Source organism: Pipistrellus hanaki, assembly GCF_964339955.1.
Source record: "Pipistrellus hanaki genome assembly, chromosome: 4".
Taxonomy (NCBI): domain Eukaryota; kingdom Metazoa; phylum Chordata; class Mammalia; order Chiroptera; family Vespertilionidae; genus Pipistrellus; species Pipistrellus hanaki.
The window spans coordinates 59534564-60111279 of record NC_140506.1 but is presented as its reverse complement, the minus strand read 5'-3'; the positions used below and the strand labels follow the sequence as shown (position 1 = coordinate 60111279).

The 576716-nt window shown below is 38.6% G+C and overlaps 1 protein-coding gene across 8 annotated transcripts; it reads right to left on the bottom strand.

The window, feature by feature from the left end:
- Positions 1–210361: 210361 nt before the first annotated feature.
- Positions 210362–538469, bottom strand: KCNN2 (potassium calcium-activated channel subfamily N member 2). 8 transcript variants are annotated; one of them, XM_084882819.1, is made up of 13 exons: positions 538434–538469; positions 537697–537836; positions 451199–451284; positions 352153–352364; positions 350090–351381; positions 349298–349393; positions 306706–307124; positions 280713–280853; positions 240221–240362; positions 227755–227865; positions 220247–220374; positions 214052–214121; positions 210362–210974 (listed from the first exon to the last, which is right to left on the bottom strand). In XM_084882819.1, the coding sequence occupies exons 4-13, from the start codon at positions 352172–352174 to the stop codon at positions 210687–210689; spliced, it is 2709 nt and encodes a 902-aa protein (XP_084738945.1). In that variant the 5' UTR covers positions 352175–352364; positions 451199–451284; positions 537697–537836; positions 538434–538469; the 3' UTR covers positions 210362–210686. The 8 variants fall into 8 exon arrangements, with proteins under 8 accessions (XP_084738945.1, XP_084738948.1, XP_084738949.1 ...); XM_084882822.1 differs by lacking the exon at positions 538434–538469 and having other exon boundaries at positions 350090–351591; positions 352142–352364; positions 537697–538405; XM_084882823.1 differs by lacking the exon at positions 538434–538469 and having other exon boundaries at positions 352142–352364; positions 537697–538405.
- Positions 538470–576716: the final 38247 nt, after the last annotated feature.

Sequence of the window (576716 nt, the reverse complement as noted above, 5' to 3'; positions counted from 1 at the left end):
TTACTCTGCATTTTATTTTTGAAAATTAAGGTTTGGAAATAATGGCTCCCTTGTCATTATTTCCAGTCTTCTCTGTGAGAGAGAAATGTAGCAGAGATAGATATTTGAAGTGGCAAAGATTCATTGTGCATTTAAATAACCATTTTAACAATCTGCTTGGAATTCTTTATTCTCCCACTATAAGCATTTCCAAGTCTCTCAAATTGGTGCTTTCAGCATGCACGTACACACAACTATATAACTTGGGCTTCCTAGGAGCCACTTGAGAATTAGCACAGATTTCTTCCACAAAGGACTTTGTCTAGCAGTTGTTCTCTTTTTATTCCTCCATTCAGGAAAAATTTGCAAGGCATTAATAAGGTTTGAGGCACTGCACTGATATTGAATATAGATTGATGTACAAAACAGAATATCCTTTGCCTTTAGGGAATGAGCTCCTGACAACCACATCTTGGACATAATTCATCAGTAGACAGTGACACATTATGACAAATACCAAGAAAGGAAACTTAGATGTTATTACATAATGGAAGAAGGACCACCTTAAAGAAATTTATTAGTGTAATCACTACATTAAAGAATTTATGAATATCAATTATCACATTTACCATATCAATAAACGTAGAAAAGCATTTGGTAAGAATAACCACCCATTTAAAGGAAAAAACCCCTAAGAAACTAGGGATAAATAAAACTTCCTTAAGTTGATGTAGGTATAAGTATCAAGCATCATTCATAGGGGTGGGCGGTTACAGCCACTGCTAACATCTGTATCTCCATATCCTTTAAAATACAATATAGAACATCAAAAACACATCATATCATGCTTACAGCATATGTAAAGAAAATCAAATTTCCTCTTAATGAAAAACAATAAAGCACTAATCCCAGTGAGTGAGTGCTCATGCTTCTGTGGCAAGCATTTGTGGCAGGTCAGGGCAGCTCGGAGAAAAACGGTGAGGAAGAGAGAACTAGAGAGGTGGGGAGGGGGTGGGGCCTTGAAATTTTTCTAAAGTAGTCACCAGAAAGAATATGTTTATGTGAAACATTAGAAGAACATTGAATAACTATATTGCTTATCTGACATTAATATAATGTTGCATGTCAACTACAATTAAAAAAAGAATAAAGAAGTGTTCTGTTGATTGAGCACTGACTACAGGCATGGTATTAAAATATGCATAATATGAGGTGGCAGTCTTTAGAAAGTATAGCTTTTGGGTAAAGAAGGCAAGAAGAGTGGTAAAGGGGAAGATAGGGGGATATTTAGAGTTTTTCAAGACCAAAAAGAAGGATTAAAACACACACACACACACACACACACACACACACACACACAACAAAGGACCACAATTCCTCCTCCAGAAAAACAAAGCATGCCCACTCCAAATCAAACATAGTTCTAAGAAGTAAGAAATTTCTCAAAAAGTAGAAGGATGGAGGCATGTCAAAAGGACATAGGAGCCAACTTGAATGAATTACTAATGGTCAAAAGTGAAATATTTTTAGCAACAAAATACAAATCTTTGAATATAAGACAAAGAATAAATAAATATAGGAAGGTTCATACTAATAGAAATAAACGATAAAATAAACATATAGATGGGGGAGAAGAGACTACTTTCTCTACAGAAGAATTCTATATACAATAGTTGTCGATACTCCTCTCTTTAGGAGTTGGAGCTTACACTTTCCCTTTTGACTGTGGGCTAGACTCTATGACTTGCTTTCAAAGAGTATGGAAAAGTAAAAATTGTAACTTTCCCAGGGAGAAAACTGGCAAACATTAACCTTAACCAAGTTTACTATCACTAATAATATCATGAAAATATCCTATACCGTGTGATGTGATGTGATAAGGGTCCCTTCACTTCTGTAGCATTCTTTTCCAATCTTGTCTTGTTTTTTTCCAGACCTAAACTTAGTCTAATCTGAGAAAAACATCAGGTAAAACTAAATTGAGGGACAGTCGGCAAATACTGTGACCAGTATTTCTAAAAACTGCCAAAGTCATGAAAACATGGTAAAGATTGAGAGGGTGTCATTGGGCAGAGGAAAGCTAGATGCCATGTGGTAACCTAGGTTGAATCTTGAAACAGAAAAACACATTAATGGAAAAACTGGTGAAAATCCAACTAAAGTTCAGAGTTCAGTTCATAGTAATACACGAGTGTTGTTTTCTTGGTTTTTACAATTAACACTGAAATTGGCCGAGGGGTACACAGGAGCTTTCTGTATACTTGCAACTTTTCTATAAACCTAAAATTATTCCAAAATAAAAAGAATATATAAACAAGCTAAAACACCAAAACCCATTAACTGAAGAAAGTGGACTTTGCTTATTGATAGGAGATGGTGCCTTTGAATGTGGAATCTAGAAAAGCACTTCACATGCATAAAATGAACAGGAAAAAACCTGAATAGATTGGGATACAATTAAAATTACTATATCAGAAAATGAGAATCAGTTTATTTCAGCTAATGAAAATTCCCCACAATACACAAAGGAAGCAAGAAACATTAGAAAATTGTAAGTCAACATTCTGAACTGATGAAATATGCTCAAATAAGCACTTGGGGATGTGATAACTTATTTTAAATAAGAAATGCAAAAATAGAACACAGAAATAGACAAAACACCAGAAAGAAATGAAAAGAGAATTGATTAAAACTCATGAGAGAAATAGAAGAAATAAGACCAAATCATCTCACAAATAAAGACAAAATTACAAATTGCTCAAAGGAGAATAGACTCAAAGGAAATTTAATGAGGAGCATTCAAGAAGGACAAAAATAACCAAGATAATAAAAATGAGATAAAGATAGAATAAATGGGTTGGAGAGGAAGTGGCTGAAATGGAAGAAAAAGAAGAAATAGTGATATTGATTATATAAAAGCCCTTGAAGAAGAAGTAACAAACAACAAAACTAACATTTAAATCCATATTCCAAGAAAACTTTTCAGAAATAAAAAATCTAGATCTACATATTAAAGGAGCCCATTAGGTACATGTGAAATTAACCCAGAAAAAGTAACTTTAAGACATTGCTGAGAAAAACAATTAGACTGAAGAGATACAAAAAATCCTCCAGGCCTCCACATACAGATTAAAAAATAGTGAAGGAGTCAGATTGGCATCAGATTTCTCAAAAACACCATAAAAGCAAGGCAACAATAGAGCAGCATTTTCAATAAATAAAAGAATGTGTAAACTAAAAATTTATATCTAGCCAAGCTACCCTTTACATACAAAAGCTATCAGTAAACAACTTTAGACAGAGTAACTTAGAGCAATGCTCATTATCTCTACTGCTACTCACATTATACTAGTACTATATAGGAGGTGTTGTCCAATGCATTAAACAAGCAGAATCGGCTGGGGAATAAGAATTGGCAAAGAAGAAGTGAAACTATTTTAGTTTGTAGATGATGTGATAGCATCCCTAGAGAACCAATGATAAAATTTCTAACTCAATCAATAAAAAAGTAGAAAATTACCAGGTCATAAAATTAACATACAGAAATTAATAGCCTTCATAACACACACACACACACACACACACACACACACACACGCACACACGCACACACACGAGATAGAGGTTATAAATGGAGAAAACTCAATGTACAACAGGAAAAAAGAATATGAAATACCTAGAAATAAACTTGATAAGAAATGTGCAAACCTTATTTGAGGGAACTTTAACATACACTTGGAAGACTCAAAACTATGTACTTGAGCATATGGAAAGACATGCCCTATTCTTGGATAGGATGATTCCTTGAATTCATGCCTGACTTTAACTAAATCCCTACAAAAACACCAATAACATTTTTCCTGCACCTACACAGGATACTTTTTAAATATGGGGAAAACGGACAAACGAATGTCCAAGAAGACAGAATAAAGTAATCATGAGGAGACTGATCTTACCAGACATTACCACATGATATAAAGCCTTTATAATTGAGGCAGTGTGATATTGGTACATAAGTAAACAAACAGACTAGTGAAATAACATGAAAAGTTCAGAAAAAGACTCAAAAACTCAAGAAAATTAAGCACATGATAAAGGTTACATCTCAAATTACCAAGTCAAAGATGTACTTTTTAATGAAGAGTGTTGAAATAACTGCTACTTTGGAAAAGATGAAATTAAGTCATTTCCCCACACCACACAAAACAATAAACTATATTCTGGGAGGTTTTAAATATAAATAATTAAGCCAACCAAGTAGCACAACAAAATTGAATGAAACCCTCTATAATCTAGATATAAGGAAAGATTTTATAATTGTAATTCAAGATCCAGAGGCTATTAAAGAAAAAAGTGATAAATTTCACCATATAAAAATAAGAATTTGTATGTCAAAGAGCATCATAAACAAAGACAAATGATAAACTGACATAAAATATTTAACCATATGTTGTAGATCAAGGGCATTATCTCAATTAAATATAGAACTCTTAAAAATAAAAGAATAAAATTCAAAAAGGTGATTGGAGAGCAAGCTAATGATATGAACTTTAATTCATTATATTAATGAAAACCTCTTTGTAATTATGAAAATGCACATGAAAAACTACACTGTGATACTATTTCTCACCTATCCTATTGGTGAAAATTAAAAACAGTATGACTGCCTAGCTGGTTTGGCTAAGTGGATAGAGCATCAGCCTGTGGACTGAAAGGTGCCAGGTTTGATTCCAGCCAAGAACACAAGCCCACTTTGCTGGCTTGATCCCCAGTAGGGGGCGAGCAGTGGGCAGTCAATCAACGAATCTCGCTCATCATTGATGTTTCTATCTCTCTCCTCTCCCTTCCTCTCTGAAATCAATCCTATATAATAAAAAGCTAATATGCAAATTGTCCCTTCTGGAGTTGGACTGACCAGGAGTTTAACTGCTCATGATGATGCGCACTGACTACCTGGGTCAGTGTGGAATGAAGGAAGGCCCTGGCTGGCAGCCAGCAACCAAGGGAAGGAAGGTTTCAATCAGCCTAGATCTCCAGCCAGACCTAGGGACCCTAGTAAATATATATAAAAACAAAACAAAACAGTATGACTAGAGGTGCTGTTAGTGAGGCTGTGCAAAAGAGCAACTTTAATACATTATTGGTGAAAATGCAAATAGGTACATCCAGTTGCAAAAATATAACAAAATAATATATGCACTTAATCTTTGAGCAATCCCATTTCTAGAATTTACCCTGAAGATATACCTCCAAAAATCTCAAAATACATATGCACATAGTTATTCATGGCAGCACTTTAAAAATGGCAAAGTACTGGAAACAACTTAAATACCCTTCTGTAGGAAAGTGATTCAATAAGCTATGGTATAACCATATAATGGAGGGTTACAAAAGTATGGAATTATTTCTAGAGGCATATTTTAAGTGAAAAAATATAAAATGCAGAAGAATATGTATCTATATCTATATCTATATCTATATCTATATCTATATCTATGCTGCTATCTTTTATGTAAGAAAGAAGAGGGAACAAAATATATATGTATCTGCTTATTTGTACAAAAAAAACAACAACCACAGGATGGGTGAGTGGAAGAGAATGGAATGAGTGAGGGATGGGAATCGGGCAGAGGGGAGAGAGACAATGCCATTCCTCTGAGTATCTCTTTGTATATTTCTGACTTTTAGAATTATGTTAATATTTCCTGCTATGTGTGTCTATATATGTTTATAATGTATGGATATATATAAATTCTTTACTATTTTTGCAACATTTTAAAGTCTGAAATAATTTCAAAATAACACTTAAAAACACACAAAATTTTCTCTTTAAATTTAGCAACAAGTCAATGGTACCTGCTCTATTTGCTTTCATTGCTGCCAATTCTACTTTATAGTAGAAATCTTAAAGTAGGCTATAGGAACAAAATAAATACCATGCATTATGTTACAAAGAAGAAAAATCATATGTGTTTGTCTACTTGAAAATTAAAACACAATCTGAGTACATCTAAGAGAGCAATTCAGAATGACTGTATTGGAATCCAGAGCTGTGCTATGCACAATCCACAATGACATGTGAGGGAGATGGATTAAGATGTCTGGTTGAAGAGGATTAACAAGGAATGGGAAGCAGGTCATAGGACAGTGATGGTAATCAAAGTCCATGAACTGAGATAAACTTAGAAAAGAACAGCTCACTTCCTTAACTGTAACGGAGGAGATTGTGGAAGATGTGTGCAGATGGACAACAACCTGTAGATCTGGTGTAAGGATGAGAACCTCTTGTGAAGTATGAGGCAAGATCAGCAGCTGAGGCTGAGTCTAGAGGGAAATTTGAGGAAACAGGTGAACACGTGAGAGAGTAATCTTAGAGAATCAGAAATCAAGTTCACTGTGGAAAGGAATAGAATTGCTGGGCTGTTGAGATTCTATTTCTGATGTGAGAATATGAATTAAAAGAGAAACCCTTCTTCTGGTCATTTATTTAAATTTCTCTGGCGATATTAAGCTGTTTTGGGTGCAGGCTATAAGGCTTCCCACTTTCCCCCCCACCTTCCCTTGTGGGTGTATGGTAGATGGAGAGAAGAGACAAAGGAATTATGGTTTTGCCAACACCAATTATGTGTAATTATAATGGTGGAGCATGTCATTTGAGCTGAACAAGGAGGGAAATGAATGGAAGTTGAGGCTCTGATAGAAGAAAAAAATTATAGGACCAATGGATTAGATGTCCTGATAGGGTTGAAACATTTTAAAACGTTGGTTCTGAAGTAAGTGTAATAGCAGGAGAGGAGACTCTCTAGAGAGTAAAATGTTTGGATTTAAGATGCCAAAGTTGTACATTTTTGTGTGATGACAAGGTCCAACCATGGTGTGACCATGAGAATAGGGGTCTGCAGTAAAATGAAGTCACAAAATAAGGTGGCACACGAGTTTTGGTGACAGTAACCAGGGAGGCTTGTACTGGGATTTGAGTGATAAGATTCACCCTTATCGTTTTCTAAGGGGCATAAATTGTTCCACCATATTTGGATGTAAGAAATATAATGTTTCCTTTACTTTTTATCTATTAACCTATAGGCCCGGTGCATGAAATTTGTGCAAGAGTAGGCCTTCCTTCCCCTGGCTGCTGGTACTGGTTTCCCTCTGGCACTTGGCACCGGCTTCCCTCTGACACCAGGGAACAAGCTTCCCTCACAGCCCTGGCTTCTTCCGGAAGGATGTCTGATCTAATTAGCATATTACACTTTTATTATTATTATAGATTATACTTGGCTCTAAGTTTTGGCTGCCTGTCTGATCAGAAAAGAAATTTTAGACATATTTGGTGGTCCCTTTCTACTCTCTGGAGTTATATAAGAGTGGGAGGGTCTAACACTCTTCAGGAGGGCCTGATGAAGAGTTGCTTATTATCCAAATGATGTTTCATGGGAAGTCAGGCACTTAATCCTTTTAAAAGTCTATTTGTTTCAGCCCCAGTTCTGCCTTAGGGAATCTGACAATGAATCCCTAGGCATGTGTCTTCAGTCCCTGGAATCTTCCTTCCTTATTATCGTATAATAAAAATAATAAAAGTGTGATATGCTAATTAGATCAGACATCCTTCTAGACAAAGCCAGGGCTGTGAGGGCTGCTTGGGTCCCTCGTGCCAGAGGGAAACCAGTGCCAGCATCCAGGGGAAGGAAGGCCTACGCTTGTACAAATTTCATGCACCAGGCCTATAGTTTAATAGATAAAAAATAAAATAAACATTATAGCTTTATAAGAAGGTCCTAGGATCTCCTGGAGCATTAGGTGGGGCTGAGGCACTGATCTCTGCCACAGGCAGAACCCACTTACCTTCCCATCCTCCATGTCTTCAAAAAACGCTTCTTACACTGAAGTTGGGCAAAACTCCATCTCAACTTTTTTTTTCCCCCTATGAGCATAAGCTTTTGAAACAAATAGCTCCATTCTCTACAAGGGTTAGGTCTGGAAGATTTAAAAAAACACTGCTCACCTACTGGGTAGAAGAAGGGAAAAGATTTTGCATTCTTTCATGATGAAGCTAGAGGGATATTTTTCAACCAGATTATTCTCATCTGCCTCTTAGAGTTGAATGGTCACTCGGATCTTGTCCTGGAGTCTGCATGAAATACATTATCCATGGCATGGAAACTTCCAGGGCAGCTGCTGCCTCTGCTTTTGAGGGTTCATGTGACTAGACTTTGGTGTACAGGATGGGGTGGGTGGGGGAGGGGTGATATGGTTTTAATATATGGCTCCCCATCCCTTAGGAACTAACAAGGCCTGTAGAGCTTCAGAAATAGGAAGGCTGTTCCCAAAATAGAACTCTGGGTGTTCTCCACCATTATGCAAATCAGTTAACACTAAACAGTTGTTTTGATAGTCACACAGACATGGTACCCAGAGTAATCATTTCCTTTCCCACCATCGGGTAGGTGTGTGAACTGGGCTCATTTAAAAACATATGACTAATGAGCGTGTATCTGGGTGGGCCATCTGGTATTGATGGGGATGATCTGAAATGATGGCAGTGCAGCTGAGATCTGGGAACACAGTTCATTGAACTGTGTGCTCATTGCTTTCTGCTCATGGGGGCTGGTGGTGGGAAGGGAAGGGCTTCAGTGTCTTCTGTTTTATTCAGATTTTTTCCCATTGAGAGCATTTAGTGAAAAGATTTCTAGGCCAAGCAGTTACTGGATTGATTCATCACCTTCTGTTCTCCGGAAAATACAAGTAAGATAGCACTCAAATGGTTTTGTGTAGGATCAGTCTATTGTCAATCCTGTTAACACCACTTGTCCTCTGTCACTTTAGAAATGGCATATGAGTGTGAAGAACATCAAGTCCCAGAAGAAAATCAATTGAGAGCTATACTCCTGGAAAGAAGTGAAAGTTTAGTTGTTCACATTAATAATTCAGAATAAAAAACATAGCATTCTATCTGATAAATACAACATATAACAAAAATGTACTTCAATTTGCTATTGCACATTAGTTAAATAACGGAATATAGAGAATTTTATCTAATAAAGAGGGAATATACTAATTGATCCTCACACCATCACAAAGATGGTGGTGCCCACAGCCAATAAGGAGGGAATATGCTAATTTACTGCCACACCCTCAAAGATGGTGATGCCCACAGCCACAAGATGATCTCCGTGCCTGCCTCCAGAGTCCCCCAGTCCCCTCAACCCCTCAGCCACCCAGGGATGGCCTGAGTCTCAGGCAATCCTTGATGTGGCTACTTAGGTGCCCAGCCACCCAGGGCCACCCAAAGCTCAGGTTATCAGGGCCGGCCGAGGCTTGTGCTGCGGGCAGTGGCAGCAGCAGAGGTGTGATGGGGCATCACCTTCCCCTGATCACTGGGTTGCTTCCTACCCCTGCAGGCTCCCAGACTGTGATAGGGGGCAGGCCGGGCTGAGGGACCCCCTCTCCAGTGCATGAATTTTCATGCACTGGGCCTCTAGTGTAATATAAATAGAAGAGAGAACCAGAGCTAGAGAATGGAAGAAGAAAATTAAAAGAAAAAAATCAAAAAAATTACACTTACTACCAAATACTTATTACCTATCATGGAGTTTTATTTTATTTATATTTTCTTCTTTTGAGTTTTCACCTCCTTTTTGACTGATGTCCTTTTTTTCCTGATTAGTTTAGAGACCTGAATTTGAACAAAGCCAACTTCATGTAATATCAATTACCTTCCCTCTCTCCCATATTATTTGTTTGATTTGGATTTATGTTAATTTTAGTCCATAATGTGATGGACTGAAGATCAGAAGGAGGCTGATTACCCGGAGGCTTTCTTGAAACAGGCCATAACCTAAATCATGTATCTTTATTTCCTATTGCTACCATAACAACTGACCACAAGCTGATCAGAAGTCTGACACAGGTCTCAAGCTAAAATCCTGGTGCCTGGGCTACAATCAAGCCTTTAGCAGGGTTGCATTTCTTTCTGGAGGTTGAAGGGAAAAATCTGTTTCCATGCCTGCTCCAGCTTCTAGAAGTCATCCATGTCCCTTGCCTTGTGGCCCCTCCTTCCATCTGCAAGGGCAGCATCATCACATCTTTCTGGCCTTCCCCCCCCCCCCCTCCCATCATTACATCTTACTTTACTACAGCCAGGGATTGTCCTTCACTTTTATTATATTTTATTTTTTTGTTTAATAATGTGTTTTTATTTCTCAATTAGAGTTGAGGTACAGTATATGGTCCTTCACTTTTAAGATCTCCTGCGATTAGATTGTGCCCAGTTGGGTAATCCAGGAAAGTCTCTTCATCTCACAGCCATCTGGTTAGCAGTCTTAATTGCTTCTGCAACTTTAACTTCCCTACCATGCAACATAACGTTTTTCAGAAGTTCCAGGAACTGGAATGTGAACATTTTTGAGAGTTATTACTATGGACGAGCCATTATTATGCCTACCACAGCTTCTCTTGTTTTACTATTAATTTTCCCTTTTGATCTCCAGAACCTCTCCTTGTTACCTACAAAGATTTGTCTGTGAGGAATGGCAAACAGAGACATTGCAGCCCTAGAAGTGATTCACTTTTATTTTATAGAGAACTCACTTTTTCCAACCAAATTTCATGCATATTGTTAAAGATTGGTCTAGAAGTTTTGGTCTACTTGAGTCATAGTAAATAGGACATATTTTATGAAGTGTTCCTTAGTGTTTATCATGTAATGTTTTCTGGTAGGAAAAAGACCCATTAGGAGGAAGTAGATTTAATCTAAGTTCCTGGGGTCCTGATTGTAGTGTCATACTCCTGTTAAGAGGAAAAAATGTCTTCAGAGTTTACTGTCATCATTTGAATATAAATTAATCTCTTAAAATAAGTTAATATTAGTGATTTTGTTGACATTGTCTCAGGTTAAGAATTTACTTGGAATTTTAATTCTTTTGAGCCTGGTCATGACCAACATAAGAAGGGAAATGGAAATTAGCTAGTCATTTTTTTCCTTTCCTATTTTCTTTTTCCTACATCACTTCCATTCCTACTACCCTCAGAGAATTGGAGATGGCTGCTGCAGGGAAGCCAATTATTTTTATTAAAACTCTGAGATGCTGTTTAGTTTTGCCCTCCCTCCCTCCCTCATCTCCTCGCCCACCAAGAGTATTTTTCCTCTCACAGTGGAAATGAGATATCAGAGAGGGTAATTAATTGTGTCCGAGGACTGATGTCAATATTCATCTCTAGCTCAGCCACCGTAAAGAGCGTAATTATTTCCCCACTTCATGCATCTTATAATCGGGTCTCCCTGGCATGGGGAAATAACTCCTCTCGTATGTTCTGCACTAAATGGCCCATGTCTGACATACACTCTCAGAAGTGCTGTTTGGCTGAAGAATTAACAAAGAGGTGAAAAATGGGTGATTTTTTTTTTTAAATGCCAGAATTCTTACATGACAGCTTCTGAAAGTCATAATGCTTTGTAATCAGTATTTTGAAAAGGTTGTGCACAGAAGAGTGGCTTAGGAAATAATTTTTCTCTTGATTCCTATATTTAAGTCAGTCTCTCTTTTCTGTTCTTAGATTATATATTGGGTGGCTTCGGTAGTTTTTCAATCACTTTTGAACTGTCTCATGAAATGAGCATCAGGACTTCACCTCATGTAATCAATAGCTCTTGCCTTTCTTTGGCTCAGGCCCTTGTCCAGGGTTTTCCCCGCCAGTGTAAGGGAAAGAGCACACGTGGTCTGTTCATTTCCTCTCCTGACTCCACTTTTCTCCTTCTGGTGGTTGGCAGGTGCAGAGGGAGAGAAGATTAGGGGGAAACAGAAAGTCTTCATTGTATTGCCCCAATCCTGACTCTCTTACTTTGGTTGACTGTTTTGACATCTTCCCACTGTGGACTTCCACACTGGGCATTTCCCTAGTAGTTGACCTCTTACATCCCAGCTCCATCCACCCAGCGTTTGCTCAGAAGTTTGGTCAGAAGTGGGAAACACTTCTGACCAGACTGATATTCGAATAGCCAATATGGATCTGTACCGGATATTTCACTGTTGGCTGGATTCCATCCCCATGGTTTGGTGCTGCTGGCTTACTGTAGTAAGCATTTTAAATATCATCCCTATTTCCAGCCTTCCTTATTCTGGGGACTGTACTCCCAGCATATGGTCCTCCTGTGTGATCTTCTCTCAAGATGACTCAAGCCCAGTTACCTTCTATGGGATCACTTAGTCCAGTGATCGGCAAACCGCTGCTCATGAGCCACATGTGGCTCTTTGGCCCCTTGAGTGTGGCTCTTCCACAGAATACCACGTGCGGGCGTGCACGGACCATGTGATTGAAACTTTGTGGCCTATGTGCTGAAGTCGGTTTTTGACCTGGGCAAGTCAATTTTGAAGAAGTGGTGTTAGAACACTCAAGGGGCCAAAGAGCTGCATGTGGCTCGCGAGCCACAGTTTGCCGACCATTGACTTAGTCTATGGGAACTACACTGGCATCCTCAAAGTGCAGCACAGCCAGACTTCCTAGTAACTTGCTCATGAGAATAGCCAGGCACCATTATCCATTGTGGCCCCTCCCTGAAACCAGGGAACAGGTGCCAAGTTTCCCCAAAAACTCTTTAACCTCACCGTTCTCTAGCTGCATGGCAATATCAAAGCCAGCAAAGCTCCTCATTTGGGAGGGTTAGTGAACTGAGGAGAAAATATATAGCACCTTCTCTTCTTTGGAATTTCTGTGAAAACAATCTTCCCGTTTCAAAGCATCGCTCACCTTCTCCTGCAAGAGGAAGGGCAGCCAGCTGCTGAGCCTGTTTGGCTATATCTTGGCGATTCTATACCAGTGGTTCTCAACCTTCCTAATGTCGCCACCCTTTAATACAGTTCCTCATGTTGTGGTGACCCCCAACCATAAAATTATTTTCATTGCTACTTCATAACTGTAATTTTGCTACTGTTATGAATCATAATGTAAATATCTATGTTTTCCGATGGTGTTATGCGACCCCTGTGAAAGGGTCATTCAACCCCCAAAGGAGTCATGACCCACAGGTTGAGAACTGCCATTCTGTAAGGACATGTGTGATATCTTTATTTAGGAATGGTGGGCAAGCATCAGCCATTGTTCTCTGCTTTGGGGCCTCAGCCCAAACTCTGAGGAGACAACAGGAAAAGTCCCAATAAACATTGTAATAATCAAAGCAACCTCAATAGTCAGACCAGGCCATGCAGACAGGTATGTGCTTTAAAGCAGGGAACCCCCCCCCCCATTTTCTGTCTCAACAATATTCACTGTTGAATTCAGTTCTCAAAGTTTATTAGGCCTCACGAGTGTGCGCTATGAATGGGAAGGTGCTGTGCTAAGTGCTGCTGGAAGCTCAAAGGGGATTTTGTCCTTTAAGCATGCAATCAGCAAGATTATAGGCTAGAAGGTGTCAAAGGTAAAACCTTGATGAATCTGATCACCATAATAGCCATGAAAATTCACAAGAGAGAAGTTATTTTCAACTCAGAGGACCAGTGGAGGCGTTATAGTCTTCTATAGTAGTGTTTTTCATTCAATAAGGAATAAGATAGGTTGAGCTAAAGCAGGAGTTTTTAACTTGAAAATCAGTAAGAAGCACTAGAAAAAGTTAATTCATTAATAAAATAACATTTTTTGTGTTTACTGAGTGACAGGCTATGTATTATTTGTAGACATGCCAGTTAATTTTCAAAATAACCTTGTGAAAAACGTGACATGACCATCTCCATTTAACTGTTAAGAAAACTGAGATGTTGAGTAGATCAACATGACCAAGGTCACACAGCTAGTAATGACAGAGGTGGGATCTGAGCCCCGGGTTCCCCCCACTGTAAAGCCCATATGTTGCAATCTCCCTACAAAGCAAAAACCCACAAAAACACGAGTTCTTAAATGAAGGAAAATGCCAGCTAATAACCACCATATGGATGTGAACAAATGTTACAGAGTTCAGTTCAGATTATCCCTCCTCCTCCCTGGATAATGCTCACCTATGTTTCTGAGCCTCTGTTCTCATACTCTCAGATAGTCTCCCCTTTCTTTTATGCTCAATTTAATTCCCTATATTTTCAAACCCTAATATAACACTTGCCACCCCAAAGACAGCACCACCTCCAACATCCCCACGGGTCCAGGACCCTTCAATTTCTTATCACTTATTATAATTCCTGTTCAGATCCCTGAGTAATGAATGGCATACACTTTCTATTATTTCTTATTTACTTCCTCAGAGAAACTGTAAGTTCTTAGAAGATGGGACTATGGTTTAAGTCCCCCTTGTGTTCCTTGCAGTGCCTGCACATCTGCTGATTGGTTACAGGGTGAGGGCTATTTTTATAGTGGCATTAATCGCTGGTACATAAGGTTCTGCAAGAAAGATTTGACCTTCCGTTTTGCAAAACTCGTGGCAGGATAAAACTGCAGGGCTGAGAGAATTCTTATGAGTTTCAAAGGCACCACGATATAAGGCAATGGAAAGGATGCGTGTAGTGCCGGAGTCATTACATAGGCCTCCACCAGGGAGAACGTGGGGCTTGACGAGAGCCAAAGCGACAGCAGGGAGAATCCAAAGATTCGTAAGATTAGACTGCACAGAGGAGTGTGAGGAATGCGAAGGACCGTTGTTTTTGTCTCAAGTGTTTCCCTTCTCAGCAAAGGAGCCAAGAGAATATGCGAGTTCAGAGCTTCCCTTCTGTTCTCCAGCTTTTGTGACACCCCAGCAAACGCAAAGCATTGCACGCGCATGCATTCCTCAGCTGAACAGGAAGAACTTGGGAGGCGATGACAAATGCTGCACAGAGCCTCCCTGGCATCTGAGATGGTTTTCCGAGAGAACACGAGCTGCTATTTAGTGGATTCTCAGAGGACATCTGTAGGAGGAGCTCTCCATAGCAAATATGTACACTCTCACCGTCCCCACAGTGCAGATGCCGAGACTGTGTGCAATCTGGTGCAAACCAAGGACGATTAAGGGAGGGTTCAGGAAGTCTTAATGAAAACTCAAGATCATATGCCTCGTCCAGAACACTGAGTGCTAATTATATAAATCATATGTGTTATTTTCAAGATATCATAGAGAATGAACTGCAGCAGAAGGGAACTCAGGAAGGCAGCAGGTTGGGGTAAAACAAAGGCATTATTTCTTTTGTGAGGAAGTAAGAAGCTTATGGGAATTGCTCATCTTGAAAACTATGACGACATCAGTCTTAAAAATGTCACAATCCAAAATACATCAATATTCAAACAGCAGTAGAAACCCAGATATGGCTTTATTGAGAGTCTCCCCCACCCCCACCCCCATCCCCAAATAAAATCTTAGTCACATGTCTTTACAGCTAAGGAGCCATGGTTGCTTATCTTCTTGGTTGAGATATTTATTTATTTATTATTTTACTTTATTTTCTTGGTTGAGATATTTAGATTTTGCTCAGCACATGGTTGGCAAAGTAATACTTGCCAAATTAATTCAAATCGGCTTGAATAGGAGCTTACTCATGTGGATCTCAAACTGGATGAAACCAATTAATAATACATGTCAGAATTTTAAAATAATAAACAAAACACAAGAAATGTGTAAGAAAAGTCAGCCTTTTGACACAATCTCCTTTCTCAAGCATGGAGCAGTGTCCGTTTGCTCCGCCCTTGCCAAGGAGGTGGGAAGGCTGCCAGGTGGGAAGTGGCTGGAGAATGACAATTCTTTTGTGAGCTCATCTTTCGTGTGTGTGTGTGTGTGTGTGTGTGTGTGTGTGTGTGTAGAAATCATCCAGTTTTGAAAGGCACTTCACTTTCCTGGGTTCTGGGACTACCTTTGTTTGGTCCTTTTTCTATACTTTCTAGTATAATGTGTGTATTGACAGTCAGATCCTGCCAAGCTCCCCTTGCTCCAGAGCTTGCTTAAGGCCTTTAGGATGCTCTGAAGATGGTCCCTCCCCAGTCTAAGATGAGGCTATTGGTCAGCCTGAATAGCCCCAGCTTCAATCATGGCCACTGCTCTTCCTTCTCCCCTTATTTTGGCCATGCTTGTTCATCTCTTAAGCCTTTGCTTCAACACATAATTCACAATTTAATGAATTAATTCAACAAGATAATGCTTTTATGACATCCAGGGGAGACAAAGACAAATGCGCTAAGAGTTTCACAGACTAGAGGCAAGAGCACAAGTACTGGACAGGGAGACACAAATAATGCTAAGGGTGTGCACAGGATGGCAGGATATGCAGATGAGGGGGATTAGCCAGGAGAGCAGATAAAAGCATCAGAATGTTTTTCCACAGAGAATGATGTGTGAAGTGAGTTCTGATAAATGAGAAAAGGGCATTCCATTCATTCATTTATTCATTCATTCATTCATCGATCAAATATTTCCTTAGCACCAACTAAACATTGGCATTTGACTGGTTGCTGGGAAATATCAGAAAGCAAGAACAGATGTAGAAGCGCCAATCCAGACAAACAATTTTCCCAACAAAAGGAAAGTTCTTTAAATTCTAAAATGAGTCTAATTTCCAACAACTTTTTCTCTACCAGCAGGAGTAGAAGATGGGAATTAAGTTTGCCATTTAAAGGTTGCTATTTTTTTTTTTTCCAGCTCAAATTGTCTCTTGTAGATAAACTTAATCTCTTTTAAGTACCTACCTAGTCAGCCTTTCTGAGTTTTTCTTCTTCCCCTTCTCTTTTCTTTCTTGCCATGAAGCGTCAGGGCACAGGGGGGATTTATTTAACCCACTGAGTGTGGTTCAGGGAAGTTAGTCTGGCCTAAGCAGTGTCCTTTGTTGGGTCCTGCTCAGCTTGTCTCACCTGGTTTCTGGGAATTGCTTTCTGTCATCGTTTCATCTACTGTTGATCAGTGTGTAGTATTTGGTCTTGACTTAGAATGTGTAATGTCCACATTGACCTCCTCTAGAAACTCTCCTTATGCCCCCCACCCCACGCCTTCACTACCGTATGGTCTGTGTCCATGGGTTATGTATATGAGTTCTGTGGTTGATCTCTTCTCATTCTTCATCCACCCCTGCCTCCCTTCAGATTCGACAGTCTGGTCCATGCGTCATGCTTCTGGATCTATTTTGTTCATCAGTTTATTTTGTTAATTAGATTCCATATGTGCGTGAGATCATGTGATAGTTGTCTTTCTCTTACTGGCTTGTTTTACTTAGCATAGTACTCTGCAGGTTCCTCCACGCTGTCTTTTTTTTTTTTTTTTTTTTTTTTTTTTTTTTTTTTTAACTGTTGCATAGTATTCCATGGAGTAAATGTACCACAGCTTCTTCATCTATTCATCTATTGATGGGCACTGGTCTGTGTCCAGATCTTAGTTATTATAAATTGCACTGCTATGAACATAAGGGTACATGCATTCTTTCTGATATATTCCTAGAAGTGGGATCCCTGGGTCAAGTGGAAGTTCCACATTTAATTTTTTGAGGAAACGCCATACTGTTTTTCATAATAGCTACTCCAGTCTGCATTCTCACCAGCAGGGTACTAGGCTCCCTTTTCTCCACATTTTTGCCAGCACTTGTTATTGTTGATTTGTTTATGGTAACCATTTTGGCAGGTGTGATGTGATACCTCATTATTGTTTTAATTTGCATCTCTCTGATGAAATTGTTATCAGGGTTATCTCTAGTTAGTCTTCAGTTGATAATAATTCTGGATGGTTTTTTGTATTTTAGTTGTAATTCCAGTTTGGTCCTGGGAGAGTATTAGTGTAACTTCCACTTACTCCATTGCCATTTTGGAATTGACCTTCTTACTTTAAAAAATGGGTTTTAAATGGACTCACAGAATTCTACTTAACAGTCTAACATCATTTGTTGTGACATTAAATTAAGCATATAGTTATTAAAATAAAATTTGTCCATGCCCTAAAATGACCTGTGTGCCTCCTTAAGGATGCATATCACACCTCTCCTCTCTGTCTGCTCACTAGCATCTCCTTTTTTGCTGCAAAGGCACTTCAAACGCATTCAGAACTCAGGCTGCACCGACCCCAGTCATCTTTACCAGACTCTCCCTTGGTTCCAGGCCACTGCAGTTGCCTCCTGATCAGGGTTCTGTGATGTTTTAGGCACTGAACATGTCAACTGGAGTGCTGTGACAACAGAAAGAATCCTTAACAAGACCATCCTGCACCCCAGCTTCTTTTAATACAATACTCTTCCCCCTTTATACCTACTGGCCTCTCTCAACCCCTTTTGTGCCTCACAGTCCATCTGATCATAGGATATTTTCACATGCCAATTCCTCTCCTTTCAAATTGCTTCTCTCTTTTATGCACTCTTTAGCTCAGGTACTTGCTACTCCTTCCTACTCCAGGTCTCAGCTCAATTACAGCCTCCTCAGGGAAACTTTTTTTATTTCAATAACTAGGTCGAATTCATTTATTTTCAGTTTTCTTACCACCTCAACTTTGTTTCATCCCACTTACAACTTTAAATGTATTTGTGAGATTACTTGGTTCATGCTCAACTCCTTCACTAGACTGTAGGGCAGGATCTATGTCAATTTTGCTTTCTCTCGTAAAATCAGCGCCTATCACACAGGACAGGCTCAATAAATATTTTCTCAAAAATAAGTGAATTCATTCGTGAGGTTGGAGCATGAGAAAGAGACTTAGGGTGCAGAATTTGCCAAGGAAAGAGATTCAATGAGAACCAAAATTTAAAATTTCCCAAGAACAGGTTAGAAAAGCAAGGAATTGGCTAGGAAGCTCCTCTCAGCAACTCTTTAAAGATTGATTGATTAAAAACAGAATCAAACATTGACTTTGACACATGCTTCAAAGAAAAGAGGAGGGAAGGTAGAAGTAAAGAGACAGATATTGATCAACAAGAGCAACCGTTGAGAAATTGAAGGAAGCCTGGAAGGAGAGTTGAAAAATAGGTTAGAGGTAGTGTCAGGGAGTAAGAGCTGACTTGCTGGGTTCATTTAATCTGAAGAATCAATGACTGAGGTGTCATTTAGCAAATGCCATTAATATCCCACTGTGCAGACCAGAACAAGAGAAAATGGAATGAAATTGCACCTAGACAGTTCTGTTTGATAAAGAAAGGTCTTCTTGTCTTTATGGATGATTAAACCATGGAATGGACTAATAGGGAGGGCTGTGATGAATCTTACTTGGAGGTTCTTTAGGGATGGAAGAGACAACCATTTGCCTGGAGGTGATAAGCAGCTAACTGTTAACTCCTTTGAGGTTTTGGAATTGGCGATTTTCTTGCTAAGGATTTTTTTCTCCACCCTTTCTGCTCAAATCTATTCAGAGAGGCAAAAATATTATCTAATAATACATTGTAGTAATGGACATGCTCAACTATTTCCATCTAAAAATGCATATAAAAGTCTTCCAATGGCAAGGCCCCCTTTTGTTGCCACCCTGCCTCTCTTATCCTCTTTCTAGGCAAAGCTCTTTAAAGATTTGTCTGTTTGCTGACCTCACATCTCTCTTTGTTCTTCTACCCACTGCAAACTGACTCCTTCCTTCTTCTCTGAAGTGTGTATCAATACTAATGATGTCCTCATTAATATATTCAAATGTGTACTTTTTTCTTTTTCTTTTTAAAAAATATTTTTATTGACTTTAGAGAGAGGAAGGGAGAAGGGGAAAGAGAGAGAGATAGAAACATCAATGATGAAAGAGAATTATCAATAGGCTGCCTCCCGCACACCCCACACTGGGGATTGAGCCTGCAACCTGGGCATGTGCCCTGACTGGGAATTGAACCATGACCTCCTGGTTCATGGGTCAACACTCAACCACTGAGCCATGCTGGCCTGGCTGTACTTTTTCTTTTTAGAACTTTTAAGAATAAACAGCACTTGAACACACCCTCCTTCCTGAAATACTCTTTTCCTCAATTTTGTTGTTGTTGTTCTTCTATTGTAGCAAAATATATATAGTAAATAATTTGTCATTTTAACCATTTAATTTTTTTTTTTCTTATTGGTTTCAGAGAGGAAGAAAGAGGGAGAGAGAATCATTGATTGGCTGCCTCTAAAGCTTTGTTATTTTAATTTTTTCATTCTCCTTGCCACATCCTGTTTGCCTCATGATTAGTGAGTAGCTAAACAAATTCAAATTATTTACCTTTACTACAAAACTGTAAGTAAGATCCTTGAAGCCTGGGAAGCACACCTTGTTCAGAGTATTATCCCAATACCTGGCACCCCCTCTACGAGGCCCATTGAAACCATTTTATGCCTGTGGGAGAAGGCAAGGGAAGCAAGAAGGAATTTTCCTTCACGTGTGGAGCAGGAATTTTAATTCAGGTGATCTGATTCCAAACTTTATGGTTTAACTTCACCAACTATCAGTAATTATTATATGTATTTACAAGTATTTTAAATATATGACATTTACAAATAAACCTTAGTTTTCTTGAAGGGCTTTACATAGCGGCTTATGATTGGTGAGCAATTTACCTATCGATGTAATGTGATAGCTTGTGTGTCTTTCCAGTGGAACTGTAAACACTGGGGCCAGGAGAGTATTTTGTTTAAAACCCCCTCTTCTCCCAGGATATAATTCTATTGGGATATAATTGACAAAGCTTTATGTTATTTTTTCCCCCCTCAAGTTGGCAGTTGTATTTTCCTGAACTAGATTTTATTTCTCCCTTTGCTCACTTAGCTTCTTCCTATTCTTTCTTTTTAAGTATATTTTATTGATTTTTTTACAGAGAGAAAAGGAGAGGGATAGAGTTAGAAACATCAATGAGAGAAATATCGATTAGTTGCCTCCTGCACACCCCCTCCTGGGGATGTACCCACAACCAAGGTACATGCCCTTGACCAGATTCAAACCTGGGACCCTTCAGGCTGACACTCTATCCACTGAGCCAAAGCAGTTAGAGCCACTTGTTCCTATTCTTAAGATCTCAATTTGGAGGTCACTTCTTCCGGAAGTTGGTTAGATTTTCCTGACATCTCTTACTCTGATGTCATTGTCTCCCTCAGTGGTCCCTAAATTTCATGATTGGTAGAGATAAGAACTACCATGTTTATTATATATTTCCAGCCCCAGCATGTAGTAGGCAATTGTCAGCTATTTGAACAGCAATGACTGTTATTGAGTGAAGCTATAAAGAAGTATAAAAGACATCTAAGTATCTTTATGCTGACAGTGGATACTAGAGGTTGGAGATAATTGACTGTCTGGCCCTCGCTTTTGTGTGTGTGGTGTCGAAACACTATATTTTATTGAGAAATAGTAAAAAGTAATGACAAGGGTTTTATGGACAATTAACTAGATTTTTTTCAAAACCCTATTTGAGACAGCTAGAGGGGTACATCAGCTTAATTGATATTTATCCATTCAAGATAAAGTCCTATCAAGGATTGTTTAAGTGAAACCCAGGCTTTCTTTTTTAATTAAAAAAATAAGGGAAGAAAGAGTTCTCATGAAACAAACAGAGTTGCTTCTCTCTGTTATTTATAGAGCGTGTAAATTTCTTTGCTCTTGCTCTTGAAACTATCAGAGGGAGGCTGTAATGGCCTGCCCTGGTGCTGTCTGTGTTCCAGGCATCTTGGATGTATGTACTTACTTTGAAATAGACAGCCTTGCTGCATTTCACAGGGCGAGCAGTCTTGTTGATGACCCAGCTGTACTGAGCAGGGTAGGAAAGGACAGTGTGTGATGTTATACATTTTTACAACATGCCATTCTTGTGAAATACTCCCAAGCCCTTGTTTATAAAAAGGACTTAGAAGTGTTTTCTAATAAAAACCCCATTAAAAATATTTATCCTATATGATAAAAGCCGAATATGCTAAGTGTCAGGTCATCCAGTCATTTGTTCAACTAATTAAAGCGTAATCTGCTAATAATATGCTAAGGTCTGCTCAACCACTCTCTATGATGTGCACTGACCACCAGGGGGTAGGTGCTCCTACTGGTAGGTTAGTTTGATGCTGGGGTCCAGCTGATTGGGACTGAGCAAGATGGACCAAACATGCCCCAAGTCCTCTCTTGGTCCCTCCCCGGCTGGCCAACCTCCCGTGTCCCTTCCCTCCCTGATTGTGCACTGGTGGGGTCTCTTGGCCTGGCCTGTGCTCTCTTGCAATCTGGACCCCTCAGGGAATGTCAGAGAGCCAGTTTCCCACCTGATCTTGCAGGCTAGATCAGGAGACCCTACTGGTGCATGAATTTGTGCACTGGGTTTCTCTCTCTCTCTCTCTCTCTCTCTCTCTCTCTCTCTCTCTCTCACACACACACACACACACACACACACCCTATCTAATAAGAGACTAATATTCAAATTGACCGTACTTCTGCTACACCCATAAGCCATACCCACCAGCCAATCAGGAGCAGGTATGCAAATTAACCCAACCAAGATGGCTGTGGCCATGGAGTGAGCAGGAGGCTTGGGTTTCCCCACCAATGGAGGAAGCCAAGCTTCCCGCACATCCTGGTCAGCTGTGGACTCCACTCAAGGCTACAAAGTTTCAATTATAGAAGATAAATAAATCCCAGATACTGGGGCCTCTGCTTGGTTTGCTGGTGGGCATGGCCAGCTTGCAAACCATGACAGGCCCCTCGCCTAGGCCACCCCACGCTTCAAGGGAACCCCCACCATGATCCAGGACACCCTTCAGGGCAAACCAGCTGGCCCCTGCCTGTGCACCAGGACTCTATCCTATATAATAAAAGAGTAATATGCAAATTGATTATCACTCCAACACACAGGATGGCTGCCCCCATATGGTCAAACATCCTGCCCCCATGTGGACACAAGATGGCTGCCACAAGATGGCCAGCAGGGGAGGGACCAGGCCTGCAGGGGAGGGAAGTTAGGGGTGGCCAGGCATGCATGGGAAGGCAGTTAGGGGCAATCAGATTGGCTGGGGAGCAGTTAGGCATCAATCAGGCTGTCAGGGGAGTGGTTAGGGGGTGATCAGGCTGGCAGGCAGAAGCGGTTAGGGGCAATCAGGAAGGCAGGCAGGCGAGCAGATGGGAGCCAGCAGTCCTGGATTGTGAGAGGGATGTCCGACTACCCGTTTAGGCCTGATCATACTGGGATAAGGCCTAAATGGGCAGTTGGACATCCCTTGAGGGGTCCCAGATTGGAGAGGGTCCAGGCTGGGCTGAGGGACACACCCTTCCCTCCTCCCCCGTGTACAAATTCGTGCACCTGGCCTCTAGTGTGAGTGTGTGTGTGTGTGTGTGTGTGTGTGTGTGTGTATACATATACATATACATATACATATATATATATATATATATATATATATATGCAAAAGTAGGTTTACAGTTGTTCATATGGACATTAATAAATGATAATACAAAAATGAACTCTGTGTTTTGTGTACTCAGAACAATAAGCCTACTTTTATATCTGTATATATGTATATACAGATTTTATTTTTCAGATTTTATTTTGTAGTATAAGATCTTAGTCTTCAGTTTCTTCATTCTTAAAATGACCTTAAGATCTTGATGTTTGGAGATAATACTTCAAATAGGTTTTATGTCTAAGAAATATATTGTTTGAATTATTTTTTATGAGACTGTACTTTAACAATAATTTTAAAAAATCTTAAGAGCCAGATATTAAGCTTACAAAAATACCTTCAAATCAGTTTTAAAAAAAGAGAAATGGGGAAAATGGATGAAGAAAGTAATTTTCAAAAAAATACAACCAATGGTTAATAATGTGAAAAAATTAAAGTACACTTGCAAAGCAAGTGCAAATTAAGACAATAAAATTGAGTAGAAAAAGAGCAAAGATGTAAAGATAAAACTTTTTTACTCCCCAATATTGGCAATAACAATGGTTAATAGTTATTGAGTTCTTACTATATGCTAGATACATAGTTCTTTACCTTCACCAGTTATCATGAAAAACATTTGTGGTAAATATTGTTAACTCAAAGTTTATAGATGCATTGAAACAATGGACAGTGGTATATGCTAGAATGATGGGATTCAAAGAATGTATTACTTGGAAAAGCATATGATATACCTTGAATGGAAAAGGACTGCAGGGAATGACTCATAATTTGAGGTGTATTTCATCTAAAGAGCAGCCTGTGCACAGAGGAGCAAAAAAAGTTGAAGAATGCTGCTCTTTTTAAAAATTTAATATGTTTATTGATTTTTTATGGAGAGGAAGGGAAAGGGATAGAGAGTTAGAAACATTGATGAGAGAGAAATATCGATCAGCTGCCTCCTGTACACCCCCTTCTGGGGATGTGCCCCCAACCAAGGTACATGCCTATGACCGAAATCAAACCTGGGACCCTTCAGTCTGCAGGCAGATGCTCTATCCACTGAGCCAAACCAGTTAGGGTGAAGAATACTGCTGTTGATGGTGAAGAAGCTATGGCAGAATGAGGATGAAGAATTGTTCAAGGATATACAGCTAGCAAGAGACAAGCCAGAGAGTTTGATACAATAACCATTATCACTAAACTAATGTGTGAACTATTAGGTGCACAGATGCTGGCACAAATAGCTATGTGGCTTGATTGCTGGTTATAAATATTCTGGAAATCAATATTGGTCTCATTTTTTGGGTTACAGAACATAGCTGTGTGACAGATGATCATCTTTGCTTCTTTGACTTAGGAAACTTCTTTGTATCTTTCTCCTGTATCCTTTATTGTTATTTCAAAAATTCCTGACCCAAGGACATGTTTCTTTTGATTTGAGAGAGAGTGAGAGTGAGAGAGACCCATGTGAGAAAGAGAGAGAAAGAGAGCTATGTGAGAAAGAAACATTGATAGGTTGCCCCCAGGACACACCCACACCAGGGATATTATCCACAATCTAGGTATGTGCCCTGATCTGGAATTGAACTTGCAACCTTTTGGTGCACAGGATGATGCTCCAATCAACTGAGTCACCCGGCCAGGGTTCCTTTATCTTTTTTTGTATTACTAAGTAGTATCACTATAACTGCATCTTATGATTTTATATCCCATCTCAATATATATCATCCCAAGAATTCACTTACCTAGGTACTCCTCTTTGTTAAGTATCCTATTTAAAATCACTTTAATCTTAGAATATCACTCTATCTTCAGCTTAATTACGCATAGAATACATAGGTTTAAACAAAATTATTACTGGGCAGATACATAGAGATCATCAGTCATTTAAATTTACTGTGAATTACTTATCATCTCATGAGTCACCCAGGAAGAAGAGTCATTGGGAAGGGGGAGCTTCACAGTGATGGAGGAGATTGATGCAATGTGTGTGGTGCTGTCTTGGAAGACAGCATGCTTCTGGGATGTGATGAAGAGTATGGGCATTAAGGGTGCAACAGAGGAGCAGTGGGCCTCCAGAAATTAGAGCAGGAAGAGAAAAGACTCCCAGTGGGCTGAAATGACCCCCCATTAGAAGACATTGGATTGTACAAAAGCCATACTTTACAATTGTGCCCAGAGGCAGTTCTCGCCTAGATGATCCCAAGGTGCTGACTCCTCACTTGGGGATGGCATCTTTCCAGTGCCTTCTTATTAAACATATCGATGAGGCAATCTAAACCATCAAGAGCAGAGTTCCTGTACTTTTTTGCTCCTCTTTAGATGAAATACACCTCAAACTATGAGTCATTCCTTAAAGTTCTGCCCCCATCTTTTCTACTCAAGGTGTATCGTATGCTTTTTCAAGCTACACATTTTCTACATCTCATCATTCTAGCATACACCACCATCCTTAGGAGTATCCCTCCTACGTGCACCAAGAGAATTTCTGCTCTAGATAAAGAGAAAGAACTTGAGAAAAATATGACAAATCAGAAACTTCTGAAACTCAAAACCAAACAAAACAGCGGCGTAAGTCCTGAAAGACAGATGCATTCTGATCTGCTCTCCTTCCCTCCAGCCTCCCACTCAGCGTCTGGCACTCCTATTCCTTTGAGTGTAATTCCTTTGCATTAATGAAAATGTAACCCCTGCTACTTTATTTCTAGATCTATAAACAGTACCCAAGAATATTGTCATGGGCTATGCTTATTTGAATATGGATATGCTCTTATTTATAACTAGTGGCCTGGTGGAAGGATTCATGCACATTGAAAGGAAATTAATTAGAAATATTTTAATATTGCTATTTGTCTTCATAAAAGTGTCAACCAAATTCACTATCGACAATGACAGATTAAAACACATGTGTATGATTGGCACCAGTGAGAGCTTTATATGTATCACACATGCATGAGTCAACTTAGTATTTTATATATATATATAAAATAAACTTTCTTAATTAGACCTGCTTTCTGATTTAGCTAAACTTTTCCCAGCCCAGTGAAACACCCCAACTTCTCTTTCAGGTAATTGTCAGCAACACAGCATTAAATATCAACACAAAGAAGATTATTATTGTAGATCATGTAGGGAGAACAAAGGGTAAAATATTTAACTGCAGCAGTGTTTGACTATATTCTGTGCAGTGAGGAAACCTGAAGTCATTTTCAAGGTCCACCATTTCTTACTTCTTTTCAGTCAGGTCAAGTTTCTAAGCTTTCTAAATCTGTTTTCTGCCTAATGAAAAGAAAATAGGATTCCACTGAATCCCCTCTCTACCTACTCCAGGACTTCTGTGAGGATCAAATGAGATGAGGCATGGGAAAACGCTTCACAGACATGTACAATGTTTGTACCTGGCTATAAAGCAAGTCATGTTCCTGGGCTGAAGAAGCTGTAAGGAGGCTATTCACTAGGGAGAGGAAGCTGGGTGTTGCTATGTGACATCATTACTCAGTGCCCACAGTGACCGTTTTTAGGCTGGGCTGGGCTGGGCTGTGGGTTGCATTTTGCACCATGGGGTCTTGGCAGTGTCAGCTATGATTTGGTGGAGTGTCACTCTGGGGTGGTGGCAGGGCCTATGTCCCACTTGAAGGAAGCCAAGTGTTGCTTTGTAGGCTCCAGGTCCATGGTGCCATTTCTCTGTAAATGGCCACTGTGTGTCATGGCAGTTCCTGCATTGAGCATCTGCTCCCTGGTGGTCAGTGAGCATCATAGCAACTGGTCAGATGGTCTAACATTTAGCATATTAGCCTTTTATATATACATATACATATACATATACACATACACATACATATATATGTGTGTGTATGTATATATATATATGGTTATGTTAAATGATTTAACTTTATAATGGGGGTAATTCAAAATAAAAGTTTCTTTTTAAAAAATTCTTTTATTATATAAGTTTCAGATATACATTTTAATTTGACATCTGTATACACTTCAAAGTGATCACTGCTATAAGTCTAGTTACCATTCATCATTACACAGTTGACTCACTTCATCCATCCTTTAACCCCACCCCTCTATCAACCACTAATCTGTTTTCTGTACCTACATGATTGGAATTTTTCAGCTCCATTATAACCTTAGGGGACTGCAATTGTACTAGTATATGCAATCTGTCATTGACTAAAATGTTGTTATGTGGGATCTGGCTGCATAGACTTTTTAAAAACATATGAGATACCCAGCTGGTGTGGTTCAGTGGTTGAATATTGATTTATGAAATAGGTGGTCATGGTTTGATTGCTGATCAGGGTGAATGCCTAAGTTGTAGGCTGATCCCCAATAGAGAGTGTGCAGGAGGCAGCCAAACAATGATTCTCTCTTATTATTGATGTTTCTATCTCTCCCTCTGCCTTCCTCTCTGAAATCAATAAAAATATATTTAAAAAACTAAAATAATAAAAACAAGTGAGATTACATTGTATATATTAATATTTTGGATTTTTAAAATTTAAGAACATACCATGAACATCTTTCATGTCAGAATATACAAAAATAATTGATTCTATTTAATGACAATATAGTATTTCTAGTTTGAACATTTCATGATTTGATCATTCTTAAATTGATGGACATTCAGGTTGATCAGATTTTTGCCTTTAACTAAAAATATTGCCATGATCATCACATCCACTTACTTTGATATTCTTGTACAAGAATTTCTTTAGGATGTTTTCCTAGAAGTAGAATTTCTGGGTCAAAGATCGAGCATATTTAAAATTTTGCTAGATACTATGCTTAGAATGTTAGAAATATGGAAATGTTTCTTTGTCTCTTCTCCCTATCCCACCATGTCTTCTTAACAGATTGCCAGAGCCATGTTCTAAGCTAGGGTGTCTGAGGATGAACTGTTGTACGTATAAAGAAGAGTAAGCCAGCAATTTCTCTTGCATGGTACAAGAATGAGAATTTACAACTAGAGAGGGGAATATCGAATTTGTTATTGCTCAAGCTGTTGAAAAATTACTCTGCAAACATTAAAAAGTAATTTGATTTGTTTTCCTAGCCCAATTTCAAATGGTGTAGTTCTTACATACCTTGAGAAGATTGTCTCTCAGTCTCATAACTCACCTGCCTATTGTTCAGCTCTGGCTCTCTTTTTCTTTATTGAATCATTTTTCTCTTGTTGATTTTCTTATTTCATAATAAATAAAGGCACTGCTGACTCACTGCTGGGGTTTCTAGGCTGACTATTAATGGTTCTACTCCTATAAATTTTAATGAATTCTTAGAAATACCCTGGAGGTAAATATACAGGACCTTTTAAGAAAAAATATGTTCCCTTTTATTTGTGTCTGTCTTGAGTGTTTTTATCTACAACAACCCAAGTGACATTGGCAATTCTTTCCTGATTTTAATAAGTCTGGTATTTTTGTTAAAACCAGATTATTGTTTCTGCTTATATGTATGAAGCTCAAACTCATAAACTGACTTTTAGTTATTGTGTGAATTTCAAGTTAATATCTACAATTTTTCCCTCACTGATGTTTAACTCTCTGTGAACATTACTAATTCCTTAGTTTTTGTCTTATACTGGTTATGTTTTTGCTGTGTATACTCCCTAAATTACATAATTTTCCTTAGTTTGTTTTAATATAAAAGTAATACGTACTTACTAGAAGCAATTTAGAAAGTAAATAAAATGTTTAAAAAGTAAACATAACTCTACTCAAAAAATTCTGTTAATATTTTGTGCATTTATCTTAAGATTTTAATTTTTTAATTCTACACATTAAGTTATCTGTGTATAAAATTTCTATCTTTATACATTTACTTCACATATTTTAATATTTTTTACTGTGGTGAAACAGTAATATAAAACTTACCATTTAATAATTTTTAAATGTATTCTTGTGTGGCATATATACATTCATATTGTGGCTGCGATTACCATATTCATTCACAGAACTTTTTCAGAATTTAAACTGTATTATCTACACTAATAAAAGAGAAACATTCAAATTGACTGTACCTATACTTTACCCACAAGCCACGCCTACCAGCCAATCAGGAGTGAGTATGCAAATTATCCCAACCAAGATGGCTATGGCCACGGAGCGAGTAGTAGGCTTGGGTTTCCCCAGCAATGAAGGAAGCCAAACCTCCATCTGCTCTGGCCCTGGCCTTCGCTCAAAGTTTCAATTATAGAAGATAAATAAATCCCAAGAAAAAATGGCTGCTGACATGGAGCTGGAGAGAGCAGGAGGCTTGGGTTGCCCCCAGCAATGGAGGAAGCCAAGCTTCCTGGCCAGCCCTAGCCTCTGTTCAAGGATACAAAGTTTTAATTATAAAACATAAATAAATCCAGATACCAGGGCCTCTGCTTGGGTCGCCGGGAGGAGTGGCTGGCCTGCAAACTATCACAGACCCCAGGCTACCCCAGACCCCAAGGAAACCCCCATCCTGATTCAGGACAACTTTCAGGGCAAACCAGCCAGGCCCACCCATGCACTAGGTCTCTATCCTATCTAATAAAAGAGTAATATGCAAATTGACTGTCACTCCAACACACAAGATGGCTGCCCCCATGTGGACACAAGATGGCTGCCACAAGATGGCCAGCAGGGGAGGACAGTTGGGAGGAACCATGCATGGGAAGGCAGTTAGGGGCAATCAGATTGGCTGGGGAGCAGTTAGGCATCAATCAGGCTGGCAGGGGAATGGTTAGGGGGTGATCAGGCTGGCAGGCAGAGGGTTTAGGGGCAATCAGGAAGGCAGGCAGGCGAGCAGATGGGAGCCAGCAGTCCTGGATTGTGAGAGGGATGTCTGACTGCCCATTTAGGCCTGATCTTACTGGGATTGGGCCTAAACGGGCAGTTGGAAATCTCTCATGGGGTCCCAGACTGGAGAGGGTGCAGTGTGGGCAGAGGGACACTCCCTCCCCTCATGCATAAATTTCGTGCACTGGGCCTTTAGTCTCTATATATAAAAGCCTAATATGCAAAGTGTCCCCTCGGGAGTTTGGACTGGGAATTTGATTGCTTGCTATGATGTGCGCTGACCACCAGAGGCTGGCATGGAAAGAAGGAAGGCCTTGGCTGGCGGCCTGTGGCTGGCAGCCAGCAACCACTGGGGCCCCTACCTATGCACGAATTTCATGGGTTGGGCCTCTAGTTAAACAATAACTCCCCACTCTTCTCTCTCTCCAGCCCAAGGCAACCACCATTCTAACTACTGTCTCGTGAGTTTGACTATTCTAAGTACCCCATGTAAGTGGGCACAAAGTATTTTTCATTTTGTGTCTGTCTCATTTCATGTAGTATGTCTTCAAGTTTCATCCATGTTGTAGCATGTATCAGAATCCCTTCCCCCTCTTTTAAGGCTGAATGATATTCCATTATATGTACATACCACATTTTCTTACCTATATATCTCTTGATGGACACTTGGGCTGCTTCCGCTATTTGGCAACTATGAATATGGGTGTTCAAACATGACTTCTAATCCCTGATATCAGTTCTTTTGGGAATAAAAACAAATGTGGAATTGCAGAACCATTTAGAAATTTTATATATATATATTTTTAAAATATATTTTATTGATTTTCTTACAGAGAGGGAGAGAGAGAGATAGAGAGCTAGAAACATCGATGAGAGAGAAACATCGACCAGCTGCCTCTTGCACACCCCCTACCGGGGATGTGCCCGCAACCAATTGACATGCCCTTGACCGGAATCGAACCTGGGACCTTTCAGTCTGCAGACCAACGCTCTACCGCTGAGCCAAACCGGTTTTGGCAGAAATTTTATATTTTGAGGAAGTGCCATAGTATTTTCCATAAGGATTGCACCATTTTCTATTCCCAAAAATAGTGCATAAGAGTTGCAGTTTTTTCACATTCTCACCAACACATGTGATTTTTTGTTTTGTTTTGTTTTTAATAGTAGCCATTATAATGGGTATGAGCTGATATTTCATTATAATTTTGATTTGCATTTACCAGTTATTAGTGAGGTTAAGCTTCTTTTCTTATGCCTATTGGCCATTTGTATATTTTCTTTGGAGGAATGTAGTCCTTTGTTTACTAAAAATATTTTTTGAGTTGCATGAGCTCTTATATATCTGGATGTTAACCTCTTGTCTTGATCAATTTGGTCTGCTGTAACAATATCTTTGTTGGTCATAAAATAATCTTATTTCTCATTAACTTTTGGATGATAATTTCTCTGGATACAGAAGTCTAAGTTGTTTTATTTCCTCTCTCAGCACCTTACATATTTCATTCACTTCTTGCTTGCAGAGACACTAAAGAGAATTTGGATGTGATTATTATCTTTGCTCCTCTATACGTAGGGTGTTTCTATCTTCTAGCTTCTTTCAAGATTAAAAAAATCTTTAATTTTTAAAGATTTATTTTCAGAGAGTAAATGATAAGATAGTATTCTGAAAAGACTTGAAAAACAGGGATTATGTTATTGAATTCTTTTAGGTTTGTCATGGCAATTTGTTATTTGAATAATTTATAGAAATTTGCCATTAATGTATGGTAGTTATAAGAAATACAGGTAGGTTGATTTCTAATATTTCTGCTGCATTAAAAGAAATGTGCTGGTAAGATAGCATAGTTTCTGGACTGGTCAGTGTTTCTGTATTATTTTGGCCTTTCATAATGCATGCAGCATTCATTCATTCATTAACTCATTCAATTATCATGAACACATTTATTGAGGCCTCTACATGGCAGATTACATTAAAATTACAAAGAAGAATAAGAATTAGCTCTGTCCTTAGAGCTCGGAGTTTGGTGAGAGATAGATTTAAGAAACCTCTTTATTGTGGTATCCAATTTGAGAACCATAAAATAATGCTAATCAGGCTTCCCCGAAGAGATAAAATCTGAACAAGCTCTGAAGGGAGACGTGAAGTTGTGGAGAGTGAGTGGTGTGAGCCAGGGCAGGAGGATATAGAGATGTTGGGAGAACTGAGAATTGTTTAATGTGATCGGAGTCTCTGTAAATTGTGTGCATGGAGAAAGGGAATGGCAAAATAAAGGGAGAAAGTTGGGTGGGATCAGATGGTGAATGAAGCCCTTGAATGCCAGGCTACTGTTTGAATTTTCTCTCGGACTTGATGGACAGTGACAGTGGGAATGACCTCATTCAATCAGTGTTTAGAATAATTCTGGAATCAGTGAGGAGGATAGCCTGCATCAGTTGATACTACACTGACTGAATTAATTACCTTGCTTACTTTCCCAGGTGGTGAATGTATAAAATTGTGTTTGTTTGTTTTTTACCACTTAAAAAATAATATAGCCCCCTCTTATTATGAAGAAAAAAGCTAACCAACAATAAAACAAAGCAAAAAATAATGAGGATTAACCAATCTCTGAAAACAAAACAAAACATGTGAACTGAAATGATTTATCTCTATCAAATTATTATTTTTTATATCATTGAGGTTTTTATTCCCATGTAAGCATTCCACCATATTTTTAAAGACCTATGCCTTATAATAATGCGTGATTATATGCTCATCACATAGATTTTAAACTTGCCAAGATTCAGGACTGGTTTTTGGCAGAGCTAGCACTTAGGAGTTTACAACATAACGTGTCTGTCAAGAATAAAAGAGCTGAAGCAGACAAGCTTCTGCAAAGGCCTTTTACGCCACGAAACTCACTCTTCGTATTTTTCGTTCAGAACATTTATGAACAAACTTGGGAGATTTATAGTCATCCCCTAAAAGTGTGTACATTTATGGGTCTAGATGAAAGTAAAACTAATTTATAAGTGAAAATTGCCCTTCCACAGCGCTGAGAGTTGTACAGCTGTTTTGTCAGGGGCATTTTATTGCTTTTCTGTATCTTTGGATCTAAGTAGAAGCAAGGGGAAACAAATTATTTTGGTGCTTGGAAGGAATGCCAATCATTTTGAGAGAATGGGAAACATCAGGATTGGTTTTGTGTTTTATAAAAGGTCCCCCTCATCAAATGATTTAGACTCTATTTTGAAGAAACATGTTATTTCTGTGAAAGAGGATTTCCAACGGAGTGGTTGGAGAATAATCTATGTCCTCCTCACAGCCACACACAAAGAAATCAAAGAGAAATGTCTGCTTCCTTTCTCAATTCTTTAGAATCCTATTGACTAGGAGAAATGCTAATCCAATTCTTGAAAGAACTCATACTGATGTCTGTATATAATCATACGTTTTTTGTTTCTTTTTTTGATTTTTATTTATCTGTCCAATAAGTATTATGTGTGTGTGTGTGTGTGTTTGTGTGTGTGTGTGTGTGTGTGTGTGTTTTGGATTCTATGATCCAGCCCACAACTTGGACAACCAATGAGGTAAATCACCGGATGCTAGGCCACAAAAGAGAGCTTTTATTAGGGCTGGCAGCTGAGCTGCCCTGACTCCACTTGCAAAAGTCGCAGAGCCCAGGCTTTTTCTTAATCTACTCGACCAGTGTCTAAGCTCTCTCCAGGAAGAGTAACTTGTCAAGGCAGCTGCAAACATTGGGGTAGGGAAGTCCCCTTCTGCCACCAGAATATGAGACTCTGAGTTCCTCATGGCTCTCTTAGGGGTGGGCAGAGTTGCTATATTCAGGGATAAGTCAAAGAGAAATGATAGTCTCTCCGGGAGGATTATTTTATAATCTGAGTTCAATAGATATTTGAAGTAAATCATGGTCAAAATCCTCAGGGTTATTTGCTGTTGAATTTCTTCTATGACATTCTAATCGGTTCCCACTTGAATTCTTCCTCTAGGAAGGAGCCTCCTGGTTCCCCGGGCTGTCTGTGATTGCGCTTGGTTAGACACTTAGACCTTTCCCCCTGCTTTTGTCTGGAATCTGTTCTTTCAACTTTCAACCTGTTTGTCCTAGTCAGAATACCGAGAAGAAGGCAGGGATGTTCAGGACATTAGGAAATTCAAAAAAGAAATTATTGTTATTATTGTTGTTCTATGAAAATACTCAGAAATTTAACTTCATCTACTTGATATGCATATTCATAACAAGCCATTACTTGGAAGGGAACTTCTCAGGCAATAACAAATGGTCCTCTTTGTCCTCGATAGTGATTTTGAATTTAAAGCAGAATGACAAAAAGCATTTGGCTATCTCTTCTAACAACAGTAGGAAACAGACATAACAGGCATTTGGATTTTCCCTCTAATTTACTTTGAATTATTGTTATGTGTCCCTGAGATTTAGGGTCAGGCTACTTCTATCTAGCAGAGTGGGAGGGATAAACTGATACTTTTGTAAAAAAGTAAAAATGTAAATTAGCCTTGGCGGGGTGGCTAAATTGGTTGGAGTATCATCCTGTATACCAAAAGGTTGTGGGTTTGATTCCTGGGTAAGGCATGTACGGAGGCAACCAATCGAAGTTTCTCTCTCACACATCTCTCTCTCCTTCCCCATCTCTCTCTAAAATCAATAAACATCTTTGGGTAAGGATAAAAAATTGTAAATTAAACCTATCACTCACTTGCTTAAAATCCCTTCAATAGCTTCTCATTAGATTTAAAATAAAATGTGAGTGCTTTGTTATGACCCTCTGTGGTCTCACCCCTGTTTATCTCTCAGTCCTCACCTCTTGCTCCAGTCACATTGATGTTTTCTTTTTTAAATATATTTTATTGATTTTTTACAGAGAGGAAGGGAGAGAGATAGAGAGCCAGAAACGTCGATGAGAGAGAAACATAGACCAGCCGCCTCCTGCACACCCCCCACCGGGGATGTGCCCGCAACCAACGTACATGCCCTTGACCGGAATCGAACCCTGGACCCCTAAGTCCGCAGACCGACGCTCTACCACTGAGCCAAACCGGTTTCGGCCACATTGATGTTTTCTATTGCAATGCACCAAGCTTTGTTCCTGCCTCGGGGCCTCTGCATTGCTACCTCCTCTGCCTGTAATGCTTTGCACACCTCACTCTCTCCTTCTTGTCATTCAGATCACAGCTCCAAGTATTTCCCTTCAGAGGTCTTTCCTGACTGCCCTGTTTACAGTAGTTCTTCATCTCTATCCTTAGCCCTTGCTTATTCCTTTACTCTTCATCACTACCTGAGATGATCTAATTTAAATAAATAGATAAATTAATAAAGTATCCATTCAGTAGGTTTTCTTTCACTAAAATCCATTAGGTCTGGCCTGTGCTGGCTTCCTTCACTACTGTATCTATTTTTAGTTACTAGGCTCCCAGAGTAGATATTCATTAATAATGTGTTTTTATTCATTTCATGATGTTTATTGAGCTCCTCCTATGTGGTAGATGAGTAGGGAACATAATAGACTAAGTCCCTGCCCTCATGGAGCTTCAATTCTATGGGGCCAGTTTGGGGGAGAAGTCAGACTGTCTAAATAAATGAGCAAGGGATTGCCAAAACCGATTTGGCTCAGTGGATAGAGTGTCGGTCTGCGGAATGAAAGGTCCCGGGTTTGATTCCAGTCAAGGGCATGTACATTGGTTGTGGGCACATCCCCGGTGGGGGGGTGTGCAGGAGGCAGCTGGTCAATGATTCTCTCTCATTGACGTTTCTGCCTCTCTATCCCTCTCCCTTCTTCTCTGTAAAAATTCAATAAAATGTATTTTTTAAAAAAAATAAATGAGCAAGGGATAGAGTGAGATAGGACAGAGTGAAGAGGTTTGGAGGGTCAAAAGTGGGATGGGGGCCAGGGGAAGTCTTACTCACATTTGATGAGAGACTTGAAGAGAGTGAGGACACAAACCTTGAAGGTGATGGTGGTGGTAAAAGAATGTCCTGGGCAAAGGCTTTGAGGTGGCTGCACACCTGGTGTGTTGGAGAAATAGCATAGAGACTGGTGCCACTGCAGCAGAGAGAACAGGGGAAGTAGCAAATGCCAGAGAGATGGGGGATCAAGTCAGAGCTAGTAGGAGGAAACCTTCAGAGGCATTGAACCAGAAGTGACATATGATTTGCCTTACTTTCTAAAAGAGATACTCTGGTCATTGTTTAGAGAATAGATTTGTTGGGGGGGGGGGTATATTTTAAGGTTATATATGAGAATAGGGGGATACATAAAAGACTAGGAGAGGGGCTTTCTGAGTGGAGGTATATTTTAAGGTGAGGGAAACAGGACTTGTTGGTAGGTGGGATGTAGGGTGGGAGAGAAGAAAGTCAAAGTTGATTTCCAGGTTTTGGTATGAGTAATTAGAAAAATAGAGTTGCTATTTACTGAGATGGAGGAAGTCTGTTGGAAGAGCAGGCTTGGAGATAATCATTTTGTGAAAAAGAATTACATCATCTTGAGGTGTTGTTCTCAGTAAGATAATTGATTCTAGACCCTTGAGAGTTACCCTAGTTTCTCAACTGAACAACCTCTGCCTTCATTTAAAAATTATTCTTAATTTTTAAATTTCTAAAAAATATACTTGTGATATCTTCAACAATAAAGTAAAAATACCTGTGTGTGTGTGTGTGTGTGTGTGTGTGTGTGTGTGTGTGTGTGTGGTATAGGGTGCATATGAATGGCTGGAAGGCATGAATAAGTCTGGCCAATATTAGATATGAGAGCATGTTGGTGGTTGGCCCTCCCTATCCCTTATTCCATTTTGGATGGCAGAAAAACCAAAGCCCAGAGAGGTGAGGTGGTTGGTTTGAGGCCAAACAGCTAGTGAGTAGTGTAACCAGCCCTGGCACCAAATTCTCCACGCGTTCTGGCCTCTGCCCCTTCCGCAGCATCACTAATTCTCCACTGTTACATCTCAGTACAGCAACTGGCATCTCTTGGGCAGCAAGATTAGAAATAGGTTGAGTAAAATATACATGCTGTTAAAGATCCATGTGGCCTCAGAAAAACCCTAAATCTCCCAAAAGCTTGAGAACGGGGTGAGAAGGGGAGAGAAGACAGCATGAATGCTTACAGTTGCAAGAGGAAACGTACTAAGCATTTGCCTATAACTTACCCAAAACTTGAGTATTTATTTCCTCTTCTTTGTGCTTGTAAAGCAGCCGGAAGAGACAAGCTGTTCCATTCAGAAACCACAGATAAATGCTTCCCTGATCTGAGGCTGCCTGTAGCATATGGGATAAATTCTTTGCATTTAAGATGCAAACATTCTATAGATATCTTCTTTCTTAGTCTCCACTTTTAACAGTGGGCCTTGCTGAAGGACTGGCTGACTGCAGTTGACTTGGGTGGGTGTGCTGAATCTGTACTCCTTAACCCTCAACACTACTCCCCCCCTCCCCCCCCCGCAGCCCCCCAACCCCTAGGGAATTTTGCTTTGCAAAGCTGTGAAAGGTCAATAGAAAAATTGGCATGCTTGGCGCTCTCTGTGGACATTTCCTAAGGCTGGAAAGTGAATGATATAAATGTCTAATTAGAGAATAAAGACACTTACACATTTAATCTTGATGGGAGCTGGGGATCACACTCAGTCTCATTATCACTTCTGCTACCTACAGTCTTCCCTGACACATCTCCCATTACTTTCCACCAGCCACGCCAGGCCCAGCACTTGAGCAGCTGAGCTGCGGGTTGCCACGGCTGTCATTAATAGAGAGGTGACATGAGGACCAGAGCCCTGGTTCCAGTTTCTTTTGTGCTCTGTGGGAAGAAGCCACCAATTCAAATCCAGTCAAGGAGGAGGATGAGACTTTTGGTGCTATTGGATTCCTCTGTGGGGAATTCCCTCCCCAAAAGGTGACTGAAGTATTCATGCAGGTTTCTATAGATGCAAGCCTGTCTTCTCTGGGGAGGCAGAACATATATAATAAATTTTTATTTATTTATTTTTTATTTATTTATTTATTTATTTATTTATTTTACAGAGAGGAAGAGAGAGGGATAGAGAGTTAGAAACATCAATGAGAGAGAAACATCAATCAGCTGCCTCTCGCACACCCCCTACTGGGGACGTGTCCGCAACCAAGGTACATGCCCTTGACCGAAATCGAACCTGGGACCTTTTCAGTCTGCAGGCCAATGCTCTATTCCCTGAGCCAAACTGATTTTGGCAGGGAGGCAGAACTTTTAAAGCAAAGTATTTAGATTATTTTCAGCTTCTGAGCTTTTCCTATAGTGTGTGGGAACTTGAGAGAGCACTATTCTTGAGGTTTATTATATTAAAGAAGTTACTATATGAATACTCTACAACTGTTTATGATTCCCAGTCTTGTAGGGGGTAAACATTGGGGAAGAGAATATTAAAAAATAAAACTCGAACAGATCTAGTGCAAAAGTGTTAGGGCATTCTTTTATAGGGGGACAGGTCCATGATCTTGGCCAATTACCAACTATCCCATTTGTTTAAGAGAAAAAAAATAATCTCTCTTTCTTTCTTGAAAGGTGTCAGGGAACACATGGCAGAGCAGGAAAATGTACAATTCACAGTTGTGGACAAAAGGGGCCATAAGAGTTTGACTTTTGGCTAAAGGCTTTGAAGCCCAAAGAGCAGAAATTATCTTTTGTATTCCCGAAAACTTCCCTGTAACTCAAAGGGAAGAGGATAACATCAGGCTTGGCTGAAGAAACCAGGCTGTAGCAAGGTGGCTAACTTCAGGTGAGGATAGTGCATTTTCAAGTTGGACCTCAGAAAATGTGTTCCTGTTGGGATAGCTCCCACTGCTGTGGGTGGGAGGCCTCAACACCCCCAGCTTAGATTTTCTCTCCCCTCCTGGCAACACAACATTAAAAACAAAACCTGAAAACCAGTTTTAAGGATGGCACACATCATGCCAGCAAGGGAAATCCCGGTGGCTGACAGGCTGTCCAAGGACAAGTGCCCATGGGCCCAGCCTGGGCTCCGGCTGGAGGTGCACACAGACCCGAGCCCAAGCCCCGGCCTGTGAGGCCAGCTGGGCGCGCTCTGCTCACACATAGCAGGCACCCTCGCCTGCCACCTTCCCAGAGCGGGGACAGCTGGCTTCCTGCCCAGCCTGGAGAGGACAGACTGTGCAGGGAATAAGAGAAGGCAGATGGCGGCTGGCTCTGTCACGCCAAGGGCTGAGCTCTCCTTATGAGCCAAGTGTCTCCTTCGTGACGGAGGTGGTTGTGCTCCCAGGGAGTTGTGAGAATTGTTCTCAGGGCATCCTGGTTTCAGAGAAGTTTGAAAGCAGAGGATGAGTCACAGGTGTCTGCTGAGAGGTCTCCCACAGGGATCAGCTCAGGAAAGCATTCTCTCTCCCACACCATCCTGGTTTGGTCTTTCACGGAGATTCTACTGTATCTTGATTTAAAAATCATTGATAAGTGGCAAATGCTATCAGAACTATAGAGTGCCAAGAGGGAACAGTGTATTAAGGAAGGGATAATATTGGAGTACAGATAATAATCAAGGCAAGTAGACAGAAATGGAGGATGGGTGGTCCAGAGTGTACTGGTTATATGTCAGGCCACTCGTAGGTGGAGGTTTTTTGTTTTTTTAATTAAAAAAATATATTATTGATTTTTTACAGAGAGGAAGAGAGAGGGATCGAGAGTTAGAAACATCTATGATAGAGAAACATCGATCAGCTGCCTCTTGCACACCCCCTGGAGATGTGCCCGCAACCAAGGTACATGCCCTTGACCAGAATCGAACCTGGGACCTTTCAGTCCGCAGGCTGTTGCTCTACCCACTGAGCCAAACCGGTTTCAGCATTAGATGGAGGTTTTGACCTTGGTGATATCCCTGGAATGAAGTCCAACATACAAGAAATATTTTTTCTTGGGCCCCTCAGGACACATGCTGTCCATTCAGAGATTTCCACGAGTATATTCTATCCAAGCTTCTTGAAATCTCTTTCTGTAATTCTAGGCTCCTTTTACCGGGTGGCAAGGATCTTAGGAACTCTGAGTAAACCAGGAAGAAGTGGTTTCTTTTCTGAAGCTCCAAATGCTGCCCCAGAGCCATTGAACGATTATCCTGCTAATTGGGAGGCTTTAGATTTTGTTAATTGGGCTTGGGTAATTCTCCATGCCCTTCCCAATTAACCCAGTTTCATTTTGAGACAGGGAAATTCCCCAGTGTAACCCCTTTTAGTGCAGCTTCCCATGCTGGGGAGACTTTTCCTCCCTATCTTTCTAACAGAACAGAACAAAACAACGCAAGCAAACCTTGGGATTGGCCCTCAGAAATGAAGCCCATGAAAAGCAAGGGGGGGGGGGGGGGAGAGGAGTGAGGTTCTCCGTTTGCTGCAGGGGCCAGTGGCCAAGCAAAAAGGACACCCATTCTTCTAGAGTTGAATTCCCAGTGACCCTGAGAAGCAAGCAGGATAAAGAGGGAAGAAAAATAGGAGAAAGAGCAGGCAAATGAAACCAAACCCAGCTGCAGGCTCAGATGATACAAGGACAGAGTAATTGAGTGTTCTTAATTTAATTGAGTGCTATTAAAAAGTCCTGAGATGGTTCATAGAGAACTATGTTCCTTTTTTTCCCCTAACTATTTCTTTGTACAATTTTCATTTTTTTTCTTTGCTTCACCTCACATTTATTTAAAAAAAAAATTTTTTTTTCCCTGGTTTGGTTTTCATTTTTCATATTTGGTTCATGTCCTCTGTCTGACTGGCGCTGTCTCTATGTCCTTTTCCATTTACTGTAGTTGACTTTCACTTTGTAGTCTTTTTCTCTCCTCCCACTTTCTCTGACCTCCCCCTTGAATATATGCAGGATATAGGAAAATGATTTCCTGAACCACAGGCTGTCCAACAACTGAAAAATCTGTGCTTTCGTGTCCATTCCTTTTGGTCTTTTATCTTAGAAGCAAAGTTCACACAGCAGCTACTAGGTTCAAAACGTGGGGAACACACAGATGGATAAGATAATAGAAGCACTGAACGTGTACTGAGCACGTACTTGTATTCTACTCCAGGCACAATGCTTAACAGTTCCTTCCTTCCTTCCTTCCTTCCTTCCTTCCTTCCTTCCTTCCTTCCTTCCTTCCTTCCTTCCTTCCTTCCTTCCTTCCTTCCTTTCTTTTTTTTCTCTCTGCTAATCCACACAGCCAGCTCTATGCAGAAAGTTCGGACCACTGCCTCTGAGTGCTTGGCTGGGGCCACAGTATGAGCCCAGCAGTTGCAGATCACCTGCCGTTAACACTCGACTCCCTTCCTTAGTCACTGCCCCAGAGGAGCCTGAAGCTGAGTGGAAGCCACTGACATGTAGAATGAGGACGGATGCAATAGAATGTGTGGGGTGCTGGGCTGGGCCACTAGATATAGCTGGGCAGGTTGCAACTCCAGGAAGTGTCCCTTAGAAATGTGCAGTGCTCTATCAGGAGACAAAAAACCACACATGTACTTTCAGTGGAGAAAATTTAATAAGCAGAACTTTTAGTTAGTAATGGGGATTAACTACTGAAGGGAGATAAAGAGAATTTGAAAGAATACAGGAATGATGGGTATAGGATTCTGATTACTTTCTGAAATCAGAAAGGGCTTACAGCATACTATTTTTTTTAAAGCCATTACAAAGAATATTTTTTATTAATATCTCAAATACAGGTTAAGACTGTAACATCACACAAACTAAGAAGTAAAAAGACAAAAGTGTGTCTGAAAGATTTTATACGCCACAAGTAAACTAGCTTCAGTGTGCCCATGTATGCTAGATCTCCATACTGATCCCCTCTGGTCACAGTCAATACCCAAACGCCCAGGGTGGGTGAAAGAACACAGAGACCTATCACACTTAAAATGAGTCTTATGCTGCTGTCAAGAGTTGTCAGATAGCTTGCTTTGCAATTAGCATTTGCCCTTCACGTTATATGGAACCAGGTGGCTCATTTAAGAACCAGTGAACTCAATTTGTGGTTATATTCTATTTAATCTTCTTTTATTTTTTTCTCTGGTAATTCAACAAGATATCCTGTTACAGCCATCATTGGAGGCTTTCTGCATCTCATAGGAAATAGGGTTAACACTACTAAGGATCCATTACCTTGACTGGTTAATTACTTTGCTTAGGGTGGGAAAGTACAAAAAGGTATTCAGATAGGGCATGGGAGGCAGGTCCTCCCCATTCCTTTTCCCTTCTGCTCTTGGTCCCAGTGTCAAACAAAAAGTCATGGATTGCAGAAGGCTGGAGATTTGTTTTTATCCAAAGGCAAAGCAGTGTACTTTGTATTTGTGATATAAGAAATTAAAGCTCAAATTATTAAGAGTTGAAGATCAAGAGTATATGTCCATGCCTTTGCATACTGTATTTTTCTAGGTCTGCAATACATTATGTTCTTTTTGTAATATAGTGAAGATGATATATTATCTAGAAATTTTGAGAATAGTTTTATGTGTTTGTTTTACTTAAGGGTGAAAGGTTTATTTGACCTGAAGAGAAACCCAAGTATACCAGTCAAGTCTTGTTTTTTTAGTTTGGTGATGAAATACCAATTCTTATAACCTCGAGGGGACTATACAAAGCTGACAGAATAAAGCCTAATGAAGCCACAAGAGGTGAAAGCTCCCTCGGCAAGTTGCATGTGTAGAAGGGTTTTCTCTTGGGCCAACCCTCCCAAGAAGGAATAGGAGAGTCATTAGTGTGGGGCTCAAACTGGAAGAAAGGTTACTTACTGAATAGTTCTCTGCACCCAGGAAAGGGTTTGTAGAATGTTCTGCTAGCCTCCAACACTTGTCCATTTGCCACCTTCAGACTTGGATGCTTCTGACTGATTTTCCTCCTTTAAGTAGGGCTTCTTCTTCTTTTTTTTTTTAAACAGCTTTTTTGAGGTATAATTAACATATATTTAAACTACTACATAATCTTATATGTTTTCACATATGTATATAGCATCACCCCAATCAAGAAGTTAAATGTTTAGGTGACTGGAATAAAGGTGTGCATCAGGGAAGCTGTGAAGACCAGCTAACTCCCGATGAAAGCAGAGTGGGGTTTTACAGGGTGTGGAAGAGTATGCATGTCCTTGTGCGGTGGCTGGGATAGAAGTTTTAGTCTTAACTGCTGTGACTCTCACAGCTAGAATTATTCCAGATTGGTCCCCTTTTTCTTGTGCTTTTTGCTTGGGACAGTTACTGCAATCCCATCTAGATAATTGTCAGAACAATTCTCCGGAAAGCTATTTTTCTAATCGTTATGGTTTGTTGGTTAGTCAATGTTCTCAGGAAGGGAGGAATAGTAAACAAAAGAGAGAAGGATAAAAGAAAAGGAGGTGAAGGAATCTGGAGTTTTGCTGTCATGGTGTTTTCAATCCTTTTACAAGATAATATCCATCACCCCGAAAGTTTTCTCACGCCCCATTGTGGTTCTTCCCTTCACCCTCTCACCCCACAAGGCCCTCACTGATTTGCTTTGTCACTATAGATTTGTTTGCATCTTCTCAATGTTTTTTAAAAATATATTTTATTGATTTTTTACAGAGATGAAGAGAGAGGGATAGAGAGTTAGAAACATCGATGAGAGAGAATCATCGACCAGCTGTCTCTTGCACACCTTCTACTGGGGATGTGCCCACAATCAAGGTACATGCCCTTGACCGAAATCGAACCTGGGACCTTTCAGTTCGCAGGCCGATGCTCTATCCACTGAGCCAAACCGATCTCAGCTTCTCAATGTTTTTTGTCTGTCGTCTTTCATCAGCATAATTATTTTGAGAATCATTCATGTTGCCTGTATCAGTAATGGCTTATTCTTTTTAGAGCTGATGGGCATTTCCTTGTATGGTTATACTCCAGGTTGTTTGTTCAGTCACCTATTGATGGACTTTTGGGTTGTTTCCAGGTTTTGGCTGTTGTTTATATTAAGTTTTGAAGCAATATGGTGAAAGTCATTCATTTTTGTTTTTTCTTGAGGCTGTTGCCTGTTGTAGGCCATTTGTGTTTCAATGTGAATTTTAGAATCACCTTGCCATTGTCAACAAAACACCTACTGGTGTTCTGATTGGGACTGTGTTGAATCTGTAAATTAATTTGGGGAAAATTGATGACATCTTAATATTAGGGAGTCTCTTGATTCATGAACATATTATATTTCTCTATTTATTTAGGTCTTCTTTAAATTCCCTTAGCAATGTTTTATAGTTTTCAATGTATAGGTCTTATACAGACTTCGTCAGGTTACTTCCTAAAAAAATTAAGTATTCTGATGCAAATTTAAATGGTAATTCAAAAAATTTTAATTTCTAATTATTCATTGCTAATATATTAAAATACAATTGATTTTTAAAAGTATTACACATGTATCTTTCCGCCATGCAGAACTCATTTGCTAGTTCTACTAGATTACCTTATGGATTTTGTTGGATTTAATGCATAGACAATCATGTTGTCTGTGAATAGAAACAATTGTACTTTTTCCTTTCCTGTGTGCATGTTGTTGAGTTCTGTATGTTTTTATATCCCTATAAATATCCTGGAGCTTTGTTTTAGAACACAGTTTAGTTCTTTGGAAATAGTTTGATCTTTTAAGATCAGGTCTAGTCTTCATAGACGCCTCACTCCACAGCACTGACAGAGCATCGCCTTCTGGTTTGCTGCTGACACTAACAAGGAAAGCAGCTGTGACATGTACCTCCATTTCCCTTCAACCATCATGCCTTTAAATGTTCTATTTACCACTTCTGGAGTAAACCAATGTAACAGCAACCTTGAAACAAAACTGAATAATCAGTCTTATCCATCTGTAGTGTTATCTAGTTTGACTCTGAGTCTCTCTCTCTTTTTAAAAAATATATTTTATTGATTTTTTACAGAGAAGAAGAGAGAGGGAGAATTAGGAACATCGATGAGAGAGAATCATCGATCAGCTGCCTCCTGCACACCCCCCACTGGGGATGTGCCCACAACGAAGGTGCATGCCCCTGACCGGAATCGAATCTGGGACCTTTCAGTCTGCAGGCCAATGCTCTATCCACTGAGCCAAACCAGTTTCAGTAACTCTGAGTCTCTTAACCTCTCTCATATTTTCTCTTTGTCTCTCATTATAGATAATGTCTTCAGGTGTAACTTTTAGTTTAGTAATTCTCGTTTTAGCCAGGTCTAGCTTGTAAATGACTTACCCACAGAACTGCCTTTTAAATTTTTAAAAGTTTTTTTTTAGTACAAAATTTTGATAGTTACCTTTCCTTGTTAATATTTTGATTTCATTTAAATTTAGTAAGCCATTGAACTGTATTTATTTTGTACTAAAACTTTACAATTCCCAGGGCTCTAATTCTGCTGATTCTCACTCATGACAGCTTGAGTAATGATGTCCTTTTGAATTTTGAATTCTTGTTTTGTGGTGCTATATCTTCGGGAATCTTTCGAGCTTGGGTTGATAACTTTTCTCTGTGTTAACTTAGGTTGGCTTCCAGCTGGCACCCTGGGTAGCTACAAGTCTTACAGTATTTTAAGTAATGCCTGTTTCCGCCCCCCTAAACCACATTGGGGGTACAAGTTCAAATTCTAAACCCATGTGAGGGCAGTCATAAGGTTATAAGTGCTTAGGGGGATTTCTTTCCTTTCCTGAACCCAGATGAAGACAAACTTTCTTATCTCCATTTGCCAGCAAGCCAATTTGATTATTATTTTTCTCTTCCATTCTTCCCCCAGGTGTAACCTGGGCTTTAATAGGGGTCTCGGTTCCAATTTCCACCTTGTCTTCCTGGCTTCTGTGTGGCTGTCAGAAGGCAAGGCTCTTGGTCACCAAGATTGGCAAAGAAGCACAGGTCAGCTGTAGCTGCCACTTAGCAGCTATCTCCAGCATCTCCTTTCCTTTTGCTCCTGAACTCTTAATTTTCTTCCAAGCTCAGCTCAACAGGTGACAGTATGTGTTATCCATCATTTCTGTACTTTAAATTAAGTTTTATATTGCGAGAGATTTTCCTTTTTATGTTATCTAGCATACCTGTAATTTTAAACAAACTAGAAACATATCATTTTATGTTTAGTTTCCAGATTGACATTGGGATGCTCACCAGTCCCTCTGTCAAATGGCAGATAATCCTGAGGTATTGCAAGATGAGTGGGAGCTCCACTGCATGGCGGCAGTGGTGGTTGATAATGGTGTTATCACTTATTTGCTGCTTTCAGGGGTTATAGAGATGTATGGCTTATATTATGTAGTTCAAATTAACCCCCACAGAATGGACATTGGCTTTAAAAGATTCCTGCAAAGAAACCATGGGTGGAGACAACATTATCAGTGTAAGCTAGTGGAAACAGCAAGAGAAAGGCAGGGCTGGTGCACCTGTTCCCAGGATGAGGTCTTCGTCAGCCTCATTTGTAATCACTTTCAGAAGTTATGGTCTCTTCTTACCTTTTCTCTTTTATTTTCAGTTAAGTATGGTCTAGAATAATTGCCAGGTCTCTGGAATTCGTTTCCATGTAGTTTTCCCATATACTATCATCAGCTTTGGTGCACTGGAGTGAACTTAGAAGGTGAACAAATATGTGTAGATGCTTAAAACAATTCCTGGTGCGTAGTGGTAGGCCTAAAAGGAGTGCGCTCCTCCTCCTCTGTCTTCCTATCAAGAGGAGTTATGAAGTGAAGATGAAAAATTGTATGTATAGTTGAATTATAAAGGGAGAAGCAATATAACATAACAAAGAGTTATGAGGGTAATTCTCTAAATTAGTGCCTTTCTATAGAGAATATCAGAGTGAAAGAAGGGAGAGGAACTTGGTTAGCAGAAAAATGTTTATGAAGGTCCTGGTCCAGCAGAACTAAGTGAAAAATAGAAATTGTGTTATCCCATAATGATATACTCAGTAGTGCTACCATTCAGGGTATTAAACTAATATTTCATTTGGTCAGAAGCTTGAAGGGACTAGTTTCTAGAAGAAAGTCTACACTTTTAAAACCCAGTTGAATACCTAAACCTTTTTTCTTTCCCTGATAGAAACACAAATTTAAATGTAATTCCTGACATTCATCTAGAATACTTCCTTTTTTTTTTTTTCTATCAGCCAACTTTTAAAAAAATTTAAATTGTGGTAAAATATACATAACATAAACTTTATATATCTTAACCATTATTAAGAGCACAATTTAGTACTGCTAAGAATATTCATATGGTTCTGCAACAAATCTCTACAACTTTTTATCTTGGAAACTGAAACTCTATACCCATTAAATAATAACTCCCCTCCAAATATTTATCGAAGTAAAAAAAGACCCCCATTAGCTGCAGCAATATTGAGAAATAAGAACAATGTTGGAGGGATCACAACACCAGATATCAAGCTATATTACAAAGCCACTCTTCTCAGAACTGCCTGGTACTGGCATAAGAACAGACATATAGACCAATGGAACAGATCAGAGAACCCAGAGATCAACCCAAGCCATTATGCTCAATTCATATTTACAAAGGAGGCAAGAGCATACACTGGAATTAAGATAATCTCTTCAATAAATGTTGTTGGGAGAATTGGACAAATTAATCTAGAACACCAACTTACACCATACACAAAAATAAATTCAAAATGGAAAATCATAACAATCTTAGAAGACTCCATAGGCAGCAAAACATCAGACATATGTTGTAACAATATCTTTACTGATACAGCCCCTAGGCCCTAGGGCCTAGGGCAATGGAAACTAAGCTTTCTTTGGTAAAGGCATGAAAGGTTCTGGTTATGGCAGCACAATGACTGAATACAAGCTGTTGATCCTTGAAGACAAGGACTTCTGACCTAAAAGTTGAAAGGGTTAGTGATGATAAATCTAGACACAATCATTGAGTCCTAAGGACTTTTCAATGTCTCATTTAAGCATGTCGAGTAGGCACTATGATTAACTCCACAATGTAGATGAGGAAATTGAGGGTTATACATGCTACACTTGCCAAGAGTCACATAAGAAGTCACAAGGAAGCCAGGATTAGACCTTGGACCCTGGGACCCTGGGCCTACCTGGCTCTTGAACTGCTGACCAGCCACACAAAGGAACACTCTCCTAAGGGGATGGGACAGAAGCCGGAGTGTGTGAGTGAGAGAGTTGAGGGCTAATCCTGAAGGTTTTATTTTTTACAGTTTGATATATTCCCTGGGACTGTATGTTTTATTTTTCTGTTTTTTTTTTAATCACAAGATTGATGTTTGAAAGGACAATCATGGGGGACAATAAGCTAGTATGAGCTTCAGTTAACCATATTGATGCAAAAAAAACCACACACAAAACTGCTTGAATAAGTGGTTCCCAAACTTGGAAGTTCAAAAAAAAAAATTACCTGGGAAATATAAAAAATGCAGATTTTCATCAGAGATAGGTGGCCTGGGAATCTGCATTCTTAAGGATCCGCCAGATCATTCTAGTGCCCGTGGACCATACTTTATGAAGTTCTATCTTACTGGCAATGTCATTTCATTGCAGGCCAAGAAGAAGTTGCCAGGAGAAATTAAATGGCTTTCTGAGGGCTGGGCCAGCCATCCTGACCTCCAAAGGGGTAATCATGTCTCACCAGCACACTATTACGTTGTTGTGTATGTGATGTGCGTGATGTCAGTGTGTCTCTTCTAATCTCTCCTAAAGGGATTCTCTGAGCATTTGGCAGAATGATTTAGGTTTATTAATTTCTTGCTTAGGTTAAAAAAAGTGAAGTGCTCAAAGATAACTAGATTTCCCTTTGCCTCTCAGACAAAACTACAGATAAAAATCGAAGTCCTTCTAAATATCTAGAGACTGCTTTGCTTAGTGTAATGAGAACCAGGATGTACGCAAGGTTCTGTCTCCAACTGTATAAGGTTTGAATTGATTAAGGAGGTTTTCAGTGTTCTGGAAAGTGTCATTACTCTCAAAATGAGAGAACACCCGAAAGGCAGTATAACATTATATAGTCTACAGGCCCAGATGGCTTTAAAAAATTTTTATTTTTGAAGTCGTTGCTATAATAAAAGCCTTCCTACCAACTAGAATGAATATGCTAGCTGCCAGTTGACTGACCTGACCATGTACTTATCTTTAGTGTCTGAAGGAAAAGTGTCACTGGCTTAGCAAAGCCCTCCCTTGGCGGAGCTGATCAGGGCCCAAGGGAACACTTGTCAGTCGTGCATTGTATTTAAAGATCACCCATCACTCAGCAAAGTGCTTGGTCTTATAAAGCATACAGTTGGGGGCGGAGCCACTCACAGGGCCTCACAACAGTCAAAGCTTTCAGTCCTATTGTGTTATAAGGATATAAGAAAAGGCTTCTAGCATTTGAAAGTAGGATGCAGTATAATTACATGCAATTAACTGAAGACTCCGTGGGCAGCTGCCCAACTTGAGACTAGATTTGACAGAGCTGCAGAGCAAGAGGGGGAAGGAGAGACCTTATTTTAGCCAGGTTAGGGGGGGAAAAAAGTCAAAGGTTGAGGCTGAAGGAAAATGAGAAATGAAGAGCATCCACTTTTGTCTTTTGAACTGTTTGAAGCAATCCTTTCCCCACTATTTTGCACAATGCTATCGGTCACAGGGTGTTTCCCCCCTTCTCTGTGTCCTCTTAGAGAGCAGCAGTCAATGTTAAAGGAAAGGTACAGTAGAAACTCAGTTGAGGCAAGCTTCCACCACACTACTTAGCACTTTCAAGGTAGGAATACACTCTTTCTGTAGAACAAAATGAAACAAACAATGAAATTTTTATTTTCTCTGCTTGTTCAGGGTGAACATTAACTTTATAATGAAACAAACACATATTCGTTACATATGCTGATTCCAGATAAAACTCAAGAGTTTACTTGAAAATCTAGGATTTGTTTCTTATATATTTGCCTTAGCTTGGTTAAACTGCTTTGCACGACATTGGAAATATGCCAATAGACTAGGGAAAAACATTTCTTGAGAAGACAATATTGATTTTCCTATAACTTTGAAGATTTACATGTCTGGGTACAGAATGGCTTCTAACTATGGTGGAATATTTCAGAAAATATTTCAAGGTAACAATGAGGACAGAATTACGAGTTAAGAATGATATAGAAATGAGGAAAAAATATGTAGGCTCCTGGGATCTTAGGATACCAGTTTTGTGCCAAGATCTATGACTGCTCGATGAATATACTTTACAGTAGCAGCACTAAGGGAAGCAGAACTATGAGAAGCCCTGGGAGAAGCATAAGACACAAGCAATAAAAATTCAAGGTAAAAATAACATTGCTGCACTACATAGGTTTTAGCTATTGTTCACCGGCATTTTATATTTAACCCGTATATGCCATATCCACCCATTATTTGGCTACTGGAAAATTGTCTTTGTGGCAAACTAACCTCAGGGACAAAGTTCCATCTCTCCTATCTCATTTTACCTTAACTGACAGTGTTTACTCTTTGCTTAATGGATCTTCAGACTAGTCTTGTCTGTTTCTCCACCTGTCCCCCATGCTTTGAGCAGAAGTGAGGATCTTTACTTCCTAGAGCAGCCATCATCTGTATTCTGTAAGTATGTATCAAGGTCATGCAGGGCTTGCCCTCTGACATATTCTCCATTGCTGAAAAGATGTTGGATGAAATGATTTAGGTATTAAGGCTTCCGTCTCCCTTTCTGCCTTTCCTTCTGTCCCTTCTTCCCTCTCTTCCCTCCCTCCCTCTTTTTCTTCCTTCCTTCCTTTCCCACTTCCCCCACCCCAATCTTGTCATTTTCCCCAAGCATCCATCTTATCTGTATTTTGATTCTTTATTTCTTAGGGCCCATTATTTTACAGTAGGGAGTTGGGGGATCAGAAGGGCAAGTAATTTTACTAAGTTTGCACAGTTAGTGGCTTAGTAAGACCCTGAATGCATCTTTAGTATTGGGTCTCCCTTTCTACTATATTATGTGTTCATAATTTCTCTCGTGCTGTGCTTTGTCCTGGTGATTCTTCTTACAGATAACATGAAAGCATCCAAAACAAAAGAGTACAGACAATCAGACTTTACTTTTAAAGTCTGATTCCAGAACACAGGAAGGGGAAAGAGAGGGATGGGCAGTGGGGATCATGCAGTGACTCTCTACTCTGAGAGATGGGGAAGAACTAGGGTTGGACCTAAGAGAAAACTGGAGACTTTTGCTCCTATTGGACACAGCAATGTAAGTGAGGTGTTTAATAGCTAAAATTTAATTAGTGAAGGCACTGGGAAACTCCCCATTCCCCACCCACTCAAACCCACATTCTAGTCTCTGTTCCAAACACTATCTCATGACATTGGCTTCATCAACTTCTTAGGGCCTTAGTTGCTCATAATATAACGATATGTTACATTTCAGTATCAGTAATATAATAATAATATAGAATATGCCTCAAGGCATAACGACTGGATCTTTGGAGCCCCATGGGCTTTATGTTCTAAGATTTGATTTTATAACTGAAAAGTAACCTTGGAAAGACATTGTCAAACCTGAAAAAGCCTGAGGCACCGAGTAACCCAAGATTAACAAAACAACTGACTGGAACCAGGTTTTCATCATTCTGAGCTAAAAAATAATCTATGTTGGTACTGAAAAGATAATTTCCTCATCTCCCCTTGCTCTGTATTATCATTGTATGAAATTTATAATTACAAGCGAATTAAAATACTTAAGAAAAATAAATCATTTTCCCGGTTCTTGCTTACACCTAGTGCCAAGGCTCAATGACAGAATGTGAGAGTTCCAGTGGCCTGCAGGGTGTCCCCCGCCAGTTGTTTGTGGCAGTCCTGGTTCACCCCCCTTCTCCTGCTCCATCTCCCTGCAGCTGGGCACTGCCACCTTCACTGGGCAGGCATTGTCTACCAGGCACCACTTCTTCTTTGCTGTATTGTGCAGGGGGTTCAGCCCCTGGTCTGTGCTTTCTGACGAAGTGGGATAGATCTCTTTATGGTGTGGCACACCCAGAGGGCTCTCCTAAATGGTGCTGCTGGTGTCTGGACAGTTAGTCAATGTGCTTACTTTTTCCTTATTATTTTTGGCTCCCAAATCGGATTATGTCTGTGTGTTGGGAAAGGAGTGAGGAGCCTTCTGCATGCCTTCTACTGAAGATTGAGCCTGCGACCCGGGCATATGCCCTTGACCTGAATTGAACCTGGAACCCTTCAGTCTGCAGGCCAATGCTCTACCCACTGGACCAAATCGGCTAGGGCTGGGTTTCGTCATTTTTGCATATCCAAAGAGCATCACTGTACTTGGCACACCAGCCCAAAGAGTCAGCCCTCCTCACCTGGTACATCCATCAGAAGCCAGGACAGAGTCTTATGAACTCAGCAACCTCAGCAAACATTTATTAATCACTCTCAGGACCCTTCACAGAAAGTGGCCTCCTTAGGACAAACCCGAACCAGCTTCTTTCCAACAGAGCAGAAAGCTCCTTCACTATGTCTGTTCCCTTTCCTAGAAAGTGCCTTCCATCCCCTAAAAGGGATTTTCTCTTTATGCATCGTTATGTGGAAACGTAACAATATTATTTTAAGTAATACCCCCTAGAAATTGGAACCAACCTGGCAGTTTGCAGAAATCAATCAGTTTCTCAGTTTTATTTTATCTTTTTAAAACTGTGTGAAGGTAATTTAGTCTGCTGCTAATTGCAATCTATTTAATGACAATGTGTGCAGATGTAAAAGCAAGAAGAGCACAGGTTGCAATTAAATATCATGTCAAAAGACTGTTGAGGTGTCTGTGATGGTGGAATTAGAGGAGGCAGGGAGCCTCAGAAGTCATTGAGCTCATTTGCTATTGTGGGGACTTCATGCCACATTTACAGTATATAACATTTATGTACAACTTCTGTGATTATTACACCACACACCGTAGAAAGGATCAACCCTAATCTTTATTCTTTAGCCACTAGAAGGAACCAAGCCTGATCTGGGAAGACGACAGAGATGATTTCACTGAATCTGCCCAGCAGCCCTCCCAGGGAGGCACTTTACCCCTATCTGTGGATGAGTTCATGATAGAGAAACAAATCGATTTTTCCAAGTTGTCACAGCTCACAAGTTGTGTGTGGGCTGAACCTAGCTCTGCCTGGCATGGGTACCCACACTCTTGCCAACCGAGAAGGTCAGCTGCTCTCCTCTCATGGGGTAAGAATCTGAAACTCACAAGCGACCTGGCCAAGGCTCAAGGTGTGATCTGCAAAAGTCATTGGACGTTGTGAAAGCTAAATGTGTTCATTTTATGAGTGAAGAAATTGAGGTTCTGAGAAGCTGGGCTGAGCTTGAGGCCTGCTGGCCAGGGCTGGGAACCAGTACAGCACCCCCGAACCCCCAATCCCAGCCTTGGCTCTAGTGCAGAAGCTCAAAAAACTTCACCTGCTCTCTCCTGGGCAGCTGGCCCTTCAGAACCCACTTTGAGTTACAAAATGTGCTGGCAGGCTGGTGCCGGGAGCTTCTGTTTCCTCTCAGGAAGTAGGGGAGTAAGTGATGGAGAGTTGGGTCTCTCTGTTAGAACTCTTCTACTGCCTGGCGCTTAGGAATTTGCCTCCAACATGTAGGCAAACTGTTTGTGTTCCCCAGTCACCGTGCAGAGCTGGGATGACCTTGGAAGCTGTGGAAGCATACACTCTGAGGGGGAACCTCAGGCTGCATTAGAGAGTTTTGAGATATTTTGCAAAATTGAGTGTAATTCCAATTTTTAAGAGTGGAATTGTGAATAATGCTTTGTACACTGGTGCTCCTCAAACTTTAGCTCACATAAGAACTGAAGCACATGTTACTATTCATATTCCTGGGCCCTAGCCCCAGAGATTCTGATTCAGGAGCATTCCCATTTCCTATTAGCACCTGGGTGATGCCGCGGCAACAAGGCTGACTGCCAACCACAACCCGGGATCTCTGCTTTCATGCACTTACCCAAAGCCATCCGAGGATCCCCATGACAGCTGGTCCAGGACCCAGCAACATGAATATGTGACCATGGCCGAGCTGCTGCTGCTGCTGCTTCTTCTTCTTCTTCTTCTTCTTCTTCTTTAATTAATATATTTTTTGATTTTTTAGAGAGGAAGAGAGAGGGACAGAGAGTTAGAAACATCAATGAGAGAGAATCATTGATCAGCCACCTCCTGCACTCCCCCCCCCCCCCCCCCCCGGCGATGTGCCCGAAACCAAGGTACATGCCCTTAACCGGAATCGAACCCGGGACCCTTCAGTCCGTAGGCTGACGCTCTCTCCACTGAGCCAAACCGGTTTCAGCATGGCCGAGCTTCTTTAAGGCTTTTGGTTTTCAGCAAAACATAACTTATGAAGAAAGAACTAAGGATTTCTACCAGTTAATCCGTCTGTTGCTAATTTATTTCTCCATTGTAAACAAATGTAGGTTCTACAACAACATGTTGTTATTATGCGTGAATTTGGTTACTTGATGGGTGAACTCCAGTCTTTTACGATATGACAACTGCACAAAAGAGTAATACTTAACAACAGCACTGCTATTCTACAGAGTGGATGCTGCTGTTCTTTTTTATGGCAAATGAGTGTCTATAGTATCGGCATTGTTTTGTGTGTCCTTCATTCCCGGTTCGTTTATAAACTTGACTGACTGATGGCTCCAGTTTCTCTGCTGACCTCCTGCTTCCTTAGTTCAAGGAAGGCCAAAAGTCACAGGCAGAATTATGTTTACATACACCCATTCCTCCTTCCAGTGGCTATTCACTGATTAGAAGGGTGTGATCCTGGCAGCATCCCTAAGACAAATCCGACTAAAGAACGAATAACTGATCTAAGGAACCGAAGGCTGTCGGGAGGAATCACCTTTAAAACGGCAGCCTCTCCTTGCGTTCACTCACAGGATCCCTGCCAAACATTTACGGCGGGGAAGGAAGCAGCATGCTGTTTTCCCTACATCTCCAGAGATAATGGTCCATGCTGACTTGTGATTTATTTCTACCACTGCAAATGTAGAGGGAAGGAATACATTCGGGGAAACAGAAAAAGGAGAATCCAAAACATGTATTTCTAATTACTGAAATTAAATGAAGCCTCGCAAAAAGGCCTCTTGACAGCTTTCGTGATTAAATTTTATAAACAATTTGGTAAATTTAAGGATATTTACTTGCAAAATGTATCCTAAAAGTGTTCATTTATCTGAGAACTAAAATGATCTGGTTTTCAAGAAGAAAGTCACATGGTGCTTTGAAGGGAAAAGGCAGTGGCGGAAAGTTGTGAGGCGGCTGCCTTCTTACCTTCCATGACACCATCCAGCCTCCTGTGCCCAGGTCCTCCCCTAACCCTTTCTCGGGTCCTCTTGTCTTTCCACCAGTTTCTCGTTGCCTTTTCTCACCCTAAAAGGGAACAAATGGGGAAATAAGTGCTTCCTCTGTTGTAGTTCACTCTTTTAGGAGATATCTGAGGCTGTCTCTGAAACTTATTTAAGTTGTTTTTTCATGCAAATATTTGTCCTCTACCTGATTTTGGCCACTTCTTTGCAACAATGCCCTTTCACAGAACAAAAACAAAAATAGTTGCTAGTGTCACTGGATGGAAATTTGCTTCTTAAACTGTCCTTAGTCCAATTGAACTATAGCTGCCAGGGCTGTTGAGAAAGAATATTTTCCCTGACTCTCGCAGATTCTTCCCTTAGTGCATTGATCCCACGCCCTCTAAGTATGGTCAAGTGTCCTGGCGTTACAGTGCTAGAGCCCAAATGGTCCTTAGCTAAATTTTCTTCTGGCAGTTCACTATTTTGGCTTCTTCTTTACTGACAATTCTTTAAAAATACTTTCAAATTTTTATTGGCTCTAACAGTCCATTGTACACTCCTTCTAACCATTCCTCAAAGCTGAGCATTTGATATTTTTGTCTTCCTGTATGTAATGTTTTTCTTATTTCCACTTTATTTAATCAGAAGACATTCCTAAGAGTATTAGGTCAAAGGGTATTAATATTGTTATAGCCCTTGAAACAACCTGTCAAACATATTCCAATCTATGTGTACAGTTTCATCATGATTCTGCCAGAATTTGGTATTCTCATTATTTAGCTTTGCCTCATAATCTGAATAGATATAAAGTGGTGCCTATAATTTAAAAATTTTCATTTCTTTTATAACCAGTAGGATAACACATTTCCTAATACACTTACTTGCCATTTATATCTATCATGAGTAAATATTAGTTTAGTAGATATGGAGTTCACTGAAAGCATTCTAGCCGTGGGCTGGATAGAAGGGAGGAGAGCGGAAGAGAGGAAGGGACCAGCAGAAGAAGGGAAAACTTGTGTTCTAACAATAGTCACTGGCAGTGCTTGACCTTGTTCAGTATGGACCTGTCTCACAAAACCTGTCCCAATTTAAAATTAGACTATTGGGGCCAGTGGAAATGTACAGGCGCTCGGAACCGAAGCCTTCTGTTTACCCATCCTTTGCTTCTTTGTTGTGAATGTGTTTAGTGTTACCATATGCTCTTCTCCCTTTGAGATGGGCATTTAGCCATGTGTATAACACTTTGAGACTATTAATTACTCTGTATAAAATAAGTTATTATTACTGTGTTCTCCTTTCTGATGATTCCAGTTCTCCGAGAGAAGCAGGTTTTCATTTTGTTAGTTGTTACATAGGCTGGTTTTTCTTTTGAGTCTTATAAGCTGTGATGAGCTTTCGTGATAACTCAGCTCTCTGGGATCTGTGTGAATTGGAGAAAGACATTTGTCACTGGTGACACTCCTAGAAGACTTGAACCTGCTACATGGCTTCTGCTCTGCTTGGGGACATTCAATATTTCTAATATCTTTTGTGGCTAATGCTAATGAGGCTTCATTGACTCATAAGAGATGAAAGTAGGGCAGCCAGCAGGTGGGCTTGTTCAATCATTTGTTCAATTATTAGTTCATTAGTTCATGCATGAATCCATCTCTTATTTATTGAAAAACTGCAGTGCCAGTCCCCCTGCTAGGAGCTCTGGGTTAGGATGGTTTAGAAAAGGAAATGTAGCCAGGCTTCCTTTGGTCATTTGCTGCTAATTCTCTGAGGTCTGTCAAGTAGTCATTGGGGAAGCAGAAAACTGTTTCTAGCAAACTAACTTTGGCTAATCTAGTACCCAACCACACCCCATTCACTAAGCAGACACCAAGTGATAAGTACATTGAACAAAGAAAGGAGTTAGAGAAAAATATGTGACCGGAAGATCTGAACAGGGAGAGAATGAAGGCCTCATTAGAAATGGGATCAGAACTAAGAGGATAAGAAGTAAATATTGATCAAATACTGGTTCCATGTGCTTCACATTGTTGTAGGAATTATGGAAGATGATAAACAAAAAGCATTTTCTGAGGGTTTATGGCTACTTTGTTCATTGAATTATAGGAGAACAAGAGAAGCCAGTTAGAGGCTGTTTGAATGTTCAGAGTGATGGTGGCAGCTTAGATCACACTGTGGAGATGGAGAGAGGTGGACGGAGCCCAGATATATCCTGGAGATGGAAATGACTATGGCTGCTGACTGACAGGATGTGAAAGACGAAGTAAAGGGAAGAACTGAGGCTTAATACTGAGTCCTAGATTAAGCAAATGGAGCTGTCATTTATTACACTAGGAATGGGGTGTGCTGGGTGGGGACAAATCTGAGTCTATGTATATGGGGAAAGGAGAATTCGGAGACCACTGTTTTGAGAAAATTTGTCTTTATATCATCTGAAAAGTAAGAGGAATTAAATTTGTTTACTTAAAAGTGCATCATCTTTACAAAACTACCCTGGTTGATTCTCAAAGTTTTTCATGTCATTTAAAAAATTATGTGATTTCATTCAAGCATTAGGAAAACCATGGCAAAGATTATATATAGTTTTCAAGTGCACAATTCTATGACACATCATCTGTGTATTGCTTTGTATGCCCACCACCCAAAGTCAAATCTCCTTCCATACCATATGTTTGACCCCCTTTACTCCTTATTACCCTACCCTAGTGGTCGTCAAACCGCAGCTTGTGAGTCACATGTGGCTCTTTGGCTCCTTGAATGTTCTAATGCCACTTCTTCAAAACAGACTCGCCCGGGCCGAAAACTGACTTCTGTGCATGGGCCACTAGGTTTCAATCACACTGTACATGCATACCCACACGTGGTATTTTGTGGAAGAGCCACACTCAAGGTACCAAAGAGCCGCAGTTTGCCAACCACTGCCCTACCCCATCCTCCTTCCATAATGTTGTCAGTGTCTATGAGGTTTTGTTTGTTTTTTTCTTGTTCATTTGTTGCTTTCAATTTTGTGAAATCATATGGTTTTTAACTTTTTCCCTTTGAGTTATTTTGCTTAGCATGATAATCTCAAGATCCATCCATGTTGTTGCAAATACCAGTATTCCATCTTTTCTTATGGCTGAGTAGAATTCCATTGGATATATGTACATCTTCTATATGCAGTCATCTGTTGGAGGACATCTTGGTTGTATCCATATTTTGGCCGCCATGAATAATGTTGCAGTGAACATAGTGCATGTATCTTTGTGAATAAGTGTTTTCACATTTTTTTGAGTAGATACCCAGAAGAGGGATTGTTAGGGTCATAGGGTAGCTCTATTCTTAAATTTTTTTCTTTCTTTTTTTAAAAATTTTTATTAAGTTATCACATATTTGTCCTCAACCCCTCATTCCAATCCCCCCCTTATGTCCCCACCCCCCTATTGTCCTTGACCACTGGTTAGGCTCATATATGTGCACATAAGTCCTTTGGTTGATCTCTCCCTTTTATCCCTACCCTCTCTTTGAAGTCCAACAGACTGACCCATGGCTCCTTATCTCTGGGTCTGTTCTTGTTCATCAGTCTATGTTGTTCACAATTTCCCCTAGATGAGTGAGATCATGTCCTCTTGGAAATATAAGAATCAAAAATGAGACAAGCAATAATCGTTATGCTGAAAGGTATATGAATCAGTCTGTAGTGAGTTTCTTTCTGGGCCACCAGTTCTTTTGAGACCCATATTCTTAATTTTTTGAGGAGCCTCCAAACTGTTTTTCATAGTGGCTGTACCAATTTACATTCCCACCAGCAGTGAATGAGGGTTCCTTTTTCTCCACAACCTCTCCAACACTTGTTATTACTTGTTTTGTTGATAATATCCATTTTAACATAATTTTTTATTCAGTTGTTGTCATGATAAAAGAACCACAGCGACCATTCACATAGCCCTCATATGCCAATCACTGTTCTAAGAACTTTGCACACATCTCCTCACTTATTCCTCACTGTAGGCTTTCTTATTCTTCCTATTTCACACAGGGAAACTTGAGATGTTAGGAAGCTACGTACTTGTCTAAAGTACTACTATAGAAAAGTTAAGATTTGAACCCTGAGTCTGGTTTCAGAATCAGTGCTTTCAATTGCTATATTATACACACGGAAGAAAATAGCATAAGAATTAAGACTGTTTTTTTTTCATGTTGAATGTTTAGATTTAATTAAAGCACACTGAATTTCTTGGCTTTTAAGCACAGGTTAATCTACTTCTCTAGGGTCTGATACTGACAAAGACTCTTGTGCATATTCCCCAGAGAGGAAGATATTAAACAAATGAGGATGGTATCCAATTTGTATGTTGTGTGTTTGTATGTGGGAAAGGTGAATGTGTATATGCATACACACAGACACACCACGATAGCTCACATAGGCATCTGGATCTTATAAGATCAAAGATCATCTTTTCATGGGAAACTGCTTCATAGTGTTAGGTGACTGCTTCAGATTGTTACTCTGTTTCCCCAAAAATAAGACAGTGTCTTATATTAATTTTTGCTCCCAAAGATGCGCTAGGTCTTATTTTCAGGGGATGTCTTATTTTTCCATAAAGAAGAATACGGTACACATTTATTGTTAAATGAAAATAAAGGAAATTTATTACCTGTATATGGTATGGTAGTAATGGTAGTTGTCAACACAAACCAGACAAACTGTGAATCCTACAGTATCAAGAATTTACTCATTTATTCAATGACAATTATGTCATCATCTTCTGGAACATCATCATAACAATCCAATTCCTGAATTTCCTGATGAATTTCTTGTGACTCCGTTTCTTTCAGAATCAGTGGACCAAATCTCTCATGTTTAGCTTGGGGGGAGGGAGGGCTTATTTTCGGGGGATGCCTTATATTTCACTCAAAAGGAAACCTGTAAGTAGGTCTTATTTTCGAAGGATGTCTTATTTTCGGGGAAACATGGTAGTAGCAGAGGTAGCCCTGGAACTGAGTTTCATAATTCCTAGGCCACTGTATTTTTTCTCTTTCTTTCTTGTATATGCTATGTCACCTCTAAAGGATGTTTGCTTTATGGTAATTCTAAGAAGTTTGCTTTATGATAATTCTGAGAGGTTTGGAGAAGAAGTAATTACTATTGACAGTCATTAATTTAAAAACAACCACAGATCTTCCAGAGTTAGCAATGGAGAGGGCAGAGGAACTTGGAGAAATCCTTAACACTCCTAAAGAGCTTCAGTTAATTATTTCTGCACTGTCTCTAGGTGGCACTGTTTCCCCGGTAACACTGCTCCCAGTAAGGATGCACAGTCCCTTTCTTGTAATACCTCAGTCCTGATGGAGGTAAAGCCCAAGCATGCCTCTTCGAAGGTAGAGGAATAACTAAAAATGTCTGCAACTCACAGACCCCTTCTACCTTTGTTCTGGTCCTGTTGAGGCAAATGAATAAAGGCCTCTTGAACTGGGGAGATGCTAAACTAGAAAAACAGATGAGGTAGAATATGTCCCTTAGGGAATGTAGGAAAGTAGGAAAGATATCCAGAAGGGATCCAGAAAAATCATGTCAGAGTGTAGGGTATGTAGAGTCTTAAAAGGCAATGCTACACTAGCCCCCCCTTGTTCTTGGTTTTACTTTTCCTAATTTTAGTTGCTATTAGTCAACCATAGTCTGAAATAGTAAATGGAAATTCCAGAAATAAAGACTGTATAGGTTTGAAATTGAATGTTGTTCTGAATAGTTGATGGAATCTCGTGCTGTCCTGCTCCTTCCATCTGGAACATAACTCATCCTTTTGTCCAGCTTCTCTACCCTGTATGTGCCACCACCCACTTGTTTAGTCACTTAATGGCTGTCCGAATTACTCATTGACTGTCCCAGTATCACAGTACTTATGTTTAAGTAACCCGCATTTTACTTAACAATGGCCCCAAAGTGTAAAAGCAGTGATACTGCCAATTTGGATATATTAAGAGAAACCATGATGAAGTGTTTCCTTTAAGTGAACCAAATATATATATTTGGTACCATCTGTGGATTCAGGCATTCACTAGGGTTCTAGGAATGTGTCCCCTGTGGGGAGGGGAAATATTGTACAGCAAATTCATTTCAAGCCCCAAAGCTCATAAAGTTAAAAAAGGGCAAGAAGAGGATAGGTGGCTAAGGGAAAGCTTCTTTCAAGACAAACAAGAAAAGGCTGGGGCCCAAAGGATGTGGCTGTAAAGATGTGGAAAATCTTGGGGATAGAGAAGATTTGGGACTTGGAGAGAATATGGCTACATAGAGTAAATGGGTATGAAGGACCAAGCGTGAGTTCTAGTTTTGTGTCTTTCTACACATAGAGAGGAGGAGATGGAAGATGGGTAGAGGTGAATGTCCCTTGGCAGTAAGAGAATTTTTTAGAAAAGAGCCCAAAAGGAAGAATTGCTAAAGGTAGGTCTTGGGAATCAGGAGAATGGAGGGGACCTGGTGCAGGAGAACATTCTAATGAGAAGGAGCAGAGGACCATGAACAAGGATGAACAGTACTTAGCTTTTATCTCTGCAAATTTAAAGGCTCGTCCTCCTCTCCAACACCACCTATAAAGTGGTGCACAGTCTTTGCCTCAAGCCCTTACACATGCTACAAAGATAATTCTGGTATGTATTCAGCTTCTTGTTCCTATTTTCAAGCAGGAAATGATCTTTTGGCCAAAAGGAACGTTGAGTACACATTCTTCCCTGAAGGATGCTTACCTATCTGTGCTCGCACAGAGGGCTCCGAAAGAGGCAGGGGCTGCAGCAACCTCTGGCACCGCCCGCGTCTTAGAGACAGTGTTGAGTAAACAAAGCCTCCAGCAGAAGTCAGTGACTCAATGACTGAATATTTAATAAAAAAACCAAGACTTAGTTACAAAGGCCTTAAAGCAATAAGAATTCCCCTGGAGAAATTGTGCTTCTCAGAAAAGATGCAGATAGATCAGCACAAGGACTGTGTCCCTAGGTCAAGGGCAGGTCTGACAGCAGTTCCTCAGGGAGATGGGCTTGAAACTGTAATTAGAATCACAACTATATTCTTTTTCACAAAGACATATTATGGAAAGTTTAAATCATCTATAAAAATAGATGCATATACATATTATTCAGCTTCAACAATTATCAGCTCATGGCAAGTTTTGTTTCATCTATATTCTCTTTGCCCCCATTACATTTCAGACATCAGATTATTTTGTTTGTAAATATATCAATATACATCTCTCAAATATCTAGCTATCATTCAAACTTCTAATTGTCTCACAAATGTTACAATTTTTCATTTTGTTGAAACCAAAATCTAAATAAAACCAATTGTGATTGGTTTGTGTCTTTTGATCTTTTAAAATCTACAGGTTCCCTTCACTATCTTGATTATTTATTCCTTTGCAATAAATTTGTAGAAGACAGCTATATTCTTTCTTTATTTAAAAAAAATATATTTTTATTGATTTCAGAGAGGAAGGGAGAGTGAGAGAGGGAGATAGGAACATCAATTATGAGAGAATCATTGATTGGTTGCCTCTTGCATGCCCCCTATTGGGGATGGAGCCTGCAACCCAGGCATATGCGCTTGACCGAAATCGAACCTGCGATCCGCAGGCCGATGCTCTATCCACTGAACCATGCCGGCCAGGGCAAGACAGCTATATTCTTAAAGTTTAAGCTGTATGGGTGTAAGCATCTTGTGGCAGAGACTGGCTAGACATTCACCAACTCTGCTTCCTTTTCCTTCTAAGCACACAACTAAATGCATTTCCATCCTTCTTTGCAGCTAGTGACTGAATGGTGGCCAATGGAATGTGGGTGGCAGGGATGAATGCACTCATGCCTGGCCCATAAGGACTCCCTGAGTATTCTCTCCAAGCTCTTTTCTCTTTCCTAGTGAATTGGAAGCCATGTATTGAAGACAGTGAAGCCACAAGATGCAGAGAGCCTGCATCCCTGAGTCCACACTTAGAGGCTAGCTCATGGCTGCCCAAGGAGCACCCTCCATTTTGTTACTGAAATTTTTTGGATTTGTTCGTACCATCAGCCAGCTTTTCCTTAACAAGCAACATTTTATGTGAATATCATTAGAGAGTAGTGGTTTGCAACCCTGGCTGCATGTTACAACATTATAAGAACTTTTTGAAAAGCAGATGCCTGGAACCTGCCCCAGGACAATTAAATCTGAATCTCTGGGAGGGGTTCAGGGCATTTCAACAAGGTATTTAAACAGAGCAATATATACAACTTTGATGTTTCTGGGATTGAGAACTGTCATCAATTGTGAGTTCTGATACTCTTAGGGACTCCTTTTTCATATTTCTAAAGTACTGAGCTGAAAAACCCTTCTAGATATTTTTCATTTGCTATATACAGATACTAAGTAGGATATCACTTAGTATTTATATGTTAGCCAAGATTTTGGTGGATAGCTTGGTAAAATCAGCTATACAGCCTCTTACCCCCACTTGCCTTTATTGAATACAAATTAAAAAAATGTTTTATTGATTTTTACAGAGAATAAGGGAGAGAGATAAAGAGTTAGAAACACCGATCAGCTGCCTCCTGCACACTCCCCACTGGGAATGTGCCCACAACCAAGGTACATGCCCCTGACTGGAATCGAACTTGGGATCCTTTACTTCACAGGCTGAGGCTCTTATCCACTGAGCCAAACAGGTTAGGGCTCTTGAATAACATTTTAACAGGACTTATTTCTTTCTGGGCCACACTCATTTTAAAAACCTCCATTGCTACCCTCTGTTTACATGTACATTCTGCCATGAGACAAAGAATCTTGCTGGGAAGAAGAGCTCGGTGGCCTATCATTGTGTCCCACTGTCCGGAGCCCTGGCAGCCACGGTAGTGCGCTTTCATGAAGTATAATTGATGAATGAATGAGTGAATGAATTTACCATAAGATGATTATGAAAGTGATGGTACAGATTAGTTCTTCCAGAGAGGAAAAGTAGGTGTGAAGATAAATGAGAAAAACAGTTGACTCAAAGCAAGTAAAGCAAGAGAACTTTTGGTAAATTAGGTTTGAAGATGAAGAATGTATAGAAGAGACGAGTGAGATCCACATCATTAGAATCATGAGTTGTATGTAGTACCAAATAGTAAGCAAATATGCACATGATAAAATGTTAGACTTATTGAAAAGCTTTAACATATTTCTGGGAATCCAGAAAACCAAACACATAAGCTATGTTATGTGCATATCCAGGGGAGACATGAGCGGGTCCTACTTCTCACCTCTGGCTGATCTTGACACTCTGCATAAGCTAGAAGTCAAGGCTAAGGAAGAGTTGTAAACTATCAGAGTGTTGAAGGCAGACCCTAATATCAGTTACTTTTTTCACAGCACACTACACTATTTTTACTTGGTCTACAGATAAAAGGAAATTTGTCAAAAATAAACAAAGGACTTGTATGCATGCATATAAGCCTAACCAATGGACACAGACACCAGGGTGGTGAAGGCATGAGTGTCCTTATCATTACATATGATAAGGACACATATGTAATACCATAATCAATAAAGAAAGAAAAGAAAACAAAGTACACATTAGACTTGGAAAGAAAGGAAAGCACTCTAGTCCAATGATTCTCAAAATGCGGTTCATGGACCAATGGAAGTCCCCAAGACCCTTCAAGGAGTCTTTGAGGTTAATACTATTTTCATTAGTAAAACTCCACCTGATTTATCTTTTTCATTTGCTCAAAAGTAATGGTGGGTAAAACTGGGTGCCTTACACTTTATCAAAACACTCACAGTAAAAATTAATTTAAAAAATGCCAGTTTTACTTAAGAATATTCTTCCTGAAGGAGTACAAATCATTATTTTTTAAAATCTTGACCCATGAGTACATGTTTTTTTCTATTCTGAATGGCATGCATAAAGCATTTCTGCTGCATACTGAAGTATGATGGTTGCCTTTAGGAATAACACTTGTGACATTGTCTGAGCTGCAAGCCAAATCAGTTACTTTTTTCACAGCACACTACACTATTTTCACTTGAAAGAATATCTGACAAACTATAGTTATGCAAACCTGGAAAGCTGGTAGAAAATAAAAGACATAAGCCTTCTATCTCAAGAGAAACACTTGAAATTGTTTGTTTGCAGTGATAAAATTTTAGCTTTCAAGCAAACACTAGAATTGTGGAAACCCTATAGCTCCCACCCTGCTTACTATCTTCCTAATACTTAAAGATTTTCTAATGGGATTGGTGGTAATATCAATTAATATGCTTTTTTTGATGCACAAAGTAATTTGTCAATATTTGGAAGATCTGAAATAAACTAGTGAACCAATATTTCCAAGTGAACAATGTATGCTTTGACAAGATCATATTGTCAATAAAAGATACATTCACATTACAGTGCAAGATAGGGCTCATGAGTTTTCATGCAACGGAATGCAAAATGTTTATTGATCTGGCTTCTGCATTGCAAATGATCTTTAAGAAACTACAACCTATGAAGTTTGGTGAAGTATTATGGATGACTATTGATCGTATCTGAAAAGGCTATTAAAACATCCCTCCCCTTTCCAACTACATACTTGTGTGAGGCTGGATCTTCTTTATAAGCTTCAACCTAAAACACCCATTACAACAGATTGACTACAGAAGCACTTGTGAGAATATAGTTTGTCTTCTCTCAGCCAGGTATTAAAGAGATTTGCAAAATTGTAAGACAGTTCTCTTCTCATTAACTTTTTGTTTTGGAAAATAGTTTTGTTTTTGTTTTTTCAAAAATGTTTTGTAGGTCAACAAGAAATGGGTTTACTATTGTTAATTTAAAAAACTTTCCCTATTACGTATATCAATTTCTAATATATTAAATATTGGTAAATGTAGTCTACCTAAACAAAATATTTTTGGGATCCTAAATATTTATTAAGAGTGTAAAGGGGTCCTGAGACCAAAACAGGGTAGACCACTGCCCTAACCCATCACTTCATTGTTCTGATGGGGAAACTGAGAAGAAAACTAGGTAAAGAGATGGGATATTAAACATCACTAGATTTTTTTAGGTTTTTAAAATCTAAGTGATGGTGCTTCTTTTGCAGAAGAGAGTGCTTTCAGACAGAAAACAAACAATTCCTTATCAGAAGTGTTTCTGTTTAGTGTTTTTATGACCAGTATATATAGTTCCTATCAGTAGGGATTCTAAGTTTGAATAATATATGGTATGGTGCAACTTAACAGAAAAAAATCATTTACTTTATTATTCTAAATTTAAAAAACTTCAGTATGGATCTCAACTTCTTATCTTATGGAAAATTATAAAAGAAAATAATAGCAACAATAAAGGAGTAATAGTCATAGAAAAAATAGGCACCTTGTGGTATTTAGAAGAGGTTGGTGGTTACCCTGGGGCCAAAATTCCAGGGCCATGCTTCTCAACCCATATGACTATGAGAAACAAGACAGAAATGAGATCTTCTGCAACAATGTTCTATTGAGAGAGATGAGATAAAGGAGCATGGGCTTCCCTAAAAAATGTGTTTCCTGCAGGTCATGTCACTATCAGAGATACAGGAAGGCTCAGCCAATTAAAACTTCTCAGGGACCAGTGATGTTAAACTTTAAGTCGTACAGAATTGTTTGGGACTCTGGGAAGAGAAGCAGAAGGTTTCTAGTTCTAGAGAAGAGGGTGATGTAGGTCTGGGGTAGACAATCTAGTCATATAGTATAGTCTTCACCCAGGATCACTGAGCATTTTAAGTGATAGAGATTGAGGTCTTAGCACATAGAGGTTGGCAAAAGGAACCCTGCATTTTAGAGGCCCCAAATCTAGCCTCCTTTACTCACGTACCTCCCCACAGGGTAAAGAACCTGTAGGGCCAAGGGACTCTCACTCAGTCAGCAAACACTGCTCACTGGTAGGTCATACTCTGGGTTCAAGCCTTACTTGTAGATCACACTCTGGGTTCTTGGAATTCTCCACATAAACAACTACTGTTTTCCTGAGGAGGGTTGGGGGTAGACACCGATGTGTGGTTCTAAGTCTGAGGGGTGACTGATGGGTGGCTATTTGAAGGGAGTTTGGGTGAAGGTTGGACATATGGTCTGTGGTGTCCATCAAGCACATGATGTCCCCTGTGGTACAGATGGAGGAATATTATTCCCGCATGGAAGTCTGAGGAGTCTAAGAACTCTTAAGTTTGAATTTGACCTTCTCTAGTCCATCGCCTTATTATTGTCAAGGTAGGAAGACAGAACATATGTGTTTTATATTTTTAACAGTGGGACTCCATTTTTACTCTTGTTGGGACTCTACTTATGTTAAGAGCAAGTCTGTCCAAAACTAGATTTGCAGACATGCTGGCTGACCTTTAGTACTACAATGTTCCTGTGAGCCATGCTTTCTGTCTCCAATCATACCTTATCCAGAAAGTCAAAACTGCACAGTATTGACCTTTTTTTCCACATTGTGAGTTCTTAGAAAAAGAAATATGTTTGCATCTAAACATTATATAAGAGAACTTTACAAGTCATTAAAGTTATCAAGGTGTTTATAACCTTTGATTCCAGAATCAACTAGCTCCGTGGACTATGTTCCAAGCTAGTGGGCACAGAGGTGACATCCTCTCAGGAGTATCCAGGATGCTTGCCTGTATTGTTGCAGGAATCTTCCCCCGTCATCAGCTCCAAGAGATGGCTACCTCAGAGCAGTCAGACTGATCTGCAGCTTGTGGCGAAGCAAAGCCTGCTAATTCAGAGACCATCAAACCCAGAGGAGTAGTGCACGGAACTAGAGCTCCTTAATCATGACGCTGTCTGGGCCTGTGCCATACATTGGAGAAATGCCTGTTGACTCACCATCCTAACAGCAGATGGCTCAATTAACAATCGGAACTGTGACTACTGTTGGGAATTAAAGATATGACATTCTAAGTCTTTGCAAGTCACTCATAAATATAGTTGCCATTGTGGAGTGCTTCCCATGTGCCGCTAAGCACTTCCTGGTTATTATTTACTCGTTTTAATTTAAATTAACATAACTATATTCTGAACCTGTACTGTTCTAAGCATTTAAGAATGTTAATGCAATTGTTATCATCTTCAGAACACCCTTATATGGTTAGCACAGTGTTTAATTCCATTTTACAATTGAGGAAACTGAGGCACAGAGTGGTTAAGTAGTGTGCCCAAAGTTGTAATCTAGGGGTGGTGGATTTGGCTTATGAACTGAGGCGGGTCCCTCCAGGGGTTAATATATTTAATTCTCCCAACAGCCCTTAAGGACATATACTATTATCATCACATTTCATAGAGAAGGATTATAAAGCTAAGCTGGTTTGCCAGCTTCCCTGATGAAGCAAGTTGACTAAGTTTGCAAATATGGTAAGAGATATTTGGGGCTCAAACCTACTAAACTGGCTGGTCTGTGGGGCTCTTCCTACTTCTCTTCTGAGAGTTCCAGATGAACAGGAGTTTGCTGCAAGCCTGACAGGTGTTGAGGTCAGGCCCATTGTGTCATTTGCATTCTCCATATTGGCTGATTTGGGATAAGGACCTACAGATGGAGCGGCAGAGGCCCAGTGATCACTTTTCAAGCCATGTGAGATCTTTGAGGAGGAAAGATGGATTGAAAGGTACTTAATCACCTTTGCTGCCCTAATGACTTTGGAGATTTGGTTACTGAGTGCTCCATTGACATAGGTCTTGATGATAACCAGGACATACGAAATGAAGTGCCTCATTGTACAGTAGAAAGAGCACAGGTTTGAGAGACTGGCAGTCCTGGGTTTGCGTCCTCCCTCCATTGTTTACTTGATGAACTAGAGTCTCTTTGGTTCCTCCCCTGTGACTTGGGGATGATAGCAACAACCATGCTGGGTTGAGATGAGGACAGGGCACAGAGCAGACACCCCAGAAAAAAAGCTGGTTTCTTTTCCTTCGTTCAAAGCCTCAGGTGAACTCTGAAAGGACTTGTAGAAAGCTCCCTCTACAGGGGAATTTGGCTAGTGTGGGGAATGTCATGCCAGCTTCTCTATCCCTTGGACTCCAGAAAGCGGAGACCTCCCTGGCCAGCAGTGCAGCCCGCTGAGTCCACTGATGCAATGGCTCGGGCAGAAGGCCCAGCTTTGCCTGGCCCTGTGCCGGGGCTTCTTGAGCCAAAATAGAGGAGCCAGGAGGCCTGGCTGGGGAGGTTCAGAGACCTGCGGCCATCCTTCCTCTTCAGTCCAGGGTCTGCCTCTCATGCTCAAGGGATGCTTAGGGCAGCTGCAGAAGCAAAAGGGGGAAATGGTGCCAAATTTCTCTTTCTCATTCTATCTTGCTGGTTTGTTTTGTGTTGTCTGATAAAGACAAATGGGCAGCAAAGCCATTCCTGAGAAGCAATCAAAATCAGAAGTTGACCTTGGACCAGGGCTGCAAAGGGCCAGGAAGCTGTAACTATAAGGTTCTCCCTCCTCCCAATTGGTGGGCGGAGTTATGACATTATTGGCATCTGTCACAGAGACATCTCCAAGACATTGAGCCACCAATCAGTGCATGCCAAAGTGTCCCGGAGCCCACCCCTTCCTGTTCTGCCCTGGGTCCAACTCTCTTCTGTTCTGCCCCTTAAAAAGATCCCAGACCAGCCACGTGTTGCTGATCCTCCACATCCATGCGGCAGCCTGGCTGGGTACATCTCCCCTCCCCAACTCCTTCAATTCTGATTTCTCTACCTCCGTAATGAGTCGTGTACATTACTGGGGAATAAACTTTACTTTAAAATATCTTGGTGGTCAGTTTCCTGCGCCTCAAACCTTACAGTAACTTCACATTTGTTGGAATTCTTTCCGGGGACAGTCAAGAGCCCAGGTCTAGAAATATTTCTAAAGCATTTCTGTTGCTCTCCCCCGCTCGGAGGGAAGAGAGGGAGCTGGAGCATATGTTCCATATTGATTTGCATTTGCACACTTTCCTGCATCCATTATCTCACCTCATTAGGGCTTGGAAGGGGAAGTGGAGCTGAGTGCGGCGGCAGCATGTGCTTTCCTGAGCCCCATGGAGAACCGTCCCAAATGGTAAATGAAACAGTTGCAGGGGCCGGCCAGGAGCCCGCAGGTGGCTGGGCATCTGCGGGCCCAGACCCAGGAGTGCCCGGCCAACTTCGAAGGGTCCAGCTGCTGCGCCCGGGTCACGTGGCCCAGCCAGGGCACATCCCAGGCCAGGCTGTTCTGTGATTGATGATCCTGCTGGAACCTTAAAAGTCTCCATAAGGCCCTGGGGATCCCCACAAGTCTGCTCCCCTGGTTTTGTGTTTCTTGAGCAAAAAAGCCAATAGGTAAAGTAAAGAAACTCTTTTCATCTTGTACTGACTGGAAAGACTGAATTGACCACCTTTTTTCAAAGTGGGGGTGGATGGAAAAACTATTGCTTAGTTCTTAATCAAAATGACATAAGGAAAATACCAAGGTCAGGGCCAACCAAGAAGTGTGAGGCATGGTGATGGGGGTAGGGGGTGGAATTTGCCTTTGTCCCTCTCATGTACACCCCAAGTTTATAACCAAATGAAGCTCTATGTTCAGCTGTATTTTGTATAAGTGTGCTAAAAATACACGTTTTGTATGCGTAAGTATATATTCAACCACATTATTAAAATATAGATATGGAAGTGGTCCAGGCTTCAGTAGAACTTCCAACAGCTCTGCCTTGGACTCTTCTCAAATGTCTATCCGACAGTCGATTTTGAGCCTTTAATGCTGGTCTTATAGTTTGCTTCTGAGACTTCTCTTTCTCTCCTTCTTATGGGGATATGGTTGCTAGGTCTGGCTTTGCCACTTATCAGGTATAGGAACACAAACAAGCCATTTGACTCCCCTGGGCCTCAATTTCCTCATCTGTTGAGTAGATGGCACCATATTGATTCACCTTGTTATGGTGTTGAGGTTTTATGAAGACAAAATGACCCAACTATACCTGCCAAAGTGTTTTTGTGGTAATAAAATGGTATGTAAAAGTGAAATGGTAGCATTTGGGAATGAGGAAAGCTATTTTTTCCCTTTTGCCTGTGGGGGGAAAAAAAAAAACAACCTTATTGATTATCTACTGAATTTTCCTCCTAAAGTAATTTGGACTAGCTCTGGGCATGCTATAAGCAAAGCATCCCAAGACCAAAACTGGTCTTTGGAAATAAAAAGAAACCTATATAGCCGAAACCGGTTTGGCTCAGCGGTAGAGCGTTGGTCTGCGGACTGAAAGGTCCCAGGTTTGATTCCGGTCAGGGGCATGTACATTGGTTGCAGGCACATCCCCAGTAGGGGGTGTGCAAGAGGCAGCTGGCCAATGTTTCTCTGTCATCGACGTTTCTAGCTCGCTCTCTCTTTTCCTCTCTGTAAAAAAAAAATCAATAAAATATATTTTTTAAAAAAAGAAAGAAACCTATATAAGCTCCCCTCAGGGGTAGGATTAAGCAAGTTCCAGGCTTACTGAAGGGATGTGAAACAGTGGGGTGACTGGTGATTGTTCCTATTTCAGGAGTGGGAAGTGAGTGATGGAACATTTGCTGACCTGCCTGGTGGGCTCGAGGAAAGTAGGGTCCGGCCTTGAGGATGTAAGGAAGATCCCCAAAATTCTGTGGCAAGAGCCATGGCATGCTCTAGGCTCAGGATAGGAGAACATTTCATAGACTGATTTCCAGGGAGGAGACAGAGCTGTCAGGATTGCTTTTCACCCTATTTCCTCTGAGAATGGTTTCTCCTGGGCACGTGCTTTATCAGAATTAAGTGGTTCACAGTGCCATTTGCTTTAAGGTAACTTGAAAAGAAATCATCAAGCCCTAGAGCACAACGTATAGGAAAGGAGGGTGGATTAGTAAGTTAAATCAGGCATCAGAGTGACAACAGTTTACCCTCACAGAAAGTAATATTCTGCCAACTGTTCCCAGATACTTTTCTTTTTAAACAACCCCTCATTACCATTTTAAAACATGTGCTTATTCAGCTGCTCTCCAATCCGCAGTCTGGCAAAGTAAAATTGGTAGTATTAGCCCTTATGGTGTAGCTTACGTGTGAGGCCTTCTGGGTCCTTGGCAATTCAGGACATTGGTGTAGAGGAAGAGGAGGAGAGGGAGGGTGGGCCCAGTTATAGAGTCTAAAAGCCATGATCCCAGGTACAAAATGGGTACTGGGCCTATCAGCGGGGGTGCTGGGATACAGGAATTGCAAACCAGAGCATCAGAGAAGCTGTGGTTGCAGTTCCCAGGCAGCAGGAGCATCCTGCCTTCAGGTTGGAAGGTGGCACTTCACTCTAGGAGAGGATTCTGGAATACAACATAGAAGAGAGTATCCAACCAAGCCAAATGAGTTGTGTCCAAGGTTGGACTTGGGCACTAGAAAGAGCAGCAGGCTGCACAACGGAGGCAATAGTGTCAGGATCTAGGGACTAAGCAGAGCTTAGCTCAAGGGTTAATTCAAAGCTTGCACTTGGTCCTACTGTGCCTTAGCTGGGGTTCCACTTGTCAGGCTGAACAGAAGGCCAGCTGTCTTGAAGGAGCTCCTCATAGTAGTTCAAACCTCCATTGGCTGGTCCCAGATATTTGGTGATTGGCTCAGCTATTGGGGCTGGCCTGCATCTGAAGGATGAAGACTTTAAGAAATGCCCCTATAGGAACTTAGAGAAGATAGAGGCTGAGCTTTGGGAATAATGAATCTCCCTTAAATATTATTTGCTGGTATTCAGGAACAAAATTAGCAGAGGAAATTTCTTCTTTGGAATGAGTGCCTTTTATACTTTAAACACTGACTTAGAGGAAGATGGGATACAGGTAGGCCTCGAGGTCATTTTCCCTTTTCTATCCACCTTACCCATAATCATTTCCATGAGTTTTGCTGGAGTTGAATGCAGTAAATTCACATGACATATAGTAAAATTAATGGGTTCAAATAGGGCTTTTGGCTTTGGCCTCATTAACTCCAGGCTTTAATTAGTTAAGCCAAACTCTGCACTTGTGGGGGAGACAGTTTTGACAATGCTGCTTTGCAGAGGCAGAAACAGTGTGCACAGAGGTTTTGTCCTAATTGGTGGAGGGAAGGGAGTTGGGTGGGGCATGGATGGGTTGAGTTCTTGATTAGCATGATATAAATATAGCAGGACTTGGAGATAACAGGGACTCTGAAGCCACAGGAACTTTACTCTTAAGTCTCTGAAGGGGAGAAATCAGTCTTGTTTGGAAAAGTTTCTGGGTTTGAGAAGCATCCTGTCTTGAGAATGATAAATGTACTGGCTCAACTGAATTCCAAGTGATATTTTCTTAAGTCCCATGATTCTTTGGCCAGTACTACCTGAATGAGGCCCACACAGGCACCAGAACAGTGTGTGTTCTGTGAAACCCCCCAAAAGTGCTCAACACCACTTATAACTAATAAATAACAGTGATTATGATGATTATAATAAGCACCGAGGTGCATTTCCTGGACATAAACTAGTATGGCATTATCCTGCTGAGGGAACAGCTTCCTGTTGGATTGCTAAGTTATTCCTTTTATTATATTTAAGGCACAATGTTTAGTGGTTTTCTCCTCTTTGTAATTAGGCTGGGTGATTAGAGAAATCTTTCAATAGCTCTATTCCCTATAATAACACCCTTACAGTCTGAAGACAGCACGCTGCACACTGAGCAGAGGAACATGTAGAGTTAGGTCAGAACATTTTTGCAAAGTGAAAGGAAATATAAATCTTCTCCAAGGATCACCATTAATAATATTTGTCTAAATGTGCAGCATAGTTTCAATGGCTGGACTACCTATGTACATTGAAAAACGTCTGGGAAAATAACAGCTCCTCAAAAAGCAACTACTAGAGAGTTAGGTCGGACAGCTCACATTTCTGAAACCTTGCTCTAATATAGGCTTCTAGAAGGCAAAGTTTGATGATCGAGTGTTACCATCCTGGACTCACCTAAGGAGACGTCATTTTCAGAAGGGATGGATATATTTGTCTCTACGGTATCGCTCATGCATAGCATGTCCTTCAGCGGTGGACCCACCCAGGGAGGCTGTGCTTGCCTGGAGAAAGGACATCCAAAATGCAGTGGCTTGCGAGGAGTCAAGCAGGTTGAAACTTTCAATAAGTTACCTATATTTGCTTCCTTTTTTCCACGTGCAATAAATCATGGAAGAGTCTCAACCTACAAGCATCTTGGTATATATTAGGTTTTTGGAAACCTGTTTTCTTAATAGTTATACTTAGCACCTTTGAGAATCAGGTGATTTTAGTCTTAAAGGTGCATTTTTGTATTATTTGGGTAATTTTTTCCTCGACTTAGAAAAGAGAGCACTTTATTGTGCATTGAGAGAAAGATGGGACTTATAGTATGGTGAACCAAAATGATGTGATAGTTCCCATGTTCATGTTCGCAGAGACAAAGCCTCAATAATTTTTCATTCATGCTATTCACAGCTCTTACTTTCCTGCAGTGGAACTCCAGCATTCTAGGAAAAGTCACTTATGTTAAAGGTGACATTGCCTTTTCTTTGCAACATGCACTTGGCAAAGAATTCATTAGCCAGGCAGGTGGTTATGTCACTGTCAAATTGCAATTGCTATTTTTCCTCTGCCTTTGGGGATAACACAAGCTATTAGATATTAATAAGCAGCAACTAACTTTCTATGGCCTTTTTCTGGGTTTAAGCATCTGAAAGAAATAGCAGTCATTATATAATTTCAAGGGTTGCTTACGATTATTGTTTTCACTCTAAAAAACGTAAAATGACATATGCCTGGAGGTAACCTGGGATGATATGCTTGGGGACCGCTTGAAAACCCTTCATCAAGAGCACTGGCAAGGTTTATGCACAAATTAAAGTGGCATGGATGCTAGAGGCTGACACAAAAGGATGTAGAGGAATAGATTTTAGTGCTATCATTCAGCAGAACTTAGCAAAAAACCCTAATGTCTTCTCCCAGGTTAAGCCATTAGGGAACAAACTTGAAATGCCAGCAATTAGGGGAACATAAGAAGAGGGATAGCGAAGGAACAAGCTGTTTCTAACTTTAAATGGTAGTGAAACATTGGAGTGGAAAACCTGGAAACTTAGAGCTGAAGGAAACTCAGAAGTCATTCAGGTTGCTCCTCCCAGAGACGAGGCTGGAGCACTGCAAAGGTCAGAGAATTGGCGAGTTAGGGACGGATACATTTGGGACTGCCTGCTGCCTATATTTTTTGGCTTGTATTTTGTACTAAGTTGCCTTGTCAAAGCCTCATGGTGGGGAGCTCAGGGGTCGGGGACCACAGGTTCTGGGGCAAATGTTGAGGGTGTTCCACATAGCTCTAACATACCTAAGACTTTTAAAGCGATCCTGTGGGAGGCCCCCCTGAGGCTGGCCAATATGTTCCAGTGTTAGATCAGAGATATCCGTTGCCTTGGTTACTCTGACTGGAGGGTTAGAAATTGGTAAAGTGACGTTAGGGACTCCCACTGATCCCTCCAGTGATACCATGGGAGACTCCAGGGCCTTAGTTAATTCTATGAGTTTGTCAGAAGCCAAGACCAGCTATTTTGGAAGCTTGATGGCTTCTCAGGAGTGTGTGGGAATGGTGACTGCAGTTAATAAGCGGTGACTCCAAGGGTTGACCTTAACTCTTCAGGGATTACATTGAGCAATCTGTGTCTACACTGAGTTGCAGCACATATCCTAGGGCCTCAAACAAAGCTTTCTGTGTGAGCTGTTGCTCAGGGAAACATCCAGCTGTGCTTGGCAGTTCTCAGCACACTTCTTTGGGCTGGGCCACCATGTTTCATCTGCTGGCCTCTTGACTATTTGGGGGCACCAGAGACTGGTTTATCAGTGTGTGGTCCAAATATATGTAGGAGGCTCAGGGCTGGTTTCGGGGACATGTCAATGAGATGATTCCAGTGGCAGCACACCTACTGGATAAAAGCATTCAGACTTGACTTTGACATCTTAGTTCTATGATCTTGGGAAAGTTGCTTAACTTCTCTGAACTTCAGTTTCTTCATCTATAAAATAAATATAATAAAAATACCGACATCATTGGGTTTTAAGGATATTTGAATGAGATAATGCAAATGGGGTGCTTAACATTAGCCTAGCCCATGGGAAGTATTCTTTACAATGCCAGGCATTGCTATCAGTGTTGTGACTTCCAGTGAGTGAGGGGTCTGAACTGTAGTTGGAAGAGTCCTTTGGAATTCTCAGCCCTGGAGTGCTGTGCAACAAGTGGTCGCTCAGAACGCAGCAGGAAAAACGGTCCCTGGGCCCAATGGAAATCCCCTGACTCAACTCTCCATGAATTCAGAAGGAAGGAAAAACATGGAAGAAGAACTCAGCAGCACTTCTCCTCACCCCCAGGAAAAGGGATCTGTGTTCCCTTTGTTCTTCCCAATGTTCTGAATTCTGGAATTAGCTGACTTCTGGCACTGAATTACCAAGACCTCAAGTATGGGTAATAATACCAGACCTCTAGTTCTGGGCGACAATAAGAACAAAAAGTATTTGCATGTTTAGGGGAAAGAGAGAGATTTAGAGAATAACCAGACTTCAGTGGCCCAGAGGCAGGAAGCAGAAACCACATGATAGTCTGGGCGGTGGGGGCAGTGGGCTTCAGAAATGGTGAGGACGAAGAGGCCTTCAGTTCTTGGGGGGACCTGGGGCCAGGCTCCTGACATCTTATGAGATCACTAAGAGTGAGAATTCCTGCTCCTCTGGGCAGTGGTCCCAGAGACCTGGACCACTAGGGCCTGGCTAACGGGGCAGGTGTGCAGCATAGCGAGGGCCTGCAGAAACTAGGGAATCCTGAACAAACAGAAATTCCTGTTGGCCATAGAGGTGTGAAGCATAACAACAGTGGCCCAATAATGGTCCCTTCTATTTGTCTGGCACTTCGCAATATACTTCCTATTAAGGAGTAAAAAATATGATCATTTTACTAAAGAACACTTGTTTCTTTTACAAAATACATTATGTATTAAATGCTTTCCTTAGAGTTTTGGGATAGAAGATGAGGCCAAATGGGCATAAGTTTTAAAGAGACAATAAAGAACTGAACTACTTTACATCTATGGACATACATTTTTGGATGACAGAGAGAGGAAAGATGAAATGGGATTTGGAAAAGAGGACAGACATAGGGATTAGAAAGATAGCATAGGAAACTAATGGCTGCCTTGACAGCTAGGGCCTAGGGACTCTGGCACCTGGGATGTGTCATATTGGAGCAATAGTTGCTTTTCTTGCTGTTGTTGTGATCCCTTCCTTTTACCTAAACTTCAGCCTTGTCTGCCCTGCGTCTGAAAGCCTTGGTGAGCTTGTACAAGTGTGTGCGCAAGTCCAGGGAGACGATGTGTTTTGCACGGCTGGGCTGCTGTGGAGAGAACACCTCCAGCTGAGAATCACTCTGTCAGCCAGTTCTGTGTACTGTGTGTGTGTGCGAATGAGGAGGAGAAAAAGCAGAGCTCACAATGACCCTCGTTTGTTAGATGTTTCCTTTGTTTACCAAGTGAATGTGGAGAAAGGGATTAAACACTGAGATAAAAATAATTTCTTTGACAGAATACGTTACCATTGCCAGTTTTCTCAGGTGCTTAATATTATTTCAAAAGATGGAAACCCAGTTAAGGGAGACAGTCAGAAAAACCCTGTCAATAGATGGGGCAGGGTGATGTATGGTGTCACTGCTGGTGAGAAGGGCCTGTTTCTGGTGATGTGTTCTGTGGTGAAGTGGCATGGCATGGATGGGGGGATCTCAGAGCTCCATTATCACTTTCTTCTCAGGGATCACAATTAGCCACATTCTATTATCATGCACTTAGTCTAGAAATAGATCATTTTACCTCTGGGATTTCTCAGGGACTGCTTTGCAAAGTGGTACCAGGACTAGTATAATGGTTCTGGATCTTCCCAGTTTATTTATTTTTTTGCAGGAGTCAAGGGAACTTGGCATCCCACATTAGTCATTTCTTTATATCTTCCAATACATACTGGCTTACCCCTCCCTGGTTTCAAGTGCCAGCCACTTCCAGATATTAGCCTTTCCACATCGTTATGTTTTTATTGTCTAAGTAGCCTCACCTTTGTAGTCCATTCATAATTTATCCCTGCTCTTCACTTAAAATTTGATCTCTAGTGATTGATAAGCATTGCAGTGATGAAAATTAGTGAGAACTTCCACATTAGCTCATATGTCCCTATAGATATTTTTCTAAGTAAAATAGCTCTCCATGCTAGCATACAAATTAAAATGCCTAAAGAATGTAAATTATAAATAGTTTTAATATAGAACTTCCTTTTTAGTCTTCTTTTAATTTCCAGGTATAACACATTTCTCCTTGATAGTCTATTTTCTTCACTATTTCTTAAACATCAAATGCCCCTACAAAGTTTAAAAAGCAATGTACCCACAAATTATTAACCTTTTCTTTTGACTCCATTTTTTATTTTCTTTCTATTTGACAATTATCATTGATTACAGAATGTTTGGCCTTTAATATGAATGATCTTTGAATGCAAGAGGCATTCAAAGTAATCCTCACTGATGAATTTGCTTCTTTAAAAATATTTTTAAGCCTGGCCACTAAGGCAAGGTGGGTAAGCATCAATGCATGAACCAGGAGATCATGGCTTGATTCCCAGTCAGGGCACATTCTTGGGTTGCAGGCTTGATCCCCAGTACGGTGTGTGCAGGAAGGAGCCAATCAAAGATTCTCTGTCATCATTGATGTTTCTAGTCTTCTCTCCTTTCCTCTCTCTGAAGTCAATAAAAATGTATTAAAAGAAAAAAGTCCTAGCAGATTTTATTCAGTGTTTAGCATAGGCTTGTGGACCAATGGGCCCTGGGTTTGATTCTAGTCAAGTGCACATATCCCGGTTGCAATCTCCATCCCTAGCCCTGGTTAGGGCACTGCGGGAGGCAACCTATCAATGTCTCTCTCTCTCTCTCTCTCTCTCTCTCTCTCTCTCTCTCTCTCTCTCTCTCTCTCTCTCTCTCTCTTACAGATGTTTCTTTCCCTCTGTCTTCCTTCTCCACTTTTCCGCTATCTCTAAAAATCAATGGGAAAAATATCCTTAGGTGAGGATCAATGTATAAATTTCTTTGTAAGTAATATGTTCACACCATTTTGAAAAAACATTAAATCTTATGATATACAATATTTATTAATTTTTCTAGGAATAGGCCTAATAACACGTGTTGATAAATAGAGTATGTGGGAGAAGAGCCATATAAAAGTCACTGTTGCTTCTGTTGTGTCCTCGGAGGACAAGATTGCTATTGAGACTGTTGAATTGAGGAGATCTGAGAAGGAGAATATAATGAAGAGTATCAGCTGTGTACCAATCATTTCATGCAGGAGTCTCCAGAGGTGGTGGGAAAAAAACACCCCAAAATGTTAGCGATATCAATGCCTAGTGCCTACGTAAGTATGCCAGAATTGAAAACCTCATAAGTCAAGGGATATTGGGTAAAGTACACAAAAGGGTCTTGCCTTGTAGAAAATAATTTGCTCTATAATATTTCCTCTCTGGTTCTGGATAATAAATCATAAAAGAAAATCCTGATAGAGTCAAACTATATCCATGAAGCCTAACTGCTTTCCAGAAAAAGATCAAGCACATTCATAAGAATACAAAAATATTCAGCACCTACCATAATAAAATTTACAATGGCTAGAATCCAATAAAAATTATGAGGCATACAAAACAGAAAAATATAGCCCATAATGAGATAAGCCAATTAATCAAAACTGATCCAAAACTGACATCAAATTTAGAACTAACAGAAAAGGAATTTAAAACAGTTATTGTTCAAAACATTAGGTAGAAACATGGAAGATATAAAAAGACCCAAGTTGAACTTCTAAAAGTGAAAACTATGGAGTAGGGATTAGTTGCAGATTAGACATTGCAGAAGAAAAGAGTACTTAACTTGGAAGATGCAGAAATAGAAACTATGCAAAATGGAGCACAGAAGGGAAAAGGATTAAAACAAAAATGAATACAACATTAGTGACTATGGGATGATGACAACTTCAAGCTGCTTAATATATGTACTTATTTGGAATTCTCGAAAAGGAGAGAAAAAAAGTGAGAATATAAAAAATATCTGAAGAAATAATGGCCAAAGTTTTTCCAAATTTGATGACTTGGATCCTCACAGATCCAAGAAGCTCAATGAAACTCAAGCACAATAAACATGAATAAAAATACACCAAGGCATAACATCTGTCTAAAATCAGTGATAAAGAGAAATCTTAATGATAGCCAGAAGAGAAAGACATTTTATATACAGAGGGACAATTGTAAAGTTATAGCAGTTTCTAAAGGAAGCAACACAAGCAGGATGACAATGGAGCAACTTTGTAAAGTGCTGGGGATAAAAAAAAGCAGTCAACCATGAATTCTATGTCCAGAGAAAATATCTTTCAAAAATGAAAAAAAAAAAAAATCGAGATTAAAAAAAAATCTGATAGAATTCATCCAGCAGACCTGTACTTTTAAAAAATATTAATACAATTTTTTCAAGTAAAAGGAAAACAATACCATTTGAAAATATGGATCTATATAAAAGAATAAAGGACACCCAAAATGGTACAGATTTGAAATTTTTTTTCTTATTACTCAAATCTTTTAAAATGGTAATTGATTGTACATAAGATTAATATTTCTTAATCTTTAAAAATGATAACTCACCCTTTAATCAACATAATTCCAATGTAGTATGGAATTGGTAACATGTAAAATAATGTATGCAACAAAAATAGCACAATTGTGAGGGGGAGACATAGAAGTATACTGTTATAAGATTCATAATGTGATGTAAAATCACTTTGCATTCTATAAATCCTAAAGCAACCATTAAAAAATTATCAAGAAAGGAGCTATTATAGAATCATAAAGTAATGTAAAAGAAGCATAAAAAGAGGAAGAAGCTGGAAAGCACAGGTGAGACAATTAAACAAATAGCAAGATGGCAGATTTAAACTTATTATACCAAGGATCACATTATGTGTAAATGGTTTAAATACCTAATGGAAAGGCAAATATTGCCATATTGTAAGAAAAGCAAGACCCAACCATGTCCTGCCTACAAGAAATACAAGTAGGTTAAAAGTAAAGGATGGAAAAAGGTATATGAGCTAACACTAACCAAAGGAACGCTGGAGTGGCTATCCTCATACTTAAAATGAGGGCACATTATCTCACATGACAAGGAATGCAGCGGTATCTAATTCCAAGGTTGGCTCAAAGACATCATCAAGGTCTCAGGTTATTTCCTTATTTCTGCTCTAATCAAACCAGATATGTCAACATGGTCCTCAGACTGGTCTCCCCCATGAATACAAGATGGCTGCCATTATTTTAGAGATCACATCCAATGAAGAAAATTAATCCCCCCCCTCCCAATTACTGCCAGCAGACTTCTCTTGAATGTCATTTATCAACCCTGGGGGTCACTTGTCCATCTGTAAACTAAATCAAACATTGGCAAGGGGCATGGTATTACTATGATTGGCTTAGACCAGCACTCAGCCAACTTTTTCTGGCAATAGGGTCAGATGGCAAATAACACAGTTTCCCAGGCCATATGGTTTCTGTCACAACTACTCAATTCTCTAATGTAGTATGACAGCTTTCACAGATGATGTGTAAATGAATGGTGTGATTGTACACATTCTTATTTTCAGAAACAGTCAATGGGTCGAATTTGGCCTGTGAGCAGTAGTTTACTGACTCCTGACATATACTAATCAGCTGGAGTGGAGACAGGGCTGCCTTCCTTGAGGGTTGACTACTGAAACAAAGTTAGTGTTCTTTAAGCAAGGACATCAAAAGGCATGGCTGTTGGTAAGCAATCAGCATTATTTGTCATGTACTGTATCCCCATGTCCGCCACAGTACCTAGCATTTATTAGCTGCTCAATAAATATAGGTGGAATGAATGGTGAAGGAACACTGCAGGCAAACCTAAGCTTTGATAGTTTGAGGCTCAGGGAATTGTTTTCATACCATCACCACTTTGCCCTAGGGCTTTGCAAACTCTTGAGATAAGATTCCTTTTCTGTTACAGTTCACGCAGGATACAACTTGGGTAAACTGGAAAGAAACCAAGTGAAGGAGAGGCATCTTGGTGCTGAAGCAACATGCTTGCTTCCCTTGAGTCCCTTATATAAAAGTATCCCCAAAGCAGTAGCACAAATAATATATCAAGGGAAAAGATCCAGCATGGCAGCACATGGCTGAAAGGCTGAATTATGATGTTATAAAGAAAGAGAAAGGACCCCCCCCCCCCAACCTAGAGCAGTGGTCTGTAAACTCATTAGTCAACAGAGCCAAATATCAACAATACAATGATTGAAATTTTTTTTGAGAACCAATTTTTTTAAACTTAAACTTCTTCTAATGCCACTTCTTCAAAATAGACTCGCCCAGGCTGTGGTATTTTGTGGAAGAGCCACACTCAAGGGGCCAAAGAGCCATGGTTTGTCGACCACTGACCTAGAGTTATATTTCTTGGCTTGTGGACACAGTTCAGTTATTTCTGCAATTGCATTCTTTTAGAACTAAATATATGTTCACTGTGAAAATATGTGGGTGCCTTCTAGGATGGTTCATTTCCCCTAAACATGCACAATTGGGGGATTCATGTTATCCCAATTAATTGTAGGTTTGGGGCACCCCTTCCTGTGGCTAGCCAGGAGTTATCATATTTATGACTTTCCCCAACTTTTTTTTTTTTTCCATCCAGCCAGGAGCCTGGAGAATTCTGAGCCAGGAAGGCATTTTTCTCAAGAAATGACAAACCAGTAATTGGATTTTAAATGGCTTTATTACTGGGATGAATTCTAGAAATGGAAACTCAGGGTAGATTATAAAAATAGTCTATTTTTACAAGTAAGAACTTTCAGGAGTGTTGCCTTTAACGGAACAGAAGCAGAAAAAAAATCCCAAACATGCTGAAGATCCTGACCCAGCTTCATGGTCCTGTGTGCTCAGTGCTAGGACATGTATAGTGAGGTGCAGTTAAAATGTGGGAACACAGTGGTCTCTGGGCTCAACCTTCTGGGTTCAAATCTCAGTTCTGTTCACTAGCTTTATGACTTGGGTCAAGCTGATCAAGATCCTCGAGCCTTTACAATGGCTATGATAATAGCACCTACTTCATAGAGGTAAGATTAAAATATTCCATCTACATGGAATACACAGGAAGGGAAAGTGACTGTAATGATAGAGACATAGGGACCATGCTGTTGCATAATAGCTTGGAGAGCCGGAAATGTTGCGCTGGTGGTTATACTTTCTTGTTCTTGTTCTGTTCCCATCTCTGCCTGATACTTCATAGCAGGCCTCTGAGAACATGGGGTTCTCTATACAGAGAACAAAGAGTATTTCCTGGGCATCCTGGCCCAGTAAGTAAACAAAAGTTTGAGCCCATTTATTTGACAAGGCCCATGGAACTGGAATTCCAGGGGGAGCAAACATATCCCATTTTTGACCATTTCAGATGAGACCTTCTGTGTTAGACTTGTAAAAAAAAATTTTTTCCCATTCTCTCTTCTCAGAGTTTAGAAAATACTTCTGACTCTGCATTTTAACCTAGTGTAAACACTTTTTCTGGGAGCTTTCTGGATTCCAGTTTGACTTAGAATATTTTCTAGGGGCTCGTTGGACATGATGTCTTCCCTGGGTCTGTTCTACAGAAATGGCCAGTCTGTGCATCAATGGGGATTTCCCATATCAGTGGTTTTGTCATTGATATGAGCCAATCTGGGGGAAGTCTGAATAGCTTAAGCATTATTGGGATATATGTTACAGAGTCTTACATTTTATGAATAGGCTAATAACAAATATTCATGTTCTACTTGAGCCTTTAAGTTTCAACTATCTAATTTACATAAATAAGTGTTTAGCTTCCTGATATTACATAAATAAGTGTTTAGCTTTCTTCAGACTAGAATGACTATTAGACAGATATATTTATCATAAACCATGCTTTCAGGATATCACATGTGGTTTTAGTTTTGCTTCAGGTCATAGTAGCCAATGGGAGTAGAATTCCTGTCTTCAAATTGTCCTTTCTGAAGAAAAAAAAAAAAAATTAACTAAGAATTTTTAGTTATGCCTGGTCCCAGCAGATGTTCCCTGTGTCATATTCTGTAAGTTACCTTAGGTTCCTTCCTTTCCTTCTTCGGTATTTACTGATTGAAGATTGATATACTTTTCATATATGAGTTTCTATCACTTTCAGCATGACTTATATAGAAGGGTCTGAGCTGCAGACACGTGATGGGGAGAGATGGAATCCCTAGGGTAGATTGCCTGAGTGCCAGGGCCACATTCTATCCATTGATGGCCTGATCTGGAGAATGCCACTTTGTATTTCTCACTTTTACCTGGAAAATGAGAATAACTTGAAAGCCCATATTGTGGATGAATTGAGAAAATCAAGTTAAAACCTTTATGTGAAACTGCTTGTTAGTATAATATAGCTTTGTCAGGTTCCGTTTCTTAGTAATAATCACTGGTGATCTGTCTTGTAACCCAATGCACGGCTATATGCTTAACCTAATGCTTTCTCATGTAGCAGTGAGAAAATTTCTTCCCAAAGGAGTTGGGTTTCCTGCCCCCCCAAAGCTGTGGCTTCTAATACCGCCATTTCTGCTCAGATAGTAATTTAAACTTTAAGAATTCTACTTAGATTTTTCCTATCTCACTTTTCTTTCCACTGGTTTTACAATTATGATTACCCTTTCTGCTTTCCCATAGCAGTTTCAGGATGGCTTTTACAATATCGTTAAGTATCAATATTAAAATAACAGTTCCCCCCCTTTTTTTGTGCGGAGTCTTTTCCTTGAGGCCAAGTCCAGAATAAGGCTTTATTTATTTATTTTTTTTAATCAATTTCCGTGGCTCACTTTGCTCCTGATGTAACAGTGACATCTTGTTCAATTTGCATAAGCGGCTTTGCAGAAGAGGAAATTGCAAAAGGAACAGGAATCACTATCCTGCCTCTCACTAATTTATGCGTGTGGGGTTCATTTCCTCCAGCGGAGCCCGGGATTAGAAGTGATGGATGCCTCCCAGGAGCTCAATCCATCATGAGGCGAACCTCTGCCACATTCACAAGGAATAGCCGAGTTCTTTGAGATGCTTCTTCCTCTGCCTATTTTCTTTCCTGTTTCTTGTTTGCACAGGTTATCTTTTTTTCCCCCCAACAACTCGGGCTTTACTATGACCCTGAATAAGAAAATCACCCATTCATGAATGCGTCTATCCATTTATTTACTCAATAAAAATGCACCGGGAGTCTGCTTTGTGCTAGAGCCTCAATTATGCCCACAAAGTAGAAATGGGAAGAAAAATCAGTTCTAATCCTCAGGATTTTAAGTCTGGGATAGGCAATGGCCAGATAAATCAGGTGGTGTTTACAATGGGCTGAATGCCAGAAGACTGCTCTAGAATATTGCTATGGGAGAGGAGTGGTCATTAATCTTTTAAAGTTTTTAACGCGTGCCAGGCACTGTTCTAACCTCTTATTATGTATTAACTCATTTAATCCACACAACAACCTTATGAGACAGATGCAATTTTCCTACCTTTAGAGCTGTAACAAAACCAGGTAGAGTATTTGCGCAATTTTCCCAGGGTCACAGAGATGATGTCATTTAAATTTTTTTTTTTTTTTTTTTTTTTTTAAGGAAAGGAAAGCTGAAGAAAATGAGTTGCTACTGGTGTTGGTGAGGACGTTACTAGTTAGTGATTAAATAGGTAACACTGTTGTGTTCTGGGCATAGGGTTGCCCTTAAAAGGCGTGGCTGTCTACCCTGGTGCTCATCTGGGGAGGAGTCAGGGCGCTGGAAGGAAGGTGGAACTTAGATCCAAAGCAGGTGTTGTTCATGCCTTTACATGGGCCTTCTTGCCCTTTGGGGCTTGGACTCACAGATGCCCTGACATAACTGCATGGTGCACTGCTGTGTGTCTTCCCACAGGGAAGCCTGGGATTCATTGGGAAGTTGGCTCTCTGAGGAGCCTGGGACTACAAGCCAGGGCCTGTGGATTCCCGGAAGAGCTGTTCTAATGAACAACAATAATAATGATCACCACAACCGGACCAATAATGAAGCTGATGATCATCATATATTAGCTCTAATCTACTAACCATGCAAGGAGATAGGTATTAGCTGCATTCAACAGATGAGAATACTGAATAGAAGAGAGGTTAAATCATTCGCTTAGGATCATACCAGTTAGTGAAGAAGTTGCCCCAAGGAATTAAGAAAAAGGCTTGTGGTCATGCTCAGGCCAGAAATATTACAGGGAGGACAGGAATTAATGCCATGCGGTACTGGCAGCAGTAGTCTAGGCCTGTGGGGGTGACTAGAAATTGTGTGAACATCAGCTCAAGAGGGGTCTTGAGGGTAAGAGCGTCGGGGCACAGCACTGGTTTGCCTGTGGTGATGAAAGAGCTGGAGCAGAGCAGGGGAGACAGGGCACCTGTGGCAAGGATTTACTCATGTCAGGCACCTGCTGGGATTGTCCGAGATAGAAGAAATTTCCGGTCCTAAAAGAATGCAGGAGGGTACTATCAGCTCACATGAGCTGCATACATATCAATGTTTTTTCCATTTCATCAAATATTTATTGAGCACCTATTATGTGTCTGGCATTGTTCAAGAAGCTGGGGGTTCAACAATGAGACAAGACACACAAAAGTTTGCACATCCACAGCGCTTATATTCAAATAGGAGAGAAATCCAATAAAGAAAATAAATAAGTACAATGCAATATATGGTGTGCTAAATAGTGATGTTGTACCACAGATAAAGATAGAACAGGAATAGGGGTCAAGGAGTGAGTGTGTGTGTGTGTGTGTGTGTGTGTGCGCGCACATGTGTGTGGGAGCTGCAATTTTAGATTAGGAATCAAGGGAAGACCTCATTGAAATATCTGACATTTGGCTCTGGCTGGTTTGGCTCAGTGGATTTGAGTGTCAGCCTGTGGCCTGAGGGGTTCTGGGTTCGATTCCTGTCGGGGGCACTTGCCTGGGTTGTGGGCTCAATCCCCAGTGGGGGGCGTGCAGGAGGCAGCAGATCAATGATGCTCATCATTGATGTTTCTATCTCTCTCTCCCTCTCCCTTCCTCTCTGAAATCAATAAAAACACATTTTAAAAGTAATAATGAAAAATGTGACATTTGCTAAAATTCTCAGGTGAAGGAGGTGAGAGTTAAAGCACACATCCGAGGGGAGAGAAGGATAGGTAGAGAAGATGGCAGGTGCAAAGCTCTGAGGCAGGCGAATTCCTAGCTCCATCTGGGAATGGCAAAGAGCCCACTGTAGTGGCTGAAGCAGAATGACCTAGGGGCAGGGAGGGAGGGATGAAGTTTGAGAATTAGGGGCAGGAGTCAGAAGGCAGATAAGACAGGCTTCTATAGATAACTGTAAGTACCGTATCTTGTTCTGAGTGATGTGGGAAGGTAATGAAAGGCCTAGGCCCTAGAGGGAACTTCATCTGATGTACACTGTGACAGGATCACTCTGGATGCTGCATTGAAAATAGGGGTTAATGGGAGATTCCTTAGCAGGTAGATTCCCGAGGTTGTACAGTGATCAGGTGAGAGAAGGTGGTGGTGTGGTGGTAGCAGTGGAGGTGGTGAGTAGTGGTCAGGGTCTGTGTATAATTGGAAAATAGAGACAAAAGTTTTGCTGCAGGATTCAATGTAGAGTCTAGGACAGGTGTCGGCAACCTACGGCTCCAGAGCCGCATGTGGCTCTTTTGAAGCTTTACTGCGGCTCCGACAACTTGCAAGCCTGTGTGAAAATGAAGGTAACGTCTTACAGCCCTGATGTGCTGACACTGTGCACTGAGGTTCAGGAGCAAAAATCCCATTAACCAGGTAAATTAAATATTTTAATTAGCTATTAATTTGCAAAAATATATTTTACATTGTTAAGTGAAAAAGTCCTTTTTTTCTTCAGATTGACAGCTAACTGCACGATCTGGTATATAGCATTAAGGTAAGAAACAATATATGCAGTGTTATATTTGTTTTAAATGTAGCAATGGTTTTGCGGCTCCCAGGTGTTTTTTTTCCTTCGGAAATGGGTCCAAGTGGCTCTTTATGTCTTAAAGGTTGCAGACCCCTGGTCTAGGATGTTGTTGGCCTGGGCATTTTTTTTTTAAAATTTCAGTAGGACTTTCAAAAAGTGTAAACAAACAAGGTCATCAACAAAGTGGAAATAGAAATGTGTCAGAAAAGCAGTCTTGAAGGGAAAAAAAAATCATCTTTTAAAAAGCCTTTTGTCATAAATTTCTCCTGAGCCAGAGTCTTATCTTTTTATGATCTCTTTAAAATTGAAAGCATTTGCCTCAAAATGCTGTGCTGTGCATTTTGTAACAATAATGCAGAGAAAGCCTGATTATCATCAGGAGGCTGGTGTGTCCATGATATGGAATATCATGCAGCTATTAAAAAAGTAAGTTACATCACATCTGCTTGTGGAAAGTCTATGACATACATTTTTGTAAAAAGCAAAAACAAACAAGGAAATCTATAATCACATACATACAATTGATTATATAAAATAATAAATACATGTCTGTAAGGACACAGGGAAATGTTTGTCACATACACATCAAACTGATGATCTGGCCTGAGAATTTTGCAGCATGGAACTGATGTTATAGGAGGCAGCTAATCAATGATTTTCATCATTGATGTTTCTATAGCTCTCTCCCTTTCCCTACGTCTCTGAAATCAATAAAAATATATATTTTAAAAAAAGGTGAACTGGATGATTGGGCCAAATATTTGGAGGACACTGACTCTAACAGTATTAGTGGTAAAGGGGTTAAGGATAGAACAAGGCAGAATTTGGGAAATGCCTTACCTAAAACAAGGACCATGCTTCTGCTTTGGATCAGATAAATTTAATGACACTTTGGAAACCCAGGAGAGTTCATGCACCTTCACTCAGAAGTTACTATGAACTCCAGAGCAGAGATGTATCAATTATGTGGATGATTGAGGCAGTTCAGCTTGATTTATTACTGATATTACTATAGATATAGGCAGAAGAAATTTCTGTCTATATGATTAAAAAGTTTTAAGATGTTTGTAAATCAAAATTTATCTCCTAGACCTGTTATGAGGCATGAAATTTTAACCATAAAAAGAGTTAAGGCATTATTTCTGCAAGGTCATTATATACCTCAGTGCACTCTTATTTTATTAGATTCACTCCTTGGGCAAGCTGTTTTATTAGATTACTTTATCTAGTGAGGTCCTAAATATTGCATCTGGAGTAGATAAGTTTTGAGAACAAGATATTGATGAGTGTTTTTAAATGATGAAGGTAGGTTATCATGTCTGAGCTATTGTGTCTCAGAGTGAGACCATGGACAGTAGGAAGTGACTGGGAACTTGGAGACCAACATTTACCGTAATAGGACTGGGGGTGACAGCAGAGGAGATGAATGTAGTGGAGGATGAGCTTCATTTGCTTAATAACTTTGCTTTAAACCAGCCTTCATCAAAACTCACGGCTCACTTGAGAGGGAAAACAAATTGTACCTGTCTAGTTCTCTTAGATCATGGCTCCCAGTGAAAACTAGTGAGTGGAGGAGGTTGGGGAATTCAGTTGAAAAGCATGATTCCTGGACTCTGCCTTGAATTGCCAAGGGCCACTGGACATCTAATGCTGTGCCAGCTGCCAAGGGCTGAGGAACATGCAGCCATCCACCTTGCACCCAGAGCTCCAGTTGTCCAACCTATTGGTAAAAGCTCACACAAGACACTTGTCACTATTGAGAGAGCAAAGAGAAATTTCCCGGATAGAAATGCCAGGGGAGTCATGTCTCTGTTTACATCCTCTCTGTTTCACGTTCCGTAGCTTGTGTATGCTCTTCACCAAGTTGCTAAAAGGAGCAAACCAGGTGAAAGGTAACACTGGAGGTCAGTCCTCAGAGCCTGAGCATTCCTGTGGTTTCTTAGGTCTCTGGCAGGTAGGAGGAACATAGAAGGTAAGTGTCCCAGGGCAGTCAGCTCCTGTGAGAGTCAGGGGGAGAATGAGGGCCTCCTTGGGCTGGAGTAGATGCCTACCAGGCAGGCAAGACCTCCCCTCGCTTTAGCTAACGCTTCTCACTGTGGAGAACAAAGCAGTCGAGGAGGCATATCCTTTGGTTTCAGACAAAATCTCCACGATCCCTGCCTGCGTAAGGAGAGAAGTAGAATCCCAGGTAAACAACATTTTCAGGTTACTAAGAGGACAGAACGTTCAATATTAATTTGCCTGGCAGGAATCTTCACCACAGAGATGTGGCAAACTCTTTGAGAATCTGAATCTGTCCTGCCCACTGTGGTAGCTGCTAGACTCGTTTCTATTTAAACCTGAATTAAATTTGTTAAGATAAAAAAACTCGAGTTCTCAGTCTCACTAGCCACATGTTATGTGACCAGTAGTCGCAGGAGGCTGATGGTGATTGTATTGAACAGCACAGGTTCGAACACTTCCATTCTCACAGGAAGTTCCATTGGTCAGAGCTGATCTGGATCATGAAATTGGCCACAGCTTTTCTGTTTCCACCAAGGACGGGGCAGGCACAGGTGGAAGTTATACACGTGGCTCTGACCGGGTACTTAAACACACTTCCCGGCTCTGGGGAGGTTGTTGGAACCTGGGCTGCCTACCGAGTAAGTACAGTTTTCTCCTCCTCGCTCTGTCTTCGAAAGTTTAAGGTAAGAGTAACCTCACATTTCTTTTGAGAGGTGGTTCTCGTGGGTTTGTAGAATTTTACATCAACCCTAGAATAGAGATTTTCAAACTGCGGGTCCTCACCTGTTAGGTGGTGAAATAAACTTAGTGGGTTTTTACTGGCATGAAAAACAGAAGAAATAGACCGAAAATGTTAGCATGCTTCATGTGTTGTGGCAGTCAATACTATTTTGTAAAATTTTGCTTCAAATGTGCATATATTTGTGTATACTGGTTCATTGTGTGAAAATAGGTATTTTACTCTGAAACTGTGTAAAATGTGTTTGGAAGCCAGCTTTGAAGTAGGAAAACTGTGGAATGAACTATTGTATGCCCTGAAGCAAAAGCAGCAAGCAAATGCTAAGAAACTTGGTTATTTATACTAAAGACCACGTGTTTGGTCCTACCTTAAAGCTTCTGTGGAAGCCAAAGGGAACAGGGCACTTTGCTCCTCTAAGAGGTGATCTTTAAGGCAATGCCGTGGTGATTTGGGGGGCAGGATAAGTGGGGTGAGATAAAAGCTGTTATCTAATGTCCTTTAATTCCTAATAGCAAATGCATTTGCGAAGAAGGCATCTTATAAATGCAAAGTAGGTACATGGTGTTCAGCTACATTTGAGTACTTTATTTCCAATTTGTTGGAAGTCATTTTAGTGCAAGCTTTATTTGTCTCATTCCCATTGATTCTGCCAAGTCAGGTGGTCTGCACACCAAGTTGGAATGTATAATTTTGTTTTATTGGTTCTCCTGGTGGATAATTAGGCCCGGTGTAAGAGTGGCAGTGAGGATTCAGTTTTCTGGTACAAATCGGCTTATTATTTTCTCCCCTAGTTCTAAAAAGTATAACTGCGTTTTCCAAAAATGTAAATGGGAGAAATATTCTGCCCTTTATTCTCTAACTGTTGGGTTTTCGGCCCAGAGTTGGTCTTTTTCGCCAAGTTCGAGAAGAGATTTGCTAAACAATATCGGGTAGTTGGATTGGTTTTGCTGGCTCCATCTGTATTCTGCCAGAAAAAAAGGACACACATGGAAAATGGGGACCAGCACTACATATCTGGAGATGCCAGTTCTCACCCTAGAGATTTTCTAAGAGGATTTAAGATTTAACAGTTATACTGCCGGAAAACCCTGCTCATTGGGTTACTTGCCTGTTGGCTGATTGTTTATGAGCCTGTAAGCTCTGGGCGAGCAGGAACCTTGCCTGGCTTGTTTATTATTGGGCCACGATAGACACTCAATATCAGCACTTAGTGCAGTGATTCTCAAAGTGTGGTCCTCAGATCAGGCAAATCGGCCTCATTGGGGATGCTAATGATGCAAATTCTAGGGCCCCAACAGGATTTACTGGATTGAAAATGCCTGAGACAGAGCCCAGCTATCTGTGTTTTAACAAACCCCCAGTTGATTCTGATGGACACTAAGTTTGAGAACCATGGGTTTCTTGAGTCCTTAAAATTAGGAGAGTTGAGGGGGTTGTGGAGAAGTTTTCTATGCTCTTACCAACTGAAGTTTTTTGTTTGTTTGTTTGTTTGTTTATTTACCTAAAGTCTTAGAGAATGGATTTAAAAAAGATGGGAATCAAATTTTAAAGAATAAGCCAGTGAGCTAGTCTCTCAAAACCTTCATCTGTCTGTTTTTGAAGATATAATTAAAATAAGTTGCTATCATGAGTGTGAAGAAAAAATACCAAAGTAAGAATATACTTGATGGTGCATAGTTAATATTAAGAAAATCATTGAAACCAACTTTATACTACCTATCCAATGGGAAATGAAAAAAAAATGTGAACTAGCAATTCTACTTATAAAAATCTATCCGAAGTGGTCAGAAATGGTGTAATTTTTTTTTTATAGCATTTGTCTTACATCTTTTGCTATCATAACCTCTAAATGTCCAACTATAATGAAATAAGTTAACAAAATTCTTTTATAAACTTTCTTTCAATTGTTATGTAGCCAATAAAATATTCTTAGAGAATTTTAAGGCCCTAGCTGGTTTTGGCTTAGTGGATGGAGCATCGACATGCAGACTGAAAGGTAGGTCCTGTGTTTGATTCTGGTCAAAGGCACATGCTCAGGTTGTGGGCTCAGTCCCCAGAATAATAGACTTTCTGGGATGGTATAATAGACTTGATTTCTTTAAGTGGTCTTTGAAATTTAAATTTTTTTTTTTACAATGAATATAATTGTAATTCAATATTTGTATTTATGTTACAAAATACAAAAAAAAATAAAAATAAAAGAAAGAAATGTAACCATTGCTTTACTGTGCTAGCATAACAATTATGCTCATATGTTTATATTTTCTTCTTGTTTTAGTCCTTTGAATGTACTTTTTTATGATTGTGTTTATAATCACATTTTAGCATTTTATGAAGAGCACGGAGACTTGAAACTTTGTGTCAATTTCTAATATTTTCTTTCTCAAACTCATATTTTAGGATTGAGAAATTTGGGCTGAAGTTAGAACAGTTTCAGAACATTTAGTGCCCTGAAATTTACTTGGGGGAAACAAAAGAACACACTTCCTTGAACACTGTCAGTTCAAGCGGTCCTTTTAGGGGTTGTTCCAAGAGTAGAACAGGGATCTGAATCAGAGAAGCCAACTTTTCCAAATAAAGCTAAGGAAGTGCACAGAGAGGGTGCGAGGGAGGAAGGATAGGCAAAGGTCTAGAGAGGCTCCTGAACCCTGAGATACTCTTCCCTGAGGGTGAGATTGGGGCCCAGTCCCACAAACCACGAACACTAGTTATGCTCCAAGAACCAAGAGAGTCACTGCTTCTGCTTTCAGGAAATTTAATCTATTGCTTATATTATTTTCTTCTTTTGAGTAAATTATAACTCAGAAAAAGGGAAAGAAGTGGTGTTCAAACCCATAGTTTTGAGTTAACCAGGAGATAGACCTAGGGTGGCAATCACAGGGAGATTTTTCTTTAGAGCAGTTCATGTCTGAGACCTTGCCCTCTACCTTGGAAAACATACACATTTCTGGCTACCACATAATGGCAGTGGGCCTAAGGTTCTGAAGTCTTTCTGCAGTTTTACTATAAGAATATAGATGAAAATCTTTGCTTTATTTGGAATTTTCACTAGTGTAAGAAATCAGATTTAACAAACTATATTTTCAGTTTCAGGTTGGTGGGTAGTTACCCTAATATCATTGATTAATTTGGAATGCCAAACTTATTATAATACAAAGTTCCTCATATAGTTAGGCCTATTTCTGAACTCTCTACTGTGCTTTATTGGTCTCTTTATGCAGGCACCAGTACCAACCATTCCATTTGTGATATGTTTGTTGGTAATGTTTTATTACCTGGTGCTGCCAGTTCCCTCTCAGGACTGTTTTTTGTTTGTTTGTTTTTTAATGGAGAATTTCGATTTGTATAGAGATCTTTAGAGCCAGCTTGTTCACCTTCAAAACTAGTGACAAAATTACTACATTTACATTTTTGAATCTCATCCAAGAATAAGGTGTATCTTTCTATTTATTCAACATCATGTATATTTTTCTTTGGTGTTTCAAAATTTTCTTTATAATGGGACATTTCTTGAACATTTCAGATCCACATATTTTATCCTTTTGTGTAATTGTAAATAAGCTTTCCTTCATATATTGTAATTGCTCATTGTTTTTATTAAGAAGTGATTGATATATTAATAAGATACATTTCATTGAATTTTCTTGGGATTTAGAGTGTGAAGTCAGATATTTTAAAATATTGAGTGTTTAACGTTATTTCAATTTTTAATGTCTTTTATTTCTCCTAGCTAATTTAATTGATGAGAACTTTCAAAAACAGTGATAAATGTTAATGATGATAAATATTTTACTTTTTTTTTTTTTACTACTGATACTATGAAAATGTTTCTAATAATGGCTATGTTGATTATAAATAATAGTGAACATGTATGTGATACAAATTGTGTTCTAAAAACTCTTCTAACTTTTAAACACATTAACTTATTCAAAATAGCCGGTATTTGCCCTGAGATATATGTGATATCATGCATTGGATTTTTCATATATTTATATTGTGTTAAAAGTTGAATCCTTCATTTTAGTTTTTAAAAATGAAATGCCACTCCAACATCTGTAAGCTGATAACACAGGGTGCTTTTCTCTTTTGACTTGTTAATAAAGTGAATTATATTAATATATGTCTTAATATTGAATTTTCCTTGCATGGTTACTCATACATCATTCTTGTGATTCTGGCTTCTATTTGCTTCTATCTTTATATAGGATTCTTTGCATTAAAATTCATGAATAAAATTAGACTATAATTTTTTTTTTTTGCTATGTTTACCAGATTTTTATATTACTATCATGAAGGCTTTTGAAAAAATTGGCAGTTTGTGTTCTTTGCATCTGTGTTGGAAATTTTTAAACAATTTGTTTCTTGAAGGTTTCATAGAATTCACCTGTGAGATTATCAGCACCTGTTTTTTGTGAGGAATTTTTTTTTAATATATTTTATTGATTTTTTTACAGAGAGGAAGGGAGAGAGATAGCTAGAAACGTCGATGAGAGAGAAACATCGACCAGCTGCCTCCTGCACACCCCCTACCGGGCATGTGCCCACAACCAACAAACATGGCCTTGACCGGAATCGAACCTGGGTCCTTTCAGTCTACAGACCGACGCTCTACCACTGAGCCAAACCGGTTTCGCCAGGAAGTTTTTTTTTTTTTTTTTTTTTTTTTTTATAATCTATTGTCCCCCACCCCTCTGCTTTTTCATTTCTAGTGTTAGTTTTGATAATGTATATCTTCTTTACCATTTCTTCTTGGTTTTAAATTTTCTTTGCATAGTCTTTGACAATGCATTCTCACAATTGAAAATTCTGTCTATTTCATATGTATATACACTTATTCTCATTCTCTGCTCTTCCCCTGCCCTCTCCCCTCGAGCTTCTAAATTGATTAGTTTAGTAATTTATTATATTTCCTCCCTCATTCCCAAATGAATTTTACTCTTAGATATGACCTTGAAGGTATACCTGATTGAGAAACATTACTCAACAGCTTTTCATTAGCACATTTTTTAAAAGGTCTTTGCAAAATATTGACTTTAGTTCTTGTCAAGGATTCAGGAAGGATCTTTAAAATAACTCTTGTTTTCCAGATGAAAAAATAAGAAAGTCAGGTAAGATCCTTAATCTCGCTGCTGCTGCAGTGGGCGGTTTGGAAGCAAGGAGAGCACTTAGCAGGGAAAACAGATTTGGCCTTAGAGATACCACTGTTCTTGGGGTTAGAGGCTTTGGACTTAATGGTGACTTGATCCCTCTCAGCCAGCCAGACTTCAGACATTAAAAGGACATATAGCACTCTTGATTTCATGTTGATCTGGAGCAGTTTTGATGTTTAATTTCCATTTTAATGGGGTTGCCCACCCCACCCCATTAAAATAAGTAGGATTTGATGACCAACTGGAGATGAGGGGCAGGGGGAGGAGGGTAGTGTTGGAATTCTCATTTGTTTCCTCTGGGAAAATGGATGGATGAAGAAGCCCTAGCAGGATGGGAAAACAATGAGGACTAGATTTGGTTGGGAAGGAAATGAATTTCATTCTGAATATGGAGAACTTACAAAGTTTTCAAGACATTGAAAGTGACATGTCCAGTCTGTATTTTTGATACCTGAAGACTTACTAAGTCTTAAATACTTTCCGACCTCTATAACTATCCAGATTTCTGCCTCATTTCCGAGTCTTGTAACCTGACACATATCTTAATTGCGGTAATAGCTCTGGTTTCCTTGCCAATATCCTTGATGAACATAGTACTTCCAGTACTATATTGAACAGGAGTGGTAAAAATGGGCATCCCTGTCTTGTTCCTGTTCTTAGGTGAAATGAGTTTAGTTTTTGCCCATTGAGTATGATGTTGACTATACATTTGTCATATAGGGCTTTTATTATGTTGAGATATGATCTCTCTTTTCCCACTTTGCTGAGAGTTTTTATTAAGAAAGGGTGTTGAATTTTGTCAAATGTTTTTTCTGCATAGATTTATATGATTATGTGATTTTTGTCTCTCGGTTTGTTTATGTGATGTATCACATTTATTGTTTTGCGGATATTGTACCATCCTTGCATCTCCAGAATAAATCCCTCTTGGTCATGATGTATGGTCTTTCTAATGTAATGCGGAATCCAATTTGCTAGAATTCTGTTGAGGATTTTGGCATCTATGTTCATCAAGAATATTGGCCTGTAGTTCTCTTTTTTTTTTGTGGTGTCTTTATCTGGTTTTAGAATTAGGGTAAAGTGTGCCTTCCTATTGAATTTTTTTGAATAGTCTGAGGAGGATATGTTTTAGTTCTTTGAATGCTTGGTAGAATTCCCCCGTAAACCTGTCCAGACCAACACTTTTGTTTGCTGGAATATTTTTGATCACTGCTTCAATTTCTTTGGTAGTTATTGGCCTATTCAGTTTTTTTTTTCTTTCTTTCTTTTTTTTTAATTCTTCCTGATTTTTAGGAGTTTGTATTTTTCTAAGAATATGTCCATTTCATCTAGGTTGTCAATTTTGTTGGAATCGAGTTGGTCATGGTATTTTTCAAAATCCTTTGTATTTCTGTGGCATCAGTTGTTACTTCACCTCTTTCATTTCTGATTTTGTTTATTTGAGTCCTCTCTTTGCTGGTTGGTGAGCCTGGCCAGAGGTTCATCAATTTTGTTTATCCTTTCAAAGAACCTGCTTTTGGTTTTTCTGATCCTCACAACTTTTTTTTTTTTTTTTTTTTTAATTCACTTGAGCTATTTTCAGACCTTACCTATTGTAAATTGGGTTGCTATGAACATAGGGGTGCATACATTCTTTCTGATTGGTTTCGGGTTTCTTAGGATATATTTCTAGAAGTGGGATCACTGGGTCAAATGGCAGTTCTGTATTTAATTTTTTGGAGGAAACTCCATACCATTTTCCATAGTGGCCGCACCAGTTTGCATTCCCACCAGTAATGTATGAGGATTCCCATTTCTCCACATCCTGGCCAGTACTTGCCATTTGTTGATTTGTTGATGTTAACCATTCTGACAGGTGTGAGATGATACCTCACTGTTTTAATTTGCATCTCTCTGATTGTCAGAGAGCATTTTTCATATATCTCTTGGCCATCTGTATGTTTACTTTGGAGAGGTGTCTATTTAGGTCCCTTGCCCATTTTTTTAATTAGACTGTCTTCCTTTATGTTGTATACAAGTTCCTTATGTATTTTAGATATTAACTCTTTATCAGATGTATCATTGCCAAATATGTTCTCCCATAGTGATGCCATCAGTAGGTCACAGAGCTCACCTTTCTCCTGTAAGAAGCCAGACTCTAGAATCTCTACTTTGGGTTATAGACACTTCAGCATGAATTCTGTTTGAGGACTGTCCATTGAGTTGCCCGGTCTGAGAGGGGAGGTGATCAGCAATAAGCTCTTTAGCTGGGTTTTGCTTAGAAAGAGAAACCTCCGTGACAAGAGATGTAATCCAAGCCTTGGGCTGTTTTGGAGAAGAGAGAAACCGATGGAGGCAGACAGGAGACCAGAATGGCTGTGTGCACCGCAGAACCAATCCTGGAGTGCTCAGCTCATCTGTGCCCTGTACCAAGGGCACAACAAGATGAACCAGGGGTCAAGGTTATAATGGGGGTGAGGAAGAATTAGGAAGTCCAGGGGAAACGTGGGGTGAGACAGTGGGAGAGTTGTAAAAGGATCAGTTGCTCAGCCAGTGGGTGCAGAGGTAAGAAAAGGCTGTGGCTTCTGGGAAACATTTAGACTGGACCCTAGGAGACAGAGAAAATTCCCTGCAGATAAGACTGGCAGGAGTCCCTGCGGTGACCTTCCAGCAGCAGGACTGGCTTGTCCTGGTAGATAAGAGGGAGCCACCGGGGAAGAACTTAGGAGAGATTTCTATCGACTTTATTGCGAAAGTTCTGTTTCCCTGGCTTCTAAAGTCGATCTTACAAAACATTGTGAAGTAGAATCATAATCCTGAACTTCTTTCTCTACCAGAACTTTTGAGTATTATTCACTGCAGGGGCTCTAATTTCCTCTGATGTCAAGAACCTGTGGTTTTACAACGAAAGATTGGCACTAGATACATGGGGACTTATCTAGGTCATGTTTCATGATTAATGTATTCTACCCTCAGGACATGAATAGTTTCTTTTCACTTATAATCAGATTTTTTTTTTTTTTTTTTTTGCTGTTAATGACCTTTTAACCTATTTTCATATAAAATAAGGCTTCTCCCCTGGGAATGGCAATTCCTTAATAGACATAGGCATTGAAGCTCTTTATAAAAATACTTTTTGTGGGGGGAGAAGGGGAGGGCATCTTATACTGTTTCCTCATATTTAGAAAAAAATGTATAGTCTGGCCCATTTTCAAGTAATGAGAAACTCTAAATAGAACTGTAATCTTAAAAAAAAAAAGACTTACTGACTTAAAAAAAATTAGAAAGTTTGCTCAGATTTAAAAAAAACCTGTAAATGGAAATAAAAATAGGGACATAAATGAGTTCCACATTTACAAAGAAGACAGCCCTCTTTAATGCCGCCACCCTGAGCAACCCTCTGCAAACTCTTTTCTGTTATATGTTTTTAATGGAAAGCAGCTGCCTTGGAAGGCATTGTTTACAATGGATCTCTGTCACAGCTCTGCATTGTGGCTATAAATAACGTCAGCATGTTCTCCTAGCCAGCAGCCTAGCTGCTGAGGCCACCCATCCATACCAGATGAGGTTATATTATTCTCCCCCAAACATATTCATTATCATCTCACGCTGTCCCCCTCTCCGAGGGTACCCACGACTCTTTGCCACCATTTAACACCATTCATCATTGTCTATGATTGTTTGCAGCTGAGGCTGTTGGCCTGTGGGTCCTCTCCCACCCAGTTTCTCTGTTGCCCAATGATATGATGTCTGCTCTGCCTTCTCTTGGATTTCTTTCTTGAAAACATGTTCTTTCTTTTCTTCCAGTATGGATCTGTGGCTGTAAAGCAAAGCAAATGCAAGATACACGTATGCTAGCATCTAACATAGTCATGCAGTGGTCTTGGCAATCTAACCAGGTAAGGGTTGACATGAAGGAGTCACTAATTGAAAGTCTAGAAAGGCTCTTGAAAGGTAATAGGTTAGCGTAAAACGGTGAGGTAGGAATTTTAAATGTTTTTTGAAAAAAAGCTGGAGTGAATAGAGGCCAGCCAGTGACATGATCCTCGGTCTGTTCTCCCCAGCAGGTTGATGAGAGTCGGGGGACCCTGAAACCTCAGTGCCTATGTGGTTTTCTGGGCAGAAGGTTACTTCAATTTGTTGGATTCTTGGGTTGTGAATCACATATTAAAAAGATAATGAATAAATACATAGCAACAATAAAACAGAGAGAGGAGCCATCACTGGAGCAGAATTTGAAGACCACTTGAAAGAAAAAGGCACATAGGATTTAATTGGTGGGGAGGTAAGCATAGGAGAAGATGGATGCTGCCTATGGAGACAGATTTGGAGATTCTCTAAAAGCAGTTTGGGGTATTGGGTCCAGAAAGGGTCCTAAGAGAATCATTAGGGAACTGGTTTTTGTATCAGCAGGTGAACTAGCCTCCACCTATCACTGTAGCCACTAGGAGTTGTGTGTGTGTGTGTGTGTGTGTGTTTGTGTGTGTGTGTGTGTGTCCTTTACCAAAATAATTAGCCACTTTTATACTATAATAACCTTCACCCCAATAACTGGAGAACGGCTGTGGTAAAAATAAAAAAAAATAAGATGAACAAACAGGCTAACAGTCAACCAGGCACAAAGATAAGCCAGCAATCCAGATCTTCAGATCTCTGTTTGAAGGACAGACACTACCAATTCAACAGAGGATGTTAATATTGGAGATTATAATGGAATTCAAAAGAAGTATATTTATTGTCTTCCATGAGGTGAGAGGGTATTATGTCTATAAAATAAGAACAAGAAAGTTAGATTATAGTAAAATCATTAGAAACTCTGGGAATCAGCCATAATATTGTCCAACTTAAAAACAAAAGCTCTGCTACCTTGAATAGAATATTGTACTCATTTAAATTGAATAGCAAAAGCAACAGAATTTATGCACCAAAATAATCACCAAAAATACCAGGCTAGAGAATTTCCCAAACCAGCACAAAAAGGGATAGAAAAAAAAAAAAGTATGGAAAAAACATGGAAAAAAAAAATAGACCCAGAAATTTCAATTGGAGCTTCTGAAGAAGAAAATGGAAGAGAGCATATACATAAATAAATCATAGAGGGTGATCCCCGACAACAAGAGATTGTAAATTTGAATGAGTACAATATGCTTGAACAAATGGAAAAAACAACAGATCTTTCAGCACACCAGCGAGAACTTTGGGAGCACCAACCACAGACAACCTTTAAAGAGAGAAACAAATAGAAAAAGGTACATGTATAGGAAAAAGGATTGGATTAACCTCATATTTCTCCATGGCAAGATTAGATATAGGAAGAATAAAAGATGTGAACCCTAATTTATATGTTCAGGCAAATTTTCATTAATCAGTGAGGGCAAAATTAACCTTTTTTTTCAGATATTAAAAAATAAATCCCACTCACTATAAAACACTATTGAGAGAATAACCAGCATGTAGCCAACAAATGAAAAATATATGTGGCGAAAAGCCATAAATTATAGAAAATCGGGCTCAGAAAGAATCAAAGATAACAGTATTGTGGTTGTGTCTAATTGCTCATTAATAGAAAATGCATTACTTTAATGTGGCATTAGGGAGAAAGTGGGAGACATATCTGTAATACTGTTAACAATAAAAATAATTAAAGGAAGTAGAGCTACCATACATTCCTTGTTCAGTGAGATACTGTGATATTAACTAACTCTGTGGTAGGAAAAGAAGTTTAAATATTTGTTTAATTTCTGGACAAATATGATTAGAGATACAAAAGAACCAAACATTTTCAAGAATTAAAGAGGTAGAATTACAACTTTTAGAAAATTTAAAAGAAAAAGTATAACTTTATTAATAAACTTCAGATTTTATAAGAAATAGATGGGTTTCTAAAAATTTTTAAAAAAATAATGTGAAGTTGACTCAAAGCAATTTATCTGAACAGAGCAGTAATCATGAGAGTAAAAATATAGTAAAAAATAAAACCCTCCAAAAATATTTGTGATGGATTAAAAAATAAGGGAAGATAATATTTATCAAGTAATTACCAGCATGAGTTTCATAAAAGCAGAAGTAAATAATGCCTTCTTTTTCTGTGGGTTTGCTAGAAATTCTTGAGGAAAAGGAGCAATTGTTTTTCAACCTTTTTCAGAAAACTTTTAGACTACTGACAAATTTTGATAATGAAATTTTCTACCTATCTACTCACTCCAAAACACTTATAATCCTAAGGAAGCAGCAGTCATCATAAAACAATAGGGAGGAATAATCCTAAGGAAGCAGCAGTCATCATAAAACAATAGGGAGGAAGCCTGTATTTCTTTCTCTTTCCTTCTTTCCTTCTTTCCTTCTTTCCTTCTTTCCTTCTTTCCTTCTTTCCTTCTTTCCTTCTTTCCTTCTTTCCTTCTTTCCTTCTTTCCTTCTTTCCTTCTTTCCTTCTTTCTTTCCTTCTTTCTTTCCTTCCTTCTTTCCTTCCTTCTTTCCTTCCTTCTTTCCTTCCTTCTTTCCTTCCTTCCTTCCTTCCTTCCTTCTTTCCTTCCTTCCTTCCTTCCTTCCTTCCTCCCTCCCTCCCTCCCTCCCTCCCTCCCTCCCTCTCTCTCTCTCTCTCTCTCTCTCTCTCTCTCTTTCTTTCTTTCTTTCTTTCTTTCTTTCTTCTTTCTTTCTTTCTTTCTTTCTAAAACTAGTATTTGACCCCTGAAGGGAAAAGGCAAAGATTAAATAAAGTATTGGTAACAATATGAGAAAGATACCTTTTCATTTTGATTCACACAGGAAAATGGAAATGAAGTGTTTCTAATTTACTTTTTAAAATATAGCACAGAATGGAGAACATATGATAAGATTTAATGAGTGAGTTAATTTTTTAGTGTTCAGTTGATGAAAACAATGCTGGAACACTAGGGAATGCTGGAATATAGGATGGTCCTCTAGCGTCAGCGATGAAGTGTCAGGTGGAAGTTACATTAAGTTGGGCACACATCATTAAACAGTGTCTGACACGAGCAGATGTTCAATTTTTCACATGGAGAAGGTGGTTCAGGAGATTCCATTGTATCATAATATGATGTCGTGGCATAATTTGCCATGAAAGTAAAATGAGCCATCCATCTTGAATGTGGCAGTTGGACTACTGACAGATTTTGATAATGAAATTGTTTTCTTCCTATCTACTCCAAAACACTTATAATCCTAAGGAATCCTATTTGTTTGTGAAGTGTGCTGATAATTTTAATGTTTCTGTCTAAAGATGATTCAGAAGATTGTTAATACCTCCTTGCTACATTTGTTATTACCCATATTGTGCTAGTATAGTATGATAGGTGGTGGGTACCTTTAAGTATCGGATAGTGATATACCTGGAATCCTTTAAGACTAATATTTCCTCAAACTTGCCATTTACTGCTCCCTCACTCTGCCCACTTCCTAAGTCCCGGAAGTCATGGAAGGCTACTAGAATTTGAGAGTGGTAAATTCCAAAGGAGCTCAGCTCCCTGAAAGATGTCTCAGTTATACTTCCTTTTCTATCCAAAGGCTGGGTCCTCTAGTCACCTCTTTTGGATGGTGGTGCCCGTCATCATATTGGTTCCTCATTTTTTGTCAGTATCTCAAGAAATTGAAAGAGAGCTGAGCCAAGGCTGGATATGTAAATCAGACTCTTCCAACTTCTCAAAAAAAAAAAAAAAAAAAAAAAAAAGATAAAGAACAACAAAACTGCACAAACTCCATTCCCTCACCATAACTAGAGGTCAGACTCTTCAAACCTGGAATTAACAGTAAGTGGCAAAATAAACACAATCCCAGCATGCTGTTTTCCCTTGCTCCCCCACAGCAAATTTTTGGAGACTGCATAGGCAGTTTGTCAAGAAACTACACACAAAAGGGAGTAAATGGAGGAGATAGCAGTTAAGGAAAATAAATCTAACAGAAACAAACCAACAAAGAAAAAAAATTGTAAGGAAATATAGAAAAAGTCTAGTGGTAGGCCACAGCACTGACTGCAGGGAAGGGACTTGAAAGCATGTGTGTGTGAAATATGAGTCAAGTCATTGAGAGTTAACACCCCAGGCAAAGAAGAGCATTAAAGCAATGGAAAGCCATCCTCAGAAAGTGCCTAGTGAAGGGAACAAGAAACAAGATGACGTTTGGACAGAAAAGAAACAAAAGGAACATGTATCTTTTCCCCATCCCCAAACAAGATAAAAAGGCAAAACAAAACAAGGATTCCTGGTAAAGAAGTTACTCCTTGCTACCATTTTTTTTTTTCTTTCAATTTATGAATTGGAATAACTTATTTTCCTACAACAGCAAAAGAGGCTATATATATTTATCATGAAGATGACTTATTCAATAGTAGTTAGAAGATCATATGGTTTTAAAGAGTAAGTGCTTGAATTCCAGTAACATTAGTAGAAAAAGACATATTTGAGGAACTAAAAACTGACATGAAACAAGAGAGGTAAACATTATATTAACAAATAGAATATGAGGCATGTAATATTGTGCAACACAGTTAAAAAAAATACCAGTAATTTCTAGGCTGACTCTTTATTATCTCTCTTTATAGCTTTTATTTTTCTCAATTATATTGCCATTTTGTCTGCATTTGAGAGATTTGCAGTTATATGAAAAACAAACTCATTGCATTTTTAGCAATGTAAGAGACACTTTTTATTGCTTTCCCTGTTGGTCTTAATTCTAATGTTTCCTTTCAATTTTATAGGAAAGTTAGCTTTTGTGTAATGTACCTTCTGCTGAAATTTGTTATTATCTTCCCTAGTGTGTATTTCAGAAGAATGCTTTTCTTCTCTTTATTAAGTGTTGTGTTCTCATTTTTATGTTGTGGATTCTCTACCCAATCCTATGTTTGTGTATGAAAAAGGGTAGCCTACGTATCTGAGGAAGAATTTGTAAACAGACTAAATGGCTAGTTTTACCTGATTCCTTCTGCCTTTCCACTGTGGATTAATGCAGTCCCCCTAGGATGTTAGCCCAAAGGACGGAGAGATGTGCTCATCTCCATGCCAAATTCCTGGCGATTTTCCTGGTGTGATTGTGCTAGACTCTGAAGGTCTTCTCTTCCTCCTGCTTCCTAATTGTCCATTGACATTAGACCATTGGTAAGAAAATAGGGTACGTCATTTTCTCCTTGTCTGTGTGAGCGCGCACACAGTAGCAGCTCCCCAGGAAGCAATGCTTCCACAGCTCTCTCCCTTCTGCCCTTCTGTAATCAAATTCTTTCTCAAGATGTGTTGTTACATCTGCTCATTTCCTTGACCTAACAAGGAGTCTCCTGCATCAGGTAGCTGCAATAAAGGAGATAGTGATGAGGATAGTAGGGATACAAAGTGCCTTTGACTCAACCTAGTTTTGAGTGGTAGTTAGGTAATCAATCACCTGTCTCTGCAATACGGGTCTGCAGTGCTGTTGGGTGGAAATTTCCCATGTTGTCTTTTCTGGCTCTTCTATTTCAGATACATTTCCTTCCTCCTCTCAGTCAAAATTCCTCCAGGTATATTACAAGCAGCTGTTTAATAATTACCGGTGCTGCTAGATTTTGCATCTCTCAGGCTTCTGTGACTATCATAATAAATGTATGAAGAAAGGAAAAACAGGTTCCTATCATTATCTTTTAAATCAAGAAGTCTCAAATTCCCTTCATTTTAACAGTCTTATGATGTGAGGAAGTCACTGGTTCACCAGGAACTGGGTTCCTCATTGACCCAGAACTCTGCAAAGCTCTCAGAAGACATATGAAGGCAGCAGACATCTTACTCAGGGCTTGGTCCCATGGCACACACTATTACACATGTCAAATTTGGTATAACACAAAAATCTATAACACTCTGCAACAGACAGTGGTTGAAAGTAATTAAGTTTGGATTGTTTATTTTGCAGAGAAATAGGGTCATGAAAGGGAAAATGTTGGTTCCTTGCTGAAAAGAATTATGGGTATGAAAGTTGTCTTTAGAGATCAGAAATGAATCTTAATAATATACAAAGTATGAAAATTTGGCATAAAACCTTGACTGGTGTGATTTGAAGAAATGAATGCTAATGTATATTGTTAATGCATATACGTGCAAACGAAAGTTCCACAGGACTCTTCGGAGGGATCAGAGAGTTTTATTCTAACATGATTTGTAAATCAGAATATAGCCTTTGGCATAAACTGAAGACAAGCTCTAGGGTGGGAAGACTAAGGCAAGGGTTGTCAAGGGGGGAGTTCTGATAAGTTGATGATCAAAAAGATGCGGTTGCTAGGGAAACAAGGCAACATTTCATCATTTGTTTTCTGATTGGTGGGGCAACTGAATTGTAAGGTGTCTGCTGTCTCAGTGGTCAGCAAGTGGGGTTGAGATATAATCAATAGGTAGTTTTGATTGACTCATGGTCAGCAGGTAGGGCATGGGATATGGCAAATAGATGGAGCCATAAGACATGGTCAGCAAAAGGGGCCAAAGTTTCAGTTTCTCTAGGGTTTTGCAAATTAAACAGGTAAAATAAATTATGTAATGAAATAAACAGTATACTAGTAAAGAATGCATTTCGACAGAGTCAAAGAGTTTTAACTATAAAAAGGTGCAGTCATTTGAGCATAGCCAGAGACAAAATTTTTCCATGACTGCACTTAGCACGACCAACACTTGCTGCAGCTTTCTAGAAAATAACAATGGCAGAAATGTGCTTCAGCAAACAGAACGTTGCTGTTGAAAAGGATCTGAGAGCTCATCTGGTTCTTGTACAGATGAGGAAATTCAAATTGAGGCAGGAAAAGTGACTTCTCCCTGATCAAATGTGAGTTTCAGAACATTCTGGGTCTAACCCAAGTGGATTGTATTCTATTTCCTTTTCACCACACTTTACTTCTGTCAGGAAATGTCCCATTAATAACAAAAAATTGTCTTGAATATTAAGAATGGCACATTGTTTGGAAAAGTAAATAAGCACAAAGTTAAGGAAAAGAAAATTTCTTATTTAGGTGTAGAAGCAGAATGGAGGAGGGCACATCATAGCGACCAGTCGTTCTGGTCATTCTGCTGTAATGATCGCTTAGGCTTTTATTATATAGATGAGTTGTGAAAACACTTTAAAAAAATAAAAAGACTTTGTAAGATATTGCTATTCATTAATCAGTCACTCTCATTGTCAAAGGGCGTTGACTTCTTTTTTATGGGAACCATACCTGATGGGTTTTCTTTTACCATCGCTTTTCTGCACCCTTCTTTTCTGGTCCTATTTTTGTTTGAGATGTGGATTTCACAGTGTGGCTAATTGGACATGACTAATAAAACTGAAAAGCAGATGTTCTGAGTTTGCCATCAAATAAATTCTCAGAATGCCCCAACATTTGGAGGGAAAGGAACATTGATGATTGTATTGTCATATTGATTAAGGAAAACTTGAATATTTCCCATCAGTTGTTGCCCCGAGTCAAATATACACAAATCCTTTGCTAATGAACACATGCTGGATTCCAGAGGTTTTTCCAGGAAGAATTCTCAGAAGTGTGCTCTACTTGCCTGACAGGTGTGAGAATGCTTTAATTAGCATTTTTGTAAGAGGTGTGATGGGAGGTGGGTTTGGGCAACTTTGATAAATGACGGTGAGCCCTTTTCTCAGGAGAAATGGAAGAGTGAAAAATTGAGAGCACAGGTAGGGAACACAAGGAGAGGGAGAATCTTGAATGCCCAGTGAGAGATTTACTGGACAGGGGTTGATAGTGGTTACCCAAGACAAGAATAAAAGAAGTGACTTATCTTTTTTTTTTTTTTTTAATAAGAAAACATTTATTTATGAAGTCACAGAGGGTAAAAGAAGTGAGCTGTAGAAACTGGGCCCAGGAAACAAGTTATAGAGGCAAAAAAAGGACCCTTGAAGCTTAGGAAAGGGAGAGAGACAGGAGCCTTTTGAGGTCGGAGAGGGAGGAAAGGCATGGTTGTCCTCCTGAAAAAGAAAGCTCCCCAAAAGTGATTGTTGGCTTTAATGTGTGGGGAAAGCTAGGAGGTAGCCTATCAAAGCTCTATCTTTCAGGACCCTTTCATTTTCAGTGGAGAACTTGACCCAAGAAAGCCAAATGATGTGATGTGAGGCCTCTAACCCTCTCAAAGGAAAATGCAGTGAGAAGAGGAGTTACATGTTTTATGCACCTGCAGCCTCCTCTCTGGCCCCTGGAAGAGCATTAGAACTATAAACAGCAGGTTCAGTGTCTTTGGAAAGGCTGATAGACACATAGGAAGTTAAAATTCAAGTTGGAGGCTCAGGTTATTTCGGTTTCGAGTTCTTAAATGTCTGGAGACACAAAGTTGAGGGGTAGAGGGAGGTGTGGTTTAGTTTGTGTTTTCAGTGATGACTATACCAGGTCAGATCTTGGGCTCTGGTGAGATAGCATTCTGGGAAAACTCAGCATGGAGGGAGCCACCTGTGAGTTTGATTACCTGAACAAGAACTAAATTGAAGGGAAGCCACTCTTCTTTCCAGGGAAGACAATACACTTAAATTAACTGGTGACCTCGCTCCCTTTCTATCAGCTGTCGAGGAGCAGCTTTACCTAGCTCAGCTCATTGCAGTAGTCTATAATCACCACTCTTCTTAGACTTTCAATCTAGGGAGGGTTTCCCATTATTCTTAAACAAGTATCTGTCAGCAGGATGTAAGATCTTCCCGCATAAGCACAGAGATTCAATTTGCCAGGTTTTGGTTTGCCAGCTTGTTAAGTGGCGAGTAGTTTTGCCTGCTCTTATCTGATCAGCAGTGTGAACTGCAGATTGCATATATATTTTGTGTGCAGGAAATCATTGTGTTGCATGGGACAGAATGCTGAACTAGCAGTCAGGGGCCTTAATTTTGTCCTCTGTTTCTCACATATGCATGTGAGTTAAGTAATGTCCTTGAGGTTTAATTTCTCATCTTTAAAATAGGAGTGATGATGATGATAATGATGGATGGTCTTTATACCTTATGTGTATTGATCTGCTTAATCCTCACTACTCTGATGTGGGTGCTGTTATTAACATCATCTCAATGTCACAGGTGAGGAAACTAAGTCTTTGTAATTTACCTCCATGGTGACTCAGTTAAAATGTGACTGAGCGAGGATCTGAATCCAGGCAGACTAACATTTAGCCAACCTGAAGGAAGTGTAGGGCTATTATGCATTACTTATGTACACTAAATTGCTTATATTTAAAGTAAGCAATTTGATAGATTTTGACATATGTATTACACCCATAAAACTCACTTTGGTCAAGATAATGAAAACGCCATATTCACACAGTTGCCACATACCCTTTCAATTCCAATACCTATCTTCATCACTAAGCAAACCTGATCAGCTTTTTGTCTCTTTAGATTAACTTGCATATTCTAGAATATTTTTGTAAATGGAATCATTCTGTAAGAATCACTTTTTTGGTTTCTTCTACCCATACCCAGAATGATTATTTTGAGTTTTATCTGTGTTGTTGTGTGTCACACTAGTTCTTTTCTATTGCTAGAAATTTTTCTGTTCTATGGATATATCACAATTTGCTTATCCATTCACTTTTGATGGACATTGGTATTGTTTAATGTTTAGTTTTTTGCTCTTACAAATAAAACCTAAGAATATTTATGAATAAGTTATGAGTTTCTTAAATGTTTTGGATATTAACCCTTTATCAGATATAGGGCTTGCAAATATTTTCTCCCATTCTGTAGGTTGCCTTTTCATTTTATTGAAAGTTTCCTTTGCTATGAAAAAACCTTTTAGTTTGATGTAGTTTTACTTGTTTATTTTTGCCTTTATTGCCTTTGCTTTTGGTGTCAATCCTCAAAAATCATTGCCATAACCAATGTTAAGGATCTTACCTGCTTTGCTTTCTTCTAGGAGTTTTGTTGTTTCTGGCCTTACTTTTTATTCTTCAAGCCATTTTGAATTGATTTTTGAGATAGGGGTCCAATTTTATTCTTTTGCACGTGTCTGCCCAGTATTCCCAGTAACATTTATTGAAGAGATTATTCTTTCCTCATTGTGTATTCTTGACACCTATGTCATAAGTTAATTGACCATATGTGTATGGGTTTATTTCTGGGCTTTCTCTTCTGTTTCATTTATTTGAGTGTCTGTTTATATGCCAACCCATATTGTATTGATTACTCTAGCTTTGTAATGTAGTTTAAAGTCAGAACATGTGATGCCTCCAGCTTTGTTCTTCTTGTTCAAGAATTCTCAAGCTATTTAGGGTCTTTGTGGTTTCATAAGAATCTGAGGATTAAATTTTTTTATATCTGTGAAAAATGCCATTGGAATTTTGATAGCATTGCATTGAATCTGTAGATCACTTTGGGTAGTGCATCTATTTTTACAGTATTAATTATCACAATCTATCTTTTCATTTTTTTTTGGTATTTTCTTCAGTTTCTTTTATCAATGACTCATTGCCTTCAGTGTGGAAAATCTTTCACCTCTTTGGTTAAATTTATTCCTAAGTTCTTTTTTCCCCCTCATTTTTTAAAATTAAGGTATTATATGTGTACATACCTTACCAATCCCCACCCAACCCCCACTCCCACACTAAGTTCTTTTTGATGGTTATTTTAAATGGTTTCCTTAATTTCTTTTTCAGATAGTTTTCTGTTAGTGTAGAGAAATGCAACTGATTCTTGTATGTTGCACTGAATTCATTGATCATTTCTGCTAGTTATATTTTTGGTGGAGAATTTAGGATAGTTATATTTTTGGTGGAGAATTCATGTCATCTGCAGAGACAATTTTACATCTTCCTTTTTAATTTGGTGGCTTACTTATTTTTTTGTGTCTAATTACTTGGGATAGAACTTTTAGTACTATGTTTAAATGAAGGGGGCACCTTGGTCTTTATCATGATCTTACAGAAAAAGCTTTCAGCTTTTCACAATTGAGTATGATGTCAGTTGTGGACTTGTCTGATATGGCTTTTATTATGTTGAGGCATGTTTTTTTTCTATATCCTATTTATTGGGAATTTTTTTTTTTATCATGAAATCATGTCAAATTTGTCAAATGCTTTCTTTGCATCTATTGAGATAATTATATAGTAGTTATTTTGTTAATGCGGTGTATCATAATTATTGACCTGTACGTGTTGAATCATCCTTGCATCCAAGAGATAAATCCCACATGATTATGGTGTATGATCCTTTTAATGTGCTGCTGAATTAGGGTTGCTAAGATTTTGTTGCGGATTTTTGTTTCTCTGTTCATCAGCGTTATTGGCTTAGAATCTTTTCTTGCAATATCTTTTTCCTGGCATTTGTATAAGGTTAATGTTGCCTCCTAAAATGAGTTTGTGAGTGTTCCCTGGTCTTCAATTTTTTGGAAGAGTTTGGGAATGATTTGCAATAATGTTTCTTTAAATGTTGAGTAGAATTCACATGTGAAACCATCTGGTCCTGAACTTTTCTTCCTGGGAGGTTTTAGATTACTAATTCAATCTCCTTACTCAGTGCTATTCTGTTCAGATTTCATATTTCATCATGATTCTTTCCTGGTAGGTTATATGTTTCTCGGAATTTATCCATTTTTTCCCTGGGTTTTTGAGTCTTTGAGCAAAGATAACTTATAGAAATAATTTTCCCAAACACAGGCTATTTTATTTTCTTCATTAGTTTGGGGGATTATAATAATTTGAGAGAAGTTTGTTTTTTGTCTCAACCCAAGAAGTTGTTGGTGCATGGTGACATCACTGATATTGTTTCCTCTAATCTATAGACTGTTAAGTGATCTCAATGGTCTAAAAATTGATTAAATGGTGAAAGAAACTCTAAAACTTCTTTAGTTCTTGCAGTTAAGGCAAAAAAAAAAAAAAAAAGATATGGTGACTGAACAGGAAGAAAGTAATTTTTCAGAAATCCTGATACTTTCTTCATGCCTTTCTCCTGAAAGGAATACATTGGTATTTAGAGGTAGAGCAGGAGCCAGATCAGGGGCCTGAGCAGGGGTGGCCAATGAGGAGAGGACAAGAGCCAGGAAAGTGTTGCCTTAGGGTCACCCAGAGAAGATGGTTCACTGAAAAAAAAAGGTGAAAAAGAAAAGACTTGAAAGTTGAGTGGATGAAAGACAGAAATGACCACTGGATTTGGGAACATAGAAGTGACTCCTGATCTTGTGAAGCCTCAGGGACATGGAAGAGGGTGAAAGCATGTTACGAAGAGATTGAGGAGAGGATGAGGGAGGAGAACACAAATACAGCCAGTTCTTTGAAGATGCTTTACTACAAATTAGAGCAGAGTAGCTACAGTAGTCGGAAGCAGTTGCCATGCCTCCTAATTACCATGTTCTGTATCTAGGGATCACATCAGATACAGTTTTAAAAAACTAGATAGCGTCCCTTTCTCCCATGGATGGAACAAATGAGAGGAGAGAAGGTTTGGAAGATTTTCCAATTCTACTCACTCCTGGAGAATGTAGGAAATATTAAAGCATGTGAATAAGCCCTGTCCCAAATGAAAGTGAATTTTTTGAACCCTTCTGTACATAGATAGATTCTAATAGTATAGTCACAGCAGATGGGGAAAAACATGACTGAGGTTCTTATTCTAGTGCTTTAGTAAATAATTTACAAAATATCTTAAAAGAAAAACAGACATTCTCCCTCCCCCCACTCCCTGAAAAGAAATGCGTCCACTGGAACAAACATTGTCACACTTTAGGCTTGTGGGATAATTTGTCATTTTCATTATGTCAAAGTTAAAATCCTCGTCTTATAAAAGCAGAATGTTTTAGGGCCAAATGGCAGAATCATTTATATTTACTTCAATGTCTACCTCAGTGTCATTTTCCCCTCTCGTTTTTCTAATAGTGGTAGAATTCTGGCTGAAATTATTTTTAGTTAGTTTTGGTATTATCTAATGAAATATTGTTTGAAATCTTTTGAGTACTTACTTCCCACCTCAAAGATGAGAGGATTTTTAAGAAGCCTTTGGTTTCTTGGAGAGCAGGACAATTGGGTAGGTGGTAGCAGAAGACTCAATGAAGTGGCTGTAAAAAGGCAGGAGCAGGGACACCTAGAGTGTTTCCAATCACCCTTTGACCTGTAAGCTTGTAGTCCTTAAGTCATGGTAGATAAAGTCATCCTTTTTTTTTTTTTTTTTTTTTTTTTTTTTAAGCTGTGTTATTTTTAAATTATAAATTTCAGTCCAAATTTTGTCCATATAACATTATGGACAAAAAAATTCTTCCTTTGGCTAAATCCATATCTTCTTATGACTTTCAGATTTTATTTCAAGGAAAAATAGTGGGCAGAATATGCCCCCTGGATTTGCTTTTTGTTACTACAACATTGTTGATACAGCATTTATCTTGAGTTCTGTCATATCCCCCCATCTTTTATTGCAAACCTGATTGTGGTTTCTGTCTTAATTAAATTGTACTACATTTGTCTCTACTGATAATCATTTTGTTGCTATCCATTACTGTTTTCAACAAAACCTAGGTATTTTCTATTTTGTTTTTAAGATTCTAAGTGGTAAATATTATTGTGAATTGAAAATTTATATTAAATCCAGTCTTTGAAACTCAATATCATTTGTACACAAATATCTAAGCTTGAATTGATCTAAAGAAATGGTGAATAAAATCATGCATAGAAATCCTATATAATAAAAGGCTAATACGCAAATTCTCCCCATTGGTGGGAGTTCGGCTGACCAGGAGTTAGACATGTGCTGACCAGCAGGGAGCGGTGTGGAACATGGTGGGCATTGGCGACACAGTGCTGGTAGCAGGCAGCAGTGGGGGCATTGCCGGTCACAATGAGCCCTGATGAGAGGGGAACCGCAGTGGAATGGTGGAGCAAATGAGCACGCAGCACCAGGCAAAGGCAGGTACAAATGGGACCCCTGATAGCTCCAGCAGTTGCCCCACAGATTGGCCCTGATTGCCAGCCAGGCCTAGGGACCTGACCTGTGCACAAATGTTGTGCGCCAGGCCTCTAGTAGATTAATAAAGTAAAATGTTTTCTTTTCATTAAAAAAAACATATTTTCTGAATTTCAAAAATTATTCAACTGTTCCAATTACTCTTAAAAATCATTTTTCTGTAACTAAAGAGTTTATTTTTCTTTGCTAAAATTTTGAAAACTACTATCATCCAACGTAGTATCTTGTAATGTTCTGCTATTAAACACATTTTGTTATTGAGATAGATATTTTTGAAAGCTGGCCTTTCTCTTGATTGACTTTCAAGATGCTTAATAGCAATATGTGTTTTGTCTCACAGTGATTGTTAACAGTATGCTCTTTAAAAAAGAGATACTTCTTTTTGCAAAGAACAAAACAAAAGTTATTTGGAAATTTTTAAATGGACATTAAATATAAAGAATAGGACAATGAATCTCCATTTGCCTATCACTCAGTTTTATCACTTATCAAGATTTTTGCCCAATTTTGCAATATTTACCCATCCTTTGTATTGCTTTGCAAACCTCACACATTGTTGTTTCACTCTTACATACCTCAGCATCCTTCTCTAAAAATATAGACCACAATATAACTACAATGTTGTTTCATACCTTTGATACTATAATTCTTTGGTATATATGGTATCTATTCCACAGATTTTTTCCAATTATCATTGACGGTCATTTTAACTGTTTGGTTGAATAGGACCCAAACAAGATCCACATTTTAATTTTTATTTATTTATTTATTTATTTATTTATTTATTTATTTATTTTTATCTCTTTGGGGTAGTAATCTTCTTCCCTTTTGCAAGTGACTTTTTGCAGACATTGAGCTCATTCTTTGGATTTGTCTTCTGCTTTTTTGGGTGATATTTAACTTGCTCTTCTAATCCTCCCTTTCCAATAGATGAGAGATGTCTACAGGATTGATTCAGTTCTGGTTTACCTATTTTGGCAGGAACACTTTGTAGTCAACAGTTATGTGCGTCATGTTGCATCCCATTGTGAGTCACAGTGTCTGGTTTTCTTAATTCTATAGACGCTGAGATTGCTCACTGGCTCGGGTGGTAACAGCTTGTCCCTCCATTGGAATGCTCCCATCCTCTTTTTATCAAATGCCTTTATCCATTGGCGACTGTTGCATGGGATTGCAAAATGGTAATGTTCTAGTTCCAATTTTGCTTTCACTTCAACTAACTTAAATTCTTCAGTGAAGAATAGCCATTCTCTTGTTAAATAGACTATATTGTTATCCAAATGCATGTTTCTACCAGGAACTATGGAATCAATGTTTAATTCTTTACTTTTAACTGCCAACGCTGGCACCTTCAGCTTGAAGGCCAGCTTACTTCTAACACTTTTCCTGCAGAGCCCACAGTTGTTGTCAGGCAGAGTAACTGGCCAATCTCCCTTTTTCGCCAGACCCAGCCAGTGAGCATGTGATTAAAACGCTGCATGGGTTTCCTGATTAAGACAAACCCTCTCTGAAAGGTTTCTGAAATTATACTCCAGCACAGGTTGAAAAACTTGAGTTCACAGATTGTTCAGCCACTGATTTAGGTTCGTTTTCACAGTTCCTGATGACCGTGCTATGTGAAGTGTTACGGTCTGTGCCATAGCCCTTCATACTACTTCCACAGTTTTAAATCACAGATTTACTTCTCATCTGATTGATGGTCTTTCCCCCATGGACTGTAATATCAGAAGATAGACTGGGTCGATTTGGCCTCCTAGTTTTAAGTAACCAGAACTTTTCTAATTTTAAGAGATAGGAAGTCAACTCAAACTATATGTAACTCAAAGAAAAATTGTTTGAAAGGCGAAAGTGGTAGATTGCAGGAATGAAATGTTACAGAACGTTCAGCTGCTACAGGGATTTAAAGGACTTCAGTTGGATTTTAATGTCATCAATACTGTCTCTTTTCTTACCTCTGGTTGATAGCTTTGTTCTCTCAACACTACCATAAATTCTGCCCTCTTTAACATTAAGACTCTGATTGATCCTTCTGAGACATGTGCTTATCCCTAGACCTCCTCAGAGCACCAACCATGTGCTTGGGTTGGCCTACTTTGGGTCAAGTGTCCATCTTTGTGTATATGAGATGGGAGAACAGTGATGGGTCCCACCACTCTAGAGGATTAGAATAAGAGTGAAGCAATTTCCCTTAGAAACAGGGAGTGCTGCTACCCAAAGAAGGGAAACTTTTTTCCTGCATGGGCAAAAATAGCTGTCTACTAAACTACAGTTGTATCTCCTGTGCCCAAGAAGTATTCATGTATAGCAAATGCTTAACACAATTTTGTAGAAGAATCAAGATATACTGATTGCTTTCATGTAATAAATTAGGTTCATGTAATACATTCGGTTTGTAATACATTAGGTTTTGAAGCAACATAATATACTATGAAGTCATGTTAACTTTTACTTGCTATATGGCTTCTCCAGTCCTCAAAACATTTTACTTATAATTGTTGTGTTTTTATTTTTATTTAAAAAAAACTCTCTGCTCCAGCCTTCAGAAACTCTGTAATCTTTTATAATAATATAAATAATTGTTCTAGTACTAAAACCAATGAGTTATCTCTGTGTGTTTAAAGAGTCAGTCCTTTGTTTGTTATATTACATGTCCACTTGTCTATATTTCAACATGAAGGACAATATAGTTTCTTTTCCATTTTGTTCATCAAGTGTTTAGTGTGTTTTTTAATTCCAACAAATAGAAAGTTATTTATTTTTCTCTAGGACAGTAAAAGATTACTGCACAAAGTTTTCATCATCATTGTTTTCTGACCTTGTATATAACTTAGTGTAATCTGATGGTGATAACTTCCTGCTACTCAATGCTAAAGATATTACTTAAGTTTTTCTAAATTTATTCTTCATGTGTGTACTCATTCAGATAACTAAAAGTTATGGGACTCTCTGGGAAGAAATAGTGCTTGTCCGCAATGGCAGAAATGTATAATGTTTTTCTTTCATTTCCTTCATGCAACTGAATGCAATTTTTTTTTTCTATTAGTAAATGTACCATAAAACATTTCAAATAACATTTGGTCTCTGCTTGCCTTGAATAATTTTTAGATTTTATTTGGATTCCTCACTATTACCATACAAATAAGAATTTAGAATTACCTTTAAAAGTTAAATATACAAATGTCTTTTATGTTTTATTTTCTGAATAATTTGATATGTGTTGTTAAAGGGAACTTCACATTTAAAAGGTAACAAAGTGTTGAATTTATTGTCCCTTCTCTCCCATCATGGGGAATGTTCATTAAGTTGATAATGAAATTTGTAGCAACATCACGTTGTTTTGATGGCCCGTAGATGCAGGAGAATTTGGAAGCCAATATGCAGTTCATTTAACTTGTGCCCAAGCCATCTGCTTATCGGCGTCACTCAGCCAGCCAGCCTGCTTCTTTCTCCTCTAGTCTACAGAGATAATAAACCTGGATGAAGATTTCCTGGCAGCCTCCGTTCACTTCCTGAATCTTCTACGCCATCCAGAATTCCCTGGTGGAGCCCGGCAGGATATTTGGAAAGGCAAAGAGGTTCTTTTGGCCTAGGAGAGAGCAGACATAAATGTCAGCTGTTGAACCATACTGGGAAGAATACTTCAGGGTTCAAGCCTTGTTAAAAATAAATTTCAAGACACCAGTAACTAAAATATAGAACCACCAACAAGAGGAATATTTTGGTCCCTACCAGCTCATTTCTTTATTCTGTAGCGACAGGAAGAGTGTAGTTTACATGCCAACAAATTGTTTGTTATCAAAGTCACTTGAAGGATAAGACAAGAGATATTTTTTTTCATCTTCCTTCCTAAATCACATCAGAGACCTGGCACCAGAAGTCTTGTTCCACTGGATGGTGAGGCTGTGCTCTTTAATGCGCCTTGGGACATCATTGTTTCCAGATCCATTATGTGGGGTCAGCCAGGGCAGCAGCGGTAATTTGGCCTGAGTAACATCCAATCTTCCCTTAGTGAACCACAGTGTCTGGCCTTCATTTGTACTAAGAATATGAGTCAGGGACCTGCCCTCCCATTGTCCTCCATGAATATGGCTCTAGTCATTGTGTCTGTTTGCCCTTTGGATTGTGTGACTGCCAGGAACTATCCAGTTGCCCAAGTCAGAAGCAAGGAGGAGTATGAAAACTGATTATAGAATGCAGGCCTGTAAATCAGAGAAGAAAGTCCCTCATTGCCAGCAGCCCTTAGGCAGCGGAACCTTGTCTTGCCTCGTTGTCACATTGGTGCTGAGCGTTCAACCACACTGCACACCATCCATCACGGGGACATCAATCAGAATAATTCATGGCACTCAGATGCTCCTTGTGTGCAGTCCAACAGCATTTTTACATTGGGCATCCCGGTGTCTTCTTTAATGACAGCTGTGGAGAAAGAAAACCATTTTTCTGATGAAAGTTTCCAATGTAAATAAGAAGCAAAGAAGAAAAGGGAAATAAAAATGGCAAGTCTAAGATTACTGAGTATCAAGACACGGACTGATTTTATGATAAAACTCAAACTCTGAATTGAGACGAAGGCATCCCATTGGACATGATTAGGACTACATTGTGTAAAGTTAATTAGCATTCATCCATATTACTGCCCTGATTTGACCCTCCTCAGAACTGTAAAGTCAGTCAGTCTGCTTGTTTTCAGTGCCTATCAACTTCCTTTTTATACCATTACATCTGTCTGTGATCCTCCTCTCAAGGGCACTCAGAGCCTTCCCCCAACCATGCAGCTCAGAATGCTGCTCACTGGGCAGCGGCTCTTATTGCAGCCCGAACCTCCCCAACTCCCTCTTCAATCCCATGCCTTGTTCTAAAGCACTACTGCACCTGTACCACTAACTACCTAATAAATGCTGAGGTGTTAGGAATAAAGGCATATTTATTTAGGTGCCTCTTTAGAGAACCCCAGGATGTCAAAGGTACTGACACTGAGAGGTAACATAAATGGTGAGATATTGCAATTTTCAACCCTCATCTATTAAAGACATTTAGCCCAAATTTTTATGCCAGTTGAAGCTAATTAACTGTACTCCTTTGCTCCTCAAAGCGTGGTTCGCTGACCAGTGGCAATGTTATCACCTGGGAGCTTATTAGAAATGGTGAATTTCAGGCTCTGCTCCAGACCTACTGCATCAGACTCTGCTTTTTTTTTCTTTTTTTCTTTTTTTAAAATATATTTTATTGATTTTTTACAGAGAGGAGGAGAGAGGGATAGAGAGCTAGAAACGTCGATGAGAGAGAAACATCGACCAGCTGCTTCCTGCACACCCCCTTCCGGGGATGTGCCCACAACCAATGTACATGCCCTTGACCGGAATCGAACCTGGGACCTTTCAGTCTGCAGACCGATGCTCTACCACTTAGCCAAACTGGTTTCGGCCAGACTCTGCTTTTTTAACAAGATCCCCAAATAGTTATTTACATGTGATCTATTCCATACCAAGTTTCAGTGAAAATAAATGCTTTATTGTGTCAGGCTTCAGATGAACACAAAAGAAGGCCCCAGACCTATGTAAGGATATGAAAAGCTTCATAGAGAGCAGTACCTCTCAAAATGTAGTAGAGTAAGAATCATCTGCAAGGCTTATTAAAACCTGTATTGCTGGGCCCCACCCTCAGAGATTGTAATTTAGTAGGCCTGGGGGAGAGGAGAGCAGCGGTGGGCGGTGGTGATGCTTGAAAATGTACATTTCTAACAGGTTGCCAGGTGATGCTGGTTCTGCTGGTCTGGGACCACTTTTCAAGAAATATACACATAGAAATATTTGTAATGAAAACAATCTATGTTGGTGGAGGTCTTTCTGTTAGGCCCTTGTACACACATCAAGAATACTCCACTTAGAAGCCTTAGATCACATGTGTCAAACACAAGGCCCGCGGGCCAAATCCAGCCCGCCAGGCCTTGCAATGTGGCCCGCACCGCGCTGTCATCACTGCACTCCGCTGTCAGTTTATGACATTGTCAGTTTATGACTGTTCAGTAAACCATTCGGCCCACGATTTAGGCTGGATTTTAGATTTTGGCCCCTTCTCTGATTGAGTTCGACACCCCTACCTTAGATGGAGGGTAGAAGGACAATCTTCTGCTTATCTGGGCGACCTTGCCCATGCCACACTGTCTCTGTGAATATCAGTGTCTGCACCTGATAATGTAAAGAACAGTCTAGATGCTCTCTATTATATTTGCTATTTCTAAAAATCTGTCATAATGTTATTTTCACAACTTAAGACCTAACTGAAATGCACAATTTAAACTGGAGGTTTCCAGACCTAGGATATGGGAGGAGTATGAACCCTGATGAGAATTAGTTAGGAATTAACTGAGGCAATCAAAGGGTTATTTGTTTCTCTCAAAGTTGGCCACCATTGTACCTGCAGGTGGAACCAGTCCTACCCTCTCTCCTAACAATTGATTATTCCTAAAATTCTTTGTTGGGGAATTATCTTAAAAAATATCTAAATTTTCCAGCACTATACAGCATCTTGGAACCAAAGGGTAGAGAGGTTCCAATGTGTTTGGAACCCAAACCCTATAGTTTCAATCTTTTGGATTTCTCCCAAATGGGAAAAATACATTTCTCAGAGCATACACGTCTAATTAACAAAGGACGACTGTGTTTTCCTAGATTAAGAGTTATAGTGTGGAGGAATAGGTTCGCTATGGAATTTTGTCTTTTTGTAGCTATGGTTGGCAGTGTTGAAAACTGAATCTGTGTTCTAATGAAATTTTACTTCTGTTGTGTGAGGAAATGGATCAGGTATCGGGCATGATGGTAGAATCTGTTTGTTTGGTGTCAAGACTCATACATGTTTAAGTACCTTCAGTAAGTGAACCTGAAGTTACCAGTTCTTTTGTTGAGGAGATACCCCTTCCAAGAAAGGAGTTCAAAAGGGTCAGGTTAAACCTTCCAGAGTCACAGTTGAAGATGGAGGTGGGCAGTGTAGGCTCAGAATATGCTGAGAGCTATGGGTTTGTCATGATGAACACTAAGAGTCCCTCAAGTACAAGGAACAACAATGAGAAACAAAGGAACAAAATACAGAGTTTGTGATTATTAACTAGTGTGTACATAATGTCACTTGGGTTTCTGTTAAGTGTCTCCCAGCATATGTTGAATTCCTCCTCCCCCCTTTTTCCCTCCCTCCCCACCCCATTCTCCCCTTCTTGTAGTGCAGTTTCATATATGGAAGGTTTTCTCTGGAGGAGGTTTTAAAGACATAAAAAAAATAATCAAACATGGGAAAATCCTTCACATTTCCTAAATTTATATTTTAAAACACCATGAGAAATGAGAGATGGCAGTTGCCACCTCTGAAGCCTATAGGAAAGTAGGAGCATGTATCCAATAGAATAAGTAACTGGGATGATCCCCTACAGCTTTGGGGAGTTAACACTTTGACCTTCTAGGCCCTCTCATCAAACCCTGCTGCTTTACTTCTCAACTAAAAACAGTCTTCTGCCCTACATTTTTGTAATTAATATTTCTTAATTTATAAGGACTTATCTCATTCCATGGCATCATTTAAAAGCTCTTGTTATCTTGGTTTTAGCTATTATACATTTGAATGAATTACAGTAAAAGCTGCCTGTCAAATACCTGGTAATTCTGTGGAAATCAACATTTTGAATTTTCATCTAAAATAATGCTTTGGTCTATTCACCCAAATTCTTTTGAAAGAAAGAATTTAGACTATGGTGTTGTGTAAAGTTTAGAGGAAGCAGGATGTTTTATTCTGTCACAAGACTTCTACAAGTCATTGGGATTTTAGTTGGTTTGTTTAATGCTTAGAAATAAAAGGTAACAGTCTGGAACAATATGAATGGACTTTTAGTTATCTTTTTACTAATTGGACAAGCATGTCAAATACATAAATATTTTATAAACATGTATTTATGAAAGCTTGAAACATGCAGCTGACATATAAATAACGAGGGGGAAGAGACAATTTTTAAAGGTAGAAAAAGAATTCAACATGACCCCACAATTTATAGGGTAATATTAATTTGTTCAATGTGAAGTATAAAAAATATATCACAAACTTTCATATCTCTCTTTTGGTATTTCTTCATGCATTTATTTAGTTATGTACTACAGTGAGGGTGTAATGATAGGGCATCAATACTTCCCCTGCTAATGTTAAGAATAATGAGATATGGCAAAGCTTTATTTATGGTCTATAAGGAGGGGGCAGGTTTTAAAGTAAAGGCCTATATGCTCTGCTCTAGAAACAAGCAAACTGACGATTCTCGAAAAAAAGGGGCGTGGGAGTGTCCTCATCCATAGGTGCAGTTTTTGTTCAGTCTCTTCCCGCACTGCCCCACTCCCTTTTCCCCTGAGAATCATCAGTCCACTCCCCTTCCATATCTCTGATTCTATTATATACACCAGTTAATATTGTTCATCAGATTTTTTTAAATTCCCTTGGTTTTTAGATTCACTTGTTGATAGTTACGTATTGTTGATCATATTTTTTATCTTTATCTTCTTCTTCCTAAAGAACCCCCTTCAGCAATTCATATAATTCTGGTTTGGCGGTGATGAACTCTTTTAGCTTTTTTTTTTTTATTTGTGAAGCTCTTTAACTAGCCTTCGATTCTGAGTGATAGCTTTTCTGGGTAGAGTAATTTTGGCTGTAGGTTCTTGTTATTCATCACCTTAAATATTTCTTGCCATTCCCATCTGGCCTGCATAATTTCTGTTGAGAAATTAGCTGACAATCATATGGGTGTCCTTTATAAGTAACTACCTGCTTTTCTCTTGCTGCTTTTAATATTCTCTCTTTGTCTTTTGCTCTTGGAATTTTAATTATGATGTATCTTAGTGTTGTCCTCTTTGGATTCCTTTTGTTTGGGGTTCTGTGCGCTTCCTGGACTTGTAAGTCTATTTCTTTCACCAGGTGGGGGAAGTTTTCTGTCACTGTTTTTTTCCAATATGTTTTTGGTGTCTTGCTCTCTCTCTTCTTCTGGGACCCCCATAATTCTGATGTTGGTTTGCTTGAAGTTGTCCCAGAGGTTTCTTACACTATCTTCAACTTTCTGGATTCTTTTGTCTTCTTGCTTCTGAGGAGTGTCTTCTAGCTCTTCATGTTCCGAATCTTTGACTTGATTCTTGTGATCTTCCATTCTGTTTTTAGGATTCTGTATAATTTTTTTTTTATTTAAGACAATGTATTCTTTATTTCTAGTTGATCCCTTTTCATATCCCCAAAGGTCTCATTTATTTTATTGGCCTTTTCTAGGAAATTGTTAAAACCCCTTATAACTGTGGTTTTGAACTCAATGTCCATTCTTTTACTTTCCTCCATTTCCTTCCCTTGTGTACTGCCTCTTCTTTGCATTTTAGCTGCTTCCCTGATTTGATGGAATAGTTTTGTGTGCTAGGTGTCCTGGCAGAGCCCAGTAGCACAGCCTTCCCAGTTACCTGAGGTCGACAGTCTTGGTGCAGCCTTTTGTGGGCTCGTGTGTGCAGTTTTGTTGTTAAGCCTTGTTGGTATCACTGGGGAGCGTTGATCTCCAAGCCGATTGGCTGTGAGGATCAGCAGTGTCTCAGCTAGGAGGGCTTCTGTGCTCAGCTTGGAATGGGGCGGAGTCTTGGGGTGCTGAATCCTTGGCAATGTTAACCTTGATAGTCCAGTCAAGGTGGGGTTTAGCAGGTCTCTACTGTGAAGTTACCTTTCCTCCCCATTTCCATTCTCTATTTATTAGTGGGAGGTCACTAAATCCAGCACACACTCAATGAGAAGTGGGGTAGAGAAGTTAGAAACTGGGAGGCCTTTCTCCTGCAGTGGGTTATTTGCATAAATTAATTGGAATTCTGTAAGGAAAAATTGTCTCTTCCCCCTCGTTATTTATATGTCAGTGGGGACTCAGGCATATTTATTTTGTACATTAGCTTTTAATCTATTTACTACATTATTAATTTTATTATGATAACATTTATATTAAAAATGTTCTAGGTTTGGCTATTGGGAGATCTTTTAGGTTGGCTCCTGTGTCCCTTTGAAGTTCCCTTTATCCTGTTGTTTTCACAGCATTTTCTTATTTTCTGTTCCACGATCAACTTGTATTTTCTCTGCCCAAGACCCAGAATCGACCATTTCTCAAAGCAGCCTTAGTTCTTTGGGTGGGAAAATTACATTTAGAAACCAAGCTTGGGGCAACAATTTTTTGATGGTTTTCAATATTATTTATAATATTGCTCTAAATATTCCTTGAGCTAACATGTTGCACATATCCATAATTATTCCTTATGATAAATGCCTAGAGATGAAATTGTTGAGTTAAAGGGAATTTTAAGACTTTCAATATATTGCCAAGTTGTCATCTAGAAAAATTATATCCATTTATATGATTACTAGACGCCCGATGCATGAAATTTGTGTGAGAGTAGGCCTTCATTCCCCGGCTGCCAGCACGGCTTCTCTCTGGCTGTCAGCAGGCACCTGGGATCTGGGTAGCTCCGGCTTTGTCTGGAAGTACCTCTTGTCTCACTTGCGTATTCTGCTTTTATTATTGTAGATGAATGGCATGGAAATTTGTAGTTTGGGGTTTTAAATAAGTAAATTAATTTTCCTACCAAATTATATCTTAACTCATTTACATTGTCAACAAACTAGCCTAAGCCACATTTGCCTCTTGCCTGGATTTCCTCCATAAAGTAGTCTCCTTTTTCACTACTCCACCATATCCATCCTTTAGAGAAAAATCTGAACGTTTTGAAAATAGAAATCGATGAGACCATGTTGTGCTCCTGTTTTAAAATCCTCCAGAGTGCTTTATACACAAAGAACTCTTACAAACCCAAAATGCCCTAGTTCCTTAAAACTTTCCAAGAGGGCTTGATGCACAGATAATAAACTATAAAATATTTAATATGAATATAAAGCCATGGTTTATCGGGGTGCTCTCTGGCTCTATGGGTTCCTTTTGCTTTGTCACTCCTCACTCAGAAAGCACATCAGGCAAACATTAGCCACCTATATGTTTGTCTAACATGCCTATTTGTTTCCTAGTTCATGGCCTTTTAATAAATTCTTCCCACTGCCTAGAATATCTTCTTACCCTGAAATAGTACATTTCTAGTAATGCTTAAAATTCTCAATTTAAATACAAATTTCTTTAAACCTAAATTCTACCTGAAAATCTTCTTATAGTTTACATTATTTTAAAAGCACTTCTCACAGGGCCTAATTATAATTATATCATTATTAAATATTCACCTCTCTAGTGTATCTAATGCCATGAGAACAGGGATGGTATCGAGTTTGATTGACACGTAGCAGAGCCCCTGGCACTTAATAGGAACTCAATACTTATTTATTGAATGAATGTATAAGAGTTCAATCAGTAAAACATATACCAGGATGAACATCTGCATTAAATGAAGTGCTGTGAAACTTCAGTTCTTTACCTGCTGAAGATTATAATTGATGTATAGCTAGAATACGATTAAGGAGGAAAACTTACTTTGCAAGAAAAGGTTAGAACATTTGTAAGACCCCTAATTTACAGGGGCAGGTTAACCCTAAGAACAATACTAGTTCATATATGGCATTCTAGGAGAGAGTGCATTTTCCTACTGTTTTCTGTGGCACATTGCATCCTCAAAATATGGCTGCAACAAAATCCTCCCTCTCACATGATCTTCAGGCAATATGACTCTGATACTCCTCCCACTGAGAGACGGGTCTGTTCCCTTCTCTGGAATCTGGGCAGGTTTTTTACTTCAGTGGGTTTGAAACTGTCACTTCCAAGGCTAGGTCTTAAAAGGTGATAGGCTTCCACCTGCTTGTGTGGGACCCTTGTCTTTGGAGGCCTTGGTCACCATGTAAGAAGAATGAGGCTGCTTTCATGTCTAGCCACATGGAGAGGACACAGGTAGGTGCTCTGGCCCACGGTCTGGATGAGTTCCTAGCTGACAGCCAGCATCAACTGTCAGCCATGTGAGAAAAGATCCCTCCAAGTGGCTCCTGCCTCCAGCTGTCTAGTCACCGGCAGCTTTTGAGTCTTCCTACGGTAGCTGAGACTGCAGATGGGGTAGAAACAAGCTGTACCATGGTTGCTTTTCTGAATTCCTGACCACCGAGTTTGTACACAGAATTAAATGGTTGTTTTAGTTGCCAAATTTTGGGAGAATTTGTTATGTAGCAATAGGAACAGGAGAATTTTCAACAGTATGATTTTTTATTTTTTACTTTTTTTTTTTTATTATCCTCAGGTTTTTATTCTCAGACTATCATTTAACTTTATAGTATTTTATTACTAGTAAGATTGAATGTGTCTTCTTCTGCATATTAACCAACTGTATCTCTTTTTTCCTTGTTAGTATTTCCTCCCATTCTTTTTAAAAAATATTTTTAATTGATTTCAGAGAGGGAGAGGGAGAGAGAGATGGAAACATTAATTTTGAGATAGAATGAATCATTGATTGGCTGCCTCCTGCACATCCTGCACTGGGGATCAAGCCCATAGCCCATGCATATGCCCTGACCAGGAATCAAACCATGACCTCCTGTATCATAGGTCAATATTCAGGCACTAAGCTACACTCACCAGGCTCCCCCATTCTTAAAATCAGTTCTTCTCCTTTTGGATTTGTAAGAATTCTGTGTATCAAGGATGTTAAGTTTTTTTTTGTTTTGTTACATGTTCCCTATATTATTTATGGAGTTATTTGCTTGTGTATATTCTTTAAAGTCAGACTTGAATGTTTTCTAGTTGTTTCTAGTGAGCTCATGACCTTGAGTTATTGTCTCTCTCACCCCAAGCCAATGGTGTTTTTTCTTTGCTCTTGTGTTGAAGTGTTCAGTGTTCCCCCAGCTACAAAAATTATCATCTATCACTATTAATTTTTTTTAGAACTTTATCATACTTGGGTTAAATGTATTTTAAAAGTTATATTTCAGTAAAGCTTATATTTGTTTATAATATTGAGTTTCTTAACAGAAAAGTGCTTTAGTATAATATAATCTTAAGAGTTCTAATATAGAGAAAAAAGATTCAGTTGTTTTGATGTAAGCTATAGACTAATAAGAGGGATGTAGGGATGAAGAATTATAGATCAAGGTAAAAAATACTGAAAACTTCAGAAACAAGCTATGAGGAAGTTATAGATGAGAAAACAATATTTATGAAGATATGCACTAGAAAAAAAGTAAGATGAGGTGTGGCTGTGTCTAAATGCGACTGATTGATTTCCAGTTATATAGGAAAGCAGGTATAATTGAGAAGAAACACAGCATAATCTCTGCCTTCAGATAATGTTCTAGGAAATGTACTAGTAGGTGGTTAGACCCTCTGATTATAATAGCTAAGGATCCATCCATTTACTTAATGTAAATTTATCCTAACTGCACACCAATTCTGGGAAGAACTAGCTATGTCAAATTCCCAGAGATAGCAAGTATCACACTTGGAGATAGCCAGTAGCAGCAGCAGCTGCTGCTCAAAGTCCATCCAGTGTCAAAGGAACATTGATTCGCATGTCAAATTTTACTTGCATGATTGGAAAGAAATGTGATTGACAGTGAGCATTTATGTAATATTAAGATCTCTTTACACATAATGCAACATTCATTGATGTTTTTGAAAACAGGCACACAGAATAATATATTTAAGGACTTGAAACAATTGGTTTTCTTAGGAACAATGGCCAGAAAATTCCCAGTGCTTCCATTTTAATAAAGGAGCTTCCTCTATCAGATGTGATTCCTTTTACTGTAAATCAAAATGTTTTCCAGACCATAATGCTGGCTCCTACCAGGTGGAGGTGGTGTCCTGTGTGTTGCCTGCATTTTGCCAATGATGTTGAGCATCTTTTCATTTGCTTATTGGGCATTTGTATATCTTCTTTGGAGAACTGTCTTTTCAGATCACAACTCTGTTTTAAAAATTTGAGTTTACTTGCCTTTCTATTAAGTTGTGAACATTCTTTACAAATCATAGATACAAGTCCCTCATCAGAAAGGCAATTTGCAAATATGTTATCTGTTTTGTGGGTTATCTTTTCTCTTTCTTGATGATATCCTCTGAAGCACAAAAGTTTGTTGATGAAGCACAATTTATTTTTTCTGATTGTTGTCTATTCTTTTGGTTTCATATCTAAGAAGGTTTTGACTAACCCAGGATCATTACAATTTAGTTTATATTTTCTTTTAATTGGGTAGCAAAGTTGTTGGGAACTAGCTAGCCCATTTTCACTTCAAACCTTTGGAGAACTACTTTTATCTGTCAGAAATAATCTAAAAGTTGTGCTTGATCAATTGCCATTACTTTTGGAACCCATTTCAGCCATAAAATGGAGGCTTAATGAATAGCTTAAATACAAACTTGAGATCAGAGGAAATCAGCAACACAGTTGTATAGGGAAATGAAAACTCGAAATGGCCAGCTCACTTAGGTTGTCATTAAGTTATTATGTAATACCCACAGTAATTACATGGACCGTATTGCCGTATTCCCTATACAAACTCCCATAGTTCTTTTCTGCATATCTTGGTGAATAAAAACTAAAAAGAAAAATGTCAATAGCAATCTAGGGCTTAACTTGAAAAGGTCCTAGGTTACCCAACCTTTTTTTTTAAAAATCAAAATAGCCATGGCTTCAACCAGTACAACAGGGGTTTTCACACGTGTCCATTCAGTTTAAAACTTTTCTGTTCCATGCGAGCTTAAGGGGTTTCTGAGGTGAAGTTACTCTCCTGCATAATTGATTAAAATCAATGCATTTCTCCAGTAACATTCTGATTTCCTTGATCTTAATCTTTGTCCAGTTGTCATGCCTGGTAGAGTTGTTAATGAATATTAACAATTACTAAATCTGTTTAGCCTGCTGAGCACCATCGAGTGAACAAGAAGAGAGCACACTATAACCTCAATGAGTACGAACTCTACAACAGTCTCTTCCCACAGCTTGCCCTAGCTGCTGTGTGTGGGGCACACTACAGGGGTTCCTACCAAGTTAGACTGAGGTCAAAGTCACCCACGTATTTGCTGTATTAGAGACTAGTTAGCTGGAACTTCCAAATCTACAGATGAGGAGATTAAGGATCAGGGGTTGGGGAAGGACAAAACAGGCACAGAACAATACATTCTACTTTTTAAAAGTCATGTTTTTATGATTCTCAAGCATTAGTTTGGCTAGAAGTATCCTAAGCAGGTAGATTGAATGGAGATAGGCCAACTGTCCTTATATGATTTAAAATGTAAAGAAAAGAGGAAGGTATACTGGAGGTTCCAACTAGGGCAATTAGTCAAGAAAATGATGCCACAATTTACATATTTTTATATTGTGTATTTGTTAAATTATTGCAGAGTTATTTTTAATACTCTGTCCTTTAACTTTTTTACTCAGTTTGATGTTTAACAGATGACCATAATAGAGTATTCTGAATTTGACCGTATACTTACCTTTACCAATATGTTTTATAATTTTTATATTTTATCTTGAGAAAACTCTTTATTTTAGCATTTTTGTAAGGTACGTATAATGGGGATGAGTTTCCTCAGCTTTTGATTATCTGGGAAAGTATATTTTTCCTCCATTTCTAAAAGACTTTACCTAGTAAGTAAAGTATTCTTACTTGGGTATTTTTTTCTTTCGTCATTTTTAATATATCATCATACTCTTTCCTGGCTTGTAAGTTTTTTGCCTTATGGGAAAAGTTTTATTTCTGTTGCTTCTTTTAAAATTATCCATTTTAATTTAAGGTAGTTTGATTATAACATACATACAAGAATATCTTTTTGTGTTGAAATTTTGGGGGATCTGATGTGTTTCATGAATGTGATGTTCACATAGCTCCTCGGGATGGGGAAGTTCTCAGCCCCTATTTTAAAAAATAACCTGCTGACCATTTTCTTCTGGCTTCTCCTCCTAGGACTCCAATAATGTAGAGTAGGGGTGTCGAACTCAATCAGAGAAGGGGCCAAAATCTAAAATCCAGCCTAAATCGCGGGCCGAATGGTTTACTGAACAGTCATAAACTGACAATGTCATAAACTGACAGCGGAGTGCAGTGATGACAGCGCGGTGCGGGCCACATTGCAAGGCCTGGCGGGCTGGATTTGGCCCGCGAGCCTTGTGTTTGACACATGTGATGTAGAGTATAGGTTGTTTCTCTTTATGGTATTCCATTGTTCATAGTCTTGATCCTTTTTCATTCTTTTTTTGTTTGTTATCCTCTGATTGATAATTTCAAATAATCTGTCTTCTGCTTCACTAATTCTTTATTCTGCTTGTCATTGATGATCTTTATTGCATTTTACATTTTATTTACTGTAGTCTTCATCTCCAGAATTTTTAAACAATTTTTATTTCTGTGTTAAACTTCTTTTTGTTTGGGTTTTTTTCTTCTGACTTTGTTGAATTATCTTTCAGTGATTACTTGTGTCTCACTGAATTTCCTTAAGACAATTATTTTTAATTCTTTCTCAGGCAAATCACAGATTTCCATTTCTTTGGGGCCAGTTATTGAAAGATTATGTTCCTTTACTTGTCTCATGTTTTCTTGTTTTTCCATGTTCCTTAAAGTCTTGCTTTATTATTTTTGCACTTGAAGAAGCAGTTATCTCCTCTAGTGTTTACAGACAGGATTTGAGAGAGAAATACCTTCTATCAGCACTTTTATGAATTCTGAGGCTTTCTCAGACTTTTTCTATAGATACTCCTGCTCCAAACTTCTTGTTCCCTTTAAGCAGAAAATATTAAGATTGTATGCCTTCTGTTGGTTTTTCAAAGCCAGTTGCTGAGAGTCACCTGTTTGCTTTTCCTAGGATGGTGCTGTATGCTCAAATTTTTTTTTTTTTTAATCAATCTTTATTGTTCATATTATTACAAAGGTTCCTCATTTCTTCCCCCCTCCACCAGGTTCCCACCCCACCCTCTGCCCCCTCCCCATCCCCCATTGTCCTCATCCATAGGTGCACAGTTTATGTTCAGTCTCTTCCTCCCTCCCTTTCCCCAATAGTAAATCCCTTTTCAGATAGCAAATCTGTTACTTAGCATTTTCTCATATCAATAATACCTCCACATGCCCAATGATACACTTCACACAAAAGACATTTTCAAATAGGTCAACCAGCCTCATCCAGGCCCCACCCAAGGCACTCACAGATCAACATCCCAGCGCTATACTAACTCAACACATCCAGATCTAAGCCTTCATCACTTGATTCAGCAGACCCTCAAGTTCCCGCAAAAGTTTCCAGCTATGTCTGAGAGGCAGCCGTGGGCAGGTACAGGCGAGGAGCGAGCTGTTTCGGGCCTGGCTGCTCCGGGCCTGGCCTCTGTTGCTCTGGTTCGTTCCACAACCAGCTGCTCCGGGTCTGGTCACTGCCGCTCCCGACCTAGTTGCTCTGGACTTGGCTGTTGCTGCTACAGGCCTGGCCGCACCCGACCCGGCTGCTCTGGGCCCGGTTGCTCCGGTCCCGGCCGCTCCGGGCCTGGCCGCTCCCAGCCTGTCAGCCGCTGCTCCGGGCCTGGCCGCACCAGACCCGGCTGCTCCGGGCCTGGCCGCTCCCAGCCTGGCAGCTGCTGCTCCGGGCCTGGCCGCTCCCAGCCTGGCAGCCGCTGCTCCGGGCCTGGCCGCACCCAACCCGGCTGCTCCGGGCCTGGCCGCACCCAACCCGGCTGCTCCGGGCCTGGCCGCTCCCAGCCTGGCAGCTGCTGCTCCGGGCCTGGCCGCTCCCAGCCTGGCAGCCGCTGCTCCGGGCCTGGCCGCACCAGACCCGGCTGCTCCGGGCCTGGCCGCTCCCAGCCTGGCAGCCGCTGCTCCGGGCCTGGCCGCTCCCAGCCTGTCAGCCACTGCTCCTGGCCTGGCCGCACCAGACCCGGCTGCTCCGGGCCTGGCCGCTCCCAGCCTGGCAGCTGCTGCTCCGGGCCTGGCCGCTCCCAGCCTGGCAGCCGCTGCTCCTGGCCTGGCCGCACCAGACCCGGCTGCTCCGGGCCTGGCCGCTCCCAGCCTGGCAGCCGCTGCTCCTGGCCTGGCCGCACCAGACCCGGCTGCTCCGGGCCTGGCCGCTCCCAGCCTGGCAGCCGCTGCTCCGGGCCTGTCCGCACCAGACCCGGCTGCTCCGGGCCTGGCCGCTCCCAGCCTGGCAGCCGCTGCTCCGGGCCTGGCCGCACCAGACCCGGCTGCTCCGGGCCTGGCCGCTCCCAGCCTGGCAGCCGCTTCTCCAGGCCTGGCCACTCCCAGCCTGGCAGCCGCTGCTCCTGGCCTGGCCGCACCAGACCCGGCTGCTCCGGGCCTGGCCGCTCCCAGCCTGGCAGCTGCTGCTCCGGGCCTGGCCGCTCCCAGCCTGGCAGCCGCTGCTCCAGGCCTGGCCACTCCAGACCCGGCTGCTTCGGGCCTGGCCACTCCCAGCCTGGCAGCTGCTGCTTCGGGCCTGGCCGCTCCCAGCCTGGCAGCCGCTGCTCCTGGCCTGGCCACACCAGACCCGGCTGCTCCGGGCCTGGCCGCTCCCAGCCTGGCAGCCGCTGCTCCTGGCCTGGCCGCACCAGACCCGGCTGCTCCGGGCCTGGCCGCTCCCAGCCTGGCAGCCGCTGCTCCGGGCCTGGCCGCACCAGACCCGGCTGCTCCGGGCCTGGCCGCTCCCAGCCTGGCAGCTGCTGCTCCGGGCCTGGCCGCTCCCAGCCTGGCAGCCACTGCTCCTGGCCTGGCCGCACCAGACCCGGCTGCTCCGGGCCTGGCCGCTCCCAGCCTGGCAGCTGCTGCTCCGGGCCTGGCCGCTCCCAGCCTGGCAGCCGCTGCTCCTGGCCTGGCCGCACCAGACCCGGCTGCTCCGGGCCTGGCCGCTCCCAGCCTGGCAGCCGCTGCTCCTGGCCTGGCCGCACCAGACCCGGCTGCTCCGGGCCTGGCCGCTCCCAGCCTGGCAGCCGCTGCTCCGGGCCTGTCCGCACCAGACCCGGCTGCTCCGGGCCTGGCCGCTCCCAGCCTGGCAGCCGCTGCTCCGGGCCTGGCCGCACCAGACCCGGCTGCTCCGGGCCTGGCCGCTCCCAGCCTGGCAGCCGCTTCTCCAGGCCTGGCCACTCCCAGCCTGGCAGCTGCTGCTTCAGGCCTGGCCGCTCCCAGCCTGGCAGCCGCTGCTCCTGGCCTGGCCGCACCAGACCCGGCTGCTCTGGGCCTGGCCGCTCCCAGCCTGGCAGCCGCTTCTCCAGGCCTGGCCACTCCCAGCCTGGCAGCTGCTGCTCCGGGCCTGGCCGCTCCCAGCCTGGCAGCCGCTGCTCCAGGCCTGGCCACTCCAGACCCGGCTGCTTCGGGCCTGGCCACTCCCAGCCTGGCAGCTGCTGCTTCGGGCCTGGCCGCTCCCAGCCTGGCAGCCGCTGCTCCTGGCCTGGCCGCACCAGACCCGGCTGCTCCGGGCCTGGCTGCTCCCAGCCTGGCAGCCGCTGCTCCTGGCCTGGCCGCACCAGACCCGGCTGCTCCGGGCCTGGCCGCTCCCAGCCTGGCAGCCGCTGCTCCTGGCCTGGCCGCACCAGACCCGGCTGCTCCGGGCCTGGCCGCTCCCAGCCTGGCAGCTGCTGCTCCGGGCCTGGCCGCTCCCAGCCTGGCAGCCACTGCTCCAGGCCTGGCCACACCAGACCCGGCTGCTCCGGGCCTGGCCGCTCCCAGCCTGGCAGCCGCTGCTCCGGGCCTGGCCGCACCTGACCCGGCTGCTCCGAGCCTGGCCGCTCCCAGCCTGGATGCTCCGTGCTTGGCTACTGCTGTTCTGGGCCTGGCTGCTCCCAACCCGGCTGCTCTGGGCCCGGCTTCTCCGGGCCCAGCCACTCCGTGTCTGGGTGTTCCTGGACTGGCCACCCTGGGCTTGGCCGCCTCTGCCTCAGGCCTGGCTGCCACTGCCCCAGGTCTGGCTGCTCCAGTGCTGGCCGTTGATGCTCTTGTTCTGGCTGCTGCTGCTCTGGGGCCTGGCCACTGCTGCTCCGGGCCCAGCTGCCACTGCCTTGTGCCTGGCCACTCTAGGCCTGGTCGCCGCTGTTCCAACATTCTGTCCCTTTTTTCTCTTTTTTTTTTTTCTTTTTAAAAAAAAACAAAAACGCATTTATGTTGCAATGTTGGCTGGTGCGTTGAGTTCTGACTTAGTCTTTGATTTTTCAAGATCTTCTTTGTATTCTTTCTTAAGTAATTTTACTATCATTTGCTCTCACTTGATTTCTTCACATTGAGAACTTCTTTGGTTTCTTCCTCCTTGTCCTGGGAGCTCAGCAGGTTGGCCTGTGGCACCCCTTTGTTCTCCGCGGGCTCCTGCGCTGCTCCAGCCTGTTGCCAGGGTCGGCGCCGCCCAGGAAGCAGCCCCCGTCCTTGGCTCCGTTGCCCACGCTCAGCAGTCAAAGGCTCAGGGGCACCCCCCCCCCCCCTGGGGGCCCCGTCGCCCGGCTCCTTGCTGGCGCCCGGCTGGCCGGTGTCCGGCAGGGGCTCCTGTTCCTCGTCGCGTTCCTCCAGTCTGGAGCTTTCTTTCTCCCTCCCACTAGGGGAGTCCAGGATCAGAGTCAACAGACTGTCCTCTGCGCACAGTGTGCGCGACTCCAGGGGCTCGGCCTTTCGCCGCGCTCCCAGTACTCCACCTCACAGTTCCGTCTCCCCCTGCCCGAGCCTGGGTCCCCAGGGACTGGCCCAGACCTGGAGTTCCGGGCGGTCTGGACTGAGGCTCAGCGCCACCGCCTGAGGCTTTGTTTCTTCCGGCTAGGGTAATCCAGCATCAGAGTCAACATTCAGTCCTCTGCGCGCCATGTGCGCGCGACTCCGGGGGCCCCGCCTTTCGCCGTCTCCCGGGATTGTCTCCCCCTGCCGGAGCCTGGGTCCCCAGGGTCTGGCCCATAACTTGGGGCTCAGTGCTGCCGGTTCGGGGGTTCAGCCCAGGCTGGGGGTTCTATTTCCTTCCTGCTAGGGAACGCCGGACCGCACCCAGCCCTCTCCTCCTCTCTGGCTGCGACCTCTCCGCGCGCGCGCGCGCGCCGCATGTCTCCGTACCTTAGGCTTTTTTTCAGCTCCTCTGATTTTCCTTCTGTTTTTCTCCCTCCTTCCTATTGTAGAGTTTTCAGTCAGTCGACTACCTGTAGCTCTGGGCAATGTCCACTCTACATTTTAGTTGTATTCCATTGAAATTGTTGTGAGCTGCTGCGGCTAGGTGTATACCCGAGCAGCCATCTTGGATCTGTCTGTATGCTCAAATTTGTGTGTTTTCTCCCTAAAACAGAGAAATGGTCCAGCTTTCTGCTTATGCTCACTAGCCATCTGTAAAGACTCACCCCCTTTGCCCTTGAAAAAATGTACAGGGTCACAGGGTCAGGGTGTGCATGTGTGGGTAAGTTGAGTGGAGTGTTGGGTGTGTCTGTGGGCCAGTTGGTGGGATCTGCACTTGAGGCATCCCCTGTGCTTTATGGATGGGCTTTCTAATGGAGTCGGAAATGTGATTAGTAGGGTCTGCATCCCTTTGATGTCCAAGAACTCAGGTTGCTGTTCTCCCAGCCATTTTCTCCACAATCACACAGCACACCTCAGTATTCTAGATGGGGTGAGAAAAAAAATGAGACTCTTTGGCAGCACCCTGCAGAGCTGGGAAGTTGGGTTTTTATTCACTTGCTCTCATCATCTTTATGGGACTAACCATGCCGAGAAGGTCACTTTTGGCATTGAACTGTGTCACTTGGGGGAGGAATGTCCCGAGTAAAGTGAAACCCTTCTTCTTACCCTCTTCAATGTATACAGCTTTATTTTGGTCCAGTGGTGTGCTGGAACTTCTCTGCTGGGCTCCCTAACTTCCATAGAGGCATCCATGGGACATTATCAAAATTAGTGTACTTTGGTGCCAGGGGTTGAGGGTGGGGAGGATGATATAAACCTCCTATCCTTACATTTTGATTATATCACTTCAAAAATCTTAATATCATTCTTTTCACCAATATAAATGCAACGTTGAAATTGCTTATGCTAATGAGAATAGCCTCTGGTGTTGACTGAGAGAGGTATGTAAAGCTACCTTTGGGATATGGCCTCGTAGATTAAATGTAGCTGTCCTCTGCTGGATGTGCATTTGTGATCATGGCAGCTGTGTCTCCTTGGAGTGTTGCTTTAACTCTCACACACCTTATATAACCCTACAGTAATTTAAAAATGATTTACAAATATCACTGGGTGAATTGGGGTTGCAAAGATTGAAAATGCTGTTCTTTTTCCAGCAGCTTATGGAACTGGGAGAAATGTATGAATTTAACATTTACCATATGCTTCCTATGGAAGAGGCCACATTAGATTGTGGATGTGGAGATGAATAAGATGCTAGCCCTGCTTTCAAGGACACCCTCTAGCAGAAGAGAAGGACATGCCTAGAAGAAAAGTGCACATAAGTAGTTAGCGAAGTCTACGTCACCAGAGAGGGGAGTTGGAGTAGGAAAGAGGAAATGAGACACTTGATTTCAGTTTTGGAGGCTGGGCAGGAGGAAAGGATAATCCAGGTTGAGTGTCAGCATAACGAATCACGGGATCACAAGACAGCATGGGTTGTTGGAGGGACTCATATTAGTGCCGTTTGCTGGGTCATGAAGCACCATAGCATTTGTGGCTGGAAGTTGGGTAGGAAGCGGGTATGTGGTATATGGCTTTAAGGCTTCACTAACGGACACGAGTAACTAAAAAAAAATATTGCTGTTATTTCACTTACCAGTAGATGCTGAGTATGTTGTTAGGTATAATTTCTTTTGAGTGGCAGAGTGTTTCCTTCTAGAAAGAAAACAAAAATGTTATTTTAAGTAAGTTAAAGATTCTAATTGGTACCATTCAACAGTAAAACTGAGAAGAAGCATGTGGCATTTGGCTCCAGGTAGTTTACCATCAGTATTTTTAGGACCCTATTCAGCTCCCCCAGACTCTGGGTGGGTACTTTTACTTAGCTCTCTTGACTATGAGAACTCAGGTTCTCATTCTCTTCAGCTCTTCTTTACTGACTTTGTCAACCAAGGTATCATTCATTATGAGTGGTTTGCTTTATCACATTAGCAACATATTGACCAGAACTCCAGCTGGAGAAAGCCCTGACTTTGTAAGAAATACTTGGATAACCTGATTACAAACAGGATATAACCAGAAGCTCATGCTCAAGCAACAGAGTACTCAGAAAGTAGCTATGACTAAGAGAAGAGGAGCCTTACTGGCTGGGAGGTTCAGTTGATTGGAGAGTAATCCTGTTCACCAAGAGGTGGTGGTGGGTTTGATTTCCAGTTAGATACATATCCAGGTTGCAGATTTGTTCCCAGGTCAGGTCATGTGTGATAGGCAACCAATCCATGTTTCTCTCTCATCTCTTATTTCCTCTGTCTAAAATCAATAAAGTGCAATTAAAACAAAAGAAAGGCAAGATGAGTTGTTTTGTTTCAGAGAAAGAGATGAGAGGGGTAGAGAGGTGAGAAAAGGGTATGTGTGTGTTATTGTGTGGGAAGACAATTGGAGGTGTGGGAAGGAAGAGTGGGGATGGAGAGATAGTGTTAGAAGACTAGTCTATGCTTGGTGATGTCACTGAGATATTCAAGTGAAAGTTGACTTAACTCCTAAAGTGTTTGATGAATGTACTGTGTATGGACCTGTTTGTAAATCATTGAGAAGGTTAAGAGTCACATGAAAACTGATGTTGGAAGGGGAGGGAAGGTTTATTTAGTGTCCCTGCAGCCGATAAGGCCGGAAGGATCCCAGATCTTTGAGTATTAGTAGAAATCTCTAGGAGAACATTAATTTTCTTCTGGCTGTGTTAAAGCCAGTCCCACTTGGATTTAAGGGGAGTCAGGATGGAGAGGTTTCTCACTTAACATCTGAATGGCAGTTGCATTTTTTCATCCTCACCTGAGAATTGATTTTAGAGAGAGATGAAGGGAGAAAAAGAGAAACATTAATCTAAGAGAGAAACATTGATTGGTTGCTTCCCCTATGCACCCTGACTGGGGATCAAACCCGCAACCTTTTTGGTGCATAGCATAATACTCCAACCAGCTGAGCCTCCTGCCCAGGGCTGCAGATGCAAATAAACATTGCTTCCTGGTAATAATATATCAAACAAAAGGATACCTATAAAGTTGAGAATTTCAGATTGTATCTAAGGAGATGTATTGGGAGTCAAGCCATCTTTTTAAAACTCCTGTCTTCAAACTTGGCTTAACAGAGCCTGTATTTCCCACTCATTACGGGTAACCTAAAGCAAAGTATGTGAATTGGATCCTCAGGTTAACTTTGCTTCTGGGGAATTTTTGTTACCTCTGTCTGTTACAAGAGACCTACTAAAAACAGCCCTCTCCTTTTCCTGTGTTGTTCAAATCCTGTGACCTTGAACCTCTGCCTTCCCAGGACAGACACTTCACAAGTCAGATGAAAACTACTTTATGGGGTATTCCCTTCCCTCCCCCCCCCACCTCCTTGCGGGAAAGTGATCAACCAGTTAGCCTTTGCAGAGCTTCTAGCAAGGACAGTTATTTCTTTAGGAATGAAGAAGTGTCACTTGATATTCACCCCCACATACACGCACACGCCCCCCCCCCCCCCGCCCCCCCAGACGCACAGAGAAAAAAGTAAGGAAACAATATACAATCCTTTTGGATTCTTTCTGTTATACCCACTGCTTTTAGATGATGACCTTTGAAACTAGAGAGTAAAAGAAGTAAGAGAACTGAGACTGTTAGGTCCTGAAAGATATAAAACTGGCACTTCTATTCTTGCCTTCTGGCTGGGGAATCCTGCTGGCTGACTTATGATTTGGACAAGAAGTTTTGTTTAGGCTTTTCTTATGAGGTTTCCCAGGTTTTCCTATACTTATACTAGTATATGGCACATTAACGTATATGGTGGCAAGTAGAAGGTTTTAAATTCAAATTCCTTGGGAATTTAAAAAGCACAGAATCACCTTATAAGGATAATAGTCATTACAAATATAATTTATGCAGTAGCTTGGTTTTGACCATGTTACTTTAATATTATAAGTATTAACTGAGCTTTGGCAAATTTGTCAAAAACATTCCTAACAAAATTGTATTTATCATCATGAGATTTAGCATATATAATAATGGTCAGAAATCAGGACAATAACTGAAGTGCATTAAGAATTTACCAAGTACTCCCTCTTATGCCAAGACATTTTTACTTAATAAAGAAGTGGGGAATATTGGATCCTATGTTCACAACATTTTAATTTTAGTTATGAAGAAGAATGTGAAATGTAAACCAAATGATATGGTGTCTTATCTGATCCCTTTTAGAAGATTCAGTAAAGGGTGAGATTATCAGGGAAAGAGGGGGTTTGAGCAGATCTGGACTTGCAAAAAGGATGTTTTAGATGGGGAAAAAAAACCCCGAATATGGAATGATGAAAATTATATTGGATATTTTTAGGACAGAGGTGGCCAGGCACCCTGGAATGGAAGGTATGTCTACAGGAGAAGAGGGTGGTGGGTCGATGGTAGGAGCATCAGGTTCAGACAGATTTTAAAAGGCAGATTTGACTGTTGCAGGATATTGGTGTCACTGAATGTTTTTGAGCAGAAAGTGGCTTAATCAGATTGATGGGGAAGTCCTGCTTTCCCTTCACACACTCAATGAACTCTAGTAATATTTAATAATTTGGGATAATAAGATTGGTCTCTGCTGTTACTAAAATATCAATATTTTCACATTGAAGAAGTCAGGACATTGGGGTTTATGTAATCCCTTACCAAAAACTCACTGTCTCTCTCTCACTTTCAATTTCCCTTACTATGGCAGGATATTTCTCCATGTCCAAGTGGAATTATCACATGACAAGAAGTAGGTTTCAGTTTGCTGAGGAAGGACCTGCCATAGAGTGGTTAACAGGCATTGTGTACATTTTATCTGGAGCTGGGAGTAGAAGATTTCCCCTCTTTTTAAATAAAATATTTAGAAGTAGATCAGAGCTCAGTTCTCAAACTAATAGCCCCATTAACCTAGTTGATGAATAGTCCAAAAAGAGAGAAGATTTTTCATGTCCCAAAGATGGTGTTTTTCCCTGATTCCAAATCAGGAACACAGAGTCATGTTCCTGAATGTCTGACTTCACACCTACCACCTCTGTGGTGTTAACTCCCCAAGAACTTAACTGAGGCTTCAAGAAGTGCACCCCACCCTGAGTCTTCTCAGTGGACATGCTCCTCCTCCAGTCTGCACCCCCTTCTCCATTCTCCACCTAAACTTAAACCAGAAACTGTGGGTTTGGGTTTACTAGCAGTTTAACAGGGTTGAAATTCATATAGGCTCAGAGAACAACTGTACTGTAAACCTCCCTTCCAAGTGCCTGCTGTGTTGAATGGAATCATGACAGGCAGCGAGGAGGCTGATGGTTCTCTTTCCAGGAGACTTCTCCATGTCATGAGGCAAAGAAACCCCTCCTTTTCTGCATAGGTTTGAGATTACAAACACTTTTCAGTCTTTAGTCAGGTTGCTGCTTTGTTCTAGGGAATGGATTGTTCAAAACTGGATGCAACCCCAGTTTTTATTGTTGAGAGAAAGGGAATCTGGATTTGCAAAAAGGATTTTAGATGGGAAAAAAAAGAATATGGAATGATGAAAATAATATTGGATATTTTTAGGAGAGAGAGTAACATTGACATGAGATACATTGATTGTTGCCTTCCAGACCCACCCTCTCCAGGGATCAAATCCTCAACCAAGATATGTGCCCTGAATGGGAATCAAACCTTTTTTTGTGAAGAGGATGATGCTCTAACCAACTGGACCACCTGGCCAGTGTTGGGTTTTAAAAAACCAATTAAAACAAAACAAAACACTTTATGTGGTTTTTCTTTTCCTGGTGTAGTAGTGGGTAACTATGCTATATCAGAAGTGAAGGAAACTTATAAAGAATGACCCATTCCTAGCTGGAGGCAATCTATATGGTTAGTCTTCAAGATGTATGGTAATCCGCTAAAAGTGTATGATGCTGTGCACGTGGATTGGAACATTCTCTTTCTGAGAGAAGATCTGTACTTGGCTTTGAATACAGCTCTGAGTTTTTGTCAAAGAGAAGATTCATACCGTTCATAACACCAGCTTACAGGAATTCATCTAGCCCTGGAGTCATTCAGGAGTAAATTACTCAATTAGTAACACTGGCAATTAATTGCATATGTGTTGTCTGGGAAAGAAACTTGAAACTCACTAGCAATTTGACTTCTTAGGATGACAAAAACATATATATTTAACTTTATTAGCTTTATTATTGCTGTGTTATGAAACTTATCACTACAAGTGGTTGAAGAGCCATATGGAATGATAAATAATAGCATCACATGTCATCCTTTGAAAATAAATATTATTATAAAAACACAGCTAATATAGCATTGAGATATAATAGGAAATGAACTGAAATCAAATGATTATCTCTATCTGGTGATTAGACTGCTCCTAAATAATTCTTATTAAATTTAATGAAATCAGTGGGCAGCCTTTAGACTATATCAGATAGTGCATTTTCTTTGAAAAGATTTCATTATCGAATATGAATACATATTAAATGTGATACAGTCTTACAAAATAAAAATCTCATCACAACTGACAAAATAATAAAGATTATATGGAAAATAAGAGAAGATTATACAGAAAATAATGTGATTATGAATAAATTCCTGGATTGTTTCAGCAGGTGTGATTACATGATGACCTCCTCTTTGCATGAGCCATTTTCCCTCTCTAAGTTCCATGTTGCTGCCAATAAAACTCAGTAAATCAGCTAACGGAATGAGGATGTGCAGTGGTGAAGAATGAAGGCATGGGCCCTGGTTCTTAAAGAGACAATATTGCTAGAGGGTGAAACGGATAAGTATGTGAACAAGGTGATTCTAGAAGGTAATGAGTGCTGTGAGATCATAAAAAGGGTAATATGTCAGATAATGACTAAAAGATACTTTTAAGATAGAATGATTAGAGAAGACTTCTGTGACACAATGACATTTGAACAGAGGCCCAAATGACAAAGCAGAGCTAAGCTATGAAAGGGCTGGGGAGAGGCATATGGACCAGCACACGAGAAGGCCCCATGGCCAGAATACACATGTTTTGTTCAGGAACAACAGGGAGTCAGTGAGCTCCGTGAGGGGCAAAAAAGGGGAGAGGGCACAGAGATCAGAGGGGGGCAGTGGTTCACTATGTAGGGCCTCAAAGGCCATGGTTGGGATTTTATCCTAAGTGTGTGAGAAGCCATTAAAAGATTTCAAACAGATGAATGTTAGTGGAGTATGTTTTTAAAGCAGTCCCTGCCTGCCCTATGGGAGTACGGATGGCAGAGGGGGCAAAAATGGAGGCAGAGGGACTGCTGGGAAGTGATGGGGTCAAAGTCCGATCAGCATGCCTTTATCTCTGAGGGTACAGATCTTCTCTCAGAAAGAATATTCCAATCCACGTGTATAGCATCATACACTTTTAGCGGATTACCATACATCTTGAAGATGAGCCATATAGATTGCCTCCAGCTAGGAATGGGTCATCCTTATAAGTTTCCTTCACTTCTGACACTGTCTTAAGGATTTTTCTAAAAAGAGGCTATTTAATTTTTTTTTTTTTGTATATCCAGATAACCATGAAAACTAAAGAAAAGTGAAACAAAGGAAATGGATTGCTTTAAAGTTATCTTTGCTCTGTTGCTTTATTCTTCTATTAATACACAGACCATTACTAATTTTTTTGCAATATCATTTTTTTAGGCTTAAAGAAAGCATTTTTAAACAATTTCTTTATTTCTGATAACCAAGCATTTTGCAATCTGTTTTGCTTACTGCCCATTTTAGAAGTAGTATATATAAAAAAGTCAGAAAGTCAGGTAAAGAAGACAGTTATTTATGAAGAAATAAAAGGATGTGCACTATATTTTTCCTTTTTAAACACACTACATAATTAAAAAATGACAAATAGGAAAGGTGAAAGAGTAGAGAGTTAAAATACAGAAACCCTAAACATATGGAATAAAAATGAATGGTCAGAGTGCAATGAGGACTAGGGAAAGACAATTAGAGCAATACCACATAGGTCCTATAAAACCAGGGGCCATGTGAGCAGCAAACTCTGAAGGGGGCTGAATTTAAGGCAATAGGGAATAAGGCGGAGGGGTGAGGAGGGAGAACTCTATGTCATGCCTCTCTAAAGAGGACAGCCAAAGCTCGAATCTAGCCACTTTTTGCCATGCAGAAAAAGCAGCATTGAGGATTGCCCTGTCATTTCATTTTTTTTTTTTTTGAGAAGATGGAAAGATGGATTTTTATATGAAATGTTCTTTTCGAAAACTGTGTGGGCCAAACAAAATTATCTGCCAGCTGGATTCCATCTGTGGGCTGCCAGTCTGTGATCCCCACTCAAAAAATAAGTGGCCTAATTCTCCAAGGCCCATCTAATGATTCTTTGATTAGATGGGAGAGCTCTGAGTAGAAGTGTCCCAGAGGTACCCAATTCCATGTTATCACAAGTTGGGAAGGCAGAGTTGCTAATGGCAAGGTTTCCAGGCAAGGGGAGTGCATTGGATGAGGAAGGCGAGAGGGAGCCATAGCACTGATAAAGTTTTTGGAACTTTCAGGGCCTCAATGCGAGCTTCCCTGACTCCCCAAAGTGTGAACACTGCGGGGAGGTGTGGCTCATGGCAGAAGACACATCCAATTTAGTTGAGTGTAACAAACCCAAATAAAAACTGGCACTGCTTGAGCTCCTTGGCCTCACCCCTCCCCTCCTGTTCTTTAGCGCTAGTTGGCTGGTCAGGGCTGCTGCAGACATGATTAATAACCAGAAGAAAGCAGCTCAGCATCTATGCATCCACACAGCGAATATAAGTAGTGAACTGGCACACGTTTATGCCTACCACAAATAGAAGCAAAGAGAGGGACAACATACCTTAGACTGGGAATCCTTCTAGATAATAAAGAGCTCAGAAATATGCTTTTCTCTGGTTTCAGATAAAGGACAACACATAATCTTCAAAACAAAGCTTGAAGAGGAACTATAAAATATCAAAGAAAAATAAAATAACACATGAAAAATCTGGGGCTATATATCTTCTTCAAAAATCACTAACCCAAGGATTCACTTCTCTGATTTTAATGATGTTCTAGCTATTTTGCTCACTATTTCCCACAGTGACTGATCTTTGGACTCACAAACTCCTCCATCCACCCATGTGTCTACTTTCTTCCCATTTATCTTCCCTTCTTTTCCCTCCTCTTCAGTCTCCTTAGATTTCACAGGCCATTGTTTCAGTAATACTCTTTTCTGGGATTAAGTTTACTTTACCAACCTCATTCATTTTCTCCGAAAATATAAACTATTTATATATTTTCTAGTTTCTGTATTCAACCTCTCCCTCTGAACAGGAATTGATCATCTTAAAAAAATTGCCCATAATGCAAGCCTCACTTTTTATGAGATTTAAGAGATATAAAATGACTGTCAGATTGCTCTAAAATCTTGTAAGTGCTTACCCTTAATTATTGCCTCATGCTGTCCCAGGAGTGGAATGGGTCTGAAGACTTTGGTTTGAATAGAACTCTTGTTCCCCTTTGCCTGGTATAGCCATCAGATTTCAACTCAGAAGTCTCTAACTTAGGAAAGCCTTCCCTGATCTCTGTAGGTCACTTGCACCTATTATTTATTCTTGAAGCCCACATGTCTCTCCCTGTAGCACTTTTAGTAATGTTTGCATTTGTAACCTTTGTATCCTCCTTGTAAGCCACATGATGATGGGAACTGGGTCTCTTCTTTTTCTACTCACTATTGTATTCTTGGCACATAGCGGACACTCAGAATTGCCTACTCATTGTATAAAGAGGACAGGCACACACAAAGTGTTAAGTGAATATCGAGGCAACAGATGATTCTGCCCAGAGATTTCAGGCAAACTGACCTTCGAATAAGGGTTCCAGGTGCAGATTGTGGGAAAGAGCACGTTAGGTGAAGGTTATTGGTGTATATAAAAGCACAGATGCACATAAGCACAGAGCTTGCCTAGAATATTCTGGCATGCTTAGAGCATGATGTGTGCCGAACGAGGAGAAGGCAGTGCTATTGGAGTGTGGGGATAAAGAAGAGAAGATAGACTGTGAGTTAAAAGTCCTCAGATGCCACACTAAGGAGTTTAGTTTTATCACTTCTAGATTGAAAGCCATTCATTCTATCTATTAATAGGAAGTCATTAAATCATTTATAGCAGTAGAATACATTATTAAATTTGATTTTGTCAAAGATAATTGATGATGATGTGGGGTTGAGATTGACAGGGTCAAGGTGGGAGGTTTTTGGAAAGGTTTGCTTCATGAGTACATGACTGGCCAGGGGGGTGGAAAGGAAGAGATGGATTGGAGAGGTATTTAGAACTTGGCAACTCCTGGATGTGGCTCCCAAAGTCTTGGAATGTGGGGATCTGAGGATGAGGAGAAGATGATATATATTCTGCTTTATTGTTTCAGTTCCCTAACCCTGGTACTCTTTGCCTTGTCAGAGTGTAGAAGTAAGTTCTTGGAATATACCTTTCTTAAGTCCTGCAGTTATAATACTAATGTAATCCACCAGCTGATTAGAAATAATGATAAAATAGTTATGCTTTATCCTTTGGACATGATGCACATCTTTGTCAAAGATCATTTCCTCTAAAGGATTAAAGGCAATGGTAAAAGTAGTCTCTTATGCCTGGATGATGATCAGATACTTTTACATCTATCTATGGCTCCACGGCCTCTAAAGTGTCAGCATCAGGGTTTCGATATTGCACCTCCCAGATTTTGGCAAAGTTGTCTCATGTCCCCCAGATCTCATCTTAGCTTGGTCAGTGATGCTTTGCTGCTCCAGGAGAACTGGTGGTGACTTTCACCAGCCATGGGTCCCCAGACCAGAGCTAGGATTCCACTTAGAAAAGCAGACTGGAGAAAGCCAGGGTGGAGAGGGCATCACTGTGTGCTGCATTCCTGAGCTCTTATATGTGATTGATAATGCCTGCCTCCAGCTCAAATTGCAAGATGCTATTACCATCTATTTCTGCTGCCTTACTATAGTGAAAGTTGCCTCATACTCTCTTCAGATGTTTGGGAGAGGGGTGTACTTTATACATAAATATCTTCACCATCTTAATCTTCATGGATATTGTGTGTAAATAACACTGCATCCTTTGACATGATTTGATGTACTGCCTTTTTTAAGGGAAGAACTGGTGTTATTCTAACTCCCACCTTTGATACCTTTCATAGAAGCTGGAAGAAATGGGCTGAAACTATACCAGAGACATTTTTAGGAAATTGTGGGAAAAATTGGTAGAAACTTATGAGCTGGTTCAGTGTGGTGCACAGGGAGATATTTACTGTGCCCTGCCTAAGTGATGCTCGCTGCTTCCTTATGCACTGCTGTGTTCTGGTGGAACCAGACCTGAGTTTGCCTCCCTAAACGGGAACTGCCAGGTAGTAAGATAATGAGGAGAAGGTGGGGGAAGCTAGGCAGAAAGCCGGGGGTACTGAAGGATAGGTAGGGTCTCCAACTCTTTCTTGTTTTCACTACGTGGATTTCTGTTGCCTAGGAGGAGCTTATATTCTGGGATTCTTCCTGCTAATGCCCCAATGGATCCTTTCGTTCTTTTTCAGATTCCCTAGCAGCTAAATGAGGCTTTTTCTTTGATGCCCTATTGCTTCCCAGATGGAGACCAACCCTGAAAAGTAAATCAAGCCGCTTCTCCATCCTTGGGAGGCAGCAGAGCTCTCCTAAGTTTGACATGAAGGAAGAGAGTCAGCAGGTTGTTTCCTGGTGACTGCTGTGGACTCTCACTCCTGTTTGGGAAAAGTTGGGGGTGAAGGTGCAGAAAGGCCCTTCCTTTCTTTGTAGTAGCAAGTTTCTGGGAATGAAGGCAGGCAGTGCTCACAAAGTATTGCAAAGAAGGTCATAGCTGCCTCCTGCATGCTGCGGAGAAGTATCCCAACTCCTCATTCAGCTGGCCTAAATGTTAAATCGTTCCACTAGTAAAGTAGCATTTCATAAACAAGTTTGGACAAGAATATGGAGAATCCAGACTCAATTTAAACATCTTATCTTTTGGCCTGTTTGGTGTGGCTCAGTGGTTGAGCACTGACCCATGAACCAAGAGGTCACTGGGTCAATTCCCAGGCAGGGCATATCCCTGGGTTTGGGCTCAATCCCCATTGGGGGTGTGTGCAGGAGGCAGTTGATGGATGAAGATTTTCTCTCATCAATGTTTCTATCTATCCCACCCCTTCCTGACTCTCTAAAAATCAATAAAAACATGTTTTAAGTCAGACCTTTTGGCAGGGGATAGTCTATCTAAAACAAACAACATTGAATGTATGTCTACCAGGAAAGGCTGAAACAAGTTCCCCATCTCGTTTGGAATCAGATGGTTATCTCAGAGCATCCTGCGGGAGTAAGCAGTCTCTTCCTCTGTGGTCCCATGATACTTGGCCACTGGGTTTGTGTGACACATCACATTGTCAGATCTCCTTCTTCAACCGGGGCCCCTTGAGCTGCTGCTTAGTCATCTTTGTGTACGCACAGGGGGCAAGGCCCAGAGTTGCATTCTATAAGCATTTGTGGAATTAGTTTAATGATACTGACTGTTCTTAAAAGCCCCAGGAGCGATCTCAAGACCACCTTTGTTGTTGATTGCGCTGTGGACTCTCTGTGGGAGAGGGTCATTAAGACTCTACCTGGAAGTAGGGTCACTCATCTCTGATGACACATTCTGAACAGAGTCATATTTAAGTGCTCTGTTCTGAAAAATATACAAGGTTCTCCTCTAACCACCTAGAGCCCACATTGTAATCCAAGCCAATGTGCATTTGCATGCCTTGGAAAAGATGGGGTTATCCAAGTTCTGTGGCTCAGGAATGGAACTCAGGAATTATATGACAAAGGTAATATTCGTCTGGTGCTCTTGTATCTAGAGATAATGCAACTAACAACCACATTGGTTCTCATTCATTAGCTTACTTGTGCAATTATTTTATTAATGTTAGCCTCCACAATAGCATGTATACTGAGAGTAAAAACCATGTCACTTATTGTTCACCCTTGTTTCCCAGTGTCTCACACAATCCTGACAAGATAGCAGTAATTCAGTAACTATTTTGGGAGAAAGGGGAGAGGGGAAGAAAAGCATATGATAGCCTACTTTGGCTCAGATCTTGGTTTTTATCCACTGCCTCTTTTCCAAATCCAACCACTTGATATCTTCCTAAGTCACAGAGTTCCACAGGTATTACTTGTGCTTAAAGAAGGATTTTCTCCTAGTATTCTCTATTCCCCAGGTATACATATCACTCAGGTAATTCCCTTGATCCCTTTGAATGGGACAGGGTAGAGTTGAATTGCAGACTTTCACTTAATTAAAAATGAGGAGATATGACTTTCCAATATGGTGACTCAATTTGTTCATCCAGAGAAGCAGACAGCTGTCTAATGTAGTATCATTCCATAAGGATGCTCTCAGTGCTATTTCAGTTAGGAAATTCTCCACCATGCAGCACCCTTCTATGGCTCATTGCAGAACATTTAGCAACACTGGCTAAGAGTCATTAATGCCAGCAGTACCTCTCAACCATTGTGAGCTCTCATGGAAGATCAGCATGTATTTCTAGTCGCTGCTTAGTGGGAGGAGCATAGTGCTGAGCTGGGTTGGAAACCACTATAGGGCAACTCTACAGGAGGTGAAGATGCTTTTGCTTCCTCTGAATGAATTGCAGAGGAATTGAGGAATTTAGTGTTAGCTCTTGGAAACTTCATTTCTCATTTCGAATGTATGATTTGCTTCAATTAACTCAAAGCCATATCGTAGGGCAGGAAGTTCTCTCACTGGATTTTAAATGCTGAATACTGCAGTTCCATCCCAATAAGCAAAGCTCCTAATCTTCAGACTTAGTGCTTTCAAGCATTAACAATTTACGAATAGAGATTGATGATGGTACATTTGTGATACTCCTGCCTTCTCTGGATAAAATCTAACTTTGATTTCTATTAAACTAAGTGGCTAGATCTAATGGTGGCAATCGATGGGAGTAATTTTACTTGAAGTTTTGAGATCTCTCACCTAAGCCAAATGACTCAATCTTTTTACCATTTGAGGAGAAGGTTGGTTGGTCAGGGGAAGAAAGGGAGAGGAGTAGTAGCGAACATGATAGATGAAGATTAAACCTCATCTCTGGCATTTATAGTTGGCCCAATACCTAACCAACAAGAAATAGAGAGGTCCATTTTCAGAACTGGGTTCTGCTGTGTGTATTACTCTTGCCCTTGTAACCTGACACCCAACCGGGTCAGACTGCTTTGGGGTGTCAAGTATGCCCAGGCATCAGGAGCTGGATTTTTGTGACACAACCTTCGGCTTAAGAAAATAAGGGAAGCCCCGGTTGGGTGGCTAAGTTGGTTGGAGCATCATCCTGTACACAAAAGGTCACTGGTTCGATTCCCTGTCATAGCACATACCTGGATTGTGGATTTGATTCTCACTCTGGTACAAGAGGCAACTGATTGATATTTCTCTCTCACATCAATGTCTATCTTTATATCTCTCTCCCCCTCTTCCTTCCTCTCTAAAATTAGTTTTAAAAATCCTCTGGTGAGGATTAAAAAAGAAAGAGAGAAAAGAAGGGAAGAAATGATGCTTCTCAGAGGTGGAGATTTGATTTAATTTTCTAGCAGTTTTTTCATTATTGACCATGAATTTTGGGTTACTTTAACTAAATATTAGAAAAGTAATTTCTAGAAAAATATTGTTATTTTTGAAGGAAACATTATTTTAATATTACTTTTTATTTTATAAATGTAAAACACACCAAATAAAATTTTAATAATACTAGTAGTAATTCAATAAGAAATAACTTAACACTAGATTCAAGTTTTTCTTTCTCAGGGGGAAGAACTGGAAACAGTTCCTTATCCCTTCAGCATGTTCTCTGCATATGTAGGCACTTGGATACATTATGGTCTCTATCAAGCACACAGAGTAGTGATAAAGGGAGTTTCTGAGTTCTAGCCGTCCAACTGCCTGGGTTCAAATTCTGGCTTTACTATTTACTATCTGTGACATCCTGAAAAGTCTGTTTGCTTTCCTGGCCTCAGTTTTCCCATCTCAAAAATGGGAATAGTAAGAGCACCTACATTACAGGATTTTTGCAATGACCAAATAAACTAATATGTGTAAAGTTTATAGACTATAATATGACTCATGGGATATATAATACCATATAAGTATTAGCTTTTTGGTTTACAATCTTTTTTGCACTTTTCCTGTGTGGGGGTAAAGCTTAAATCAAAAAGTTCCTCTTTTAATTCTCTTTGATATGCACATGGATTCCTTCAAGTTTTTGTCATGGTCTTAACAATAGTGATGGGAAAATATAAAATTATTGAAAAGGTAACTTTGGGAGAATGTGCTTGCAATGTATCCTTTCCATTTCCTTTCCCTTCCTTTCCTGTGCCTTCTCTTTCCCTCCCATAAGCAATCTTTAGAACATTTTGAAATTAAGACAGCATGCTCTGGTTCTTCATCCTGCTTTTACCCTTGGGGTGCCCCTGCCTCCAGGCACACATAGCTTGTCTGAGGAGACACACCAACCTTTCTGGCCCTCACAGACCCCCAACTCTTGGGTTTTCCTCACTGTTCAGAGATCCTGGTTTAGTCATTGATACCACGTTGGGAAGCTAATGCATGATAATGATGCCATGTGTTCCCATACCCTAAGGTCTTTGAATTCTGTCCTTGGATCCCTGGAGAGTCAGTACCATAATGTAATAAAATAAATCTCTGTGGAGGAATTTCAGGCATCATATCTTGACAGCTGTGAGGATTATTTTGGGGCAGGGCCCTTGCTTTGCATCTATCAAAATGAACTACACAGGCAGCTTCCCAATCTACTCAATCTTTTCCTTATGCTTCATATCATGAATGAGGCAAAAAGAAGAGCTGGTTCCTTTAAGGGAAGGTGATAATACTGTTAAATATTTAGCTTTCTCCCTTGGAGCTGTCTAAATCCAGCCTGAGAGGTCACTTGGACTCCATAGGAGGATACTTGTTTATTCCTTGGAAGGAGTGTAAGAGAGGCATGAAAACATGAAGCAAGTTAGAAGTTTAATTTATAATTTACTGAGTAGCCAGGAAATACAATTTGTCCAAAATGGAACTTACTGTTAATCTAGAATAAATGATTCTAGTCACCTCTTAAGAAATTAATTTCAGAAATTGAGAGAATAGAATGAATTCAGTGCTCCATTAGACACTACTGGAGGGGTCAGTCATGTTTCTTCTTTGTCTTTCTAAAGGATCATCTAGTTTGATTAAAAAAAAAAAAAAAAAAAAAAAAAAAAAGGGACCACATTTTGATTTTGCTTTAATAAGGCCCTCTTTGTTGGAATAATGTTGACTTTTTTTTTTTTTTTTCCCGTTTGCTATCACTGAAGCTGTGGAATGTAAAGTACTGGATGTTTTGATAGATGGTCTTCAAAAGTAACCATCCACAACCTTCCTATCCCTATGTGAGTGCTTCACCTCATATCAAGAGGTGAAGTCTGGACCCTTATATCTGGGCTGGCCTTGCAACGTGCCTTGGTCAATAGAATGTGTCACAAATGATGTTCTGCAATTTCTGAACTGAGGCCATAAGATAACTGGGAGCTCTTACCTTCTCTTAGAGCCCAGTTGCCCTGCTATACGGAAGTCCAGACTAGAGGAGCAATGGTGTGAGAGACCTGGAGGGTAAGGGGATACCTTAAATCAGGGGTCTTCAAACTACGGCCCGCGGGCCACATGCGGCCCGCAGAGGAGTCTGATCTGGCCCGCCAGGTTTTTTGGGCAGTGAGCGTAGCCGAGGTGTTACAGTAGGAATTAGTAGTTCATATAGTCTGGCCCTCCAGCTCTCTGAGGGACCGTGATCTGGCCCCCACTTTAAAAAGTTTGAGGACCCCTGCAAATCTTCCAGTTCAGGTGAATGTAGCCACATGAATGGCCTCAGTTATACAACTTGAAGCAAATGATTTGTACAGCTGAGACCAGCCAAGTCGCAAAACTGTGAGCAATAATAAATCATTACTTTACACCTTTAAGTGCTAGAGTGGTTTTTAATAAAGCAATAGCTAACTAAACAAGGCTTGATCTTCCCCAGTTCCGCACATTTCTCTTGCACTTCACCCAGGGACTTGCCTGAATTGAATCATAAATCTTTTAGGGTCCAGCTGAATGGTAACCCAAGAAGGTGGTGCTGGGCCAGTGATTCATCAGGAAGGGACTGCTACTCAGGTCAGTCAGAGCTGAGTTTTTCCAGTGGGCCTGAGGGATGTGAGAAAAGAGCTCTTGTTTTTTTTTTGCATGTCTGGGGATCAGCTATAAAATGTCCAGTTGTAAATCTGTGTAGTGTGCTTCAGCCTACTAATTTCTGCCATGTTTGGTTACTCAATCATAACTATAGTCATTCACACATAGTAGCAATAAATTGAATCTCTCAGGTGTGCCTCTAGGAAAAGTCCTCCATTCCCCTTTCCTCCCCTCCCCTCTCCTCCCCTCCCCTCTCCATCAGCATTTGGGACAAAAGATGAGAGTCAAGTCACCCACACATACTTCCAATCTCCTGATACCTATAAAGCTGCAGGACAGATGGCAGAGGGAGAGGGGAGGGGAGACTGGATGAAAGAAGGTGAAGAGATTAGCCAAAGAACATATATACATAACCCATGGCCACAGACAACAGAGTGGTGAAGGCCAGAGTGGGGGTCAGGGTCAGGATCAAGGTCAGGGTGGAGGTTGGAAAACTAGAGGAAAATGGGGGACATCTGTAATAGTGTCAACAATTAAAAAAAGCTACAGAATAGAGTTTTCCAATATATGCCCCTCTCAATGTGCTAATATCTGTTATATGGAAAAGAAAGACTGATGGGCACTCAGATGTTTTTGGGTTTTATTGCTATATTTTTAAAAGCCTTTGACATATTCACATGCCTTGTAAATTTCCAGGAGGGGTTTGTTATTTTTGCTTTTTCAAATTACATTTGACTATTGCAAGCTTTCTCTTCAACTCAAAAAAAAAAAAAAAAAAAAAAAAAAGGCATCTATAGGGACTAATATTTCACAGAAGATCCTTTGGGCCCTGCCCATTTGTAACAGGAGATGGAAACATACTTGTGGATCCATCTTTGATGTCCTCCACTGTAGTCCCTCCCCTCCCCCTTATAACGTATACCTGAGCCTAGAGTTAGGAGACAGGACAGGTCCACAGAGAGCTTCCTCACAGAGCCGTCTGTGTAGGCTGGAAGCCTAATCTTGGCTGGTTTGTATCTGCTGAAAGCTGTTGGTTCTGTCCTATACCATGGGAGTCCATCCCCACAGATGATATGGGGGAGGATAGAGGATTTCTAGTCTGTCTACCTCTCATATAAGAGAAAACTATTTCTTCAATGGAGGTGAGCAAAAGGCTAATGGAAGTGTAACGTCCCAGCATTCCTGGTAGCTTCTTATAAAACTAACCTTAAAAGGCAAAAGGGAGAGTGAAGATAAACTGTTCCAGCTTTGGGTCTGCAGTGGAGGGTCTGTCACACAGAAGGCCTCGCCAGTGCAAAGTTCATCGTATTTATTTTCTTTTTCTGTGATCTGGGATCAGTGAGAGGTGAACAGAACCACGTGTAATTTGTTTTTTAAAACGTATCAGATTTTGATGGAGACACAAAGGAGCAGGATATTCTTTTTGAAGCCTCGATTTTAAAACCTGTGATTTTAAAGAAAAGCTAAAACAAACTCTCCTCATTTTGCATGATTTTCTCCAACAAAATTGAAAGGCTTATTGCAGATATCATACTTTGCCTTGACCAGGGAGCAGAATGAGAAGTCTACTGGGGAGGAAGAGCTTTATAGCATTTTGTAAAAGGTGCTGGTAATTGTGTGGGTTAAACAGTCCTCCTGGTGAATCGGATCCCAATGCCAGATAACACAAGTGTTTTTAAAAGTACCAAATGTTTGAAAAAGAAAAGTACAGAGTAAAACAATGAACTGTTTCCTCACCATTGTCAGAGTCTACCATTTTCCATGTTTATTTTGGTATAATTTAAAACAAATGAAACATTACAGCCACAGGGAAGTCCACTGGTACCCCTCCCCCTGTACAGTCCCCACGCTCCTTTTCTTTAACATGCCAGGATCCAGAAGCGATAGTTCATTTCCCAGTGCTTGTTGGATTTTTTGGGGTAAACCTTTTTATTGAAACACAGAGAAGTGCATAAATTGTGACATATAGTGATATAAAACATATACCTCCTGGTCATACCCATCTCAATCAGTGTTTATTAAGTGAATATATGCATGGAACTTACTAAGATACAGAATTTTGCCAAGACTTCAGGAGCCTCCCTTGTGCACCCTCAAAATTAGTATCCCCTCCAAAACTAATCATTATTTTGACTAAAATTGATTAGCTTTGCCATTTTTAATCTGTGAATAGCATCATGAACTATTTTGTGACAGGCTTCTTATGTTTCACATTATGTTTGTAATGCATGCCATTGCACATTACTAGTCCATTCTTTTCACTGCTATGTAGTGAATTTTATAAACATTACACAGCTTATTTAGCTATTGGATGTTCTGGCTAGTATAATACTGCTGCCAGGACCAGAGCAGAGACTAGGAAGAGGCAAAAATGGTACCGGGGGTACAAAATTTAAAGAAGCACTCATTCCCTGGTCACACCTGATAGTGAGACTTCCTTAAATTTTGGGCATTACCCATTTCTCTTATTTATCATCCTCCTGTTCCTGGCCAGGAGCACCCTTCCCTGTGTCTTTATATACCTACATTGCTGTTAGTAAATAATGGAATGGAATTGATAGATCATTGGACCTGTGAATATTTAGCTTTTAAAGTGAGAGTTCCACAGCTCCACATCTTTGCAACACTTGATATTGTCAGGGATTTTGTTGCTGTTGATTTGGGTATTTTTTTTTTTTTGAGGTGTCTAAGTTCTAAGTCCCGCCCTCCCACCCCCCAATTACTGTCATTCATTTTTTTCTTACTCATTTGTAGGAATTATTTATATACCTCGGATACCTTGGACACTAGTCTTTTTTTTAATCTACTGTTCTATATATATTTTAATGTCTTCTTCCTCTCCTTGGCTTGGCTTTTCATTCATAAATGGCTCATTTTGATGAACAGAAATTATGTATTTTTAATAAATTCTAATTCTCAGTCTTTCATTCATGGTTAGAATCCCCCCCCCCCCCCGCACCCCCGTTTAGGAAATCTTTGCCTAACTCAAGGTATTGAGAATATTCTCTTATTTTAGCTTCTAAAACCTTTCTTCTTTAATATTAACACGTAGAATCCATGCGGAGTTAACTTTTGTGTATGATGTGAGGAAGGAATCAAAGCTACCTTTTCCATGTTAGCCAATTGATTTAGCATAATTTATTAAAGATATTAACCTGTAGTAACTTTGTTATAGATTAGGATCTTTCTAGACATTATATTTAGTCTAAATGGTCTATTTGTTTATATTTGCACCAATTAAAGAAAATTTGACACTTTTTCTGTCCAATTTTTCTGTCTTTTTATTTTTCCCCTCTTGTCTAATTGCAATGGCTACCCCTCCCTCCCCACTGCCTCTAATACAATGTTGGATAGAATTGGTAAGAATAGGCATCTGATCTTAGGGAAAAAAATGTTCAGTATTTCAGAATTAAGTATCTTAGTAGCTGTTTGTCTTCTTTAGATACTCTATTTTGTTGAGAAATTTGCTTCTAAATTTGTAAGTATTTTTTATCATGAATGGATGTGTCAAATACTTTTTCTATACCTATTTAAATAATAATATAATTGTTCTGTAATACATTACTCTGATGAATTATACTGTTTAAGTTTCATAAATTAAGTCAATCTTTATTCTTGAGATAAAACCCACTGTTCATTTTATACCTTTTATACATGTCTATAGTCTATTTGATAATATCATTAATCACTTTGAGTCTATGTTAATGAGGGATACTGGTCCCTATATGCTTTTCTAACTGTCCTTTGTGGCCTTGATATCAGCATTATGCAGGTAATAGTTACACAACTACCCCTCACTTGTGGAGCCAGTGACAGTGAAGCCATAGCTCTCAGGAGGGATTTTTCATGGCGGTAAAATTCTGTGAAAAGTTCCTTTGCCTTGCTAAAGATGAGGTATTCTTCCTTCATCCTTCTAAATGTACTGGCCTAAAGGATCCTTGAGTTTCTCCTTTAATGGCTTAAAATCAACGTAAATACCAAGTTTATATCCACTATTAACCTTTTCTTCGTATTTCTTTTCATGGTATTTTTCAGGGGCTGATCAATAAGATCCCTGACTAAGCCCCTTGAGTAATCCAAGAGTTGTTGCTAATTACATCAATTAATCTTCCAGCAGAAGAGAAATGCCACAGCTTTGACAGGGAATTATAGACTTCTTGGAATCACTCAGAAAAACTTGCTAGCCAACAAATACTCTTCTCAAGTTCATAGGCATCGTTGATTTGGGTAGGGGTGAGTTTTTGAGCAATGACAGCTAAAAATGAGAACTAAATTATTTACTATCATTAAGACTGTGTCTACTATGGCTAAAGGAGACTGACCATCAGGGAACTAACAAGTGCCTTGAAGGCCTAAATTTTTATGCAGTAAGAGATTGCTGACTTTTTGCCTAAGAAATACTCAGCAATAATCAATCTGGTCATATCAGTATTTTCTACAATGTGCTGGGCAATATGTCAAGTACTGGGAATAGAATGATGAACAAGACCATAATATTCATGAAGTTCATGAAGTTTACAGTATATAAGGGATAGAGACATTATACAAGTTATAATTTGTATATGGTTTTAAAAGAGCATAAGAAATTTTTCAAAGCATTAAACAGATTCCTCTGTCCAATTTGGGGAAAAAGATTACTCATTAGCTGAAGAATATTTCATGTTAGTCTGAGGAGAAGACAATAAGTGTTTTAGGTCAAAATAGCACAAGAGAAGGCCATAGAAGGGTAGAAATGGGCTTGGTACATTCAGGAAACTGAAAGGTAAGAGTCTTGGTATATGGTGTAGTAAAAGAAAGAAGGGGTACTATATGATTTGGGGAGAATGTTCAAGGTCCATTTATGTTTAAGCCATTTGGTACATCATTATTAATATTAATAGCCAATTGAGACTTTCTGGAGATGGCTGAATTGGAAGAAAGAGGTGTGTTTGATAGAGCCATGGGTACTCTAAGTTATATAAACTACTTGTGCTTTGTTTCATTAAATATTTTTAAAGTGTTATAATTAAGCTTATTAATCTAAGACATGTTTGTAAGTACGATTAACTTTAAGGTTATTTTATGCTAGGGTTGAGATGAGGGCTCTCTTGGTAAATGAACTAGGGGTTAATGCCTTTGGTTGGTAATGGTCTTTGCTTGCGATTAACTTTCAATGAGAAAGGGACCTGACACATTTCTAACATGCTTCTTGACACGATGAAGTAGTCACCTCAAGCACACAGAGTGGAAAAGTCTTTTTCAGAATGGGCTTCTGGGCACTTTTTTATTCTGAGACTCACACTTTACACCATTTTTAGTGGTTTTCATAGAGAAAAGTGTTTGTTTCAACCCAGTAGATTAAGCTCTGGTCGTCATTATAAAATGTTATCATTTTTAAAGACTATCATATAGATTAAAAGTTTCCACTGGGGAGGAGGCTCTGACCCCAGCTTCATCTGTTTGTTCAGGCCAACCTATTTTGTTAGAGGGCAAAGGGCCAACTGGAAAAGGCTTGAATGTTGGGCCCAGCAGTGTTATCAAATCCTGCTTGGATGCATTTCCCTTGAAGTATTCTAATTCTTTGTTTTCTAACTCTCAGTGCCTCTTAGGTTGCTAGAAAAAGATCTTAAACATGGAAAGGTAAGACCAATTTCCCAGGCTCTGCATAAGACAGCAGTATGCTGGGGATGCAGTCCTGTGACTTTAAGTCTCAGAGGAGACTCCTAGCTAGAAGTCACTATCATCTTAATGGCTTTTCTGTTTTTGCTGTTTTGTTTTGTCATTATAGTTTGTTTTTGCTTGGTTGTCTAAAATGTTACAGATGCCATACTGGTTATAGAAAAGTGCTTTCTAAAACTCCATCTGATTTCATATGTGTCAGGATAGCCATTTTAGTATGTGCTCCCAGTTATGAAGGGTGGGAGGGAGAAAGGCAGCTAATGACCTCTATTCAGGAAGAGGCAAGATGGGGTGAAGTATGGTATATGGATGGAAAGCTTTGCTTTGAGGAGGTTGGAGGAGATGGACATGAGCGTATTTGTGTAAAAAGCAAATAATTGGCAGACTGGCAGTGAGAAGGTGGAGCACAGAATCAATCATCTCCATTTTCTTCCTGCCAGGAGCCACAGTCAGTGTCCTGGGAGTGATTCCACGTCACCGTGCTCCCTAGACTTCCTGCTTCTCCTTGGTACTGTTTCCACTAACATGTCAGCTCTGATTCTTACACAAGTAAAATGACAGAAAAACAGAAAAATTATTGGGATTAATTCATCCTGATGGTGGCATCCTAAAAATAGTGCCCAATAGTTTCTTGTGGTTTCACAAAGCTGATCTGGTTCCCAGCCTTTCAGATTAAAATTAAAAATCTTAATCTTTTCTTTATTTCTGTGAACTATTCTGTAGCCTTCCAATAAACTCATTTTTTTTTAATCAAGTTGAATACTAAAGCTCAATAGCTTCTCTGACATATGTGATCCCTTTACTCCCAGAGGCTGGATTCTGTATCTTTCCATGACCCACTCTTCCCAACAATGGATTTCCTCATCTGGCTTATGTGTATGCTGCACGTGAGCCCACGTTTGTTTTCTTTCTAATTGGAAAGTGCTCCTCCTTCACCCTGCACCCCACATCATTTCCTGCATGAAGCAGAGCTGAACACATCTGTTGGATACTACACCTGGGAACACAGGTGTCCCACTGTACGTGGTCTCTGCATCTGAGATGGTAAATATAGCTCTCACTCTGTCTCTTGTCTATGAGCTCTTCTGCATTCCAGTATTGGCTCCTTTTTAGCTTTTATCTCATGTGAGAGAAAAAAAGAAAAAAGTGGAGTGTTTATCAATCTGATAGTAGGGTAAAATGAAGGGATGATAGAACTTGATAGCAGGGCAAATTATTTTGGTTGAGAGAATTATATGTAAATGAGAATTTCAGAAATAATTTGCTTTCCTGTATGCTGCCTTCTCAAGAAAACTTCAATAAAGAAGGACTTTTCAGGGTTTAGCAAGTGAGATTTATTTTTCTTGAGAAGTGTTTCCATTTTTCTGAAAGTGTTTCCATTCTGAGATGGACCTGAGGAGAGAGCATATAGGGCTAGTTTAATTGGGGATGCATTTCTTATGGTGCATTCTTCCCTCCACGACTGGAAGGTGGTAAGGATGAAGAATACCTGGCCAATGATGCAGTGGCAAGAATTCTGATATTTTATGCTATTATTCTGCTCAGGACATGGTATTATACTGAAAGTTATAAATGAACACCTACCTCCTTCCAAATTATATCCAACTAGAGGTCCAGTGCATGAAATTTGTGCAAGGAGGGGGCGGTCCCTCAGCCCAGCCTGTACCCTCTCCCATCTGGGACCCCTAGAGGGATGACCGACTGCCCATTTAGTCCCAATCCCAGTGGACTAGCTCCCAACTACCTTCTCCTGCAGGCCTGGGTCCCCCCCAACTGCCCTCCCCTGCTGGCCTGGTCACTTCTAACTACCCTCCCTGCTGGCCTGATTGCCCACAACTGCCCTCCCCTGCAGGCCTATATTTACCTATAGGTAAAAATAAAAAAAAAGAGCTATATTTACCATCTGCCCTCCTATGCAGGCCTGGGTCCCCCCCAATCTGTCCTCCACTGTAGGCCTGGTCCCCCCAACTGCCTTCCATTGAAGGCCTGGTTCCCCCCAACTGCTCTCCCCTGTATGCCTGCTCTCCCCAACTGCCCTCCCTTGCTTACCTGGTCTCTCCCAACTGCCCTCCCTCCTCTGCCAGCCAAGTAATCCCTAACTGCCTCCCTGCTTGCCTGATAGCCCACAACTGCCCTCCCGTGTAGGCCTGGTCCCCCTCAACTGACCTCCCTCCCTGTGGGCCTGGTCTCTTCCCCCAACCCCCACCCCTCAACTTTCCTCCCTTGCAGGCCTTGGTCCCCCTCAACTGCTCTCCTCTGCCAGCCTTGTCGTCTCCAACTGCCCTCCTCTTGCTGGCCTGGTCACCCCTAACTTCCTACAACTGCCCTTCCCTGCAGGCCATCTTGTGTCCACATGGGGGCAGCCATCTTGTGTCTTGGTGTGATGGTCAATTTGCATATTACTCTTTTATTACATAGTATCTGAGAAGTATTTTAGTTTTATTTATACACATATATGCAGGACCTGTGGTGAACATAGGCCCAGGCAGGGTGCCTCAGTGCTGTAGGAAGGAAGCCCATTTGGCTCCTGCCTCACTGTCCTCAGTGAATATACTAGAGAACTCTAAGGGTACAGCACTGCTGGGAGGTAGACATGGGCATTATGGTCACCTCTACCTTTCACAGTGAATTTATTTATTGGGCTGATGTTCTTCTTCACAGTTTTCTGAGATCCAGGCATCTTGGATTAGTGCTCAAAGAGAATAGAGATTTTTAGAATTTGGTGCATATGGAGGGTGGCTGCCAGAAGTCCCTGAGCATATGCTAATGTGGAGAGAGTGGTGTTAGGAAGGCCCAGAGGCTCTCCTGAGAGAACCAGTGCTGTGCAAGACCCTTCACTATCATTATCCCTGAATATCTGGGAGCCATGAAAGGTTTCCATAACCAGTGTTTTAGTGATGATTTTATAAATGCCCATCTTGTAATGATTAGGGCATGAAATGATTAGATTCATTCGTGTGGTGCTAAACTTAGAAATGGAAAATTAAAAATCTTAAAAAAAATTTTAAGGCTCAGAAAAGCTTCCTGAGAAGACAATTTTCCATTTTAGTGAGAGAAAAAGGTACAAAGAATGGCAGTTAAAAATTCATAAAGGCTGCATTATGCTCACACAAAAAAACATTTCTTTGAATAAGAGAAGAGGTTGGTACTTAGAGATACAGGCATGAACATTTTATAGAGCCCTTCCAAGAAACTAGATGAAGCCTTTCCCCAAATGGAAAGAGTTTTAAATAAAAAGGAAGTGATTGATTTTAAAATAAGTATACAAGAAAAGCAGGAGTTTTCTAATCAAAAGCAGGGACTTTTTTTTAAATAAAAGAATGTATTGTGTATTGCCATTCACTCTTAGAGATGGTTATTTGAGGACATTCTGCAGACATATGAACAATTCAATCCATGTGGCTGTAGTTCATCATGAACAGTCACAGAATTTCCTGGCCCCTGCTTCTCAACAGCTGTGCAAAAACACTGCAGGGAGTTGGAATGAATTTTAGTTCTACATATTGTTATATGAACAAATAGATACCCAGGTCACCACAACTTGTGTGCCATTGACTTAAGTTAAAACTGGGGTGTCAATGTTCAATATAACCAAGTAAAAACAAGGCAAGTAGGACTGAGTGATCCACTCTTCCTTGATTCCAAGTCTTTCATGGGGAAAAACACACAAGTGCTTCCTGGTAACGCTTTCTCACCCAAATTTCTTCCTATGTCAGTAGATGAGCCTTTCTCAGACAGTAACATAGCCCGGGGGCCTGTCTCACAGATTCTGCTTGAGTGCTTCGTTATTTTTACAGCATTGTCTCAGATGCTGGATGCAAGTAAGTCTCCTTTAAATCCAAGAGCTAAACATAATCCTAGGGATGATTTTTGATGTTGCCTTCTTAGTGAAGATGAGAGATCTGAGACCTGGGAATGGGAAAATGATTACTCTAGGGCTAGGCCATATGAGTAGAAAAATTGGTGACTTGGACTAGAACTTTAAAGATTGTTCTTGTTATTTTGTCCTACATGTTAAATCTTAAACTGGTCACTACCCATTTTGGGCTGTGATCGGAAACTGATTTAGCAGAAGAAAGCCCTTTGTTATTGATTTAAAGATTGATACAGGATTGGAGAGAGGCAAGGCTCCCCCAAAGCAGTATTTTGCAGATTGATTTTATTATTAATCTATCAAACAAGAAGAGCTATCTAATAGCTGGTGATTTTGTTTTGAAGAGCTTTATCCAGTGGAATATTACCAGCAATATGACAATTTTGTGTTTATATGTCCAGAAGCAGCACGTCCCTCTGCTTTTATGCAGTGTGCCTCATAAGGGGCATTTTTAGAAAGCAATTTTGGAGGGGCTCCCTTTTTACAGATAACATTTAAAACAAAAACAAAAACAAAAACAAGAAAAACACTATTTTCCTGTCCTTCTGTCCTAAATCAAATATAGTTACAGAGAAAGCAATTATATTCATCTTCAGAGAACATTAATATTTCTTTTAAGAACATAAGCTCTTGAAGATATTTGTTTCTTGTAAAAATTTAACAGTATTGAAATGTAGCTATAGTGTTAAGATCCTAACTACAAAGTAGAAATACATTTTCTTTTTGAGCTTTTTATTCTCTAGGATACAATCCCACCTAATCCTGACATAGCCTAAGGATCAGTGTGCTTTTTCATGAGCCACATTTCCTTTCTTAGGGTTTTGCCTGGAGATGTTTCTGTGGAGTTTTCAAAGTCCCAACGTCTGACTCCTCCCCTTGTCCACCTTTATTGATTCATTCATCAAACATTTATGGAGAGCCTAAGCTGCTTCTGTTGCTTCTCAAACATATCTGCCTCTCTTATGAGACCCTAAGAGAATGGGTTCTGTGCCAGGGGAGTGCAGTAGGGGTATAGTAGGGAGCAAAGACAAGTGAGATTCCTCCTGCCAGTGAGCTTACATTTTAATGAGATGAGACTCATTATACATAAGCAAACAAATAGATAAACAACACAATTTTGGATACTTATAAGCTGTAGAAGAAAATAAAAGAGTGGCCTGTGTGAGGAGATGACATTGACACTGAGACATGAATGCTAAGAAGGAGCTCATTAGAACAAATTTGGGGAGAGAGGATTTGGGTTAGAGGCGACAGCAAATACCGAGATCCCAGGGAGGAAAGTGCTTCCTAAGTTCTAGTTATTAACAGGATCCCTGAGCACAGGGGAGTGTAGTACCAGATGAGGTCAGAGAAGCGGGGGGCAGTCAGATCAGGCTGGCTTTGTAGGCCATGCTAAGGATTTTAAACTTCCTTCTAATCTAAGGCAGTGAGAAATCTGTCAGAAGGATTCTGGGAAATGGGCATGTGGGCATGCTAGGCATGCTGCTCAGGGACACCTGAGTGGTGACCCTGCTTTTCCCCTGGGGAATGAGTGAGTTTTACTTTGCTGACACCGTTTGATTCAAGAACTAGGCAGCTTGATGTCTGTTGAACTAGGAAGCCTGTAGTTGGGGCATTTAATCTATGGGTAAAAAAAATCACTCTTAGTGCTATTAGAGTGGATTATAAGGACAATACTTAAAAGGGACTTGCTAAAGATTAAATGGGAGTAGACAGGGATAGAGAAGAGTCAAATTTGGCTCTTAATTTTTTGGTATTACCATGGGCTAAGTTAGGGAAGAATTGGGGAAAAGCAAGTTTGGGGGCAGTTATCATGAGTTTGATTTGATGTAGTAAGATTAAGCTGCCTGTGAGAGATGCTGTTGTTCCTTTACTTTGAGACATGTTTGATTGGCTTGCTCTGAATTCCTGTAAAGCCTATTTACACAGTGCTGATTCTTGTTCCTTCCTGTCTCTATGTATCCAATCCCTTAGATTCTGAGGCTTAGAAGCACATTAGCAAGGTTATTGACAACATCTTAAAACCAGGATTTTGGTGATCGTGCCTCAAGTAGACACTGACTCTCTAGGTTTCGTTTCAGAAAATTAATTTTGTTCTAAATGCTTTCAAATATAATAAATGAACCCCTTGTGAGCATCAGTATGTAAAGAGGGAAATAACCTAACTTTCCAAGGATATTTTAAGATTTAGATTTTAATTATTTACCTAATTTAAATTGAGATGATCTGGAGTGTGAAGCTATGGTGTATGATAGGAATTTTAAAATTGTAGCAGGTGATGTAATGAATGAGATAAACTTCTGTGCTTTAATTAATGATTGTATGTATGCATGAGAGGAGCATAAGAGAGGAGGTTCTAAGTATTGTATAGAAAATATTTTACTGTTTAGTGTGAGTATTTACTAAAGATAATAGGGGCATATAATAAAAAGCTTTCATTGTACTTATCACTATGGATCTGAGCAAGCTGAGGTAAAATGTATGAAATCATATTTTAAAGGAGCAAGCACAGGCTACCAAACGTTTATGGAGAAATAGGGAAATAACAGGGTGGACAAGGAGTAAGACAAGACGAACCAAGAATACAGTTGCAGTTTGACCAATTGAAGACCAAACTGTTCCTAGTTGCCCACGAAATGGGACTCTCTTCTCATGACAATGACATAACAAGAAAAATCACAAGTAGTAAATTGTAATTAGAGGAAGAGGCTCCACTTTGGTGGAAATTCTAGGGAGGATATTGGGAAGACTAATCTAAGTAATCATTTTAGGTAATACTTTCTGTGTAGAATAATAGGCCTTTTGCTTCCCTTACAATTCAAAGTCTATGTAAATTATACATCGAGATGCATATCCACTTTGTCTCACCTTTTCTACTTCTCATCCTCATTGCCTGGTTGAATTATGGACTAGGGAATGTTGGGAGTTTACTCTACAGTCTTGGTGACTGTGCAGCCTGCTTCATTGATTTCTATTTTTGCCTCTTATTACCAGGAGAGAATTAGGGCAGGTCAGAGTGGGCAGTTAACATAGAACAATACAGGGAGTCAGAGTAATGATTATTACAATGTTATTGAAAGAAAATTAGCCACCCAGCTTCAGAGTTGTGATCTTTCCAAACCTGGATGCTTCTAGTGTCCTGTTTTTATGATTTTAGGAGGCTCAGGGAAAGACAGCTTTCATGGAGGACAGCATAGTAATGTGATTCAGAACTTGTAAAGTGTCTGGCTATTCTAGGCCTCCTGTAGCTCCATATGGTGTTCAATTGATAGCTTTGTGTTTCTTCCTGATTTTTTTTTTTCCTAAAGAAAAGATATAAACAGGGTGATCCCTGATTAATCTTGGTGCACATTTAGAGTTTTCTTGTTTTTTTCTTTGTGTTTTTTTTTTTAAAGCAGAAAAATTCAGTCTTCTCACACTCATTACAAATAAAATTAATAGAGATGTGGGTTGAACTGAAAATACCAGGTTCTTTGGATTTGCTGTAATAGTTGAAGGTACCATGGTTAAAATCATCACTATCTCAGTGCTTCTGGTCCTTTTAGGATCTTCATAGTGAGATTAGTAGGATGTTAGTCTATCTAAGACTAACCAATAGGAATAATATAAAGTTATAGTTAATTCCTAACCAAATAGTATTTATTTAAACATGTATTAGCTTTAAACAGGAAATACAAAGATTTAGAGCAGCTAAAATACCCAGGAAACATAATCTCACTATACAACCACTCACTATATATAGTGGTCAATAAATTGCAGCCCCTGGACCAAATCCAGCCCTCCACGGTTTATGTATGATACCCAAGCCAAGAGTGGTTTTTACATTTTACATTTTACATGATTGAAAACAAAATATAAGAATACTGTTTTGTGACATTAAAATTATACAATATTCACATTTCAGTGTCTATAAACAAGATTTATTAGAGTACAGCCATGTTCTTTCATTTATGTATTGTCTATATCTACTTTCACACTGCAGTGGTAGAACTATTCTGTATCATAGTTGTGATACAGATCGTTTGGTCCACAAAACAAAAAAATGCTTATTACTCAGCCCATGACTGAAAAATTGGTTTTCTGACCTCTGCTCAAAAAGCAGGACAATAAGTTGAAAAGCATGTTTAACCTAAAGTAGAAATATTGGAACAGAGCTTAAAATAACTATAGTGAGTAATATTTAAGAGATAAAAGAGGCTATAAACAATATGAAAAAACAATGAGTTATATTTTAAAAAGAACTGGAAATATTAGGTATGGAAAACATAATAGTTAATATAAAGATCTACTAGATGAGATAGCTACCAAGGTAGACAGTGCTGAAGAATGAGTCAGTAAGTGATGCTCACAACTATTGGTTAACCAAGATAAATGCTTGATTCTTTTATTTATCAATTTTGTAGGTGATTAATTGATTTGTTATGATCCTCTGAGTTAGTGAATTAGTATATTATCATTATGAGCTCATGTCTATACACATATTTGATGGGTGTTAATTTATCTCAATTATTATCCTTATTGAAACTCAAAATTTCCCATATATATAATTATATACATAGCCAGGAGAAGCCTCTTCAAGTTGGCTCTAAGTCTTTTGACGTGACTGGAATAGTCTTGAGGATTGCTTCCTCCCTATGTGCTATGACAATATTTTCAAGGGCCATCTTGTCCATTTTATGCCACCTCATGCGGAGAAGGTGGGTCGCGGCAGGGGAGGGCAGTTGGGGATGATCAGGCTGGAAGGGGGCAGTTAGGAGTCCATCAGGCTGGCAGGGGAGCAGTTAGGGGGCCATCAATTTGGCAGCAAGGCAAATGGTTAGGAGCCAGTGGTCCTATATAGTGAGAGGGATATCTGACTATCTGGGATCTGGCCTAACTGGCAGTCGAACCCCTGAGGGGTTTCAGGTTGGAGACTGAGGGGGTGCAGGCTGAGCTGAGGGAACCCGCCCCCACCCCATACCTGAATTCTGTGCACCAGGTCTCCAGTGTCTATATAATATACTTATGGAATACTCCATAAAATTGTTGCTAGAATGAAATTAGAAAGGGCACTTATAAAATACTAACAAAATGACTGGTACATAGAACTAATTTTAATGTTAAGTGCCGCTATATAGTAGAAATTTAAACCCACTGGTTTTTATTTTTATTACTGATGTTTGGAATAATTTCAACCTATTAGAGGTTTCTCTTCTAATAATTGAATAGACAACTCCTAAAGTAGCAATGAAGTGGCAGGTACAATCTTAGATATATGAAGCAAACATTCTATGTCCTTTAGATATTTGAGAGGTTCCCTGCTAATTTGATTCTTTTCTTTGAATACATGAAAGTCTTTATTTTGTCCTCACAACTAAATAATTTGTTATTTAGCATGAAATTCTAGGATCAAAACCAATTTTCCTTCAGAACTAGGCAAATTTTATTATAACTGATAGAAATTATGTTAATCTACTTCGAAGTTCTTTTAAAAAAGAGACTTTCCCACTATGCTAGAGATTTTTAGGGGACTTCTTTAACTCCTGGTAACCACAAGTCTGTCCTCCATTTCTGTTATTTTTGTTTTTGCAAGAGTGTTATATAAGTGAAATCATACAATATGTAAGTTTTTAAAATTGGCCTTTTTTCACCCACTCAGCATCTTTCCTTTGTGGTCTATCTGAGTTGTTGTGTATGAATCAATGGTTCATTTTCTTTTATTGAGTGGTATTCCATGGTTGGGATGTACCATCATTTGTTTAACCATTCTCCTGTTGAAGGACAGTTGAATTGTTCCCAGTTTGGGACTAATGGAGAAGGCTGTTGTGAGCATTTATATGGAAATGGAGGGCAGATCTATGGCAGTCATCTCCTTAGAATAATTCCGCTCAAAATTGAATGGTGTGTTCCAAGTTCTACTCTTGGTGATCAAATTGGTCTAGTTAAGGCATTTTCTTCATTGTTCACTTAGAGTGCAGTGTTTTTTGCTCTATCACACCGACTCACCCTCTGAAAACCCTGCACTGCTTTTTTTTTTTTTTTTTTTGGTCTTAGAATGTGAAACTTTTCCTCAGCTTCCTGATCCCAAACATTTTGTACCTCAGGATCAACCAGGGAGAATGCTAAGTCATGGGGTCTGGAGTAAGACTCAGGCATTTGTATTCTTAACATTCTCCCAGGTGACTCTTACTAATATTGAGAGATATTAGCTAATCAAGATGCAGGAGTGGTTGTCTGATCCCCTAAGAAAGAAATAAAACTATATATTGGGAAATAGGGCTCATTTCTCTCTTGATATAAATCCTTGCCAGAGCATTTTGGCTCTAGCGTGTTACCTTCTGTGTGCTCATTATCCTGTTTTCCTGTCAGACATCTAATCACAGTTCTTCTTAAGATTCTTTTAACTTACCTTGGGATCAAAAAGAGCCTCAGCTACTGAAAAGGATAAGCAGTTAACAGAGCATAAGCATCAGAAAGAGCAATAACATTAAATCATTTCAGAAAGAGTTTCTGAAATTAAAATTTCTGCTGAAAGGAGAGGAGGTCCACTGCATTGTTATGTTCTTTGTCTCCCCCGCCACCCACCCCCTCCCCGCTCCCCGCCTCAGCTCTCATTCTTTCTGCCAGGTCTAAGTTTTCTGTTATTCATACCTAATCTTCATCAGCATGACTAATCTTTTCCTGGGCAACCATGATTAGTGAACATATGAGATGGAAAGTTCTAAAATGCTGGGAGAGGCTCAGGAGAAATTACTGTGCCAGGCTGAGCTTGATAGTAAGATGGAATTAAACGTTTCACCTTTGAGCACTCCCCAACCCCTTGGGCCATATTGTCAAAGATCCAGGAAGTAGACCTCTTAGAAGCTGAAGAGTCATTGAGTGCTTTCACGTGAAAAGTGTGTGCTCACCTCCGCTCTTCTCTCCTCGAGTGTCAGCGAGTGGCATTACTTTGTAAGCACACTGCATTTCCAGGAGAAAGGCTATCAGGAGCCAAAAGAAAGTGTTTATGTGATTGAGATTAAGGTTATATGACAAACAACACTAGGAAGATAGCAATCTGGTTTCTTGCTTCTGATACTGACTAGCCCTGTTTCTTCTCTTGTATATTTCCACCATCTGTGAAAGTAGTAGGTAGACTAGAGGAAGGCGGAAACGGGTGGTCCACAGATATTTTTGTGTTTGTTTCACAATGTTTCTTTCTTTCCTTCCTTCCCCTGCCCCTGCCCTTTTAAGTTTATTTTTCCTCATTCTCCATCAAATTAGGACAACATCTAAATATTGGGATACATGTTGTTTAGGTTCTCTTAGGAAATGGGGAGGGATGGTGGCACCAGATCTGCTTTCTGTATGGCACCTGCCTCCCGTTTGAAGTGGCATAAACCAGTTCTGTGACCTCTCCATCACTCCCTACTGCCTCCCAACACCAACACCTAGTGTCAGCATCTACTCATCACTACATGGTTGTTTGTCCTGCATAGAGAAGTACTATTCTGTACCCATGTCCCTATATAAAGGGCGAAAATGAAAGATAGACCATACAGTCTGCATTAAAAAGAGTGGTAAGAGGGGGCATTCCATTTGTTCTCTTCTCTATTAACTTGATCACATCTATAATGTTTTCCTCAAAAGAACCAAATGTTGAGTATGTCAAATTTGCCATTTTAGTTTAGCACTTAATTTTAATGATTAAGATGAATTCTGTGACTTGGTATCTGTGAGAGCATTGGGTATGATCCCTACCCATGACCATGAAGCATGGTTCTGGTTCTTTCCTGTTGGCATGCTGTTCTGTCTTCTCTCAAGAGAACATTCTTGGCATCTTGTTCTGTTCCTGTGTTCTTTGCCTTTGCTTCTATTCTTTCACTGAGTAGGCAAAGACATGTGGGCTCAGGTATTTAATTTCTCATTAAAACAAACTGCAAACTAAACTGCAGATGCTACATTTTAAATCTCTCAACTTTTAATCTTGAATAAATTCAGTCACTCAATAAGAATTTAGGGTCTACCTACATTCCAGGATTTGTGCTCCCCTTGGTGCTAAAGAGAAAAATTGAGTCATAGGCTAGTGAGTGAGAGAGAGAGAGAGAGAGAGAGAGAGAGAGAGAGAAGAAAAATATTTCCAGTCATATGAAGACCCTGCCAAAGACCAGCAGGGAGGCCCATTGATCATGCAAAACTGTGTTTATTAGACTTGCTGAACCAGGAAGAGCATCACTCTGTCAGTCTCAACCATGTCTACAAAAAGCAAAGTTGGAGAAACATTCTCACAGAAATGGTGGTGGGGGGAGGGTTGGTGGACAAGGACTTGGCTTTGTCATGAGGTGGTTTTAGGGCAGAAATTGTAAGATCTGAATAAAGATTAGTCAAAATTTGCAAACTAGGTGAGTGCTGGGCCATTGAGTGGTCTTACTTTTTAGGATTCATGTTGTGCAGGTGATCAGCCAGCATCAGCTAGCTAGACTGATGGCTTCATGGCTAGCATGGTTGTGAAGCTTCTGATTTTCAAAGCTACCACAGAGCTGTGGAGAGCAGTAGGGAGCCATGAATTTTGCTGTTTCAACTGAGATTGAGCCAGTTTTCCTAAATACATGCTGCTTGGAGTTATTGCAGATCATTGGTTAATTTCTAGAGTTGCAAAGGAGTTGGCGTAGATCATTGCTTTTATATAGGAGTAGATTTTTAGAGTGGATTTCCATTTTGAAGTGTTTCTCTTGGACTTTTAAATCTGTTGGTCTGGGGTCTTCTCTCATAACATAACATGAATCTGAAAGAGCTGATGTTAAGACGTTTTCAGCTTAGTTGTTTTGACATTTTGTTTTGGTGCAGATCATCTGTTTTGTGAGTTAGTACATTTTGAAAGTTGTGGTCTATTTCTTTTCTCAGCAACCAGGTGCTATGATGGAAAGGTAATAAACTGAGCCTGGGTTTGGAGGGGAATAAACATGAAAAGGCCAGGCAATGCTTCCTGGAGAAAATGATGTTGAAGAAGAGGAGGAACAAGTTATGTGGAAGTGTTAGAGATGTTCTGGGGTGTTGCAGAATCATCCAGGCCATGATGATTGAGCAGCTGCTATGTGTCAGGCTCTGTCACAGGCCCGGAGGAGGATACAGCAGTGAACAAAAAAATCCCTACTTTTGTGGAATTGACATTCTAGTTCTGGGACTGGGTAGGGGACAGAAAGCAAACAAAAGAGACAGGTAGTAAAATGTGCTGTGTAGAAATTAATCTGGTGGTTGATGCATACTGAAGGGGATGCTATTCTCACAGAAAGATCAGGAAATTCCCCTCTGATAAGACATTCGAGCAGAGACCTGAAAGAAGTGGGCCCCATGATTTTCCAGGGCAGAGTTTCCTGAGCATAAACAATGGTGAGTGCAAAGGTCTGGGGTGGGAAATGAGGAGTGAATAATCCTGGCTTTAGAGAAGTGACAAATTGGGGGCTTGAGGATTTGGGGGAGAGGAGAAATCCTCCAGAAAAGAAGCTGAGGCTGTCAACTTGGGTGAGGAGAGACGAGGATGATCACAATTCAGGCGTACCTCAAAAGATAGTGCACTGTGATTCCAGAGCATCGCAACAAATTGAGTCACACAAATGTCTTGGTTTCTCAGTGCATAGAAAGGTTATGTTTACACCATACTGTAATCTAGTAAGTGAGCAATATTATGATACCTTCATTTAAAAATAACTTTATTGCTAAAATCTACTAACCATCATCTGAGCCTGCTGGAAAAATGGCGCTGACAGATGTGCAGGAGATAGCATTGCCACAAACATTCAATTTGTAAAAAAGAAAAAAGGCAGTATCTGTGGAGCATAATAAAGGAAAGTAATATGTGTAGTAGGAGCTAAACGTAAGGAGTGTAGATCCTCAGAAAGGCTCGTGTTGCTGCATTTAGGAGGGACCATTTAGGAGGGACCATTTAGAAGTGAGAGACAGTGGAAGCAGGTGCTACAAGGTTCCCTAAGGTTTCTTGATCTGAAGTTGTTAGTCACGTGGGTGATGGCCCTAGGAGGGGTTGGAGGCCTGACCACAGTGCTTAGTGGATGCCGTGTCTTTTGTAACCTGAAGACTACTCTGCCTTTCTGAAACAGAAAACTTCGCAGCATCAGGTTTACAGAAATTTCTCTTCTAGTCCTATTCTGATATCCTAATGTTAAAGTGGTTCCTCTGCTTGGTCTAAGAGGACCCAGAATTCCACTGACAACCCCCCCCCCCCCCCCAAAAAAAAAAAAAAAGAGAGAGACCATTAGTGCCTCAAGGGACAGGTATTCAAAACAGTCATAGGAATATACAGGGGTGGGCACAAGTAAGTTTACAGTTGGGGGTATGGAAGACATGGAGTTCTATTCTTGTATTATTTATTAAATCTTGTGTTATTTATTTGTATTACAACTATAACTTTTATTCTTGGGGCTTCTCCATTGAGACAATGTCTAAGCTTTCCAATTTTCCTAGCAAGATCTACAGTTTCTAGAACTGTAAGCAAGAGATATGTATCATTGATTTCTTACTAGAATTAGTTTGAGTAGCCATAATGTTTTACTAGAAAAATAGTGTCTACCTGTTTATTCCCTGCTATTGACCCAGTGTTGCAATAATAGGCCACTCAAACAATTTTTGTTAAATTAATGATATCTATTAGAAGTGACTTTAAAAAGTTTACTATATTATTAACTGTGATTATTATCTCCTCTCCTGTTGTTTTTGAACCCCTTTATCTCTAAATGCTCCATCTATGCAGCCTATACGGATGCTTGGGTCTGCCAGTCCTCTAAACCAAATATCCCCTCGTAACCCTTACTCCCTCTGGCTACTCTGATGTCTCTAGTTCTCACTCCCTAAACTCGTATCATTCTCTCCTGAAGCCACTGTTACCTTTCTTTCACATCTATAATGCCAGGTCCCATTAAATAGTCTATTTTTTAATGCTAACATGAATTGATCACTTTGGAACCTCATTTTATTTAGTATATACTACTCTCTTACTTTAAATATGTATTTCCTAAACCTTCATGACATATTTCTCTTTTGGTTCCAATATTTCTCTCTCTCTCTCTGAACAGTTTTCGTCCCCTGTTCATTTCCTTATGGTTGAGCTTTTTCCTTATTCTTTCCTTCTCTCTTTCGTTCTCCTCCTAGAGAAAGATGTTAAGTCTTGGGAAGCATCTGAGCTGAACGCCAAACACAGACTCAAACAGGAACTTCAAATGTAACTGTCCACAAGCTTGGATTTATAGTCTCTCATTTCTCCCCTGGAAATGTCCTTTTCTCCTTTACCATTTACATCCAGTCACTAGCAGCTGCTAATTCTGCCTGTTACTCATGTCTTAAATTGTCCTTCAGCATTATTCTCTCTGTATCGATTCAGTAACTTATTGGCTCTTGTCTGTACTATTTAGTCATCGTCTCTTCTGTTTCCCTTCTGCCTCTGATCCAATAAGATAAAAAAGGATTATCTAAGAGACATCAGTTTGATTATCTACTATACTATTTAAAAATTGTTCTACTAATGTACCAGAAACTGTAAAAAGGCAGAAATCATCTTGGTGTTATACTTAATTTGCTAAGTATACCCTTCTAAGATAATGGCAAATTTGAGCAGTATCCAATTTTATAATAATGGATCATTGATCTAGCTAATTCCTATAAAGTAATGTATGGTTCGGAGACCTTTCCTATGTAGCAATTTTGGTTCTCCCTCAAAAAAAGTTCCCCCCACTTCTTTCCTAATAGCACCCATTTCCCACACAGCAATGACTTTAGGGGAAGCCAGCCACATTTCCAGGACCAGGACTCGGAATCTATAATTGCACTAAGCCAAACTTCCTGGTCCATTTTTTACTTTCAAATGGGTGGTGTGAGTAAAGGCAAATGTCAACCTTTTTTTTTTCCTCCCCTGAGACTTGAATGAAAAATTGCTGGGAACTTTTGGGAATTTCTTCTTTTTGCTGATATAATGAAACACACCAACCAGGGAAAATGTGGCTCCTGTTTTTCTACTGAACATTTCATGAGGATGTGATTCCTGGAGCTGCTGTAGCCTGTCAGCATTAGAAAAGCTAAGCAGAGAAAATGGCTCATTTCCTGGAGTGACAGTTTGGCAGAATGTAAAGAATGTGGGTCTTGGATAATATTTTTCAGTTGACTAAATTTTAAAAATCTTCTAACAAGAGAGGAAAATGTTTTCCTCTTATTTAATACAGTTGCATTGAGGATATCTATTTCTTGAGGTCAAACACATTCTGATATCCTAATTGGGGGCTTTGCTATGGTGGCATTTGCTTGGTGACTGAGAATCTCATTTGTCATCATAGAAGTATTGTCTCAAGAGCTATTATTCTCACTTAGATTTTGTTCAAAAGAACAAAATCATGTAAGAACTAAAAGTAACTTTAGAAATCCTACTAGTTCAATTCCTTTTCTGGAGCTGGTGAGGTGTAAAATATAACTAAACCAACTTCTTTATTTTTACACATTAAAAAACAGGGGCCCAAAGAATTTAATGACTTTTCAGTGATCTTATCACAATAGCAAACCTATAGCAAACAGTAGCAAAATCCAAGTTTCTTCTTTATTCTCCAATATTCTGTACACTTGATTTCACACAAACTTCTATATTCTGAGTCATCCTGTGATTAATCCTGCTTTGAATCATGAAGGGTCCATTTGTGCCAAGGGCTGCTCCTCCATACATGCCTACAGAAGGCCACTCCCAGTCTCCATGGCACCAAGAATGCACATGTGGAAATGGATTTGACCCATACAAAGCCTTGTGGATTTTTTGAAAAGTGACATCTGAATCACTCTGAGTGAAGGTCAAGCACTGACACCTCAGAGTTCAAGAAGATTGCTAGATTTACTTTAACTTAGTCTTTGCTAGATTTACCTTAACTTAGTCTATACAGGTAAGTCAACTAGCCAATCCAGGCAGTTGTCCAAAAAAGTATGTCCGGGAAAAGTAATTAGCTTTCATGTTTTTAATGTTAGAGACTGGGGTTTTGTTTGTTTTTGTCTCCAATATTCTGTGCTAGTATAGTCCTGGATCCATGCTGAATCTCCCTGGGAGATCTCTCATGGAGATATTTCTAAAATAGATGGGACAAAAGCAGACTGATGACATGAAGCCAGGCTGGGCCATGTGTATGGCCAGGGAAGCAGGCTCCAACAGTATGGCCCCAGGCCTCCAGGCACAACCATGGAGTTTGGGCCATTGAGTTTCGGCCTGATTCTTCCCTGGCTCAAGTTTCATGGAGGTCCCAGCCAGCCTTGATTAGCAGCTGCTGTGCTCAGAAAGAAAGAGGTCTTGCTTCTGACATTCTCTGAACTTTCCCTCTGATGTGCTGACTAAACGCTCCATCTAAATACTCACGTAGCATTCCATCCTTTGCTAGGGCCCATTTTCTTGAATAGAGAGTGGAGTGAAAAAAGTTACGGGGACAGTGTTGGTGTAATTGAAGTGTACACATATTTAACATTGAGATCCTGGAGCAATCTAATTTAAGCTTTCATTTGTTCACATGGATAAGATGTTCATTAAGTTTCAAGATGTATTGATACTTTGGATTTTGCTGGAGGTACGATTTCCTTGTCCAGAGACATCTGTGTTGAATACCAGCTTGCCAACTGTTGTGACAGCTTGGTGACCAAAACTAGTGTGTGGAGGATTGGAGCAGGAGTTGGGGTGCAAAGAAGTAGTTCTGTTTCCTGAGATGTTGCTGCCTTTGGAGTGTTTATAACCTATAATAGCACCCCCCCAAAAAAAACATTAAATTGTGTATAATCAAATACATCATCATGTGTTATTGGGTCTAAGCAGACTTTAAGTTTGTTTTGGTATAAGGTAAAAATTCTTTTGATTTTTATTGCTAATAGCATTTCCCTTTCTTAGTCACATGACAAAGACATTTGTAAGACAGAAGTAGAAAAGGTGTCATATTTTAATATTTCTATTTCCTAAGATGAAAGCTGATTAGCATTTTGTTTGTGGCTATAAATGGCAGGGAGTGGTTTGCTTTAAGAATTACATCTTCAGACATTTTTTTCTTCTTGCTTTCCTGTGCATAATAACCATTGCCAATCTCTACAGTTATGCTAATACTTTGAGAAACATAAACTAAAGTTTTAAGTACTTTTTGCTTTGTTTTTAGTTTATAAAGGTTTTTCTTATGCAAATTCTGATACCATGGGATATGATGATGGAGAGTGGTAAGCTTTTGTCAGGTCCAAATTTTGTCCTGTTCCCATTGAACACTAAATTTAAAGAAGAGGAAAGAATGAGGACTAATTAGCTGTGGTATACATGGCTGGAGTCTAAGGGGAGAAGGAAGTTTAAGATGTTTATATAATATTGTTAAATGTAAAAACCCCTACCCCTGAGAAATTACCAACATGTCAGGGCATTAGCACCTTAAATGAGCCAGGATGGGCTGGATTAGTAGTACTTTTATTGTCCTCTCATACTTGGCAGGCCATTTCTTCTCTCTCAAGCCAGCCCCATTTTCTTAGTGATCTGATCATTCTATTGAGTGCAGTTCTTACTATGTTCATAGTTCCAATATTTCCGAGTTTTAGTTCCCTTATGGAACTAGATGCCATCTCATGCATTGCTACATATGCACCCATGTGTATATTGTTAACTCCCGTTCCCCTCCTCAGTCATGCATTCTTTCACTCACTCATCCATCCATCAATAAAGACTGTTTGTATTGGCAAAGGAGACAATGTGTCATCAGGGATAAATAAAGCCCTGGTCTACCAAGGAAGATAACATTTGTATTCATATAATTATTTAATAGTGTGGAAAGTGATGTGGGCTGTGTGAGAGATAGGAGGGCCAGCAGGAATTGAGAGAATGGAGAGAACTCTTCTAGTAAATGAAATCATGGAAGTCTTCATGTTTTTGCTTAGAAGTTGAAAGGTTTTGTGGCAAAGAAACATAAAATTGATTTGAATGGGAAACACATCCAGAGTTGGAATTTGGTATTCTGATGGCCTGAGATAACTTGCCCTTTTCTTTCTAATTGATTTCATAAGGGAATTTTGACTTCTTATTCTTTTACTCAGACCAAACGATCCCAAATTTTAATTAATCTACATAAATAAAGATTTGTTGTAGCACCCCTTTCTCTGCTATAAATATTTGCATAACATCTGTGAAATGAATCCCAGGTGTTCTAGTAGAGAAACACTTTTTAAGACTTTTCTTAAAATCTTTGGAATGTCTCCTAACTAGAACCATAATTTTGGGAGCCACAAGGGTCTGCAGAGATTATTATCTAGGCTAGCTGTCTCTACTTCATAGATGAAGAAAATCAGGCCCAGAGAGATAAAGTGACCTGGTCTCTTGTAAATGATTTAGTTAGAAGCAAAGTGTAGATTAGAACCAAGGATCCCTGTCTACCCTTTCTACTTTACCAGTTTTTTCTGTTTTAAGCTTATGTAATTTTCTATGACTACAAAAAGGGTAGACAGTTTTTGTGAAAGTAGCTTCCTTTCTTTCTTCCTTTGCTTAATGTCATTCTTTCAGATTGTTGGCACAAATTGAGAAAAAGGCTATGCCAGTTATCAAAATGATACCCAAGTAGACAAAGTTGTTTCTCAGTATCCTAGCTTGTTTTCCACACTCAACACTTCTCATTTTACTCAAGGTCTAGTTAGGATTTTGTTTCACTTTCACTTATTGGTCCTCTGATGCTCTTTCTTTATGTAGGTCTGAGATTCTGAGCAATATCATTTACCTTCTCTCTGAAGAACTTATTTTAACATTTCTTGCTGAACAGCATTTCTTTTTGGTTCTTTCTCAATCTACTGGCAAAAAAATTTTCTCAGTTTTTGTCTAGGAAAGTCTTTATTTCTCCTTTGCTTTTGACAGATAATATCACAGGGTACAGAATTCTAGGTTGCTTTTTTTTTTTTCTTCTCAAAAATTTAAATATTTCACTCCTCTCTTCTGGCTTCTATGGTTTCTGAAGAGAAGATAAACATAATTATTAACTTTGTTTTTCTAAAGGTAAGGTATGTTTCATTCAGGATTTTTTTTTAATCTTTGATTTTCTATAATTTGAAAATGATACAGCTCAGTGTTATTTTGAAGCATTTGTTCTGCTTGGTGTTCTCTGAGCTTCCAGGATCTGTGTTTTGGTGTATGACATTAATTTTTGGAAAATTATCAATCATTATTACTTGAAATATTTTTTTCTTTTCTTTCTTTTCTTTCTTTCTTTTCTTTTCTTTCTTTTCTTTCTTTCTTTTCTTTCTTTCTCTCTCTTTCTTTCTTTCTTTCTTTCTTTCTTTCTTTCTTTCTTTCTTTCTTTCATCTTTCTTTCCTTCTTTCCTTCTTTCCTTCTTTCTTTCCTTCCTTCTTTCCTTCTTTCTTTCTTTCTTTCTTTCTTTCTTTCTTTCTTTCTTTCTTTCTTTCTTTCTATCTTTCTTTCCTTCTTTCCTTCTTTCCTTCTTTCTTTCCTTCCTTCCTTCCTTCCTTCCTTCCTTCCTTCCTTCCTTCCTTTCTTCCTTCCTTCCTTCCTTCCTTCCTTCCTTCCTTCCTTTCTTTCTTTCTTTCTTTTTCTTTCTTCTCCTAGTATCCCCATTACACATATATTATACCTTTTTCAATTGTCCCAATATCCTTATATTTGATCTTTTCCCCTCAGTCATTGTTTTTTCTGCTTTTGAGTTTTTAAGAATTTTTATGATATAGCTGTACCTCAGGGATTCTGTCCTCAGCTGTATTCAGCCTACTAAAAAGCCCCTCAAAGGCATTTTTTATTTCTGGTACAGTGTTTTGATCACCAGCATTTCTTTTTGGTTCTTTCTCAATTTTTCTCTTTGCTTACATTACCCATCTGTTCTTGCAGGCTGTCTACTTTATCCATTAGAACCCATACATATTAATTATAGTTGTTTTAAATTATCTGTCCTATAATTTCAACATTCATTTGTGTCTGGTTCTGATACTTTGTCACTTCAAATTGTAGATATGTTCTTTTGCCTTTTGTCATGCTTTGTAAATTTTTTTTTTTTTTTTTTTTGGTAGTCAGACATGATATACCTGGTAAAAGTAATTGTTTTAAATATGCAATCAATAATGTGATTGTGAGATGTTGGGAGTGGGAAAGATTCTAAAGTCCTGTAATTTCTCAGCCTTTTAGTAATTTTGTGTTCTGGATTGGGAATTTCACAAGTATTTCTAAGTTTTTTCCTCCTTTTGTGGGGATAGGATGGCTAAAGGGGACTGGAGTTGGCCGTTTCCCTTCCCAGTTGGTTAAGCTCTGATAATATTCTAGTAGGTTAGGCTCTGGTTAAATAGTTTATCTTGAGGCCAGGCCTGGTTAAGAAGAATAGAGTGATCTGATATATTTCAAAATAGTTTATTTTCTCCACTTTCTGCCCGAAGCTTGAGAAAATTTTTTCCCTCCTTGATATTTCCTAAGGGAACCTGGTTGAGCTGCTGGAAATAAATCTCACAGTATTGTGAAGGCCCCCTTATGACTGGGTTCCCCTGCAGTTTTTAACTCTGAGGGTTGTCCACACTAACCCTCTGACAATTCATCAATTGCACCTCAGGCTTGCCTCTCTCAGCATTGCTTCCCATGTGGTTTCTCCTCAAGAGTCTCTGCTGTGGTAAGCCAGGGCTCCCTACAGTTGCCTGTTTGTTTCTCTAATCTTGGGGGCAGTGGTTTGTTCTCAATCCTTTCTTTAATGGATCCAAGAAAAGTTGTTGATTTTCTTCTATGTGTTTAGCTTTTTACCTGTCCTTAGGACAGAGTGGCGATTCCACGATCATCACATATAGAACCAGAAACTAGAAGTATTAAGTATGGATTTTGGCAGGCGAGAATTCTACCACTGAACCACCCATGCTAAGTATGGATTTTGAAAGTTTCTTCTTTGTGGCTTATTTCACTAAGATTATCATAGTTAGACTCAGAACAGGTACAATGAACCGCCTCCTGATATACTAATATGTATGTGTTTATGTGTATATATATTTTTAATTAGAAGCTCAAAGGACATAGCTGCTTCATCCCACACCAAATTTACTGAGCAGTTATTTTCTAAAGTAATAGAATTATTTAGAAATATATTTGTATTCACCAGCACACATTGAATTAAGGGTCATGCTGTAGCTTGGTGATGCAGCTATTAAAAAAAAAATCTAGGCACAACAAATAATGGGGGTGAAATAAACAAGGAACTTGGCATATATATTTGTGTGTCAGGAAATAATTTTTAACTTTGCTGGTTTTAAAAGTCTCTTTGCTTTGAGAATATTTAGAATAATTGGGTCCACTCTTATGACACTTAGGGAATGCTTGGCCTGGAGAAAGTGTTCAGGATTTAACTCACAAAATTTAGTAAAATGTGGTAAATTTGTTCTGGAACTCAAACCGTACTGAGTATAATGAATGCATAGCACTGTTAGTAGGCATTATGGCAATTTCGCCAGCTACAAAGCAATGAAGTCTTCTGCAAGGACACAAACACCTATATATAGTGGTGAGAAAATAGCAAGCCAAGCTCTGACTTTTGGACTAACATAAGTAAGATGCAGTGGGGCTCAGCACTTAGCAAGTTCTTTTCATATTATGATTATAACCTATTCTTTGCTGGATGGGTTGGTCTTTTATTACTTAGAGTCAACATTCTGGGCTTCAGCACTAATTTTCTCCTATAGTCAATCATCTCTGAAGATTCTCAGATCCTGACCCTTTTCTTTTGTCCATGGCAACTACTCGAGGCTGTTTTTCTACTTATTGAGCATTTCTTAACCTTTCTAGTCACCAGCTTAGCCTGTATGCTGTTTCTAGCCTAATCTACTAACCCCTATCTTACGGTTTGCTCAACATGTACTCTTCCAGAGGCATCTCTACTATGCCCTTGAATTAGAAGAACATCACACCTCACTGACCAAGCTCTTTTCCTTCATGTGTGTCTTTATAGAGCTACCTCCTCCACAACGTGGTTTTGTTTTGTTTTTATATACAATTAACTTACAATGTTATGGTAGCTTCAGCTATACAATATAGTGAATAGACATTTCTATAGCTTATGAAATGATCATCCTGGTAAGTCTAGTACCCACCTGACACCATACATTGTTATTAAATAGTATTGACTATATTCCCTATGCTGTACTTTGTTGTTTTTTTACGCACTTCTTCTATTTGCCCTGAGCACATGATATCTGTCCATCATATAAACTGAAAGCTTCATTTAGTTAATTATCTTCATAGTTGATTGTCACAATAGCTATTTTTCTATATTTTTATGTATTTGATAATGGTAAAATGGGTAGTTACAAGATTTAATATTTTTTTAGGGCTGGTTTTCTTTTTCCTTTTCTTTTTTTTTCTTTATTGATTAAGGTATTACATATGTATCCTTACTCCTCCATTGCCTCCCCCCCCCCCCCACTCAATCCCTCATTCCCTGTTGTCTGTGTCCATTGGTTAGGTAGGCTTATATGCATGTATACAAGTCATTTGGTTTGTCTCTTATCACATCCCCCCAACCCTCCCCTGCCTTCCCACTGAAGTTTGACAGTGTGTTCAATGCTGCTTTGTCTCTGTATCTATTTTTGTTCATCAGTTTATGATGTTCTCACAAATGAATGAGATCACATGATGTTTATCTTTCTCTGACTGGCTTATTTTGCTTAGCATAATGCTCTCCAGGTCCATCCATGCTGTTGCAAATGGTAAGAATTCTAATTCTTCTTCTCCTTCTTCTCCTTCTTCTCCTTCTTCTCCTTCTTCTCCTTCTTCTCCTTCTCCTTCTCCTTCTTCTTCTCCTCCTCCTCCTCCTCCTCCACCTCCTCCACCTCCTCCTCCTCCTCCTCCTCCTCTTCCTTCTCCTCCTCCTCCTCCTCCTTCTTTACAGCAATGTAGTATTCCAGTGTGTAGATGTACCATAGTTCTCTAACTTATTTGTGATGAGGAGTGGCCTACCCTTTTAGAGTTTCCTGTGAGGACTCATGAATTGTTTATGACTAACTTCCTTTCCATCACTCCTACCCCTAGGACCCTCTCAATCTGATCTGAATGTGTAGACCTGGATAGGATTCTGTGTGTCTTCAGCAACAAAGCACTTAGTTCCAGATGATGATGCAATGATTCTGATGGGATCATGAGTATGAGCTGCCCTTTCCAGCCAAAGCTCTCCCTGCTGAAATATTCAGTGCTTAATTGCAGCCACAACAAAGGACAACACCTCCTGTAAAGAAAACAATTGGCAGGAAGGTTCTGCTTTCTTTGAATTTAATCAGGACCCATTTAAATAATCACATACCTAATAGAATGTTTCCTGGGCTTAGTTCAGTCACTAATTCTAGGAAATGGTAATCATTGAGCTCTGTTAACCTGTCAAATGTGACAGCTTTCCCTGAAACCTTGTGAGTATTCAGAAAAGACAAGCAGTTGGTTTTCATTCTAGGCAAAGAAATTTCTACCTTGCTCATGCTAGGGATTCCCTGTGTTAATTTTTATTATGTTGTTCATTCCTTTGGTCAGAGCCATTGCTTCTGGACAGATCTCCTATAATCTTCTAATGAGGCATTGTAAAATAGGAATGACTCTCAGTTCTCTTTCCTATCACAAGTTTATGCGTTTCTCCCTTGAATGCGTGGCCTTAATGCTAAAGTGATCTCTCTTTATGGCTGTCCCACTAATAAACCCTAAGAGTGTATTTTGCCATAAAGTAAAATATAGCTGATCAGCTTGGGGTATGATATGCTTTCCAACTCTCCTAGTTATTATACACAAAAGTCAATTTATTGCTGATCTCTGACAAAAATAAGTTGGATGCCCAAACCTATCAATTTTGAAATGGGTTGGAAAAGAAAATAACAGAATTAGAGGAGCTAAAGTCTAGCCAAATTAATTTATGAATGAGGTAATTTTGGGGTGTATAAAATATCTGTCTTTCTGAATGGGAGGAGGACCCAGAAAATCTTTCTTCTAGAAAAATAAATTGGGTAGATGCACCATCACTGAAGAGACAGACTGCCAAAAAATATCTGGTTCTCCCAAATAAGCATCTTTTTCTATGAAAAAGAAAGCTCAAAGTGAGAAAGCAAGCCATGGTCTGGGAGAAAATATTTGCAAAAGGCATACCTGATAAAAACTTGTTATCCTAAATATACAAAGAATTCTAAAAGTTGTTGAGAAAACAAACCCAGTTAAAAAATGGACAAAAATTCTGGACAAGCACCTCACCCAAAAGATAGACAGCTGACAAACATGAAAACATAACCAACACCCTATGTTATCAGGGAATTGCAAATCAAAGTATCAATGGGATTCCCCTACAACCTATTTAAAATGGCCAAAATTCAAAATACTGACACCAAATGCTGGTGAGGATGTGGAGCAACAGAAACTTTCATGCAGAAAAGTACAGTCATTTTAGAAGACAGTTTGGCTGTTAATTAAAAAAAAAAATGACATATTTTCACAACACAATCCAGCAGTTGTATTCCTTAATACTTAAGCAACAGAGCTGAAAACTTAATTCACACAAAATCCTGCTTGTGGATGATTGTAGAAGCTTTATTCATAATTACCCAAACTTAGATGTTCTACAGTAGGGGGATGGATAAATTAACTAGATGTAGTACATCTAAACCAGGGATGGGGAACATCTGGCCTGCTGGCAGTATAACGCCCAATGAAATCATTGGTCTGGCTCTGCCAAGGCAACTACAGGCAGGACTCAAAATTCAATAAATCTGGAGCTTTTTCTTTTTCTTTTTTTTTTATCTGTATCTATATATAAAAGCCTAAGAGACCAAATGACTGAAGGACTGGTCGATTGGTCGCTATGATGCGCACTGACCACCAGGGGGCAGATGCTAAGGGCAGGAGCTTCCCCCGGTGGTCCGTGTACTCCCACAGCTAACCTCTCATGGTTCCTCCCCCTGGTGGCTGGCCCTGATTGGCCCCATTGGGCCTACTGGCCAACCTCCGCGGCCTCTCCTCCACAGCTGACCAACCTCCCATGGCCCCTACTCTTTGCCGGCTCCAATCAGCCAGATCAAGCCTGGGAAAGATGCCATGATCTGCCCTGATCACTGGCCAAGCCAAGGTACCCCACCCATGCATGAATTCGTGCACTGGGCCTCTAGTAGCATTATAAATTTAAATTAAGTGAGCTACATTAAGCGAATGATGTTATAAACATCCAAATGACCCCTGGCAGAAAAAAAGGTTCCCCATTCGTGATAAACAATGGAATATTACTCAGAAGAAATGTGTAAGCTGTCAAACTATGAAAAAATTTGGAGGAACCTTAAATGCATTTATTAAGTGAAAGAAGCCAACCTCAAAAGGCAACATACTATATGACATTCTGGAAGAGGCAAAATTATAAAGACAGTAAAAAGGTCAGTGGTTGCCCAGGAGGTGGGGGAAGGGAGGAGATGAATAGGTGAAGCACAGGAGATTTTTAGGGCAGTTAAACTATTAAGTATGATATTATTGTTGGTACATGTTGTTACACTTTTGTCCAAATTCATAGAATGTACAATTGCAAGAGTGAACCCTAATTTAGAATATGGACTGTGGGTGATCATGGTGTATCACTGTAGATTCATTGTTATAATATAACAAATGTACCACTCTGTTGTGGTTATATTAATAATGTGGTAGGCTTTGCATATGTGAGGGCAGGGGTATATGGGAGCCCTCTGTACTCACCACTCCATTTTGATGTGAGCCTAAAACTCTGTAAAAAGAAAAATATTTTTTCAAAAACTTCAGTTTGTAGCATGAGGCTATGCTGTTATACACATTTCAAAAAACTGGAAAAGCAATTATCAGAGATGAACCAATCATCCAAAAGCTTGTTTTTGTCTTTATCCCAAATTGGGTTGTGTTAATGTTCAGAGAAAACTGAAATGATAAACAGAATCGAGCAAATGGGCAGGAAATATGATAAGCAACTTTTGAATGAAAACACTAAGTTCTCCCATGTGGCATTTGAAAAGGTTTCTCTTCTCTCCTTTCAGTCTTTAAATGTGAGTACATTCATCATTCTCTTATTTCTTCACATTTTCTACCCATGTATTTTTTATAAAGGTAGTGGTGCGAAGAGCAAAGGCACAGATCTATTGGCTGCCTGATGTAGGACAATTAATTAAAGCTTTTAAGTTAGGGTCAATGTCTCAAAACCCCACTCTCAGTTCTGGGCTCTGGAGTTTCCATGGCCTGAATCTGCCCATTAAAAACAACAACAACAAAAACAAAACCCAATATGTCCAGCTTCTGGTTATAATTTGGTGCCATTATAATGGGGGACAGCAATCCTAGATGATATACAGACATCCTCTGTGCATGCTTTATTTTATTCCTTTAGTCAATCAGAAAGGAGCATGGTAATAAATCTTGTATAAATCTTTTTTCCCCCTTTTTCTTTTAACATCTCAGAGGCAGAAGCATTGCAAGATGTTCGTAAGACCCCTTGAACCAAATATATCTGAAGTTAGAATGATCCCGGTATCCTCTCTTCTGACCCCAAGCTGAAATGCATCTGCTGCCTTTCTCTTGCTCTACTTGTCACTTTAGTTACACTTGAGGCCTGGGGTCTAGGAGGTATATTCTTGGTACATTCAGAGTTAGCCAGACTGTCACAAAAGATCAGATCCATTCCGGCATCCTGATACCCAGGAAAGGATTCAGATTCCTTGATGTATTTTCTTTTCTTTTTATTATCTTTGTTGTTGAAAGTATTACAGATATTCCCCCACCCCCCTATTATAACTCCCTTTGCCTGCCTCCTTCCTAGGCCTTCACCGCACTATTGTTTGTGTCCATGGGTTATGCATATGTACATGTAAGTCCTTGATGTGTTTTCTTCTCCCGCATAAATGAGATAAAACAGGCTTGTGTAAGTTCTAGCCACACGGACTGTAACCAGAATGGGAAGGGAGTATCCTCTGGTTATTTTCTATATGGCTCTAGACTGGATCACTCTTGGATGATTTAAAATAAGATATTTAGACACAATATCATACAACTTACACTCTGGGTGAGGATTTGCTTTGTCTTTAGGTTAAGTCTTTTTGTTGGGCTGGCATTGAGGTCTTGGCTGCATTTGTCTCTCCAGTAGGGCAGTTTCCACTTCAAGTGAAGAATTGAGAGCATTAGTCGTTCTCTATTTTCAACCTAACACTTTGAGTGACCTTGAAGAAAAGTAATGTAGGAACTTAGTCCACAGTAGTCACCATTCAGATAATGACACTCTCATAAAAGTTTTGTAGCATAATCCCTGGAATAATACAATATTTTAAAATAAAAAATTATGGCTGGAATCTGCTTATTAAAATAACTCTACAGAATGTTGAGGTTATGACTAACTTAATATTTTGGGTGTCTGTACATTTATGACTTGATATATACAATTGCTGACGACCACCCAAAAAATGAATGAGAGCTTAGAAAAATAGGTGGAAATGTTTACCTAGCTCACGAAAGGAAAAGGTGGATAAATATTTACTTGTTAGTTATAAAATACATCCGGTCACACATTTTCCTATAAACTCAATTCTGTACCACTATTTAAAACTCTTGTTAAAATAATAATTATTACTATTTTAATAAAATATTAAAAATATTAAAGTGACCAGTCAGGGGATGGTGGGATTTGAGGGTTTTTGAGAGGGTGACATATTTCTATTAGTGCTTAAACTGTATGTTTTTTATTATTTTATTTCTAGCACATGAAAAATTGATACAAATAATATTATCTTTTACCTATTTCACAAAATCATTCTCTATTTTCAATCTAACACTTTAAGTACCTTGAAGAAAGGTGATGTAGGAATATAGCCCTAGCCCTTTCTGAGGGATACAAATCTAGTATTTTTTTGAGTTCCTGGTAGGATTCTTACCCACAGTGACTAAAGCCAGGAAAACACCCACCATACACATTCTGCTCCAGTGCGTTTGCCACTGATCATTTCACATATGGTTGAGCCCAACCAAGGCAATTGTTCCCCTCTCTCCTTCCTGATGGCATATGTGCTGCTGTATAAAGGAAAGAAATGAATTCTGTATTAGGATTGGAACCACATTTTTAAGAATTATTTTAAGTGGGAACACTTAAAGAAAATGTGAATTCTTTTTATTTTTTTTTAGTTTCTGACTTTTGGATAGAGGCTTAATGGCCCAACAATGTTTGATTTGGGTGATGCTAGGCCAACATTATATGGTATACATTCCTTTCTTGTTGTTGTTTTGTTAGCCCTCAGCTGAGGTCATTTTTTCCCCCAAGGATTTTTAGAGAGAATAGAAGGAAGGGACAGAGGGAGACAAAGAAAGAAACATCCTCTTTAGAAAGACACACTGGTTGTCTCCCATATAAGCCCCGAATGGGCTGCAGAAGAACCTGCAACCCAGGTACATGAAATCAAATGTGAGACCCTTCGGCTGTGGGCTGAAACTCTAACCACTGAGGACTACCGGAACTCTGTAAATTTCTTTTTAAATTATACTCTTGCTCTTGCTCTTCTTGCTTTTAGCAAATGTATCTGCAAACATATTGTATTTCCTCATTCTCAGTCAACTTTTAAGACTAGAGCTCATACATATGATACTGAGGCATGGCTGCAATTTCTTTTCTGTGGAGGAGCCAAGAATTTCCATTCTGTGCTCCTCTGCCTACCCTTTCTCCCCCCGATGTCCAGTCATTCTCAAAAAAAGATTATGTTCATATTGTAGATCTGAGGGATCTTTACAGTGTGTTTACCAAAAGGTTGAGACTTGTTATATTATAGATAAGGAGGGTGAGGAAGAGAATGGCTTTCTTTATTCTGAAGAAAATAACTTTCTAGGAATGGAATGATACCTTCCTGCCACATTTATTCACCTTTTTGCCTATAGGACCTCTACCTTCAAGTACCCTTCACTGCTCTGACCTGCATCTGTCAGAGACTCACCTATTCTTTGCATTCAGATAAAAGCATACTAAAATGGAAAAAGTTAGCCTAAACAGAGCTCAGTCACTATCTCTTTAATAAAGCATATCTTGAACTCTAGGCTGGGTCCTTCTAGGCCCTGGTATGTGTCTCTGAGTTAGACATTCATCATTAAAGTGGTCTGATGATGTGTTCATCTTATGTATCAGTTGCTAGGATGTTGTGTACTTTGGACACTGCAAAGCGCCAGGGCAACCATTCATATCTATAATCATCTTAGATTTGTATATTTCTCACAACATTTTTTAGGTGGATGGCAGTAAATCACCTTGAGAAAGGAGTGGCACTTTCTATTTCTTAAAATGGCAGCATTTGGGTTGGTGACAGGGCTGGTCTTTTCATTGCATAATCCTTACATCATAGAAGTTGATAATGTAATCTGAAATTTAAATATCAATAAAAGGTTTGTAGGCTAAATAGGTGAATGAACATATGCTTTCAATAATAAGTTTCAAACCAAATTAACATTTAAATGTCAGACTGGAAACCATAATCTATGTTCTTTTTTATTTTATTTCAAATATTTCTCCAAGTGGCTATATGTTATACATCTCTATTTATCATTTCTTATTCTTTTGAGTGTGCCTCAATGGAGTCAGATCTTTTCAAGATTTGTCTCTTTTCATCATATTAATTTATCACATTCCCAGAAAATCACCCATCCACAACAAAAGTCCATAACTTGAACTGGCTTATGGCATTGCTAAAAACTGATCCAGTGAGGCCTAGAGTGTCCCTTTGAAAATGCTGGTTTGTTAGAACATCAATGAAGATTCCATTAGGCCCATTAAGCTGTTTTAATTAGCTTCCATCAACGGGATTGATTAGAAGTCAATAAGAACAGCTTTGGTGAACTCATGGGCAGTACATTTTACTCTGAGTTGTGTTATGAACTTAATGAGTATAAACATGCATTTGTTCAAAAGCTTTTTTCCCCACCCTTTATTATAAACCTGTAAATTATGGCATTTAATAAAAACAGCATGGGTATAAAAATACATACTAAATATTGAATAGGCATGCATCTATGATTACCAGAAAATAAACTTTCCCAATTATAAAAAAATATTTTAATAGCAAGTAATAAAAGTAATATGTCAGATCCCAAAAATATGTATGCTATTTCTTGCTATTGGGATAAAAATCATTTTTAATGTCAAATTTTTAATTAGAAAGAAATATATGGTTAATATAAAAAGTAAAAGAATATAAAAATGTGTAAATAATTAAGTAATCTACCCCTTTACCTCCATAAAATAACCTAGTGTGTACTTTTTCCATTATTCTTACTCATTCAAATGCAAATCCAGATATAGAGATGTTTATTAAAAAATGAGATTTTACTGTACATGTTTTCTACTGCTTGAGTTTTATTTTAAATTAATTTTTTATTTTTTATTTCAGTTGATATACAATATTATATTAGTTTTAGGTGTATAATGTTGTGATTAGATTACTTATGAAGTGACCACTCTGATAAGTTTAGCAGCTGTATGACACCATATATAGTTATTATAATATTGTTGACTATATCCCCTATGCTGTATATTACATTTCTGTGACTATTTTTATTACTGGCAAATTGTAATTTGTAAGTTTCCAAACCAACTGTCTACCTGTTTGTTGTTTTGGTTTTTTAATGTAATCATAGTCTCATTATCTTTCATAAAAAATTTTGTACTTAATTTCTTAACCTTTTTTCATTCAGCTCCCCAACCACCCTCCTACTTGACAACCATCAGTTTGTCCTCTGTATCTATAAGTTTGTTTCTGTTTTGCTTGTTTGTTTGTTAGATTTCACACATATGTAAAATGATATGGTATTTTTCTTTCTGTATGACTTATTTCACTTAGCATGATACCCTCTAGTGTACACCTATGTTATTACAAATGGTAAGATTTCATTATTTTTTATGGCCAGGTAATATTCCATTGTATATATGCACCACCTCTTCTTTATCCAGTCATCTATTGATATTAACTTAGCTTGTTTCATATCTTGGCAATTATAAATAATGCTGCAATGACAAAGGACAATATATGTTTTTTCAAATTAGTGTTTGGGATTTTTTTGGATAAACACTCAAAAGTAGAATTGCTGGGTCACATAGTAGTTCTATTTTAATTGTGGAATCTCCATTCTATTTTCCATAGTGGTTGTACCATGAGGGTTCCCTTTCTACCAGATCCTCACCAACACTTACTGTTTATTGGCTTACTGATAACTATTCTGACAGGGGTGAGGTGATATTTCATTGTGGTTTTAATTGGCATTTCCCTGATGACTAGGGATATTGACTATCTTTTCATGTTTATTGGCATCTGTATGTCCTCTTTGAAGAAATGTCTTTTCAGATTCTCTGCTCATTTTTTAGTCAGTTTGTATGTTTTTTTGGTGTTGCCTGAGTTTCTTATATATTTTGGATATTAACCCTTCTCTGATGTATCATTTGCAAATATCTTCTCCCATTTAGTTCGGTTATGTTTTTGTTTTGTTGATATTTTCCTTTGCTGTGCAAAAACTGTTTGATGTAGTCCTATTTATTTATTTATTTATTTATTTCCCTTGCCTGACAGAAATACCCAAAAGTTATGGCTATAAGTAACATAAAAGAGTTTTCCTGCCTGTATTTTCATCTAGTTTTATGGTTTCCAGTGTGATATTTAAATCTTTAATTCATTTTGAGTTTATTTTCACATATGCGGTAAGAAAGTGATCCAGTTTTATTCCTTTCTTTGCCTGTATCTGTCTAGTTTTTTGCAACACCATTTATTGAAGAGACTATCTTTACCCCATTTTATATTCTTTCATCCTCTGTCATGAATTAATTGTCCATATAGATGTGGGTTTATTTCTGGTTTTTCTATACTATTCCATTGGTCTATGTGTCTAATTTTCTGCAAGTACCATATATTTTTTAAAAAAATATATATTTTTATTGATTTCAGAGAGAGAAAGGGAGAGGTAGAGGGAGAGAGAAAGCAACATTACTCGCTGCCTCCTGCATGCCACCTATTGGGGATCAAGCCTGAAACCTGGGCATGTGCCCTAATCAGAATAGGTAACCTTTCGGTGCACAGGGTGATGCCCAACCAACTGAGCAACACAGGCTGGGCCATGGTGTTTTGAGTGCTATAGCATTGTGGTATAGTTTGATATCAGGTAGTGTGATACTTTCAACTTTGCTCTTCTTTTTCAATGTTGCTTTGGGTCTTTTGTGGTTCCACATAAATTTTATAATTACTTGTTCCGGTTCTGTGAAAAATGCCATTTACATTTTGATAGGGATTGCAATGAATTTGTAGATGCTTTGAGGAGTATGGGCATTTTAAATTATTTTAATTATTCCTATTCATGAGCATGATATATGCTTCCACTTATTTGTATATTCTTCACTTTATTTTTCCAAATGTCATAGTTTTCTGAGTATAGGTCTTTTACTTCCTTGATTAAATGTATTCTTAGGTGTTTTACTCCTTTTGATGCAATTGTAAATGGGATTGTTGTTTTAATTACTCTTTCTGATAGTTTGTTATTGGTATACAAAAATACAGTTGATTTCTGAATATTAACTTTGTACTTGCTTCTTTGCTGAATTCACTTATTAGTTCTAATAGTCTGTTGGTAGAATTGTTAGGTTCTCTCTATGTAGTATAATTTTATCTGCAAATAATGACATTTAAAATTTTTTCTTTCTAATTGAAAGGTAACAGATATTAATGAAATACCTCAGATATTTAACATTTTAGTCCATGATAAGAGGAATAAAAGAAAAACATACAAGAACACAATATATACATACATACATGGGACTTATATAGTGTGGTGAAAATGACACACAATAATTAGTTTCACTTGAATTCAAATCCCAAATCTGTTTCTTATTGACTATGTCATTTTGGACATATCACTTTGGATCTGTGATTGTTTTCTCTTCTGTTATGAGAATTGTGAAAATTAAAATCCAGTGATACATGAAGTGCCTGGCATAAACAAACAGCTAATAAATTGAAATTAATGACAACGGTATTATGAAATTACTGAAAAATACTCAGTAACACAAAGTTGTGATTCACTTTATGTATCAGATAAGGACCTGTAAATTTGGGGTAAAGCAACTTCAAATGTATTTCTTTACTTTATGAATCATCAATCTGATTATCGTTAGAAATTTCACTCTAAGATATAGGAATTTTGGCTATAAACGAACTTAACTCAAAATATTGTATTGTCTGTGTGCATATATCTGTGATTATAAATCAGATAACATTTTCTTATTGACTTATCCTGTAATTTTAAAGAATATTTTATTCTTTTATTGGGTGATTAATTTGTCGCTTTTATCTTACCTCACCCCAATTTTTTACTTCCCCTTTTCTATGTAGTGTCTACTTGTTTATTCAATAGCAACGCTTTTATGAAATTGGGAAGTTTTCTGCTAGAGTAGAGAAAATTCATGTAATTCAAACCATCATTTTATATCCACAGATTTACTTAAATCAGGACACACCATTGTATATCGCAAAGCAAAGTTTCCTTTACTCTGGAGTATGCTTAAAGCTGTGATATCAAACAGAAATATATTTAATGTATTTATTGCAGTTTTTCTTAGCATGGTATCATTTTTGTGAGAAACATAATATTTTGCTTTTCCCTTAAGATGTGGTTTTTCTCTCAAAAGGCTTGACAAGTTATTTTTAAAATCTGGAGTAGGAAGGCGGGGACTTTACATTGGAAGAAGTTTGGTATATGGGAAAGGTCAATAATCAAACTGTTTCATTGCTTCTCATATGAAGTATCAATAAAGATTTTTAGAGATTTGGAAAAAATAAAATTACATTTTTAAAGTTGGGGAAATATATTTGCAGGTTAGAAAGCAGTTTTATCTAAAGTAGTCTTCATTTTTCTTTGTACTAAATTAAATATAGGTGATAAAATGGCTTCTTGGGAAATACAGATTGTTTTTTAAATCCTCACCAGAGTATATTTTTAAAATTTTTTGATTTTAGAGAGGGGGGAAGGGAGGGAGAGAGGTAGGTGAGAGAGAGAGAGAGAGAGAGAGAGAGAGAGAGAGAGAGAGAACATTGATAGGTTGACTCCCCCTATTTGGCCTGACCAAGAATTCACCCACAACCTTCTGGTGTATGGGATAACCCTCCAACAAACTGACCCACACTGTTAAGGCAGGAAATACAGTTTTCTTTAATATATATTTGTGTCTGTTGTTTCTAAAGCAAATATTTCATCAATGATAGGGGATCCTCTATGTTTGTCTTTACTGGAAAATCTTTTTAATCTATTTTTCATCTTAGGAGAATATAATAACTAATATATTGAGATAATTGTTTTTTTAAGCAATCAAAGGTATTTCTGTACTTATGAGCCATCAATCTGATTATCATTACAGATTTCACTTACTGTTAATATATAGGAATTTTGGCTAAAAATGAACTTAACTCAGGATATTGTATTATCTATGCAAGAGGTTCACATCAGCTAAATTCTTAGGTATGGAATTACTAGTGTAAATGTTACAAGTGTCTTTATAGGTTCTGTGTTGTTACTTTGTTGTTGTTTTTTTACAGTAGAATACCTGTATAATTCCAATAATGTCTAAAAGCAAGGTATTAAATCTTTCTCAGGCTTAGTTTCTTTTTCTGCAAGAGGAGGAGGCTGGTAATAAAAACATCATATATTTATTATAGGACATTGGGGAACAAAATAATCTGTGTCAAAGACTCTGTAAGGCATAACTCAATGTAGGAGTGTTAATCATTACTGAAAAGCTATTTGCAGTTAGGTCTTCAATGCCTGGACCTCTAGACCACCTTTATGAATCTTTATAACATGTTTGACACTGCTATCGCTAAATGGTCTTTATTTGTTAATTTATCTGCCTATTGGATTCTGCACTCTTTGAAAGAAGTAACTTTCTCTTTTTCTTTATTCATCTTTGCATCCTCACCTTAATTTGATTCCTAGTTTCCCAAATGTTTGAGTAAATTAATAATGTTAAAGTAGAGGATAGAGGATTTATGCTTACACCATTTTTGTTTGTCACTGACCATTTACCCATTAATTGTTTTATATTCTCCAACTCCCAAAAGGAATTGTGTGAGGATGAGCTTGTATTTTGACCTTAATAGGAGAAAACAACAAGTTCCTAATTGGAGTGCTTTAGGTTTTGTTTAGGGAATTAATTTATGAAAAGAGGATGAGAAGGAACAAAGTGTTCCTTTTAAGAAATATTAGTACCTCTCTCCTTGTCCAGGATCCTGTAATGGCTGGGTATTTATTTCCCAAAGCTCCACATTTGGCACTGCATCCTACATTTATCATGGACTCCATAAATTCTGAGATGATTGGAAAGAATCATGGAAACTGTTCAGTGCAATTTGATACAGATCAGAAAATGGAAGCCCAGTGACCCCACATCTCACATTAACTTAATGGTAGAACCTAACTTGATTACTCACCGGCCAGTTCCGGTGCTGTGTTCCAGCGTCCCATCTCATTCAACCTGATGACTTCTGGATAATTGCTTCTGTCTGTTGAACTATAATGATCGGCTATAAGAGTCAGAATGTGCCGAAACCGGTTTGGCTCAATGGATAGAGCGTCGGCTTGGGAACTGAAAAGTCCCAGGTTCGATTCCGGTCAAGGGCATGTACCTTGGTTGCAGGCACATCCCCAGTAGGGGGTGTGCAAGAGGCAGCTGATCAATGACTCTCTCTCATCGATGTTTCTAACTCTCTATCTCTCTCCCTTTCTCTCTGTAAAAATCAATAAAATATATATTAAAAAAAAAAGTCAGAATGTACTTATCTAATTTTTCAGAGCCTTGACAATTAACAGCATCTTGGGTGCACACATGTCCTTTCACCTTCCTGATGGATAGAAAATAAGAGGAGCAAGAGATGGTAGCTATAGAAACTATATAAAACTATATAAAAGCTAGAGAAACTCCTCTCTGTTGGACAATATCCCACTTGGACCAAATAAAAAAAATACATCAGGTAGGTTTAGGGAGATTATATGAAACCAGCTCCTTAAACCTGGAATATAGAGTGCAGGATCCTGATGAAATGTTTCAGTGAGACGAACATGGGGTTTTCCTCAATTATCAATAAAACATGGTTTATGCAGCTTAGAAGTTCATTAACTCTGTCCAATTGTTTTCTCTTAAGGAAATGTGTACAGCTGTACAGCTCAGGCTGCACCCAGTGGCTTCTGTCTCTGTTGCCTGTCTCCTGCCTGGCTGTGGTGAGAGTGAATGTTCTATAACAGACATCAGAAGAAAAATGGGACTTGTACATAGTTTGGAAACTTCTTAGCCCCACTCTTATGCAACAGGGTTAGAGACAGGATCTTCAGATGAAAACATCACCTACCCACCCCTGTCTTTACTCTTATCTATTGTATTAGCCTTACATGCTTTGTGAAAGCCAGATAGCTTCAGCTTGTGATAAAGTTCTCTCCCGTGGTTCTAGGAAAGACACTGAAGTGCAATGTGACAGGTAAAAGCACCTACCTTGCAGTGTAGGTGGTCTCATTCATGAGTTTCTCAAACGTGGTGGTAATTATTTGCCATTTGAAGAGCTATATTGATTTCATCCTTCCTGTGTTCAGGTGCTTTGCCATATGACATTGCAGCTCCTTCCACAAAATGTTTTTCTCTCCCTTAATTTGAAAATCCTATGTGATTTCCATTAGTCAGTGGAATACTAGTGGGCATGATGTGATTAAAAAAAAATCTTGGGAACTATCATGCATTTGGTCTTGCTCTCTACCATCATTATGAGGAGTTGATGTCTATGTTAGCCACTGAGTCTGAGAAAAAGGATGAGAGAGATGTGAAAAAGTCTATTCCGGCTTAACTTAGCTAACCAGCAGCCAGTGCCCATACTTGTGAACTAAAAAACTTGTATGCCACTAACATTGTGTGGTTGTTTCACAACATTGTTGTGGCTATGGTTAGCTGGTACAAAAACATTTCTTGAAGTAGAGTAACCATTCAAACTGCTGTACAAACTGGGAATTTGAGTAAAATACAATAGAAACAATTAATAGTACATGGGACAAAACATGTAAACTAAAACTGTCCTATGTAACCCAGGGATATATGACCATCTGAAACCTAAGGATCTCTAAGCTTTTGGTAGTCTGAGGAGAATTCTTCACGTGCCACAATTAAATAAGTTAAAAATAAATAGGCATACTCTTTCATTCATTTGCTCATTCTATAAAAATGACTTAGATTCATTTTTCTAAAATATTACTTATAACACAATACTGTCACAGCATATTATATCTGATTCCAAGAAAAGACCTCAGTCTCACAGGAAATACTTTACATTTTGAATACCATCATCTTGCCCAAACCTTAGTTTCTATAAGCATCCCTTATTATAGACTTGGGAATCAGAAGATGTTGGCTAATGGGCTATTCCCAGTATTTAAGTTATTTTAAAAGTCAAATAACCATTGGAGAGAGAGGCTATTGCTTTCTTACACACTGGAAATCTCAAGAGACCTGAAAATGTATATATGTATGAGCTCTAAATCTGATTTTGGACTCTTGCTATCTGCACGACGTTTAATAATTTTAAAAAAAATTATTAAATCTTTGCAATGCTTAATGCTCCCCTGCTATGTAAATAAAGTCATTACTTGTATTTCACAAATTCCTTCTTTCATCAGAGAAATTACAATGCTCTGGAAATGAGAATTTCAGAGACATAGGCAACTTCAGAAATTATCTTAGTTCAACCTCCCTAATTTACAAGTCTGGAACTGAAGCCCAGATTGTGTATGGAACTCATCCAAAGTCACACAGCTGATTAATGGTAGAGCTAGAAATATAACCAATATAATTTGGATAGTAGCCTTCTAGAGCATTTTTCATTCCAAAGCAAATTTTAAGAGATCTGACAGGCTAAATAGCAGATTATTAATTTATAGATAAAATACATATTAATTTTAAAACTTTCTATAAAAAATTAATATCTATACCACAGAATGAGCTTCACAGTATCCCTAAAACAGTGGTTTGATACTCTTGTTTACTAATGAGTTTGCTAACTGCTCTAAAATAATATGCACATCACTGCATTATATGCATTTGTTTCTGGTAAATATACATTTTTCCCATTGAGTTTATGAATCAAAAAAGATAAAGAACCACAACTTATAACTCTAGATTGTTGGAGTTAAATGCATCTTTCATTCCTTGAACAGTGTTAATTTAATGCCTGCTAGTGCTAACACTTAGAGGTGAGGATTACAAAGATAAATGATGCATTTTCCTCCATGAATTATCTCATGTTGTAGTCAGGAGGATAGATAGAATGTGAAGTAGCAGATAAGTGATATAAAATACTGGCTAGATGATCTGATTCCCAGTTCAGTGCTTTATCTGTCAGATCAAGATCACACTGAATAGAGAACTGAAGCACTTACAGAACTACTGGAATTCTAAGGTGTCTACATATACTTTGAGTCATGTGGATATATTTGACATTATCCACATACATTTTTACTTGAATTCTGCAGAGACACTGGTAGATTCCTACAGAAGAGGTCATGCCTTATGTGTTTCTGAATCTCACACCCCATAGAATATCTGGTATATAGGAGATTTCTAATAAATAGCTATTAACTTTTGCCAATATTTTCTTTAATCAATGATTTATGGACTCCATCTTACTGCCATACCTGAAAGTTGGTGAATTAGTTGATTTTTCCTTAGGATTCATGAAGAATTTTTATATTTCCCTGGATAGACTTTGGCAATAAAGAAATTGATGACTTGAACAGGCAATTACAATGTCAGAATGGTCATTCAGTAAAACTTACATGCTTGGACAATTTTTAACAACACCAAGTACAACATTTCTTAAATCTACAAAATTTCCATCACCCAGGAAGGTTTCTTCATGCCCCTCAGTAGTCAATTCCTCTCCTTTCTCCCCGCCCCAGGCAACAACAGATATAATTTCATCACAGTGTTGTCTCCCATAAATGGAGCCAAAATATGAACTCTTTTGTGTCTGGCTTTTGTTGCTCTGCCTACTATATTTGAGAGTCATCCATGACACTGTGTATATAGTTCATTTTTCTTTTCTTGCTGAGTAGTATCGCATTTATGAATATGTGGCAATTTGTTTAACAATTTACCTGTTGGTGGATTTCCCCCCCCCCCCCCCCCCAGTTTTTAACTTCTACAAACATTCATATAAAAGTGTTTTCTAGCCGAAACCGGTTTGGCTCAATGGATAGTGTCGGCTTGGGGACTGAAGGGACCCGGGTTCAATTCTGGTCAAGGGCATGTACCTTGGTTGCAGGCATATCCCCAGTAGGGGGTGTGCAAGAGGCAGCTGATCGATGACTCTCTCTCATCAATGTTTCTAACTCTCTATTTCTCTCCCTTCCTCTCTGTACAAAATCAATAAAATATATATTTAAAAAAATAAAATAAAATAAAAGTGTTTTCTAGACATATGCTGTCATTTCTCTTAGGCATGGTACAATTTCTGCATTATTTGGTAAGTATTTAATTTTAGAAGAAAATGTCAAGATGTTTCCCAAAGTAATTATACGTGCACTATAATGTAAAATGTGACAATAGTGTCTTGACTACCATAAATTTTTATAAAGTCCAGTTTACCAATTTTTCATTTTGATTCTTGCTTTTGTGTCCTGTCTGTAAAATCTTTTCTAATCCCAAGGTCAGAAAGACTTTTTACTGTGTTTTGTTTTAGCAGTTTTATAGTTAAGTGTATGATCAATTTCTAGTTATTTTTTATATGTGGTATGAAGTAATTCCTTTTTGAAAATGTGGCTACCCAATTGCTATACACACATACACACACAAAACATATTATGTATATACGTGAGTATATATTTATTCACATTCTCTCTGAATATATATTTTTGAATTTTCTCCATTGTTGTACATGATATATCATTATGCCAAAAATCAAACTAATTTTAAGTAAACCTTAAAGTCAGGTGATTTGATTCTTTCATCTCTGTTCTTATTTTTCAATGATGTCTTAGCTATAGTAGGTTCTTTGCTTGTCAATTTATATAGAATTACCTGCTGAGGTTTTGATGGGATATCATTGAATCTATAGATTAACTTGAAGAGAATTAATGCCTTAACCCAATATTAAAGTACTGTAATGCATAATCATAGTGTACCTGAAGTGTCAGAGAACCGGAAGAATGCCCTGGTAGTTTACAGTCAGTTGATGGCACAGAGGAAGAAAGTCAAATATGCTAGACAACTGTAGAATCTTTCAGCCCAACATCCTTAAGTGTGTGCGGACCATTAAATGCCTTTTGCTGGTTCATGTTGCTATGAATGTATGGTCATCTCTTGCCTTTCAGAGCCACTTCCTTACCTCTTTGAGCCACTTCTGAATCATGGCTTGGAGGGTTCACAGAGCCTTCCATGGTGAAGGCCATTTTCAGGAGAGGAGTGAGGCAGGAACTTAGACAACATCACATAGAGCAAAATTTTCTCAACATTCTTTTGAGCCATGCTGTTCACCAAATCCACTATGACACAGTAGCTTTTCTTCTTCCCATCTTTGTACTTCTGAATATTTTCTTCTCTAGATGCCTCCAGTTATTCTCCTAAAACCAACAAGCCCCTCCTTTCAGCTCATTTCTTCATTTCTGCTTCCTTACATTGCCCTCTGAAGTGCAACAATGGACCGACAGCTGATCTCATTAGAAGGTGAGGGAAGGAGAAAGTTTGGGAATATTTATATATTTTTTGCCATTGTCTACACAAAAGTCACATGAAAATAATCAATGTTTTAGTTATACCTCCCATGACATACAGACCCAACTCTACTCAGTGAAGATGATTGACTAGAACAAATAACTGGTGGCTGTTTGGGCTATGTGGCTCTGGGAATGTATGAACCTGTGAAAAACCTGGTGTTAGAGTTAGAAGACAAGGACTCAACGTGAGGTGGTGCCAGTTACAAGGTCTATGCCATTGAATATGCTTGACCAACTCGAGACCTGGTTTTGTCACCCACTTGTAAAATGGTGATCCAACCAATGTTTATTCAGTCCAGCACTTTGCTATTCAATGTGTATACAGAAATTGTTAAGATAGACTTTTCCCAAGGAAGCTGACAATATGGTTGAGTAGAGGGATGTACACACTAATTATCACAGTTTCATCCATGCTATTGTAAAGGAATGAGAAGAGGGGGAGGGACACCAGCAAATGCAGCAGCCGCCTTACTGGGCAAGCCATTTGGCATTTTGAATTGGCAGTAATATTTGCTCTAGGTTACAAAAGGTGGGGACTTAATTACCAGGAAAGAAATGCTGTTCCTATTCAAGAGACATGAATTAAATGCCTTTAGGGGTCAGGAAAGTGAGTAAAATATGCAGAGTGGAAGGAGGGAGGCAATGTGTCCCACTAGATGTACATGGTCTTTAAGCTCGAAATAATTGTTTAAAAGCTTTTCTGCTCAAATAAAAATCTGTGGGCATATAATGATAATTCCGTGCATAATGTTTGAGAAACACACTGTAGGATGCTGTGGGGAAGGGGGAATGGGCAGCCAGCACTGTCGGGAATGAGCAAGGAGGAAAGGACAGTTAGAACTAGAAGTAAAGGACCTTCTATGTTGTCCTAAGGAGTTTGGATTTTATCTTTTAGACAGCAGGGAGGCAGTTGAGTTCTTTAGTTAGGTGGAGTGACATAATAAGGTTTGTTTTAAAAGGTGATTTATTGCCCTTGCGAAAGTAAAAAGAGTGGGCTAAATGCCCTGGGGTTACACATTGCACAAATTCATGTGAGCAATGATGAGGCTTGAACCAAGGCAGTATCAGTGAGAATGAGGAGGGGGCTTGGTAAAAGGAGAGACTTCTGATGTAGAATGAAGCCAGTCTCCTTGGAGTTATTTGAAAGGGATAATGTGAGTGAAAACGATTTGTAACCAGCAATGTGTTGCAGATGGTGATGTCAGCCTCTTAGATGAGAGTGGCCGGGGTCAGGGTTGTAGAGCCTGTTGATACCTTATTCCATATTGATGTGGCCTCACTGGGAACTCGGAACTCTGGGGGAGGAGACCTGGGACTGGATACTTCTGAGACTGACTTATTTTCTACAGAAGACAGATCCTAACACCAGCCTGAACTTGACCACTTCATCTGGGCCTGGGTGCTCAGGACTTCCTACTATCTGTCTGGATGGCTTCTTCTGAGTATTCCATTTTTTTTTTTTTTTCACCAAGAGAAAAAGCTAAAAAGAGCAGACACTTTTATCTGCAGGAATGTTACTCCATGTAAAAAAATATACTAACACATCTTACAACTTTTAGCCAGAATCTGCTAGGCTGCTGCTATAGCAACCCCAGCAGAGAGGACTCCACGAACCCCCCCGACCCGCTCCCCTCCCGAATCCGCATACCTGACAGTCACCCTCCTAGTAAGGCTGTCTCTCTTACATTACACCCACTAAGTGAAGATCCAAAGCAAAGAGACAGAAAATAACATCTAACAATCTGCTTGTCATTTGGAAGAAGCTCCCTGTATAAATGTCATGGAAACAAGCTGCTCTTGCAGAAAGAAGAAAGCCCTGCCTCACTTGCTTCCCTCTCAATTTTAATCTTCGGAATAAAAGGGTAACACAAAGCAAATGTTAAGTGTTTGAAAGCAAATATCCCTGGCTCTTGGCCATAATGTGGTTCAGCCACATCCAGCCTGCTGCTTGGCTCCACGCAGCAGAAGCTCCAGATCGAGCTCTCAGTGTGAAGATGACTGACTGCTCAAGATGCCATCCGGAGAACACAAAGAACTCAAAACAGGCTGATCTGAGATGATGAGTATTTTCCTTCTATTCAAGACCAAGGACCATTGCTAGGATCCTGGCTGCAAGGCCAAAGCACTTCTGTTCAATTGGTAAACATTCAGGGGCATGTACCATATACAATTAATGTTCGTTGATTCTCTGAGGGAAGCCCTAAATAAATACGACTCTGTTCTCTGTTCATGGGTGAGGGGTCTTGCATACCTCACCTGCCTCAAGAGGCAGGGCATACTACGAACTAAAGGAGAATGTTGTGGAAGCTTTCTGAGAGCCTGAGGAAGAAGCCCTTATTCTCAGCTGGGGTTAGCAAGGAAGGCTGCAGAGGAAGTAGCATTGGAACTGAGCCCCAGACAAGAGGTAGGAGCATACAGCAGGATTAGGGGAGGAAGAGGGAATTCCAAGGACACATGAGAGGAAAACAAGGTGAAGAAAGTGAAAGTGGTAACTGCTCCAAAGTCCGTGTGCCTGAAGCTGGAAAGGCCAAAACTCAAAATGTCAGAATTTGGAGTAAAGAGAGGTTTACTGATGAAGAAAGAACCAGTTGAGAAGATGGGAGACTTAGTGGTGCCTCAAATCCATCTTCAGAAAGTAGAGTCCAGGCTTCTTTTATATCAAGGGAAGGGGGGAATAGGAAGGCCAACAGGTGATGGATGACCACCTCCGGCAGGGGTTTGAGGAAAATGGTGCTTAGTCTGTTGACCTAGTCGATGTGAGTCCAGTCAATAGGTTTCTGCAAACTTTTGATAATACATACTTCCCTTTTCTTCTCAGAAGAAGCAGTTTCTAATGACTATTTTTGTAAAACTCAAGCCACAAGCAGAATTCCTCTAGTGATTAATATGTATATGCAAGAAGCTAAAGGTTGTGGGAACAAAGCTGGCTTGAACAAGATGGAGTGTGGGAGGCCAAGCATTTCCCTCTGCTACAAAAGGGCAAAATGGAGGGGAAATCATGGAAGGTCTTGAATAACATATAAGCATCATCCTATCTGGATGGGATTCAGTTAGATCTAGGGTATTTGTGGTTAGTCAATATCCATCTCAGAATCTCCTGATTTGCTTAGGAATATAGGAGTTTCCTGGGCAAGGAACTTGAGTTAGGCCATTGCTTGGGGTTGACCTATATACACATGCTTAGCCAAGTGGTGGGAGCGGCCATAAGGAACTAAATTATATAAAGAACCTGCAGAGCCTCTGAAGAACCTCCAGAAAGTTATTATAATTGTTCTATTTTATAATTATTAACCTCTTGCTGTGCCCAATTTTTAAATTAAACTTTATCATAGATATGCATGTATAGGAAAAGCATATAATATATAAGGTTTGGTGTGTTCCAAGGATTCAAGCATCCACTGGGGGTCTTGGAATATATCCCCTGTGAATAAGAGGGAATTACTATATCTATGGTAGATCTTGTATAGATTCCTTCAATTGGGTTAAGGAAGAAACTTCTCCTACTTGGGCCAAATTATTTTAATAAATAGATGTTTAGGTTTATCAAGTGCTTTTTTATAAATCTATTGAAATAATCATATTTCCCCTTTATTCTGTTAATGTGGTGAAATACTCTGAATTTTTGATGTTAAATAACCTTTGCAATTCTTGAATAAACCAGATGATTAAATAAATACATGCATAGACATAGCTTAGATTTAGTGTGTCAATATATTATTTCATAATTTTTGCATTGGCACTCATAAGAGAGATTGGTGGATAGTACTTTTTCTTATATGATTTTCCAGTTTTAATATGAAGGTTTTTCTTTCCTAATAGAGTGAACTAAAAAGTATTTTGTATGTTTATTCTTTTTTCTTTTTTAAAAAAATATATTTTATTGATTTTTTACAGAGATAAAGGGAGAGAAAGAGAGAGTTAGAAATGTCGATGAGAGAGAAACATTGACCAGCTGCCTCTTGCACACCCCCTACTGGGGATGTGCCCACAACCAACGTACATGCCCTTGACGGGAATCGAACCTGGGACCTTTCAGTCCACAGACTGATGCTCTATCCACTGAGCCAAAATGGTTCCAGTTTATGTTAGTCTTAATCACATTAATTAAAGGTTTATTAATTTTGTAAACATGTTTTATTTTAAAAAAATATTTTGACACTAAGGAACTTCTGTTCTTGTTTACTGCCTCATTAATTTATGATATTCTGCCTTTCTAATATTAGCACCCCCAATTTAAAAACATATTTTCTTTTAAGTATAGATTTAACTGCATAATACAATTTTGATGTTGCATTTTCATTATTAGTCATTTAAGAGAAGGCTACACTAAAATTAAGGCCTAAATGATGAATAATTCACTATACCCACAGAGCTGTTTTCTGTGTCTAGGAGACAGCGCTTTCAAGTAAAAAGGCAGCAGCCTGTGTAAACTCTAAGGCAGAAAATAGATCAGAAAGTTCCAAGAAGATGCCGAAACTGGTTTGGCTCAGTGGTAGAGCGTTGGTCTATGGACTGAAAGGTCCCAGGTTCGATTCCGGTCAGAGGCATGTACATTGGTTGCAGGCACATCCCCGGTAGGGGGTGTGCAAGAGGCAGCTGGTCCATGTATCTCTCTCATAGACATTTCTAGCTCTCTATCCCTCTCCCTTCCTCTCTGTAAAAAATCAATAAAATATATATAAAAAAGAAAGTTCCAAGAAGATGAAGAAGGCCAGTGCTAATGAAGAAAAGAGCAGAATGTTACCTAAAGCACAGACTAAGCACTAAAAGAATTACTAAACTTCAAAATAGAGCTGAAGAGAATATCCAGAATGCTGTATACAGTAACAAAGTGAGGTTAAGAGAGAGAATATGAAATAGAGATGTCTAATATTCAACTAATTGGAATTTCAGTAGAGAATAGGGAGACATGGAGAAACGATATTAAAAAAATACTTTTCAGAACTGCAGAAATTATGATTTTTTAAATTCAGAAAGTATATCAAGTCTCATACATAATAGAAATTGATATCTAGACAAATCATGACACTACAGATAATCATAGAATTAAATCCAAACTTAGTAAGAAAAAAAGCTGAATTGTCTTTTTAAAAAACTGACAAAAAGTTGCCTTTTAATTGTAACAATATAAGCCAAAAGGCAATGAATTTTTACTAGTAACTGGTATGTATGAAAGAATTCCTACAAATCATATATATATATATATATATATATATATATATATATATATATACACACACACACACACACACCATATATGTGTGTTTGTGTGTGTGTGTGTACACACACCCACACACACTTCACTGTTAATCAGAGAAATATAAATTTAAACTATACTAAGCGATTTCTATATACCTGTTTGCCCCCAACTTCCCTCCTCTGCTGGCCTGTTCACCCCTAACTGCCCTCCCTGTAAGGTTGATTGCCTCCAACTGCCCTCCCTTGCAGGCCTGGTGCCTCCAACTGCCCTCCCTTGCTGGCCATCTTGTGGTAGCCATCTTGTGTCCACATGGGGGCAGCTGTTGTGTGTTGGAGTGATGGTCAATCTGCATATTACTCTTATTATTAATAGATAAGATAGAGGCCTTGTGCAGGAGTGGGGGCCAGCTGGTTTGCCCTGAAAGGTGTCCTAGATCAGGGTGGGGGTTTCCTTGGGGTGTGGGGCAGTCTGAGCAAGAGGCCTGTGGTGGTTTGCAGGCCATCCATGCCTCCTGGCAACCCAAGCGGAGGCCCTGGTCTCTGGAATTTATTTACCTTCCACAATTGAAACTTTGTAACCTGGAGCAGAGCCAAGTCTCCTACTTGCTCCATAGTTGGCAGCCATTTCTGTTTGGATTTGTTTACCTTATATAATTGAAACTTTGTAGCCTTGAGTGGAGGCCTAGGCCGGCAAGGGCAGGCAGAAAGCTTGGCTCCCTCCATTGCCTGGGAAATCCAAGCCATTTTGGTTGGGTTTATTTGCATACTTGCTCTGATTGGCTGGTGGGCATGGCTTGTGGGTATAGTGGAGTGATGGTTAATTTTCATATTCTTTTATTAGATAGGATTTCAGGAGGCATATGACATAGGTCTGCACCATTATTAGTGATGTTACTTGGTTTCCATGGTAAAGAGCTGGTCCCTAGTTTTCCCTTTCCTTTTTCTTAACAGTGAAATTACCATTAACTTTTAGTAATTAGTAAAATAAATGTATTGAAAGATATTCTGATACTGCATAAATAAACATTGTGTTCTTCACAGATTTTTAACCCACTATGTGGAAAAGTTTTCCCTTTTCATTTATTAAACAAGGACTATTAAATATTTTTATTTTATGGGTCATAAACTATTAATATTGTTTATGCTCCGATGATCCCATATTTATGATTTGTGCAGGCTAGCCTTTGTGTCCTGTCCTCATTTATATGTTTCTTACTTTCTGGTATATGATGTTCTAAGCTCATTTGAATTTCTCTGGTACACTCCTGAAATCTGCCATTTTTACAAGGAGAATCGTATTTAGCTTCCAAGGACAAAGCAATAGGTTTGGGATATCTTTGTTTCTAGGTCTTTTCAGCAAATGGAATTAAAATAAATATACAAACATACATTTATATAAACATGCACTTGTATCTATTTCTATATCCATGAGTTCATACTGATGCCTTCAATTCCAATTCAGTACAACAGGGTTCTTCCTAGCTTAATTCCATTCTGCATTTGTAACCCCTTTTCCAGCAATTATTCCCCCCACCCCAATTAATACTTACGCAGTTGGGCTCTAAAGAGGGAGAAGAGCTGCTTTCCTAACAAGTATAGGAGTCAGGTTATTACAAAGTTGGAAGGTGGGAGAAAGCATTTCTCTGTTCAGATCTGGTGCTGACCATGGCCTTCCTCACACTCAGCTTTAGCTGCTCCAAACATTGAGCAAACTCCAATCTGGTGCTCCTAATACCAGCAGGAAGGCATCTAGTAATGTCTTTAAAAAATTTTTAATCTTTTAAAAGCTTTATTGTTTAAAGTATTTCAGATGTCCCCTTTTTCTCATTGAGCCCTTCCCCTCCCCCCAAGTCCAGTCCCCTCCTCAGGCTTCATCCTATTATCATCTGGTAATTTCTTATTTATTTTGTAGCTGTCCCCATCCCCCATCGCCTTACCATTTGGGGACTGCAAACATTGAGGCAGAAGAAAATACACAAGTAGAGAAAAGACAATTTTCTTGGGGGGAAATTCAGAGTATTTCTAAATATTAAGAGGGGACATATCTATGAAGGTATAATACATATTTTCTAATTCTGGATTCCCTGATTCAGGACATATTTGACAAAAGCACTAGAAAGCAGCATTGACAGGCTTTTTTCTTCTTCTTTCTTTTCTTAATTGGCCTAAGAACCTGACTCTCAATAGTGACAGTGAATGGGCAGAAGTCCTCAGGGGACTCCAAGCCCAGCAACATTTACTAGGATTCTATTCATCAAACAACCAGTTTGGTACTTTTTCTTAGTGGATTAACTTGACAATTAATTTAAATTAATTAAAACACACAAACTGGATCAGTGTGTTACTCAGGCTGGGAGAAGTACATGGAGGCTCCTGAACTTTAGGGTGGATATAAAAAAGGAGTTGAGCCCATTGGCCCACTTCCTGGGTAACTGTATCAGCACATCCCCAAGTGAGTACGCCAAGTCCTAGGCACAGAGGACAAGAACCCTCTGCATTCCCAGATCATGTTCATGAACAGATCTTGTGAGATGCCAAGAAGAAGAATAAGTATCACAAAGACAAGACATAGATACCTATTGGTATTCTAGATCAGATTAAACAAAAAATCAGTGATAGGACCAGGAACTAAACAACTAATTCAGAATCTAGTCACTTGATTTAAGAATTAGATAGGTGAGATATTTTATAAACCATACTGCCAGCTGTTAAAAGTTATAACAAAGTAAAATAGGCATGTAATGGGATATTTAATGTTTGTTGCCTTATGCTGGAAATAGTAACAAAAAGGATCTACCATGATTTGGTGAAACATCAGGTTTTGCAAGACTCTTACTGATACTATCTTTGAATACTCATTTTGTAGATGAGAAAAGGGGGCAGAAGGATTAAAGCTGCTCAAATACATAGGGCTATCAAGAGGCAGAACTAATTTCCAAACCCAGACCTGACTTTTAATCTCATATTTTTTTCCTTCATCATTCTATTTCTCAAGACTGGGCAAAGTGGCAAAATAGGAGGGCTCTAGTATTTTAATCCATCTTTGAAGATTCATATTAACTCTAATTGGTTTTTCTCTAAATTTCATATTCTGTTTGGGATAAAATTGATTATTCCAGATGCTTTGATGGGGAATCTCTGTAAAACAATCACCAAGGGAGGAGGAGAAATTCGAAATCATGTGAAATTTAGTAGATCTGCTACCTGTTATGAACTTGGTTCATATTTATTGGAATCTTCTGTTAACTGTGAACAAGAAGGGGGAATTAAGAAAATTATTGAGGAAGGTGGTGTCACTGTAATTCAAAGTGATTTGTTCTAGCCACATGCTCTTGTACTGGCTGTGGAGAAATAGTGAGGCCAAGGTGTGGTAGGCTGAGGTATAACAAGACTGTTATTAGAAATTTTGAAAAACAAAGTGAAAATTATAGCAAGGCATATGTCACCACAAAGGAGCAGTCATTTTAGGAGACTTCAGAGGATTTTGCATAATGTTCATGGAGGAGTCTTGGTAATGTAGGGTGATGTTGGGTTCATTCAGCATATTGCCAACCATAATGTCTATGCAAAACATGGGTCCTCTTTTCCTCTTTTAAATTATGACTTTCTTGGTACTAAGAAAAAATAGAGAAAAGATCCTACACTTTTTTTTGAATCTCTACTAGTCTCCATGTACTTTGCATAGAGGAACAGGAAAAGTTAGATCAATTTAGAAGACAAAAGAATGACATCTTACATGAATTGCTGCTAATTTGGAAGAAGAGAATAAACACAAGATAATGACATCGAAATTAAAACGTTTTATCCTCTTTCCTTCAACAGAAGAAAATACTATTTTTTCCTTAGTCTTCTAGTAGTTTGGGATGGTAGTGCTAATTCATCAGCAAAATGATAATTAGACTTAATTATCTGCTACTTTGCCTTTTAGTCACAATAGAGGTAGAATAAACACAAGAATCAACTATATCAGTTGCAGAAACAAATTATCTTTCAAATATTTTCTTTCTTACATCCAATGTTTACACCAAATACTTGATGTATTTTTGTATGCAACCCAGAATACATAAAGGAAATTCTAGTTTCTCTCATGAAGTAGAAATCCTGATAATGCAGGCTTTTTGAAGTTCATTTAACTCAGTAGTATATTCCTATAAACGTGATCTAACAGTTTTTCTTTCACTTATTAAAAGGACATTCCAAACCTTGTCCTCATCCTACATGGACATAGAAGATGTGTAAATGACCTTTATTTTCAGCCACTTTGGATGGGTAATAATGGTAAGTTATTCTCAGGCATTCAAAAGGAATCAGTTTTATATCCTTGATTTTGAATGGAAATGTTAGATTTTGCATCAATTATGGAGATTAGCTATGAAAGTGACTTTATTCATTGAACTATGGAAGATGATGAAATATATCATTGTAGTTTTGTGTTACAGAAGAAAAACACTTGGTATCCTAGCAACTTGCAATGTTGTAAGGTAGACCCTAAGGATATGGTGTAAAACAAAGGGAAGGATGGCAAAACATTTTTAGGTTTTGGGCAACCAAGCAGCTGGGTTTGCAGCTGTGTACGTGAAGCCTTATTTTTAGGATGTGTTACCCCTCCTTACCTCCTCAGGTCAGTTCTTTTTGCAGACGCCGCAAGTACCACCATGTGAGGGAATCCCACATTGCTAGCATTTCAAGGATAGTTGTTCTAAAACCAATGGAAAAGAGATGTGTTTGCAGCAGTAACTATCCAGTTCTCTTTTACAGAGACCAACCTTAACCACTCATGAAACAAGTGTAATGAAGTTTATTAAATTTACCAGATGCCATTTACTTCCTTGTACCAAGTAAGGAAGTACAGACCTAATGGGGACCATTTGCTAGGTGATAGGTACCCTGTTAAAAGTTATGCTCATTTATGTTCATTAAGTTGTTAGGAAGTATGTCAATGCATGTGTATAATCCCAACACGTAGAGTGTATCATGGGCCCAAATAAAAAAATGAATATATGGAAAGAGATAACAAATTTAGACCTAAATTCTGCAATATCACTTCACAGACAATGATGTGCCCTGATAATTTCTTCAAGTTAAATTTATTTTTTGTAAACTTGGAATGAAATAATTATTGAAAACATTTGTACCTCCTTATTTTTATGTTTTGATAGAACCACCTCATTTCCCACATAATTTGGAAACCAAATTAGAGGCTATAAACTCAAATAGTAAACTGGGCTGGGTCAAATGAGTGTGACTATAATATTTCATAATGATGGAACATCCTAGTAAATAGGGTATATAATAATTGAAAGTTTTTCTCCAACCTGCCAAACTTCTGGAAATCAAAATCATCAACATGTATCAGGTAATAATCAGTCATTTTACCTGAAAATAAGGAAAGACATGACTCTTTAGAACAGGGGTCCTCAAACTTTTTAAAGTGGGGGCCAGATCACAGTCCCTCAGAGAGCTGGAGGGCCGGACTATATGAACTACTAATTCCTACTGTAATACCTTGGCTGCGCTCACTGCCCAAAAAACCTGGCGGGCAGGATCAGACTCCCCTGGGGGCTGCATGTGGCCCGCGGGCCTTAGTTTGAAGACCCCTGCTTTAGAAATATCAATCGACCAAACCAGTATGTGCAGAAATTAACTTTTTTTTTATTATATATCATATAATGTAGTAGTAAAGTTTGTTTGAAGTGCATGAATAAAAAGTTAGTGAAATTACAGGAGGAACAATCTATATAGCAATAATAGGTGCATTCCCTGTGCATCTGAAAGAAAAAAAAAAAAAAAAAGAGTTTTCACTCATTTTGGCCTAAAACTTAGTGTTCAGGTTCCCAGGATTCTGACATCAGAACCCGGATAACACTGATTAGAACCATAGGGGCTTTACAATAAAAGCTAAAATATTGACCATATGATGGCAAAAAGTCTTAGTTTGTGGTTAACTGATTCTCTTCTAGCTACTCTCTGATGAAGTTGGTGGCGCTGTGGAGGAGGACCGCCGCCTCCTGGACGAGGACCCGGACCGCTCGGCATTGTAGGCGACATGCTTGTCATAGTTCTCCATCTGAGCCTCAATGAAGTCTCTCTGCTGCTGTCTGATGGTCTGGCTGATGAGCCCAGGAAGGGCGTGGATGCTCCCAATCAAAGTCTCTAACTTTGTTTCCAGGGTAACAATCCTCTTCTCAAAGTCTTCACTCCTTTCATTTAAGTCCGAAATCATGTCATACATGATATTCTGGGTCTGGAAAACGGGATTGAGAGGAATAGAAAAAACAAAGAACTAGGTCTTAATTACATGGGTCCTGGAAGAATCGGTCAATTCTCAGAGCTTGAGGGCTGGTGTCCTTTGGGGGACAATCAGTGCAACAGCAGTGGGGCGTCAGCTAACTGGACACTTTATCTTGCCAAGAAAATTCCAGGGTATGTGTGTGATCGATGCCAGGACTTAGAATTGTAATATCTTAGGCATTAGTTAGATCCAGCTGCAGAAAATACTGTGCATCTACTGTAGGTGGTATGCCCAATGATTTCTGGTATACAAATAGACAAACATGTTTTGATTTAATATTTATATTTTAACTATTATACAAATGTTAGTGCACCACACTCATTTTGTAACATGTAATAGTAATTGGGGCAAGGCTAATTTTTTAAAATAGGAGATTTTAGAAAAAACGATAGTATGGATAGTATTGGGAAGTAGCACAAATTCTAAGGGTGGGAAATGAAGTTTAGGACAAAACTGATTTGATTGTGTAATTTAAGAACCTTTATGTAAGAAAAACTTCTGAATATCTTTTGCTGTTCCATGGTTCAAATTTTGGCTCTCTGTGGGTTAAGGCAGTGTTTCCCAACCTTCTCTCATGATGAGAATCACCTGGTGGAGTTGTTAAAACACAGATTCCTGAATCCCAACTAAGAAGTGCTAAACTAGAATTTTGGGGAACATATAGGTAAAATTGCATACCTAACTTAGTGCTCTGTATATAACATCTGTGTTAGAGCACTAGTTAGGTATACAATTTTACCTATATGTTCCCAAAAATTCTAGTTTAGCACTTCTTAGTTGGGATTCAGGAATCTGTTTTAACAACTCCACCAGGTGATTCTCATCATGAGAGAAGGTTGGGAAACACTGGGTTAAGGAACATTTTTACAGATAATCATTGAGAGACTAAAAGTTGGCGATACTGAAATTACCAGGCTACCTTTTTGGCTATGGCTTAATCAGGTGGTAAATAGTTTGAAATGAAAGATGTTTTTGGTATCCTAGTGAATTTTGCAATTGATTGTCTTGGTGAGAGGCTGTTCATGACTCTGACTCACAGTTATATTTCCAAAAGTATCCCAGAGGCTCTCGGGATGACTGGCATAGAGGAGAGAGGGGAGAGGGGGGCCAGGAAGGGGAGACTGGAGATGTAAGCCTTAGGGCCATGCAGTTTTCTTCCCAAGTTTCAGTTCCTTTTCTCTGGGCCTCCTCCTCTTACCTACTTTCCCTTTGCAAAATGTGTTCTTTTCCTGCTGAACCAGCCTGTGCAACATTGTCCTAATGATGATCAATGGACTGATTATATAAGGAAGTTACTATTCAGAACACAGGCAGCTAGTTTGAGTTTGGCCATGGAGACAAAACACATTGACTTTATGTTTACTATGTCGTATTGAGACTATGTGAGCAATATCCGTTCATTCAGAACATATTAAACCCTTGTGGCATAGGCAATGCTGCAATCATAATAATAAGCATGACACCAAAGAATTAATTAGAAACAGTATCTTTCCTCATAGATATAAAGTAAAATTATATAGCTATTATATATAACAAATGTTATATCTTAAGTAAAATTATATATCATATATATCATAATAACATATATATTATTTCCAACTGATCTGTTTTATTTTTTCATAAAAACACCTAATTTCTTTTATCATTTGACATAGGAGTGACAAAAGAGCTTGCCTCATCTTTGCTCATGAAGTCCAAGCAGAAGTCATGTGTAAATATTAATCAAGGATGTTTCCGGGCCTCATATGTGTGCTTCCCAGCTTAAATGCATATTATATATTCTCCCAGAGGTGAGTCATTAAATACTTATATTCTATTTATGAGATATCAACTATTCATCTTCAACATTTACATCTTATGTGTTACTGATACACATTAAAGTGAATATACTTTAGATGTATTATTTCATGATACCAGAGATAGTATGTGTGGATTTTATAGATTATACTTGAGGCTTTACAAATGACACAGCTTATTTATCAAACAATTGAACATACAGGTCCAATTGAGAGTTATTTCTTTTAAAGCATTTGTATTAAAAGGCTGAACAGACATAAATGCTGTACTAATCCCATCTTTAGAATTAGTCCAAGAAAATGCAGTGTTGTGATTGTTGACAAATATATTTTAAAAGTGGAGTTTACTTGGAAGAACAAGCAAAAATCAACCAGATACAGCTTATAAATGTGTCAGAAGAATTTGGGGATTATTAATTTTTAAATTATGAAATGGAGAAAGAATCGTAATTATAAAAGAGTGATACCCTTTTTTTTGAAAGACAACTTTCATTTTAAGATATAATTTCTGGTATTTTAATTTAAATCTACATTCTTCTGATTTTGCTTAAAATACATTTAAAAATGTTTATTGTTGATTGACCTCACTCATTTATGGATAATAAAGAACATTATAAACTGATGAACCAAAAGATAGATATAGAGAGAGTAAAGCAACAAGCAGACCTTCAAATCACAGCAGGTAGGGTAGGAAGATCTGGGGGAGATAATAGATCAACCGAAGGACTTGTATACATGCATATAAGTACAACCAATGGACATAAAACTCTGGGGAGGGAGGATATGTATGGGAGGGGCGGGTAATGTTAAAATATGTACATAGATAATAATTTAATTAAAAAAATAGAAAAAAAATGTTTATTGTTGAATTCTACTTGGGCCTCATAGTTAAACCCAAGATGTAGTTTTATTCTCATAGGGATGAAACTGAACTACAAATAATGATCCCCAAGGTATTGTCTCCTATTCCACTTATGTTTCTTAATGTTGGTCCAAATCACTGCAAGTAGAAAAGCTTTTAGAATGCAGTTGAATAATTTATACAGGCAGAAAAAAAAAACATATTAAGTAAAAGAGTTTTTTAAAAATTCTAAGTTGGACCATCATTTTTGGGCAATTGGTTGGCTGACTTATTAAATAAATTTAGGGTGGCCCCCTGTGTCAGCATTATTAATTATTGTGCCATGGTTAATTCCAACAGATGCAATCATGAGGGCTGACACCCCAGCTTACCTTTGCCAGGTCCACCAAGGTATTTGCTTGGTCATTCAGTTTCCTCTGCTCCATTTTTACACTTCTTAATCTAAAAGACAGAATCTGAAGTCAGAAATGTTTCTTTCTTTCTATGGCCATCATATGTCTTCCAAAGAGCATGCACAAAATTGACAAAGGCAATAACTGCATGGATAATGCCTTAAATATTTGGGGTAAAGTCCAAACTGGCTATGTATCTGCTACAATGAGAAGCATGCTTCCCCAACACCGCAAAAAGGAAAGGAGAGAGAGTAAGGGATGAGGTGTCCATAGGACAACTGTTCACCAGGTAGATAACATTGAATTAAGAAAGGCTCATAAGGAATTAACCATATGAGAAAAGCCAAAACATTCCTTAAAGCCCCAGTATCGTGACAAATAGACATAGGAAGAAATATGCAAAGCAACTGGAATTGCATCACTGTTGGAGCAGTGAGCACCTTCCTATGCCTATGTGACTAGATACAGGTGTTAGCCCTGTTTAGTCTGAAATGGATTGGGTTAGGTAGTTGAGCCTGATGAAACACAGTGATAAGTGAGATTCTTATTAGCAAAAACACAACTTTTATTCAACCAGCAGCAAGATAACTCAAAACCCATAATTCTCTTATTCTTCACTTGATTTTTATCTCAAACTGCCATTGAACTTGAAGAGAAGCCAGACCATATTCTTGGGAGAATTTCCCTTCCTTTTTATTGTACATAAAAGTCAGAGGACAATTAAAGTGTCTGACAGATGGGATCGTTACTTATAAAGCTACTTTTAGATACTTTTAAATACCATTGCATATATCTGATAGTTAAAAAGCCACTGTTAAAAAAAAAATCTTTCTGAATGAGAACTATTCCTTAATTTATTTTAATGTTTTAACAAATATTTAATTCATTCTTTACTATGGCACCAAGAAATTAAGATTTTCCAACAAAAAAAAAAAAAAGTGCTGTTTTGTTTAAGCTAACAAACAATTCAGTCTTGCTCCAAAAGAGAAGCAGGTTTCTCTGAACCACCTAATAAAAAATATGTATCTATGCTAACCTTATTACTTTGCTTATGAATCACTCTACAAAGTGTAGTGGCAATGCTAGAGAGAATACTTTTTATTATTTCCAAAATTAATTTAAAAGTAATTACATAGAAGGAAAAAATATTCACAGGGCAAGATTTTACTGCCAGGGAGATTTTTGTAACAAATGTTCACAATGCTCAGTGATTTTGTTCTGAAACTAGGGTATCCAACATGTCACCAAATCTGCTCTACAGGGAAGATATAGTTCCTTCTGCCAGGAAGAATTTAACTGACACCTGCCTACATCATGCTCTTTAACAATCTAAAACAGTTTAAGGTTATAACTTGTCATTGTGGCTCTGTTTAGAAGAACGGCTCCTTTTCATGCTATTGTAAAGATGGAATATGTCCTAGTCTAAAAGAGATTTACAAACATAGAGATTTAAATGTAATATATTGTTGAGAAATGTTTCCTTAAGTATTTACAAGGATTTCAAGTCTTGATGTCTGCCTTTTAAAAAACAAGTCAAAACCAAAAACAATCCCCCCTTAGAAAAAAAACAAAAAACAAAACACCACACAAACTTTAAATATGTGTGACTTACTATAGAGAAATGTAGCAGAGAGAACCACAATGTCAGACATGGATTCCATCCTTTCCCTGGCCCTAAATTGACCATCAATTTCTTCGTGTATGAAATGAAGTGGGCTAGGTTATTATAATGTTTCCAAAGAGCTGGATTTTTACCAAGTGGTACTCTAGATGACTAAGTGATGCTCAAATAAGACATTAAACAATACTAAAACAGATGGAGAAAAAGTAATTCCCTTTAATTCTTTTCTAATTCCTGATTGTTATAAGAAAAAGGTCTTAGGCCAGCCCTATACTGTTTTTATCGTTCTCAACTCAGAGCGTTTCTACAGATAACAGCCTGTGGGTAGAATTCAGTACCAGTGTTTAATTGTCAATTGATATTGCTTTTACCTCTCTTTGCTGGGAAGGATATATTTCTTATCTCTTTATGACAGGGATTTATATCAAGCTTTCTTTTCAAATTTAAGTGATAGTATAGTTCGGACAGAATGCCTGAAGTTTGGGGTCACCAGACCAGAAACCTCTAGCAACTTATAAATGCAGAGGAAGTGCTGGACTCAGCAAGTCTGAAGGAGGGTCCAGGGCTGGTCCCTTGGCTGAGGTGAGTGCATCATATTCCAATCAACAGAGCCTAATTTTCTTCTCCTGGGTTACTAGATTATGTTTCTGACAGTAGAATTTTGCCCATTTTATTTTCTACTAATCTGGAATGCTGACCTAGAGTAGCCCTATTTGGTTGGACTCCCTTTCGCTGCTCCCTGAACGTAAAGCATCTCATTTTGTTGCTTAGACTGTCTGTGATGTAGAACTGGTCGGAAAAGCCTACGTAAGCTGCAGCTGCCAGAATAAAAGGTAACACGCAGATGTGTATTTTACATTTTTCTCCCCCCCCAAAAAGAATAAGAAACATATGTTGATTTCTTCCTTGTGAACTTCACTTATCACGGGAAAATATCATGATTTTGGAACACATTTCCATAGCAGCAATCAGACTACTAAAATTCACAAATAAAGGATCCGCTTGGGTGCATGCAGCCGGTAGAGAAGTCTGCAAATGTTGAAGGAGCGGCTCACACAACTTACTTCCGAGCTCTATTTTCATTTTGTTGAAATAAAAAGACAAAACAAAAGAAAAGAAACTGTGAAATACTCTGGAACCAAATAACACAGTGTGGTGTTCAGTGGTGCACAGGGGGCTCGATTCATTGGCTGGAAGATCCTGTTAAGATTCTGTAGGACTTTGGCATATTGATCAAAGAGAAACACTGTTCAATATATCATCATCCCTCTTCGTCGCTGCTATTCTTCCCCCACCCAAAAGCCCATAGTTTCCTCCAGAACCAGAGTTCAGAAGGAAGAACTTAAAACATCTTGGCCTCTTTGAGACAGAATGTTTAAGTAAACATAGGAAACATTTTTGCCTAATATGAATGCACAGGGTTAAAAGGACAATGTTCTAAACAATAGGATTATAATGATGTTGTTTGTTTGTTGTTGTTTTTTTGAAGGGGTATATCTTTTCTGAGGTGGGGCTGTCTAGAAGCCTGGCTTTCTGAAAGGTAAGTAATGCAACACTCTATGTTATAAAAACCATGTTGGTTGAATTTCTTGGTTCTGAGACAAGTTATACTGATTGATGGGTCTATAGAGGTGAGACAGAAGAATGATAAACTTTAAAGTTAAAGCTGCTACCAGAAAAAGGGTGAGATGTTATAGAAACAGACTGCTTCATGGCACTGAGTGTCCACAAAGACATATGTTACTGAGAAGAGGACACAGCCCACAGAGTTCGGCTTCCATCCGAGACTAGAGAGGGCACGTGTCGGGGAGAAAGGCTATGAAGCTTGGAAAAGAGAAAGATCTGAAATAGAGGGGGGCTCGCAGAAGCGGGGAGAGAGCGCTATTGACAAAGCTCTCAGGACACATCAGAGAATAGGAGAGGCCAGGAGAGCTCTAGCAAATGAATTTGTCCATTTTTCCTCAACTAGCAAAGTCTGGCTTCACCCAGTGCTGACACACAAGGCTGACAGTCTCACTGGGTGTGAACAGTGGGCAATAAAGGCCTTGCCCTGAGGAATCGAGCCCTGTGTGCTTTCCTTTGTGACTTCACTAACTTAAAATGAAAGTTAGTGCATGGTTAGAATAAACTAGCCAAACCCAGCCCGCATAAATTCTCAGGTGCACTTTCTCACGAAGTACAAGGTCCCTCCCACCCCAAAGGAAACCCAATCACCCAAAGACTAATTTATAAAACAATTCAGAACAGTTTTGAGTTGCTTGAAACACATCTGTTTTAGAAATATACACTGCTACGGAAGAAACAAAGAAATGTCTGCGAGAAGCAGAGGAATAATGTGTTTTTCTCCTCTATTAGTCTATCCAAAAGAAGAATGCTGAAGGAGCCAAGAAATGCTTATGATCAGGTCAATGCCCCAACAGCATAGGGACAGTTTTTAAACTTAGTTCACTGAAAGATATTTTCCCTAACATTTGATTATGAAAAATTTCAAACCTATAGCAAAGTTGAAAAGGTTGTATAGTGAATACCCTTAAATAGTCTCCCAAATTTTTGAGTGTGAATATATTCAGACTTAAGAACTTTGTGACAACATAAATACCTACCATTTACACATGGCTATAGAATTATATTACAAAAAAAACTGTCAAAGCATTTTAAAAAGAATATGAAAATTTGTCCAAGGCATTAAAGGCAAATCACATTTAATTATACATTTAGCAGGTCACAGTGATAGACATGGACACAGATACAATCCTGGAGGAAAGGGGATGTGTGGCTGCTGGACACGTACAGGGACTGAACTCGCCCACTTCCATGGCATCTCACTCCCACACAGGACAGGTGAGTTTTTAATATACTTAATATATATTAGTGTGTGTGAGTCTTCAAAAATTAAGAGTGCAGAGAGTGATTTCTCCACAACCTACCATGAGTGTCCCTTGTGTGAATGTTGGGGTTAACTGTTTACATGGTTGGGGGTGTAGGAGAGTTGTGTTGGGTGACCCTTGTCCTCAGAAAGAATGAAAGGCCTGATGAGAGCAGAGGTGACGGCTCAGCATCCGTCAGGGGACTCGTTCTCTTAGCTCCAAGCTTCAGGGAATGGAGATGTCTAGGCTAGTGCTCTTAGGTGGTGGGACCCAGTCATAGACAGCTGTGAGCTCCAGGGAGCAACTCCCTCTTGAGAGTCACATCAAATAACACTGTTCCTCTCTTGCTCTTCCCTTTTACTCTTTCCCAGATGTTAGAGGAGTATTCTTTAATACTAGCTTTACTGGGTAAATAGCATAGTCTGTATCTAGTCGAGTCACAGAGCTAAAGGAGGAATGATGTCCCTTTGGTGTTGGTTGCAGTGAGGAAAAGAGTGTGAGAGACCAGCACAGAGGGTCAGCTACTCCACCATGTGTGCAGGCTCCCTCTAGTTTAGGTCACAAAGTACATGAACTCTTTTCATTAAGAAAGCTGCAAGTTCAATATAGTTCATATATGACCATAATTATACACATAGTCCACATTTTCAGGGATACTTAGTTAAAAGGAGAAGTTGGTTGGACAGGTAATATGAATGCTTAGTGATTTCTCAACAGAATGTTAGTGAAATATAAGACAAATTAAATATAGAAAATGAGAACTCCAGCCTCAGAGATTTTTCCTCCACTGTGCTAGTTAGCTCTCAAAGACATTTCCCCACCTTTCTATGACTATCCCAGGAGGTTGCATGAGGACAGCCACTTTGCTGACCCACAAATGTAACCGTGTGTGCTCTTCCCCATTTGGGAATGGCATTAAGAGCAAGTCCGTGGAGCATCATAATGGACACCCACGTGAATGTACTTACGGTAAGGATGCCGCCGGCCTGGGGGAGAAAGACCTGGTGCTTTCAGATTATCACTGAGACCCACTAGATATAAATCTGTGCTTTAAAGTCTATGATAGTGACATAATGTATCAATGAAATGGCATGAATGACTTGAAATCTGGTGGCCTGAATAAAGTCAGGACAATGATAAAGAGCATAGGGTCTACAGGAACTATAAAATCTACAATGAACACGTAGCACAGAGAAACACCCCCCCCCTCCCCCCACAGACACCCTGATTAAAAACTCATTTAAAAATCAAAGTAGTGAATCAACTATAGTACTACCTTCATATAAAGATGCTTGGCAGAGTATTAAAAAAATCCAGATAATAAAATGTTATTTTTTTTCAAGATTTTGCAGTAAATACAAACTAAGCATATTAAATCAAACTATATAAATAAGTTAAATTAAGAAATACAATTTTAACTGAAATTATTGCTTCTAACAAAACTGAGAAGACATTCAATTACTATATATTAAATGACTATTCTCCCAATAATAAATGATTTTTAATCATACAAGAACTGACAACTTTGCTCAGGATTTCATTTATGAAATCATTAAATTGCCAAATACCATCTCTGGGAACAAGCCTGACGTTTTCTTTCTTTCCTCCCTCATGAGAGAATAACGAAGAGCTAGAATTAAAACCTAGACACACAAAAGCAGGAGGAAAATGAAGAATGGTACTTACTGATGAATAGCTTGCAAGAATTTTCGTTGATGTTTTCTTACTTTTGCATGATCTATCTTTTTTACTAGCTTTGTATTTTTGTAAATTAGCCATGTTTCCCTGAGTACATTGGCAGCTGCGTTTTTCACCTGGTAGGCAAACAAACAAAGCAGTTGATAAATTCCAAAGCAGAATCCTTTGCAACGTGGCTGGGGGTCCGATTCTTCACCCCAATGATCATGGTAAGTTCTACCTCTGTGTAGTAACTATGTCTCAAAAATTCTTTTTTACGTACATCTAAACATTAAAAAAAAAACAAAAAACAAATGTGCATGGATCCAAAAGTTTTAAAAAGTACCAGTTTCTGAGTGAGAACAATATTGAAATATTAGGGAGCTACTGATCTCTTCCCAGGCCAAACTCTACCCTATCAGGAACTTTCTTTGCAATCAACCACTTAAAACAAAAACAAAAACACAAGAGGTGTTTATTTCTCTGCCTTGTATTGCAATTGTTCTCTTGGTGTCTTCATTTCCCTGGAGAAAGGCAAAATGCCAGAAGGCCAAGATTAATCTTGCCTTTGCGAGCCTGTGTGGCATGGCTGGCTGCGCTCTATAGGAAGGAGGGCACATTTCCACCGCTGATGGCACCAGGGACCCAGTCTCCTGGCTCCCAGAGGGTCTTAGCAAACTATGCTTGTAAGCCCACTCAATTAATGGACAGGCTGTCTATGTTGTCATGATTTTGTTGGTAGTTGAAATATACTGCGTTTCAAATGAATGGGACAAGCCTAAGGGTGAAAGCATTTCAGTAACACTGCCGAGACCTGATGGAAGGTGTGAATACTTCCCAGAGATGCTCCACCTGAAGGCCCAGCGCCTTCGTGTGGGCTTCCTGCTGTCAATCACCTGCTCTCAGAACAGCCTTGTGAGTGAGGCATAAAGACGTTCACAGGGAGAGCTGCCGGCTAGCGGGGGACTGGGTGGAGGCAGACAACACTTTAAGGACGGCCTTGTGGTAGGGAAGACAGAACAGTGAGCTGGAGTACATTCTGGTCTTTCTACTAAGCAATTCCAGTCAAGGGGGCTAGCCAACCTTGTACGACTTTTGTTTCCTCATCATTATGTGAGGTTCAAGAGAAATATTAGCCAAGTCCTTTTCGGCCCTTACATTTACAATCAGAAAGAACCTTAGCATTACACTAAGACTATGGGCCCATGTCCGTATGTTTATTTTTTCACGTTAGCCAGGAAAACACCCTTTTTCATGGTGCTGAAAAGTTTTGTTTTCGAGTGAAACTGTATCCCTAGAAACGGATTGTAAGAAAATGACTGGTTTCCTAAAACTGCTTTTAGGAGTGGCTTTGGTCACATCCTCTGGACATGCATCAGCCTCTGCCTGGACAGTATCCGGAAACCAACAGAACAGCGAGTGATGCTAAGAGGGAAATCACCACCATCCACAGGGACATTCAAAGGTGTTCCAGGTAATTCTTGGCTCTTTGTTCTTATGGAAACACAGTTCTCTTCCTCACAGAGGTAGGAATCACCTTTCAGAAGGCTTTTTCATCTGACCCTCATGTGACCTTTTTAGAGGTAAGGAACTAGGTGCAGTATAAGTTGACTTCAATTTGGTGAGTGATGCCTGAGGCCTTATGTTGTGTATTTATGTTCACTCATCTTAGCTGACAGGCTGAAACTGAAAATGACTTCTCATTTGAAAGTAAAATCCCTACAGTTGCTTTTAAAAACCTGTTAAATATACATATGTATGTATTCATGTTGAAACATCCCCTTTTATAATTCTCTAATAGGTTTTCAAACATAGGAATTAACCTCTCAAAGCATCAAATTTAACTGATACTTTTCAAAAATAGCAGCCACAAAACAGTATGTCCACAAATAGAAAGACGTGTCCTTTGCCTCATGGTCAGGTGTGCTCCTAGTAGTTTTTTCCAGTCCCCTGTAGGGTTGAAAGGGAACAGCGGACAGGGAGATGACTGGGTGGAAAGCACTTCAGTGTTTTACAGGTTTTTAAAAGCAATGACCATGTTTTACAGGTTCATTTCAGTTCTCTAGTATGTTTTGAAACTTTGCTATTTTTTTTCATATCACTTCATATTATTTTTTTAAAACAATTCCTTCCTCAGTACTTCAACTGTCCTTTCATTCTCTTATTTTTCTACTTCATGGATGCTATGTTCTTTGGAAGCTTGTTTAGACCAAGTTAATGGCCTTTTAGGCTTCCTCCATGTGAATAGGAGTTCACTTTTTGAATAATAAGAATTATATGTCATGGTGGGGAGGGTGGCATCAGGATTTTAGAGATGCTTAGGTGAGGCATGGCCAAAAAAAGGTTGGGAACCACTGACTTACTCCTTCTCCCAAGATGTTCACAGATACTTGGAGGGCAGGGCCTGTGTCATGAATCTTTGTGTCTCCCTAGCTCAGTGCGTTGGCCCTAGAGATGGTATGAAATAAATGTCTCCAGGGTTAAATAATTTGCATCATAAACACTACTGATCATGAAGGAGATGCATCTTTATCAGCCAAAGGATCCTCTTGGAAAGAAGGTTGTACAGGTTAGAGAAGAGCTCTAGAATCTAAAGGGGTCAGTGCATTTCCATTTTATGAAATGCACTGACTCCTTTATTGAGTCTCTCTCACATGCTAGATACCATGATAGTTCATATTAGAAATTTACAAATATACCTCAGAAATTTAGTGCCACTTAATGGGCCAACAGCACTATGACATCCAACTTATTTCCTATATTTCAAAAAATAAGGAGAGAGGAGGATTCGTTCTGAACAGGAAAGAACTCTGCCTCCTCTCTCATCCCCCCTCCACACACACAGGGAAAGGGGAAAAGAACATTTGTACTGTCTCACTAATGCTCAACTCCAATTCAAATCTTCTATCAGAAATACTGAGAGGTCAATTAATAATCAGATAGCTTAATAATAATTTGAGAAAAGAAAGGCACTAAAAATAATTTATACTACTAAAAGTAATACTACCTCCCCAGATGCCTTAAACCCACTTTCATGGGTATAAAGGATATGAACTGTTATATTGCTGACTTATAGGTAATTATAAAATATTAAAGCCATAAAGTGTAACAATACTTTATCAACCACAAAAGCACTTAATGCTGATACTTTTAACTGACAATTTGCTTTGTTCAACTGTAAATGACACACGTAATTAGAGCACTGTTTAAAAGAGTACTTTGTTTATAGTTTTCCTTTATATTACTGTGACTTTTTTTCAACATATATTGCTTTGTTTTTCTTCCTCTTCCTCTCCCTTCTGAGGCTGAAGTGCAGTATTTCCACTCCTCCCAAATGTAAGGGAAAGGGACATAATTTCTGATTTGAGGAGGGCAGTTGTTTTTTAAGGAACCTTTTTTTTTTTTTTTAAACTTTCCAATTACAGCTGACATATAACATATTAGTTTGAGGTGTACAACATGATGTTTAGACATTTCTATATTTTACAAAGTGATCACCCCAATAAGTCTAATACCTGCCACCAAATACAGTTATTACAATGTTTCTGGCTACATTTCCTATGCTGTACATCCCCATGACTGTTTTTATTATTGGAAATCAGTACTTCTTAATCTTTATTCCCCACCCCAACCAGGTAGGAGAGTTTCTTGTTTCTCAATCTGGAAACTACAATGCTGAGGGTGATGCCTGGGACACATAACAGGCAATGCTACTGAGCCTGTGCACTGGGATGTCACATGCTCTCACCTTGCCCACAGAGTTCTCCTATGGACCAGAAACGGGGTGGGTGAATGATGTGACTGTGGAACAGGGCAAGGTCAAGGGATACATTCATCATGTGTTTCAAGCCACTGGGCTATGTAGCTAAGGACAATGTAAGAGCCACATAGAGTAAACCTCTAGAATTTCTGTTCCCATGTTGAGAGACACAAGAAACAAAATTATATAACCACATATAGTGTTCTTATTATGGATCTTATTGAGAATTCTTGATAGGATTAGAAACACCCACAGTGGACATTAATATGTATAATTATCCTTTGTGGTACATTCAGCTATTTAAAAATTTGTTCTTTCTAAAATGAAAGGATTAGAGAGCTGAACTCTAAGATTATTCTGTGCACATGTACCTATAGGCTACTTCTAAATCAGTGTCATGTAAATTTTTGGACTTACATAAAACATTCCTTTATGCTGCTGCCCAATGAGTAGTGTGTCCTACTTTCAAACACAGTATTTTATATGGTTGAGGTAGTCAAACAGAAAAAATTTCTGAATAAGATTGTTCCTCTGAAATTTATGTGGTGAATCATTTTTATAGAAATGTAATTGTTCAGGTAAGACATACAATACAATGCAAGATTTGGAAAGGGCATTTCTGCTTGGAGGAATAACCTATCTTTTAATATGCAGATTGCGTATCCTTTACAGACATATTCTGACTTCAGAATGTCTGTGCCCATTACCTCTGTTGGCCATCAGAGAATATGATCTTTCCTATGTAGTGTTTTCAGGGGATAGTTGAATTTTATATTTTTAATCTATAAGTTTTCTAGAGCCTTGTCTACTCTTGATTATGCCCCAGGAGTCATTCATTAATGATCATTAAGTATTTTAGACTTTTTATTTAATAAGTTAAAAATTCTAAATGGGCCCATTTAGACATTCCACAAATAAATGAAGTCAAGTTTCAAGTAAATAACACTCATTAAGTTGATGACTTTGTATAAAATAACTTATTTTCAAATATTGTATTGACTATAATATTATCAATAGTACAGTATCCTAAGCTAGAAATTTACCTTTGGTTCTAAGGCCAAACATCTGTACCTGTACTCAGCGATATGTTGCCTATAAAAGCCAATCTGTCAGCAAGCCTGCTGGATGGAAAGTCTTCTCAAACCTATAAGAGACTGGTCCACAGAAATATATAGAGTAGCTACCCTTTTAAGTGGGAATGAGATAAACTGAATTAATAAAGCACTGTGGAGAATTTGAAACTAGAACGGTATTTCTTATAAACAATCAGACTCCCTATTGGTATTTTTCTGTTCTGAGTCAATATAGAGTATCTAAGAACTTAACTGAACTTTAGGGGACTCATGAGAAAGAACACAAGTGCATTTTTTGGCCAGAGGGGAAAAAAAAAAAAAACAGAGCCTTCATCTGATTTGCTTAAAAGAATACTATAAAAGCTTAACACTCTCTGTCTCCTGGAATATGATATTTCAGCTGTCTATCCTCAGCAGTTAACACAGAACCCTAACTATGGTAGGTTCGCAGTATATTTTTTGTTAAATGAATATCTATTAGTCCCAGGAAGGAGATTACAATAAATTCAGTAGAGGTAAAGATTATCTGTTAAAAGGAATTATCTCAGTCTCTGAATCCCTGGGCAATAACAAGCTAAAGCAGTGATTCTCATGGCTGCAATTTTGTACCGTTAGGGGACATTTGGAAATGTCTAGAGGCAGTTTGGGTTGTCACAAATGTGTGGGGATATTTCTGCTGGCAGCTAGTGTGCCGAGGACAAAATGCTGCTAAACACCCAACAATACACAAAGTCCTTCAAGGCAAGGTAGTATTTAGTCCTACAGGACAATACAGCTGAAATAACTGAATTAAAAAGCCAACCTGGAAGGGGAAGATCTCTGAATGTCACAAAATTCTATAATGTTACACTGTAGGTTTTAAAAATCAAAGCCTTTGTCTTTTCTAAAATGCTTCAATAATATGGGATATGGAGCATCGACATCCCAAAGTAAATTTAAGGGAGTTGCCTATTTTAAGATAAAACTAAATGCCCGCTTGTGAACCAGGGGGAAACCTGCCTCAGCGTGACAGCTGGCTTTCTTATTTGTGATTCTGTCACATTTTTTCTTCACTGTTGAAAATACTTACATATGGTGTTTTAAGATATTGTTCTGCCTAGTATCGCACGTGTGGCATTAACTTAATTCCTGTGAAGTAACATAATATCATGGTAAAATTATTTGGACTATGCTAGCACTTTATGGAAGGATTCTCTTGTTATTGTACAACTCCTGTCTCAAACAAGTACATGATGAGATATATAGTATATGTGCTGCTGAAGCCAGCACCATGATGAGATACATAAAACATCTGCTGCAATTTTAGATTAGGTGTGGACACACAATAATCTAATGTGTGTGTTTTCATTCCTCAGTATGGTATATCTTTGAAAATGACAAGAAAATGACAAGAACCTAACTCTCCATTCAGCTCATTTACTTCTCCATCTACTCTCCATGTGCTTTTCTATAACATTTAGAAATTAGTTTGGAGAATGAATTCAGGAGTTGAGCGAAAATTGTGTAGAGTAGTAAATCCAGTATGAAAGCATGACATCTAGAATTTATGTGGACTTACTACTGTGAGACTTCATTGCAGTTAGAATCTGATAGGTGAGGCATAATTTATCAGGGTAACTGGAATTTATCTTTCCATTTCATAAATACCCAAATAAAATATGCATTAAAGTGACTGACTTATTAGGAATTATTTTACTAAATTAAACATGATTACTTTTATACACAGAACCAAAGTCAAAAGTGAGCATAAGTTCTGAAAATGCTTGAAATCTCTATTGGTCCTTTAATGAATGAAGTTACCAAATGATCATGTTTTTTGTTATTTTAATTACAACCTGACTGAATTCTACTTTGGGAAGTGGTTATATAGCAAGATGACACTGATATAAAGTAGTTTTAGTTATTTTTGATCTTGGTATTTCAAGTGACTGTAAGGGAGGCTAAAAATTTAGTGTGATAAGTCATTTTCCTTTTTATATGATTTTCCTCCTTGATGTAAGTTACCAAACTTCTCTGAATCTTGGCTTCCATCTTTAAAAGCAGGCATAATACCAGCACTTCCTCATCAAAGTGTTGTGAAGATGAAACAAGTTTTTACACATGCCACACTTAGAGCAGCGACTGGCCTAGGGTGAGTACACTGTACACATGTAATTACTGTTTTCCTTGAGTCTTTATTATTGGACATTGATTTCCCCTCTATTTTCAACATCTCTCTGATAGCCTTTAAGTCATGGAAAGAATCTGTATCTGCCCTCACACCTCGGAATCCTAAACATTAAGGGTTGTTGCTTATTTGACTTTGTAACCCCAGTCTTTAGAACAGGGACTGGCTTATGGAAGGTCAGTAAAATATTTGTTGAATCACCTTCCCATAACATTTCTGTATTACATTGACTCTGTGTTCCTTCCTGTTCAATCTGATATTGGTCTCGTGTATACTGCCAACTTTAAAGATTTATGTGGTATATTTTTATCCTGAAATAAATACCAAGCTTGTCCAATTATTTCCTATCTGACCTAAAGTTAGGAAGAGTCTATTCTGGAAATGTGAAAATATGGAATTGGTTCTAAGATTAAGCCATGTTGTTTTGGTTTTGGAGATCAAAGTTAAAAGCAAGTTATCCAACATTGAAAATACCCAAAATAGCATTCCCTTTGCAGATACCGGGGTGGCGACTTACTCTTTTTGTCAGCTGAGTATCCATCATGAAGTTGTGCACGTGCTTTTCTGCTTTGGTAAGTTCTAGCTTCCTTGCCACTACAGCTACCACCAGGGCTGTGCAACCAGCACCCTAAACACCAGAGAAAAGAAAATACAAAGAATTATTACTTCTGGTCTTAGCCAGAGTAGAACATGTTTAGCATTAAGTACATAAGGATCTGGAAAGGATCTGGAAGTAAAAAACAAACAAACAAAAAACCCCAAAACACCCCACTATAATATTCAGTATCTTTAATAAATACTATAAAAATACATGGTCAGCAAGCAATGTGTCTTTATATTGGGATTAAAAAAACTTAGTTCACAGTTAAGAACTAAAGCATGATGTGTGATTCAGACTATCTTAATTATAAAATAGCAGAGGCCTGGTGCACAAACTTTGTGCACTTGGGGTGGGGGTGGTCCCTCAGCCCAGCCTGTGCCCTCTTGCAGTCCAGGAGCCCTCACGGGATGTCCAACTGACAAAAATCTTTAGCGCTGCATCAGAGGTAGGAGAGGCTCCTGCCACTACTGCTGCACTTGCCAGCTGGTGAGCCCAGCTTCTGGTTGAGCAGTGCTCCCCCTGTGGGAGTGCACTGACCACCTGCCCCCTGATAGTCAGTGCGCATCATAGCAACCAGTTGTTCCACAACAACCAGTCAATTTTCATATTAGCTTTCTATTATATAGGATAGATGGTAAAAAAAGCAACTTGCTGAATATTCAGAAACTTCTTAAAAACAATAATTGTCGTATACCTATATATATAAAAAGGATGGATAAATTAGATAAATGCATAGAGTAGAAATACGAATTGTCTAAAAATATTTCATAATCCTCTCTCAAAATAAAACCGGCAGGTCTTTAGGTCAATCAACTATGATATACCAGGCATGAAAAGAGATGCATTGTACAACTTGCAACTGTTGTATATATATAGCAGGAAGGTCACACTGATGTATTACACTGATATATTAAGTTGTGCACGTGCTTTTCTGCTCATTTTACTAATAAAAGGGTTTCCCAGCACTAAGAAAGGTTAGGACTACCTTCTTTTTTAATTATGGTCATGGTGTTCTTTGTGTACCCCTGTTCCATGATCAAAATCATGAGATGTGGGGTCATCTTAGCTGATTACATACAGGGTCATGAGGCAAGTCTGGGGCACCTATGGGAGAGCTTAGGTAAGGTCATGCTGCAGCCACTTCACTGGACCTGCACACAGCCCGCCTAGTGGTAGGTAGGGACGGGGCCACTGAGGAGCTACCTGGGTGCTATGAAAGAGAAGTCCAGAGTGCCACACAGAATCTCATCCTTGGAAGGACCACGGAGCAGTCAAGACTACCAAGCCATGTTAGTGGACAGATAATGAACAGGAAGGTTAAGGCTACAGCCCACTGAAGAGGGGCATAAACAATCAGATGTTGGCAATCCTTCTGGGTCTTTCAACAGACATCAATCTTTTTAAAGCAGGGTTTAATAGCGTTCCCTTTATGTGAGTCAAAATGATAGTAACTCTATCTTAAAAATATGGTGGTCTACATCTTAAACATCTAATATTGAGGAATGGTTATTACTTACAGCATATCCATAATATATTACAATTTTATTTTTTTAAAAATGATCCATATTTGGTAAACTGAAAATAAGTAGTTAGCCCAACTATTAAAAGTTATATTTCAGTGGTTGAAATATCAATAACTTATTTTGTTCTTTGTGATTTTTCTGTATAGTCTGAATTTTCTGTAATATATATTATGCAAAAACTAAATATGTTTAAAAAGTGACAATAATTTGTGGTTTTGGGGAAAACATTTAACTTAACCTTTACATATTAATCTTAAGTGATTCAAAGGATCATTTTCCTAGGTTGAATTTTTTTTGTGTGTTTTATTATATAATTAATAAGATTCATTTTATTTGAATTAATAAATGTAATTTAGCCATTCAGTTACAGACCAAGGAAGGCATTTTTAGGCTCACTGGGATGAGTTGTTATCACAAAAATCTGGCAGGAGAGAAGTTGAGAATGAAAGAAAATAAATACATTTGCCCTGTATTCTATAACCTGATAATTATTACCAAGACATGGCCTTTTAATGAGCTGATATTGTTTAAATACAGTATTTCCAGAGTGTTTAAATATGTATGTCTTCCATCTAGCTCTATGAAGAAATCAGTATTCCCAGAAATGAAATAATATTGGTCATATGATCAGAGAAAGAGACTAGAAGGTATTTAGACATTATGAGGTATTTAGACATTGTGGTTTAACCTCTGATTTCAGAAATGAGATAACTAAAATGAGAGAGATTATTCAGTTATGAACTATAATTATCACTGATATATTTCATCCTTTATCTCATCTGATACCTTTTACCTATATTTTTATTTGTGGTCATTTCCATATCTATGAAGCACTGTATTTCAAAGCAAAACAATAGCAAATTCACCTTATTTTATGATAAACTCTTATAGTATGAATGTTCAAAAAATTGAGCAATATGGTTAATTATCAAAATAAATCAATATTGTTCCTATTTAAAACTTGTACAACTCAGAAATAAGTAGTTCTTAACCCTGACTAGAATCACACTTGAAGAGTTTGTAAAAATTCCAATGCTGAGAGGCTGTTCCCCCAACCAATTAAATTACAACCCCCAACCAATTAAATTACAATCTCCAGGGATTAAACTCAAGCATCAGACTGTTTTAAAGCTTTCTAGGTGATTCCAACAGAGTCACTGCTTTAGATGATAAAGGATACTACTTTTTATTTTGAACAAACAAGCTAAAGTTTTTATCAGAGCCATTTCATCATAAAGACATGTAAAAAATGATAAGGGAAGTATAGGCAGGTAACAGAGACAGGTCAGAAATGCCTGGGTTGGTGGATGGTTTTCCTGATATTTTGTGGGTATGTGAACAATGGTAGGAAGGTGACTTCAGAGCTGGGTACCAGCGAAGGAAAAGAAATTAACACTGAGTGGACATTGACATTATACCATTACTTAAATTACTATAATAATTAATGTATTGGCAGGAATTTACCTTGAACCTAGAAAGCTATACCTATTTTGTTGACTTGAAAACATCTGCCACAGAATCTAAAATAGTTACATTCTACTATGAGGGGTTACTCAGGATAGCCATTTGTACCACCCACACTATGACTTATCAGTTGCTTGACAAGTACAGCAGGCCCTTGAATAATGTCATTTTGTTCAAAGTCATTTTCTTATGTTGATGGGATGCCTGAGGAACTTAACTCTTGTTTATATCAATTAGCCTATGGTAGGACTGGTTTTGCTACACTTTGTTTCACTTACAGATGATGTTAAGTGAGGACTTTACTGTACAGGATCACCTGCTACATGTATGCGCTCAGGTACTCCTCAATCAATGAGTCATGGGAAATTCAAGGGTGGGGATGATTCCTGAATAAGCAGAGGATGTAAAAATCTGAGGAACTTCTAATAGCTATAAAGATAGCTGTGAGCGGCAGCTGGCACTCTAACTTGAATATTGTTCTCCCCTGGCAGGTGGCCACTGCTGAGATCCTTCTGGAAAGAAATCAAAATCCTAACAGGAGTGGAAAATCACTGGTATCAAGAGCCTTTGGAAACCTTTTATTTGTTTTTATTTCTGGGCTCTATTTTTCCTGCTGCTGGCCCATTTCTTGCTGTGTGTTCTCTAGCTCACCCAAATTTTGTGCAATAAAATGAGGACCTTTGTTGCAAACTGGAGAAACAAGTGAATCTGACAATTAATATTACCTTTATCCCTCATTCCATTATCCTAGATGTATCCTTTAAATTGTACCTCAAGGGCCTCTTTAGTAATTTAACCTTATGATTGTTCAAATGCACAGTCCTTTATTTCTTATCTACCTTATTTTAATTAGGAAAACCATAAATTCCCTAGGTTCTTAATAAATCATAAGACGGTTTGATATAGATAGAATTGGGTTTCAAAATAACTCACTCTTTTAGTTATGCAAAACTGGCTCACTTCCAAAGCTTTCTAGGTTCAAGGTAAATTCCTGCCAATACATTAATTATTATAGTAATTTAAGTAATGGTATAATGTCAATGTCCACTCAGTGTTAATTTCCATGACCATTCTGTTTCATAAAGTGAATAAGAATGCAAGTAAATATGCTTTCACAACATTTTTTCCAAAGCTTGTCATCATCGCAATGGGTACAGAAACAGTTGGGACTAACATATGTTATGAAATGAAGATCCCTGTATGCCTTACCAAGATGAGTCATATTCCTTTCAGCAAAGTCAGAAAATGTATCCTGATTACTGGTCTCCTATTCCACTTATGTTCTCAGGAAAAGCTAAGCAAATCACTAACCTGCCACTTCAAGATGCTCAGGCCACCAAAAATGAAATGAAGACAATGTATTAACCCTTTGCACTCCGCTGTCCCCTCTCAGGGGACATCGGAATTCTAGCATATCACTCGGATGTCCCCTCTCAGGGGACATTGCAGTTTATTAGTGATTATGGGGAATTGAGTTATTTCAACGCACTCCACTGCAAAGTAGCATCGAGTAGCTGGTAGCCAATGTCCAGAATGGTTCGGAGTGCAAAGGGTTAAACTAGTCAAGGAAAACCTGTATCTTTTTTTTTTTTAAATCATCTAATAAATTAGATATTGCAATAGGGAGAGGAAGGGTAGGGGAGAGAGCCTGTCCTTAGAAGAAAAAATTATTAATGCTCATTACCCTATGCCACACCGAAGTGAACTGATAATCAGATAGCATATTTGACTCCAATACCTAGAGAGTTTTATGTAGGATGTCTCTCCAAAAATGTATATGTATACTTTGAATAATTATAAAGGCAGTGTTTATTAAAATGCTTTTCATTTTCAAAATTGAGCTATCAATTGTTAAAGTGTATAAGTCTTCTCCATCAGAACACTGAAATTGTAAGTCATGTTGGTCCCTTGTTTTCTCCAGATCATTTATCACATATTTCAAAAATTCAAATAAGTGATATTTTTACTTTAGATTACTTGGTTATGCAGATCCTACAAATACTTTCAGGGATCATAACTTAAGACTACAACCCTATAAGAAAAGGGACAGTTCTTTAATAGTATACTACCATAGCCTGTACTATAATTTGATATCAATCAAAATAGCATGGCACTATCATAAAAACAGACACATAGATCAATGGAACAGAAGAGAGCCCAGAAATAAACCCAAGCCCATTTGGTCACTTCACCTATGACAAAGGAGGTAAGGACATACAATGGGGGTAAAGACAGTCTCTTCAATGGATGCTCTTAGGAAAAATGGATCACTTTCTTACATCATATAAAACAGTGGTTCCCAACCTTTCTAATGCCGTGACCCTTTAATACAGTTCCTCATGTGGTGACCCCCAATCATAAAATTATTTTCATTGCTACTTCATAATTATAATTTTGCTACTGTTATGAATGTAAATATGTTTTCCGATGGTCTTGGGCGACCCTGCTAGCGGTTCTCCACCTGTGGGTCGTGTATTAAAGGGTCCGACATAAAGGTTGAGAACCACTGATATACAAGAATAAATTCAGAATGGATTAAAGGCTTACGTAAAACCCAACCATAGGGCAGTAAACTTTTTAATACTGCTCTTAATTTCTTTTTGGATATGTCTCCTCAAGCAAGGAAAACAAAAACAAAACCAATGGGTCTAAAAAAGTTTTGCACAGGGAAGGGGATCATCGACAAAATAAAAAGACAGACAATGAAATGGGTGAAGATATTCAATGATACATTTGATAAGGGGTTAATATCCAAAATATAAATAAGGAACTCATATAACTTAGCACCAGAAAAACACCCTCAAATATCCTATTAAAAATGGTCAGAGGACCTGAAGAAACATTTCTTCAAAAACCACATACAGAAGGTCAATAGACATGAAAGATGCTCAACATCACTAATCACTAGGGAAAGGCAAATTAAAACCACAAGGAGATACTGCTTTCTACCTGTCAGAATGCTAAAATCAAGTGTTGGCAAAGATGTGGAGGAAAGGAAACCCTGTTCTACTGTTGGAGGAATTGCAAATTAGTACAGATTAGAACCTCCATGGAGAACAGTATGGAGGTTCCTCAAGAAAATTAAAAATAGAACTACCATATGACCCAACAATATCATGACTGAGTATTTATCTGTAGAAATTCAAAACAGTAATTTGATGAAAAGATAGCACCTCTATGTTCACTACAGCATTATTTATAATAGCCAAGATATAGAAATAACTCATGTCCATCAGTAGATAAATGGATAAAGAAGTGGTACCTTCATACAATAGAAAGAGAATGAAAACTTACCATTTGTGATAACATGGATGGACCAAGAGGGCATTATACTAAGTGAAATAAGTCAGAGAAAGACAAATACATTATGATTTTACTTATATGTAGAATTGGACAAACTGATGGTTGCCAGGGCTGGGGGTAGGTGGGATGCGGGTAAAGGTATTAAGAAGTACAAATTACCTGTTATAAAAACAGGCATAGGGAATATAGTCAATAATATAATAACTATGTATAATATCAGATTGGTACTAGACTTTTTAGAGTGTTCGCTTTTTAAGTTATATAAATGTCTAGGCACTATATTGTACACTTGAAACTAATATGTTTTATGTAAACTAACTGAAAAATAGAGATTTAACAATATTTTTGGAAATTCCAGAATTCTCACTCCAGAGAATGACTGCTAAAAAATGATAATGTTCATATCTTTCTATGTGCAATAGCTCCTAAAAGATCAATCTTGTATGATAGCCAATTTATTAGGCTCTCAGTAATTAAAATTTCTCATAATATAATTTGGAAAAAGTATCTTTTTATTTAATATACACAGAAATTAAACAACTTTAAGATTAAATTCCATTTTAAAATATCAATTTGTCCTCCAAACAAAAGGTAAAATGAGTATTTGCAACTGTTGTCCATTTTTCTGTCCCTGGGGTGGACTGACACAATATCCTGGAGCAATAAATACATTTTCAGTGCATCTGCCTGACATGTATAATTATTCTCTCATAAAACTATATGAGAGAAAAAAAATTTATTTGCCAGTAAAACATTTCTGGCAAATTTTATAAAACACTCAGCTTTAATATTATATCCCATTAGAGTTTTTAAAGAACTCTGTAGGTCATATAAAGATAAACAACATTCAAGGCAACTTTGAAGACAAATTCTCTCATGCCCTACCTCTGAGGGTCTTCAAATACAAGTTGATATTTGTTGTTAAGAGGGTACATACATATCAACTCAAATGCCCTTATCTTCAGGAGATATGTGTGGTTTTTTAATTCAGTGATAAAACCTGTGCTTGGGAAACCCAAATCTTGAGTCTTTTGCCTGTTCAGCTCATTTATGTTCTTTGGCCCTGGAAAGAAGGAAGTGCCACATAAAACTGGTCATCAGTAATGAGTCATCCTCAGGTTTATCTCTCCTTATAAGCAACAGTGTTAAAGTTAACATATGTATTTTAGAGATAGGAAGGGCAGCTCTGCCAAGTAAATATGCTGACAGTTTAGAAAAATTAGGTGGATTTGTATAAATAAGTCGAATGCTAGAAGGCCACATCAACTTCCAGCTACATGTGCTTGTACCTGGAAGAAAGCAGCTGCCATAGTCCCTCAGACATTTCTGAGGGGAGAAGAGAAGGTCTGCCTAGGGCACTGGTGGGGAATTGAGCCTTAAGTCTACAAAGGCCCACCCTCCTCTGCTGCAGCTCTGCACAAAACAAACTATTATAATAACCTAAAGATACTCTCTCCTCACTGGATATTATTTGATGAGATTCAATGAACAGAGAGAAAGCCAAAACCAAACAAAAAGTAAAATAACCTCTTTGATAAGGCCATTTGTTTCTTATTTGGGATTAAGCACCTAATATCAAATTATAAAAGACATGTTAAAAAACACCCTGGATTTCTTTTTCTTTCTCTTCTTCTTCACACATGCAACACCCAGGATGGCTGCCTGTAGTCTACTTTCTCTACCCCCACTGGCAGAGGGAAAAATTCTTAAAAGCAAAGACAGAAAATAGCAGAAAGTCTAAAACACATGTCTAGGGGTTTATAGATCACTTTAGAGGTCTGCTTATCAGATCACCTGCATCCCTAAGAATGGGCAGATATTACTCTCATCCATACCTATATAATTTTACAGAAGGAGAATAAAAAAAATTACTCTTAACAATGAGGCATACTCTTGAGACATACACAAGTTGGGGGTCAAAGTAGGTTTACAGTTGTTTGTGTGGAAAATAATGCCATAATTAGTAATATAAGAATAAACTGTTTTGTATACTCACAGCTGTAAACTTTTGCCCCACCCTGTATATTTATAGATAAGAAAAAAATAAAACTTTCAACATGTGTTATACCTATGTACAAATATAAAATAGTAGATAGAATAACTTTTTAAGTTTAAAGCAAAACAATTTCTCTGTTATAAAGTTAGAGATACTGAGCGACTACCTGCTGCTCAGAAAGCTAAGACACCATGCTGGAACAATGTTAGTTGTCTACTACCTTAAAAAGACTAAGAGCCACTTAAAATTGAGCCTATCACAGGACATTATCATGACATTCACAATAATAAATCTTCATGCCCTTGGTACCTTCTTAAAGAGAGGAAAGATAGAAGAAACAGGAAAAGAAGAGGTAAATACAACCTTTAGGTTAATGAGAGACTTGGTCTATTAGGCAAAATCCTATGTTTTTAAATCCAGGAGAGAGGAAGAGATCCTTGTCTCTTAATTTGGTTAGTCTTGGTAAAAGGAACATTTATTCTTGCCTTGTTTTATCTATCACAATGGAATTTCTGTGAAAGCACTTGGTATCTAAGATACACTTATCTTAGTATTTCCATTATCATCTATGTATAAAATTATAAACACAACCTAAAATTTATAACAAAAGCTTAGCATGATGGTCTTGGATTTTCAATGGTCTTTGGATTCACAATTTACATTTCATGTGAGAAGAGGTTATTTTTGTTAAGGCCATTTGTTTCTTTTTAGAAATGTTCTGGAAAACTCTCTCCTAATGGTTTAACAATACATTTTTTCTGAGAGCACTGCAGGTTAATATTAATGTCCTTGGTTCCACAGAATATAACTCATGGCACAAATTAAGCTTTAAAACTATTAAATTATAATTTCATTTTGAGTCTTACTAATGAAATATGAACATCTACGATGATGCTAAGAAATAATTCATTACTTTTATTAGCTATATGAAGAAAAGCAGAACTAATTTCTTTACATGTACATTTTTGAAATGGGAAAGCTCTGTAGGTATTAGCATTTAGATCAATTCTATTTTATTCTAAAGTGAAAAAAAAACACAGGTATAAATTATATCAATAATAGTCTAAAGTTATATCATAAATGAGAGGATAAGAAAATCTAAATGTAAAAGCACAAAGACACAGGGCACTTCAGAAAAAATATACAAGAGGATTCAGGAATTACCCTGGCCTCTCTCAGGAGTGTTGTAAATTGTATTTCTTTTTCACAGTTTACTAAACTAAAAGGCACAAGGGGATAGAGAGATAGAGACAAAGAGATGACTCATGGGAAATCTGACAATACACATTTTACCTAAACATGCATTACAAAAGTCCAAGGGGGAATAGGCAAAAAATATCCCGCCCAAAAAATGCTAGAAATAAAAACAAGTCTTATCTGGCTTAGATAATTCAAAAGTGATAAACTGCTATTTAAAGTTCCTGAAAACAAAAGCAAATAACATTTGTCTGATAAAACAAATCTATTTCATTTAAAGGAAACTAACCTTTGTATGAACTATGGAAAAAATTATTATTTTTTAGAAATCTATACTGTCAGCCAATACTCTCCATACTAGTTTCTAGGTAACCTCCATTTGTAAGCTCTTGCTCTCCAGGAAATGGTATGGAATAGAGTCAACTCCCAGAAGACTGTCTCCATGTTTTGGCTCAGGGATAGAGACAATCCAACTCTATACAGTATTTCAAATAGGCTAGTCAAAGGTTACTGCAATTCTCTAAAAACAAGCAAATGATCTTTGATGGGCCAATTAGGAAAAGGCAGCTGGCAGTGAAAATAAAATTGAGCCTCTCACAGGTTATCATGACATTCACAATAAATTTTGTGAGGGGGATGGGATGAGCGCCCATGACATTCACAATAAATTTTACGAGGGGGATGGGATGAGCTCCTTAGCCCAAGGAGTGAAGGACTGTTTCACCACGAGCTTAAAAGACAGGACCACATCCCTATAAATTTAACTGCACATAACATTTTTCTGCCCATGTCAATTAAGATTGCTTTGAAAATAGAAGTTACAAGCAAAAGCAAAGTTAAGACTACTAGTAAAACCTAAGTGAGGAAGGAGTTCAAGCACTTAAATAAAAGATTTGTGCTGTCAGATGAAATTTTGAAGAAACTGTTCTTGAGACATTAAGGACAAAGAAAAAAATTAAGAGGAACGATAAAAGTACCGCAAGATCCTGGCAAAGTTAACTTTAAATTTGGCTCTGATCCCATGGCAAATGAGGCTGTTTGCACAAATCCTGACTCATCCCCAATTCAAAAATAAAGTGAGGGACATTTTGCCAAAAAAGAACACCAAGAAAGTTGTTTCTAAAAAGCATGGGGGGTGGGGGTGGAGAGATACTGCAATTATTGGTTCTGTTTTTTTTATAAGTAGCATCATTCTTGCCCCTTGTGGGCTTGTTATGGACCCTCCAAAAATCTATCCATGCAAATTTTATTTTCCAAAGCATTATACTATACAATAAAATGCTGTATTTCCAGGAAATAATCCAATAGTGAACACAATGGACCATAACAATTGTAATGAAATAAAAGTTCTCTAAAATTCACAAAACTTTAATTTTATAGTTAAATTATGATCCAGAAATATTTTCCACAACTGGAACTTGGAATGGTCATCTTGTTACTACTTGTAACCTTAACATTGGAACTGGACTTTATTTTCACTGCCAGCTGCCTTTTCCCACTTCAATACTACCAAGTGGGAGAAGCCTGTTCCCACCTCTCTCTGCCATAGACTCAGTCCTCCTAGCTGGTTCCGACTCTTGGAACAACCTTTGGGCAGCTGCTGGGAGAGTACTTGCTGCCCTGGCCACCATTCAAAGGCCATCATGTGGGAAGCCTGCCTCCTTGGGCAGGAATGCCTAACTTCAGGAATTCTGGGAATTTCCTGCCTTAGCAGTTCCCTTCCTTGTGTAGGCAGAAAGCAAACAAATAGCAAGATAACATTCTTCCCTATAATCAAAAGCAGATAAGAATCATCTAAGTCACTCAAAATAATGCAATAACTTGAAACTATCTCTGGCTTAAATGTTTAAAAGTTCATATCACATTAATAAATTTTAGATGGTGTGTTAGCCTACAATTGTCATATATCTCACATAAATAGTACACATGTAAGGGGCAAGGGAGGTATCTGAGCCTGCTAGGCATCCCGGATGAACAGTGGCAGGTCCCCTTTCTCAAGTGCTCCCACAAGACCTGTCCCCAGCCTCAGGCCATGACATTCTCCCACTTACTGTGCACACTCCGGGCCTAGTAAACTTGCTCAAATGTATGGTGTTCCTCCTCGCCTCATTATCTTCAAATAAACCATATTCTCTTCCAGAATGCCCTTCCTTCTTCCCGCTTTGCCTGGCTACCGCCCTTTCCCACCTCAGTGAAAAGTTAAAAGCCAACTTCATGGAGATCTATTTCTCTGAGCAGATCTCATCCCTCAGTTCCAAAATCACATCAGAAGCTTTACTTCCTCATATATTTGTTACAAGTGTGATTAACAATTATTTGTTAATTATTTTTAAGTGTGGGTTCTTCCCCTACATGTTTCAAGAAGGCAGGCAAAAAGAGTTTCTGACTTCTTTTGCTGTATTTTCAGTATATGGGCCAGAGGCTGGCACTCAACAAATATTAAAATAATAAACCTAATCTGATAAAACGTCATGTAATTCTTTTTTAACCCTTTCGACACACTTAAAGATTCTTATTATGATTCACATTTTACAGATGAGGAAAATTAAGACTCAGAGAAGAGAAACTTACTTGAGTTCACACAGCTAGCAGGAAATAGCAGAACCCAGACTTACACAAAGAACGTTCTGACTCTGAAGTTGGAACTCCAAGATATTTTGCTCATCAAATTAGTGCACCACCCACCAAGAGCAATCTAGCAACTCTATGTCCTCAACAGAGATGCATGATGAGAAGAGTAAGATTAAAACTGAGGTCCACTCCCAACACAGAACTGATTTATTACATGGATTCCCTGCTTGGGAACCCGAATAGCTTACAATGATTCTGCACATGGACCCAACAGTTTAAGTGCCTTCTGAGTATAAATAAAAGAGATGGAACGTAAAGAGACACTTACCATAATTCCAGTAAGCAAACAGACTCCTTTCCCACAGTATGTGTTAGGTACCATGTCACCATAACCAATGGAGAGAAAAGTTATTGATATCAACCACATTGCTCCAAGGAAGTTGCTAGTAACATCCTGTTGATCATGGTACCTGAAAAATAGCAAACAAAGCCAGGCCTTTATAATTTATCTACATTGTGGTTGCTAAGGCCAGTTTGATTCAATTCAATTAATTCACTAAGTATCTTCTATAAGCTGCTCTAGTTAGAGGTTTTTAAAGCTCTCGATTATAAATAAATTTGAGGTTCCATCTATGCAATCTGAAGGACATCAGGATTTCCGCAACTTTAAAAATAATTTGAAAGAGAAACTGTTAAATATAAAAAACTATTTTCCCACTGGTCTAAGTTGATAAACGCATATTTATCCTTGAGCCTGCCCTGGCCTATGGTAATGTCTCAGCATTCCTTGAGGCTCACTGGTGTGTTTGACTTATAGGTCAATATGCAGCTGCCCAATCTCAATTCACGCCTTTGTAACAGAAGGAGCCATGCTGTTCCCTTTGCTTAGGGTGTCCTTTGCAAACTTAATTTCCCTAGTTGGCCTTCTTTTAGTCATTTTTCAGTAGACATTGAAGTGGGATCCTTTCTATCTGCTCTTGTCCCAGCTCCCTCCTGTGTATTTCTCCCTCAGTACCCAGTGCGTTTCTCCCTCAGTACCCTGTGCGTTTCTCCCTCTGTACTCTGTGTATTTCTTCCTCAGTACCCTGTGTATTTCTCCCTCTGTACCCTGTGTATTTCTGTATTTCTCCCTCAGTACCCTGTGTATTTCTCCCTTAGTACCCTGTGCATTTCTCCCTCTGTACCCTGTGTATTTCTCCCTCTGTACCCTGTGTATTTCTGTATTTCTCCCACAGTATCCGTGTATTTCTTCACCATAGGACTATGCTGAACTGTTGACCTGGAACTCCTGTACTCGCTGTACAAAAACTGTACCTTTGATTCCACAGTCCCTGCCAAGAACCAGAGCTTAATAAAAGCTGTTGCTTCAATAGTCGCACACACAGAGTTACAGTGAGGGAAGGGATACAGTTTATCCTGACTATTCTATAAAGCAGTGTTCTCAACCTTTCTAATGCCATGACCCCCTAAGAAATAGCATTTCAAGCTATTCTGGTCTAGGGAAAGAGAAAACCTGTCCAGAGTGGTAGATTTCCAGAGTAAGTAAGACAGAAAGCAATCACTGTATCTTCTGAAAGAAAAACCGACCCTGCTGATGAGCACTCTTAGAGTTTCTGGTTGCAGAAGGACAGAGTGTTCCACCATTCCACCCCAAGGGACTGCCATCATGTCCTAGCTGTGGACTCCCCTCCTAGAATGGCTCGGTAGAGATACTTTCATTGCCAACAGGGTGGCCAAGAGGTATTCCTAGCTTTCTAGGAAGACAAGTAAGTGCATTTCCCCTGTTCAATAACATGTACATACGAGTAGGGTGATGGGGTCCATGCTATCCTTCAGCTACAATATGAGCTCACAGGCTCTGGGAGTCTGCCAGGCCTGTGCAATGGGGTTTCCATGGCAGAATGTGGTTTTCATTTCAAACAAGAACCTTAGATGTAAGCTTTGGATTCTAACCCATTCATGACCTTGAGGCTCTGTCTAGAGAGTATCCCTCATTAAGCAGTTGCCTGAAACAGGGAATGCACTTCCCTGGCATGGGTGTGGGCAATACAAAAAAAGGGAGGCAAAATAGTTCATACCCTATTACAGTGATTTTCAACCTTTTTCGCCTCATGGCATGCATGAACTAAAATTCTGCCATACACTCATTCATTCATACTAAATGGGTATTGAACGTGTTGGCTGTTGTCATTTTTATTTTTATTTTTTGACAATCTACAGGAAAAGATACCAGTGCCACTGACTAGTCAGGTATTATACATGGGTTGAAAATCGCTGTCTATTCAGTATTTAATTGTGAGACAGTTTTTTCTTAAAGCGTGATTTACATAAAGATCTGATGCATTTAAGAGTTGGTGGCCTTAATTCCCTGGTGCATATAAAATATTTGTTGAGTGCTTACTATGTGCTCAGTTCTTGACTTGCATTCATTTTCATTTTACTTTAATGTTTGAAGACATGGGAAATCTGAAACATGGCTGAAAAAGTTATAGTCTTCCACCCCTTTCTATTTCTTTAAAATATATATATATATTATTGATTTTTTACAGAGAGGAAGAGAAAGGGATAGAGAGATAGAAACATTGATAAGAGAGAATCATTGATCAGCTGCCTCTTGCACACCCCTACTGGGGATATGCCCGCAACTAAGATACATGCCCTTGACCAGAATCGAACCTGGGACCTTTCAGTCCCCAGGCCGATGCTCTATCCACTGAGCCTAACCGGTTTTGGCCACCCTTTCTATTTCAACAGTGTCCTCAATCAGTAGACAGAAAACATGACCATGTCTGAATGAAATCTTTAAGTTATTTCTACACCTGAGTGACTAAAACAAATCTGCTGGGCACAAGGTTACCCTCTGGTAGAGCAACTACAAAGAGGAGTGCAAGAGCTCATACATAAACACAGGCCAGTGGGGACACCTTCACAGCGGAGACCCATAAGGAGATCTCAGGTTTGGCGCAGGTTTGGGAATCTGTTCTTCCTGTAGCACTTCTCATTTTCAAAGTTGGAAGCAGTAAGTCACTTTAAAAAAATAGAAGCATTCATTAAACATTTAGGGAAACAGACTCCTCTTTAGTTGCTCACCTTTCATTAATGCAGAGTTTTAAATACACAAATTTCTTCCATCCTCATTTGACTCTGTCAAACACTGTCAAGTATTGTGCCATAATTATCATTTAGTCAATATTTATTATATGCTACACACACTAGACTGGGTCAGAGATTGTAATCCCATATTGAAGAGCTTAATTAGAAGAAACTATCTTTTTAGGAGTTGGTATTTTAGAATTTGGGACCCAGTGGTAAATTATTTCTCTCTTCTCTCTGCTTATAAAATAGTAAACGTGCCTGAAAAATTGATCAGAATGGAAAAATAATATCTTATGCTAACGTTGGTGTTATATTCAGACATACTCAGTTGAGAATAGTCAAGAAGAGGTAGGTAATTAGGGACCATATTAGATACTATTAGAATAATCAAGATTTCTTTCTTGGCAACTCAGGCATAAATATTAGATTTAACAACATGATATTATCATGTATATTATACAGAAAATCCTTACACATAATTATAACATGAGATTATCATTTAGAACACTGCCAGGCTTTGAATTTATGTCAGATTCACACCACTGCAAATGATTAATGTGTACAATGTCAATGGTCAAAACATTTCTTCTAGAATTTCATGACACACGCTTATTCAGATTATTCCAATCCTCTCCACAAGGAGAACTGTTCTGGGAAAGACAAAGAAATGACTCGAATGGCAAATTTCCAATTCTGATCAATATGAATGCTGGTTTAATATTATTAAAAATACATTAAATAAATCCTGTCTGGGTAGCTCAATTGGCTACAGCATCGTTTTGATACACCAAGGTTGAGGGTTTGATCCCTGGTCAGGGCACATACAAGAATCAACCATGAATAGGTAAATAAATGAAACAACAATTCAATGTTTTTCTTTCTCTTCCTTCCTCTCCCTCTAAAAGCAATAAATAAAATATAGTAAAAATTACATGAAATAAGATTAAACTTAGTGCAAAAAATGCCTGCTAACCTCAAGTTTTTAAAATAAGGATTTTAGGGTTTGAGGAGAAGACTTGGTGAACTGTATAACAGCACTGCATGACTCATAGACTTCAAGTATGTGAGATCAGCTTTAAGGATTTAAAAGAAGCACAATGTTCCTTTTCTTAGTTTCCATTCATTTCTTCACTCATTGCTGACTGTGCATCTACCACGGTCCCTTTTCTTAGATCATAAATATGACAGATTTCCATAATATTTGTTTAAATTTACAGAGATTATCTTCCTTTTGAATGAGACAGCCTCTGCCCAGCACTCCTGCACCATCCTCAGCACCTTCCATAAGTAACAGGACCTTTGGCTATACTAATGGCTGGCAATGATGTCATCCTCTTTCATGGCTCTCTCTGCAGGTGCACTTCTTCCTGGAACCACCGTCTCTCATTTTCCTAGCTCTAATTTGTACTTTAAGAATCTGCTCGTGGATACCCTTCTCCAAACTTTACATAGCTTCTGGTCAGCATGACCACTAGTTCCCTCTTTATATGCCAGGAGCTTCTTGTAGATATCCCTAACACCACCAGTCAATGCTCACTTGGGTCATAAGACAAGCAACATATAATTGGCTCATCTAGAAACCCCTAGATTCTAAACTATAAAAAATTTGAGGACAAAGACTGTGCCTCTTTCATTGCTATATCTTCACATAGTGCATAGAAGAATATAACAGGTTATTGGTGATTTTTTTCATTAATAAGTGTGACAATGTAAGACATTTTTTTTCTCAAACTGACTTGTCCTTAGCCACATGCTAGGCCTGGAATATCACATATATAGATACAAAATGTGGATGGAAAAGAGTCTTGCCCATTGTTTGACATGAATTGAATTTGTCATGTTATACTCCAAGATCTGTATGCAACATATATGGTATTTTTACACTTGAAAATAATTCAATGCTGGAGTTAATAGCTGACAAACTAGGTTTATTAATGCTTTTCTACTAAACTTACTATTAGCATTATAAATGGTAAAATCATCTCATCTTAATTGTTAGCTTGGATCTCAAATATTAGCCTTAGTTATATAGTAAAAAGTATTATGAGGATTTAAATGCATGGGATCAATCAACCATCAGCTCTCTTTTCAGAAATACATTAAAATGGTAGTAAGGCTATAAAAAGAGGTATAAACCAACAAGACCAAAAAAAAAAAAAAAAAAAAAAAAAAAAAAAAAAAAAAAAGAAAGAAAGAAAGAAAGAAAGAAAGAAAGAAAGAAAGAAAGAAAGAAAGAAAAGGATAAATCAGAGAATAAGAAATAACACATTTTTATACAATGAAAGTGCACAGGGAATTCTGTTTCCATTATGATGGAATAAGGAACTAGATTTACACATATTGTTAAGACAGCTACAAAACCAGAAAAAAATATTTGTAACAAGAGTTAACAAGACATACATACTCTAGTAACGAAGAACAGTGACTCCTGAGAGATGGTAAACAACCAAAGTGAAGAGAGTCTCTGGAGGAAGCTCATGGGGAAACCAGATAGATCCAGTGAGGGTTCCCCAAGTTGAAGGACAGAGCTGGGAATGCGGGGAGTTCACGGGGCCAAAAAACAGAGAGGACAAATCTTCACAGAGAGAGATCCAGAGACCCACCAAGGGGTCTTGGTTATTCAGCTGAGTACCAACTGATGAGTACATGCATGTAAAACTATCCAATGATGGAAAAGTGGAAGTATTATATTTAAAGTGGTACAGAATTACTTGAAGATAGGCTGTACTAATTGGTACTGGTATAACTTTAGGGTGGAGATAAAACTGATAATTTAGTTATAATATGCCTTAGTATAAAGGTATGTTATCAACCCTAATGGAACCAAAAGAATAATTCATAAGAGTAATAACTGATAACTAAATAAAGAATATATGATATAATAATCAAGAAATAATCTAAAAGGAGGAAGAAACAGAGAAAAATATGAATAAAGAACAAATGAGACAAGTAGAAAGCAAACTGCAAGACAACTGATTTAACAAGCATATTTGTAACCACATTAAATATAAATGGTCTAAATACTCCCAGTTAAAAGGCACTCATAGTCAAAGAATCCATGGAAGATTCACAAGTTGGAGATCCCATGGTGAAAACAGGAGGATTAATTACATCTAAATATGTGGGATTAATAGATACTCAGGTTCCTGCCCCTACCTGATACGCCAGATAACTAACAAGAGATAGAGGTTTTTTCCCTCTAGGGGTAGACTGGAGATTCTAACCCAGGACACAGCTAAGGTCAGGAAAGATGTTTGAGGCTGAAAACATGGGTGATAAATTCAAGTTTCCAAACTGAACAGTAGCATTCCTAGTTTCCTTTCTTTATTCCATATTCCCAACCCTATATTAGAATTAACTAGTATAGAGAAAGAATACTTTTTCTCTGGATAAACAAAACCACTTCAGTGAAAAGATAATCATATATTAATAACAAGAAATCTCTATCAAAAATGCAACTTTCCACCTAGCCACCTTACAACGAATTCATTGCACAATAATAAGCTCCACTCACCAAAAGAACAGCAAAGGATCAGCACCCAAAAGAGAAAAATAAACAGACGGGACTACACCAAACTAAAAAGTTTTGCACAGTGAAACAAATCATCAACAAATTAAAAAAGACAACTTATAGAAAGGAGAAGATATTCAACAAAGATACATCTGATAAGGGATTAATATCCAAAATATATAAGGAACTCATGCAATTCAATAACAAAAATAATAATAAACAATCTGATTAAAAAATGGGCAGATAATCTGAATAGACATTTCTCCAAAGAGGATATGCACATGGCGCCAATAGACATATGAAAAGATGCTCACCATCACCAATCAGAGAAATGCAAATTATACTAAATGAAAGATTACTTCACACCTGTCAGAATGGCTATGATCAATAAACTAGCAAACAACTTGGTGAGAAAGTGGAGAAAATGGAAACTTCTTGCAGCACTCACTACTGGTAGGATTATAAATCGGTACAGCCACTGTAGAAAACAGTATGGAGGTTCCTCAAAAAATTAAAAATAGAACTATCATATGAGCAAGCAATTTCATTTCTGGGTATTTATTTGAGGAAATCCAAAACACTAATTCAAAAAAAACATCTGCACTCCTATATCCATTTCAGCATTATTTACAACAGACAAGATATGGAAGTAACCTAAATGTCCATCAACCATCAACGACTGGAATATATATATTCCCATAGAACAAATTGATGGTGGCCAGCTGAGAGAGGGGTTGGAGGGCTGGGCAAAAAAGGGAAAGGGATTAAAAAGTACTTATTGCTATGAAAACAGTCACAGAAATGTCAAATAACAGCATAGGCAATAAGCAAAAAATATCAAAATAACTATGTATGGTGTCAGTTGTATACTAGACTTACCAGGTAATCAGTTCCTAAGTTATATAAATGCCTAATCACTATGTGCTACACCTGAACTAATATTATATTTCAACTGTAATTGATTAAAAAAAAAGAAATTCCTTAAAACAAAAAATAAAACAAAATCTAAACCAAACAATAAAAAAACCTTTATGAACACAATGGTACCATATGAACATATTATAAAAAGATCCGAAAGGTCTAATCAGCATTCAGCTTTTCTTTGATAATGGGGTTTAGAGAAATATACCCAGGTTTAGGAGAAAACTTCCAGGTCAGAGAATCATGGTAATAAGTCTGGCTCCTAAAAGTGAGATGGAGAAAGACCACAATGTGAATGTATCCATCACGAGAGATTCCCCTGAATGGAAAAAATCCATGTAATCATCGGTTCTCAATCCTAGTAGACCTAATGTCCTCTTTTAATATTTGAAATGAAATTCAGATAATGTAAGTTATATATATATATCAATATATATATATATATGTTCAGAGTGGCCAGATTATTATATGTTCAGAGATAATAATCTGGCCACTCAGTGTGTGTTTGTGTGTATGTATATATTAGAGGCCTGGTGCATGAATTCGCCCATGGGTGGGTTCCGGCCAGCCTGGCCAGGGGGAGGGGACATGGGCGATTGGCTGGCCTGCCTGCTGGTCAAAATCCTGGTCAAGAGGACAATTTGCATATTAGCCTTTTAATATATAGGATATACACTGAGTGGCCAGATTATTATGCATTCAGAGTTTATAATAATCTGGCCACTCAGTGTATATAAAGAGGTAATATGCAAATTGTCTGTTACGGCATCACAGTAATGATTGTTCAACTGGCTGTGCACACAGAGCGCCTCTAGGTTCTGCTCCGTGGGCAGCGGTTCCCTCCAGCCTCCCTCCCGAAGTGGCAATGGTCTCTGGAGCGTGGCTCGCTCCCACCTCCCATGGAAGTGGGCGGCTGACTGCACGTGATATCGCGTGCTGGGCCACTAGTTTACAATAAGTCTTGTATTTCAATATCTAAATTCTCAGGCAAGATTAACCTGGGAGACATAAAAAGTATTCTGTGGTTAGCATCTACATGTAAAAATTTAGTCTGATGGCTGGCAATTCAATTTCAATTGTATGGAAGTATGTAGGGTATTTCCATAGCTGACAGGATTTTCTGGGATGGGAAAAACTTTTGGTCAAATTACAAATAAACAAGTGACAGTTTTCCTTTAATTTACACACTATAAATTATAGCATCATATAAAAATTAAGTGTATATTACAACCGAGCAAAAACATGTTGTTTTTATTTAAAATGGATTTATGTCTAAACTAAGAAAATTAGAAACAAAATTTTTGTACAGAGAATGTCCAGGAGGTCAGACCAAGGTCGAGTGGAATGCAGGACCAGTTCTTTGTAGAATGGGAATGTGCAATGCAGTACAGAGTACAGAGTGCCCCTGGCCCACCGAATGACAAGCAAAAAACAAACAAACAAAATCTCTCCACAGATGAACAAAATGGCCCACATGGCCAGTACTACCGCCATTGAGAACCACCGGTCTAGAGTCTCAGGGCCGCCGGACTCTGCAATGGCCATCAGAAAATCTGGAGAGCAGTGAAGCTAGACAACTTGGTGTTTTGGGACAAATTATATTCTCAAACCTTTGCTACTCCCCAGGGAATAAAAGAAAATATCAACTTTCAGAGCAATGTTATAACCAGGACCAAGTTTTCTCCCCTTCTGTTTCTTTACTAACTTCCTAACCAGTAGTTATTTTAATTATGTGGGGCAGCTAATTCTTCCAGCTCCTGCTCCGTGCCTGTGCCTGCATCCTGCACATACTGTGAGCTCCTCCAGGGGGAAGGTGGAGACCAGGAGACAAAGATGGAGCCATGCTCAGAAAGAATTCAAGATTCCCTTACCAAAAAGTCTATTTTTCAAGGACAGTATAGTTCATGTCAATGTGTGCCAGGCTCAGCTGACTGCAGACAGAGCGTGCCTGCACTGGCCTGGCTGCCTGTGGTCTTAGAAGCTTCCTACTAAAACTTACCCTGGGTGATTTTCTACCTGGGTGGCAGTAAGCAGACAGGTTCACTTCCCTTCTGGAGGCCAACAAAAGCAGTGGGGCAGGCAGTCACTAGGTGGCAGTGCCACACCAGTTTATCTCCAAGGCTGCTCTGCTGAGTTTGGCTTGACCAGTGCCAGAGTCAGGATGGAGAGGGTCATTGTTGGGAATACCTTCAAGGGAAAGCCCTCTCCTGGCCACCTAGAGGCAGGTGTTGCTCCATGTGGGAAATAGGAGCCAGGGCCACTCCCACACCCAGCAGCCCTCTGAGGGACACCTGACTCCATTCTGGACCCAAGCTAACATAATCGGAGGTGGCAGCACGTCTCCATAGTTCACGCCCCTGAGATTTTCTAGACCGAAGACCAGGCTTTGTTTCCTAAATTCGTAAGAAAAAAAAAATTCCCGTGCATTTTTCTAATTAGGCCATGTTGGAATTGAGCCAACATTTGAAGATACAAAAGTTAGGATCTTTTTTATTTACTCTGAGATCGAGTCAAAGAAGGACTGCTCTGGATTCAGAGGCCCTGACACACCTCTTAATTCCATTGTGACCTAAAGCAGTGAGTCCTAATGTCTGAGCCTTCCTTTCCTCCAACGGGAGGATCATACCAGATACACAAAGGATGGCTGTGAGCTTTGAGTTTAGGAGCACCATCCATATGCTAATAGACCCAGAGACATGGAAGCATGGACAGACTGTTAAACCTCAGAGGGAAGGCAGGGGAGAGTGGGTGGGAAAAGACCAACCAATGAACTTGGATGCATATATGCACAACCTGTGGTGAGGGCTTGGCGAGGGTGGGAGGGGCGGAGGGGTAGAGCAGGCTGAAAGAGGTTAATTGGGGGGAAAGGAGGACCAATGCAATACTTTCAACAACAAAGATTAAACACAAACAAATGCTACTTGGTCAGTTCTCACCTTTGTGTTCTCCATTGTGTAAAAGCAGACAATGTACACTCATTACTTTTGCGAGTGTACCTCCTAGCACATAGGTGAGGTGGCAAATGTTAGGGCTTTTCCGAGCATCGGCAGCTTTTAGCTTTTTTGTTCCTTTCTACCTGCCCCACATCCCTTTGTCACTCACTGTCAATGAACACAGCACCGCTCAGATGTAAAAGAGCAAAAGGACTGCAGAGAGGAAGGCGGGCAAGGAGGCCTGAGTCAGGAGCTCTCTTGGCAGAGCAAAAGCACCATAGGGGGAGGGTGCATCGGTGAGGCAAGTAGGAAGCAAAAGGGATGCTCACCAATAGGAAGTCCAAATAAATAAATAAAAAAGAGAAAAAAGCTTGCAACCTTTCTTTGCATTTCATTCTTACGCCTCTTCAGTGCCCTTCTTCCCACCACCAGTACTTCCATTCCTAGGGGGCAGGTGGGGGGAGGAAGGTACATCTGTGTCTAGCATCTACCATGTATTTCTGAGAAGCTTTTCACAGGGCTCCTGTGTAAGGCTGACTATGCCCCGATGATCCAAATCAACCCAGCTCCAAGGTGCAGCACTGACAGCAGGCACTTATCATAAATGATTTCTAAATATTTAATTTTCCAAGTGCAGCAAATGAAAATTTCTACTTAGAAGTCTTAGCCTCCAGCACTTCCCATTCCAGGCTACGCTCCAGGGAAGCAAAACATTCCTGAATGTCATCGTTTTATTCCTCGGAGAGGAAGAAGCGGAGTCAGAAAACGGAGCTACCAAATCAGGAGTGCACAGGGCTGTCAGGGACACCGAGCTGAAGGTGACTTCCACAAGGCTGAGGAGAAGGGCCGCAGAGTTCCTGAGAAGATAGTTTTCCAGTTAAATTTCCCACTTACTTTCTAAAAATTAGTCCTAGGTTGCCTACCAATGGCACCTTGCTTGACCCAGCGTAGGTCAATTACAGACTGCAATGCCACACCCCACTCACTGAATAACAGCACAAGTTAGGCTCACGAAGGAGGAACAAGAGCAGGGACAGTGCTTCTTGGAACCCAGCCCACCACCAAGGGCTATCAAATCCCCATGGTGTAGAGTCCTCAGAACAGAAACAATCAAAATGAACTGCAGTTGAAACAATATGTTTTATTAAAGGTAGAAAAAAATGTTATGTAAACAGCATACAGGAAAGAATGAAGGTCAGAGGAGAGTGGAGTAACAGGAAAGAAACAGAGAGGCTGAACATAATGAAAGTGAGTAAACAGTTGAAATTCCCACAAATGAAAGTTTGAAAAAATGTAAACAACGGTGGAAGAAAAATCACCAGAGAAACCATGAATAATTAAAAAGCTTTGATTCTAGCCAACCTACTAACAAGGTAAAAAAAATAAAAACCACCCTCCTCGCTTAGTTAGCATCATGCACAGATAGATCACGTAGCTTTCACTAGTTCCGACTAAAGTTTCCAACTACTCTGGGAACAGAAAAATGAGAACAGGAAAACAACTAAACATATCTTCATATTTTAGTATTTAAGGATGTAAAATGTTAACAAAAACACTTCCTGGCTGAATGTTCATCACCTGGAGAAGCAAAGCAGAGAGTGTGCATTCTTAGCAAAGTGGGCTAGATACTCAGCTCCCCAAAAGACACAGGTAAAATGAGCAATGATGCCACATACTGCGACATTCCCCCCCCCCCCCCCCCCCCCAAGGATCACAAGGTTAGCTTGCCAATCTGGTGAGATTAACTTTGGTGCGCGGAGAATTCAGGAATCAATAAAAAAGAAAACTGCAAAGGGAAACCTGGGTGGACAATGACCCCTGCACTGTAGCCACTTGCAGGCAATGGAAAGCCACCCAGGACCAGAATTAAAAAAGTCAAACAAACCCATGAGCTTAAGCTTAGTTGTGCCGTGCCTGTCAGTCAACTCTGCAGTACGACCAACATGGCAATGATATGTTCTCTTAAATTCTATGCCTGTTCAATTGTACTAACCCAGTGGTCAGCAAACTTCAGCTCTCGAGCCACATGCGGCTCTCTGGCCCCTTGAGTGTGGCTCTCCCACAGAATACCATGGCCTGGGTGAGTCTACTTTGAATAAGTGATGTTAGAAGAAGTTTAAAGTTTAAAAAGTTTGGCTTTCAAAATAAATTTCAATCGTTGTACTGTTGGTATTTGGCTCTGTTGACTAATGAGTTTGCCCACCACTATACTAACCAAAGGTGAGCCTTCCAAGCCCAGAAACATTTCCTGCCATTCAACAGACAAAATGGGAATCATAGCAGTCAAACCCTTAGCCAAATGCAACAGCTGGATCTAGAAGCACAGAGTCCTCTGTGTGGTGAACTTAGATGGAGGGCCAGCTAGCTATGCAGGTGCTAGCTATGCAAGAAAAGTCAACAGGATCAACACTAGCTTTATCCTCTATCTACCAAATCAGGTTAACACTTTGGATGAGAATAGCTTGGCAAACACAGGGGCACCTCAAGGGCAAAAGTATTTGTATGTGTTCTACATAGGCTTTGAGGCAGCTTATAAAAAATGATTTGACATGAAAAATACAATTAGAATGGAAAGTATGAACTTCATTACAGCATTGTCCAGAAGAACATTCTGCAAAAATTATGAAAATGTTTAATGTCTGTTAGCCCAATTCAGTAGCCCCCAGCCACATGTGCCTATTTTTAAATTAAAATTAAATAGCCATGTGGGTGATTAGCTGTCATGTCTGACAGCAAGAAAAGCAGAGGCAGGGGAGCCTTAGAAACCAATAATCATACCTGAAAAACATGGCTATTTTAATTTGACCATCATGTTCACTCTCAACTTTCCACCAAAGTAGAATGGGCTAAAGGACCTTAAACAACATACACATTTAGAATGATAATCCATGCTCTATTATCATTTGGCAGCTTATTTTGTTGATTCTTGGGTAAAGGGAGAAAAAAGAATTTTAAATAAATTGAATTTTGATTAATTTGTGTATATGAATTCATTCAAACATGCAATGCCTCCCCAGTCATGGGCGGGCTGAGGCCACCAGGAAAGGCCAAATACCCAACAATTCTGCAGAACAATGAGTGAAGGAAAACGTAATCTCCACAGGTAGGCCAAGCACCTCTTGGCCTACCTGTTATTTCTGTTAGGCCTGCTCTAGTCACTTTCCCAAGTCCTGCCCACACTGTGGGCCACAGCTGGTGCTCAAGGAGGGCACCGCAAACATTCTTGCAGGGCAGGTGTCTTTAGGGTTGACAGCTTTCCAAATCAAACAACCTGAACAGCAGAGTGCTTCTCTCATTATCAGTATTCAAACTCTGCTCACTTGGCATCCTATCGAAAAAAGGGACAGAATCAGGATCCAACAATTCATATATTTATAAGATAATTTTGTGTATTGTTTAGTGATAAATATATTGATAGCAAACTATAGAAAGAAGTCATGGGGATGGGTGCATAGATGATCTTTTATATTCTATATCTTTGACATATGTCAAAATTATTTCAAAAAAATTGTTTCAATGGTGTGAATGAATACTTATTCAGCCTCAGAGCTCATACATAGCAATAACTTTGAAGCAGTGTGAAGAGCAATGCAGCCCACAATGGCTTTCTTTTGCTCCATTTGATTTAATTCACATCCTTGTTTCTTAGCTTGTATGTTTTTCTTAAAAATAATATTTTCAATCTCCTCAAAACTGCCAGAATCGCTACCATCAATAAATCAACAAACAATAAGTGCTGGTGAGGATGTGGAGAAAAGGGAACCCTGGTACACAGCTAATGGGAATGCAGACTGGTGCAGCCACTGTTGATAACAGTATGGAGCTTCATTATGCCAAGCAATATAAGCCAGTCAGAGAAAGACAAATACAATATGATCTCACTTATATGTGGAATCTAATGAACAAAATAAAATGACGAATAAAATAGAATTAGAGGCATGGGTGTATGGAATAGATTGAGAGCTGTCAGGAGGGAGGCGGAGGGGAAAGGAGACTGGATAAAAGAAGGCAAAGAGATTAACCAAAACATACACATAGCCCATGGACACAGATAATAGTGTGGTGAAGGCCAGGAAGGGGCAGGGGCTGAGTGGAAGTGGACAAAAGGGAGGATAACGGGGGACATTTGTAATAGCATCAACAATAAAAACTTAAAAAATAACTTTTTCATAAAGTCTCTCACGGACATAAAGGTAGCTGAACACTTTATCAAAGTGTTTACTTCTAAAATTAAAAAGAGGGGGCTCAATAATAACTGCCCCTCATTTTTTCTTAGACACCAAATGAAGATAAAGTATATTGTAGAGCATTTTAGTTTCTATGATATTAAGGATTTATTTGATTTATTTGAGTTTATACACACACATTACAAAGGGTGCTTATCAGGTAATCCCTTGGCAAATGCCATTTTATATACTGTCCAGGGCATATGCTAAGTTATGCTATGTTACTGGTGCATTCAGAATTGTGATCTCCATCATTTACAACTTAGGGACCATCCCCACTTTGTTCTCTGAGAATGACCAGGATCAGCAAGGACGCCTGGTGGCCTTGAAATGGTGGCTTAGCAACAGAACGTAACTCATAGATAACGAAGACACACTGTGCAAGTCATTGTGCTCAGTGCAATGTAGGGTGCAAGGAGTAAAACTATTGCGGGGCTATTTGAGGGTTAACTTAAAAGGGCAATGGGCTTCCCCCACGTCTGAGTCCTAATACATTGACTGGAGGTTGAGATAGGAAGTATGGTGTTCACCACAACAGCTGGGTACACACAGGACTCTGGGGAGTCTCAGATCAGGGCAGCACCTGGACATACCAATGGTCCTGTCTCCAATCGGTGCCATTTATGCATCACATGGCTGTCTTCTGCTAAGGATACTTCCAGGCTATGCTGCCCCAAATCAGACAAATGGGCATCGCTATGGGTCTTGAAGATGGGGAAATGACGTAAGGACGATTAGCAGAGCCTGACTGGTAGCTGGTGATTGCCTCATCGCTAAAATCAAGGAACCTTGAGGTTCTGGGGCATCCACTTTCAAATGTTTCCAAACTGGGCCATTTCTTCTTGGCCTGGACTCTGCTTGCCTTTCCAGTCTTTGTTCTTGCTTATCTCAAACTTTCATTCTAAACTCCAGCTGAAGTACTTTCAGTTCGTGGGGTACAATTGTTCTGACCCCTCAAGGCCCCTACACACAATGTCCTTTCTTCCTATACCTAACTCCCCTTTAACCTGGCTTCCAGTTCTCCACATCCCACCTTCAACACTGTCACCCCTCCTCCTCCTAAGAGTATGTCAGGCACCCCCTTCCACATGTTCTCTTAGCACTGGTCATCAGCCCCACTGCATTGTTACCACTGCCACAGGGGTGCATGCTGTGTCTTCTTCAAAGCTATGTGCCCACTGCTAGTTAGTGCCATGGCTGTTGCATGGTAGATGTACAAAAATGGATTTTTAGTGAATAAATAAGCAAAAGAATTCCTACTTCCGCCTTATTCTAGGAGTGAGATGATGGAGGCTTAGTCAAATGCAACAAACATCTGACCAGCGTCAAAGTCTCCTGGTCTCAGGCCTATCACTCTGCAGCATCCTTTGCCTTTCTAAAACATAATTTTAACAATGTTACTTTGTCTCATAATGTGCAATGCCTCCTATTGTCTCATAACATACGATTTTCCTTAGAAAGAAAATTCCTATCTCCTTAGCAGAATATCCAAGGTCATTTACAATTTGGTCCCAACGCATCTTTTCTATACTTCTTCCAATCACCAGCTACCAGCCAGGCTCTGCTAATCGTCCTTACGTCATTTCCCCATCTTCAAGACCCACCCATCTGAGAAGTATTCCATACTTCCCTTAGGCACAAGTCCAGATGTATACAGTAGCATTTGTGTTAAATTGCAATTTCATTGTGGGTTTTTTTTTTTTTTTTTGGTGTTTTTTTTTGTCTCGTTCATGGTCATTGAGCACCCAAGGGGGGAATGCCTCTGAAACCCCACTGACTGGCTCAATACTTGGTTACCAGTCAGAGCCCAATAAATGCACAATGAATTACAAGAAGTTCAACTCCTACACACTTAATCACTAAAGAAATTCTAATTTTGAAAGCTATTTGCTTGGAATAGGGACATAACAGCAGGATAAACAAAACTTAACACACCTGTATTTTTGTCATGTAGCCAAATAGTAAGATAAATATATTACTTAGAATATTAATGTTCATTCTCTTACTTACAGTTTTTACTGTTTTGTATTGTGATATGTTGTAATTTGTTGATTGCTAATGTGTCTCAACTTTAACAAATTTACATTAATGGATTATGTAAAATCCTGGATATGATACTAAGTTTTGGTTCAATAATGCAAAACCTATCAAATTAAACACAATTATTACTAGCTCCTTTCCCCAAGATAAAAGGACAAGCTCCTCAATGTGTAGGATAATATATATTTTAGGCATGTGCTAATTTGTGATTCTTGTGTTTTTGTTCTTTTTTTAACTCTTCAGTTTGATTTTGACTCTAAAAGAAAGATAATTCTTATATAATACCAATGAAAGAGTACCTACTGATTTAAAAATTCTTTCCATATGTGAACAATGAAGATTATGTGACAAAATTCTAGAAATAGCCTACAAGATTTACACAGAGAAACAGGAAACAAATTTTACAACAATTGTATTAAATACCTCAAGTTATTGCCATGTATGTGTGTCACAGATAAATAGTAATGGGCCTCAGTTCCAAAGAATCTAAAGACTACAAAATCCTCAAGACAAAAGGCAACCCAGGGCTCTGCACAAACGGAAGGGGTTGATTAGGCTAGGAAGTACACCATAGTAGTGGATTTTAACATCAATCAATAAATCATTCGTAAATGAAACAAGATAGATAGAAAGATATATTAGAAAAAATAGGAAAAAAAAACCTTCTCCATCATGTTTAAAGAAAGAAAATTGGATAACTAGTAATTAAAACTTACATTTCTTCTCCCAAAAGTTTTTTCTCTGCATATTCATTGTTTTATTTCCCTATACTTATAAACTGATACATAGGATCGTAGAAGCCATCCATTTTAATCTTCTCATTTAAAAGCTAAAGAGATTAAAGGCCAGAAATATGAATGTCCAAGGTGAGAGAAGTAATCAGTTGCAGACAAGAATTACAACCCATGTCTCTCTACACTCTCAACTACATGCTCAGACTTCTTCTTCTTAGTAAGTCTGAGGCTTACCAACTGTATCAGGGTTTCAATACTTGCTACTCATGGATCTACTTCATGTGTCTTCACATATTATTTCTACTATAAAAATTTTAAAAGCTTCTAAAATCAGTATCCTTCATTAACTGCTTTCCCTGAAAGGCCCTGAAGACTGAAAAATCATTTTAGTGAAATCCACTTATTCATAAGAAATTAAATATTTTATGCAATGGATAATTTGAGATCCTGTGTTCTTGTTCTTTTTTAACTCTTCAATCCAATTTAGACTCGGGAAGCAAGACATTCCTTACATAATCCCAATGAAGCAGCTTCTAATGATTGTAAAGTTCTTTCTACAAGAGAACAATGAACATTATGTGACCAAATGCTGAAAATAACTTACAAGACTTTCACTGAAGCAGCAAAAATGTAAATCAACTATTAGTACTGAATCAAAGACCCTCATGTTCTCAGGAATTTAATCAGGCATTCTCTTGTAGAAAACACTTAAAAACTCTCTTATGCTGGCATTGGGGAGTCCTCTAATGAGGTTCCACTGTGTCCTCTGACCTCACCTTTACACACTACATTCTCGAACAGAACTACCCACTTGTGTGTTCTCTCTTCAACTTGTCCCCCATCTCTCCCTTGGTTCACAATTGTGTCATCGCCTCCAGGTCTTGTTCAAATGACATATTTCATACTATCACAGCATTTTCTGTCCCTCTCTTTGGCACTTATCTCTAACTGGTGCACCCCTTTCAGCTATCCTGCTAGCCTGTGAATTCTAGAGGCAGGTCCGCGATCCCAGTCTTTTTAAATGGCCACCCATCAGCCCTGGCAGCATCTGGCAAGGTCTGTTAGAAAGCACAAGTGCTCAACAGAGAATTGCTGAAAGAGGGCAGGGAGGAAACAACTGTACACAGTTGAGGTCCTAGTTGGTGAAGGGTCTTGTCAAAGTTTAGCTCACATCGGTGGATTTCTGATCACCGAATCCCACATAACCAGGTAACTCTCTTCCTCAAACATTTTTATTGTTTCTAGTCTCCCCCCTCCAATTCACTACATACGTGTCCTTGTACCACAGAAGATACTTTTTTCTTCATGACAAAAATTGTCTCTCTATATTTGACTCTAGATATTTGTTCTGCTGTGACAGAAATGCTCCACTGGGGAGGGAATTTGTCCTCAAATAAAAATGCGCTAGACTGTGGTTTCTAATGGAGTGACCATTTTGCTGAAGTATTTGTTTATCTGGCTGTCATACTGTCAGGCTGTCACTAACTGCCATTATCCCTACTCCGGCAGCTTCCTTCTATTTCTAATTTTCAGCCATTGGAGAAATGGTATTTTGAGCAACACAAAAATATCGTCTAATGAAAAGGAAGAAAGTGCTTGCTGAAACCATCAATTATTTTTTTCTATGAATAGAACCCATCACAGCTTTAAAACCTATGTTTTTGGCTACTCCTTGATAGTTTTGATTCTTTCTTAGTTGAATTCTAGAAGGACAGGCTATTGAACAATAGGCCACTGAGAGCAAAGTGAGGCAGCCCAAGGTCATGTGCCTCTTTTATTAAATTGTTTCAGAAATAAGGCTATATTAGTTATCTATTATAGAAGGACAGCCACATGTACTACCATGGAAATACTAGTATATCTGTGATAGCCTGCTGAGTTAAAAAGACACACAGAATGATGTAATTATAAGAATGATCCTGATTTTGAAAAAATTCTGTATTGATTTATAGTTTAGAAGAATACAAGCCTCATGATCATGGAAAATAGTGGTTATTGCTAGGTACTAGGAAGCCTAAATGGGGATATTTTTAGTTTAGATTTAGTTACCTTTGTAATTTTGATTTCTAACTTCTCTGAACTATTGTCCAAGAACATAGACTATACTTTGATACTAATTATATAGCATCTACTGAGAAATTTCATGAATCATGGGTAACTACTGAATAACTATGAATGCCAGAAAGGAATATATCTATATATATTCACTAATTTCTGGCTGTATCACTAAATATATGAATACTAGATCAAGCTTGTTAATTTTGTTATTTAAATTATCTATATTTTAGTGATATTAAAGGCTAAGTGTCCCTTCATTCAACCAATAGCTATGACATGCACTCACCACTGACCACCCTGGGGAAGACGCTCAACTCAGGAACTGCTATGACCGCACACTGGCCATTTAAAAATAAATGGCACCACGGACCTGGCACCAACAAGCCAACACTAGGCTTCCCCAAGTGGGACACAGGCCCTGCCACTATCTCGGAGCCACCCCCCACCAAATTACAGCTTATACTACCAAGATCCCATGGCACAAAATGTGGCCCACAGCTCACCCCAGCCCAGAAATGGTGGCTGTGGGTGCCAGGTAATGATGTTATGTAGCAATGCCTGGCTTCTTCTCCCTAGTGACTAGCCTCCTTGGAGTTTCTTCAGCCCAGGAACTTGACTTGCTTTATAGCCAGGTGAAAACATTTTACAGTTTAACCAAATGTTTGTGAAGTGTTTTCCCTTGCCTCATCTCATTTGATCCTTACAGAAGTCCTAGAGCAGGGGTCCTCAAACTTTTTAAAGTGGGGGCCAAATCACGGTCCCTCAGAGAGCTGGAGGGCCGGACTATATGAACTACTAATTCCTACTGTAACACCTCGGCTGTGCTCACTGCCCAAAAAACCTGGCGGGCCGGATCAGACTCCTCTGCGGGCCGCATGTGGCCCGCGGGCCGTAGTTTGAAGACCCCTGTAATAGGAGTCTTGGTAGAATCCTATTTTCTTTTCATCAGCAAGACAGGAATAGCAATGTTAAAATATTTCTTCTAGTAATTTCCTTTCAATGTGCATGGATCCATGCTCTGGACACTAATATATATATATTTATAAGTGTGTGTGTATATATATATATATATATATATATATATATATACACACACACACACACACACACACACACACACACACACACAAATATATATATATAACATACATATATATCTTTCTAACTTTTTATCTACATGACCCACTAAATGTTGATTGTATTAATCTCACACTATGATGGTGCATGAGTAAATTGCTAATAATGTGCTTACTGTCTTTTTTAATGTATTTTTGAAGTTACAGAGTTCAATATATACAAATTTAGAATTCTTATGTTTTTGATGAACTGTAATTTAGTTACAAAATGGTCTTTTTCATTCCTAATAAAGCTTATGCTTTAGACTATTTAATATTAACAAAGCTATACCAACATTCTTTTGATTAGTATTTTACTACTGCATCTTTTCCCAATCTTTTATTTTCTTTTTTAAAATATATTTTTATTGATTTCAGAGAGGAAGGGAGAAAGAGAAAGAGATAGAAACATCAATGATGAGGGAGAATCAATCAGCTGCCTCCTGCATGCCCTCTACAGAGGATTGAGCCCACAATCAGGCCATGTGCCCTGACCAGGAATCAAACTGTGACCTCCTGGTCCATAGGTGGACACTCAACCATTGAACCACGTTGGGTGGGCTAATCTTTTTATTTTCAACCCACTTATGTGCTTATGTTTTAGATATATCTCATAAATATATTTAGGTAGAATTTAAAAGTAAATTACTAATCTCATTTGTTGTAATTACTAGTATTCTTGGGTTTGTTTCTAACATATTATTTTAAAATTTCAAATATTTACTATCTGCTTCTTCCATACCATAAATTTTTTTAATCCTTTATTTGCTTGTTATTTAAATTATCAATAATTTAAATTATTCCAGATTTTATTATTTTGATAGTTATCCTTATAACTTTCAACAAAACATACCTGACTTTAGATTTCAGGTCATTAACTCTCCTTCTCCCCAAGAATATTTGGCCTACAGAAAGCTTTAAATCTAATCCTTTCTGAAGGCCATCATTTAGAAGTCCATTTAGGGAGGATCTGTTGATGAGAAACACTCTCACTTTTTGATTGTCTAATAATGGCTTAATTTTTACCTTGTTTTAAAATAAAATTAGGTAGATGTAGAATTCTATTTTGAAGATATGCCACAGTATTCCAGCTTCTGTTTTTATTTATTTAAATTTTAAATTGGGATATAGGAATAGCAATCATTGTGACACATTTATCTTTTTTTGATTCCTTTTAAGATATTTCACTTGATGTTACTACAAGACTACAATAAGTAGATTTATTTTTCTTTCCCTTGCTTGAGATTTATTGGGCTTCCAGAACCTGAGGCTTCATCTCAATTTAAAGAGAACTCCAAGTCATGTACCCCATTTTCATTATTTTCTTCTTCTGGAAGTCCCATTTGAGGTATTTAAACCTTTTCACTGTTCCCTATGTCTCTTCATTTCATTCAGATTTCCCATCTGCTTCTAGACATTAAAAATATGCAACATTTGAGAAGTATTTCTTCAGCGTTATCTTCCAGTTTACTAATTCTCTGTGAATTAGCTGTGTCTAATCTGCCATTTACCATTGGGATTCCTGTTTGGTACTTTTTAAATGATTTTCTGGGGTCTTTTGATAGTGTAACTCAGCATTTTATTTGACCTTTCTTCAATCAGTTTAGGGTTTTTCCCCTCCATATTTGAAGCTCTGTGGGCGGGAGGGGAGGAGAGGGGGGCAGAGGAGGGTTGGACAGCTTGCTCAGTTTTTTCTGTATGTTATTTCTGCTTACTCTCCTGGTGGTTTGTATCCTCATCCATTTTGCAGCTTTGGCTGGTTAGAGAAAAGCTCATGTCTTATGTTGGGAAAGACGTCCTGTTGGACCTGGGTTGAGGTGTGTTCCATTACCGAGATTTGTACCGTATTTTTTGGACCATAAGACGCACTTTTTTCCCCCCAGAAGTGGGGGGGAAAAGTCCCTGTGTCTTATGGTCCAAACATAGCCTACACATATACTGTAAAAAAAAAGTTTTTTTACTTGCCCGGCTCTGTGTGGTCTCTGTGTGCTTGCCCGGCTCTAAAATGGTTCTAAATGCTGCTGTTTACTTTACAGGGTTGATTACATGTGTTTATGACTGTGATGTTGGGTTTTAATGCACATAAAATATTTTAGGACACTATTTGTTTCAGAATCTTTTTTTCTTCATTTCCCTTCTCTAAAAACTGGTGCGTCTTATGGTCTGGTGCGTCTTATGGTCCGAAAAATACGGTATTTGCTTTGGCCAGATGACTCAGGGTGTTACCTACCAGGGACTCAGATGTGATGTTGTAATGTGTAGTGGTATAGATCCAAAGACAAGCGTGAGCTGGCCTGTGGTTACATATTCTTCAGGGAGCCCACTTTCTACATCCAAGCCCCCCAAGCACCCGCACCACTCAGGCTGGGAGACAGCTGTGCTTTTTGTTTGTTTGGTTTCCTGCTGGGTGGGAGATTTTATTAGTCTGTTCATTCATTAAAGGTGTGTCCCCTTAGAGCAGTGCTTTTCAAACTACTGCCATGTCCCATTAGTAGTGAAATAAATTTAGTGCTGTGGTTCTCAACCTTGGCTACCCATTAGAATCTCCCAGGGAGCTCTTAAGGCCCTGACTTCCAGGCTACAACCCAAGACCAATTAAATCAGAATCACGGAGGATGGGACCAGCAGTGGATATTTTTTATAGCTCCCAGGTGACCTGAATGAACAGGCAAGATTGAGAATCACCATCACGGCCAGCGTTTTAGAATAAAAACAGACTGGAATAAAATATATAACACGATATTTTAACATGGACCCTCAGAACTGTGCATGTTGCTTCAAACTCTGCTGCCTGATGTTGTGCGTGTATGTATCATGTTCCAACATAAATTACAACCTTTACTACTTTACTATGTTTTTTTTTTCCCTTTTAAAAACCCTATAAAAGTTAAACCTGTTGGGCACTATGAGTAGAGGAGCTGAAGCCTGAGAGCCAGTTTATATCTGCATTTCTACTGACATCTAGAGAATTTGTAGTTAGAGATTTCTCTGACTTTTTTTGCATGTTCAACTATGCATTTTCATTTTTCTCTAGCCCCTCTAGTGAAAGGTAATCAGGATATCAAATTTACCCTATTGCTGAATATGGAAGTTCAGATTTTTTTATATACTTTTTTTCCTTTGAAGTGTATTGCAAAACAGGTACTACAATGTCTAAGTTTACCCTTACAATGTGTTGTAGTTATATTCTGTTGATACTAATATTTCCTACAAAGACACCACAGACAGTTATTAAGCACGCCCTTCCACACGCATTCTTCAACATAGGGGCTTTGAAAAGAGTTTCTTGAAGACCAGGGCTTTGAGGTTTTCGTTTCGCACTTCACAAGAACAAGTTTCAGGCAGGAAAGTAAGAGAAAACAGCCACAACTCCAGGGGAGGAACCAGAGCAGAATTCCCTTTGTGACCATGACTGCTGAGCCAAGTGACAACGTGCTCAGGACATGCCTGGAGCATGGCAACATTACCGACTTCTCCCAGCGAACGGGGACCGGAGGAGGCAGCACAGAGACTGTTTGTTGGTGTTGCTGTTGTTGGCATGGCTCAACAAGCCACTGGGACAGCCAGGCACATTCCCCAAGCTCTTCTGAATAATTTTTTTTTTTTTTTTTTTTTTTTTTAGAGTGAGGTGTGAGATTAGGGATTCTAGCTGTTAAGCCCATTTTCATCCTGTCCCCAACATATCAAATGATGCAACAGAAATATTTTTCTAATAATGCCATGTCCCATCTCTGGAATTCAACACTTTCTTCTCCCTCTCTCTCTCTCTCTCTCTCTCTCTCTCTCTCTCTCTCTCTCTCTCTTCTCTTTTTTCAACATATATTTTTAAAAAATATATATTTTATTGATTTTTACAGAGAGAGGGATAGAGAGTTAGAGACATCGATGAGAGAGAATCACTGATCAGCCGCCTCTTGCATACCCCCTACCGGGGATGTGCCTGCAACCAAGGTACATGCCCTTGACTGGAATCGAACACGGGACCTTTCAGTCCTCAGGCCAACGCTATATCCACTGAGCCAAACCAGTTTCAGCACTTTCTCCTCTCTTAATCCTCTCAAATGCCACCGACCAAAATTCCACACAGGCACGTGGAGTGATGGGAATTAGTCCACAGGGCAGTTTATCCGAACAAGGCGGGTGCTAAGCATTTCAGTCTCCAAAACATTCAGCCTCCCCGATGTTACCATTGTGGCACGGCCACGGTTTAAACTGTAAACACAGAAAGGGTGTTCTCCCGCAACCATTATGTTCAGAGCTGTCACACCCTGGCCGCAACCCTGAGACGGGGCCGACTGCTGCCAATCTGTTTTCTTTCTGTAAGACAGGAAACAGCTGCACAGTTGCTTTAGATACACTAAGAAGGCAATAAAGGCGAAATGAAATATATTAACAGATTGGCCGAGGTAAGGTGGGACTTTGTGTTTTGTTTTGGTTTAACTGGTCAAAATGTGTTACCATGCCCACCGAACTGATGATAATCTTTTGGGAGAGATTTTTTTTTTTTTTTTAAATGCAAGACAGATGTAACTAGAGAAAAAGAAATGTTTAACAAAGAAACGTAATAGAGAAATAAAGGTTCAAAGAGGAAAAAAATGTTTTACTGCCCAACCAGAGAGTCTTACTCCTCAGACATTACTAGGCACTGCTACTCGACCCCTTCCTCACTCACCAGACTCACAACTGACCACCTTCTAGGACAGAAATCCTCTTATACCAGGTAGTCCGACAAGAATGTCGGCTCTTGAGTTTCAAGTGACACCACAGGACCACAATAGTCAGAAAAAACCCTTTGCGTTCGTCATCAGGGTTCTGAACTACTAGTATGCAATACTTCTAGTAGTCTCCAAATCTGCAAATTTAACACTTTTTTACTTTCTACTTTTAGCTTTTTATATCTTTAATCTGAAAAAAGGTTATCTCTTGTGAAGGAATTAACAGACTGTGCAGAACACTGTTTATTTTCACTACAGAAAACAGCTACGTAGATGGAATTAGCTTCTCCCCTACTATATTAGAGAGCCAGTGCAATAACATTACCTCAATTAGATTTAAAAAATTTTAATAACTCCTACATCCATCCACGTCCTCACTTCCCCTCTCTCCCCCAAAGTCCCCTTCTCTCCTTCTCTCTAGCAGATACCCTTTTCAATTCCTAGACTGCTCTCTCATTGTTCTGGGAAGAAGTCCATTTAATTCTGAGTACCAAGTTTATTATGTTTTAAATGATCTCTTGGACAATTCTTACAGATTCTATATATAACACCAATTCTATAGTTTTTTTTGTGCCAATTTTTCTCCTTGATAGCTTTCTTTGGATGAAAGGCTTAAAGTTCAACTTTTCTTACAGTATATGCACAGAAGCACACACAATTTTGTAGATATCAAAAGAATAACCATCCAACAAACAAATATTGAAGTCTGCGCTGTCTAATATGGTAACCACTGGCTGAAAGTACTTGCTTAAATTTAATTAAAATTAAATAAAAATTTAACATCTTTTCCTCCATAATGCTAGCCACATTGCAAAGGCTCAGTAAGCACATATGGCTAATAGTGTTGAATAGTTCAAACAAACAACAACAACAACAACAACAAACAAATGGTGCCATCACTGTGGAAAGCTCTGCTGGGCAATTCTGTTTCAAAATAACTATAGAATATGAAAATAACTGGAAAGCTGAAATACATAATGCACTGTATCTTTTTTCCTTTCATGTTTACATGCTTCATTTAACAAATGAAAAATCTACCACCAGTACTTATTAAATGTCAGTGTGAGATACAGTCTATTAAAAGATGGAGAACCACAGTATCAGGAGAATGAAAGACAAACAGCTCTCAGGTGTCTGTGTGTCCAGGTGGAGTTCCAGAATAAACATCAAGTCGGAAAGCCAGGACTTTCTATGCTGACTTCATGGGGTTGATTTTCTAAGGGCTTATCCAACTAATCACATTACATACAGTAAAGCCACAACTGTTCAATCTAAGGCATTCCCTGCCCTCCTCATTTATGCCAGGGTAATGGGTCCACAGGGGAAAGAAGAGAATTGCCGGAACGAGTACCACATTCACACAATCAACTCCAAAGGAGTGTTACCTCCAGGCTAACAGAAAGCCATGCCTAAATGTATTACACCTATGAAATACCTAAAATCTAAAAAATGAGACAAAAACCAATGTAAACATTCTAACCACTTTGATAATAGTAACCCAAGCTGGTCGAGTCTTTTCTTAGGAGTATTTCCTTATTTTGAAGTTAGAGGATGATGAGCTGCAGGGTGTCATTTTATATTTCAACTATTGATACAATGAGATGACCTTGACAAATTCTGTAGAAACAAGATGCAAATGTAGCTTTTCAAGCACGTGCGAACAGATTAAAACCAACAAGCTACATTGCTAACTAGTTTCAGAGAGAAAAACTCACACCTGGGGTTGAAAACAATGACAAGCAGAATGGCAGGCAATCCTTACAAAGAAGTTTAATAGTAAAAGTAAAATAAACATTCAAATACTCATTAATTTATCTAGTAAACAAATTGTGTGTGCCTTCCTAAAAATAACCCCAAAGAAAGACAGTTTCCTTGTAAAAGGAATGAGTAAGCTTTGCCTTTATATTCATGTACAAATTTAAAATTACAGATTTTAAAATGATTATTATGTAATATACCACATTTATTCCTAAAGGTATGGAAGGCAAGGTTTAACTGAGAAGAATCTAAACAGCCTGCTAATGAATAAAATTAAAAACATCTAAAATAAAATGAGTTTCCTGGTTTAAAAAAAGCATACAATTCTGTAATGCTTTTGCTAACATGAAAATATTTTTTCTCCTCTCAAAAGAAAATGTTAACAAGTGTTAGACATACATCCGGACAATGCAGAAATTAAAAATAAAACTTCTAGACTTCCGGGTTCTCGTTTGCCATATAACAAGGTTGGAAATTGTCATTCTCATCCTCACAACAAGAAAATTTAAAGATCAACAACTGTTCTTAGAGCCAGCAGAGAACTGAAACCACAGGACAAATAAGCACCCTGAAAACCGAGAGACAGAAGCAGACACTGAAAAGCGAAGCTTACCTGGCGCAGCGACCGCGACCACCCGGAAACCACCTCTGAGGCAAGCACCAGGTAAGAATATTTAAAGGGTAATCAATTGACTCATGGCTGGAGACTGAGCAATTAGCTGGAGAAAGGAAACTCCTGGAGGCCTGAGCCTCCAGCAGGGGAGGTATCAGCCTTTTGTGAGTTTCACCTCCAGGAGCCCCATTAGGACCTTAGGGGGAAGATCATAGAAAAATCCCATCCTGCTTTCAGAATCCACTCGGGAAAAATAACAGTTTTACAGTAGGCCCAGAGCATTTCGTTCCCTTTAACATAAACTTGCTCTCATAGGAAACTATTTTAGCAGAGCATAACCAACTGGGAAAAGGGAAATAGCTAACTCCTGTCCTCCCAAAATTGGATAAGGGGGAAGGAAATTAGCCAAACTCTAGCCCCTCTAGCCATCCTATATCACCTCAAGAAAGGAAAACACTGAGAAGCCCTTGAGATGATCACAGGCCAGGGGCATGGATTCACTAAAAGACTGAGACCTAAGCTTGGGACACACAATGCGCTCCCCCCCCCCCCCCCCCACACACACACACACATCAATAGGGCTCCTGTGTAATAACAGAGGGTTACGAGTAAACAGTCTACCTCAGTTACTTTTACCCAGTATCTCATCTCTGGCTTTCAAATAACAAGAGTAATACATAAAGTCAAAACATTTTTTTTGAAGTGATGAAGCAAGCATCATCCAGACTCAGATATACAGGGATGTTGGAGTGAAAGGCACATCAAGCAGTAGGGAAAGAGTCATGAACCAGAAAGATTCAGTCCCTACAGCAGGAGTGGGGAACATCTGGCCCACCGGCCATATAAGGCCCACAAAATCATTTGGTCTGGACCTGCCAAGGTATTACGGATGACATAATTGAATGTTTGACAAATATAGCAGGCTAATTTTTAAGTTGATACTTTTATGTGGACAGCAAATCCTATATAATAAAACCCTAATATGCAAATCAACCAAACGATAGAATGACTGGCAGAACAACTGGTCACTATGACATGCACTGACCACAAGGGGGCAGATGTTCAATGCAGGAACAGTCCCCTGGTGGTCAGTGTGCTCCCACAGAGGGAGCACCACTCAGCTGGTGAGCACAGGGGGCACTGGGCCTAAGCAGCAGTTGGATATCCCCTGAGGGGTTCTGCACTGCAAGAGGCCACAGGCCAGGCTGAGGGGACCCCTCTTCCCCAGTGCATGATTGTTGTGCACCAGGCCTCTAGTGATGTTATAAATACTCAAATGGCCCTTGGCATAAAAAACTTTCCCCACCTCTGCCCTACAGTCAAAGAGCTCACCGTCTGGTGGGAAACACTGGTATCAATTTAAATTGACCCTTGAACAGGTATGAATTGCATGGGTTCACTTACACACAGATTTTTTTAAATAAATATACAGTTGGCCCTTCATATCCCCAGTTCCCTATCTGCAGATTCAACCAACTGCAGATTTAAAACAGTATTTTCAATCTGTGTTTGGGAATCTGAGGAAGGGGGGGGCTAGCTGTATGCATTTTGTATGAGGGAATTGAGCATCCATGGATTTTGGCATCTGTAGGGTTGTAACCAATCTGCAGACACCTAAAAATGACTATAGTGTTTGGGGATTCCAAATTTACATGCAGATTTTCAACTGTGTGGGGGTCAGCACTCCTAATTCCTGTGTGTTGTTTAAGAGTCAACTGTACCAATATTTCAAGAACTGTCTCAGAAGCCCACCATGGGGCCTAATTTAGGTGGGGAATGGGGGTAGGGTGTTAATAAGGCCAGGCAACGTGACTCCGAGGAAGTGACATTAAGGACACATATGTAACACCTTAAGCAATAAAGAAATTAAAATTAAATTAATAAAAAGATCTAATGAGGAATTGGGATTAATTTTGTGAAGAGACTGGTGAAAAACCTGTCTGAGAATGTTGGTCACAGCATGGCTACAGTGCCCATCACTGGGAGGAAAGTGAAGTACAGTGATGCATGCACTAGAGTATACAGTGATGCATGCACTCAAAATAATAAGCAAGATTTGCAAAAGCAACACCAATGGGTCCCAAAACAGTATTGGAAAGGAAAAAGAAACTGAATAAGAACTACTAATGCAATACCATTAATAAAAATTAAAAACACATGCAACCCACAGAAAACACTATATAGCTTTTAAAGACAGAACATATCTCAAAACATATACTGTTGACTTTTAAACAACAGGATTAGGAGCACCACCCAACCACCCCCTGTATAGTTAAAAATCCATGTATGACTTTGGACTCCCCCAAAACTTAACTACAAGTCACCCCTTGTTACCTGTGGGAATTTGGTTCCAAGACCCCAGTAAGTATCAAAATTTGCTGATGCTTGACTCCCTTATATAAAACTAGAGGCCAGGTGCACAGATTCATGCACCAGTAGGGTCCCTTGGTCTCTCCAATATCCCCTATGGGTCCTGGATTGTGAGAGGGCGGTTTTTGGGTGATGTAACCTGGAATTGGGCTCCCTCCTCTCTTTTCCCAATAGTATGTCACTTTCTCTCTGTATCTGTCTCACTTCTTTCATCTCACTTTACCCTAAGTTTGGCAGTAACTGATGACTTGTGGGCATTTAGCTGCAAAATGTAATTATTTAGCAAACAGGATTTACTTAGCCTGGAATCTATTTGGCCTAGGGCAGGACCCTGCTCAATGTCAGGCTCCCAGGCAGGCACTTCTGCCCAGGTGGTGTCCTGTGGCAGCCAGAACCTCCTTCTTCCCACCTGAGCTGCTCCATCACCTCCTTCTCTCCCCAGAGGTTGCCTGCTGGAGCTACTGTCCACCCAGAAGGAAGGAAGCTGTGGCCCATTTCCCAGCTGAGAGTGGTGGAGGGAAAATTCACGGCCTCTACTGGAAATCAGTATTAAGTGGATGGGCCAGCACGAGTGCCAGACATTAGAGGTGCAGCCAGTTGGTCCTGCACATCTCATCGGTTAGCTAATCGAGTCGAAAAGTTTCTATAAGGGCTAGACCCATGTCCTCTGCAATAGCCTAGAGGCCCAGAGCATGTGGGGGTCCTTTGGACTGGCCTGCGGGGATTAGGCTGAAACTGGCTCTCCAATAACCCATGAGGGGTTCCAGAGTGCTAGAGGGTGTTTCTTAGGTGATGCACCCAGGAATCAGGCTCCCTTCTCTCTGGTTCCAGGTGTATCACCCGAGAACCACAGCTGCCAAGTCACTGTAGCTCAGCAGCTGCTGCATTGAGCATCTGCCCCCTGGTGGTAAGGGTGCATCATAGCTACTGGTCAGACAGTTGAACTGTTGGTGGGTTGGCCAGTCACTTAGGCTTTTATGTATATAGATGGCATAGAACAATGCATACAGTTGGCCTTCCAAATCCCCGAATTGCCAACCACAGATCAAAAATACTATTTTTGGTCTGTGGTTTGTTGAATCTGCAGATGTCAAACCTTGGGATATGAAGTGTCAACTGTACATTTATTGAAAAAAATATGCATATAAATGCAGCCATGTAGTTCAAACCCATGTTGTTCAAGGGTCAACTGTACTTAACAAAATGGAATGGCTACCTTTCTGGGGGAAAGGGAGGGAAGAGGAGGCAGGGGATTTGAAGAAAAATAATAAACTACTAAAGACTAATAAAGATTATATGAACTGCAGAGAATGACAAACTCAACATTGCAACCAAGATGCGAAAAAGGGACAGTTGACATTGGAAAGGAAATATCCTAGTAAAGAAACATCATATCCCAAGGCACTGAGACAAATGAAGTCTTGGATTTTTTGAGGGGCCCAAACAAATGAAAGACTTGTGTAGTATTTGGAACAACAAAGTTGGGGAGGGGAGGAGAGATTGGCTACAGGTGAAGTTGGTGAAGGAGACACAATGCATCCTCAAGACCTCAAGACAGCTTTGAATCCTATCCTAGTTGCAGTCTTCAGAAGGGAAAAACCAACAAACAGAAATAAAGTTTAAAAAAACATGTATTAGAAAAGACAGAAGTATTAACGTTAATTATACCTGAGTAATTTTTAAAGCGATGTTGTAAAAATTCTACCTATGTTTTTAAAAATACTTTTATTTTGAAGACATGTTTTTCTAAAGTATTAAAAGTGTTCAAACTAGCATTTTGTAGTTCAAGGAACAGAATTAGAATTACACTGTAGGAGATATCAAATATTCCATGAGTATAATGTATTGCAAATAAGCCCCGAAAAAACTAATATCTTCCTTAAAAGGATGTAACAGTTTCATTTAATACTTATCTCTTTAAAGCACTTATTACTTTATATTTGTTATTAAAACACATTCTTTCATTATTCTAATGAGAAAATCCCCATAAAATTGAGACAGTGAAATGAAAAACCGCATTCTAACAAAATTACTTTGTAAAATTTAGACTGAAAACAGATAAAAGAGCTATCATCTTTTCATTGAATAAATATGAAAGATATAATGAAACAGAGGAAGAAAGAATAATCATTGACCAGCCCTTAAGTGTTCTGAAATGAATATGGCTTATTCCTATTTGTGACAGAATAAGGCCTGAGGTATTACATTAGAACTTCTTTCATCTTCTCATGCATATATTGCCCTTTCATAAGAGCAAAGGCCCATTATGATGTGTTTCAATTTCACAAGCTAGAGGCACATAAAATTTAGGTCTGAAATAGCACTTTTAAATTAATGCTACTAATTTATTTAGACATGTCTAAGATGGATTCACTATTATGGTGCAATGCTAAGTAGGTCAAAAGGCATCATTAAAAGATTAAACAGAATAAAACACTTGAGTGTCCAAAGGCCTCAGATCATTTAGGCCATTCCCCACCTTCTTAATAAGACTAATCCTTAGTGTTCCAAACCAGTCTTCAAAGATTAGTAAGAAAGAAAATAATCGGGGGAAGAACCCATTTACTGAGAGCTGTGAGAAAATACTCCAGGAGAAATCAGCATATGTCACTGATTGAAGTAAAATAGCATCAGAGAATAGATTCTATAATCCTTGAGACCAATGTTAACATCATTTAGACTTTAATTAACAAGAGAGGGATGGGTTTGATGGGAATTTACAAGCCAGAAAAATACCCGAATGGCCATTCAGATGGCCCTTGTCACCTGTAGTCCACCATCCCCACCTCTTGAACAATCCACAGGGTGGCCAATCATACTCACCACCCATCCAGCTCTATTTAATCTCTCTCCCTTTTCTGCTTTCTCCCCTGAAGTTTGAGCACTCCTATTGCATCCAAGTGTTATTTTAAAAATATATTTTATTTATTTTTTTACAGAGAGGAAGGGAGAGGGATAGAGAATCAGAAACATCGATGAGAGAGAAACATCAATCAGCTGCCTCCTACACACCTCCTACTGGGGATGTGCCCGCAACTAGGGCACATGCCCCTGACCAGAATTGAACCCGGGACCCTTCAGTCCTCAGGCTGAGGCTCTATCCACTGAGCCAAACCGGTTTCGGCCCAAGTATTATTTTTTTGTGTTATTATTAATTAAAACTAATACAACAAATGTTGAATCCAAACTGTAATTGAAAAATGAAATTTTAAAATGCACTTGTAAATGAAGTGAAACATCTATAGTCACAGATGACATGATCTTGCATATAAAAACCCCTAAAAATCCACTAAGAAATATTAGAACTAATAAGTCTAATAAGTCAACTAGGTGACAGGATTAATATTAGAACTAATAAGAACTAATAAGTCAACAAGGTGACAGGATTAATGATCAATATACACAAGTCAATTGCATACTTGTAATGAACAATCTAAAAATAAAATTAGAAAAATTCCATTTAAAACAGCTTCAAAGACTGAAACATGAAAAAATAGAAAATCAGAACAGACCAATCAATAGTAAGATGATTGAATCAGTAATCAAAAACCTCCCAAGAAACAAAACTCCAGGACCATACAACTTCACTGGTGAATAAATACCAACCCTCTCAAACTCATCCAAAAAGAATAGAAGAGGAGAGAACTCTTCCAAACTAATTTTGTGAGGCCAGCATTACCCTGCTACCAAAACGAGACAAAGACCTCGTGAGAAAAGTATAAGCCAATATTGCTGATGAACATAATCCTCAACAAAATGTTACAAACTGAATTCCGCAACCCATAAAAGGATCATACAACATGATTAAGTAGGATTTATTCCAGAGATGCAAGAATGGTCCAACATCTGTAAATCAGTTTATATGATACCGCACATAACAAAATGAAGGATAAAAATCATATTATCACCTCACTAGAGACAATAAAAACTTATGACAAAACTCAACATTCATTTATGATGAAAACTCAACAAAGCAGGTACAGAGGCAACATACCTAGACAAAATAAAATTCATATATAACAAGCCCTAAGATAGCATCAAACTCAATGGTGAAAAGCTGAAACCTTTTCCTCTATAATCAGGAACAATACAAGGATGCCCATGCTTCCCACTTTTACTCAACATACTACTGAAAGTCCTAGTCAGAGCAATTAGGAAAAAGAAAAGAAAAGAAATGAAAGACATCCAAATTGAAAAGGAAGAAGTAAAACTGTCACTATCTGCAGATGACATATATTATATAAAGAAAGCCCTAAAGACCATTAAAAACTGTAAAAACTAATAAACAAATTCAATAAATTTGTAGAATGCAAAAAAACCTCTTATATTTATATACACAAATAATGAACTATTAGAAATAGAAATTAATAAAACAATCTCATTTATAATTTTTATCAAAAAATAAGTAGGTATAAATTTAACCAAGGGAATGAAAAATCCATATATTAAAAAACGACAAGATATTAATGAAAGAAATTGTAGGCGATACAAATTAATAGAAAGATATTCCATGCCCAAGAATTGGAAGAATCTATACTGTTAAAATATTTATACTACCCAAAGAAATTTATAGATTCAGTGTAATTTCTGTAAAAATTCTAATGGCATTTATTACAGAAATAGCAACAAATCCTAAACTTTGTAAGGAAAAATAAAAAATGCCAAATACCCAATGCAATCTTGAGAAACAACAAAGCTAGAGACATCATGTGCCCCCATTTCAAACAACACTACAAAGTTATAGTAATCAAAAGAGTATGGTCTTAGCATAATAATAAACACATAGATCAATGGGACAAAATAGAGAATCCAGAAATAAAACCATGCATATATGATCAATTTCTTTATTACAAAGGAACCAAGAGGCTACAATGGGGAAAAGACAGTCTCTTCAATAAATGGTGTTGGGAAAACTGGACAGCAATACGCAAAAGAATGAAACTCGACTACTACTTATACCATCCACAAAACATAGCTTAAAATGAATTAAAGATATGAAGTAAGACCTGAAACCATAAACTGCTAAATGAAAATGTCAGTAAGCTCCTTGACATAGGTCTTGGTGATAATTGTTGAATCTGACACCAAAAGAAAAAGCAACAAAAGCAAAAATCAACATGTAGGTCTACATGAAAATAAAACTTCTGCACAGCAAGTGAAACCATTAGCTAAATAAAAAGACAATCTACTAAATAGGAGAAGATATTTGCAAATCACAATCTGATCAAGGGCTAATACCTAAACTAATAAAAGCCTAGGTGGCGTCTCGCCCTCATGTCATCACAAGATGGCCACCCCCAGGTTGTCACAAGATCAGGGGAAGGCAGTTGGGGGCGACCATGCTGGCAGGGAGGGTAGTTGGGGGCGATCAGGCTGGCAGGGGAGGGCAGTCGGGATGATTGGGCCGGCAGGGGAGCAGTTAGGCGTCAATCAGGCCATCAGAGGAGCAGATAGGGGGTGATCAGGTTGGCAGGTAGAAACAGTTAGAGCCAATCAGGCATGCAGGCAGGCGAGTGGTTAGGAGCCAGCATTCCTGGATTGTGAGAGGGATGTCCAACTGCTGGTTTAAGCACTGGGCCTCTAGTCTAAAATATAAAAGGATTCATACAACTTAACTGCAAGAAAAAAAAGTAATTTATATGTACACAGATAATAATTTAATAAAAAAATAAAAAATAAATAAAAAAGTAATTTAAATATAGGCAGAAGATCTTCATACATATTTTTCCAAAGAAGATATAAAGATGGCCAATGGGAAAAAAAATGTCCAACATAATTAATCACCAGAGTAATGCAAATCAAAACCAAAATGAGATATCAGTTGACACCTTTTAGAATGATTATTATTTTAAGAAAACAAATAAGAGATAACACATTGACAAGGATATAAAAAAAAGTGAGCCCTGTGTACAATTTGTGACAATGTAAATTGGAGCATCCAATAAGATAGGAAATATTTCCCAAATCAATCTACAGATTCAATGCAATCCATGTCAGAATCTTAGCTGGCATCTTTGTGGACATGGATAAACTGATCCTCAAATTCATATAGCATACAAAGGACTACAAATAGCCAAATTTTTCTTGAAATAAGGAACAGCTATAAAACTCCTATAAGAAAACTTAAGTAGTAAATTCTTTAACATCATTCTTAGTAAAAAAATTTTTAGATATGCCTCCTTGGACAAAGGAAACAAATAAAAATAAACAAATGGGATTACATCAAATTAAAAAGATTTTGTACAGCGAAGAAAAACATCAACAAAAAGAAAACCTAAATGGAGAAAGATATTCACCAAGATACATCCAATAAGGATTAATATCCAAAATTTATGAAGAACTAATATAATTCAGCACCAAAAAACAAAACAAACAAAAAAACAAATCCAATTTAAAAAAAGGCCAAATGACTGAATAGACATTTCTCCAAAGAGGACAAATGGCTAATATGCATAAAAAGATGCTCAATGTCACTAATAATTAGAAAGATGCAAATTAAAATCACAATGAGATATCACCTCACACCTGCCAAAATGGCTATCACCAATAAATCAACAAACAAGTGTTGACAAGGATATGGAGAAAAGGGCAGTTTCTAGCATTGTAAATTGGTGCACTCACTATGGAAAACAGTATAGAGGTTTTCAAAAATTAAAAATAGAACTGCAATATAAGCCAATGATTTAACTTTTGGGTATTTATTCAAAAAAATCCAAAACACTAATTCCAAAAGATAGATGTTTCCCTATGTTCATTGCAGCATTATTTACAACAGCCGCCAATATATGGAAGCATCCTAAGTGTCCATCAATAGAAGAATGTAAAGAAAAGATGTGGTACTTATATATAATGAGATATAACTTGGACACAGAAAAGAATGAAATCTTATCATTTGGGACAACATGGATGAACCTAGAAGGTATTATGGTAAGTGAAATAAATCAGACATGAAAAGACAAATACCATATTATTCCACTTATATGTGGGATCTAACAAACAAAATAGACAAACAAATAAAACAAACAAACTTATAGATACAGAGAACAAATTGTCTTTATCAGACAATGAAAAAGGTGAAGGGATTAACAAGTACAGATTTGGAGTTGCATAATAGTCATGGGATGTAAAGTACAGCATAAGGGAATATAGTCAATAAAATTGTAATAACTAAGTATTTTGCCAGGTGGGTACTAGGTTTATTGGATGATCACTTCTTAAGTTATATAAATATCTAACTATTATGCTGTACATTCAAAATAAAATACTGAATGTCAACTTTAAGTGAAAAAGAAAAGAAAAAAGAGGAATGGAATTGTGGACTTCCCAATTTCAAAATTTACCACGAAGCAACTATTGATATAATCAATTCAAAGTGATAGTGTCAGAAGAATAGACATAGAAGTCAATAGAATAGATATTGAGAGTCAGAAATAAAACTATACATATATGGTCAACTGATTTTCAATAAGGTGCCAAAAGTATTCAATGGAGGAAAGAATAGTTTTTCAAAAAATGGCCCAGGGACAAATGAATAGCCACATGTATAGGAATGAATTTGAATCTATATCATACCAGGTATGAAAATTAACTCAAAAACTGAAGAACTAATACAATACAACTATTAGAGGAAAACTTAAGTGCATAACCTCAAATTTAGAAATTTTTTTTACATATAACATAAAAAAACATGATTACCAAAAATAATTACTTAAATTGGGCTTTATTAACAACTTCTGTGCTTCAAAGTATTATCAAAAAAGTGAAAAGACAACCCACACAATGAGAGATATTTGCAAATCATATATCTGATATCATTGGCTGCTAGGGAAATGCAAATAAAGACCAGTTAGATACCACTTCACAACAAATTGAAAAGTTAACCCAGTGATCCCACTTCTAGGAATATATCCTAAGAAGCCTGAAACATCAACCAGAAAGAACATTTGCAGCCCTATGTTCAAAACAGTGCTATTTACAAGAGCTAAGATCTTGGAAGCAGCTAAAGTCTCCATTAGATGAGTGGATAAAAAAGCTATGGTACATTTATACCATGGAATACTATGCAACAGTAAAAAAGAAGGATCTCTTACCCTTTGAGACAAAATGGAGGGATCTGGAGAGCATTATGCTAAATGAAATAAGCCAGTGAGAGAAAGATAAGTATCACATGCTCTCACTCATATGTGGAATCTAATGAACAAAATAAACTGATGAACATAGAAGCATGGAACAGACTGCCCAATCTCAGAGGGAAGGTAGAAGGGGGTGGGTGGGAAGAGATTAACCGAAGAACGTGTATGCATATACATATATGTATAACCTATGGACACAGACAACAGTGTGGCGGAGGCCTGGGCAGGCTAGAAGGGGCCAATGGGGTAAAAAGAGGACATATGCAATACTTTCAACAATAAATATTTAAATAAATTAATTAATGAAGAAGAAAGAAAGGAAGGAAGAGAGAAAGAAAGAAAGAAAAGGAAAAAAACATACAAACTCTTATACACACCTGGTGGCCATGTAAAATGGTGCAGCCACTTTGGAAATCTGTCTGGAAGCTCTTCAAATGATTAAACATAGAGCTGCTACATAGTCCAGCAATTCTACTCCTAGGAATATACCCAAAAGATTTGAAAATGTATGTCCACACAAAAATTTGTGTTAATAGCAGTATCCTATCTAATAAAGAGGGAATATGCTAATTGACTGTCACACCCTCACAAGATGGTAGCGCCCAGTCCCCTCAGCACCTCCTCATCCAGCCAGGGTCCCTCAGTCCTCTCAGCCTCACCTCATCCAGCCTCAGTTCCCCAGTCCCCTCACCCCTGCCTCATGCAACTGGAGTCCCTAGACCCCTCATCCAGCCTCAGTCCCCCAGTTCCCTCAGCCCTGCCTCATCCAGCTGGAGTCCCCCACTCCCCTCAGCCCAACACGGGAAGGCAGTTGGGAGTGATCAGGCTGGCAGGGGAGGGCAGTTGGGAGTGATCAGGCTGGCAGAGGAGCAGTGAGGCATCAATCAGGCCAACAGGGGAGTGGTTAGGGGGCTATCAGACTGGCAGGCAGGGTGGTTAGGGGCAATTAGACAGGCAGGCGAATGGTAAGGAGCCAGCAGTCTTGGACTGTGAGAGGGGTGTCCGACCACAGGGATTGGGCCTAAATAGGCAGTTGGACATCCCCTGAGGAGCCCCAGATTGAAGAGGTTACAGGCTGGTCTGAGGGACATGCTCTCCCCCCCCCCCCCCCAATGCACAAATTTCATACACTAGGCCTCTAGTTATTCATAATGGGCAAAAGTTGGAAGCAACCCAAATGTCCATCAACTGACAAATGGATAAACAAAATGTGCTATATCTATACAATGCAATATTATTGGGCCACAAAATAGAATGAAGCACTGATATATGCAATGCTCACTGATACGTATGAATTATACCTCAGTAAAGCTATTAATTAAAAAAAGCAATTAACTGAAATACACACAGTTCAACAAATGGAGACTGTCATTACTATGACTCAAGGTGTGAGTCAGAGCAATGGGAAAGAATGCAGAATTCAATCACAGTCAGGGAAGTAGTTGCAATGAAGTCTAAAAGTTGAAGAAAAAAATCACAAAGGAATCAGATTAGGAAGGGATATGAAGGTGAGACTTGGAAATGAGGATCAATTTCATCTGAGGAAGAATGCCTGAGAGCCCTCTTTGCAGAGCAACTAGAACAAAAGGCCTGGCATGTTCCTTTGCAGCTCAGGTGCATCTTTTGGTCACTTGAGCACAGCCTCTATGTCCTGTGCCCACCCTCAGTGAGCAGCTGAGTCAGTGCTTCAGCCTGCCTAGGAGATAAGAACTCTCCGAAAAGCTGGTGACATTTAAATACTAACTAGGCTTAAAATTTAATAGAAACAATGCCGTATGTCAGCCCTTTTGTATGTTATTTTTAGGTTAAGTTAAAGAATAATCTATTTTTTCTACCAAAGCTATGATTTTTATTATGAGATTTAAACAATTTGATTAAGTTTGTAAGAACAGTGTTAGAATATTTAAGTGAGTTTGATTGGCTATAAGCTTGGTTTATTAGATTAATAAGAGCAATTTAATTTTTTGAGAAGTTTGGTTTGTATTGTAAATGTTTCTTATCAGGCATTTGAAATGCATAAAATGAAAAATGAATACATTAAAATAGAACTTAAAGCAAAGTCAATTTAATTAACCAAGTTTGTAAATGAGACTATTTAAGAATTTAGTCTGATCAACTTGAATTAATCAACCATTAATAAAAGAAATAGTAAAGCTGCTTGTTTTTTTATTTTTATATTTGTCAACAGTATATTAAGATTTACAAGTCGAGCGTAAATTCTTAAGAAAAGGTAGGTTCTAAATATGTAATGATAAGTAGTTTTATTAAAAATTTATGCCTTAAGTAATATAGTCTTCTCATATAAAAAAAGGTCCCATTCATACTTTCATGAAAATACTAATATTTACATACGTTTCTTTAAACAATCAAATGGTGCTTTTAAATACAGAGTAACACCAGTAGAATTCATTTATCCAATAAGTGTTCTGGGTGCCTTCTAGGTGCCAAGCAGGGTTCTAGGTGCTGGGTCAACAGCAGTTAATTAGATGAAATAAGTCCCGCCCACATGGAGTTTACATTCTATTAGGAGAGCTAGGCAATAAGAAACACGTATTTATATATTAGAGAACATTTCTAAATTATATAGTTATATCTCACAAAGAGTGGAGGGCAGAATAGCACAGGGGCTTAGGACACGGATTCTGAAGCCAGACAGCTGAGCTCCAAGTCTGGCTCCAACATGAAGTAGCTATTGATCTCAATAAGTGACTTAGCCTCCTGATGCTCCAGCTCCTTAATCTGTAAAACGGGGGAACCAAGGGGCATTAAGAAGTTGAATGGATTGATATTTGTAAATACTTAGACATCGCCTGGTACCCAGAAAGTACTCCAGGTATTTTGTTAAAGAAAATGTCAGATAATAAGTGCTATGAAGGAAAATAGAGCAGATTGAGTGGACAGACAGTGAAGCCTCTTGGGAAGGAGGGGGACAATTTTCAATTATGTTGTCAGGACCTTTCTCCCCAAAGAGGGAACCTTTGATCCAGCAGCTGGGCGTTGTAAGGAAGAGCCTGTGCAAAGCTGGAAGGGCATTCGGGAGGCCAGGCCTCGAGGAGAGGCAGGATTGACATGTGCAAGTCAGAGCTGGAGGGTCAGTGTGGAGAAGTAGGCAGAGGCAGATCATGGAAAGCCCCTTGGATTTCTTCACTGTGTGATAGAAGTCACTGGTGGGTTTTGATTAGGAAAGCTATATGATCTTGTTTACATTTTTAAAGGATTATTGGTAACTGACCACAGGGACCGGAGTGAGCCCAGGTAGAAGGCAACTACAGGAGAAATTCTTTATGACCTACTTTCCCTTAAGAATGAGAGATGGAGGTTCTTATTCTCCTTACATTAACCTGCGACTAGAGTGGCAGTGAGGAGGTGCTGTGAAGTGGATGGACACAGGATATAATTTTGAAGGGATGGCCAACAGGATCTGCCTTTCTTATTCAAAATATGGTCCTTGGACCAGCAGCATCAGCATCACCTGGGAGCCTGGGAGAAATGCAGGATCTCAGGCCCCATGTCCGACCTACTAACTTTAAATTGCACCTTACCAAGAACCCAGGTGACCTCTCTGCACGGTAAAGGTTGAGAAGCACTAGTCTAGGTAGCATCAAGGAGGTGAGTGGATGAGGTATAATAAAGAACAAGGACAAAAGCCTGATGACCTTGGAGCCCAGGGTGATGGATGTGCTGTCCATGTGGGTATCAAAGCATCGGGAATGATGCCTGAAATGATGTGAAAGTCGGTAAATATGTAATGTACCAGGTGGAGTGGCCAAGAGGCAAGTAGAATTGCAACAAGGAGGAGCATCTGCAGCATGTGCTGCAAAAGTGCTAGGTCTTTAAGGCACCAGGAGAGAGATCACTGGCCTGTAAGCAGAAACCAGGAGCATTAAGGACACAGGCAGCACCTCCAGCACCACCTGAGCAAGCTTCCAGAAGCCGAGTCCTCTGAGGCAGCCCTGTTTCGGTTACTGAATGTAACTAACACACCAACTGACCCACAGCAGTCAAGGTGCCAGAAGCATCAAACAGAGGAAGGTTTTATTTCTTCGGATTCTCTTGATAATTCAAACATGCCATGCAAATACCTGAATCTTTAAACTTGAAGTGCATTAAAAGCATATACAAGCTTATTTCAATAATGTACTTGTAGATATGAGCTCATAATATGTGCATACAGCTTTAATGGCACTGGTAAGAGTTTTTTGAAGTTGTTAAATAAAGATGCCAAAGTTTTGACTTAGTAAGTCTTTAAAAGACTTGACTTTAATAAATCTTTATATGGCATTTAAAAATTATCAATTTATTGAATCCTCTTGACACTTATCTCATACATAGGTACAGTTTTACCCTGCTTTACAGATGAGTAAACAGAGGTACGGAATCTAGGTAAGATCCGCAAGATCTCTAGCTGCTAGGCAGCAGAGCCGGAATTCAAAGTGAGTCATCAAGCTTTAGGCTCAACGCTACCAGCACTGTACTGCTTCTCTTCAACTCAATATATAAAGTTACTGTGAACAAAAGGAAAACAAATCAGAGACCCATTGGTCATATGAAACCAAGGCAAATAGTGTTTACTTTCCAGGTAGACTTATCCCAACATCATCCCAGGCAGATAAGAAATCAATATTCTTTTTAAAGAGCCGCAGAGAAGGCCATGCCAGTACTTCCCTGGATAACTGGTTCCAGTATTGAATGACTCTCACTCCCAAGGTACTTATTTCTCCTCACATTAACCTGAAACGCTGCTGCTGCGATTTAAACACATTTTCCCTTTACAGTTCTCCTTTCCATCTCAGGGAAACTTCCCTCCCTGCTTTTTTTTTCTTCTTTTCTCATCCTAGAAATTTCCATGCTGAATCATTACATTCATTAAACTAAATCCAAAATGCACCAACTGTGATTCCTTTGCTAATGTTTTCGTAACTTGGAGCATTAGAAGTCAGGAACATCAAAGGTGTTTGGCAGAGTGTCCTTAGGTGACTTGAATGGAAAATACCTCTGTGTTGAGGCTCCGAGAACAAGCACATGTCACCAAGGAGATGTGCTGTACTTGGGTCTCCCTCTCGGCAAACACCCCCGCCCCGCCCAGAGCTTTTAGCTAAATTCATAAACAGAACCCCAAACTGCAATGCTGTTCTTACAAATCATCTCAACCTGCATCATTCACTCGCAACACAAGAAGATCTAAGTCATCACAAGAATTCAATGAAAATCCAGTGGCTCCTACATTTGGGTGCATTCAGTGTCTCAAGTGCTGAGAACGAACGAATTTGCTGCCAGAAGGCAGCAAAGAGGTACAATGATTTGCCAATGTGGATTTAACCTACGCCAATGGCATAGGCCTTAAATTTGCAATATCGTACTTTTTCAGAATCCCTGAAATGCCTTTTAAAACCCACATTTAAAAAACTCCACCGTGACTGCCATAGAAATAAGTAAGATGAATTTAGAACAGGACACTCCTCTGCACGACACAACAGCCTGTTTAGAAACATAGGGAGCTTAGCCCTCCCTTGCTGCCGCAGTAACTCCATCAACATTGGGCTAACCTTTATGAACATCATACCTAAACCCATGGTCGGCAAACTACAACTCAAGAGTCATATGCGGCTCTTTGGCCCCTTGAGCGTGGCTCTTCCACAAAATACCACGGCCTGGGGAGTCTATTTTGAAGAAGTGGTGTTAGAGGAAGTTTAAGTTAAAAAAAATTTGGCTCTCAGAAGAAATTTCAATTGTTGTACTGTTGATATTTGGCTCTGTTGACTAATGAGTTTGCTGACCACTGACCTAAACCAAAATCTCTAAAGCCTGCCCTGCTGACCCCTCTTAGCCAACTATCAAAGTCAGCTAGTTTGCAATGCATAGCAGTCTTGGGAGTCAGTCAGGGTGGGTCCAAGGGCCAGTCATGCCTCTTGCTTGTCAGGTAACCGAGTGAGGCCACCTTTCTGAGCCTTAGACTCTTCAGCTACAACTTTGAGCATAATCTCTATTTCTATTTCTCAACCTTTTTTTTTTTTTCACATTACCCCCCTAATGAACCTTATTTTTTTATTACCTAATCACCCCACATGATATTATACCACCACCGGATATTATAGATCAAGTTTTATATTTTATGTACATTTAAATTTTATACAAAAGAGCAAGATTTGTTCATTCTCTCAAGGCCTATGTTCATCCCCTTGAAGGTGATATCTCCCCTAGTTAGAATGTATGGGATACTGATGTCTATTTTCCAGGATAGTCCGGCAAAGAGTTAATGAGCATGAGCAGGCACCAGGCATACCAGTAGTTCAGATCTTTCTCTCATGAAACTCACGTCTTAGTAGTTTATCTAAGTACATGCATGCCTCCCCTGGAACAGGAAACTTTTTATCATAATGCATCACTATATCACAGATTGCTAGATTGGACTAACTGACATCAATGGCTCAACAAATCTTAACCACCGGAAGATTCACCCCTAGAGTGCCTACCGAGGACCTCCAAACATTCCCAGAGCACAAAAAACAGAATTCCAGCTGGGAGGGCCTGGACTGGTTTATCCAACTACTTAATTTTACAAATGGGTAAATCAGATCCATTCTTGACTTGTGTTTTTTTAACCTCAGTTCTTAGGAAGGAAGCTCCCTATAGAGCTACAAGCATATTTGGGTTTTGACAGGCAGTAAAGATGAATCCTTATAAAAATGTTTACATCCTTTTCAATTTGTGAAACTTGAATAAAGGAAAGGCAAAATATAATATTCAACTGTGCTTTAACTAGATAACATATTTCCAGATTTAAAAAAAAAACAAACTCCTTTATGTTAATTATTTAATACAAAAGAGTCTGCTATACATTTAGAAATGTCTATGAAACAGGCTTTCTTAATTTTTCCAATTCTCTTGATCTCTGAGCTTTTCAATGAAGTTTTGGAATCACAGAAGCTAGAAACTGAAGCTCACATACAGTCAGATACAATTGTGTCATGGGCATAACTGAAGGGAATGCCATCCTCTCCTTTTTTCTCTGCCAATCAAAGTTCAAGGCTAGTTCTTAACTGACAATAATAATAAAAAAATCTATTTTGCCCCAGTTATTTTAGGAAAAAAAGACACCACTATTTGCTAATTTCTGTAGAGGCTGACTGAGGATAATGAAGATTTGTTCTCAAATCACTGTACGTTTTCCCCTCTTCCTGTGAAATAAAGCAAAACTATGCCCTGAGGAACCAATAGGCAGAATCTATTGCTATTGGGATAATGAAGCGAGAAGATACAAAGTAGGGAAGGGACACTGTGACAGGGTTGAATTGGGTGCAATTATTAGAAAGTACAGCCCTCTCTGGAACCTGAAGGATGACATGTTTCCTAACGATACACGTGTATCCATTTTCCCCAACTTCCCACAACACTGAAGGACAGTCCAACCCCGTACTTATTCACACATGCACCACCTCCGTTCAGCCGTCCTTCCCAACATTTTTGAGAATAAATGTTTTCCCACTAGCTTTCCTTCTTTGTAACACCAGCTGTGCTGGCAGCCAAGGCAGAACCACGTGCTCACCAGGCAGATAAAAGGCTACACGGAAAGGGCCTCCGATGCTTGGGGAGGATGGAGAGCGAGACAGTAAGCATCTGCCCCTTCAACTGCTTTCTTACCCACCCTTCAACTCTGTGGCACTCAGAGATCCTGGGGGCTAGGCACAGGCACAGACTTTGTTGTTCATTTTTTAAAATGTATTTCAAACCACTATTTGCTAATTTGCTAAACCTTAAATTCTATGAGGCATATGCCTCACCCTTCTTAACCTAGCTGCAAAAGACCTCACCACCCTCGAAAAATCACTATCCAACACTTTCCACTGATTTATCAGCTATTTATGGAACAGTTACAGTGTCCCCAGCACTAGGCTAGGCTGCTGATTCATTAGTGACAATGTGCCCAGCACTGAGCTAGGCTGCTGACTCATCTACAGAAGAGTCCAGAGAATGTAGGCAACCTCTCCCTGTTCTCAACCAAGACCTGGAGCAGAGCCTAGCACGGTGCAATGGACAGATGGGTAAATGAAGTAACGCATGAAAGAGAATGGCTTTAGATAGCTTGTGGTCTGGTGGGTCCAACACACACAGACAGAGTAGTATGTGTAATCCCAGGTATAATAGAAGTGAGGACAGATGAGTAAGTAGGTTAGAGATGAAAGTATTTTAGAAGCTCTGAAGAGAGAAACACGATGCATCTTCAAATCTGTATTCAAATGGCCTTTCACTATAAGTATATAATTAAACTACTCCAAACATCATCAAACAGAAGCAAACCCATATTCACGTTAAGTATACCCTGTGGCCATTAACTGAGGTGCCAGCATGACTGTTCTTATTCCAATGGGATTCATTAGGGCAGGGAGGTAAGGAAGCATCACCTAGAAACTCGGGCTCAGCCAGCCAGTAATGCACTAAAATTTTTATTGTACATACTATTCTGAGGGAATTTCAGTATATTTAAAAATAAAGTAAGTTGGCCCAAGGAAAGAATAGGCTTTTGTAGGTAAGGGCATTGTTTGAGGTTCCAAGAATGGCATGAATGATACTTTGTGAATTTGACATGATTCAAGAACTAAATTAATTGTTGGACAGGTCACCTTGAGAATTCCTCTCATCCCTAAACTTGAAAATCCTGTGACTGACACATTGATCTGTGCATTGTAGGACTGTAGGTTTAGGTCACACAGAATTGGGAATCTCACATCAGAGTATATTAGTTTCTAGCTGAACTTCCTTAGTAGGTGTCAAGTGAATCTGAAGTTGCAATGTTTTGAGATTTATGGAGAATTTTTGATATTTAAAAACATGAAAGTTTCTTATTCATACCAAGATCTTGGGTAGAACAGATTACAATATCTTTCCTTTACTGAATTTAGATGACCATGTCTTCACCAAGCTTGCTTTGCATGCAAAGCTTTATCATTCATTTCAGAGAGACTGAAGGTCATCTGATGAGAATCTTCTTTACTCCCTTTTCTTTGAGCTTTAACCTATTTTTTTCCTCTTCCTCTCTTCCCATCTCTTTAGATAAAGGTGGCATTCCAGTGGCTTATCTTAAGGACCTTATTCTCTTTTTTCAACATCTTTTTGGCATCTCCAAAATAAATCCCTTATTGCTTCCCTTTCCAACTCTCTCCTCCTGTGTTCAGTATATCTTTAAGTCCCTACAACCTTCACCATTTCATACAAGTTAAAATGTCAGATTCCTCTTCAAAGCCTTACCTCTGAGCCCCATACTGGTACCTGGCACGTGGAAGGAACATCCCTTCATCCAGGCCCTTCTCCTCTGGTCTAGATCCTGTGATAGCCTCTCAGCTGGATTTCCTGTTCCCAGATGCCCTTGACAATACCACTGCCAGGATTTTCCTTCTAAACTACAGGCAGCTTTTAAATTGCTCATATGCCTAAAACCCTTCAGACTCTCTCCAGTGCCTGGAGCAGAGTTTCTGAAAGTACAGGATTGGGGCAATGGCCCAGGCCAAGGTTGTAGGAGGTATTCGAGGTGAATTTCACTAGCACAGAGACTCAGGATTTAAAAATATCTTATTTTTAATAAGTCATTTGTTTTCATTTTACTCCTCTTTTGATCCTTCTGACAGGTCTAAGAAAAAGCACTAGCCTTTGTGCTGCTAGCAGGTCAGGATCAACTCTTAAACATTTGTTGACCTTCCACCATGACAAAGCTATAGGCTCAGCTCAGGGCAGTAGAAAGGAAACAAGGCTAAATTAGAATTTAATGCCAGTATTGGGTTTCTGGATTTATTTAGAGCAGGTAATATAGGGTTATTATTTGCCATAGTGATAGTAAGCTCCCTTTAAAGTGAATGTGAACTAGAAAAATAAATGTCAATTTAGTAGAAGTTCCACTAAAATAATAACGCAGGTAACACCAACATCATGAAGGAAGTCTGTGGGAATAGATCTGGAAAGCCACACTCCTCATTGTCCTGCACAACAGCCCCATGTTAGCTAATCTCCAACCACAATCCTTTATAAATTCTTCGCTGTGGGAACAGATGCCCCTTCACCATGCCCTGTACTTTCCGTTCTCCATACCCCTTATTTAGGCCGTTCCTCAGAAGGGGCTAGATTTCCTCACTGTTTGGCCTTCTGACATTCTAAGTCCCAAGTCAAAGGTATTCTTCTGTAGGAAGTCATCTCCTAAGTTTTAACATTATGATTTATGATCTGTGTTCTTGTCCCTCAGCTATGGTGGTTATCTTATTCTCGCTCATATCATAGTTTATTTACCCTACTATATTGCAAATTCCTGGAGGGCAAAGATTATACCATTTTTATATTTAGGCTCTCCAATATATCTGTATATTAGCAAATGAGATAATGGGTGGGAATTTTCTTTCTCATCTCATTGCCTGCTCTAGGACCCATTTGTAGTATTTATTTTTCTCTTAATAAATGCGTATCTTTGGAAATAGGTATTAATACTAAAAAAGGCAACTCTAACTTATAGAGTATGAAACACTTCCTAAATCTCTGAAAAGGTTAGATTTTTATGTGCCTCCTCATTTAAAGTCATTCCATGATTCAGTATTTTTGCCTGAATTTTGGGGGGGGTGGGCTGGGTGATGAGTGGGTGGCAAGCTCTGTTCCAATTTAATTAGGTCTGAGGACTTAAGGACAAGACCTTAAAAATTAGCAAAACATCCATAATTAACTACCGATTCTCTTATGCCACAACACTTTATTGATGGCTGGCTTTGTTCCAGGGTTTATGTTAGGAGCACCTGAAAAGTCAAAGCCGCCACCCTGCCCTGCAGGAGCCACGTTGTGAGTCACCTACATGTACTTCTTGTAAATGGGATGTGTGCCTTGTTGCTTTGCTTCAGGTGACACTCAACTGGCAATTAATGAACTTACTGAACGCCGGTTTTGGGCCATCTGTGGGTCCTGGGGTCCAGTGTATTTCCCTTTTTAACTTTATTTGCCACAGTATATGATTTCTGACTTTTACCTCCTAAGACAGAATCTGGCTGATCAATAGTAACAAGCCCCAAGTCTCATAAAACTATGGACTCTATCGACTATAAAAGTGCTAATTATTTGCCAGGTGAAATGCCAACTGACCTAAGTAGAACTTCCTTTCTGAGCAATTCCAGTCAGATTTGTGTCTGCTAGTTATCCATAAGTCTCTGACCATGGCCTGTTCTATGAGGCTCATGTTTGCTCAGAGAGAATAGCTTATAGCTGTGCCCAAACAAACTCCAGGGGACAATGCAGCCAGACTTACTGGCTTGGCCTCATCACCACAGTGTCCATGATGACAAGAAGGATTCCCCCTTGATCCAATGGCATTCAAATTGTATGATATAATAATCCTATATAATAAAAGGTTAATATGCAAAGAGACTGAACAGTGGAACAACCTGTTGCTATGATATACACAGACGCTCAACATAGGTCAGTGCACTTTCACAGGGGGAGTGCTGCTCGGCCAGAAGCTAGGCTCATGGCTGGCATGCACAGTGGTGGTGGTGGGAACCTCTCCCTCCTCTGAGGCAGTGCTAAGGATGTTCTACTGACATCTGGGGAGTGGACCTAAGCCATCGGTCAGATATCTCCCAAGAACTCCCAAGAACTCCCGGACTGTGGGAGGATGCAGGCTGAGGGATTTCCGTGCCAACCACAGTGCATGAATTTCGTGCACCAGGTCTCTAGTATTATATATACCACTCTAGTTATATATACTGTCCAGCCATTCATAGTACTTAAGAGACTTGCACATACAGTCTTTTTCTGGTTTTATAGAACACTAAGACACATATAAATAATCTCCTTAATATGGAGATGCCACTTAGAGCAGCACAAGTTCTCTTTTTTTCCTTTCTGCCTAGTGGTGATTTGAGAAAAGACAAATTAGCAGAATGGTTTTAGTAGAATACCACTGAATAAATACTGATCATGAAAAACTGGGAAACATAAGGATGGTTCAAACACAGTGCTTCCTTTCAAACTGTGCCAAGATTACTTTCAATTTAAATAAAAGCAAGCAAATCGCAGATACATTCTTTTAAAATCTAAGCTACCATAACAAAGTTTAACCCACATGTTGGCTTTTATTTTTCATTTCTTTTAATTTTTATACAATTTCACCTAAATACATTGGTCACTAGTAACTATTACCCAGATTTCTCCTTTCCCAACAAAGACAATCTATAAAAAGCAAATGTAATATATGCTTAAACAAGAGCATCCAAGGCTATGTGCAAAATCGATTGGAAAGTGGTTAAGACAACTTAAGGCTGGGTTGGAAAGGTATAAAAATCTGTAGCATTCAAAAGATAAACTCATTTTGAGGAAGAAGCAAATTGCAATTTCACATCCCACGTATCTGTCTTAAGTATGGAAATGTGGCCATCAAACACATTGGGGAAGGAAGGAAAACATTATTTTTACTGAGTATGAAAACTGCCATGAAATGATAATTCTTTGAGGTGAGAGAAGGCCTCACCAAAATGAGATAGATCTACAGTCAGTCTGAAGGGTCAGATGAGAGGAGGAAGTAAAGCTGGAGGAAGTTGTGATGCGACAATAATATGAAATTCTTATCAAGCAAAAAATGCCATTAAAGCTCTGGATCTCCTATAAAACATGTTCTCTGAATGCTTTCCTAAAGTAATATAAATAATGTTATCAACATCCATGATATTGTCCCAGATATCTGGTATATTAGCCAAATTATAGCTTCTCCCTTTATACTTTTTTGAGGAACATTGTGCTTATAAAAAAGGCAGTAATGTGTAAGAGAAATAGCCAAAAAACCTCACAAAGGACTTAGTAGAGATTCATACTAGAAAATCAAACAGGAATTATTTTAATCTTTTGCTGGTCAATTTGTCCCATATAAAGTGACATAAGCTGACTTGCTAGAAACAGTTCTGTGTTTGCAAGCAGAGACCCTAGGACAAAAACAATCATGGTATTTTATGCTGACACTCCATTAACATAATCATAATAAAAACTGTTTTACCCTTAGAAGTGCCAAAATAAGCATCATGAAGCCACTGTTTTATCCATAGCTCAGCTACATATTGTGGAGAACAACATGGCAAAGAACAGTTTAGATTATCTTCCTGGTCCAAGTGAAATCATTCTGGCAATGGTAAATGATTACGTTTGGAAGGCTTCAGTTCCAAATCCATCCCAAGATCTGCCCCTCCACAATGTCCATATTAGATTTTGTTTTTTCTTAATCCTTTTTTTCCATTTATTAAATTGACTGGGGTGACATTGGTCAACATGAACATATAGGTTTCAGGTGTGAGTTTCTATGTTACAAAATTGTACCATGTGGCTCAGTGGTTGAGCATCCACCTATGAACCAGGAGGTCATGTTCCATTCCTGGTTAAGGCACATGCCCAGGTTGTAGACTTGATCCTTAAGGTGGGGCATGCAGGAGGCAGCCAAACAATGATTCTCTCTCATCATTGATGTTTTTATCTCTCTCTTGCTCTCCCTTCTTCTCTGAAATCAACACAAATATATAATTATTTGTGTGGCCCTAGCCAGTTTGGCTCAGTGGATATATTTCTTTTTTCAATATTTATTGTTGACACTATTTCAGATGTCCTCCATTTGCCCCCTCCATCCAGTTCTTCCCCAGCCCCTCATGACCACATTGCTGTCTGTGTCCATGGGCTCTGCATATATACATATATGTTCTTTGGCTAATCTTAATGATTCAGTGTTTCCACTGATGTTATTCAAGGTCAATGAGGTCAGAACCCCTGAGACTAGATCTCTCAATAGATCAGGGCACTTTTTTCATATATAGCCTCATTATATTTAGGTGGACAAAGGTTGTAGTTTTTCTTTTATTTTATAGCCAAAACAAATTATACCAGCATTTAGCTACAATAGTACTAGTCAACATAGCTTAGGTCACTGGTTAACATCCTTATGACACTTGGACCTATCACTTAAACCAACATCAATGATTGATCCTTGGTCATGAAAAGTTTATATTTAGTCCTAAATATATTATAATGATCATTTGAAAGAAAGAAAAATAAAACGCCTTATTTAAGCTGTGACAAATATCAATTCATTATCTGAAACTCAAAATAAAATTAGAAAAATCTTTTATAATATCACATTGTGCTTGAAACAAATTTGACAAAAAATGATGCTACTTTCAGTTAACTTGATCCATAAAATGATAATAAATATTCTAGGCTTTGCAGGTCACATATGGTCTCTGTCACAATGATCTAAAAAGGTAAAAATTATTCTTAGGTCATGGGCTGTCCAAAAACAAACAGCGGGTCAAATTTGGCTCATAGGCATTAGTTTGAGAACCCCTGCTATAGAGAGCTCAGTACACTGGAAAGAATATTTTTATTCCCTCAGTTCTCCCTGGTATTTGTTCCTAAAAAATGATCAATAAGATGCACAGATTAAGACAAAGACTAAACCAGATAAAAGAAGAGACCACAAACAAAAGTCTTATGTCATATTTCAAACAACCTACTTGGGACCCCTTCAAAACTGTGGTTAAGCATATGATTGCATGAGAAAGTTAAACCTCCCGGTTTAAAACTCAGGATGCTTTTTTCCTTTTCTCATGTGGCTAGGATTCTCAGAAGTCCTGCAGAGCATGGGGACAGCCCTTGCTGTGTGCATTTCTAACAGGAGCAAGGCTAGACTGCTTCTTACACCTATTCCTCCATTAAGGAGGCTTTCAGGAAGTACCGGTGACATTAAACACACCGCAGGACCTAAGTTGATGGCAGAAGGGACAAGAGCAATGCACTCAGGACATGAGAAATTTTGTGAAAGAAAGATGGAATGCTGCCTTAGGGGCATCTGCCTGCATGTTTCTCTGCTCTGTGGAGGGCTGTCACAACAGTCACCGCAGGGTGGGGTTCCCTCTGCCCTCCCTCTGCTCATCCCAGTCAGTGACTGTAGCCACACAGAAGCTGAGAGCCCACAAAGCAAGATCTGAGATAAAAGACCCAGCAGTCTGTCAGAAGTCTGCGTGCTCCAGCAGTCAATGAAAGGCCTTGCAGGGGGACGCTGGGAGGCTGTCACGCAGGGCTGCCTGCCTGTCATGTTCCTGTGAGGCTGAGCCTGTGGGGCCAGCGCCTAATGAAGGTTTCAGGTTTCTTAGACCAGTGTGCCTGCAGTCTTCAAAAATTCAGCCAGGGTTGTCTTCACTCCTGCTTCAAAGAAATGTTAAATGAACACAGAGCTCCCCATTAACCTTTGTTAACTTACTAAATAGTAAAACTCTAATTACTTGCAAATGAACCAGTTCCTAGAAATAAAGATGTAAGAGTTTTTTCCACATTTATTATACATTATTGCATTAATAATATTCCTTATAATGACTCTTACTGGGTTGCACTTTAACATGTGAAGTAATTCACGAAGTGCTGCTAATTAGCCTTCTGTTGTTCTGACTGGCAGTGCCTATCTGCGCAGAAACTCTCACCCCCCGCAGGGCCACGTGGAGCACTGGTGGTTGGTGTTACTCTTGACCTGATAAGAGTTAGGTGACTTGTAAAGTCTTATCTGACCCAGATATTAAAGGGCTTTGGGCTCTGGGGATCAAGATGTACAGATACTGTCTTTATCCTTGAGAAGCTGGTTCAGGTGGGGCTTTTGTACCTCCATTTGCACAGAGTGTGGAATACCACAGGCACTAAAAGAATACCTTAAAACTGGAGAACTCATCCCCTAACCCAGATCAGATAAAACTATGCCCGTGATTAATGACTACAATAGTCTTCCAGGTTCTTCTTCAAGACCACATTAAATCTGCTGGCATCTTAATTTATTTTTACCAACTAACCCTCCATCATCATGCACCTAGCCAAAACACATACTCCATCATGATAAATGCCCACGACCTTAGTAAGGCTGAAAGAACAGAGTCCAGATGATAAAGGAGGTGAATTGGGATGAGAAGAGGAATAAAAGCTATCCGGATATCAAAAATGAAGTATCTTTAAACTGGAATACAGAACCTACAGAGTGGCCTCTCACTTCAAACTGACACCCCCGAGCTTCTTAGAACCCATTTAAAACAAATCAAACACAAGCAAAAACACTTTACTCATCAATAGAAAGCACAGTAGGCAGACTACCTTAGTAACTAGTACAGATAAATATAATCATCTCTTTCCAAAAATAAAAAGTCAGAAATTCTAATGGCTGGCCACCACTAAACAAAGTTAAATTTCTGACCAAAGTGATCTTTCTGTACTGGATATTTCATTTTGTAACACAACTGCCTCCATAATAATCATATGTGGAGATTCTCTATAGATATCTAGCAAAGCCGTACTTTTGTCCAAAAACAGAGAACTTATGATCACCAATATACTGATTCACATGAACTATTAGGAACCATTTCTTTAAATCAAGAGAGCTACTAAATTTAACTTTTCACTATGATCATTGGCAAGAGATTTCCTGCCAGTTCCCCCGATCTTACTTTGTGGCTTTCATATTTACAGACAAGGATACCTACATGAAATTTCATAAGAGGTTCTATGCCTGCAACATTAGATACCACAGAATCTGCAAAAATTTATTTTACAATTGCATCTTCTTTTGTTAGAATGTTAAATACAATTCTATAAATGAAAATAGTATATATTATGTAGCACAGAAAGCTTTGAGAATACTAAATCTATGAGAGGAGACCTGAAAGCAATGATATTAGGCAGTAGTCACTCAAAATATTTTGCCCCTGAGCCACTGTGGGATACTGAATGGCAAATATCAATTGCCACATCCTTGTGTGTTGTACTATGATATCCTGTCACTGTGATATGAAGTGCACTATGAAGAACAGTCTAATAGTGGTAATTTGGTCAGGAAGCCCATGGCCTGACTTCCAAAGTCATGGGGGTGGCCATCATAACATCTGGCCAGGCCACACAATCGGGAGGTGGCAGCTTAGTTTTTAATAATCTTTATCAACATGCCTAAAGAAGGGTCGGACATGTTACAAATGTTTGCACTTGGTCATGAAGAAAGCTGTGGATCTATGAAAACAAAGTATTGCCCCAATGGGGAAAAATACCCCCAAACAAACAAACAAGAATTTTAAATATCCCCATTGGAGGCAATTCAGGAACTTCTTTCACCCTCAGTGTAAAAATGACATGCTTTCTGCACTTCATTCATAGATACTGCAATTATAAAAGCAATGTAAGAAACTAGAAAGATACTTCTTCCTTGCTCCTTCCACTCTTTACTACTCCTGGAAAATAGAGTTTACTAGGAAGGCAAGATGTCAGGGTAGCAAAATGCCAGCAAAGAGAAGCATAGAGAGCAGAAAACTTAAGAAAATCAGGTCTCTTCAGAAAGTTCACATTCCTTGGATATAAGTAGCTGGCTTTTTTTCCTGTGAAACTTTGGGAGGTGAGGCAAACTGATTTAGAGAAAGGCAAGTAAATGCAGCTTTCACATGTACAAAAACACAAGAATGAAAATGACAAGCCACAAAAAATATTTGCAAATCATATATCTGATAAAGGATGGGTGACAAGAATAAAGAATTCATACAATTTAATAAGACAAATGACCCAGTTTGAAAATGGGCAAAGAATTTAAATAGATATTTTGCCTAAGAAAATATACAAATGGTTAATGATCATATTAAGAGTGCTCATCTTCACTAGTCAGAGAATTGCAAATTACAACCATAGTAAGATACCACTTTATACTCACTAAAGTGAGTATTAGATTTTATAAATAACTATGTATATGTATATGTATATGTATATGTATATGTATATGTATATATATATGTCTGACAATGTTATATGTCCATATATATGACAATGTTTTCAAAGTTGTGATAAAAATAGAACCCTTGTATATGGCTGATATCTGGCAGGAATGTAAAATGGTGCAGCTATTCCTATATGTCTACTAAAAACAAAAACATATATTCAAACAGAGTCTTCTGTGCAAAACTTCACAGCAATTCTATTCAAAACAGCCCCAAATAAGAAACATTTTAAGTGTGTATCAACTGGTGAATGGATGACTAAAATGTGGCATATCCTTACAACAGAATCCTATTCATCATCAAATAAAGAGGGACAAACTATGATACATACTACAACAAGGATTTACACCAGAAATTTGAGCTATGTAAAAAAAAACCAGATACCTAATTTCACTTCTATGAAAGGCAGAGAAAGCAAATCTATGAAGACAGATAGTATATTAGGAGTTGCCTGCAACTAAAGGGAATGGGACTTAGTACCAATGTGAACAGGGGTATTTTGCGGGTGATGGAACTGATTAAACTCAATAAAGGTGATGGTTGCACAGCTATCGACATCCACTAAAAACTATTGAATTGTATATTCACAACATTATACATAACTTATGCCTCAATAAAGTTGTTTCAAAATCCCACAAGAATGACAAGAATCCTCTTTTCCTTTCATACTTAAGTTAAAAATGATGGTGAAACTGCACATGAAGTTTTTTATTCCTTTGTTTATTCATCAATAAATTATTGAAAAATGACCATGTTCTCAAAATGGCTTTGAATTTGCCAGCATGCTAGGTTTAAATATCTGATGATTGGGTCTTCCCCAATAACCCTAGGAATTTGGCAGTGATTGGATTATTTATTAATCCATGGGCTTTGAATCAGGGACATTCAGGGCTGGAACTGGCAGAGTTGGAGAGTTCAAGGATGAACACTGCCCTCCTTGGGGCCTCAAAGAGCATCAATAGACCAAATGCTGCTCCACCAGCCCAGCTAGCGGCGGAGAAATGGTTCCTCCAGTCCTTCCCAAGGGCGTCAAGCCAAGCAGTCTGCCTCACAAACAGCAGGTGCTCCATATCCCAGCTCTGCGATACAATTCTAAAACCCACCTTGTTCACTAATGAATTCCCATAGCATTAAACAAGCCCATTAATGTGTACTAAGGTTAGGAAAATGTAACATTATAATACAAGGAAGACTTGTCCAAGCTGTTTGAATGTTCCAAGTGTGTACACTTTACTGCACATAAAGCCACTTATCTTAAATTTCCTTTGTTATTTTAATGCTTTTGCAATAAGATAAGATTAAAAATAAAGGAATTTATTAAAATAAAGGAACTTTAAACAAATAGAAAGTCCTGCAGGCAGGTAGGAAAAACTTGAGTTTTCTCCAACCATGCCCCATGTATGTCTACTAGTAAGAAATGTACCAATTTTCTTAAAGACCAAATGTTAGAGCATTGGCATGTTCTTTGTTTTTATCTGAAACCAAGGTTCTGAGTTGCATGAGTCGCATACATGCACCCTGTTTAAAATACTATATGGATGATCAAAGGGATTTTCCATATTCCCAACCCATTTTCCACAAAGTGTAAACATCAGCCTGGGTGTCAGGATGGGGAGAACTAATGCACTCTGAGATCAGTGAGGTTGAATTTCTGAGCTGTCTTTTCTGCTTGCATGTAATCACTGCTGATATTCTCAAACTGCACTCTTCAAACCAGGATTTGAAAGCACCTTTCCAACAAATATTAATCCTCATTGTTGTCTCAGGAGGTAAACAAAAAAAAATCATATATATGTAGGAATGAAGAGAAAATTGAGCTTGAGAGAGTATTGGCTTTTCCTTCAGTAAGACTTCATGGCCAATTTGCTTGGAAACATTATACTGAGCATTGATGCTTCGCAAGTCACAGATGCATCCTGAATGCTTTCAAACTGCCAGTTTTTATACCTTGAAAGAGGCCATTTTAAAGTTGTGACTCACTTATGAGCCTGAAAATGCTATGTCTGAATCAGACCCTGGAAGTATTTAGTTTACAAAGTATTATATTACATAACCACCAGTTACAAATCCATTGATGAAATGCTCAGAGTTTACTTAGCAACAGCTGAAACCTGAAGTGGTGAGAAAGAATCAAATGATTCAGTATACTGTATGAAGAGTGGGTGCCGGCAGGATGTTTCCCTAGCCCTGCAATGCACATTTTATGACTACTTCCACGACTCCTGAAGAAACTCAATCACAAGTCATGTGTTTCAAATGAAAGTAAATCAGAAAGAAATAAAGCAGCTCTGATGGGCAGGGCTTGAGAATTTGCAGGCCTCGGAGCCTCCTAAAAATATAAAATAAAACCATGGATGGTAAATCAAGGTAACAAGCTAGTGTCTGAAAACGTAGCTCCTGATTTCATATTCTCCTACATTTTATCCGATGTAAATAATAGAAAACGAAGAGAACAAATGAGAATTTCAGATCCCACCTATCTCCCCACTCCTTGCAAAAATGTTTTCTATCATATAAAAAACAAAACACACTCAAACTTTTGAAATGAGAAACTTGAAAATTAGAACCCAGTTCATTCAAGCATTCTAAACTGTTTATCACATATTGAAAGGTACAGTTCAGTTTTACTTAAAGTCCTGCTCTACGCAGAGGAAGTCATCGGATGTAATCTTAGAGTAACTGACTTTTATGCCTAGCCACAAAAAGGTGACCACAGAAATGCTGAAGTAATTTCCTAGCTGTAAACAACTACCATTCTATATTTGGTTATTGGTTCTCAGGAGTAAGGGTATTCATTTTACCTTAGTATGTAGAAAACTGAGGTGACACTCAAGGCCCATACACAATAGAGTGGAACCCCAAATCATAGAGCCTCTATATATCGGTGCTACAAGAATGGGAACCTGTGTAGTTATAAAATAAGATTTTCTTGTCCTTCAAGGGCTTTCCTTACCAACTTCTGTATAACACAGTATTGGTGTCAGAAACATAACCCATTCTTGCATAAATATAGCTATTTTAGGGACAAAGGGCCTAAGTAGACACTTCTCCAGAGTGGACATACAGATTACCAACAGACATATGAAGAAATGCTCAAAGTCACTAATCATTAGAGAGATGCAAATTAAAACAATAATGAGGTACCATATCATACATGGCAGAATGACTATCATCAACAAATAACGACAAGTGCTGGTGAGGATGTGGAGAAAAGGGAACCTTAGAACACTGCTGGTGGGGATGCAGACTGGTGCACCCATTATGGAAAAGAATATGGAGTTTCCTAAAAAATACTTATATGGAGCTGCCATTTGATCCAGTGATCACACTTCTAGGAATATATCCTAAGAAACCTGAAACACCAACCAGAAAGAGTGTATGCATCCTTATGTTCAGAGCAGTGCAATTTACAACAGTTAAGATCTGGAAACAGCCCAAGTGCCCATCAGTGGATGAGTAGATAAAAAAGATGTGGTACAGTTACACTATGCAGCAGTAAAATAGAATGATCCCTTACTCTTTGAGACAGCATGGAGGGACCTGGAGAGTATTATGCTAAGTGAAGTCAGTCAGTCAGAGAAATACAACTATCATATGATTTCACTCAAATGTGGAATCTAATGAAGAAAATAAGCTAATAAAATAGATCCAGAGACATAGAAGCATGGAACAGACTGCTTAATCTCAGAGGGAAGATGGAGGAGGGTGGGTGGGTGGGTTGGAGGTTGGAAAAAGATCAACCTAAGAACTTATGTGCATATATGTGTAACCCATGGACACAGACAATAGTGTGGGGAAGGCCTGGGGCAGAGATGGGGGCATGCTACAAAGGGTCAATGGGGAAAAAGAGGACATATGTAATACTTTCAACAATAAAGATATTTTTTTAAGTAGCTAGTTTATATGAGATGCATGTTATATAAAGTTTTATTTTGGGCCATGATTTGACTGTTATACTTCACAATATTCTATGTTGTAATAAAGTAAGTATCAAGGACATTACAGAAATCATCTTCCAGGCAATATAAAAAAAGTGCAGTGTAGATTATTTGTGAGAGAGTTAAAAAAAAAAAAAAGAGAGAGAGAGAGAGAAAAGCCTAACTTGATTAATGGAAGAAATGAAACACACTTTTAATAGACTGTATAATAGATGCTAAACACAAATGAAGCACCTGGCTGTCTGATAATTTAAAAAATAAATACCATTAATTTTCATCTGCCAGTTTTTAGTGATAAAATAGTATTCTAATAGATCTAAAATGCAGCTTAGATGATCAGAGTCTATTCAAAACAAGTTCCATTTGTTTGTTTCTCCAATTTTTCCACTTTGAATAAAGCAAACCATTCTTGTCATTTTTAGAAAAACCTTTCTCTTAACTAATGCATCTCCTTAATGCATACTAAAATGTTCCTAGAGATATAACAATGAGATAAATAAAACAGTAGGTTTATGTAATGTAGCTGCTAATGTCTTAACTAAATAAATCTTTTTTTTTTCAGTAAGAGAAATGGTTCTGAGCATCTCCAGTTTATTAGAGATGATTACAGCATCCCTTTTGTGCTTGGTAATTGCCACATAGTTCCCAGCTCCCTTTTCTTTCCCCCTTCTTCTTCTCCATCCCATACTTGCCCTCTCTTACACATTATGGAACTTGGAGGAACAATAGAATATGTTAAACAAAGAACTATTTTTTTAAATCTAAATTCCCAAACTATGTAGAAAGCTACCATCCTTTTCTATTTCTGAAATTCCAGTACTGACATATGCCAACTGGGTTTCCCAGAAGATGTGCCAAATAAAATACTTTTTTCCTCTTGGATATTCCCAATAAACATTTACATATTAAATGCTCAGTGAACTTTTATAGTAAAAAAGAAAGAGACATAACAAAATGCTTTCTTTGTATAAAGATATCCAGTCCTGCTCCTTGCAAAACAGCTACTAATCTTCTCCAATTGTAAAGATAGCATGCTATCTTTATAGAACCATCAAAACCAATTTTGGGTTGAACATGCTATCTTTACAGACCCAGTGAAACCTCAAGACTCTGGATAGTTTAATTCCAAATTTTCAGGACCCCAAGCCCTCGAATTCAGACTTCTTTAAAGACATAATGTTTCTGAGATTTGTTCTGACAGACATATCTGATTAAATGCCTGGACGTAGGTCTCCGTGGCCATGAGAGCCCTTATCAGCATCAGACAACACTCCCCAGGCTGCTTCACAAGAGAGTGCTCTTTCCAGGCCTAAAATCCATAGAAATACAAGGAGAAACTGGAACCTGAGAGAAGACATACTGTGGCCTCATCCTGACAAATGCAGGCCACAGAAATAATGCAAATACTTGGCACTCTGCTTCCTCCTATCCTTCAGAGGTAAATCAGAGGCGTATGAGCTACAAGGGAAAGTAATAACACCAGGAATAGATGCCTCCTACAGGATGCCCTCCTCTTTAGGAGCGAACCTCTCCCAGAAACCTCTAGATGTGCTGCGCTAGAAGGCTAAGGATAGGTCCAACTTCTCTAAAAAGCCATCTGCCTCCCCACTCACCCATAGCTCTCTCCCTTTAAAAGTATTTTTAGGCACTCTAATTAACTAAGAAGAGAATTTCCATCAAGTGTGAATCCTCTTTTAATATGGAGAAAATGACCAAAGATGGAGCTGGTAGGGTTCATTCAAATCCAAATTCCAAACCAAAGAAATAGGAGGGCTGTGTGTAGTATTGAGTATTATGAACTTCACAAAAGGGGTGGAAGAAAGTAAACATCTAAAAAAGTATAAGATGCAGAAGATATCATACTTAAAATCAACTTTGTGAAAAACAAAGCATTTTTTTTTATACCTTTGTCTCTTACAAGCCACATAATAGAGATTCTGTGCACCAAAATGGGAAGTTTAAGGAAAAACAAAATGTGGAAAATCTACCATCACAAGGCTGGTTAATGATTTTCTTTTCTTTTATACATTTGTAAAAGAAATTACAAAATGTTACCTTGGGAAGCTGAAAGCTTATCAATCATTCAGTTTTCAATGAAGAAACAAAGGCAAAGAGAAGTTAGCTGCTTGGTCTGAGGACACTCAGCCTTACATGGTACCTACCACTAGGACTCAATCCCAGTGTGCCAGTCCAAAGTCGGCTGTTTCTCCCTTCCCCACCTTCACAGATTGGGTCCCTTTTATGTACCTGTTGGCAATACTCTCATTCTTGGTAGGAAATAGGTAATTTCCACTTTCTAGTGCCTTCTAGACAGAAACAAGAATGATCCCTCATCTAACAATTTGAGCACATTAAAAAACAAGCTTCTAGCCCAAACCAGTTTGGCTCAGTGGTAGAGCGTCGGTCTGCGGAATGAAGGGTCCCGGGTTCGATTCCGGTCAAGGGCATATACATTGGTTGCGGGCACATCCCTGATGGGGGGTGTGCAGGAGGCAGCTGGTTGATGTTTCTCTCTCATCGATGTTTCTAGCTCTCTATCTCTCTCCCTTCCTCTCTGTAAAAAATCAATAAAATATATTTAAAAAACAAACAAACAAAAACAAGCTTCTAAGAAGATTTGGTACAACTTTCTCTAGGTTTACTGTGTGTGGCAACAATGGGTTATGATAACAGCTAAGATGAACTGTTTCTGAAAAGAAAATGGAAAGCATGTGCACAATGTTGAGGCTATTTAATTTAATTGGCTCTTGGGAAGCAGATGTACAAGGGCCACCCATTTAGATATTCATACTATTAAACACTTTTCCTCCCATTGTTACATTGTTATATATACATTTTAATTAAGATAATATCCATATACTAAATAGGTATGTCAATTAAGGTTTTTGATATTTATTGTTCAAACTTCATTGCTACATCTGCTGGAGAAAATATAAACCTCTAAATACTGTGATTGCTAGGAAACAAAGCTTTGCCATAAGGAGCCTACCTTTCTTTAAAAGGAAAATTTTAATCCTTCACACCCATAGTTATGCAGAAAAGTGCTAAAAAAAAAAAATTCAGCCACATAAATATAAAAAACTAGACACTTCAGAATTTCTGATAAGAGGAGACCAAGTCAACAAATACACTGATCCTACATCTCCATAAAATGATTGTAAATCATTTTAAAACAAAAAAGGAATGAACCAGAAGACATCCATAAGTGAGACAGGAAAGCTATCAGAGGGAACAGAGGCCCTGGTTCTATTCCTCCCCTCCCCTTCTAGGTTAGAACGACATTGGGTGGGACTTGTGGCTAGATAACTATCCCCTGGCTGCCCCTGCTCCCAATTTCCTGGGGTAAAAAAAAAAAAAAAAAAAAAAAAAAAAAAAGTTGCAACAAACAAAAACTGTTCTCTTCCAGAATTGGCAGCTATGCTGACATACTTCCCAGTTTTGAACCCACTCAGCCCTCAATTCACCATGCCACCATCCAGAGAGGAGGGATTGAGATGAACTGCCTGGAAGACCCCCTCACCCCATTGTCAGAGACCATGAACCACCCCACTCCCTCCGATCACCCTTGGCTGATCTAAACCTCCTCCCAGATCCTATCAATGTGACTCACTACTTGAGTTTACCTCCACTCCTCTCCTGGGGTGTGTACTGCCACTTTAATAAATCTGCTTGCTCTGTTGAATCTCTCGGTCATGCTCTTGAATCCTTTCTTGTCAGGTGACAAGAACCTGGACACAGACACTCAGTGGAAGCCTCCTTTGGCCTCCGCCTGAGCCCTCTGGCATCATAAGCACAATAAGGAGTGAGAAGAACACAGTAAAGAAGCTAGAAAGCCAACTGACAGCTGATAACTGACTTAACCTGACTTGAAAAAGAAGAATTCTAGACCAGCAGTGGTGAAAAAAAAATCAAGAAGCAACCAAATTTCCACTGAGAATCTACACCACCCACCCCATAAAGACTCAGGAACTTTACACACCAGCACCTCTGTCAGTGGAGACAATGGCAGAGCCTTAAAGGGGAGCACAGATTCAAATACTACCTAAAAGCAGTTAGACACCAGTTTGCCAACCTGCAGGAGTCTGGAAGTTTATTGTATGGAGGGAGTAAAACACAAGGTTTGTGGGCTGACTGCAGGGCATCAAACACTGTAGCGAGCAGGCCTTCTGTGCTGCAACTAGAAAAATAAAGACATGTTCACATATAAACTGTTGAGACCTTTTTTCGCCCCTTCAGTTCAGAGTGCTGTCATCCAGGCATGTATTATCATGGCAGGACAGTAGAACAGGCTTCCCAAGGAGCAGTCAGATTGCTCAGAAAAAAGAAAAAGAAAAAAAAAACACCCAGAAAATATGTAAAGATACTAAATCGGTGCTCCATGCCCCACACCCAGTCACCCTTTGGTGTAGCCCTGGTAACAAGTTCTAGATTTGCATAGAGAGCATCCAGTCAGCTCTTTAGTAGTTCACTTGTCAGTATGGACAGACAGTTAAAGTCACCTAAACACTTAGAAGCCACTAATTGTGAAGCCAAAAACAAACAGGAAAAAAAAAAGAATCTTTAGGAAAACAAAAATATACAAAGAGAAAAAAAATTATCATTAACATCACCAGAGAAATAAAACAGTACATCTATAAAAAGATAAGCATAATATGACTTTTAAGAAGTAGGCATTTAGAGTTAAAAAATGAACCATTAAAAATAATGCATAGTAAAGAAGAAATAGAATCCCCATAGACAGTTTAAAGGTAAAATTAAAGTTATCTCCCATCTATCGAGCAAAAACAGAGATGAAAAACAATGCATAAAAAAGTAAAAAAATTTAAAGAACTAATGCAGGAGAGCAAATATCCACACACCAAAATACAGATACAAAAATCATTAATTCAAGGAGATTTCCAAGAGCTGAAGGACACTAATCCCAAGATTGAAGAGGCCCACTAAATTTCCAATACACTGGATTAAAACAGATTCACACCAAGATACATCCTTGTGTAATTTCAGAGTATTGATCCTAAAAGATTTCAGGATATAAAAGATCAAAAATGAGGATAGCATAAGATTGTGGGGCCCTGGATGCCAGAGGAAAATGAAGTCTTCAATAATATGAGGGAAAGTGAGTTCTAATCTAGAATTTTATAACCAGCCTGGTTATTACTTAAACATCAGAGAAGAATAAACATTTGCCATAAAAGTTTCAAAACCTACATCTCCACCCACTATCATTTCGTAAAAGCTACTAGAAGATGGATTCTGCCAAAACAAAGGAATAAATGAAGAAAGAAGGAGAAGCAGGGTTCAAGGTCCACATAAAAAGACAAAGGAAATCCCCAACATTATGGAGAAGCAGGTCCAAAAGCCCCAAGAATCACTTATTCAAGGTTAAATCGATAGGCTGCCCAATGTACATGAGTCTAGTATAAAAAGATTTACACGATGTGGGAGAATTTAGAGATGATTTAGTGGAATGTAGATAGGAAACTAAGCAAAAAAAAAAAAAAAAGAAAAAAAGAAAAAAAAGAAAGCTTAGCAAATAAAATATTTATTTGGCAATTATCAATTCCAAAGAAAATAAAAAGATAAGCAGAAAAGGCAAAATGATTCTAATATACTACATTGTTCAACTACAACTGCAGTTCACACAGTCATAATAATATAAACAAGGACTATAGGTTATTGGTGTTTAGATAGCTTATTGGGAAGGTTCAGAAATTACTTTGGGAGTAGTACATGTAAGTGAAAGAAAACTAAAACCCCAGCTTCCATAAAAATGTAGATGAAAAATCTAGATGTAGCAATATAAGCAGTATCATTTATAAATATGAAAAGCAATCACCAAATAAATGCCTAAAATAATTTAAAGTGATTACTTTTGGAGAGTAGAAATGAGGAGGGGTGTTATGGGTGTTTTGGGGGTTTTTTGTTTGTTTGTTTGTTTTTGCGGCAATCCTCATACAGATATTTTTCTTCACTAAACTGTGTGTGTGTATAAAACTTGTATTTTCAAAAACTAAATTTAGATAAAACCACACCTTGTTACAACAAAGACCCCTACCCTAATATTTAAGAGTGCTATACATTTTTAAATAGTTCCTGTCTATTGCTAATTTCAACTCAACTATTCTTAACCAAAGTCACATGACATGACAGAGTTCCTGCCATCTATGTAACAAATCCATTTTTGTTTGTTTGTGAAGTAGCAAGGTTAACATCACGGATGCCATAACTGATTAATTCGGACTCACTGAGCAGCTCCTGTATTCTGAGAATGTGTGTCTAGATCTAGAACATCATAGCTCTTCCGACACAAAACAAATACACACTGCTACTTTTCACTAACTGTGGAGAGTTCGATAAAACTGAATATTATACCTACAAGCTCCTTATTAGTAATCACATGAACACTATTATAGATAGGCATTACAATCAACAAACCACTTGGAGATATTCCCTAAAGTTCAGGCACCTTGCAATCACCATTTCCCCCTTGAATTTCTGTTTCAACATTAATGAAGGCTATAACCAATATAGGCACCAAAATGATTCAGTATATCCATTCAACAAACATTTCTGATAGAAGTCTCCTAGTCAATTTGTAAGCCTCCAAATGTTTTCACAGATAATAAAGCCACCCATCTATTGAAAACTGATCAAATTAAAAAGAAATAGACACAATCAAGGCATTTGATGTATGCAGAAATCTTAAGAAAGGTTTTTTCATACTCATTTAAAAGAAGCCCATCTGAGAATCCAGAATTTTCAAGAGTGAGTCACTGTGGGCCTCTAACCTAAAATGTGTTCTTCCTCCCGCTTTCAAGGACACCATATGGCAAATTATGTTCTCAGGAAAAGAAACAAACTTACCTTTCACAAGCTCGGACAGTCCATGCGGCAATTATCCATAACGAGATACTAAAAACCAAGAGTACAGTTCCTGGGCATATAGTCATTAAAGTCTTCATAACAAAACGCGTATTGAAGTTTATCTTATTTAGTGCTCCAATGCTTCTAGAGGAGGCATCAGTGAAAAGTTTGCTATGTAAAAGCATGACTCTGGCAATCAGATAGAGTCTTAAGAACATTGGTATAGATAAAATAATATCCACATCAGCGGTGGTTGTGGATGGGGTATAGGAGAAGGCAAGCCGGGCCGTCCATGTGAACGTATAATTCCCAGGTATGGGATGAATAGCACACACCAGTATTTCCAAGCAGATGAAGAAAATACGCTCATAAGTCATGGCTATTCTCCAGTCATCTGCTCCATTGTCCACCATGAACAACTGAAAAAATAAAGTAGAAAATCAGCTTCAGTATGGCATGAATGGTCCACAAGTGTTAGTGCAGATTTTAAAAATACATAACAGATGACTTCTAGCAATCATGGCACGCTAGAGGGGTATGATTTTAAATGCTAGCCAGGTACCCTATTTTTAGAAAGTGGTAATTGGCACAAAAGGAGAATTTCATTTTGTAGAAATTAAAAAACAAAACAAAACAAAAAAAACAAAAAACGTGCTACCCAAGAGCTGAGATTATTTTGGGGTCCATGCTCCTGGCCAATCGTGTAAGGAACATCGTTTTAAAATAAGGGGGCTGGGGCCTATCACAGGAAAGCACCCCCCTTAGATGAAGTTGGGTGAACTTGCCTAATGGCAAACTGTTTTCCCTTGAAGGGTTTGGATCTAAATTCTTACACAATTCTAACCACATTTTCAGTGAAATCTATTTATGGTGCCTCTGCAATCAGTTATACCCAATAATGCACCTACACATGAGCGTTCTTACAGGAAATCTTATTCTTGGCTTCAGAGAGAAAATCACAAGAGACTACAGTCAAATGTAGCAGAAGCCTTTCTTCCAGTATCCTTATGCTGTTATATGTCCCATCTCTTTTCTTCTGCTCTCCCTTAGCCTTCCCTGGGATTCTTTGTTTTCAATCTTTCTTTCTTTAATAAATATTCCTTTTTCCCCTATCTCTGTCATCTGGGATTATTTGTTTTTAATATTTCTTTTTTTAATAAATATTCCTTTTTTTCCTATTTCTGCCATTCCTCTCACCACAATGAAAGAAAATTTTTTAAAAAGAAAGAAAAAGGAGACAGATAGATGGATGGATAGATTAGATATATAGACATATGTAGAGGGGGGGAGGAGAGAGAGAGAGAGAGAGAGAGAGAGAGAGAGAGAGAGAGAGAGAGAGAGAGAGAGAGAGAGAGAAAGAGAAATGTTTCCTGACTTCCCTGTCTTTTCAGTAAACAAGTCCACCATGCTCTAGGAGTCCATGAACAACCAGAAGCATTTGCAAATGTGTGGTGACATTTTTGACGGCCACAATGACTTTTGGGGGCTACTGGTATTTAGCATCAGGAAGCCAAGGGTGCCAATCATGCTGCAAAATTCTGGGAGTCCCACACACCAGGAAGACCTGTTTGGCCAGAATGCCAATAGTACTCTCCCACTAAGAAAGATTTTTTCTCTTTTTTTGGCCTTCTGGTAAGTAGCCAGCTTAAATAGAAAGCATGAGATGAAAGCAACCCAAATAAGAACCAAGAGTTCTCAGGGAATTAAACCCTAAAGGTTGGGAAAGCAAGTTTCCCCTAGGGCTGGATTCTATGTTCTGTTCCTCTAGAGTCAGGAAAGTATTTCCCCCCCTCCCCAATTTTAGATGTTTGAAAATTCCCATACTAGGTGAATTTTTCCACAGCTGGTTATTATTTCTCAGGATGTCATTAAACACTGCCATCAGTGTTAGTTACTCTGTAAGGGCAGACATCTGAGGACAAAATTACTACTCTTTTCTGGTATCTCAAGAAGATGAAAACTAGCAAAATCTCTCAGAAACATATCCAAGTTTTAACAAATTAAGTTATGACAACATAATGGCTTATAGGTATGCCTTTATCATAACTTTTCATCTCGGGACCTTAAAGTGTTTGACGGATGCTAATAGATAACAAAAATTTATGTTTTTCCAGTGCCCAGTTAAGAAATAGATCATAAATAAAGCATCCCAATCTGGCTATAGAAATATTCCTTTTCAATATCCCTACTTTGATTATGGGATAAAGGATTTCAATAATTTACACAAAATATTGTATAGATGCAATGCAAGAGGCTTCTAAACTTCTTATCAGTCAGTACTTTATTGAGTACTGTGTAACTCTGAAGAAATGTGATCCCCAACTCTCCTAAGATGTTTATATCCAAAGTAATGTGTCCCTCAAACTAGTTCCTTTGCAAGGCTTTATACACATGTTCGAAAAATGTATTACCCGCTCTCTTCGGAAATTGTTCTTAGGTCCTGTTACAAATCACAGAAAGAAACCAGTATTGTTATTTAGATCTATATTTCCATTTCTACTGAAAACGGTATTACCCAGTTTGAATTTAGCTTTGAATGACTTGGCAAAAATCAAATCTACCTCCACAGTGGCTAAGAACCAACACTCCAGGTAATCAAAAGCTGTGCCACAGATTCTGAGCTCAATTCCAAGATTTCTCAATACCATTTGGGGCAACAGCAGCATAAATGCAGAATAAGTACTTTCCCAGGTAACTTGGAAAGAAACTCCAATTCAGATCTACAATTCTGGGACTGGCCCTCCTTCGATCATTCACGGTGCACTGGCTCCTCTGACCTCACTCTACTTTCTCTTTTCAAGGCCTCTTTCATTGTCCCCTCAGCTCAGTTCCCTGACTTGGCTGGTTCTCTATTCATTCCCATCATTTCAACCGTTATCTCCCCGGCATTCTCAGCAGCCCCAACCCCCTCCACATGTGTCAAACACAAGGCCCGAGGGCCAAATCCAGCCCGCCAGGCCTTGCAATGTGGCCCGCACCGCGCTGTCATCACTGCACTCCGCTGTCAGTTTATGACATTGTCAGTTTATGACTGTTCAGTAAACCATTCGGCCCACGATTTAGGCTGGATTTTAGATTTTGGCCCCTTCTCTGATTGAGTTCGACACCCCTACGCCTAGACCTTCTGGTGGGCCTGCCCATGTAACCTCCAAACTGGGACCTGATGTCCATGCTGCTTCGAGTGCACTGGGGCCACCACATGCCCATGCCTTGAAGCTCAGCTGAACCCTCCTCACCTTTTCCTGTGATCTTTCCCTTGTCTCCATAGCATCTGCTCCAAACAATCAGCCTTCTTCCCAAGGGCTATCTTTGTCCCTTGTTCTCTCAGCACACTTTTTCCCCAATATCAGAAATATCCTCTATTTTATACTTCAGTTATAAACTTACCTACCACTCACCTTTCTCTCCCTATTTCCCTTTTCTCTTGCTCTACCTGTCTTAAGCAATTTTACACCAAAATCTAATTCTCCTGCAGCGAGAGACTATTTTCTTTCTTTTTTTTTTTTCCAATTACAGTTGATATTCGGTATTAATCTGTACTAGTTCCAGATGTGCAACACAGTGTTTAGACAGTCTTGTACTTCACAGACTGTTCCCGATATTTTAAATAGCCACCTGGCCCCATACATATTACAATATTATTGACTATGCTCCCTATGTTGTACTTTACATCCCCTATGCCAGTGGTCAGCAAACTGCAGCTCACGAGCCACATGCGGCTTTTTGGCCCCTTGAGTTGTGGCTCTTTTACAAAATACCACATACCCTAATTAAGTTAATAACAATGTACCTACCAATATAGTTTAGGTTAAAAAAAAATTGGCTCTCAAAATAAATTTCAATCGTTGTACTGTTGATATTTGGCTCTGTTGACTAATGAGTTTGCCAACCACTGATAGGCTATTCTGTAACTATTAATTTGTACTTCTTAATCCCTTCACTTTTTTCACACAGTCCCACAATGCCCCTCCCATCTGAAAACTACCAGTCTGTTCTCTGTATCTATGAGCTGTTTCTATTTTGTTTGTTAAGTTTCTGTCTTCTCTCTCAATAGACTACAAGCTAGTTCAAATCTCTACTGTTCACTGGAAACAGAGACCCTCAAACAAAGAAGAACCTCTATTGGCTCTATATCTGATCTACATGGTACTGATTTTCTGAATTATTTTTTTTTTAAAAAAGATTTTTAATTGATTTTTAGAGAGAGAGAGAGAAGGGAGAAGGAAGAAGAGAGAGAAACATAGATGTGATAGCAAAACATCATCAATTGGCTGCCTCATACATAATATTGCAATATATATGGGGCCAGATGGGTACCGGAGATGGAGCCTACAACCTGGGCATGAACCCTGATCAGGAATCAAAGGCATCCCTTTGGTGCACGGGACAATGCCCACTAACCAAGCCACACCTGTCAGGGCCTGAATTCTCTTTTATCCCCCAAGACCCAGAAGTGGCTTTTGCCCCATCCCTCTACCAAGACTACTGTTACAGAGTTTGTTAATTACAAAGTCACTCCTTCCAGCTTAATTTTTATCTTACTTGATCTTACTCATTCCTTCCTAAAAAAAGACACCTTCATATGACTTTTATTGCTACCACTCTGAAGGCTCCATCTCAATTTCCCTGAAAACCACCTTCCTCCTCCCCAACTAAGTGCTCCTGCTCTACTGAGGTCCATCTCTGACTCCTCTCTGTACTTTCCTGAGTGCTCTCATCATGCCTTCTCTCCCCACTATCACATTCCTCTTACTGGAAGCTACCCTCCATCCTCTAATTACCTTTTACAAATGTGGAATTACAGAATTCCATTGCTGTTAAGATTTAAAACCATTCAAAGGCTCCCATTCCACAATCCAGTTGGATTCTCTTTAACCTCATTGCCTATGACTCCTCTTGCATTTCCCTCTGGTTGCAGATTCTGGAGCACACCACCCTAATCATGTTTCTAAGTCTTTGTACATATAATCCTATGGACTGGAACATCTTTCTACCTCAAAAATGCTTATTCCTTTCAAACAAAACTCCAAAGTCAGCTTCTTTAGGACACTGTCCAGGCCACAGCCAAGTCTAAAAATCCCCTCCTTTCTTCTACCAAGATCCCTGTATGTATCTCTTATAGATGCTGTCACAGAGGACAATAAGGGTTTCTTTGTATATTACCCCTACTTGACTGTGAGGCTCCTTGAAGACAGGAGTCATGTCCATTTAGTAGAGGTAAATATTTATTAAAGGAACTGCCTTTCTATTTCTCATTTAATATTAAGTATCCTGATTACTGGATAGGTCCTAATGTGAGTTAAATATGCTCACAGAAGGCCCTGGCCAGGTAGCTCAGTTGGTCTTCCCAATAAAACAAGGTTTTGAATTTGATCCTTTGTCAGGCCACATCCAAGAAACAACCAATGAATGCATAGTAAGTGGATCAACAAATTGATGTTTCTCTTTTTTTCTTTCTCTCTCATCAATCAACCAACCAATTAATTAATCAATCAATAAAATGCTCATGGAAGAAAAGAATCCTAAAGCATAACACAAGTGAAATAAATACATGACATTTTTGAAATTTGTAGGAAACACATCTTACTAAATGCTAAGTCACTGCAGCAGCATAATTTTGCAATTCCACAGGAAGTGGAATTGAAGCATTCTTCTTCAGTATCTTGCCCCCCCCCAAAAAAAAAAATTTACTATTACACAGTGGCTTAATTCTATCAGGGATTTCATCAACACTTGAAATAATTTTACTTTTGGTTTTATTTTACCACAGTATATACCTAGTTCATATTCCTAAAGTTAAGGAATAAATATTTTCTTCTACTCTCAACATAATCCCCATTCTTAATTGCTGTTTATGCCTTTGTTTATTAATTTATTTACTAAATATCCAGTATACTGCATAGTCACTATGTTCCAGGCAATGGGCTATGTACTAGGCATACAATAGGATTTATAGCCGATGAAGTATCAGCTTCATGAAACTAACTTTACCATCAGAGAAGACAAAGCCAAGAAAGCAGACTTAGAGCAATTTAATAAAGTAACTATGCCTATAGACACTGCTATAAAGGAAACAAACAAAAGATGAAATAGAGAACAATAAATTACAGGTGACAGCAGATGTGGTCTTCAGAGAAAGCATCTGGAGAAGTACCATTTAAGATGAGACCCGGACAGGTCATGAGAAGAGCCAGCCATCTAAAGAGCCAGGAGAAGAACATTTCAGACTGAGCTAGCACATGTAAAGGCTACGGGCATTGTAAAAGCTTACATGCTAAGGAAAAAAAAACAAAAACAAAAAACAGCACCAGAGTGCTTAAAACTTAATTATCCAGGGATAGAATGAAAGAAGATGAGTCTGAAGAGACAATACAGACAAGATATTCAGGACCTTGTTCGCAATGGTATAAAGATTGATTTCATTCCATGCACAGCAGGAACCCACTGAAGGGTATTAGGCAGATAAACCATGCCAACTGACTTACAGCTTACATGGCTTGCCCTTATTGCTATGGGGAAACCAGAGTACATGAGGAATGAGATGTTAGGAAGTTCTAATGAATCTGATTGGTTGCAGTTAGTGTCCCCATGACCTGGATCAGGGGATAGGTTCGCCAGAGAAATTGAAATAGTGGGTTCACTAGAGATAATAGTTTGGAGATCTTGCTAGAACTTTCTATTGGAAGTTCTAAAGTGGAAGTGATTTTTAAAAAGGAAGGAACCATACAAAGCTGAGTTTCTACTCGAGAGAAACACAGTGGGTGACTGTGCCATTTCCTGAGTATAATGAGTTAGTTGGTATGTGGCGGGGAGGGATGGGGAGAGAGGAAAGAAAAGGTTCAATTTTGGCTTCTGTCATCTGAGTATAGATGCCATGTAGGCAGCAATATATGCCAGCATTCAGAGGAGAAGTCTGAACTATTGAAATAAATTTGGAAGATTTCAGTATTTAGGTAGTTTTATGAGATCCAAAGAAAAAATGGCCAAGTGTTGAGGAACCCCAGATGTGGAAGGCAGTGGGAAGTCCAAGCCAGTCTGTAAAGTAGGAAGAAAAGTTTTGTCCTAGGAGTCAAGAGAGAGGGCTGTGATTCAAGCTGTAAAATAATATTTACTAGATGTAGAGATATGTTAATGCACTTGATATCCTATATAGAAAATGAAAACACTTTAAACATCATAGTTATCTAAAACTGGTTCCAAGTCAAGTATTAAAATCTAACTATAAAAATATTCCTATTATATTCTACATGACCAATATACTACATATGATCTGTTTTATGATCACGTGGGGAGTTAAAATAATTGGCATGACAGATATTAACACATCTCTATATTCATTTTTCACTTTGATGTTGCCAAGAAAAGAAAGATTGTAGAGTGAAAGCATGGCAGTGTGTTTAATCTACTATAATTCTTGGGCTATGGTTAATGGTTTTGCCAAAGGACTAAAGTAACTTGCAGTAAAAGAGAATGTACCTTCAGCATATATCCCATCACAACTTGAACTTTTCAGTGCAGCTGTTTGATATTTGCTCAGATACCAACACATAGTTCAAGTTTGTTGTCCTAGACAAATGGGCAGTGGGGCAGTGAGAGTGATCAGCAGGAAGGGAGGGGATCTGGAGTTTAGTGGGAGGAGTACAGCCATGTGATCAGATCAACTGCTGCTGCGGAAACCTTTGCTCAGCCAGCTTGGGAGAGCAAGGACCTCTGCTGCAGAAACCCTGGCCACTTTCTACATGTGCTTTTCCTCCTCGATGAAGCTGTAAGTTTTGTGGTCTGATCTGGAATAGTGTCTTATACATATTGGTTTTCAGAAACATTCTAGTAGAAACAAGGGCAGTGCTCAGCACAAAAGTGGTGCTTAAAAGCTACATACTGAATGACATACATATGGCCAATAGACACATGAAAAGATGCTCAATGTCACTAATCATCAGTGAAATGAAAAGTGAAACTACATGAAATATCTCCTCACACTTGCCAGAATCACTAGCATCAATAAATCAACAAACAAGAAGGATTGGCAAGGATGTTGGTGGGACTGTAAACTAGTTCATCCATATGGGAAACAGTATGACGATTCCTCCAAAAATTAAAAACAGAGCTACTGTGTGTCCCAGCAATTCCACTTTGAGGTATTTATCCAAAGAAACCCAAAACACTAATTTGAAAAAATATATACACCCCTATGTTCACTGCATTATTTAGAATAGTCAAGATATGGAAGCAACCTAAGTGCCCAGCAAGGATAAAGAAGATTTGGTACATATATATGTTACTCAGCCATAAAAATATTTAGTACATAAATATACATGTTACTTAGTCATAAAAATGAATGACATCTTACTATTTGTGACAGCAGAGATGGACCTATAGAGTATCATGCTAAGTGAAATAAGTCAGAGAAAGCAAATACTAAGTGATTTCACTTATATGTGAAATCTAAAGAGCAAAATAAGCAAACAAACAAAACATAAACAAACTCCTACTGGCAGCTGCAGAAAGCAACCTGATGCTTGTCAGATGGGAGAGGGTTGAGGGGCTAGTTGAAAAAAAAATGAAGGCATTAAGTACAAATGGGTAGTTACAAAATAGTCACCGAATATAAAGTGCAACATATGAAATATAATGAATAATATTGTAATAACTACATATTAGTTATTACCAGATGGGTACTAGACTCATTATGAGATCAGTCATAAATTATATACTTGTCTAACCATTATGCTGTACACCTGAAAGTAATATAAAATAATATTAAATGCAAACTGTAGCTAAAAAAAAAAACCATACTAAATAAAATAACTGAATAAGAAAGTAAGCATAGGTAGAATAACCAGTAAAAGTACAAAAAGAACAGTAATAAGGGAGAAACAGCCTGTATAAAATATGAAACAAATTAATAATTAAAGCTAAGTGGAACTGGCACATAAAGTAATCCAGAGTCCAGAGAAGAAAGTCCAAAATACACTGGGAATTTCATACTATTATAAAGGTAGACAATCAAATCAGTGGGGAAACACAATTTATTAAAAAAGAACTTGGGAACAACTAAGTAATTATCTGGACAAAATATAAAGTTGAAGTGCTTTCTCATACCAATATGTGAAGAAAAATTCTTGGGGAATGAAGATTTAGATATGAAAATAAAATGACCAACATATTAAGAAAAATCATATAAGACTTTGTAAGTTTACAAAAAGGAAGGCCACTTAATTGACAAAAACAAAACAAAACAGGGCTTTGAAAGAAAACTGTGATACATTTGACTACTTAAGCTTTTGTTATTCTGCACCTGACCAAAAGTATAGTAAAGATAATAAAAAGACAAACACCAAACTTGGGAGAAAATGTTCACATCTGTTACTACAGAGATCTAATTTCCCTAATGGATTAAAGTTCCTACAAATCCTTAAGAAAGGTGAGCAGTGCACCTGAAAAGTGAGCAAAGGACACAAACAGCAGTTAATGAAAAAGGAACCACCGCGTTTCCCCGAAAATAAGACATCCTCCAAAAATAAGACCTACTTACAGGTTTCCTTCTGAGTGAAATATAAGGCATCCCCCGAAAATAAGGCCCCCCTAGGCTAAACATGAGAGATTTGGTCCACTGATTCTGAAAGAAATGGAGTCACAAGATATTCACCAGGAAATTCAGGAATTGGATTGTTATGATGATGTTCCAGAAGATGATGACATGATTGTCATTGAATTAATGAGTAAATTCTTGATACTGTAGGATTCACAGTTTGTCTGGTTTGTGTTGACAACTACCATACTACCGTACCGTATACAGGTAATAAATTTCCTTTATTTTCATTTAACAATAAATGTGTACCATATTCTTCTTCATGGAAAAATAAGACATCCTCTGAAAATAAGACCTAGCGCATCTTTGGGAGCAAAAATTAATATAAGACACTGTCTTATTTTCGGGGAAACAGGGTAAAAATGGTTCTTTAAAAAATCTCAGCCATGAGGAAAATGAGATCCACTTTTCTTGACTTGTCGTATTGAAAAAGACCTAAACCTTTTATAGGACACTATGCTAGTGAAGGTATGGGGAAACAGTTACTTTCACATATTGTAGGTAGAAGTAGAAGTTGGTACAATTTATCAGGAGCAGGTCAACTTATCAGGTTATAAATGTACATCCTCTTTGACCATGCAGTTCCACTCCCTTACACGAAATTTGTCTTACTGATATATTTGCACCTCTAATAGTTAAACAAATTGGGGACATCCGCAAAATGACTATTAAAAAAAGATGAGGAAAATTGTTACATACTGGTAAAGAAAATGATCTAGTAAGTATTAGTGCAGTAAAGTAATTCAAAAATTAGTGCAGAAATTTTCTTGGGGGAAGAAATATATTTGTATTTGTACATGTATAAGATATCCCTGAAAGAATATTCTAGAAATTAATGACAAGTTTTGCTTAGGGGTGATGAATTGAGTGGGGATCAGAAATGAATGAAAGACTTTTAATTATATTATCTTTATTACTTTTAAATTTTGCAACCATGTGAATAAGTAAGTTAATAACAACTAAGTTAGTAATAAATAAGCTAATAAGAGAAAATAGTTGCAAAAAAGAGAGGAAGAAAAAATTAGAATGATGAGATCATTAGACATTCAAATGCATCCCAACAAATAGTCCAAAATGTACAAAACTACAAAACTAGAAAGAAATAACTGACACTCATAAGGACAACCCACAGGACCAACATGTTGAGTCCAATTTGTATCTAAAATATGCTGCTTACTAAAGCAAAACCTTGAACCATTACATTACATAACTGTTTCAACACAAAGAACAAAATAAATTTCTTGGTTAAGGTTTAAACCAAATATTCAATAAAATTGAGCCCTTTTTATTTCACTTAGTTGTTGCATGCTTCTATCTGTAAGGTTCTATAGATACAAAGATAAAGAAAACCTCCTAGTGTGCAGTGAAGAAGGTAAGTGTAGATGAGTGATTACAGTGCCTGTGGAAATTGCTGTAACAGAGGAGAGAAGAAGATGCTGAGGAAAAGCAGAAAAGGGGTCAGGGAGGGTACACCCACCCCCTTCTCCCACAGTGGTTGCCTGGACTCTATCACTCAGGACTTTGAGCCTCCAAGGATATTTGGGGAAGTTCTAGGATATTTGGGGAATAATGATTTAAGAGAAAATTCATAGGATATTTGGGGAATAATGATTTAAGAGAAAATTCATAGAAAAATATTCATCCAAAAAAGAGGCTCTTTCCTTATAAATCAGCTTTTGGATGAAATAGAATGAAAAAGTCACTAAAGAGGCAAGCCAAAGAATGAGGTTTTTCTTAATGAAGGCATGGCCAAGACTCAACAAAGAAGTTAGACCATGATTGCCGGTCACAAACTAGGTCAAAGGACAAACAGGAAGAGAGAAGACTTTTCAATGGTCTCAAGGGATTTCCTCTAAAACCATCAGCACAGAATTATTGGGGGGGTAGGGGGACGAGGAGGAACAGGAAGGCTATATTCAGAATTCATACTGACTGTCCAGTTCTGAGCAAAACTGGGAGGGGGAAAAAAAGAGCTGTTTGTCTGTCCTCCTCTCACCACACACCCTACAGCCCCTCTGCTTGTAGAGCCTCTTGTAGAGCCATTCCTGCAACCCTGTGCACTCACCCTGCCCTGGGACTTTTCTGTGTCCAAGGAGGAGGATTTCAAAAATTAGTGCAGTAAAATATTCATCTCTGGATAGCTAACTGTTCCCTAGGTGAAGAACTCTAACTATCCACTAATAGGGAAAGGGGTTAAACAAATTAGAGACATCCACAAAATGACCACTAAAAAAGAGTAATTTATGTACTATTAAAGAAAGTGGTCTAGTCAGTAACTGAGTTAAAACAACAACAACAACAACACAATAACAAACAAACTATATGCCACTACTTGTGTAGTTTTGTTAAGAGATAGACATACGATTATATTTTAATGTGCATAAAGTATTTCTGAAAGAATATTATAGAAATTAATGATAAGTGCTACTTAGGGGAGGTGAAGTGGGTGGTTGGAGATCAGAAATTTTTAAAAAAGAAACTTTTAATTATATGCTTTTTTAATTTTGGAGCCATGTGCGAAAATAAATATTTTAATAAAGAAAAGGGAAAATGAGGGGAAGGCACCATATACCATTCTATGATGTAGCCTCCCCTGACCTCTTCCCTGGCCTGGAATGCAGAAAACCAAGGATCAGATTCCAGATAGTCTAGCTTGTTATATGACCTTGAGAGGTCATTTAAACTGCATGGGCCTTATTTCCATCATCTATAAAATAGAAATGACATTTGCTGTCTCTGAAAGTAATTACAGTGATGAACACATACCATATGTTGTGGACAACACTTGTTAACTCTCTAACCTAATTCCCATCCCTCATCTCTCTTTCCCATCTCCATTACAAAAATATCGACTTTCTCAGAGCCTTTTGCAGGTATGTGTAGCCATGTACTTCAATTCAGACTGGAAGTCATGAACAAAAGGTTGTTGAAGGACTAATTATAATGTCTTTGCTCCTTTGGATAAAAACAACAACAACAACAACAACAACAAAAAAAACCCATCTGGCTAGCATAGCCCTCTTCCTTCCCTTCCTCCAAACCTTAACAGAGGAGATGCCTGAGTCTGTAGCAGCTAGCTACATTGTGACCATAAGAAAAAACTCCAAAAGAATCACAATAATTCCAGCGTGATATATTCAGTCAACTGAGCCAGCAACAACCACTTACCCTATTTTTGTAAAGACCTTGTTAGTTAGGTTTTCTATTATTTGAGCAGCTAAAAGTATTCCCACATTTAATTTAATGTACATTAAACTGCTGGGTCAAGGTCTGAAAAATAAAGAATAATTATTAACTTAAACACTTCAAGGAAAGAACAGCCAACAAGGGAACAATCCAAAAGGGGTGCATCTCGAATAATTTAAAGCACAATAACTATTGAGTGGTGGAGTTATTTCTGGGTGGGCAGTGTTTGCTCATCCCTTTTAAATATCAACCACCTGCTCAGCATATAATGTAGTATGACTCCTAGGAAACACACACATGTTTTGGAGACAGAAAAGCTTGGATTTAATTTTTGGCTTGACCACTCACTATCTAAATGGCTTGGAGCAAATACTTAATCCCACTCAGCATCAGTTTGTCATCTAAAAACAAATTAAAATAATTTCACCTTGTATAATTATTATAAGACAACCACCCACTCTAGTAAGAATTACTCCATGAATAACTAATAATATTCCATGGATCCTCAGGAGGGGCAAGTACATGAATTAAATATTAACCTGTGATATGAAAATGGGAAAATTAGCCACGGAAAAGGAGCAAGGGAAATTGGTAAGGAAAGACAAATTGGAGCAAAGTCAGAATTAAAAAAGAGCTCTAGAAACTTCCACTGTGCCTAGTTTTGAAAGAATTCTAAACATTTGCTGAAAACTGCATTTCTGAAATTCTCTTCTGACTTAGACAAGAGCTTTGTCTATAGACAAAAAAAATACTAGAATTGTCTAATTTTAGGTAAATAAATTCATGCCCTGCTGATCTTAAAGCTTATTTAGAATCTTAACTCCCTTTTTCACAAGTGGGCCCCACCTTCTGCTGTTTCACTCAGGCATTTTATACATGCTGACGTGTTATTAGTTAACTAAGCTCACATTGCATTGGAATTTGTGTCAATCATCTTTAAAAATTACTTTTGAACTTCCGAAAGTTAGAAATATTTATTCCCTTTAAGGTTCTCTCAACAGGAGTGATATTATATAAAGCAATATGGTACATGGCTTAAGAGCCTGTGCTCTAGATTCTAGAATAGTCAGATCTAGATTCCACTCTGACATCTACCACAGACTAATTCTGTGACCTCAGAAATATTATTTAACCTTTCTAAGCCTTAGTTTAATCATTTGTTAAGGCCTGATTAGAATATTTCTTTCCTGGGGCTGAAAGACAATTGAATGACAGCAAAGGAAAACAACAACAAAATGAAAAGACAACCTACTAAATGGAAGAATATATTTGGCAATGATATATCCAATAAAGGGTCAATATCCAAAATTTATAAAAAACTCATACAACCCAACACAAACTAAACAAACAATCCAGTTAAAAAAAAAATAAGCAAAGGACCTGAATAGACACTTCTCCAAAGAGAACATACAGATGGCCAACAGACATATAAAAAGAAGCACAATATTATTAAACATCAGAGAAATACAAATTAAAACCACAATGAGATATCACCTCACACCTAACAGAATGTCTATCATCAATAAATCAACAAAAAAACCCAAGTATTGGCAAGGATGTGGAGAAAAAGGAACTTTCATATGTAGTTTCTCATATGGCAAACTCTATGACCAACAATTTCACTTCTGGGCAAATATCCAAAGAAACCCAAAACACTTATTTGAAAGGATGTATACACCCCTATGTTTATTGTGACATTATTATAATAGCCAAGATATGGAAGCAATCCAAGTATGCATCAATAAATAAGTGGGTAAAGAGGTTGTGATATATATACATAATAGAATATTACTGAGCCATAAAAAATAATTAAATCTTACCATTTGCAACAACATGGATTGATCTATAGGGTACTATGCCAAGTAAAATAAGTCAAAAGAGAAAGACAAATTTATAGAACAAAATAAATGGACAAAAAATGGAAAATAGTCATAAAGGCAGAAAACAAATTGATGGTTGTCAGATGGGAAGGGGTATTGGAACTGTGTGAAAAGGTGAAGGGATTAAGAACTACAAACTGGTAGTTACAAAATAGTCACTGAGATGTAAAATAAAGTATAGGGAACAAAGTTAATAATATTGTCATAACTATGTAGGGTATCATGTAGGTCCTTGAATTATTGGGGGAAATCACTTTGCAGATTATATAATTGTTTAACTACTGTGTTGTACACGTGAAACTAAAGTAATATTGAATGTCAACAGTAACTTAAAAATAAAATAGCTAGCTAAAAGGCAGCTCACATTTTTATCGCATTTGCCCTTAAAACAGTCCAATGAAAGCCAGAGGCAATTGAAAAAGCTTGGTCATGGTCACATTGTGAGTTACTGAAAAAACCCAAGGCTAAAGTTCATGTTGTCTAGCATTCACAATATTTAATGGGGGCATCAGGTTGAGCTGAAAAGTTGGATGCAAATGAAATATTTATAAAGCAACTAACCACTTACCCAGTAATTTACATTATTATTTCTAAAATGTCACATCTTTACTCCCTGATGATCTTAGATGACAGTAGCACCTTGGACCTTCTGCTTCTCTGGCAGGAGCAAATACTTAAATAAACTTGCACGTTTGCATTTAATGCCCTGTGGTAACAGAAATAGACTACTTCCTAGTTTAGGCTTTCTCCAAGTTAGATATTCTTTATCCTGAACAGTGTAAAGCTTTGGTTGTATTGAGTTTCACATAATACCTGAGATGAAACTTGAACTTTGTTTTAAAGTGGGTTGAACTTCCACATGTGAATAGGGCCAGCCACTGCTCTAACTGGCTACGTGTATGATTTCACATTAACACATAACCACTCAAAAAGGTAGATACTATTTTCTTCCCTATCTTTGGAATGAGGAAGCTGAGGCTCAGGAGTTAAGAAATGAGCCAGGGTTATATGGTATTAAAGTATGGGGTTAGATATGAGCCCAAGCAATCCAGCTTTAGAATTTATGACTATAACTTTATTGCTACTCATCCATACTTAGCCAGTTATAAAACAATTTTAGGAAGAAAACAGAGATGATGCTAGTAAGAGCATCAAAAGAACCCATGTATTGCTGACAAGTTAGAGCCATAGCATTCAGCCGTGGGGAAGAAAACAACAAACTGAAAAAAGAGAACTGTTATATTCATGATATCAATCATAGTAAATCAGCTGTACTTCCTAACAACACACAACACATAACCACACACACTCTATAAAGCAGACACAGGTCTAAAAGACCCAATAGTCTTAACTCATTGAATGAAAGACCAAACATCTTATCCATGCCAATCACCAAAATGGCATCACCATATTACTGAACAATGCAAAATCTCCTGGACCAGGCAATAGTGCTGACTTTAACAAAGACTCTACGAGACTTAACTGGTTCTCTTTTTTTAAGGCAATGGTATATAGAATCATTACATTATACGTATGTATAAAGTTTAGAAATGTTCTCTAGATTGTTAAAATAAAAATTGATGTACCATAATGGATTATGATCTTCAAAGTTCTAAGGTTTAGACTAGAAGTCTATACTTTCAGGAGCAACAAAGTGCTAGACATTTTTAGACATAAAGTGAAGAATGGAAGTGACTCCAAGGACATACTACAGACCAGAAAGAAACAGAATCCAGAAGGAAGGAGTGGGAGGAGCAAAGGAACATGTAAGCATGCTAGTAAGTCTAAATGAAAACTAAGTCCTAACTAGTCTGGCTCAGTGGATAGAATGTCAGACTGCAGACTGAAGGGTCTTGGGTTTGAGTCCAGTCAAGGGCACATGCCTGTGATGTGGGCTAGGTCCTCAGTAGGGGGCATGCAAAAGGTAGCCAATCAGTGATTTTCATCATTGATATTTCTATCTCTTTCTACCTTTTCCTTCCTCTCTGAAATCAATAAAAACATATGTAAAAAATAATATTAAAAAATAAAATTGACTGTAGATAATTATAAGCATCAATCTCATAATGACTCACTTGGATAAGGTTGGAAAAACAAGATGTAAATAAAATATTGGACATCATAGATGAAGGGAAGAAGGGAGATTAAATGAAGAGCCTCAAGAGTACTTATACTGTGTGGAAGAATGATAGAATTTCTGATTAACTTCAGACACCGTTAAAAATATATATTTGGTAAAATTTTAAGTGTAACCACTAAAAAAGGAAAACCAATTGTATAACTTATAAACTGTTAGAGAAAAAAAGTAAATTTAAAAAAAATCATCACATCATAAAACATAAGAAAAAGAGAAAGAAGTAGTTAGAAAGCACTATGAACTCAAAATGAGTGTCAGAAATAAAATATAAAAAGAACAGTTACTATAGTTAATGTAAATGAACTAAACTATACATCCAAAATATAATGTAGAGTAAAAAAAAAATGCAAGTTGTAAAATGATAGATATGGCAGAGCATCTATGAGAAATTTGAAGAAGTAAAAATACTATAGATTGTTTATAAATGCATTTCTATTTTGTGAGCACATGCAAGCATGGACTGGGAGGTTACACATCCATTTCTGAATGGCAGGAGCCTCTGAAGACAGAAGGAGAAAATGAGACTTGGAAGAGAATGAAGACTATATCACCTCCGGCGGTAATGTTCTTTTTCACCCATGATAAATAAAATCTGGGGTGGGGGTGTGGGGGACAAAAACCCTCTACTGCTGACAGGCAGAAAGCTGGATAGCCTCTGAGAACAAATACTTCTGAAATGCCATGAAGTCCAGTCTCAGAGTCTCCCTTGCAGCCCTGGGCTGGGGGACTTCCTTCCTTCCTTTCTCATGGCCAACAGAAGGCTGCTGGAGCTGAACCCACTGAAGAAGCTGTGAAAGAAGAAGGTCACCAGAATGACTCCTTAGCTCAGCTGCTCAGAGTCTTGGTAACCGGGAACACATCCCAGAAGCATGCGATACAAGAGCCTGGAGTCTAAGCACAAACCACAGGGAGAATTTTTTTCTTCATTTTATTGTGTTGTGTTTTATGTTTTCTAAGCGAAGCCTTCAAAGCTAGTTAGAATAGAGCATTATAAAATATGTTAAACCCAGTCTGATGGCAGTCCAGGTTAAGTAAAATGCACTAACTTCCTTTTAAAAGCATTATACCTGACTGTCATGGCTGCCATGAGTTGTTACATTAATAGTTACCTTTCTGGTTGAAAAAAAACGAACATGATAAAATAGACAGTAAGTGCACATTTGCCACAAGGAGCCATGCCTGAATTAATGTAATGAAGTCCTAATCATGAGAACTAGTTCTGAATACCGACATGGTATATGACCAGTCAGTTGGGGCTGGTAAAATCACTTTATTTTCTTTGAATTCAAATTAGACAAATAGCTTTTCTCCCTGTTCGATTAAAGAGGAAATAATCAGATGGGTCATAATCAAGTTTAATGTTCTCCAGAATGCATGTTAGGTCCACTTTTTCTATCCTAATGGTCTAACATAAAACTACTGTATCCTAAAGGTAAGGTGCAGAAAGTAAGGAAGGTAGAAAGTACAGTATTGCCGAAACCGGTTTGGCTCAATGGATAGAGCGTCGGCTTGGGGACTGAAAGGTTCCGGGTTCGATTCCGGTCAAGGGTATGTACCTTGGTTGCGGGCATATCCCCAATAGGGGGTGTGCAAGAGGCAGCTGATCGATGACTCTCTCTCATTGATGTTTCTAATTCTCTATCTCTCTCCTTTCCTCTCTGTACAAAATCAATAAAATATATTTAAAAAAAAGAAAGAAAGTACAGTTTGTTAGTTTATTTGTCAGGTGGGAGGAAGGTTGGGGACTGTGAAAAAGGTGACGAGAGTAAGAAGGACAAATTGCCAATTATAAAAACAGTCATGAGACATAAAGTACAGTATAGGGAATATAATAAATAATATTGTAATAATTATGTGTAATGGGTACTAGACTTATTAGAGTAATCACTTTGTAAGATATATAAATGTCTAGCAACTATACTTCACACTGAAACTAAAATAATATAGTGTGTCACTGTAATTGAAAAAAAGGCCGAAACCGGTTTGGCTTAGTGGACAGAGCGTCGGCCTGTTGGACTGAAAGGTCCCGGGTTCGATTCCGGTCAAGGGCCTGTACCTTGGTTGCGGGCACATCCCCAGTAGGGGGTGTGCAGGAGGCAGCTGGTCGATGTTTCTCTCTCATCGACGTTTCTGGCTCTCTATCCTTCTCCCTTCCTCTCTGTGGAAAATCAATAAAATATATTTAAAAAAGAAAAAGAAAAAAGAAAAGAAAAAAAGTTTATTTTAACAAGGGAAAGTAGAAAGTAAAACGCCACATACTTCTGAAGGAAGGTTATGAAAAAGAAACAATCTTGAGGGGGTAAATAAAGAGTGGAACCTCTCTGTGGCAAAATAATTCTGAGAGGCAGAAAGAATGTATTTGTTATCACTTTAGTCATCTAGTTCTTTACCTTACTCAGAGCGTCATCTGTTCCTCCTTCTGTTCCTGAGGTTAATGCTAGTGACACAGAAATTTAGAATGACAGGAAGAAATCTTGCTCAATCTTTCAGATGGCATGATTTTTAGAGTTCCATATTTATTTTGAACATATGAAATTCAAAACTTAGGCTACTACCGAAGTGTGATACTGAGGATATATTATATGATAGTTAAATTGGTAGAGAATAGACAAAAACCTCAAGGAAAATAAATAAAGTCAGTTTACTCTGTGTTGCTACATTCTAAAATCTGCAGAAGTGGTAGAAAGACTGGATAGTCTATTGTAAATAAAATTTCAATCAAATTCAATGGAGCAATGTTTTGAGCCTATACCACAAGTGAGCCCTTAGGGGAGATGATGTCAAGGACTTCACAATACGGGAGAGAAAAATCTGTATAAATCTCTGGTGAGAATGCCACAGGAAAGGCTCCACCACAGTCAAACACTGTGATATTAGGCAAGTCACTATATTTCTCCATACTTCACATTCCTCAGTGAGATAAAAACACCTACTACTCTAAGTTGTTTATGATTACAGGGCAATCTAAGCATGGCCCTTTACACATTCTCTGGCACACAGAGAGGGCTAAATAAATATCACCCCTGTGCATCATCAGCATGACAGTATTATATTAGTACAAGAGGCTAGTGAAGGAGGAAGACAAGTAGGTCAGCCTGTGGGATCAGGAAACTCCTGCCAGAGAGGGAAACCTGAGCAGGTCCAAAGGCAGATGGATGAGAGTATATATATTTCAGGTAACAGGTGCAGCACAGACAGGCACAGAGAGCTGAGAGAATGACATATAGCTTTGGCTCTTCAAGTGGTTTAGGATGGTTCCAATAATATGTGTGTGTGTGTGTGTGTGTGTGTGTGTGTGTGTGTACAGATGGGAGGGTATGCTATTAATGATTAATGAGGCTGAAGGGATAGGAAAGATCAGATCACAAAGAAACTTGTAAGTCCAAAGAAGGATATGACTTTTTATAAAAAATAAATAAATAAATAAATATTTTTATGATGTTATATATATGGAAATATGCTAATTAACAGGGATGCCTTAAAGAGTCAACTGGACAAAAGGAGGTTTTCAGGGTGGGGTGGAGGGGTCTTCGCACACCTGTGCTGGGGGTGGGCTTGATCAGCAATAGCAGGGCTGCTTCAAGGGTCAGAGAGGGAAGCAGGGCTGGACCATCAGTGGCCACGGCTGCTGCGGGGCCCAGGGAGCGAGGCAGGGTCAGCCCGGCGACTCGAGGGTGGGCAGCACCGTGTGGCTTTGAATCGCACGCAGGGCTCCTAGTATTCACTATATGCATTGAAGGTGATCCTCATGGATGACATCAGTTATACACATAAAAACAAGTAGGTATTTTTAAATTTCAAATATGAAACAGTATAAGCAAAAAATGTTAGGTTTTAGTGTCCGGGATCTAACTTAGGTTCCATGTCATAAAAAAAGAAGGGAGAAAGAGTAAAAAGAAAAAAGGAGGGAAGGAATGAATGAAAGAAGAGGAAGGAAGGAAGCAAACATGTGCAGGCAGGCAGGAGAAAGAGAAGACTGATGGCCTGACAGTTCATAAAATCTTCACACTCACCACTTTTAACAAGGAAGGGGTCACATATCTGCTTAGCTTTCCTGTTAGAAGGTAGAGCATTTCACCACACCGAACTCATTCCATGTTTACTAACGTGAACTTCCTAAGAAAGGGACGAATCTGCACATGCAGAATTAATATGAGTTTCCTTAATGATTATTAGTATTTTAAAATATATATGTATATTATTTCAGAGAAGAAGGATTAGGGAGAGAGAGAGATAGAAACATCAACAATGAGAGAGAATCACCGATCTGCTGCCTCCTGCACGCCCCACACTTAGGACCAAGCCCACAACCTGGGCATGTGCCCTGACCAGGAATAGAATCATGAGCTCTTGGTTCATAGGTCGACACTCAACCACTGAGTCAAGCCTGTCGGGCAATGATTAGTTTTTAAATTGAGTACCTTTCTTACTCAAAGATTCATAGTGTATACCCATAGAGAAGTTAAGGTAAATTATATGTTTACGGTAACAGAAAAGAGACAGACAGGTGGCCACTCACTTCTCCCGCCTATACCCATGGTACATACAATTAATCAATCAAGGTCCTTGCCAGTACAGCCCTTCTGTGGTCTAAAAATCATTATCAATGCTACACTATAGTCAATTCCAAGTCTCCTATGAAAGAAATATTTCCTTGGACTACCTAGCCACCTGGTTTGGATATGTGAAGGTAAATGTTGTCAGACCTGAATGAGAGGTTGAGGTGGGAATTCCAGAGTGGAGCACTGTTATGGCACTGACTTTAATACTGTGCAAATTTTATTAGTCATTAGCATTCTTTCCCATCCTCTACTTCCCCTTCATGGATAATTGAGCATTGGCTTCCATGCTTTCACTTGCAGCTCTTTCTGAACAACTTCCGGAGACATATGAAAAATACTAAATAAGACATATTTTATCAAAGGATTAATTATGGATATAGATTGTTCTACCACAATATCCTTAATCAATTATTGTGAGTTAAAGGTAACACAATGCAAAATTCAGAGGAAACCATCTCCTTCATATATATTAAAGTGAACCCAAGGTTTGAATATCATAGCTTTTCAGGAAGCCATTATTTCACTTTATATTATAACTGACAAGGGAAATTGTACTTTTCTGATATATTCCAGTTAAGATTATACCTAACAGTAAAGGCCATGTTGCAAAAAGAAAAGAACCTTTGAGGTCATAGATTTGAATTTGACTCTCAGCTTTACTATTCACTAACTGAATAAGAATTATAATCTATGTTAAAGGAGACAATGTGTATAAATAGACTTAGCACATTGCCTGTCCACAACAGATACATGACACATAATGGTTATTTTAATACATATTTAGTTACTTGCCTTTCCAAAGAATAAAGCAGGTGGCTAACAAGCCCTGACTTCTCTTTTACATTGTTCAGCTAGTTTCCACATTAATTACGTTGCTGGTCTTCTCTTCCTTTCCCACGTCCACTGAGAAACATTATGTGCTTCTTAGTACGTCTTCCAGTATGTCCCCTTTGCCTGACCTTCTCTTTTAAGGACATAATTATCCTCAGGCAGTCAATATTTTAGCATATTCCTTAAGAGATATCACTTTCATCTCAATGTTGTCTTTGTCACCATACCTAATTTTTAGATATTCCCTAAATACCATAGGAGTGGGGGAGTAATAAGAAAATACAGGGTCTTTCATACCCCACTGTAGCCTACAGGCTCAAATTCAGGAACCAGAGATTTAGACTAAGAAAAAACCTGACCAAAGTCTTCTGAAAATTGCACAAAACCTAGCTTAACAGTTCTCACACTAACAGTCATAGATTGGTTATTACAGCTATGGGCAAATTAGAAAACACTTTTATAAGAGACACGTTGTTCCTATTAACTTTATCTTCTATACTCAAGAAGGTTCACATAGTCACAAAAAGTTCACTCAAACCGTCTTTAAAGCAGGAACATGATATTAAACACAAACAGTCCAGAGAAAAGTTCTCAACAGGACTGGGTCCCATCACATGGGTTTAACACAGGCACGTTGTTAATCCTGGGAGTGGCTGATGTCCAGGGATGACAAAAGGCTGCACAAACGGACAAGAGAAGCACTGAGCCCCGGGAGGGAGGGGAATTCTTGCCCAGGTTGTATTTTTTTTTTTTTTTCTGTGCAAACATGCATAGAAAGAGGTGTCTAAGTCAAATCCCTCAAAACAGAGTAACTCGAGTCTCCTAATGTTATCACCTGGACACAGAGAACATAAATGCCAACACATGAATAAACATGACTACAGATTTACTATTTCCTTCAGAGGCAGCAATGACCTCGTGCAGATACCTATATATCAAACCATTGTAACTCAGGTTCAGTATACACTGCCAACAACAATTGGCTTTATTTACTAGCCTCAGAAATGGCTGTCTATCATAGAAAGGATCAGGGGTACCAGCGGACTTGGAGATATTATGGATCTATAGGCGGTCACCTATTAAGACTAACTAGAAAGCTATAAAACCCACTGTAACAGCCACGGAAGCCAGGACTGCAATGCAGATTATTAATAAAGTAAAACAAGGAAAAAACAGGCCCTGGCCATCTAAGTTGCTACCAACTGTGCAACCATTTTCAGCCTATTTTTGAGCCATGATTAAAACATGGGAAAAGTCATATACATGAGTGAACATTAAACTCATGGCTCATCTAATAATAGGATGATGATTTATCATTCTCTCACAGGTACAATTATCTAAATCCATGAATATTATCATATTCTTCCAGGTTAAAAAAAAGGAAATTGTACAATCAAAAGGTAGGTCACCCACCCAACCCTTAATGCCCAGCTCAGTCCTTGCACTGCCAGAAAGAAAATATGGACAGGAGAACAGGGCTTACTCCTGTCATGGCCCCTCCACTGGTAAATTCTATAGGGTGAGGGATGGCAGCATAGAGTGGTGCAGCTAATGATGCCGCTTGGGGACAAAAGGATGTGTAATGGCCCTTGAGGGGATAAAGAATATCCATAGAAAATAACTCCAGGAGTCTGACATAAGTATACAGAATGGCAATAACTACAAACATCAATCAGAAAAGGAAGAGATTAAGTGCTTGAAGTAATCAGGTGGAGAAGGTGGTGGTTGAGATTAGCTGAAAAAGGTGTAGAGTATTTTCTATGGATCAAGAAGTAGACGGGACAGGCACAGTGGGAGACATTGTCGCGATCATCTTGCAGCAAATAAGGAAGGCCCAAAGAGGAGGCTCTACCATCAGACAGAAGTGTTGGAAGACAACCTGCAGCCTATCAGAGCCACTTGCATCACAACCCCTCCTGAAATGATCAGTGCTACATTATCCTACACTGTTGTGTCTGGATCGATTGATTTTCACCATTTCTTTCAGCCAAATCTACAAAATTTATCTCTTTTGATAGAGCTATGAAGATTAGAAGCAAATGCACTACCATAATTATAAGCAATGATACCTAACTGTACTTTCACTCACTTTAATATCTAGATTTAAAATTTAAAGTCAGGCTGAATTACAGATAGTGAAAGCTAAATTTCTTTAGTGATAGAGAAATTATGGTAGAAAAATACAACAGCAGAAAGAGCTTATGCTAAGATAAGGCACATTAATTAAACTATTGTCTGTGTTAGATTGCTATACCATCTTCACTAAGACAAGTTGTTTTATACACATGGTCAGTTATCTTTCAGCACCCTGAGAAGCAGGAGTAGCAATGGCTGTCCCCATTTCACAGATAAAGACATGGGGACTGTTAAGATGACAACTTCAGCCAAAACTGATTTGGCTCAGTGGATAGAGCATCATTCTGCGGACTGAAGGGTCCTAGGTTCGTTTCTGGTCAAGGGCATGTACATTAGTTGAGGGCACATCCTTGGTAGGGGGTGTGCAGGAGGCAGCTGGTCAATGTTTCTCTCTCATCGATGTTTCTAGCTCTCTGTCCCGCTACCTTCCTCTCTGTAAAAAGTCAATAAAAAATATTTTTTTTAAAAAAGATGATTACTTCAGTTTACTGTCACAGAGATAGATGGCAGCAAGATGTAGGAACCCCAGATGTATCCACTTCAGGTCTGTTCACTGGACTGCTCAGCCCTGGGAATGTACAGTAGAACTAGACATGACATCTGCCCTCAGGGAGCTGACAACTGAGGTGGGAGTCAGCCTAAATAATGCTATTGTAATAATGGTCTCCATTAATGAACCCCAAAGGCCATATGCTGTACCAAGCACACCACCATTCTCTCCCTCCTTATCTGCCCCCCAAAATCATCGTGCAGTCATAACAGAACCCCATGATCCTTATCCCCAGTTACGTGAAAAAAAAACTGAGGATCACAGAGGTCATGATTAATAATGGCTAATGCAATAAAGACAAGAATAATCACACCATCTGTGTGATCACCATGTACTTGGCACTGGTCTAAGCATATAATCTCAGAATAATATCATAGTTACCTCATGAGATAGGCCCGATTCTCCCCATCCCCCATTTTACAGATGAGAAACTGTAAAGTTGAGAGCTGTGACTAGGTTGCCAGAAGTCATTGGTAGGAAGTTAGGAAAACCTGGGTTTGAATTAAGATCCATTTCATGCCAGGGCTCTTTACCACTATGTGAAACTATCGGGCAGCCAGGAAAAGAAGGAGAGCAGCTAAGTCCAACTGAGTGAGGTGGCCGGCAGGGAAAGCTGCCAGGCAGAGAATACTCTGAAGTGGAATTTTCATGCAGCAGCAGAATTTGGACAAATAAAGGGGGAAAGGTATTCTAGGCATGGAATACTGAACTACTTGGGGAACTGCAAGAAGTTCAGTATTGCTAGAGCAGAAGTGGCATATTAGGGGATATGACCAGAGCTGAGAGGGGTGGACAGGCAGACAGGGCCAGATCATGAGAAGTGTGTTGTGAATTACCTACATTAAAGAAGGTCACCCTGACAACAACAGATGGCCATGGAGTCACTTCAGAAGTGATGTGACAGAATTAGATTTATGTTTCGGTAGGTATTCTTGCAGCAGTGGGAGACTGGGCCACCAGAAAGATGTGAGGGGAGAAAGAGGGGGAGAGAAGAAGACTGTTAAACTGGAAGCATGGATAATACATTCATACACATTAAAAACGACAAGGGTAAAAACCAAAGCAAAAATTCCCAAAGGGGTTTTGCATGCTCCTCTTAGAACATTCTAGAAGGAACAGTGTTTACTTACAGTTATAATTTATTGTGCATTAGAAAATATATGCAATTATACTAAAACCCATACTATTACAAGTATTGTTACTTAAAATGAGGTTTAAAAAAGTTGAATTAAAGAAAATACTAAATATAGTATAAAATAACATAAATATTAAAATATAACATATGTTATAGCATGATAACATTTTAACATCTTTTAAATAAATGTGATATAAATATATATTTTATATATTAAACATATTATATAATACAATCTATAATTATATTAGATATTATATTATACTATAGTAGCTCTGTGCATGAATCGGTGTGCCAATAGCTCTGTGCGAGGCCTGGCAGCTCTGCACCTGCTGCCCAGAGGCTCTCCATAGCCCAGAGGCCCTCCAGGGCCAAAGCAGGCCACTTGCTTCATCACTGCATCAACAAAGCAAGCATTCCACCAGGCTGTTTACACTGCCCACTCTCAGTGGCTGCTGTGGGGACTGGGTGCCACCATATTTGTGATGGAGTGATGATTAATTTGCATATTGCCCTTTTATTAGCTAGGATAGTGTATATATAATCTATATACATAAAAACCTAAGCGATTGGACAATTGGCCAATAGCTATGATGCACACTGACCATCAGGGGTCAGATGCTCAACACAGGAGTGGAAACCACAGGCATGGAAGGATGGAACAGACTTATGAATCTTGGTGGGAAGGGGGAGGGCAGGAAGAGATTAACCAAAGATATATGCATACTGGAGGCCGAGTGCATGAATCCCTCTACTAATCTTTACCCTCTCACAATCTGGGACCTCTCAGGGGATGTCAGAGAGCCAGTTTTGACCCGATCCCCATAGACCAGGTTGAGGGACCCCACTGGCACACTAATCCATGCACCAGGCCTCTAGTATATTATATTGTCACAATACATAAGTATATATTATATATGTCTCAATATATAATATGTACAATATATGTAAATATAGTTACATATTACATATTGCGTATTATCTTATCACAATATATAATATAGCATATAATATGGCATAATCTGCACTAATAAAAGAGAAAGATGCAAATTGACTGTACCTTCACAACACCCACCAGCCAATCAGGAGTGAGTATGCAAATTAACCCAACAAAGATACCAGGTTAATTTGCATATGCAAGTGCCAAGTGGCCAGGGGCAGGGCAGAACACAGGAGGTGGACACACCTCCCCAACCACTCTGAGCAGCATGGGATGGTGGGGTTGGAGCAGAAAGAGGTGGCTCTGGGGCCAGAGTGGAAAGAGGCAGCTCCAAGGCTGGAGTGAAAAGGCGGTGCCAGCAGCCAAGGAAAGGTAGGCCCATTCTTGCATGAAACTTCATGCATCGGGCTTCTGGTATAAAATATAATTAAATATAAATATAGTTGATATTAAAGAGGACCTGGGAAAAGTCAAAGTTCAGAAATACAACATTTGAGAATGTTGCCAGGAAGCAGAGGTAATACCTATAGGACCCAGTGAATCTGGAGGCGGGGGAGTGTTGAAGGAGTAAGGAGGGGAGATGAGTGGGAGAGAGGAAAAGAGCAAGCTTCCTCACTGGGGCCCTGGGTGGATAGCAGAGCTGGAGTCCTTTGCTAAGAGAACATCTGAAAGAGGTTGAGGAGGGGCCTGGGGTAATGGAGAGGGCCTACGGGACTTCTAAGGGGCATTGTCCATGAGGCAGCTGAGAGTGAGTGGATATTATCTATATAAAACAGAACTTTAATCAGTAGGGAACATAAATAAGTAAATTAATAAATTATACACACTGTCAGAATTCCAGACCTACAAAAAACAAAACACTCTACTACTTCCCAACTTAATTCGTGATTTTTTTAAAAAATGAAAAGTTATGGAATTAGAGAACAGTCAACTATAAAACACTTTCTTCAAAATATGAAACAAATGAGCCCTGCTTCCTGATGGAGGCCAGCCACACCAACAGTGTCATGAAACTGTACGGCACACCCAGACTAATTTTCCTGAGACTCAGTTCCAGAACACAAAGGGTCCGAGATGACCAGACTCTTGTCACTGGCCTCCCCCAGAAGACTCTGAGCCCCCTGGTTCCTGCTTAGACTCCCAATGAAAGTAGTTCCTACTACAGCCATGCTACTCCCACGTGATGACATAAGTCGAATCCCAACAGGCATTTCACCACAGACCCAGAAGCGCAAGCTCCTACAGGAAGACTGAGGATGGCGGTCATAGCAGAAATCTTCACTTCCCAGGCTGCCAGCAGGTCTGCCTGAACCTCCACAAAACACATACCAGAGCACAGAATAAAAATTACTTTTCATGCAAAGGCAGAAGAAACATTTTTGTGCCTCTTTCTCCCTGCCTTTCTGCATCATCCTGGGCTCTAACTAAAGGGTCAGCAAACTTTTTCAGTAAAGCATCAGAATAGACACTTTTTACTTTGTAGGCCACGTGGTCTCTGGTGCAACTACTCAGCTCTGCTATAGCAGCAAATGCCGAAACAGACAATATGTAAACAGGCATGACAGTGTTCCAATAAAATGTTATTTGTAAACACAGGCAAGCTAGATTTTCCCAGGAGACCAGGTATAGCCAGTGGGCTCCAGTTTGCCACACCTTTGCTGGAACTAATCAAGCATCAGCCTTTTCTGGCCAATTTGTGTCTCTCCAGAACTTGGCCCAGCTACCTTGGAATACAGGGCATTGTTACCCCCCACCTCCCTACCATGAGATCCTCCTACACGCTAGGCTCTGCTTCCCTGCGAGGGCTACAGTACTTACTTATTAACAATAATGATGAAGGCATTAACGTTTACTGAATGTGCCATGTATAATGTGCCAGGGGTCATGCGAGGTTATTCATAAACCCTGTCTCATTGAATCCTCCAAACAATCTACTGAGATCGGTATAGCAGTTATCATCTCCACTGTCCACTGTACTGATATAGAAAGTGAGGCTGAGAGCGATAACCTGGGGGAAGCTGAGCTCTAACCCCAATCTGTCTAGATCCAGAGCCAGAGTTCTTAACTGTCCCCTGGCTGCTTCCCAGAAGCACATGTGCCTGAACAGACAGAAGGTGTATCTGTCCAACGGCTCGTCCTTCCCTGTCCTCTGGGGGGCTATCCTTTGTGCTGCCTCCCACACCCCGCTGGACAGTGACCGGCCCCACCAGATGGCACCCATTGCCTCCAGGCTGCGGCTCTTCCACTTTTCCCACCGTTTTCCCACTCAACACAAATACAAGTGCCAAATACCGTCCACCAGGACCAGCCAACGTGATGCGTGTGTGCCTGTTTGTCCTCCCTCCAGCAACAGTGACGCACCCAAGGGTATCAGAGAGCTTCACGTATCCTCCGCGTGTCCCTCGGGATCAGAGTCAGCTAGGGAATCCTGACGTGGCTAGCAATCTCAGAACACAGCGTGTGTTTCCCCAAACTATTCCCAACTGAACCTAAGGCTGGGGCGCTGAGAGCAATGGGCTATGGAAACACACCCAGGAGGAGCCTCAGAGGATGCTGGGTAGGGAGGGCCCTCCTTAGAAAAAAGGATCCAATGGGCACATTTATTAAAACAAAGTCAGTGTAATGATTTTGAAATCCTGCTCTTATCTTGCTGGTAAAGAGGACCAGATTTGTCGTGCTTTGTTGTAATTTCCCCCATTGTGTTTAAGAAAAAAAATGGTAAAAATCAATTGTTTTAATCCTACTGTGAAGGTACAGGCCATCATTATACCAATAGAGGAGAAAGGAATGAGAGAAAATGAGGGAAAATTTGTACTCAGCCTGGGAATCACCTTGGTGTCTGAGCTAATCACCTCTACCCCCTCCAGCCTCTCAATCCTATTCCCTTGTATTTGCTGAATAGGTTCCCATGTGGGAGCATGTCACAATTCAGGTCTTGAAGATGAGCCTTCATCCCACCCTCCAGCCCACTGAACATCATGTTATGTGCATTCCTGCACAGTGGTGCAGAGAAGACTGCTTGTTGCTGGGCAAATGGTGCAGTGCAAGTGCTTACCCACTGAATATGCTGTGTGGTTTCCATGCAAGAGGTTCTGACATGGGCTTGTGGGACTAAGTCCTTAACACATGTTCGCTTTCCTTCTGTGGCAAGTTGTGTGTGTGTGTGTGTGTGTGTGTGTGTGTGTGTGTGTGTGAGAGAGAGAGAGAGAGAGAGAGAGAGAGAGAGAGAGAGAGAGATGCACTTGATGGATACATTATTTTGAAATAGCTGCCACTGAAGCAGTCTGTGTACACGGTATCAGACTTAGACAGTGACTGTGACAGCGCGTGGGAAGGATCTTCATCGCCCAATGCAAGGAACGCCCAAGGGACAGATTCCCAGATGTGAAGCAGATCGTGGCCAACACACAGTCACTAAGGAGTAGGGATAGTTGTCCAAAGGATAAAAAAGATGGTGCAAGATAAATGTACTGAAGGAAGAAAAGAAAAGAACACAGATTGAGGTTTTTTTTTTTTTTTTTAATGATATGAAAAATCTATACAAGCCAATGAATTCCAAATCAAGGAAATTTTTTTTAAAGTAGTTTTCAATCCTAATTACAGTGTTGCTGCTTCCTCCTCTGTCTCAAAACAGGCATATTGGATACTTCTCTTTGTAGCACTACAGTTTAATTTTTGAAAGTCTGACCAAATGCATTTTCACTAAGTATCCTCTTTGACATTGGCAAATAGAAACAAATTGTGGAGATCTTAACTAAAAGACTAATGCAAAATGTATAATGCTATTCAAAGTATTTTAGAGAGAGAGAGAGAAGTCCTAGACATGGACAACGGTGTAGTGACTGGAGGTAGGGAAGAAGATGTGTCGGATGGAGGAGCGGAGGTGGAAGAGGGCATAGAGGGATAAATGGTGATGGAAAAGTAAATATACATAAAAAACAGCATTATAATTTTGCAATATCACTCATAGGTTTAGATAGCAAACTAATAGCATATTTAACTAAATAAATATATCTTAAGCCATTCTTACTCCCAAGGACAGATATAAGAACATTTCCTAAGTATGGGAGGGTTCGCCAATATGAATATTGACCTATGTTAAGTTTCTAAAAATCAAGACTCAGTCTAAAATTTTCATAACTAAACCCACATAAACTGAATTGTTATCTGCCAATAGCTTTGCATATAGCTAGAAGTACTAGATATGCCTTTGAAAAAGCATGAGGTGACTATTATAAATCATGCAGCCATTACTTTTATATCAAACTATATGCAAGCACTTCAATAAATATTCAGCTTAATTATTATTTTTGAATGTTTAAAAAAAATCCATGACCTTAATGTTAAATCCAATACCAGGCTTTAATGTCCTTTAGCCACTCAATAAAAAATTAAACAATTTAAAAATGAGTACCCATATTTTTTTTTTAACCCTCATGACAATAGCCACTATTCTCAGAAAAGCACTATCCAAGGTGAAAATCAAGAAAAGAGTACTATAGTGCCTGATGCTTCCTCCCCAGAATTCAGTATGTTTCTGTTGAAACTAATCTCCAAATACTGCTTAGAATCTCCTGGGAAGACCACAACTTCCTGGTAGAAAGAAAACCACCTCAGTGACCAAGCAATATAGCCTACGTATCCAAATATCAATAGTCAGGTTGCTTGGAAACAGCCCCATCATAACAACTGTTGGAGAACTATTATAGATAAGTACATAATTGGGTAAAAATACTCAGAATATTCAAGAGTGCTAAGGACAAATTACTGATGTAGAATATTGGCTGTTAAAACCGATATGTTACAATGGTTCAGTTCAAAGTTTGTGATGTCTAAATCCCAATATGTTTTATGAACTCAAAAAGCCAAGTCCAAAACTCACACAACAATAACAAAAAGAGAGGCTGGCATAGTACTCATTCAACTAGTGAAATGAAAACAAAAAAGAGGATGCAAGCTCTCTATAAAAAATATAGTCACTGGCCCAAGAATACTTTGAGACGTAACTTGTCATGTTAACACATAAAAATTCTTCTCAATTCTTTCAGACTGTACTTTAAGCACTGTGGTTGGGATGGTGGCATATGAAACAAAACTCTTATCAGACATAAACCTCGTCCAGAAAAAAAAAATTCAATATCCTATAGGCTTACTGTCAATAACAAGCTCTTGTCTTTGGCTTGAATACCAGAGGTTGAATACCAGAATTTTCTATTATCCAAATGATTCCTTTGCTTACATTTCAGAGTGCCTCACGTAAGCCCTTTAAGTCACCAAGGTCCTAATTAGTGATGAGGAGATGCTGTCAGCCTTACTGCCAGCAGGAAGCCACACCTAGGTAGGTTTATAGGGGAAATGGCTATTTTGGTAAGAACTGTTAGTCATAACATCATAGTTCTGTAACAATAGTTTACAGACCTGAAACACCCAGAATGAACATTTATGTCTTCAGATAGCCAATTTGTCTAAGGAAGTAACTCAGTTTAAGAAAATGGCTATCCTTACTATAGATCAAAGCTTTTATTTTTACCCCCAAAAGAACACACACAAATGCACAGTCTAGATTATTAATAAACGAATGGTCACTGTTCAAATGCCCACTTTATCTTTTTGATCCCTCTCATAAGACTTGTAAAAAGAAAAAAAGAAATCATTACCACTAGTACTTCCCAAAGACCAGAGAGGTTGGGCTACAATTCTTCCCCTTCCATCCCAGTTAACCCCAAAATAGCTAAAAATACAGCAGCTGACACCTACATAGCCATCACCACATGTCAATCAGTGTTCTAGGTACACTGTGTGTGTGTGTGTGTGTGTGTGTGTGTGTGTGCGCGCGCGCATGTGTATGTGTATACATACAACTCAATTCTCATAGCAACTCAATGAAAAAGGTTCTCTATACTTCCCATTTTATAGACAAGGAAATTGAAGGACAGAGAGACTAAGTAACTTGCCCAAGGTCACACAGCTAATTAGTGGCAAAGCTGGGAAAGAGCCCAGACCCAGTGGCTCCAGAGGCAGTGCACAAGGCCATGAGGCTATGCTGCAGAAAACCTTCAACAGCTCAGAGGAGAGTCTGATTGCTCTGCTCAGCAGGAAAGTTTTAGAGAAACATGTCAGAAATTATAGTTTTTACAGCTTCTATAATAAAAAGGTTTGGGAACATTTGGGGACAAAGTTATCTTCCAAAACTGCTTTCACACTGTTTCTACATAAACTTTAACTATTAAAAATGAATAGATCCTCTTTACCAATCTGATTAGGCAATACTGAGAAACCAAGGTGATGGAGAAATAGAAAGGTAGAGAAGACTACCCAGACTTACAAAGTACTCAAAATACTAACCTAGGTAATTTATTAAAATACTAATTAATTATTAAAATACTAATACTAGGTAAATTAGACTTAGACATTCCAGGAAATACTACATCTGGCATTTAATTAACTTGTCTGTAAGTGCTTTAAAAATGAAAGGAGTAATATAAACTTTGGGAAGGACAATTTGACAAACTATCATTTTGTCTTAAATAATATCCTTTAACTCAGGAATTTCTTGCGTGGCAACTTATCCTTAGGAAATAATCAGATATTCTCACAAAAGTTCATCTGTTAAAGTAATTTTAAATAGGTTCTTTCTAATTTTTCGTAAGGCTAAAAATAAGGAAATAATTAAATTGATTACATCTATATGATGGGGGGAAGTGGGAGTTACTGAGAATGTTTAATAGCATGGGGAAATTAATAGAAAGTTACATGAAAAGAAGACCAAATTTCTTATACAGGTATATAGCAAATACTATGACCATATACTTTATATAAAGCATTATAACATAAATAATAATTACCTCTGGGTGGTGGGATTAAGCTAACATATTCTTTTTAAAATATTTTCTATGTTTTATGGATTTTCTAACTTGAATAGTTATGAAATTTATAATCTGGAGAGAAAAACAAAAAATTTAAGAGGAAGGGCATGTAGTCATAAAGCCTGCATTGCATGGGTCTTGTTCCTTTTTGGATATTATTAACAGATGACGAGTTTGCCTTTCACAGAGAACATGAGGATTTCAGCAAGGGATGGAACAGTCCTCATGACACTCTGGTGAGAAATGTAGATTGGCTGGCAGTCCGGGTTCACAGAGTTGTTATTACTTAAAAGGCTGTATTAAGTATCATAGATGAGCGGGCAGCAACGACGGAGAAAGTCCTGCTGAGTTCTGACTGTGGCTCATGCACACCATCATTTTTCAAGCTCGTGGTTAGAGTAAAGCTAGGGAGAAGAGTTAAATGTGTCATTGGCAGGTGTGCAAAGCAGGTAGCAGATACTAATGTTGACTCTGTTTCTGAAATGGAACTTAACACTAATTTGAAACCTTGGGTCTTACCAATCCACACACAGCATTTTCCAAAACTAAAAGAGTGTTTGTCAAGTCAACATCAAAATTAGGACTCAAATAATTCTGACAGGATGAAACCTTGGTCTGAAACCAAGATGTATTTAACAAGGTTAATAAACATAAAACAAACATTCAGTTCAATTACAGTTTTACAAGTGTTACTTGGCAACAGTTCCTATGAAGCAATGACCATTCTAGACTGATAACAGTCAATATCAGGGAGCATCTCTAATGAAGGGAAGTAAGAACCCCCTGGGCATGTGAGAGTACTGGGCACATTTCTGACCTTCTTCTCTAAAGAGGGAATTCAACAAGACAGAGGAAGCCAGAAGAATGTGATTGGGGACATTCTATGTCTGATGAGGAATATTCAAAGAAACTGGGACTATTTAATTAGGAAAACATTAAAAGGGACTTGCCCAATGTTTAAATGTTTGCTCTGTGATTCTGTTAAAGAGGGGAATCATTTTTTTTTTTCTTTTACACTGGAAATTACAGTTTGTCTTCTGTTTCTATCATTCGACTGAAACAGCTAATCAAGGACAGCAATGACCTTCAACTTTCCAACATCAAAAGGCACTTCTCTGCCCCTTAGAGACAGATGTCACAGTATTCCATACACAGCACTGTGCCTCTTCACAACACTTCCCATCTCCACCTCGGGTTCAGTTCACTCTTATCTCTCTTTCCTAGTTCTTCCTTTACTCAACCTCTAGATGTCAGAGGTTGATTGGCTGTCGACCTTCTCATCTTTCTATTCTCTCTCAGCAATTCTATTAATTCCTGTGGGTTTAAATAGTCTCTGTGTTCATTACTCCCAAACTTAAATTTCCACTACAGACCTTTCCTTTGAACTCTAGTTTCTCTTGTAAAGTCAGAGGCATTTCAAATGTATTCTGCCAAAACATATTTCTGATTCCATGTCCTACCCTTCAGTTTGAGTTTTCCCCTCTTGACACCATACACTCGATTGCGCCAACCAGAACCCTGGGAATCATCTTTGTAGAGTCCCTTGCTCTTAGTTGTCACATCCAATCCACTAGGAAGTTCATTCTAATGCCCATATAGATCTCAGATCAGACCACTTCTCCTCATCTCCACTACTGCTACGAAGCCAGGTCATCATCTTTCACTGTGACATGACTTTCCAAGGGCCTCCTAATTGTCTCCAGATCAATCTCCTCAGAACATGAACAAAAGCCTGGTTAAACATAAGTTGAATCATGACTCTCCCGTGCTTTAAGTGTTTCCCTGACTTTCCTACTGCACTTTGAAACAAATCCAAAAATCCTTACCATGCCCTGTGACCTTCAAAGCAGAAAAGAAAATCCCCTCTCTCCCGCCCCATCCAGGACCATTCTCCCAGTGCTGGCCACACCAGTTTGCTGTCATGTGTTTGGGCGCAGTAAATTCAGTCGCCAGGCCTTTGCACGGACTGTTCCCACAGATCCTGCCAAGTTAGCTATTTCTTACCCTTTATGTCTCAGTTTAAAAGTCACTGCCTTAGGGAGTGTTCCACTGATCATCAACCTTGCACCCCCAATTATTTTCTGTCTCAGCCCTTATACCTCCTTCACGGCACTTATCAGAACTAATAAGGAGTTCGTTTCTTTACTTTACTTGTGTTTCCTTAACCCCACCAGCTTGCAATGTCAGTTGCAAGAGGAAATGGACTTATCCGCCTTATCACTGCTGTATGTGCAGAGCTCAAAAACTGTTTAGACTTTGTCTCAACCTAAGAAAAATCTTCCTAAACCTAAGTGCTGTCTAGCAACAGGACAGCCCTGTACAGATGAACTGACAATCCTGGGAAGAGGGTTCAAGCTGAAAGTGGGCAACCACTTTTATCAAAGTTAACATAAAGGGAGTTCCATGCTGGGTGAGAACTGGGCCAGATAACAATTCAGGTCCCCTCCATGCAGTTCCTAGTTTTATTAATAGAATGCTTAGGGAATTTCAGATTAAGAATATACTTTTAAAGTAGCAAACATCAAATTATTTCCTCATGAGCAAAACTTCCCTCTAAAATGGCCCCATTAGTCTAGCTGGTGTGGTTGAGCGTCAACCTCTGAACCAGGAGGTCACAGCTGGATTCTCAGTCAGGGCATATGCTCAGGTTTCAGGCTTGATCCCCAGTGGGGGACTTGCAGGAGGCAGCCCATCCATGATTCTCTCTTAGCATTGATGTGTCTATCTCTCTATCCCTCTCCATTCCTCACTGAAATCAATAAAAATATATTTAATGGCCCCATTAGACATCTTCTACCCTGATGAAAAGTAACTCCCCCGAAGTTAAACCAGTGCCAGCTCCCTCTGTGTGCCCTGCCAGATGTGGCTGGGACAATACCAGCCCACAGGGCCCTTCTTCCCAAGCTGTACAGAATGTGGCCCAGAAACAACTTGGCAGATGAAGCAAACCCACTTGCGGTAAACCCAAAGTTCCACTCTTCATTCATTTGTGATGCTGCTCTGTAAACACACCAGGATCGTTTTATTTAGCGGCACACCCATTAATAATGCAGAGATCTTTGCACAGACAGGCGGAGAAAATTAGTCCCAAGTGATTTCATTACGACAGTCTACACTGAGTCAAAGGGACTGAGAGTCTCATTACAACTGATGTAGAAGTTGCTGGCAATACAGATTATTACACAGCAGAGCAATGCATGCAAGTTTTCCACTCTCTCTTTTGGAGTCTTACTGTCCCCCCGGAAATTCTCATCTCCCTCGCAGATAAAGCAGAGACTTAAAGACCATTCTAGGATCATTCCTTTTGGGTTTTTAGTTTCCTTCATCTTCAACAACCTCCTCCAAGTTGTGGGTGTTTTTTTTTTTAAAGTAAATTAAAATTTGGAAAGTATTTTATTCTGATGGCAACTTTACGATGATTGTTCTATTTACCAGGTTAGACCAATGCACCACTAGATCTTAGGGAATGCTGTAAATAAGCCTATGAGGCCATGCACTTTGTCCTTAAATAATTTTTCTCCAAAAAGTTTTTCAGGAAGGCAGAAAACATTTTAGAAGCCGAAGATATTTAAAATCCTGTTTTGTGACATCCAGAGTTAGCCATGCTATAGAAGAATATGTGTGGAAAACAGGGAATGTCAACTCTGAGACCCTTTTTGAAGGGCTGGTGAGCAATACCTTTCCATTTAAAACACAAACTCCCTTTGATCCAGAAATCTGACTACTGAATACTTATCATATGCATATATTCTAATCAGTAGATTAAAATAAGTATACCACAGTGTTCATTTTTAGTGTTGCTTATAAAAGCAAACACCTAGAAAACTCAAAGCACCTATCAGCAAACCACAATACATCCATAATGGGATAATATGCTGCTGCTACAAAAGAATGAGACAGATTTCTATGCGCTGATGAGGAAAACCTTCAAGATATATTATGAAATAAAAGCATGTGTGTTATCTCAACACACCTAAGTGTTCATTCTTGAAAATTCTGAAAGCACATATGAAAAATCTTCAAAATGGTTGTTCCTAAGAAACAGGACTGAGGTATGGAGAATCTGAATATACCACTTATTTTAAACTCTTCTGTACTATCTGTTGTTTTTACTGTGTGTATTTATTATTATCCCATTAATAAAAAAATGACTATATGCAATATATTCTGTATGGTCTGGAAGCGTCTACTTGCTCTCTGAGGAGTGGGAAAGAGAACATCCTTTGTGTGGCCCAGATGCAGAAGCAAAGAGAAATTTTAATTTATGATCTTCCAGTTTTACATCTATATTGTCCATCTCTGAAAAGTTACCTTGAAAGAGAATGAGTAGAGTTATTCCACTGCAAATGATACCAAAGAAAAATGAGTGTTTCCTCTAATGCTATTTATTATATAATTATATTATTACAAAAAAGGAAATCAAACAAAAAATGTTTTCAACTTTAAAATATAGTACTTTCCATTTTCCCAAATCCCACCAGGACCAAAAAGATCAGACTCCAAAGAGCTTTCTTTTCCAACCTAGAATCTTGTGTTTGCTTAACTCAGAATACCAAACAGCTCTTTCAACTAAAACTGCTTCCCTAAGAGAATTAGAACATGTTAAAGTTGAAAAGATGAAGTGAAATCTACAAAATATTTCATGTTGAAAACCTTAAAGAGTATGTGAACTTTGTTTAGTATTTATTCCATCAAAGAACTACTTCCAACCCCACAGAAAAAGTGGTGGGAGAGGTTGGGGGAGAGACAGACAAAGAAGAAAAACCATGGGATATCATGCCTCTGGGGTTTTTCCCCCTATTAATTAGTATCAAGTGATAGTAACTAGCTTATAGTATCTTTCCTTTGTCAGAGGGTTGTCATACACAGATAGACATTTACCTAGGTTATTTTATTTATACTTTTTTTTGGGGGGGGGGGAGGGTGGCGGTGCTTTGCTGAAGACTATATGAAGTACAGCCAAATTTCTATTTGAAAAAGTCTAATATCTTTGCAGCTGAAAACTCTGCCCATTAAATCTGATTTTATATTAACCTTCTGATAAAAAAAAAAGTGATTTCATTTTTGATTGGAGGGGTATACAAGTAATCAATTAAATGAACAAGCTATAGCTTGATACATTGAGCTGTCTGTGGTACTGAAAAATGACACCAAACTGAAATATACTGAGCTCTGCTCTTCATTACACTATATTAATTCAGGCACTTCCGTCCATGACTCACCTGAACTATCTTATTCTGTCAGTGTGTATATAAACATTCTACAAAAGGTCACTGTGACTTGCTTTCCAAGGTTCTCCTTGGAAATGTCAAGGTCTTCCCATGATTTATTAATCAATTTTGATATACAGAGCCGGAATGTTGGCTATAACATTTACTTTTCCTGAATGCAGTGAGAAATCATAGGATGTAACAGAAACCGACACTAGTTGGGTCTCTCCCACCATCATGCTGATAAGCTAAAAGGGGGGGGGAAAAAGCCATTTTAGACTCATGCTACATCCAAGGGTATGCTCTGAATGGCAACATAAGACCTGCATTTAGTTCCTTAACTCAAAGCTAATAAGTATACTAAGAATTCTTACTAGTAAACTGAGATTGCCGATTTGCTTAAGAGTTATGGAAGAACTTAGAGCGGTGACATCTATAAGTAAAAACTAAGTTGAGAGCTTGGTTTCATTGAGCTTCAGAAGCATTTGGGCAGTACCACCGACTCTATCTCTGACTCTATTAGAACAATCCTGTGTTATTTTTCTGGTTCTTGACTTCTAGGTCAAAATCTTCACATTCATGTGGTCTATTTCTATTTATTTTTGTTTTCTTAAGCATTTTAGGTAATATTATAGAGTTTCAACCTAAAAAAAAAATCCCTCTAGATCAGAAATTTTCAACTGCTGTAAGAATTTTTGAAACATGCAAGACCTGACTATTTAGTCAGGGCCACTGACCGATTTTCCTTAGATTGCCAAATAAAAACTATGACAACAGCCAATACAACTATAGCCATCCAGTGTGAATGAATCAAAACTACCTATTTTTTGTCAGACCTGCTATATATATATATATATATAATCTAGTGTGCTGCAAAATTTTAGTAGTTTATGTGTGCCATGAGATGGAAAAGGTTGAAAATCACTGCTCTAGATAAAATACTGAATGTAAAAATCTATATCCAAAACAACTGATATTACACAAGCATGTATTTTAAAATTCTATTAAGTGTGATTATTTGTACAGAAGCCATGTCATATAAAATAAACCCAATTTTAAAAATCTAACATTTTGTAATGTTTTATGACCCCAACAGTAGAGAAGCTCGCTGTGCTTATCTTCATTTTTCTCACTCATGCTATACATAACCAACATATCTATGCATTTTTCTAACAGAAATTGTCCTCAAAATTAGCCAGCGAGTAGAATTCTTTCAAGAAATTGTCCTCAAAATTAGCCAACGAGTAGAATTCTTTCAATAATCTATAAAAATATGATTTCCGATATTTTATTATTTTCTGTAAGTTTCAAGAGCTCTAACATGGTATCAATTTTTTTTTTACAATGTGTAATTAACATTTGGTAGCTCCTCGCACACTCCTATGTTATTTCAAAAATATCTCAATAATTCTTAAAAAGTCAGTCTTTAGGAAGACACTTGTTTTTTTGTGTTTTTTTTATGTCAGTACCATCAAGTGTCCTCCCTGATGAATGCTTGTGTAGCTGTGTGCTTTTCAGAAGGAACAGGTAGTAATAGGAAGGCTAATGTTTATTAAAAAGTAAAAACAGCCAAAACCGGTTTGGCTCAGTGGATAGAGCGTCGGCCTGCAGACTGAAAGGTCCCAGGTTTGATTCTGATCAAGGGCACGTACCTTGGTTGGGGGATGCGCAAGAGGCAGCTAATAGATTTCTCTCCCTCATCGATGTTTCTAACTCTCTATCCCTCTCTCTTCCTCTCTGTAAAAAAAAATCAATAAAATATATATTTTTTAAAAAAGTAAAAACAACAACAGCAAATGGCAAGGTTTCTTTCTAGAGTGAACTGAGTAAAACCACTCTGATCTCCAAGAGAAAAAAAAGTTACTTGATTTTTAAAAATACCTAAGATGTTCTATAATAATCTTTTAAGTTTAACTCTCTTCATATACCAAACATTTGGATGTAGAGAGAAACCAAATGAAATGTCCACATTTCAGGGCTGCTGGCAAGCAATAGCGGAATACAGCAGGGAGAGCAGGAAGCATTCTGGACTCCACGCTCGGAGGACAGGGCCTGGTCACGCTCTAGCTGTGTGATCCAGAAAGCTACTCACCTCTTCTGACTTCAGGTCCTTGTCTGAAAATTGAGTCAAAAGAATCCTTAGATCTATTTTGTTCCTTCTAGCTCTGTCTATTCTTCAAGCCAAAATGAAAAGACACACTCAAAATGTTTAAATTACATTTTAGTATCACTTTAAAACGTTTGAATCTCCAAAGCCTATGACCATTAGTACCTAATTAAAGAGAGATCTATGTAAGTTATTAAATTTTAAAGAGTTCAAATATGTATTTGCCTGGTTTTGCCAGTACAGTTTTACTACTTACTCTAAATATTCTCTAATTTTCTTCTCTAACCTCATTCCTTCAAAATCACACTTTCAAAGTTTTTACAGATTTGAACACAAAATGAAGTAACTTCCCCCTCCTCGTTTGGGGTCATGTGCATTTTTTTGTTTTGTTTTGTTTGGACAACTGTTAAAATTGGGCTCTTCCATAATTAGTGTCTGTTTGCTAATTACTAACGTAAAATTAATTTAATCTCTAATTAATGCTAAGTTCCCTAAATGGCATGTTCTGTACAATGTTTTAACGTCAAAGGCCACTCCTAAAAGACAGCAGGTTAAATATGATGATTTTAATAGTTCCACCAAATGTCTCACAACTGCTCCAAAAATATCAGAAAATATATGAGAGTGTAAATTCTACACTGGAAAAGCCCAATCACTCCTCATTTTTGAAAACTCTATTTTAATTCACAAATCTTAATGTATCTTTGACTAAAGGCTACAGCAAAGTAAACCGCTCAAAATACAACACATGAATTTTGTATAGAATGATTCCGAAGTTGTCAGCAACAGCCAAATCTAACAATATAGAGCTCCTGGCTGCATTTAAAACATTTTCCTAACAAGACTGCTCACAAGAGCAGTAGCCTTTGCTTTTGACTGCATTTTTGAAAAGTGATGTAATGATTGTAGCTCAGGATCTATCCCATATCATAGATACAGAATTTGTATTCAAAACTTATAACTATTTTTTTAAATGATGGAGGGGATATAGAAAGAGTTAATCTCTCATGTCTTATTTATATACATTAGCTAGGACTATCACCAGCCTATTTTCTTCTCTAGGCTGTATCAGATGATCCAAATGGATGTAATCTTCCACAATGAGGCACCACTAGGAAGCGGAGGTATCAAACAAGAACACCCCTTTACCCTTCAGAGCAAGGCTAGTGCATAGTTGACCTTAAGGACAAGAAGTGCAAGAGTGGATAGATAGCCTGCAGGAAGACAGGGGGAAATCTGAAGGGCTGGATAAATACATCCCAGAAATGACTGCCTGCTTACATGCTGCACTGTGTTTTGTTTTTAACTTCTTGAAGGAACAGGAAGGTAAGAATGCAGCACGCTGCTTCTGTAACCTCAAGCAAGGACACGAGGCTTGGGGGAAAAGCTCTGCTGCCTTGAGCTTCTCCAGGCTGGAGGCATGACTCTGGGTCATTCATAAACAGCAGAACCTAAGTTACCTGTATTTCCCTGGCGTGGTACACGATGATCAGACCGAGCAGAATGATCGTGGAGAGACTGATAAGGCATTTCAGAGCTAAGGAATACAGCGACGCCTGCAACACAGTCAGACAGAAGCACTTTTAGGAAAGAAGCACTTTCAACCACCCTGGGCCCGAGTGGTGAGGGGTGGTTAGGAGGGTCAGCGAGTGCCCCACCAAGTGGGCCTGAACACCCAGCTGGGTTTGGGGGACCCCCAGCTTGGTCCTAGGATCTGTCACATCACTTAGCCTCAAAGGCAAGCGAGAGGAGAGGAGAGGAGAGGAGAGGAGAGGAGAGGAGAGGAGAGGAGAGGAGAGGAGAGGAGAGGAGAGGAGAGGAGAGGAGAGGAGAGGAGAGGAGAGGAGAGGAGAGCTGGGAAGGCGGGTGACCACCTAGCTCTAGGAACCGGAGAGAAGTTATTCCTGCGTTTGAGCTCTCCGGGTGGAAAGGGCCTCCTGAATCCGGAGGAAGAAAGCATGCTTTCCCACACACTCCTGGAACCACTGAGTTAATCTACCCAGACGCGCTGGGCACTCCACAACTTTGCGCAGCGAAAGGCTTCCTCTCCGGAGTTGCCTTGCGGACTCAGCGTGCGCTCCTGAGCCGCCGCGTTCCCTGTCCCAGCGGCACTGCCCTCCGACTGTCCCGGGAAAGCTCGCCACTGGCAGGCAGGGAGACCCCGCCAGTGCCAACCCTCACCAGCTGGCATCCCGCTCTGCAGCCCCCGGGAAGGGTGGGTGAGTGGGCAGGGAGAGGGTCGGGGCGCGTACCTTGTTGTAGGCGCCCCACGACAGCTCGGTCTCAATGACCATGACCACGATGCCGAACATGCCGAAGATGAGCGCGTAGTCGCTGAGACGCTTGCGCTTCTCGAAGAGGGCGCGCCGGTGGCCCAGCTTGTAGCCGATGTTCTGGTTCTTCTTTTTGCTGGACTTGGTGCCGCTGCTGCTGCCATGCCCGCTGCCGCCGCCGCCGCCCGTGCTGCCGCCGCCGCCGCCGGTGCCATAGAGCGCCAGGTTGTTGGAGTTGTTGTGCTCCGGCTTGGACACCACGATCTCCGGGGCCGAGGACGAAGCTGCTGCCGCGGCGGCGACCGCGGACGGAGAGGACGCGCCGCCGCCACCGCCACCTCCTCCGACGGCCGCGGGCGGCTGGAGGGGCTGCGCCTCCGAGTCCATCTCGTGCAGGTTCCGGCGGGACGCGCTCAAGTTGCTCAGCGGCCGCATGACGCCCCCGTTGTACCTGCAGCTGCTCATGGCTATTTCGGTGAAGGGGTTGCTCTCGCGGCGCGCCTGGGGCTGGTGGTGCTGGTGGTGCGCCAAGTGGGGGTGGTGGTGGGGGTGGTGGTGGTGCGAGAGCGGGGGCCCGGAGCCCAGGCTGCCCAGGCTGCCCGTGGGGCTGGCTGCGGGCTGCAGGCTGTGGCACTGGTGGTACTGGGAGGCGGGCGCGGGCTGCTGCTGCCGGAGCGCACTGGCATGGCTGGACGGAGTCAGCTCGCTCACATTGAGCTGGCTGCCCCGGCGCGACGACGAGCAGCAGCAGCACGATGAGCCCGACAGCGGCGAGGAGGTGCGGGTCCGGAAGGCGCCGCCGCCGGGAGAGGAGGTGCGGAGCAGCAGGGACAGGTTATCCCCCGCCCCCGCCCCCGCCCCGGGGGCACCGGAGGAGGCGCAGCTGTTGCACCGGAGGCATGGGCTGCTGCCGCCGCTCCCCGGCTGCTGGTGCGCGAGAGGGTGCGGGTGGTGGGGTGCGTGCGGGAGGGGCGCGAAGGGCGGGCACGGCTTGTCCTGGCTCGGCGGCTGGCAATGCAGGTGTGCGGCGCGCGGCGGCGGCGGCGGCTGCTCGGGGAAGAAGCCGCGCGGAAACTGCAGTGGGGTTTCCATGTCGGGGCTATTAAAGCTGCAGGGGGACCAGGCGGTGGTGCACCCTGCGCAATGCGTTATGGTCGGGAGCGGGGACTCCTGCTGCTGCTGGTGCGAGGAAGGGCCCATGCCGGCTCCGGTAGAATCCAGGCGGCGAGTCCGATTGGCTGGGCGCACCAAAACAATGGGCATGACATCACCTGCGGGGACCGAGACCGAGTTTGCGGCGCTCGCGGCTTAGGGGAGCGTGTGTGTGTGAGAGAGAGGGGGTTACATGGGGAGAGGGATCTGCAGGGTGAAAAAATCCAAGGGTGCGAGCAGGACAAGGTGAGGGCGAGGATGCCACCTGCCGATGGGGAGCGCCCGTGAGCACCGCTGAGGATGGGGAGCCCCCAGGCAGGGCAGCCAGGCTGCAGGGGTAGGAGGAAAGAAATGGGTGTCCCTCCCTTCCTTCCACATCGCGCCCCCCTTCTTCTCCACCCAACTACTGCCCGGGCGTGCGGTCTGGATCCCCTGCGCCCGCCGGGGACTGCAGCGCGCTGGGCCAGAGGCAAAGGGCCAGACGCGGGGACGGTGCGGGGCCGCCAGGCACGCCCCAAACCCGCTGCAGAACAGCAGCCCCCTCGCTCCACACCCACCTCTCCCAGTCGTCCCACAGAGAATGGGGGAAATAAGTGTGGGGCCCGGCTTTGGAGAGAAAAAGTTTGGCTCGGGAACATGCTGGTTGTCCTTAAAATCAGCGCGATCTTGCCCGGCCGCTCGGCGCCAGCGCGCTGGAGTCGGCATGGGCTGCGCGGAGCTCGCCCCAGCGCTCCGCGGCGCGGGGAGGGTTAACGGTCTGACACACGGGCCCGGGAGGAGGGGGCGGGGCCGGAGAGGGGGATCCCCGCCAACCGCGGGAGGAGCCCGCGCGGGCTTCCCGGGTCCCCCTGGCGGGGGCGGAGGGCTTTCCCCGCTCACCGCCTGCTCACATTTGCGCCTCCTGCGGAACATGAGGGGCGGGCGCCCCCGGCCGCCGGGCGCCGGGCTCTCCGGCGCACAGGCCCTCCGGCCACCCCCGTGCGGAGGTCCGTGGGTTCCTCAGGCTCGTGGAAAGGAGGCTTGCTCGAGGGTCTGGGGGGCTGCTGCTCAGCGACCGCCGGCCGCCTGCTCCTCCTCCTCCGATCCTCTTCCTCCGCCCCACCTGCAGCGGGGACACAAAGCGAAGGCGGGTCACCTATGCGCCAACCCCGAGCATCTTCCCTGGCCAAGCCCTGGCTGCTGGGCAGGCGAGAGGGGCCTGGCGCGGGCTGATTCACCCCGCTAGTCCGAGCCTGGCTGGGAAATTACTAATAACGGTAACTTGGGCTGAATAATCGCTGCCCGAGGACGGTGCTGGTTTGTTTGTTTGTTTGTTTGTTTGTTTGTTTGTTTTACTAGAGTTAGGTGTCATTATTTCACTCCCCCTATAAACCAATAAAAACTGCATTTTGTGTTTCACAAATTCCCTGTGATGTGTCCTTCTCTGAAGCAATGTGCCAGAACAAAGCAGCAGCGGCGGACCCTTTCGAGGATTCTTTGTTACTGCTCCATCTTAAGTCTTTATCGTTTGTATTTCTTTGTCACTTGAAGAAATCGGCCAGCTGAATATTTGTTTCCATTTTTAAGTGCGATTTTAAAGCATTATTTTATGCTACAGATGATAATGAATTAGAGACACCAAGAAATTAAGAGTGAAAGCAGATCACCCTCGTTAGGTAATTGGAATTCTCAGCTGGATCCAATTTCCTGATATTCTACTCGCACTGCACCTGCCCTGAAGTTGCTTACCGCTTACCAGCTAGCTCCGTGTGTGTGTGTGTGTGTGTGTGTGTGTGTGTGTGTGTGTGTCTTTTCAATGCCATGTGAATAATTCATTTTAGGGTATCCTTTGGACATGGCTTAAATAGTTTTATTTTTTGTGTGTGTACGTGCAAATAAAAACATCCAGAAGAAAGGGGAGGGGGGAAGCTTGCTTTTATTTCCACAGTCCTCAACCTGACATAATGAATAGGGTCAGAACTTGCGTTTCTCAATAGTCAAGAATAGAATTAATATGGCTAAAAATTGGAGACAGCGTTTCATTTTTATAATCTATTAGGATTTTTGACAGTATAATAGAATTTGTTTGGAATTATGAAGCTCATTGAATCTTTGGGGTGGCTGAGTAGATACTGCATGAATTGTGTGATGAGAATGACTATTAAAAACAATTCTTTTAAAAAAGAAAAGGAAAAAAAATTCTAATGAGTAATTTGGAATTACAATGAAAACTTCCAAATAAAAGTTATTCACCTGGTGTGAAACAAAATTGAACTCAAGCACAATATTCATCGCATTTATTTTCACTTTATAACAAATTATACAGCTGCCTTCTAGTTGCTCTGATGCTGACCGAGTGAAGAAGTGTCATTTATCCTTACAAATCTAAATACTTCAAAGAAATGTTTTCATGAAAGTTAATTAGCTTTTTGTAAATTTAGTTGGAAAATCACATAGACCACCCACAAAATATGCAAATATTGTTTCCAGTATTACATTAGATACATTTCCAGAGTTAACAAAATAGCCTAAGAAAGGTAATTGGCTGCACCCTCTGTGTTGAACTGACTTTCTCAATTAAAAATGCCTTAGCAAAGTCAGGGCGTTCGAAGAGGTTCCATAAACAAAATAACAGGGGAAAATATTGTATCTTTTTTCATGTATATTTCCATACCTTAGGATGGCATTAGATGCAATGCCATTAATCATCTAGAAACTAAGAGTGTTGACTGAAATTCATGGCATTATGTGTGGGATTCCCACTGTCACAAAGGGGGCTCAGGAGAAGGATGGAATGCACAAGGTAAGGAAGAAAGGAAGATTTGCACCACAGCTTGAGGAACTGTCAGAATAGCAAAACTCAGGTTAGCAATGCTTCCATCTAACCAATATTTTGAAAAAGTTCATGAAATAATAATGAAATAATAATCACAAAACCCACTGTGATTGGAGGGGGAAAAAAGTCCATTAGATATTTATCTTTCTGTTTTCAGGAATCATCTGGTCACACACACTCAAAAAATCATCTTGCTAATAGATGTCTGCATTTGGGGAGTTTGATAACCCTCTGTTAATATGATGATGAAAAATTCACAAGATGTCCCAGCAGCCGAGACAGCATTGCTCAGTGGTTGGGCATCGACCTATGAACCAGGAGGTCATGGATCGATTCCTGTAGGGCATATACCCGGGTTCCAGGCTCCATCCCCAGTGTGGCCATGCAGAGGCTGCAGATCAATGATTCTCTCTCATTATTGGTCTTTCTTTCTCTCTCCCTCTCCCTTTCTAGAATCAATAAATTAAAAAAAAAAAAAAAAAAAAAAAGATGTCCTCGCAATTTTATGTTTCATTTTTTTTGTCTGAATCCTTCTGACTTTATTGTTTGGGGCATCTTACACTACTGGGTTATGACATGGGGCACACTTAAGAGGTTCTTGTTTTCATCATTCTTTTCTTTATAAAATTAACAAATGAATTTTAAGCTAAGATATGAACATTTAAAATATGTATGCTATATGTATATTGTAATCTTGCTCTCCCCCCCATATAGGATTACAGAAATACATGTAATATGTAAAGTTAAGCAATCTGAACAACAAAGACGATATTCTTCCATGTGGATAGTGCCTAGCACCTAATAGGCACTCATTTATATTTGTGAGAGTGAGGAGGCAAGGAGAGAGGGAGGAAATGAAGAAGGGTTGAAGAAAAGGTCGCAAAACAATGGCCCACAACCTTCAATGATAAGCTTTTGGAAAATTACATTTGCTTCTTTCTGCCAGTAAGATATATAAGTTGTGAACTTTCTCTAGTTTAACACCAGAGGTCCTACTCATCCATGAAATGCATTTCAAAACTAATCAATTAAATACCTTTATTTCCACCAGTATAGTTATTTTGTAAAAATCATCTATTTTTTTAATATACTAGAATAATTGCTTTCCCATATTTGTTGTATTTCAAGATTGTGAATATGCAAATACACATAACACCCGCCTCACTGCTCCCCTCTCCCCACTGCATACTTAACAGTCTTAGAAGAATAACTTTCCCAGACCTCAGGAACTTGGGAGGAAAACTGGTTGTTTGCACTCTGGCTCCTTATTTTATTCAGATTTATATTGTGCCATTATTTATAATTCTCCTATTCATAGGATTTATATTTATTTATTTATTTATTTATTTATTTATTTTTGTCAGTGTTCCCTCTCTTTGTTGGTCTTTAAAAAGCAGGACTCTCTTGAATTTGGAAGTTTCAGATCTATAATATATCCAAAGGCAGCCAGAGCAGTAGAGCCAGGGGTCCAGGGCATCCGTGCCCCACACTGCGGGGAGAGGGAAACAAGGTGAATGTTTTCCTGAGGTTTTCTTTTTTCTTTGCCTAGGTGAGTAAGGTGGTGCCAGACACAGACATGATAAGATTCAGCCTCTCTGGACTTAGCTGGCTTAGCAGTAAATGCAAGTGGGAGTCAAGGCATTATCAGAGTTGTTTTTTTAGCTAAATTTACTGGAGCATAACCATTTTTTTTAAAGTCATAAAACAGCTGTTATTTTTAAACCACATATTGCCCTAGCTTCATACAAAATTTACTACATTTAAAGAAAACATTAGAATATTATTTATTATATATGTTCTCTATTCTTCTGCATTGTGATTAGAAAGTATCAAGATCTGAATAAGATTATTGATGATAGTCTTGTTAATTTTTAATAATACTATTCTTATTCAGGGACTAATTATCATGTTAGGGCCTATTCACTAACTTCATTAACTTTCCAAATTTATCTACTCTCATCCTTGTCCCCTATTACTTCTCTGCTAACTAGAGTGTCTATAAAAGTCTCAGCAGTGCTAGAAGAAAAACAAAGCAAAAACTATACTAGTTTTGCTAGTAGAATTGATCTGTTATGTAATTAAATAGGTGAATAGGTTGAAATTATTTAATATGATGTCTTTTAAAAATAGTCTGTGGACTTCATAAACAAATATCCCTTGGCACTTAGAAACAAGCATCCAAATCTAGAAAGTCATAAAAAAATTAATGGACAGCACATTGTAGTTTATAAAGCAGTTTCTCATGTGTTATTTTATTTAAATCTTATTAAGAACGCTTATGGAAGGTGGGAAAAGTTTTATTATCATTTTCATCTTATAGGTGATGATAAATAACACTTGAGATGCACTGCCTGAGCTGCCCCAGATCACATAGCTAGTGAGTAGCAAGGAATAGCCAGACTTCAAACACAGTTTTCTGATTCTGTCTGGTGAGTCTGTTTAACATTCTCTTAGCCTTTCCTTCATACAAGAATAACCTATTACTCCATCAACGCATACCGGCATGCACTTTACTGATAGGCCAGGAATGGACAATAGTGACTTAACATTACCGTTCACTGCGTTTGAATGGCCTGACATTTCCTCACTGGCTGGATTGGGATTCTGTGATCCTTAACTATTGTCCTCTTGTTGACTTCAGTTGAAGAGTAGAATAATATATAAGGATCTAATACAAGTGTGGATGAAATAGCAGGAATGTAATCATGCAGGTCCAAGGTGCTTAATTAAAAAGTATTTTTAGAAAAACATATCCTGGTCTACTCATACATAGTATTCTGTCTATCTTGCTGGCAGCTTATGCATTCCTTATTTTTTGCAACATCCATAATACAAGTTGAAGGGCAACAAAGTGTACATATTGATACATGCAATGTCCATTTTGTCTTTTTATATAATAAGGGAGAAGGAACAGACTCAAGATCCCTGCCCTGGGGCTTAGAGGAACTTGTTCGCCGTCTAACAGGGATCCAGCCTGCATCCCTGGCTTCTCTATGCCCTGGAAGAGTTGTCCTCTCTTTGTTATTTCTCACTATATTCCAAGTAAGGAAGCCAGGCTCTGTGCCATAGAGAGAAACCCTTGTGTCTCACAGCTGGGGTCAAGAGTTAACACATGTGGGGCCAAAGATATGCAAATCCATCCCTAAATAATGAGGTCATATCGACCACCTGGTGATCTCAAAGGTTCCTTGGTTGCTCAATACTAAAATATAATGAGGCCACAAAAGCTCTCGAAGCTTTATTTCCCCCCTGAAATCCAATATATTTTCCCAACATTGTTTTCTTCTCTTTTAGGAGAAGGACACACTATTCATTATCTCTTTTTTTCTTTCTTCCTGTTAATGCTATTCCCATGTGTTATTAATCAGTTCTCTATGTTTTCCTTTTTTCTTTTCCACCTCTTTCCAAACAGGCTCAAGAAATCTATCACCCTTTGTTTATTTTTATCTTGTTTTCTCCATATCAGAAACTATTTGTAAAACCCACTCCCAAATAACTGTCTTAATGCAAGAAGAGTAGGTGCCTACTCAAATAAAGAGAAAGAACCACAATTTTCTAATTTGAATTAAACATAACAGTGTCATCAGCAACAAAACAAATTTTCTTCAACATTTGTCTACTATTCCTCACCTAATATATACCAGGTTTTAATTCAGCATAGTATTTTAGGGCTGTAAAACTCAGTAGCACATTTTCTATACCATTTTAATTATTAACATACAATAATTACCCATATGTATAAATGATATAAATAATACATCATACTACGAAAAACACACAACATATATATAGTAGACAAATATAATGAAAAAACTCAATATTTGACACAGTGTTTTGCCCTTGTGAATACTTTTATTCACAAGCCTAGCTCTCTTAAGAAGGGGTATTTCTAGGCTCATATAACTGGAAATACAATTAGGGAAGACTTTAGTGCAGATTTATTTAAATGTTAAGACACCATCAGCATTTCAACACTTTCCTTGGATCTCTTCCCATCATTGTCCTCCTTTATGTATATTGGCTTAATCCTCATGTTATTTTACCTTAAGGTAGGAAAATGACTCAGGCAGTTCTAGGCTTCTTAAGCACACTCCCATTATTCAGAGGGAAACATCACCCAGTCTCAAACCAGCTAAGTTAGCATGCTAGGTCCTGAACCATACTTAAAGAATGGTTAAAGGGAGGTATAATAGGAATGCATCATCGAGCAAAGAATACTGATAAAGTGATATAAATTATTGAAAAGAATCAAATGGAAATTCTGGAGTTGAAAAGTATAGTATGCAAAAGAAAAAAATCATTAGAGGATTCAACAGTAGATTTGAACTAGAAGAAAAATCATTGACCTTGAGGATGTCACAAGAAAACCTCAGATGGACATAATTTATGAATATAGATGCAAAAATCCTCAATAAAACATAAACAAAATAATCAATATGTAAAAAGTATTATATATATATATATATATATGTGTGTGTGTGTGTGTGTGTGTGTGTGTGTGTGTGTGTTTATCATAGGAATGTAAGGTTAGTTTAACATAAAATTCAATTTGTGTAATATAGCATGCCAACAGAATAAAAGACAAAACCATATAATCATCTTGATAGACAAAAAAAATGTTTTTTGAAAAAATTCAAAACCCTTTTATGATAAACATAGCCAACCAACTAGAAATAGAAGGGCATTTTCTCAAACCTATAAAAGGACTCTATGAAAAATTCACTGCTAATATCACAGTTACTGGTAAAAGGCTAAGCTTCTCTCCTAAGATTAGAACCAAGACAATGTCTGATCTGTCTGCTTTCATTAAACATTGCGCTGAAAGTTCTAGCCAGTAAATTAGGCAAGCAAAAGAAATAAAAGGCACCCAGAGGGAAAGAAAGAAGTAAAACTATCTCTAATCAGAAGTGACATAATTTTGTATATAGAAAACTCCTAATAATCCACTAAAATTTTATTAGAACTAATAAGTTCAGCAGATTTCTGGATACAATATTAATATTTAAAAATCAACTGTATTTCTCTACACTAGTAATGAGTAATTTAAAAATGAATTTAAAAAACAATTTAATGTACAACACAATAAAATATTTAGTAATGCATCAGCAAAAGTGCAAAACTTTTGCACAAACTAACAAATATTGTTCAAAGAAACTAAGTTCTAAATATGTGTAGAGACATGTTATGTTCATGAATTAGGAGATTTAATATCATTAATCTATTGAGTCAGTCAAATTCTTATTAAGATCCTAGATGATTTTTTAAAGAAATTGACAAACTAATCCTAAAATTCACATGGAAATGCAAGTAGCCCAGAATAGCAAAAACAATCTTGAAGTATAGAAACAAATTTTAATTACATTTGTTGAATAAAAGCTTCCTACAAAGCTATAGTAATCAAGATAGTAATAGCAGAGCTTATAGGAGTCTGGATTGTGAGATGCCTTAAAGAACATGCTTTCTGGGCAATGTAACCCAAATAAATAGAAGAATTCCAGGTACCTAGTAGGTACTACATAATGTTGAAATACCTGAATACATGCCTCATGAATAGTTTACTCATAATAGATACTGATTTTTTTTTTCTGAAATACATCCTAGCTCTTTCGAATATACAAGCTGCTTGATCTCAGCATATTTGTCAGATGGGTTAAAATGAAAGGTAGGATAGTCTAAAATCCTTGCATTATGGCAGATAACTTGACAAGTGTCAACTTTACCCATGTCTATCCTATAGACATTGCAATAAAAACATGTTTCTACATTTTTTTTAAAAAAGTATATAATGGAATAAGAATAGATATAGAGATCAATGGAACAGAATTGACAGTCTAGAAATAAGCCTTTACATTTATGATTAATTAACTTTTAACACAGATGCCAAGTTAAGTCAAAGAGGATAAGATAGTTTTTTCAACAATGGTGCTAGGAAAACTGGATATCCACAGGTAAAAAATACTAACTTGGACCCCTTCCTTACACCAAACACAAAAATTAATTCTGAATGGATTAAACACCTAAATGTGAAGACAAACACATAGATAAAACAAAACAAAAACACACTGTGAAACTATTTTTAAAAAGCATATGTGTATCATGACTTTGAATTAAGCAATCCTTTTTTAGACATGACACTAAAAGCATAAGTTGTAAAAGAAAATAGCTACACTGGACTTCATCAAAATTAACACTTTGGTCAAAGCACATCCACAGGAGAGTGAAAAGACAATGTAGAGTGGGAGAATATATGTGCAAATCATAGCATTCTCTGAAGATGACTGGTAATGGTTACTCATGGCCAGTAATTGTCTCTGAATACCTTTACTCTCTCACCCTTTGGTAGCTCAGACATATACTTACAACACGGTGAGACTGAAGACTTTGTAAGAGGTTATCAGTGGCAATTTTGGAAGTACTATGACTGCTCTCATTTTGAGGGTTGGCAATGAGAATGCACTCCACTGCCAGCCTGCAGCATGTGGTTCAGCTACTTGAACACACACCTTAAGGGACTCAGTAACCAATAAGGCATAGCACAAGGCGGGCACCCTGTAGGGGGCAGGACACTTATTTGATATTGACAAGTGACAGTAGCACTGGGATCACACTCATGCTCACTTCAAAAGTGAGACCAGGCGAGTCTGAGGCTCTGTTAAGATTAAAATTGGGACTCAAAAGAACTGTTGGCCTAGAAAGAAACTCACTACAGACTGATTCATATGCCTTTCAGCTTGTCTCATTTTTATTCTTATATTTCCAGTAGGACATGATCTCACTCATCTAGGGGAAATGGTGAACAACATAGACTGATGAACAAGAACAGACCCAGAGATAAGGAGCCATGGGTCAGACTGTTGGACCTCAAAGAGAGGGTAGGGATAAAAGGGAGAGATCAACCAAAGGACTTATGTGCATACATATGAGTCTAACCAATGGTCAAGGAAAATAAGGGGGTGGAGGCATGAGTGGGGAGGGGTGGGGGATTGGAATGGGGGATTGAGGACAAATATGTGATACTTTAATCAATAAAGAAATTAAAAAAAAAAAGGCAGGGCCTACAGCTCCAAACCCTCTCACAGATGTTTATTTAAGTGGGTGTGGAGGTGGGAATTGTATCAGAGGAAAGCAAAATTCCTGACCATTTCCCATTCTTACACAATGAAATAATTTGCTCATGGAGTATTTTTGTTTGCGTTTTTAGCCAAGATAAAAACCATGTTTTGTTTAAACTTATTAAGTACTTTGCTAAGAGTAAAAAACTTTTTTTTTTAACCAATTGTTCAGTAGTGCCATAGACCAGTGTTTCCCAACCTTCTCTCATGATGAGAATCACCTGGTGGAGTTGTTAAAACACAGATTCCTGAATCCCAACTAAGAAGTGCTAAACTAGAATTTTTGAGAACATATAGGTAAAATTGCATACCTAACTTAGTGCTCTGTATATAACATCTGTCTTAGAGCACTAGTTAAGTATACAATTTTACCTATATGTTCCCAAAAATTCTAGTTTAGCACTTCTTAGTTGGGATTCAGGAATCTGTGTTTTAACAACTCCACCAGGTGATTCTCATCATGAGAGAAGGTTGGGAAACACTGCCATAGACAATGCAAGAAAGATGTAGAAACAGAACACTTCGTTCTGGAAGATAAATTACATGATGTGTACCACGCCATTGAAATCAGATTAAGCAAAAGGTATTTTCTCAGTTTATTAAAGGGCATCCCAAGATAAAGGACTCTTAGGTTTCCTGTTCTAGATTTTTGTCTTTTGCTTATCCCCAGATCAGGGCTTTGGAGAACAACAGAGAGAAGGAGGTCTTAAAACGGTGTTTGCTACAACTGGTACAATGGGACTTAAGTGATAGAGAACTACTTTCCCCTTAGCGGGCCTGAGTGTCGACCTTGTGTGTTAGAGCTCCATGCAGAGGGACAGGAGAAGTTAGCCTTATGTGGATTCATATAAGACAGGGGCAAGAAAGGACCTTTCACTTCTCCTTTGTCCCTCTCTTTAACAAGTTGCACAGAAAATCACTTATGTTTATATGTCTCAGGCTTGTAGTCCTTGGGAGGCTCTTAAGATCTATTTCCTTGAAAGGAATCTCTGGATTTTCCTAGAAAGCAGCCTTTATTCTCCCAGGCTTAAGGAGATTCTTGGTTTCCTAGTTGTTAGGACAGGTAGGAGAATGAAAGAAGGATAGCCTTTCAGATAGCTAACTAGAGAGAGCCCAGACTGGAAGAGGAAATAGACAAAAAGAGGAAACATCAGGGTACACATGAATATATCAATGGATTTAACACAAATAATGTCCTTAAGAAGTTCAAAGGACAAGATGCTTTGTTTCTTTCTCATTCAATTTCTAAAAACTTGGAAAAAATTAACTTAAATAAATGTTTAGAAACTTTTCTAAGTCTTCTTCATGTGACTGCTCTGACTAATCCTTAAAAATACAACTCACTATATGTGTTAGGTGTGATCAAATAATTTAATTGATATCTCCTCCTCTGGGAACTGACCATTAGGCCACTTCACAACCGATAGTCCACTTGCTTAGACCGCATTCCACTTGCTAAGACCATTATCTCTCCCCTCTGGACTTTCCCAGAATCCAGACCTGCACAGAGAATTCTCTGCCCAGAAAAAGCCTGCTTAGGGTTCTTTAAAAACCTCTGACTCCCCGTCTTTGGGGGCTGGCGCCATTTTGGGGCTCAGCCCATCTGGTATCCAGATGACCTAATAAATTTATAATCCCTTACCACTTTGGCCGCATGTGTTCCTCCTTCAGCAACCCTAACAGTAAGAAGCAAAACTAGAGAAGTATGAAAAAATGTAAAGGAGATATAGTTTTATGAGCTTCAGATGGAGAAGATTTTCCTAAGTAACTGACTAAACTACAGACATAAAGGAAATGACAGCTGATTTGATCTTATGGCAGGATAAACCTCCACAGGGAGCAAAAACCAAAAGATGAGTGCCATATTTAACAGATCAAGGATTAACATAAACATGTTTTTTAAAAAGTCTAAGAAATTAAGAGTAAGGTTTTAAAAATTGGAGGAATAATAAAAGGATACAAACAAGCAATTTAAAATCAGATGAGCCCTAGATGGTTTGGCTCAGTGGATAGAGCATGGGCCTATGAACTGAAAGGTCCCAGGTTTGATTATAGTCAAGGGCACATGTCCAGGTTGTGGGCTCACTCCCCAGTGGGGGGCTTGCAGGAGGCAGCCGATTAATGATTCTCTCCCATCATTGATGTTTCCATCTCTCTCTCCCTCTTCCTTTTTCTCTGAAATCAATAAAAACATATTTTAAAAAAAGATGGAATACGAATGGTCAAAGAAAACCTGAATAATCAAGGAAATGCAAACTGAAATAATTTTTTTTCTATTAGATTGAATGATGATACAATATAATGCATTGGTGAGGCTGCAAGAAATCAGCTTTCTCATACACCATAGATAGGAGTATACATTGGTAAAGCCTATTTTGTAACATCAAAATGTTAAATATACAACTTTTCACTTAATAAGTCCACTAATAGAAATATAGTCTTTAGAATATTTTCATCTATATATTTATAATGATCATCACTGTAGCATGATACATTACAGAAAAAAGCAGAATAAAATAAGTGCTCATTAAAAAGTATCGTACAATAATTTTTTAAAAGGATGACTAGGACATATATGTAAAGAATTGGAATGACCAACATTTATCATTAGATTAAACCAAGTGGCAAAACCATTCATACAGCATGATTCCACAAATAAAAATAATGTGCTTCTATCCTATATAATAATCCTATATAATAAAAGGCTAATGTGCAAATACACCGAATGGCAGAACAACCAGAACAACTGAACAACTGGTCGCTATGGCATGCACTGACCACTAGGGGGCAACCACAGAACATGGCAGGCATCGGCCACAGCAGGATGGTGGACCAGGTGAGCCAGGGCACTAGACCAAGGTGGGGTACCGATCACTATCATTGGGGGTGGTTACTGAAAATTATTTGCTTCTGCAAGCCACAGTCCCATCTGGCACTTGAACCTGCTGCCAGCTCCAGCCCAAATCACACCGGCTGCTGGCACTAGAGTCACCACTCGCACCCACTGCCAGTGCCTGGCGCTGGCCCCGATTACTCAGCACCATTAGTGGGTGCAAGCAGTGGCTGCTGGCTTTTCCACCCCCCACTGCTCATGAGGGGAGTTTGGGGCTGGCAGCTGCTTCTCACACCCACTGCAAGCACTGGCCCCACTCACACCTGCAGCTGGCGCTGGAGCCGCTGCTGGCACTCACTGCTGGTACCCGGTACCAATCTCAATTACTTGGTACCATCAATGGGTGGGAGCAGTGGCTGCTGGCCCTGATCGCCCCTTAGGGCTTCTCTACCTCCCCCTGCTCCTGAGGGGCAATCAGGGCAGCAGCTGCTGCTTACACTTGCTGACTCTGCTGGTCCCCTTTCACCTGCTGCTGGCACCAGGCCCAAACACTCCACACCTTCAGTGAGTGCAAATGGGGCCAGCACTGTCAGCTTATGGAGACAATGGAGGTAGGAGCAGGACTGCCAGAAGACAGGGAACAGGGGACTGCAGTGGGAGGGGCCAGGCAGGGGCCAAGACCCTCCACTGTGCATACAACAGCCTAGCAGCCCACAGTTCCTTTCAAGGTGCATGAATTCATGCACTGGGCCCCTAGTTTGTATATAAAGTTATAGGAAGGAGACCATCAGGTTGATAATTGTAAGTACTGATAAGGGGATGTGACTATGGGCATGAAGGACAGCTTTTAGCTGTTGCTTGTGAGGTGAGACTTATACAATAAATACATTTTTAAATTACAATGAAAGGGAGGGGGGCAAAAAACAACATAAGACTCAGGCATGCGAACATACTCTGAGCCTTTTCTTGATCTCTTACATGCCCAGTTCTGTATTTTCCAGCATAGTTCCTCATCCCCACTAGCATCAAGTACAGGGGAGATGTGCAATAAGTGTTTGTTGAATTAATGTTGAATTAAAGTTAAATAAATAAGAAGTTGTTGCTTTAGGCAAAAAGAAAAACCTAGAGGCTACACAAAGAGTTCCAGAGAATCAGTTCTGTTACTTTATTTATTGGTTTATTGAGTAAATTACTGGACTTATAGATATGGACTTTTTCTTTTTGCTTTGTTTTGTTTTGCTTTATGGAAATGTAAGCATACTGTGGTCTTTCTCCAAGATTACTAAATACTCTCTGTTGGTTGCCCCTAAAGTCCAAATACCAATTGCCATCCCAGGGTTAATTAGGCCTCCAATGAATTTCTTTTTTTTCCAAAATGGAAATGATTGGACACATAAGGGCAAGAGCTATGACAGAATCAGATTCTAGGAATCAGATTTTTTTATGCAGATAAGAGGGAATTTAGAGATCAACCATAGATTGGGTCCAGTTTTACTGATAAAGTACCTATTTACCTTTAGGAGATAAATAAATGATCGTTGGACCATTAGACAAACTGAAGTAACAATTTCCTGAACTTTACTATAAATAGTTAATTCCACTTAACTCTGGAGCTATTTCATCTATCACTGGTTGAGGAGGGGTGGAGGTGGTTGTGCTCATGTGGCAATAGTTTTTCTATAATGTTAAAAAAACATGCATTTATTTAATGTGGACAGCAAGTATAAAAATAAATATTTTTGTATAATCCATGCTAAAGAAGAACTGTGGGCAAAAACACACCTATTAGCTTTTAATAAAATAAACAAACCATACATGATTTGAGAAACTTTTAAAGAAAATAAAATGAGTAAAACTAATAGTTCAGGGAGCTAGAAATAGTAAAGCCACATGCAATATCTTCTGTAGCAAATAAATAAGTATACTTTTCAGAACTATAATCATTGCAAATTAAATGTTTCTAAATATTTATGAGGAACTTTGCAATTGTTAATTTAATACATATTAAGCTTTTTTTTTTCTACTCTAACTTCATTTGTTCATCAATATATTCCCACATCATAGGACTTAGAGGAGTTTGAAATTCTTTAATAATACAGTTCCTATTCATGTTCTCATCACCACTCCACTGAGTTTTTATGTATGTATGTATCATTGTATGTATATATATATATATATATATGATTCATTGTTATCACAATTTCCTGTATTCTTCACCATTTTTTATTGCAACAATGCTTTAATTCGCTTTCTATTTAGAAGGACATCTGAGACATATCAAAATCCTGATATGTCTCAGATGTCCTTCTATTGCCAAATGAGCAATATATTAGGATATCTGGTTATATGGTTCTTGGAATGGACTCATTTCCTCTGAAAACCCTGCATATGTCATTTTACTACATTTTAAATGTTAGTGTTGCTATTGGGAGTCCAGATGCTACTTTGATTTCCTTTCAAATGAAAATAACCTTTGGTCTCTGAGATGGAAACTTGTAAGATTTTCTCTATATTCTTGGAATTCAGAAACTTTTGTTAGGGTATACTTCAATATATTGGAATTTTCCCCCCCATGAATTCTTCTAAGACTTGATGAGTCAGTTTAACAGCTCTATTCTTTCTTTCTTTCTTTAGGTCAGGGTATTTTTCCTCTGTATAATTTATTACCAGTACACAAATTTGTGTCCCAGTACACAAATTCCATGCACAGGTGGGTGGGGTGTGTCTCTCAACCCAGCCTGCATCCTCTCCAATTTGGGACATCCCTCTCACAATCTAGGATTGATGGCTCCTAACAACTTGCCAGCCTGCTTTCCTAATTATCCCTAACCGCTTCTTACTGCCATCCTGATCACCCCCTAACCACTACCCTGCCAGCCTTGGCCACCCCAACTGCCCTCCCTTGCCAGCTTCGTTGCCCCTAACTTCCCTCCCCTGCCGACCTGGTCTCCCCTAACTGCCCTCCCCTGCAGGCCTGGTTCCCCTCAACTGCACATCTTGCAGTGGCCATCTTGTGTCCACAGGAGGACAGCCATCTTTGGCCACATGGGGCAGCCATCTTGTGTGTTGGAGTAATGGTCAATTTGCATATTACTCTTATTAGATAGGATTTATTCTTCAACTCTTATTTTTTTCTTTTTATAGAATATAAATAATTCACATATATTTTTCTCCTAGATATGTCTTCCAAATAATTTTTTTTTCACTCAGGATTTTCATTTCTTTGTATTTTTTACCTGTGTTTTGAGATATACTTTCCATTTAATCTCCTAGAACAATAATGTGGTTCTAATTGTACACATTATTTTAAATCACTTTATGAAATTATTGACATTTGAGAATCATTCCTTAAATTTCAAACTCTTTCCTGGAGAGTTATCACTATTTCTTTAAACTTTATATTTTGAAATAATCTTAGATTTATAAAAAATAATATAGAGAGTTCTATTTAGTCTTCACTCAGCTCCCCTTCATGTTACCATAACTTAATATAAGAAATTGGCTCACATACTGCAGTTCTAGGCTGAGTCCAAAGGCCGGAGAACTAGGAGAGCCAACAGTATAAATTTCATTCCAAGATTAGGAGACTTGTGACCCAAGAAGAGCCAATATTTCAATTCAAGTCTGAAGGCAGGAAAAGATGGATGTACCAGTTCAAGGCAGTCAGACTGAAGAGTTACTTCACAGTCAGCCTTCTTATTCTACTCAAGTCTTGATTGATAGGACTACTCACATTCGGGAGGGCGATCTGTTTTACTCAGTCTTCAATTAAAATGTGAATTTAATTCACAAAACTCCCATAGACATACCCAGAACAATGTTCCACCAAATATCTTGACAATTGGTACACAAAATTTACTGTCACAGGTGGTAATCCTGAGGGGGTCAAGAAAACTTTAAACCATAGTCTATTTACTAAAACAGAAAAATATATCTCATTTTAAAAGAATTGTCTCAAAAATTATTAAAATAAATATTCTAGTTATGTAACTTTTATCTTAGAATATTGGTTTTCTAAAAATAATTCTAGCTTTCCAAAAATTCAATGTAGTAGTGTTTGTTAAGGCTTTACTATGGAGTACCTATTTGCAGGTCACATATCTTGGTTTGACTGTTAACTCTGAAGAAATCTTTCTGAAGGGAATCTTTCATCTACATTTCATAAAAACAATCAATGCCCCCTTCCCACCTCCCCACACATACTATACGGTTTGAAATTAGAAATTCTGTAATTCTTTATATTCTGTGTATCTACATCAATTCAGCATTTATTTAAAATAAATGCTTTATGGGAATATGTCAATTTAACTTGCATTTTATGACACTCCTCACAATACCTTGCCTAAGGATGCATTTTAACATGCTATTTGATTAAGTGATTATGAGAATTGTAAAAACACCATTCTGGGGATATAATCTAAAAAAAAAAATACATTATGTAAACTTTTTAGTTTCTGTTTTATGTCTTATTTTAAACCAATAGGAGGCTTGTGCCATTATCAAGTAAAATTGAAAAGACTAAAAGTTTTTAAAACTTATATAATTTGGCCATAAAAGTAAACATAAGAATAGAAAATTATATAAACCTTTGCCATTAGTATTTCATGAGTAATGGCATATATTTATAGAAATTTACATTATACACTGGTTACTTATCATTTCAATGAAAGATACCTGCTTGGGGGAGCAACATCAATTATGATATATATAGATAGATATAGATATAGATATAGATATAGATACAGATGTATATATAGATGTATATATAGATATATAGATATATGTGTATATATAGATGTATAAATAAGATATAGATATAGATATATACATATATGTGTTTATATGTGTCAATATGTATGTGATATACATTATACTATATATATGTATATATATGTGTGTATATATACACACACACATTAGCAATCCTCAAATCATAGTTGTTTGGCATTTAATCAACTGGTTACAAATAGTGAAAATATTTGTACAATAAATACATTGTAATTTGGTCATCAAGTGGGAGGTTAGGAAAACTTAAAAAGAACACAATTAAGCAATGACAATCTGCTCACTCTTTTGACAAGTGATCACTTGATTTTCTCTTTTCATAGATTAAGTTAAGTGTTTCAGGGTGGAATCAATAAACTCTCCTTTTGGGGAAATTATTAAACTTTTGCTCTATTTCATAATGCTCTTTTTCATTATGATTTGGAAAAGATTTGGACTTTGAACACAGAAAGTCCTGAATTCAAATCCTGATTAGAATTATGTATCCATAGGCAAGTGTTTCATGTTTTCTAAGCAAAGTTTCTTCTGTTGCAGGTGGCAGAATGAGAAAAACGTCAATTTGTGTTTTATTTTTCTTCTTTTCTCCTCCCTTTCAAGAAAAATCTAGAACTAGAACTTTGTATCCCAAATTGGGGCTCTCTTTATTCAGCAGTGAGAGGCTAATAAATTTGGCTCTGTGGTGTGGTCTAGGTAGAGGTTGCATACTCAATGCCTACAACAAGGGGACTTGTCTGAAATGAGCCAAGCCTTTTGTGTATAAGACAATAGGAGTGATGGGGGTTGTGCTAACTGAGAAGTGTCTGCCCCACCTGAAGGAAAATGACCCAGTTCATTTTGAGCTAGCTGTTGCCATCCACGTCTGTGGGGCCAATATGGCCAGATTTCCTGCATTTTAAAGAGAAGCATGAAATCCAACATTTTATGTTAGCTCTTCTAATTTTTAAATATTTGTAGCTTTAAAGATGTTTCAAATACAAAGTCAGAGTTTGCTTAATACCACACATTTGCAACTTGGGGCCAGGACCATGAAGAACAGAAACTGTATTTTCTGACAAGGGTGTAGAGGTTAGGACTAAACAAATATGACACCTTGGAGGAGGGCCTGAGGGACAGGTTTTCTGACTGGCCTTCTCCAAGACAGTACTAGTGGGCAGCAAGACCTCAGCCGGAGCTGGCTGTCTAGCTGAAGATGAGAAGCCATGCCAAGTAATGTTAGTTAGGGACCCTTTGTGAGGACCAGCTTGGCCTGGGTTGGGCAGAAAAGAAGAACCACCATTCTGAATGGGCCAAGGGGCTTACCCACAAAAGAACAGCGGGGCTGTCACTAAGGACTGACCCCATAAATCCCCAGGTTCTTGAATGGCCCAGGGCCATTCTGATTTTTTTTCTCCCTCATGTTGCAGGAAAACTTCTTCAGTAACTTTTAAGAAAAGGTGCACTGGAAATCCACAGATGCCTCTCAACTCATTATCCATCTCTTCTCTTCACCTTCACCTCCAATGAAACCAAGGCTGCTGGGGTCACCAACAGGGGCTGAGGAACAAAAAAAATGTCACCTCTCCCACAAGAAAATCCCAAACCCAGAAATAATGCTGGGTTTTCCAAAGCTGTAACTGTATGTAGTATGTACTATTCTTTCTTCTCCTCAGGGGTTATATTTAATCTGATGGGCTGGTTCTGGTATCTAACCTCCTTATATGGTGATGTAGTGTAGTTGAAAAGGCTATAGAGGAAGACCTGAATTTAAATCCTGCTCCACCCATTTTCTTGTCAGGTTACTTGATCTTTCTAAATTTCAATACTTTATTCTGTAAAGTGCCTACCTTTCTGGAATGTCCTGAGAATGAACCCATGCGTGGCACTTAATTAAGATACCAAAAGGACCTTTCCTTGACCCTAGTTATGGATGCATACTTACAAGTGTTCAGTGACAGCTTAGGTCTACTTTATCATCACCTCTCTGTGCTTATTACTAATTCATGGAAGTCCTTTTTGGCTTTAACCAGTTTTTAGTATTAGGATTTCAGGTGGAAATAGAACTTGAATGCTTTGTGTTCACCTGCTAAATTGTGCATGAAAGATAAAAGGAAAGCACAACTTAAAATACAGAAGTGAAAGTACTACAATGGTGGCTTAATGGACCTTAAAAAATCCTACTCATAAAAAGTCCTATAAAGGTACTCAAAGTGCATAGCTGGTTGATTTTTTTTCAAGGAAATGACTTGAGAAAAATGAAAACATAACCAGATTCTCTAACTGGCATAAATTCAATACATCAAATCTTTTATTCCCAGTGACTGGTTTTATCACAGGTGCAATTCAGACTTGCAGCCTTAATTTTTCTGTCTAATGACTGAAGGCAAGTCAAATGTTAAATAAAACTTTTAACATGTTGGCTTATTTGTCCCAGAAAGAAAAATCTAGTTAGACTGAAGCTAGGAATTCATGCTGGGCTCTGCATGTTAAAATTCTGCAATAGCCAAATGTGGATTTTTTTTTTTCCTGGACGAAAATACTATTGACAGTGGTCATTCAGCAAGAGCAACTTGAAATGATCACTAATCAGCAAACCTTGTTATGGCAATAAGGAGAGCTCTGGCTACATTCTCACACTTTGTATATCTGTTCAAAGGAGCCATTACTATACTGCCGCAGACCATGTAAGATAAGAAAGCTTTCCTGATTCATTCCACCAAAGATTAACTGTGTACCCTTGGTACTTAAATAAGTTGTGTCCACTTTTTCATATCTGGACTTATTATTCCATGAATAATGGTAATTGCTTCTTTGCTGTATTTATTACCATGTGTTCTTCTCTCTAACTCCACAGGACTCCCTTTTTAAACTTTGGTATGACAACTTGAATGTATTCTAGGCACTCCCATCTCAGTGAGTGCAAATACTAACGTATTAATCGCACACTTCTCTTAGACCTTATCCACCTGATTTCCTATCTCAGTTTATGGCATCCTGTAAATATCTTTCCCCCAACTCTCTCCTTCATCACATCCAATATTTCAGCTGGTCCTGTCAACAGTATCTCCAGACTCCATCTTGTCTCTCCATCTTTGTTCTGGTATCTATCCTCTCCCCAGTAGAGGCATTCTTAAAGATCTTTGAGAAGTAGCCTTTCCAGGGGGCCTTAGGTGTTCTGCACTTCTGTCCCCCCATATTGAGGTTCTTCATAACAACTAATAAATTATAATTATATTATTCATATGTTTGTTTACTTTGTAATATGTCTCCCCCATTAGGATGCAGGGGGTGTTGGTATACTATCTTATTCAATAATTTATGCTTAGTACTTAGGACAGAGGATGCTTATAAATTTTGGAATGATTGAATGAATTTCTAGAGCTGATGACAAGATGTCTAATATTATTTGAGTACTCTTAATATTCTAGTTTTTCTTGGCATTTCAGATACATTATTCAATTCCTTTACAAATAAGAACAAGACTTTTTAAGAGAACCTAGATATCTCACTTTTCTGTTTTCCTAAAAAGATGATATATATATAAATTTATAATGATTGTCTATGGCCTTTTTAAAGATACTTAAGGTCAGATACTCCAATAGCTCTCAAGATGTTCTTCTCTATATTTAATGATTATTTCTTGTACGTGCATGCTCTAAACATATTTGAGTCATTAAAACATTTTGCAAAACATGGTAAACAACTAACTTATTCATATACTGAAATGCAATTATGACCCTATTTCAGCCTTGAATAGTATAAATTCATTCCTGTAGACTGTCTTCAAGGGACCAACTTACAATCATTCTCATCATTTAGTTTTTGAGAAAGTAATTTGGCAGTAATATCAGGAACATGACTTGAATAAAAACAAATCCTCAACTAGATTCTTTCCAGTCAAATCTGAATAGTTTTTCTCATTCCCAATTTCACATGTCCACTTAGTTCTTTGAAACTATCCGTCAGCCTCCATTAAACTATCTGTGAGGCTCTTTCCATTAGTTTTCATGGCTCCACTGGATCCTGGGTCTTCTCCCCTGTTTCTAACTACATTTGCTATTTCCTTCTCTTGATTCTTGAACTTGGACAACACTTAAGGTTCTATAATTTGGTCTGCTCATTTCTACATGCACTAATTTATTTCATTATTTTCTAGTTTTATTAAAAATAATTGACACATTACATTCTATAAGTTTAATGTGTACGATAAGAGATTTTTATATATGTGTATATATTGCAAAATAATTGCCACAATAAGTTCAGTAATATCCATTACCTCACATGGTTACATTTTTCCTTGATGAGAACTTTCAAAATCTACTCTCTTAGCGACTTTCAAATATACAATATGGTATTGTTAACTAGAGTCACCATGCTATATATTACATCCCTAGATCTTATTTATCTTACAACTGTCAGTGGGTACCTTTTGAATCCTTCACACATTTCCCCCCCACCCCATCCCCTGCTCTGACAACCACAAATCTGATCTCTGTTTCTACAGGTTCATTATTTTTATACTCTTTTCTGTAGTGGTTGCACCAATTTCATTCCAACCAACAGAAGGGTTCCCTTTTCTTCACATCCTCATCAAGTGTGCTGATAATGACAAGTGCTTTTGGCCAGCTGGCTATAGGCAGTTTTGTCACTATGGGGTAGCTGTTCAGGAGCCTAAGACTTCCTCAGAGCTCATTCTCCTCAAATCTGGTTGAATAATAACCCCAAACAAACTATACAATCCTTATCATGACAATTAAGTCATTTTATAGTTCCCTTTCAGCTTTGCCTGTCAAATCACCACTTTCCTCATTTTCCTATTATTTAGGCTTACAAACTACTAAATTATTCTGGAATCTTCTGTGCTATTTCCTTTCACTTAATTCTTGCTCCTTGTTGGGGTTGCAAAAAGTGGAGGAGAATTTTTAATCCATTGTCTAATAACCTATCTTTCCCTCAAGTCACACTTGTTGCTGCTGAGGAGACACCCAACTCATCAGTAGGTCATCTACTTCTCCCACTAATTAACTACCAGTCTGTCTCTGCCCCATGCTTTCAGTCTCTTCTACTCAACCCTGTCCTGGATTATAAACTCCTGAGAGTAGGGAATATTTATTCTTTTAATTTGCATGGCTTCTGAAATTTAAAATCCTGGAATTAAAAGAATAAACAAATGAAATAACTAATACAATATTTGCCTCCTCTGAGCTCCCAAAGAACTCATGCATACTCTTCCTTTGGAACTTTTAGGTTTTCCATTTTTGTATTGTAGACATTTTTGCATACATTAAAAATTCCAACTAAACTCTTAGCACCTGTGAACAGATTTGAGGTTGGTTTGCTGGTAGTCCCAGCTGGGGAGCACAAGTCCTATAACTGAACAGATGCTCAATATACTAGTACATTCAAACAATTGGAAACCTACCAATGGGTGTTATTTAAGTAGAAGATCATTCTGCTTTGGGAAAAAGGGAATACTTTTTAAGAAATGCAATTCTGTTACTTATATACATTCATAAATTAAAATATGTTAACTGAGCCTGGCTGGTGTGGCTCAGCGGTTGAGCATCGGCTCATGATGCAGAAGGTCACAGTTCCATTCCTGATCAGGGCACATGTCTACTAGTAGGTTGGGAGCTCTATCTCCAGCAGGGAGCAGGAAGGAGGCAGCCAATGGATGATTCTCTTTCATCCTTGATATTTCTATCTCTCTCTCTTCCTCTCTAAAATTAATAAAAAATATTTTTAAAAAATATCTTAACCAAGAATAGATTGATAGATGTTTATAGAGAAAATATTTGGTCACTTGATAAAGAAGAAAATAAATCATTATTTTAATGTAAACAGTGCATCTGAGGTGCTTGAGGGTACTTGAAAGGAGTTGATTTTCTAAAGTAGGTTAATTATTTATACTGTAAATTTGCATAGTAAATTCTGCAGAGAGCAAAAAGCTACATTTCATCACATCCCCTTAAAATACCAAAAATTGTATATTAATAGAATTCAAATTAATGAGGCTTCTGTGTCTACTGATGTTTTGTTAATATTGATAAAAGACCAGTATGTCTTCTTGGCCTGCATGTGGCTGATTCATTGTTGAATGAGCCCTATCCCACACCACAATGCCTTCTTCACACAATAAGGGTTAAATAAAACTTTCGTGGAGCAGTCAACTTCCATCTCTCAGCTCCCTTTCCCCGTGGTGACCCCACCCCCACCCCATCTTCCACACCACATCCAGCTCATCCACATGCAGTTTCTTACATCTCCAAGCTGAATTCCTCTAGCCCTTTTTCCCTCTCAGACTCTTTTCATTCATTTTTCATTTCCATCTTCTTCCTTCCAAGTCAACCTTTAGCTTGTCTTCGATTCCTCAGAATTCTGTCATGTTTATTGTCAGAAACTGGATGGCTTCTCCAACCACTGGAGCACGGCCATCGAGCTACCTCTTGGCTCTGCAGCACTTCAGCCAGTGATAGAGGAGAGCAAATAGTCCACTAGAGAAGCAGGAACTTTGGTGAGGGGTTAATCCATGGCAATAAGGTAAGTCTGTTTTGTAAATAAGATGTGTATATAATCATAGCATTGTTCTTTTCACACTTTGCCATCATGTATAAACACTGAGCACTACTGCTAATTTTCTCTGCAGTCAAATGAGGTATAAAATTGAGTAAGTCAAGGTCATCCTGTCTGGAAGGAAAGTATTGTTTAATGTGAGAGGGAGATCCTGCTCATGGATGATTACCCACACAAGAAGCAATTCCTTCAGTGTGGACGAGTGCCCCCAGGAATCAGAAGAGGAAGTAACTACAGCCACCAAAGGATGCTTTCCACAGAAGTGACTTTTGAACTGCACCTCAGCAGTTGTGTGGGCATCCTCACGTAGATTGAGAACAGTTTGCTCCCAGAAAGGGAACAACCTTGTAGAGGGTTAGTCATATATGTTGACTAAAACCCACAGGAAACTATTATCTAGAGCAGTGTTTCCCAACCTTCTCTCATGATGAGAATCACCTGGTGGAGTTGTTAAAACACAGATTCCTGAATCCCAACTAAGAAGTGCTAAACTAGAATTTTTGGGAACATATAGGTAAAATTGTATACTTAACTAGTGCTCTAACTAGTGCTTAACTAGTGCTCTAACACAGATGTTATATACAGAGCACTAAGTTAGGTATGCAATTTTACCTATATGTTCTCAAAAATTCTAGTTTAGCACTTCTTAGTTGGGATTCAGGAATCTGTGTTTTAACAACTCCACCAGGTGATTCTCATCATGAGAGAAGGTTGGGAAACACTGATCTAGAGAATGGGGTGCTTAAAGGTGGCAGAAAATGAGGCCAAAAAAATTATCTGTAGGATTATAAGGACCATTCTACAAGCTCTGACATGTTGTATATAGTGGAAAGTCTTTAAAATATGAGGTTATACAATCCAACTTTTCCAAATGTGATGAATACCTAAGGGAATTGCTAGGAGTTAAAAAATGGTTTGGGCAAATAAATAGAAAAATGTATAGAGTACTCCATTAGAAGTGGTGTGTGTGTGTGTGTGTGTGTGTGTGTGTGTGTGTGTGTGTGTGTGACACACACAATGGGGAGTGTTGATAAGGAGTACCTTGGGATAGAACTCACCCTTTGAAGTCCCTGAACTGGCACAATGAGTATGACACAATGACCACTTCCTATTTGAGAGGATGGAAGAATCTGAATGCAACATCAGCTTTATAGCTCATAGAGAATTCACTTCTCTTGTAGGCAACTAGAATAGTTGTAGTCAAGTTCCTCATAGGAGCTGAGATATACTAGTAACTAAATGGGCTATTTCAACATACCCCATAACACAGTTGGGCCTTGGGATCCATCTAGAGAACAGTGCCCACATGAGGCAGTTTTCTCTCTTCTTCTGCAAACCCCTGCAGAGGGTTATTCTCACAGGGGGTATAGGATTGCTGCCCAAAGAGAAAGATTATGCCCAGCAGAGCAACAGGAGAAATGATGTTTCCTTAATGAGCAGGACAGAGCAGCATCAAGGCCACACCACCCCTGGCAGAGAAATGGCAATAGGTGGGGGCTGAGCAGTAGGAAATATGGATAAGAAACCTTCTGAGGATTTCGGATTCTTGGGGGAGCTAGACTTGGGTGGGAGCTGGGCATTCTGCATCAGCAGATGGGTGTAATGTACTAAGAACATTGAGGGATGGATGGATATTATCAGTATCCAGGAAGAAGAAAGTCATAAGGAATATTTAGTCTATAGCAAGAACATTTAGCTGGTAATATTTTTACAGATAAAAAATATAGTCACAAAGAGGCTGTTGGAACATTCTAAGAAAGGAATGATGAGGGCAAGCATGAGTTGAGGACAGGGATATGGGAATGTAATTAAGGATTGCATCAGACAGAAATTCATAGTCTTTTTAGCCATCTGAAAGGACTGTTGATAATTGTCTTGTAGCATTTGCTACTCTAGGATTGACAGTGTGGGGTGCAATGATCAGTGTCCTTATTATATTTTCATCTATCTCTTTGATTTATAAAATTGGACAAGCTAACCTTTCCGTTTGGAAGTGAATAACACAGACATCTTTGCCCAAATGCTGTCTCATCTTTGGCTCAAAAGAAGTGACAGCACAGAAAAAGAAAGAACAAATTGAGACAATTCAAATAACAGTGATGATCATTGCCAGTATCAGAAAATTGCCCCTTTGATTCTACAAATTTAGTTTGATCTGGATTTCAATAATTTATCTAATTCCAAGCCTCTGTGTCCTATTAAACTTTGTTGTTGTGTTGTGTTTGTTTGTTTGTTTGTTTGGCCAGTTATTTCTCAGTTCTTAATATACCTCACTGAAATAAACTCAGGATAGACTTGTGACCTTGGTCTGTGCTTTTGAAGCCATGTAATTATGGCAGCTGGGTTATAAGATCAAAAAAGCACTGTACCAAACATATTTACTCAGATCCCATTGTGAACTGGAGGGCATTCCAGAGGACAGCTTGGTTCTGGGATCCATGGGACTCTACTCCCACATAGACCAACTGAAATTAAACCAACTTTTACATCTATTTCAAGTGAGGAAGCTGAGAAAAATTAAAACTGATGATGCTTTAATAACCACCAAAACTTTGTTTCAAATGACTGTTCACAATGTCTTGCAGGGTGAATGCTGGGATCTTTTGTCTACTTCTCAGAGTATCAAAACTAAGAATTATTCTCATTTTGGGCTCAGGAAAAATGTGACATTTTATTTAGAGCAAACATATTGGTCTCATTTTTTTCCTGTTTTCATCCCACTTCACCTCTCATTTGTGTGTGTGTGTGCGCGCGCGCGCGCGCGCGCGCGCGAGAGAGAGAGAGAGAGAGAGAGAGAGAGAGAGAGAGAGAGAGAGAGAGAGAGAGAGATTTAAAGTCTGCCTCTTTAACAACATTTGGTGGGAGGAGCTAGATGGAGGAGAGAAAGCACCCCCTATATTCCCAGTTAGAGTAGAAACTTGCCAAGTGGAAAGGCAAGGACAGGGCCAAGGACTTGGGACACACAGATGGCAAAAATGCAATTTACCTAAGAATGAAATTTCCTTCATAAAGATCCTTTACTGAATGCCTAGTGTGGTCAGAAGGCAGTGAAGGCATCAGCTGCGGGAAGAGAGCTGAACATGGACCACAAGGCATCCAGAGGATTCTAACCATTGTGTGGCAAGATTTGGTCTCTCATGAGCTTGCAGAGCAATTGTTGAGAAGCACAAAAAATTATGAGTGATTATAAGAATGTGACAATGTACTTCAAATATTCCAAAATGAATTCAAGGCAATATCTGCAGATAGGGCATGTAAAGACCCTATCTTTAAACTGCATTGCCTTTTCTCAAAACACAGCTTTATCCTGAGGAGGCAAAAAAGTAAACGGAACTAACAAGCATTTCCAGGAAGGAGGAATCTAAAAAGTCCAACTGAAGAGTGGACAGGTAATGAGCACATCAATGTCAGGAGCAGGGCAGCAATCAGTACAGTGCCTGATGTAGCAATGCAAAGCAACTTAGGGAGGTGCAAGCCGGTGTTTAGTTCTGATACACTGGAGCTAATGTCCAGGCATATGGTTTCTTTGTGGTTTGATCTGCCCATTAGGTTTGTCCCTTCCTGATCCCTTTTCTCCTTTTCCCTCGTTGTCTTACAACCCACTTCATGGCCACACTGGGCTGCTGTAAAGATCAGCATGCAGTGGGCAGTTCCTTGGCAACATGTCATGTCCATTTTGCTCAATATGTGATTATTGTAGAAATTAGCATAATAGCTAATGTGTAAGCCATTCTCATTTCTACTGGTATTTCTTCTTTTTGTTTTTAACCATCCCTTCCGTTCTCTGATACTGGATCTGCTTCTCTCGGTACTTCACTTCCATATTGATACCTCCAATAGCCTCCTGCCTCATAAGGCACTTTATCTCCCTGAGCCCTTACTACTCATTTGAAAAATGGCTTGAAGATTAATCTCCAAAATGCTTGCTCCCTAAGCCTTGCTGTTATGCATCATGGAGAGGGAGGACATTTCAGACTAGTTGCCACCTCCATAGCATAGGTAAAGACAAAAATGGGGATGTGGTAGTGTTAGATACGAAAGTAAAATTCCAAGAAGAATCAAAGTCAGAAACAAGTTATTTCAAATCAAAACAGGTGTGAGTCCAACAATTACAGGCTAAGGAAGAACAGGTGATTTTTGCTACTGTTGCAAGTTGAAACAGTTATTTGTAGAATTGGCAATAGCCATTGGGATCCTTTTATTTTAAGGCTGGGGTCTATGAAGTCAAAATTACCTGGGCACGTGAGATTAACTGAAAGTGTATTGAGAAATGATGCTCTAATAGGGAATTGAAGTCTGGGTGATGTAAGCTTTGTAAAAAGTGTGTTCCTTTAAGCTGGATTTCAGACATTATACAGTTGGCTTCCTGGAAAAAAAAGAGATCAATAAGCTTCAAAATTTCTGCAGTCCAGACAAGCCTCTATTTTCTTTTTATTTCTGTAAGATCTCTAGAGGCAATGTCTCAAAAGCAGAAAGTGATGGAGTAGCAAAGAGCCAGTAGGTGTTCACTAGGAAGAGAAAAGAAGAAATGCAACAACAAAACAAAATCAAAGCAAAATGATCTAGGAAGAAGTTGCAAGGATGCTACTGTTCTGAAAAGGCCCCTTCTGGAAGGCAGTTGCTGATCTCAAAGGGCTTTAGCATGAGCCCAGAATCTGGAATTTATTCCATAAACATTTGCTAAGTGACTTCAATGATTCACAGAGCAGCCTGTCCTGCTCTCTTCCCTGCCTTCTTTTTGTGCATGTGTGTAAGTGGAGTCAGCTGTTACTACAGCTCTTATGTGTAAATATAAATTTACACACACACACACACACACACACACACACACACACACACACACACACATATATATATATATATATATATATATATATATATATATAAAGGGTAATATGCTAATTAGACTAGATGTCCTTCCAGATGAAGCCAGGGCTGGAGGGAAGCCACCTGGGTCCTGGTCCCTGCTGGTGAGGCTGAAGGAAAGCCTGGGTCCCAGGTGCCAGAGGGAAGCTGGTGGCAGCAACTGGGGAAAGGAAGGCCTACTCTTGCACAAATTTTCATGCATCGGGCCGGGCCTCTAATATATATGGAGAGAAGGAGAGGGAGGGAGGGAAGGAGGAAGGAAGGGAGGGAGGGAGGGAGGAAGAGAGAGAGAGAGAGAGAGAGAGAGAGAGAGAGAGAGAGAGAGAGAGAGAGATAATATAACTTCATGCAGCATGTTTTAAATGAGTGGGCTAATTAGTGATATGTATTAAATACTTATACACATTTGTTTTATTAACATGATTGGCTGTGGTATGTTTTCTATAAGGGTTTATTTGTGGGCCTAGGTTAAGAGCTTACCACCATTATTCCTAAGGACCCTTGGCTTGTTAACCCAGAATAACACTGGATCACAGAAAAACTACCGTTTCTACTGGGGGAAATTATTCAATCGTGTATCTGAAAGTCTACTTGGTAATTCTGACTATGATAGGTAATCAATCTGAGCCTAGATTTTGGTATCTACAGGAATTAAGCCAGTCCAGTGAATTCCAAAACTTGTTTTCTGAAGTCCTAAGTTTCCTCAGAGGTAATTTTGGTGTCACCTTGAAGGCCGGGAGGAGGCTCAGGTGACCTTATTTTAGGAGAGCATTTCTGATCTATGTGTTTTATATATTGAAACTCTCCATAGAATCTCCTTCTTGCTAAAATTGGTAATAATACAGATCTGTACGTTCTGTAAGGTACCTTGCCACACCTCCTATGAGCCAGAAGACACCCTGACCACTTCCATTTAGAGGGCTCTTGATAGATGAAGAAATGCTAAAGAACTCACAAAAATGGCAAGCTATAGGAGGTATGCGATGGACATCTTTTTGTGCTGTCGGTGTTTCTCATTGCCACGTGCATAAACTTATTTGAAGACAGCTTCTCAGTTTGAGGTCCTTGGAAAATATAAGGCCTAGGCCAAATGGTTTTCCTATTCCCCTCCAAATGCCACCTTCAGGATGATACCTGATTCTCTACTCTATGTATCTGCCAGTCTCTGATAACCCTTGCTTCTAAGATTGGAATGTTCCAACAAAATCATTCCACAGAGAAGCTCCTTTATCAATGACCCTGAGAACTCCTGAGTGTTCTTTCTCTATTTCTATTATATATTTCTATGTATAATTTTATTAAAAGTGTTAACATGGTTACTTTATTTCAAGAAACACAACATTTCAACAATAAAAATATTTGATTAGTCCATATTCAACAAAATAAAGAAATTTGAATAGTTCCCTAAATATGCAGGAATGGGAGTTGACAACTATTGCGATCTATATTTAATTGATGCTGCTTATTTCATGGAAGGTGAAAATATAGTAAAATATTTTATTTTTAAACCATCTCAGCACTAAAGGAGCAATAAAATATGAGTATGAATGATAAATCATAAAAACAGACAATTTTTAAACAGATGTGAGATATATATACGTGTGTGTGTGTGTGTGTGTGTGTGTGTGTGTGTGTGTATTTATGTTTTTACTAATTTGAGAGAGGAAAGGAGTGAGAAATATCTCTAGGTTGTCTCCCGTAGGTGTACCTGTTGGGGGTTGAACCCACATCTGGGTATGTGCTCTGATTGGGAATCAAACCCACCACTTTCTGGTTTGTGGGACGATGCTGCAATCAACTGGGTCACACCAACCAGGGCTAAGATATGGTTTTTTTTTAAGTTTCTGCCTTGCACAGATAGTATAGTATTGAGCTGTTTATTTTAGTCATGTTCTGTGGCAAGCATTAAACTTGCCTTTTGTAGCTCTGTAAAATAAATGCTGGCACTGCATCTGACAGGATAACCAAAGAGCTCAAATTACTAGGGGCCTGTAACTGATAACTGTGTTGCTTGAATTAATTGGATTTGACATGTACCATAGTTTATGAGAAACATAACTCACAACATCACATACACAAAAACAAGAGAACAGAGGTGCTCACCACTTGGTGCAAGGATGGTTGAGATAAATGATTATTGTTGAGAGAATTCAAATTCCTATTTGTTCCCACTCTAAGACACTTGTATTGTGGTCACTGATATCTTCTGATTCCATGACTTAATAGCCTAGGAGTCAAGCTAAGCTGTGGGTGAACTTGAGGATTTAACTCTCAGGGTTTAATCCAAGAGCACCTGAAGGTCCATGCCGCATAGCAATTTATCATTTTGTTAAGGAATAAATTAGACTCATATGCTTTAAGGCTTCATATGTAAAAGGGCGTAACTTAGCAAGTGAGTGGGCCTCTCTGAGGTGACCTCTAAATACTGTACCTCAGGCTGGTTATTATTGTTCTATACTTTTGTTTCTTTGATACTAACCTTTTGACAGTAAAATTCATATTTTTCTTTAAAAAAAATATCTGGTAGTTCAGCAACAAAAATGAAGGGAAAATAATGTAATTCAAAGGCATGGTTCTTAACCAGAAAAAAAATTGTTTAAACAGGAAACAGTTGTACAGTAAAACCTGGATATAATCAACTAATTCAGGCAAGGGGGTGCCCATTAAAGATGAAACATTATATAATAAAGTAGGTTGTCCAAATGTATCTGTTAAAAAATTAACAAATTTGTTTACCTGTTTTTATTTATGTAAACATGTTTGTATAATTGTAGTTAAATATGTATGAAAAGTTTAATTTTATAGAAAAGAGTTCCATATGTATTACAGTGATTATAAATGTATACTGAATGGGTCTAGTAAATCCATGCATTCACTAGTCCTCGAGAGTGAATAAATGAGCACAGCTGGGGACACTGGCTGGCCCTAATTAAAACTGCTTCAAAGCCCAGCCTGTTTGGCTCAGTGTCAATCCATGAACCAGGAAGTCATGGTTCGATTCCCAGTCAGGTTAGGGCACATGCCTGGGTTGCAGGCTCAATCCCCAGTGTGGGGTGTGCATGAGGCAGCCGATCAATGATTCCTCTCATCATTGATCTCTCTCTCTCTCTCTCTCTCTCTCTCTCTCTCTCTCTCTCTCTCCCTTCCTCTCTGAAATCAATTATATATATATTTATTTAAAAAAATAACTGCTGCAAAAAGTCATGCCACTGCACAACATTACTAATTACTGCCGGTGATTCGTATGGTCACATACGAATAATTCACCAAACATTATTTATGAGCAGTGACTCTTGGATTAAAGTATGTAGACTATAGTTGTAAGACATGTAATGTTTATTTATGTCAGCAAAATTGCTACAGTCTATTCACTAAAATTTGTTTAAAATAACAGTGAATTAATAACCAAAAATAAACAATTGTTAATTTAATTATATCCAAATAATGGTTAAAAACATTTTAAAATTAACTGGATGTTAATTTTCACATATGATATAAGGATCAGAAATATTGTCTGTTTAATCCGAAGATTCTTAAATCAAGGTCCACAAGATCGAGGGTTTACTATATTAGAAAAGGCAACACTATTGAGCTGGTAAGAAGATCAGTGGTTCCCAAGGGTTGCTGGAGGGAGGTGGGTGGGGCAGAAGGGCAAGAGATGAACAGGAGAACAGGGCATTTTTAAAGCACTGGAGATATTCTATATGATAGTATAATGATGGATATATATAGCATTACTTGTTTGTCTAAAGCCATAGAACTCTACTATACAAAAAGTGAACAATAATGTAAACTGTGGGCTTAAGTTATTAATAATGTAGCGATATAAACTCACCAATCTTAACAAATGTACCACACCAATGGAGATGTTAATAGGAAAACTGTGTTCAGGGGAAGAGGATTATGTAGGAACTCTAGTTTCTGCTCAATTTTTCTATAAACATAAAATTTCCCTAAAAATAAAGTATATTAATTTTAAAAATTTATTAGAAGGTGGCTCATAGCTATAAAATAAGAACAGCTATGTAAATATTGTAATGACAAAAAAAAATGAACCATCAGACCATTTCAGCAAGTGTGATAACATTTCTAACCATATCTAATAAGTAGTTATCTCGTTATATAAACAAACAACAATACTCAAAACCTTTTAGCTGGACAGTGATATTGCAAGAAGCCAAAGCCTGAGCAAATATTTCTATGAAACAACTTAGTAAGACTACCGGACTGAGCTTTTCCATGAGTAAGGCTTAGGAATTGTTTTTGGAAATGTCCCATGTTGTAAAATTAATAGGGCAGGGCCACTGAACTGCAAAAACATGCCTGCAGAGGTTAAGAAATAAAATGGACATATATTAAATAAAGATGCCTCTTGCAAATGTGCATATCCAAGAAGGAAGTCTAAAGAGTCTGAGAGCAGAACATTTCTGATATCTTACAGATACAGCCCCAAGCTCAGGGTCACCTTCCCGCACTGCTGCGACCTACTTCACACTGCTGTGTAACACATTTCATCATCATCTTCATCCTTGTCCACACCTCAGCACATGTTATCTTTACTGTAGCAGTTTTGCTGATTTAGGCTACTAGGAAAAGATTATAAATAATATTGAATTGGGCTTATTTTAAGTGTGTCTTTCACATCTAAATACATAAAAATGACTTCTGCTCATATACCTAGAATTGTTAAGGGTCTGGATTCAGTTAAAGTTATCAGCTATTTCTAACTGTTTTGTGGAAGGATTAGTGAAATGCCCCCTTGGAATTAATCAGTTGAGGATTGTTGAAGGCCTTGAGACGGTCCCCTTGGGAATTAGAAGGTCTACTTTAATTTAAAGAAGTTGATAATATTCAATGTCCCAGCGGAAGGAAAACTAAAGCTCTACTTATTTCAGAATAAATGTTTGAATGATGAAGCCAACTACAGGAGTGATGTAAGTGGAAGCTAAATGAACAAAAACAAAGAAAACATATAACAACCACCACTCAGGCCAGTATCTTCTTTTCTACAGAGATCAAAACAAGATTCCAGAGGGGCAGTAGAGCTTATAAACACAATAGCAATACAGAAAGTCAGAAAAAGACATGTTTCTAGCTCAAAAATATAATTCACCGGAAACTTTTCAATTACTTATAACTTGGGTTTTTCACTCTTATAGCTCATCCTTGAGCTACATACATTACTGAGAAAATTCGCCATGTTTAGCAATAACATTAAAGGCATAGCTTTGAATAGCACCACATAAAATCAACATTGCCTTGAAAACTGGAAGGTTGCTAGGATATTATGTCAAGTGCAATCCTTTCCAGTTATATCTGATTTTTCCGTTTTATATCTTCCTCAATCATTAGGGCTTAACCCTTACAGGAATTTACATGAGGATAGCTTACATACCTCTGCAAATATAAATTTTCCAGGGGTTCCATTCGATCCTTAGAAGGCCTTCGGCATTAGTGCTAAAGAATTTTGGACAGGGTCAGCTGTCCTGGAAAAGGGCGTCGCTTAGGTTCTTGACCATATGGGGGTTTGTACAGAAGATGGAATTAGGCTGGGTCCATGTGGACATTTTCATTTCCCGCTTCTATTTCTACAGAATGAATCAAGGGGGGAAGGCCTAGTGGCAAGCCAAATCAAATTATTTGAGTTATTATAAGAAGAAGCAGTTCATCACATTGGTTGCCAAAACTTAAAAATGCCTGGACAGCCTGTTCAGAGAGCCAGCAGCAGGAAGAGGAGAGAGGCTGTGCCAGAGGCTTCAGCCAAGAAGCACCCAGAGAGCTGAGGAACCCTGTCTCCCCACCCCCCCTCCTGTTCATTAGCATTTCAATGGACCTACTCACCTTGGGGCTGAGAAAGCCAGGGAGATTTCTCCCTCCTTTTATTTCTACAGTGGGCTCTTAAGATCTTTCTTTCCATTCATTCTCTCCACTCTTTGGAGATATGTCCCCGATTCACTGAGATAAATAGAAGTAGATAACACAGGGAATAATTCATTGTGAGGTTTGGATCTTTCTGCCTCTCAATACTAATACTGTGTGTACTGTGCTCACAGAATCCAATGTATTATTGCATTCATCTCATTAAACCTCAGAGTGCTCTGTGAGGTGGCACAGACTTTTCTCATTTGTAGGCCAGGAACTGAGGCTCAGGAAAATTGTAACTGGCTCAACATATCAACATAATAAGTGGCAGAGCAAGAACTTGGACATCCAAGCCAAATGTATTGCAAATGAAACCCAAGGTTCGTTCCTAATCCACGAGGAGAGACCCTGTTAATTACAACAGCAACAAACTAAACACCCAGTAAATATTTGGCCCTGGCTATGCATTCTGCATGCTTGACTCCCTGAATCTTGATAAAACAAAACTGTAAAAGAAAAAAAGAAAAAACCACACCAATGCAAGGCACAAAGAGGAGAGAAATTACTGTGGCATGATTTTCCAGGAGAGAGGGAGTCTGCCAAAAAAAAAGTGAAAGTAGACTTTAAAAAAATAATAATAATTTTCATCCAACTATAAATGAAGAAGACGTTGCCAAAGGGTGCTGGCCAAAAACAGTCTCTCGTTGGATGGATTCCACATTCATGGCCAATGGCTAAATAAACCATTGAGACACTTATTTTATAAGTCAGTGCTAGCTAACAGAGTCCCTTTAATTTGCTGAATCCAAAGAGTATCTTTATCTGTCATAAATGACACAGCAAATGAAATGGCACTTTATTTACATGTTTACCTCTTACTTCAATAACCACAGATATATCTGGGCAAAGTCATTTCTAGTCAGTGCCAATATCTTCTTAGCAGGAAATTTACCAATGCCTAACGTTTAAAAAATACAGAGACAAAAGGTCACTTTAAATAAAGTCCACTTAGGCTTAATGTTAATGTGACCTTCTTTCAGCCAGAGATTGCTCAAATTTACAGAAAAGCAGATTCTCCAGCTCAAAAGTTTCCCTGTTCCCAAGCTGGTATGAGACAGGAAGCTGTTAAGTGACTAGGAAGGAAAATAGACTTTGATTGATGAGCAACTCGAATATTACAATATATTGGAGCTTAGATAGTGCTGTCCCTCATTTCCTGGTACACATTTGCCTTCAGGCAAGGAAAATGAGTTTTGCTTTAAAACCCGCAGCATTTTAGTCGATTCGGGCCACAGTTGATGAGCATAGACTCCTGTTTCACATATGTCACTTAGCCTGCTGCTTCCCACTGCACGTTATTAAACAGGCAAGCGCAATTTCATCTGCTCATTTGCATATGCCAACCCTTTAGTAACTTATTAATTTGTGAAATATCCATGTCTAATAAAGGCACAGTTGCATGTCCTATCTCTCTGTTCATACTTTTCCAGTTTCTTTTTCTGAATATATTTTAGTAAATGGTCATTGGGGGGGAAAAATAACCTTTGGAGTAGTTTAATGAGGAAACTGTACAGCCCCCCTCGGAAAATGAGTTTTTAAGAAAATGACATATTACCAAATGTTGATTATGAAAGCCACACTTTTTTAGTTTTTTTCTGGCCCTCACTCTACTGTTTTGTATAACTTATTTTTCAATGGAGCAGAGAAAACGAAACATCCCTTCTGCACTGCCATGCTGCTCTCCACAGTTGAAAGGCAGCCTTGAATCTGCACAGGCTCTTCCATTTATCACTCAGGTGCTGTCATGGGAGCACTGATGTGTCTATGCAATAGGTGGATTCTCTGTCTCTCGCCCCCTCCTTCTCTTTCTCTCTTATGTTAGTGTGTAAACAGAGGAGGGCACACTGCCACAGGGCAGAAAGGAGGACTTGGCTAGTGAGAACATAATAAGGTGAATAAAGAAGGATTCTCGGAATAAGACCAGAGCAAGATCTGCTTGCTGTGCTCCTCATTGCCTTTCTTATCCATGTCTTGGTTTTACTGCATAAGTACCCCACCTGGAGTGATGTGCAGGACACAGATGCTCCATGAGAGAGTCGGACATGAACCCAGCTTTCAAGCTGTCCTCACTCTGGTAAGGGCAACCGAGACATGCATGCAGCAGTGATCTAAGACAGTGGTTGGCAAACTTATTAGTCAACAGAGCCAAATATTAACAGTACAACAATTGAAATTTCTTTTGAGAGCCAAATTTGTTAAACTTAAACTTCTCCTAAAGCCACTTCTCCAAAGTTGACCCGCCCAGGCCATGGTATTTTATGGAAGAGCCACACTCAAGGGGCCAAAGAGCCTCATGTGGCTCGCGCGCCACAGTTTGGCAACCATGGATCTAAGACAATATGTTTTCAATGCTAGGGAAGAGGTACAGAAAGCTTGATGAGAAGGTGATTTCTGCAACTTGAAAGGATGAAGGAAAGGTTTCATGAAAGGAGCTGTATTTGGGTTGGGTCTTAAAGGATAGCAGAGGTGCCATTCCTCCTCACTTTCACCTTTCAAAACTCACTCTGTCCCTTTAAGGCAGCGTTTTTCAACTGCTGTTCCGCGGCACACTAGAGATGTTGCCTGGTGTGCCGTAGGTGCAGACAAGACAAGAATTTTATAATTTTTCACTATTTTGTTTACTTAATATTTCATAATAAAGTAATTATAAAATACTTTCTTTGTGTTTATTTGATTCCTATTCAAGAGAATTACTTTATATATAGTCAATATAGGCACAGAGTTAAATTTTTTAACATTTTCTAATGGTGGTGTGCCTCGTGATTTTTTTCATGAAACAAGTGTGCCTTTGCCCAAAAAAGGTTGAAAAACACTGCTTTAAGGTGCGGTTCAGGCTCTGGCCTATTTGCAAAGACATTCCTGATGCCACACCAGAAGCTGTTCCTATTTTCTTTTAATTTTTTTGAACCAGAAGTCACTTTGGACTTGTTTTGTAGCATTGGCCACATTCTTTCTTGTTTTATACTTGTCTGTGTAGATAGTCTTGGTTCTACTGGACAGCTAGTTCTTCACAGCTTCCCATGTCCCTTTTGGCATCCAGCCTGGTAGATATCATAGATATGAAGTGGTTCTCTGACAAATAAATGAATGACTTCACTTGCCTTTCTCTTTATTATGTTCTCTGACCTGTGGTATCAATTGTCTGGCCCTTTTTGCAAAGGACTAATCGAAGCAATGGTTGCTTCATATTTCCTAATAGTTGGGAGGAAATCCTATATAATAAAAGGCTAATATGAAAATTGTCCCTTTGGGAGTTTGATGGACTGGGAGTTTGACCACTTGCTATGATGTGCACTGACCACCAGAGGGAAGCACAGAATGAAGGAAGGCCCCAGCTGGCAGCCAGCAGCTGGAAGCCAGGGGAGGGAAGGCCCCAATTGGCCCTGATCACCAGCCAGTCCTAAGGACCCTACCAGTGCACAGACTTCATGCACCGGGCCTCTAGTATATCAATAAGCTTCAACTTGAAAGATGGAATGAGGCTGATTTGCATGTTGTTTTCTTCTGGGAATATATGTAACTCAGGAGGATAATCCAGTCTATAAACATTGATTTATTATTCCACTGCTTTCATGAGTGATCAAGCTGAAAGCTGAACTTGGCTTTCATGATTTAGTCTTTATGTTATGTTATGTTATGTTATGTTATGTTATGTTATGTTATGTTATGTTATTATACCCTGATTTTAACTTTGAATTGCTATTTTCCTCTGCAACATACTTCTCCAATTTTTGACTGCTTCAGGAAAAACTCTTGGCCCATATGAAGTATTTTAAAGGTAATATGAAGTGTCTCAAATGGGCATAAGTGAGTGAGTATAATTGCTGACATTCCCCAAATTAAATATATTTTTAGCTAGTTCACTAATGGTAAGAAAATAAATCAGACAATAACATTAAATGTTCAGCTCCTTTGGGCCTGCACCAAGTGTTGGAATTTAACACTCTAGTTTCTTGAATCTGGAGTCCTGAGGTAAAGCTAGCTATAAAATTACCAAATCCTTTGACAAAGAATTGTTAGAATATGAAAACAAATGTTCTATTAATTACAATTATTAATGAGTTTTCACTTTCCTCTTCACAAAGGGAATAATTTGGCATCGGATTTTGGTTCTACAAATTAGACTATGAAGCAAAGAATAGGGATTCATTTATTTTTCATTAGTCCTAGTCATCCATTCATCCTGGTGTGAACCACTGCCATGTCCTCTCACAGTAGGCTGGATAACTATTATGCAGTATTTCACATCCATTCAGCCCCAATTCTTACTAGAGCCATTATCTTCCTGCCTGTTCCGCACTGTCTTTGGTCAACTTCACACATGCTATGACAATGCCTCAACTGTGCTCTTGCTCCTTGTTATGGGAGTTTCCTGATACTGGCATGTGGGACATTTGTGGAAACATATAGCTTACAATTTCAGGGGAGTTAATGACCACGAAGCTACTCTTAACAAAGAGAGGCTCAAACATCAGTCAACTACAAGGTGGCCAACTTGATAGTGCATTATCATATAATTTTTCTATCATTTTCTGCTTTTCTTCCCAATTCTCTCACTTCAGCTCTTGCTCTCTAGGGATATCTTCTCAAGTAAACCACTTTCACACAAGTCTTTATCTCAACCTGGGCTTTCAGTAGAACCAAGGATAAAATAGTTGGTATCAAGACTAACTGTAGAAAGATGCTATGGTGGGATATTAGAGCTGGATCACTTACCAGTCAAATAGGCATAACTTACATCTGAAATAAGAAATGATACTATTTTACTACCTAAATAGGAGGAAGAAAAGATTCATTTTGCCTGGTAACAACTCAGCCAATGGGAGGCTGCCATAACTCAGCCACTGAAAAGTCACTATACTTTAACTTTCAGTTTCCTCCAATGGGTTCTTCATTTACAATAGCTCTTTCCCAGTCTATAAAAGAGTGTTTCTCTCTGTTTCTTTAAACTATAAAACATGGTTTGCCATTAGACTGCAAGTCCTGAATTGCAATTTTTTTTCCCTGAATAAACCTGTTTTGCTAGAAAAATTTCTGGTGATCTTTTTGTTTAAGGTCAACATACCAAAACCAAAACCAAAACCAAAAAACAAAAACAAACAAACAAACAAAAAAGACATAGCACATAGTGGGTCTCATTGGATTTCTGAAGGTTCTGTGTATAGCTTTTGGCATGCTACTCGGTCCTCATAGCCAATAGCCCACCCAATTCTTAACCTCCATCTTTCCTGGTTGTCATTCTTCATCACATTATATTTCCTAATGTTATGGTTTTCTTCATTCAGTAAAATATACAATTGTGTTAGCTTCCTCAAACCGTCTGAAATATTGGTTTTATTGACAGTCCAATTCCTCCCTTTTCACTACTGGCCTCTGAAAATGAGTCCTCTTTTCGTTTCACCACCTTCTCTGACCAACCCTTCTCCCTCTAGGGATCCTCTTCAATGATCTAATGTACGTAGAGGCATAGTCCTAATCCCAACTCTATTTTCTAAATGCATTTTCCTTCTTAAGTAATTTTATTCAAAATGAAGTATGTAACAGTGCGGGGCACTGTTTCTCATTACTTTCTTTTTTTAATGTAAATGACTCCTAAATCATATCTCAGCCAAAACTTTTTCCAAGGGCAAGTCACAAATTTCTGTCTGCCTGAAAGATGGCTCTGCTTGTGTGAGCCATCAAGTTCTAAACATCAGGAATATAATGCATCCTCCTCCTGAATTTGCTCTCTAGAATGGCTTTTACTTCATTCAATAACAATGCCTATGGACTTCTCATTCTATCTCTTTTAAATCTTTTTTTCTACCTATTTGTGTTGTAACCTTAGTTAAGTTCTTATTTCTTATGGGTCTATTGCAATAGAGTTTTAATTGGTCTTGGTACTGCACACTGATTACAAGATTAATTTTCTTAAGGTACTGCCACTTTCTTTTTCCAATGATTCAGTGGTTTCCAGTTCTCAGGTTTAAGCTCACTGGTTTAGCGTTCAAGCTGTGGCCGCTGATGGTGCTTATCAACTTCTTTCCACCCGTTTCCCTTCATAAACTCTACTTCAATAGAAATATGGGATGTGTGTTGAAGCAGGAATTACAGGGTATTAAAGCCAAGCAAATCTGTGTTCAAATCACAGCTCTTTAAGTAAGTGACTGGGATCTTGGGCCCTCACCCTATGACTATAATGTTGTTTTTTCTCATCTGAAAAATAGTATAATTAACTAGAGGGGGTACCTCAGCCTGGCCTGCACCCTCTTGCAGTCTGAGAGCCGTTGGGGGGATGTTCAACTGATGGCTTCGGCCCACTCCCTCCAGAGAGCAGGCCTAAGCCATCAGTTGGACATCCTTAGTGCTGCCATGGAGGTGGGAGAGACTCCCACTACCACTGCTGCACTCACCAGCAGTGAGCCTGGCTTCTGACTGAGCAGCGTTCCCCCTGTGGGAATGCACTGACCACTGAGGGCAGCTCCTGCATTGAGCATCTGCCCTCTGATGGTCAGTGCATGTCATAGTGGCTGGTTGTTCTGCTGTCCGGTCAATTTGCATATTAGCCTTTTATTTATAGGCTGCCTATCAGAAAGCTTTGCTGAGAAAGTGAAATACACAAAGCACCAGTAGCAGAGCAATAATGCATTTTACTCATCTCTTCTTTTTTATATGTCCTAAGATATCCAGAGGAAGGACAATTCACCAAAAGTCAGTGGCTAGTATGCCAAATTTAATTGACTTTTTGGCAAACTGGGTTCAGTACACTGGCATATATCCCAGTCTCCTCCTACTGTGCTTTGCTAAGATTGTTACATTTGCCTGCCATGTCCTTGTCTATGGAGCCTTTCTTCTGGTCCTTGCCATCAGGGAGAAGTCTTTTCTCTTACATTTAAACTTCTACATGAGTTGGCTATGTTATCCCTTACCTTCTGAGTCTAGCCAATGTGGCCCCTAAAACAGAGTGGCACATGCTTTGGTAAGTTATTTAACCTGCTATTGGCGACTGTAATACTAAGCTGCATTGGAGTCACCTATTCTAAACCCAGGCTTGGTTGTAAATAGTCTGCCATGACCTTATGCTAAAATTCACCAAATCATCCAGAATGTTCTACTTCAGTCTAATTGCTTCAGAACTTCCAGATGCAAGGACATAATTAAAGGTTTGAAAAAGACTCCTCTCTTATTTTTCCTTTTCTCAGAGGAATGTAATGTAAAATAAATACAATAACATTCTATTTGCATCTTATTTATTTGTTTTGTTTGTTTGTTTGTTTGTTTTTTGTTTTTGTTTTTTTTTGCCAACCATCTGATCTCATTTTTCTAATTACTTCCAAAACACCAATAATCATCATCTCCTTCTATTTCTTCCATGATAACTAGTATTCCAGTTGTTTTAGCTCTGCTATTAAAGAGCCTCCTCACAATTAGAGAGCTTGTGATTTTTCCTGCAGCAGCATCTATCAAATATGGTTCTTTGAATGTGGTAGGTTGTAAATAATTATTTTTGGAAGGAACAACTGTTCATGCTAGATATGACAGGGTATTGTAAAGAAGTACAAACAAGATCTCAATCCATAAGCAATTTACTCAGTGGAGACATACGTTACTTACAAGTAAACTGTTGGTAACTATGCAGGGTTACACATGATTACAAACAAATTCAATAGGACACAAAAGAGGTGCTGTGGGAGACATCAGCTCTCAGCTAAGAGTACTTTCAATTAGCAGCTTGCTCTCTATCTGAAGTTCTGATGGACAAGTTTCAATTCTTAGAAAGGTAGAAAAATATAGAAGAAATGATATAGTGAAGTTTGACAGGTGAATTATAATACTTCTTGGTGTCACTTAATACGGGGCATCAGTAGTTTCACATCTAAAATAGAAATAATAATTCATACATCACAATGGTTTTTTGAAGGGAGTGTTAGAAATAATATATGTAAAATGTTTTATATTTACCAGCAACTTAACAAACCTTGGGTGTTACACTGCTTTAGTCAAATAAGTGAATTTGGTCTCACTTCAGCATAAAAGTGTTCTTATCCTGTGAGTTCAAATCTTCTCAGTGCTGAGAGGATCAGCTCTGCCTTCCTGTAAGTTTCTAAGGAGTAACTTCTTAGACAAGAGGTTAAATAGGACTGACTCCTATCAGCTGGGAAGTGCTGACTGCTGCCAATAGTAAGCCATGTCAATTTGGCTCCAGCATTGACCTCTTATTGCTCAGTGCAGATGTCTTAGGAGGAAGACTGTGAAGAAAGCATGGTATATGGAGAGCTGAAACAGATCTAACCTCTCAGAAAAGTGCCACCAAAAAGACGAGGAGAAGGGCAGGCCCACGTACAGCTACTGACAGAGTACTCATGACACCAGCATCAGAGTAAAATAGATTATGAGAGTTTTGTGTAAATGGAGAAAAGGCTGAAGAAACATGCCCTCAGCAGATCTAGGATGAGGGAAATGACAGTATGGAAATTTCACTTGTGCTAGTACATAATTCTAATCATAATTAAAGTAGCTGCAAAGTTTTATATCATTTCCTCATTTAATCCTTACAGAGATGATGTTTACCATTCCCATTTTACAGAAGAGGAAACAGAGAGCTTAAATAAATATCTAAGATTATAGAGCTACAAAACAAAGAAGCTGTAATTCAAACTTAGGTATTACGAAGAATAGTTTCTGATAGAAGGTACTCCTTAGAGAATCTTGCATATAAGAACTCTTGAGAACAATCTATAGATTCTAGTTTGAAAACAAAGTAAATAAAAACAAACAAGAACACTAATCAAAGAAACTAAAAATTTACTATTTGAAAATATTTTCCACTAAAAATAAGAAATCTTGTTATTTGTTTGTTTTTTACATTATCATGTAAAGGAAACTTGTGACCCCATTGTGAGAGGCACTGCTGCAATCTAGTGCCTTCAAGTAATCAGTACTGGATAACCAACTGCAGCATGAAATTTAAGACAGTTAAGTGAGCAAACACATGCTCTAGAATACTTTCTGAAGTTGAGACTATGCGAAGTACTGTTATATGTTGAATGTCCCTTCAAAATTCATGTGCTGAAATCTCTCAATGTGGTGGTATTTGAAGGTGGGTGCCTAGGACATAAGAATGGAGCCCTCCTGAATGGAACCAGTGCCCTTATTAAAAAAAAAAAAAAAGTCCACAGAAACTGACCGGAGAACAGTCCTCTCCTCTATCAGAGAGGTTGTCTCCTCAACCAAGAGCATAGCTTCAGGAGGGATGCATATGGAATTCTGAGGGAGAATGGGGACTGAGAGCTCTCTCAGTAAGGACACAGCCAGGAGACAGCCCTCTATGAAACAGGAAGGAGGCCTTACCAGACACCAATCTGCTGGCACCTAGATATTGGACTTCCCAGCCTCTGAAACTGTGGGAAATAAATTTCTGTTACTTGTAAACCACTTAGTCTGATATCCTGTTATAGTAGTCCAAATGGACTAAGACAAGTGTCCTCTTGAGGGAAATGATATTTGTGATAAATAATTATAGCTACAAATATGTGGGGCAGTTCCTGTCTCAGTTTGCTAAAGAAGTAGCTCATCATAGAATATATACTACCATATAACTTACTACAGCAAAGAAAACCCACCAAAATACCCCATTTCTTTTTTCTTTTTTTTCTTCTTCTTTAAAAAATTTTTTTAAATTGATTTCAGAGAGGAAAGGACAGGGAGAGAGAGATAGAAACATCAATGATGAGAAATAATCATTGATTGGCTGCCTCCTGCATGCCTCCTACTGGGACCAACCCCACAACCCAGGCACGTGCCCTTGACCAGAATAGAACCTGGGACCCTTCGGTCCACAGGCCGACATTCTAGCCATTGAACCAAACTAGCTAGGGCTCCTTTTCTTCTTAACAAACATCTCATTCTTTAAGATTAGATCAAGTCCCACTACTTTCATGAATAATATCTGATATGCTCTGCTAGAACTTAATTTCATTTTTCTTTGAACCCCTGTACTGTTAAATGTAGGCATGATTCTGGGCATTTATTATCAGAAAGACAATGTTTTCAAATATTCCTCAATGCAATTACTTGAAGGCTGTATTTTACCCTAAAGCCCTTCTATAATTAAAACTAGATGGGGAGGCTAAGGTTTATTGCCCCAAGGGAGAAAAGACAGAAAATAACTCAATGAGAACAAAGAGTTTATTCCCAGGCTTTTGAACTCCAAAGTAGATTTTAAAATTTTTATAGTATAGGTAATAGTCCTGAAAATCACTTTTAAATGCATGGAGCTGGGCATGAGACTGAAAAAGTTTGGGGAAATTTTAAAAGCTTTGCTTGAAAAATCAAGAGCTGAACCCAAAAAGAAGAGGTCATAAAGTTTAAGTGGAAAATAAATTATTACAGAGAGAACTAATGGCACTGTGAGAAGGGAAAAAATGTTGACTATGAAGAGAATAGGAAGGCTGAGTACTGGGTGGACAACAAAACTCCATTTGGGGATGATTCACCACCAGACTTTCAAGGGTGTAGCCCAGGAACCTTCAAGCCTTGTATTGGAGGTTACTTTCCAGCACGGTCCTGTGAACAGTGTAATGACTGAAGCGGGTAAATGACTGAGTATATTTGGACATACTAGTAGCTTTACAAAGTCCCAAACAACCTACTTGGGTCACCACCAGTAATTCAAAGGGGAACAGAGTGGCAGAAAATGAAGTGGAAGCCCCCAAAACAGTGAAATTGCAACAGAGTCCATGGACCTCATGCCTGGAGGTGCTGGGCAAGACCAGAGATATCCCCTGTGGTCGTCAGGGCGCAGTGATGGAACCATATGTGACAGTGTCTCAGTGGAGATCAGTAAAGACAGAAGACACAGATGTCACAGCCTTACCATAGGATGGAAGGACACATCAGTAACCATTCTCCCTGAATTTGAACTGAACCCTGAGGGTAAGCAGTAGAAGGAAATGGGAAAAAAAGACACCTCCTAAGAGCTGGGTTTATGTTTTTCATTTAAAGAGTTTTTTAAAGAATTTAGAAACGAGGATTTACTAAATAAGCAAAGTCTCATTGTGCTCTGAAACGTTCAGGATAATCCTTTCTACTTTGACTCAGTCATTGATTCAGAAATGAGCAAAAAAAATCAGGCTATGCCAAATGGTGTATGGCATTCTCTTAGCCAAAATGATTGGTTCAAAAATAATCATGTGACTTAAGTTGCCCAATCAGGACCTTTGTGTATGTGTGAATGAGGAGGGCTATAGTCTTGGTTGCTGCTGACAAATACAGAGGAAACAGGCTTAGTACAAAACTACCTCCAGAGAAGCAAAGATAGAAAGAGCAAGAAAACAAGACAAAAAAGGATGAGACAATGGAAGAAAAGTAAGGAGGGAGCATGGAAGGAAAGAAGGAAGCAAGGGGACAGGGTGGGGTGGGGGTAGATAGGCTTCTTGATGACATTGTTAAGCCTTTAAATGAACCTTTACTTTCTGTATTGATTATTAATAAATTCCCTATATTTGTTATTCAGGTTTGATCAATATTTCTGATACTTTCAAATTGAAGCATCCTAATTTATACTGATGCAGATTAAATGTGGCTTGGCTACATTCTTGCCAACCTATTACACAAATTGCTCATGAAAAACACTGTACACTGAAGTGAGTCCATCAGATAGAGGTATTACACATTATAAACAACTTAGTCACTGTTGTTCCTTTAGTTTATATATATATGACACATTTTAGTTTATATATGGTACATTCAAATTATAGAATTTTGGAAAATAGAAAATTTTAAAGTGGACAAAATAATTGATCCATGGCCTTACTACTCAAGAACAACTTCTGGGTACATTTTGGTTTCTTTAATTTGATTCTTGATTTGTATTCAGGATTATTTCTTATAGTATTTGTGATGATACTTAATATCATCATTTTTATCCTAGTTTATTCACTTAACATTTAATTTCAAATGTGTTTCACAACCCTAAAGATTGGGCCTGCTGGGGGCAAGATATGCCTAAAAAACTGACCCAAATTCAACTTAAAAAATTTTATCTTGTTGAAAGTATTACAGATATGCCCCTCCTTCTCCTCATTGACCCATATATCCTGCCCTGATCCCCCCGGACCTACCACAGTGTTCTCTGTGTCCATGGTTATGCATATATGTATATAAGTTCTTAAATTCAACTTTTCCTCTCCTAGTAATCACTTAGGAGTGTGCCAGGATTGCTACTGTGGTTTGCAGTTGGTAAGCTGGTGGGCACTGGCCCTTGTGGGGTGAGTGACAAGGAAACCTTGGTCCTCTGACTATGAATACTTCTGCGTCTCTTACCCAGCAGAACATCTCTCTGCAATAAGTTGGATCTTTAGCCCACATTGAAGAACTTGTATTCTTTGCCGGTATCTACTGGCTCCCTTGCCTGAGTCTACTGTCATAAGCCTACCGTCAGGATGAAGCTAACAGCACCTAGCAGCTCACAGCTAGCACGTAACTCTTTGCCAGGTCCTGTTAAGCAATTGACATATACTACTAATCTTCATGGTCATCATACAAAGGAGTTACTGTAATTTTACAGTTTTATCTCTCCCATTTTATATACTAGTATAAGGAAACTGAGACATAGGGAATTTAAGCAACTTGGCCCAGTACATAGGTAAGAGCTTATGGTTTTACCACTGTACAAACAAGCTTTCTTGTTATATATTGCATCTTTTCCATGTTATTACAAACACTTAATGCAATTATTTTAATGACCAAAATAAATAGTACAACCCAATCTCTATTATGTAATATTGAGATTATTTCACTTTTTAATTTCATAAATAGTCCTGTGGTGAATATATTTTCAGAGAAAGATTTGTTTATATTTCAAAATTTTTTTAGGAAACATGGTCAAGTAGAATTATGAAGTCTAATAGATAATTACAAATTACTTCCCAAACATGTTATATCATTTTACTTCCCAACAGCAAAGCAGAGTCCTCCTATCAAACTCTTCCTATCACTAGTTCTTAATAGTATTATTTTGTTGATTTGTTCTGAGTGGTATATAAAAATATATGATCATTCTTTTTCTGACTTGTTTTTATCAGGAAATAATATTTTGTAATAATTAAGAAATGTAGGTAACACAATGGAATACTATGCTGCTGTTAAAAAAATGATTTTTTACCATTTGCAATAGCATGGATGGAACTGGAGAGCATCATGCTAAGCAAAATAAGCCAATCAGAGCAATATAAATATCACTTGATCTCACTCATTTGTGGAATATAAAGAACAACATAAACTGATGAACAAAAGCAGATCCAGAGATAGAGAAGCATCAATCAGACTGTCAAACCACAGAGGGGAAGTAGGGGAGGGTGAGGGTAAGTGGGAGAGATCAACTAAAGGACTTGTGTGCATGCATATAAGCCTAACCAATGGACACAGACACCAGGGGTGTGTGAATGGAGGGGTAGGAGGAGGGCAATAGGGGGATAAGGACACATATGTAATACCTTAATCAATTCAAGAAAAAAAAACATGAAAATAATACCAATGAATGTATTTAATGAAAAATATACTTATATTAGTTAAAAATGTTATAGTCCACTATTTTAAGAATATTTTCCTTGTACTAGTAGATATATTAAGTGCCTCTGATATTAAAATAAGAGATGGGGGGGAAAAAGAAATGTAGGTAAAAGAAATGATCTGACTAATAAAGTTAACACCTGTATTTAAAACATTATGCTGGCCCGGCCAGTGTTGCTCAGTGGTTTAACATCAACCTATGAACCAGGAAGTCAACCAATCAAATCATGTTTGATTCCCAGTGGAGGAGAAAATACTGTTCACAAAGAACCACTGAAATAAAATGACCTACACCAAGGCCACATGTAAATAGTATAATGTTTAAAATGCAATTTTTTAACAATTCTCAATAATATAATAAAGATTATATGCAAGATGGAAAAGAAAGAAATATATATCACCACATTTCAATGTCAAAGTATGAAATGTTTTAAAAAATTAAAAAGACAAAATAGTCATTAATTCTTTGTATTGAGTCACTTGATGCTTATTTTAATTTGTAAATGCCCTTTCCAATTGGTGGCCTAAACTAGAACCTTGAGAAGCTATAGATAGTTCCATTCTGCACCATGCTCCCCTCATGCCCTTTTAGTCTTTATGGCCTTCCTTACAACTGTCCTTGGGCTAGATGGCCTTCAGCCCAATTTCCTGAAAATATTTATTTTTAATGATAATAATTAAAAACACTAATATACTCTTGCCAAGGCTATTTTTACCAAAACCTTTGGGACTTCATAAATACTAATTAAGCCTCAGAAATAAGACTTTCTTTTCTGGTCTTATAAAATGTCTAAGGCTTTGCACCCAAAGTTTTATCTAAGCATCAGCATCAGAGGAAGAATTTCAGCCTTTTCCTTCCATCAAGACACCAGGATGAACTTGCATTGTTTGATTCCGGTTTGGGCTAAGCCATCAGAAGGAAACATTAAGCTGGACATGGCTTGTTGTAAGGCTATTTGGAGATTGCCCATTTCCCTCCCTCTAATATCAGAAAAAAGATTCATCCAAAGGCAGTGTTTTTTAAACAAGGGATTTTACCCTGCAGTCCTTAGGCGTTAGGCCTCCTGAGGGGCTGAGGATAGAATTCATTGTCAATGAGCTTGAGTGGGAAAAACTGGTACTTTGTTTTAATTAACCTTTCACTGAAATGCATTATTTTCTTTAATTACTAATGCTACAGTAGTATCAGTAGTACTTATGACTTTGTCACCAATAGAAATGACATATTTTTATATTACATAGATTATGCAGATATTTTGAAAACTTTGTTTATATGCATTATTACATATTTAAGATTATGGTAAATTATTTAAGGTTTTAATTTAAAAGCCATATATTACTATATTACACAAATTAAAATATTTTAATAACTATATACTAAGTTTTCCTTTATAATCTGGTTGTACCTTATTTTATGCATAAATATAATTATAGCAGGATGCACATTTTTTGCAAGTGCATGTGAAACATTTTCTAGGATAATGTTTTACAACATGTTAGACCACAAAACAAATCTCAATAAATTTAAAAGGATTACAATCATATAAAGTATTTGTCTCAATAGCAATTCAATAAAGCTAGAAAACAACAGAAAAACTGAAAATTTTATTTTTGTGGTAATTAAACAACATAGTCTTAAATATCAAAAGGTCAAAGAAGAAACCACAAGGGAAACAAAAAAAATGTAGACAAATGAAAACAAAAAGACAACATTGCCAAAAAGTATGCAATGCAGTAAAAGCAGAGCTCAAAGGGAAAGTTATAGCTGTAAATACCTACATTAACAAAGAGAACTATGTCAAATCAATAACCTATTTTTACACCTTAAGGAACTAAAAAAGAAGAGCAAATTAAAGTCAAAGGTGGAAGAAGGACGGAAATGATAAAGATAAGTCAAATAGAAAATAGCAAAATACAGAATCAATGAAACCAAAAGTTGTTTCTTTAAAACAAATCAACAAAGCCCTAACCAGTGTGTCTCACTGGATAGAGTGTCAGCCTGCAGACTGAAGGACTCTAGGTTTGATTCCAGTCCAGGGATTGTACCCCAGTTCGGGGTGTGCAGGAGGCAGCTGATCAATGTTTCTTATCAGTGTTTCTAACTCTCTATCCTTCTCCCTTCCTCTCTGTAAAAAATCAATAAAATATATTTTTTTACAATAATAAAAATTTAAAAATCAACAAAACTAACGAAACTTTAAACTAAGAAAAAAGGAAATAAATGCACACAACTAAAATCAGAAATGAAAGTGGGGATATTACTACTGACCTTATAAAAAACAAAAAGGATTATAAGAGAATACTATAAAGGATTATACACAAATTATATGACCTGGATGAATGGAAAATTTTATAGATGAACACATTATCAAAATTAACTTGAGAAGAAATAGAAAATCCAAATACACCTATAACAAGTACAGAGATTTAATCTATAGCCAACCTCCCAACAAAGAAAAGTGCAGAATCAGGCTTCATTCATTGGTGATTTCTACCAAACATATAAAAATTAATTAATACCTATCTTTCTCAGACCATTCTAATGATTTTATACACCAGCAATGAATAGTACAAAAAGGAAATTAATAAAAATTCTATTTGAAATGACATCCAAAAAAATAAAATACCTATGAATACATCTAACCAAAGAAGTGAAAGACTTATACAATGAAAATTAAAAGAAACTGTTGAAAGAAATTTTTAAAAATTGATATAAGTGGAAAGAAGTCTATATTTAATATTTTAAGATGGCAATATTACCCAAAGTGATCTACAGATTCAAAACAATTCTATCAAAATTCCAACAACCCTTTTCACAGAAAAGAAAAAAAGAAAAAGAAAAGAAAAATTCTTAAATTCATGTTGCAAACCAAAAATCTTGAAACTGATTAAGTAGTCAAAACAATCTTGAAAAAGAACTAAGTTGGAGGACTCACTTCTGATTTCAAAACTTATTGCAAAGATACAGTAATCAAAAGTGTGGTACCATTATAAGGATAGACGTATAAACCAATAAAACAAAATTGAGTCTACAAATAAACACAGACCGATATGACCAATTGATTTTCAATAAAGGTGCCAAGACTATTCAGTGGGGAGAGATTAATCTTTTTAACAAATGGTAATGGGATAACTGCATATTCAAATGCAAAAGAATGAAGTTGGACCTCTACTCTAAAAATAGATTAATGACCTAAATAAAGAGCTAAAACTATAGTATTTGTAGGAAAAATATGTAGTAGTAAATCTTTATAATCTTAGGTTTTTGTGTATGTGTGTTTGTTTTTTAAATCCTCACTGGAGGATATCTTCCCATTGATTTTTAGAGAAAGTGGAAGAAAGAGGGAAAGACAGAGAGAAATATCAATGTGAGAGGAACACATGATTGGTTGCTTCCTGCATTCGCCCTCACCAGGGCTTGCAATGAAGTTATATACCCTTAATCGGAATGGAACCCAGGACCCTTCAGTCTGCAGGCCAATGCTCTACCCACTGAGCCAAATTGGGTAGGGCACAACCTTGGTTTTTAATAGATTCTTAATATGACACCAAAAGCATATACAAGAAAATAAAAAATAGATAATTTTTACTTCAGCAATTTAAAATTTTTGTGCATCAAAGGACATTAGCAAAAAAGTGAAAAGGCAACCTACAGATTGGATTAAAATATTTCCAAATAACATATCAAACAAGGGATTAGTCTCCAGAACATAAAGCAATAATAGCAAAAAGCAAACAACCCAATAATAAAATGAACAAAAGTTATAAATAGAAATTTATTCAAAGAAAGTATTCAAGTGGCTGACAAGCACATGAAAAGATGCTCAACACCGTTAGTCATTAGGGAAATGCAAAGCAAAACCACAATGATGACTGGATCAAAAAACTATGGCACATCTACACAATGGAATACTATGTTGACATAAAAAAGAAGGAATTCTTATAATTTGCAGCAACCTGGATGGATTTGGAGAACATTATGCTGAGTGAAATAAGCCAGTCAATGAAAGAAAAACACCACATTATCTCACCCATTTATGGATAATAAAGAACATTATAAACTGATGAACAAAAAGATAGATACAGAGACAGTAAAGCAACAAACAGACTGTCGAATTACAGCGGGGAGGGGAGGGAGATATGCGGGAGATAAGAGATCAACTGAAGGACTTGTATGCATGCATATAAGCATAACCAATGGACACAAAACTCTGGGGAGGGAGGGCATAGATGGGAGTGGGAGGGGGGATTGGTAAGATATGTACACATATAATACCTTAATAAAAAAGAAAGAAAGATAACACACACAAAACAAACAACAACAAAAACACACACACAATGAGATACACTTTATACCCACAAGGTTTGTTATCACACACCAAAAAAATGTTGGCAAAGTGTGAACAAATTAGGACCCTATACATTACTTATGGGAATATAAAATGATTTCACTTGCTGTGGAAAATAGTTTGGTGAACCCACAAAAAGACAAACAGAATTACCATATGAACTAACAATTCTCCTAGGTATACATTCAAAATAATTGAAAGCAGATATTCAAACAAATATATGTACGTATTCATAGCAGCACTATTTGTAATAACTATAGAGGTGGAAACAACCCAAATGTTCATCAACGGATGAACAGATAAATTATGATATATACACAGATCAAAATATATTTGGTTGTAAAAAGAAATGAAGTACTGATACATGGTATAACTTGGATAAGTCCAAATACCACACAATATTATGCTAAAAGAAGCCACATTCAAAAGTCTCTAGAATATATAGCACCATTTGTATGAACTATCCAGAATAGGTAAGTCCGTAAAGACAGACAGCAAAATTGGTGACTGTCGAAGGAGTTGAGGGAAGAGGGGATTAAGAGCAATTGCTTTTAACTTGGCTCTTCACTTTCTACTTCCTTGGTGTTTGGTATTCTCCAGGATGCGGTCTGTGGGTATCTTCTGAATGTTTTTCCAGTAACTGCCCCCACTCTTGAAGCTTAGAATACCACTAATTACTGATGATTTTGAATTCACCATCTGTAGGAGCACCAGTTACCATGCAACACTAGACATAGTAATATAACATTTTTGGAACTTCTTCACATTGGTAAATGAAGAGATTCAACAACTGCTGGCTGTATTTCTAACTACTAATAGATATTTGATTCATGATATTCTAGAGGTACTTCAAATTAACATTTTTCCCCTAAACCTGTTCTGTCTGACTTCCCATATTAGTAAATGACAGCTTCACCTATTCAACTTGCCCAAGCACTAGAAACTCATTATCATTTTTATTCCACATTTCTGTTTTATCTCTCCATTGTCAAATTGTGCCTCCAGTCTTATTAGTCAACTAAAATTTCTCAAATACCCCTTATCTCAATTCCCATTGCTAGGTATTAATAGTTCCATGGCCATTAATACCTAGTCCACTGAACTATAATATTATCTGGTTCTGCACTGAGTCTGCTTACACTAAAATGTTATTTTTCCTCAGTATTTCATACTCACTCTTCTCCTTTTATCAATCTTCTTATTTTCTCCAGGAGGATATAATTATTTTTCTTAGTTTCAACTTGTTCTTTTATAACTCCCAAATTAATGTATTTATTCTTGGAATTCAGATTTCAAAAACTTTAGACTATTAAATCAAACACCCTTTCAAATGTCTTTACTTGCTTCTCTGATGTCTACATGAGGATACCCAAAACTAAGCCCATAATCTTTCTCCCTAATTTTGCCCTTTCTTTATCACTGTTAGCTGAGTTAGTGGCACATAATCTATCCTCATATTCAAACATAAAATGGAAGTGCATTTATCACAAAGCTAAATTGTGTGGGGCTGAGCACATTTTTGTTTTATAATTTTTCATTATTTTCCATATTGTATGCTTCAGGCCCTTAAAAATTGGGATCCATTTCTACCTGCAAGGACCCTTATATTTCTCTTTCACTTAAAATTTATTTCAAGGAAAACACTTAATTGTTATTTTACCTACACAATACTGTTTAGATCTATTTCATCCCTTTCCATCTTTATGTCTAATGTAATAGCTTAAGTCTTCATCCTTTGTTACCTGGAAGACTGAAACAGCTTCCTAATGACTTCCTCAGCCTCCATTTATGTCCTCAACAAAGTCATCATTCACACAACTAATAGCTAATTTAAAATAAGAATTTAAAAACCCTCGCAGATATAACTCTGTGAATTCACTACTTAATTCTCATTTACATTTTTAAAAATAAATTCCAAGTTCCTTAGTATGATGTTCAAGGACTCCTAAGAAATGGTCTCATTTCTTTATCATTATTTTTATTGCCATTTTTCCTCATTTATTGCAGTCCTGTTTTTTCACATTCTAGAAATATTAATCCACTTGGATATACCCTAACAGACCACACATTCTTTCTTTCATGTGTTTGTTCAGGTTTTCTCCCCTAATTGGCATTGCCAGTGTCTTTTATCCCACTCTATGAGTCTTTTGCAGCTGTCTTAACAAAAAAACAACAAAAAAAAAACAAAACAAAAAAAAAACAAAAAAAACCCACAAATAAACAATAACAAAACTGGGTAGCCTAAACAACAGACATTTATTTTCTCACAATTCTGGAGGATAGACGCTCCAGATCCTGTGTTGGCCAATTCCCTTCCTGGTGTGGACTCTCTTCCTGGCTTGTAGACAACAGCCTTCTCACTAAGTACTCCATTGGTGCATGCATGTGGAGATAAAGAAAGCAAGCTCACTGGTGTCTCTTATAAAGACCTTAATCCTATTGAATCCAGGCACCTACCCTTATGACCTCATTTAACTTGAATTACATCTTTATTTAATTTCTAGCATTTGTTTGATTATTCTTATAATTGCCTTCTCTGCTGATATTACCCATCTGAATATGGATGGTGTCTACCTTTTTTACTACAGCTTTTAACATATTAATCTTCTTATAACTGAATAAGTGATTAAATATTTCTCAGGCTTTAACATTCTCACCATCAAAAGACAAGGATAGCTCTTTTTTTAGATGCCAGAATGAGATCAATTCTGTTGAACAGAAAACTTTCAAGTGCCAACTATCTAAATTGATTAAATGGAACTTTATTAACAAAAGCCAACAAAAAAAAAATCTTAAAGAGAACCCTGGTCGTATGGATCAGTTGTATGGGTGTCATCCTGTGCACGGAAAGTTCTAGTGGGAGCTCAGGCCTGCCCAGGTTTCCAGCTGGATCTTAGGTGGGGGACATGCAGGAGGCAGCCAATCAGTTTCACGGTCACATGTTTCTCTCTCCCTCTCCCCTTCTCTCTCTCTAAAAATAAACTAAAGTCTTTAAAAACTTTTGAAGAGAATATTTTAGAGTATAATAACTTGACATAAAAATATAGATTAAAAGTGGAAAATTTTAGGATTGTGGTTCTCAGTTTATTCTAATATTCTGCAGAAATAAAAACATTTTGTTCTATTTTAGACACTGATGAAGAAAGGGGAGTTTTAAATATATGTGTTTAAATATATGTGGATATGATAGCTAATGTTTATTATGAATTATGTGCTATATATCACTCTAAATGTTTTACACATATTAATTCATTTATTCCTCATAATAACTCAGTTAGGTAAGTACATTTAATACACTTAATAGATTAGGAAATGGAAATACAGAGAGAATAAATTGCTTGACCCATATTGCACAACTAATAAGTGCAGAACAGGCATTTGAACTAAGGTAGTGTGGCTTCAGTGCCCACTTATCAGTCTTCAAACATCTTTGGAGAACATACATTTGAAAGTGATACATAGGGGAAAATTGCTTTTATTCAAAGCACAACCTATGTTCACACCAATAGCTGGCATTAAGATTTAACATTTATTAAGTACCAGGGAATGCACTAACTTTACATGTATGAATCCATACATTTCCCACTAGGAAAACTGTCTCTCTCTATGATGTTGGTATGACAGTCATCACAATTTTATAGGTGATAAAGTTGAAACAAAGGAGAAATGCAAGTTGCTCAAGTACACACAGCATGAAAATGGCAGGGCCAAGCTTGCAATAGAAAGAGCTGACTCAGATGCCCAAGCTCCTATCCATTATGCTATCCTCACTTTAAATTTTAAAAAGTCTTACACATCATATGTACACTACAAAACATTTACCCTATTAAAAAACAGAGATTAAAAATAAAGATCATGTTGATGTGAAAAAAGTAAAGCATAAGCAAACATGATAGATGACTGAGGATTAAAATTTCTGCTATCATGACAGCAGTTAAAGTTTCCTATGAGAAATCAGTATAATTTTAAAGTCATTCTGGTAATAGGATTATGGTACTTTCAATTTTCTTTGCTTTTTCCTGTGTTTTTAAGATTTTACTCTTTCTGTGCAACTTATTTGATATTAAAACTGTTACAAAGTGTTCTGAATACATTCTTATCAGATCTATCAAACATAAATTACCAACTTGCAAATATTGGGAGTAAAAGATGGTACATTAAAATACATTTGTGAATATAATTTAATCCTTAATGGGTCCCATTGTACTTTAGTATCATATATATCAAATGTTTTTGTATTAGTGGTTTTAAATGTATTAATAAGTAGAGAAAAATCCTGATAAGATGCCAGATAAAATGGCTTTTACAATATGTTATCACATTCTTGTCTTGAACACTAAAATTTTATGTAAATGCCAGGATTATTATCCATATTTTCAACATGTTATCTATCTAAAGCAAATTGCTCTGTACAGCCTGATTTGCTTGAAGTTATTGGACAATAAAAGCACTTCACATTTGAATAAGAGCTAATATAATTTTTTATTATGACCCTTCACATGGCCACAATTACCATAATTTTTCCATCTCAATAGAAATAAAAAGTAAGATAACAGGACCAAACTGTATGGATCAGATGCATTTAAAAAAACAGCAGAAACTCTCAAAATATTAAAACCAAAGAAGCCCTAATAGGTTGCAAGCTGTTATTAACAACCAATAGGTACCCAGGGGGAAAAGTAAACCAAAATTTATCAGAAAAATAATGTTTGCCCAGGCTATTTTGGAAAAGTCCAAGAATGGCCTTCATTTTATTACTTTGAATCCATGCTGATTAAAAAATAAGAAATATTAATTTCACTGTTACTAAAATAAGAGTTGAAGCAATAAATTATTTTCCACTATGAACTTTGTGTCTTTATTTTTATTTATTTAATTTTATTGCTTATAAAGAACAGAAGTTTATTTCTCACGTTCTGAAAGCTGAAAGTAAAGAGCCCTCTTCCAGGTTGCAAACTGCCATTTCTCCTAGTATCTGCACACAGAGGAAGGCCTGGACTTTGTGTCTTTGTATTTTAGAATCTGATGGGCAGGTTTTCATTTTCATTGGAAGCAAGACTTCCTTCTAGTCACAAGACCCTTGCTTAGGATGGATGTATGGATCTGGGTTAATGGAATAGACTTCATGGAGCTGTAAAATACCCTGCAAATGTGAATTTGTTTGCATGTGTAATTATTTTGGTGAGAATCGATAGCATTCTGTGATCTCCATTCTCCAATTCCAGAAAAAAGGTTAAGAATCACTGGATGAAAACCTGCGATTTTGTCAATCAGCTAAGAACTTTAAAGAAACGACTTCATTCTTGCCCCCTTCAGGAAAGTTCATGAGTTAGGCTGATAGTGAAGAGTTGGAGATTAGGAAAGAAGACTAGAAAAATGAGTTGAAAATTACATCTTGCTAAATGCCTTTAGAAATGTTTATGTTTAAAATTACATGTAGGCCATAGTTTTAGGTTATATAGTCACAGACAATTCAAGATAACCATAAACAAAAAATAGGGTGTAAAGGAGCTCATTAATAATTTTTATGTTGCTTACTCATTATAAGATTTTGAAATATAGGGTAAAGTACGTTATTAAAAATGCTTTTTAAAAAGGGGGCTACTGGGAAATCTAAAACTATACAAGTGATTCATGTTTGTGGCTCACCTTCTATTTCTCACAGATAGCACAGCTCTAGAGGCCCAAAGAACATTTCCTCTTGATGGTAAGGTCAGCCCTCCAGGAATTAGATACAATATGCTCTGATTTATTTAAATCTTTCCAGTGCCTCTCAGGCAGCTGAGCACAGGTGGGCAGTCAATAAACACCCATGCTGATTACCTCAAAACCGTATCCTACATGTGTGATGGTTAAGGCTTTGGGTCAACTTCACTGGGCCATGGAGTATCCAGACGTTTGGTCAAACATTGTTCTGGTGTGTCTGTTAAGGGTGATTTTAGATGAGATTAATGATAGAATTGGTAGAGTGAATAAAGCAGATTGCTCTATTTAATGTAAGCAGGCCACACCCAATCAGTTAAAGTACACAAAGGTGCTGAGTAAGAGGGAAGTCCTCCTGCTTGACTGCCTAGATCTGGACTCAAACATTGGCTCTTCTTGGGTCTGGAGCCTGCCTGATTTTGGATTAAAACTTACACTATAGGCTCTCCTGATTCTCAGGCCTTTGGACTTGGACTGGAACTTCATGATCAGCTCTCTTGAGTCTCTAGCTTGTGAACTGGTGATCTTAAACTTTCTCAGCCTCCATAACCATATGATCCAATTCCTATAACCAATCAACCAATCTCCCTATATACACACACACATATGTATGTATATGTATACCAGAGGCCCGGTGCATAAAAATTCATGCACTAGAGTGGGGATCCTTCAGCCTAGCCTGCCCCCTCTCACAGTCCGGGAGCCCTCAGGGGTGGGAGGTGACCTGGTTATCAGAGAAGGTGATGCCCTATTATACCTCTGCTGCTGCCACTGCTGGCAGCGCAAGCCTCAGACAACCCTGGTTACCTGAGCTTTGGTCTGACCATGGGCAGCTGGGTAGCCAACATTTGCCTGCACCTTGGGCCAGCCTTGGGTGGCTGGGGGGCTAAGGAGACTGAGAGACTCCGGAGGCAGGCACACAGCAGAGGTGACTGGGCGCCACCATCTTGTGGCTGTGTGTACCACCATATTTGAGGGCGGGACAATCAATTAGCATATTCCCTCCTTATTGGCTGTGGGCACCATCATCTTTGCCATGGTGTGAGGGTCAATTAGCATATTTCCTTTTTATTAGATAGGATGTACATGTATATGTACATGTATATATGTATGTGTATGTATATGTTTATGTATAAACATGCACACATAGATCCTATATGCTCTGTTTCTCTGTAGAACCCTGACTAATATAACATGTGTAAAGCTGACTGATTTTATAAAAGAATCGCAATATCAGAAATGTAAAAAATTGCTAATACGAGGATAGTTTTCTGGATATATTTTACAAATGGTTCTATGACTGGCCAGTTCAGGGACACAGAAAAGTTACTCATTCTGAACATCTACTTTCTCCTATAAAAATAGTACCTCCCTCACAGGAATAGTATGAGAGTTACAAGGAGATGATGCTGAAGAAATTGCTTGATCCCTCAAAAGCTGTCCATGATATCTAACTAAAAATCATTTAGTCCTAGCTCCCTCCTGTACAAAATACTAAAAATTAAATGGTTAATACAAAGAAAACATATATTCCATTAAAAATGCATATACTGAATTAGGTTTTTAAGCAGTGGGTAGAGTCCATCTGAAATGTGAATATCCCTGGGGGCATTTGCTCCTCTTGTCATCAGGAGTTTAGTACACTTCCAGGGTAAGAAGGTAAAGACACGACTTACAGAGCAAAGAGGCAGATGGGTTCCTCTGGGGGTATTGATACCATTTGTGGGTGTCATTTGTGTGGGAAGATCCATGAACCTAAAGGCTACTAGCAGCATTAGCTCATGTCCCAATACCAGGCCTATAGGCAGAACTCTTCTTACTTCACCGAGGAAACCAACTCTTTGCATTCTGCTTTTCTTGAAAACAGTTTCCAGTTTCTCTTAAAGTCTTCCATGTTCAAAAATAATAACCTAGAGCATTTTTTCTAGGTTTGGTCAGAGGGCTGCAACCATGATGGACAGAGAAACATTGGTACCAGGAGGGGGCCTTCCCTGTGCTGTCAATAGGGAAGAAGTCACTTCCATTTCCTTTCTTGTTACTACTACTCTATAGTTTAGAGTTATCTGACAAAAGCACCAGAACTTTTTAATTTATATTTCATGAAGTTTTGCTTTATCTAAAGAGACCAGTTGATTTCTCTAGTTTGCCTCACTTTTTATACTTGTATAAAGTAGATGCTATGAAAAGAAAAGCTCAAAAGGATTGGGATTGTGGCTCATGAAAGGTTGCTAATTCAAAGCACACATTACAATTATACACAGAAACAGTCACAGAATGAATATTGCTAATGATCATGTCCCAAGAAAGTACATTAAGGTATAGAAAAATGAAAAGGATAGGAAAGTTCAAGCTCTTGGGGGGAAAAAGATATTATAATAGTAAACCGTTTCTAACTATAAAGGTAGAGTGGATCATTAAGGCATATTTAACTGGGAGCTTAAAATAATCACCTAATTGGAAAGATGTTTTCTAGTCCATAAATCAGGCACACATACACTTCCTCACAAAACTGCACTGCACAGCTGTGAGGTAGAGAATGTTCCTGCCATGTACTTGAGAGAGTAGCAACTCAAGTGGCCCTGCTTGCCTCTGGGTCAAGCTCAGGGTGAGTGAGGGGATCTGACTGAGAATCCCCGCCCTCAGCTCTTGACCTTCAGACACCATTTGGACAAATACCCCATTGTTGAGGAGACTCTTCCTGAAGTTTCTAACTCCTCTGGGAGAAGAAGGGGTGATGGAACAGTGTTTAAGGTAATGGTCAAGTTGACCATTTTATTGTTTGATCACTTAGTATTTTAACAAACAGGATCACTTTTCAGAAAAGGCAGGATTCTCTATATGAGAAAAACCTTGAAAGCAGAAATTTGTGTATTTGATTCACAAAGATCTTAAGAACCAGAAATAGTTAGAGTTATCTTGTTGGGACAGGAGAGACCCGGTTGTGGATTATACTGTCTACTAAATTGCAAAGGTGTCAAGATAAGAACACAAGTTGAATAGGGCAACCCATCCATGGTGTGGTAAGGAGAGAGAGCTGTCAAATTGTATATTGTGGGTTACATTTTTAAAGTAAACATAACAGCTTCTCAGTTCCAATCCCGTGAGGTGCAGGAGTCAATCTTTGAGATAACACCACAAGCCTGACTTTCATACTGTCTCTGGATACTGGATTTTTCAGGCTTCTTGAGACAAGATGTGTGCCTACACTTACCCCCACCACACACACAATCACCACACCAATTTGTAAACCACTTAACCTCAATCGAAGCATTTTATCTTTTTATCTTCCAATCAATGTGCTTGCCAAGAAACAGACCAGACCAAAAAGAAGAAAACATGAAGGTTGGAACAGATTAAGAAAGACAAGTAAGTAGCCAACTCTGGCCCCCGTGGTTCTGCCTCCAAGTCAAAAAGAAATTTAAACACACACTCTCTTTTCTATTTACATTATGATGATGATGATGATGATGATGATGATGATGATGATGTTGTCTTTTTATGGCTCTCTTTTGAAATAATTTCTTTAAACTCCAGAGAGGAGAATGATATAACAGAATTATACCATTCTATTATTACAGCAAAACATGGAAATTATCAAGGCCAAGCCCACTCTTTATAAATAAGAGGACTAGCGCCCAGAAAAGTCAAATCACTTTATTTATAAGTCCCAGAGCTGGTTGGTTGATATGCTGCAAATGGGACCCAGTCATTCTTTCCATTACAACAAGCTTCCTGTCGATCAAAGTTCTAATTAAGGATGATCACAAAAGTATTGATAATTTTTCAAAACGAAAGTATCAGCCATACTTTAAGCACTTCTCAGGCTTTATAGAATTTAATTTTAAATCAATCCCATGTAACTGCTATTCTTTTTTTTTTTTTTTTTTTTTTTTTTTTTTTTGTCTCTCTATAGGGAAACTGCAGCACAGTGAAATAATTTCCCCAAGTTCATTCAGGTAGCCAGCATCAGAGCCAGGCTTTACCCCCAGGCAGTTGGGCTCAGATGGGCTCATAAGCCATGCTCTTATCCACGCTGCTAACTCGACTCTCTTGAAACATGTTGGTAAGTCTTATATTAACTTTGGAAGTTATGTAACACTTTTGCTTTTTAACTGCAATTTGCTTTAATGAACCAAAATACTAATTTTCTAAATGGCTGATCTTTAGATATCATCCTCCCTTTTCAGAGTCAGAGGCTATTAAATTTGTACTTTTGCAGGATCAACTACGAAGAAAACTAGTTGAGCCATTAATAGCAGGAGACTGCTTTCTTGCACTGTTATGTTTGAATATGCTGTATAAGAAAAGGCTGGTTCAGGAAAACTGGATGAGCATGGGAATGAAGTCAAATCAGAAAATACAGATCAGCATTAGCAAGATGCTGATGCCAGGACATAAATTGAGACACGAATCACTTTAGGTTTGGGTATATATTACTGAAGCCCCATACTAAGCTTTCTCTTCATAAAAGCCATGCCACCATGGGGATTCAAATGTATAACAAAGGGGTACACAGCGCTCTGTGCTTGTTTTGAATGAGCTTTCCTAGTTTTCCCAGGCAAGATGTCCAGAAGTGCAGGTCATTGGTGACCAACCAAGACCATCAGCACTATATGCCCAGCTCTCCCCAGGCTTTCTCTTCAATGGCAACTGCCCTGACCAGTGGGGCTCGAAGGAAAGATGATAGGCCCTCAATTGCTGGTACCCAGGTGATGTGAGGGAGCTGAGCATGTCCTATGTCATCTTGCTATTCACCAGGACCAGGATCATTAATAAATACTGACAGTGTCTGACATTAACCGGTGCCTTTTCGCCCACACCCTCATGATTGGTTGTACATTGAGGCAAAAATAATTATCAGAGAGAATTCTATATACATCACATACAAAAATTTCTTAGGAGGCAGGTGCAGAAACATTATACATTCTGCTCCTATAATTTCAGTCATGTTCTGGTTCTCTGCCTGTGGGCACTCTGATTAGGACTTTATAGAAAAGGTTCACTCAGAGGCCAGCAAACAATATTCTGATAGGGAGATTAGCCTGCCTTCTCACGACACTGTGTTCCCAGGGCCTGCGGGGAGGGATGAGTGGGCAGTAGGACTAGGACAAATTGAGCTCTGCACTCGAAGTGCTGTGAGACCTGCGGGCCTTGCCACCTGCATGGGTCACAGAAGGCAGCTATCCCAGGTCCTTACTATCCTCATGAAAGGGCAAAAGTGCCTTTGTCATCTTCCCAGCCAACTGAATGTCTTGAAGCTGACTCATTTCACCAAAGAAAATGTAATTCTCTAACCTCTGCTGCTGGCGAATGAGTCTGTAGATGTCGTATTATTTTTTAAATTTATCTTTATTGTTGAGAATATTACAGATGTCCCTTCAATGCTCCCATTGACCCCTGCACCACACACATACCCCCACTGCACTATTGTCTGTGTCCATGGGTTATGCATATATGCATATATGCTTGTCATTTTCAATCATAATATTGTAATCATTTCTGTAGAGATCTCTGGAGAGTAGATTCCTGAAAGGGGCACTTAAGATGTTAACAAAACAACTGAGAATGTGTTGTTATTAATTTAGACCCCATACATTTACTACATGTGTATACTTGAGACATTTAAAAATAAGTCACAGTTAGCATAATGACGCTGGGAAAATCAGGGAACTAAGCTGTGATAGACCTATGCCACATGGTCTTGTAGGGAAACAGTCTCCATGTCTTTCCCCCTCCTTCTGCTCTCCAACCTCAGCTGGTAAGCTTGGAGCATATTTGTGGTTTGCCTTACTCCATGCAAATACTGTAAGAACAAAAAGGGGAGAGGGTTGCCATTTTTCCACTTGCAACCAAAAGCCAACTACCAGTGTCTCGAGGAACACCCAGCTGTAAGGGGAGACTTCAGGCTGGAAGAGGAAGGCAAACCAGAAAAAAGAGGGAAAGGGATTCCCCTAAAATGCTCTCATGGAGAAAAAGCAGTTAAAGGCACCAAGACAGAGCTCTTTTCTTTCGTTTATACATTCATTCTCAAAAATATGTATCGCGCCGAAACCGGTTTGGCTCAGTGGTAGAGCGTTGGTCTGCGGACTGAAAGGTCCCGGGTTCGATTCTGGTCAAGGGCATGTACCTTGGTTGCGGACACATCCCCGGTAGGGGGTGTGCAAGAGGCAGCTGGTCGATGTTTCTCTCTCATCTACGTTTCTAGCTCTCTATCTCTCTCCCTTCCTCTCTATAAAAAAATCAATAAAATATATTAAAAAAAAAAAGTATGTATCTCATTCTGCTATGTCCCAGGCACTGTGCTGGATACTGGCATATAGCAGAGGAAAAGATATACAAGGGTTTTGCTCTTAAAGAACTAAAACTACAACAAGGAATAACACTTGGTCTCTACACATACAAGTTTATACACCCACAAACACCTATAGATGCTTATTCGTGCAGCAAAGATCGGGTTGACAAGAAGGAATAAAAGCATGAAAGGATCTGGAAGAAGAATCCTGCAGACAAAGGCAATGAGATAAGGACAATGAAGCTGAGTTGTCATTTCAAGATTAGATCAGACTGCATTTTGTAGACCAGGGAAAGGCTTTGGGACTTAATTCTAAGTGGGAAGTGAAGGTGCTAGCAGGGGAGTGATGCAGTCTGAATTGCTTTTTAGAAAAATCACTCTAGCTGCTCTGTAGGGAATGGGTTATTGAGGGACTAGAGAGGAAGGAGGAAGACAAGGAGCTCTTACATCGTTCAGACAAAAGATGGTGGCATCTTATAGTAGTAGGGCAGGAGAAATATAGGTTAGGAGACAAATTTAGAAAAACTTTTGAGAAAAAACTGAAAAGACTTGCTGAAGAATTAGGTGTGGACTGGGAGGGAAAAAGATGAAAAAAAGAAATGATATCTAAATATTTTTCTTCTAAAACTTTGAACAACTTCTAAATCAGTGTAGGAGGCGATCTAAACCCTTGGTTTTACTACCTCCTAAATGTCTTCGTAACCCCATGGCCTCAAAACACTCTAATTTAAGCCTCTATCATTTCTGATTTGACAGTAAAAATAACTCCAAATTGCTTCCAATCTCAGTCTTCTGAAACCACTCCCCTGCTGCTGCGGTCATCTTTCTAAAATGAAAATCGGATCATTCCACAATGGTTCTTCTCTGCCTATAAGATAAAATCCAAATTCCCTTCAGGAGCATACAAATCCTTTCCTGACCTGGCTCCTGCCTGTTTCACCATCTCTTATCTAATCGTGGGTTTCTCTCTCACCTCTACAAATCCTTCATTAAGGCCACAGAAAGTTCATTACATTTCCCAGAACACACCATGCCCTCTTTATGTTGCCGGCTTACTTAGAAAGCCCTCCTTAACTCCTAACACATCTGAAAAGGTCCTCTTTACTTCCAAGAATCACTGAAGTTCCCTTTACCCTGTTTCATTCAGTCAAGTGGTTGGCATTGCACCTTGTGTATAGCTCTGAACCAACATTACACTGTACTCAGAAGGTCTTCTTCACATACTTTCCTCCTTCTTGGATTGAAAACTCATAAGGGCAGGTACAGTCAGGCACCTAATGTTTTCCTCTTTGTATACCTACTAGTAATGTGTCTTCACAGTGACTAATACATACAAATGATCAATAGTAAGCAATTTAATGAAAAACCTTTATCTCCATGAAGCAGTCATCTAGCCTCTGCATAAATATCTTTACTATTAATTCCATATATCCACTCCATTTTTTGTTCATTTCTCTTTGTCTACTGGTCATAAGGCCTTCTTGCTTTTCTAATTCTTCATGTATTTACAGTATTAAATGCCTAAATTAAAGGAGTCAACAAACTATTTAGATAGGATCTCTTTTTTCATATTATAGTCTATGTGAAAGAGAGACAGAGTGACAATTAAGCAGGGAAATTATGTGTAATAAGTCCTATAAAAATAATAAAGGTTGAGTTGATAAAGATAACAGAGTTCTTAAATTGGGGATCAAGTATTGGGAAGAGTGGGTTAAGAGGATTCCAGACAGAAGGGATCATTACTACAAGAGCTCATAGATAGAGGTGCTATGTGGCTAGAGAATCCTGAGCCATAGAGAGGGTGGTAGAAGGTGGCCCGAAAGGATGGGAAGGGGCTGGAACACAGCGGGTGCTGAGGGCAGAAGATTAGTTTGGATTTTAGTCCACTTAATACAATTGGAGGACTGTAATCAGGATAGTGGCATGAGCGGAATTACATGCTTTAGCTGCTGTGAAGAGACTGCATAACTGGAAAGTAAAAAGTAGTAGTCATGCAGATAGAAGTAAATTAATACTAATATTTTCTGGAGGCAGAACAAACAATAACAGAGATGGGGAAGTCTGGGAGGATCCTTTTATATACTTGAACCAGCATTTTGCCAAGACATATCCAGTTCTTATTTACAATGGGATTTGCTACTGGCCTTGGTAGTCTTCTTCAATGACAGTTTCTAGTCCAGACACAATTCAGGGAGTGACTGAGTCAGGCAGACTATTCTGTTGCTCAGCCTAGACAAAATTATCCTGTTGTGCAGCCCTGATCATATCAGCTTCTCTGGAAGCCATAGGGCCTTCTGCATATCTACTGATCTAGAGAATAAGCTGTACTTATGACATTGATTTATTGGAGCTAAGAGCAGGACTTTACTTTTGCCTATAATGAATTCTTCTCATTAAATTTACCCATCACCCACAAGGTCTCTCTGCTCCTTCCGTCTTTTTATCTTTACTTTCCTCCCCAGCCACCTTCTAAATCTCTATGAATTAATCATTATATTCATTAAATAGCAGGCAGTCCAAAATGGTCAACAATGGTTCAATCTAGGACTAGGTATTCTTTAGAGAGAAAAAGAAACTGTTTAGATTTTTCACTTAAAAACAGAAAGAATTTTATTTGATCTTGTTATTAGTGAGTAAAAGTATTTTTACATTTTATAAGTCATTTGAATATCAAAGTCTCCTCTTTCAGCTCAGAAGTTAAGCTGAAGAAATAACAGATATGCTCGTAGAGATACAAATTAGAAAATGAGATGGGAAAAAAACACACACAACAGTGTTTGAAATTTACTAAAGATATTTCCCAATTTTGACCATTTAACTTTGTATTTTAATGAATGCAGATACCCACAGAAATGATTCTTAGAATAGCACAGGTCTATGACATATGCCAGGGAGAGACGTGAAAGCCTTCCCAATCACTGTGGAGGACTTTCAGCATTTCCTGGGTTTCCACTCTTCTGTAGAACCTGTCTATAGAACCATTTAAGCACCACGTTTCCATGGCACATCGTTAGCTGATCCGTCCATCTTTCTCCTTTAACTCTGTAACATCACCCCTAACCCAATCATGTAAGAAGGACATGGCTAACTTAAAGCAAACTGTCTCCCGAACTTCAGAGCTCTGTATTTGGCAGCCTATGCTCTGGAAACAACCCACTTTTTAAGTGGCAGGACAATAAATTCTTATTGATTTACCAGAAGGTATAAATCCAAATTCATAAATTCATCAGATTACTTAATACTTATTTTTGGCAAAGCCCAGCCTATAGATAGTAGTCACGGGATGGTAAGATCAGATCTTTCAACACAATTGTGTGTGAACCAAGTAAAATGAACACATTTCATTTAAGTGTGTGTGTGTGTGTGTGTGTGTGTGTGTGTGTGTGTTTAAGTTAGAGTTTCAGGAGATTAAGAGATAGAATAAGCACTGGCAACATAGGGCAGATAATTAACTGTCTTAAGGCATGAATATGCTAAAGAAAAGGCTTAATCCAAGTGCAATGTTAAAATACATAAAAAACAATATAAGCTAAAATAACTTAATACTTATTACAATTGCTTACTTTTCTCTGAAACATTTATTGTGAAACTTCTTTGTAAGCCCCATTGTGCAGACAGTGGGAGCTTCTTCAACTCTACCGCTCAGTTCTACCAAGGGTTCAGACCTCTCTGCAGAAATCAGATGACTTACACTAAGGTGCATTTTAGCTACAGCTGCCTTGATAGGAGTTTTAAAGAAATGAAAATGATTTGTCATTTCAGAGAAGCTGCTATCTGCTCCCTATAATCTCAAGATCAGTACAGCAAACATTTCTAATTTGCACGTATACAAGATTCAGATATTGCATTTGGAAGATTTTCTTTTTTCCTTCATGTAGAAACTATAAAGGTCTTTTAAAATACATTTCCTTATGTCAAAAATAAGTAAAGAATAGACAGAAGTACTGAGTATGTTTTATATTTTCTATCTTTCTGTATTGCTTTTTCAATAGGATGAAGCCTCTTCTAAATAGTCTATTATAAAATATTGCAATATATTTTTAAGGTTTTGTATTTTCCCTCAGAAGTGTTTTCATTGTATATAAATATTTTTGTCAGTGAATCTCAGAATAAAAGGTCTATAAACTTCATAATCAGTGAAAACAGTGTGAGCTGTTGATTTCCTCTTGCTGAGCATCTGAGAGCCTTCCACAGTGACCGTGCTGATGAAGTACACCTACATCCATTTTTTTATGAAATAAAGCTCCTTGAAGTACAGTTCCAAGCCTCACAGATTAATTGCATAATAAGAATTCAATAAAGATTTAACAAGCTTTCGACAATCTAATACAGCCATGGAACTCTTTCTGAAAAATAATTATAAAAGATGCATAAGCTGTAAAAAGCCCATGCTATAAATAGGATAGAGATGGAATAGCTAGAATGAGAAGAGATAAAGATAGATCTTCTCCTCCTCTTAAAGTATCATTTTTAGAAGCCTTTCAACAAATGAGAAAAACCACATTGTCATTGTTTATTTCTGTGGGCCTTATGTGAGCATCTAGATAAAAGCTCTCTCATTTATTTGTTGCCCATCTTGCCTCTGTTACTGTCTCTGTCCTGGCCAGAGAGGAAACGGGTTCCTCTCTTTCTGTGTACTTTACCAGGTGCCCTGCTCTTCCCATCAGATAGGTGTTCCCACAAGACAGCCTCTTCCATCTGATTATTAATTCCAGAGCTTCCTTTCTCAGGGTTTGAAGGTACTAGGAAAAATATCCAGGTCCATAGCCCCAGCATCCCGGATGGAATGGAAGGCAGTCAGTGGGTTTTGCCAAGGGGGAAAAAACAGGAAAAGAAACTTTTACTTTCCTTTATGAGCAAAAATGGAAAGGATCTTATTGACCACTCAAGATGTACAGAAAGGGTTTTCAAGAAGTGATACTCTGCCCTACTGGAGTGGCTCAGTTGGTTGAGTACTATCCTGGGCACAGAAGGGTTGCTGGTTCGATTCCCAGTCAGGGCACACACCTGGGTTGTGGGTTCATCCCCAATTGTGGCATGTGCAAAGGGCAGCTGATTGATCTTTCTCTCTTGCTCTAAGCATGTCCTTGGTTGAGGATTGAAAAAAAAAAAAAAAAAAAAAAGGAGGCTACCCTTGAAAGAGAGCTCATTGGGATGAAAGCAGTTTTTAACAAGCCAGGGGAAAGACTGCTCATAAAGAGATGCATGTGCAGCAAAGCGGCTTGTTGGAGTGGTGGGGTGGGTCAGGAAAATGTCAGTGAGACGGAGAGCCCTGTCTGACTCCCCACTTCCTTCTTGTGTGGCCAGCCACAAACATCACCACATTATCTCTCCATCTCTCTCCTTCCCCGCTCCCCCCTCAGACACACACACATACAGTACAATGGAAACATGAAAATATTTTTAAAGTCATATAAGTACAGAGAAAAAAATCGTATATACCATAAACTAGGTTACTATATTATTATATTTCTTCAATTAAATATAAGAAAGTAAACTCAGAAGTAAAGGAATCTATACTTTAAAGGAAATGTAAGGAAAAAAAACAACAAAATAACCTATAAGTACAATGTAATTTTGAGAAGATGCAAAATATAACAGTGACCGATGGAATGCAAATGTTACCATATCTAATGCAGTTATTTTTGTTTTAGAGTGTTTTTAATATTATAAAAGGGAAGTCTTACTGAAGTAATTTATTCTATTAAGTAACAAGTATAAATAACCAAATAATAATTAGCACATATTATTCTGTACAACAGGCAATATGGAAATTTATATACTTATATATTTACATATTATATATTAATTTTCTTAAAATATTGAATCCTTAAGACAATCTTGCAAAGTAGGTATCAGTCCTTTCATTTTACAAATATGTAAACTGAGACTCAAAGAAGTTATTTGTTCAAAGCTATACAACTAATAAATGGTATAGAAAGAATCTCAAGATCTCTCTGTGTTTCCCAAGCCTTTGAACCTTTCATTAAGCCATGGTGACTTCTCATTAGTCTAGATCAGGGTTACAAATCCAAATGTTTAGAAGGGCTAAGCAGACATACTATAATGAAATAGCAGACACCACAATTCAGCATTGAAAAAAGGCCTGTGGTGAGCTGAGAGCACTTTTTCCTACAAGGAATCCATGCGATAAGGGGTTGTAGTGATTGCTACCAGCATGCAATGTGAAGCCAGTATTACAGGAGCTTGCAATTATTCAGAGAATTATAAGTCAATATTTGTGTGTGAAATTATTCTATTTTTAAATATTGGCGCTTATGTGGCTGGCCAGTCAAACTGCATCTGCATCCTGGATATCATCTGGTCTGGATATGTCCTTAAAACCTTAAAGCCAGAGATAACCTGCTTACAGGCAATCACAATCTACTCAACACTGCGGATGGGTAAATGGTGTATTGTCAGCTGGAGAGAAATGTTCATCTCCTTTCAGTTACTACAAGGCAGAGACTCAGACAGTAGTAGCAACTCAGTCATACCCATCGGGCTCTACGTATGGCCCCAAATAGACTGTGCGTGGCTCACTCTGAATCCTGCTTGCATATTGCAGACTCATGCCTGCATTCCTTCAGAGGGCAGAGACTTTGTTATATCATTTCTGGTATCCAATTACCAGCCATCTCCTGGATGATATTTTCATCGGACTTCCTGATATGTGCCCTGTGCACTCTACCTTTTCATATTATCAGCTGACATTTTCATCCAAGTACTGGAAATGTCTCTAATTTTGTTTGGACACATCAAAACACATACAGCAGCCTTTCATTTCTAAGCCTCTGGTATCAGAGAACCTTTGAAAATAAGCTCAACACTGAGTGAGTAATCTCTTTACTTTTCAATAAAAGAGGCACTTCCAATTCTCCTGAGACCTTACGTGGGGGGCTTAGAAATCCAACAAGATACCAGTCATGATGTCAAGCTCCCTGATCCTAAATCCACACCCACTAAGATAACAGAGAACTATGCTGACTTTGGGCAGAGGCATCAGTTAAGAAAACAGTTTATAATATAATATTCATTTTTCTAAAGGTTTACCCAAAATTCTCACCCTAGACTTGGTATTTTTAGTCTCTTTATAACAGTACTAGAGGCCTGATACATGAAATTCATGCAAGAGTAGGCCTTCGCAGCCGCAGCGGCTGCCTGGATCCCTCCCTGGAACTTACAAAATGCCTTGCTAGTTTGATCATCTACACTTTACTCCTGCTTTATTTTATGCAAAATCCTTATCTCTATAGCACTTTACTCTTGAAAACTTCCCATCAGCGTAGGTCTGAACAGGATAGTGTGGAACATCCTGCAGTCTTCACCCTGATAGTCCTGGTTCTCTCCTCCTGTCCTGGCACAATTGTCAACAGTGCTGCCTTCCCTCCCAGAATTGCTCCAGTTTGAAAGATTGGTCACTACATGTTGAGATTATCTCAGAGAAGGCTCTGCAACTGCCAGGTTAATGGGAGCCATATAAGTGAACTTGGTGATAATATATTCATTATCATGGAAGTGAACCAGTAATATTATTTGGAAATGCTTCATTATATAATGTACAGTATATCTCTCAATGATCAGAAATCAACATGATAGTTGCTTAAACTAGTTTCACAGATTGTTTTTTTTCTCTGTAAATAAAGTTGATATCATTCTGTACTTGATAAATGAGATTACAAAACCGTGTACACTTGATTTTGTTGTTGTTGTTAATCCTCATTCAAGGATATTTTTCCCATTGATTTTTAGAGAGAGAGGGAGGAGGCAGGGAGGGAAAAGGAGAGAGATACAAAAAGAGAGAGAAACATTGATTCGTTGCCTCCTGCATGTGCCCTGACTAGAGCAGGGGATTGAACGTTCAACCCAAATATGTGCCCTTGGCCCAGAACTGAACCCCGTGACCCTTTAGTGTATAAGTCCACACTCTAACCACTAAGCACACTGGCCAGGTCTACAGTTAATTTTTACTTATACTGCTAGTAAATAAAACCCAACTTATTGCATAAACGACACAATCTTTCACAAAAGTTCCTAGAAACATTTACTAGTGTACCTTCTATTTCATTCAGACAGACTCAGATCCCTTTGATTCAAAAGTATCTTACCTTTTATTATCATGCACCTCACGTATTCTTTTGGAAGTTGGTCAAGTATATATTTTATATTAACTGGAATATTCCAAAAATAACTAAACCAGTCATTAGCCTTGTCAGTTCTAACTGAGATAAATTAAAAGAGGTACTTTAGGTACCATTCAGCTGTGAAACTACCGTTGGTCAGCATTCTACTGAGGATGATGAGTTTTCTTAATATCATTTTGAGGATAACAACTCCTCTTAAACTGAAATCATGTGTATCCAAATTACCTTGAGCCCCTAACATTTTCCCCCTTTCCTGCCCATGTAAGAATTTGAATGAAAGAAATGGTACTATTTATACATGAATGTCTAGGACTGAGAATATCAAGTTAAACACCCATGACCCAATCTAAATAATGCAGGAAGCATGGAGAACCCTCCTAGACAGTCATTCATCTGGCGAGGGGCCTAGAGTTCTGCTCTAAATTGAGATGGAAATAAAAAATAAAGGGAGCTGAAACCGGTTTGGCTCAGTGGTAGAGCTTTGGTCTGTGGACTGAAGGGTCCCGGGTTCGATTCCGGTCAAGGGCATGTACCTTGGTTGCAGGCACATCCCCAGTGTGGGGTGTGCAGGAGGCAGCTGGTCCATGTTTCTCTCTCATTGACGTTTCTAGTTCTCTATCTCTCTCCCTTCCTCTCTGTGAAAAATCAATAAAATATATTTTAAAAAGAAAGAAAGGGAAATCCAGAGTCTCAGGTGGGAAACAGACAATTAATACTTGTGCTTAGTGAGGCACAAGGAAGGTTTCAAACTAAAAGTGGAGGAGGTAAATATTATCAAATCTGGAGACACACATGAAACATAATTCTTCCCCTGAAAAAAGGAAACAGATCAATCATAGCTACTCTCTTAAGAACTTGCAATGTGTCAGACACTGTTATTAGCAATTTCCATGGACTAAATAGTTTACCACATTTCATTAAATCTAAACTTCTGTTAATTGTAAGAAGCCATCATCATGTTGTATACCACTAAGAAAGAAAAAAAGTGCCCCAAACTATATGATACAACACTGATTTAGAATATACTTTGAGATAAGGTCACTTTTACAACTACATTATGGAAATAGGTACTATCTCTAATTTAACAGATGAGTCAACAGTATCATTGTCACTTACTGAGGATAAAGAACTAGTTAGTGGAAAAGTTAGTATTCAAACTCAGGCAGTGTAGCTCCAGAGAGTCTATAACCACTAGGTTATAGACTCATCCATATTCAAGTTTCATTACAGTGATGTCAGCATCTTCAACGGCAGCCCATTATATTTTCTGAGCAATTCTAAAGGCTGGACTATTATTTTCTCTGTTGAAATGAATAATCATAAAGAACAGCAACAAAAGTAGCATCAGTAGCAATCATTTATATACCAGGTAGAATGCCAGGTGCTTTATAAAATTCTAGAATTAGTTCCCAAATGCTGACCAAGCAACACATTCTGGCCAAAAACACAAAATCTCATCCATTCCTTGTTAAGAATTGTCTCCAGGGCCCTTACCTCAACATTCTGTGTGTCTAGGATACAGCCTAGATGTCAGATATTTTGGGGGGCTTATTAAAAATATTTTATCATTTAAACACCCTATAAAACAGGTATAATTTTACCAACTTTGTAGGCATGTCTCACCATTGGATCACACTCTCCTGATTCAACTGGGCTTACAGAACACCTGCCATGTTTTCTAAAATATGCAAATTAGCACTGTGTGGCCAGTAGGAAGCTCACAGCTGTCCCCGCATAAAAACTCTCTGAGAAAAAGATTATTCTGCCAAATTCCATCAGGGAATGGGCTGTGAGTGAGCTGGTCTTAGCAAGTTTAGGCTACTGAAAAAGATTACTCAGGAAATAATATTTTGCAGGTTAGTAAGTATTCAACAGATAACTTGAAAGTAGGTCCTAAATCTGTTTTCAAACCAAGCCCTTTCATTAAAAATCCCCACAGAGGGGCCTGCACAGCTCAGTGGTTGAGCATCAACCTCTGAATCAGGAGGTGAAGGTTCAATTTCCAGTCAGGACACATGCTCAGGTTGCAGGCTCGATCCCCATGTGGGGCGTGCAGGAAGCAGCTGATCAATGATTCTCTCTCAACATTGATATATATATATATATATATATATATATATATATATATATATATATATATATATATATATATATATATCTTGTCCTCCCTCTCTCTGAAATCAATTTTAAAAGTATATTTTTAAAATCCTCCCAGAAGTTATTCAAGAAGATTCTTGGGCCAAATGTCCAGCATTTTGTTAGCATTTTGGTGCTTGTAAAACCAGAGTTCAAAATCTAACTAACAGAACTTGTTGATACCTTTTAAATCTAAATGAACGTTTGGAAATGTTTATGGGAAGATGGTAACCAAGATGAGTCCCTCAAGTGAATAACAAGAGGATATAAGCAGGTACAGAAAACTGTTCATCATAGACAGTGTCTGCACAGACATTCCTTCTCCTTTTAGTTCACAGTACTTTTTGATTCTACTCATTAGCCAGTAATACTATCTTACTATTGCCAGGTAACTTATGTTTTGTTGGATTTTTGTCCTTGAAACAGTTAGGCAAATCAGAGGATGTAGATTCCAATGAAAATGTTTTCTTTTTCTTTATCAATTAAAAGCATTCCAAAAATTTATTAATTTAGATTTTAGAAATTACTATTACATTATGTTAGAATAAAAAGACATTATTTATTAAGGCTTATAAATGGAGTAAAAGTAACATTGTGTTTTTCATTTGAAAGATAAAGAACAACTGGCTTTGGAAATTCTCTTGGAAGGATGACTTTCACAAATGTTCTCCTATTTAATCAACTTTTAAAAATGTGCAATAAGACTCAGTAGTATGATACAAAACATTATATTTTTTTAGTTTTATTTGATGATAATGGTGATTTAACTTGGCATAATCGTTATATAGCCTTTCTGGATTTTCAATGATTTTTTCTTCTCTATAAACAATTCAGCTCAGAGGCCAAAATACATTATTTAAATAGGTAGAAAATCATAGACATGAAAAATGACCTTGACATTAGCTATCTTTTCTAAAGTTTCAAAAACACAATTTATCTCTAAAAGTTTAAACTGTTCTTACTGCCTAAAGCAATCACAAATAATTTTAGTACCTAGGGATATATAATCATTCCAAATTACACATATTCGGTGTTTTTTAATAAGTATAAATAAACAAAATTACAGTAGTCCTTGGCCTCCTTAGTATTAGAGACACATTTTGATCTCAAATAAGTAGTTGAGTATTTATCAAGGCAATTTTATAGAGAAAGCTACTTCTGGAAGTACTAGTATAGAGAGAGCTTTAGAGACAGAATTACAGAGAGAGCTCCACATTCTTGAAGGCAGGAATTAAATCCAGAGACAATTCAACCAACAGATCAGTGAAAACCAGCAAACAAAATCACAATGAAGATCACCCTGATGCTGCAAGAAATCATTTCTATCCTAGGAAATCTCTTTGTAAGCCTTTATGTCCCTGAGGGATACGGGCCAACAACTTCACTGATCTTCAGCATGAATGCCCTATGAGTTTTAATGGGGGGAAGGGGGCACGGGGCACATGGGGTGATGAGCCAGGCAGAGCAGCTCAGGAGACCAGGAAGAATACTCCCTGGCTCAGTGCGTCAGGTGTGCCAGTGCATTCCCAGTGCTCCCCCGCCTTGCTGAAGGATCCCGTCAGAGCGGTTTTGCTGTCTAGGCTTCACTTTCTTCATTTGGAAATGAACAGCGTGAAGCTGATAGTCTCAGGCAGCTCTATGTTTTTGGATTTTTTTTCTTTTTTCTTTTTCTTTTTGAGAAAGAACATTAGAACTTGTCAAGAAAATTGCTTATATTGTTATGTTACAGTCAGATAAGTTGTTCTAGAGCAAATAGTCAAGCAGCTCCTCAGGGCTGCTCTGAACTAAAAGACAGCAGCTCTAATGCGGCTGAAAGCATGCTGTGCGGGAAATTGGAAAATCTACTTTTGATAGAGTTCCCATGTAAACTTCAGGCAATTCATCTCCCCCCGTTGAACTACTTGTTCCTAACAGCAGTTTTGAAAAGATTCAATGAAATAATATATGTGGACATATTCTGTGAAGTATAAAATGCTGCACAAATGTGAGGTGTTTTATTAGGCACCTAGAGAGAGCCTATCCACCAGTAACCCTGCCAACATCCATGCCATTTTAAGTCTGACCAGACACCCAATGCCTCTTCATCTCCCTCACCTGCATACCAAAGGCAAGCACAGCGACAGAAGGGCCAGAGTTTTTGATTAAAGAAAATTATCCTGCCTTTTCCATGGGACATTTATTTTCATCAACTTTGACACCTTAGTCTTCTTTTATTATTTTAAGGATTTAAATATTTTATCAGTTCCTGCTTTTGTCTGATGAATTTGTTTGCAACTGACTAAGCCCTTCAATTAGACAATTCTTTTTAAACAGTCAATGCATTGTGAATTTATTATTTCTTGGCTTTTATGCTGAGTAATCTGACAGCCATGAACATTTTTGGCTTTCTTTTATTTAAGGGTTTTGCGTGCATTGTTATCATTGAGTTACAGGATAACCAGCAGTTCTAGGTGCTCTGAAATGAAAACACCAGTTTAAATGATAAACAAACCTTCTAATAAATGAGTTTAGATTTATAACTTTAGAGACCCATAACCTGTGACATTGACTCAATGAGCAAAGCTTCAAACAGCACAGTCAGTGGAAAACATAAACATAAAACCAGGAGATTGTTGTTACCATCCTGAACTTCAGAAAGGAGACATGTCTGGACAAGTCCACACACTTCCTTTTCTCTCTTGCTTGCTCTCTTTCTCTTTTTAAGGAAACAAACAAACAAAAAAAATCTTTGTAGTTATTAAATCCAAAAATTCTACTGACACTACTGCCTGAAATCTGTTTACCACCTGCTCCAACAGGAAAATGGTGCAGTCACTTTAACCTCCCCTTCCTAGCTTCAGGAAATTCTGGATTTGTGGGAAAATCCTGACTAGATGTGGATGAAGCACCTTTTAAAGCTGTCCTTTAGTTCTGGGTTCTCAGGACGACATCATTCAGGAGTATTCTCACCTGCACTTGCGTATTAGTTGCTGAGGTTCAACAGTAACCACACATTCTGAAGTTACTTTCAGTGAATCCTGCCTTTTGGGATCCAGTACTTGTCACTGCAGTGATTGTAGTCAGGGGTGAAGAGTGTTTTTATAACAATAAAGGACTTTGGATGAGAGCTTCCTCAACTCCTGTTTACTGCAGCCCAAAGTACTGCTCTGATGGCAACATAAATGGGCATATTTATAAATTGTTGTTTTATGGTTGAGTTGACTTCAGATGTCATTGCAGGTTTTATTTATCCTTTCCTTCCCACTTAACAGTGAGAATTTACAATACCTTTCACCAAGCCATAATCCAAACAAGTTAGATTTAAGGTATTTTTTTTTCAGTATGAAATATACTACATATTTTCTGACCTCTCCACTATAATAAAATTTCCATGAGGTGAGAAAAAAAATTTTTGTTCACTGCCATAGCCACAGAGATACTCAATAATATTTGTTTAATGAATAAGTGAATGAATGAGTCCCAACATAACATGTTGAAACTCATTTACTACTAAAGTAATAGTCCATTTTATGTTTTCATTTTTTAAATAAAATTATTAAATAATTTGTAATAGAAGAAACAACACAAAGATGAACAACATTTAGAAAAAGTTAATAGCTACCCCCCCTTTGTTGCACTCCCCCTAAGGAATCCAATATAATGTATTTTTTTATTTCTTTCTCCATGTTCACAAAGATATATAAATATATTGTATATGTATATACACATATATACACATGTATATACACACACACATATATATGCACATACACACATATGCATGTATACACACTTTCTTTTATTCTATTTTCCCCTCATTTCCCTTCATTTCCTCTCCCTGTCTTTCACCTTAACATTTACTCTAAAGTTCTTTTATTCCACTTACTGTTATAACACAAATCTCCCTCCAGTTCAACAGAAATTATATATAACATTGGCCGTTCTAATAACTGAACAGAGAAATATTTGAATTAATGTAACCATTCTTCTTTTGATGGACATTCAGGTTGCATCTCAATACCTGTCACTATAAACAATGCCTTTATAATCTATACTAATAAAAGAGTAAGATGCAAATTGACCATACCTTTGTGATGACCAACATCCAATCAGGAGTGAGTATTCAAATTAACCCAACAAAGATGGTAGGTTAATTTGCATATAAAGGCACTGAGAAGCTGGGGGCAGGCGTTCTGCACCTGCCCCAGCTGCTCTGGGCCTCTGGGCAGCATAGGAAGGTGGAAAGGCAGCTCTGGCTAGAGCAAAGGCAGTGCTGGCAGCCAGAGGAGGGAAGGCCCATTCTTGCATGAACCTTCATGCATCAGGCCTCTAGTATCCTTATAAATATTTATGAAGACTGAATTTTTGAGTCAAAACTACACATATTAAATATATACATATATATATATTGATATTTATACACACATTAAATATACACGCACACACATGCACACACATGCACACACTTACATAACATTGTGTATTAAAAGTGATCTAGCCCTGGCCTGTGTGGCTCAGTTGGTTGGAGCATCATCCCATGCACTGAATGGTCGCAGGTTCAATTCCCAGTCAATACCCAGCTTGCAGGTTCAGTCCCTGGTTGGTGTGCATATGGGAGGCAACCAATCGATTTTCTCTCTCACATCAATGTTTTTCTCTCTTTCTTGCTTCATTTTCTTTTCTCTCTATCGAAAACCAATCAACCACTAAATAAATATTTGCTTTTAAAAAAAAGTGATCTAAATATCTGTATAAAATTTATTTTACTTTTGTTTATGTTAACTGTCAGTCTTCTGTATGTCCTCTTTCAAAAATTATCTATTTAGGTCCTTTGTCTATTTTTTGATTGGACTGTTTATATTCCTTTTGTTAAGTTGTATGAATTTCCTATAAATTTTGAAGAATAAACCCTTATTGGATGTAACATTGGAAAATATTTTCTCTCATGCAGTGGGCTTTCCTGTTGTTTTGTTGATGGTTTCATTTGCTGTACACTTTTTATTTTGATGTAGTCTCATTTGCTTATTTTCTCCTTAGTTTCCATTGTCCTAGGAGCTATATCAGTAAAGATATTGTTATATGTCTGATGTTTTGCTGCCTATCGCTTCTTCTAAGATTTTTATAGTTTTCCATCTTATGTTTAAGTCTTTTATCCATTTTGAGTTTATTTTTGTGTATGGTGTAAATTGGTGGTCTAGTTTCATTTTTTTTTTTTTTTTGCATGTATCTGTCCAATTTTCCAAACACCATTTATTGAAGAGATTATCTTGACTCCATTGTATGTTCTTGCCTCCTTTGTCAAATATTAATTGAGCATAATGGCTCCTCTGAATTCTCTGTTTTATTCCATTGGTCCATGTGTTTGTTCTTGTGCTGGTACCAGGCAGTTTTGAGAACAGTGGCTTTGTAATATAGCTTGGTATCTGGTATTGTAATTCCTCCAACTTTGTTCTTCTTTCTCAGAATTGCTGTAGCTATTTGGGGTCTTTTTTATTCCATTTAAGTTTTTGGAGAGTTTGCTCTAGGTCTGTGAAATATGCCATTGGTATTTAAAAGGGGATTGCATTGGAGTTATAGATTGCTTTGGGTAGCGTGGACATTTTAATGATGTTGATTCTGCTAATCCATGAAAATGGTAAATTCTTCCACTTGTTTAAATCTTCCTCTACCTCTTTTTTCAGCTTCCTATAGCTTTCCAAGTACAGGACTTTTACTTTCTTAATTAAATTTATTCCTATGTATATTAATTTTATTGTAGCAATGGTAAGTAGGATTTATCTTTAGTTTCTCTTTATGTGAGTTCATTATGCTTGCATTCTTGAAGTAAGTTTCACTTACTCACAGATTATTGGATTTCCATGCATGGCTGAATTGGATAAGCTAACTTTATTTGAATTTTCACATCAATATTTATAAGTGAAAATTATCTTTAGTTTTCTTATGAGGTACTATCTCTATAAGGTTTTGCTGTTAAAGTTATGATGGTTTCTTAAAATGAATTACGAAGCTTCCAAATTTTTTTCTATTCCTTGAATTATTTAAATAATATAGAAATTACACTATTTAAAAAGGTGTAGTTAAAATTCAGCTATAAAAATCATCTTAAGTTCCATTTACCTTTCTTATATCTCTTATGGCTGTTGTTTTTTGGTACTTACAGCTGATGATTGAAAGGCTTTGACATTAAATAAAGATCTCAGAATTTTTCCTCAATAAAACTGGCAAAAAAAAAAAAAGTAAATGGTTGGGAGGAGCAAAGTCCCACTAGAAAACCACAAGAGAGTTACTTCATTAAGTCATACTGCAAAGAACCATCTTTACTACTTGGATTTCAATAACCATTGGAAGCAGCAGGACAAACAGTTATCAAATGATTCAAATTGTTGAGCATAAATAAGTAGCTTTTTTCTTCCTTTTTCAAGTGTACCTTCAACTGAGAGAGACGGTAAAGAATAACATAGTCGCCGAAACTGGTTTGGCTCAGTGGTAGAGCATGGGTCTGCAGACTGAAGGGTCCCAGGTTCGATTCCGGTCAAGGGCATGTACAAATGGATGCGGGCACATCCCTGGTGGGGGGTGTACAGGAGGCAGCTGGTCGATGTTTCTCTCTCAATGACATTTCTAGCTCTCTATCTCTCTCCCTTCCTCTCTGTAAAAAATCAATAAAATATATTTAAAAAAACAAAACAAAACAAAAGAATAACATAGTTGATGTAGTATACCATTTTCTTTGTTCCAAAATCTGCCTTGCCGCAGTTAGGCTCCATTTCAAAGCAAGGTCAGGAAACAAAATTGTTATTTTCTTTGCAAAAGTGATTTTTTTTAAGCTCCTAAACATATTTATTCAAACAGAGGCCCTGCTCCCGGGCCTCTATTTCTCATACCAGTAAACTTTTCCTCTCTTCATTCTCATAGCAGCTGAAGCATGTCCCACGAAGGCAGGCATTTCCTACACCACTGGGTTTGTAATTTTATCTTTGTTTCTGGAGCCGAACTATTTTCCAATTCTCCTTTTGGCTACACCCCCACACTGGCATAGGCTTTTTTTCATTACACTCTTACCATTGCTTTGAGTCACCAGAATCACCCTCCAAAGAGCAGACTAACTCAGCAGTGGCCCCTTCCTGAAATGATTTAATTGCTTCTTATGCAATCTTTGAATCTCTCCAGATGAACAGCAATATCAAAATTAAATTTGTTGTTTCAGAAAGTGAACCACATGAAGCATGCATACCACTAGGAAATGGCACTCAAAACTAGATGATAAAGATGTGTCATCAAGCTCAAGAATGCCATTAACACATCAGAGATGGTCAGAAAGAAAGACTATTTGTACTTTTTGTTCTACTTCATCTCAGCCCAACACACACAAAAGACAAGTACACATTTCGTGAGAAAAAGGCATTTGCATTTTCAATCTGTATAAAAAGAAAACAGATTGCTCAGGTTGATAAACCATGGGTTAGGGAATTAAATAGTAAATTAACATAAGTTACGACACTTACTGCTCATGGTAGAACCTGATAAATTTGCTTTCTTAAAAATTAAATTTTAGTTCAATAGAGAGGAGCAGGCCAATTTTTAAAAATAAATTTATTAGGGTGACATTGGTTAATAAGATTATATAGGTTTCAGGTGTACACTTCTCTGATAAATGATCTGAATATTGCATTGTGTGCCCAAAGTCAAATCATATTCTGTCACCATATATTTCTCCCCCTTTGCTGTTTACTTACCTTCCACCTCCTTTCCCTGTTAACCAGCACACTATTGTCTGTGTCTATGCATTTCAATTTTATATCTGACATATGAGTAAAATCATATGGGTCTCAGCTTTTTCTGACTGTCTTATTTCACTTATCATAATATTCTCAAGGTCCATCCAGTTGTTGCAAATGGCAATATTTCATCTTTTCTTATGGCTAAGTAGTATATATGTACCACATCTTTTAAAAAAAATATTATGTTTAATTGATTTCCAAGAGGAAGAGATAGAAACATCAGTGACCAGAGAGAACCATCCATTGGTTGACTCCTGCACATCTCACACTGGGGATTGAGCCTGAAACCCAGCCATGTACCCTGACCAGGAATTGAACATGATCATCTCCTGGTTCATAGATGCAACTCAACAACCAAGTCATGCTGGCTGGACTAAAGGGAAGCTTTAAAAGGTGGTTCATTTGCATCTAGTTAGGACTTTCTTCCAAATCCAGAATTTCCTGAAATTATGAAGGGGAGGTTAAAGTGACTGCATCTAATCTCCATTCTCTTTTGAAAATTCAGATCTTCATCACCTCCCCTTTTATGTATTTGTTGTCACAAATTATCTCTAAGTTGTAAGTTTGTTGGTGATCTTACTAATAGTTTTGTGACATTTTGGTCTTTGTTTCAGGTGGAATAACCCCCTTCAGTATTTCTTTCAGTGAAGGTATTCTGATGATAAATTGCCTCAGCTTCTCAGAAAAGTATTTCTCTTTCATATCTAAAGGATAACTTTGCTGGGTATATTATTATTGGCTGGTAATTTATCTCACTCAGTAGTGTGAATATTTGGTTCTACTCTCTTCTAGCTTGTACAGTTTCTGCTGAGAAATCACATAACTTAATGAGTTTTCCTGTACAAGTTACTTTCTTCTTTCCCCTGGCTACTTTGAGACTTTTTTCTTTATCATTTATTTTTTAACAGTTTTAATACAATGTGCCTCGGAGAAGGCCTCTTTGAATTTAGGTAATTAGGTATTCTGTTTGCTTGTTGGATTCAAGGATATAGCTCTCTCCATAGTTTTAGAAAGTTCTTGTCAACTATTTGTTTGAATAGACTCTTTTTCATTCTCCTTTTCTTCTTCTGGTATATCTATTATCTTTATATTGCTCTTTCTGGTGGAGTCCTCATAAAATTTTTTCACCTTTTTTTTCACTCCCCCCCCCCCTCAAGTCTCTCTCTTCTTCCCTATGTCATTTGCATCTATACCAATAAAAGGATAATATGCTAATTAGACCAGACGTCTTTCAAACGTCCTCTGAACAAAGTCATGGTGGCAGAGGTCAAAGCAAAGGTGGTTAGGGGAGATGAGGCTGGCAGGGGAGAAGTTAGGGGCATCAGGCCAGCAGGCAGAGGCAGTTAGGAGCAATCAGGCAGGCAGGCAAGCAAGCAGTTAGGAGCCAGGGGTCCGGATTGCAAGAGGAATGTTCGACATCCCTGAGGGGTCCCAGATTGGTGAGGTACAGCCTGGGCTGAGAGACATCCCCTCGCCCCCATGCATTAATTTCGTGCACTGGGCCTCTAGTATTTCTATCTTTTAGATCATTAATCCTTTCCTCTACCTGGTCAATTCTATTTCCTATGCTAGCTAGCTAATTCTTGATCTCTTTTATGAAGTTCTTCATACCCAGAATTCCTATTGGGTTCTTTTAAAGTTTCAATCTCCTTGGTAAAGTACTAATTTTTGTTTGTTGATTTTTTATCTTATTTTTTTTTGCAGAAGTTCTAAGAGCTTATAAGGCTTGCTCAAGTTCTTTCTCACACAGACAGAACAGATCTCTCTTTCTCTTATATCTTTATCACTATCTCCCTTTCTCTGTGAATTTTTTCAATCCACATCAAGAAATAAAGATTTAAATCTACCAGATGGGAAAGTTTCTTAGTTTGGCTGTAGGACAAGCCTAACCCACTGTCCACCTGTTGATGCTCAATGAATATCAGTGGTTGGATATTCATCAAAGGGTGCATCAATGTTTGTATATAACCAAGGTAAAATAACTCAAACTATAAGTGGGAAGTGATACATTCATATTAGAAATCAGTTTGACATTTTGACATTAATGTTGAACTCCTACAGCTGAAAAACCACACAACTCCTGAGGCCCAGAGACTCCTGTCTTATGAATATATTCCCAAGAGAAACACATGCACATGTCAACAGATCTTTGTATTGATACTTTCAAGAACATTTCTAACAGCCTTGTTCACTATAGAAAGAACCTATTCTGAATAGTGATTTTTACCTTAGAGAATTGATACTATGATGTGGTATATCTCACAGATGTTTAAATGAACAAACTATCATAACAGACAAAGAACAGATGAATCTTGGCCATGTAATATTATAAGAAATTAATTTACAAACATAACATATAACATATTTTTTCATAAAGTTAAACAAAAATAAGTGTGTCTATATATGTGTGTAAATGTATTTGTGTAATATACATGGAAGCAATAAATATGTATTTCACATACAGAAAGGAAAACAGGCCAATAATAAACACATGATTCAAGATAATACTGAGCCTAGACTGAGGGAGGCAAAAGATGCCAGTTGTTATTTCCAAGGTCTTAGCTTTTGCTTTAGGTTCTGGATTCACAGTTAGACAAATAAATATGGAACAACAAGGAGCATGTGATCTAAACATAAGGCTGTGATTAATTCAATTCCGGGTCTTAGGTCTAAAGGAAAAGAATAATAGTGAAGAACCCCAATAAATTTTAGAGCAAAAAAAAAAATGGAGGAAAAACTCGTTTGTCTATCCCTCCATAAGCTCACTACATGCACACTTACCTACTCTTGATTTAAATATTGAAAGGAATATTAGCAATCATTTGATAATATTAGTAGCTATAGTAAAGATAAATAAATAACTATTCTGCTACTTAAGGAGTACACATGATAAATGATACCCAATTTAAAAATAACATGAACTTTCATGCCCCCAAGGAACAGAAAAATATGTATGATCCATTCGATGATGGGTATTGCATACTACACTCACATATCCCCTCACCTAAAGAGGATAAAATGGAACCAGAATAGTTTAAATTCAGCAGCCTTAGGATGCATTCCACTTCTAGTTTCATATCCCTAACAATACTAGCATGGTGCCCTCTCATCACATTCACTCAATTTTCTCCTCTGACCAAGTGGGTGATTTGAACATATCACCCAAACAGTTTTTATACCCCAGTCTCCCCATCCATTATTGTGAGCATTAGAAAGTAAATGCAAACATTTTTTAATGCATGATCTAATACTAGCGGTTTTCCTAGACATGCTGGTTGAATTTTAATCAAGAAAAAGATGGTTGAGATCCGCATTCAGTAATATTTCAAGCAAACTACAATGTGATGATACAGTTGTGTCCTTTAAAAATGAATAGCTAAGTCTTACTTTTCCCATTTCCCTAAATCAGTTTATCCGAAAACATAGAAAAAGAAAAATGTATACACATTTGTAATCTGTATGTGTAATTTAGAGACTCTCTATTAAATCATCAATTCTCATTTATAGAATATTTTGAGTTTCAGAGTTATTTTATTCTATGTGGCACTATATAATGAAGGTAATGAATTTCTCCTTCATTTTTGTGCTAGAATTCCATTAAAACATGTGCTAAAATTAGGGAATTAATAAACCATGAGAACTTAATTGCATTAATTATCCTTTCTCACCCTCAATGTTTTATAATGAAACTAAATAATGGATTCAATAATGAAACAAAGGAGAAGTTGGATTTTTCACATTCTATAAGCATGCTTACGAAAATAACTGCTATTTTGTTTGGAATGGTAGTTAGGTTAATCATGTGCTGATGAAAGAGAAAGAGAGCCCTATTACCTGGGGGCAGGCAAGGACAAAGAGGGGTGACTTTGAAATGATACACTGGGTGTCCTCCTTTGCTCTTTTGCTCTTATATGGGAGAAGATGAGAAAACAAAGCTTTCAAGAGGATATTCATGTTTACAGATAATTATGAAACTTAAAGCAGATCTCCATTGCCCCTTTTCCATTGTGGCACATATTGGCTTCTCAGATCAATTTGTTTATCTGAGAAGGAAAACTTTACATCACACATCTGAACAAAGGGAAAGATCAAGGTCAGTCTTCTCTCTCAGTTTATTGAAAATTTTTATCTTACATTGTTTGAGAATGAGAGAACAAAATACATGGAACTATGAAAAATATGGTCAAATAAGGTATAAATTCAGAAGATAAATTATACTTCCTATAATTCAGAATAGGAATCAGAAGAAAACTTCTAAGAACTGTCTGATATCTTCAATAAAGTTCAAGAGACATGGCCTCTATGATATAAAAGATTGAAATAGCTAGTTGAAAAGTCAAATAAATAGGATAAGGATTGGTTGCTAAAAATAAATGCTATAGCTAAGTTAAAATTCATGTTGGAGACTGTAGTAAGAAGGTCAGTTCTAAGGAGATGTATATCAGTGAAGTGTGTGAAAACTCAAGAGCTTCTCAGTACTCTGAAGAATGGGATAAAATTAAAATAATGCAAGTCATGCCTGATGGAAAACAAAACATGCAAACAACTACATAGTTTTCTTTTTATTTTTTTAATTAAATTATTACCTGTGTACATATTTTACTTAAATGTAAAAGCAGAAGAATCAGAACAAAAGCAAGCAGAGATAAAACACAGTTTACATTTTCTGAGCAAATTGAAAAGACCTGTGTTCTGAGAATGACTGATTTACATAAACCTATTAGTAAATTTTGAACTATAAGAAAAAAATAAATTTCTGGTTTGTTTTAAAACTATAAAAATAAAGCAAAAAAATATGCATATACTAGTTAATATTAGAGGAAATAAATCAGTTTCTAACAAATGACCCAAACTAAGTGAGCTCTAGACATGTTCACCATATTATAAAATACAAGGACTCCAGGGGGGAAAAATGCAAATAAAGATAAGAAAAGATTGTGACACAATTTTCAAAAACTTCTATACAAGCTGTTTTTCATGACTAAGGCAGAAAAAATATGTTCTCAGACATGTGAGTGATCATAATGTATAGCATTTGCATATTAATATGTCAGAAGCTACTTCAATGACCCACACATAGAACATGATCAAGGGTTCAGAGCTGCCTACCGTTGTTATAAGAAGGAAAACTATTTTTAAAAGGCAAGAGACTGGCATTTCCTCTCCTGCCTTCCTGCCCTCTGGAATGTTCTGTCATGACTGGAGCTTGACTACAAGGAGGAATCAATGTGCTAAGGGTATTGGAGCAACAAGGTAGAAGTTGCTGAAATTTCTAACTCTCAAAAGGCTTTTCTATCTCAAAGGAAGTAAAGAGAAGAGAATAGAAAAGTAAGAAGAGGAGGGTCCATTTTCATCCAAATTGGATTCCAAAACTATCAATCTCAGTGAGATGATCTCTCCAGAATAACCCTTGTCAGACTTCCGGTTAAGATGGCAGTGTAGGTAAGCAGGGGATTTACATCCTCCCACTGTCACATCAAAATTAAAACTAAACTACAGAACAACCATTCTTCAGAACCACTTGAAATCTGGCTGAATGGGAATCCTACAACTAGGAACTTAAAAAAGTCACATCAAGACTGGTAGAAATGGTGGAGATGCAGAACAGGCTGGTCCACACTCACATGTTGTGGACAATTGGGAGGTATATCTCAGCTACAGAGGTCTCCCCTGAGGAGCAGCGGTCCCAGCCCCACACCAGGTTCCCCCAGCTCAGGGTTCCAGTGCCAGGAAGAAAAGGCCCCATAAATTTGGGCGATAAAAACCAGTGGGGATTGAGGCTGAGGAAGAGAGAGGGCTGCTGGAGTACAAGGCAGTTTCTCTTAAAGGGCCTGTGCATGGACCAACTCAGACTCACTCCCTCTGAGCTCCAGCACTGGGGCAGCAGCTTGAAAGGGACCAGAAACACATGAGGAAGAACTGAATGATCTGGCATCAGGAAGAGGGCTGAAGGGGTGGCTTTCTCCAAGTCTTAAGCACTGATAGAGGCCATTGTTCCTTTGATGAGCCCCCCCTCCACAGAGCCAGCAGGTGAGCACCATATCTGAGACTCCATCAACCTGGCTCACCCTGTTGGCTCCACCCTTATAATTCCCTAAGAACATGCCCCACCCCAATTGCAGGCCCATTCAAGCTATTTCCAGTGGCTTTTTCATATGAATGGCCTGTTTTGACTCATGTTTCAGATTTCTCTAAATATCTTAAACAAGCAGCAGCTGGCCTCAGGATGCCCTTTATTTCTGCCTAAGCGGACCCTGGCTCTGCACTGGCAGTAGCTGGCCTTGCTTTGCAGCTTGGCCTGGACTGAGTACCTCCAAGCTCCGCAAAAATAGCAGCCATCTGCAGGTCACTTTGTAGCTCATGCTGGGTGGCCCCATGGAAAACATAGGTGGCATCTGGCCTTAGTCTGTACCTCCTTGGAGGTCCCAGAGCCAAAGCACCTAGTGGACAGCCTCAGACCATGTTGAAGCACCACCATACAACCACCTCCATAAGCGACCAAACCAAGGGACAGACAATAGAATGCAACAGAGCCTGCTAAAGTAAATACTTCTCTTTGGAGTGGGACCCTGAACAGCTGATTCTCCATGGTGGCCTGAGGTCACAGCCACTTTTTGCAGCTGATTGGCCTGGGGGCAAGTCTCTTCCATTGATCTGCCAATAGCAATCAAGGCTCAACTAAAATAGGGAAGTGCATACAGCCCACAATGGGGATAAACCTGGAAGGCCCAGGTTGGGTGATCAGGAAGGCTGTTCAGCTGGACCCTAATAGGACACCTATCAACTAAGTCCACTACCAAGCCTGGAAAATATAGCAGCTCTACCTAATAAACACAAGCAAACCCAGGGAGGCAGCCAAAATGAGGAGGCAAAGAAACATGTCTCAAATTAAAGAATGGAACAAAACTCCAGAAAAAAAGAAAAACACCAAAAAACAAAATGGAGATAAGCAATCCACCAGATGCAAAATTCAAAAACATTTGTTATAAGAATGTTCACTGAACTTAGGGGATGAGTAGGTGAACTTAGTGACACCTTCAACAAAGGGATAGATATAAATGGAAATAGAAAACATAAAAAAAAGAAATGAAGAATATGTTAACTGAAATGAAGAATTTACAGGGAATCAATAGTAGAGGAGATGAAGCTGATAATTAAATCAGTGATTTGGAATCTAGGGAAGCAAAAACACCCAATTAGAACTGTAAAAATAAAAAAAGAAAAACCCAAATATGAGGATAGTGTAAGGAGCCTCAATTTTAAGCATACTAAAATTTACATTATGGGGGTGCCAGAAGGAGAAGAGAGAGAACAAGAAAAAAAAACAAACAAACAAACAAAAAAAACCTTTTTAAAAAAATGATAGAAAACTTTCCTAACTAGGTGAAATAAATAGACCAAAAAGCACAGAGAATCCAAAACAAAATGAACCCAAAGACCCACACCAAGACACATTATAATTAAAATGCAAAAAGTTAAAGACAAAGAGAGAACCTTCAAAGCCCCAAGAGAAAAACAGTTAGTCACTTACAAGAGAGCTCCCTTAAGACTGTCAGCTGATTTCTCAACAGAAACTTTGCTAGTGAGAATGGAGTGGCAAGAAATATTCAAAGTGATGAACTACAAGGACCTACAACCAAGATGACTCTACCCAGCAAAGCTATCATTTGATCCTCAGAATCAAAGGACAGATACAGCTCTTCCAAGGCAAGATAAAGCTAAAAGAATTAACCACCACCAAACTAGTATTATATGAAATGTCAAAGGGTCTTCCAGAAGAAGAAGAAAAAGAAGGAGGAGGAGGAGGAGGAGGAGAAGGAGGAGGAGGAGGAGGAGGAGAAGGAGGAGGAGGAGGAGAAGAGAATAAAATGGTAATAAAAACATATCTATCAGCATTTGAATTTAAAAGCACATACAAAATAAATGAACAAGCAGAAAAGAAACAAACTTATAGATACAGATATTTTGATGGTTGCCAGATGGGAGGGAGGTTGGGAGGATGGGTGCAAAAGGTGAAAGGATTAAGAAGTACAAATTGGTTGTTATGGTATAGTCATGGTGATATCAAGTACAGCATAGAAAATACAGTCAACAACATTCTAAATCTATGTATGGTTTCAGACGGATGCTATATTTGTGGATGATCACTTAGTAAGTTATCCAATCACCTGAACCTAATATAATAATGTATGTCACATATAATTGAAAAAATAAAAAATGATTAAAAAATAAAGTATTATCAAACAAAGAAAAAGGCAAGAGAATTATTTTTGCATCTGAAAGGAAAACTAAATAGAATTCTAAGAAATACCTCTGAACATTAATAATAACTGTTCTACTCTTCATAAGAAACTCTAGCTTCAATGAGCAGCATTGCCAAAATATCATTTGTTAAAATATTATGAAGACTCAGAATCTTTCTGAACACAGTGTTCTTTGATTTTATTATCAATTTATTAACATTTGCTTTAAGATCAGAGTATGTGATACCACAGGGTTAAAAAATAGGACTATACGCTAGAGAAGATAATAGAATGGGAAATTTTTATTAAAAACTTAAACAAATGAGATTATCTAAAGATAAAATTTTGGAGAAACTTTTAGTTAAGACTGATTTATTTTGACATATTCCTATTTTGAATATAGTTATGCATCACATGAATACATAAAAAGCCCTCCTGTAACTAGGATGTTATAAGGCTGATATACATATGGACAGATTGAAAGGCAATATGCAAATTTGAAATGCTTTTTTATGGTTACCAGTAATCATTTAGCTTTCTTTCTTTTAAATGTAATTTTTATAATTTATAAAGGAAGAGAAGAAAAGACTGCATGGTTTAAGGTAGGATATTAATTTTATATATTTTCATTAAACTAATTTAGAATTAAATTTAATGTAATAACTTGTAAATAGTATTGATGACATGTTCCGATTCTATTTCCAATTCATACTATTCCAATATTTCTCTATTTAGTGAAGCCTCTCATCTTAACAATTTAATTCTTTGTGCCATGTTTTATTTCAACTCAATACAATAAAAAGTATGGCCAAAGCACAGATTCTTCATGAAATTTAGTTATTGGGATTCCCATAGTTTCTGCAATATTATTTATTTTTGGGATATCAGTACAAGTCTTAAAAGTAAAAATAATAATAATAATGATAAAATAAAATTGAAATTCATGGATTAAAATTGCAATTTTTAACTGAACTTAAAACATTGAATTCAATTCATTTAAACTAATTTTTGTCAACTCATATGTTAATGGCCTCAAGTCCAATTATTCCACAGATCTGTCTACCTATAACAGCCTAATGCCAAGTATAAGTTTTTAATAGAAAAGCAAAGTATTTAATGGAATCGCAGATAAGATGTGATTAAGTCATCCAGTGATGGACAGGGCTCTGGAGGGTTCACCTTTCCTAATTACACAAATTTCAGCCAACCAACTCAGCCTAAATTTTCTCTAATTGGCTGTCACAGTTTTTAAACCGTAACTGGCAAACTTAATTTACACTTGGTTAGAGAAATATTAGAAGTAGAAGGCTAATAAATGTGACCATGGTGGTCATTATCTGCATAACTGATCACAATGTCATCTACCATCATATAAAGGAACTAAATGTCAGAGAATAGAACAGTTTCCCTGGGCAACTTTAAAATAATGCCACCACGTATCTTTCGGTCTATCATTGTCAATGTTTATCAGAAATGAAGACTCCTACTTTAGCTTCAAACTCACCTCCCATAATTCTTCTTTAAAAATAAATACATTTAAAGGACAAAACTAATTGTGAATCCATCTCAAGATGAATTCAATCTCTTATTTTAAATCAAACTCTTTAATTTCTATTGTGTTTGAGACATTTTCCAATTTTAAGTCTATCTTATATAATAAAAACATAGTATCCAAATTGTCTCCTAGACCAGGAGTTTGACTAGGGGGGAGGGCCAGCCAGGGGAAGGGATGGAGGTAGGCAGCCTAGGGAAGCGAAGGAAGGAATACCCCATCAATAGCCAGCAGCCGCTAGGGACCCTACAGTGTACAAATTTCATGCACTGGGCCTCTAGTTTGTTATAACAACTTGGTATCTGACATTCAATCCAAGCAAAAACAGATAAGATTTTGTGAGGTGTGCTCCAGCTGTGAGGAGTAACTACTGCAAGTTCAAGTCCATTTCCAGAGCTCAGTATTCTTTTAACCTGTACTACCCCCACCTCCCACCCCATTTCCTGGCTCTAGAATGGGGGCTTATTTCACTGTACCTTCATCCCAAGTTGTCACAAAGTTTCAAAGGTCCAATTGCTTCTATCTTTCTTAGTAGTACCCACAATAGTAAACTTTTAAAATATATATATATATATATATATATTTTATTGATTTTTCACAGAGAGGAAAGGAGAGGGATAGAGAGCCAGAAACATCGATGAGAGAGAATCATTGATCAGCTGCCTCCTGCACACCTCCCACCAGGGATGTGCCCGCAACCCAGGTACATGCCCTTGACTGGAATCGAACCCGGAACCACTCAGTCCACAGGCCGACATACTATTCACTGAGCCAAACCAGTTTCGGCAGTAATTAGACTTTTTCTAATAATTAAATCTGAACAAAACAAGGCTATTTTTGCTATATATATATATATATCCATTGCTCCCCCTATATTCATCTCCTAAATCAAATAATGACAAATATAATTTATAAAGAGAAAGCTTTTTAAAAATGTACAATATTTGAAGGAACTTCAGGAATGTACATATAAAACACAAGGGTCTATAAAGTGGTTAACATTGAGATAAAAGAAAGAGATTTTTATGAAGAAGGAGGAGGTAACTATGCCAACAGTGCTATAATTGTTCTATTTGAATACTAAGGAAACTTGAAAGCTCCTAGACATAAGAAAGCAAAAAGCAAGTGTATAAATGTTACTAGATAATAAAAGACAACAAACTAGTGGTTCATATTTTCCAGGGCTCAAAATTATTTTTTAAAAAATCATTATCACATGAATCTTTTTGAAAATGAACATTGAGTAATAATAATGAAAAAATCCTCATCAGAAGTTCTAAAAAAAGGATAAGTAAATTTGTTTTCAATTCTAGGATAATCATATAGTTTTGAAGTTTCACTTTTTCTATTAATTAATGTAATTATTTTCAAAATGAAGGAAATCAAATTAATTTAACTGAACTACTTTTATATTTATATTCAGAAAGAACCCATTCTAATGTTCTTTTTAAATATTAGGGGCACTAGGAAATATTCTATAAAATTGATCATTTATTGCTGTTATTGTGTTTCCTTTTTGAAAGTAAAAACAAAACCACAAGACAAAAAAAAATGTAAATCACAAATTTAATGTGTAAAAAGAGAAAGCCATATTATGAAGTCTAAATCATACTAATCCAAATTTAATCTTTTTTCTTGTAATGATTGACAATATTCTCCACTTTCTGAACCATAATAAAATAAAGGCATGGGGTGAAAATGACAAACATACACTTTTCAAGACCTTTCTGACTCAGAAAGCTCCATTTACATACCAGAAATGGAACCACATAAAAAAAAATGACCGAACTTTAAATTTCAGACATTATACCGCTATTTGGCCTTTGTTCTGATTAAAGAAAAAATTCCAACTATTTCCAATTATTAACTGTATTTTTCCCCCAGAAGCAGAATACAACATCATGACTTTATTTAAAAGACGGATAGATACTTTAAAATTATATATCCCAAGCACACTGCTTTCTAAATTTGTTTAAAATTTGTCACCAAACTTTGTTTTATTTTGTTATTTTGGTAAATGCCATATTCAAGATTTTCTCTTTTGTTCCACATGCTAATTTTTATATATATTTTGTATACTTCACCTAATAGATATGCTTTTTATTTTATTTTGAGGCTCATATTGAGAAGGGTCTCCATGGGGTTACTAATTGAGAAGGGTTACTAAGTTTTCAATTTTATGTATTTATTTTTAGTTAATCCTCATCTGAGGATATTCTTTTCATTGAGTTTTTAGAGAGTGGAAATGAAGGAGAATGAGGAGAAGGAGGAGAAGGAGAAAAAGGAGTAGGATGAGAGAGAGGAGGAGGGGGAGAAAAAGAAAGAAGAGAAGGGGGGAAAAGAGAGAGAGAAAGAGAGAGAGAGAGAGAAAAAGAGAGAGAGAGAGAGAGAGAGAGAGAGAGAGAGCGCAAATATAGATTTGTTCCACTTATTTATGCATTCATTGATTGATTCTTGTATGTGTCCTGACCTGGGATCAAATCTGCACCCTTGGCATATTAGGAAGATGCTTGTATCAACTGAGCTACCTGGCCAGGGCTTATGACTTTTAATGAAGCATAATTATATGGACTTCACTGCCCACTTTATTTATTTACTTGCTCACAATAATTTCTTCAATCATTTTTGTCTTGCCAGAGCACAAGTTTAAATACTTATTTTACAGTGGGTCTGTAGATTATTGTATTTATGAGTCTTAGAATATTTGTCAATGTCTTATTTTATACTCACCCTTAAATGTTCATGTGACTGGCTATAAGATATTAGGTTCAAAATAAATATCCCTCAGAATGTGAAATTTTGTCCCACTTAGTATCTCCTATGTTAAGTCTAATGCAAACCTAATTCTCATTTCTGTCTCCCCCTCCCCCCCTTGTTTTTTTTTTTTTTTTAATCCATGGTGTTCTCAAAACTTACTATTTTATATTTAGCTTCATTCATTCAATAAATACTAATTGAGCGCCTACTATGGGCCAAGCACTGTTTTATATGCTATGGACATAACAGTGATGACAAAAGACAGATGCCTTTTGTTATTTAATCCACTGGCCACTTGGTGGGTCCTTTGAATTCATGTTTACTTCACTTTGAAATGTTTTCCAAATAATTTATTTGATTACTTCTTCCATTTCACCCTCTCTGTTCTATGTGCTTGGAATACTCATAAGACAGTTATATTGCACATTCTGGACCCATCTTCCATATAACATAGTTTTTAAGAAATTTTTCACAAGAGCCATTTTTAATATCTGTCTTTAGTTTCCTGTATTGAAGAAACCCTTGACTTTTTAAATTCAGTCTTTATCTGCATCTACTCTGCCATTAAGCTAACTAATGAGATACTAAAATTTCTACTGAGATATTTAAATTGGTATAAGTACTGTTGTTAATCCATGTTAATGCATGAATCAGACTCATCTGCTTTCTATTTTCCCATCTGCTTTCTTTATGTCATGAATTATTTTATAATTAAGATTATTTTAAAATTACCAATCCATAATAATAAAACCATAATAAGCTAATTAGACTGGACAGGTGAACAACCTTCCAGACATCATTCCACATGACCTTCCAGATGAAGCTGCGGCAGCTGGGGCCAAGGCAGAGGTGGTTAGGGGAAATCAAGTGAGCAAGCAGGTGAGCTGTTAAGGGCAATGAGGCAGGCAGGCAAAGTGGTTAGGGGCGATCAGGCAGGCAGGTGAGCGTTTAGGAGCCAGTGGCCCCGGATTGTGAGGGGGTGGCAGTCAGACATCCCCTGAGGAGTCCTGGATTGCACGAGGGTGCAGGCTGGGCGAAGGGACCGCCTACCCCCATGCCCAAATTTTGTGCACTGGGCCTCTAGTGATTTATAATTACCAATATATCTATTTTTCTTCCAATAATGGCTTTTTAAAATAGACATCATCTCTTTAATATCAATTATAGCTTCACTCACTATTTTTCTTTATTCAATTAACTAAATTTTCAGGTGTCAAATCACCTCTTTGGTGAATGTACTGACTCTCTGATAGAGATAGATTTCTGTATGCGATCCTTGACTCTCTGAAGATCCAGAGTCAATGTCTGACTCTTGAGATGGATGCTCCTTTCTCTTATAGCTCCCTCGGGAGCTTTGTGGGTGAGTTTGTTTGCAGCTCCATGCTCCTCCTGGAGGCCACTAACCACACAAGGGACTACCTCTCTGGTCTTACAGCTACATACAGTCATCACTTTATCATGACAGCGAACTTCTATTGCTCCCTGCTCAGCACCACTGGAGACCGGTTTTTCTCCTCAGAAAGGAATTACACTAATACAGATCCCCATGTTTCAGACGCCTCACCCGCTTCTTGCATTCACGGACCCTGAGGCTGCAGCTCCGAGAATCACTCCCAGGTCTGCAGTGGTGTGCTCCTTCTTCCGTCTGTGTTCTGCCTTTTCTACAGTGTCGTTCTGAATGAATTCAAATTCATGCATTTTCTTTTGACCTCATGTCCTTCCTTTCTGCCATGAATTATTATTGTTTTATAATCAGGGTTATTTTTAAAAATACCGTTTCAGCCGTTTTAGGAGATTTGGGGAAGCACAAGTATTTGTTAAACCATTTTTATTCAATGACTTTCTCTTCCTTCTCATTGAGCTAATTCAGCAATAATGTGTTGTTGTTTTTTTAAAAAAAAATGGTTACTTTTACCTAAAAATATGAAATCCAAAATATTGAATATAACCTTCATGAAATAAACATATAAAAGGCAAGCAAGCCAAGTCAGTTTTTGTTTTTGTTTTTCTTGTGCTTGATATTTCAACTATCGTCTCTTAACTCCAAATGTACTCTTCTTTCTTCACTGTTTTTGTGGTTCTGAAGCTGGAACTTGCAAAGCAGTGTTTTGCTAGTTAGATCATTTTTAGGTTCTACCAAGGGGTGCACTTGGGAGAGGGTAGACAAGAAGAGATAGAAGATGACCTTTGCTACTAGGTTATTTCCTGGTCCTGGTTTCAGTCCTTTTTGCTGACTGTTCCAGTGGTGCAGTTAATTCCAGTTAGACATTTTTCCCTGTACCGGCAGAACCAACATCACCATGGCCCCTCACAGGACCCCCGTGAAGCCAACTGGTGCCACCTCCTCAAAGGTTTGGCTCCCAGTCCCACACAGCACCTTTGTGGCCTTCCTGAAGCACCAATGCAGATCCCCAGAAACAGGAGTACCAAGCGCTGAGCCCCTCATTCAAGCTTCTACAGTTTTACTGATCCTAAACCCTTCCCTTCATTTAGCCCTAGGGATGTTCTGTGAAACCTGACTTCTCCCTTTATAGATTTTGACTTCCTGGCTGACAACTCATTACATTAACTCCTGTTAAAATCGCTGTGGTTTCCATATCCTAAACAAAGTCTGAGTGATACACTTCCCTCCTGATCCTGGCTACCTTTCAGTACCCAGTGTGACTTCTGTCTGTCAAAATGACTATTAATTTTATTACATATGCAATGTACTCTACACTATTGATGTATTTTACTGAAACATTTAAAAATATGGATAAAGGAAAACGGAATGGATCCCCTCTTCCTCATAATTTTAAAGCAGTTCATTCAAGTTGATTTTTGAGGGGTAAATAATTGTATCGTATTTTCTTGAGGTTTTTCCTCAAACAAGTTTTTCTGAAGTTCCACAGCTCCAGAGTTCCCACTATTATCTCTTTGTAAATCATTTCATTCCAGTAGATTAATCATTGTTACCAAGCCTGGGAAAGTGTTAATGTCAAACAATGAATGCTATTACTTAAAGCATAATTGTGTCTATGTATTTACGTTTCTTTAGCTTTTAATCCAAAGTATACATCTTCTTTTAAATATGTAGCAAAAGATAGGAGAAACTATTGGATATTTACTAGATTTATGTTTTATTTTATTTTTTTTGTAAATCAGTAGATGCTAATGGCTTTTCATGGGAAGACAGAAGGCAGGAAAGCAGAAAATACCTCAATATGGATTGTGAGCCCTGGCATTTGTCCTGCTGCTCTAAGTAACTAAATATCTGAATCCAAATGTCCTGTCTATGGCCACTCACTCTAAGCAGGTAGCCACATCATCAATTTTAATAATCAATAACCTCAGATTTAAAAAACAAACAAACAAAAAAACCCCACAAAAAAACAAAACAAAACACCCACATATAAGACCTAGACATTTTCATAGTTGACTTGCCAACAAGTACCAACTAGATAGATATTTTGAGACCAGGACCACCTGTTTCATGAAAAGTCTGGCTTTTAACGTTAATGTCTCACTCACACTTGACAGCAGGGAGAATGTGGACAAAAGCCATGTCTTTCTAAGGTAATCACAGAATTAACAAACGCAATTTGACAATCCGCGCCAATACCATAAATATATGCAACTACTGACTAGCAAGCTGAATATGGAGCAAAAGTGTAGGAAAATGACCATTATTCTGCAAAGATGTTAATTTTACCACAAGGTTGGAGCTGGCCAGGCCATTGTTTGAGAAGGTCCAAAATTAATACGAGGGTAGCTATGCAGCTTCAACGTAAAAATTGCTCCTATGCTGAGCAAGTCAAGGTGAAAAGCTTACGTCTCTCTGTTCCATATAAAAATGACTGTGTGACATATTCTGAAAGAAAATTTCACCAAAAATTTTATCTTTAAAAATGTTTGTTTTCCAAACAACAACCTTTTGTTGTTGTTGTCCAAAGAAAACCAAGTAACTTTTTAAATCTAAGATTAATTTATTTAAGGAAAAATACTCCACAGAAAACTGCCTCTTCAAAAATTGTTCTTTGAAGATTGCTTTACGTTCTGTAAATATAGACATTGTAACACGTTTTTAGTCAGCTGCATTTTTATCACTGTCTTCTGGTAAGAAGAAATTAATTATATGATTCTATAATTCCCACCAAAATACTGTCTCTCATCAAAAATATTCTTAAAATTTAATTAAGAATATATTTATTAACTTGAAAACTACTTTTTGAGCATCTTTTACATGCTAGTCACTTTTCTAAGCAAAAAGTGAGACTTTCCAGGGATTACAAAGACAAATAAAAAGTGACTTTCTGTGGTTCTTTTTCTTATGTCATTGAAATTCCAACTGTTTATCTCTTCTTAATATAATGATGGTCAGCTACTGAGAGGCAGAGCAGTTAATTGCTAAACAAGAGTAAGTTCCTACATTGAAAATACTTGAAACCATAGAAAGGGGAGTCCAATGGAAATAACTCAAGGTGATCTAACTTGATCAACTTTTTCAACAAAATCACCATGATCAAACATAAAAAGTATCTATTAGGTTTTAATTAAATGCACATATTTTACTACTATTTTTACTCACCACTATTGCTTATATCCCACTCCATTCCTTAGATTCACTTTTCCATTTTTTGGAGTCCATCCTTTCATAGTTCTCTCAGCAAGAATCTGTAAGAAATAAATTCTATTAGACTTCGTTTGTACTTACTCTTGAATGATAATATAGTCTTGTATACTGGTAAAGCCTCCAGTTATGATTCCTTTTCCCTCAACATTTAAAGATTTTGTTCTATTGGCTTTTAGTATTAACATGAGGGGTGGAATAATCTCAGTGTAATTGTTGCTGCTTTGTGAGAAAGTCTGTAAAACAAATCCTAATTTTATTCTCTAATTTTTTACTTGTACACACTATGTACATTTCTGCAATTCTTGCTCCATTCAAAGGAATATGGCTAAGGGAACAAGTTGGGGCTGAAAGCTAGGCTAAAGGGCACTCACTCAAGTCATGAAATTAAAGGACAGCATCATCAGAGGGCACTGTTTTAATTTCACAAAAAAAGTGTCATATAGGGTGGTGGTGTCATCATATTGTATATAGGATTTTTACTTCTCATATTCACCACTTTGGTCACTATCTGTGAGAGGATCAATTTCTTTCTTGGATTCAGGAGACACGTTCTCATTTCTTCAAATCTAGCCTTTTTCCCATTGTTGTACTTTTTATTTTTAGAACACAAATTAGGCATATGTTGGAACTTTTCAATCTATTTCCTGAACAAGTGTAAGTTCACTTAAAAAAAAACCTCAGTATTTTGTTTGGGGTCTTCTAATTTATTAATCATCTCCTTAGTTATGTCCATCTATTAAATAAAAAATAACTATAGTTTTCAGTGATGGGATTTCCAATTGGTTCTTTTCATTTTCCTTGTTCTGAAAAACATCTGTTTGTTTGTATGGCACGATTTCTTTCTCTTGTTTTAGGAATGATACTCATTCTTTGATTTCTGAGGATTTCAAAAAATACTTATTTTAAAATCTGTTTTGAAAGATTGCCTTAGTATTTGTATTTCTTCAAATGATAGTTTACCCACGTACTGAGTTTATTGACCATCTTTCATTGTTTTGTGTTCATCTTCGTAAGCAAAATTTTTCTCCTCTCCCCTTTTGCCATAGTGATATAACATCTAGATATTTTAAACGTGTATTTTTAAATATTTTGTCTAATACCGTTATAACAGTAGTATTTTAGCCCTCGCTGGCCAGTGTGGCTCAGTTAGTTGAGCATCGTTCCATGTACCAAAAGCTTGATGGTTTGATTCCCAGTCAGGGTACATGCCCAGGTTATTTGCTTCATCCCCAGTAGGGGGCATGCAGGAAGCACGTTTCTCTTTCTCTCCTCCCCTTCTCTCTAAAATCAATAACATATATTTTTTTAAAAGAACAATCATATCTTAAAGTTTTAAATATACATTTTTACTGTACTATTTATTAAACCAAGAGGTGCTCAAAAACATTTTATAGGTTTGTAAGGTTAGTAGTCTTCCACAGGAACTGTACTATTTTGCATTCCAACCAGCCATAAGTAAAAGTCCCTCATTTTACATCCTCTCCAGTTTTTGGTGGTGTCAGTGTTCTGGATTTTGGCTATTCACATAGGTTTGTAATGGTATCTTACTATTGTTTTAATTTGCATTTTCCTGATGACATACGATATGAAGCATCTTTTCACATGCTTATTTATCACTTGTACATCTTTGGCAAGATATCTATTATGGTCTTTAGCCCATTTTTAAATCAGGTTGGTGTTTTCTTATTTCTATGTTTTAAGAATTCTTTGTATATTTTGGATAATAGTCATTTATCAGACATCTTTTGAAAATATTTTCTCCCAGTCTGTGGCTTATTTTTTCATTCTCTTGACAGTGTAAAGAAGAAATTTTTGCAGTGCAGAAATTTTAATGATATTGAAGTTCAACTTATCTTTTTCTTTATGGATTATGCTTTTGGTGTTATATCTAAAAAGTCATAGCCAATTTCAAGGTCATCTAACTTTTCTCCTGTGTTATCTTCTAGGAATTATTAATTTTGCATTTTAGATTTAGGTCTGTGATATATTTTTTTAATATTTTTTATAGATTTTGGAGAGAGGAAGGGAGAGGAAAAGAGAGATAGAAACACCAATGATGAGAGAGAATCATCAATTGGCTGACTCCTGCATACCCCCTTCTGGGACCTCAGATGATTCTAATTCAATGGTCTAAGACCACATTTTGAGATCTTCTGTCCTAGGACGTGTAGATATACTGATTTTAGGAACATTGAGATCCAGTAACCTAAGTTTTCTCAAGTGTTCAAAACTGAATTAAATCAATTGAGAATCCATAATTGTCATGTATTACAGAGCCCCGTACTAATAGTCAATTATCTTATATGTTAGTTCAAACCAATACTAGTTGTTCTAGTAACATTTGTTAAAAAGTAGTCTCCTTTCTTAAACCAAAACTGAGAAAACAAGTTACTTTCTGGTTTTAATTTTTTTCACATGTTGAGATTTCAAATTATTTAGTTTTTCTTGGTATAGAATGTAATACTGATGAAAGAAATGTAGTTATTGGTGAAAAAATAATGAGTCACTAAATCAAGAACATTTGAAAACCATAGCCAGAGAGTAGAATCCCAGTTGAAGTAATGTCATCAAATCAAACTTAATGTTCTTTTCAATAAAATAACTGAGTTGTATGTTAGAATTTAAAATAACCAATATTGAATCATTATATATATATATATATATATGTCTATATATATATATATATATATATATATATATATATATATATATCTTAAACTAATGTTATATGTCAATTATACCTCAATTTTTTAAAAAAAGAATTAAATACTACATTTGTCCCAGAGTATATAAGCAGGTCAGTTAATAAAAATGCCTCTTATTCTAGGTAGTAGAGCACTAAACTTGTTAATTTCTTAGTTTTATTTTAGGAAATAAAAACTGCTCAAGAATTTTGGCCCAAACAGAAATTTTTCAAGGCAAATTTACATCCTGTAAAACATAAAAGTGCAAAAAGTTTCTAAAATGTGAAGGCTACAGGTGATTCTCAGTTGATAATGAGATAACAGTCCATCCTCCCCATTTTACCTCTTACCAGAGGCACAGGGTACAGGAGCTGGCCAGTGCAGAAATACTGGGTGGAAATTTTGATGTGAGGGGAAAGTGGCTCAAAGACAGAATGCAAAGGGAAGTCTGATCTGTAATAATTTTGTGTCTTGAGTTCTAATCAGATTATTGATTTAACTATGACTACACTTGACTATTTTTCAAGGCCTGGGTCCAGCTCTTCCTGGCCTCAGAGTTTCATAATCATACTGGAAAGGGTTTAGAGTAACTGAGCATAAGGCATATGCTTCTCAATCAAGAAAAAGTAACTCTTTCTTTTTACAATTCTTTATCTCGCTTCTGTCTCCAAGCTGAATATAGAGTACATTTTCCACTTCAAAATTACCCTCTAGAAATTTTCTTTTTATTCACTGTAGTATAGAAGATGAAAAGCGATTAGAGTTCCTATCCTCAAACTAGACCCTGGTTATAGCTGACAAGTCTATATTACAATAGAAATAAAATTTTAATGATTGCTATCGTGATGGCTTCCTACACAATACAAAGACAAACTGAACTGTGTCCTTTTGAAAAATGAAAATATTTCATTAAATATGCCCAAGTTATTTTATTGGCAAAATAAACTGTCATCAAACTAATACATCTCTCCCACTTCCTATGCCCTTGGTTATGTGAAGGAGATAAGTAAACCTTTCCTCGGATCTCCACTGCAAATAATAAGAGAGATCGTGTCTAATTATTCACTTGGAGCTGATGATAGATACCATCTGCTTCTTGTTACCAAAACCATGTGGCTGTAACATAGAAGTTAGTTGTCGATGACTAAGGAATTACTCCTTTGAATCAACATTGAAGTTGCTTTTAAAATCTTCCTTTCCAGAAAGTTTTTATTTTTAACTGTTGGAGGGTTGAAAGTCACCCAGGTTGCAGCTTTGCCTTGTCTAAATTACAACTGCTGCCTCGGTACCAAAAATCCATTCTCATTACTCATTCTTTGAAAGCAAGCATTTGACCCCTATGGCGATTCCCAATGTGCAAAGGAACTCAGTGATGAGCACAGGAAGAAGCTGCAAATGCTGGGAGAAATCCCGCACCTCTTCTGTGCCAGTGTGTTGTTGGTATCTGTCCTCGCGTGGGTCAGCTTCCTCTTCCTTTACACACGCTACTACCTCCCATAACTCGAGGGCATTTATATAACTTACTAAGAGAAGTTTTGAGGATAAAGGGGACTATTATTATTTAGGCTAAGACAAGAGATATGAGCTGATAACAATCATTCAGTCTTACTACTACAGGTAAATATACATATTTAATGCTTATCAACCTGTTATTACACTAATATCTCTCCATTAATTTTGGTTATCTGAAGCCCACTGTCTAATGAGAGCTCATGATAGTAAAATACCTAGAGTATTTACATGTTCTTGAAAATTGTATTCAGCCTTTATACTTGCAGTTAAGGTAGACAAAAAAAAAATGGGATTCACATTTACTTATTTTTAGTACAATTTTTATAACAGCCTATAGAGATATAATTCATAAACAATATAATATACCCCTTTAAATTTTACAATTCAATGCTTTTTAGTATACTTGCAATGTTGTTCCACCATCACCATGATCAATTTTAGAATATTTTCATCACTACCAAAAAAAATCCTCATAGTCACTACACATTTCTTCTTAACTCCTCCATTCCTAAGCAACCACTATTCTCCGCTCTATAGATTTACCTGTTATAAGCATTTCCTATAAATGAAATTGTGACCTTCTGTAACTGGTTTCTTTCACTTAGCACAATGTTTTTAAGGATTTAAGGCAATGTTATAGAAGGTATTAATTAGTATTTTATTCCTTTTAACGATGAATTGTAGTCCACTTTATATGTAGAATAAAAAAATTAACATTTAACTGGAAATAAGAGCTGACAAAACCTTTTAAGAAATAGTTTGATAAAATTTTTTTCACTATTACCATTATAGTTATTGTATTAAGTATGATATATGGAATTAATGCTCATTATAATGTATTTAATAAATATATACTACTTCACATCACAATAAAACATTTGCTATTTTAATAGAAGAATTTTTATACTTTATTTAATATAAAATACTTTATATTATCAATATGGAGACTTCATAGATATGAAAAAGTAATGGGCCCTTATAGAAGTTCAGGCATACATACAAGTGGTAAGGATAGAATATGGTTCATAGCAAAAAAAAAAAAAAAAGAATAAAGAAAGGTGAACAGACTCATAAATACAGAGAGGGGAGTGAGACTGAGACTGTAAAAGAAGGGAAGGGATTATGAAGCACAAATTGGTAGTTACAAAATAGTCACAGGGAAATAAGTAAAACATAGGAAATGTAGTTGATAATATTGTGATAACTATGAATGGTGCCAATTGGGGTAATGAAAATATCAAGGAGAACACTATGGGAAATATGTGATTGTCTGACCACTAAACAGTATAACCAAAACCAATACATAATAAGATTAAAAAATAAAATATAAAAAATAAATGGTTCATGAAATTTTTTTTCTGCCTATGGGGGCAATAACATCATCTTTCAGTGTACAATCACTATAACACCTTAAATATTACTTTTGTTTTTCTAGAACCAAGTGCCATTATATTCAGTGGACAAAGCACTAGTAGCAAGTTTTGCAAGGGACAAATGGTTAAAACTCCTTTATATACCCTCCCCTTTCTAATTATAGTAGAAAGCAGATATTTTTGAAAAGGGATGATTTAGATAATTTTTAAAAGCCTGTAAGTATCACCACTTATGGTTTATGATATACTGCTGAGCAGTTAGGATATGGACAAATTAAATTAGGTGTAAATATTGATAAAGATGTATTGTTTGTTAAATAGAGATTACCCTTGAGTTATATTTATTTCCCTTAATTCAGATTTAAATTAAGTCCCCACTGGTTCATTTTGGGATTATTCTATTATTTTGCTCTCCTATATCACCTGCAGTGATCAAGGCTCATTTCTTTTAATTCACACTATCTATTTTTATAGGTTATTTAATAGTGCAAAATAAGGCAAGTAGGCCACAACCCAGAAACAATATAAAAATGTCTGTTCTTACCATTTCTATTCAACATTGTAGTAGAGGTTCTGGTTATAGAAATTAGGCAGCAAAATAAAGTAGAAGACATGTAGATTGAAAAGGAAGAAATGAGACTATCTCTATTCATACATGACATGATCTTGTATATACAATATCCTAAGGAATAGATTAAAACATTAGTAGAATTAATAAAGGGATTAAGCAAAATTCTCAATGTAATTGAAAACCACAATGAGATACTACTTCATTTCACTAGGATGGCTATGATAAAAGAGAGAGCTGACTTTAAGGATTGGTGAAACTGTGGAGAAACTGGATCTTTCATGCTGGTGGGAGTATAGAATGATGCAGTCACTTTGGTAAGCAGTTTAGCAGTTCCTCAAATGGGTCAACATGCTCTAAATTATATGGAAGTGATGACTGCAAAACCCAATGGGCTTACTAAAAAACACTGAATTTTACACATTGAACGGCTGAATTGTACTGCAAGTTAGCTACATCTCAATAAAGTTTTAAAAAAATATTGAAGTGAAAAAACTCATGGCCATAACTTGGTAGCTCAGTTAGTTAGAAAATCATTCTGATAAGCAATAGTTATGAGTTTCATCCCCAGTCAGGGCAAATACAAGAATCAAGAATCTACCAATGAATGAATAACAACAAATCTTTCTCTTTCTCCCTCTCCCTTCCCCTCTCCCTCTCCCTCTCCTTTTATCTCTCTCAATTCAACCAATAAATAAAAATTCTAAGTAAAAATCACACAAATTTTCATGCTGTGATAATTCCTAAAAAGAAGATACCTTTTTCATTTCTGTGTTTTCTTTGTTTCTAGAGCTTAAATACCAGGACAGCAGCAGTCCTGAGGCAGAGAGACTGTTTGCTAAAGAGAATGCTAGGTTTTCAACATTTAGGGACAACCTCCCTCTCCACTCCCCCGCCAAAAAAAGTGTATTTATTTTTCACTGCAGACAAAACAAAGACACCCCACATACCACTGCCCCCCACAAATTCACATATTTCTGAAGAAATTTCCTTGGTTACAGCTTTAGTTTAGAATCAGCTAAGGAGAGGCTATTAAGAGAGGAATCTGAACAGCACTAATGCAGAAGATTGTCTTGTTATGCTGGAAAATATTGATGAAGGCTTGGGCTCTCACTCTGGGGAGTGGGAGAGTTGATGACTTTGAGGCAAGAGGAAACAGAGAAAATGCTGGTACTATGTGAGTGTCTCAGTACTAATGATGTGTTCTCCACATAACCTGGTTCTATTTGTCCAGAGACAATTTCCCAGCAATGTGAAAGCACACCTGAGGACAGGGTTGAGCAAAACAAGCCCAGTTCCCTCTTCTGAAGATTTGATGACCCAGATACTGAGCTGAGCTTATTGTAGAGTCTCAGAAAATGCAGTTAGTATGGGAGTGGGGGCAGGGCAATGGTAAGATATGTACACAGATAATAATTTAATTTAAAAAAAAAAAGAGGAAAAAAAAAAAGAAAGAAAATGCAGTTAGTCATGGAAGAGAGGTATTTCAAGAGCTGGGTGACATGAGAAGGAGCCAAAACTGGTTGCTGACCTAAAAGTAAACACCGGATGGATAAGGAAAAGTGGTATATGCATACAATGGAATATTCTCAGCCCTGAAAAAGAAGGAAATTATGCAAAAATCAATAACATGGATGGACCTGAAGGACATTATGCTAACTGAAATAACCAAGTCATAAAAGACATGACTCACTACTACATTAATTCCACATGATGAGGCATCTAAATGTAGTCAGATTTATGGAAACAAAGAGAGGAATAGTGGCTGTTAAGAGCTGGGGGAAGGGGAAGTGAGAAGTTACTAATCAATGGGCATAAGTTTCAGTTAAGCAAGATGAATAATTTCTAGAGATCTCTGTGCAACACTGCACTTACATTTCACACTTTTAAATTTTTAAAAATAAATTTTTATTGATTTCAGAGAGGAAGGGAAAGGGAGATAGAAACATCAGTGATGAGAATCATTGATTGGCCTTCCTCCTTTATGCCCCACATTGGGCATGGAACCCGCAACCCAGGCATGTGCCCTGACCAGGAATCAAACTGTGATCTCCTGATTCATAGGTCGACGCTTAACCACTGTGCAACACTGGCCAGTCAAGTGTATTAATCTTAAATATTTCAATTACACAAATATGATCCTACTTATGTATCTATTCGTCAGTTTAATTCTCAATGGTATATTTAGGTTGTGTTCAATTTGAGGTTATTATAAGCAGAGCAGCAGTGAAAATATGCAGGGATTTCTCTAATACATCTTCCTAGAAGCAGAATCACTGAGTCATAAGGCATGTACACCTTCTTTTGTGAGGATTAGTGAGTTAATAGTGTTAAAAGTGATTAGTAATATGTGGCAGGGAATAGGTTCCTGCTAAACTTTTAAGAAAGAGTGGCTATAGGTATTTTATATTTTGATGCAAACTATCAATATTTTTTTATTTGCATTTTGGCTTAGAAAATTTCTCACCCACCATGTTTTCATAAAGATTATCTTGTACATTTTTTTTAAGTTTTAAGCTTTTGTTTTTCACTGAGATTCTTTTATTCATTTGGGATTTATTTTGGTGTATACTGGGAGCTAAAATAGTAACCTTTCATCAAGGATAACCAATTGTCCCTATACCATCTTTTTTCCAATCAATTGTCAATACTATCTTCATCATATTCAAAGACTTTATGCATATGTGGGTATCTTTCTGGAATCTCTATTCTATGTCAATGGAATAAATGTTGAAGTTTTTCAGCTCAGTGAGCATGTTTCATGTATGAATTGAAGATAAAATCATACCTGTTTCATAGGTTGTTGCTAGAATTAAATTAATAGCTTATGCAAAGTGCTTAGAATAGTGCCTGGTATGTAGTAAATAAAATTTAAAGTTAGTTATTGTAATAGTTAATTTTATGTTGTCATTGTTAATTTTGTGTGTTAATTTGGGCCATGAAGTGCCCAGACAATGTGTCTGTGAGAGTGTTTTTGGACAGGATTAACAGGATTAACATGTGGATCAGTAAATCGAATACAGCAGGTTGCCTTTCCTAAAGTGTATGGGCCTTGTTCCATCAATTGAAGTCCTGGGTAGAAGAAAAAGACTGAATAAGAAAGAACAATTTCTGCCTGACTACATAAGCTGGGCTGTTGGTCTTCTGCACTCAGCAAGGAACTTATTCTGTCAGCCCTCCTGTTTCTCAGGCCTTCAGATACAGAATGGAAATATGTACTGACTCTCCTGGTCTCCAGCTTGCTAACTAAAGATCTTGGGATTCTCAGCCTCCATGATTATTTTGTGACCTAATTCATTGTATTCATTATAATAAATCTTTATCTCCTCCCCCCCTACTTCAGCATTACACACAGACACACACACACTAATAAAAAAGTAACATGCTGAAACCGGTTTGGCTCAGTGGATAGAGCGTCGGCCTGCGGACTGAAAGGTCCCAGGTTCGATTCCGGTCAAGGGCATGTACTTTGGTTGTGGGCACATCCCCAGTAGGTAGTGTGCAAGAGGCAGCTGATCGATGATTCTCTCTCATCGATGTTTCTAACTCTCTATCCCTCTCTCTTCCTCTCTGCAAAAAATCAATAAAATATGTTTTAAAAAATAAAAATAAAATAAAATAGTAACATGCTAATTGACCATACCTTCACGACGCCCACCAGCCAATCAAGAGTGAGTATGCAAGTTAACCCAACAAATATGGTGGGTTAATTTGCATATGCAGGCCCTAGTGATTGGTGATGGAGCGGGACACTTGCGTGAAGATGCAGGCGTTCAGCACCACCCCAGCTACTGGGGACCTCTTGGCAGCGTGGGAAAGCAGAAAGGTTGCTCTGGCCAGAGCAAAGGCAGTGCTGGCAGCCAGGGGAATGAAGGCCCATTCTTGCATGAATCTTCATAATCTTCATTCGTGCATCAGGCCACTGGCATGTGTGTGTGTGTGTGTGTGTGTGTGTGTGTGTGTGTGTGTTATATTTCATTTATGCTTTCAAAATTATTTCCTTAAAGTTTTACAGTAAGTTCTAAGACCAATATGATTATCTTCTGTGGACTTCTAACTTTAGTACACAGGCACCTGCCTGACTTTGCATTAAATTTTGTCTCTGGGATCAATCAAAGAACTTGTATGCACATATACACATAACACACAAACAGTAGTGTGGTGAAGGCCTGGGGCAGAGGGCAGGGGTGGGCTAGGTGGGGGTCAATAGGGAAAAAAAAAGGGGGAACATGTATGATACTTAAAGATTTTTTAAAATTGTTTTTTGGATTTTTCTCTTTTTTGTTTTTGACATTTATCTACTATTGCTTCTGTTTCTCTGGAGAACCCTAAGTTTATATTACCTCTTAATTTTTGTTAGAGCAAGCTTTTTTTTAGTTTAGTCTTCAAAATTTTCTTCCTTGGATCATCATTCATTTACATGACTTTTGGAATATTCATTAAAAATTCCCTGGGGATTTGAGTTAGAAATGCACTGAGTTCACAGAGTTAGGAGAACTGAGATTTCACAATACTGAGACTGACCTCCAGGAACAGGCTGTATTCCCCCTTTCCTGAGTATTCTTTTATTTTTTAGTTAAATATTATAATTTTTCACATGATGAATTTATATTTTCTATAAGAATTATGCCTAATTCCTAGTTTTTGACTATTGTGAATAACATTTTAGTTTACAAATATTTTAAAATGTTTTACTGCATAGGAATTCTGCCAAGTTTTATATAGGAATCTTGCCTTCAAAAATCTTGCTGTATTTTTTATTAGTGTTAATTTATTTGTGTGGTCTCCTGAATGTTCTGTGCATACATGGTTTGAAATTGATGCCAGAATTATCCGGTTTTTTTCTATGAAAAATAAGTCTGTAGCCATTCGTCTATTAATTGTTCTGACAGGAAAGCATCAAGTTTGTCAAATGGTTACAGCCTCAACTAAGACCCTAAGTTAAGTCCCCAAGGTTTCAGAAAGACTAGAGCCCTATTTTCCTAGGTATTTACATTTCAAGTGATATGAATGCCAGATCTTGAAATCATCTCTACCTGTATCTTAAAAGCCAGAAATACCAGCCATTGATCTAACCCTCAGAAAGGCACTTTTACATTCCAAAAGGTTTAAACTGAGAATCGTGATCCTTTGCATTCCCTCTCAAATGACTAATTTTTTTTCCATAAGGAAAGGAATGTGACTATCTTCTACGTGTGAAAGGAAGGAATCCACTGTTCTTCATCCCTCAAGTCAAAGTGCTCAAGTCGGAGAGGTCTGTCCATTGGCTTTTCTTATATTAAACCAGGCGTGAGGTGAAAGAAGATGGAGAGGTGATGTGCTTATTATACACTATAAGGTAATTAATTTAAAAAATTGTCTCTCATCCAGAACATCTCATAGGCCATTAAGTATAAAATTAATAGACATGAATATTTTTTTTAAAAAAAAAAAACTTCACCACATGTATAGATCATTCTAATGTTAAATCACTTCAGCCTACCCAATACAAAACCTAATTGATGATGATATATTTAATCTTAAACATTTCTAATGTTGGGTATACCAACGTTATATTTGGAACTTATGCATCAATGTTGTTATAGAGATTGTCTTGTGATTTTATTGCCTTATTCTATCAAGTTCAGTATTAAGGTTATACTGGCTATATAAATGGTTGGGTAATTTCAGCCTCTTTTTCTATGAGTTTGCACAAAATAAAAATCCTCTCTCTCAAAGGATTGTTTAATATAATCTGTAATACCACCCGAGTCTGATAGCGGGGAGGAAGGGCAGCCAGTTCAAAATCTTTATTGCTTAGAGTTTATTTCTTAAGTCAGTTTTTAGCACTTATAGTTTTCAAATAAATTGTGCATTTCATTTATGCTTTTAAAGTTATTGTCATAAAGTTTTATAATAGGTTCCAGACCAATATGAGTATCCTTTATGGATTTCCAATTTTAATACAAGGGCATCTCCCTGGCTTTGCATTAATTTTTGTATCTGGAATCTTCCCTTTTTTGCTTTTGAGCTCAGACTATCTATCATCTATCTATCTATCTATCTACCTATCATCTATCTATCATTTGTTTACTTACACACACACACACACACACACACACACACACACACACACAACCTATATAGTAGAATGAATAAAATTAAAGACCCACAAAACCAAATGTTGGCAAGGAAGTAGATTGCCTGACACTTTCTTGCAAATAATGCAACCCCTTTGGAAATGTTAGCTGCTTCTGAGAAACCATTTTTACTAAAAATAGAAGCCAAGTGTATGTCTACTCTATGGCTACGCAATTTCAATACTAGGTATCTAGCCATGAGAAAAGATGTCAAAAAAAAAAAAAAAAAAAAAAGACTTGCATGAAAGCATTCATAGCAAGTTTGTTAATAGAACCAAAAACTAGAAATGGCCAAGGTGTCCATTAGTAAGAGAATGGATAAACTTATATCCATATAATGGAGTACTACTCAGCAATAATAAAGATGAAATATTGCATTGGCAACAACATGGGTGGATCATGAAAGTATCATGTTAAGTGAAATAAGCCAGATGAAAAAGGACAAGAATCATATGATTTTACTTATATGTGGCATATAAAACAAAAAACAAGTGAATAAACTCATAGATACAGATAACAGTATGGTGGTTATCAGAGGGGTAAAGAGTAGAGAGAGGATCAAGAGGATGAAGGGTGTCAAATATCTGGTGACATGACAAAAAGAGACTAGACTTTGAATAGGGAACATACAATGGAATATATAGATATTGTATCATAAAGCTGTACACCTGACATTTAATTTTAGCCAATGCTACACCATAAATGTAATTTTTTAAAAGAATGTTTTACACAATTTCTTCTGTTACTTCATTGCAATAATGCAGTTTTAACATCATGTCTACATAAAGAGAATTGGAGAAATAAAATTGCTTTTATTTTCATGTGACATGTTCATATACAAAAATAATCCTAAGAAATCTACAAAAAACATAAAACCAAGGAGTCAATGTGGGAAAGTCAGAGGGTATAAAGTCAAACTACAAAAACTTATTTTATGTGGTAGCAATAGACAATTAGAAAATGAAATTAAAATCCATTCAACTTACAATAACATGAAAACAAAATGCTTAAAAATAAATTTGACAAAGTCATGAATGTCTCTACATATTGTTTAAAAAATGAAAGAAACCCAGTAAATGAAGAAATATATAATGTGCATGGATTGGCAGATCTAATGCTATTCCTTCAAATCAATATCCTTGCAGACACATTTTATAGAAATTAACTAGCTTATTCAAAATAGAAATAGACATGCAAAGGATATAAAAATTTTAATAACCTTAAAAAGAAAAACAAAAATAGAGGAATTATATGGTCCAAATTCAAGACTTTCTATAAAGCATTAATAATCAAGAAGTTGGGTATTCACAAAATACATGATAAAAGAAAATACTGAAATAGATGCAGACTTACACAGAAAATTGATTTTCAACAAAAGTACCAAAGCAAAATCCTCTAAATAAAAGATATAGAAACAACTGGATGTAGTATTAAAAAAAATTTTTTTTTTGTTCCCTACCTTATACTATACAAAATATTAATTCATGGTAGGTAGTAGACTTACATGAAAAAACAAAATCTATAAAGACTTTAGGGAAAATATAAAAGAATATCATCTTGAACTAGGAATAGGCAAATTTCTTAAGATATAAAAAACAGTAATTATAAAAGAAAACTATCATAAATTATGTTACATCAAGTTAAAACTTCTTATCTAAAGATGCAATTAAGAGAACGAATAAGGTGACTTCATTTAAAATTGTACAATTGAGATTTGTGCATTACAGTGTTGGTACATGTTACCTCCAAAAGGCCCATTTGATGACATAGTAAATGTGGAAACTTAAATAATTGAAAGGTGTAGCTCTGTAGCTAAATGTTCTGAGAGAGTTTTCTGACTAGCTTTTCCCCATCTTAGGTTTCAAGCTCAAACTGTAAATTCAAGTGATAGATATTTATGAGGAGATTTTACTCTATATGTGTATCTCTTTGTTTAACACTCTTGACCATTTTCCACTTGTCTGCCTCATTTATGTATACAAAGAGGAGGTTAGGGGAAGAATTCTAGCAATTACCATTGAACATTTATTTAATTTCTTCAGGGAAATATAAAGCATTAACTTCATTTCTTTCTTGATATATATTAATGTGTGTTTTTTTAATTTTTAAAATAAAGCTTATTCTTTTTTAATTGATTTTTTAAAAATCCCTTAAATATAATATTTTCTGTTTTTGTTTTTGTTTCTTTACTCATGCCATATCATGGTTCAAATATAGCATCCAGATAACTACATAGCATTTAAGGTATAATAGCTGTGTGCCTATCAGCAGGTTAAACTAAAGGGAGGAAAAGAGTACATATAAGTTTTAGCCTCTTTAATAAAATCAAGTGTGTGAAGCTAATTTTTAATGTAGAAAGAATACTTACTTGTTTCTCTTTCATCATGTAGCAGTTATATTTCAAAATTAATTACAAAAACACTAAGAAATATAGTGCAAAGGTTTTCATCATCTATGAAAAGCAAAAAGTAAAAAATGGTAATTTAAAATAACCAAAGTAACATGAGAGTTCTAATTCTATACTCTTTTGTATTAATTTTAGTCTTATAATGATCTAATTTTATCATGATTTAATGATTCATGTTTCCATCATAATGAGAAAATACATTCCCATTACTACTTTTTTTTCATAAAGATCTTGCTCTATATTTATAATTTATAGCAAACTCTTTGAAACCTCTTTACCATTAAATAATAAATCATGCCTTTTAGTAGCAACTTGCCTTTTCTATTTTGTTTGGCAATCTTTTCAAAGGATTTGTGTCAAATTTATTAAGATGGATTTTAAGTTTTTGACATTAACCATAGCTGACAAGTGTAATAGTTTTTTAGTGTAATATTTTTCAAAAATTCTATTGATAGTTTGATACAAATGCTAACCAAACTGTTGAAAGAGAATACATTTAAAAAGAGTTTTTATTATTATTATTATTATTATTATTATTACCATTAGACATGCACATTTGGGCAGACTAACCCTCTCTCTACTTCAGCGAAGACTGCCCAGAGTGTCCAGGAGGCCCCTGCCTACATACAGACCATTCTACTGTCACCCTTTTAGGCTTTTAAAAGTGCGAAGCTTTACATTTCTTATTTAGTGTGTTTATAAATACTTTATGTTCATTTTCAACTATCACATTCTGTTCAATAAAAAGTGAATAACATTTATTCTATGCAACAGCATAACTCATTCTTCTGATCACTCACATCTGGATGTATGTGTAGCTGGCAAACAAAAGTATCAAACTTACAGAATCATTTAAAAACAACTGTGACTATATTCTCTATGCTAAATCAATAACGTATATATGGCTAATATGCTAAGTGTCCAACTGTCTGACCGGTCACTATGATAAACACTGACCACCAGGGGACAGATGCTCAATGCAAGAGCTGCCGAGCTTCAGTGACTTGGCAGCGACAGTTCTGAGTGACGCACCCCAAACCAGAGAGGAGGGAGCCCAATTCCCTTCGGGGCCACACGATTCCACCTTCAGCCGTGGGTTATGGTGTTGCTGGGGCCCTGTTGGCTCCGAATCTGGTTTACTGCACACTTGTGTTTGCATTCCACACCCTGTAGGACAGCAACTTTGCAAAGTGTCCTCTCACACTCTGGGACCCCTGGGGGATGTCAGAAAGCCGGTTTCAGCCGGATCCCCACAGGCCGGGCTAAGGGACCCACGCCCCCCTCCCCCAGCCCCCACCTCCCATCAGAGGGATCCTGCTCACTCCACTGAGGCTGGGGAGAGACCCTGGGAGGTTGGCTCCAGGGCGTCTGGCCCATCTTGCCCAGTCATGCTCCACCGGCCACCTTCTAATTAATTTCCTTTCAATGTGCACAAATCTATGCACCAGGTCACTAGTATTGTAATAACTACGTATGGTGTTAAGCAGGTACTAGATTTATCAGAGTGGTCATTTCGTAAGTTATATAATGCCTAATCACTGGGTTGTACACCTGAAACTAATATAATATACTCATCAATTGTAACTGAAAAAAGTTTTTAAATATTTTTTTTTTAATCATCAACCTTAGAGGTATGGGAACAGCACAAATGCCAGAGACCCATCCTGTAAAAACCCTGAAAGGCAATGGAACTTCAAACCTGGCATTTCTTCTGGTCAAAATTCCAATAACACTTTATTTATGATATTTCTCCTGGACAAGACTCCAATAATATTTTCTTTATGAAAGGTTATAAATAAAGATGGATTCAGAAGCAAGTATTCTGTTTTATTCATAGTTTTATCCTTTCAAGTACTGAAGGAGCCCTTATATATGCATATATCATAATGCCAAACTATCCACTGATATTAATACAGTAGCAGCTTATAAACAGCATTTTTACATGAAACTTAGATTTATTTTAAAAATAGCCAGGATGCCCTAGCTGGTTTGCTCAGTGGATAGAGCATCGACCTACAGACTAAAGTCTCCCAGGTTTGATTCTGGTCAAGGGCACATGCCTAGGTTGCAGGCTGGATCCCCAGGAGGGGGCATGCAGGAGGCAGCTTATCAATGATTCTCTCTCATCAGTGATGTTTCAGTTTCTCTCTCCCTCTCCCTTCCTCTCTGCAATCTATAAAAAATATATTTTAAAAAAATATATGAAAATGCTATTTTTCTTTTTAAATTGTTATTAAAATAATACATGCCCTTGTTTTAACTCAAAGCATCCTGAATTCAGTATATAATATGGTTAGCCATAAAGATAGAAGCAAGGGATTGAAAGAAAAATATACTTATTAGAACTACAAATACTGTCAGAATGTATTGCCAACTGTAATTGAGACAATGAATGAATAAAGTAAATCTTAAATATAATAAAATGTCCTTTCTTATACAAAATGAGACGTGGTAGAAGTGACTGACTAAAGTTCTGTGTGAAGAAGATCATGACCTCAAATTGAGGCTGGAAGGGGAAAACATGGCCAGATGAACCTGGGAGGGGAAACAACAGCACAAGAGTGATGAACTTGTCAATGACAACTAGCTTACCATTTCTTATTCAGCATTTAACTTACATTCCATTTTGTTTTCTTGTATTTGTCCACAGAGTGTACCCAGCCTGGTACCTTAGGCAAAAGACATACGGACATTGACCTACAGTAGTCACCTTCAATTTTCTTAAAAATATATTTAATAGATTAAAGAAAAGGGGGGAACCTTGGTTTAGTCAAAATGGACAAATGTGAATGGTTGCAACTGTTTCTTACGTTATAACTCTCTAAATATTTTTAGTTCCTTGGTGGTAAAATCCATATCTTCTACTTCTTTGCATAGCCTCTATCACATTGTGAGAATGTAGTATTTGATATTTTTAAAGTGTTCAAGGAAACAAATTTTTTAAAACTACTTGCAGAAACCACTTTGGCTCAGTGGATAGAGCGTCAGCCTGCAGACTGAAAGGTCCCAGGTTCAATGCTGGTTAAGGGCATGTACCTTGGTTGCAGGCACATTCCCAGTGGGGGGTGTGCAGGAGGCAGCTGATCAATGTTTCGCTCTCATCAATGTTTCTAACTCTCTAACTCTCTCCCTTCCTCTCTGTAAAAAAATCAATAAAATATATTTAATAATTAAAAAAACTACCACATGACTGAGCTTTATTTGAATGTGTACATGCTCTGCTTTGAGGAACTCGGCAGCTAGCATTGCTATAGGAGTGGTGACAGTGTCTAGGGAGATAGTGATGAACCAAGGAGTGAAAAATGTTTGACATTTTCTTTTAGAAGTTTAAACACTGTCTAAAAATTGACAGGGCAGATTCCCAAGGTAAAGACATTAGAATATACTGAACAGAGCATAGACTGTTTACCAACTTACTGGATCTGTGACCTTAGGCTGGTTACCAAACTCCTTTGAGCCTCTGTTTTTCTAAATGAAGATAATATTCTCTGCTCAAAAGCATCATGTGGAGGAAGGGAAGAAGTAATTTCAGTACAGCACTTAGTGGGCATCTACTATTGATAAATGAGAGCTGTAAGATTTTTGGTGCCAATTCAAGAGTCCCCGTGTAGGACTTTCTTGCACTGTATAAGAGATGATCTATTATGGCTGATGTGAAGCTATGTCCCTTCTGTAGATTATTGGATGGTGGCTTCTATCTTTGTCATTGTCTTGCTCTCTTCTCCCTCTCTTGTATCACTCTGGGGAGAACAAGCTTCCAAGTTACGATCAGACCTGTGAAGAAGCACTTTGCAGCCTCAGACAGTAGCCAGCAAGGAACAGAGGTGCACTGACATTCAGAAAGAGTGAGTTTGCACACACTCTCCAGTTCCAGTGAAGCCCGAAGACTGTAGATTATGCCACAGCTTCACTAAAACCTGTGAGGGAACCTGAGCCAGAACCATAGAGTTAAGCCATGCACCAGATCTCTGATCCTAGAAACTGTGAGATAATGTTCATTGTTTTTAAACTGCCATGTTTGGGAACAATTTGCTATATGACTATAATACAGTTCTTTAAATCTATGTTCCATCAGATGAATTCTCTCTTGGAGTAATCTCATCAAGCCTACAGATGCTAATGTCTTCTACAGATTCAGTCTCGAAGGGCTAAATCATTCCCAATCTCCCTCTTAAAGTATTACCAGAATTAGAGGAGATAGAGGGTCACAGAAAAGAAACAGAAAAGATCATTCAGTTGCCAAGTACTTCTGGTATTAACTCAGAAAATACATCAACCCAGAACATCAAAGAAGAACTTAAATTTAATACAGCCACATGGTGTGACCTCTTTAACAAAATGACAAATGAAACCCTATCTCCATGACTAATCTAAATGTTAGAGTGAGATAAAATGCAATGGGAAATTAACTGCTGTGTTTTTGATACCATTCAAAGGAAGCACTTAACAATATCAGAAGAATAGTGTTACATAAAACCAGGAAAAGCCCCACTAAAAGACTAAATGGATTGAGGTGGGAAGGCTATTCATCTAAGAGGGACTGCAAGGGAAATAAACAGAGATCATGCTTTGGAGAGAAGAAGGGTAACTGTACCTGAAACTTTTCATCTAGAGCTCTATAATCTCCTAACAGATCTGAAAATATTTTACTTCCATAGAAACAGACTTATCTTTAACTAGTTTGACCACATACAGTTTCTCCTGAAATGTGACATGATGACATAGCTATGCTGTCTGAATTCATTTATCTTCAGATGGACCCATTCTACCAACAAATTAAGCAAATTAGACCAAAGTGGAAAGCGACTGCAGATGGCAACTAGTTTATAGAACTGTCATTTGGCCCCCTTCCATCTATTTATTACAGGTTTTAAGTTATGGGGAAAGCTGAGTCATTGTAGAAGTCAAAAGGAACACTCCAGAAAGTCTGCATATTTCTTATTTAGATACTAATAAAATGTAAGAAACATTTTACTGATTTTAGTGTAGTTATAACCTTCCTATCGTCCTTTGTGGAAGGGAATAAGGAATGAAAGGAAGAACACGAAAGGAGTCACATTAAGGTTAGGGTGATTGCCTTTCACAATGTCATGCATTAAAACTGTAAGGCAGTCTAAGTTTAAGATGGGCTTATCTAAAATTGACAGATTTTAGCACTTGAGTCATAATGTATGCTGTTTCACAAAGACCTCAAAACCATAAGATTTTAAGAGGCCATTATTTAACCCAATGTTTAACTGCTTAGAATTATCCTATTCCTTTCCTTTCCTTGTCTTTTCGCTATTTCTTTGTTTGAGGAAAGAATATTTTAAATAAAATAAAAAACCAGAACACTAGGATATTTAAGTTTTGATTAATTACTTCACTTTCACTTGACTTTTAGAGAGAGAAGAAGGGAGAGAAACGTTGATAAGAGAGAACTACATCAATCCGCTGCCTCCTGCATGCCCTCCATGGGCGATCAAGCCTGCATCCCAGGTATGTCCCCTGATCCGGAATTGAACTGGCAACTTTTTGGTGCAAGGGAGGCTACCCAACCAACTGAGGAACACTGGCCAGAGCTCATTTTAACTCCAGAAGATCTTCATAGAGTTAGAACAATTTTAATTAAAGCACTCATGAAGAAGTACTCTATTGTTTTTAATTTCTTATATTTATGAAATGTTTATTTTTTGGAACTATTTTAACAATTTGTATATACAGTATATATTCCAGGGGTCTTCAAACTACGGCCCGCGGGCCACATGCGGCCCGCAGAGGAGTCTGATCCGGCCCGCCAGGTTTTTTGGGCAGTGAGCGCAGCCGAGGTGTTACAGTAGGAATTAGTAGTTCATATAGTCCGGCCCTCCAGCTCTTTGAGGGACCGTGATCTGGCCCCCACTTTAAAAAGTTTGAGGACCCCTGATATATTCCATATAGACTAAGTAATATACAAAAATTTACCCTAGGTCCTCAACAATGGTATTCTATTATTTCACATATTAATTATTATTAACCCAAAATTATTTTCTTGAGTGAGGTGAGATATATAAAACAATATATTTTAGATTCGATAATTCAAAGATAATTGGACACCTGATTTTAGGGGTGAAAAACAGATGCAGTCATGGTAGACTACTTATTCAGTGAGACTTTCAGAGAGATGATGATTTTTTTTAAAGCAAAACACCTGTTTACAACTTGAAGAAAAAAGAAAAAAGAATGGAGAAGAGGAGGTTGCACATAGGAGGGAGAGTGATCGTCTGGCAGTGGGGAGATTTACCTTAGAAAAGATAAATATCTCTGTCAATGAATAGATGTCTAAACACTATTAAGAATATTGATTAAATGTCTAAGAGTTAGTGAAATTCTATTTTTACTTGTAAAACTTTATCTTGCAGAGATGTAAATCATTTCTGTTTGGTGGAAAATAAATCTCTCAAAGTTATTACTGTCCTTAAAAAACATTAACCAGTTCTGTGTCTAAGATTTGTCTATTCTATTGCCTGCAGATACCTAGCTTCTCAAATGCTCTTTGGGCCAGATTAACATCTTACTGGTTCTCTCACTAATTAACATGTTGAATGAAAGAAATATTTGACATGTGTCAATTTTATATTTAAATGAGAGTCATGATTAGTGACCAACGGCTTCTAGTAATAATAATAATAGCATGGCCTTATATATACATCATCATAAGCAATTCCATTCTTCTCAGTCATGTGTGCAAAGTTTTCCTCGTGGTATTTAAAATGTAAAGTATTTGAGTAATGCTGGCCCATGAGCAAAATGTTTGATAAGCTAAACTTACATGTTCAGCCTCTCAAAGTTTTTCAAGCCCCAGGAGAAGCAGTCTCAACGTTTATTTTATTATCTTCTTTGACATAAATCAATGGCAAATAATTTTCAAGTGAATAAGGAATTAAGAAATTGAATTAAAAAATTAGAACCGGGCATAGTGTTATTGCTTTGTCTGCAGTGGTTCTCAATCCCCCGGCAATTTTATTCCCTAGGGGACATTGACAATGTCTGAGGACAGGTTTGATTGCCACAAGTAGGGGGAAGGTGTAACTGTCCTTCTGTGATAAGAGGCAGTGATGCTGTTAAAAATGTTACATTGCATAAAACAGGCCCAAGAACTTAGTATAATACAGCTCAAACTGTTAATAGTCTTAAGTTTGAGAAACACTGGTCTACATTAGAAAGCAGTCAGTTGAGGAATTACCAGGCAAAACAAGGGGGAGACAATTACAGAATAAAAGTAATTCTCCACAATAAAATATATGGATGAGCATGCTATATTAGTCTAAGAAATAATAGTATTGAAATTACCTTTGAAATTCATTGTGTTTTCAGGTAATATAACTTGTGATTCATTTCAGGATTGACATCAAACATTAAGAAGAGCAAATTCTTTTCATTGTTCACAATAACTTTGGCAAAGTGGCAAATTATACAGCGATTTAACAAAAGAACAATTGGCACTAATTTTATGGACTGTGTTAACCCTCAAAATAAATGAAATCATATTTCATGGATTTAATTTCATTTTTGGTCATTTACTACATGAATTTTGGGGTCTCTGGAAAATATGGAACCTTGTGTGTACCTATACATTATGTCTCCTTTCATTATTTACTATTAGAATTGAAATATTATTTGATCTATAAAACTGAACCTATTTTTTACCAGGGTTTTCATAATAGAAAGAATCCTACCAAGCTTTTCTCTTTGAACAAACTGACAAACTCCTCATCTTTTAAAAAGCTATGCAGATCCCACCGTATCTAATTATAAATCTTATTTGCCTTTGTACATCCACCTGACTTTTCAAGATTCTATTGAGGTATTTATGAGCACATTATTTCTTAGAAGAAACAACAGTCGTTATGTCTAAAAGTGTACAACTTAATATGGCAGAGACCCAAAACCTATAGAAGTCATTATGAGCAGGAACAGACCTCCATCCCTCAGGGAGAGACTTTGTGAAACATGTAAGTGGTAGGATATAAGAGTTTCCTTATGTATTAGAGAATATTAAAGTAAGAATTCCCCAAAACCCTAGCCTAGCCTACAGAGAAAATAGTTTGTAACATGACAATGCTAATCATTTCTAGTCTTTTTAGAAAAATACTTCTAGCCCTAACAGGTTTGGCTCAGTGGATAGAGTGTCGGCCTGCAGACTGAAGGATCTCAGGTTCGATTCCAGTCAAGGGCATGCAGGAGACATCTGTTTGATGTTTCTCTCTCATCGATGCTTCTAACTCTCTATCCCTCTCCCTTCTTCTCTGTAAAAAAAAAAAAAAATCAATAAAATATATATTTGAAAAAGAAAGAAAAACACTTCTAAAACCATAGCTTATTAACTAACCCTCTCCCAACATGCCCAAGTTGATATTACAAGCTGAGAAGAAGAAAAAGAAAAGCCCCCAGTAGTAAAAGGAATTAGACATCAGAAGTGAAGCAGTGCTAGAGGGAGCTGAGGATTTTAATTATTTCCTGAAGTGAGGATACAGCGAGACTCACATAGCCCATTGAAGAGGCTTTGATTTCATACACTGAGGGTTCAAATAACTTCCCAATTCCCTGCCTTGCCTTGGTCAGAGAATCCACTTCATTTAATTGACATTTGGCCATTTTTAGAGCATCCAAAATCATCTCAAGGATGAAATATTGTATATTAATCCATGACCAGAGTAAGCAGGCAGGAATTAAATTTCATGAAATGCTGTTTCATTGTAGAGGGAAATAGACAAATTTAACTTCAAGGGCATGCCAGACAAAGGTTTTCCATTGCATCTGAGCAAACACAGCTTGCCTGGCAGTGGCTGAAATCTTTGAAATACACATCAAAGCACATGCAATACAGAATAAACCTTTCCAGTCTTGCTGGCTAGAGGGTAGTTCATTTCAGGCAAAGGTCAGTTAAGAAGTGAAACGTGCAATACTACAAGACTTGTGTTTTATGCAGTTAAAATGAGACAATGGGCAGACCAATTCCTGTAATCTAATTGCTCTGGTCGAGAAGATTCTAAACTCTATAGGGAAGCCATTCACATCTGTTGCGGGTCTGTTTGTATCGCTGCTTGGCTAGAAAATAAACTTACTGCAGGAAGCAATTCTTCAGAATCATTGTGTGTGGTGTTTTCTAAGGCAGCACAAAGTTTCCAACAGAGTTTATGTATCTTGTGAAGCTGTGGCAACCACTAATAGGTTATATTGGGACATAAAATTTGCCAACTGTCCTTGGGCTTTCTAAAACCTTTTTCTCTTCAACATTTATTTCAGCTGCCCTAAATTTTAAGCCGCCTGAAGAGATTAAGAATCATATTTAGGTTGTAAGCAGCATTTTGCTAAAAAAAGAAATTTTGGGCCCTTGCCAGTTTGCTCAGTGGATAGAGCATCAGCCTGTGGACTGAAAGGTACCAGGTTCAATTCTGGTCAAGGGCACGTGCCCGGGTTGTGGACTCGATCCTAAGTATGGGGTGTGCAGGAGGCAGCCAATCAATGATTCTCGCTCATCATTGATATTTCTATCTATCTCGCTCGCTCTCTCCCTTCCTCTCTGAAATTAATAAAGTTATTTTTTTTAAATTAATAAATAAGTAATAAATTTTGGGAAAATGTAGAATTTAGAATTTGTTTATGAAAACTAGATATATAAAGGTTCTTTCCTTAAAATACTTTGCCATAGAGGCATTTCAGAAGCATTAAAATAAAATATATTTCATAATTATATTCTTATTGAATCTATCATCCCATTGCCAGTAACATTGATGATTTTCTTAGATACTTTTGAATTTGTACTTTTAGGCATGGTCACTTATGGAAATGAGGAATCTATACTAAAAAAAAAAAAAAAGGTAATATGCAAATTGGTCATGACGCCCTCACAGTAACAACCCATTCCCCCTGTGAGGTATGTGTTATAAATAAAGGACATATGAAAGGTTACTTTCTTATTTTTAAATATCTGGTGTGACAAAGCTACTGATGTGCCTACCTCCTTCCTAAAAATAGCTTTTGTATTAAACTTTTAGATATAGTCAGTGATGCCTATAACACAAGAATATTAAATAAAAAAATAAAAAATTAGGGACCAGTGGGATATCAGAATTGAAATGTAAGAATTAGTACTTGAGAGCCAGACCACCACATCTTATTCAATTGTTAAAACTGGGTAACAAACATGAATTTGACTGTCCATGCAGGTCTAAGCAAAAAAGTAAAATGATGAAAATAAATTAGTTCTCAGGAAAAGATTAGATTGAGATCATGAAATATTTTTTTGTAGAATTTCATAAAGCGGACACTGATGTAGCCCAAGTATGATAGTTTGTAAAGGTCTAAGTGAGTTTAAGAATACAATTTAAGACATATGTTATGTAAGTGTGTGTGTGTGTGTGTGTGTGTGTGTGTGTGTGTTTTGGGAAAAATAGGAGACAGATTTTGGTCTGTATTCTCTGATAAGACATGAGATATAAATATTTTATGTTATCAGTTGAAAGAAGAGCTATGAGTTTCAACTTTCAGCACATGGAAAGTGGGGTATGGTTGGAATGTTCTTATGAAAATGTGCAGGAAAATGTAGCCACCCCAATTTCCTGAGGAGGTGTGACATTTCATTAGGCTTCCATAGATAGGGCCAGATTTGTCCTTTGAAAAGAAGTTCTGGTCTCCTAGCATGCAGACAAATGAGGCTCAGTACTCTATACCACAGAATATGACCAAAATGATTTTTTCATAGAAAAATTTCTATATGGTCATTAACATTTTCCCACTATTGCCTGAATACATTTTTAATAAAATCCATACAAGGTCTCATTTTATGCAAAGTAGCTTCTTGGTGAATTATTTAAGATCAGTTAGTTATAAAATGTTTTGTCAGGTAATTGAATGGTTTGACCTGCTCTTTCGGAGTGTTGCATGTAAGCGACGAAGAAAAACTGCCAAAAAATTATGCTTTTGGAATAGTGTATTTGATCTCAAGCCAATGTTTTGACAATTATTAAATATCAATCAATTTTCTACTTAGATGGCTCCTAACAAATGATAATATAACATACTAAATAGGTATCATCATTCTTCTACTCACCATAGCAGGAATGTGTGCATCTAACTGATCTAGGAATAATACAAGCGATTAAGGTTCAGGTTAATAAGAAGGAGGCCTAAACCTATTTCTGTTTCATAATGATTAAAATAATCTTATCTCAAACAATTTTATCAATCCTTATCTTTGACATATTTAGTAGTGAGTTCTATAAAATATCAGTAGCCTGGAATCTATATTAAGCTTCATGACTTAACCCAACAGTCCCCAAAATATGGGAAAGAACAGCTAAGTCCATATTCACTATTTCTTTCCACCTCACTTTTCACCAAGAGGGGAAAATATGAAACTGATTGGTCAGATTGGACCCACGTGGCAAGCGAGAGAGGTCAGAGTACATTAGAGGATAAAGCACATGAAAATAGTTCTATTTGATATTCTTCCTATCTTTACCTCTCGGGGTATTTCCGACTGCCTGTTAGTTTCAGACCTAAATGAGCCGTCAGACATCCCTCTCACAATCCAAGACTGCTGACTCCCAACTGCTTGCCTGCCTCCCTTCTTAATTGCCCCTAACCTCTTCTGCCTGCCAGCCTGATCATCCCCTAACCACTCCTTTGCCAGCCTGATTGATGTCTAACTGCTCCCCTGCCAGCCCATTTGCCCCCAACTTCCCTCCTCTGCCAGCGTGGTCACCCCTAACTGCCCCCAACTGCCTTCCCTTATAGTCCTGCTCCCTCCCTTGCTGGCCTGATCGCCCACAATTGCCTTCCCTTGCAGGCCTGGTCCTTCTCAACTGCCCTCCCCTGCTGGCTATCTTGTGGTGGCCATCTTGTGTCCACATAGGGGCAGCCATTTTTGACCACATGTGGGAAGCCATCTTGTGTGTTGGAGTGATGGTCAATCTGCATATTACTCTTTTATTAAATAGGATTGAGGATGAAAAAAATCATGAGACAATACAGTCTGCTTCTTACCAATTGCCAAAGTTAATAAGAAAAAATAAAAACATATTCACAGGAGACAGAACAAATATAGAAAGTAGATAGAAGCATGGAGCTTGAAGCCAGACTACCTGGGTTTGTATCTGACTTTTGCCACTTACCAGCTTTGAAAGTTTAAGCTTGGTATACTTTCTTGGCCTTAGTTTTCTCAACTGTGAAATGGTATAACAGTACTTTCCTTGTGGAATCATTAGAAACATTACGTTCATTATTATATGTAAAGCACTTAAAACAGTCTACCTGGCTTGTAATAAGCTCTAAATAAGTGCTATAACTAGTATTAGAAAAGGTCAAAATAATTCTTGGCATATAAAATCTTTATTAGATGCTTTATTTAACTACAGTTTTAACATTGGCTACACAGCTTGTACCTAACAAAAGAGGAGTCTATGACAGCATAGCATTCCATTGTGTAGAGGGGGAGAGATCAACCAAAGGACTTGTATGCATGTATATAAGCAAAAACCAATGGATGCAGACACCAGGGTGTGATGGTGAGGACATGATTGGAGGGGTGGAGAGGGCAATGAGGGGATAACGACACATACGTAATAACTTAATAAAAAAAAGAGGAGGCCAAATTATTCACAACTCACAGGCTCCTTGCATTTACTAAATTGAAATATGTACACCTCATGTGCACCCACAATCTCAAGAACTTAATTCCAGTTACAGAATTCCATTTCTAATGGTCACATTCTGGCCCTTAGAATGTATTATACTTTATTTTTCTTAGGGGTATTAATACTATTGGACAATTTTAATTTGGTGAATTTTCAAGGTTGCTATTTCCATTCCATTCACATGTCACCTCAATAAGTTTAGTTTCCAATAGTCCAGGCTATCCATATTAGCATCCACATGGAGAGGATGTAGACAGTTTTGTTTATCAATAATTGTTTTGATGGGAATGACTCTAGAATTTAGTCAATGTTAAAATGGAAAGATAATTTTAAATTATTTATGACTGAAGTAAAAATAGATTGTTTTAATACAGTTAAAGGCTGCAGTAGTTCTTGCTATCACATGGTATACTGATAAGTACTTATCATCTTAATTTTAGGCTCATCATGGTCCCAATGACATATTTTAAAAAACAGATTTCCAACTAAGCCACCCAGGCTTTCTTCTCAATCTTCACTGTCTCCCATCTCCTCCATTTCCATGATTCAGTGAACTTGGTATCATTCAGAATTATAACAGGAAACAGATGGCACACTTAAGTCAGAGCACAGACACTATTTACAAAGATGTGGACAGGATATGAGGGAAAACCTGGGACTAGGGGAAATGAGGAAAGATTACCATTCCCTAGACACAAAGGAACTAGGATAGAATGTGATAACTGGAACTTTGAGACGGTGGTATAGAGAAGGTCACCTTGAGAGAAGTGATTTCCTATTGAGGGACATAACTAGACCTAAGCAATCTCCAAGGGAGGGAAATAGATGCATTTGACCTCACTCTTCTCACTCCTTCCATTGACTGCCTTCCATGGATTGTTGGGAGAAATTCTCCATGGATATTTCACATTTCTATGCATGTTGAGAGCAGAGACCTTTGTTCTGGACTATCTTTTCAAGGATATTGGCATAGCACATGGTCTTGGAGGATAAATGTACTGTTCCCTCCAGAGCCAAGGGGAGACATGCTTTCTGTCCATTATAAAAGATTCAGGTTCCCTAAGCTCAAGGTACTTCTCCTGTGCAGGTGTCACCAGGCCTTCCTCACATTGTCCTGGGACATTAGGGTTTAAGAAACACACACAAGAAAATGCTGATACTCTAGATACTTATATTGTTGTAAATATACAATTATTTGTCTCTGATCAGGAATCATCATGTCGTCTGTTAGCTTCTATGGTAACTTCTGTTAGCTTCATTTGCCTAAAAGTATTGTAAAACTTCAGCCCCTTCTAATTTCTTTTCAAGGGTCCCTATTAGAAGAACATAATCTGAAGTCAGAAGGCAGAAATATCTGTTGATTAATCCATATAGGATTGTTCCCTGCTGCAAAAGGTGAAAAATGGATCTGAACAGGCAAATGAAATATATCTGGCATGTCATCTAAATGCTATTGGCTGTCAAATCTGTACTTTCAGTTCTGATTGGGTACAACCCGAACTTCGGAGTCATACATGACTCATACATCCGCTGCCTACTGTCTGTATCGTGAATGTCTCAAACTTCGCAGGTTTTCAATTTCAGAGAATGACATTGCCATCTGTCTGTCCAACTGTGATACATATGAAAATATAAAACATAAAATGTGAGATATATGAAAATATAAAATAGCTATTTATTTAAAGATGTGGTGAAAGTATTTTCCAGGAAATTATTAAAACTGGAATCATAAAATTATAGCATCAGACATTTCATCTGGCTAAAATATTCCTGAAGTTCTAGGATTAACGTTTAATCTGTACCTGGGCACTTTTGGTAGTAAAGCCCATTCCTGTGAACTCACAGCACATTTTGATAAACATATTTCAGTATAATTGGTTTTCTTTGAACTCTTATATATTTTATTTCATGACTTTGAGCTATTTTTTTAAATTATTTATTGATTACAGTATCACATATGTCTCCTTTTTTCCCTTCTAACCTCTCCCCAGCCACTTCCACCCCAGCACTCACCCCCCTAGTTTCTGAGTCCATTGGTATATATTTTTTATTGTTGATAGTATTACAGATATCTCCCATCCCCCCTTCTTTCCCCCCCCTCCTGCCAAACCTTACCTATCCACCCCAGGTCTTCACTACCGTATTGCCCACAACCATTCTTGACTCATGACTTTCACTTCCAAAATCTCATCTTGTCAATATGAATTCAACTCTAGTCTATTTCTCGTCATCCCTACTATTATCAGCCTCTCTCAGGCCAATACAATATCCCTTTTGGATTATCATATCATCTTGTTATATTTTTTTTTTTTGCCTCATCCTGACTATCTCCTTGTGTTCTCTCGACACTTTAGCCATATTGATCTTTTTTCAATTCCCCTTATTAGTCATGCTCCCTCCCATCACATGTCTGTTATTCATACTATCCTCTCTTCCACGAACAGGTTTTCTCTCCTCATTGTATGGGTAACTCCTGTTCATTGTTTAGATCTCCTATCAAATCTGAAGCTACACTAATACCTCAAGCTATATCTATGTCATGTCTTTCTTTTCTCACCACACTATGCTCTCTATGAGAAGAGGAAACAATTTGTTCTTGATCATCATAATAATCCTGGTTCTGAGCACCATTGCAGCCACAGAAGAGGCTCGCATAAAGATATGTCACATGAATGAGTAAAGTGAAGCACAATGGCCTACGCACAGTCAAATAAAACACCCTTCAAATATGCCTATTGTGTAGACACTCACTAGATCAATTGTGTGTGTGTGTGTGTGTGTGTGTGTGTGTGTGTGTGTGTTAATTCACCTATACATTATGTTGATCAGAGGATTTTAAAAACACTGTTTAGGGATTTTGGCAAAATGGGAAAAATACCAAAGAAATACTTTTAAATTTTTATTTTGTTGAAATGAAAATTATTGCCCACTTTTCATGATCTTGCTAACATTTTTTTAATCCTAAAACATCACTTTTAAAAAAATGACATTTTCCCTGTAGTAATAACTTAAGGAAGTCAATGTAGCAGAAACAAAATGGTAATTAAAACTATAACTGAGACATTCTCATTCCTATTCCAAAGCATTTTATTCTTAGCCATAACATCTGAGCTTCGACTTTCTGGTTTTAATATCTATTTATATTTAAGAAGAAATGAATAAGCTAAAAAATAAGAATTAGCTCCACATGAGTGAAAACAATATAACTTATCTGTCACTATCTTACTGCTCTGAGAACAAGAAGCGTTTAATATCCTCTTTCTTATCTATGAAGCTATAGTGTTAACATGGCATGAACACAAACATTAGTATTTTCATTTCCTATTTTAATGAAGAAATGGGATAGAGAGCACATTCCCTACTACACCATGCAGAGATTTTATTTGTCTAGACAATCCCACCAATTTCAAAGCCAAAAGTATTAGAAATATATCCTTCCATCTTCCTTCAAACTCATAAGTTTTGTGCCAGCAGGAGCTGAGGTGGTGACTCTAGGTCAACATTACCATCAGTTAAAAAGTAAAAAGCTTCCAGTAAGCTTTTTATTTTGAGGAAAGAGTATCCCTATATCATCAGATAATCAATTTGATTGGCCTCTTCATTGAGCTGACTTTTTTTTCAGGATATATATACAATAGTAAGAGCAGATAAGCAACTCCCAACCTACAACTGACTTTCCTGATTCTTCTCATCACAACCCCCTTTAATGTACTACACAGTCAGAGGAAGGGAAACTGGAGTGGCAGAATGATATGAAAACTCATTGGATATTCCCAATATTGCAACATCCATGTTGTTGCAAATGGTAGTGTTTCATCTTTTCTTATGACTGAGTAGTATTCCATTGCATTATTTGTCAGTGAGAAAAAGAAAAGCTCAGAACCATATGATTTCACTTATATGTGGGATATATTGTAAAACTGAGACACACCAACACAGACAGTAGTATGGTGATTGACAGAGGAAATGGGAGTAAGGAGATAGTAAAGGGGGTCAATATATGGAGACAAAAGAGGATTTGACTTTGGGTGGTGGGCACAAATGCAATATATAGATCATGCATCATAGAAGTCTACACTTGAAACCTATGTAATCTTATTAACCAACTAGAGGCCCAGGGTAAGAAAGAAATCCATGCACTGTGGGGAGTCCTTCAGAGTGGCCTGCCCCCTCCAACAGTCCGGGAGCCCTCAGGAAATGCCCTAAACTGAAGTCTGGCCTCCCTCTGTTGGAGGTGACCAGGCCCATGAGGGGAAGGCGACACCCCTATCACCCCTCTCCTGTAGCCACTGCCAGCCACCGCAGCTTCCTGAGTCTCAGCCCTCACATCCACTGAGGCTTGCCTGAGCCTCAGCGGCCCTGGTAGTGGCAGCAGCCTCCATCCAAGGCTTGCCTGAGCCTCAGGCAGCTGCTGTGGCTTTGTCCAGAAGGAAGTCCGGAAGACATCCACTCTAATTAGCATATTACCCTTTTATTAGTATAGATGTTACACCAATAAATTTAATTAATTTTTTAAAAAATAGATGAGCCCAGCTGGTGTGGCTCAATGGTTGAGTGTCAACCTATGAACCAGGAGGTCGCAGTTCAATTCCCGGGAGGGCACATGCCTGGGTTTGCGGGCTTGATTCCCAGTGTGGAGTATGCCGGAGGCAGCTGATCAATGATTCTCACTCATCTTTGATGTTTTTATCTATCTCTCTCTCTCTTCCTTCCTCTTTGAAACCAAGAAAAATATATTTTTAGAAAGTAGGGGAGTGGTGGTATCTGAGTTTTGTCCCTGACCTATAGCCATGTAATCTATCTTTAACTCAGTTCCCAAAATTAAAAAAAAGAGTGATTGAGTTAACTCCAAAGTCTTTTAAGCCCTGTGCATTTTAATATGAGAGAGATAGAAACATTTTTTTTTTCTCAAACTCTACTCAGATGGAACTTATTAACATCAGTTTACAACTGAAAGTTTCTTATTGATATTTGGTTTTCAAAAATAAAGGTGATGATAGTAACTTTTTGCAACAGACTAATCTGTAGGCACCAATAAAAACATTTTAGTTTTACTTCTTAAATAGTCATTAATAGTACACAAACACAAAAGCAAACAAATTCTAGTTCTAAAATGCTCATAAGCCAACGTTAATTTATAGAATTTGAATTATCTGTGTAATTTTGTTCTTCATAAGTAAATTTGCTTGTTATCAAAATAGGAATTTCTACCTAAAAGTTAGGTGGTAAATACTAAGTGCATTTATATAGATGGCAACAAATATTCTAATCAAATTACTTGTAGCATCTTTTGGGGATTACTTACTCCACTTCTAAGCATTACTTTTACACCAAAGTGTATTTCTGAGAAAAGTAGTTCAGAGAACACGTGGGTATTGGGTATGGAAAGCAATACCACAAAGCCCCGAAAACCACCAAGATCCCTAGAGAGTATCAGGCACACACAGCACTTAGCTAGTGAGTAGGCTTAAAAACACTAGTAAGTCTTATTCTGTATGTCAACTAATTTGCATACTTAGTCTCAAGATTTATTCACAATTTCAAAAATTACTGGGGGTCCCCAAAATATCTATATCTATATGGGTTATATTGATCATTATTTGCCATTAGGAAATTAGAATTAATAAACATTTTAAAATATGCACTTATTAATTTTAAAGCAATAATTAAATCATTTTATGTGGAAATAATATACTTATATGAAAACAATTGTTTTATGAAACAAAAATGCATTCAATCTGCTGAAATAAGTTGCTTTGGTTGAAGCATCTGAAAAGAAAATCTTATCTCACCTTGATGCATAGTCGGAAAGTAGGAGTATTTTAATTGCCTTTCATTTAATTATGGATGTTCTACATGAATGGCTATATGAAATGATCTAAAAGTTTATAATGTATTATTAGATTTTTGAAAAAAGCAAGTCATTGACCAATATGTAGAGCAACTTCTGACTTTTGAAAAATAAATATACAGTTGAATATATGAATATGTAGATAAGGATGTATAGGCATAGGGGGAAGTTCATAAAAAAGTAAGTATTATATTATTTAACTTCTATAACACGTATCATGTATTATTGCATAATAGATAATATATATTATATATATAATATTTATTGTTATTACTAAATATCTATTTAATCTCTATAATAAACTCTGGGGGAGTGTGATTCCAAAAATGACACCTGAATTATGTATATATTTTCCTTCTTTGTAGTGTGTGTATATATGTGGGGTGGGAAGAACTGGAGAGGAAACCAGGCCTGAAATGCATAATGCCAAAAGACAATTGAAAATTTACATTCTGTAGTAAAAATGATTTTAGTCAAATTTCATATTTATCAAATCATTTATTCATATGTTAAAACCACACAAAGTTCTCAGATAAGCAAAGTACACAGAAAAATCACCATTCATGTTTTCTTTTGAAAAGTACTTTAAGATATATTCTAATCAAATAAGAAAGTTCCAAGTTAGAAAGTGAATAGAGAAGTTGTCATGTAAAAGGATTAGTTACTAAATATGCTGTTGTCTATTACAAGATGTTGTACAATTCATGTAATATCACAGCAGCCCAATTAGTCAACTTAAGCATAGAAAATAGATGTTGGCACAGGCAGAACTTCTGATGTAGAACCTATAGTATTAATTCCTTTTATTTTTGGAACTCTCCATAGAACTAGTGAGTGTCAAAAAGTGTGACCAGAAATCAAACTGTAACCCTTCCAACAAGTGAAAATGCATAAAATATAATCTAGAAACAAAAAATTAAGATTGGTAGCTTCTGGCCTGTGAACCTCATTCCACCTTTGCTTCATCTGTGATACTCTTCTCCCCACTCTCCTACTCCTCCCTCCCTCACAGATGGTCCCAGGCCCAGGGATCTGCATTTCTAACACTTTATCATTTGGGTGTTAAAGAACCACTGCTTGAAGGAATAGATTGAGTAAATAAAACCATTGTTGACTATTCATCTAAAAATACGCACCCCAGCTTCTAATTCCAAAGAAAAACAGAGATCTGGATACTGTGTTTGGTTACTGAACATACGGTCCCCACCCAATTGAAAGAGAAGCATATAAAAGGTAAAGAAAACTTTATTTTCTGACTCTTAAAAATGTATAAATGGAATGTCAAGTACTGAATCATATAAGTTGTTCATCTACTCAAAAATATTTATTGAACACCGCTGGAGACCAAGAACTGTGTTTCATGCTGGAGATACGATGATGAGTAAAATAGCCATGTGCCATGCCCTCCCTAAAATTCACATTCTTTGTCATATTTTGTCATAGATAAAAGATTGAATAAAGACAACAAATATACTTGCAGAATATTTTTTGAGATATAGCGTTTATTAACAACTTTTCTTTAAATAAAAACCCAACAGAACAAAACTTTCACCAAATTCACTGTCAATCTGTTTCTAACAATTAATATAGAGTTTGAATAGTTGGTCTGAAATTTTCTGCATATGCATAAAAATATTCATTAAACTTTTTAGTTATGCACTTAACTGAATATTAACATAGTGAAAAATATGAACTAAAGTAAATTGGAAAGATTACTGCAAATTTTGACCACTTGGTAACATTTAAGATAGAAGCAATAAGCAAAATTAATTTATTTTTCCTAGAATTTTATTTTTTAGAAGATTACATTTAACTTGGTTCCACATACCCTTTATAGCAATTGATTTAAAAACAATGCCTGGTCGGTGAAGCTCAGAGGCTGAGCATCAACCTGTGAACCAGGAGGTCATTGTTCAATTCCTGGTCAGGGCACATGCCTGGGTTGTGGGCTTGTCCTAGACTGAGATCAAATTCTCTAAGCTACTCAGGGCAGCTAGAGTAGTCAGACCAAAGCATTGAGCTTTTTTGAAATGCTATTCTACATTAACTTATATGAGAACCTATGCCTAACATGCATAGACAGAGGCTCTCTGCATTTATCCTGGTTATATAGTTGCATGGATTCTGTTAGTTCTGGGCTGTGAAAGACAAATGCTGCAAAGTACATAAGCTTTCTTATATATTGAGTAGAGATGAAGAGAAGCAAATTTTGATAAGGAGATCCAGATGGACCTTAGGTTTAAAACCAGACTAAATCTACACCCAACTCTGCAAGTCAGAGGTGACAGTAAGTCTATAAAGCTGACCTGGCAAAAACAGTCTGTCATATGGTCAAAGAAGCAGAATTACAGGATGTTAATCCACAAGAGCTGGGCTGGAAAACCACATTTTGGTAGACAAGAAAAGGAAAGCTGGATCCTGTTTGAGTAACTCTAACAGGAAAACCCAATGTCCCTATTTCCCTCTATGGTCCTCAACTTCCTGAATGAATGAAATAATGGCAGGAGCCCACATTTTCTCATCTTGCCTAAGTGACTAGTGCCTAAATAACAAGGAAAGAAAACTAAGAAAAATATACTACTCTATTATTAGAGAGACTGTAGGATTAAGTGGCTCTATACCAAATCAAGAATGAATAAACAGAAATTATTCACATAACTAAAACAGAATATATGAACTTACATATAAGTATGCTAAAAAATTTTAGAACCTCCTCACTAAACTTTATATCAGAAAATAATGAAATTATAAGCAGAAACTTCTTTGCATTCTTAAATGAAGGCAGCAGCTGATATACTAGAGAGCAAGGTCAAGGTGATGTTTTATAGAATGAGATATAAGTATTAAATTTACAGCTAATATTTAGTGCTATCTCCCTCATTATCAGAATGAATGGGTTTGGGAACAAGAGTAGAAGTAGGAGAAGTCCTCTCTAATAATGCTCACAAAGAACTTGGAGCTTGATGCATTTGAAAGCTCTAGGGTCTTTAGGAAAGAGATTTGTGAGAAATAAAATGGAAATAGAACATCCCCGGGTCATTTTGGGTTCCTCATGCCACCAAACCAGCAGTCTGAGAGGCAGGTCAAGATTACTGACCCCGACAAGGAGGAAATTGGGTTGCTGCCACACAATGGAGGACTCTGTGTGAAACCCAGGGATTCAATGAGTCACCTCCAAGCATCTCCTTGTCCAATAGTAGCAGTCAATGGGAAACTGCAGTGATCTAGCAAAAATCAGACCACTGAGGACTCAGATCCTACATGAATGACGTACTGGGTCACCAACTGGGGGGAAAAAAACATCATCCAGCTGAGGTTGTGGCAGAAGTAAGGGGAATATGATTGGAGAAAAAGACTGCTATGATTAACAGTGTGACCTGATACCAAATCAGAAACTTTTGTAGCTATATTTAATGCCACTAAATTGTCTCTCTAACACTCTTACCCTTTCTTTTTTCTTCTTGCTATCTTATATGAAGAGCATCAGTGGCAGCTGATGTGTTAAGTAAGAGTATGACCATAAGGTAACTGATGGAATTTCTTGTATTCCCTTTGTTGAGTTTTAATGAGAGGAGGGGGGGGAGGGGGGAATGGAGACTGAGTTGCAAAAGAGACAGGTTGTGTTGGATAACTTCCCATGCACTTCTTATTTCTTCTACACCCTTGCTAGCCTGATATGTATGGACAATACCAAAGGGCTCTCTTTTACTATGGATTACAATTGAATTTAGCTAATGGAGAGACAACAGGAGTTGAAGAATAAGGAGAGTAAGGTTAGGGTATCCATTTTCCTTGCTCCCTCCTGTGTCCACAATTAAAGCTCATTGTTTCTCTTTCCTTCAGATATAGGGATAGTAACAGCTCAATTGTTAGTCCAAGACACCAAACCTACAACACTGCAAATTACCTTTTATTAAATCCTTGAATTATCTTAATCTGAGTGTGTCATTTGTTTTCAGCTAGGACCCTGACTAATACAAGTTAACACAATCGAATACATTTTTATTTATCTAGAACACATAGTTTTAAATTACCTAGGCAGGGAAATTAAGTATTACTCTGGATTTGGAGTAGGCTTGGGAGAATTCATGAATTCAGGAAAGCTCATTAAGATTTAGATTTACTGGAATTGCCTTTGATATTTTTCCATTTGATTTCCTGTTTTTAAGTATTAGACAGAAAATAACCTGAATAAGGAATCCAGACTGACTTAATTTTAAGGATCCCCTTAAGGAAAAGCAGGCAGACTCTAAATAGAGAACCACAGCTTAATGTTAGTATGAGTTCCAAAGAGAGCATGAATCAACAGAATAATTGTTATACATAGAATTATGTCTCCCAAAAAGATATGCTGAAGTTATAACTTCCAGTACCTCAGAATATGATCTTATTTGGAAATGGGGTCTTTACAGAGGCAATCAAGTTCAAATAAGTAATAATGGTAGCCCCTAATCCAATCTGACTTATATCCTTGTAAAGTTTGGGGGAATTTGGATAAAGACAGGAAGGAGGATGTGAAGAGACCCAGGAGGAACGTCATGTGCAGACAGACAATAGGAGTGATGCAGGTACAAGCCAGAGAATGCCCAGGGCTACCAGTTATAAGGAAGGCTTTCCTACAGGCTTCAGAGGGAGAATGGTCCTGCCAGCATCTTGATTTTAGACTTCTGACCTCCAAAACTAAGAGACGAGAAACTGTTCTTTAATTTCACCCAGTTTGTGGTACTTTGTTATGGCAATTCTAGAAAACTAACCCAATTACGTTTCATTTTCTTAGTAGGAGTTCTAAAACAAACAAACAAACAAGCAAAAAAAAAACAAAAACACCTGAGTTTTAGTTAATAAACCACCCAAAACTATATCTGGATTGCTCAGTTTACATATCAAACAAGATGTTTCTGACCAGGTGTAAATACACTTGAGCTGTTTAGCCCACCTCTCACATCCCTTACTAACAGATGTGGTCCTGAGGTTCGAGAAATTATAAATGTCCAGTCACATCCACGGGTACAGAGAGATGCAGAAGTACCATTTGCACTAGATACCCTTGCTCATAACCACAATACCTTCTCTATTACAGTGTGGAGTCTACCTTGGCTCTATCACTTAAGTCTACCACTTAATTAATGGCTCTGACTTGAACACTGGCAAACTGTCAGAAACTCAGATTCTACTAGTATTTGCAGAGTGGGGTAATAATATTTCTTAACTTTCAAGATTTGTGTGACCATTTACTAGTCATTACACATAGAGTGCATGAAACCATTGATGGCACATGCTAATTGTTCAACAAATGTAATCTGCTATGAAAATACCCCAGGCTGACTCCGGGTTGATTTCAGGATGCTGTTTCTGGTTATCCTGCAGATCTACAGAGAAGCAGGGAGACCATCAAATACAAGTAAACACTCCTCCTGTTTGGGGAAGCTGTAGAATAGAAGATACGTGGAAGTGAACATCTTTCCTATTTACTTCAAAATATATTTGGGAGCAACATTCCCTACAATTTCATGTTCACTAGTTTATTGAGATTAACACCAGTGATATTGATTAGAATAAATTTTACGATGTTAATGCTAATGTGACAGGGTATAAAAATGAACATTTCTACCTCAATTTCAGCTGAGATCCCAAGACAAAATAAGGGCAATCGTCCCCCTCTATCAGAAGAGGTACCAGATCACTCAGCATGACCTTTGAAGAAATGGAATAAAAATGATTTGGTTTTGGGGATATTGCTTTTGTTTTTAACTTATAGCCTAATACCTACTATAAGGGTATAAAAAGTTGATTTGGTTTCTTTTTTGGTATCAAACCCCTCAATTTAACATATTCTGTGATGACACTCTTTGTTTGATACATAGAGATTAGAGCAAACTTCTCAGTAGCCAATTGTCCCTTTTAGTTAAATGTTGGGGACACAGCAGTGATCAGAATAGAAAAGAAGCCTTCATCCTCCAAAGCTTACATCTGGTGAAGGGGGAAAACAAGATAACAAGATGGATGAAAAAAAAATATTTCCAGTGATGCATCTGATCATGCTGAGAAGAAAAATAAAGCAGGGAAGACAAAGTGTGTGTGTGTGTGTGTGTGTGTGTGTGTGTGTGTGTGTGTGTGTGTGTTGGAAGTATGTGCCAATTTTGTGTAAGAAAGGAGGAAAGGCCACAGTGAACTGGAGAGATCTGGTAGAAAACTGAAAGGAAGTGAGGAGACAAACTACTTAGGTTTCTTGCAGAAGGACTTTCAGAACAGAGGAAACAGTGATTGTATCTTCCTGGGGCAATAGTGTTTGCTGAAGACCAGGAAGAGGCCACTGTAACTAGAACAGAGAAATAGGTGGACAGTAATAGATGAGGTCACATAGGTAGCTGAAGCTGGGTTAGGGGAGTTATTTGAGGTTTTAGTTTCTTCTTGTAATAATTTATATTCCCCCAAAGCATGCATATACAAAATTCTTTACTTCACTACCTACAGTATATTCCAAATGGTAGATTATGTTTTTTGAGGTTGTACTTTCTATCTGTAATAATTTAGATTCTTCAAAGTTGCACAGTATCCTTTATCTTACTGCCCCCAGTGAATTCTCATTTTGTGTAGCTCCATGTAATTAGTTCTGTGATTCTTCTTTTCCGGGTTTCTGAAGAAAAGTTAGCAATATTCATGAATTATTTGTGATATTGAGGGAGAACTTGGGGAAGTCATTTAAAGGTTCTTTTATTTGAACATCCAATAACTTTGAAGTCAGACCTTTGTTGATTTCAATCTACTTATCATCCTTGCCTCCCTGTTGTCTTTCTTAAGATAGCCATCTTAACTGATCAAACTAACAGGAAATTAAGGAATTTAATAAAATACATACTAATTATGCATATTTTATAACTATAAAAAGCATGAGGTATTTGAAACATCTTATTTATTGAGAAATAGACCTTTCAATATAAGAGAACATTTCTAAAGAAGACAGGCAGGATCAGATAAATTGAACAAGCATCAGTATGACTGATGTAGCCAAAATTTCCAATTAGTAAGAACAAGAAAAATATATTAAAAAGTTGAGTAGCTGCAAGGGAGTCCCTGAAGGGGCAACATTTTATAGGTATTTACTGAAAACTGGAAGTAGGAGAATATAGACTAGGAGAACTACAACAGAATCTTTAAATGTATCCAGAAGTCAAAGTGAAAAAAGAAAAGGCCACAGTCAAAATGATTTTATTAGATCTGACTAAAGGCATTAGGGTAATGTACCTTACTGAGGATTAGAACTCATCTCAGTATAGACGACGCTATGCTGAGAATGCACCTGCTTATTTCGTATATATGCAAACCTCTAAATATAGATTTCAAATGGGAAAGATAATAGCTGCTTGCAAATGTGATTAAAGAATTAGTCAATAATTATTTTGAAAATTGTAGTGAGTTAGAGGTATGACTGATCCCTGGACAAAAGAAAACATGGCCTCAATTAATAGGAGTGCTGCCTGGTTCTGCTTTAATCAGGATTTATCTTTGTGTCACATTATTCATTTTATGCTGTTCTTATCCCATGTCTCTCACACTGTTCTTTGTCACATAAGCCTGCTCTATGATGAATAGATAGGTCCTTCTTCAAAAGTTCTTAATTACTAGTTGCCAAAAAATGGTGACTCTGTGTCCCACATACAGCACATATTTTAAAAGACAGGGGGGTTCATCTCATACTTAAAAGAGATTATTTTCCCCTGATGTTCTTAACTAAATATCTGCTGCCTGTAACTTCTCTCCCCAGGGGAGATTTCTCTTTCTAGTATGTCTGCAGGCTTCTCTTCTATGTACTACCATACCTCTTTGGCTCTCATTCTCTACTGGCTCTCATTCTCCCTCTTGGCTTCACATTGCTTTCCCATTTATTGAAGAGAGTCAATTCCAGCTTTGAGTCTAAGATCAGCATGATTCCTCCAATGGGCAGTGCAGAGAGCTTCTTATATCCTAAGGATAACTGACAGATACACCCTCCAACTGGGCCATCCCTACCGTGTAAGGGGCCCTTGGCAAATCATTTGGTGGACCCCACGTCTAATATTGGCAGTATGAGTTTTTCAATATAATACAGAATTCATGGGCTCATGTCAGGTACAGTGATTTTTCAATGAAAAGATAAAATGAAAGGTAGAGAAAAATGTATGGTGTTTATTTTCCAATTATGCATGTGAATTTTCCTCTTAGTGTCCAAGCACCATCTCTTCCTGCCCAGGTTCAGGACTTATAAATGAATGCTCTTTATTGCCACATGCATCATTCCTGGCTAATTTCACATCACCCACTGTGAGAGAAAGGTAGCAGTGCTATTATCACTCACAATGCCATGCATCTTCAGAATCTATTTGTATTGGGGAGGGGGGGGGAGGTAGGTTTTCTTGCCTCTGCAATTCACTAATTTCATTTATTTAATGATGGTTACATCATTACACCTGACTCTACATCATCTATCATGCTGCCCAGGAATGTTGGCTTCCACTGAATAAAAAGTTTTTATTTCACTTCACTGACCATGCCCACAAAGGCAAGTCTTACATAGAAGATGCGGGAAAATGCAAATGATCCTTTGTTTTCTGGTCATTTCAAGTGTGCTGTTGAGGAAAGTGTGGCATAAATATAGAACAACATCCTCCAAACCATGTCTTTTTCTGAGCTCTTATGATATAATCACAGCATTCCTAGAATGTGATCCTTTTCAGGTTGACCTCACCCTTGCTTTCCAGACATTACCACTAGTGAGGAGAATAAAGAGAGAACATGACATCACCACATCAATCTGAAGCAAGAGGGAATCTCATGCGGAAGAATCCATTTGCACCACAGAGCAGATCATAAAATACCTGTGGAGATAGAGGCTCGGCCACCCCCAGGGGCAGCCCAGCATGGTGCCTGTGGAGGGAATGGAGCAACTTCCTGGATGCAGGAGATCATGGGTAAAGGACACCTGCCTTCAATCCCTAGGATGTTGCAGACTGGAGGTAACAGTCACTACATGGACAGGCAAGAGCCAAAACATGGGTCCCTATAAATGGCTCACACCCAAAGGATAGTGGTGAAACATAGATAAACTCCTCCTATGCCCAACATGTGTGAAAGTTACTCAAAATGCTAATCTGAGTGCCATTTTGACAGCCTCATCTTGTGAGAGCTCTCAAAAAAAAAAAATACATATTTCACTTACCAGCAATAGTGACAGGCTCCGGTCATATGAGCCCAGCAAGGAGTCCTGGGATGATCTCATAGGTGCAAATTTCACAATTATATCTGGTCAACCTGTTTCATGACATTGAGAGCTACAGATACTCCAAATGGGAGAAAATGAGACTGGGGCCCACTGATGTTCCAATCTAGGCCCAAGACACCCTGAACCGGTAACACTAAAAGCCCCAAGGACAGCTTCAGGCATCAGAGAGGAATTTAGAACTTTTCAAGGCAGGCGCAGGGCACCTCAAGGGATGAGGCCTAGGACAGGGGACCCCACTTGCCCAAGTCTGAGTGTAGAACTGATCCCAGAGACAGAAGCTTATACTTTCAAGTATGTCATTCCCAGAACCATATAGTAGACACATATAATATATATCTCCTAGTTTACATTAAATCAAACTAACTTTAATTAAATATGTCAGTATTTCATGACACTCCACAAAATGGCAAGGTGTTTCTCAATCTGAACAAATATGAAAAATCATTATTATTTAGGCTCGTTTACTATTTACATTATTATCAATGGTACCAAAGTTAAGTAAGATGTCACTTTCCATTTGACTTCCTCATTCGTACCCCACCACTCACTCTCTGCCACTGGGTCCCAAAGTACATAGTGGCCCCTCCAACTGCATCCAGTGCAGTGGCCTTGACTTTCTCAGCACCATGCAAGACACTGCTCCCCCTCAGTCCTCAATGAAAACTTCCCAAACACATGACCAAAATTCCCAAACCTGGACATCTCTAAGAGTGTTCATTTTGCTCACTTCAACAGCCATGGGGCGATGATACAGCAGACATTTTATTACATTATGAACATTACACACTAGGTTTCAAAACCAAGAGAATCCTGAAGTAAGAGCATTGACACTGACCGCAGAGATGAAATAAACAAATAGGCAGCTGGAATCAATCCACCATAATCCTATTAATCACCAGGATAAAATAGGAGACAACCAAGACTACTGCAGCAGCACTAAATGAACTTCCTCCACCACTGTCACACTGGAGGAAACGATTCATCATACTGAAGCCCGAAGCTCATTTTCCACATGAAAAATGAACTTAAGTGTAATTTAATGAGACCGCAGGTACATTTCCATAATGTTTGGGGATTTATTAAAAAAATCAAGAGCTTCCTGGCTAACTGGTGATCAAACAGAGTAATACTGCCCTGAATAAAGTTCATTTAAAAGAGGTATTGTTGACCTTCCCTGGCATAGATTCCATATATGCCCTTGGTTGGGTAAAGAAACAATTTTACCCGTGTGTGTGTGTGTGTGTGTGTGTGTGTTTCTTTTTTGTTCTTGGTGACTTACCATCTCCTGAAGACATAGTAATGATAATCTCCATTATCTCAAAACTTTATAACAGCTCTAGCTGGTTTAGCTTAGTGGATAGAGAGTCAGCCTACAGATTGAAGGGTCCCAGGTTCCATTCTGGTCAAGAGCATGTACCTTGGTTGCTGGCACATCTCCAGTAGGGGGTGAACAGGAGGCAGCTGATCAATGTTTCCCTCTCATCAATGTTTCTAACTCTTTATCCCCTCTCCCTTCCTCTCCGTAAAAAAAAAGAAGAAAAAAAAAGAAAAAAATCAATAAAGTATATTTAACAAAAAACAAACAAACAAACAAACAAACAAACTTTATACCAGACATCGAGACATCATAAACATGCTTCAGTCTTCCCCCTTCAGCATGGCCACCTGAATAGAATGTTTGGGCCATAGTACTTTTGCTCAGTGATAAAAGCTTCTTGGAGCCCTGTGAATGTCAAGGACATGTATGCTTTTCTCAAAGACTGGAGCAAATGCAGCCTATGCTTTTCAAAATGACTAGAGGGGAGAAGGGAGATATCAGTCAGTGTGGACTGGGGTCCATAATTAGGGCTTCTTAAAACATGCAGTCCTTAAATTGGGCTTTGAAGGGTAGAAGAAGGGTATCCCAAGGGAGTAGATTAGAATGCTCAAGGTATAGAGGTAAGGCCTTCACTGAAAATAGAGAAGACCTGAGAGATGGGCAGCATACCCGCATCAGCTGGTGTGTGAAATAATAGTGGTTAAAAATAACATCAGCTAGATATAGTGAAGCCAAACCAGAAAACTGGTGTGTGTAAATTCATGTTATGTAAGCTGAAAAAAATTAAAGCACAAAGACTTTTTATTCACAGGTAGTTTGATTTAATGTAAACAAGAGTGTTTTTTAAATGAGAAAATTCTAGAATATATGATTTCTCCAAATTTATCAGATTTTGATATGTCAGTTTTACATTTGATTTGCTTGTTTGAACACAGTATCTCTCCATGGTACTTATTAATAACTATTGTAGTAGCCCTGCACACAAATCTGTGCACCATTAGCTCTCTGCGGGGTTTGGCTGCTCCATGCCCTCTTCCCAGAGGCTCTTTGCAGCCCAGAGGCCCATCTGCAGCCGGGCGTGGAACAATTGCCTCTCGAAGCAAGCATTCCACCAGGCCGTTCATGCTGCCTGCTCTCAGCGGCCATTCCCTGGGACTGGGGAACTCCAGTGGGACTGAGAGGACTAGGTGCCAGCATCTTGTGGCTATGGGTGCCACCATCTTTGTGATGAAGTGATGGTTAATTTGCAAATTACTCTTTTATTAGATAGAATGGAGTGTTAGGTAGTGAGACCAGTCAGTGGTGTACAAGTCAGAACACTGAGCTGTAGGACCAGCTCCTGGGCCAAACAAATGAATAGCCAAATCTGAAAAACTACTGTAACCAAAATTAAAGAAGAATAAATTGATCCCCCGGCTAATGTGGCTTGTAATGATATTTAATGAGCACTTAATGTCTCCATGTTAATGCATCAACACCTTTTGGGTGTTTTGCCTGTTACTCATCACACCATCCTGTAATATCACCATTATTACCCTCATCTTACATAGGAAGAAACTGGGGCTGTGGGATCAGATCCCAGGTCTGTCGAACTCCAAGGCCTAAATCCTCAACCCCTCCACATCCTGCAGAAGTTTCACCTTTTCCAGACATTTCTGAATGTGGAAACTGAGAAGGGTGCCTTCATCAGTGGCATGGAGAATGTGGTTTGTGCTTCACAAACCAAGATTATCTGATTAAGTATGTATGAATGACTTTCTCTCGCATGTCAATATTTCCAATATAATAAACTAGGGGCAGTGTACAAATCTGTGCACCTTGAGAGGAACTGTGGGCCACAAGGCTGCAGTGGGCACAGGGGCAGGTCTCGGCCTATCCTCTGCACCCCTGACTGGTCCTTCCTGCCTTGGCCTCTGTCCCCTGTCTGCCAGCAGCCCTATTCCTACTGTCGCCACCACTCCCACTTGCTGATGGTGCCAGCCCCACTCACACCAACTGATCTGATGATTTGGAGCCATTGGGGCTGGTACCAACAGCGGGTATGAGCAGCAGTTGCTTCCCCAATCACACCTCAAAAGCAGGGGGAGGTAAAGAAGCCCTCAGGGCCAATCAGGACCAGCAGCCACTGCTTGCACCTGCTGATGGTGCCAAGAGATTGGGACCGATGCTGGTGCCAGTAGCAGATGCAAGTGGCAGCTCTGGCACTGGCAGTGGGTACAAGAGGCAGCTGCTGGCCCTGACCGCCCCTTGGGAATAGGGGGAGGTGGAGAAGCCCTGAGGGGCAATTGGGACTTGCAGCTACTGCTGGCATCCACCTACAGCACCAAGTGATCAGGGCCAGCACCGGGCGCCAACACTGGGTGTGAACGGTGGCTCCAGTGCCAGCAGCAGGTGCAAGCACTGAGCGTGACTGCAGCGTGCAGAAGCAAAAAATTTCAGTAACCACTAGAGGCTTGCCCCAATGACAGCAACCAGTGCCCCACCTTGGACTGGCACCCCCATTTACCTGATCCATCATCCCACCATGGCCAAAGCCTGACATATTCCATGCACGCCCCTCTGGTGGTCAGAGTATGTCATAGTGACAGGTTGTTTGCTTGTTCTGCTGTTTGGTCTATTTGCATATTAGCCTTTTCTTATATAGGATGTGTACATCAAAGGTTTAGCTTTCACCAGGCTGGGGAAATTCTATAGAGTAAACCCTCCCTTTTACAGCTCTCCAATTCCATTGCCGTACTGATTTTTGAGCTAAAGGCTAAGGGTGCAGAGCAGCCTTATGTTTTATAACAACATAAACCTCTGGCTAAAGCAGGGCCAGCCTCTCTTCCTCTTTTCAGTTATCTCTCTCTGATGGACTTGAGCCTCTACCACTTAAGAGCTCTGTGACTTTGGGCAAACCAATGCACCTCCCCGAGCTTCTTTCCTCGGCACTAAGGCAGGAATGATAATAGTACCTATCTCTGGAGATTAAATGAGATAATGCATGTCAAACATGTGGCACAGTGCCTTGAACAATAAAGGCTCAATGAACATTAATAATGTTGTTCATAATAATGTTGTTATTCCCAGTTCTTTATTGGTTCATATGGTTCTTCCCACATGGAAATCGTTCCTTCTCAATGGCCTCCCTCAATGTTCCTACTCCTTCCAGGTCAGGTAAAGCCTTATTTCCTCCAAGCTCTTTGGTTTGTCTCTTCTCAGAACACCTGGGTCAACACAGAGTAATGAACAGTCCCATAGATTTAAGGACTTCACTATTCTCCAGTCATCTCATCGGCAGCATGGTGTCCTCAGGGCATTTTGACTTTGCTGAAGAAACACGATACCAGGCACTGGTGCTAGCTACTCCCATGTGTGAGGGACTAAGCTGAGACATTCACTGTGCAGTAGAAAAATGTGAGGCACTCAAAGGCTTTCCAGAGTTAAAAAGGAGAATGGGTAGGAAACAGACTGCCTTCCTGAAGCTTTGTGAAAATAGCTCCTTGGCTTTGAGTTGTCACACAGTGTGGGTGCAAAAGCGACCAGGTTAGAAAACCTCCAGTGCGTCCTATGTCTGATTCTCTCTGCTACTGTTCAGCAAGCTTTTCAATATGCTTAGTCATGCCCTGAGCTCTCCTATAAAAATAAAGCCAGAAATTAAATTCCTTTCTTGGCTCTATGTGCTCATGCTTTCTATCCCCATTGTTTCTATATCTACCATTGTGAAGGTCACAGGGCCTTCCTAACCTTCTTAAAAGCAGAGAAGGCAATGAAAGACCACTATCAAGCAAGAGTGGTCTGCCCCTCTCCCTACATAATTTCTCATACTTGTGGCAACAGATGGTAATTTTATGATGAATTGAACAGACTGGTGAGTAATCGTCCAGGGAAGCAAAAGATAAGAACATGTCCTCATCTCTCTAATTCAAGAACAATTTTTAAGCAGCATAAATTAATTGACATTTGTTTGAGATCAGTCTCCTAGAACTTGCCAGAGAATGATAAATGGATGAAGTCCAAGTAGAAGTTTACCATATTTGAATGACAGGGAAACAGCATCTCTACATCTGAATTACTCAATGCTGTTTTAAGTTTCAAAGTGGGCCTGGAAAACATGCTTATAATCATCAGCAATGTTTGCATGAAGTATTTGCCTTCTAAAGTATGTGGGTAAATAGCAACTCTCTTCTGACACAATTAATTTCCTAGTGAACCCTTCCTCATATATTATGTGAGCCAAATATCAACCGAATCCTGATCAAAATTATCACAAAAATCAATATTAATGGAGATAAAGAAAATAACATTTTACATTTTCTTCTTTTAAAAATTGAAATACAATAATGATTCCTCCTAATTTGGGGGTTACTTTGATCAGGTAATCAAAAAACTTGCAATTGGTGAATAATTCTTTCTTTGACTCTTTGACCACAGAGGTCATCCATTGTTTTGTTTTCCTGACATGTATTCTTCCTTCCTCTGACAATGACCTTTGGGGATTCACCTCTCTCTCACTCTCACTCAGTCTGACTCTAGAGAGCTTGACCTTCCATCTGGGCTCCTGAGCAAGCATTTCATAGCCACTTCGCCTGGAAGGAACTGGAACCACTCGGACTCTCCATCATCTCTTATCTCTTCTATTCTCTACTTTCTGCTTCATTCCTCTGCATCTTCCATCCCTATATTCACAGGGCAGAATATAATGCCCAGGCACCATAGCTCCCAAGTTCTATTGTTACAGTGCCATTCTCATATAAGCACCTTCAGTTGGGTCCTAGGTCTGCTGCTCTCTGGTTACTGCTAAGCAAGCGTGTCCAATATGCTTTGCTTACCCTGAACTCTCTTATAAAAATAAAGCCAGGTATCTTTATATACCAATTCCAAAAGACCCAGAGATTCCAACAAACATATTTATCTACTACTGGACCAAGCAGCTATCGCCCAGAGTGTTGGGGCTTACATCAGCTCAAAGTTGATGGGCCCATTCCTCATAAATCTGGAATCAAACACCAAGAGAAAGCATATTTTCAGCTTGGTGATAACCCAAAGGTGGCTTACTATAATCTCCTTATTTCCTTTTAGTCACATGTGTGTTTTCCCCCCCAAAATCACCCAGAATGGTTCTCTCTCAAGTGATAAACAGACTACCATGACGCAAACAAGGTGGCAAAACTTAGGAAATCTGGATAGTAACATTTGTTACAAACAGAATCTGACATTTCCACAGCAACAATGGCATTGGTGCCATCTTCCATAGATGATGAAAATTATCTAACTGATTAAGGGCTTTTTCCTCAGCTGTAGGTATTCAAATGCCTTCATACAGGTTTTTTTATGTTTCCTGGAACATCTAAAATTTTGACATTTTGCTATTCAGAAGCATGTATTTAACAAACTTAACCATATGGAATAATCACTGGGGTTAGTGAATTTACTGCAACCCTGACAAGTTACTAAATTGCTTCAGAGCAAAGAGATTCCCAGCATGAGGAAGAAAAATTAGAATTTCTCCACATGATGCTATTAGTTGATAGAATGCAGGCAGACCTCAAATGATATGTATATCCCACCAACATTGTGGATGGAAAAAATACTTTATGACATAATTTAGCAAACATCTCCTCCGAATCCCAGCCACTTGTTCAGTGGTTAATTCTGCGGTGTGTTGCAACATCTTTTGGTTGACTGAGGTTGTTTAGGTGATCTGTGTTTTGACTTCCTCTTCCTGGCTTCATTAGAGCCAATGCCTGGCATATTTGGATACTCAATGGATATTGTTTGAGTGGCTGATTGTAAAACCAACAGTGATGTGGTATCTGAAGACACTAGATTAGCAAGAAACAGTTGGTTTCCAATATCCAGAATCACCCAAATGATCATTTGGTCTTAGGTCCTGGAGGGGAGACATGTTTCAATTGTTCATTTTACTTTCTCAGCTGTAGTCCTAGAACTGTAACAGTGCCTGGCTCAGACAGGAGACTGCAGAGCATTTGTTAAATGAGCAAATAAATTCCACCAATGTAGTCCAAGTCAACAGGAAGGGTCTGCGTTAATTTACCTTTTCACACACAGAACTATCCTTCTACATGTCCACTTCTAATCTAAACAACTACAGAGACTCTGGAAGAAAAATACACATAGGTTAAAGGTTTGGAAAGGGGACTTCTGAGAAAAGGCGTGGTTGGCTGAGATTGTGGATTGTCACTAACTGGTTGACTATGATACCTTCACATAAAGTATAAAATCACGTACTGCTACTTTAATTTATTTTAACTTGGATATTAATGCTAAGAACTGACTTCATTAATCTCCTCACTTGTATGAAGAATTATTATATGAACTATTCTAGGCGCTGCCAGTCCTTCTGAATGAGAAGAAATGTGGAATCTAAAGAACAAAATAAAGACAAGAAACGGAAATGATTCACAGATACAGAGAACAGCTGACAGTTACCAGATGGGAAGGAGAGGGGCTGAGTTACAAGGGTGAAGGGACTGAGTACAGCTAGGTAGTTATAAAATAGTGACAGGGATGCAAAGTACTACAAAGGGAATATAGTCATTAATATTGTAATAACTGTGTATGGTGCCAGATGGGTACTAGTAATATGTGAGGCATCACTTTGTGACTTTATATAATTGTCTGACCACCATACTCTACGACTGAAACTAATGTAAAATAATGTTGACTGTCAAAATATATAAATAAATAAAACATTGCATTAAAATAAAAAAAGAAATGACTTAACTCCTCCTTACAGTGAGGAGTTTGGCTAGACATGAAAAAGAACTTTAAAACTAGTTAAATATTGAAAGTCTCCCAAATAAAAATAAATAACATGGTCCTATTTAGAGATCTTTAAAGAAAAAAAAAAAAAAGAAACGTTTTTTCAAGTTTTACAAAATCCCCAGGGGAGACTTGCTTTCAATGGTTTCATGAGATTTCTTTCTGCTTTCAGAATACTGATTCCTTCTCCGTCCTTAATAAGGGCACCCCCACTTCAGTATTTGAAGTCAAAGCCTAAAGCAATTCAGACTTTGGCTAATTGATTAAATTAAGTTCTACCTTTCAAGTTTCCATTTATATGAAGTTACCCAAAGGAATTATTTTCCCTAAACTAAGCGGATGGAGAGAGATGCCATTACCACATACAGACATATGCATTGTGAAGTAATATGTCCTCACTCCCACTTGCAAAACTGGTCTTATTTATCTTTCCAGAAATTAATTCAGTCTGGAAAATAAAACAAAATTTAATATACATACTTCCTGTTGCTCTACCCACTTACTTATTTGCATTTTCAGCTTTTAATTAGGTTTGTAATATAAATCCTTTGAGATTAACTGCTATATTCAGTTTATATAATTACTATACTATCCTCAGGCCCAAAGTCACCATAAGTAATTGGTGGGAAAAGTCAAATTAGATCAGTGAGTTTTTGCCAAAGCCTGTGCGACCGAGAAGCTTTTTAAAAGTATTTATGGAACTCTGGTCTACTTATTTCTTATTATTATTTCCATAAACTTCTCCTTCTTTTCCCTTGCCTGGGTCATATCATCTATGCCCAGGAATTGCCAAATACCAGAATTACATATGGCCTAAACTTTTATTCTAAGTTATAGACCCATCTAGCATCTTCCCACCTGACATTCTCTTTTGAACAGTTCAGATGGTCCTTCAAATCCACAATTATAAACTTAACTCAACCTGCTCTTAAGTTCTCCTCCCCTAAAACATGTGGCCCTCTTCCAGGGATGTCTGTCTCTGGGCTGAAACTACCGTCCATTGAGTTATATGAGCCAGAAACCACTGTCTCAGCAAGGCCTCCTGATTTACATCTCTCAAAGTATCCTCATTTTCTGTGTTTCTATAGCCCCATCCTAGCCAAACTACATTACCTTTTATTGTAATATCCATACTACTGATTTCCCTGAACCCACACCGGCCCCATCTTCAATCCATTCTGGACGATAAGCAAAGTGATCTCTTAAGATTTAAAAAATAAAAAAGACCCTTCCTCCCTGATAATGTTATAGAAAAAAAATCCTAAACCTGGTTTAAAATGGTCCTCATGACCAAGCCTGTTTCTGGTTCCTACTAGAGCCCCAGCTTTTCCATGTGTGGGTGAATCACTGATCAGTCTGACACCTCACTAGACTGAAGATCTTTAAGGAAAGAATAATATGGATTTTTCTAATAGTTTTATTCCAGCACTAACACAGTTCATAACACCAACTGGTGCTCTCCAAATAATCGTTCCATCAGTGAATAGACAGACAACCTTTTATTGAAAGGTAAGTAGCTACCTGTAGGTATAAGTTCATAAAGATATAAATAAGGACCACTTTCCTATGTAACTCTTCTACCTCTCCCAGAATGTTTGAAATTCAAAAACTAAGCCCTGGCTGGTGTGTGTCAGTTGACTGGGCATCATCCCATGCACTGAAAAATTGCTGGTTGGATTCCTACTCAGTGCGCAAGCCTGAGTTTCAGGCTTGATCCCCAGTGGGGGGCATGCTGGAGGCAGCCAATTGATATTCATCTCTCACATTCATGTTTCTCTCTCTCCCTTTTCCTTCCTCTATTTCTAAAAACAAATTTAAAAATATTTTTTAAATTATTTTTTTGAAAAGGACTAAGATATAAGGTATTTTATCCCATCATTTGAAAAAGGCTTACAATAGAAATTCCTTTGGGAGCTGAAGGGAAATATTTGTAGACCCTGGAGACAGTGTGTCAAAGAGGGAAAAGAAGCGGGGAGGGAAAGATAAGAGCAAGGCTGCTTTTGTTGCCAAAGTCTCTGAGGCCTTGGAGGAGTCATCTGACAAGAGATCCTGCACTATTTTCTGTTCTAGAGCTCCCTCTTCTCATAGCTGCAGGTTTAATTCCATTGCAAACCCTAGACACAAACCTGCCAAAGGGCAAGATAAAATTATGAGTTAAGAAACTTAAATGCTCTGGGACTCACCTGAGCTGGTCTTGACCTTATAATTTAGGTGTTACGTCTAGGTTTCTTATCCAAAGCCATCTCCTGAAATACTTGTTGGAATTCTAGTAATAACGTGTACACAGTTATTCCTTAGAACTGTATCGTTCTTTTTATTTTTGTCCAGTTTTGGCTCCTTCCTCACATTCTTGCAAGTCCCGGAGCCGAATGACTACTAGAAATCCCCACACCTTGACAGGGACATGCTGCTGACAAATTCTCCATCTGCTTTGCTCACCTGGATTCTCTATCCCTGTGCTCTGTCACTGTTGGGCCCACTTTCGGACCCCTTCAAACTGTAACTGAACTGTTATCCGTTGTTTGTCTAGTTTTTCAAACCCTTCCCCCATGAGTGGACAAGTCTAATTATGAAACCTGATCCCGCCCTGTATGTTCCATGCCACTGCATTTATCTGGTCATATTCAGTTGTGTCATCACACTCTAGCATGTAAGACTAAGAAAATTTTAAAAAGTTGTGCTTCTCTGGAGAAGGGATGTAATTATCTCTGACATTAGTTATGATGGACAGATATTATTTCTACTTTCTGATATTCCACATTCTTTTTTTTAATATATTTTATTGATTTCTTACAGAGTGGAAGAGAGAGGGACAGAGAGCCAGAAACATCGATGAGAGAGAAACATCGACCAGCTGCTTCCTGCACATCCCCTACTTGGGATGTGCCCGCAACCAATGTATATGCCCTTGACCTAAATTGAACCCGAGACCCCCCAGTCCGCAGACCAACGCTCTACCACTGAGCCAAACCGGTTTCGGCTGATATCCCACATTCTTATGTAATCAATCCTTTCCCCTGAGTCTTAGCAGGGCCTATGATTTGTTTCTAAACTAGAGAATAAGGCAGAGTTGATGAGAAGTCCCTTTTTTTAATTATATTATATAACACTGTCATTCCCTTCTTGCCCTAAGACTTTCTGAATTGCTGGCATTGACCAAGAAAGGGGCCCTCTGGCGTAGCCTAAATGGCAAAGAACTCGGGGAAGACTTTGGCCAAAAAAATCAGCAAGGAACTGAGGCGCTCATTCCAACAACCCACAAGGAACAGAATCCTGCCAACAACACGGGAACTCTGAAGCTGGTCCTTCCCCAGCCACGCATCAGGTGGGACTCCAGCCCTGGTCACACTGTCTCTGAGCTCTGTGAGACCCTTAGAGCTAATCCCTGCCGAGATTCCAGACCAACAGAAAGTGAGGCACTAAATGTGTATATTTTAAACCACTAAATGTGTGGTAATATGTTATGAAACAATAAATGACTAAGTTCACTAGTTATTAAAATTACAAATGCCTGGTGATTTTAAAGCTTCAACTATTTCCCACTACACAGAAGATATAATCAGCACAATCAACTGGGTAAAAGCCTAGGACAATTAAAAAAAAAACACATTATGATCTGGAAATCATAAATATGCCTAATTTTAGTTATCTGTATATGCTGCTCTTTCTACCCTATTCAGGCCTCTATTTCCCTATTTAATAAATAGTAAAAGATCTTAAACTGATGGCCTATGGGATTCTGACAGTCACCAAATTTATTGTCTCCCTGAATTCAACTTACCATGCTTGTTTGTTTCAATTTTTAGTTAAGTATACAATTTTACCCATATGTTCCCAAAAATTCTAGTTTAGCACTTCTTAGTTGGGATGCAGGAATCTGTATTTTAACAACTCCACCAGGTGCTTCTCATCATGAGAGAAGTTTGGGAAACACTGTTCTAAAGTAAGGGCCTAAGATATCATAGGTGTTAAGGTATCATTTGTAATTGAAGCAAGTTAAATACTTATTTCCAGCTCAAACTTTTGAAACACTTACTTAATAAAATGAAATAATGTCTCAACCTTGGCCTTGTGGTCCTGAGAAATGAATTCTATTGTTGATCTTTATATTGATTCTCTACATCTATGTCTAAAATATACATAAAGTGGTCATTAATTTTTCTTCTACTCTTATTTCTACCATCTGCCCACACCTTACAAGTTGTATTTTCTCTATAGAAATTAGGCTTCCAAGGCTAGTCATACAAATTTGATGTCTTCTAAGACATTGTGATTTTATCTTCGGCTATAATTGTACAGTGCTGTTTGGAAAAGCGTTGTAAAAAATAATTAGCTAGGCTTTACCAAGTGAGGTTGGCAGAGTATCATTCTCTTCAACTCTTTTTTTCTGAATAAACTTGCTATTCTTTATATATCAGCAGCAACTTGAATTTTTTATAGTAAAATGTTGGGGGGGGGAATATTAGAAACAACATATTTCAGTATAATAATCAGTTGGAAAGAAAAACATAATTTGAGTAACTATATTATACCCATAAGAACAACTTTGGAAAATAACAGATGAATGATGACATCTGACTGATAAAAATAATAAAAAATATATTAGAAAAACCATAACAAAAAATGTAAATGAAAATTTACAAATTCTGCTTTTAACTAACACAGCTGAGGATTGAGGACTAAGGCTTTCATGAACTTCTTTCAGGATTAACTCTAATCCCTACAAATTTCAAGAACCTAATTTAAAAAAAAAAAGAAAGTAAATATGATATTCCATTAGCAAGAACTTACCTACTATTTTGACAGCAAAAACTAATGTAAAATAAATTTAAAATACAATTACATAATAATCTGATTAGATGAAAGCAGTGTTACATAAACACTGTTAAAAATAAGAACATAATGTATTTTGATTTTTTTTAACGCTCTTTTAAGATTGACTCATATCATTTTATCAGTTCAATTTCCTTTGACTTAGAGGTGACTTGATTTACAGATGACTGCTAACAGGAAACATACCAGAAGCAAATGTAACTAGCAAACAGAATGCTGTCAGAGAAGTTGATAATGCTTTTGCTTTTAGCTTCTTTGTTTTTGCTTTTAGCTGTTGAATATGCAGATACCGCGTATCCAGGTCAAACATCTTTCTATAATAATTATTTATATTTCTGAAATTTTTATTAATAGCGGCCTCCACAACTCAACAACCAGCACATCTCCAGAGATGAACTGTGAGCAAACAATAAGGACTACGGTGTGTTAAGATAAGCAGGACATGGTTGCCGCCCTCTGGAACAGAAAAGCTCTAGTCTAGGGTGAGGACTTATCTGAGATTACACTGTAGCATCACTGCTGACAGAACATTGCCACGGGTGTATAATTGTACTTGTGATGAATAAAGCTGTTGAAATATAATGTGTTCATTAATGAATCCGAGGAGGAGGTAGTGTAGGTGAGACTCGGAGGCTGTTGGCTCTCTGAGCATTTCTTTGCTCCTGCAGCGGACCTATTTCCACTCCCTGAGCACCATCCTCTCTCATCTTCAAGAACTTGCAGTTAGTCAGCCTGAACATTCCTCCTCCATCTCTCTCCCTTTCCTTTGCTTTCTCCAGCCTGTCTTTTTCATTCAGATCTCAGCATGATGTGATGTTTTCTCAGAGTATCTCCTTTCAACCTCTTCTGTAATAGGGGCTTCTCCAATGAGCTCCCACAGAAACCTGTCATGTCGCTTTTATCACTTGTGTATTGCCTATTTGTATGTGTATGTTTCTTCTCTAGACTGAAAGGTTTCAGAAGTCTGCACTGTCTTGCCTTTCCCACTGATTTATCTCCAGGAACCAGGGTGTTGCAAATAATTGCATCACATTTTGTGCCATTGCATAAACCATTAAGTAAATGGCGCCCCCTAGGGATGCATAGTATGCAGCCTGTATCAGGTTTAGTATAAGTCTGTCTTATAGTCTTAATAAAAAAAACTACTATTTGTGACATGAATGAATACCAAACCAAATATTATCTAAAAATTTCCTTAATTCTAAAAGTCTATGGCTATTCATAAAATTTACAAACTAGATCTCAGTATAAATTACAAAAACTGCTAAACTACACGACATAATATTCAGTTTCATATTTACAGGCATACTCGGTTATAATACTATTATACACAATCATATAACATACAAGTTATAGCAATAATAACAGTGAAAAATATTTATCGAAGAACTTAATGTAATATATATGTGTCTGTATATAAAATAAATACATTTTGAAAACTATCTACAGGGTTGATATAATTATGTATAGATGTAAAATTGTGTATCACTGTTGATTTGTGGATTCTTTGATATTGTTTTTAACACTTTTTTATTGAAAGTATTCTTTCAATATTTAAATTATGCAAGTTTTCACAGTGGGAGTGCTTTCTTGAACCTTTTGACATTTCCATACCAGTTTTGGAGCACTCCCTACTTTCTGATATAACAAAAATAGTTTAGGCCTAGTTTACACATCCAAAATACCAAGTTTCTGCAAAGAGCCCTAGTCCCTTCCATTAAGAAACAAAAATCCGGGCTCTAGGTATCTCAGCGCCACCCAGGGTTCATTGCTTCTAGGTCCTTAAGGTGCACAGACACATAGATACACACATCTGCAATATACATACATTGTATTCATACATCTAAGGAGAGACTTCCCCCTCATTTATCATTCCATAATTTATTTTTTTTCTCCTCCACAGTGAGAATACTGGTTTCCAAGAGCAATATAGTTAGTTCTTTGATTAATCTTATAAATACAAAATTTGGGAATACATTCATACTAGCTCCAACAAATTTACAAGATTAATATTTCTTTGGAATTCATTGCTCTTAGAATATATCACACCAAAGGGATAAAGTCAGAGAACCACATATAAAAGTTACTTAGACTATTTTTTTCTTTTTTGTTGTTATAAAGTTGATATACATTTGAAGTCATTTTACTTTTGTAGTTTCTCCATCCTCTTAAATTCAACTTTCCCTTTAGAATGTGTAAAACATTAATATGGTTCAAGAGTCAAATTTGCATTAAAATTATATTCTGTGATGTTGCATTTCTTTTTACCCTATTTTCATCCACTGCTTGTAGATCATTTATTTATGAGCCATAATATTGAGATTTATAGAGATGTTTAAGTTAGGAATAAAGATAAAATGATAGATTGTAATTTGTGAAGTAGTACATTGGGTATTTCATATTTTTATGGAGTTAATACAAAGGAGCACATTTCAGGTATGACATTTTATATTTAAAAGCATAAATATATTTAATGACTTATTTAATATTGGTTTTAATGTTATTGTATATAAATCAATTTTTCTTTAAATATGTTATTTAAAAGAAACCTTTTTTTTACATCAATGATGGAAGTCAATTAGAAAATGATGATATCTATGGTCATAAAGTGTCATTTGAAAGGTAGAGGCTACTATGTTGACAGAAAAAATATTATAATCTGGTCAAAAATTATTTTTCCAGAAGAAAGGCTTAAATAGCTACTGTCAATGAGCTCTAAATATGAAGTCAGAAGACTCGATTTTCAGTCTTAATGCTGCCTTAAGTAGTTATTGGACTTGGGCAAGAAATTTCACCCCTCTATGCCTTAGTTTTCTTATCTGTAAAATAAATACAGAGGTGGGAAAGGAAGTAGAACAAACATTTTTAATCTAACAATTTATGCTTTTTATAATGCTATATGTTGTTACCAAAAATATATTTATTTTTCAGTGATTCTCAAACTTTTTGTTCCAATGATTAACTTTGAGTCATTCATTACTGTATATGCCAACTATCAGCCATTATACCATATTGAGCTGGGGCCCAGAACTGTCCATTTTTAATGAATTAGTGACCCAGATGATACAACTGCAGAGATCCATGGACCATATTTTGAAAAACCTGGCCTACATAATGATGTATGTGATTAGCTCTGAATACATTTCTTTTTCTTTCTTTTTTTTAATGTTTCTTGCTTAAAGATAATACTTCTCACATCAAATTTGATGAACCATTATTTTCAGAATAAAGTCAATCCTTTGGAGAAAAGCTGAAGCACAGTAAAATTGCTTCAAGTCATTTATATTTTAATATAAATAATTTGTCAAGTTATGCAATTTTATAGCTTGGAGGGATATTAGTGAATTGATTCAAAGCCCCAATTATACAATTCTATCGAATGAGAAGTGAAGTGCTTAATTCATGGTCTGACTATGAATGTATGTCAAATTCAACAGTGAAGTCAAATCTCTTAACTTATGTCATGTTCATTAAACCTCAGGAACTTTCTTTTCTTTGAGAAGTTCTGCAGAAGAGTGGTATGATAAATTGAACAATGCCTTCCAAAGCAATACAGACACTTCCTAATATCCCTAGAATCTCTGAATATTACCTTATCTGGTAAAAGGGACTTCGAAAGCATAATTAAGTTAAAGGTCTTGAGATGGGGAGATCACCTAGGTGGGTCCAATGTAATCACAAGGGTCCTTTAAAAAAAAAGGGGGGGGGGGGAGGCAGGAGGCAGGAAGGTCAGGCAGAGAGGGCCAAATATTGAATCCAGGGATAAAGATGAGGAACTAAGGAACAAAGACAGCTTCTGGATGCTGAGAAAGACAAGGAACAGAGACTCCCCTAGAGAATCTAGAAGGAACCAGCTGGGCATTAATTTGATTTTCTCCCTATAAAACTCCTTTTTTATTTCTGAACTCTAGAATTTTTAGATATAATAATAAGCTCCTGTTGTTTTAAGTCACTATGTTTATAGTAATTTGTTGCAGCATCACAACAAACTAATACAGGAAGTTGGAGGAAGCCTAAGGCGCTGGAAGTCAGTAAGCAGAAAATTAAAAGGAAGAACAAGGAAGGAGTTTGCACGACAAAAATGACTCATTGGATGAACCTCAGGAAGCTAGTGGCCACATTCAGAGCTGAAGGCAGAACAGAAGTTCTAATCAAGTAGTTTGTACTCCCATACTTTAAATAGATGGGAAACTTTATCTGCTTTATCCATGTAGCATGAACAAATGCTAAACATATACTAATGACACTTGTGACTCACTAACTAGAGGACATAGCCAGTTTTCCAGCAGAGCTAATGGATTTGCACAGATATTGCAAAACTCTGCTTTTCATTCTCTTTTTAAATGCTGGAACTCATTTGTAGGTCGGACGGCCTATAATCCAAACAGATTACAATTGATTGGATTCTGTTGGAACTACCTCCCCCCACAACCAGAGCCAGATCCCCTCATGTAAAAACCAAGTTAGAACCATTAATTTGTAATGTCACCTAGGAAAAACACTTTCTTAAAAGATAATTTCCAAAAGAATATTTTATCAAATCTAACTTTTAGACTAAGTCTCCTCTTCAGACGTAATACATTCAGGACTCCTTTACAGCGAGATGTAATTGCCAGGGCACAGCATCAAACAGACCCTGAGTTCAGATATGTGTTCCTCTTGCTGGGTAACCAGAGCTAGTTACTTGGTCTCTGTGCATCTGCTTCCTCATCCATAGAATGGAAGTTAGAGCAGAACCTGTTCTATTGAAGTCATGGAAAGATAACATGGGATATAGTATAGAAAGTATGCTTAGTTCAGTTGCTATTATTGATATATTGGGCCACCCTCTAGGGATTCAAAATGAATGTTTAGTGGCTTTGAGCCTTTTTTCTCTGTATCTATGGTTTCAAATCAGCCTGGTGGATCCCTACGGTTTCTGAGGCAGAGTCTCAGGGACTTCCCTGCATGGAAGAATGAAACCTGTGGGGCTCTGGAGCCTCCACACCATCTTCTAGAGCTGTGCATGCTAGTCCAATAGAAAGGCTAAGTAAATTTTCTACATACAAAGGGGAACTTTCCTCTCTGCCATTTCCATGTGCCCTTCCCCATCACGTACAGAGCATATCGTATTCTCCCAGCCTGGTATAGGTTTGCACAGACTCCACAGAAATAGCCTACAAGGGCTTCCTGGCTTTTGTGATAGAAGCCTAAGGCTTCAGGAGCACTGGGGGTGAGGTAAGGATGTGGAGGGAGTCAAAGGAGAAGGTCTGTGGGAAGGAGCAGAGCTTGGCAGTGCCTGGAGGGAGAGAAGGACTGTCCTGAGGCTATGGTGGTACTACCCACACCAGGAGGAGATGAGCAAGGTCTGAAAGTCCAGGTCTGGATTCTGAAAAATAACTACTGACAGAGGGGACAGGGGAAAGGGATGGTACCTAATGGAATGACCCTAGAGGTGTGGGCTATCGTTACATAACTTGATTTTAAGTCTCTTCACTAACTACACAATGCAAGACCTTATTCTGATTTTATTATGTAACACACCTTGTAATTCTTGATTGTGTTCATTTTCTGCTTGACCTCCTTTTAACTCCAAACCATGGACATCTGTACTGGAATAGATCGCGTCCTTGATAATATTTGCTCAGCACTTTAAATGCCTGTTCTCATCTGAATGTGACAACAACCTTAGAGAGTTTTGTGAGGTGGTAGTTGAGATTCATGGTCACGATTGTGGACTTTAGAGAGTTGCAGAGTCATGGTTTGAACCCAAGTCTATTTGACTACTGAGCCAGGCTCTCTGCCATTAAATTATGCTGCTCCAAGAAAGTGATCGCAACCTGTGGATCCACACCCAGAGGCCCATCAGGTTAGGGCCAGGGGGTTATATATGTAGTGCTGATGTGCTTGAAAAAGATAGACTCACTTATATAAAAAGAAATTTCAATAACCTGGACAACTAAACTCTTTTAGGCACTCGGTTAACATGATATAGCAGGTACATAGATAGAGCCCCATTTGAAAGTCAAGTAGGGATTCTTGGAGATAGAGGGAGATTCTTCTCTAGGTAAGTAGAATATACAGAGCAGAATCTCACCTCAGGGAAGGAGAGCCAGGAGGAGTCAGGCAGATGAAGCCCTTGAGACCGCCTGCTGTACTAAGCAGAGGGAAAAGAGCAGGTATAGATAAGAAATTAAGACCTGTGGGTGGTGGTTAAGAGCATGACTTCCGAAATAATTGGAATTGAATCTCATTCCTGCCACTTGCTTTGTAACCCTGGGAAATTGAACTTGTTAATGAGAACCCTCTAGGATAGAACTTGTAATTCCATCATGTTGCTCCAGGATCTAGTGCACTGAGGTCAAAGTTTATGCTTTGTTTCCCTTTCCAATTAACCTTCCTCTTTTAAGGTGCACAGGGAGTTTGGGGTACTAAGTAAGTGAATATGGGTAAAGGTGCTAGCACGGTACCTGGCAAATCCTGCGGTATGCCTTGCTGTGTGGTTTAAATGAGATAAGGCAAAGAGCCAAAAACCTTAAGTGGTCACCAAGATGCCAGTTACTGAATAAGTTTTTGGCCAAGTTCTGCCTTCTTTCTCTCCCTGGGACCTATGGTGCTTTGTGTCCAGGCCTGCCTTGAGACAGAGAGGTGAATGGTCATCAGAAATAATCAACAATGAGGCCCTTAGGACTCTAAGGAAAGAGTTTAAATTCAGAGAGCACAGCAAGAGGGTATGCAAAAATCTTAGGAAGATGTCAATCTTATAATGGTCAAAATGTGTTTTTGATAAAATTTTTGGTGCTTTAAAGTATTTCCTTATAATTCACAATTCAGCTTGCTGGAGCAGCTCTTTCTCCAGCAAGCTGAATTGTGAAATGTTACTCTATTTAACCTTTAAGGAATCACATTACTTGTTCCTTTTCTGGTTCAAAAAAATGTAGAAGTGATTTTTTTTTCAATCCTAAGCCCATTTTATTCTGTCTTTTGGGCTCACAGGATGACAGGGGGCTGTCTAGGGACAGGTAAGGCAGCCAGTACATGTTGAAACAAATAGGAGAATCCTTTCTTCTACCTTCGCCTATCCACTCTGGGGTATCTTTGGAAAAACTCTGCAATAGTGCAGACCCATTCTAAGGTAAATCGTCAGTTTGAATCCATCCCAGTCATCTTCAGAAACAGATTTTAAATAACTCAGGCCTGGAAGATGTGATCACCTATTTGAGAGGAAGACCAGGAGCATGGGAATTGAGGAAGCTGGGGAAGCAAAGAGTGTCACAATGGAGCCTGGCAGCCACACAGATATGGCCCACCTGCCAGGACGTGAGCAGAAAAGCTTACACAGTCAGTTCAGCAAGTCTCTTTAGGGAAAGAAAACGTTCAGCCACAACAACAACAAAAAAAAAAGGACAAAACAACAAATACAACTTAAAAAAAAACACACTGCAAGATGTTTATTATTGAGCAGCATGGTAATCTGCAGACAGAATGATTAGTTGAAATAAGAACTGGATTTATTCAAGCCTCCCCATTATATATGGATATAGATTGGTTACTTACCCCACAATACCTCAGTTTTTCATACATAAAATTGGGCAAAAATATCTATAATAAGGGAAATTCTTTAGGCTGCAAATGATAAAAATCCACTGTTAGGGATTGAATGTTTGTATCCTCCACAAGTTTATAGATTGAAACCTTGCTCTCCAGTGTGGTGGTGTTGGGAGGAGGCACCTTAGGGAGATAATCTATGCTAGATGAGGTCATTTTAGTGCAGCCCTCAGGTATGCTATAATGCTCTTAGAGGAGTCAGCAGAGCCTGCTTCCTCTCCCTGCTCTGTGCTATGGGTCTGTACAATAAGAAGTCAGCAGTCTGCAGCCTGGGACAGGGTTGTCACCAGCATTCAGCCATGCTGGCACCCTCATTTCAGTTTTCCAGCCACCAGAACTGTGAGAAGTAGATTTCTGTGGTTTACAAATCACCCCATCAGTGGTACTTTGTCATAGCAGCCTGAAGAACCTAAGACACCCATTTAAACTACCTTAAGGGAAAGGAAATTCAGGATTCTCTCATAAAATGAGGTTCAAATATGGCTGGATCCAGGGCTTCAACCCATTGAGTAATTTTATCTTTTTATTTCATTTGGGCTCACCTCGACATTTTGACCTCATTCTATCCTACTCTAGATAACTTGGATTTTCAAAGCAACTCTAAATGTATATCCATCTAGTAACACAACCCCAAAAGCTAGAGAGCTTTTTTCCTACACCAATTTCAGTAGGAAAGTGCCAGGGAGAACTTTTATAGGGTCCACGGGAATCACATGCAATTTCTGAACCTTTCACTGTGAACAGGGCAATGGGGGTGGTCATTTTGACTGACCAGGATCTGTCACAAGGGGGAAGCGGGGGACTGTCATTAACTGGAACCATGTGAGCAGGGCAGGCATTCCCCTAAGGAAGTGGAAGGCAGTTATTGATGTCAGAAGAAGGGAAACAGGAAAAAGCACCAAGCAGAGAAAACTAGAGGTATTGCAGACCTTTGCAAAATCTTCCTCAGGATGGTACTTGAAGGATGAAAATAATGTGAAAAATTCTATTCAAATGTTCCTTATTCAATTTGTAAATGCACTATAGCTATATTCAGAAACTACAAAGATATACTAAGGGTAACATAAAAAGAAAAAATATTATGAGACGGTGTCTGAAGTATCACAATACTTGTCAGGTTTTACTAAGGGAAGAATTCCCTCTGAGAAAAGGTTGAGAAGAATATGATGAAGTATATTCATTCTTCACTGAAGAAATCTAACAAGATTAGGCACAAATGGTTATAGATGCAATCTTCCTTGTAGGACACATAAACCTGTGAAGATTTTATCCAGCCTTCCAATTTGAGGTAATTATTCATATCTGTCCTCCACAAAGTGACAAAACTAGCTTTTTCTACTTAGGTTATACATGCATTAATGTATTTTTGTGGAAATACTAGTATTAGCTCATTGTTATGATATCTGAGTGTATCATGAAAAAAAAAACCTTAAAAGAATCAAAATATCCTGATTTTTCTCTCCCACTTAAGTCTTTTTGACCACTGTAAAAATCTTCCTAAATCCTTATCCACCAACTTATATAGCACTCTAAGATATACTGATACAGTTTTAATAAACCCAGTTATTAATAACAGGAAAGGAGCAAAGGGAAGGTCACGTAATATAGGCATGCCATTTATGCAGCTTTGCTAGGAAGCTGCAAAGCCACAGATCCTGGGGGAAGGGACTGGACAGGGGCAGTTTGGATGCATACTCAGTAAAGTTTGGGTGACAGTGATGTGGGGAAGGTACTTGGGTGCAGTCACACTGGCAACAAGTCATTGACCCAAATAGGTGTGGCCCCTGCAAGCATGGGAAGATTTAAGATATTTAAAACTCCTTAACAAAAGAGTTCTCTCTTCTCCTCTCTTGCTCTCTTGGGACACTTATTGCAGGCAGCGTGCTCTTCTGGCTCCCCTGCATTCACACACAATGGACTAATGGACTAAAGCTGTACTGGATGCAACTCCACAATGGAATGGAAACTCTGGATACTGGTTTTGCTTCCTCTACCCACCTATACTTCAGTCATAACAGGAAGCAAACCACTATCTAAATATTCCTCTAAGCCTCCAAACACTTTTCTGTGGAAGATCTATCCCTCTCCACCTTTTAGAAGCCTGAAAGGCCCAATTACCTTATCATCTAGAAAATCCCATTCCCATGGGAATTGATCTCCCCTTCTACCTGGTTTGCAAAGAATGTTGCACATTCTTTGATGATCTACTTGTCACTGGTCCTAATCGAGGCACAGGGCATGAGGGAAGGCGCCTCGGTTATGTCCTCTTCTTAGATTCCTAATGTCCATCTCAGCAATGACCCAAAATAGGCCCTGCATTGAGAATACATGAATTAATGTGTATGAAAGGAAATCAAGCCATTGGTTAGAGTATCCTCCCATACACTGAAAGGTTGCAGGTTCGATTCTTCATCAGGGTGCATATCCAGGTTGTGGGTTGGGTTCCTGGTCAGGATGCTTACAGGAGGCAACCCATTGATGTTTCTCTGTCACATGGATGTTTCTCTCTCCCTCTCTCTGTGTGTCTCCCTTCCTTTCTCTAAAATCAACAAAAATCTTTGAATAAGGATTAAAAAAGAAGCTCTGCTCATTTTCGTGTCAACAGGACAGGGATGAGTCAGCCCCCATTCTGGAGTCATGACCAAGGTCATTACTTTGGAGGGCCTGTGTGTTCCATATTCTAATTTATTTAAATCATTTATGTAATTCTCAATTTTGGTTTCCAGAATAAAGTGAGACCTTTAAGATATTTTTCATTATTTTTAAAATATCTTTTAATCATTTTTAATGCCTATCAGAAGCTTGAAATTAAAATGTTATGACAAGACGGCCTATTTTTCTGTGCCACATTTGCACAATGGACCATCTCCTCAGACCTATGCTGTAACTGCACCAATCATTTTCCCTAAGGAATATGTACTTTGTTTATTTGAAGTGGTACTATTAATCCAGTAACAGGGACAAAAGAATATACTCAGAGAGAAAAGCTTTGGAATATTTTACGAATATACCTAAGAAATACATTTGTCTAAGTAAATAGTCTCTCCTGATCTCTGTTTCCGAGGACACAAGGTGGGCAGGTGAGGAGAGGAGCAAGCCTTCACCATGCTCCTTCTCTGACCATCCATCTCCTCGCCAAGACAGAGGTATGTCCTCCCGTTTTCACACACCTGCTCTGTGTGGAGCAGCTTTTTACAGATGGCGTGTCAGAGTGACTGCCCTCTGGCCACAGCGCTGGGCAGGCGTGGAGCCTTCTGGAGAACACAGTGCTATGCTCCCTCAGTGGCTCCTGCATCTTTGGTTTCCCAAGGGCTGGGAAGGAAAGCCAGTTGCCATGATCATAGTGAAGGTGGAAAGGAAAGGGAATGCTCCTACAGGCCACCTGTCACCAAAAGAGAATGGGCAGAAAAGGAGAGCCACAGGCCCCTGAGACTCAGGGCAAGGCCCTTTCCCCCTTTTGAGCCAGGAACATAAATGCCCCTGCATTTCCACATCCTATATGCCTAGCTGCCCATGCTGCACAGAAGAACCCCACAAGCTAGGATCCAAAGTGGTGAACGTGGTTTCCCACACTCTGGGCCTCTCTCTGCCACACTGAGCCCCACCTCCTCATGAGGTCTTGAGAAATGTCAGGGTAGTTCTGGGGTTCCCCATGGACACCAAGTTTGCCCCAGGACGGAGTCAGTGTCTGAGGTAAGGCAGATCCCCACTGAGTGGTGGCAGAAGTTTCCACAGAGTGTACCACGCAGGCCTCCTGAGACCCTGGCTGGCTGGGAGAAGATGCTGAAGTCTCCAAACACCACAGGGTCTGCCGAAGCTGTAGCTCCATCTCCAAAGCACTTCTAAATGGAACAGCCAATTAAGTAGAATAATACAAATTTAAAAGGAAAAATGGGCCCCTTCTGCCATTACAATCAAATTATTTCCTACAGGCAATTCATCATACCCCAGACTTATTCTTATCCCTATAAATGAGTTTTCAAAAAAACCTACACTTTTCTTTTAGAAAATCTTAAACGATATAAGAAAAGCAAAAGTGAATAAAATGGAAATAATTTCCAGATTTGGTCCCAGATCTGACATTCATACCATGGGAGCCAATGGCAAAGCTCTCTGCAAGGATCTTCTTTGCAAAGATGCTGGAATAGATGGTTTCTAAGGTCTCTCCGGACCTCAAACCACATCCATGCTGCTTTTGTCCCAATTATCCCTCTCATTGATCCTAACTGTGAAAAGAGCAGAGGTTCCAACATGAATTGGACTGCATGTTACAGTGCGGGCACCTCTGGCAAATGCCAGGAGGAACATCATCTCCACGGTGACGAGCAGAAGAGCTGCCCCTTTGGGCACTGACAACTGCCCACAGACACCAGCAGCTCAGGGACCCTGAGGTGAAGAGGAGGAATGTAGTTGAGGCACCATGGCCAAGAATATTCTGCCTCAGAGAAAGGATATCAGTGATATCCAGAGGACTCTAAGAACTGTGCAAGAGGATGCCGAAATCGGTTTGGCTCGGTGGATAGAGCGTCGGCTTATGGACTGAAGGATTCCGGGTTCGATTCTGGTCAAGGGCATGTACCTTGGTTGCGGGCACATTCCCGGTAGGGGGTGTGCAAGAGGCAGCTGGTCGATGTTTCTCTGTCATCGATGTTTCTAGCTCTCTATCCCTCTCCCTCCCTCTCTGTAAGAAATCAATAAAAATATATTTTAAAAAAAATAACTGTGCAAGAGGAATTTAAGAAAGGGTGGGATTTCTATACAGCAGCACTGGGATGTTAATTATCTATGGTTAAAGAATAACAAACCATTCCAAATGTAGTGGCTTTAAACAACTCTCTGGCTAACAATTTGAGCTGGATACAGTAGGGTGTTCCTCCTGTTTGTGTTACGTGAGCTCAGGCATGCACCTATTTGAGCTAAGTGGCTCTGCTTTTGTCTGTGGACTGGGCCCTGTGCCTTGTCATCACCCAGTAAGCTGATCTAGGCTTCTTCACATAGAGCCAGCGACATGGGTCTCTAAAGCACCAAAACACAAGCCCAGTGTGCAAGCATTCTTCAAGACTCTTCTTCAGGTATGTTTGCCAGTGCCCCACAGGCTAATGTAAGTCACATGTAAAATAATGAGAAATGAAATTGGAGAGCCTGCAGGTCAAAGAGGAATTGGTAAATTTTGTAAATTGCCAGCCTCCCTTAACCTTTGGGACTCTGTCCAAAGTTATACATCGGAATGCACATGTAGGGAATTCCTCATGGATTATTTGCTTTTATGTCTCATATTATTTTCTCTTCCAAAATCTAACCCTCTGAACTCTTATTGCCTTCAGATAAGTCTCTCAATGACATCTTTAAGAATTTCATGAGTAATCAGTCGATCAGAATTTTTAAATCTCTGAACTGCATGGCTACGAAAAGTATGCCACGTCTTCCAACCTGCAACTTGTGTTTGGCAATTAAACTGAGCATTATACCAGTTTCAGTCAACAGTTTCTTAGCAATTGACCTTGCAATAAGCACTGTGCTAAGGGTTTAGATTTAATAGAGACAGGAGGAGGGAGGGAGAGAGGGAGGCAGGAAGAAATAAACCTGCCTTCTTATATCTTGTGACTCAGAGGGTAGTAAACCAGCAACTTTTGCAAGGAGTACAGTTCAAGAACCTCATTTTCAAAATTAAGGTGAATTTCCCATTTTAAACAACCCCCAATGAATCACCTTTAATTTTCATGGAATCTGTCTTCTTGGAAGAAGGTTTAAAAGTGCCTGACTTCCTTCTTTCTACTGTTAAATTGTCACCAAGTTCTTTTTAATTCTGACAGTGTCCTCTGCTCCTTCTGAGGACATTAATTTCTTTGGGCAGTAGAAAAAAATTCTGAGTCAATTTCCTCTTACACAGAGCCAGCCTTCCACTTAGACAATACTTCAAAGGAAGCTTGCTTCTCAGCACTGAGCTGGAGCCTTGTGAAGAGGGGCTGAAAGCCCGGGCAGTGTCATTGCCCCTAATGTTTTTCTTTAAAAATCCACAAACCCTGCTCCTCAACAAATCTGAAATGAGCAAAGTTTGCCCTCTGATCGGTTTATCCTTTCAAATGCTGTTCTTGGTGATTTCCTCTTCATTTTCACTACATAAATTGTGAGGATATTTTTGTTGGTGTTTTTGAATAACAACTCATGGTATTTGTCTCCTTTCAGAAGTTTTCATTTTAATAAGCTACTTAAAAGTCTCTCCCTCTCCTTCTCCCCCTCACACACACCACAGCTTTGAAAATTCATGAGAGATGAACTCTACTGGTGAACTTTTAGACAATAAGAGGAAGATTTTTGTAAAGCATGCCTACTCTCAAGACAGTTCCCATTAACTCAGAAACCAATTTTAGAGTGAATTAATTTTACCCAGTATTGCTAATCAGTTTTAAATTCCTACATTTTTTCCAAATAGGACATACTGATGGCCAATGGGTACATGAAATGGTGCTCAACATCACTAATCACCCAGGAAATGCAAATCAAAACCACAATGTACTATCACCTCACACCTGTTAGAATGTCCATTATAAAAACAACAAGAAATGACGAGTGTTGGTGATTATGTGGAGAACAGGGAACCCTGTGCCCTGTTAGTGGGAATGTAAATTGGTGCAGCCACTGTGGAAAACACTATGAAGATTCCTCAAAAAATTATAAATGAAAATTATAATTTCATTTATGACCCAGGAATTTTATTTCTGGATTCTTACCTGAAGGAAATTAAAACATCAGTCAAAAAGATATATGCACTGCAGCATTATTTGCAATAGCCAAGATATGGAAATAACCATAAACAGATAAATGGCAAAACAAAACGTGATAGGGGGAGAGAGGAAGGGAGGGAGGAAGAAAGGGAAGGAGGGAGGGAGGAAAGGAGGGAGGAAAAGAGAGAGAGAGAGAGAGAGAGAGAGAGAGAGAGAGAGAGAGAGAGAGAGAGAGAATGGAATATTATTCAGCCATAAAGAAGAAAATCTTGCCATTTGTGGATAAACCTTAACAGTATTATGCTAAGTGAAATAAGTCAGACTGAGAAAGACAAATCTATAATAATAAAGGCATAATGTGCTAATTAGACCGGACATCCTTCTGGATGACCTTGCATACAAAGCCAGGGCTGTGAGGGAAGCCCGGGTCCTGGGTGCCAGAAGGAAGCTGGTGCTGGCAGCAGAAGGAAGGAAGGCCTCTAGTATCATATAATCTCACTTATACATGGAATCTTAAAAAACAAAGCAAACCAAAAAGCCCAAAGTCATAGATTCAAAGAACAGATTGATGGTTGCCAGAGGCACAGGGCTGGGGGTGGGAAAAAATGGGCGAAGGGGATCAGAGCTATAAACCTTCAGTTATAAAATAAATGTCATGAGATGTAATGAACAGCATGGTGACTATAGTTAATAATATTTCAAAGTTGCTAAGAGAGTAAATCTTAAAAGTTATCATTAAAAGAAAAAATGATGTTAACTAGATGTTAACTAGATTTATTGTGATGCTACAGATGTTAACTAGATTTATTGTGATGATCATTTTGCAGTAAGTATAATATTGACTCATGTTATATACCTGAAACTAATATAACATGTCAATTATAGCTCAATAAAAATCCCTTTCTTAGATCCTCACAGAAACCAAAAATCAATGAGAATTTTTTTAATGGAAAGATAATTTTTCACTTTAAAGAATAAATAGGGGCAGAAGAAGAAGGCTCAATAAATTTCCAGTGAAATTCTGTAAGTTGTAGATATTATCCCATCTTGAGAAACTTGAAAGAAAACAATGCCCACTTATACCAGCACATATTCAAAAGAAACCCCATGTTATAGAGTGCAAAGTAGGGAAACTATATTTGTTTACTGATTTGAGTGTGTCAAAAAAATTACCCACAAAATATGACTGTGATTGAACTGTAAGTGACTTTGAATCACAGGGTGTATTGATAGATATGTGAACTTATATTTATAAAGGAAATAACTCTTTAGGATCCTTAGGATATATAAATAAAATAAGTGATTTGAAACCACAGGGTAGATTGTTGTGTACTGAAGTGTTATTATTTCAAATCCATGCTTTGAAAGATTGTTTTGGACAAAATTGTTCACACTTGTTTTGATGAAATTCTTTAGAAGTTGGAAAATGCTAGGGCTTTCTTCCCTGACTCTCAGTGTGGAGAGGACCATTATGTCATTGACACCATAGTAACTGCAGGGCTGTCCATCATGTGGTGTACTTTTAAACTGTAAAAACAAAGAGGTTTGAACAGCAGCTTGAGAGTGTTCTGTCTGGGCAAGGCTACTCCTTTGTGACTTAAATAACTCTCCTAAGATCTTGAGACCTTTGTGCCTGCTCTGGCCAAGCTACTCTCAATGGGTAGGAGTATTTAACTGTATGGCAGTCTCAGGAAGAGACTTGTTGAGGCTACTCCTCATAGGCAGTGGCTCAAGCTGTGTAATAATCCCTAGAATAATAATCTTCAGACTGCCCACCTTGCCTGCCAACAGGTGCCACTGACCACTAGCTATTTGCCCAGCAGTGAGGGACTTAAGCCAGCAGCTGATCGTTGGAAGGGCTGGCTCTCTTAAGAACTGATAGAAAGGCAAACCTCAACTTAATTTAGATTTTATTTCTTTCATTTCCCCTCTGCCTGGAACCATAGTGTAATTAATCTAACATTGGTTCAGACTATATTATTCCTTTATTGGCTTATTAAGAGACATTATCCTGAATGCTACTGGCTTGTGAAATATTATTGTGATTTATAATTCACACAGTGAACCTGTGTTAAATAAATTATGGGCAAAGACAATCTTGGTCTCTGAGCATAATTTTACCATGAACAAAACAGTATGTAAATGCACTGGCAATAGTTTCACCACAGACAAGTTTGGCTGTGCAGTCTTCCATGTCCATGTAGGCTACATAAACTCGCGCTTATTGAAATATTCCGGAGGTATGAGAAGAAAAGCAAGGAGTTTATCCATGGGCTCTTCCTCTCTGATCCTTCTTTGATCAAAGTCCACTCATTATGCATTAAATCTCCCAAACTCTAGATCATTACCTGGCCCTGCAGCATCAGGAGGGAAGGGGAAGCCTCTAAAATCTCTGTCTGTGGGTGTTATGTGTGGGGACCCTGAAATGTATGCCAATAGAAGCAACAACAGCCGGGCTTTCACCCATAGAAACAGTGTGAAGGGACAGTCAGGCAGCTCCAGCCAGGAACCTGAGGCCCAGGGTGACAGGTCAGCTGACCTGGAAAAATAAATCAATAGGTTCTCGTATGACTGCACACCATTATGCAGCCATAAAATTTTTATGTGGCCATAAATTTTCTGTGAAATACTTAATTTTTTTAATATCTTATAAGCTCATAGTTGAGTTTCTGCCCAAGACTGTGTTCTAAAAGGGGAAAAAAATCTTTGATGTATATTCTGAAATTAATTTAATTTAATAGTTATCTTCCAAGGATAACTGACCTTGAAATTAAGTACAATTTTTATGGAAAAATACATTCATCAAAATATTTCATGTAACTTTAGTTTTTTTCACTTAAACTTGTAAACAACTTCACCAACAGGAAGTTAAATGTATTTAACAATCTTGTGGCAATTAACCATCAACCATGACCTCTGTGACTTTGTTAAAATATTCCCTTATTAAGAACATATCTCAAAATCTCTCGCCTGGAAAAAGTTAGTTTTTGTTTGTAAAATAAATCTGTGATTCTATCTGCTTAATTTTAGAGTAAAACATACATCTCACTCATTTTTCCACACTTGGTAAAACTATGACTGAGGATCTGTGGCAGTGGTCAGCAAACTCATTAGTCAACAGAGCCAAATATCAACAGTGCAACGATTAAAATTTCTTTTGAGAGCCAAATTTTTTAAACTTAAACTTCTTCTAATGCCACTTCTTTAAAATAGACTCGCCCAGACTGTGGTATTTTATGGAAGAGCCACACTCAAGGGGCCAAAGAGCCGCATGTGGCTTGCGAGCCACCGTTTGCCAACCATGGATCTGTGGGAATAAAATTCTGTCTTATATATACATGAATGAAAATTTTGAGAATAGCCATTTTTTCATGTGAGTGAAAACTAATAATATGGTGAGAGATGCTCTCGAATTAAATTGGAGTAAGTAAAGCAAAAATCAAAGATTATATATAATATACCCAGCCCCCTATGTGGGAGATGTAGGGTTTGGATCCCCTCACACAAAAGAAAAAGACAACAAATGGTAATGAAATTACAGATGGTTTAATTAAATCCCTTAATATTTTCCATTCTTTTCCAACTTTCTACATAATTACTTTCTAGTCAGAATTTTATAATTTAAATGAATCTAAAAATACCTTAAATTGAGAGCTGTGATAGCTAGTCAAAACCAAAATGTTCACTAATTAAGCAGAAATCTACTCATTTATATCCTGTTAGAATAAAGACTGTGTGACCTGAAGGGTTTAATTAGCTTAGAGGAGTAACGCTCATACCACAGAGGGAAAACCAGGAAATTTTGTTGAAAATAGAGGTTCCCACAATCCAATACTGCAGGCCTGGGTGAAACCAAAGATCTGCATTTGATCAAGCTTCCTGGTGATTTTTATGCAGTTAGTTCGAGCTACCTTTTGATAAATTCTAGCCCAAAGAAATGTCCAAAGAATCAAAATTTCACAGAGACTCTCATATTCCATCCAAAAACCATGCTACTCTGTCCCCAGGAATGTCAGTCCTCTGGTTCCCAGCAGGTTCTCCAGTGACCCATTAGCAAATTGTTTATGATTAACTTCCTTGTGGTTTGCGTAAGGGGAGAAAATGGACTGCTCTATCAACAGTGGCATTTGAGGTTGTCAGAATGTCCTTCTCATCATGAACTAATAAATCAAGACTCAGTTTATACATGAGTCTCTCTGAGCTCAGTTAATGTGAGTCTACTCCTAAAACCTGGGTCCATTTTCAGATAACTGACAAAACCAGACATGTGGGTTCTCCTACACTCGGAGGAAGTGAGCCCCATGTCCACAGTAGTGAACGTTTGTTACTTTTGCCAGCCTGGCATCCTCTCCATTTTTCTGGTACAGAATCTTGCATTTCCCCTGGGAAAACCCATCTTCTACTCTGATTCCTTACAAATATGAACACGCCTGTCCATTTAAGCTCAATTCTAGATTTGTTGTTAAAACAAAATGAAGTTTTAGAGATAAAACTTCAGTCTGGCCGAAACCGGTTTGGCTCAGTGGATAGAGCGTCGGACCGCGGACTGAAAGGTCCCAGGTTCGATTCCGGTCAAGGGCATGTGCCTTGGTTGCGGGCACATCCCCAGCGCGGGGTGTGCAAGAGGCAGCTGATCAATGATTCTCTCTCATCGATGTTTCTAACTCTCTATCCTTCTCCTTTCCTCTCTGTAAAAAAATCAATAAAATATATTTTTAAAAAAACACAAAAAACTTCAGTCTGTTGGTGTGAGTTATAGAACCATAAGAGAAAAGTGTGCCTGAAAACAAAGGGATAATGGACAAAAGGATCGAGTTAGAAAACTAGAGAGAGAGAAAGAAAAAAGAAAACTCTTTACAATTTTACTGATGCTCATACCAGCACCCTTTGTCTTACATAAGCTAACCAATTCCCTTTATTTATTTGAGCCAATTTGAATTGGATTATTTTCATTTGATAAAGAAAGAGTATGAAATACACCTCCTTCTCCACATTCAGAGCATAGTTTCCATTTAAGAGCAACAGTTAGGTCTAAAGGAACATTAAAAAATCCATCCTCATAGGAAGTGGAGATTAGCTGGACATTACCTGCTTGTCAAATTTCCTTCATTTGAGAATAAGATGAAGCTAATAATTGTCATTAGAAAACAGTGACGCAAGCTTAGGACTCTTCTTTTCCAAAGACCATCCCATGTAGCAACATGGCATGAGAACAAAAATATGATATATTTCACAAATCTTTATATCTTGCTCTATGCCACAAAAATCTTCCTATGCTTACTACTTAGAATATTTCTATAAAAATGAGAGGAAGACCACTACCCCCACCTTTGGTGCCCCAAGTAGAGAAGGGAAACTGATGGATGGATTCACCTCAGTTATGAATATCATCATAGTCCATCTGTCAACACAATAATAAGAAATAGGAGGGGACATTACCTGTCCACAGGACAAGCAACTGCAGCTAAAAAATTTTCCCTGCCCTTTCAACTTGGCAATCTTCACTGCTTATGTACATAGACAATTGAGAGGAAAAATCTCCTTAGCAGATTGCTGAGAAACCAATAAAAACATTTCTTCCAGAAAAAGTATGCAGCAACAATAAATCCTCAATTTGTTAGATGTTTAATTCTCTCACATAATGGCCCCTATATACAGGGTGTGACTGACTTGCAAAATATAATGGCCTCAGTCATATAAAACATTGATATTTAGGAACAACTCAGCCTCTTGAAATAATTAAACATGGCAAAAATTTTATACTCAAAATCTCTTTCCCCATTGCTAGAGACTAAGAGTTAACAGCTCAGCAAAAAGGATGGATGCTCAGAAGTGACAGCTCATTGATGTCCTGCTTTCTCTAACAGCTATAAAGCATGCATACTCCATTCTATGCCGGAAGAGACTTGACTGCAAAAACAGTAAAATAAGAACCAAACCCGTGGAGCCAAAGATGAAGGTAGAGCTGCTGCAACCACTTTTGCAAATGTCCAGGAAGAGTGTTCAGTTTTGTGGGATGACTGGGAAGGAAAAGACCAGTCAAGACCACTATTGCATTTATACTGAGCATATGTCTAACATCAGAAGGGGAATCTACACCAATGGATAAATTCAGCCTCATGATGTAGCTTATAAAAGCAGAATCAACGTAAGTTACCTCATAGTGTTTGTTTTGGTAAAAAAAAAAAAAAAACTTTCAAAAATCATACAAACACAATAGCATTCTGCACCTTCTCAGATTCCCTCAACCTCTTCCTCCTCTGTCTCTTGGTCAGCATTTCTTCCATGAACAAGTACCCCTTCAACTTGGACTTGGGAAAAATAACCTTTTGTGGCATGGTGCCTGATTCCCAAGTGGCCACTGAGGAGCCAATAGTTGGTGGAGTTAGCTTCCCATAAGGTGAAACTCCACCAACAAGAAATGACATTATTCGCCGAAATTGGTTTGGCTCAGTGGATACAGTGTTGGCCTGCGGACTGAAAGGTCCCAGGTTCAATTCTGGTCAAGGGCATGTACCTTGGTTGTGGGCACATCCCCAGTGGGGGGTGTGCAGGAGGCAGCTGATTGATGATTCTCTCTCATCGATGTTTCTAACTCTCTATCCCTCTCTCTTCCTCTCTGTAAAATATCGATAAAATATATTTTTTAAAAAGAGCAATTGCTAAAAAAAAAAAAAAAAAAAAAAAAATTAAGAAAGAAAGAAAGAAATGACATTAAGTGGGAGCTGGGAAGCTAAGCTCCTCTTTCTCTTTCTCTCCCATAAACTACCCCAAGATAGAGTTCCTCCTTGCAGCCCTTCTGGAAAAGCCCTAAATGCACTTGGAGAGACACAGTGCATCCCCCCCAGCTCCTTGTTAAACAGTAGCTAGTGTGGTGATACATGGCATTGCACTGCACCACATGGAATTCACTCTGGCCTTGTCACCTTTGCACTCCAGGTAGCACATCTATAATAATAAGAGGGCAATATGCTAATTAGACTGAATGTCCTTCTAGGTGTCATTCCAGACATCCTTCCAGACAAAGCTGGAGCCAGAGCAAAGCCCAGGTCCCGGGTGCCGGAGGGAAGCCAATGCCAGCAGTCAGGGGAAGGAAGGCCTACGAAGGAAGGCCTACTCTTGCAAAAATTTTCATGCATCAGGCCTCTAGTCCCAAATAAATGGACAACAATCTAAGCATTGCATTGGGCTCTGCTTTCTTGAAAACTCAAGAGGAGGCATGTTTTGAATGAAATCTTTTTGCTCACTATCACTAATAATTTTATTAATAAAATAATCTCTTTTTATATATTCAGTGACATGGGTTTTATTTTGCTTTGTACTTTGATCTGGAGATAACAACAAAAGCACTCCTCACTTATACAGAGCCTTTCAAAATGCCCCTTCATATTGTTATTACCAATAAATGCAAGGAATACACTTATATATACATTTGTACTTCAGCTGTTTAGTGTTCCATAACTCACTGACCAAAATGAAATGACTTAAAGCAAAGATATGGAGGGCTTGCCTGCATGGTTCCGATCTTGGTGTCACGGGCTGGATTACTTGGCCAAATTCAGCTGTTAGCTGAGCTGAACTAGAAGATCCAAGAAATCTTCACTGAAAAAACCCGTGTCTCGCTGCTCCTTCAGGCAATGGCTCGCTCTCCCCCAGGCAAACTGAAGCTTCCTCACAGGGGATGTGCCGACTTGACCCCTCCTGTGGGGGCTGGATTCCAAGACGGAGGAAGCCAAAGATACCAGCCCTCTCGTGGACTGGGCTCAAAGCCCCAGAATTCGCTTTCTTTAAATTTTATTGCTCAAAGCAAGTCACAAAGGCAGTGTGACTCGACCCCACCTCCTCATATAAGGTGGCACGTGTGCAGAAAGAGGGAGGTAAACACAGCCGCCACCTTTGGGGACTGTGTACCAGGGTCATTCTAGAGTTATCTACAGATTAGAACCATCTGGAGACCTTTGAAAACTACAGGGGCACAGGCCACACCCTAAACCAATTAATTCGCAATGGGGCTTGGGAGTGTACACACACAGGCATCTGTCTCTTTGTTGCTTGTTAAGCTACCCAGGTGATTGCAATGAGCAGACAAGTTTGGAAACCTTTGATTTACCACAACTTGTGAGCAAAGAGGTTTTAAAAAGCTCTAACCAGCAGTGCCTCACTTACACTTGGTTACAAGTCATTTCAGTTTGTTCAGTGGCTTGCCTTGAAACCCTCTATGGGTTTAAAATTTAAGGGAAACACTAACCACTTCAATGCTCAATAAAGCTGCCATGATAAGCTAGCCTAGACTGCCTTACAGGGTGACCAACTTTCCAATTTTCCCGGCAGTGAGTGGTTTCCTGGGACACAGGACTTTCAGTGCTAAAATCATGTCAGCCTGAGCCAAACAGGACAGTAGTTACCCTGGCATTGCCTTATCTCCCCTCTGCTAGACTGGACGTGTTAAGGAAACCTTTGGAGCAGTGGTGGCCAACCGATTGTGGTTCTCAGATCATTCAAGGTCTATAAAGTCCGAAAGGTTGGCTACCGCTGTTCTAGTGAGTTCTGTTTCTCCAACATGGCTTCATTGTTACCACCTGAGTTTCCTCATAACCTAGGCCAGTATGGCCTGACGTGCGTTCCACAGACCTGCCCCATTAGCATTACCTGGACACTGCTTAGAAGTGGAAAGTATGGCAAATTCTGATGCTGTGTCAGAATCTCCGGGAGTAGGGCCCGGGAATCAGCATGTTTTAAAAAGCAGACCTGCTCTGGCCTGCCAGGTTCTATTTTCATCCATCTCCACCATCCCACATAAGACAAAATCAAGTTTCTGATTTGCAGTAGAGGTAGAAAAGAACATAGCAGGAAGATCCAATCAATGCTAATTGGCCAGAGATGCCTGACCAAAAGCAGCCAGCCTCTCCAGACACATTCATGATCATCATCATTTGGGGCTTAGGTCTGGTCAGTCATTCATTTGAAAAAATATATTTAAAATATCATGTCCGCAGTCAGGGTGGGAGTGTGGAGTCAGGAGTTCACGGAGCACAGCTGTCTGCTCCATAGAAGGCCTGTCTCCTCCCAGAACACATCAAAGCGATCAGTGTAAATCAGGTGGTAAATTTTCCTCCAACCTGAAAGGAAAAAACAAAACAAAAAACCTCTCCCTTAAAGTTAAGTAGAAAATCAATATTTGTCTGTGACTGGATGCTTTGTTTTTACATTTGAGTTTATAGTAAAAATCATTGAGGTTTCAGTAATTTAGAAATTATGCTCTGTTGAACTAGGGCAGAAGTTTACCTAAATGTAAAGAAGAGTCCTGCCAAACAAATTAATACCTAAAAAATGTAACCATTTAAAAATGAAAACAAAGAACTTACCTATTTACTCTGAACTAATGTTAACAATTAATGAGTTTCATCCATATATGAAAGAAGAAACTCACATAAAACAAGTTGTTGGTACCTTCACTTTTTATTTCTTGAAAGTGAAATAAAGGTATTTCTTAAAACACGCACATTGTAATTAGGCTTTTTGCCACTTCAGATTAGTCTCCCTGACTACAAAATAAAATTTTGAGTAGGATTTCTTTACCAGTCAATTAAGAATATTACTTAATCCCTAATATATTGATGCAAATGGAATCTCCAAAAGCTGTTTTTAAAACTCACCTTTGATAAATGATGGTTTTTATGTCTCTGGTTTTTTCACAAACTTCATATTTAAATTAAAAGAACATACGAACAGTTAACCAATTTCCCCCCTGCAGAAGATAACAGACATGGTCAAAGGTGCTGTGGTAATGGTGGAGAGATCTGAGGGAGGAAGTTGCTCTTTCGGGATTTCTGAGCTGCTACAATCAGAGTACTCCTGCTGCTGCACTACGGGTCTGGCAGGCGGTGGCCGAGCTGCCCAACCCAGACATTCTGTGGGCAGCACAGACACCAATAATACTGACTTCCACAAAAATAAAAAGTACAGGATTCGATTGGAAAACCACATGTTTTTGGCCCTGGCTGGTGTGGCTCAGTTGGCTAGCTCTGCACCGAGAGGTTGCCTATTCCAGTCCAGTTCAGGGCATATGCCTGGATTTTGTTCTTGATCTCTGGTAGGGGGTGTGCAGGAGTCGGTGGGTGGATGTTACACTCTCATGTGGATGTTTCTCTCCCTCTCCCTTCCTCTCTCTCTAAAAACCAATACACTATTTTTTTTTTTAAGTATAGGATTAGATTAGAAAAGCACATGTTGTCAGCAACAAACTCACTTTTCCATGTTATAATTACATCATAAATAAGTCTGTGAGCTTTACTTTCCCTAAATTATAAATTTTCTAAAAGAAAAATATATTCTCCTAAGTAAATACTGTAAGCAGATTTCAATCACTGTTGTATTCTGTACCAGACTTCTAAGTATTTCATACATGAACAAGTGCTTTTAAAACACTACTGAGAAAGGGCCCATAAGTCACTTCATTTTTGAAGTGGCTAAGGTAGCTTTTACATTCTTTCCCTGTTCAGGGTGGATATCCAGCAATGCTACTGACTGAACAAGCATTGTGAAACTCAGGAATGAAAAGATTCTTCCCCCAAGTTCTCCACTTCCCAGCTGCTCAGGCATAATTTATCAATCTCTCTCTCTCTCTCTCTCTCTCTCTCTCTCTCTCTCTCTCTCTCTCTCTCTCTCTCTTTTTCTCTCTCTTTCTCTCTCTCATCCTTCCCCCTGAGCATCAACTTGTCCCTCACCTGGGCTTTGTTTAGTGGCCAGTACCAAGATGGAGTCCTGGAGGTCGAAATAGTAGCACAAAGCCACATGACAGCATGAGTGGTCAGTTTAAGTCCACAGAGAGCAAAGGTCCCAATAGAAAAGCTAAACTTGGCCATCAAATCCAAGAGGATAAACTCAGAATGAAAACTAAACCTCAGCTCCATAAGGGTGGCGAACTAGGCTGACCCCTGAGTAAGAACGAAGAAGGGTAGATATTGCTAGGAGAGACCTCTGATATTTTTCTGCCTATGGTTTCTTGTAAGGTTTTTATAGTTTAGTGTCTTATATTTAAGTCTTTTATCCATTTTGAGGTTTTTTTGTGCATGGTATTAGTTGGTTATCTAGTTTTATTTTATTTTATTTTTTTTTGCATGTATCTATCCAATTTTCCCAACAACACTTTTGAAGAGAATGTCTTGATTCCATTTAATGCTCTTCCCTCCTTTGTCAAACCTCAGAGGGAAGGCAGGAAAGAGATCAACCAATGAACTAACTCATGGACACAGACAACAGGGTGTTGAAGGCCTAGGGTGAGAGGTGGGGATAGGCTGGGAGAGGTCGGTAGAAGAAAAGGGGGACGTATGTAATACTTTTAACAATAAAGATTTTTTAAAAATCATATTCTCAAAATAAAAATTTAAAAAAATAACAATGGAGGGACAACAGAAGAGGCTGGAAGACAGATCCTGGCAGTGTCCTGCTAAAGGCAGTTTGCCTTGTTTAAAAGCATTTGATCAATGGAATCTTAGATTTAATTCATAAAATGAGAGAAGTAATCACTAACTTATTCACAAAGCTAATACGAAAACCACTTGAAATGAACATGATTAACATATTATAAATATATGTGCAGACACAAGGGGCATTAACTTCTACTGTGTTCACTGGGTGGGGAGGGCCTTGGGCTCTGGGCCTGCAGGAGAGGTGACCCCATTAATAGGCAATTGTAATTGTCTGCTTATTTATCTGTCTCCCCCACTAGACTATGATTTCATTGAAAGCAGGGACTGAGTCTTAGTCATCACTGTGTCTCTATTTACATAGTAAGACATTCAGTCACTGTTTATAGAATGTTGAACAAATAAATTCTGACTGCTCACTGTTATTCAGACAACAATAAGATGTAGAGTGATGTGCAAAATGAAACAGCAATTGCCCATGTGCCCAGGAACAGCTCCCCATCTGCCAAAAAGGGTTCCTACCTACTGCCAGGGCACTGGCTCCTCTGGATAAGGAGCCCAAATTCTCAAAATTAGAAGTGTTCCTTGAAGCCAGTCAAGAAAGGAGAAACTGACAATTAAATGCCTTGGAAATTAAGAACAGCTAAACTTAACTGTGTTCTTATCATATGCCGGGCACTATGCTAAGCTACACATTATTTTACTTGGTCCTTGCTCCTCCTCACCCCACCCCCCCACCCCTTGCAGCTGGCCACGGGGGCTGCCCACAGTGGCTTTGTCTGGAAGAAAGGACATCTAGAAGGACATCCAGTCTAATTAGCATATTACGCTTTTATTATTATAGACAACAACATAAGCAGGTTTTGTGATAATCCAGATGGTAGAATTGAGAATCTGAGAGAGGTTAGGTAACATCATCAAGCTGGATGTGGTAGAGCTAGAATTGAACTCTAGGTCTCTTTTATTCCAGAGCCTACATCTTACCCAATATTTTACCAAGCTTTCTGAGAAATGAGAGGTCCTTGTGTGTTTACCATGCAGAATGTAGGATGGTCTCATCTTCATCATCTTAAGGCCAAGTGAAAAAAGGAGAATTCTTCCTCCTCCCCCACTCTTCCTTTCCCAGTTCCTACACACAGACCTTAAGCCAGGCGCTGTGCTGGCTCTAGAGATACCCCAGGGAAGAGCCAAGGTCCTGCCATTTGAGGAAAGGAGATGACAGGTTAAAAAATGAACTGCAATCATCATGTGGTATCAAGGGAGCTAGATGTCAGCAGGGTGATGAAATGTGGTCCCATTTGTAGGAGGGCAGGGCCAGCCCCTCAGGCCGGGCACCAGGAGGGTACTGTGCAGGCAAGTGCTGCAGAGGAGGCCTAGGAGAGTGGAGAAAAGGGATACCTGGCCAAGGAAGGGGTCAGCAGCCATTTCCTAAATGAGATATCACAACAGACAACAGAGCCTGAGGTCTTGTGGGGATGGGATGGTAGGTCCCAAGCTAGTAACCTAGAGATGATCAAATAGGCTTGCAATTCACTCCTTTTAAACCAAAGCATGTGACTCCATTTGTACCAACACAACTGCCTTCGATCATTTAATTCAGCCTCTTGGTCCTCTCACCTCTTTCTGATTTTACTCTATCCCAGAACCTACAAAACCATCCACATTCTTGGGTGATTTACTGATCTAGCTGGTGCTCCTTCATCTTCCTTCTCTGACCCCCAGGACTCTCCTGGCCACTCTTCTGTCTTCACTCTCTAGTTCTTGCTTCGCTGAATATCTCTGGGTGCCCACCTGTGACACTGGCCCCAAGACCCCTGGCCACATCCTCCAAATGGGCTGGCACCACGATTAGACTTGCTTTGGCCTCAGAGGGATTGGAAACTTCATGGATGCACCTGTGGACACTAGCAGGACCCAGACACTGAGGACACCTCCTCCATCCTCCCCTCTATTTCTTCACGTCTATATTGTTTATGTAATTTTCTGTCATCTACTCACCAGTATTTATTGATGAACTATTCTAGTTTAAACTCTGCTGGGAACAAAAAGTGAAGAAACTTGAACTGTACCATCTCTACACAGTCACAGAGTTTCCACATTTATGTCTCTTGCCCCAAATTCTCCAGCAAGCTTCAGGTTCATATCCTGCTCCCTGCCAGATACTTTTACTTGGCTGTCTAGTGGCATTTCAAAATTAATGTATCTGAATTATGATTTTCTTCCTTTCCTGTTCTTCCTCTTCTCTGTAACAGCCTCCATATTCTCAAAGTCAAATAAAAATCCAGGAGTCACCTCTGACTCCTCTCTTTTCCTACAGACACTGATTTATAATCCATGAGTCCTATGTATTCCACCTCCAAAACGTGTCCATCCACATCTCTTCAAGTCCATTCTCACCTCCCTGATCCACCCACCACTGGGCTGCTGCAGGCCTACAGATTCCTTTATGCGTATTTGAGAAAAGGTGCCCTTCCTCCAGACCTTCACTGCCAGAACCAGGATGTTTGTTGACAAGCAGAGCATCAGCTGGATTTCAACTTCCACTAGACCTCCACGCTGGTGCCCTGTGCAGTAAGTAACCTGCAGAAACACAGTCACACTTGTGCTGCCATTTGCCTTCTACGACTGCAGTAGCCTTGTAAGTGCCCCTCCCGTAGTCTATTCCCCACATAAAATCCAGTGTGTGGATGATTCCAAAACTCAGTTTTCCCTTCCCTGCTTAAAACTCTTGGTTCTTACCTTGACTTCCAAGCTCTGACTGATCTGGCCCCAGTTTACCTGCTGGACCACCCTTACTCTGACCACCTTTCTCTTCCTTAAAAATATAAAACATCAAGCTCCCTTCCCTCTGACTAAGGTATCATCTTTCCTACTTTCCAGTTTGAACCATAGCACATATAACAGGGTGAGTCTTAGTATTCAGTTCATCATATATTATCATATTTTAGTCCATGGATTCCCTGTTATATTTCATTTTTTAGCTAATATTTTTAATGTAACAAGTATACCTGGCCCTACCAGCCAAAACACAGCTGGGACTTTGCCAATGACTTGCCTCTAACCATATGGTCCTCTGTTTCTCCCATCTAAGGTAACCATAATACAAATCTCATTTCTCTTTTTTTATTTTTTTATTTTCCACTTATATAATGCTCTTGTATCTTACATGTATTCCTATATAATTGAGAGGAGGTATTTTAGTAGCTTTTAATATTATAAAAGATAACCATGATATATATATATATATATATATATAATCTTTTAGATAATTCTCTAAAATTGTATAATATTAAAAGCTACTAAATACTGATAAAATCCAATTCTATTATGTGTCACTTAGTGCATTTATTTTGACTGCTGCATAATATTCCTCAGTGTGAACATATGGCACTATTCACCTAGTCCAGTGTTCGGCAAACTCATTAGTCAACAGAGCCAAATATCAACAGTACAACCATTGAAATTTCTTTTGAGAGCCAAATTTTTTAAACTTAAACTTCTTCTAATACCACTTCTTTAAAATTGACTCACCCAGGCCGTGGTATTTTGTGGAAGAGCCACGCTCAAGGGGCCAAAGAGCCGCATGTGGCTTGCGAGCCACAGTTTGCCTACCATGGATCTAGTCACCAGTGATGGGTACTGGAGTTCTTTCCAGGTTTTCATAATTGGGAACCAGGCTGTTACGAATATATATATATATATATATATATATATATATATATATATATATATGATATCTCCTGTTGAACACATGCAAGAATTTCTACTGGTATAAATTTAGAAGGAAGTTGAACTATTGGATCCCTAGTGCACAAATGTTCAAATTATTGCCAAACTATTCTCTAAAATCATTGTGCCAGATCATACTCCCACCAGCAATCTTGGAAATTCCTATGGATCCACATCTCTTCAAACACTTGAAATTACCAGATTTTCAAAATTCTGGGCCAAAAAAAACAGTGTAAAAAGATATCTCATTGCGGCCTTGATTCATATTTCCATAATTACTAAAAATTATTACTTTCACTTTACATGTTCACTAGCTATTGGTATTTCTTCTCCTTGGCGCTTCAAGGTCTCAATATGAATGTTTCCAACACAAAGAGAACTTCTCTGACCACCCACCAGGTGAAGGTCACCCCTCTCTAGCGCATTCCTCTGCTTTCTTTGTGGCATCTACCACTACCTGAAGCTACCTACTTTGTTTGCTGATATGTTGTCTGTCTCCTTCAACTAAAATATAAGCTCCAAGCATCTTGGTTGTATATTCACTCCTCCATCACTAAGGCCTGGAACAGTGCCAAGCACACAGCAGCTGGATGACTATATGATGACAGAAATATATATTAGGTTAAGAGTTGTGTTCTAGAATCTTGAGTTTCAGCCTCAGTTCTTCCACTTACTAGCTATGTTGTCATGAACAAATTACTAAAATTATCTGTTCCTGAGTTTCCCCATGTGTAAAATAAGAAATAATAATATTCATTACTTCATAGGGTGGTTATGAGTTAAATAAGTGAATATTTGTAAAGTTCTTAGAAGCATACCAAAAAGCACTCCAGAAATGTCAATTATTACTATCAGTGTGCAATTTTTGTTATTACTGCTCTATGGCTTGAGCAGCCTGGGCAAAATGAGCTTTCCCTTCTCCCACAGACTCTACACCCCTCTCCTCCCATTCCCACAGCCCAGAGAAAAGGAGATGGGCACTTGGGGAAAAGTTTGGGGGCCAGTCTATTTTCAAGAGAATGATCTGGTCATCCCACACAAGAAAAAGTTAAATAACAGCACAGAGTAGGTGCTCAACAATGCTGATGAGCAAATGATTCACAAACCATCAGTCCATGCACCCGATAACCCTGCCACACACGAAGTCACGACATTATTTTCTCTCTCTCCCTTTTTTTTCTGGTTCCTATTTTCAAAGACAGGAAAGAGAAGTTAGAATGCGGAAAGGCAAAGAAATATAAGTAAGCTGGCTAAGGAAAGGGGGGCAGAGAACTGAGACAGGGAGCAAGGATGAAAGACAACGGGGGCTGGGAGAGATGGAAATTTTCAGATCGCACTGTGGCACTGGCCTCTAAGGTAGAACATTAAAATGCTGAGAATAGGAACATAAGGGAATCCCTCAATTATCCACACCCCCAGGGATATGTTTCTTTTTACGGTATGAATAGGGGTAGGGGGAAGATAGCCCCGAAAGAGGGGTGGAGAAAGGACTACAGGCCCAAAGAGGGAGGTGAGGGGAAGGTGAAGCCCAAGGCAAACTTCACCTAACCATCTCGCCTGGGGAATGATGGTCCCGAAAAATCGGTGCCCTCCACCCCCTGCCCCGAGTCAATGTCACCATAGCGGTGAGCTTACCTTGTTCTGCAATCGGGAGCCCTGTTCCAGGTGGAGCCTTCCTGGCCCCAAAGTGGGGAGTGCGGCCTTGGTTAAATGCACCAGGAAGCGAAGCCGGAGTGAGAGTCCACTGAGGATTCCAGCAGGTTCACTGGGAGGAACTGTTTCCATTTGAGAAGGATCAGGAGTCCTGGCCAGGGACCAGCTGCCTCTCCAGCGTCAAATTCCATGACAGCTCTGAGCCCGGGAGAGCGCGTGTCCCTGCCCCCCTCCTCCTGGCTCCGGGAGTCCCAGGGCGGGTCCGGGCAGGGGGCACATGGGGCTAGCCGATCTAGCCCGTCCCCCGCTGCCCACTGGTGGCTGGTTGGTTGGGATCCACCTTGGAAGAGCCCAACTCCTATTCGCCTGTCCCTGCTTCAGCATGGACAGTGCAAAATCCCGAAGCCGGGGACAGGATGCCCTGCCGGGACTGGGGACTCCCTCCTTCTCCAGACCTTGGCCGCGGGGGACAAGCCCGGTTGTCAGGGCTCGGAATGCTCAGGGTATTGCATACCCAGAGGCTACCGAGGGGGGTGCATGCGCCCAAGTCAGTTTCTCTCTCTCTCTCTCTCTCTCTCTCTCTCTCTCTCTCTCTCTCTCTCTCTCTCACACACACACACACACACACACACACACACACACACACACACACACCACCGTTTCCCCTTGACCGACCCTCCAGAGGAAAGTAACTGTCCTTAGGCGGCACACAGCAGCACCCGGGAGGGAACGCCGCGCTGAAACAGGAAAGCCAACGTTACTCCCAAGACCAAATTTGGGGATGGTTGTAATTTTAAGATTTGGATTTAAGCCACTTAAAAAAAAAAAAAAAAAAAGACATGGAACAAATTCAGCGGGGGGGGGGGGGGGGGGGGGGAGAAGGCACGAACTGAATTCTGAATTTCAGGTGTTACCCAGAGCCTAAGACGCGAGAGGGGGAGGGATAGAAACCATCACAGATGGTGGTTTTCCCAGTGCAAGGCTAGAAACACGTCTTCCCTTCCATGCCCAGCCTGTCCCATCGCGCCCTCCCCCGCAGCTCCAGGAGCCCCCGGTGCCGCAGGGGTTAACACGCCCTCGCACCGCCCGCCTCCCCCGCACTGGCATCCCCGGCCCCGAGCGCGCCTGGGCGGGCGGAGGGGGAGCCGAGGGAGAGCCGGGAATCTCCGCCCTCCCTCCCGCCCGCCTGTGCTATTTATAGCTGCTCTGCCAGCTGCTGCGGGGAACTCACCAGCCGCGAGGAGCTTTTCGGCTGAGAGAGCCTTCCAGAAACAGGGATGTGCATAAATTCTGAGAATGGCAGGAATGTCTGCAGCCTTCTGGATTTTGATGGCTACTGCCCACTGTTTCATATTCTCCATTTCTGAGGGGGGGTGGGGGGGAGAGAGAGAGAGAGAGAGAGAGAGAGAGAGAGAGAGAGAGAGAGAGAGAGAGAGAGAGAGAAAAGGTTTTGAGACAGGTGAATTTCAAAGAGAGAGAGAGAGAGAGAGAGAGAGAGAGAGAGAGAGAGAAAAGGTTTTGAGACAGGTGAATTTCAAATTTTCAGGCAGGCCATTTGTCTTGCTGGGGGCCTTTGGTTATCATATACGAGGTGGGGGTGGAGAGGAGTCCTCCATGAATTTTCAGGCTCCAGGCTCATATCATTTTCTGCAACACTCAACCTGTTTGGGTTTTTGCCTGTCAGTTACCGGTTCAGAGAGGTATGAGGCCATGTCAAGAGCAATGCAAAAACCACACCCTCTGACATGTGACTGCCTGCTTATTGGGTGTCTCAGGGCTGCCTATCAGCATAATACACACATCTGGGTGTCTCTGTGTCAAATTCTACACCAAGCCCTGGAAAACAACAACAACAAAAAGCAGGCTATGTATGGCGTCACATATAGGCTTCTGGCCCCAGCAGGTCCTGGTGACAGAGGAGAAAACACTACCTGAGTCTTAGATAAGCCGCCTGCTGCACTAGTCTAGAAGGTCCTAGACTGATGCCTGGCTCCCAAGCCCCTTCCTTCAAGTCCTCCTTATGGAACAAGTTCTTGAGCCTCTGTGCTGTGTAACCCCCCTGAAGGGCCCCTGGGTGCTGCAGAGAACACCAACCAGCAGCATCTGCCCTCACAGAATTTAGCCACAGGTGTGGGAGAAGCCTGCAGGTCTGAGGTGGGGGTGCTAAATCTAAATCCATTCACCTCTGCCGCTCCTTCCCTGCCCTCCACCTTCTGGCCTCCGGGTTTTTCTTTTAGAGCAGATCCTAATACAGAAAGAGGTTATTGTTTAACTGTATTTATTCAGAACGATCCTAGAATAGGGCTTCTAATTAATTTATCTTTCTAGTTACCTATGGGCTAAGCAGAAACCCTTTTGGTTTAGGTCCTTGGTGTTGAAAGGCTTTTTCCCGGTATTCATTTTCCCACCCTAGTACAGAGAAGCTTCTGGACGTACTGTCTCTGAGATGAGTCAAGATCCAGGGATGGCCAAAACCGGTTTGGCTCAGTAGATAGAGCATCGGCCTATGGACTGAAAGGTCCCAGGTTCGACTCCAGTCAAGGGCATGTACCTTGGTTGCTGGCACATCCTCAGTGGGGGGTGTGCAGGAGGCAGCTGATCCATGTTTCTCTTTCATCAATGTTTCTAACTCCCTGTCCCTCTCTCTTCCTCTCTGTAAAAAAAAAATCAATAAAATATATATTTTTTTAAAAGATCCAGGGTTGCATCCAGAAAATGCAAATGCAAAATTCTGGAGCCCTGAGTGCATTCTGGCTATTTAGATGATCTTGTTGAAATTATTTTTGTGTATCAGCGCGTTGTCTGTAAAATGTGAATAATAGTAACAGTAGATACTTCATTGGGTTCTTTTGAAATTAAATGTGATAATCTACGTCAATTGCCTAGCTCAGTGTCTGGCCTCAAGACACTAAGTATTATTAGTACTGCATGAATATGAGTGGGTGTTGATTTGGTTGAATTTGTGTACAAGGAGGCATTTAAAGAAAATCTATTCTACCTATGTAAATTTACAATATAAGTGGGTTTCCTTTTCAAAAATATTTTTAAAGTATCGTTGACATGCAATATCATATTAGTTTCAGGTATATAAGATAGTAATTCGATTTTTATATCCCTTAGAATGTGGTCACCACAATAAATCTAGTAGCACATGGAATCTAAAATGCACAACCAACCAACCAGAAACAGATTCATAGACACAGAGAACGAGCTGAGTGGGTTTCCTTTTCATTGTACTAGAGGAGATCCCCAAGGCAGTCCATGTGTTCGGGAGGTCCCTGGTCACTGGCCCTGCATTTTCTTATTTTAGGGAAACGAAACATCCCCTCAAAAGTCCTGCTGCTAACCTATAAGATCCATTCTGACACCTAGGGAAAAGAATTGCCAGCTTATAGGGGTCCATTGCTGTCCTGAGGAAAATATCTCGATATATGAAAAGTGCTTTAAACATAAAAACACTTTGTGAAGTTTTCCAAGAGACTATATATGAAGGGGAAATATTACTATTTAACTGAAAACTCAAAGGTCATCATGACTTTGTACAGTGTCTAATTTCCCCTCCTAAAAATTAGGCTCTAGAAGGAAGGAAGGAACTTGGTCCATAAGACTAGTGCTCTGACACAAAGGATTAGTCATCGATCCCGATGTCCATCCTCCCTCTCTTCAGAAGAGAACCCCTGATTGCAGCCCGATGTGGTCTGCACACTTGTGCCAATGAGCTATAAAATAAGGGGCTATGTGAGAGCCCTTCCCCCCCGAAACCTCACCCAAGAGACCTTGGGGGGGGGGGGGTTGGTTTGTGTCAACCTACATAAGCTAGAAGAATGTTTCTCAAAATTTCTCTCCCTGCTTGGTTCTGGACTAGGAGAAATTTGCACAGTTTGGAGGGTGAAGCAGCAGCCATGTTCATACCCGGAAGGTCACTGTGAAGTCAGGTGCTGTTGCCGCTTCTGCACCTTGTCACGATCTGCTGGCTCATCTCCTCAGCATGGCAGCAGCGGAGCCTGCAGCAGCTCCTGCTGGATCCCTCCATTTCTCCAGCTCCTGCACAAAGTGCCTGTGCGCTCCACCACAAAGGGCCCCCGCTTTGCCCACAGGTCGCCAGCATCATCGGCATTGTAGGTGAGATCAGTGCAGGTTTTGCTGCATCCTCATGGGTTCTAGGGTATCCTGGTTCTCTGTCTGTACCAGTCAGGATTCCACCAGAGAGACAGGACCCGTAGGAGGTATGTAAAGGTAATTATTACAAGAAATGGGCTTACCCTGGAAGCTGGTGTGGCAGGCCCACAATCTGTCAAGTAGGCCACCAGGGACCTGCCCACGCACGAGGTGAAGCTGCAGTCAGAAGGGGGAACTTCATCTTCCTGGAGCCTCAGTTCTGCCTTTTACTGATTGAATCGGTCATCCCCAGATGATCAAGGATATAATTTCCTTACTTAAAGTAAACTGATTATAGACTTCAGTCTCATCTATAAAATACCTTCACCGCAACTAATTTAATGACTGTGATAAAAGCCTCACCAAGTTGGCACAAAAGCCTGACCATGAAAATGTCCGCCTTCCCTACTAAGTGTTCTGTCCTGTGGTCTTCAAACAGAACCGGCACAGCAGAGCATAAACCATTGGGAAGATCAAGTTGCTAAATTAATCCCTTATGCTACTTCATTCTTAGTGGGCCTGCTTTTCTGACCACACCCTGACTAATGCTGACACCGTGGCACTCATGCTTTGCCACTCTCCTTCCTTTCCACCACCCTGCTGTGCACAATACGGATATGCAAACTCAGACCTGGGGACAAGGGCCACACTCCAGGTATGGTGGAGAGGTGGGCTGCAAAGACCTGATTCAGGAAGGTTGCAGAGCTACCATACAACTCCTCTATATCTATTTCACATGAGAGGGAAATCAATTTCCATTTCACTTAAGCCACTGTTGTACTGGTATTACTGTTGCTTATGACAAACCCATTTCTGGCTGATGTGTAATAGAAGTATACTATAAGCAAACATCAATTGGAAGAATCAAGTTGGAGCATCATACATTAGGGTGGAAGAAAAAGTCACTGGACTATTTTATTTCTTTTCACATAATTTTCAAGGGGAGATCTGGTACAAGTAATCTCACATCTGACAACGGCAGCCACTCACTCGGAAGACTTAAGCCAAGTTCCTTTCATTTTCTGGTCCTCAATTGTCACATCTAGTCCAGAAGGTCCTAAACTGATACCAGGCTCCCAAGCCCCTTCCTTCAAAAGGAGCCCCTGTGCTGTGCGAATCCCCTAAAAAAGTCCTGGGTGCTGCACAGACACATCAACCAACAGCATCTGCCCTCATAGAATTTAGCCACAGGTGTGGGAGAAGCCAAGACTCCATCCACAGTTGTTGAATGAATGAATGAATGATACACACATGACACCCATGCTTGATCTGAAGGACAACTTCAGATTTACTGAGTAAACCAGAGCACAGATTGGTGATTCAAGTCCTTCCAATATCCAGCCAGTACACTCTGTCTCATTAAACACTGTTTTACTTCCAACTCAGAATAGCTGATTCGTGAACTGTGGTTTCCCCATCTAAATGGTAACCTATAAAGATGTTAAAGAAAATGCCAAGAAAATGTCACTTTTAGGGGAGTTTCTGACTCATTGACTCATGAAGTTACTGTCATATGAGTATGCATAGTGCCTGACACTGGAGGCATTAAGCCATTTAGCAGATGGCTATGCAACTATAAAAAAGCATGGGCATATTCAGTGTTGTACCCATTAACTTCTTTTTATTTCTTGCTGTGCTCATAGAGGAAAAACATTAAACTCCTCTATTTTTTATCTATCTTTTTTTTTTCTTGACCCCTACTTCTGTGCTTTCACCGAACCTAAAGATAAGTAATAATTATAGCTTATGCTTATCTACAGCTTACTACATGCTGGCCTAAGTGCTTTAGATGTATTAAGTAATTTAATCCTTACAATATCTCAATGTAATAATTAGTGTACTATACCCATTTTAAATATAAGTAAATCAAATCACAGACAAGTAGCCCAAGGCACCATGATTAGTAAATGGTAGAGCCAAGGTACCTCACCGATATTTATTACTTTCATGTAATTCAGAAACACCAGTTATGGCAGCCCAGCATCCTGGACTGGACACTCTGCACCTCACTGGCACAGCTCAGACTCCGAACCACCCTGAGCACTAGAATAGGAGAAGAAAGCTGATCACCTCCAGTTCTTCCTAGGACTCCACCAGTGAGCAGCCAACACGGATAATCACCCCTGAAGACACAGCCACATGGCACCTTGGGGCACAATCTGACTCTCATCTGCTCCATCACCAGCATTTCCATAGCCATTGTTTCCTGGGGGTGGGAGAGAGGGGGGTGCGGGAGTAGAGAGGGGGCGGGGTTAAGCTATACTAACCAAGAGGACAACAAGCCAGACAAAGGCAGCAGGTGGGGAAATGGGAAAGAAAGAGACTTTGCTTGGGGCGGTAGATGCAAAGTGCAGATGATATTTTGTTGAGTTGAACACTTGAAACTGTATGGTTTTGCAAACAATGTCACCCCAGTAAGTTCAATTTTAAAAACTGTGAAATAAACACCATCCAAACTCAGTTTTATTCTCTCTCAGGCACTCTCTAAATACTTACATTCACTCCTTGGTTTTCATAACCATCTTGGTGCTGATAACTTCCAAATTTACCCTCAGCCCATACTGTTTTCTGATATGCAGGCTCATATATCTGACCAGCAACTGGACAATATCTCTGATATTTTAGGAACAACAGATCTAAATTTCACCTTATATCGTTGACTCTGCATGTTCCCATTTCTCATGCTCCCCATCCTCTCCCCAGTCACATGCTGACACCCAGCACTGTGTTACTTGCTTTACCTCCTTGATAGCTCTTGGATCCGTATGTTCTTTTCTCTACTGTAATTAGTTGGATCCAAGTGTTACACAAAACCGGAGACAAACCAAGCAATACTTAGAGAGATGGAATTACATTTATTATGCCCGGGTCCAGAGGAAAATGTCTCTCAAATTCTGGGCCCCGACATGGAGTAATTTTCCATATTTATATGTTTTTATCTTCTTTGTCTCCCAAATATGGGGTATTTCTGACCCTTTTTGCAAGTTCTTAAAGAGCCTCTATGTGCTGGGGCCTTGAGACCTCAACCAAAGGCCTGGCCTGGTGCCAGCACTGATAACTTCATCTGGGGAAGGTTTAATGGCCGCTCTGAAGTGGGAGTAGTCTTATTTTCCTTATTATTTAAGCAAGCAAGCATTTACAGAAGCCAAATAGCATGGTTAAATTTTCAAACAAGTTTTTATATAAGATGGATGCTTCACAAGCATGATCTACATTTGTTAAATAACTGCAATAACCTTCTCATTGGTCTCCTTGCTCCCACTCTTGTCCCAGTAATAATTTATTCTTCATTTAGAAGCCAAATTTTATCCTGTCACTCCCTTCTATTTTCACTAAGAAAAAAAAATAATTTTTCATATAGCCAATAGCCCCTGCATGGTCTAACCATGTTTTAAATCTCTAGTTTCATCTCATACCAATTGCTCTCTCACCTCCAACCAAACTGAACTTCCTTTAGCTTCTTGCAAAAGTTTCAGGTTTCTTTGTTTATGGCCTTTTTTACCTCAGAGAATTTCTCCCAAAAATTTTCCTCTGTTTGAAATGCTTTCCTCTTATTATTTTCAACAATTTGACCTTGAAAAATCACTCAGGTGTTCGCTGCAATCATTTTCTCCAGAAAGCCTTTCCTGATTTCTTCAGATTAGAATTAGACTGGCAACTATAGAGTGTATAGCACCATATCAGTCTTCTGTTTAATACAGACTTTCTGCCACAATGCATATTTCTGCAATTATATTTATAACAAGCTCATATGTCATTGTTAAATAAGGGATAATAGTGTATTGTTGGTTCCTATATGATGTTTTCCCTCCAATATGTTAATATTTTACACAAATAATAGCAGTTGAAAACAAACTAATACAGCAAAATACAGAAAGCCACAGAGGAATATAAGTCTGTACGTGACAACCATCTAATTACATTCTGGTTGGGTTGAGTTTTGCTAAGTATACTCTCTTGGAAGGGCTTATATCTTTTGGTCCCATAACTTATCAGCTCCAACTTTCCTTATATTAACTCCATCAAGCCACGCTAACCTTTTAATTTTCTCAAATAAAGGCCTGTGCTCTGGTTGCAGAGTTGCATAGGTTTTAAGTGAGGTCCTAATCCAGTATGACTGGTATCCTTCTAAAAGGAGAGAGGACAAATGCACAGGGGGAAAAAAATGTGAGGGTACAGCAAAATGACTATCCTCTGCAAGCTAAGGAAAGGAGAAATCTCCCATACTAGCACCTTATCTTGGTCTTCCAGCCTCCAGAGCTGTGAGAAAATAAAATTTTATTCTTTAAGTCACCCTGTCCGTGGTATTTTGTTATGGCAGCCTTAGAAAAATTAGGCCATATTTGACAAGGTAAAATCAAAGAGTTGAGCTCATAAAATAATTGGCTGGTTTTCAACTAAAAGTGGAACAAAGTAGGAGAAAATACAAAACATTCAGGATCTTGCAGAGCTAAAGGGAAACTTCTTGACTTTGAAGAATAAAAGGTAAACTGTAGCATGCCTTTAAGAGACAAATGACCAAGTTTTTAAAAATCAACTTTATTTATACATGTAGCCAATCAAAATACAGAACACTGTCAGCTCCCCCAAGAGATTTTCTTCACATCCCTTCCCAATCTCTGCTCCTGGCTACAATTAATGACTGATCTGCTTTCTATCACTATAATTATATGTGTTTTCCCTAGGATTTTCATATAATAAAATCACATTGTATCTGCTCCTTTGTGTCTGGCTTCTTTCACCCAGTATAATATTTTAAAAATTCATCTATGTTGTTATGTGTAACAAAAAGTCTTCTTGTTTTTGGCTAAGTAGTATACTGTTGTATGGATGACTATAATTTTTTATCCATTCATATACTGATGAAAATTTGGAATATATGCAGTTTTTGTCTATGATAAGTAAAATTGTTATGAACAATAATATACGGGTCTTTGTGTAGACATTGTTTATTTCCCTTAACTACCTAGATGTAGAATTGCTAGGTCATATGATATATATGTGTTTATCTTGATTAGAAATTGCCAAACAGTTTTTTCAATGCTGTACCTTCCCACTAGCAAAATGTCAGTTCTAATTGCTCCACATACTTACCAACAGTTGGCGTTGTCAGTCTTTCCATTTTAGCTGTTCATGTTATGTGGTAGTGGTATCTCATTGTGAATTTAACTTGCATTTCTCTGTGGACTAATGATGTTGAGCAATGTTTCATTGCTTAGTGATTCATTTGTGTGTGTCTTTTCAAATCTTTGGCTTACATTATATTAGATTATTTGTCTCCTTATTATCTATCTATATGTAAAACCATAATATGCAAATAGACCAAATGGTGGAACAACTAAACAACCAGTCGTTATGATATGCACTGACCACCAGGGGGCATGTGCGGAGCATGGCAGGCACTGGCAGCAGGCAGCAGACCATGGAACATAGTGGGAATAGGCCGCAGTGGGATGGTGGAACAGGTGAGCAGGGGCGCCAGACCAAGAAGGGTCGCCAGTCGCTGTCATGGGGGTGAGCCTTCGGTGGTTACTGAAAATTCTTTGCTCCACACTGTCAGCAGGTGCAAGTGGCAGCTGCCAACCCCAATCACCCCTCAGGGCTTCTCCACCTCCCCCTGTTCCTGAGGGGCAATCAGGGCCAGCAGTCGCCTCTCTCACCCATTGCTGGCAACAGCCCTGCTCGATCCCACTTGGCACCAGTCTGGTCCTGCTTGCACTCATAGCTGGTTCCAGAGTCGCCGCTCACACCCGCTGCTGGTACCCAGCACCGGTCCTGAATGCTTGGTGGGTACGAGCAGTGGCTGCTGGCCCGATCGCCCCTGAGGGCTTTTCCACCTACCCCTGCTCCTGAGAAGCAATTAGGGCAGCAGCTGCCTCTCACACCCACTGATGACACAAGCCATGCTTGCACCCCCTGCTGGCACCAATCCTAACTGCTCTGCGCCATCAGCAGGTGCCAGAGGGGCTGGTGGCACCATCAGTGCATGGTAGTAAAGGTGGCAGGAGCAGGGCTGTTGGCAGACAGGGGACCCAGGGAACAGGGAGGATGGACCAAGACCCACCCTTCTGCCCACTGCAGCCCACAGTTCCTTTCAAGGTGCACAAATTCATGCACTGGCCCCTAGTAAGTTATAAGATTTATGTATTTAGAATATATAAAGAACTCTTACATCTATTTTAGTATATATTGGATAGTTTTATTCAGTCCGTGGTTTCTATTTTCAGTTTTTTAATAATATCTTTCAAAGAGTGACAATTTTAATAATATAAACTCCAATGACATTTAAGTTACTTGCTATTTAGTTTGATCCTTCAAATTTTGCTTTAAGCTTTGTTAGTCTAAAGTGGCCTTTACTTCTAGATTTTGGTTAGCCCCAATACTAAGGTATATTTCTTCTTGGTGTCCACTGGGTGAGTAATGAGAACTCTTTACTGTGGCTCTGCATGAATTCTGGGAGCTGTTCAGTTCATAGCTCCCTCGTTGCTCTTTTGCTTGAAAATACAGAATTGCATCCTATGTATGAGCATATCATTATGCAGATAATGAGTCTAGGGAACTCACACACAGATATGTGGAACTCTTTTCTGTGACATTCTTTGCTCTCTGGAACCCTTTCTCACAATTCCTATCCACCTCAGACACCTTGAAATCCACATACTTACCAACAGTTGGCGTTGTCAGAATTACATCCTATGTATGAGCATATCATTACATCTCTGCCTCCTCAACTACAAATATGCCTGGCATTCTCTACCTCCCTCTGCATTCCAAATGTGTCTCTAGGCAGAAACCTGGAGAGCATTAACGCTAAGTGAAATAAGCCTGCCAGAGAAAGACTAGTACCATTCGATTTCACTCATGTGAAATCTAATGAACAAAATAGACTAACAAACAAAATAGAAACAGACTCATAGAGAATAGACTGGCAGCTGTCAGAAGGGATGGGGGTTTCAGGGCGGGTGAAAAAGGTGAAGGGATTAAATAAAAACAACAACAACAACAACTTATAGACACAGACAACAGGGGGAAGTAGAAGAGGGTGAAGGGGGGATTAGTGGTAATGGAACAAGACTTGGGGTGGTAAACACACAATACAATATACAGATGATGTATTATAGAATCATACACTTGAAACCTATACAATTTTATTAACCAACGTCACCGTAATAAATTCAATGAAAAATTTTAAAATAAAAACAGAAAAAGTCCTAGGAAAGCACTTTTATTGACTCATCTCTAAAGCAATCACTGTGAGCTATGGAGATGGGACAATCTAATTGGTCACCCTGGGTCATGTGCCTGCCCCTGTGTTTAAGAGGGGTGGGGTAAAGGAAGTGGTGGGGAAGAAACAAGCCAGGCAGACAGAAATAGCACCTTCTACAGATACTAAATCCTAGGCTTTGAAGTTGTTTCAGTACTTGGCTGTGATTGATAACTTTAAGAACACTTTCAAGGATGCTACTCCTACAGGATTTTTCTTTATGAAAAATTCTTTGGAGTGGATTTCTTGAATCAAAGGGCATCACACAGCCATTCCTATGATTCTTGCTATGTATGTCCTTATTGTTTTCCAAATGAATTGTGCCAAAAACATAGCTTATGTAAAAATGAGATTCTATTAAATTTTTAAAGTTGATTTATTAATTTAAAAGATACTATTAGCTGTAGCTTTAACTATAGATATAGTGTTGTGTGGAGAGAAAAGCATATACATTCTTTCTTATATTAGAAAAAAATAAATGGCATAAGAAGTTAAAGAAAGAAAAAACAGAAAAAAGTCCAAATTAAGTAGGAGAAATAAAGTAATAAGATCAGAAATTAAATACAAACATATAATAGAAAAGATCAACAAAATCAAAGTTGGTGCTTTAAAAAGCCTAATTAAAAAAAAAAATCTCTGTGAAGATTAATCAAGGGGGAAAATGAGGAGACATCTCTATATATAAAAGCCTAAGCAACAGTTACAATTGAACAATCAGAACTACTGGTCAACCAGTTGCGATTATGCACACTGACCACCAGGGAGCAGATGCTCAATGCAAGTGCTGCCCCCTGGTGGTCAGTGTGCTCTCACAACCAACCTCCTGCAGCATCCCACAACCGCCCAGTCCCCCCAGTAATTCCCGTTGGGGGTGAGGGGGAGCTGGCCAACCTCCAAGGGTCCCTGTCCCCTGGCCAGCCAACTTCCTGATAGGCCTTGATTGCTGGCCAGGCAAAGGACCCCACCCATGCACGAATTCATACACTGGGCCGCTAGTATACAATATTAATACTGAAAAGAAAGATAAAACTACAAATGAAATATAGATTAAAAAATAAACACTTTATAGCAATACATTTGAAAACTTGGATGAAATTCACATATTCCCATATACATATAAATTACCAAACTGATCCAAGAAGAAATAAAAAATCATTAGTTTTTTTAAGAAACTAAATCAGTAGTTAATATTCATTCCCACAAGGATAGAATCAAGCCTAAATAAATTTTTAGTCAAGTGCTATTAAACATGTACTTAATATAGTTATAATAATGATAAATAACTCCTCCAAAGGGAGAGGGGGAAAAAGAATACAACCCAACTCATTGTATGAAACAAATATAAATCTGATATCAAGATGTGACAGATACAATAAAAATTAAAATTATTGTCTATTGTTAATGATAAAATATATACAAATATTCTAAACAAAATATTAGTAAACCAAAGAAGCAGTATAAACATATATATCATTATGTTGTGCTATCCCAGAAATGGAAAGGTGTTTAATCATTAGATAATCTATTAGTTTATTTTTAGTCTCTGCTTTCTAATTAACATAAAAATTTTAAGGACATAAAATTTCTTCAATATTCAGCTTTAATCATGTTCTACTAGTCTTGGTTGGATGTTTTTCTTTTATTTTGAAAATTTGAAGGTAATATTTAATTTCAGTATTGGTTTCCTCTTTGATACAGGCATTTTCTGATGGTAAATTCTTACTTTTCACATGACTAACATTATGATAGTTGGCTTTACTGGATTATGGTTAGGAAATATAACCTATAAAACTTCTACATTTTAGACTCTCTTAAGCTTTATTTGTCCATGTACATGACTGGTTTAGAAAAATAAAATAACAGGTCTGTGAGCTTGACAAAGCTAAGTATATTTTATTATCCAGTACAAGATTTTGTATCTATACCATGTTCTTATCTCTCCAAATAACTATTATATATATATATATATATATATATATATATATATATATATATATATATATATATGTTTATATATGTTTATATATGTTTATATATGTTTATATATGTTTATATATGTTTATATATTTATGTTGGTTGTATTATTTACATCCTCTACTTCCTTGATTCATTAAATTCTGAGGGATGTTTATTAAAAGGTAGCATTTTGTTTTCATCTTGATTTCTTTGTATTTTGAGGAATTTTTGCTTTATACACTTAACAGTTTTTATTTGATGATTAAAGTTTGTGGTTGTTTCATCTTTTTGGTGGATTGTATCTTTTATCACCACATAACATCCCTTCTTGTCTCATTAAATGCTTTTGCCTTTGAAAGTCCCTTTATCATCACATTGGATATATTCCTATTTTCCTTTAGTTTGCATTCACCTTATATATCTTTGCTTAATATTTTATTCTTAACATTTATTATTTTGTGGGTTTTGCTGATATAATTCAGAATTTTAAGTAGAAGTCTAACTCATTAACATTTATAGCTACCTCAGTTACAGATTTCTATTATTTTTATGTACTTGTAACCAACTTATAATGAAAACCTCACTGCTTATTCCTGTTTGCTCTCCATTTTTTCCCTCTATCTTAAGATTTCTGTATTAATTCAATGACAGTATGGCGTTTCTTTCAGGATAGGACATGGTATATTTTGCTCTCTGAAAATGTATATATTTTTAAATACATTTTTGTTAATTTTCTATTGTTACATAGAAATTGAATAGAAGCCATACAGTTTTAAAAACCACAATGAGATATCACCTCACGACTGTCAAAATGGCCACCATCAAAAACACAAGCAGTAATAAACATTGGCATGGATGTTGAGGAAAGGGAAGCCTTGTGCATTGTTGGTGGGATTATAAATTGGTGCAGCCACTATGGAAAACAGTATAAAGGGAGTTCCAGTCAAGGTTCCAGTCTGTCCTAGCATTCTACCTTGATCACATCAACCTTACACTTAAATTATAGAGCAATCAACATTGAGAATCACTTGAAGACTAGGTGAATAGAAGTTCTATAAAGATATCAAGAAGAAGCCACATAGAGACTGGTAGGAGGGGCAGAGACATGGAATGTGCAGCTTGCAAATCAATGGTGTGGCGATTAGGAATTGTGAGGCAAAAGTCCCCCCTGAGGAAAAATGGTTCCTATCCTCACTGAGCTCCCCAACCTAGGGCTTCAGTGCTGGCAAGAGGAGTCCCCATAACATCTGGTTCATTCAGCAGGAATTGCATTTAATAAAGACAAAGGACTGCTAGAGGCTGTGGTTTTCTTTAATAAATAGTGCACAGACTCGTTTTCTCAAAAAACTAACTTGCTCTAAGCTCCACTGCAGGAGCAGCATCTCAAAAAGTTACAGAGACATATGGGGAGGAACTAAATTGACTAACTTCCGAACAAGGACTAGAGGGGCAGAGGCCAGGGCAATTCTGTCCAGGAACAAAAGCACTGGCAGGTGCCATTGAAATTGGTGTAACTACTATGGAAAGCAGTACTGCAGTTCCTCAAAATATTAAAAATAGAATTATCATATTACCCAGATATGGAAGTAACCTAGGTATCCATTAATAGATGAATGAATAAAGAAGATATTTTATATATATATATATATATATATATATATATATATATATATATATATATAAAATGAAATATTACTCAGCCGTGAAAAAGAAAAAATATTACCATTTGCAACAACATGGATGGACCTAGAAGGTATTGTCAGACAGAAAAACAAATATCATATGATTTCACTTATCTGTGGAATTAAAAAATGAAATAAATGAACAAACAAAACAGAAACAAATTCATAGATTCAGAGAACAAACTGATAACAACCAGAAAGGAGTGGGTTGGAGGATAGATGAAAAGGTGAAAGGGATTAAGTAGTACAAATTACCAGTTATAAAAATATTCACAGGGATGTAAAATACAGCATAAGAAATATATCTGTCAAAATACTGTAATTACTATTTATGGGGTCAAACGGATACTAGATTTATTGGGGTAATCTCATTATAAGTTATATAATGACTAATTTCTGTCTTTTGTACTTAAAACTAATATATTATTGTATGTCAACTGAAATTAAAAAGTAAACTTTAAAATAAATTTTAAAAAAAACAGTATGAAGGATCCTTAGAAAATTAAAAATAGGACTACCATGTGATCCAGCTATTCTACTTCTGGGAATATATCCAAAGCAAACAAAAACACTAACTCAAAAAGATATCTGCACTCTCATGGTCATCACAGCATTATTTATAATAAGATATGGGGGGAAAAACCAAAGTATCCATTGGTGTGTGAATGGATATAGTATATATACAATATAATATTATTTAGCCATTCAAAAATGAGCAAATACAACCACTTTTGAAGACATGGATGGACATTGTGGGCATTATTCTATGTAAAATAAGTTAGAGAAAAACAAATACTGTATGATCCGACTTATATTTAAAATCTTAAAAAAAAAAGACCTAACTCAGAAAAACATATAAGTCTTGTGGTTACTGAAGGTAGAAAGTGGAAGAGGAAGAACCGAGGGAGGTAGTCAAAAGATACAAACTTTCAGTTGTAAGATAAGTAAGTTCTACAAATATAATGCCCAAAGTGATGACTATAGTTAACAATGCTACTAGAAAAGCTGTTAACAGAGTTAATCCTGAGTTCTCATCACAAGGATAATTTTTCTCTTTCTTTTTTCTTCTCTCTTTTCTTTTTATTTGAGACAATGGGAATTAGCTGAACCTGTTGCAGTAATAATTTCACAATTACTTAAATCAAACCATCAAACGTAAAGTAAGTCAAACTTAAAATACAGTGATGTCAATTACTTCTCAATAAAACTTAAAATTTAAACAGCCGGTATTAATTCAAAACTGTATGGGTCAGAGACTCAGGCTGGAATCTCTGCTTAAGGTTTCATAAGGCTGAAATCAAGTGTTGGCCTAAATTGGTTCTTAACTGATTATTCTGGATGAAAATTCACTTTTAAAATGCCTGCCAGCTTGATTGATGCCTAACTGGTCCCCTGCCAGCCCGATCAATCCAACTTCCCTCCCCTGCCAGCCTGGTTGCCCCCAACTTCCTTCCCTGCTGGCCTGATGGCCCCCAACTGCCCTCCCCTGGTGGCCTGGTCTCCCCCCAACTGCCCTTCCCTGCAGGCTTGGTCACCCCCAGCTGCCCCCAACTGCCCTCCCCTGCCAACCTGGTCGCCCCACACAGCCTGCTGTTCAGTTGTTTGGTCATCCCTCACTGCCCCCTCTGATGGCCTGGTCACCCCAGGCAGCCTGCTATTTGGTCATCTGGTCATTTTGGTTGTTACAGCCCCTGGCTTTTTATATATTAGGATATACACACACATATATGTAATCTTTTTTCCCCTGCTGGAATCTATTAAGAATTCCTTTGATGTTTAGATTCAGGATATCCCATATAACTCTCCTAGAGTTATCCTCTAAACCTCTTGTCCTTTTCTACATCAGACCTCCCTCTCTGTGTTCTAGCTCCCCGTTGTGAGATATTTCTTTTAAAATTCTGTGCTCAGGAGAAATCATTTTTTTCTTAAGTTCATCTATTCAAATTTCAATTGCAGAAAAGATGGTATCTTGTTCCCTAAGTACTTTTAATACTAGTTTTATCTTCTTGAGAGTTCCCACAGGCAATTACTTAAATTTCCTTCCATTAGTTCTAGTTCATTTGGAGCCATCTGTCCCCATCAGCTAGGTCCTGCTCTTCCAAGTTACGGAGTCCCTTGAAGGAGCTGTAAATGTCCTTCACTTGTTCATGGACCTGTCTTCCTTCCACATTTATGCAGATCAGGCTGTCAGGATCTCTCTACTGTAGCCAACCTTCTGGCATAGCATTTTCCACATTTGCAGGCCAGGCATGTAACACGGAAACCTCTTACCTTTCTGATTAGGTACTGGGAGGCTGCCTCGATTCTCTACACCTCACAGACAGCAGTTCTCTCCAAACCACAGAAAAGAGGAGCAATTAATGCATCCTTCCCCCAGCTCCCACGGAGGTGATAAGAATCAGGAGGCCCCTTCAAAGATCCCAGTGAGAGCAACAGGATTTCATTGCTATGACCCTTCTGTCATCGGCACTGTCAACTCTTCCTATCATCTCTGCTTCAAGTTGAGTCATATCTGAAAGGAGAGTTCCAAGAAGAAACCATATCAGGATCTAGAGCAGGATTCGTGTTTTACCTTAAATTAGAGCAGTCAAGTTGAAACACTTTAATAAATATATTACTGATTTTTTTTAGCCTAGCTGATAAGAAACAGAGAAAACATTCTATCAAGACCCCAGGCCAGGTGTCTGACCCTGAAACCTCCCCACTCCTGACTTTCTGCTGCACATTTAGGAAAGAGATCTTGGAAGGGGCTGCATTCTTCTTGGCTCTGGGAAGAAGCAAAAATCAGCAATAGAGCAAACGTTTGCTTTACCAAAAATGTTGAAGTTCAATTTCCACCTTTTAAGGCTCCCCTGGGGGAAAAACAGAGGACAGGTGACAGCAGATGACTATAGAAACAGCAGCACCTGGAAACAGCCTGCTGCAGACCTCAAAGAGAGGCAGTCTCTCTGCATTTCTTACCTCGTGTTCTGGTTAAGGATGAGGGATGGCTGACCCTTTACACCCAAGCTATACTTTAAAATAGTATACACACACAGAATGAGAGAAAGAGCAGGTTTTTTCAGATAACTTTGCAGTTATCTTCCATGGTTGGAGTTATATGGGTCATGAGTACTTTCTTTAAACATGTTATATTGTCTGAAACTTATTTCATGAGCATATATTTCTTATACACTAAAAACAATATTTTTATCAATATTACGCCTGCTACTGGTCTTATTTTTTTTTCTCTAAAGTGTGCAAAATAATTCGAGGCTCCTAAAAGCTCTTATATTTTGTGTGTGTGTGTGGGGGAGGGGGGGTGGGGGGGAGGATTGCTGATCCAATCATTTTCATGCAAAACCAAAAGATGAAGGTATTTGGAAATACCAAAGATCAAAGTATTTGAAAATACATAGATAGCTGCTTTGTTGTTAAAACATTTAGTTTGGCCCTGGCCAGTGTGGCTCCATGGTTACAGCATTGGCCTACGAACCTAGAAGGGTCACAGGTTCCCAGTCCAGGGCACATGTTTGGGTTCATTCCCTTCCAGGGTCCTGGCACATGCAGGAAGCAACCAATCGATGTGTGTCTCTCAAATTGATGTCTCTCTCCCTGCTTCCTCCCTTCTACTCTCTCTAAAAAAGTCAATGTAAAAAATATATCCTCAGGGAGGATTAACCAAAAAATAATATAAAAATAAAATATTTAGTGTTTGGTGAATATAGTCTTTCCTAATTTACAGCTCTGGATTCAAAATACTCAATTCACTGGGAAACTGGCTAGTTTACTTCCATTCATAAAAACAACAATAAAAATAAAAAAGAACATAGCCTGATATATCAATATTTTTCCTCCTTTACCCATCCATTTAGCAAACCAGGTGCACAGTTTTCTGCAAATTTATTCATTCAACCACCCATCCAGCAATCAATCACCTTTTCACTCACCTATCTCTTAAACAAAGACATTGAGCACAAAGCACTGTGCTGTGCACAATGAGGGCAGTATCCAGACCATGCCCTGACTCTGGAGGATTTTACAGTGTAATTGGGAAAACAAATGGTATAAATTGAAATCTAGAAATAAAACAAGTGTGCAATGGATTGATTTTCAGTCATAATGGATTGATGAGTGGTAAAGCATGTGATATTAATTGAGAAGACAGAAATAATATGGAATTTCTTTGTTTAAGCACTGCAAAAGAAATAAAAATACAATTTTTTAGAGGCAGATAGCAACATAATTTGAGAAAATAGAAAACAAGCAAAACACTGCAGCCGGGGTGTGTAGCCCTCACAGGTGATACCTGAGGAGAACAATATTTGCACCTGCCCTGTAAGTCACTGGGGTTTGAAGCCTTCCCAGTGAGTCTTTATATGTTGCCTCAAATTCATAACAATGGCACCTTGCTGAGCAGAAAATTAACGAGGGGATAGTTTGTAGGTGATTTACTTTTTGAGGTGCTACCAGACTCATCTCATCTAGTCACTGTTCATTATGCATTCATGAGCCAGGCTGGCTATCTTTCATTCTTTATTGTATTCAGAAGGTGTGTGGGGGGGGTGGGGGGGAGAAATATAAAACTATTTTCCTGGCTGAATGAGTGAAATAATTTAAAAGCCAATATGTTAGCCTGGCAGCTTGTCTAACAACCCTGAGAATCTCTCAGTGCAATAATTAAAAGTAGCTCTTTATTATATAAATTATTCTCTTACTTTTTAACATCCAGGTGAATGTTTATGTTTATATGAAATGAGTACTGAAGACAGTTTGGCCATTCAAAAAATCACCTCCCATTAGCTTGTCACACTTTCACCAAGAAATGGAGTTATGCGCAGCTGCTTTCCTCTGGAATGAATAGCTTTAACTGACATGGATAGAAGATTATACAAAAAGATGAATGTTGTGTTTACACAATCTGACTGACATTGTAAAGGCATGCATCTACTCAATGGGAACAAAAGTATTCTCGAGGGCAAGAAAGCATTTTGAGGATATTTCCTTCTATACATCCTGAAAACACTGGATTTAATGTCCCCGTGTGCAATTTTTGGTGACAAGATGAAGAGAAATGGAGCGTTCTTAATACTAAGCAAAAGCAGTGAATTAAAACAACAAAACTTCTTTAGGCACATGAGGTCCCAACACAGATCTTTTCACTTTCCATTTCCGAGCCCCCATGGGTACTCATTCCCACTTCCCTAGCTTAGATTCCATGCTAAAATCACTTCTTGGTCCATAGGCTCAATTCCCTTGTCCTTTCTACCTTTGTGATATTAAACTAACTAAACTTCACTAGGTTAAGTCCAAGTGCCCATTGACACTTGTTATTGTCAGTCTTTTAAATTTTAGCCATTGCTATTTGAGTGTGGTGACATTTCAATATGATTTTAATGTGCATTTTCCTCATGAATAATGATATTGAGCACTTTAGATATCACTTTAAGTCAAGTGCAGTTTGAGTATTCTGTCCATTTTTTCATTGGGCCATTTATCTTTTTCTTATTTATTTGTAGGATTTTATATATCCTGGATGTATATCCTTTAATGGATGATAGATAAATTTATTTTCTTCTCGCTCTCTTATTGTCTTTTGATAAACATACATTCTTAATTTTAATGATGTTCAAATTATCATTTGTTTCTTTTGTGGCTAGTGCTTTTATGTACTGTTTAAGAAGTCTTTGCTAATGAAGTTACATTTATTAATTCACTGAGAAAATAAAAGTAACCAAAAAACAGCTTATGTACTCTAACAGCAGATCTATCAACCTAACCTGCATTTCTGCTCATATACTCTGCCCTCCCTCCTACTACAATGGATACTTCTGCCCAGCTCCTTACTAAAACCAAACCTGCCAATCTCCCATTCCCTCTGATCCATGAAAGTCCTTCTCTCTTGCAAGTACCTTTTTTTTTTTTTTTTTGCCTCTGCATCATCAAGTTTTCCCTCTCTACTTCATCATCTCCATCATCATCTAAACATGCTGTGATAACAACCATAGTATCTATCAGGGTACCAGCAGGAAATTGTTGGCACCAAATTAGAGTAATTTGAGGAGAATTCATAAAAAGACCAGTTTCAAAGGCAAAGGCGGCAGGTAGAGGAAACATGAAAGATAGGGAGTACCACAGAGTTTGAAGAGTGGCATTGTTTCAAGTCTACATCCCTAGCAAAGGAAGAGGTGACTAGCACTCAACAAGAGTCAGCCATGCAGAATGACTACTGAGAGAAGCAGTAAAGGGAATCAGCTAGCCAGAGGCTCCCTCCTAACAGTGGTAGGGCCAGAGGAATAAATATTATACACTTGTTTTCCTCTCTTCCTCCAGTCTCTGACTGGCCAAACTCAATCTGAAGCCAGAGGTTAGGATAGGTTTATTTATATAATCCACATAGATCAGCTTCCTGTGGCATAGACAGGGGTGAAGTAGGGTGAAGATAGCTCTGAAATGGCAAATGCCAGATAGACAGCAGAGCCATGCTTTAATCCACTCTTACTCTTCAAAAGTGAAAAGTTTATGTCCCCAATATAAGGGACACCCATTTCCTGCAGCTCCCGAATTAGGCCAGAATGATGCTAATTTGGCCATGCTCTCCTCTGAAACCTCTTGAGTTCCAAATACAGGGTCTGAGCCACCACCCCACACAGTTTACTTCTGCCTTTTGGATCTGTCAGACCTGGTCCCTATATTTAACTTCCATTTTATAATATGTAGAGTGTTTCTGTGCCTCTCCAATTTTAAGGTTCAGTGCCAGGTGAGGTCACATACTTGGTGACTCATAGCCATTCATTCAGTCTCAGCCAGGATCCAGTGCAAGCCAGGAGCTGTTTTTACGTAGATGATAGTCACTGGCAAGGGATGACAAGGTCATCTCCTGTTCTCCAACTGCAGGTTAGGTAGCATACATATTTTTTTAAAGTCACTTCATTTGTTTATACTTAAAAAATTTTAAGTAAATTAATGATGTCATTATAATACACTCCTAAATATTTTAGCATGTATTTCCAAAATTAAAAATATTCCTCTGCTTAGCCAAAATAGCAACATTGTACTTAAGAAAAACTAAAATTTCTTAATACTATTTGATACTCAGTCCATATTTAAGTTTCTTTAATTATGCAAGAAATGTCTCTTTCAATTAACTTAACAACACTTGCAACTTTTCTCTTGGCTTGACACTTTTTAAATAATTTTTTTAAAAAAACAAAGACCAGATGAAACCGGTTTGGCTCAGCAGTAGAGCATCGGTCTGCAGACTGAAAGGTCCCAGGTTCGATTCCAGTCAAGGGCATGTACATTGGTTGCGGGCACATCCACGGTGGGGGGTGTGCAAGAGGCAGTTGGTTGATGTTTCTCTCTCATCAACGTTTCTAGCTCTCTATCTCTCTCCCTTCCTCTCTGTAAAAAATCAATAAAATTTATTTTAAAAAAGGCCAAATAGAGAAAAATAGACTACCTAAAATTGCATCCATAAGTAGCAGAATGTCAAAAAAGCAAGTGAATCTAGACAGTGGTTAACTTTGGGGAAAAGACTCTGATTGTAATCAGTTAGATATAAACAGGGACTCTAGGAATGCTGGCAGCATACTATTTCTTGTATAAGAATTTCCCTTGACTAATAATTAAATTATAACATATGCTTATGTATTTGAAAATAAAAGTGTAATATAACATATGACTAATATATTAAAGTACTTTTGAAAAGCAAACTGATATACAATTGTTAAGTAGTATTTTTTAAGAAAATGAAAATAATAGCACTTTCAAGGGATCCTTTTGGTTTTAGTGACCAAATCTAAACAAAGGTGGCTTTTGCAATGTGAAATGTTCATTTAAGTTCAGTTTATCAAAGGTCATTATTAAGAATTGAATTTTGAGAATAGCATTATACTGATGCTATTTTATTTTTACATAAAGCAATTAGTTGTCTTATACAATATCATAACTATGGCCATCAATTCTGTCCATTATTCTAAATAATTCCCATGCTTTATAATGTTATTTCCACAGGTTGTTTTGATAAATGTCCTAGCAAATAGTGTTTGAAAATATTACAAGAGGACTCAAGGAGGAAGTTTTACATGTATAAAATATTGTTTTTAAAAACTAAAAATGTCAAACATGCATGTATTAAGCCCTAGGCTCTCCCAGATTACAAATAATAGATCATTCCAACATTCCCATTTCCCTGAGTCTTCAGACTCACCTTTATGGTATTCCAGAGAAACTTCAGTGTTCCAAGTGCTTAAAAATCTAGACCATCGTTGAGTTATGCTTAGGTTTTCTAACCCTGCAGATGATAAGTATCACTTCCAAGTGCTTGAACCAGTGCATCAAGTCCTCACTCTTTGGTGGTACACCCTAGCAAGCTATTTGGCTATTTGTCTCATCCCTCTTGTTCAAACACCCTTCGAATTCACTCCCTTATGCTCCCCATGCTGCTGTAATTATAGATGTTCTTATATGTTTTTATATGTTTTTAGCCTATAGGCTACTGCTGCTCTGAGAAGGCTTTCTATTTAAGCCTCTTAACAAAGCTGGTTTCTAAATCTTATAACTTTCCTGGAGGCAAAAAGTGGTGGAAAGGATGGGTGCTGAAGAGAACTGGCATCAGTTTGGGAGGCTAGTGCCTCAAGTATAGTCACCGAAAGGCTTTTATAAACGTTTTCAATAGGCAAAGAGAATTAGAAGAAATTTAAGACTTTTGGGCCTTATCCAAGACAGCCCAAATGTGTCTATCCTATTTCTTGTGGTCCTTCTTAACCCCCACCAGTGTCCTTACTAAGAGACTCCATGAGGTCTTCAACTCCACAGCCCTGATCATCGTTCCTGGGATGGGTCCATAGTCATATCTACCCTGAAACATTAGGAGACAATCATTCCTCCAAAGCTTTTATAGAGGCCTTTGAGTTTTCCATGTGTATTCTTGATTAGATGTCCATGGCCTTTAATCTTTCCTATGTATGCTATCTAGGATCATTTTAAGAAACCTGGTGATAACACCATCTTTATAATAACTTTGTTGCTACAGTAATAACATTTTACTCTCCATTTAATTCTTTCCTATCAGTGATAACCAGAGTAACTATGGTCCTATGGCATTCTATAGGTTACCCTATTCCTTGCACCCCACCCCCACTCCCACCCCAAAACAGGAGATTACGCCCTTGAACATATGAGAAATGTTATCCAGGAATACCACTTTGAGCACCTGTTCCTGAAGCCACTTAATTAACTCCTCTGAATTACTATAAATTGTGTTGTTTAAAACCACTATGTTTCTGTTCATTTGTTACAGCATCAGTAGAAAACTAGTACATCAACTAACAATTGTTTTGGGACAAGCCACCTTCCAACATTTCACTAAATGGCCAGAATAGAGTCACTAACTGTACTCTAACAGGGCAGTTTAACTATTTTTTTTTATGTTCGTTTTATTTGGCCCATGGAAAATTCTAAAGGAGAACCAAGGAGTATTTTTCATCATCCAGTTGTTTACAATTTTTATTGATTATTATGCACTTAACCCCCCCCCCCTTCTCTCCTTCTCAAAAAAGAAAACACACACATTTTAATTATAACACTGGAAATTGTTACCATGGAAAATTAATGCTATTATTTTTCAGTTTAATACTATACAAACTAAGTCCTAGAGTGGTGAAGATAGTTTCTTAGGGTCATGTAGTTAACATGTGTGAGAACCTGAAATTAAATTCCAGAAATACAGGAATTCAAAGTCCATATTCACATCATGATGTAATATGGCTTACAATATGTAACAAAGCCAGCAATGTTTTACCCTAAGCCTCTTAGCTAGCTCATACTCATCCTTATTTTAATATAGCAACCCAGAATATGTATATGCAATATTAAAAATTAATGCCTATTGAATAGAATTTGGGAGGAGAGGGTGTCAGTGAGCATGGGTCCCTATTCTTACCCTAGTCCTCAATTTCTATTTGCTCACCTCAACTTGCCCCAACAGAGAAACCTTTAGGAAACCAGAGAGTTGCAGGAAGAACAGAACCTAATCTCTTAGTCACAGCCCTGGATCATATGAAATCAGGTTAGATCCAATACTGAGGCTTCCAACCCTGCTTTATGAATTTCAGAAGGTCAAATGATAGACGTAAGAAGTTGCAATGTGTCTAACCTCTTGACAGCAGGCTCAGAGTATTGTTTTATACCTATTGACCATGGAACTAGGAAGGTACATTGTAGAAAAAATTAATATACATGTTTACCAAAAGCATATTTCTACCTGCGAGCCCAGATAGACATCAAGATTGTATTGACATCAACTATGAACATCTGTTGTACTAACATCCAGTTTGATTGACTCCTTCCCCATCTATAGGCTAAAACTTAAAAGAATGAATTATAGACGAAAACCGGTTTGGCTCAGTGGTAGAGCATCGGTCTGCGGACTGAAAGGTCCCGGGTTCGATTCCGGTCAGGGGCATGTACGTTGGTTGCGGGCACATCCCCAGTAGGGGGTGTGCAGGAGGCGGCTGGTCGATGTTTCTCTCTCATCGACGTTTCTAGCTCTCTGTCTCTCTCCCTTCCTCTCTGTAAAAATCAATAAAATATATATTTTTTTAAAAAAGAATGAATTATAATGCCATACACTACAGCATCTTGTTATTGAGATTCTGTTCTTCCTTATCACAATACATTTATTTCTCCCTAGTGAGTGCTCTATGTATTTTGCTTCTGTAAATGGCCTTATATGGGTAAGAAAATGGAGTTCACATTTTCTACCCCTTTCAAATTACATCGTTCTGTTGCTATAAGTAACCAGCATTTCATTCCTATTAACAGGAACCTACATGTGACTGACTCTAAATGGTCACCTGCATAGAGGATTGTCAGAATAATTTCTCCAAGATGAGAAATGAGCTGGGCAACCCAGTGGGCCCAGGTGAGTGGGACACAAAAGCGCACATCCATCATATCCACACACCATTGCTATTTCCTCTTTATGCCATTAACCCAAACAGCAGGACCCAAACTATCAGCCCTGAGTTGCTAAAGTGATGTTAAACAAGAAAGCTGCTTTCCACCGCTTGCAATTATAACCAGACTCTATGAACCAGGACTGGGATTAAGGGTCCTTTTGTGAGTAAAAATATTTTTATAATAGCAAAAAGAGCAAGAGTGACACTTGGTGGCCAGTACAAGGCATCACAAAGGACTGAGCCTGAGGGAACATTTTCCTCACCAACTTTGCTCTGGGAGTTTTGAACACAGGGTAGAACTATGTTGCTTATAGAGAAACAAGACCCATGTGTGCAAAAATGGTATTATTCTTGCTCTGGTTAGTAGCTAATATATTGACAGTGATACCACACTGCAGATGTTAGTATGTTCAAAAAGGACATTTCAGGGAAACAGAAATATTGTCATTAGAACACTAATTCTGATAGCCTTTAAGGGTCCAGGCAAAACCTTATGTGATAAATAACTTTAAATAAAGCAGTTATCAGCTGCACAGAACTGCACATTCTACACCTGGAACTTACTGCTCTTCCAGGGCAAATGCCTTCAACCTTTGTTCAAATCACAACCCCTTTTGTTATTGATTTCCTAGTATAACCAAGTTAGTCCCCTGTCACTTTTAACTGTCTTATCTTTTATCAGTTAAACCCATAGCAAAGAAAGAGCCCATTTCAAATAATTTATCCAATAAATACTTGCATAAGTGAAAGGAAAAGTTGCAAGCAAGTAGAAATCAGAATGATTTGTGGAAATAGCACCTCAGTAAAGAAAAACAGATATATTAAAAACTCAGCTTTCCATGAGCAACAGGGTACAAGAGTTTCTAGGGTTACCAAAAAGAGTTAATCCCATTCTACCCTGGAAACAGATGCTGAGAAATGAGTTTCTACTGGGTTTGTGAGAATCCGTGCCTAAAATGGTCATCAGGCACTCAGGCCAGGGCAGCACTTGTCAGCCTAGGTTACACGTTAGATTCACCAGAACAGGTTTTTAAACCCCTTTCCCTAGGTTACAACCCAGACCAATGAGCCAGAATTTCTGAGGGCAGGACCCAAGCACTAGAAGTGTTTAAAGGTCCCCAGATTGAGTGAATTAAAAAACTGTGGTACATCTACACAATGGAATGTAAAAAAAAAAAAAAAAAAAAAAAAAAAAAAAAAAAAAAAAAAGAGAGAGAGAGAGAGAGAGAGAGAGAAGAAGCAATTCTTACCATTTGCAACAGCATGGATAGAACTGAAGAGCATTATGCTAAGTGAAATAAGCCAGTCAGAGAAAGATAAATATCACATGATCTCACACATTTGTGAAATATAATGAACAACATAAACTGATGAACAAAAATAGATCCAGAGACAGAGAAGCATGGATCAAACTGTCCAATTTCAGGGGGAAGGTAGGGTAGGGTGGGAGTAAGGGGGAAAGATCAACCAAAGGACTTATATGCATGTATGTAAGCCTAACCAATGGACACAGACAACAGGGGGGTGAGGGCAGGAGTGGGAAGGTGGGAGGCAATGGAGAGGATTAGGACACATATGTAATACCTTAATCAATAAAGAAAAAAAAGAAAAAAAATCATGTGTATTTTATATTTTAATAGGCATTGGCAAGATATGAATATAGAAGAAAGAAAAAAAGGCCCCCAGCTGATTCTAAGGTCCAACCATGGTTGAGAACCACTGTTCTAGAATGGTGTTCTCAAACATTATGGTCTCAAGATCTCTTCACATTCTTAAAAATTTATTGCTCAGTGATCAGAGCATTAGCCTCTCTGTGCACTGAAAGGTCACAGATTTGATTCCTAGACAAGGGCTTGTACCTGGATTTAAGGTTAGATTCCAGGCCCCAGTCAAGGCGAGTGAAGGAGGTAACCTCTCTCTCTCTCTCTCTCTCTCTCTCTCTCTCTCACTCTCTCTCTCTCTCTCTCTCTCTCTCTCTCCTTCTCTCTCTCTCTATCCTTCCCTCCCTGCCTTCCACTCTCTAAATATCAATGGGAAAAATGTCATCTGGAGAGGATTAACAAAAACAAAACAAAACAAAAATATATTGAGGACTGCAAAGAGCTTTTGTTTATATCAGTGTTTCCCAAACTTCTCTCATGATGAGAATCACCTGGTGGAGTTGTTAAAATACAGATTCCTGAATCCCAACTAAGAAGTGCTAAACTAGAACTTTTGGGAACATATAGGTAAAATTGCATACTTAACTAGTGCTCTTAGTGCTCATTTTTTGTTTCCTGGTCTGTCTTAGAGCACTAGTTAAGTATACAATTTTACCTATATGTTCCCAAAAACTCTAGTTTAGCACTTCTTATTGGGATTCAGGAATCTGTATTTTAACAACTCCACCAGGTGATTCTCATCATGAGAGAAGTTTGGGAAACACTGGTTTAGATGGATATTATTTATTGATATTCAGCATATTAGATACTAAAACTGATCATTTTTAAAATTTTAATTATTCACTTAAAAATAACAATAAACTCATTATATGTTAACATATTTTTATGAAAAATAAGTATATTTTCTCAAGCCATTTAGTGAGGAGAGTGACAATGTTTTATAATTTCGCAAATCTATGTAATGGCTAATGTTATAGGGAGACATCTGGATGCTCTTGTCTGGGTCTGTTTTCCCTCTGTTTTAATATGCTATTTTGATTAAAGTAGGTAAAGAAAACCTGGCCTCCTGCTGATTGATAGTGGAAAATATAGTATTTTAATGACCTTTTTCAGACAACTGTGGATATTTTTCTTTGATATTACATTAAAGTGAGAGTTTCTTGAAGAACAGTTGCAATGTGGAATCTGAACCCATATTAATGAACTTTTTGTTGTTTCTCACATTAAAATCCTTTGATGAATCTTGCCATTTGAATGAATCTTTTACCCATGCACAAATTAGTAAAATTATGCTTCATTCATTTAGAAAATATTAGTTCAGTAATTATCCAGCTCCTTTAAATATTGACATTTTCATTAAACATATATGTTAAATTTATATTAAAAAATATACCATATACCACCCGATTTCATCATAAAAGTCTTTAAGAACTAAGAGCAGTCAAACTCCCAGTGGCAGCCCCTGTTTCCCAAAATTCTAAATTTCACTTGAAATTTCCAGTATCCTAATTGTCAGCAAATGCTATCAGCTGTTTTCCTTAACATGAGGGAATCACATAAACCATTTTTAGGAAAATATCTGTCAAATATCCAAGTCAGAGGAACCACAGTTAGTCTGTCAATGTCCTTTCAAGTACAAATGTGTTCCAGGGGATAAAGAGTCATACATGTGCTTCTCCTTGAGACAAACATCCTAGGTCAGTAGGACCAGAAGTGCTGTAGGAGTCCTTCCTGTTTGTCACACAGAATGTTAGAAAGCATCTACTTGTTGAAACTTAATATAATCATGAATGTATACTGCTTTACCAAAGCATTCCTTTTTAATGTGTTTTTATTTATTTTGGAGAAAGAGGAAGGGATAGCCGGCCAGGGCTATCCCTTTGAATGTATCCAGCTCAAATACATTCTTAAATGAAGCTGGCATGTTACCAACTGTCAGTACCTGACATGGAAGGAAACCATGGCGACTACTAAAGTTCTTTTGTACCGCAGTGCAAATGACAGCCCAGTAAAAATAATGTATTATTATTATTATTATTATTATTATTAATATCATTGTTATTATTATTGTTGTAAAGGTGCTTTTGACCTCACAAGCAGCTCTGCAAAAGTCTCAGGGACTTGGAGAAACACTATAGAAGATTAAAGAGTAGAAAAACTGCAGGAGCGTCCAGCTACCCCTCCAATTTCTCCAAACAGGGTAAAGGAGGGGGCCAAGAAGGAGCTATTTTCCTGGGGACTTTATGTCCATATAAAGAGTTTGAAATGATTTTGAGGAAAATGGGAAGAAATTCTTTGTGCCCAAAGTTACTGTCTGTTCTGAAAATCCAGTCCGGAAAATCTCAAATTTCCTACCGGTGATAAAATAACCCATATTCTACATTCTTTTAGGGCAGGCAGGCATTTGGACTGTGTTTCTTGGACTTCTGATATCTGTGTCCAGCTCAAAATCTTACAGAGTGCCTTCTATAAGGGACACATCTCCAGGGCACCAAACCAAGGGATCAATCAAGGACAGGATACTCCACTCATTTCAATGAGATATCTTTATAACAAAACATTATTTTTGGTGCTTAATAATATGTAGTATTAATAATATTGTTTTGATCAAGTGTGTATTAACAATTGTAATAACTCATTTAAGAAAACATTTTAATTCTTAGAACTTAATGGTGACACATATTTTGAAAAATTAAAGGCACATGCACACAGTTGCAGAAATGTATGAGAGGAGAAGCAATATCAATAAAAGGCTTTCAAAAATAAAGTTGTATTTAAAGTGTGAAGGCCACTGAATCAGGGTATTTCTAAACTTTGTCTTCTTTTCTATCTGCCAACTTTAAAGCTTTATAAAATAATGCCAGTGTTGTATGGGGTTTTTATTTTTGTTTTCAGAACACATGATTTCTATGCGAATTTAGGAAGCGTATATTAGGATAAAATTCTGTGTGGGACTTGAAATGGTAATGCAATGTCAAGGAGAAAAATGGAGAATGCAAACTGCATAATTATTAGATAGTTTTTCATGTATAATTTAAAGGATGTTGCTGGTTACCAAATGTCTGTTGTATTTATATTCTATTGGATATATGAAAAGAATGATGTTTTATCTTTAAATGTCAGTATTTACAATTGCTCTGGCCGGTATGACAATCAGAAATTATACTCTTAGCATTTATTTAAACTTAAGACAAAAATTATGCCAATCTAAAAATATGTATTTCAAAATTCTTTTAGGGGTTTGTGAACATAGAAGTTTGAAGGCCACTGAATTGGAGTATTTCTAAACCTTGCCTTCTTTTCTATCTGCCAACCTTAAGGCTTTATAAAATAGTGCAAGTGTTGTGTGGGATTTTTGTTATTGTTTTGAGGACACATGATCTCTATGCCATAGATTCAGAAAGAGTAGAACTCAGCCCCCTGACAGACTCTAAGCACATTACTCCAAGCAGGTCTTCACTCAAGTACACTAAGAACACAATAGAAAATCACAAATTCATACACAGAAATAATTGTTAAAAAGACTATTCTGGGCTCCAAACACATTACTCCTAGTCCCTCAAATACCAAGTCCAATGCCAGAATAAGTCTTTCTCTTCTTTAGTTACTATGAAGAGATAAATAGCTATAGCTAAAAATAACCACAATAATAAAATTTCAAAAGCATTTTTACTAATAGGTCAGTTTTTTATATTAAAATCACTTCAGAAAAAGATGACTAATAATTGCTTTTCATCATGAAGAGGTTCTAAACACTTCATCTTTTTTTATTCATCTTTATCTCACCCTTCATAGAATTTAGGGACAGGCAGTCTTTGTGTTACCAGAGCCATGGAGTTTGTACAGAGGAATGAACTTCTCCTTAGGATCAGTGTCAAATGGCTGTCTGTCTGGTTGTCTGAGGAGTTAGAAATGTAACACTGGAAATTAAATCAAATTTTAGACCCTGTAGGCATTTGTCAGCAAGTTTCCTGGAAGGGATGCAGCTTTGCTGTCTAGCTCTCTGAAATGTTGGAAGGGATAGGAGAGGACAGTAGACTAAAAGGAAAAGTCCAGTTTCTCTAAAGCATGGGTAGTTAGGGAGTAGGAGATGATTGGATGTGGAAATAGAGGGGACTATTTAAAAAAAAGGAGAAAGGGAGTGAGATACTAGAAGTGAGTGTTCACTAAAACAATAAACTGTGACAAGCTATATAATATGAGGTTGGTTCCATGTTTCCCAGCAAACCCAACGGTCAAGAACTGTGCCTTATCTTTGTTTCCAGGTTATTGAGTACACAGACTGGCGCAAAGTCAGTGTTCCATCAACTATGTTTATTTCTAACATACCCAGCTCTACGTGTCACAGGCAGAGTGTACCATTCTAGGTCCTGAGGCCTCTCTGTAAGTCTAACTCGTACAGAATTTTTTAGGGCATTTACAAAGCTGCCTGAGAAAATTTTACACGGCATGACTTAACTTTTTTCCTAAATAAGGAAGTTGACTTTGATAATTTGTCTTAAATCTTTAATGTGGCAGGAGAAAACAAACTTACACATAAGTTAAAAAAGGAAAGGAGCTGCCTAGAAATGAATGGGAATCTCCATCTCAAATTATGTTTAATAATGGAAGAGTGCCACGATTGCCTGGGTTAGAGTAAATAGGTATTCTGCCTACCGACAGTAATAAAGCTACCAATTATTGAGTATTTGCTACTGGTCCAGCACCGTGCAAAATCTTTATATAATCTTATAACTTTTCTCATCCCCTTTAATTGGAGATGAAAGAAGGTCATAGAGAGGCTAAATGACCTGCCCACGGTAGATGATTTGGTAACTGATAGAAACAGGATTCAAACCCAGAAGAAACCCTTGATGGATTCCAGGAGAATCTCTAGCTCTGAGATCCAGTGGTTGTGTGCCAATCTCCCAAGAGCCACGAGAATGGCTTCCCATAAATGGACTGGGCAGCAATGGAGAGAGCTGGAATGAGCTGTGTGCGTGTCAACCATGTGCAGCTGAGCCCTGTGCAGTTCTTTGTGAAATGTTACTGCATGATGAAAGTCCAGCATCTTGTAGTGTGTGGGATACTAACTGATTAAGCATTTTGATAGGTTTCCCGCTGTTCAACTCTCCACTAAAAGCAAGTTCAATATAAATGAACCATGCTTGGTTAAGTCCATCCATAATTTAAGACCAACCCAATTTGACCCAAAAGATTTTAAACTATTCAGTTGCCAGTTTTAAAAAATAACTATTTGGGCAAAAAACTAGGATAGTGCAAAGCATTTTCTGCATGAAGAAGCACATGTGACAGCTGGGATTTTAATCCTATTTATAAAGTAAATTGCTTTTCAAAGAAATCCACAGTTAACATGTTCAATACTTGTTTGATTTCTCAAAGATTTAGAATGTAATGTCATAGCTTTCTATGCTTCTGTCTAGTGTTTTTATGTAAAAGAAAGCAATGAAATTTAGTTCACCAAAAACAGTTGTTATTGCCACATTGCTCAACTGAAATTCACTATTTAAAAAGGTATAAATACTTCTTTATGATCATAGGCTAGCAGGATCTCCTGAAAGTTTCAGGTCAGCAAGTATTATTTAAATGTATGTGCAAACACCAGGCCAGATACTCAGGTAGGGAAAGGCAAATTAGCAAATAACTAAATTGGAAGAACCCACATTATTTGGTATTCAAATAACTTGGCTACCATGGTCCTGTTTTTCTCCTCATAACAAACCAGATCTTGTCAGAGTCAGTGAATAAAGTGAAAAATTTTAATACAACTAGGCCCCTTTTTAAAACAGAAATACCACATTTATAAAAATACACACACTGTATAAATTTGCAGTTGTCATTTGTCCTTCATTCTTGATGACAGCAGTCAAGGTCATATATGAATAGCTCTAATTCTGTGTGTGAAATATATCCTGGAAAACTGGCTCAGGATTTAGCATTTTGTGGCACATGACTCCAGAGCAATGCTCTGAAGCATTGCCATTTACTACCTGTGTGACAACAGGAATGTCACTTAACCTCTTCAATGAAGTGTATATGCCTACTTCAGGTGATGGCCGTGAGAATTCAGTAGAGTAATATATAGGAAATACTTAATATCATGACTGGTGCACAAGAAATGCACAATAGTATATAATATTAATATGTCATTAGACTTCATAGAAAACTAATATAATGTAAATCTGTGAATTCAAAAGATTGTTCATTGGAGTTAAGTAGATCTGCATTCAAATCTAAACTCTACTACTTACTGGTAGTTTGCTATTAAGAATATTATGTAATCATTTTTAATCTCACATTTTAACCTTTTTATTGAGATACAATGGACATAACATGATATTAGTATTGGCTATACAACATAATGATTCAAGATTTGTATATATTGTGAAATATTCACCAGGATAAGTCTACTTTACATCTATCACCACTTTAACCTTTACATTCAGATAATTAAACCTACTATTTGTGTTACTGGAAAAAATGAACAGATAATAAATATCAAGTGCCTAACATTACAACAGCTACATATGGAAACCCAATAATAGTCTTTTACTTGTTAAGGTGAAAGGGATTGAAAATTGATGAAAGAAATATCAATAACTTAAGATATGCAGATGACAACATCTTACTGGCAAAATGTAGAAAAGATGAAAGTGAAAAAATAAAGTACCCAGGCATGATTGCATTTGAACATCAAGAAGAGAGAAATTATGACTACAGAAGAAATTCACAACTTTAACATAAATAGCAAAAACATTGAAATTATTAAAGACTAGAGACCCAGTGCATATGAGGGGGTCCCTCAGCTTGACCTGTACCCTCTCCAATCTGGGAGCCCTCAGGGGATGTCCTACTGACAGCTTAGGCCTGCTCCCCAGGGGGAATGAGTCTAAGCTGCAGTCTGGCCTACCTCTGCAAGGAGGCAACCGGGCTGATCAAGGTAAGGCACCACCCCCATCACTCTGCTGCTGCTGCCACTGCCAGCCGCCAAACAACCAAGGTGTTTTCATCAACACAGACTCCAGTCCGTTCATTGTTTTGTCACCACAAGACAATGACAATTTTTTTAAGTCATTTTAAAGATGTCTCTTTCATAGGATATGACATTTCTTTCTCTTTTTTTATCCTCACCTAAGGATATTTTTCCATTGATTTTTAAAGAATGTGGAAGAAAGAGGGAAAGACAGAGAAAAACTTCAATTGGTTGCCTCCTGCATGAGCCCGTGGTTGGCAGACTGAGGATTTACCTACTGAGCAAAACTGGCAGGATGTGACATTTCTTAGCCCCTCCAGCAGCAGATCTTCATTTTTCCCTCCAGGAGTGAGGTGGAAAAAAACCTAGATCACCTTCTTGGATTCTTATTATCCAAGTTACCAAGAACACTGAGAGTGGTGTATGGGGAGCTTAGCTAATGAGTGGTCAGAAAAGGTATCTCCTCTGCAGCTCACCTGCAGAGGCAGGACTGCCGGCACACTGCAGCTGGCAAACCCTGCTGTCTGTCTGTGTCCCTGGCACCAGGCAGCCAAGCCCTACTCTCTGTGCCTGCCTCACTCCACCCACCAGGCCACCAGCCTTGCTGTGATAGGAGCCTGTGGGCTGTGGCGGTGGGACCCAGAGGTGCTCCATGCACTTCTGGTGACCAGTAGTCCCTCTGGTCATGATGCCCTTAGGCTATTATTAGTATGGAAATTTTGCTTATCTTGGTTCAGTCATCAATTCAAATGGAGACTGCAGCCAAGAAATCAAGAGAAAGCTGATACTCAGAAGGGCAGCAAAAGAAGAATTAGGAAAGTTCACCAAGAGCAAAAATGTATCAGTAGAGGTTCAGGCTAAGGTCATCCACACCCTTGTATTCTCAAGTACCATATACAGATGCAAAAGTTGGATAGTGAAGAAGGCTGATAAGAAAAAAAAAAAAAATGATTCATTTGAAATACAGTGTTGGCAAGAGCTCCATGGATACCTTGAGCCACCAGAAAGACGAACAAGTGGATCCTAGTACAAATTAAGTCTGAAGCATCACTGAAAGTAAAAATAACAAAACTGAAGCTGTCTTATTTCAGGTACATCATGAAAAAGCAGGGTTCTTTTTTTAGGGCGGGGGGGGGGGGGGGGAAACAATAACACTGGGGAAAATAGAAGGCAACAGGAAAAGAGGAACACCAAATCTGAGATGGATTGATCGCATATAAGAAACCATAGGCATGAGTCTACAGGAGCTGAGCAGGACTACTGAGGATAGGACATTGAGGGCATGGCTTATTCATAGGGTTGTCAAAAGCTGTAGCTGACAGCGGCACATAACAACTACTTATAGCGGTGAGGAGTGCAAAAGAATAATAAATGTCTCTAGCCCCAAAAGAGTTTATATCCATACCTTTAGAGGAAACACTGCAAAATAAAGGGAATTAAAAAAAATAGGAAACAAAGAAATGCTAAAGCTTAGAGAAATAGAAGGGAAAAAAAAAAGAAAAGGATTAAAAAAAATAATGGAGAGTCAACGTTATACATAAGTGAAAGAAAGAAAACAATGCCAAGATGCTGAGCTGAATCAGTTTCGCCAGATACAGAACAATTTCTCTATAATATCCTCCAAAATGGGGCAGTATCCCTCTACTTCTTTGTGAAGATTTTAGTGTTTGTTTTTTTTTAAATGATCATATTATAAACCATCCTTTAAGAGAAAGGTATGCTTAAATAATTTGCTTCCCAAAATCATACCTTTTTCATTACAGAATGGAGGGTGGTGGGAGAACATCCCTCAGATGCAGACACCAAGGGATTTAAAAACAATAGCAAACCAACTCAATATTTCTCTGCCTTTTTTTTATCACTACTAGAAGCCCAGCATGCAAAATCGTGTAGCCCCGCCCACAACGCCTTGCAGTGCTCTCAGCCCCACCCATCTGCACTGGTCTTTGGTCCTTATGGCATTAGGGCCACTGAGCTTTTATAATATAGATGGTTAGATGTTTAGAGCATTTTATGAATCACCAGACTTTTGACCTCTTAATGATTTTATCATTCCATGTTTTATGTTTGCCCTTATGGAAAATGTGGGATCAATTTTATTTTATTGATATATTTCCTTTTCTCCAGTATTTAAAATTATTGCATGTGTAATATGTGAAGGTAGTTTTTAAGTTAACTGCTGAAATAGTACTATTTCCTCATATAAAGATATTTCCTTTGAATAAACTTTATATGAGCATTTTATACTAGAATGAAAACATTCAGAGACACCAAGTGTCACAGCTTAACAAGATTGTCACCAAAAATCAGTCCAAAGCAGTTTGCACTTTCAACCAGTCAAGCAGTTAATGACTGAGAAAATCCCCTAATTTGTCAGTTGAAGACTCGTGGTTAGGAGCTTTATATAATACATCTCCTTCATCCTCCTTGATTGTCTAAAAATCCCAGAAATGGCTGATGCCCAGAAATCCTCTCCCTTCTCTTTTGAATGGCTGCTTCCTGTGAAAAAGTGTTCCTGTCAATGCTAATCTGTGCTCCAATGACAAGTTAACAGACAACAGGCAGAGGAAGACCAACATCCTGCCATTCCTCTAGTGTCATCCATAAGCCCCAAATAGTGAAGCAGGATAGTACTGCCACCATGGTCAGGGACCCACTCCAGGGTGTATAAGTGGGAACATGTCCATGCAGATTATTCTTATTGAACTCAAAATGGAAAAGTCAAAAGCCTAATTTAGCCATAAAACCATTTCTATGAATTTAGCATGTACTAGTATAATCTTAAATATTACCAGGGCATCACATTAGTCTAGAGAACAATAAGGGATCTTTCTGTGATCTTCTGAGGGTGACATGTGTGCAATATGTGAGAAGCAGAAGAGTCCACAGTCACTAGAAAGAGGAATGTTCCTCTTTCTATGTGAATTATTCTAGGCTATTTCTCCTTTTGAATTTGGATGAACAGGGGGGGGGGAAAAGACCTCAAAGAATATGTAGTAAGAAGTTCTTCATTGTCTAGCAGTGTGGCTCAGTTGGTTGATCGTTGTCCCACATACCAGGAGGTCACCTGTTCCATTACTGCTCAGGGAACATTCCTGGTTGCAGGTTCGATCCCCAATAGGGGGCAATGCAGGAGGCAGCTAATCCATATTTCTCTCTCATTGGGGTTTCTATCTCTTACTCTCCCTTCCTCTCTTTGAAATCAACAAAAAGTTCTTCATAGACTGGGAAAACATTTAGATAAACAATATATCTATTTTACTAAATATGTTTCTGAAATGTATGAATATGTGACTCAGCATTTTCTCTTAGCCATGGTTTTCAGAAATTAAATTAGTAAAGGAATTGTTTAATTTTCAACTTGCTTACCAAACCATTAGGAAATTCCATACGAATCACAAAATTTTCCCATCAATACCCCACAATTCTTTAATTTTCAGTTGAGTTTCAACACAGACAATTTTCTTTTGTATTTACTTATTCTATCTAAGCAACCAATTCGTTTTTTTTTTCATTTTACTACTTTAGTTTAAAGTAGTAAACTTTTTTGTGCTGGCACATTTTCTGACAGCAAAGCCATAGGTTGTTAAGGAAGTTTACTGTGCGTACTTACCATATTAGAATCACAACAAAAGAGAATTTACTCTCATCAATAAATTAAATTTTGTCCTTAAAACCATGCATGCTTTCAAACACCTAAAATGTGACTTACAAATGAGAAGTCCTTGTTCAGATTAAGCTCTCATATATTATATGTCAAAATTAAAATAAGCAGTTGCAAATTACAAAGACAGAATAAAGATATTCTGTCATTTTGGTACATGTAGTGGGAAAAGCATGAAAGAAAAAGAGCTCATATATCAACCGTATCAGTGTTGCATAGTTATTGAACCTTCATAAGCAGGAGTCCCCAAGTGATTACTCAGTGCTGAAGGTCTGGACTTATTACATAAAGTATCCATCAAAGCCAAGAAGATGAAGGATAAGCAGATTCTTTGTGATTAATGGGTACAAGAGCACAAAACAAAGGAGATTAAGAAAGACAATGGGTTTTATTGATAGAGCCAACTTCAACTCTCAACAAGACAATATACTCATTCAGCCAGCAACCCATTAAGCTGCTTTAAAAAATACTTCTATGCCCCAGTGAAGACCAAACATGAGCTTGTATTTCATAGCACAATTATCAAAGTCATTCATGAAATTGAATGAAGAAACATTTGCTTGAATTAAATATTATTTCTTAAAAGAGAGCGAATCAAGATAGTATTACACAGAAGGGACAGGGTTTTATTTCATCTATAAAACCCCTCTTGAGTTCAGTTGAAAAATTATACTGTAGTTGCTATATGTTCAATTAAGAAA

Coding starts and splice junctions, on each gene's coding strand:
- KCNN2 (XM_084882819.1), bottom strand. CDS start 352,174: ATGTTCCGCAGGAGGCGCAAAT. Junction 220,375..227,754: donor ATACTCAGCTGACAAAAAGA/GTAAGTCGCCAC, acceptor TTTGCCTACCAG/GTGAAAAACGCAGCTGCCAA. Junction 210,975..214,051: donor CCTTGGTGGACCTGGCAAAG/GTAAGCTGGGGT, acceptor CCCGTTTTCCAG/ACCCAGAATATCATGTATGA.